Consider the following 564,834-nt stretch of genomic DNA (forward strand, 5'->3'; position numbering starts at 1 on the left):
ACAATGGCTTCACTAGCTTGGTTGATAGACTTTCAAAATAAATAGTAATCAGCTCGTCATATAGTTTAGTGCAAATGGGAATTAAACATCCATTACAAAAGCATCTGAACAAAACAATAGCTTGGTAAAAACTAAAAAAAAATCAGAGAATAGATATATATATCCTCATTTGTAAGTCGCTTTGGATAAAAGCGTCTGCTAAATGCATAAACATAAACGTAGATCGGCCGATATGGATCGGCCTATTGTCACCGATACCCGATCTAGAATTTTCTGCAATATCGGTACTGATACAAATATCGGATCGGTAATATACTGCACTCAATAAGAATATGTATAAATAAACTGTTATATAATATTCCAACCCTTCATGTCTTTGACTGAGCACAAATTATTTCATACAAATGTATGTACTTTCACATAAAAAGATCAGTAATGGGGGGGTATCAAAAGACCTCAGCCTGTTAAACCATCACCAACTCTTTAACTTTTCAGTTCAACACGACCCGACAAATATAAATGTCAGTAAATCTTAAGAGTTTCAGGGCAAAGTCAATACAACACAACCAGGATACACAACTTTCACTGAAAAGTTAATAAGCTGAATAGGAGCCGATACCGATGTTAGACCAAAGGATTTAATAAAAGACTTCATGCACTGGCCAGAATAGAGAGTGGATCTAAAATGTTAGTTAAAGTGGTCTTTTGTTCACCTTCTCTGGTGCTCCCACAGCAGCTTATCACACATGGCTGTTTTCTAAGGAATGTTTCTTTTAGACTTGTGATGTGCAGAGCACATTGCTGCTGCTGGTTATTTTGAAGCTGTATTCTTTCATCCACTACTGAAGTCACCATATTTCATTGTGAGATTGAGCCAGAGATTGGCAGCTGGTTGGACCAGAGGCACGAGGAAGGCAGACTGAAGAATAAGCTTAATGTTATGATGGACATGTCCTTCTTTGAAAATGTTTGCATCGGTGCCCAGTGTTGCCGTGTTTACCATTAAAGATGTTTACTAATCTGGATTTTAGGAGAGTTCATCTAAACATTCAGTTTTAAATTAAAAGCAAACTTGAAAAAGTACCAAGTTCTGACTTTTAAAAAAAACTCTGGCCTGAATATGCATTTTGCCGTTTTAAAAACTCCCCATGTCAAACCTCACTAGATAATTTGAGCATTATTGCTGATGAATGGCACTAATTGACCAGTGTTTTTGAAAGCCGGTCTGGTGGGAGATTGTAAAGATGTGAACCCCCCTCTGCAGAGGTGAAAGGAATGGAGCAGTTGGCCTCTGGGTTGGCAGGAGACCTTTTAACTGCAGTGATTACCTGAGCCAGAGCTGCAGTTGTAATCATGTTAGTGTTTCTTGCTCTCCTCCATTCCTTCCTTTTCTCACATTCACTTTTTTCTTTCTTCTCCAAAGTGCCATAACCCTCCAGGAAAAGTACCGCAGTGTTGAGGTAATTTGCTTGACAAGACTTCATTTTGAAGCGTGACCTGTATAAGGTTTTATTAGACTTGCTGCTACATTTGAAACATCTTAAAATGTCCCGTTGGCCACATTTTGTTTCAGTATTTAGTCTTAGTTGACATTTTCCTTTGAAAGCAGACTATCATTAAAACGATATTCAACTAACAACTTTCCTGTCAGTGTGGAAGACCATTTGAAACCGAATCTTTTTTAGGCTCTTACAGGACATTAAGATCCTTTTCATGTGCTTCATGTTTACTTTTCAAATTAAATGATTAATTATTCTTAATCTTTTTATTTATATTTTTTTTTTAAGAAAGTACAGTCTGAATATATACCTCTGGACTTTCTTGCCTGTCTTTTGCACTCCAAAACTAACACCATTGAAAGAATATGGAAACCATTTGACTATATTAATGTAAACATCTCTGCTATACTGACAAGGGCATTTGTATAAAATTGTTGTTGTTGTTGCTGTTTTATTATTCCGTATAGTCTTGTCTTTTGTATGTCTGCTTACTGAGAAAATGAAACACATTTAAGAAAAGAAAGTACAGTCCAATGAAATGGCAGTAAACAGTTTACTCGTATGTTGTAACTTGTTCATTTCAGCACCAGGACAGCTCCAGTTTTACCCTGAATTGAACAGTCTGAATTTTAAAAGATGAGTTTTGAAAACAGTGGAATCTACTCCCCTTTTTCGTAACTTGTAGACTTGAATTGAGAGTTGTCTGTCTTAGCTTTTTTGTTGTTGAATTGTGTTTGAATACGTGAGCACCCAGCTGCAGAAATGCATAGTATAAAGTATAAACTCACATTTCGGTGGCAGCCGGTACAGCGGTCCCGCTGACGCAGAAAGCCTTAAGGAGTCCACTTTTGAGTTTTGGTTTAACAGCACCGGCAACATCTCGGATGTTTTGAACCTTTTGTAATGAACTCACTCAACCTCTGTACCCTGGAAACAAGCCATTTAGCGTGATTCAGGTACTTATTTTGAATCTCCCAAGAGTACAGGAGAGTGCACTCCTTCTTTCATGGCCCATGTGCAGGCGAGGTTTTTTTTACATTTTTTTTTTTTTACTTGTTGGCTTAGGTCCAAAACCACGATGGGAACCATCGCTGCAGCTTCTATTTGATCCCTGAATAGAAGTTACACAGAAATCGAATGCCCCACATTTATGTAAAGCGATCAGAATGTATATGAGCTATTTTGGTCCTCGGCTCTAAACATAGCAGTATCGCCATAAAGGCTCAAAATACGTAATGTACCATATGTTTTGCATCACAAATGACGCTGTCACAAAAGTAATATTGAACACCAATTACATGTTCAAAAACACTTATAGGGAGAAAGACGGGGGAGGGAGGTGGTGTTACACCACTGACTGTCACAAGAGAACGCCAATTGAGTCCCATCCAACCTAATATTATCCGACAATGCCGGCTCCAACATTGTCAGTTGGGCAGGATTAAGCATTAAAAGATACAAGGTTAGGCCCGGATATTAACGAATACGCGTTTACAGATTTGCATCTCATTCCCTGATTGCTTCTTTAAACAAAACGGACCTTAAACTGTTACCATCTCACGGTTTCTGTGCCTTTATCACTACCATTTTTTTCACATGTGGTTGGTGTTGATCAAAAATCCACTGATCATCTTTCATATTTCTGTACTTTATAGCTTCTACCTACAATTATCAAAGATATCGTCAATTCAAATATTTGCATCCGAATCATTTGGGAAGCAGAAGTCTATAGTTGCAGTGACTGAACCTCAAGGTAAGAATAAATACTGCAAATCTGTATTTACATTCAGTATTTTACCAGTTTAGAGCACCACTGCAACACACTCTGGGAAAACCAGTTTCCACGTTTAGAGTGCACTTTAGGTCTTAATGGGTCATGTGAATGTACTCGGTGGCCTTTACACAAGATACAGAACACAGTGTATTTTCATGAAAACTGAAAAAACAATTTGTTCTCAAAATATTCCCGTACCAAATAAAGAAAGCAAGCTGCTAGTAGAGAACATTGCAATGTACAATACATTCAGTACTAAAAGTTCTCTGTCAACACCTCTGAAGAGGGGAAAAGCTACATTTACCATATAGCCACAAAGAGGGAAAAACCTAATCTGAAATTAAGTGCCTCTAAATAATCCATAAACGGTCTCCTTATGGTTCCCAGAGGCCCTATTGCACTGAAGCGCCCAGACAACGTGTGATAGGGCCCCAGGGAGTTCCGGGGGTTGCTCCCTAATTGATTGTCATGAAAGACTTCACAGTGTCTGCTGTGTTTTTTTTTTTGTTTTGTTTTTTTTTGACAAAAAAAATTATGCTTCACATCAGCATCTTTAACTTGAAATGCATCAACTTTTTTTCTCTATTGCACGAGTCTTGACAATTGTGCATTTTCTCGTTACTGAATGGGTTTCGGTAACCAAAGCGCTCTACATTATATTAAAAGTGTAAATATTCTGCATTTTCTGTTGTTATTAGCCTTGTCAAAAAGTTGATAATCATACTTTAACGAGTTCTGATTTACATTTGTAAAAGTTAGGAACTCTTTGAATATAACGTTGTCCAACACACCACCATCATTATGACCTCAGTGAATTAACTTTCTGACAACACTAACAAATGTAGAAACTTATTTACATTTATGTAAATAAATGCTAACGCTAGCCCAAGAAATACAGAGTGGGACATTACAGTCAGTGAAAGGACTGCTAATGCCTGTTAGAATCATCGTATATTCAATCAATCAAATGTTTATATTTCACCGAAAGTAGCTCAAAATACCTTTTTTAAAGTTACTCGTGAAGATAAGACGACACAATAATATCTCTTGTTAGACTTGGAAATAAAAACTTGATTGTGATTAAAACTAAAATACACTCACATAACGACCGTTACCTTTAGATACGCCATTTTTACACACATTTGTTCCCGCAACCACTAGAGGTCACATATTATTCAGATTAATAAAGTCTTTTTTTAAGTCTTCATAAGCAAAGGATACATGGACTTTTTGAGGAGGAACACAGCAGTTACCTACAGAGGTGTGTTTGCCATCACATGGACAGGTGTGCTGAAGAATCACAGGACAAACACATTTTTTAAGAAGCGTCCACCGTGCTGTATAAACAGCTGACTGAAATCTCACAGGAACAGCAAGCGAATGCAGGGTTCTGACATGCTCCGAATGTGTAAACTGGTGGAAAAAATGTCAAAGAGCGAGTCGCAAGAGTGTCCACTGCAGATGGCTGTCGAGTAGCCCTCTGCCATGATTTATTCAGCTTTTGAAGCTGCTTCAGGGGGAGATGAAGTCTTGTTTTGCTGATGTTAACACAAACATATCAAAGGAACATGAGGGTTGGACGTTTGGATTCATTCCTCAAGGAATTGACATACCTTAGTTGTGAGGATGAGCTCGCTCTTTGTTACTGATTCAGTCTAAAAAGTTTAATTATCTAAGAACACGCTGTAGCACCCGAACTAGCCAAACATGCAGTTTTAGACCATTCTCCCTTTTTTTTATTATTATCCTAAAACCTGTGACAGGCTGTTGGAAACATTATACTTGATGTCTCTATGCTTACCAAAAGTATGAGGAAAAATGTGACCAACTGTTGGGGAGACGGGTGCTAATCCAGTTTGCAACGAGATTCTGTTTGTGTCTGCGTGCACGTGTCTGTGCAGGCTCCACATCAGAGTTTGCAGCTTTTTTATAATGAAAATTGTGTGTGTGGGGGGGACAAAGGTTTTGAATTAAAAACATACAATGGGGAAAAAGAACAGGGGGCTTTGTGTATCCCAGAACTGGGAAGTGAGACATCACAGTAAAGTCATGTTGACTGAAGATATTTCCACCTGCATCATGTTTTTAAGTATGCGGTAAACTTGTTCAGCATTTTACTTTTCACATATTCCAACTTTAACTCTGTTCTCTGTGGGAACAGTGAGCTCCGTCAGTGATAAAGAAAAAAAATAATAAAACCTTAAGGCGGGAATCAGGAGTGGGTCTGAAAGTTTAAATTTTCTTTTACACTTTGTCTAATCTAGTTCAATTTGCGTGGCGTCATAGGTTTTGATTTAGCTCCAGTTTCCTCTTTTTGGTCATATTTATCTAATCTGAACAGATTAAAGTGTCTGTGCAAACTTATATATTTTTAAACTGAATTTAGCTTTAAAGTTTTTAAAATGACTAACTTCATCATTTTCTCTCTGTATTTATTTATTTATTTATTTTTTTAAGAATGTTTTTTTTATTTGAAAATGTTTAGAGATATCACCAGTGTCTGATAACTAAGCAGAGAAAATGAGGCAGACTTTTCAGACGGCAGCAGAGGCAGCGATGCTCCCTCAGCACCAATAGGTCTGCTTTTGGAAAGAGAAGGGGGAGGAAAGGGGAGGAGGGAGCGCTCGGATTAAGAGGCTGAAAAATGGTTAAAACGTGTCAACGTGTAATTGCATGATAAGGCCCCCTCGCGAGGAATCCGTTGGCCCCGTTGCTATTTTCTATGGCGTCCCGGCTAATCTCCTCGCGCCACATTCAGTCTTGTGCAATCGGTCCCCCGTAATCTCCCATGACAGAACCGGGTCCAACGACAGAGGTGAGGGTTTTTATAGGAGGAGAGGGAGGGAAATATGCGGAGGCGTGATAAACTGACGCCGATTATCCACGTTCAGGACATCAGGAGCGCACGGGATGGGGGGGCGTGGGGCTGCACGGGGTTATGGAGTGGGAAGTGCCAGAGCAGCAGTGTCCAAACATGTGCCAAACGAGGATGAAAACCTGCAGACACACAGCTGCGCTTAGGTCCTGCCCTGCCTCCCTCATGATGGGAGCATCTGTAAGAAAGTGAGGAGCAGACTGCTCAGTCCTGAACATTCACCAGACACTCATTAATGCATTTTTCAGTGATGTGCAGATTTCCTTCTTACCTGAGCTTCATTTAAGCCGACCGTGATCATGTAATCATCACGCCAAGACCTGATATTAAACCTGATCATATAATTCACTCTTTCACTAATAGCGTCTTCACTCCCTTCCTTCACAGATGCTTTGTGGAGGGAAGTCTCCCGTCATACTTTCAGTTTAGTTTCAATAGTTGCTGCAGAATCTTAATTTTTGAATCCTCATATTAAGACATTTGCGATCAAAAAGTCCAATCAGTGCTGTATTCAGAGGCAATCACACCAGCTTGATCACAATGAACAAATAATAATATCCACTAGAAACAAGTTTGTGATGAATGATAATTAAATGGTTAAATGTCTTTTCTTGGGTTCGTTCAACAGAAATCTTCCTTTTTAAAAACCCTTTCTTCCCTCAAACTGCAGTGAATTATAGAAAAAAAAAACGACTTTAAAAAGTGGAGAGCTCATCCTTTAAACCTCTGCCCCTTTACCTCAACTCACCACTCCTTAAATGAACTTCTGAATCAAATTGAGCATTTCCATAATATAATCAGATGCAGTTCGAAGCCTGAACGACAAACCTGTAAAAGCCTCTCGGTCCGGCCACAAATGTTCTCAACTCCATCACCAAATGATCGTTCATCCGTCAGAGAAAGTGCGAGGTGTGGTTTGGACTGCCATTCAAATACTCACATGATCATTTATTTACTGCTCACACAGTAAGCCATGCAGTGTTAAAATGTACAAACCCAAAACGTGGTGAAATACGCCTTTATGGTGGATGGAAAAACATGAATCTATCATTCCTACAATTTTGTACATTGTACTCAGCGACAGCTTTTTGGGTTTGATTTTGACTTGTTGAAGTCACACTTAAGTGATACTTTTACTCTAAGCTTCAGGAAGGCACTAAATATTAAAGAAACTATAGACAGAGCTATCGATATGAGCTCGGTTGGGACACTGAAACGCGAAATGACCTTCCCCATCTTTAGCCTGTGGTGCTCGCAGATGCTGTCTGTAGTTGTTTATGCTGAAAACCAAATGCTGTTTGAAGCACAAGTTAAACGATGCAGTTTCACAGAATGTGATGCCGAGTTGCTCAAAAGTGGTGGAGAGGAAATTTAGTTTTATTTGATGCTCTCTGTTCTGTGTCACAAAATGAATGAAAACTCCTGAGTGAACCCACACGGCTGCTGGGAAAAGAAATAAACTAAAAAAAATCGGAGGCCTGCTGTGTTTTTCTGATGAATGATCTTGGCATCATTTGTACATCCGGTTTCTGGGGTCCTGCCTTCAGCTCTGGGATGAGAATCGTCGGGTTTCTGTGTGTAAAGAGTTCTGGGACGACTTTCCCCCGTTAAACGCTGCTGTGTGAATGCACTGAAACTGAGCTGAATTCAGAAAAAAAATGTGCGTTCACGAATGTTATAGCGAGTCCATTTTAATTCTGATGTTCCAGACATTTGATTCCCTGTTTATTAGAAAACATCAAGTTTAATTTGTCCAGTAGTCTCACTTTTCTGTGACACAGGTGTACAGAACCATGAACTGGCTTTCTTTCTGTCAGTCTTGTTTCACCTCTGAGGTGGTGCTGAATGTTGAATCACTTTAAAAAAAAAAAAAAAAGAAAATTAAAAAAAGCTACTTTTTTATTTTTTGGAAATGAACCACTCACAGAACAGTCCAAATTTCACTTTTCAATCAGAAAGCAGAGATGAGGAAAACAGCCATTTTTAACGAGCTAACTGATTCTGTGAAATACCTTCAGTTTGAACTCTCGATGTCCCGGACGCAGCTTTTACAGAAGTGATTTGCATCCAGGCTGCCCTCCTATTTTCACCTCGAGACCCGAGTGGGAATTAGTCTGATAAAACCAGGGGTGTTGTTTGCCGGGCTTTTTGTTGGGGGTGACCCCCGGGTCGCCCCGGCTTACACCAGGACTAATCCCTATTCTCCTCCGACACAAAAACCTCCTCTCTTCGCCTTCGCCCTCCTCCTCCTCCTCCTCTCTGCTCTCCACTCATTCATGCCTCCCTCCCTCCCTCCCTCCCAGCCCCCGGGGGCCTCCGCTGATTCAGCCATCAAATTTAAAGGAGGAAATAATTTAACATCCGTGACAATTACACAGATGTAGACGTTTGATGCTGGAGGTCAGGACGTGGGGAAGATTCGGGGCTGAATGTTGATGTGGGGTACACGGGTAGAGGTGGGGTTGAAGGGGGCCCCACTGAGGCTAGTTGAAGAATTAGCAGTTCATTGACCACCGGATACTCTTGTTATCGGATTTACTTTTGCTCGAGGTTTAGATTGTTGAGGTCATGACCCTGCAGGCAGGTAACAAAAGAGAAACAGTGCTTTGCTCGGCCTAAGAGTGCGACACACATGAGGTGGCTTCAGCTGGTTCATGCTGGCGCAGAAAACTGATGTACATGAAGAACATTGGTATCGGAGCTGGAGGAAAAATACAAGTTAGACTTAAGATGATGGAACAGGTCAGATTTAGGTGCAACCCATTTTGTATTTTCAGTGTATTTCTGTATGGATGAGGACTGAAAAGAGAAGATATGACTGTTTTACGGGAGAATTGTTGAGAAAAGGCCAAGTTGAAAATAAAGAACAACATTTTTTTTCTTTACATTTGCTCTTCATGAGAAAAACATCAAGAATTATGCAACTGAAATATTTGCTTTAGATCAATTACAGTTACACAAATTACAGCTGGAGAACTGACTGAAATGTCATTTCAGTTAATAAAAAAAAAAAAAGAAGCTCTAACACCAGATATGATCCACTGTAATATCCAGCATTCATTCAATTTACTAAAAGACTACAAACCGAGTCTTTTTCTGCTTTTTTTTATTTTTCCAAAAGAATAAATCAAATCAATTTCAGCTGTTTTTAACTGTAAAAATATATATTTTTAAAAGAAATCTGTGCCAAGAAAAAGTGACTTTGGCCTTTTTGTTTATTATATGCTCTTTTCAAGACCAGATTTTTCCTTTTTTTTTTTTTAACCTAATTTGCCGACACTTAATGAATCCCGATTCATTATATTATATTTATGAGGCTAGAAAAATATTTAGAGAATTAGTTTACAGGAGGCTTTGTCAAAATGAAAAAGATGGTAATATAGAAAAATAATGATACAAAAAGGCGAACAAATCTACCACTTTCTCCAAGACGGAACAACATCTTGGAACATTTATTAAACTCGGCGACAAAATGTGTCGCCTTCGACTCAAAAAACGGTGGCTTTGCATTTCGTAAATTATGTACAATTGCATAAAAGCGTTTCCAGTAGGCCTATTTATTCACAATTTACAAGATTTTACAACAACAGAAACAAATTCAAATTACACCGACTGACTCACATGTTTTACAAGCATCAAAACTGAAAAATCAATTTAAACTGCTGCCTAACTTTTTTTTATTATGAAGACATTTGTCACACCACCCTCCATTTATTATACGGTTTTCTTATTTAAAAAAAAAAAAAAAAAAAGAAGAATCGCTCAAACACACAGCTGGTGCCTGTAATTCCACAGAAAAGTCGGGGAGGGGCAAGAAAAAAAAAAAGAACAAAAACCTTCAAAATGCACCAGCCTTCACGGATTATAATTTAAATCGTGTCCAAACTTGGCACGCTCCTGTTCCAGAGAGCGACAGTAAATCGGATGAGTTTCCCTTTAGCTCGGACAGACACGGAAAAAAATCCATCACTGAAAGAAAATAAAAAATAACAATAAAAAAAGAAAAAGTTTGTTCAAAGTGATTGCATTTTATGGCTAAAACCGCCTATCATTTACAATTCATCAGGAGCTGGTGCCCACAGTTTGAATATTTGGTTGTGGTTTGCAGTGCTTACAGTTCATGTGGAGATTTAAATGTGCGTGAGAGGAACCGTCCCGTTCACCGGAGCGGAGCCGCTGCTCTGGTAGTGCTGCGGGTGGAGCACGTGCAGTCTGCCCTGAACAGAGGAGTCCCCCACCGCCTCGCCGGTCGGCAGATACATGCTGATCATGTCCCGCAGGTCTCCCGTGGGGCACGGCGGCGGTGCGCGCGCGGCGGAGACCGGGGGGCTCACGCTAGGCTCAGATTTCACGAGGGAACCCAAAGTCCCTCCGATCGCCCCTGACACCGGAGAGACGCCGGAGCTTTGGTGCTGGTGCGTGTAACCGGTGATGCCGCCGTAGCCCGGCGGCGAGGCGCTCATGTAGCTCTGAGAGTTTGAGAGGGGGCTGTAAGATAAGGCGCTCATGTCGTACCTGTGCACGGGCTGCGGGTTGTGCGGGTGGTGATGCGGGTGATGGTGCGGATGCGGGTGATGGTGCGGGTGAGGCCCGGCGCCCGGGTGTTGCGTGTACGCCAGCTGCGCCTCCTGCATCATCGCGTGAGCCGCCGCCGCCGCCGCGGCCGCCACCTGGCCCGAATACGTGCCGTTTGCCCAGCCGTTCACGTGGGTTGCGTAGCCCGCGTTTGCTCCTACATGCCCCCCACCGGGGCTTTCCAGCCGCTGCCCGCCGCCCATTCCTACACCCGCCGAAGAGCCGAGGAGTCCGCCGGCAAGCGAGTACTTGTCCTTCTTCAGCAAAGTCTTGGTCTTCCTCCGGGGCCGGTACTTGTAGTCCGGGTGTTCCTTCATGTGCATGGCCCGGAGCCGCTTCGCCTCGTCGATGAAAGGTCTCTTCTCCGCCTCGGTCATCACTTTCCACTCTGCGCCCAGCCGCTTGCTGATCTCAGAGTTGTGCATTTTGGGGTTCTCCTGAGCCATTTTCCTCCGCTGGCCCCGGGACCAGACCATGAAGGCGTTCATGGGTCTCTTGATTCTCTCCTGGGGGACTTTGCCTCCGGGCCCCCCGCCTCCTCCTCCCGCGTGTACCCCCGGGTTGGATGGATTGGTCTGGGGCACCACGGGGGAATGCAAGTCCGTTTCCATCATGATGCTGTACATTCACCTTGTCTTTGTGGGACACAGTCAGACTGGCCCGCGCGCAGCTCAACCTCCGAGGAAGACGGAGGCAAAGAGTGAAATAAACAGCGATGAAAAGATGCTCTGACTCAGGATGAAATCCGCTCTGAGGTGAAACTGCCCCACACTTCCCCCTTTCGCCTTTCCACTGTCATCCACAAGCGCTGAGAAGGATGGAAAGGACTTGTTTGAGCTTACTTTGGTAGAAGCTGTGCTGGGAAGTTACCGGAGCGTGCCCGGGCCGCGCGCTCTGACAGCAGCTAAATGAGCGAGTGACGGCCAATGGAGAGGCTGGAGCGGAGACGTGATTTGCATGCAGGGGGCTCGAGGTTCTGGTGACGTCGGAGCGCGAGACCTAAAAATTACTCCCTCAGTCATCTGTTTTTCATACGTAGCTAGAAAATACACACATGCAAACAGTTTGATGGCAAGAGTTTTGCACCTGCTCTTCTGTGCGCTCTCCACGTTAAGGAATCGATCAGAAACTATTCAGTAAAAGTTTAAATGAATTGTAGCAGGAGAAGAAAACACGTTCGCTAAAACATTCAATAAATGCGGTGGGCATTTAATAGCGACATTAAAAACCTTTCGCACATTTATTTAGAATTACAGCAGGTACAACAATCACCCAATTGAATTTAAAAGGTTGTTGTAGGCTATACACGCTGTTTTAACAAATGAGACATTAGCCTACAGTATGCTGTACATTGTAAGCATGTTTTTGAATGGCTCATAAAAACCTGGGTCTGATTAATGTGTCATTTTTTTTCGTCTTTTTGTCAAACTAAGGGTTACGCAGCCCCTTCTATTCAGAGCCACAGGTGCTTTTTTGTTGTGCCCGTTGCTAGGAAACAGGTGACTGACGCCGGGAGCACGTGCCATTCAAAGTGCATCTTTTGTTTGTTCCACCAGCGCTCCCAGAGAAGGAGGGACTGGGGGGGACTACTACTACAGTAATCCTATAATAAATGTTAGAAGAGTCGCAGGCTTTTAATGAGCACATTTTAATAAATAAATGAATGAATGAAACGCTGCTGTCTGTAAAGGCCTGCAGCCAAAGGGCCCAGGATCGCTGCACGTGCTGTAGTTGTGTTAGGACTAAGGACGATTCAGCCTGGCGATTTTCCAGAAATATATATATAAATATATATATATTTATTTTTCTTTATTTAGTCTGTAATGACCTGTAAGAAAAAGAAAATACAAAATAAACGGCACAATCTGCTGCCGTTTTATTAAATACTACCAGTAGGCCTAAGCTTCCACAGCAGCAAAAATGAATATATAAATATATATATGAACTATATTTTAGACTGCAAATGATTATCTTCACACTTGATTTATCTTGAGATTATAAATCCAGTTTTGTAGAGAAAAATACTTGTTATGAAAGTGAGTTTATTTAGGAATAAGCCACAAAACAGAAAATCTAGACATGAAAGTATCTGAAACAAGCCATCATGTATTATCTATATCTTAATTATTATAGCTCTTTATTATCCTTTATTTCACACTTGCATCATTTTTCCCTTTTTATTAAAGTGTGCGTCCTCTGAGCGCACGACGAATGAGGACAGGCGGGGTTGTTCTGGTGTCCTCTGGCTTCCCGTCATGTGGAGGATCTTTCCAGTCCTCTGGGATTATGCTCCCAAAGTGGCATCTGTCAGGTGTTGCCCGCCTCTCAGCGAGCTGGTAAACCATGTTAGCACGCTGGCGTTGGCTGGATATTCCTCTTCCTCTCATGCACCAGAGCTGTTGAGTGGCTTGTATGATCTGCTTTGCGCTCACTGGGAAAATGTGTCCAACAGAGCATCTCTAAGACAGAAATCAGATCAGAGAATTGACAGAAATATTTCACAATTACAAAGTAATAATATCTTGTCAGTAACCACACTTTGCTCTATTTACGAATGTGTCAATTCTTCTATTGATCTGATGATTCTCAAAAGGCTCTGTGAATTGACTCTGCTGCTCAGTGTTGAGGTACTCTGTAAAGGAATCAATGGCAGCTGATAAGGAGAATCAACTTTTTTTTTAGTAATTTCAGGGACATGTGGATGGTTTTATTTACAATACTGTCCAGAACAGGTTGACCTTTGAGATATGATGGCTGCCTGTTGGCTTTGTGTGATGCTGAAATGGGAAGAGGGAGTCATCAGCTCTGTGGCTGCTGCTTTCAGGCATTCCCACTAAAGCCTGCATCAAATGCTTTGAAAGACAGCGATGGCATAGTTAGAGATTGTTTACATGCAAAGCAAAATGAAGGCAGACAATAATCAGTGTAGCACAGGAGCGGATCAGATTAAGAGCAAGTCACAATTGTGTTAGTTGAATATAATCAATTGCAAGGAAATGTTTGCACTGACACCTTAACCTGTGAGTGAGGCTGGATTCAGTGTTGCATATGAAGCTTCTGTGGACTGATTTATTTATGAGTTTTGGGACTCAATCCAACCGTACACATTTTGTTGTCCATTTTTCAAAGTGAAAAATGTGGAAGATGGAATGGTGTCTGAATCTGTGAAAGTCTAAGACACTATTTATGTAAGTAATAACAGTATGTTGAGAAGGCCAAAAACAGGCTTTGATTTCAGATGTCAAAGTTTGTGTGACACACTGAGGTTCAGGACGAGATGTGGATGTGTCCTGTAGGATTTAAAAAAAAAAAATACAAATCAGCAGGAATTCAAAGATTGGCTCTTGTGTTTACCAGATTGTTGTCGGGCTATTACAGAATGCTGGCTTTCCTCATTTCTTCAAATATGATTTGCAGAGAACATCAGTGTGTCATGTCTTCACCTTTTTTTTTTCTCCCTCAGTTCTGGACTAACCCTTCATGGTATTTAGTCTCCCTGTTTGTTCATGTTCTTTGGCAGATCCCCACTGTCCTTCATGTTTGTAATCTGGCTTTGGTGTTACAGTATTGTGGAATAAATAGTTTTATTTACAGTATATATCTGCATCTGGGTCCTGTTTTTTCTACCTCTACACCACACCCTTTGACAAAGTGTAGTTTAGAGAAAGAGTCAGTTTAAGGAATTTTGTTGCATCAGGTTTGAATGATCAAAAAGGAATGATTAGTTTGTTCATGTCTCTGTTATCCTCTGGAGATGAATGGTGACCAATCACGTTTTTATTTGAGTAACTTGGACTGTAAAGTCTGAGAGGCTGTTGTCCACTTTTAGAGATGTTTCCATATCTGCAACAAAAAAGTAATTTTATTGTTCTCTTTATTTATTACCTGCTGTAAAGCACTTTGGTACATCGTAAGGATTGTCTGTATAATAAAAGACATTTACATCTCTGGCTTGGTGTCTCATTCATGGTTTCTCTTCCCATAGTTGGTCTGTGCATGTTCAGGGTGGGACTGAATGAATGAAACTATGTAATTGGAGTGTTGTGATGATATGTAGTGTTTAGAAAATAAAATTGGTTTCCTATGTGAGCAGTAGGATACAAGACTTTATCAACAGCAATGGGCCAAGCTGGAGTAATGTATGTGTCCTGTGTTTAAATATGTTAAAGTTTGTAATAGTTTCTTTGTGGTAAATTATCTCATTCTGCAAATGAAAAGGTGCATATATTAGCCACAGTGGTACCCTAGACCTGACAGTATCATAACATAACAGAGTGCAAAATAGTTCACTTCACTCTGCCCCCTTTCTCAATGTGCCCCAAAATAACATTCTTCTGCATGAAAATGTACAGTTAAAATGTATTAACAGTAGTGCGGTCTGTCTGTTAGGACTCGCCCTTATGTGGTAGGTGTCATTGAAAATAAGTCAGTTCATAACTTGTCACTTCGGGTTGCATTTGCGAAAAAGCATAGACCAGCGGCTCATTACTAGACGTCAACAAGTTGCTAGCCTCAAACTAGCACAAGTACAGTACGTTACGCAATGCTACACATTGGAAAGGGGGTAGAGTTGGATATAACGTTAGGCTGCTACTAAAATATTACACGACAAAATACTGCTAGTCTGTCCGGAATACTACTAAACTAATTGACGCAACAAACAAGGTTAAAAAAAAAAAATCCAACTGTATTTTTGCTAGTCATGTAAAATGTAGAGCTATTGTGCTACCTAGCACTAACCTGGCATAGTTATTGTAAGACTGTAATGAGACACCAGGACAACCTAAACATTACACAATGCAAATGGTAGAAATGATGTGATTAGAAGACATATAATATGGTTAAAGTGATGGTTCGGAGTAGATTCACCCTAGGGTCATTTGAACCGTGACATCCAGCCAAGTAGCCCACCCGAAGTTTTTCCGATATTGGCTGAACATCAGCTGAGTTGCTTAGTACAACCGCTAACGGACCCTGGCAGTATCTCCAAAATTACCACACTAAAATCACATGCCATGACACCAAACTTCTACAGTAGTACAAATATGGTCTGTACTCACAAAACGATGCATTTGGAAGTTTGTACATAGTCCAGGAGTTTATTATTATCAACACAAGCCTGATAGCTTCTCTGCAGCTAAAGCTGCGTCGACGTCATTTCCTTTATCTGGGAGCTTCAATGTAAGATGAGGGTTGATCTACTACTGTAGACAACAAAGTATATGCTATATTCTACATGAATTTTTATGTTGTAGAGTTGTGAATTTATTTTATCAATGGAGAAATTGAGCAGCCTTGCTTCCTTACTTTGGGTGGGCTACTTGGCTGGATGTAACGGTTCAAATGACCCTAGGGTGAATCTACTCCGAACCATCACTTTAACCTTACCTTTCTTGCAAAAAAGACCAGGCGCGACACAAAATTGCTGGATCCCGGACTGATGGATGTAAATCCTTGCAGTGAAGGCGCGCCGTTTGCATCACCGACCTCTACAAACACCAATGCCGGAGGCTTTAAAACAAACCAGCCCAAAGCCGTGACTTTCGCTCCTGATCACAACTACAAAGAAGATTTCACTGTTTCCAGCAGTTAGCTGGATTCTGACTCTAGGTTACAAACATGATTAATGTGTGTGTATGTGGAAAGTTGTGTTCACAAAGCACACTGACACTATAATCAACATTTCCAACATTTAATCTCCACTTTATGAAAGACCATAACAGCATTCGCTGTAGCTCTGAAGGAGTCTCAAATTCATGCCTTACTTACACATGGGACAGATCAGTTTTTCAGCCACTAACTTCAACTCTAAAGCCACCTCAGGTGCAAACAACTGACAAAACTAAGTAAGCCCTCCTATAGATAAACATGTATTTATATACAGAAAAAAATAACACCCAGCACATGCTAAAGGACAATTAATCATATCTCCCTCCTTTTGATTAGACATGTTAATATTGATCACTCAAAACAACAAATACAAATATAGTTAACTAATAACTAAATATAACATCCCTGACAATCATTCATACTCCGTATTGTATGCATATACGCCGCTTTTATTAGAATGACAAATTCAGGTCCATAAATGGCAGTTACTGATGTTTTTCACTCAAGGCAGGATAGTTGTTGCACTGGTGTGTCGTGTACGGGGCTGAAACTGAAGTGGTCACCTGTGTAAGTACGAGTCGGCACTCGGCTGACTCCTCGACTCTGGCTCGCTGTGAGGAAAAAGTGTTTGATGTATGATATAAAACTGGTTCAACTGCTGTAGATTAGATTTTTCCTTATATTCTCACATCTGTCTTACCAGGCTGTGTTCAAAGTGTGTAGTTCACTGAGGCTCTTTTGAAATCTAAACCATAACTTTCTGAACACCATATTGGTTGAAATAGATGATCATGAATTGCGGCTGAAACCAGCAACTTGTGCTTTTCTTCCCTGGTGAGCAAAGGATGTCTCCTCCTCTGTCTGAGTGAAATATGTACCACAACTTTAGTTATTAGTGTGAACACTAAACATGTTGGGATCACATTGTAGCTTGCTTTGTAAATATTTAGATGTGAGCTACAACCATGGGGCTATCAGCCATTTCATAAAGTTACAGCTGCAGGCCATGCTTGGATACGCTTTTTTATTTTGACACATTTAATAAATAAAACTACTTCCAACTCCTTAAATTTGTAAAATATACCAGTGTGCGTTATTTTCTGAGCTTAACTACTCTGAATCCATGAGTCTTTTCCTCAACTATTTATTGTTTGGTTGGAAGTCCCCAGAGTGCTCTGACAGGCATTGTTTGTGTGGAGCAGCACGTGGACGTTTGGGATGGTGCTGGAAACGCTGCCTGCACTGCAGCTGGGGTTTAGGGAAGGACCGGGACACTTGCACATGAAATATTGAAAAGGATTTATTAGCTCATATAAATGGGACCACTTCATTTATATTTAATATAAGAGGGTGTTTCAATGTCTAATTGTTGTATAGATTTATTGGATGGAGATGCAACTTCTTGTCTAATGAAATATATCCTCCAAGTCCGTTTTACATTCGACTAAATTAACTGAGGTAGTCACAAGTATTTATTGGCAGTGATGGTAACACACTTTAGTATGAGCACATCGAACAAACTGATAAAGAGACGAGATTAATCCATTTTACAGTCTGCACGATGGCTGGGAGCTCAGTCCTGCCAAACATTGGCAATTCCTCTCAGAAAGCCAAATTGGTCAGGAATGATTGAGTCCAGCCTGCAGGACAGATGAATGTTTAGCCTGCAGGACTGCATTTTTCCAGCACACTTATACACTTTTTACACCATAATTAGCATGTAGCAACTGTTTTTTAACTGGGTGTACCAGCTAATAGAAGGCAATTAAATCCTTTCCCATTGCCAGTTTTAGCATGAACCTTCAAGACACTCAGGGCTACACACGTACTCATATAACTTGAGGAGAACCTTTTAGGCAATTACAACAGTAAGGGTGACATTACTTGATATAGTCCAGGCTAACTTGGAAGTTGTTTGTCCAGCTGTTGTGCAGATTGATAAAATTGATTCACAGCCTCTGAGGCGCTATGGCAAGTAAATGTGTCAAGTTTATAAGATGTAAATAAAGAACAGGAAAAGTCTAAAAACTTATGCACAAAAAACAACAACTTTATATGTGGTTGTACAAGTTTTGAAGAAGATGTAGGGTTGTGTTAAGTATGAGAAATTCTCATGAGGGAGCAGAGCTAACGGCCACTGAGAGCAGGGACAAAGAAGGCAGGAGCCTATCTCTGCTGTCATCACAGGGCCACATACAGAGTAGTTAGGCTAGTTTAGCATTGTGTTGTTGAAATATAAAAAGATGTCATCTGGATGGAAGCATATGTAGCTCTTAAACCTGTATGTACACCCCTATACTAGCAGGGATGCAGGCTTTTCAACTGAGTGCTGATACAAACCCAGATTGTGCCTTTCGTCTGTAGTCCAGAGGATGTTGTGTGTTCTGAATTCCTCAAGTCAGAAATGTTTATATATATAGTCATGCTTTTATTTGAAGGGGGCCTTTTATTTTGAAGACTGTTTTGTGCAGTTCCTCTTCCTTTCCTCACGTTCACCACCGACCTGTTTACACCGGTGCGGCAGTCACTGACGATGTAAGTTATATTACATGTTACTTACCTTTCTGACAGTGTTTCTTGCTCCTGGTGTGTATTTGCACTCGTTAAAATGTCCGTTTCTGCTCGTTAGCATGATCGCAATTTAGCATCGTTAAGCTAACCGAGTTTGTGTTACTGTTAGCCTGCAGATTACTTTTGGTTTACATGTGTATGCTACAGGATTAATGGTTAAAGCAGCACTAATGAATATCAGATGTTGATATTAATATAAATGTATTTTTAGTTACTGTTTGGTGTTTATTTGCTGTATTTAACTGTTAGCAATACACAAGGATAAAACAGTTCTTTATTTCTCATTGTATATTTTCAGAAACTGCTCTGTAAACAGAACGCATCGCTGTATCGATACAGTTCGACAGTAAACGTTGTGAACGTAACAGATGTCTAGCGTGCTTCCTGACCGAAGCCCTGCGGTGGTCAATAAGGCAACAAAATAATCAGCAACAGAGGTCACAATCCTCAACATTGTGCATGATTTCATAAAATAACCTAAAATTTCAATTTGTTTGACCACAGAACAGATCTCTATTCTATCTGAGCCAAAGCTCAGTCCATTTTAAATGAGCTTTGGCCCAGAGAAGATGGTGGTGCTTCAGTATCATGTTCATGTATGGCTTCTTCTGTGTATGGTAGAGCTATAATCTGTGGCATTTGTGGATGCCACGATGAGCTAAGTTAACAGCTCAACTTGGCTGTTCTTGTTCCAGTTACATGCACAGGAGAGAAATAATTAACTATTCTCTAATAGTACACAGCAGTACTGTCAGACATTCATTCAAGCCCTTCTGCCGCTTCTAACTTTCTCTGTAGGAGATCATCGTATTCATAACTATATCTAAATTCACTGTGTTAAAAATTCCCTGAATGCTGATTTTCTCAGATGATGCTGCGGTTACAAAAATCTGAATTTTATTAGGGCTGAAGATGCAACAGAAATGTGAATGGGAGCAGCTGTATTAAGTAAAAGAATAACATCTAATTAGATATTCTTCTGCTGTGGTACCAGTACTAACAGTTCTGCCTTCACACAGCTCCTCCCCTCAATAATAGCCCAACGGTTGTTGAGTTAACAGCACAAAACTAACCTGACATTGTTTTTATTGTTCAGAGATCCACACCAAGGCCATTTAGTCCCATTTTTGGGGACAACACAGAAAAAAGGCCAGTGAAAACCTCTCTGTTCCCAAAGCAGCTGGACCAGTGGCATCAGAGAATAAGATGTAGAATGAGCAGGCAAAGAGAGGTTTGCTGTGGTCCAACATTTGTGTAAACTGCATATGGTTTGTGCAGCATTTTAATGTGTAGAACTGCATATTGACATATTTTACTGTCATTTCAGTCTCTTCTACAGACCGAGTTTACAGAAGTTCGAGGCTGAGTCTGCAAACTGTTGTTACCTCTGCTTTTGGAGTACAGCAACAGAGGTATTTGAAAGGCAGAGCATTCCTTTCTTTATACTATGTTTTACCTGTGTGACAGTTTCATGTCAGAAGGAGGAGATCTTTCCCATCTGATTCCACATCTTAACTAAAGACTTTTGTCTAAATGCTTGTTTCTTTGGAAAAATACATCTTAGTTCAAAGGGCCGAACAAAGGTGAAAGTCGGCTGCTAACTGAACACAGACAGATGACAGTAACACACACTTTGAGTGTTACATTCCTGCACACATTGGCAGCAGGCATTAAATCGCCATCCAAACTTAATTTGTGTATTGCTTCTATTTTTCCCCAGCTTCAACATAACATTAAAAGACCCGTCTAATACTGTGTGGGTTCTCCTCATGTGCCAAAATACATTTTAATATATTCAATGCTTTTATCCACAAACACTTAGAATAAGGTATGGTCAAGCTTCACAACAGCTATGAACACAGACCAAAACTGAGAGTTAGACTTTGTTTATGGTAATCCCGCTGCGTTAATCTCATCCAACGAAAAAAGAAGTGGGCACATGTGGGCTGAAAGGTGCCTGATAAGCTGCACTGATAAAACTAGGACTTCTGTCTTATCCACAGCAGAGCACAGCACCTCATTGTTTGCATACATGACTGTCCCCAACTGGCAGCATATCTTTGTGGTAAAGTTTCTGAAACTATCAGGAACTTGTATAAGTCATGATGTGATCAACTATGCTGGCACCCTTATGTGAAAACCAAAGCCTCGTCTGTATGGTGGGCGCTCCAGCTCGGACCATAACCGCGTGGGTGATATCATTACAAATAACTACCCTTGAAATTTGATATTTATTTCTCTTAACGCACCATCATGCACAGGTAAGATTAAAGAGAGCTTAAAACGGCGTTCCTGTTCAATAAGGAAAAGAACCAAGTTTGATTTTAGTCATTTATAGATTATTTTCTATTTTAGATTTTTAAAAAGATCATATGTATCTATAAAAATAACCGAATTGGAATCTCTTTAGGCACCGGTTAGAGATAAACACACAGTAGTTGGGATGTGTTTTATACAATCACTCTGCCTTTAGCCCTGAAATTTTTAAGAAAACACGCTGTGAGCACACACACTCACAGGCCTAATAAAATCAAAGGCATTTCTGCTGTGCAGCAGCCGACCCAGTGAATTTGTTTAAGGCTCTGTCACAGCAAGCTGTTCGCTCTACTGGAGCTCAGCAGCACTGACGGAGCAGGTAGCACACAAACAAATATGCGCCTGCAGTGAAGAGTCACGTTCAGGGCTCAGAAAAAAAGTTTTTCTTACTGCAAAGAAAATGAAACGGCTGCACAAAAGAGACATTTGCTGTCATAGTGCCCATAGTGCTTTGTTTCTGTTGGGAAATGCCTATATTTATATTCTGGAAACAGAAAATCACTTGTTATTCTATTGCATTATATGATAATGTTTCCGCACTGAACCTTAATACGTGCAATCTAAAGGTCGTATTCTTCGTAGTTTGAAGAGCTGATGCTGATTTAATATATTTTACAGGACAGAAATCAGAACAAGCCGGTTGTTTGTACTGATTGAGAAAGGATAGAAATCCACTTTACATTCTGTCTGCCTTAAAGCTGGGACTATGCTCGCCGCATTGATCAATGCACAAATGAATTGAGACATCGACACAGTGCTATAACTGCAGTTTTCACTCTTAACAAAAGCTGTTGCTACTGTGACTGATACCCTGACACCTTTGGTGCAGCTTCAGAAGAAGTCATACAAAGAGGTTTAACAGCTATAAAGACAGACATGGTCAGGAACTCTTCCTGCTTTTCCAAAGTGCCCTCGCATGGCTCACACTAGAGTACAAAAATGGAGAGAAACACCAAAGTGCCAGGAGGGGCAGCTATTCTGATGTCAATTTTGGGTTAGCCAATAGTCTCACTAAGTATGGAGGTGATGATAAATGAGAGTTTAACTGGATTTTTCAAAAACTCAACAGGCTTACTTTGCAGTAACATCGGGATTCAATCCACTTAACCGAGGTCGAATCGCGGAGGCAACAGGTGAGAAACCCAGACATCCCTCTCCCTAACGACAGTCTCCAGCTCCTCCTGGGTCTGCCCCGGGGCCTCCTCCAAAGGGAGGTGATCAGGAGGTATCTTTAACCAAATGCCAAAACCACCTCAGCTAAATCCTTTTGATGCGGAGAAGCAGCGGCTACTCACCCTATCGCTAAGGCTGAGCCCAGCCACCCGCTGAAGGAAACCCATTTCAGCCACCTGTAACCACAAACTCATTTTTTCGGTCACTACCCAGATCTCGAGACCATAGATGAGGGTCGGCACAAAGATGGACCAGAACATTGAAATTATTATTATATCATTATTTTAATTGGGTGGCTAATAACACAATTGTGATGTGGCATTGCTTTTACAAGTTACTTGGTGTTTGAATAACTCATCTGCACCATTACTATGACCAACCAGCTGAGAGTCTATACACTTCTGTTATCTAGCTGATGAGTCAAAACAAACCCCAAAGGCATTTAATCTAATTTCTCAGCAAAAACAAAAGCAAGTACTTTGAAATTGATGCACATCTATTCACTGCTATTCAGAAAGTGCACAACCACAAAACAGTGATTTACTCCGAGAAGGCAAAGTCAGGGAATTCCCAAACGGATTGTTAATCATCTGTGATTAACTGTGTCGATGCGAGCACCCCGACTTTCCAAGTTCGGAAAATTCTAAGTCACTCTCTTTAATAACCTGAGTGAATAAATTAACCAGTTGCCACCATCTGGTTTCAGCCATCTTTCTGCCATCCATTTTACCCAATTTTAAAGAGGCCTGGTGTACTGAGTAAGCATTTGCACTCACAATTTAAGAATCACACCTCGTCCTTCGATTGATACCTAGTGAATGCCTGAGATCTTGGTTTGAAGACTTGTTAATGGGTTCTGGCAGACAGGCAAAGATCTGTGTTTACACTAAAGATTTAACACCATTTATTCTTCAGTTTTCTCAGGCAGATCATTCATTCTTATAGTATTGTTAGTAGGCAGAATCACAGCAAAAAAACAAATTCTGAAATGCTCTTTGCTTTTATGGACAATCTGTTTTTCTCAACAACGACAAAAAAATCTAGCATTGAGCTCATGGTGTAAACAAGGCCTCCTGCAATTCTCAGAGCACTTTGACTACTGAAGGCCATAAAACTTGTTGCTAATAGGTCCTTTATCTCCCATAAGTTTTAGAGATTTATTGGAAGAAGTATTGTGTTTAAAAAAAAAAAAAAAAAAAAAAAAAAAACAGGACAGAGAAGTTCAGAGCGCTTTACATTTTCTTTCTATAATCTGTCTTTACTGCAAACTTAGAGATGCAGATCTAATAATTGGAAGCCCAAACTTCAGCTAAAAAAAACCCCAGCTGTACTTTCCTTATATGCCACAGCTATGACGAATCAGCAACCAATACCAAGATTCTCCATCTTTTTTATGTGTGTAATGTCATTACCTCTTGTAGTGCTAGAATTTTCATTTCTAAATGTTCCATCCATGTACGTTGAAACTGATCTTAAAAGAATAAAAAATTTCCATCAAATACAACAGAACTAAAGTAATGAGTCTTGTGAAAACAGAAGGCGTAAAAGTACAGATATTCCTCTGAACGATAAGCACCATAGTAAAGCACAGATAACACATTCTACTTCATTATTTCAGTATTTGTGTTTTCGTTCACAAAACTTTTCTTCTGACATTCAAATACATTTCTTTCATAAAAAGTATTATTCAACATTTTCTTCACCGCCCTTGTTGCGTTTTCTTCTGCATCATACCACAAGCAGTTTTTAATTAAAGCGTTTAGTTGGCTGACCAACACTTGCACTGCATTAGCAAAGTCCTTTGGTAATCTTAACCACACACATGCGATCATTGTTACAGACAGTCGTGTTTTTTGCGATGAGACACACCTAATTTTTCACGGCTTTATTCCAAGCAGCCAGATTTTCTTGTGGTCCTGAGCATCGGTTCTACGGCTGCTTTTCCTTCGTTTTGATTGTAAAGCCTTTTAACACCGACCTATGGATCGTTCAAGCATTAAAAAAAGCACATGACTCAAAGAATGAGCCAGCGTTCTCCATCGGTGTGTCGACATGTAGCAGACAGCTTGTCAGAGAATCAATTTTAATTAGTATCTTTACACATTTTTTTTTATTAGACGCATATTGCAAAGGAATAGCCAAAGATTATAAATTGACAGACATAAAAATAAAAATTTAATCATTTTTGCGAAGAACTATTGGCCAACAACTTGGTACATTTCGGCAGAACTGTTCCTGAAAACTACTTCAGGAAATTACTTTAACAGTCCTCAGGCTGTGTTGAGGAATAAAGGTGGTGACACTAAATATTGATGTTCATGCTTGTTAGAACTGTACAAACTAATTTTAGCCTCGTACTATATTTGCACATCTCAATAAACAGCTGTGCCCATTTTCTTGGCAAAGTACAGAAAAATGAGGGAAATCTGATTAGAAACTGGAAAACAAACACTGTGTCAAGTGATGTGAAAACACAGATCATTAAAAAATTATGCTGTTAAAACAACAGCAATGAGCAACATTCTGCTTTGACCTTTAGCGCTGCTGAGCTCTTCACAACAAACGTTTATTTCCAATCGTTCCTACATCTGCAGGCAGGTCAAACAGTGTTGATGCTGCAGCTACATTTAATTTACACCCCCCGGCCCCCACAACCCACTACTCTCTCTCACACACACACATTTAATTTAATTAGAGCATGTGTGTCCTCCCTCTCTGCCAGTATTGTGAAGGCGCTCGGGAGCAGCCAACATTATCACTGATTGCTTCTAGATAGGAAGAAATATGATTAGACCACGTGTTCATGTTTGTGTGCGTGTGTGTGTATGTGTGTGTGTGTGTGTGTGTGTGTGTGGGAACTGGGAACAAATCTGATTGTGGTTTTGTTATTGGTGAGAGCAGGGGTAAGCTGAAGGGTTGCGAAGGATGAGGAGATGATTGGATAGAAGGAAGGAAGATCCTTCCTCCTGAGAGTTTGCCTTGCTGTGTGCACCAGGATAACCTGTGATTTTTAATATTCTGTTCTATACATTAAGTTTAACTTTTTTTTCATGCAAATTTTGGCTTGAAAGTATTACATTTCAAAATATCTATGTGGAACAAATTTACTTTCTTTCCAAGAGTGAGATGTGGTCAATTATAAATCATATCTAAATGCTCTGAATGCTCTCTGACTTGGCAGTCCACTTTTAAACTTGTGTCTTTTTTCTTACCTACACAGTCAAAGAAATAAACAAATTCAAACATATGATTTGCCATACTTTAAGAGGGGGTCATTCATTCAATCTAAGTTTAGTCCAAATATAGACATTTTGATTGGTCATTAGCATTTTTTTTCTGATACTTCACTGGCATTAGCCTCAAAAATCCCTGCTTGGTGGGGCTGTGCATGTACAGAGTTCGGTACCAAAGACACCTCTGGGTGGCAGAGAAGAATGAGAGCGTTTGCTTGGGTCCAACTACGTCACAACAACGGTTCAGCGAGAACGCTTTTGCTAGTGTGGAGAGATGGCCAATGCATCAAGCTTGAGGAAACACCTGGCGTAATACAAAACGTATTGTATTTGTTCACCAGAAAAAGTTAATTCCTCTATGAAACTACAAGTGAGATATCAACACCGTCTTAGACTGTGACAGGCTCGAGGTTATATTCGAGGTGTTACTGCGTAAAATCTACTAAATGAAGCTGAAATGGACTTACAGTGCCCTCCGTAATGTTTTTCTTTGAGTTACGGCTCTGCTCCTCAGTGATAAGTATTATAACTGACATTACACCGATGTTCCTACAGAGAACATTAAGTGCTGAACTCCAGGTACCGGTATCAGTTCAAATGGGAACTGTAGCTGAAGAATGGAGGGAAGAGACGGGGAGAACGAAGATCCCCAACCTGTCGATATTAGTTTGATTTTCAAATGGATAGGGGGGTAAACATACGGAATCTTTGATTCTTTGTGTAATAAGATTAGTGTTATTACAGAGAGAAGGGCAGGGGAGGAAGGAGGAAAGAATAAAGTGACCTTTGAAGAACAAGGTAAGGAGCGGAACCCTGCTGAGAAGTGGCGAAAAGAAAGGAAAAAAGGGGGAGAGGGGTTGGGATGGAGTGACCCCGGCGAAAACAGATTAGTCGACCATGAAGAGGATTACCAGCAATGATAGTCCCTCTGAGAGCAGGCGGTCTGAGCCAATGAAAACACATCAAAGCAAACAGCATCAGTCCAACCTGTCTGGCCAATGCAAACACACACATAACTGGCAGAATACACACATTCACCTTACATATTCTAAAAGTCAACGCTTTATTTCCACAACACAAACCCAGAAGCTCAGTTTACCTTGAAAATCAATTCTTTAGCTCATTCCAAAACCACAGAGAACAAAGTTACCTCAAACCATCTTTGCTCTAATAACCACGTTCTCTCAGAAGGAGGAGCACTGGAAAAAAAAAAAAGTTTCTTCTTTTCTTTTCCCAACAGCAGCTTAGCGGCTCTTTTTCCTCCCCCTTGTACCTGTAATACTACTGTGTGTACAGGAATGTTGCATTAGATGAGATAGGAAGGAGCCACATTAAACTAAATGCCAAATCATCACTGCCTTCTAAAAATAACATGCATACTGTGAGCATTTCTGATCTGATTTGGATGTAAATTAGATACCGTTAAGATTTAATCTATTTATTTGCAGCTTTTTGCTTTAGTAATACTAAAGGGAAACAGATGGGTGACTTTCTACGTTTGCCTGGTCATTTGCTCCAGTCTCTCAAACAAATGTTCCTACAACTGCATTTGTCATTTTGCAAAACAGCAGAGAAAACAGCTGACGGGCAACATGCCGGGTTGACACCTCTGTCGCTGGTGTCACTGGCCAAGAACAGCTAATCCCAGTCAACCCCATCACCACCACGGCTGAGTTTAACTGACGCATCTGAAAATTGCTCTGCGGACCAGAAAGTTCTGTCAGCTGAGGCGGATTCACCAAAACACAGTCACACAAGTCGCACAAGTCTCACTCATGACAACAAACCCTTTCTAACTTTGTGCTGTCATGTGGGACTCATTCAGTTTTTATCCTCCTGAGGTATTTAAGTGCGCCAACTCAGAAACGCTCAGGTAGGAGAAAACTAAATCACTCAAGCTCAGTCTAAATTTATTGTCACAGGCAAAATAATATATATATATATTTTTTTCTAATCTCACCAGTTTTCACACCCTCCAACAACCTCATAATGAACTGAAAATACAACCACTACAGAGGAGCTGTTTTTAAAATCATCAGACAGATCCAGTGCATGTTCCAGAGGCAAGAGTGTAACTGCAGAAGACCCCCTCCCCCCCTTTTATTGATCATGTCAATTAGTTGCAAAGAATAAATTTGTCAATTTTTGTTTCAACCCAAAAATTCCAGAAAAGGTCAAATGGGCTGATTAGAAGCAGACACACAAATCAATATCCAAGTGAAATGATAAAAGACACTAAAGCCTTCCTTCTTGCTGACATTTCTGTCTTTCCTGCTGAGGGGAAGTTTTGATATCAGGGCCCCCCTCAGAGGAGGATGGGGGTCTACTCTTTCTCTGCCTCCCCCCTCCTCTCAGTTTAAATGAGGGCTTTTTTGCAGCTGTTGGTGGGGGGTGTCGGTTCGAGGAAGAACGAGGACTTCATGTGGAGGGCCTTTAAGAGTGGTGCTGAGGAGTCGCTTTCTCTCTCTCTTCCAGTTCTTTTCCATGTCTTTCGCTCTTCCTAAATGGGGTCAAGCTTCAAGCCAGCACCAGCTGCTTTCAAAGACCCTAAAGAGCAGTTCTCCACCTGCCCTTTCCTTCATATGTTCATCTTCCCTTTTTATTCCCCATCTCTCAGTCAAGTTTCCTCTCCTCTTCCTCCCACCTACCCTTGGTCCGTCACTTCATTCATCAAAAACTACAATAACCATCTTGCTTTTCTTTCAATGATCAGAATTTGGACAAAATAGGATGGGGTTCCTTTCTCCTTTTTAAACTGGACTGCAATAAGAAGCCAATTAAGGGTGAAATATAATCTGATCCGTTTTATTTACAGCTGCATGTCTAAATGACGAAGATGTTTTTTTTTTTAGTTTGGATCATTTTATTTAGTTCAGTTTTTATGATATGATTAAGAAAAGTTTGAGCTCTCCCGATCCATTTAACACAACAGCTGTGAATGTCCTGCGACATTCAGCTGCTCACAGCTCACAGACACAAGCAACTGTCCCTACTTGATAAACATTTTAATGGGCTTTCATGAAAACTCTTACTTGAAACTAGAATATAGATGCTTCAGTCATTTAAACTAAACGAACCCAGTCAAAGGAAATAAATGCAAATAAACCCGACATGTGCAGCCAACATAAAAAACACAACCATCAAACAGCCAGACTCTTAAACATTTCGTAATGTGCAGTAGCTCTTTGCAGGGTTCCTGCTGCTTCAAGTGGATACAATTATGTTATTTTTCTACCAATGTTCAAATGTTTTTTTGTAGTCTCTTCACATACAGTGAACGTCTCTCCTCTGTGTCATAACCACAAGACGGCATTAGAATCATTTTCAGCTCTAGCTGACACTGACTAGCTTCAGGCCCAAAGAAAAAATAAATAAACTAAATGTAACTCATGCACTTTATGATTGGCAAACACCCAACACATGCACCTTTAAGCCATAAAGCACCTTCCCTTCTTTTAGCAACAGCAACGTACCTTTCCTAATTTTACAAGGCGTCCATGTATCCATGTTGCATCCATCAGTCCATAAAAGATGACATTTGTGCTCTTTAAAAAAAAAAAAAAAAAACTAAAAAAAAAAACTGTTTCGTCTGTGAAAGAATGAGCAGAAAAAAATTGATGATGGGAATATTAATCTCCACATGCCGTTCCAATTACTCCTCATAACTTCTTGCTTTGCCAAGATGAATACATTTCTCACCACTTTTCCTACCAGAGAGCTCAACGCATCGGCCTGGAAGAGACAGACTGTCCCAGATTCCTGCAAAACTTAATAACAGAAACTAAAGCCAAACCTGATAACTTAATGAAGCTGAACTCTGTTCTTGTTCTTTTCTGCCATCTTTTCCAACTGTGTCTGCCTGAACCATTCCTGATTTCTTTAGACTTCTTCTGGCTTTCCCGTGAATCAATTCCTCAGCTTTTCCCATCTCTGCTTTCCCTCCATGTTGTTCCTCCAAATCCTGACTCTTTCCAACACGAGTATCGATGGCCAGCGTGGCTCTCTGTTACCCTCTATCCCTTACAGAGTTTTATTTAATTTGTCGTATAATGGACGTGAATGAACCCCAGGGTTTAGGGCTACGCAGAGAAAGCGACAGATGAGGGAGGGGCAGACCGCTCAGCAATGTGTGTCAAAAGAGAAACAATAAGTGCCTTTATTTTTGATTGGCTTCCCCTTTTTGAAAATTACTTCCAAAGTGTGATGTCCCATTGTGGGAGCAGAAAGACCCTGAACAATGCAGCATGGTTGGGGGGGGGGTAGTCTTATATATCCAGGCTAATATTCAGGGGGGCTTTGGCCAATGCTGGCTTGGCCAGTACTGGATAACCCTGTAGCGCAGCGACTGGGCCTGGGGTTAGGCTCATAAAGGGAGGCATTGGGAGGCCTTTAGTTCCCATTGTGGCAGCTATGTCAACACAGAGGCCACTGGGAGTTGCCTGGCATGTGGAATGGGAGGAAAAAAAAGGACCCTTTATCCCCTTCTTTTTATACTCTGAGAGTGACAGACATTATCACAGCAGCTCGATTCAGCATCATTCCGTCCGTCTCTGCTAGAGTTGGATAGATTATATAAAAGAGGACTAAATGTACCCACGCTTTGTGTCTGTTCATAATACACCAAGTAGACATATATCTGTATGCACACAAAGGAATCATACTTTGTACAGTGTGTTACCAACATTTGTGTGAGTCCAGCTGTAAACGGAGAAAAAAAAACAGTGAAATGACTACACGTTGTGCCATTTAAACGCTGTTTTATGTAAATCCTCGTTTCCCTAGACCTCTACAGCTAGCAGTGAAAACGATTGGTTTGCAATGCATGGTTAGTATGACCCACAGACTCACAACAGTCTCAGATTCTTAAGGATAGTGCACTGTGGTCAGAAGTCGGCCCACCAAGGCCACGTGCGTTTTCTGGACTTGATAAAAACCGACAGCTTTATCCCTCATGGTTCAACAATGCAGGTGCCTCAGTAGTGAGCGGTGGCAGGTGTGCTGCTTCAGGCCATTCTGTGCAGTCAGGATAACACTTTAGTTTATCTGGTCTGCAGAAAGTCAGACTTATTCTCAGTAGGTTTTGGGCCGTTTGTTGCCAATTCTGTTCAGAACTTTTATAGTTGGAATTGGGGCTGGAACAAATATCAATTGATTCGATTATCAAAAAATTATAGATTCAAATTCTATCTATCAACATCTCATTTAATGCATCACTTTCTGTCTGTACAACCTACTTCTGTATTACCTTCTGATTATGTGACGTACACAAGAAGCATGCTTTTTGTTTGATGGCAGCGATGTATCATGGAGTCAAGCACAAAGAACAGAGGGAGGGAGAAAAAAATGGATGAAGACAGTTGGAGAAAATGTCAAAACGACTGTCACAAGGTCTTCAAAGACAAAGAAATAAGACTTACCCGATTATTCAATGGATCGATTATAGTGGCAGGTTAATCAATAGCTGCAGCCCTAGTTAGAATATTTGTGTATGATTGAGTTTGTTGATTTGATCAGCCGAAAGCTCAAGCTTGGACGACTGAAGTCTGCAGCTAACTTGAGAACTGGCATTTCCAAATGTGATGACATAATTCTTAGCTGGAAAAGGGTAGACTGTCTGCTTGGGATTGATCATGATGATGATTGTTAGCCACAAGTGAAGGAAACACAAAGGGAGAATGCGCATTATGTCACCGGAGATGATGCGTGCTCCGAGTGGGAAAAAGATAATCGACTCAATGACTGCAGGTTATTTAACCAGCGACAAAAACATCTCTAAAAAGGATTCTCCCGTCCATGCATTTGGATTGAAAATTTGGTGTCCACTATAGTAGATTTTTGGGTAAAAATCAATATGTTGACAAACCATAAAATACCTAGCCAACACAGTTGGCTGTTGGTTAAAGCTAAAACACTCCAATTTTCATTACAGAAGTTTGAATCTAAAAAAACAACAACAGTTAGTTCTAACTCGTCTGCACTCAACCAGAACATCCATTTAGATCCTCATCACCTTAATTTAGCAAACAAACACTGCTTTGAAATCCTTTCAGGCTTTGCTTTGGGAATGAGGTACATATAGACATCAATGTCCATGGTCCACTGATTCTTTGGTAGGTTGCAAGGATCTATATCTCTAATTTAAGATGATATTCTCTTGGTTTACTCCCTGTCCTTAAACCAAACAAGGTCATATTCAGAGTAAACACGAGATTATCTGCGAGATGATATCTTTCCAAAGTTTTTGCATTATTTGAGCTGAGGGACAAACCAGAGTGATGCTGCATGTTTGAGGGGTTTGGATATAATTAAAGCTTTTGATTGGCACTGTGATGTAGGGGCGGGGGGTAATGAGGGCATGAGTCATCAAACATTCATTTTCCCTTTTATTCATGTCACCATGAACATAAATTGAACATCCCAGATGCAACTCATAAAAAGAGCATAAGCATGACAATAATTCACCAATAATGATATTTAATGATCAATGAATATAGAAAAATATCATCTGAAGTTGTCAGTTTAACTAGAGGACAGAAAGCTAAAGTTTCCATCAACTCAAATTTATCTCCCTTCCTCCCATGTTTTAGAGTAACACGCACAGACTCACAAGCTAGCGGCTGGCTTGTCAATGCCACTGGATTCATTCATTCAAGTCCACCTGGGAAAGAGACGCACGCCTGTGTTTACTTTAGATTCCATTCCCTCAGGCAAACATGCTGTATTGTGCTCGTCTCCTGGCTGCGATTGAGGCAACCTTGAGGAAGCAGGCGAAGCTGAACAAATAGTGGCATCCAAACACACACACACACACACACACGTATGTAAGCAAATACACAGGCACAGAACAGTAGCACCTAAACAAACAGCAGTGGTAGCATCACACGCTAAGCGGCTCTCATTACCAGCAAGCACAATAAGCTGATGTCCAAACACACAGAGGAGTAACTGAGTCGGCCCACTGAGAGCTTCATTCCACAGTAAACTGCAGGGACACGCACCAGCACCCAAACTCCTCCCGTCTCCATCACAATGCCGTTCAGCTTTATGTCTTTCAAAACATTTAAAATTCATTTAAATTTTAAACATCATACAGGCTCACATAAGAGACAAATATCCACATTTAAGCAGAGCAGAGAAGTTAATGAACTGGAAAGCTGGTGGACCGCTCTGGATTCAGCTTGTTTACTACAACTCAAACAGCATCAGCAGTTTCCTATTGGCTCCCTTTGTTCAACTGAAAGACAAAGCCTGGAACGGAGAGCAACTGGTCAGCACAGAAGGCATCAGAAAGGAAAAGCCTGACAGCATAACACGTGTCAGAGAAAACTGACCTTTGAAGGCTTTAAATTTTCGGTATCAAACATGTCGCCTCCCATTCTTGGGATCATGGTCCAAAGCAATTTCTGCTAATGTCAATATCTATCCACTGTGTGCAGAATAAAGTGTGTAAAATTCAGTTATATTTAAAAATGTAAACTAATTCAAATAGAAATACTGTTAAAAATAAATCAAATTAGTAGAATTAGGCAATTCACCCATAACATTACAGGTTCCTTCATAAAAAACATGTAAAATCCCATTTTAATTGAGCACTATTATTTATAAATGAGGTTCTCTCACTTACTATCTCATACATATATACACAGTTACTGAATAAGACTATTAGTCTCTCAGTGGAATTTATAAAATCATTTAATTCAACAGCATCTTTCACATTGAAGGGAGATTTTATACAGTTGTTGTATTATTTTATAAGGAAGTTCAAATGTAAGCCAAGCATTTGTACCACATACGGTACTTAACATTTTGACTTGACTGATAGCAGCAACACGCTAAAAACAGACATCCTTCTGTCATGGTAATAACTGAAAAGTTCACCGTGCCATCCACAAAAGCAGGTTAAAGCGCTATTATGCAAAGAAGAAGCCATATGTGAAGGTGATTCAGAAACATCACCATCTCCTCTGGACCAAAGCTCATTTTAAATGGAGAGAGGCAATGTGAAAATTGCTCTGTGGGCAAACAAATCCAGCTTGTTATCATCCCTCAGTTCAAAGCCTGCATCTCTGATGGTATGGAGGTGCATTAGTGCCTACAGAACTGGAAACATCCACATCTAGAAAGACCAGGTGTTTAGAGCAACATATGCTAACGCAAACCCTGACATCTTTTTCAGGGAAGGCCTTGCATATTTCAGCAAGACGATGCTAAACCACATGCTGCATCTGCTCCAACTGCACGGCTTCATAGAAGAAGAGTCGGTGTGCTGCTCTGACTTGCCTGCAGTCCCGACCTTTAACCAACTGACAACATTTAGTGTTATTCTTTCACATTTAGTGCAAGAAAAGAAAAAATATGACAAAGAAAGGACTGTTGAGCAGCTAGAAGCCCATATCAGCCGAGAATGTGACAAAATTACAACAACAACTGGTCTCCTCAGTTCCCAGATGTTCACACTGTTAGAAGAAGAGAAGATGCTACACATAGCAAGCTGGAATCATGTAATCACCTGAGAATTGTTAGTTACAACTTGAGCTGCTTATGCAATACAAAGAACACAAATTTCATCAGTCCAAAAGAAAAATTTAAATTCCTTTACTGCACACCAAGCTGTCAGAAAAGCAGCACCGATACTTCTACTAAAACTGGGGCTTAACTGCCAAAAAAGGATTCTTGCGTCCATGCAAATATGGATTTGCATTGAAAATTTTGTGTCTACTATAGTAGATTTTTTGGGTAAAAATGAATATTTTGACAAACCATAAAAGAAGCAGCGACTGAAGAAGCAGCAACTGGAAGATGAAGACTCAACATTACACTGACTCACGTCCCATCTTGTGGTAAAAAGTGGTAATACAGGAAAGTCCGGCCCGCCTATAAAGTTTCCAAGTTGTAAATATCAGCTGCTCAAATTTAAACATTTTTCTTCTGCAAGGAGCACCTTTAAAATCCAGATGTGGTCTTTCTTCATGGAGGACAACAGGAACTATAGGCACATTACACCCCTGTCTCTTCAAAAGTAAGCATTTGTACTCTAAATGCTTCTGCCTCAGAGTGATCATTAAAGGCCTTGTTATCTTGTCTATACCTGTGCACCAAGCCTCCTTCTGTGCACATACACATGCACACCCCTCGCTAATGACGAGCCCTCCAACTGACCTGCTGACCCTCATCACAGCGACAAAGAACAAGATAGCAGCAGCAGGACAATGAGATGGAGAGGTTGCTTTGGATGATGAGATAAAAGCAGTGACACGACAGCGATGGAGATCAAGAGGACAACGGGAGGAGTAAGGGAGTGATGGTACTAAGCTGAGCTTGGCTTGGGCTGAAAGTGAAATACTAAGGAGGCAATCAGTTAGGAAATTAAGGGGTTCTCAACATGACAGACCAATATTCCACTCCACTGGTATTTGAGTATGTGTTTGTAAATGCTTCTTACACAAGTAGTTGGTGTAATGTGTAGTTTACCATTACATATGAAAGAAAAAAGCTGAAATGTTCCTTGAATGATAAATTAGAATGGTCCTACACATTTATCAGATGATCACAGTATTCAGTTTTCTGACAGGGTAACTCAAAGATCACCACTCCCCCATATCCCCTGTTCTTAATGTGTCAGGTGTGTATTTAGGTTGACTTTGTGTATGCAGGGTGAAGACTACAGAACAGCACTGCTCAGTCAGTCAAACTGGAAAGATGATCAGGATAAAAGCAAGAGACAGCCCTGCCTATCATTCTGTCAGGCTCCAGCTAAAAGAACACACATTATCATCCCATCACTGTGCTGTCAGCAGTCTACTCTTGGACCAAACACATACAAATCATTCTATGTAGTAGCACATGCTGTCAATTTGCACTGATAAAATGTCCATTATGCTTCTTTCAGTCTGACAGACAACACAAGTGTATTTTCAGAGATAGAAAATCACAAAAGGTACAGTTCTAGCACTACTTTAGTATCCCTACATACTATTAAATGGGCCCATTACACTGGCATCTTATTTCAAGATGTGGTCCTTGCCAGAGAACCTCAGGGCTGCAGAGAATGTTTAGGTTTTTTAAAAGAGGCTCAAGACCTACCTTTTTAGTTTAGCTTACAGCTGAATTTTATTTAATTTATTTATTTTTTGTTTTGGTTTAGTTTACTTTCATCTATTCATCCATTATTTTAAATATATATATTCTTTTTAATTATTTTATCATATACTTATTATATACCAATGTATCCAGTGTTTTTCCTCATGGGGATCTTCCACACCGGGTACTGTGCCCACTCGGCCTGTGGGGTCATTACTGTGGGGATCGCCCTGGTTCGGGGTGGCTGGGGGATTCTGCACTGCAGCCCTGGCTGTGGTGTGGATGCCGGCCTGCCCTGACCTGGGTGGTTCCCCGTGGTGGCGGCCTCTGTGGTCATTGGTGGGCTGGATCTGTGTGGACGGATCCCCAAGATATCGTTTCCCCACTTCAGCGTCAAGCCAGATGTTAATGTATATTGTTGTTGATATTGATGTTGCTCATGTTGGGGGGGGGTTGTGTGTGCAGTGTGGTTGTCGGTGTGATGTTGTGTGTGAGTTTATGCATGAATAGATTTGATTCTTGATTTTATTATGTAAAGCACTTTGTGCTGCTTTTTGTGTATGAAAAGTGCGATATACATAAAGTTTGATTTGATTTGATTTCCAGTAAATTTAAGCATGACTGATATAAAACCACACCAAACACTTTTACATTGATAAATACTTCCCCAACTTTCACCTTCTCTGCCTGCCTCTTCTACCTGACCGCTGCCATCCTTGGTGGTGTGCCTCCAAAAATGTCTGTTGCTACGTTTAAAGCCTTTTCAGACTTTTTCCCAACAAGCATTTAAAAGAAAAAGACTAGCAACCTTTTAACCATGAACAGCTATTTGAGATTCTACAGCACCTCTTCAACCTCAGCCTGAGTCAGGAGAAAGTTCCAATGCTGTGGAAGACATCCTACCTTGTTCCAATACCTAAAATATCTCATCTCAGTGGCTATAGAGCAGTTGCCCTAACATCCTACATTATGAAAGTCCTGGAGAGACTATTATTGGCTCACCACAGTAGGCATTTAGCATCTTTCAGGACCCACTACAGTTTGCTTATCGTCTTGTGGTTGATATTGAAATGCCATCATCTACGTGCTTCAGCGAGCCCACTCATCTGTACAAAGCAGGCATCACAGTGAGGATCATGTTATTTTATTTCCTCAGTGTTTTCAATACAATTTAGCCTGCACTATAAGAAGCTACAGATGGATGCCTCCATAATCACATGTATCATTATTGACTTCCCAACAAACAGAACGCAGTTTTAGAGTCTGAGAGGGACGTCTGCAGCACCTGACTGTTCTCTCACTGCTTCTCTTCACCTCAAACTTCCAGTACAACTCAGAGTCCTGCCATCCCAACCAATACTCAGCCTCTTGTGCAACACTGATGGACCGACCAACTGCAGTCATCTAAGTACAAGGAGCTGGTCAACCAATCCGTGGTATAGTGTAGGAGCAATAGATGGATGTTAGGAGGACCAGGAATAAGCCAAACACTATTTCTATCCTGGGAGCAGAGGCAGAGGTTGTGGAGGATTAATGGGAGTTTATCAGGACAACAAACTAGACTGGAAATGCAACAGTGAGGCTGTCTCCAAGAAGGGACTGAGCAGAATCTACCTCTTGAAAAAGCTTAGGTCTTTCAAGGTCTGTGGTGGAGAATTAAGTCTAGTTTCCAAGTTGGGGCAGCAGCATCAGAGCCAGCGACTCAAAGAAACTTAACTGATAAAGAAAGTTGTGCTGGGGACTGCTCTGGAGCCCCTGGAGCTGCACAGAATGGACAATACTGCTTGTCCTCTACATAACATTGTTGAAACAACAGTTTGTTCAGTCAGAGGCTTATTCATCTCCGCTGCCACACAGAACATTACAGGAGAGCATTCCTGCCAGCAGCAATCACTAATAACTGTTATTGAACTAAATGCTGCAAAAATAATTCTTTCTTTGGGAATAATCATTTATTATCATCATTATTATTATTATTATTACAACAACACAATTGAAACTGAATTGTGATTTCAGTTTTTTTTCTCCTCTCACTTTGGCACTTTTAACGCCAAAAGTAGCATTTGTAAATATATTTTTTCCTCAACAGGTTACACAATGTGCATACGTCCTGCGTTTGATTTGATGAGGTGATGGAGGAAACTGCAGAAAACACTGAGGAGCAAAAAAAAAAAGTGTGTCCATAGTAAAACCACAATAACACAAAATCAATGCTACAGCAGTTCACATGTCGAGTCCACTAAGTGGAACGAACACAAGGGAATACTTTAATGGAAATCAGGCTAGTTAGCTGAGAAAGAAGGATGCAAATAGAGAACTAGAAGTAAGCTGAGGCTCGGGCTGGGTAGTGTCGTGACTTTACATTTTTGTCCTGTATTTCTTTTTTCAGTAAAGCAACTTGTGTTGGACAAATGGTGCCTGATTTCTATCGAAAAGTCAACAGAACTACTAGTTCTAGTAGCTAGTTCAAGCACACCCTCGTGTTTTCCTTAATCTCCCTCTGCCCATCAGAGGAGCTTCAGGCGTTGAGATGTTAATGTGGGCCAAATATTCTCAGTCACAAGAAGGTATAACCATGATAAAAACACACACGTTGCCAAAGGTCATTTTATCAGACGATGTTGTATTAGTAAAATCAGAGAGCTTATTAAAGTTTCAGTCTGCAACTCTTTTTCAAGCATAATGCCTGGAACTGTCTGGGGATTCTGAAAGTAGTACATTAAATACCCCAATACAAAAAAAAAAGAGTTCTCTAGGTCCCCTATATGTCCCGCTAGGTCCCTCCAAAGCCAGCAGGTTTGTTTACAAAATTGCAGACCGGACCGGTAAAAGGTAACCAATCAGGTTTACGAGCTGGGCTCTGCTGCCTGTCAATCACCGATTGTGCACGCGCGATACAAGGTAGGCTCGTCCCCACGCTTATTTATCTGGACTATTGAACTTCATTACGGGCTAGTCTACTTACTGTGTCTTCCATGATCGCAAATGACAGGTGAGTTGATGAATGAGGAGTCGTGTAGGCGCATCTGGCGTGCACATAGACGTGCACGAGTTCTCATGTGTTTTGATGGGGTAGGACAGGAAGTTGAATAACTTTTTATTTTTTGGTTAAAAAATAAGCATTTCTTGCAATTTGCGAATACAGAGGTCACCGTTTTCAACTTCAAGCGTTCTGATAGATCGTGTAAACTCTTAAAATGCCAAAAATTAGGACTTTACGTATGACAACAACAAATCCTGCAGACTGCAGCTTTAAGGTGCGCTGTTAACTGGTGTTATTTCAGTCTCCATTTCTGATTCCCTGCAATGTCTAAATAATTGTGTGCTGCAGCATTCTATGCATTTCTATTTAGACAAACTCAAATTGTTGAACTATTTCCCCAAACCATTAGTTTGCTACTAAATACCAGGACTATTTACTACATATATTTTATTTACATACTGTATATTGTCTTTGTACAATTCTACCTACAAACAAACAATGATTCTGAACTTACTTTGAGACGCTACAAATTTGTACGACATCATCAGCTCTAGTGTGGAAGATCCTTAGGCACACACACACACACACACTCAGTATCAGCCTTGGGACTGTTTGCTGGAGGAGGCTGTAAGAAACAGTCGACTACAGATAGAGAACAGCTTTTATGAGATTACATTCGTCAGGTATTCCATTCATATCAAGCTGCACTAAAGCACCAGATATCAATCTTCCTGTTACTTACAGTAAAAGATTGTGTTTATAGCTTTTAATTAGTGTGAGGGCTTCTTGTACATGTAGCTCCAACAGTTTGGACCGACACCACACTGTAGAGTAATTCTACACTTCCACTTCATTATGAACTTTGACCAGATAAACTCTTATTTCTTACCATTTAAAGGTGCTTCACATCTCTTCTTTTGGCCATTACGTGATGTTTCTTCTGAAAAACAGGTAGAAGCAAAACAGAACGTTAATCATCCACTTATGTGATTATCAGTCGCATAACTGCAATTTTATTGGAGCAGCTGAACTTTTTCAGCACTGAAGGAAGAAATGAAGACGATCAGACAGGGTGGAAATCTCTTTACCTGCAAGTTGTTCACAAGAAGTTTGTTGAACTTTCCTTTTTATCACAGAATGAAGAGGCAGTGATGTCTGCCATCCATCAGCCTTGAACAGCGTTATTTGCTTTAGTCTCCTTTTGTCAGTTCAAACAAGTTTAAATAAAAAGAAAAATGTAATTCTTGTAAAATACGCTATTCATTAGTTCTGTAAGTTTCCTACACAAGACTTAAAGAATCTATAAAAGGTCAGAACCCCTCTGAGAGATGATGCTTATGCTTGTTTTTGTAGATCTTTCAATTCCATGACTTTCAGATTCAGTTTTAGGAAACATATAATTAAAAAGTCATCTGTAAAATCCTTAAATCAGGAGTATAATCAACAGTAAATGCTATAATGCTATAAGTGATAATAATAAGTAGCTAATCTTTATGCTGGGGGGTAGTGAAAGATAGCCATGTAGCTCTCCCAAGAATTAGTTGAATGATTCTTAAAGATGTCCTGATTAATTTTCTGTCTATTCACAATTAACTTGAACTCCCTCCTTGGCCTGAAATGTAACCAACAGACAAGAGTCCTGGTGTCAGCAATCTCAACTCACCCAGTCTAAGGATGACACCAAAATCTGGGACTTTTTATGATATAAAGCGTCACAACACACCTCTTCGGCTTGGACAGCATCAGGTGAGGCAAATTAGTCTGGTCACGCTGGAACTTTGCTGCATCAAAACAAAAGAGAAAAAAACTTCTATTTTAATTACTAACCTACAAAAAGTTTGGTCAATTCTTATTAACCAAATTAAATCTATAAGACACAGGGTTTGTTACCGGCGAGCTGCCTCTGCATGTGTTCGGTGAACTGAGTGAAGAACAAGACGAAAACACGGGAGGAGAGGTAAGTTCACTTATTTATCTGAGTGGAAACGTGACGAGAGGGATGGGCGAATGAGCGGTCAGTGCATTACATTTCTGCTGGGAGCCTCCACACGGCTGTTCTCACACCTGAGGAGGTTGGAGAGAACACCCTTGGCTTTCTGTATCTAAACTACTAACGTTTAAGTAGAAAAAAAAAGTCACACTAACAATAAAGTCTTCAAAGTTTAACTTCTTTTAACGATAATTCTCTATGCAGATGAGCTCCTTACAAAAATCACATTGCAAAATAATCCATCCTTTCCTAACGGGGCAATTAAGTGCCAACTGCAACAGTCCAAGTGAAGATTAATGTCCTAAAAATCTGAAATACATAGACCCAAGAGCAACTTTATCTCACATTTCACAGACTTCAGTTTTGTCTTACTGATGCAGATCGTTTTCTGTATCTGATCACACATACTGTGTGATGTTTGGGAGTGTATTCACAATCATACAATTTTAATTACCGGTTTCTGAACTGCCACTTGCTAGAAAAATTTAAAAACGGACACAGAATTCAATTCAGCAGTGCTTTTTTGTCACTATTTTAAATGAATGAGAAGTGAGAATGTTGATGTTTAACAACTACGTTGTGCAAGTTGCTTTAGTTAACCAAAGCATTATGTACGTAATTCAATGGAGCCAAGTTCTCCCATTGACACCTACATTTTCTTTAAACCGTTTCAGTTAATTTGCCACAAACGATGAACAAATCAGGCCGGAGTCAAAAACACCAAAAAACTATGACGACGAGGAGACAATCTGCCACAGCTTGGATTTTTTTCTGAAACACACAAACTCATTTCTGTACCTTTAAAGGACAGTTTTGTCAGAAAGCCCTCTCCTCTTACACCTCAGTACATCTTTTTGACTACCATTCACACAAAAGGCTGCATTCACAACCTCTCTGTGTATCAATTCTCTTCCGCTGTTCCTCCCTCCATCCTCTCATCTCAACCAAGGTCTTGGAAAAGAATAGCAGATTAGCATTCACCTCCTTGGGATTTGGTGTGACTTAGAACACACACACAGGCAGCTGCAAGGCCACATACCAAGACGTTCCCGAGGTAATTAAAGTTGAGCTATTATAACTGTGAAGCTGTCGAACACGCAAGTAACCAGGCAACACACACACACACAATTCTATATATAAAACTAAAAATAAACATTTCATTGCAGAATCAAATGCTCTTACCACCAAGGAAACACATGCTGTAAGACACTAAACTGATTCAACATAACAATGGACACAAGTTTAGCTGAACATTCAAGTCACTACTTTGACTTCATGTCCAGTTATTGAAAATCCTTCTTTTGACAAAGTGACTGCTGATGCAACCTGATATTTGCTCACTTAGAGGTCTCCTACATATCATTGTAGGGTTAAATATCACAGTGCTCTCACTTTCATTGCCTCACCTTGATCTAAACACCATGTCAGAAGTGTGTCTATCTTGTCAAGAGTTAACAGTTATTTTGAAGTCTGTCACTGAAGAGCTCCCCTGCTTGTTCGACCTCCTGCTCTCCATCATTCATTTTAATATGTCACAGATGGTTTGACTTATTAGATAGAAAAATAAATCCATAGGACGTCAATTGCTGTCTGAGAGCCCTCGCGAGTGTGTGTGTGTGGGGGGGGGACTGTCACTCATTTCTGCTGCCCAACACACACGAACACAGTCTCAAAGGGCCGTGAGGGAGCAACAAAGAGGCCGAGAAGAGGCGACGGTTATCAGCCGCTGTAGGAAATTAAAGGGATGGTCCGGTGTTAATATGCAGATATGCAGATTGGTGATAGATGCCTCTCTCACTGTCTGTCAAGCGGGTGCCAACCCCCACCCCATACACACACACCTAGAGGCAGGTAGAGTGTGTGACATGGGTGTGTATCAGTGTGTAACAGCAGATGGGATGAGCAGGTTGATTAATCTCTGTGACATGAATACCAAATCAGAGGCTAAAAAGTGTGAGTCTGTGAGTGAATGCAGATGATTGAGGCAGTGATGATGACAATGATGATGAGTGTGTGTGTGTGTGTGTGTGTGTGTGTGTGTGTGTGTGTGTGTGTGTGTGAATTAGATTAGATCACGTTTCACAGTGAATACAGGGGTGCTCGAAAGTTTATGGACTCTTTAGAATGTTCTACTTTTCTGCATAAATAAGACCTAAAACGAGATCAAATATTTACACCATACAGAAAACCCAACTTAACAAATCAGATAGTTATATGTGGTGTGGTTATATGTTTCATTTTTAGGGAGAATAATTCAATGTTTGTGTGTTTTCTCTCCTTCCACGAGGTTTCTAATTAAAGCAATACTATGTAAAATTTCTACCTTAAAATAACAGTTTGAAAAAAATTGTGCGGCTAGAATGAGTTTTAATATTACGATTGGCCTGTCTCCTATGCCCTTCGGGGGTCTGAGTTGGAAAAACTGCGCTATGTAACTTTGCTGGACCGGCCCGGGAGCTGAGCGGAAGTACTTCGACTTGCTTTCTGGCACACCTACCGCAAAAACAAATAGACCCCTCTCACGCTCCCAGGTATAATGCTAAGCTAGCGCAACATTGTCAGTACGATCATCATGGCAGAGGCACCGAAGAAACAGAAGAAGACGTTGACTGATGAAGCAAGGAAGAGAAAGAGATTTACGACAGTGTCTTAACCGTACATTACCTCCAAGCCTGTAGGGGGAGCTCCATAATGGGCTTTTTGAGAAGTTACATAGTATTGCTTAAACAAAGGTCAAAACTTTTCCAAGGCATTGCAAAGCATTAACTTTATTATCATTTGGCCTTTTTTTGTGGAAGTACTATTCATATGCTTAAGATTGCCGCCTTAATGTATGTATGTTCTTAAATGTGGGGTAGGGGATCTTTTTCTGGAACATTTTTTTACATATTGCTTGAAATACTCTTCACACCCCCATTGCAACCAATTAATTAAAAGTTTTGACACAAATATGAAAAGTTTTAGTGGCCTCTAGAACGTACAATCTAGGAAAAACACTATACAATCATCCTGAACGGACCGTTCACAATGATTGGATACTGATGCCGTCTATCTGCTCCTCCCTCCCCCTCCTTCCCCCTGTGCGCGTACCCTGCTCCGTGAACGAATTACGTGTCCAGAAGCTTGGCAGGAAGCTAAACTAGAGCCAGCTTGGCTAGCACCTAGCATTATTAAATGTATAGTTATCATATACTAAATACTAAATACGGCAACGATCGATGCTTGCTGTCAGAACAGCGCTCGTGCACCTTCGTGCTCGTGCGCGTTCATGTACTCTAGAGGCGTGGCTTTGGGGGGAAAGTGAAGAAAAGGGTTGGGACTTTTTACCTGTGTATTTTCAAAATGCAGCTTCGCTGGACTCAAAATCCAGGATCTCCTACCCTACCTTTAAATTCAGTTTATTATTCAAAATTCGTTTCATTATTGACAACAAAAAAGGCCCAGACCATGAAGGTACCACCAGGTTTCAGATTTCTCACCACGACAGGTTTTTTCAGCTAGATTGTAGACAGTCACACATCACCTCCACCAAACATGACAACATAATGGAAATAATATGGAGAAGAATAGAAAGCTAGAGAGCATATAACTGGGTGTCAGAAGTCACTGCCTCTTAAAAAACTTCATAAAAACTCAACCCTTGGTCTAAAAATATGTCATTCAGTGAGCCGTTCGGATGTAAAGCATGAAATAACTCCCAGCTTAGAGTGCAACCATCTCTCTCCTTCCAACTTAAACCAGACCTTTTCAGCAGTGATACAGTTTACTTAAAGACATGAGCTTATAATGTATCAGTACTTAATCAGAAGATGGAAAAATGACTCCCTCTTAGAGCAAAACTGTTTAACCAACATTATGGAGTGGCCATTGTGGATATAACTCGAGGAAAATGTGAAATTCCAAAGTATAGTGTACCAACTTAAGTAGAGAAGGTATTTGAAAGTTACAAAGTCTAGCCATCCAATGTTGGTTGTTTTGCCAGCAACTGTATCTCACTAACTGGGCGCTCACACCAAAAGCGACTTGAGCGACCGCGGCGGGCAGCTGCCATTTATCTTTACTGTACGATGACGACGATGAGCGACCGGCGATGTGAGCAACGCAACGAAAGTTGAGAGAGCCTCAACTTTATGCAAATGAGAGGAGAAATTAATTATTGCATTCTCCGGTTTCCCAGAGCTGTATGATACAAGCCTGTTTGTCTACAGAGACAATCAAAAAAAAAAAATTATGCTTGGAGGAAGGTTGGAGACCTTGGAGTATCTGGTGAGTTGTAGTTTACTATGGCTACATGTAACTAAATGCAAACCATAGGCTAATCTACTATTTATTACAGTATTATCCAGTCAGAAATAGTGCTGGAACCAAACATCATCACAGTGGAGCTCCTGAATCAGCCGGTGAAATTCTCCGTGGAGAGTCTGGTTTCTCAGGACGTTATGGACCCAGATGGACTGACGGCAACGGGCCCGGCATTTCCATCACAAATATGCAGATGCGACCCAAAGAAGGCTGCCCAGAGTGCGATCCATGTCGAAAGAGCGAACCGATGTATAGATGGATTATTATATATGCCTGCTGTTTGAAAGATCCGCCCCTTCGGTCGCTCAAGTCGCTTTTGGTGTGAGCGACCAGAGGCGATTTTGTCACTTTTGGTGTGAGCGCCCAGTAACACAGATAAGAGCACAATGATCCATATATGGGTCACTTAAAACTGCTTCAGAATGGATGCACTTCTAATTTGTGGTCTTGTTGTTTCAACAGTGAAACAACTTGTTCTTATTTACTTTAGACAGAAATCCTTAAAAAAGCAGCATCAGGAGATGCAGTTGCAGATAAAGTTTCAAGTTAAGACTGACAATTACATAAGAATTATGACTTCATGAAATAAAGTGCTCCCTGCACTTGATGCGCCAATTTTGGGCTCAAACGCTTTTTTTGTTGTACTTTTGTAGATATTCCAAGAAGCTACGACACAACTAATCTACAGGAACTACTTTTATGCTTTAATTTTTCTTCATTATTGATAAATTAGATAAATTAGTAGATCGATTATCAGTCTCCAAACTAATAATCTCTAAAACAAAAGATCCACAAAGTTTTTGAAGATATCTTCTAAAAGAATCTAAAAAAAAAACTAAATGTTTTCGATTTTTAGAGCCATTTATACAAATGCCACCAAATAAAAACAGACTTATATTTCCTCAGTCGGATAAGATAAGACACCACAGTAGTATGTAAAAATGGGTGGCAAACAATGCTGCGTTCAGTGTCATCACGAAACAATTACCGTTTGATATTATGTTTATTCTTTCACCATTCATTTATTTACCAGAAAACTTGTGACCTGGTAAAAAGAAAAATACCTGGCAGATTGGTGGTTTGGGACCCAGCACCACAACACAACTAAACAAAACTAAATAGAAAAATGAGTTGGCTAAAACTGATCCAACCAGGAAGGGAGGTGAAGGAAGAGGGGTTTTCAAATCAAATCAAATTTATTTATATAGCACATTTCATGTACAAACAATTCAAAGTGCTTTACATAAAATAAAAGAATTGCAGCAGGGAGTGGAAGAAGCATTAAAAATTCATAAAAGAACATAAAGAGAAACAAATAAAATAATTTAAATTAAATTAAAAACAAGCAACAGTCTGGATAAGTTAAAAGATACCGTGCAGATTTCATGCATATACACATGAGAAAAGAAATGTTTTTAACCTGGATTTAAAAATGTCTTCATTTGGTGAAAGTTTAATCTCCACTGGCAGTTTGTTCCACTTGTTTGCAGCATAACAGCTAAATGCAGCTTCTCCATGTTTAGTCTGGACTCTGGACTGGACCAGCAGGATTATGTGGGCTATGCAAGGACTGGAGAGCCGGTATCGCAGATATACCCCCCACCACACTCTCAGCTGATAACGGCTTACTGAGTGACGCACACACTGATGTGAGGCTGAGCCACCTCTGAGGAACAGTGATGGGCCATCAGTTGTGATTTAAGTGATTGGCCCCAAAAACCTAATCAGAGCACCCATATTTTAAAAAAAATAAATAAAAATAATAAAAAATAAAAGATGGGAAGAGGAGAACTAAAATGAAAGTGAGTTTGGGTGATAATGTTATTACAGATTGATATACTTTTCAGGTGCCTTTTAGTCAAACTGCGCACCTCTCAAAATCAGATGCTCAAAGCTCTTCTGATGACTACTCTGAGCTGAATGTGTGTTATTACAGGTATTACATGAAATTGCCTGTGTTAGGTGAAAGGGATTATGGAGCATTTGGGTCAATACTTCCTCTGAGCTGTTTGGCTGCTGCCGCCGAGGAGCGATTAGGCCTTTGTCTGTCAATCCGACTTCATAGGGGTGGTTATCACACACGTGCAGATACACATAACCGCAACCTACTGAAACACACACACACACTTGCGTGGCGATTATGGCCTTAAGTAAATCAGGCTCTTTCACTATCCTGAGGGGTGTCAGATCCTCGTGGAGCTCAGAACGTCCCACATACTTACACACAGTTTGTTGGAACCAGGTGACATGATGAATTGATATGCTAAAATATAAGAGTATCGTTATTCATCATTTCAGACTCGTCTAAAGAGACGAGTCCTGAGAAGGTGATGAATTATAATGCAATAAGAAATTCCTTAGAATTTTAAGCCCTTTTCCCCCCCCCTTAACTGTACAGCTTTTCCTTCTTGTACTGGAAGATGAAAGAGCCGTTGGTGTGACAGGTGATATGGGGACAGGGAGACCAGTGGCAATGCTAAAAATGCAGTTTTTTACCATTTTATTTTTATACCATTAGGGACACATGCAACACGTGCGTTTCTCCTTTCGAACCCGGAGCAATGTTTGCACACGTCATCATTTTTATTTTTCCTTCCTGAACATCAAAGAACATATGGGATAAGTCAACAATTAAAATAAAAGCTGAAAGTTTAACCTTTCAAATGGTTTCTTCAGAGGCTGATAAATTAAGTCTATAGTGGACAATATGATGGAGCATAGGTTTTAGAACTAGCGCCTTAGTTCTGGTTAGTAAGTTTCTCATAAAAACAAAAAAAAAATAATAATAATAAAAAAATAAAAATAAATAAATAAATAAATAAATAAAAATCACTCACAGTTTAACATCTGAGGCAATGTGAGATACAGCGTCTTGCCCAAGGATGCTTCAACACATGGACATCTGAAGATTGGAACACTACCCAGATCCGCCCTCTTAGGACGTCACCGGTTTCGTCCCAGCTTCCTATGCACTTATTTGTTTTCTAAATTGTCTTTTTTCCCATTTGTCTAGGTACCTAACTTATTGCACTTACTCTAGCACTAGTTATACTCTTAGCTGTTTGGTTTTGGACTTATGATTTCTTGTGACCTGAAGTTCTTTTGCCTACCAATGTTGAACGCACTTATTGTAAGTCGCTTTGGATAAAAGCTTCTGCAAAATGACCGTAATGTAATGTAATGTAATGTAATGTAAGATGACCATTCTGTGAGCTGACCCCTATCACTTGATAACTAATATCATATCTGGACTGTAAAATATCAAAGCAAAGTTTCAGTTGTAGATTGCTTTGTTTGGTTCACTCACGCTTTTGGCCGTTTAATCCGAAATGGCCCTAAAACACGATAAAAGTTGGGGAGTATTGTGCATTTTTCAGCCTGTTCTCTTAGATTCAATGCGCATTTACCAAAAAAAAAATACTAACAAAGCTTTAATAAAAGAGTTTAAGTCGAAAATTCAGGCCGAGTTCATTCTTTTTGACCCAGCAGAGCCAGACTATCGACTATCAATGTACAGAAACTGATAACAGTATCAGTAAAGTAACATGCAGGGTATTCCTGTTTTATCTACCATGGTTCCATTTATTCTGAATAACTTCGAACAAAAAGGTAAAAAGCTTTTTATTTTTCAGTCTATTAATGCACTTTTTGAAAGTATCTCTCATATTAATACAGCATAAGCTGGAGTAGAGTGATGTAATTAGGGGGCCTAGTCAGGCTCACAGTAGGGGCTGAGCTGACTGAGTATGGTGATTTCCACTTTACTTTTGTGTGGGTGAATGAAAGGGGGGGGGGGGGGGGGGGGGGGGGGTGAGAAAAGAAAGAAAGAAAAAGCCTGAGCCTAATGGGATTTGGTGATAAGAAATTACCAGCGCCAGGTCCTTCTCTTTTGTCTCTAGCTGGGAGTTCAGTGGCTGAGCCAATAAGAGAGTTCAGGTCCATGGTTACCGTAGAGACAAGAGAACACAGTCCATGGCGTCGCCATGGTAAACAGGGGAGCCGTTTGTTAAAGTTCTTTTGACACACGGACACACACAAAGTAGTGCACAGTGCAGCCTGTGTCCAGTGCTCATTCTCCTCTGAACAAAATTACAATTCAAACTGAAAAGTTTAATTTAGACACAAATTCACAAGAGAGGGCAAAAACTATTCAGTGACAGGCAGCCATTCTTCTCAGTGCTTCAAGGCAATGATATTGTACACATACAATCTTCTACCTCCTTTGCCTTTCTTGTTTGATGCCCCCCCCCCCCCCCCAAAACAAAATCTTTAGAAACATCAAATTTGCAATGTATCAACGTTAGGACAAGTTAATAAATTGTTTCCAATAAAACACAAATTTAAGAGCAGCTTTGGAATATGAAAATGTTATGAACACCTTTATTTCTATGTAGTATTTAGATTTGAGTCGAGATCTGCCTTCACCTTACACTTCACACACTGTATTATATATAAGCAGCTTTTAAATTGAATCTTAAAGTGTTCGAGCACCATGTTTTCTGCCGGTCGGTATATGTCATTCGCCTCCACTTTGTGTGGCAGTTGCAGTCTGTGTTTTCCTTTTTAACTCGGAAGCCACTGAGTTGAGCTGAGTAGCACAATGGCAACAAAAGGAGAGAGTATACCCGCAGCAAATGGGTGACAGAGCGAGGCAAAGAGAGAGGGAGAGTAAGAGAGAAACAATGCTCCTTGGCTCGTCTGCTCCTGCAGTGCGTCGGCTCTATAGCAGAGTGGAAAACAAGCAAATTACAGAGCGCTGTCACAAAGACGGTGGTCTTGTCATTTCAACCTGCCAGTAAAGATTTCCTAAATTACCAGAAGTGCACTGGAAGGGCTGCCCTATGTCTTATCTGCCACTCCAGCAAAGAGACAAAGATGTTTCTCTTTATAAAAAGGTGACCACAGACATGGAGCCAATACGGTTGGTATCAGCCAGTCAGAGTGATTCAGTCCACATCCTGAGCTCATCAGCAATAAGGTCAGGGCGAGGTTACATTATCGTTTGAATATCATGAATCCTGATTTCCATTTTATTCCTTTTGTTTCCCCCAATTCACTCTCATGATTCTACTTAATAATCAATTCCTAGTTTCAGGGTTTTGAATAAAGTTAATCTTGAACATTCAAACTGAAATGTTGTTTTTTGTTTTAATAGGAAGCCTCTTCACTTAAGTCATTAACTATTTATGTAGCCCTTGCACAACAATCGTGCAGACAAGTCCGGCCAGAGAAATATCCTTTATTTGCAAAAAGGCAGCTTATTCAGTGGAGGATCTTACCTACATTGCTCCCCATCGGGAGCTGTCTGCAGGTGCGTTCAGAAAACTATAAAAAGCTCATCTTGGACATTTAACTGGAACACGATTCTTGTCCCAGTATACATGCATAGGAGGGGAATCCAGTTACTGACTGAAGCATGTCTGACACGACAAAGCTGTGAACTGTGTGAGAGAACGTTCTGCTGCTTCTAACCTTCTCTGTGGGAGATCATCGTAAATGGACGTACAGCTGAATTTAAAGACACAGACGCCATCTTTAAGTCCTGTGCAAGGAGATTTTGTCAGATAATACTGCAATTAGAAAAATCAGGATTTTATTAAAAGCAGAGTGAAAGTCTGGCAAAAAGTTAATGCATCTTCCTAATGGCCTGATTTTCAGTTAAATCTTTGATGCTTTTAACCAAAAACAGAAAGAGAGCAGCCTTATACAGAATTCAGGTGTATTAATACATGCTGACATTTTGTTTTTACAAAAGAAAGCAAAAAGATGGAACTTTGGATCGTGTGAAGAGTACAAAGGGACCACTTGAGTGCAGTAAAGTGCAAACATACAGGAGTGATTTAATCCCAAACTGCATTATCTTGGCGCGTTAGCTCGAGTTTGAGAGGCTCACCTTCATATTATTTCGGCTGGACCAACATGTTTACATCTGTTTCAAAAGTCTGGTTTTTGGTCGAACGAACATAATTAAATTTGTCATGTAAATATGCAAAGTGTTTGTTCAACCGAAGCACTGCTGCGTGGATGGTGAAGGGTCAACGTATGCTGCAGCTGATCAGCCAACTGCTGGCCGTTATTTCCCAAAGTTTAAAAAGATGGCGTCTCTTAGCTCTCCTCCCTGAATCTCCAATCTGAGCGTTCCCACTGCAGATAAAATGCTGACCGCTCATAAAAATATATATGTGTGTATGTATATATCTATTTAAGTTGAATTAAGCTGGTTGTTCTTATAGTGCATCTACACTGAACCTGTGTAAATTGAACATGCAATCACAATTCTCTATTGGTATGCTGTCAAATTAGGAAAATAACTCAACTTTCCGTTGTATTGTGCTGTTCATGTGTACCCCAAATGATGGGAAAGAAAATATTACCAGCATGTTCCTGTATATACTATTTTAGGACATTTAAAACATAAATACTTGCAAACTGGAGGAATCTTTGTGCAAATAACTCATTTCCATGGGCCTTTTATCAGGAGTGCTGATCCAGAGTGTGAAAAAAATAAATGTAACTTTTAAAGAATAACTTCAATTTCCTGTGGCATTATATTCTGGCCTATTGCTTAAACAGTAAACAACTGAGGAGCAAAACAGACAAAAGCTCGTATTTCACAAAAAATAAATAAATAACTTGGATATCATTACTTTTGGAGCCTCTGAGGGAGAATTCTAGTCATTTTCATATTATAGGAAAAATTACAAGACCTGAATGGGTCTTAAAAGTGTAATAATCTCTCTCACACACACACACACACACACTGACATTTAAATGGCTCATTGGAAGATAAAAGGCCTGCTAACATCAAATGGATCCTTGTTATCATAATAGCAAACTACTAACAAGAAATGAAGCTGCATAAAAAGACATGCCTCGTATTTGTCTCCATGAACACAATGAGCAAGCAAACAAATATTGTTAACAAACAGCGATCTAAACTGTCTATTCACGCAGACGCATTATGCAAGTGTTTGCCAGTTTATGTCTGAGAGCTGAGGGAAATTAGGATGCATTACAATCAACTTTCAGAACAATGAGGATTTTCAATTAGTTTCTTTAAACAAGTTTGACAAAACAAGCTATTTTTTTCCCCAAACTAAAGCCAAATGTCAATGAGAGACTCATTAAATGTAGGTTTATTTTGTTTGTTGTTAAATTTTCATTTTGTTAGAATGAGACCCAAATTAGCTGAAACATGAGTCAACCTGTGCAACCGTTTCATCAATACTAACAGGCTCTTTTTAAAGGAAAATACGTGTATTTCTTTCCCCTCTTCATCAAGAAAGTCAAGGATGAGCAAACCTTTTCTTTTTCCTCTTACATTCTGAATCATGATGAAAACACATGTATTAGTGCTGTATTCTAAAGCTATGATTCTCACTCAGTTTAAAGCAATACAATGTAACTTCTCAAAAAGCCCATTATGGAGCTCCCCCTACAGGCTTGGAGGTAATGTACGGTTACACTGTCGTAAATACAACACCCTTTCGCTTTCACGTTTCACGTTTGTTGATGAACCGGCGAGGAGTCAGAAGGTGCAAGCTATGTTGACCGAGAAGGTAAGAGTAATCAAATGTACCTGGGAGCGTGAGAGGGGTCTATTTGTTTTTGCGGTAGGTGTGCCAGAAAGCAAGTCGAAAAACTTCCTCACAGCTCCCGGGCTGGTCCAGCAAAGTTACAGTGCACAGTGAAAATGAGTACACCCCTGTTGAAAAGTAACATTTTGAACAATATTTTAATACACACACAAGTTATTCCCAAAACGTGCATAGAGTAAGTTTAATACAACATCTGTTCAGCTTACAACAGAAAAGAAAGGTCAATAATAGAACTTAAATGACATATTTGTCCATTTTTGTGAAATTATGCTGGTGCAAAAGTGAGTACACCCCTATGTTAAACTCCCTGAGAATGGGCCGTGTTGGCCCGAAATGTCATGAAATGAAAAGGCATTAAAAGGGAGGTCAGCGTTGTGCGTTTCATCCTTGCCTTACATTGAAATTTTACATTTTGAGTCTGCACCAGGCTAAAAGAGACGTGTGTGAGATTTGACTGAAATCCTATGGAGAGTATCATGATCTGCTTCAGTAGTCACAGTACATGTTGACAAGCATGTTTCTTTTGGTGAAATTCAGCTTCCTACTGTTGATGGCATCCATACAGCCCCAAACCATGTCACTCCCACTACTATGCTTGACTTTAAGCATAGGGCACTTTTCTTTGTACAAATCACTTTTTACCACCACACATGCTTGACACCATCTAAAGCAAATTTGTTCATCTTGGTGTCATCAGATCACAGGACATGGTTCCAGCAATCCATATCCTTAGTTTGTTTGTCTCTGATGAGACAATGAGCAGCCAGAATCCTTTATCAGGCAAGAATCTCTCTCAAAGGTCCAACTGGTCTAGTCAGCTCCCAGATGTTTGAAGAAGAGGTGAAGCTCTGTATTTGTGATAAGTAATATTATAACTGATATTAGACAGTTGTTAGTTAATAAGTGAAATGACAAACATAATTAAAATAACTGTTATTAGACAGTTGTTAGTCATTTATTAGTTCTCCCATCGCCATTTCCCTTGTTCAAGGTATTTACATGTAAAAAGAAAGGTAAATTTGTTAAGAGCATGTTCATAGGAGTTTTCTCTGTGTGATTGTAGGTTGATACATAAGGAGAATCGTTTTATTGAGTGTCTTAGAAGTCGTGTATAGCTCATGGAAAAACAGGTTCCAGCTAAGCGGCTAGGTACCTCGTGGCTACGCTAGCGAGTTAAGAGTGTTAACATAAGGAATGTGCTTACTCTTTTATTTGTCCGAGTTCAATTTGTGTCAGCAGCAAGATAAGTAAAAGTAAAAAAAAACATGTATCATATCTTCATGGCGATATAGTAGGTTGTGTTAAAAAAGATCATGCTAGACATGGTTGCTGTGGCCCTGAAGCCGGGTGTGATTATGCCAGATATGTATTTTGTGTTTGCTGTGCTTATGGTTGATGAAGACTCAGTAAAGACGAGTGAAGGAGAGAGCGACTGTTTCATTTATTCGTTCTCCCATCGCTATTTCCCTTGTTCAAGGGTACAACATATTCAAGATTTAGATCTAAATGAAAGATAGTGAAATTTCTCCATTTCACTATTTGATCCGTTTTATGTTGTATTGGGAATAATATATCGTTATATGAGATGTGCCAATTTAGTTTTTATTCAAATTTCCCATTTGGCTTGGAGCTTCCATCGCGCTTTGTTAACATCAAAATAAGTTTCATCACAGAACTAAAACTTTGAGCATTTCTGTTCCTTTTCTGCTTTCCTCTCAGCTTTAATCGCACCATGCTCCCCCCCCTCCATTTTCATCCTGATTTCACTTTCCCATTTCTTTTTTCAGCTCCTTCCTCCTCCTCTCTTGGAGGGTCTATCTGTAATAGGCAGGTAATTTCCCCCTATTACAAGTCAGTACATTAGTCGCTGCCTTCACTACAAGTTAGCAGTCCAACCATGGCATTTACAGAAGATCATTATAGCTTACGGTGTCCCAATACGCTTGGGAATTCCAAGTTGAAATGATGGCTTGAATACATTATCCTGTGTGCATGTGTGAGTGTGTGTTTGTAAGAGAGAGAGAAGGGGGAGAGGGAGATCAAGGCAAGATCTCACAATGGATCCTTTTAAAAGCCCAGCTCAAGATATACGATACTATTATGATTTTTTGAGTACCAATTACACCACCACTACATTAAGTGTCATTCCAGCCATTCAATTTTGATACATTATGAAGATGGTTTCACCGGATCTTCTTCAAGATGTTAAGCAGCTGACGGCACGACCTCAAAGTGCTGCTGGCAATTTCACAAAATTATCAATCCTCTTGCATTTGGCTGCTGCTCCCTTTTTTGGGGGGTTTGATATTGTCATTGACATCGACCTTTAGCGCCTGACACTATCTTAACACCATTTACTGGTAGCAATTTAATATCATCTCAACTAGTCCTATAGGATCACATAAGGCTAACATGGTCTCAGAAGGATGCAAAGTAGTTGTCTGGAACATATAATCCTGAGGAAAACCTGTCAACTCTCCATTTCTCCTAATGTATGTCCATAATCACACCTTCCAGAGGGGAAAAACAAGGCATCTCACATCGTTGGCAAATATGTCATAGCAAGATAGAAACACTATTCATAAGGTACAGAATACAGCCGCTAAACGGTCACCGAAAACACAGCTTACGAACCACCTTTGTGACGTCAAAAATCCCATTTTTCAAGCAGGACAAGAAAAGTAAAATTCCGTTTTCATTCACATCTCAATTTTTTCATCAGACGTAAGGTTTGACATTATGAAAGCAAATGAAAAGGCACAGACAATGGCTTAACACATCGAGAAGAATGAGCTTCCAAACTCCATCTTTTGTAGCGACTGCATTGTCTTTCTCTCTCATGATCCGTGATGTGCGACAGCTTCAGTTTTGCACATTTTTCTGTTTGCATGGATTTGATACACGAAGGCATCAGTCATGTTTTAGCGGCCGTCCTTTGCTGGAAAATAACAGAGCAATGTTTACCGGTGCGCTGCAATAAGCCATCCATTAGCTGGCACAAACCAGGTGTCATCAGTGGAAGATGGAAGGTGGCGTTTGCTGTCAAGCCAGGAGAGTAAAGCTGCCAACAAAACTGATGCAGCATCTACAACATCTTGTTAAATTGTATGTCAACTCTATGATGGTGTGTGTGATCCTCTAATGTGATGGCTCCAATTGGTAAATGTCCTCCTGTAATGACAACTTCTAAGGGGTTCCCTGCCTTAAAAGGACAGAGTGAACTCAACACACACACTGAATAGTCTCCCATGGCAGTATCAGTGGGACACTGTCAGGCCAAACAAAAGGCCTTATCTTTCTTTCTCCTCTCAGTCTGGGTGATTGGCCACAAGAAATGATGAGAAAAGGCCATGTCCTCACCCAAGGCACCACAAATGTCAGCCACCTTCCTATCGCTATACAGCCTATGTGTGTGTGTATGGAGACATGAGAAATCTACAACTATCACCTGTCTGCCAAGGCTGCAGAGGCCAGAGAAATCTCCCTGTCACTGTGTCAGTGTCATGAAATATGGAGCATAAAGCTCACAACACACACATCCACCTTTCAGCTTCCACTGAAACATTAAAATAGCTTTAGTTACGACACCATCTATATGTTCACCAATACTGCAGGACATTTTTCATTAACACTGATTCGCCTTTAAGCCTTTTATTTTATTTTTGTTATTTTTTTATTCTGAATCAAAGCGTTCTGCTCTGAAATTTCAGGTATTTATTTATTCTTAGTAAAGCAAATCATGAAATGTATGCACATCGGAGATGTCTGGGCTCTAGAATCTTAAAGGCAGACATATAGTTGCCTTCTTTTATTTTCATTTAGTTAATCCTTATTCTATATTAGTCAATATTTGTAGGACAGTCTTTGGTTTGAACCGAGTGAAACTGGATAGTTTTGTGTGTCACATCAAACAAACATCCCACTGGTCACAGTCCCGATGACTGAGGGCTTCCACTGACCCCATGTTCAGGCTAAACTTACTTTTTTTTATTTTCTTCTTTGGTTGAAAGAACTGCTTTAAAATCTCATTCCTGCTGTCCATCATGACAAGCTCTCTCTTCATGAGCTTTCCATCACTAATTGAAGGATCATTTTAGCCACAGGATATGGCTGAAGACACTAATCAAGACCTTGTTAAGGGTTGTTAAGGGACAATTGTCCATAATTCCTCTAATCCACTGGATATTTAATTAATTAACCACCAATTAGAAGCCAACAGCTGTTAAACTGGCATGTTCAAACCAGACAGCCAATTTCAGATTGGCGCTGCTCTGCCATTAATTAGTATTAGAAGTAATTTTCAGTACAAATCTGTCTGAGTTATGAATCCCGCTGCGTCTAAGGCCAGAAGGAAACAATTTTAAGTTTAAAGGTTTGATCAGCAAAATCACAGTGCGGCTTAAAGGCATAGCATCACCTTCCCACTGTGTTCACAGTTCAAAATATAAATGTAATCCAATTCACTGCTGACTGTTTTAATCAGGGTCCAAACAGAGGAGGCAGGCCAGGAGCCTTAAATGCTCAACAAGTTTGAGATTCAAAGGAGGTAATACTAATCAAACCAGGGGTCAGTCAATCAGTTGTCCACCATTTTGGTCCATGATTTAGAGATGTTTTTGTCCTGGTTAGTCTGCCTTAAACGTTGTCTTAGTTTTTCTTACAGTCAACTAAAATGTCATGATTGTTACAGTAGTAAAACATGTTAATTGAAGACGGACACGGTGGTAAACATGAAACACTGGTATGCTAACTTAATCCTTTTCACTGTTAACTTGTAAGTAAGAACGATACTTTCACATCACCTTTGGTCTTAAAGACAGAAAATGATGCAGAGAAACAAGCAAACAATATCCAAAAACGCTTCCCTTTGACTGTTAATGTAAGGGGAACTTTGTCAATGACCCGTTCTATCATCTCTGACACTTAAATTTTGGATGTTTTGAAGACAAACTACTCTCAAATTTGCCCCAAAGTTAAACTTTCCCAACAGAATGTATAATTTATTTTTGCCAGATGTTTCTATTCAGCCTGAAGTGATGTTGAACTGCAGTACAAAAGAATTTGGCATGCGCACAGTTAGTGAAACAATTTAATCACGCTGCCTTCACTCGTCTTTTTAACTTTCTATTCTATTAATGTACAAAATTTACTATTGGTTTTGAGATGTTACAGACAGTCCGCCCACCAACTGTGCACAGGTGTTGAAAACTAGCAAGGTCGATCGTTTGACAGCTAACGTGATCTATTAGGCACAGTATTTGTCATACAAATACGTGTCACTGATGAAATATGATCAGCTAAAACTTTGGCTTGAATGGAAACCAAAAGGTGTCAGCAGATCAAAGAAAAAGCAGTAAACGCTGAACAGGCAACAGCAGGGAGAGACCAAGATGGGCAAACAAGTCATTTTATTGTGTTACTAATGTGTCTCTGCAGCAGGTGGGAAATCCTTTTCTGTTGTTTTCCAGACGCCTCTCAGCACAAACAATGAGAGGCCGAGAGGAAAGGAGAGAAAGGGAGTGTGCAAGGAGAAGAGAGGGCAGTTAAAGAGAAGCTACAGAATCAATTAGTCTTGTTAGGAGGAAGTTCAACACACGCGCACGCACAAAAACACACACCTGCCCTCAACCCCAGGCTCTCCCATGCGGCGAGAGCCGCCTGCAGAGCATACGCCATAACAAAAGAGCAAAGAGGGGTGGACCTTTACTCCTTTCTCTCTTTCTCTGCTCCACTCTCAATCTCTCCGTCTCTGTCTGCTTCTTGAAAGTATGGGCTTCATCAGCCCCCCTGTAGAGATCATTCACACACACACACACACACACACACACAGAGGACTTTTTTCTTTTTTTTAAAAAACACTAATTAGTGCTCCGACCGCCTGCCCAATTATTACCAGCCGTGCTCTAATTAGGACTTATTTAAAGTGTGCGTCAATTAGTCTTTAACATCATTGTCTGCTTCAGGGAGCTGGACCGGTTAACACTTCCTGAATCGGAGAGAGCAGAGAGGCTCAGACACACCAGCAGCTGGGCTCCAGCGCCTTCTCCTCCTCTGCAGAGCATCTCACACTTCACAATCTCTTCCCAAAAAAAATAAATCAATAAATTGAACACTCATTGTCCATGTCAACTAGAATGAATAAATGGTCGCTAAATGATAGATGAGTGCAGAACTTCAAACTATAATGCACAAAGTTATAGCATCAATAGGTGGTTTTCATAGAGCGATACGTTCAACCGCCATATAACACCAAAGGAAAACAAAAAAGGTGCTGCCAGTGTTGAGAAGATATAGGAACATTATGAAACACTACTGTGACAGGTTATACACAGCAGAGTAATACTGACCAATGCGTTAAAAAAACATATCCAGCATTGTTGAAAAGGACACACGTTGGATTTAATAAAGTCACTGGAACGTACCAACTACAAATGCATGCAGTCTGCAGTATTTTGTCTTCACAGCAAGTCTGACTAATCATCCAAAAGTTAAAGTACAGTAAAGTAAAGATCTGTCAACCTTGTGCTCAAACTCAGAGGTTAGAGAATCTGTGGCAACTTCCCCAGCTAAACGCCAGGTTCCACAAGCTGTTTAACACCTTAGAGTTGTGGCATTATTCTGCTCCCATCACAAACTTCCCTTTATAGAGATGGCTCTACCTGCACTCTGCAGCCAAACTAACGCCCAGGTTTGTGAGTGAAGCTAGTACAGTAACTACAACGTGATTTGCTGAGAGAGGCAGCAATACTTTGTAAAATTTCTAAAGCTGAGATGCTGGTTTTGATTTGCTTGTTTAGGTTAATGCTTTGCAGCACTTGGACCCGAAAGCTACCGAATATTCAGCATTATCTACTTCCTGAGCTACAGTAAAAAAATAAATGCTGTGTAACGAAAGGAAGTTATCCTGCTTTTTTCAGCTGTGTAAAAACATTACAATCAAACTGAATTCTGTGTGGTGCAGCATCACCAAAAGAAACCCTGATTTTTATAAAGTGAGAGACAGAGAGAAAAAAAAGAAATCTCTCCAAGGCTGACACGTATTTGCTCCTGATGAATTCTTATAATACCATAACTGTCATTATTGATGAGTCTGTTGTGAGTCTGTGAACAAACAATGCTCCTTATTTCACGAAGCCTTTTGTGCTCAACACATTCCCTCAGGGGCTTGTAGGTAATCGTTGGCATATATTCAGTTTCCAGCTGTCTCGTAGATTAATCAAATACTTTTGTTCCAATTGTGTCACATTAACAGTTTAATGCGCATTAAAATCTTCTCTCTGGATTTACTGTATTTTCTACATGACCAATATTCAATAGTATCCAAGAAAAACTCCACATTTCCACCATTGTTTTTTCTTAAAGAAAGATGTTTGCAAAGAAATGATGAGGGCGATTCATATTCATTCATTTATTAATACAGTTATTAACCAAATTTCAGCATTGTGGAGAACAAGCAGTTTGAATATTTGTACACATTTTATAGATGTGAATATATAAATGTAGAGAGAAGAATTTGCAGCAAAAACAGTCCGTGCTGAACTTATTTTAAAGGGGTTGGCATATCAGAACACTTAGACATGTTTTATTTTGCTTCCTGCATCATTAAATGAAATATGGGGGGAAAAAAAACATCTATCCGGCATCAGATAAAATTATTTCGGACATGTTTGTCAAAAAACTCCCGGGGGGATGGGGGGGATGGGGGGGCTGCACTCATCTGTGATTGCGCCTGCTGTTGTTTTACATACAGCAGATAATTCAGAAATTACACCAGTAACTAGGGTGAGGTTGCATTGTTATAATCCATGACATGCGGGGTCGAAAGAAGTGCATCAGATAGTTATAAAGTCTCTTCTCTTCTTCCCTCCCTCCCTCCCTCCTTTCTCAGAGCAGTAATCTGTCTGTCAGTGTGTTGCCGGTGGTTCTCTGTGGGCGGCTGTCTGTTTGAGGCTGTTTTAATTAATTTTCAATCAGAGCAAAGTAAATTCATTAAGCACTCACAGCTCTGTTTGAAGACACACACACACACACTCATTATGCATTTTCAGTTTGCTCATGCCCACATTAACATGAACCTATGAATGTGATACGTCATTTTTTTTCATATATTTGTACTCAGAAGTAAGGCTACATAACAAATAAAGTAAAGACCTTGTGCGTTCACTTCACATCACAGAAAAAAAATCACTTAAACCAGGAATGATGACTCTAAATATGACACTTTGATACAGAAACCACAAATATTTATTGTGTGAGAGCACTAGCACCTCAGATTAAAAAAAGATTTTAAAAAACGATATTATCAAACCGTTGTTCCCAATAACTCTTATTCATTCAGTCACGAACGGCCCCCAACGCAGTTTTTATTCACAGCAATCCCTTTTCCTATATTCTCTCACTGAAAAATGACCCTAATGAGTTCATGCGGCGAAGTAAACAGATTTTAAAAGGCCATGGCTTGTGTTTTTTTTCTTCATTGCTGCATTTTTGTGACATGAAAAGTCATGACAGCGGGAATGACGAGAGGAAATTCGGCCAGATACAGTTGCAGCTTAAAGGCCTTTCGCATGCTGTGCAATTTGAGCCTGCACCACACAAAAAGCTGGCAAAATATGAGAGAAATGTGGAGGTTTTTGTTCTCCAAGATCCCACAGAGGGGCAGTGCGAAAAAAGCCAGTTAAGAGCAAAGTGTCTGTGGCTATGCCCTGTATTTACAGACCTCCAAATACGAATGTAATGCCACAGGAAATAACAACTAAAATAAATATATTAACCTAAACAGGAATAAGGGCTTGTATTTTCTGATGAGTCAGCTGACAACAAAAGTTACAATATTTTAGTTGCTCAGATGGTAAAAGACCACATTGTCTTGTTTGGCTTTTGCCCTTTTTAAAGACCGTCTTTATCACAAACTGTGTAGAGTTACATAAAGGATCATTGAGTCATTTGGGGCAGCTTTCCAGTATTCAATCGCCAGACCATCACTAGTCAGAGTCCTGACAGGTGGCTGACAGGGGGACCTTTCCATGAAACAGGATCAACTTTGTTATAGTAAGAAAATAGTTACACAAAATGCATTCTTGATAGAAATTTCAGGTGAGAAATCAGCTGTGAAGTTGTTGAATTTGCAACACTTGGTGTAAAGTAGCTCAACTGAGAGTTTTGCGACGCAACGTAGAGCTGGCAGACAACGAATGGAAAGTAGGGACAGGAGTAATTTGAGGACACATACAGTGAGGGTTATCAGCACTCTCAAACAAACAAACAAACAAAAAAAAAACAAGCAACAAACATCAACTGTAAGACACTTTCCTCCAAAAACAGCTTTGCATGTCAGCCCGAGCTTCAGCACTTAAAGATTGGAACTAAAATACGAACACCAGTGTGTAGACCTGAAGGAACGTTGGATGCAGAGTGTAGGAGGGAGGTTGGTTTGGTTAAAAGGAGGATTTATCAGGCCTAATCTCTCAACAAACAAAAACAGATCAATCTCCTCTTAAAGCATTGATACACACACTGCTATGTATATTTAGCCCTGTTAGCTCTCTGCCTGTCTCCCTAGTTTTGTCCTCGTCAGTAAAAAAAGTGGCAGGGATGAGAACAATGTCGTCAAGCAAGAGAGGAAGAAGATGAATGAAGAAGCGAGCCTGGAAGAGAAAGAGAGAAGAGGAGGAGAGTCTTCTTAGAGGACTAAAAGGATTAGCCCTCTCATCTCTCTTGGATCACAATGTTTCCTGGGCTATGTTTGATCAGTGACGGTGTGTGTGTGTGTGTGTGTGAGAGATGTTTGCTCTGATACTGATGCTGCCTCATCCTGATCCTATTACACGGCAATAAACATCAGCTACCAACATGGGGATTACTGAGTGTGTGTTTGTGTGCACACGTATGGTTTTTGGCTGGACCTTTTATAATCCTTAGAGAACGACAGTCTTTAAGTCGCACACACCGGAACGCACACATCTTATGGTTTAAATCCCCATCTGCATCAGGGCCGGAGCAACCGATGCACTGGAAATGTGTTTAAGATGACTTTTGTTGCCAAAACATAACAAGTTAATCTGAGCATGTCCGTACTTACTGAAGAAATTTGAAGAAACAATTTTTTTCTTTCCGAACTTAAACAGGAAGATAGTGTCAAAAAATTTTATTATAAAGGTTTTGAGTTATCTGTCAAAAGCAAGAAAACTGAAAAGAATTAGCTGGCAAAAATAAATATTTTTATATCATTATAAAGATTGGTCCTCAACAGACCAACTTTGGAGTTAATGGTCAGCATGTCACCAAAGCGTAGCTCGCAACCTCCTCTTCAGCTGTCCTTATGTAGCTATAACATCATCATACAACTTGTGCCTTTGTCAAAGTGAGACAACAGACTCTAAACAAAGTCATGGTGCAGGATAAGGGTTGTTTAAAGCATTCAAACAAAAGCTCTCATAAGAGGATGTAATTGAAAAAATGGCAACTGCCATTGGACTATGGGTGGGAACAATAAGCTCTCCTGACATGATGACATTTGATTGTCAAGTAATACCGAGTGACTCACACTCCTATGATCCAGTTTAGAGAATCTTGACTTTCTGTTGCATCATGTTCTTCACGTTTGCTCCGAATGGCAAAAATCAAAACAAAAGCCACTTGGCAGAAGTGACAGGAAGCCGTCGATTCTAGCTGAACATCCCGTTTTTCCAACACTATTCAACACTTATTACCATCACAGTATAGTGAGATGAATTGTCTGCTTACACATGATTTAGAATATTAAGATTAATAATAATCATATTAGACTAGATTGAATGCAAAGTTGTTGTTTATTTATGAGAAGCCCAATGTAGCAAGACTTTAAAACCCCTGGGATAATCATTTTCTGCCTTCATCAAAAACAGAAACAAGTTCTTAAACCAATTGTCTATCGTCATGCTCCCTCCCTCCGCTCTTTCCCTTTTTTTTCTACTCCTTTGCAGTATCCCTCCCTCCCCCATCCACCCCCTATCCCTCCCATCACCTTTCTTTCTTACAGAAAATCTAAAAGGCTGACATGCAAATGGGGCTTATTAAATCCTATTAGGCCGTCTGTCACCAGCCAGCAGAAAGAGGGGGAGAGGGAAGAAGAGAGAGAAGGAGGAAGAGACATTACAATTAGAGGAAGGAAGAAACAGAGTGATAATATGGTAAAAAAGAAGGGTTGGAGATGAGAAGGTAAGGAAAAGGGGCTTTTTACTACAAGACACTGTGTTCTTCCTGTTATCAAGAGCAGTATTGTACATGTAAATCCAAATTATGAACAGTACGATGAGTGTACCTGCTCATGTCTTACCTGCCGATATCCCTTTTGCATTCTTTAATATTAAAAAAAAAGTGAATCGTCTACTTGATCTGCAGGTATCTTTTTGCAATATGACATGAGAACCTAATTTGAGTTAAGAATTTATTTGAGGTGAGATCTAAGCATTAAAAAAGCATCTAATGAATAAAAAGAAGCAGATCTGTAGTTGAGCGTGATCGTGTTTCAGGTATTGCACACCTTCACACAGCTCTGCGGTGAAATGAAGACACACCGTCTTTGTGTCTGTCAATGGAAAGAAAGAAAAACAGCCTTTTCAGGCTCAAATCAAACTCCTCAGCTCACAGTTTAGACGCGCCAGACTTGCTTTCTTACTTGTAACTGTGTGATGGTGAAAAATGTGTTCTTTTGCTAATTTTGAATATGTAGAGTAAAGAAAAAAGAATATATGTGGAATCTAATAAGAGATGAAAGAGGGTCAGTGCTGAAAACATATTTTATTCCTACATTAAATTTAGGCCGTGGATTTTTAAAAGTTGATATAAGATCAAAAGAAAAAGCTTGCAGATGATCAACGGTTTTATTACAGAAATAAGCTACATATAGTTCAATGTTCCCCATTGCACCTGAGTTCAATTATAATTACAGTTAAAAAGAAAAATAATAATCCAGCGATAAAATAATCTGCATCAAGCTCAGGTTTCTGTTACATATGTCTGATTCAGTTAGGTTTCGTCTCACATTGCTGTTAATGCAAACACATCCACATCCTGTTATCGTTACCTACTGATACGGTTATGAAACGAGGCAAACTACATCAGCGTGCATGTGGGCAGTGTGAAGCCCGTCATCAGCTTAATGATTTGAGGAAAATGAGCAGGTTCGTTAAAGTGCCACTGTTGCATCATCATGGCATCACAACCAGCAGAAATCAACTCCAAGCTCGCTACTGGAGGCTAGTTCAGATTTACCAAATCAGCGTCCTCCTCATACAAAAACTGTGGCGTCACCGACAGACAGGTGGGCAAACACTGCGAGCGGTCGCATGGACCCTTCACTGAAACTACATATGAAGCCGATTTCCAATCCTATTTTTCACCCCAACAATTAGCATTTACGGGCATCTCTTGCACAACCTCTAAATAGGTTAGATGATAAAAGCAACAAAAAAGAAACGCAGTTTTACAGTTCATAAAAACTGAGACGCCGTGAAGGAGAGAAAAAGGGAAACTTATTCGATCCTGGTTCTGTAATCACAAACGGATCATAAACTGCTGAACTACAAGTAATCAGCTCCAAGTTCAGAGCAAAGGATACTGAGAGTTTAGAAAACTTACTAAATACAGCTCGTCTGCTCACACATCGAGGGAAAGCAAACCTAGAAAATCCGAACAATCTCTAGATATTTGTGGGGTGTATTGAAAGATCTTCCACAGGCAAACATGGCTGCTGTTATTCATAGCACCCAAAATTACTAAATCACAGAGTTATCTCTGTTCATGCGTCTGGCCGAAGGTCTCAAACGCTCCCCCAGCTCTACCCCACCTTTTTCTCTCTAGTAATGGCGGTAGCTCAAAACAAGTCAGTATTAACCTAATGAATCTATTTAAAATAATACAAAAATGCTTTCACACCAGAAACAACTGAACAAAGGTTCATCTGTTTTGTCCGGTCAGTCAGAAGTAACTAGGCAAAATTAACTAGATAAGAAAAGACCCTGAAGTTCATTAAACTGTATGATTTAGTTCAGGAAATATGTTCAAAAATTGTGATCTCAATGAGGCCAAACTTATCCTGGTTATATTTTTCCTGTTAAATAGCTTGGACCAAAGTAGATCGACAACTCAACTTACTTACTTATTAACTTTGTTTTCAATAGAGTCATAACCTCTGCATGGCAAGAGCTATTCTGAACATTGATATTAGGAGGTAACTTTATATGTAAACTATTTGTATAGCGATTAGACAGACACGACATGTGGCTATTTTACATCAAAATAAAGCCTCAATCCCTTTACTACTCTGAGAAAAAGAGAGGAGACACATTTCTGGTATTTCCTAATACTGAGCTGGAGATTATTTCCAGAACTGGGATTGATTGATACACCTCTTTAAACATCATGAAGGTGGTAGGATGTATTACACAATTAACCTAAATTGCACAATGAATCCAACTCAGGGTACAATTAGAACATTTTTAAGTTTACTCATTAAACTACTTTACAAACCTTTTCATTTGAGAGGGTTGAGGAAAAGATTTACAAAAATAAGCCCTGCATGTGATTCGTAATCATCTCAAAAACCCATTTGCAACAACCCTGGTTGTTAAACTATTCTATGCAGAAGTCAACCACAGAGGCAGAGTGCGGCGCACATATGCAAAAGTGACAAACACATTTCTAAGTGCGGAGTGGCTTCAACTAAAACATCACCACAACAAGCAGTCCCAACACCATCATTACTGTTCAAAAACAATCACCCTATATTACGCCACATCAGAGCATTCTCATTGCTTTAAATCAGAAGTCTCATTGTCCAAGCACTGCTGATGGCCAATGCACGTATGTAATACTAATTTACATTGGGCTACACATTACTGGCTGTAACTCTCCTCCTTGTTCTCCCTCTCATCCCTCACTTCCCCTCCTCTCAGTTGGTCCTTCTCTTTGATTTCCTTTTTCAACGGTGAAAAATAGGAAGGAGGATGCTTTTCTCCGGCCTGTCAATTATCCCCCTGTCCATCTCTCTGTCCAGTTTAATTGGCGTTTGAGAGACGCTACCGTCGTCCCAGCGGGCTCTGCCAGGACAATGGAGACCCAAATAGCTGACCGGCCCTCGTCTCAGCCCAAATTGAATTGGAAATCTTCCATCTTCTCTTTAGCATAACAAAGAGGTTGCAGGGTTTTTAGACAAAGGGCCTGGTTTTAATGGAGAAAATCAATCTCTAGAAGGAAGCGGCAGCATTGTCTCCCATCAGCTGTACAGGTGTGTCTCGCCCATGGCGGCCTTAATCAGAGGTGGCAGGGGAGAGATCTGGAAGCTACATCTCTGTCACTGTGGGAAAGACTGGCAGTTAAAGAGGGGATGAGGAACAACACGTGTTTGTGTCCAACTGCAAAATCCTATGGTTGATGATGAGCATGTCCAATACACACTACTGTCAATAAAAGGGGGAAAAAAATCATGCCGAGGTCATCTCTATGAAACAGAAAATACTTTAATCTTGACCTTAACACATTCATACTGAAGAGCTTGAGTCCCTTCATCTCCACTCCTGATTGAAACCCTTCAGTCCGATCAGAACAGTGGTTATCCCTCAGGTTGGAGGGGGTTTACTGCGAGGGGTTTACCTCTCACAACAGCCCAGCTTGGCGCCACCTTCGGTTGGCCTATCAACATGACGGTTTTACAAATCTGTGGTTATAATAAACGCACACGTAGAACCATGTAGAGTTTAACCGTAATATATTGGGGAAAAAAGTAACCTGCTATACCAAACTGAGCATCCATGACAGCTTACTTCCAGAACAGTTCATACTCCCGACGGGTTGGGGTTGCGGTGTTTAGTGAATTCCAGCCTTCTTCAGTTAAAGTTTATAAAGCTACCAGGTGTAATATGGTCAATTCTGAGGTAGGAGCTGATTATCCACAACTGTGTAGGGAAGCAGGGTCTTTTAGGATATCCTTTCCACTCCTCTGTTCACTCCACAGGAGCCAGGACCATAACACAGTTCCAGAGGAGACATTTAAGCCTAAAAAAAGGGCCCTGGTGCATCTGAGACTACTCTGAAGCTTTGGGATGGGGCTTACAGCACTGAGCATTTCTGATTGGTTGGGTATTTTTCAGCATTTTATCTCCACCTTCCACCAGTCATCTCATGCTCAACATCTGCAATAGCTCAGAAAATCAGTTCACTTTAAGTCACAGTTGGGGTTAGTCGCAGTTTAACAGGGAGGTGTATAACACATCAGGTTGTGACCAAAAAGCATTTAAATCAGAGCAATGAGACAATCTGATTGTTTCACAGCAGTTATGCTCTAAGGCACAAAAAAAAAGAAACTGTGTGGAAATGTGCAACATTAACATTTCCTCATGATTCTACTGTGAAGTGGGAGAACACTGAGAGGACGACCCTGCAGGTTTGGACCGAAACCTTCAAAATGAGAGATTGCTGCAAGCGTGACAAAAAAGAAAAAAAAAATGATAGAATTATAGACCCAAAACCCCACAGAATTGTGTAACATGAATGGATTTTGAGTTTGTGTCCTTTCTGGCGCATCATCGCGGTGCTGAGACTCTGGTGAGCACAAACGGGTTTGGCGTGACTCTCCTCAGCTGATTTATTTTACCAGTCTACCCTGAACCTTAAAGAGCTCAGCACGAATGCAACAGCATCCAGAACCACACACCTGGACCATTAATCTCTGGGTGCTGTTTGTGGGAAGAAAGACGTGCATAGGTTAGTGAATAAGTCAGAATTATTTGGTTGGATGACACAGTGAATCAGCAGATTAGTTAAACTACAAACTGGCATTTTCCTCTGCTGCTACGTTTGTCTTTTGACTGCAAAAGGTCACTGCGCTTCATCACAGTTTCTGACAAAAGTGTGCACCTGTTTGACAAAAACAAAAATATGTCAATAAGAGCAGCTTTATTGGGAATTCGTCTAGACCAGGGGTCGGCAACCTTTAACACTCAGAGAGCCATTTGGACCCGGTTTCCACGGAAAAGAAAACAATAAATCCTTTTTTTTTTTCCTTTCTCACCACAAATTAAGCATACTGGTAAGCCACTCATCAGGGGTAAACACAAATTAATCTGCCCAGGCATCATTACATGTTCTACTTTTTCTTTGAATATTTTTCGTTTCATACATTTCTCCATACTTGGCCTACCTGGGGTTGAAAGTCTCAAATGCGCAGCGTTTTGGCTGGCATATACCGGCTTTCGGCGAGTGTGACGCATATTTTGAGCGACGAAAAATGATAAAATATCCTTTTATTTTGACATTTCAAGACCACAATAATCTTCCAATTTAGAACCACAATAAAAAAGAAGAACACACACAAAGATTGACATATATATATATATTCTTTACGCTGTTTTTAATGAAAAGATGGAACTTTGGAGCATGTGCAAATCGTAGGCCTGTTTGAGTCGAGTTGAACGTACAGATGAAGGAGTGCTTTGTTCCCCAACCACGTTACCTGGGTGTGTTGGTCCTCGTTTGAGAAGCTCAAACGAGCAAATTATCTCGTTTTTTTTTCCTAGTGTTGTGCAACTATGTGTTAGCAGTGTCAACAAATCACGCCTCTCAAACTGTTTTACATTAAAATATCTGTAGGTGTCCACGTGTCTTCAGAACCTAAACAGAACAACACTAAAATGACAAACACTCACTCTACTGAATCCCAAAGTGAAAAAGTGTTTGTTTTTGGTTAGTTGTTATTTCCAATACCTTGAACAATGGAGTCCTACCTATGTGCTCTAAAGTGAAATATGAAGGGAATGATTTCATTGTCTAACCAATACTTGTGAATGAGCCCATAATCTGCCACAGCTAACTGACATCATTGCGCTCGCCCCGTCTGTTTCAAGTTTACTGTCGGTGTCTCTCAGCCAGTCTGTCGGTGCAGTTAAGGAGTTGTCTTTCAGGTCTGGGTGTTTTGATAAGGTGAGTGTTTGTGTTTATCTGTGCACTCCCAGCTCTGTGCATTACCATGAGAATGGTTTAAGCCCTCTGCTAATCCCCTGTGTCTCTGTTGTAATAAATGTCTTCATTCACACACACACTGCAGCGGAGAGGGGACAGGAATACACAGCTAACATATCGCCTTCCCAAGGATGTTACCTTGTTTTGACCCAAAGTTGTTGCATATGTTGTGGACCCACCTATACATCCTCTCCAAATGCGACAGAACTTTCACTGAAAACAGGCGGTCAAATCAGTTTCTTTGACTTTTGATAAGGGTTAAGTCCATTTTGCATGGATATGTTACTGATAGTAATGAAGATGCCTCCGCCTTGTTGTCTCTCCACAGTCTACAACTGCTCTTAAAGTCTATGTGTTATAAGACATATTATCCTATGGCTCAGGATATCCGATTCAATGTGCGTGTGCTTTTAAGAACAGATTAAATGAGAAGCTAGCAATCTGAGGGGAAGTTTAGTAAAGCTAATTGCAGAACACAGCAGAAGCAACTCGGCGAGCTGTGAGAGGCGGTGAAAGCGTGCTCACTTGCTCCTGGGTGAATAAAGCCTGATTCTTACTTGGCGCAACCTCGCTTTGACCCATTCTTACTAGCTGGTCGCAAATGGCGCAAACGGTCACGTGACCCAAAATTCCGCCACGCCCCCCGTCGCAAGGGCGCGCACACAACTTTTTTTCTGACTTCGCGCGAGCTCAACAGGAAACAGCTGACCAAGAGAAAGGAAACATGAACACTGCAGAGACCGCGGTGACCGAGAGAGTGCGCCTCTACAAACATCCGTACAACACGTCTATGAAGTTACACTGGGACAACGTTTGACAAAGTTCGTCTTGTTGCAAAGGACGAACATTCCACCTTCTCTTCTGTTTTTGCCGCAGCCGCTTAGCTCTGAGATACATATACAGTTCTACACCCAGAGTAAATTCATTCCGCATCAGATGTGCCAGCCTCTGCTGACGTGACACCACAGGTGGCATTGTGTATGCTTTCTTCGTATGCTTTTCAGCTTGTTTCCTCAACAGTGACGCCCGCTGGTCTGGAGAGAACTGCAAATGTGACGCATACTCGGCGCAAACTGCGCTTATGAGCTGAAGGAACTGTGAAGGGGCTGGCGCTTTCGATGACGTCATTAATGGTTCTCGAGCCAGAACAGTTGCGCGTTTGCGCCGAGTAAGAATCAGGCTTAAGAGCTAACCGCGGAAGCCATTAGTTCTGGGAACTCTGGGCTTAATAGGTCTGGGAACGTGATTAGCTGCTTCCCCTGTAAGTGTGCTTCCGGTCGGCCTGCGTGGCTCATTGAGTGCCGCCGCTTGTCGCTTTCTTTTGCTTCTGCCGAGTGCTGCTAATCCCTGGAACTGGACAACCTCTGAGCGCAGCTCTGAGTTAGCCAGGCTCCTGGAGCTGCCAGCACCTGAATTGTTCAAATAGAGTGAAGACATTACCAATGTCATGTTTCCACGTGTATTCAATGTCCTTATGCCTTCTCTGGTTCAAAGATGTAAAGCTGAATCTTTTTTTTTTTTCTTTTAGGCGGTGCGAAGGCCCACTGAAATGCAAGCGTTTATTCTTATTTTTTATCAATTTATTTACTGTTTCCAACTGAGCTTTGAACATTCAACCATAATATAATATTACTCCAATATTAGGACTGGTCATTGCCTCGTGATAAGGAAGGCTGGTGTTAGCAGCAATGGAGATGTGGTTGGGGGCAGATTAACATATTCACAGAAATCCCATTGGAAGAAAGAAAGGCAGAGTCATATCTTCAGCAATATTAAAGGCTTCAGAGTTAGTTTTCCTAGCAAAAAACTTCGATATATACAATTCGGAGGGGCAGAGATTAGTTTATAACAGCCAGATTAGGACTTTAATATGTTCACACAGGGACGACATTAACACAGTATTAAAATGTGTAGCACAAATGCCTTTCTCACTTACCCATAAGGATGCAATTTCACGATTAATCATGCTTTCATACTGTTCAACAGAACGTATTATTACATAATAACTCCAACCGAATCGTCTCCAGCTGAAGTTAGCTACGGCTAATTTAACTCCAATGAATTCAGTTTGCTTTGAAAGAAGGTATTCCAGTGCCACGCAATGCTGTTCTTCTGAAACAAACCTGAACACAATTAGTTTGGATGCAAGGATAAATCTCCAACAAACCTTTATAACAGCATGAATGGCATCTTTGCAGCTTTTAGCAAGGACTTCACGACTATGGTACATAAAACTATCAATTGCATTATCATCATAAATGTGTAATTGCTTTCATTACCAGAGAACGTACTGACTATATTGACAGTGTATGTGAGCATTGTTGGATGGGTGCGTTGCTATAATTCAAAGCTCACTAACTAAGATGTGAATCCTGTATAATCTGAGAATGGAATCCAGATACAAACCAAACAATCTGTAAATGGAAAGATTTTATTGTTGTAGTGACTGTAGGGTTGGGAGAGAAATGTCAAGAGTCTCAAACTTTTTTGCTGATGCTTTGGTCTCCATATATATTTATTTTATTATACTCACTGTCAGATTGTTTAATTGACTACAGGACACAGAAGAGCTTTTTTTTTTATAAATAAATAAATATCACAAACGTAATAGTATCTTTTAATTTAAAAAGGTACAAGGTGCAGTACTGCAGCAGATATTAATACCCTTCAGTTTTTCAATGAGCCATTCTCACAGCCCACCCCCTATGTCTCCCCAGGGACCCCACCCACCGTCACCCAGAGTTTTTCCACACTCAAAGCAGTCTATTAAAAAGCCTTTAGGAAGGCCATTCACTCCGTCTGCAATCACAGAGATGAGGAATGGGTTTAGGATAGAGGTTGGAGGGTTGTGTGTGTGAGTGTGTGAATGTGCAGGTGTGTGGGTATTGATATAGCTTGTAAGGCCTTTGGGCTCTATTGAAAGTTACATGCAAAGGGGTTAAGTAAAGTAAAATGTCCAATAATCCCATATAATCCTAAAGCAAGTATGAATACGAGTATGAATGTCCTCCTGGGGGGGGACCCTATTGGGGACCTTCAGATGGCTCAAGAGGCCCATTCTGGATCCACAAACCTTGTTGCAGTGTAGGCATGGATGTGAGGTGTGAGGTACAGAGTGTGGGGCTGCCTGTTTGGTGGCGAGTCTCTGCTTTCTTTGCTACTGCTTGATTTTGGCTTGAGTCTGTCAGACTGTCCTCTTGCAGAGTGGCACCCTTATGTAGACGTTCACTCCATGTCTCCTGTGTTGAGCGGTGTCTTCCCAGTTTGAAATGTTAATGTAGAATTTCTTGAGGTTGACTCTGATGTTGTCCTTGCAGTGCTTTTTTCTGTCCTCCAGGTGTGCGGTGGCCAGCTGAGAGCTCTGAATTAAAGGACTTGCTTTGGGAGGCGTGTGTCAGGCATGCATATTACATGACCCATTTTAGCTGGGGTTAATGCTATCGCAGCTGGTGGTAATACTGCCAGTGTTTGCCTCCTCAAGGATGCTGATGTTAGTCTGCCTCTCTTCCCAGCTGATGAAGAGGATTTTACGCAGGCATCTTTGGTGGGAGGATTCCAGGGCTCCTAAATGCGTGCTGTAGGTTGTGCTGGTAGGATGACTGCCTTGTATACCAGTTACTGGATTTTTGCAAGAAGATCAGAGTTTTCAAAGACCCTCTTGCGAAGCTTTGCAAAGGCCCCACTAGCACAACAGATAGTGGTGTATTTCACTGTCGATGTCTGCTCTTGAGGAGAGGTGATTTCCCAAAATGGGAAAATTACCCACATTCTCAAGAGGCTCACCATCAACTGTTATTGTTGGTGGGGACGCAGAGCGATCTGGTAGGTGCTGATGGACAATCTTGGTCTTTTTGATATTCATTGTCAGACCAAGAAGTCTGGGGGCTCTGGCAAAAGCATTTAATGTGCACTGAAGACCTTCTCTGGTGGCTATAAAAGCCTCGTCATCAGCATACTGCAGCTCCACGATGGAAGAAGTTGAAATTGAACAGCTTGCCATCTGGTCGATATATGATCTGGACACCAGTGGGTAAATCGTTTCCAGTAAGGTGGAGCATGGCAGCTACGAAGACAACTGAGATGTGCAGACGGTTTATCCCCAACAGGTGGACGCTTGTGCGTGACTTCTTTTAACGTGGCTGCGCAAACAGCCAGCACACGGTTGTTGACAGAGACCAACTTATTATCAACGCCACGGACTCCATTACATTCGGAGGCCATTTGGAGTTGCTGCAGCCTTTCTCCACGTTCACAGCCGTTGTAATAATAATAATAATAATAATAATAATAATAATAATAATAACTTGGACTTATATAGCGCCTTTCAGGGTACCCAAAGTCGCTTAACAAGAGAAAAGAAGGGGTGGGTTTAAGAAGAGTAGGACATGGAGAAGAGATGTGTTTTTAGATTCTTTTTTTAACTGTAGTAGAGAGGGGGCAGAACGGATGTGAAGTGGCAGATTGTTCCATAGGGTAGGGGCAGTTGAACAGAAGGCCCCATCTCCGTATGTTTTTAGTCTGGTACGAGGAACGGAAAGTAGGTCCTTGTCTGAGGAGCACAGAAGTTGAGACTGGGAGTAGGGGCGGAGGAGATCAGAGATTTACTTAGGTGAAAGTGAGTGGAGAGATTTGTTGGTCAAGAGAAGGATTTTATAGGTGATGCGTGCTTTGACTGGGAGCCAGTGAAGTTGCTTTAGGATGGGGGTGATGTGCTGCCTTGGTGTGAGTTAGCACCCTGGCAGCTGAGTTTTGAACATACTGCAACCTGTCAAGGACCTTACTGGGTAGCCCAGACAGGACACCACTGCAGTAGTCCAGGCAGGAGGAGATAAATGAGTGGATGAGGGTCTTTGTTACTGAGGTGAAAAAAGGCAGAATTAGTGATACTCTTCATATGGGACCGAAATGAAAGGGTGGAGTCCAGGATGACACCCAGGTTCCGTACTTCTGGTGATGGAGAGATGGAACAGCCATCTATGACCAGGGCCAGATCACCAGTTGTAGGGATCCACCTGCATGCCCGGACACCATCCTCTGCCTGCTCCACTGTTGAGGTCTTTCTTTCCTGTGACGCATTGTCTGGCACCTCCCCTTCAACCTTACTGGGTGACTTAAAGGGTGACTCTACCATGAGCATGGCTCCAGATGGTATCGCTCTCTGGATCTGAGCTACATGCAAGCCCCTCCAGATAGATAGACACACACACACACACACACGACAGCTCTATCCATCATGTGGGTGTGTGTGTGTTTACACATGCAAGGCCAGCTTCCAGTATTAATCGGACACAAGCATTTTGAATTGAATCGCATGACAAAAGTTCAAGCAAACTAAACAATAAAACAGTCAAAAGTATCTCAGTGCCAACATGAATTTTGTTGTTGAAGAGTTGATTTGGTGTACTGCACCATAAACTATTATAATGTTTGCAGTAAGTTTTATACAATCTTATCAAGCTCCCATATCTTATCCACTTAAAGAGCTTTCTTTTAATGTTACCTCTGAAACTAGTATAAAAACTATGGCATTAAATTTTGTGTTCTACAATTCTGCATGTATGGAAATTAGGTGTGCACTGAACAGTATGACTAGCAGTGAACTCTCTTTATGAGATGCTAGACATGCCAGACCCTCTCTCCACACTTGGTTAGTAGGAGTTGAGGTAATATTCTGGTTATTTGTTGTTACAGTAGCAATAATCACACACCAGCACATGTCGGACTGCATTTGTGGACATGAAAAAAACCTGTTTCCTTGCAAGCTTTTCTGTGTTTCCTGTACATGTATACTGTGAAATGTTATGTGCATATCCCTGGTTTTCACATAATTTGGAAATGAATCAAAACATGATGAAGTCTAGCACAATTTTATCAACATGGTTAAGGGATGATGGCATCGGACAACGTCATCGAGTGCAACTAATGCCATTTAATACTGATTTGAAGCCTAATGTTTGTCATTTGGCTGCTGCCATCCTGAGTTCCTGCAGACAAAAGTATCCTGTGTGAGACGGATCTGACTGAGAACCCAAAGACCATTTGCATGCTCACTGAGTAGCACTTATGGAACTCATCAGTAACCTAAAAAGGCCCTGCCTATAGTAAATGCCTAACTTTTGGCACAGTTAGGACCTACATAAACACTGGCGTCTCTCACACAGAAAGTACACTTATTCACACAAAAACAGACCAAATAAATCTTCCTTTTTATAAATGCTGTCAAGCCTGCCAAGCTCATAGTATGAGTAAGAAATGCTCATTAATAATTTTGCAATACATAATCAGTTTAATGCGTTTAAGTTGCCTTTCTTCTCTGGATAATTAAAATCCAATACTGGCTGTTACTTATAAGTATATTATATTGTTACTAAGATGTTTACTATTGCATAGATGCAACATTATATGGCACAAAGCTGCACATATGCATGATTATTAAAGATAATACAGAATCATATCCCACTTAGGATGAACAAAACATGACTAGTTTTATGGCTCTTTAACACAAATAATCATCTGGGGAAGTTTATTTAGTGTTACTCATGTTTGGCAAAACTATTGTTTTTCTTTGTAAAAAACATGATTAATTGTTGTTCATTTCAAAAAGCCGCAATTACGACCAAATAATAGCAGCGATTCATTACCGTCTTTGACATACAACATCAAGTGTGTTTTTATTGTCTGTTAATTGGATCAGTCTAAAGTGAGGAAAATATTTATTCCTTAAAAAAATTCAGCCAATATTCATTGTCATAGTTAATGCTCACAGTAACATACTATGCTAAATCTACTAAAGCAAGATACCATTTTTCCTCAAACTATTATGGTAGCACAACTGTCAATTTAGCAAACTACCCAAAAACCAAGTTAATAAAGTCTATCTGAGGACAAACCATTTTATTTGAACATTTCTGCCAGGGTACTTCGCTAAAAGTGTAGGCCAGATCATAGTAGTGAGATTGAGACATAGAGCAAAGTAAAGCGATCCAACAAAAGATGCCTGAAACCCACAGTTAGCCTTTGCACTTTCCTCTGTTTGAAGAAGATGAAGGGACCTGTGGGGAAGAAGGTGAGATGGCAAACCTCTTCAGCACCTTTGATGCTCAAACGGCAGCAGAAGATCAGAGAAGGACAGACTGAGAAAGGGAATGCAGAGAAGAGCAACGCTATATTGCAAAAATGAGGGGAAGGGAAAGTAGATGGAAGGATGAGAGTGAATGTACAGCAGAGACGGAGACCTATGGGAGCAACAATGTCTGTCTCAAAGATTTGTTTCCTTCCCCGTGTTAAGTGCACTGCTACTGGAGTCTGTCAAAGCAGTGCATTTAGTTTTGTGTTGCGCTTTAAGCCCAAAAACACATGAAAGCAACACAATAGTAAGGATCTTCATGCTGATATGTGCACGTGCGTGCGCGTGTGTGTTTGTGTGTGTGTGTTTACCACAATAAGTGGATTGTCCAGCCAACATCTTTCTGTCCAGCAGCCAAATGGAAAAATAGACCCTGACATTGTTTCTGCACTGCTAACACAAGCACACCTGTGCACCGCCACTGCTCTGAGGACAGCCGGTGGCTTGCTCGATCACTAATAACTTTCATCTCAAGCTTTACTTCAGCTGTATTCTCAATAACAAAAGCAATGTTCAGAGAAACACAACAAATTATTTTTTTTTTTTTATTAAGATGATGCCGCTTCAGTTTAAATACTGCGTTTAAAGTCTTATGCTCATTAATTTATGACACTATGAAAAAGCTATTCATAGCTATTCTATTCAGCTGTTTTCATGCTGAAATGTTGCTCTAGTGGGTTTAAAAGCTGTGCGTCTGACTGTGGGGTTGATTCACGACAATGAGAGTCTTCCAGTGCAACTGCACATTAAATGTGCCAGAAAACTAAATATTGAATTATCGTCACTGAAACTGAAATCTAGAAATGCATGTAAATTTGTTAGTTTGTCTGAAATCGTGTTTTTCCGAAATTGGACTAAGAAACCTAGATAATTTGATAGAATTGAGCAGACCATAAGTCTACTATGACTATTCACCGTCATTTGAAAGCGAAGCACTGAAAATGAAATAGTTTGTTGCTACACGGATACATACTGTAGCATTTCAATTACAGCTTTGAAATAATATTTGTCCCTTGTTCTGTATTGGTCGAACAGACTATTCTTGTTAAGATTAACCCAATAGATGGGTTTAAATTATATTATTCTACTGGGACTTCATCAGGACTTCTGGACTGGAGGTTCAACTTCAGTTTTAAGATAAGAAAAGATCCACTACTACTGGGACTGCATGATATGTAGAACACATGCAATATGCAAAAGTAGTGTTGAATATTTCAATGATGATATGATTGGCATTATACAAACAAATAGTTTGATATATGGCGCTAGTCTCAGGTATTTTCACCAGGGCTGCATTCTACTTTGGTGCCCGTGAGTTCTAATTAACTGCAGAACATGAACAAAAGCAGAACTTCCTCCAATATAATGCAGCCCTCATTAATACGCCCGTTCTTCCTCTATTTCGAGTTAAAATGTCACCGTCTTTTGTGCATTGTGCAGCCCTAATATCGCTACTACTATTAATTCAGTTTATGACAATATCCAACACAAACCCAAACAGTTTATCACAAGTACATGTGCTCATGGTTTGCAGTCGGCTGAAAGATGGATGGACAAACACTGAGCTGTGACAGTGTAAACAATGCCCTGGTAACCAGATGGCTAGACACACACACACACACACACACACACACACACAGTGCCTATTAAATCTCAATAGCTCATCCAAAACTTTGCTCTCCCTCACCTAGATTTCGACCCTTTTTTACATTTTTTCTTCTAAATATACACTAAAATGCTTTACGATTTAACAAACTCAATGAAGTCTAAAGGGTTTAATAATAAACCACAAATGAATAAATCGGTTTATGCTCAGTTTTAGTGTGGAGGGTCATAAGGGTATCTGACCTCTCACTGAGTGAGCACCTTATGCCCCTTTTCCACTGCCGAGCTAGCCCTACTCTACTCGGTTCGATATAGCGCGGCACGACATGGCACCAGTACCATTTCCTTTTCCACACAAACTGTGACCTGGAAGTGGGCGGAGTCGGCCCGTTCACCACCGACACGTAACGTTACGTTAGTCAAAAGTAAACACAACGATGGAGTGTAATGTGTAATGCAGTTGACAATCCATATTGTTTAGTTAAACAAAGCTCTTTATTAAAAAAAAGTACAAAAGTAAACAGCAGGAGTTGTCTCAGATACAGGCGGTGACGCCAGTGTTGCTGCCGGTGGAATGCAGATAGCAGCTGTTGCCTCAGCTGCAGATTGCGATGCCAGTGTCGGTTCTGAAGCCTGCGGGATTGGAGGATCTTCGCTGACCTCAGCAACCGAACACTCATCGGTTGCACAAACCGAGTCTTGAGAGAAAAAAAATAAAAAGTGTGAACATACGAAACGCATACACGTAACCGCATCGGTGAGACACTGTGCTAGCCTTCCAAAACAGCGTTGTTTGCTAGCTCACTCAGAACAACTTACATGAGACACCTGTGTAACGTTTTACACAAGTTAAAGACTTGTATGACACGTAAAACATGCATTTGTTAAGATATAAAACATGCATTTGTTAAGATATAAGCGTTGCACCAAGGGGATAAGAACAACACTTACCATTTTCCATCGCCTCCAACAAAGACGTCGCCGTATCCACGCCACTCTCCTTCCCCCGGTTCGCCGGGCGGTGCCCGTAAATGCCGTCCATTTGGTCGAACCACTTCCATGATTTTCTGTTTGACCCACTCCGGCTGTTGTGGTCCTTTACCTGCCGGTAATATCTATTCAGCTTGTCTCGGCACTGCTGAGAATTCCGGTGATAGCCATGGCTAGCCATCAGCTTGGCTATATCCTGGAACACCTTCTCATTTCGTGTCGCTCCGTCCGGTTCCTTCTGTATGCGGTCCTCGACCACCACACACAGAAAGGTCTGCACCTCGCTCATCGTCCATGGGTTGGCTTTCCTTCTCTGGTCTTCCATCTTCGCAATTCTGTTTATTCTCTGTTGCTCTCGCAGGTGTGTTTTCATACATGGCGGGTGATTATTTAAAGCTCCCCGAGCTTCGTTGCGTGTATGACGTAATTTCACCTGACCAATCAGTGGACAGCACTGATCACGTGACGTTTTAGTATCCGTTAGTACTGACTAGACCCACCTCTGAAGCAGGTACTAAAAATCGTAACGGGTCCCACCTTCAACCCCCAATCAGGGTAGAGTCGTACCGTGTCGAGCCTGCAGCAAATGTTCAGTGGAAAAGGGGCATTAGTACGCAGTGGAGAGGTCGTCCCAGCCCATGTGGGTGATCAGACCACAGCCGGCACTGTATTAAAAACAGAGAGCTTTGGTAGTGGAGGTTGCTGCAAAATGTAATATTTCAGAGGATGCAAACATATCAGTCCTGGTGTCACCGCTTTTCATTTTCACATGAAACAAAAGCCTTGGGGCAACATCCCCGCACATACTTACCTCTGGATATCATCAGACCACACACATAATCAGCCCTGCCAGACAATAAAATCAAACTCGAGAACAGATAACCAGTTCCCACCTGATGCACTACTGTGTATTATGTGATTATTTCCAAAACACTACAGAAATAGGTTCACAAGAACACTTTCAAAGGGCAGAGATGACGACATAAGATTCATCAGCAGGCTGATGTGCACACAGTGTTGCTGACTAGTTCAGAACTGTGGCCAGATCCTTCGCTGCTGTAAGTCTCAGCTTCAGCACCATGGCCAGCGTCTCACACCTCGGCCTTCCTTCTTTCTAAAAGTCTCTTCCACAACATTATTGTTTGGCCAGCTGTGCATTTCCACCTCAGGGAGCAAAACTAAGATGTGCTGGTGTAAGAATCATGACGTGATGCCAATCTAATTCACAGTGAAGACACATGCTTACGTGTATAACCTCACTGTAAATAATCCATGGAGCACTCCTGGAAGGCCAGCCACATAACTTTTATGAGGCAAATTATAGTTCAAATCTGTTTCCCCAGCCTTTTTGATACTTGTGTCTCAACACCAGATGACTAGAAGGGTCAACATACTGCCCTTGAGTAGTTTCAGTAGTTCTTGGCATATATTAATCAGACATGCTTTTAAAAAAAAGTAATAATAATAATAATAATAATAATAATAATAATCATCACCCCAACAGTCTACAAGATTGCAGAATGCATAAACACAAGTAGATGTCCACAGTTATAAGGGACATTATATTTAGCTCCACTGCCAGTGGACAATTTTGCAATAAACATGTGAATCATACAAACTGGTGTATCCAACATCTCAGCGGTGGAGCACATGAACTTAATCAGAACTGATTTGTATTTTAAGAGCCACCCCTTCCCCTTCTGTGGTCTAAAAGTAAATTTATCACCGTTTCAAAAAGATTTAATGCTTAGAAAGAGGCCGGGTTGCATCATACCACACACACAAAGACAGATTTGCACAAGCAATTCCAGTGACACACACACACACACACACACCTGTCAGCTGTTAAATATGCTGACCATTTATCTTCCATAGGGCAGTGCTCCAGACCAATCACTGCCATATAGAGAGCAGGCTAATAGACCCATGATTACAGAGTGTGTCACCCTCCCTGCTCTCCACGATCAGTCTGTCCTGCTCTTCTCACACCTTTACCACGTCCCCTTGGCTCCCTGCCTCTCTCTCTCTCTCACCACATTTTGATTATGAGCTTACATATGAAGGCTCTCCTCTTAGCTTAGACATTATTCACCATAATGTTCAAGTCACTGGTGTTTTGTTGAGTTGACGTGTGAATAATGGATTTAAAATCGATATCAATTTTATATAAATTAATTCAGCATGAAGATGAAGCCGGCAGCTGGGGAGGCTACCTGCCCAAAAAGACCAGAGAGAGCCTGGATCTGGCCACGGTAAGAAAGTCTGCCAATCAGCACTTCTAAAACGAGAACTGATCAATCAACCAGCTACATATCTTTGTGCTCAATGTTACGAAAAAAAAAAAAAATCCCATTTGATCACATGAGTACCCACATCTGAAATGCTTAAATGAAAAGGCAGAATTTGAGCACTTTTTGAGCACTTTCAAAACCCATAAAGTCCAACTTATGTGCAGAGTAACAGTTAATGACACATTGATTGATGTGTTAATTACACAGAAAAAACAACAAGGTGTGGATAACTAGGTGCTAAAACTATTTAGTGAAAGCACAGCCTTTGTGTTTACCACACATATATGAAACACAGCCGCAGCGTGCACACTTACAATTACCATATGTTGTTGTGGCGTCTTTGTATTAAAGGCCTAACCTGTATAATAGGTGTCACATTAGCAAGACAACAAATCAAACCATCCTTCATTTCCCAGGCCTCTCTTCTGCTCCACAGCTGTGGGTCTCTCTTTGTTGTCAGGGGAGTTTCTAATTAATATGATAAATAAGATGGCGGGTTCGACTCCCTGATGCTTTTTAATTGGAGGACGCCTTGAATGGCATGCGGGCAGAAGCAGAGATTAGCGGTTTATTTGTGAGTGTTTTGTATGAGGAGGAGAGAGACGGCGCGAGGGAGAATTTTTATCCTTCCAGTGATTTCCTGTTTCATTGTGATACCCGACTCAATGCTTGTAACACACACACACACACACACACACACACACACACACAGTTAGGTTTGAGACACAGCTGACGGTTGATTTGAGTTGCCATGTTGGCACTTCCTGAGGATCACAACCACATTCACATACAGTAGTTCAGATTCCCCAATGGCTTTAATGACACACTATTTACTCAAACCAAACATTTTTAGGCCATCTGCAAGTGCAATAACACCATAAGGGGTAAATATTAAGACTATTGTAAAGGTATTCTCACTTTTGACCAACATTCTCCACAAAGACACTTATTTAAAAAAATATTTAAAAAGTTCGCAGCTTTACTGATGGTTTTAGTCATGTCCTGCAGTCCATGATCAAAGTGTGTGTTTGTATGTTTGCACATCGTTCATAATATACTATGCACCACCTCCGAAACACAGGCAAAAAAAAAACGGCCGGATATCTGACAGCTTTGCCTTGAGCATCCATGCATCCCCAGCCCACTTCTCTTCAAAACAAACACACACACACACACACACACACACACACACACACACACACACACACAACACTCTGATCTCCTCATCCTCAGCTAATCCTGCTCCATCTAAATCCAAACAAACAGCCCGGAGGGCACAAACTGCTGTTGTTTTGCACCCAACTAATCCTTCTCTCCATCATTTTCATCTTCTTCTTAGGTCTGACAAGGCTCCTCAACATCAGTGGAGATCAACAAAACCGCAAAACCAAATATGGTGAAACAGCCACAGCCATCCAAATGGGATTTAACTCCAGTTTCTCCAGGCCTATTCTGGTGCCATGTGTCAAGTATCAGCAACTTAGAAAATCCTGTCTGGCTGGACAATCAAAACCTCTCTGTCTCTTTCTGAGATATTAAAGCACAGATCCCCAGAATAAATTCCTCCTCTGACGGTGTGAGCAGAGAATGATGAAGGAGAAGAAAGGAAGATGTTCATGAGAACGTGCCGACAATTTGATCCAGTCATTTTCCATAGTTGCTGTTCACACGAGCACATCACAGCGGGAGGCTTTCTGCTGCCGTTGCGCTCGCCCTGCTGTAAATGCGAGGCAGGAGGTACAGAGGAGCTGGTGTCTCTCAAGAGGACGTGGTGGAAAATCCCTGCAAGATGTGAGGAGTGAATGTTGCAGACATTTGCATTCTCACATGCCACCTCTCCAGAACACGTGCCTTATCAAACTGGACTATGTCAGCGAGTGCTGGTATTCGGTACATGGTATACACCAGAACATCTGTAGAACTATTCAGTGCGACAACATCATGGCTGCACATAAACAAGAATCACCAGAGGAGCTTAAGAAATGGAATATGACAAAATATAATTCACAACGAGGTACAATTTGGGAAAATCTGTGACCCGTTAAAGATTAACCTATGAATTACTCCGTAGGTAAAGGGGGGGGGTTCTATGACATCTCAAACAAATAACAAAGGGCTGCGAGAGTGTAAAATGTGTTGGGAAAGATGGAATTTGTAGATGAAGTCTGCAGAAGAAGAATATTCCAGGACAAGAACAACCCAAGTATGTTTCCCAACACACCTTTGGGGTACCAAAGGGACCTCGAGCTCTTAAATGAATCCATTTATCAAAAGAATTTGAACTGAAATTACTTAATTCTTTTAAACTTCATTCATTAGAGGGATGCAAAACAAGTATTTTTTTTTAATTTTCAGGAAAGTAAAACTTTCAAGCACAAAACTGCATTTATTTTAGACCATTTTGAAAAATACAAACTGCAATTATTCCCATTGATGCTTCTAATAAACAGCATAATTAGATTGGCCTACACAGACGTCTGCAATTTGGAGCATCGTCCAATATTCTGGACAAAACGTTTTTTTTTTTAAACCAGCCATCTAATACTTGACGAACACAAGTGACTCACAGCTGCACCAGAGAGAGAAGACGAGTTAGCTGAGCACGATGCTGCCAACTCTTCACCCCAAGACAGGCGACAGCTGACAGTTTGTACCCATATCCCCATTTCACTCCTCTGCATGCAAGATCTATACCGTCTCTACACATGGGAGGCTTGTTCTGCCATTGCAAGCTGCTTTTTTGGGATGAACCCGATCTTAACAACTTGACTAGAGGGTGAAGATGCAGAGATTTGGGAGGGAGATCAAGAAGAGGTGACCTGAAGGCAAAGGTGCAGTGGCATGGCAGGAAGGAAACCAAAAGGAAAGATGTTAAGAGGAAAAACATGAGAACTGAGAAAAGGAAGGAACACACAGAATGAAAGAGGAGAGGAAACAAGGAGAGGAGAAAACACACACTTACACACACACACACAGTTGCCACAGCAGCATTTAAAGCTGTAATGACAGGCCAGAGAGTGATAAGAGACTCTGAGTGGAGAGGCCACTATAGCTGCTCTCCTCTCCCTGCTAACAACTGTAATTATCCAAACTCTACACTCACTACTATTGATCTCTCCCTCTGCTCCTGCTCCTGCTCCTCCTCCCCCAGCCATACAGCGTGTGTGTGTGTGTGTGCCACTCTCTTTCTGACAGGGTGACAGCAGAACGCGTCCCTCTCAGCACAAGAGTTGTTCACACCTGCAGCCGTAAATGTGGAGAGCAGCATCAAGGACTTGGACAAATACATGACTGCAGCAAAACACAAATATTGGTGCAGCTCCGATGCTCCCCACACGGTGTGTGTGTGTGTGTGTGTGTGTGTGTGTGTGTGTGTGAAGTATGAGCAGAGTGTGGGTTGTTTATGTACGTATGCGCTCTTGGGTCATCTTACACCTGGTTTGGAGAAAAAAAATGCTGCAGCTTTGCGTGAAACATTTTTCATCTTTAGTGGATATCTTGATTCTACCCGAGCTCGGGTCTAAATTTTTATTTTTTGCTGTTCTGAGGCCATCTAGAGATTTGGACCGTCAGAGTAAGGATCTGTACCTAAAGGACGACACAGTATGGTACACGTATGAACTTGTCCAACTTTAATCTCTATCAATGCGTCCCCATGCTGGAAAGTGACAAAGCATTCCCAGCCCAAGGTCTTTTGAGCTATTCCACAGTTTCCTATGGTATCACAAACATTATGGTTAGATTTTGCTCAGTTGTCATGGACATGGACCAGCTGGAATGTGAGCGTGAAAGCTGTACAATCCAAACAATAGCATCCCTTCGAACTACCGTCTGTTGTGGCCTTCAAGGAGAAGAAAGGTAGGCTGGACTATTATAGCCATGTTTTCTACTGTTCTCAAGCTCACTTTAATGCCGTTCTTTTCACATAATATGAAACAAACTACTGCGGCCATGTGCCACCTATACAGCAATGATGTGCATCATGACACAAAGACAGCTAAATAGATTCATTTCACAACTGATAATTTGACACGTCACAGAAGAAAAGCTCTATTCTTGTAGCTCTTTCCTGGGAAAGATTCTCTCCATTTCAGCAGAAATGCACGGTGACAACATATAATTATCTTCAAATGACAAAGACTGCAAAGAGGGTAAAGTACAGTTTTGTTATGAGCCACAAAGTCAACAAAGAAAGAAGGTCACAGCGGTGGAGTGGGTCAATTATAGTACATGCTAAACTATTGATGCCAAGAGTCGCCGTGCTTCCAACCCGGAGTTACGGTTAGTTTCTTTTAAGCTTCAAACAAAATCTGCGACTTCAGAGCAGAGCTCAGGCCAACCTAAGAGAAAGCAGAAGTGCTATTGGATCTTTTTTTAAATTGCTCATCATTCCATCCTCTTGTCAATCATGTTGAAGGGCCGGTGATCAATTAATCAAACCAGAAGTACAGGCCAGATACCAGCATATATCAAGGAGAGCTGACCAGCCACAGCCTGCTTTTAGTCCAGCACCTCTTGCTGGCAACGCTCAGAGACTGGAGGGCTCGTCCAGAAAGCAACCCAAAGGTTGCAAAGCTTACTCTGCAGATCATAACGCTGGTTGGCTGTTGGATGAGTTCCACAAAGTGGCAGCATCTGGCAACAGAAGTATGAACACTCGTTGTTCTGATACGACGCACTCTTTAGAAAGAGTCACCTTTTTTTCATATTAAAACCATAGTTTGAAAATATAAAGAAACTTTGCGCGTCGCTGACATCATCCCAGTAGTGGTGTGTGTAGGAAGCCCCCCCCGATAGCCTCTAATAACAACTACACGGCTGCTCTAAGCCAACAGTGCAATATTACTATTATTAGTTCATTCATTCGTCTTAAAGTATCGGTGAAATAAAGACAGATAAAGCCTTATTTAGAGCTGTATTGTCTATGCCCTGTTCTCTCCCATTATATGGATATACGCGGATCTCGAGTAATCTAAATATCTTCTGAAGGACCCCGACTTTCACCAAACTGTTATCGGTGAGTAGATGAACGTATTTTATGCCAGAAATAAAGGTCCAGGTTTACAAAAAACGAACTTCCCCTTTAAATACGTCCTTCCAGCTAACAGAGATAAAAGTGTCAGACATCTTTACCTAGGAGAGTGTTCAGCTGGGTGGTTTAATCATGCTTCCAAAAAAAGGAAAATGGAGATAATAAAATATCTTCCTGACACTGACCAAAGATAAAGACAGTTATTTTCATTAGCACTTAAGAGGACGCAGGAAGGCAAATTAAGCAAAGGAGCTTCTGTTAACACACTGACCCTGTCAAATTTTACACCCCAAGCCAAAATAAAGTCCATTTCCAAGATTTTTTCCTTTAAAGTTGTTCAAGTACCTACTTTTTCTGTTGGCATTTCTTTACAAAAGAAACTGCATCAAACATTCAATTTAACTTTCAATTTCCCTCCAAGCACATTCTTTACATTTGGAAACACAGTTTTCTGCTCTTAACTGACAGGAAAAAAAAAATGTAAAAACAACACAGCTTTAATGTTTTTAATGAGGAACGCCAACACCACTAATAAGTCATTAGTGGAGAAGATAAAGATAAACCAAATGTTTTCCTACCGTCAGTAAGACCTGAACAGATTGAAAATGTCAGGGCTTCAAGTGTTGAAACTAATCAGGCGAGCTGTCATTATAAAGGCAAGGTTAATAGTAGCTGACAGAATCACCTTCAGCAGACACCAAGATAAGAAAAGGTCTTTTATTAGTAGTGCTGAAGCAGATACACAAAAACAGACACACATATGCAGATATACAAACACTACACGCACTCAGAATCAATGTGGAAGATCCGGTCGCCGTGCATCTCGTGTTCTGGCCATATGTGGACTGTCAGATAGCGCCATTGAGCAGGGGGAAGGATTTACAAGCCGCGCTGTGGCCTCGACATCCACACAAAACCCCGCTTTTGTTCCCCCATCACCTGGTCCAGATTTATGACGTCCAATTACAAACTGGGATGCTAACAATATTCCCCATTAGCCTATCAAATGCTTTAGTGGTTGTTCCTTCAAAGGGTTATCTGGCCTTTCAGCAGGGGTGTAACCAATTTATGGCTCCCCCCAAGAAGATCTGAACAAAGACCTCCCTGGTTCTGCTTTTTGTTTCACTGCGCCGCTCCCCAAGACAGGTAATTAACAGGGAAGGAGTTTGTGGTTAATTTGTGAGATAATTATCTAAATTAAACTGCCTTTCGTCACACGGGGGCTCTATCGTGCTCTTGTACTTGCCTGCATGCATGCATCTCTCTCTCTCATTTCATGAGCGTGGTCAGGGTATTGTGCCGCTGTAGAAACAAAACCAGTAATGACATGTTCCTCCGTCTTTCCTTTTGTTTTCATCCGCTTTGTTTACTTTTCTTTGTGTTCGGTCAGGGAAGAAGTAAATGAAGAGGCTAAAGGAGCAAAGAGACAGAAAAGAGAGAAAAAGATAATGGACAGAATCAGTTAAGTTACAGACTTTATCTGATGGCAGACTCGATCTGCTGCAGCTGTTACTTATCAGCTGCTCTGAATAGCAGCACTCATCAACGAGGTGATGCTTGCTTCCCAGGAAAAGATGGCTCAGGTGATCGGATTACTGAGGCAGGATCTGGAGTGGAAACCCAAAAGTAGTCTGCAGGAGTAGCATCCAACTGTGATTCAAGTGGATTTCTTGAAGCAGAGATTCCCATTGATTTTTAGCACCCGATTATAGTCTTGTTAAGAACCCTTAAATCCCTTTTACACTGTGAAGAGTTCCCTCGTCTCGTAAGCAATGCCTTTAATCTTCCTGCTCTTTGCGGTCCATATATCCCACCCTGTCACTACTGCTTTTAGAGCCCGAAGGTGTCAAACCGAGAGCATCCGTCACAAAACTTTGTGTGCAACAGCTTATTCAAAATGCTTGTGATTTGTTTTAAATCGGTTCTTCAACGAGATGATGTGGTCATTTGCTCTTATTCTAGTGTGTCAAATGCTGTTGTTTTGTCAAACCAATTGAATGTTGATCATATGCACAAAGTTGCCTTTATTTCTTTCTTAAGCTGTGAAGTGAACATAGAATAGAAAAATACTTTATTCATCCCCCAATGGGGGAAATTCAAAAATATTGATTCTGAATTGTATCTTCTGTGTTGCGACAGTTGTCTTGGGACAGAGCCCATGCCACGGAAGCATCTTATTACAAATACGCCCATTAAGTGAAGCAAAGCTGATAGAAAGGGAGTAAGAAAAGGTTTAATAAATTTGTCGTTTTAGTGACTGTACTTAAGACTTTTTTTCATTTGACATTACCTGCCAACAGGAAACTTTGACCTTGTTCAGATTCTAATCTCAATCCAAAAAGGTCTGATAAACTATGAAAGAGGAACTTATTCTGTTTCATGCAACTAACATTTCTCATTTATAGTACAGCGGGAGAAGATTGGAAACTTTACATATGAACCATAATTTAAAAGAAAACAGCCACTAAAATCGAAGCAGAATTGCCTTTCTATGGCAGTTTGCTTAATTTAGTCCATATTATATATATATTCAGCTCCTTATCAGGGCCGGTGCTGGAGGAGGACATACTGAAGGACACTGATGGAGAAAGCATAACAAACAGCAGAATAAGCAAGCGATACAATCAAGGATCTTTGGAAGTGCACTCATTACATTTTGTTCTGTCTAAAGAAATCTCTGGACTCGGATTTCAACGTACAAACCAGTAATCAATCAGTTCGGCATGTGGATCATCAGTAAATGTGTTTCAATCACAATGTCTTGCATCAAAACTTCCAGTTTGAAGCAGAAAACTTATTTTCATGAGATAATTTCACTAGAACGAGCCATTTCTCTGCTGCTTTTCAATTTTAATACATCATAATTTGCATTAAAATACTTGGATGAAAACCTAGCTCGAGTGCCTGTCTTCATCTCTCCGTCCTCATCCATCCCTCCACTCCTGCTCCCTCTCTCTGTACTGTATAAAGGAGGGATGATCGTTCCCTGTCACATCTGTTGGCAAGTTGCCATCAAGCCTTGACAGGAAAATAACACTCTTCAGGGAAAATAATACACTCGTTCTGCCGTCGGCGCTCCCAGACACATGCCTCGCTCTGTGTGCGTGTGTGTGTGTGTGTGTGCGCGCGCATCTAAAAGCCCTTGCTGTTGCTGTCAACCTGAGTACAAAGGATCACTTTATATGATTAGTATGCATCTCTGAAAAACATACTGAACAAAAAGCCACGCTCCACGCCAATTAATGGATTAAGAAATTATTTTGAGGCGAGGCTTGTTGTGAGACGGCTATGATATGTGGCTGGAGAGGCATTTCTGTTGAGGTTATTGCCAGCTATAAGGCCTGAACACATTTTGATCAAACAGCAGCAACATATACAACTAGGCATTTGTCTTTATAGGATAAGAAGACTCTGCTCCATTTAAAGCTATGAAAAAGAACTGTGTTTCACTGAGGAGGCTGAAACTAAACACCCTCCGGCAGCCATATCGGAGACTCTTGAGAAGCAACACTAGGCCAGTTCACCGAGTAGACTCAAACTGACAACCTTCAGTTGATCCGCGGCCGTCTGCCGTGCATCATTGCAGTGCAGTTTAGAGGACAAAAGCCTCTGAGGCACAGCAGTTAACCCAAACCTGACAGCACCCTAGACCCCCTTTAACCCTGTGCTCAGCCAGCTCTCAGCTCTGTGCTAAGAGCTGCATTTATAGATTTTGGAAAAAGCTGAAAATGGTGATTGAAATCGACTTTGCTCCAAGAATGTCTTTTGATTTTGTGGCGCTCTGGTTTAGATGTGCTTGTGAATCCATCTGTTCTCAGAAGACAGAAGCAACTATTCGGTTTATGGAAGGACAACTACACTTGTTGTCTTTTTTTTACATTCTGAAATATAAATCAGTAGCTGACGGTTACTTCTGACTATAGTTTGTGGAGGGTGAACTCAAGGCTAATACTAAAAATTATTTCTGTATTGATAAGTGTACAGAAAAAAAGCCATAAACTGTGGAATGAGAAAACAAAACACCTCACAATTTCCCAGAGATTACGTTCAGGTCTTTGTTTATTTTGCCAAAAACAACTTCCAGAATGTTTGCGTATTCAAAAGAAAATAAATATCCTACAATTTAAAAAAAAACTATTTTGCATCCTGACTGGGACAGGACCATAAATCATGCCATCTTAGGCTGAAGGACAAAAAAAACCAAACAGTCCTTCGATTGTAAATTTGAACTTTTTGAATATCTGCCACCCCCTGGAGGCAGAACATCCAAAGGCTGCACACCAAACTTTGCACACCAAAAAGTACTCAAGCTTGCTTCAGAGTGTTCATGTGTGGATTTTGTGTAAACTATGTGAAACAAGTGAAAACTACATTACATTATTCAAAACTGTGCATACATACAGGTCCTCTAATATGTACGTATACATGCCACAGTGATCAGATTTAAGATAATCCCTGGTTAAGGTTTCTGAGAGCAGAAGAAGAGGTTTAAATGTAACAAATACCCAGAAGACACTGCAGCTGCAATTAGGATTTAATGTCCAATTTGGTTGCGAGTTTTAAAAAAAAAAATGTAAAAAATTCTATAATTTATTCACTCTATTAAATAGTAATGGAATCTCCTGAATTTCTAAATGATTTTAATCACTTATTGAGGTGTCAATGCTGTTCTTCAACTGCGACTTTATCAACTTTGCAAATGGCTGAATTAACCAGTAAAAGCCCCGAACAGTAAAAATGAGCAGCTGAGATCTTAGTAACCTCGGCTTCAACTCTCTGTGTAACATTATCTGAGGCTTGGATCAATTCGAACAGGACAATTAGAGGCATATAAGACAAAAAATTAAATACAAATTATCCAAAAGCAATTCCCAAAACCTCTTGAGAAAAACCCGTGAGAACCATAAACCTTAAAAGCTCACATTCAAAGCCTGAAATGGCCTTCCGTTCAAACATGTCTCGCAACTTTTCGGTTGTAAATAAGTCTGTGACGAAGGGAAATTGGGCCTTTTTTCATCTGAGCCCCCATCTTATTGAACTCTCCCCTCTGAAATCAGGCACACCAAGTCAGTAGCTACCTTGAAATCCCTCCTCCACCCTTTCCTCTTAAAGAAAGCCTTTAATAATGCCCAATACATCACAAGTTTTAGTCGTGCTCTTGTGAACAGACAGCCGACCTAACTCACATTATTCCCTCCAAAAAACAAACAAAAAAAAAAAAAAACTGCTATATAAAGATTACTTAATTATCATTACAAATATCACAAATGGCATTATTCCTAATCTATCCACAGAGATGATTTCTTTTTATCTGCAGTTTGCCCGAGGCTCTACATATTCCATCCAATTTTTGAAGCCTTCACAAGTTTGAGGACAATGTTTCTGTTTTGTTTATGAACCATTGAAACTAAGTGACAATTACACTACAGTATTACTGTAGACTGAGCATTGATAGATAAACAGACAATCAATCCATTAACAAGTGAAAAAAAAAACACCACAAACTAAGAGGCCACACTTCCATCTAAACGACTTGTGCGCTCACTGGTGGAGCTAAAAATACATTTTTTCATGCAATTAGAAAGCATTGAAAAGCCTTTATAATGGCAGAAGTGCATGATGTGATATGTGGTCAAAGAGAGTTACATCAGCAAGCTGATTGGTCTTCTATCCATTATGGACCCTGATGAGACCTCAATTCTCTCCCAACATGCAGCCCTTTTTCCTCTGCTAATGCAAACAACATGGCTCCTCTAAAATATATATAATTGGCTGAACCATTTAGCCCGACTGAATGGCTTTTGTAATGCTTGAAGTGGTGTGGTGAAGGCAGGTTAGTTCCTTCATAGTGAGAGCATCAGAGTAACGATGAAAGATTTGTACTTATGATGCATGTCAGGCAGGCCGGTTTCTTTTATAGAAGAAATCCACCTTTTTATACCGTCATGTTTGCCAGAGCATGCACACAACAATTATACACATACGTTCCCGGCCATTAAAAGAAGTAAATAAGTCTGGTGTCACAACTAAATCAACAAGCAAGAGTCTTGTTTTCATGCTTTAACAAAATAGAAACCAAGCAAAAAGGAAAAGGCAGGTTAGGGGGTGATGAGTGGCATCTGCTGATGATCTCGCAGATTTTAATAAGCGAGAAGCCAAACTTAGGTCAGAATAGCAGCCCAGATCCATTTTTTTGGGGACATATTCACATTAACTTTAGAAGGGCTGAACAGCAGAACACCTCATTACATTTTACTTCTGCCAACTGTATCCAAACAAAATTTGGGAAGGTATTTAAAATGTGAGTCAGATTTCTACCGAGGCGAGCCCTCTGGCCACTCAAATTGGATTGCCGAGTGTCCTTTGCATCGCTCACAACACGCAGCGACAACATTAAATCCAGAGCGACAGCAGTGCTGAGCAGAGCCAACGCAGTAGAGAAAAGGAAAGAGAAGCAATGCTTCCAGACACCAGAGAGAAATAAACAACAAAATATATATAACTCAGATGAGGCCTGAGTGAAAAACTAGGACTTTAAACGATATGAATACATTAGAGGCTAAAAACTGTACTATTAAAGTGAATAATTCAATATTCGTAGACTGATCTTATATAATGTGCCCTAAAATATGGATTTTTTCCAACTTAAATTCTTCCATTAAACATCTTTTTAGTCTATTTTTTTACTTATTTTTTTTACCTAAACTTGCTGCAAGCCTAGTTCATTACTTTCTGAGGCCGTCTGCATTAGATTTTTAGCTCTCGGTTATATAATAAAAGCCAGAGCCGATTGGACAGCCTTGAAGTATTGAAAACAACTGTGGGCTCATTAACAAATTAGAAATAAATGTTAACAACAAACACAGATTCCAGGCAAATCTGCGTTCTGTCAGAGAACTGTAGAAGTCGGCTTCAATAAAAGAGAAAAACATTCAACATTTAATTCACTTGAACTCCACTCGAGCTATATTTGTCGACGCAGTCAAGAAAACGGCTGCTCATTGCTGAAGGCCATCTCACCAGGATCCATCTTTTCAGCTCCCATGTTTACTGCGTGGAGAATGAATGCAGAAAAGCTGATCTCCATCACATTAACACGGTTTGGTAGCAGTCTGGCACTTTAAGGCGATTGGGTCCACAGGAAGGCTCCGGTCCCCCACTGGTCCCTGCCTTCTCTGCAGATGGTTTTGAGCCCCCGTTTCAAATCACTTGTGTTTCTGACAAGTAATATTTCAATAACAATTTCACCATCTTAATGGGTAATAAACCCCATTATTTCGCTTTATTTATTTCGACTTCAATGCTAGGAGTGAAATATCTAAGTCCAAATCACTCTGAGAGCGAGTAAGAGTTCCTATGTGAGAGCATTACAGCTATCAATGTTTTTCTTTGTATATAGTGCTTCAGCGTACTGATTTGCACTAGATTTAAAAGACAATGTAACAAGCTTTACTTCAATGGCTCTACTTTAACAAACGTATCCAAAAAAGCACAAATATTGGGAAAAATGTCCTCTGAAAAGTAGCTTTGTCCTTTACAGCCGAGTCAAACCGTCATATAACAATATATAAAACAAGCAGGGTCTGAACAATATCTGCAACCCAATGCTCACTTTTATGAGCCGTTGCTGAGGACGCCTCAATGAAACAGAGAACTCCAAGTTGAGATTTAAACATTTAGCCTGCTTTTATCCAATTTGCCGATATTTAAATGAGCAGGTCAACAGTTTACGTGATTGATTTAATTTGTAAAGATGATATATTTCACCCCACCAGCCTACTGCAGGAGAAACATATCTGCTGTTTTTGTTGAATAGCCCTTTCTTAAGAATAAAAGTACTGAAACATGTGTGTTCCAGTGTACAAAGTTGTTCCAATGTACAACAAAATTGTTCCAGTGTACAAAGATTCAAACATCTTGTAAACTGTCAGAGACCTGAGCTTCATAATCAGTGAAGTTTCATTATCAGATGTTATCAAAGTTCAATTACAATTGACGTCAGAGCTGCTGTTAAGTTGTTTTTTTCATGTGTAGCAACTTAAAGTCTGATCCCTCTTTCACTACATTGTGAAAATATGGTTGCTTTCATTCGAATGATCCTGGTTTCAATGCAACGCTGTACACAAACATGGCCGACGCTCCGGCCTCATCACTGCCCGCAGTGATAAACCCGGCAGTGTTAGTGTTGAGGTGTGACCTTTCCGACTCGTCTCCTCCTCACAGAGAGCAAAAGGTGGAGCCTACAGGTGGATGCTGGGAGGAAACTTGTAGATTTACTAAATACCATTTACAAATAACAGAAAAATATCCAATGTACAGTGTCGTACTGTTCATATGCATCAGCTAAATAAACACAGCGCAGATTTAAAGCCGTGGCATGTTTGAACAGAAAACATCTTATTTGTCTCCCGTCTTTGTAATCTCACAACCCAGTCACACATGACAACCACAGCTAATGGCACATCAACAGGTTGAGACTCTGAGCTTACATAACAGTAGTCTTTTCCCCACTCAAGCTCGTCTGGTGGTTACGGTGCAGTTGATCCAAACAGAAGCTCAAGAAATTGCAAAAACACACACGGAAGTGAAAGGAAGTGATATTTCCGACCGGCTCGTACCTTTTCTAATCTTTCTGCCTCGAGAAAACATCCAATGGAGTCTGAGGAGAGGGCCGTTTCAACCTCAAACCGCCGGATTAATATTTCAGTGCGTCTTACGTCGTCAAAAACGAAGATTCTCAAAATGAAATGCAAAAAGTCTCATTTCTCAAACTAAACAGCATTTCAGAGACATGTGACCACAAAGAAAGTTCGGAGAAGAAACCAGGAAAAAATATATATATTATGAACTGAGAAAGACCTCAACTAGAAAATTAATAATGCTGAAAACATAATAGGTTTAATTTCCTTAATTTCATTTAATCATTCGTTATTTAGTCTCATATTCATAACATACTGTAATTACACACAAGCAAAGGTTTCATTTAGAAAGCATTTCCGAACAATTGAAATGCGATCCATTATATTAATAATAATGGGACTTTTCCCCAACATATTTGAGAACTAAGCCGTAAGCTAAAGGAGCTGCACAAATTTTTGACTTCCAGCACCTCGCATCAGAGACGTTATTACACATCACTGCTGTTTTTTACAACAACGAGCTGCCAGTGGCAGTTCAGAGAGTTCGGAGCAGGTTTATTTACAAGAAATAAACACACAAACCAAACGGAGGACAAAATGTTGCAACACTTCAGTTTGTCGGCGTAAAGTTTAAACTAGCAGCTTTAAGGTGGATATTGGGCTCCCTCTAGTGGAGCATTTCTGCACTCTTCACAGCTTCTCTTGGTTTTGCTCCTTTGTGTTACAGTCAAATAGTGACTAAACTAATCTCCTATAATCTTTACTTAATCCCTTTTTGACCTCATTGGAAAGTGTCATGGGCTGAAGGAAAGGTGGTGTGACAAATTCTAAAGGACTGTAAACACCCATGATATCAGATATTCAGCCACTATGTACAAATAAAACTAAGTGCATGCTGCATGTCACTGCCTTTTGGCAGCACTGGCACAGAGTTTAGTGGCTTTCTTATAGAAGAGCTGTAACTTGTCAATAAAATGTGAAATGGTTAGATTTAGACTTCTAACAAAGTACCCGAGCTGAAAATCTCACCTGACTGCAAGTAAAGAAATAATAATTCTGCTGTTTTAATAGCCAAAACAGACTAATAAATGATAACAGGCTAATGACAAAGAAATGATTAAAAATAGAATGAACAAAATGAGTATAATTGCACACAGCTGAGTCAGTGAATTAGTCATGCCAAGGGAAAATCTGTCTGATGGAAGGACCAACATTTATTTCTATTTGTTGGACTGTGCTGCCATCTAGTGGTGTGATCTGGGCCTACAACACCAGTCATGACTTGTAGAAGTTCAGCGGTCATTCAGTAAATAAGTTTAATTCATAATAAATATAATAATTTTACAGTTTAACATTTTATGCACCGGCTTAATTTAACTTTATTGGTTTCAGTAGGAGAAAAGCCGAGATCCATCTGTTTGGGGTGGATTATACTAAGATTTTAAATTCTACACTGAACAACATGAAGTTTATGTTCAACACATAAGGACGTCACTTTAAACGACACACTTTGCTCTGAACTTCTTCAACACAATCTCAAACACTCAGTGCAGTTTGAGACAAAGTGATGGCGATTAAAAGTGACTTTAAAGGTGGTTGCAGACGGATAAATCTGCACACAAAGACACCAGGAACTTTAACCGGAAAGATTAGGAGAAGAAAATGCTGCTGTACAGTGACAGAAGTCTGAGACGTGATTCTTTATAGCATTTCAGATTTACTTTTTACACCTCCCGACTTCACAGAGAAGCAGAGGTGTGATTTTTTTGTACAAGTTTATGATGTGAAGCTACTCCGACTGAACACAAAAACAACTTTCTGAGCATCCACCAGCTTTTGGCCGTGGTGGTCCAGATTAAGTTGTTGCTTTAATGATTCCCTGAAAGCTTAATGTGTCCAAAAGAAAACTGTTTCCACATTTGCAGCAGTGCAATCGTGGAAGTTGAGGTAATATAAAGGCTTTCTAATCTCATCTTGACAGCGTCGGCACTCTGGCTTCTCAGGGCTTCTCCCCCTGCTGCTGCTTGCTCCCTTCCACTGACAGTAAAATGTACATTCTGATTGTTTCACTTGTAGTCCACACTTTAAATTAACTGTGTTGCTCTGTTCTGTCTGTCCATCCAGTCTCACTGCACTTTCCAATTTTTCTCCCCATAAGTGTTTTCTGGGGGAAGTGAGGGCCTAAGGAAGGTCTGTATTGTATGCTGTAAAGATTTTCAAGCCCTCTGAGGCTGACTCGTGCTACTGGATTACACAGATCAAATTTACTTGACTTAAAGTTCTCTTCAGAGACGAGGGGGTATGTATTTACAGGTTAAAAGACAAGAATAAAAGTTAAATGTGAATTGGGTTAACGCTTACAATAAGGAATACATTCCCTATAGGTTGAGTTTTATCTACAGGTGTTTTCAGTAAGATGCCATACTGTCACAAAACCACAGCAAGAAATACATCAACTCCAGTTCAGTTCAGCTCCTTTAACTGCTCAGCATCAAAAGGTAAGGGATTAGGGCTTTGGTAACAAAAAAGTTTCGGCTAGTTTTAAACACAAATCCATTCAAAGATGCCCATTCTCTATATGAGCAAAGAGTGAAAGAGTCAGTGAACACACAGCCTGAAATATGTAAGATGATTATACAGATAAATTCGACAAAGTCTGGATGCTTGACGTACATAAGACTAAATAACTCTAATATCAAGCCTATTGGAACACTTTCTTCATCTACCTTTCCCAACTCATTCATTATCACAGGTATGCACGAGAACATCAGCTGTAAAAAAACCCGAACCATACGCCGGCACTGGCTTTTATTCTACATTTCACAGAATTGGACCAAAAGTACAAAAGCATGACCGGAAATGGTGTTGGCATTTGGCAGCCTTAATATTAGTGATCCTTCTTTCACCTCGCACGCAAGTAAAGACTGAAAGCAAAATGACTGAAAGTATCATAGTACCTCGTTTCTTGAGCTTCTTCCCACAGAGGAAAGTTGTATCAACATGTTCACCAGATGGATTTCTGGTTCCAGGGAGAGAATCCAGTTTGAAGCTCCACCCATTATCATGTCACTCTCCATCCGTGCTGATATTTCTTGCATATGTAATACATATATAAGAGATGCTCCACCTGATTACACCCATATCCAAAAGCTCCAGTACTGTCACCTGCTTCTATCTCAGTCCGTGGAATGCCATCCTCTCCCAGGACTGAAGGTCAAGTTAACTTTCAACAAACTCAGGTGACGCCCCGCTGTTGCTCAGCTGAACTCCAGAGTCATCCCATCACGCTGCAGATGGTGATGTCCCAATCTGCATCATCTTCTTTAGCTTTGTGTCATCCTCCATCATTAAGTCATGAATAAAAAAAATCCAGAGGGAAAAAAATAAATGGTAAATCCGAAGTGACCATCTCTTAAAAAAAAAAAAAAAAAGCATGAATACAAATTAAACATGAGGAAAGAAATCTGGGGTCTCTGTCAGGGTAGCTGACAAAGAGACTTCAGACAGAGGAAAAGGTGGATGGAGAGAACAGAGTAAGATGGGTGAAAGATGGAGAGCTGTGGAACTGAGCATCCTGCCGTCTCTCAGCCAGGAGGATGAATGGAAGGTTTGCCTCTGCCTCCTTTTGTACTCCGTGTCTCTCTTCCCCTGCTGCCTCACTTTGGCTTTTACCCTGGCTTCAATGTGTGTGTGTATGTGCACATGCATGTGTAGAAAGAGACCTCTTTCAGAGCAGCAGGAATATATTATAACCCAAACAAAAGGAGCCAGCTTATTGTTTATGAATTAGAAGCTTTCCAAAGCCAACAAAGGCCCCTATTTTCATAGAAAACTCCATTTTCATTTCAGCTCCATTTGATTACCACAGCAAAGAAAATAAAAAGGCCTCTCCGGTCGCAGCGTCCCAAAGGGATTTATTCCTTCTTCTTTCTCGCATTCAGCTCCACTGAAAAGGTTTCTTTATTGCTTTCTTTTCAAGACCGACATCAAAATGGGCTTTTAGGAGTAAACCAATGACAAAAAATTATTGCTTGGCTATTTGGTACAATAACAGAGCCGGGGAAAGAGAGGAGTCCTGTGTTGTCTTTGTCATCTTTCTTTCCCCTTTCTTCTCTTCTCTTTCTGCCACTGGAGAGGAAAATTGCAGGGGCTGAAAATGAATGGCAAGGCTTTGGAGGGAGAGAAAGACAAGAAGAAGGAGGAAACAATGCAACAATACAAGTCAAATATAAATTATCACCAGCTATTGAACACAGGGAAGAGACTAAAGTACTCTAAAGCTTGAGAGAGCTTTGAAAATGGGTATGTGCGTGCTGTGGGAGTGCCCCCATCACTAAAGAGGAAACCTGTTGTTTCCACGAGCAAAAACAATAAAAACCCTGGTGGCATGCTGTCATTTGGTTTACAATGGGCCTGTCCATTGTGCAGGCGTGTGTTATTTCCACAGCTCTAGGTGTGTGTGTGTACAGTCACAGGCAGGAGTAATGATTGGCTTGCTTTCAAAGTCACCTCTCAGATCCAGGGTCTGATCCTCACGTCAGCGCTTTAACTCTGTATTGATGTTTTATGGATTTCCTTGTAGTCTAAAGGGCAAGTTCATCTTTCAGCTTTAAAAAAAAAGGTGTATATTTGCTCATCTTTTTATGGTTAATATGGTGCACACAGTACATTCATCTCTTGCAAAGCAATGCAACTTGCTTGGGGAATATTTTCAATCCATGTCATGAGAACAAGTCCCTGTATTCACCAACTTAAAAACATGTGGGAAAATCTGTCTCTTAAGCTGACTAATGCTTACAAAGTGTTCCCTAAACTTTGCTTGTCTACACACAGCTGTTTTTTTTAAAGCTTTTCCACTAAAAACAACTGTCTGCTTTGGCCAAAGACACAACAAAAAGGACGGTCACACAATGATATATAAATATTCCATAATGACAAAACTCACTACAGCACTCCAGTCAGGTGATCACCATTATCATCCAAATATTTTAATTAAAAGTTATTGTACGTTCTCAGATATAAAAGTTAATTTAATAATCACTCTCTCTCTCTCTCTTCAAAATGTACTTTCGTGTCTCAGTCTCACTTAATCTGGGATGTAGCAGCTTATGGTGGTATTATACCAGCAAACAGACGACATTTTCCCTGCTTGGGATCTCATTCAATTTACCCCAAGTCAGCTTACATAAGGCTCCACAGACACCCTGTACTGCATCCCATTAACATGCTACTGGGTCAAATAGCACTACACATACTGTAGTTTAACTCAAGATTTTACTAAACTGATCCTTTGGATGCTTTTTTAAAATCAAGCAACTAAACAGCAGAAACAAATAGAAAAAGCAGGCAATAAAGATGAACAAGTGTTTGCTATGTCAAGTCAAGGTGCATCTAACCAACCACAAAGCAGGCAAAAATCTAAATAATTACAAAACCTAAGTAGCTCAGGTAAATGGAAATCCCTGGCAATCTTAATTATCCAAATAATAACCACACCAGCCTCATCCATTCACTGACACTTACAGCCACAGTGACCACTAACATGCTAATTTTATGTAGTCCGACTTAAAAGTGAAGTGAGAAAACTTTTGTCGTTTTGTACTCAAACAGAATGATTATGAACCAGGAACAAGCAGGCAAACATGCAGAACCTGTTCATTAGTATTTCAGGAGAAAACAAATGCCGCGCTCTCCAAAAGTGTGGAAGCTAAGGATAATAGACAATGAAATTTCACAGCACAGTTAACCTAGTTTTGCAGAGAACACTGAACAATTTGTTCCCCAAGACGGAACAGATATCCTGACAGGTGGATGAATGAAACATGCCTGCGAGTGAGTCATACGAGCACCAGCTTCACCGTGACACACAAGAAAATCCAATTTTAAGAAAAATGATAATGTCAGCACTGGTTGACTGTTAAGTTGATGCTCTTTCATCTTTCACTTTACCTCCTTTTTTGTCCTCCTGAATGAATATTTGGCTCAAGACAAAAGGTGAACTAATCAATTATTCCTCTTGCAGGGCCCCGGTGCTGTTGTGAAAAGCGTTGACATTTGAGCTTTCCAGAATACATCTGCAAATTTATATGCCTTCCATTGTGTGAGGCAGCCCGCCTGTATCAAAGGCTGTAAAAGGCCTTGTCAATTTCGTAGGGACAACTCCACAATGTCTCCTTTCTTCTCCGTTGTTATGGGAATAATGCTTTTTCACTGGTGTCCTGCCAAAACCTCTCGGAAATCTAGCCATGTGATGTTATTGATTGCATCGATATCAGACATCTACCATGGAAACCATCAAACTGATGCACTGAAATCATCACAACTTCATATTTAATGACCAAATCCAAAACAACCTTATCAGTCCAGGCTTTGCATAGAAAATGTGTACAGTTGGGTTTGTTTTTTTTTTCTTTCTTCAACCTGCTGCCGCTGCCTGAAAACAGCCATCAGGGTCATAAAAAGCTCCGTTTTTACCTGTTTAATTTATCTGCTGTACATGATAAGACCGGGCTTTTTCCACACATCCAGGATACATTTACACAGCTGGTGTTGCTATTTAACAGCAAAACAATGTGCTTTGTCAGGAACCAGAGGTTAGAGGTTTTCTTGGTTCTTCTTGCTGGTTCCACCGTGACCTTCTTGCCCCTTGCTCAGAACTATCGAGATTAATCTAAAGTGGCAAAACGCCTCGGCCCTCTGCTAAATGTCCCTGTACAGTAAAACAAACATACCGCAAGGACCAGAATAAAAAGGACTGTGAATTACTAGAATTATTCATTGTGCAAGCAGCATTTAAAGATATTTTTTTGCATAAAAACCTATAGTGCAATCACAAAAGTTGAAAAGAATGTACCCAGTTTTTTGGGGCACTTCAGAATCCGTGTGCCGTCTCCTTTCTGGATTTAAACATCAGAGTACTAAACACTTCTCACAACTAATGACCGTGACATGTGGTGGCAGTAAAAAGAAAAAGACTAGAGCAGACTGAGGAATTGACACATAAAAATCATCTGCTCGCTACAATAAATTGCAGAGTTTTGGAAATATTTGTTGAGACATATGTGTTGGCAGATGTCGAACCATTTCCGATCATTTCATCCGATTCTTTGCTTTAATTCCATTATTTTATTTTATTTATTATTATTTTTAAATCAGAAAATAAAACCTATTTGACTGGTACTGAGGAAGAAAAACTCACTGTCGAGAAGCAAAGAATCCCACAACCATTTGAACTTAACTTCATTCACAAAGACCCTTATAAGATAAATATCATCCATTTAACTTTTTCAGTTTGAAGCTGACAAAGCACACCTGGAGAAGCAGCATTTAGCTGTTATGCTGCAAACAAGTGGAACAAACTGCCAGTGGAGATTAAACTTTCACCAAATGGAGACATTTTTAAATCCAGGTTAAAGACATTTCTGTTCTCATGTGTCTATGCATGAAATATCTTTTAACTTATCTAGACTGTTGCCGTTTTTTAAATTCATTTAAATGATTTTATTTGTTTCTCTTTATATTCTTTTATGTATTTTTAATGCTTCTTGCACTCCCTGCTGCAATGCTTTTATTGTATGTAAAGCACTTTGAACTGTTTGTACATGAAATGTGCTATACAAATAAATTTGATTTGATTTTGTCACTTGTGTGCTGCTTATAGCATTTTTTTTAACCACCTGTCTGGAAAATTTTAAAGACATGAAATCACAATAAATACCTCTTCTGTAACAGAAGATTTTATGGGTCCTGTTCGCAGAATATAATCCTACAATTCAATGAAATTAGTAAAATAACTACAGAAGAGGGGGGAAAAAAAGGTTTTTCATATGAATATAAATCCTGCATCCAGTGCAGACAAAGTTGTTCTTTTCAGTATAACTTCGGTTCATCTTTTCCTCATCATTCTCCATGTGGGTCCTCTCAGCGTCAAAGCAAAAACAAGTTCATGGAGTGTTTTGGTCATGTATTAAAACTAATGTACCGAAATAATCCATTTAGGCAAGTATTCACACCCTTTGCCATGTCACTCGCAACTGAAATCCGTCCTATACGCCCTATTGTGGCCATTATAAACACACAAATGCATAATCAAAAGCATGTATATTCTCAGCCTTTTCTGACTTTAAGGGTAACTGTTACTGCTGTAATGAGCAAATCCATATCTTCTAAGTAAGTTGCTTACTAGTGTATCAAATAAATTGATGGACAACCACCAAGTATAAGGACATACAGAAACTCAAAGCCCTAATTCAAGTATTGGACCCCAGAAATCTTCTAAAAAGGTACTCGAAAAAGTATTAATGCACGTATCAAGTGCACTCGACCTTATTGTGTCCTTATGTCATTGTAGCAAAATTCGTTGCTCGGTTTACAGCACAAAAATCAAGCCCCAACATAAATGAAGAAATTAGGAATTCCACCTACCTGAACCTTAATTAACCTGTGGTCTACTCTGAAGTCGTGTCTGCCAGCAGCAGGTACAAACTAAGAGTTAAAACTTACATTTGCTGTTGAAGTCCACTGATCTCTCTCCGGTGAAGGTGTTTTGGCTTCTGTAGTCTGTTTGTTGGAACATGTCTTGTCTCCTCTCTCGTTGCTGACTTCTCTTTGCAGCATGTTGGCTGCAGGCACAACGCTGAGGCGGGGACGTTACCACGTTAGAGGTGTCTCACATGTTAGTAAAAGTTTATGTCAATATTTATTTATTTTTGTTATGTTTGGCGTGCGGTTAAAGTGTGGGCTGAATTCATAACTTACTTTAGACGATGTTTCAGCCGTCTCCACGCTCCGTGCCTGCTTCTTACCGATTGAAAAACGAATTTTTAACTAAGGGTCGCGAGCTTCACCTACGTCTTATAATTTAGGGTGCAATACCCTTTTCGATCACTATAGACTTGACCGTATTCGAGGTCATTAAAACAGAGGGGCGCTGTTTCACCAATTTCCCGAAAATAGCTACAAATGAACGAAGAAGAATAAAATAAAATAAAAAAAACTACCGTTAAATTTCCCATCTTGAGAAGCACAATTTTTCTATTTTTTGCTCTTTTGTTTTTTGCCCATGTTAAATAATGTTTTTTTTTTTGCTACAACTGAAAACACATTTATCCAGATACTTAGCAGTTAACATATGTTTATATTTACAGTAAAAAAAAACTGAACTATAAAACCTGTAAGATCAATATTGCTCCTGCTTAAACTACACAAGCTTCTTATATTATTTCCACCACATTGGTCATCTCCCCATTTTCGTGCTTTTGTTCTGCAAAAAGGCAAATTACAGTGGCAGCGTTTACCCTTCAGCCCCAATGTGACAAAATAAAACTTTATATTTGGTTTGTCATGGACAAGAACAGCTGCTGCACAATGCACATAGCGGCACTGCAGGTTGAAAGGCTGCACAACCTCATCATCAGCCCTCCACTCCGGTGCAGATGTGTCATTGTGCAACTCAAAAAGGGTGTGCAGGATACAATTACTTTCAAGCTGAAGTGGATTTCCCCCAGAAGAAAACTGTAGATGTGGTATTTTTAGCATTTTACATTTTATTCAATAACAAAGAAGTGTGTGAAATAAATAGACAGGGAAGATTCTTGTCATTGTAACTACTATAAATCACCATCATCACTAACTTCTGAACACATTTACATTGATCACTTTTAGTTAAATACATAAGTTAGAGCCATTAACTGGCTTCCTGTATTATACAGCTTACATTAGTGTGGTTCTAGTGTCCGTATCATTTATTGGCCAGGTGAGGTCTCGTATCTAAAAGCCTCAACTAATAAATGTTTTTCTCCCAGTCTCATGTCTCCCGAGGCTTATGAGGATTATGTTGCTTCTCCGTACAAATCAATCAGCCGGGTCAAGTAGAAAATAAGTGTTACAAATCAAAACCAGAGTAAAAACAGAATGACAAATATATATATATATAAAAAAAGAAAGAAATAATTCTCCAATAAGTTTGATTCTGACCTCAAAAAAAAAAAAAGAAAAAGAAATGTTCCAGTGTGTTATTGCTTTGGTCTTTAGAAACAGAAAAGAGCACTGAGCCGTTTCATCCTGAATGTTTTGTGTAGTACCAGAAAGAGAGAACTTAAGACTATAAAAAGGAGTGTGATTGATCCGGACATCGTTTCAGTGATACAGTGCTCGCTTTTATTGATAAATCCAAACCTAAGTATGAGTTCAGTGCAGTTTGCTTGTTTGGAATCGGTCTTAAGTGTATGATCAAACAAAGCTGAAGTCCCAGTATGGAACTGTTAATTGTTAATTAATAATGTAATAAGTTTCAGAATCACGTTTAGCTGGTCTTGTACTTCAAACTGTCGCTGTAAAGTACGGTAAGCTGCTTTTACCCCTTTCCTACACTCTGGTTCCTTACATTACAAGTGTGTGTCACTGTTATATTACAGTATCCATGCAAATGTGTTTCACTGCATTTTTGCTCAGACTTTTAAACTCGTTTTATTTATTTACTTTATTTTCATTTTTTTTTTAATGCCTCACAGTCAGAGGAAGTCAGAATATAGCAAACCAGGAGCAAAAAAGGTGCATTAAACTCAAATTAATAGGCAGTGATCGTGTCGGTGGGCATGTCGGTTTTTAGAGACGTCATCACTTGCTCTTAATAGCTGCAAAGTTTATTCATCTAGCTATCCTACTTAATTTAATAATCAATCGGCAACCCCTTTCCTGCTGGTCACCGCTGATGTATAATCAGTGTCGGGGACCAGTGTCACACAGGGTGTCGGGCGTCCATCTAACTTTCTATAACAACCGTGAATCTCAAGTATCAAAATTAAGAGATGAAGCTGTTGTTTCAGGCAACACGTGTATCATATTCCACTTTAAAACCACGGCAGAACTTGGGGAAAGGAAAATATTACGCAGGCCGACACTGTTAAAGGGACACAGGAGCGTTTTTCCAAATATTAATCCTGAATCCACGATCAGTCTCTTACTTTATGGTTGATACATACCCAGTTTTAGTTGGACAAACTAGGCTTTTGCCATTTTCAGGTAAGGGGGGGCACAAAGAGCTTCCGTGTAACAAAATTAACGTGAAGACAGAAAATGGCACGGCTCTCCCTCACTCAACTCTCCACTTAAAAGTTGTTTTCCTGAGTGGGTCTTTTAATGACCACAAATGACCAACAGGGTCAATAACAATTTATGGCTTATTGGTTGGAGCACATTGGGTTTCAGGTCATGTGTAGGAGCACTAAAACGACTTCTAAAATGCTCTCCCTTCTTTTTAGATAACTGAATGTTAACATGATAACAATGGAGCCAAATGTTTCTGGAAAGTTTCCCCAACTATTAGCGGAGCAGCACATGCGCTTTATTCAGAACATTCCTCACAAGTCGGCAGCCCCAGCGCTGGGTGTTTAGCATCTCTGCAAGGCAATTCTACATCGAATTTCGCCAACCTTTAATTATGGCTTTGATTGTGAAATCTAAAACGCATGTTAACCCAGAGCTGGAAACTTAAACCATTTGTTGTCATGTTAGGTCCTGAGAGAATTTCTGATGAAAGATTGGTAAGCTGAATAGTGTTGTCTAATCCTTCTGTTAATTATATAAGATCTATATACGATCATATAAGATGTGTCTGATGTAGCAACTTCACAATTGGCTTGGGATTCAGTTTTAAAAGATGATCTGTTGTCTGAAATTGCATCAAAATGGCATGTGTGGTTGGGAGGCTTTTTTTTTATGTGTCAGTGAGAAATGTGACTCATATACTGCTTTAGTGTTTCTAGGAAATATAGCCTGAGACATGTATTCACGCACTAGGACAGTAAATAAAATACTGTCTTGGCAATTGTTAAAATTCTTACAAAAAGTAGACTTAGAGACAAAAGCCAGAAAATTGTCACTGCTGTAGAGATAGCGGATTGAAAAAATAAATAAATGAAGGAAAATGGCAGGTAGTGATATTTTCATGCCTACCAGCTGTCATGGCTTCACAGCTTTCTGGTCAGTTGGGATGGCTTCGCCGATGGCCGGCAGGCATTTCCTCTTGGTCCATAGTTTGGCACATGGGTCACTGTCAGGGTTAAAGTTAACTACAATGGATGCATGTTGGAGAGCGGCGTCAACAACTGGCCGCGGTTGTCCAAACAGTTTGAACGGCTGCTGTCATTTGGTTACTTAAAAAGTCAGAAGTGCTCCCTGGTTCAGACATAATTGTTTTCAGAGGTTCGTCTCATCCCAGGTTGGGTCGTTCATGTTCTTCAGAACTCTCCTGACAATCCTCTCCAGCTCTTTTCGCGCTCGCTGCTCCTCCTCCAGCGTCCTCTTCATCCTCTTGTTGTCCTGAGGAAAAGGAGCCAAAAAAGGATCAATTATTCCTACAAAACCATCATCAAATACGTGGAGTCAGAAGTTTAGACTTTGTTGAATCTTTAATGGTCTCTCTAAAAATAAACTAAAGGATTGGCTGGAACTGTCAAAGCTAACAACCATCTGGATGGGACTGAAAAGTCAGATTCCGTTTGCATTTCTAACAAGTAAACGCTAAATTTCAGCCCAGCAGTGGTAAACCTGCTGGGAACCAACCTCAGCTTTCTAATCACCGGCCGTGCCTGCAACTGGTCCTGCAGGTTTCTGGGTTACAAATAGTTCACCAAATGAATAATCGCTTCCTTATTTCATCCATTTCCAGCTTATAATAAGCTGGGTCCATACAATTTTGCCCCTTTTAGCTGCACCATTGTCCTCTCTCCCAACTGCTCCTTATGTGGAGAGATTCACTGCTCGACTGGAAATACTCGCGTCTGCTTTACATTCCACAAGAATCTTGACACATTGACTGGACATTTTCCTAAAACCGCTTTCTTTGCACTTTTCTAAGAGTAAGTCTTAAGCTCTTTCTTTTCACATCTCAAAACATTTTGAAAAATTCAGAACTGGGCTTCAGGGCTCATCCATGATTTGAAACTACTGGGGAAAAAAAACAAAAAAAAAAAACAAGCTGCACTGTAATGAGAACTGTTATTAATAGAGCAAAAACTTCTTACATTTATATAAACTAAATATAAGACATTTCACTTCCTGGGAATCCTCTGAAACTCCCTTGAAAACAACATCTTTGACCTCATTTTGAACCTTTACATGGATTATTTGGTGACAGCAGGAACGTTTGGTTTGTAGTAAAAAGAAAAATGTAAACTCACTTGTTTGAGTTCCTGGACTTCATCTTTGAGACTGTACACCGTGTCCACCAGACTCCTGCAGGAACAGAAGAGCTCGTGTTTACTTTAACAGGTTAACAGGTGTAAAGTCACTCTCTCTTTAGCATTCTTAAAATGTCCGTTTTCATTTAGTTTGACACACTAAACCATCCACCGGTTATCCGGTTTATGTCACCAATATCAACCCCTGCTAAGGCTATACATGACTCCAATTTACAGCGTCCTATAAGTTTTCAAAGCCAGAATTTATTTCTCACCTCTCCTCCACTACGGTTTGGCCATTGCTCCTCGTTTCCTCCACTATAATCTTCTCCTCCTCCGGGAACAACACCTGAACGTCCTTCCTACTTGAGCCTGAGCAAAACAACGAAAACTCTGTCAGTTCCCGACAAAAGAAAACTTTTAGAAACTTTTTTTCTCGTTTCATTTGGCAAACATAAACTACAAGCAAGCACACACCAGATGGAAACGTTTAACATTTGCACATCTAAAAATGTGTGACAGAGAACTTTCACGCTCTCAGTTCAGTGCGAATATGTTTACATGCACTAAAATGTCTTCCTGCGGAGCCAAGCTGGCATAACGTGACTGAAAACATTCTTCAGCAATGTATAAGATTCTTCCTCTGTCACGCTTTATTTTTTGGTTTTGTCCCTCTTAAACGGTGTTAAATTGAGAAGTTGTTCAGACTCATCTAGAAAAAGTCACCAGGCCAGACCAAGCAGTTAGTTAATCAAGACAAAATCAGAAGGATACGCAGTGTGAAAAGCCGCTAAAAGGTCAGTGAGTGAGGATTAAAAGAGGATTTTTGATGTGAGGAAAATGTCTCGCTGCTTTTTACGTGGTGCAAACGTTCACTTTACAAGCCGTTGTGTTCACCAACCACACTGTCGGCTTCCTTGTTTTGTTTGCACGCAGTAAAACACCCACTCAGCTGTTAAAACAACAAGTGATGTGTGCCTGCTGGAGCTCCTAGAAACGTACGGGAATACGCACAGGCTTCCACGAAAGGACAACTACTAAATATGCAAAAACAGACACAACATAACAGGTTTAAGACAACAGACAGATATAATACACACACACACACACACATCTATCACCAATTATAAATGAGCTGGTATTCCAACATGTCAATGGTTTGCAACACCAGCATCTTACGAGAAAACGAAGCAGTCCTTTGACTATGGGAAGTCCAGATACTGTCATAATCCGAGTCTTCTGATTGGTCAGAACATGGCAGGTTGCCAGGGAAACCAGCCGCATTGAGGCTGGTGTCAGCCAGCACATGGTTGTGCATGAGGTCTGTTCCTTGCCAGGCTTTACCGTGCCATGAAGTTACCCGCAATTGAATGTCGGGGGACGACGAGACAAATCCAAATAATGTTGGATAAAGGATGAGGGGGTGGGATAAACCATGTAGTGGGTGTGGGCAGTAGTTATCAAACACAAAATATGACAATAGGTGACAAACCAAGGAGAAATGATGAAAACAATCAGTTTGAGTAGGAATAATTATGACAAATATAAGTAAATAAGAGGATGATGCCAATAAGAAGTAGAATTGTGCAATGAGCAAACAGATGAATGGAGGTAAGACATAAAAAGAGAGGAGAGAAAAGAACATTGTTAGTAAAGAAAGCAGACAAGAAACAACATACAGCAATAAGACCCAGATTAGCCATGGAAGTCTGTGAGAATGTGTGAGAAAGTGTTTAGGTGTGAATGTGCGCATTCAAACTCACTTGAGTTGAGAGTCTGTCGTGTCTTGGCACTGGTACAATAAGCCTCGATCACTTTCAGGATCTGAGCGTCCTCCTCCAGAGCTGCCGTGCCTGATCAACAAGGACAAGACAAAAGGACATGGTATGGACTGGTATGGACTGACGAAGGGCAATAAAATATCAAACTCACTGGTGAAACGGAGGACTTACAGCGACAGACACCCTCCTGCATTTAATTTGCACAGCTTCCAGGGAGAATAAATAAATAAAGGGTACTACATCACACAGGTTGTAGGAACAAACAAAGATGTGGTCTGTTCTCAGTCTATGATGGGACAAAGCTCATATTTAAAGCTCTCGTCTAATTTTCACTGTTATCAAATATAGTTAATATCAGACTTGAGCTTTGTTTTCTTGTATCTGGTTGCTTGTTGCTGTCAAAACATCTGGCAACACTAGTTAATGGTGGACAGCATTTGATATGGTTGCTATCCCTGAACTTCACTGCTAGATGTCAGTAATTATTGGACACCGTTGCTTTGAACAACACCAGCGATAAAGTTTCCAACTGCATTCATACTTTTCCTTTGGGGCAATCATATTTCACTCGTCGTGTTGCACTTACTCTTTCTGACAGTGAAGTCTTCCTCTGAAGGTTTCCTCTCCGGTTTCCTCTTAGGGAGCAGCTTCTTCATGTTTTTCGGACTCTTACTCATGTCCTTCAAAGTAAAAAAATAAATAAATAAATTTAAAAAAGCACAGAAACACAATATGGATAAAAAAAAATAATTTTAAAATCCACTTTCAATTTTAGTTTGACAAAAAAGAAACATGTGGGAACACCTTCGTCAGGCAAAACGAGTGAAGGAAAGAGTTTGGGAGAAATCCTCTTTAATAAATCACAAGAACCCACAACCCAGAGGTCCACATATCCTACTTTTAGCAACACATACACTGTAGTATGTTCTTAAATTTAAGTTTGGTCTTGGCTCCTTTCTACAGGTCAGTGTTCAGCACCTCTTTGAAGCAGAGCGCAGCAGAGGGCCGGAGTGGAGGCGCAGGGCGAAGGCAGCTGAGGCTCCAGGGTTTAGGGGTGCTCGGTGGCTCCAGAGGTCCCCACGCGGGGCCGCTACCGTGTCCCATCTCATATGAAGAGAGATGAGGCAGGGTGTGGTACAGTTTCTTTTCACTGCTGCCCCCACGAGACTCTGAGTGTCTGGAGGGAGAGATGGGGTGAGAGGGCAACTGGGAAGAGTTGGGTGAGGAGGAGAGACAAATATGGCAGCAGCGGGGTGAGTGAAGATCCACTGGCAAACCAGTGAATATAATCATCCTTCAGAAAAGATGGAGGCTTACTGTGTGACAGGGAGACTGGGGCTTGTGCAAGTGCGTGTGCACAGGAGGGGCCGTGTGTGTGTGCTTGGTGAGAAGGTCCAGCCAGTGCTGCAGGTCGCGCTGACTGTTGCATGCAACCTGTATCCGTTCACACTGGCCTCCTGCACAAAACATTAGCAGAATTATTCAGGGTGTGTGTTCACAAGTGAAACAAGTCTTTCAGTCAACGGCAACATATAACTATATGTAAGGTAGAGGTGCTGAAATCGTGAGCTTCTAAAAATAACAGCTTTGAGGGCTGACCAGATATTTCAAAAGCGTTCCTCAAGTTTTCTCCATCTTCAATTCTGGAGATGAGCATTCCTGTTAAAGGCATCCTCCCCTACAGACATAAAACAGAAACACAGCGTCAGTGAGAGCACCAGAGCACACGGAAACAACCGTTTGATGTTCGGGAGCTTAAAGAACTTTTTTGCTTCCATTTGTAACTTGTGTTTTACATCATGTGTACTACAGACATACCTGGTAGATGAATCCACTCATTCTCAGGCTGGCAGAGAGGATGACGAGAGTGTGAGGGAAGAGGACGAGGTAGCGTTCACTTGACTCCTGAGAGGAGGAGAAGAAGAAGAAAAAAAAGGTTTTATATACTCTACACCAAATGTTATTCATGTAGTTTAGTTATTGGGTCTGATCAAAACTCTCCAAACATATGAGGTTGATCCTGCTATGAATAACTGAGGAAAGACTCATTTATGGTAAAAAAAAAAGAAAAGATAAATGTGGCTCTAATTTCCAACAGAGGTAGATGGTCTCAGAGAGATGTTTGGGGGGCTGTGATTAAATACCTGACAATTCTGCGTGTGAACTGTGACCTGGGACATGTGCAGAACTGGGCCGAGAGCTTTGATATCATCTCCCTCCCAGTTCCTGATTGGCTCTGTTAAAATCTGCAGCTCCAGGTCCTTCCTCTTCCTCACCTCTTGACACTGAGCCTGAGCACAAACAAAAGCACACACAAGTACGGAAATGTTGCAAAAAAAAACTCCTCCTGGAGATGATTTCCAAAGTACTTTTCGGACAAGTGCAAATGAAGTGATGGGCAAGTGGAAAAGTGGAGAACAAACAACAATCTGAAAGAGGAACGTGTACGTTACCCCGAGGTCTTTAAAACTCGCCATGGCAGCATGGAGGTCAGCTCTGTCAGGGTGTTGTTCCTATAAGACATGAAAATATCATCACACTTTTTCAGAAGAAAAAGTACTCAGTTTATTGAAGTCTCCGCAACTTAATAACTGATCGACTCCGGTCATCCCTAACGGAGTCAGTCATCGATGATTACTCAGCAAAAAAAATATAATACGAGTTAGGGTTGAGTCTACCAACAGAGACAGAGAGATTCCTGCTTACTTCCATATGTCTGTCCAGTTCTTTAAGCAGTGCAGGGTACCTCTCCAGTCTGGTGAAAGGTTTACTCAAACTCGTGGTCAGTGTCAAGATCCCCGGACTCGATGCCCCTTTTGACTCCATGTGCTCCCCCAACTCCTCGCTGCAGCACACATACACAGAAAAACAACGGACCACGGTTAGGTTTAACAATTCCATTACATACACGCTGTGTTTTTCAGGCCGGACAGACCTGTGTTCGGTGAGTACATTGACGGCAGACGGGTGACTGGAGCAATAGGCCACGTAGATGATCTTCATCTGCGGCATCAGGTTCAGAAAGAAGCCCCCAATCCTCTGCTGGTTCTCAGGGAGTCTACACAAATCGCATGAAAATATGACGTATGTCATAGTGTATAGAAGGGAAAAGATCGCAACATTTACAGCAGTCTACAGTTTGACACCATAAATGATCTTTTTCTTAAAACTCAAATGATCAGTTAGAAACAAAACAAAAAAAACTGAGCCAGTTGGTGAGTTTGCTCATCAACTTTTAAGGTTTTTCAACAAACAACCTTTAATCACTTGCTCCCACTAGGTGTCCCTGTTGCCACGACAACTGCAGCTGTGATTCTCCAATAAAGCCAACTGCAATCTGAGGGCCTGCAGTTCTGTGCTTTTAGGGGGAGAATTACTTGAAGCAACAGACTGTTACTAAGGGTAGTTATTCTTTTATTACCATAAGGAAGTGAAGTCAAAAACCAAAGCTGAAACGATAGTCAGAGCTTTGATACAAGTAAAGAGCAGGATAAAGACTTAATCAACTGCTGTGCAGCTAGAAGTGCAGAACAGTTAGGGTATAAGAGTGTATTAACACTTGTGTAAAAAAAAAAAAAAAAAATGGTCCAAGAGTCAACATACTAAATCACATATCAAGACAAATAAAAGAAGGAAGAGTAAACATTTCAAAAGTTAAAATAAACACGAAGGTTAGACATCTCTATGAACAAAATCTAAAAAGCAGATAAACTACAGACACTTCTGACAGTTCTATCATTTCACCTCTTTTATCAACTGTGCTTTGACAGCGTTTAAGTGCTCTAATGTACACTAAATGCCAGTAATACACTGCATTTCAGCATGTATATAGAGAGCAAAGACAGAAAGTATACTGACTTGGTCTGTTCATCCAAAGACTGAACCAACAGCTGTTGAAAAGTTGAAATTTCCTCCAGATTTCCCTGAATGTGGCTGATATCAACACTGCTGAGTCTGCAAAACAGAGGAGGAGAGAGGAGTGTTTTCAAGTTCATCACCGACTGATTTGCATTTTATTCGTTGATTGTCGACTGGTCTGTGGTTGGATTCGGTGTCCTGTCGTCACTACGTCAGGAAGGACGCAGTGACTCCAGGACGTTATTGCTCCAGAACGAGTTGAACTTAAAGATTTTCGGCGTATATAAGCGCAGTCCCGATTAATCCTGCAACAAATGAAAATGGATCATGTTCAGTATTTTCACATCTCATATGTGTGAACCATTACAAAAAACTAACGGCCTTTTCAAAACCTTAAAGACCTAAATCCAACTGAGAATCTGTGGTATGACTTCAAGATTGCTGTTTACCAAGCAAAACCCATCAGCCTTGAGGGAGCTGGAGCAGTTTTGCTCTGCAGAATGGAAAAAAAAATCCCAGAGGCTAGATGTGGCAGGCTCACAGGAACACGCCCCTAAGAGATCTGTCGCTGCAGTTACTGCAAAAAGTGGGTGACTTTGGGGTGGGGGTGGTGGTGGTGAATAGCTGCGCACGCTAACATTTCCCTCTTTTTTCTGCATTATTGCTTGTTTACTAATACCGTGTGAAATTTGGACAACTTTTCTTAGTAATGCAGTCGATAAACGTTCGTGTGTGCGCTCCACACTGCTTCTAATATTTCCCTCCGTTGAATAAAACAGCAGAAAATGTAAAAATAACTCTACCGGTCTGTGGGGTGAAGCGATCGGAGGTATGAACCCAGCAGACTCTGTAGCTCCCTCGAATATTCACTCTCTGCATCCAGGATGTTCTGTAGGACCTGGCAACAGAGACGTCACACTTAAGACTTTTATATTCCCTGCATACGGACATAAGTAAGACGACATTGTAAGTCATTAATACGTCAAAATCAATAAGTTACCAAAGAATTTCTTTTTGCACAAAATATAACACAAGTCCCAAAACATCCCGGCAGGTTATGACTCTACAAAGGCTTTCCACTGAGAGACGTGGTTTGTTATAATTAACAAAGACAGTTCTAGGACCCTTTGGGAGCTGTAAGACTGGACTGAGCATCTGACTCCTCAGGCTAATCGGGAACTTCACGAGGATGAGGTGTCTGGCAAATGAATTGTGCAATGTTAGGAAAGTAGAACAAGTGGTTGGTTTCCCCTCAAGTCTGAAGGTAGTGTGTGTTTGACAGCAACTTTAATGTAGAGTAAATTTAAACATTAAAGAACAGAAACGCATGAAAAAGCCCAAAGCTAGCATCTTCTTATGAAACGAGCTTCTGTCCCAATGCTCTTGGGGTTCTTTTAGAGGAGAAACTCTTATCTATGAGTTACATTTTCTACTAGATTCCTGTGTGGAACAGCTGTGACTTCAGGCAAGTCCGGTGTGTAAGAAAGGCTCAGGTGCCTCGTACAAAGATGGCGACAGACTGTGACATCTTGTTACATTATTAAAAACACACAAACACTCAACCACACTCACACCAGAAAGAGCCAGCCCTGGGGCAAGGCTGCCCCAGAAACCACTGGATTGGAAGAAATAACCTACATTGCGCTCGCCACACTCTCTCACACAGACATGACACATGTAGGGGTGCCATGCAGGCTCCAGAAATGACTACATGCCTGCACATGCACAGGCACTGCTAGGTGATAATCGATTGTGACAATCCACAAAAAGCAGGCACGCATGTGACAATCATTCAGCTCGGGTCACTCCGACACTCTTAATTTAATATTGCGCATCAGAAGAGATACAGAAAGCAAAGTTTTTAGTTTCTGCCTTACAGTGATGCGTTCAAATGTGGTTAGAGCCTTTTTCCTGAAAGTCTAACATCTATCCCTAAACTAAATTCAACTTTTAAGAGATTAACTGTAAACTGTTGGAGGCCTGCGAGCACAGCTTCAAATAGGAGTTTCTTAAGGTTGTGATGCTCACCACATTGTAATAGGTCTTACTGATGATGGTGGTGTCGAAGCCTTTGGGCGGACTCTTCAGAGTCCCAGACTTTGGCTTGTCCGCCTCTTTGTCTAAAACGGAGAAACAAGGGAGATTTATTGAGAAACACAGGCAACAACACGTAACAAGTGAGTCTCATCAACAAGCAATAAAAAGGGAGGACTCTCGTATCATGGGTTCGGGGTTTTCGTCACTTAAACGAAGGACAAAACATTTTAAAAGGCCATCACAGGAAGAGCTCGTAGGATTGCAAGCTTCATAAAAAGAGACGAGTCTGACCACTAAAAGTCAATTAATTTATCGCACACTTCAGTGTCGCTGTGTATCGTCTGTTGTGCCTCAGAGGAAAAATACAAACTCCCATCAACTGACATCCTTTCAACTAAAGGAGAAGAAAATGTTATTTGCATGCAGATTTCCCAACTGCAGGACAATGCTGTGGCCTGAACAGTGACAACCAGTGATTAAATGCTACAAATCAACCAATGTCATGTCATTTCCCTGCATGCTTTTGTTATTACAGAGATTTACGTCCAATAATAATGTATAATGAAGCGAGTTGCCCTATCTGTCAGTTAAATGTTGAACTTTGCAAAGCATGCCATGCAAAGCCCAGATGGGTCTCCAGATAATGAGTAGTTTAATGTACTTTATGAAGTTCGTTGACTGACTGCAGAAAATAAAGAGCTTAAAGTTGAGTTTGCCATTTCAGGATGCGATGGGAGAAACATTTCCCCACTCAGACATCTGTTTTTTTTTCGACCAGCTTTTCGTAACCTTTAGCTCTTCCTCATGATACAAAGTCTCCCTGCCATCCCTTAGTGTGCCTTTATCACAGTTGTTTTCTGCTATGAGCTCAAGTCAGGAAGTTCCCTTTTATACAGCGGCCCTGGAACTTCCCGTCTTTGTGAAGCTTCCTGCCGTCCCTCCTCCGAAAGCAGCACAACTAACCAAGACAATCATATGAACTACAAGAAAACACAGATGGCAGCTGTTAACAGCTTCATTCAAGTTCAAAAATGTACTAACCAAAAAAAAACCTAACCACCACCAGAAGCACACTGCAGGTGGTGACATATAAATAAACGTGTTACTTTGATTTAGAGGATGAGCAAACCCGACTAAACTCCTTTTAATCCACACACTTGCTAAAAAAAGAAATGCTGCGTCTCCTCTTAATTGAAATAAGTTTAAAGAAGAGCCAACTAAGTTGAAACTGGATAACAAATTAGGGGATTTGCAAACAAATCAAATTAATTGATGCACACTAGTTATAGTGAATTTCAAAACGGCTCGTACAGTCTTTAAGAACTCTATACTGCAACTAAAAGAGGTCAGGAAGTAATTATCAGTCAAAAGGAACCTGCAGGAAATCAGTTGATTGAGTATATCTGTGTGTGTAACTCCTTTGGCAAACAAGCTCACTTATCCTTTCTATTTGATCAGATCTACTTTACAGTGCGATCTCTCACTCCAGTGTTTATTTAACTGCATCCTAAACCTGAAGCTAGCCCCAAACTTCCAGTTCCTGATGGAAGCAACTCACTCTGTATGCACCCTGTTCTGACACGTCTTGACTTCATGAGAAAATATTAGCTGTGACCTAAACAAAAAGGAGTTAGTTCTGCTCTCTGGCAACTATGCTGAAAAAAAAAAAAAAAAAAAAAAAAAGAGAAGAACATTAAGGATGCACAACATCTGCAGCACTCAGAGCAACACCCACCGCTTCCTTTCAGCTCCCGTACATAGTTATTGGGGAACCACCCAGTCTTGCCGTTCAGTGAGCCTTCCCACCACCCTCCCTCCTCCTGCCTGCTGACACTGATGATGTCACCCTTGGAGAAGGAGAGCTCGTCCTCGTTGGTCTGCTGGAAGGCAAAGCGCGCTTTGACCAGCATCTGGCCACACCCACTGCCCTCCGACATGTCCTGAGAACGAGGAGAACAACACCCAGAGACACCCACATTAAAACGGACCGTAGCAAGACTTGTTGGTCTCCTGTCATAGCTCGAGTTGTGTAGTTGTCACTGTGACTCACCAGGCTGCGGTACTGAGGCTGCAGCAGCTTCCAGGAGTGACTCTGAGTGTTCAGGGAGTCAAATGACTTGATCCTCAAGTTTGAGGAGTGAGGAGCACACACGCTGTCTCCAGAAACGCCAATATCTGCAGGTGCACAATTTGTTAATTCAGAATTGTAAAGCAATCAAAGCACAAACAGGACAACTGTCGGGCTTTTAATATAAAAATTCTAATTCTACATAATTAGTCACAATAAACAGCACACAAAAACAGACATAATTTTCAACAATATATATACATATATATATTATATTTTAATTTTGAATATTAAAAATGAAAAAAAAGAGAATAATCCTACCTTCAGTAGCTTTATTAAGAGCAACCAGGGAGTTTAGGACCTTGGAGAAGTTCAGTCCCTGCCGCAGATCGCTGACCTCAAAAGACTAAAGGGAAAGAAAAACAAAAGAAAGGGGAAAGAAATAATTTCATATAAATGCAATAATATATGGAGGGGTCTGAAGTACATTTCAAAAGCATCATGCCACCAAGGACATGAAACTGTTTTTCTGAAATAACTGTGGATGTAGAACACCTTTTTCATGAATTTGGACACACCTACCTGTTCATTTTGAACCTACGCCAGCAAATAAATAAATAAATAAATCAGCCCCTATTGCATTTAGAATCTAGTGTAGTGGGGGCTGATCAATAATGGTAGTAACTGTAGGCGTGTCCTGCATTACATTACATTCAGAGGAAAACACATATTATCTGTCAAAAAGTAACACAACAAAACCTGTTCCATTGAAATGTGCCCCAACAACAATATGGATATCTGGTTGTAAACAAAACTTTAAACTAACCGCATATCAGTTTATTTATTCATAAGCTGAACAGCTATGCATCCCAAACTGACCTCCGGAAGAACCACAACCACAGCATATCGACCTAAAAACTTAAGAAACACTGAGTGTAGTGGGGCTTTGCATCTTCGTACCAACTGCAGTCTGGAGCAGGATTACTTAAAGTCTGATCTGCCCCCTGTAATCTCCCACTCACACATATGTGTGTGACACACACAACCAGAGTCAAAATACCTCTGAAGCGCCTAATCTTGTGTATACCACACACACAGCCCACATAACTATTTGCCCAAAGCTTGAAGGTGGAACTACTTGGAGCATGAATGTCACTTTTTCCTTCTGAAAAATGATCTAAGATCCATCTGCCTACCAAATTCTGCAGATTGAGATCTCTTTAAAGCCCTGCTCTCCTTAGTAGTTTTACTCTAATGAATGCACTTGGCTGATTTAAAAGCACAAGCTAATTAGTAATCAGAACAGTATGAACCAAACAGTGGATACATCCTGCTGGCAAAGGCCTGGAATAAAATACGTGCCTGACGGCCGCTGCTGAAGTCCAATCAGAGACCAGAAATCAAGTGGCTGAAAAACTGCTTTTGATGCGACCCGATAAAAGCAGCTTCACCAAATCTTGAATGTAATCATGTTCATCTGCCCCCCCCCCCCCCCCCCCCATGTGATTGGTCAAACAGCTTACCGGATTGTAACGGGTGTATTATTTAACGTTGGGAGTGAGTGCACTCCAAATGCCCCAAATCAATATCACACCCAACTAACTTTAATTGCTAAGCAGAGGGCTATTTTGTGGTTGTCACTGTTCGTCCACACTCATGCTGCCACTTCTCATTCTCTCTGTAATCCTCCTCCACTGGACTCTGCTTTTCCTATGCCTGCCCGATGACTGTCTGGGAGAATTACTACAGACTGCTGGTAACAGAGACCTTGGCTTCCAGCGACATGGCTGACGTGCCTCTAATCAACCTGATTGGAAAATGCACTGGCTGGCTGGCGGACTGCATTACATCAGTCCACTCCTCTCCTCCCCCTCATGTCATCTTATTATGCTCTCTCTCTTTCTATTGCTCCTTTGGATTCAAGATTCTTTTAAAAGCCCATCCTTCTCCTCTCTATTCCTTTCCAAGTCCAGAGCAAAAACCTCGTTATCCGTCTACATCCAGGACTCTGTAGCTGCATAATCAGCTCTTTTCCATTATGAATCCATGGCTTTTTCTCCATGGCTGAGATCAATACTGTGTGTTTGTGTGCGGAGTCATTTTGTACATTATTCACCAGCCCTCGCTTCACGTTCACACAGGGGGCGGGTCATAACCTAGCATGACCCACTTAAAAGCACACAAACACACCCTGATATGTGCATCTGAACTTTGACAGCAATACAGATATATGAAGAGAACAACATTCTTGTACAGCTTCAACATTTTTAACTTCATATTTGAACCTTCCAGTGCCAAACAGCATTTTAATGGAGATTTCTAATCAGCAAGAGACAGCACTCGAAACATGATAGAACTCTTGAACCGATTACAATCCATACAGTGCATGTCCCGATTGGTGAATAGATTCTTCAGAGAAGCGCTGCATTAATGATTAACTCATACAGGCCAGATTGTCTGCATCATATCAAAGCAAACCGACAACTTTCTGGACTGTAATTGTCTTCAGTACAAAACAAGATCGTTCAGCAGTTTCACATATTCAAAACAACTGCCAAGTCGGAGATGAAAATATTGTATCCATGTGAATCTCTGCCTCCTGTTTCCATAACTACGAATGAAACACAGTCAGCAGTACAGCAGTACAGCAGTTCAACTCTGCCAGTTCAGATATTTCTCTTGGGAGCAGAAAAAGTGAAGACTGATATTCTGGACTATTCCAAATGCGCCACAAGCATCTTACACCACTGCTAGGACCATCATATGTAGACAAATATACAACTGTTGGGATAGTAAATAACCGAATGAGTTCATTTGTAGAGGCAAACCCTATGTTTACCTCAAAGTGACACATAGACTGCATAAGAAAACATTTTGCTTTCAGAAATGGCATTTTACCCAGATCCCAAACCACCTGGTGTTACACAAGAGAAAAGAATAGGTGGCAGCCATAAAAAAGCCCGTGCCCATGCTTAAGGTGACATAAAAACTCCAACTTTGTTTCTAAAAGCATTATTAACACCGGCTGGCACGAGCATCTGTTTGTCTTAAGAATTTGAGGTCACCGGCTCATATCTACACCTTTCGTTTAGATGTTTAAATGACTGAGAAACTAGTTTAATTTGTGAGATGAGCCACAATAACTAAATATAGGCGAACTAGATGCATTTTGCTTACTTACCATGACAGAATATCTTAAAATAATTGTCACACTGCGGCCAGGTTTTCACGTCTACAGTCTATGACGACGGTAACGGTTGCTGTCTCGTGCCGTTAACAGGAGCATAACAACTTTAACACGTCACTAATGAACTCTTGGGAAAATAAGTTTTAAAACAGGGGATTAAACGATAACTGTGCTTGTTGAGGCCATTCCCAACTTGTTTTCGAGCTTCCCTGCTGTGTAGATGAATAAATAAATCCATTATTGATGTTCGCACTCACCTCCACACCGAAAGCCCCACAGCCTTTAATGAACTCTGCAATGTTCCTCTGACATTCGCTGTCGCTCCTCGGTTCCTGGAAAAACTACAATAAAAAAAATAAATAAATAAATAAAAATTTAAAATACTCACTTCAGACACAAATTATATCCATATGTCAACGTTAAAGATTTTTCAGTTAGAGAACAATCTTATCCCAGGCGTTGCTGCTGGTGTACCTGCTTTCCAGGATCAAGCAGGCTAATAAGTTCCACTTCCGGGTTTTAACTTTCAAACTAAAACGAAAATTAAGCCCACTTGAGTTTAAATTCGATTCAGTGATTCAGCAAAATCGGTTATGCTTTATCAACTGGATAATAAGTATTAAACCTTCTGAAATTTTAACTAGCAGCAGCAAAGCTGTCTTTAGAGAAGGTGAAAGAAGGACGCGATCCTGCCTGTGACGCGCTCGCATCTTTATTTTGAAAGGGCCGTTTCCGCACTGTTGTTGCGCGAAGTCAACAGAAGCGACTTTAAAACAAGCCTTCACCAGAGAGTCTCTATTATGAGGGCTGTGCCTTCACCCCCCCGAGGGAAGCTGGTTAAGCCGAGGGAGGATGTGACGTTGACAGGTAGATGCTGTGTGTGCTGCTGAGAAAAACGGTGAGTGGGCTGAGGAGGGTGTTGTGTCACATTAAAATTTAAAAATAGAAATGAATGGCATGAAAAAAAAAATAGAAAAGCCAATAAAACTTGTATTATCATCCTGTGAACCACTTACAATAAGTCTATACAATAAAGTAACGGACATCTTGCACAACAGTACTGGTTCTTTGGAAATCGTAGACCAAAACACAGTTTATCACAATATTTTACATTACGTTACGGTAATTTTGCAGACGCTTTTATCCAAAGCGACTTACAATAAGTGCGTTCTACATCGGTATTTCATTGGCATTAATAGCATTAGTGCAATGTGCTGTTAACAGGAACTAGGTCATATTTCCATATTACTCCTATTTTTATCCTCCCTCTGACAGATATCAAAATAAATAATTTGTCTTTTCTTTCTTTTGCACAACATGAAAGAAACTCCATAGGGGGGGTCATAAACTTTACAGGAAAAAATAAATAAATGAACAACTTCAGGTCCCTATTTAAGAAATAAATATTGATGTGTTAGGATAAGATCTAACATCTTGTGAAACAACAGGCCTCTATCTGGACAACATCATGTTGAAGGCTCAGAACCAGTCCTACATAAGACACCCAGACTAAACGAGACCACACACACACACACACACACACACACACACACACACACACACACCATACAGGACAACAATTTGTCATTGTTCTGCCTCCAACTGTGTTTCATGATGTTTTACATATTTTGGCATAACGTGAGCATCGCTGTGCAGCTTTTTAAGGTTACTTTCTTGCCCGATTTCATCTAATTTTACTCATGTTACCGCTCTTTGCGGATGTGACTCACTTTAGCTTGTTGTGTATCTCTTATCATTCTGTGATCTGTTTTGCTTTGTTGTTTAGTGTTCACAGCGGCCATTTTTTCACCTTTGTGGTCTTTTACATTGAATTTCGGTCTTTTTGCTTCCGAAAGCCTGTAGGCTATACGGGTTGTTTAGAATCTCTTGCTGTTTTTGAGGGAGTCATAGTCTTGTTCGAATTAGTCTGTGTTTCAATGTAGTTGTTTTGTGTGTGTGTGTGTGTGTGTGTGTGTGTGTGTGTGTGTGTGTGTGTGTCACATTTGGGATATTTTGTGCCTGATTTGGCAAATTTCCATCTTATTTATATCAGGAGCTCCTTTTTTACTTCTGCTTGTATCTCTTCTGGTTGTACTGTGTCTCTGTGTCAGAGGTCAGAATAAGACCAGGGGCCCCAAACGTCTCTGCTATTACATCGTTAACAAGTACTCACAAGGACTCTTCCCCATTTTCAACAGAAAATACAAGTTTTTTTTAGGGGGGTGTTTGCTTACAATTGGAGTATAATAAAAAAAAAAAAAAAAAGTTAATTCCTGAGGTACTCTCGTTTCTAATTTAACCCTTTATTTAATTTTAGAGCATATAATCCTTGGTATCTTCTTAATCTCACGTCTCTAAACCATGTAGCGTCTGTGTGGTTCTGTGCAATTAGGCCATGAGCTGAATGTTGAATCGATAATTGTGTTCTTTCCTTCCTAGTCCTGTCTCCCCGTCCCCATCCACTCACTTTATCCACCGTCCCGGGTCTGAGTCGCTCCAGCAGCCTGCACAGCACCGCTCCATCCTGCAGAGACGCCTGGAGGAAAGCCTCTGGATCCGAGATGCTTTTCTTGGGAGACTCCAGGACCCCCAGCGTGATGAGCCACGTTACCGTCTGCTCGGCTGAATTCATGTTTGGTTCTCAAAATGTCATAAAGCAGCAGCAGCACTCTATCGCTTCCCAGTGTCTGTGCAATCCTACTTGTGGTCCGTCCAAATTGAGACAACAAGCTCAGCCCCGCCTCGTTTGACCATTCCAATCAAATTGGCCCGATCCTCAGCCTGCTTTACAACACAGAAGAAGTGGAATTGAGAAAGAAGCTTGTTCCTTCCTCTAAAAGCACCGCATTGTCCAGCACTGCCCTCCCTCTATCAGAGGATGTGGGCATCACCTTGGCTCGTGCACAGCTGTCGCAGCCGCTCCAGAATCAAGAGGGATGCTGTAAGGCACGACTTCCTTTGAGCGTTTACAAACTAAAAGCTCGCCGCGCTCTTTGGGACCGGAGGCTCAGCTATCAGGGTCAGCTGGTCAAACTCGTCCCTCTGAGGACTCAGACACCCAAACAAAACCCAGAGAGAGACAGGCCAGCAGGAGATGATCTTTGGAAGTTCTCTGTCATCAGTTTTTCAGACGTTTAATATGATTTTCGATCACTTTGCGGTCTTTTTAAAAATGCATTAAAAATATTAAAACATTTTAAATGCCTTTTTTTTTTGCTTTTCTCCACGCCTGATATATGTGCCACAGTTTTCGCTCTTTTTTTGCGTATATTTGTCATCTTCATTTCATTTCGGTCATTTTACCTCACTTTGGAAGCACTCTGTGTCACATTTGGGTTATTTTTCTGTATAATTTCAGTGGGTTTGTCTCTCTTGAGTTCATTTAGGTCATTCAGGGCCTTTTTGTAATCTTTCGGTAAAAAAAATAAATATATATAAATAAAAAATGGGAAGAAATGCTCCAGCGCAAGTTTGTCTGATTTCTATTTATTTAATTATCTAGAGTGGTCGTTTAACTTTTAGTCTGAAAGTAAAACCCCAGTACTTCTGCTTTATCCTCCTCTGTCTCCCGGGAACTTGACAGCAGCACATCGTCAGGACCGTCCCACTGGTGACAGACTGGATAATAAAGGCAGATTCCCAGCAATGTGTTGGAAATACATTTAAAAGTCCGCTGATTTATAACCGCGATTTAATCCAATTTTTCGCTTAGTGACTTTTGCAACACTTACCTGGTTGTGGAGGATCTTTACGCAGTTACACGCTTCTCTAAACATGTTGATTGACAGCTGTAAGAGCTCCTAACTGCTCAGAAAATGTTAACAGACGACTTGGATGTGTTAAATTGGTCCCTTCCTGTGATCCAGGGACATTTTTTATAAAAATGAGTGTGAAAAAAAACATTTAATGACCAACTGTGTCCAACTGGGTTCTATCGCCCCCTGTTTGTCAGTTTGATGTGTAGGTTTACACTGATGCCTATCAGCAGTTGGTTAATCAAGTAAAAAAAAAACATATGCAATATCCTACAAAACTTAAATGAAGTCACGGGACACTGGAAAAGTTGACTAATGAAGATCTTTCGCAATAGGCAGGAAACACTGTGCAACACCTCCATTTTATTTTATGGTCCAATTTTATAGCTTCCAGAGTGGCTGTAAAATCTCATAAGTTGATGGAGTGACATCATATAAAAGTATTTTCAAATCCATGAGAGCAGAATCCAAAAAAAAGGAAAGTGCGGGATATCTAATCTGATCGATGAAGCAGAAAACCAGTCTCTGCTCATTCTGCCCCTCACACAAGCTGCATGGGCTGCATTCACACGCACACTTGGCTGGGTGGCAGGTGTTAAAGGATCACGTAAAATGCATAACAGGGTGTGACACTAAGACACTAAGACTTCATGAACCGTTGAAATGTCCTGTCACTTTACTGTGTGAAGTTTTGCAGCGGCAAAAGTGCCGTGTGCAGGTTTCCCTTGATGCGTGGGCATCCATTTATAATCTAACTATGAGAAAACAGGTGACTGCAGATGATGACGTTTTATGTTGAAATATGATTCAGATATGATTCAAAACTTACTCTGCATAAGACATTGGACACAGAATCAGAAGAAAAAACTCAAAGAAATAAGAAAAGAAACAACTGCAGATGCCCTCATTGAATAGATTTACATCATTCAGACAGCTTCAGCTGGTTTCAAACTGCAGCTTTGCCTAAATGTGGAATCCTAATGAGATCATTATGTTATTTTTAGAAAAAAGCGGAGGAGTAACAAAATACTGCTGCTTGAAAGAAAAAAACAATCTGAGATGTGCTTAACAAAAGTCAATACATAATGGAGGAGAAAGGAGAAAAGACAAAAGAACTCACCCTAACCCTTAGACTACCACGCTTTAACTATTTCATCTCCAAATCCAAACCAGTGAGATTAAAAAAATGTTACTAACACAGAAACATGTGAAACCTCTCATGTGAATTTGGATTTTAAGTTTGTTTCACTGTTTTCTTGTTGAAACTTGTTGAAAAAAAAACTTGACAGAAAGCATTTAATTTGTACTGTAGTGTCAACAATGAGGCCAAAATTCGAAAAAAAAAAAACCTTTTGCAAGAGGAAGTGAACGTATTGTGGCCACGCTGTTTTGTATGGTGGAAGGCATGGGGCTCTACTGTGCCACTGCATGTGAAATGGGGAGTGATACAACAGTTTCATCAGTCATGTCAGTTGTTCTGCTGCTGCTCTTCAACTTCCTTGTTCAGCCGTCAGTACCGTTTCCTCTTTCGTTAACTGATATTATTCTTCTTTGCCACGCTGCTTCGGATACGTTTGCTGTGTTTGCCTGGGACTGGGATACAAATCTGCACTTTATAAAGTGATGTGAACACAGCCTGGTGCTGGAGTTGAGTTGTGCTCAGGTTTAAAGGCCGGCAGAACCTTTTTTTGAGCTTCTGCAAGACTGGTGAGTACAAGGGGATTGCAGCAGAAAGTGAATCATTTACTGACGTGTGAATGTTCTTTAAGTCTTACAACATGGTCCTGTTGAGACTATTGGGTCCAACTCTTGTGTGTTTTCAGCTTTAATGGACCCCTTCAGGATTTCTGAATGAGGGGGAAGGAAGCCGCAAAGTGAAGGGGTGGCAGCCATGTACGTTTCTGTGCAGTAGTGTACCAGCTGTGTGTGTGTGTGCGTGATGTCGGGTGACACCAGAACCCTGCTCTGGAGAAGCATGTCTTCCCCCGGCCAGTCGGAATCTTCGGATATGTCTCCAACGGCAACCGTGGGCCAAGAGAGCGTTGTGCCGGTGAAGATCATCAAAGTGTGTTTCCTCAGCAACAGCTCCAACCTGGGCAAGAACTTCAAACTGGTTCGCTGTGAGGAAGGGTGGACGCTCAAGGTATACTCTACTGTTCTCCCCTACTCTAATGTTTACTCTACCCTGCTGGCAGACAACATATTCTCCTTTATTTTATTGTATGCTCGGCTGTGTTTGACTATATTAGTATCTCCTGTACGCAGCTAAAAATGTTTCCACTGTCCCACATACAATTCCGTTACATCGTATTTTGCCATGTTGTTGCATTGTCTACAACCCACATAACCCTGTTCTCCTGTCCTTGACAATCCTGACAATGTCATGTTGTTTGTAAATGTAAATGTTTATACAGCCCTTTACAGACAATTCTTACGATGTACCAAAGTGCTTTACACCAGGTAATAAATAAAGAGAAGAATAAGTAAAAACAAATAAAAACATAAAAAAAAACAGTGAAAGCAATAAAATACAACAAAATCGAATAAGATAAAATTAGATCAAAGTGTCATCATACTACTGGGTATTAAAAGCAATCCTAAATAAGTAGGTTTTTAGCCTAGATTTGAAGAGGGCCAGGTCAGAAATAAGACGCAGCTGGACGGGGAGCTTATTCCAGAGCCTGGGGGCAGCAACGGAAAAGGCTCGGTCACCCCAGGGTTTGTATTCTGACCTGGGCACTTCCAGCAGAAACTGATCTGTTGACCTCAGAGCTCTACCAGGATTGCGGACTGTTAAAAGCTCAGATAAATAAGATGGTGCGAGGCCGTTAAGAGCTTTAAAAACAAACATTAAAAATTCAATTCTATAAAGGACAGGAAGCCAATGGAGGGAGTTAAGAACAGGAGTGATGTGCACACGTCTGTTGGTGTTGGTTAAAAGACGGGCAGCAGCGTTCTGCACAAGTTGAAGGCTTGTTTGTACAAGCTTGTTTCCAAAAAGAAAGTTGATCTTTGTTTAATCTAAACCTGGGCAGGTTGTGTAACCGTTAAAACAAAAAAAAGAAAAGCATGATTTGGTATAAAAGATGCATCACAGGGCCTCTTTCAGAAGCAAACGTGGAGAAGCGTTTATCACTTTGTGAAACACCAAAAAGGAATGATGCTTCTTAGTGCGCTTCACAATGAAAAGAGTTTGGGGATCCTTTAGCAAACCAGATTTGTGTGGCCATCACCTTCGTTCCCCAGCTGGAGTCAAACAAAATTATTTTGTAATGCAAATCACAGCACTCAGGAAGACTGCTTCTAACTCTGTTTGCCACCGTACAGAAAAATAAAAACAACCTATAAATAAGATACTGCTCGGCCTTCTTTAGAGCTCACAGTGTTTAAGATTGACTGAAGTGAGAGGGAAAGCTGCCTTGTGGTATAGTTTATCAAAATTTGAAAATCCTTTTGGAAACCATGGCCACTGTGATCGTAGAAGACACAAAACTGTTCAGCAGCTGAAATCCTGCATCAAGTTAGAAAGAAGAAAACATTTCACATTCAAAACCACAGTGTTGTTCAAAGAAGAGGTGCTGTAACAGAACAGTCTCAGTGAGAATGTTGCCTTTGTATTTCTTGATCATGAATATGGGGTTTAAATGCTTTGCATATAATCATTATGTTATTTTACTAACTTTATGGATTCTACCAGCATCATTCAAACACACTTGAATGATGTATTCCACAGTTCCTTACTGTATTTCACTATTTTTCATTTAGGTGACTCCTTTATGGTCTTTTTTTTCTACTGTACTTTCGTGTACTCCACCAGACAGTGGTACTTTTAAAAGTAGCATTTCAATGTGTTTCCCCCATTTCATAATGCTACTGGATACCAGAGTGAACTCATTATGTCCCTCTAAACTCCACGGTCCTGATCTCAATGCTCTCTTGTATGTTATTCAGCGGCATTTCTCAGCTGTTCCACATGAAACTATACTCTGCTGTGCTAAGCTACTTGACTGTTTATCAGTTTTTCTCTGCTGTGCTCTTCAAGAATAGGAAGATGAGGAAGTTTGCTTAGAGGAACAGATCACAGAATGTCGATAAAGATGACACTTGCACAGACGTGGCTGAGAAACTGTCTTGTTCATGACGCTTGGACTGAGCAGTCAATAGCTATATATCGACGCTTATAGTATCTAATTAACTGATTTGACCTCATCACAATTATTCCATGGAGTATTGTTGTTCCCATCCTAGTCTGTCATCAACGCGGTGCTGTCCAGTGGCTGTGTGGGCCCAGACATAAAACACAGCCTCTGCTATGGCCTCCTACTCAAACATCTCAAGTCTTCAGAGATGCACTGGCTGCACCCGGATCTGACTATCGCTGAGGTCACCCAGCGCTACGAGCAGCAGCACCTTGAGGCAGAGTGGAGGTCAGTACCTCTTTCTTCTTTTGCTTTGCTATATTTATAGAAATAGTCTAAAAATGATTTTCATGAATTTCAGTTTGCCACTTTTTCTGTAATCTACTAGAAGAATTATGTCTGAGAAAAGGCTTATTCTGAAAGCTTCAGTCAGTATCAGAAATATCAGTACAGAGCTAGGGATCCAAATTCCTTAAAAAAAACAAGTAAAGCTCATACAGTACACTCAACGGAGCTAAGAGTGTGTGCTTGCTTGTCCAGATATGACCTAAGGATCAGATACATTCCGTCAGACTTCATGGAGACATTCAAAGATGACCGAACCACCATGCTCTACTTTTACCAGCAGGTCAGTAATGTGCCGCTGCCACAGTGTTTTTGCATGTTTATCCTTGGTTTTGAGTAATAAATGTTGGAAGTAAAGTCATTTCACCCTTTTTTTGTGGAGGTATCATATTATTAGAGCTTGACTTAGAACCAGGATAAGATTTGAAACATGGGAATAGGCTGACAAGGGTAGCTGTTTTCAACTGAATGCGTTTATCTGCAGGTGCGAAGTGATTATATGCAACAGTATGCTTCCAAAGTCAGTGATGGGATGGCGTTACAGCTTGGTTGTCTGGAAATTAGGTAACGTATAACTACTGCCTCACAAATCCCTAGAACAAGTTGAAATTGATTAAAAAACTGAAAGCTGTTATGGCACTTGCAGGAGATTCTACAAAGACATGAATCCAAATGGACTGGAGAAAAAGTCCAACTTTGAACTGCTGGAGTAAGTCGAGTGTTATTATTTTTTGTTTGTACCGTTCTCCGTTGCTTCATATTAAGCCCTCTGTGCTCAGGTAATGAATGCACACAAGGTTCCCAGCAGTCTAACCACAGTGCATTGACCACAACAAGAAAACCCACATCTGATAGGAAACGAAAAAATTAAAAAAAAAACAAAACAGTCTGTTAGTCAAAGAGATTAAGATGAGCACTCCTGGTTCACATTGAAGAGAAAGTTGTTGAATTGCTGCAGGAGGGTTTGACTATTGTCCACTCGTCCATTAGGAAGGACGTGGGCCTGGACCTGTTCTTTCCAAGAGAACTCATAGACAGCATGAAGGTAGAGAGCCAAAAAAAGCAGTTTGACACACTTTCTGTGAGAGAATTAGATGAAATGCGAACTGATTATTGTTTGTCTGTGTGGGTGTGTATCAGACCAAGCAGCTGCGCCGGTTGATCCAGCAGACATTTCAGGGCTACTCGACTCTGCAGCAAGAGCAGTGCATGGTCAAGTTCTTCACCACACTGGCTCAGTGCTACTGTTTCACACAGGAGAGATACGCCTGCCAGCTTGTGGTGAGCGTTCACGTGACAGTCAGTCAGCTTGGTGCTGTCAACACATAACAGTGGAACCTTCCAACATCCATATGAGTATTATTGGGCATTTACAAGAGACATAAAAGTCTTGGCCCCGTTGCATTCACCTTACCTTTGTGTGTTTATTTCTGTCTTTGTTTCATCTATAGCACGGCTGGAATTTAGCCATAGACTTGGTTATCGACGCTGATGGAATCAGCCAACAAACCGAGAACTCAACCGTGAGCCTAAACCTTCTGTCATTCCAAGCTTTTGTCTTTTAGTTCCTCAGCTCTTTGTGATATCCCTGTTAACAATTGTTGCAGTATATCTTGCTGTTTTGATTTATTTTTGTCCTTATTCTAAAGTCGCTGTCTCTTTTGTAGCCTATATGTCTGGCCAAGTTCTCTCAGGTGCGACGTATCTCCTCCTCTGCAGAAGCCGACGGTCGAGCCCTTCTCATGGTGCACATAGACGGAGCCAAACAGGTAACACTGAACTTCCTGATCTGGCATACGTTCATTCACTTACTGCTGGGAGTTTGATGTGAAAAAAAGAAGAACAAAATAGAAGAAATCAGCAACAACAAACCAACAATATTCGCTTAACCCCTTTGAACCCTCACGGGATGCTTTTTGGGTTTTGTTGTGAAAGTTACGATGACCTCATTTAGGGACCAGAGAAGTTACTGCAGCTGAACATGAAATACCTCATTCTCTTTTCAATTTTGCACGCATCTTTGTCACCATGTTAGACATATTACACAATGCCTGCATGGCAGCTAGTTTGGCAAACCTCCTTTTCTTTTGAGGGGCGCCTTAAAAAGACAGGAGCAAAAACGAAGCATCTCAGCCAGAAGGTGAAAAGAGGTGCACAGAGCTGCGGTCACTTCAAGCGTTTGCAGACTTTCTCTCTGCACTGATAAAATCCTGATTTTGCAATCGGAGTGTCAGATGCAACTGTGGATGTCACCGCACTGACTGTTGCTGCTGTTACTTCGCCTTTTGTAAAAATTCTCAGCTGTATGTAAACTGAAATTGACACATTAGATAAGAAGCACAACACATCCACATCTATCTATAGGCTCCCTCTTCATTTATTCGGCCAAAGTCACTCATGAAAATTATGAGTGATAGATAAATCCTACTCGGACCTTCAGGGTGTCTTAACTCGTTAAAAAAAAATTAAAAAATTATGTTTTCTCTTTGAATAGTTTCAGCAAACGGTTTGTTCAGGTTTTGCTCTATTTCGTCCATTTTCAGTGCATCTTGCTTTTTCTTGTGCTGTGGATTTAAAGCAGTGCAGCACAAACTAATCACATTGTATCATCAACCTCTCCAGCCGCTCTCGGTGAACACTTCCTCTCTGGCTGTAGCAGAAAACATGACTGACCTGATTGACGGTTACTGTCGACTGGAAGGAACCGCTGAGAGCTCGCTCATTGTCAGGCCCAACAAAGGTACACTAACAGTTATATATCCACTTGTGAAGTTACTCCCTTTGAGGAGTTAATATGAATTAGAAATAATGCAGGTGTGAATATAATTATTCTACTCACCCTAACCGTAATACAGTATTTCATGGTACCATAAGATTTACCTATGAATTATGATTTATTTAAACAGCCATCTTATCACATTTAAGAGGCATTCTCATCTCAAAAAAAAATTAAATAAAATGGTTATAGGACATGCTGCTCTTACTAATGGATCTTTAAAAAAGGCGTAGCCACATCTCTGGGCAAAGGTACCAAAAGGCAACCAAGTATGAAACACATCTTTCAATAAAATATGTGGTTCTTACAGGAAGAGACACTAGACTGAAACTTCCTGACATCCCATCATGGTGAGTCATATTGGAATGTTTCATGCTTCTTAAATGCTGATGATGACATATGAAGCTTCTTTTTGTTTTTTCCATTGAGGTTGAAACATGAACTGTGTGGGTGGGGTTAGCTTTTTGATTATTCATTCCTTCACACCTTCCTGCTTTTTTTCAAGAGTTTCATACTTTGAAAAACTGGCTTCAGACTAAATCATTTCTTTCCTCCTTCTTCTTCCAGTGCTGGTCCTCGTGGTCCTGTTAGAAGTTCTGGTATGTTCAATTACCGATTTACAAATTCCACAGACACGTTAGACGTAGTTTGATCTCTAGCTTTTAAAAACAATAACTGGTGATTCATGCAAGCAAACACCTGTAATTTAAACTTTTTTCTTCACTTTCAGGTTCTGATATATATGCTGAGATTCCAGATGGCACAGAGGGCCTTAGTGGTGAGTTGTGCTAAAACTGGTCAAAAAAAGCAAATTATGCCAGATACCCATCAACAATATACGTGCACTAATGTGCCAAAAACTGACATAAGTTAAGACATTTTAGTTATTATTCTTTCTAAAATGGGAGTTAATGATTAAAAAGTTGCACCTTTTCTTTCTGCTCAGATAAACACCCCTCGATCTCCAGAGATGACGTTGTCATGGGTCGGATCCTGGGTGAAGGATTCTTTGGAGAGGTTCATGAAGGAGTTTATAAAAGCCCAGTGAGTTAAACTTATTTCATGCTAAAATCTTAACACCAGCGCAAGCCTCTGAAAAATGCGGAGACTGCACTGTCGTGGTGGACAAATGCACGGTGCTGTGTGTGTTTGCAGAGCGGGGAGAGGATCCGTGTGGCCATCAAAACATGCAAGGACAGCTCAGCTGATGTGAAGGAGAAGTTTCTCAGTGAAGCTGGTGAGCATGAGACTGCTGCAGTGATTATTTCCTGCCGAAACACAACTCAGAGCACATCTCAGTCATAAGCACTATATCATTATTGAAGTCTGAGTGAAAGGCTGTGATGTGACTGCAAAGCGTGAGAATGTGAAACCTTCTTCCACTGTTTGTACACATGTATAAAAATCAATATGACTGATTGCTACATCAATATGAAACAGAGACAAATGGGATGTCAGGAGAGTGAAGTATCTCAATTTAGAATGTTTTCAGGTTTTGTGTGTTTCTGTATGAGAATTTCTGCATTTGACTTCCTGTTGTCTGTTTGTGGCTTTGTGTATCAGCACAGACTGGAACCTGCGGTAGCCTGTTGGCAGCACCGTCACATGCACGCAACAAATGTTGAACATATTGCAACATATCAAATTATGTAATTGATGTTTTGCTTTTTAAGATTTAGAGAAAGCTTGGGCCGATTCGAATAAAAAGCCTTCATCCCACTGAGTGCACATGACATTTCTAAACCTTATCCTGGCTTGAATAATGTACATTTTTCCACTGATGGGGCAATGAGGAAAAAAAAAAAGTCTGTTTTGGTCTTTGTGTCTTGATAGGCTCTTTGTTTTAATGTTAGCTTGTTCCTGACACCTTGCTCATCTTTACTTCTCATCTTTGTTTTACACCGTTTGTTTTGCTTCTAATGGTTTGTTTGTCTGGTTTTGGTTTTCACCATCTCCCAAGTGCATCATCTCTGGAGCTGCTAAGTGCTTTGCTATATTTGATAACTGGATGCTAACTTTGTCTTCCTGTAATATGATGTTGCATTTGAGAAACCTCAAATGGCATAAGTTGTAAAATGAAAGCAGAACAACAGGAAGCCAAAAAGTGACATTGTGTTACCCTAAAACTAGAATGATGGTTTTGTCTTTACAAGCGACCACAATGTACATTTCAAAGGAGCTGAATCAAAATGACAAGAGAATCAATCTTTCCAGGCTTCAAACTGTGGCATCTTTAGGAAACAATTTCTGAAGTTCTTTTGTTAGTCTTTCAGAAGACCTTCCTTGAACCTGCTGGGAATGTTCCCCAGAAGCCCTTCATGCTATAGCAACCTTCCCTAAAGGTTATTTTGTAACACCTTTAAATAACTTTCTGTTGCATTTTCTGATAGTTCCCTGAAGGAAATGTGATAAAAGCCTTCAAAAGCCCTTCAGGAAAAGTTGCCTCAGATTCAACAAAGGTTATGATTAGTGTTCCAGGAGCACTCTAAAAAGATAATCTTCAGGGAACACTCCCCAGAGGTTCCCTAAAGTTTATTTTAGTAACCCTAGAGGAAACATTTAGGGAGCCTTTAGATAACACTCCCTAAAGGTTCTTTGAGGGGACCTACAGGTAATGGTATAGTAATGCTATTTAAACGTTATTGTGGCAGAACCTTCAGAGAAACCCTTTAGGCTCCCTGCAGTTCATACAGCAAAACCCTGAGGAAGACCTTTTTGAAGAAATTCTCAATGGGTAATACTCAAGGCACCATTAGAGGAACATTGGAGATCATCTGTCTGTTCCAGTCTCAATAAAAGCTAAAAACGTTTGATTTATTCTGAAGCATGATAAAAATGTGATATTTAGTTATCAAAATGTGTTGTTCTGTCTGTTCCAGGTCTGATGAAAAATCTGGATCATCCTCACATTGTACGTTTCATTGGAGTCATTGAGGTCGAGCCTGTCTGCATTCTCATGGAGCTCTATGAACATGGAGAGGTATGTTTCTGTATTGAACTGTAAAACTTTTCTAAAGAGCATTAGCTGCTATAGTTTGCCTCCTCTGGATCTATCACATCCATTTTTAAACCGTACAAAGCACACTGATAATACAGTGTTCAGTTAATACATTGGTAAGTCTCCGCATATCTTGAATGTTTTCAGTGAGTTTAAACACAACCTACACTGTGTCGTGTAAAAGTAGAGGTCTCTTTTTTTCTTTTATCACCAAAAGCTTGGAAACTATCTTGTGGAGCAGCAGTACAATCTGACCACAGCATCATTAACCCTGTTCTGTCTACAAATCTGCAAAGCCTTGGCTTACCTGGAGGGATTCAATATGGTACACAGGTAACACAGCCTTGTGTTTTCTAAAAACCTAAAAACTGTCTGCCTCTAAATGATAAAAAAAAATTAGTTTTATAATTTTTTTAAGTTTTTTTAATTTAGTTTTAATTAGTTTTAATTTAAAAGTTTCTGCAGTTATTTATGAAAGGCTTCATTTTCGTGCCAAGTGTTGGTTTGTTCTTTGTCTAATCTGTGTTCCTGCTCTGTCCGTGCTGCAGAGATATAGCTGTGAGAAACGTCCTGGTGGCCTCTCACGATTGTGTTAAGCTTGGTGATTTTGGCCTGTCTCGTTATGTTGATGAACAAGAGTATTATAAAGGTACACATTCACACACAAGGTTCATTTTTGGTGTCTTTTCCTTCAGCTTGCAGTCATATGTTTAGCAAATGTTTGTGTGTCTCCTCTGTATGCAGCCACAGTTAGTCGGTTACCGATCAAATGGATGGCGCCAGAATCTATCAATTTTAGACGCTTCACCACAGCCAGTGATGTCTGGATGTTTGGTGAGAACACCGCTCATCTTCATGCAAATTCAGGCTGTCTTTTAGTCTGTTGGTCTCTTGTGTCTAAACACAAATATAGTAAGCACAGGAAGGAACAGTAAGAACATATGTGAGAAGCTTATTTGAATTTGAAAAGTCTGCCTTCTATTATGGACGTTAATGTTGTGAAAGGATCCATTTCAACCTTCACTCTGTAAGTACATTCGTGGCTCAAACCTAATCAAAGAGAAAGAATAATTGAATAAAAGGGAAAAAAAAGGTCAATATAAAGGTCTATTTTAACCCAAGCCCTGAGTTTCTTTTTCTCTAAATCTAATCCAGTAAATTTGGGTCCCATAAAACAAACCATAAAGCGAAAACACAGAAATGAAATACAATAGTGTCAGTAAGAGACTTAAAAGTGCACGCAAAATAGGTCAACCATATGTGTGCGTTCAACCAGGTGTGTGCGTGTGGGAGATCTTCTCCATGGCCCAGCAGCCATTCTTTTGGTTGGAGAACGGACAGGTCATCGCCCAGTTGGAGTTGGGCGTTCGTCTTCACAAACCGCAGCTCTGCCCTCCCACCATTTACAACCTGCTGACCCAAAGCTGGGCCTTCGAGCCGCACAGCCGGCCCACTTTCAGCCAGCTCGTCTGCTCCTTCAGGTGCACACTCACACACCTGCTCACATTGGCTCAGATATTTGAAGAGTTTTGTCATTTTTATATCCTTTATATGATGTATCCAAAAAAAAAAAGAAAAAAAGAACTGACACAAGGACATAATTACTAACAGTAACTGAAGTTTGTGTGTTTAATAGCGAGATCCACAGGATGGAGCTGGGGCAGGAGACTTATGGGAGGCGAGACAGGTCCGCCTCGATCATATTTGATCCGAGCCACACAGACCCTCCCCCCAAGGTACTGCAGACATGCACCATGCTCTTGAGAGCTTCAGCCAGGTTTAAATTGTTCTCCACTGTTACTACATCTAAACAGACTTGATGTATCATGGAACACTTTTTAGACTTAATCATCACAAATTCCCACTTCTGTGATTCCTCAAAAACTGTCAATGGCATTGAAGTAAATGGGAAAATCCCCTGTTCTTAGATTACATTTTCATTTCTTTTTCACTAGCTGTGAGCATGCACAGTGATTTAAGACCTAACTTATGCTGAAAATAATCATAGAATGATAATTTTTTCATTAAAAAAAAAAAGAAAACGTTCTAAAGCTAAAATGTCTTAACATCAGTCTACTCATTTTCTGCTGTTCCTATTTAGTTTGTGTTCAATTCAAGTTTATGTTTTTAAATATATGTCCATTTATGATGTGGATCCTGGCAGTAGAGGGGGATCCAAATAAGGACTGAATTTATGATGAGATGAGAGAGTGAAAAGCAGATATTCTCCTATGTGGCGATGTGTGCTTTTTTTTTCACCTGACAGAGCTCCATGTTCCTTCTGTCTCTCTCCTTCTGTCACCAGCCATCCAGAATACAAGGCAACACCCTCCCACGGGCCACGAACATAAAGGTGTCCAAACACACACACACACACACACACACACACACACAAAGATACCAGAGTAAACACTCAAAAAATGACGTTTCATAGTTGTTCAAATTGAGCTTTGACCAAGCTATTTCAACCTCCTCTGCAAACATACTGTATTTAAGAAGTGTAGTGAAATAGCTTGTGAAAAATGTATTCACATCAACATAAACATAATGTAAACTCCCCGTCAATGCTGACTTTTTTTGTCGGGTTGCAGTCTGCAGCTCTGTGGTGCCAAAACTAAGACATGATGGAAGAAAAAAAAAGAGGTTTTCAATATGCAAATGAATTTCCTTGAAACTGAGCAAGGGCCACACAGACCGCATGGTGTTTTAAACTAATGAGATCAAGTTGTAATAACTTCTGAAAATGACTAAATTTTTCTGTGTCGCTGTCCTTTGTAACCGCAGAAGCTCACTTCCGTGGCCTTGGTTGGTATTAGAGGCAAAGGTTTTAATTGTGCTTATTTTAAAGTTGGCCTTTGACTTAGGCGGTCCACTATGAAAAGAAGACTAGCTGTACAACCTTGTTTGTCTCTTTGTGTGTTTGTCTTTGTGTAGGCAGGAGGGACGAACAGCAGGCGTGAGTGTGAGAAAAAGAGAGTGGAAGACACTTTGGAAAGACAAAGAAGAGAGATGCTGATGGACAAACAGTGGCTGGAACAGGAAGAGAGACAGCTGGTGAGAGAGATCTCACGCAGACGCACCGATATCTGCTAGGAGTGAACCACAGATAGTCTTTGATGTAGCTCACCAGTAGAAAATCTCTTTACAGGTTACACACAAACACATTCACTTCTCATTTTTCTCTTTTTGTAGGACCCTGTTGTGCGACTGGATTCACAATTGAAGGTACACTTTTTTCTTCCTGAGTTTTCTGAGTGGTACATTAAGCATGTCTAGATTACTGGAAACATAAAACCACATGGAAATCTGCAGTATCATCTACATATGTCGCCCGGTCCACCTGCTTCTCAGTAAGAAATACACAGCCACTTGCATTCTTTGGTTTTCTGCCTTCCACTTAAAATTTCACAAGGACATTCAAGCATTTGTTTCACGTTTACGCTTCAAAATTTGCACTGCTATAAATATCTTTACGAGGAAGTAAGTTGGTTAACATATGTGGCATTACAGATAAAAAAGAATGTCAGACTCGTCTCTACACAATGACAAAAAACAAATGAAAACCATGTATTTCTTTCCCAAAACGGAGCACCATTTACCACTAAATCGCTTCAAAGCATCCACTAAATAAATAAAAAGATTATTTCCTGCTACCTGACCATGGTTACAATTGTTGAAACCAATGAAAACTAACAAATATGTCCTGCTTCTGTCTGTCTCTGTTATTTGCAGCCTTCTGAAAAAAGCCCAGAAAATGGTGAGCCCAGTTTCATCCAGTAGCCTCCTTAAACATGCATGAACTTTTCCAGGATGTAACTGGCAGTACTGTACAGAACAGCATATTATGAATAAAATAAAATGGGCTATACAGTATGAATAGCATTTGAAATTTAGTCGCAGTGTACGAGAAAGCATGTGAAAAACATTCAACCTAGAAAAGATTGTAAGATATAAAAGAGGAAAGCATCGTGCCCTGTGAATATTCCTGGGAGTTAACTGAATGTCATCTTATTTGTGTTGCAGATCCTCCAAAGAAACCCCAGATGCCTCCCTCAGTCTCACAGGTAAAAAATAAATCAATAAATCTGACAAAAGCACCCTGTTTTGCGATCATTTTCAGAAAGCACCGACAGAGTTGTGCAATGGTTTGAAAAGTTGTGTCGTGCTGTTGTAGCCTCGGCCCACCGCCGAGATGGACCGATCAGGTGATCAGGTGTACACTGGCGTCATGGCGATGGTGAAGCAGGTGGTCCAGCTGAAGAATGATGTCAACACGCTGCCCGCTTCAGAGTATCCTAATGCTGTCAAGGTAGCTCCATCGCTCTCTGTGTGTTAAATCCTGATGTTCCTTAGAGCCTTTCAACAGGAGAGGGTGCTGTTATATCAGTTCAAACAGGCCTTCCAATTATCCAACATGTTTTGGTTTAATTTCTCCCTCCTTCCTCGCCCTTTCTTCCCTTCTTTCCTCCAACCTGTCCCTCTCCTCCCTGCAGGCAGTGGGTATCACTCTCCGCAACCTGATTCAAAGTGTTGATGAGGTCCTGCCCTCTCTGCACAGCTCTGTCATCACAGAGGTGGGCTCCAGCTAGTTTATGTAGCTAAATTGCATATAGCGTCATTATTTCATTGAAGGAACTGCTAAGAAATGGACACTTAAAAAATGTCTTGAAAAAAAATCCACTTGTTCAATTGGGTAACATTTTAAACGTGCAAAATTGTATTCAGGTGTGTCACACGTGTTCAGTTTTAGTGTAATGAATAATGCAGTAAACACTGAGTGACTTGAGATCTTCACCCTGTCTCAGATCGATGGCACCAAGAAGCTGCTGAACAAGGATTTGGGTGAGCTGATCAACAAGATGCGACTGGCCCAGCAGAACTCAATAACTTCCCTGAAGGAGGAATGTCAGCGACAGATGTTGGCAGCTGCTCACACACTGGCTTTAGACTCCAAAAACCTGCTGGATGCCATAGACCAGGCTCGAGTCAGGGCCAATGTGGCCAAGCCCAAACCTGATTCACAAGATGTAGAAGACTCATGTGAATGAAGCGAACTGCTTCCCCGGTGATCAAATGTGCATGAAATCTATGGGTTTCATTCCTCAGGAAATGTGAAGTTTGTTCCGCTTCAGTTCTGGGAGTGAGAATAGATATGTTTGTATGTGCTACCCAAAAAAAAACAAAAAACTGAATCGTGTTCTGTCAAAGTGAGCAAAAACTGGACAAAGTGCTTCATATAAAATCTGTACTTTTTATACTGTTTGTTCTTTCTTTTTAAGTTGAGCACTGTGATGATTTCCACCTCCTGTGTTATTGTTCTTCTCATGTCACAAAGTATTTCTTCAACTTAAGTGCGTAGTGACAAATTATGAAGGTTTTTTTCTGCTGGCAGAATTCTGAAGTACAGCATTTTGTGAATACGGTGAACTGAGTATCATAAAAAGTCATTGAGCTCTTATCAAGCAAAATCTTTCTCTCCTCTTCTTCGATAACTCATTGAAATGTGAAGTTCTGTGCATTAAATCTGATGCCAAGTAATTACAAAATGACTGTGTTTGCACCAGCCATGACATACAACATGATGACAAGAAAGCACTGTGGCTTACAGGGAAGAAAAGAACGTTTGAGCTTTCAGTTTGGCTTAGATTAGACTGCATAAAATAATAATGAATGAATGGATCAGATTTGTTAAAGCTGTTAAAGTTCTTGTCCTGTCTAGGCTCTCATGACAATATTCAAGAGGAGCAATATCATGCTTTGAAACAGGTTTTGGAGACAGATTGCTCTGAACTTAAAGCACCTCAGGAAAATCCTGCTGTTTCGAGACACTGACTGCCTGTGGTCCCATGTCATGCTTTATTTGGAGGAGTGCCACTATTTTCTTACTGTTCATCTTCAGTTCTTGCAGAGTTAACTATAAGAAACACACGGTACTTTTATGATTCATTTAGGCCCTTTTGGAAGGGAGTACAGGCGTACATCAGCATTTAAAGCCAGCAGATTTTTCTCAATCAACAGACTCCCCAGGGGCGGGGTTTAGCTTCATGTTTTTCTCAAAAATCCCGAGGACAGGGCGGCATTTACCCAGTAGCATCTCCACTCAGTCAACGATCAGAATTTGTTTGGATCCTCACACCAGGTAAGCACTTTACATCTTATATTTCTATTAATATATGATATATCCATCCATCCATCCATCCATCATCTTCCGCTGCTCCGGGGATCGGGTCGCGGGGGCAGCAGCTTGAGCAAAGAGACCCAGACGTCCCTGTCCCCGGCCACTTCCTCCAGCTCTTCTGGGGGGACCCCGAGGCGTTCCCAGGCCAGCCGAGAAACATAGTCTCTCCAACGTGTCCTGGGTCTTCCCCGGGGCCTCCTCCCAGTGGGACGGGCCCGGAACACCTCACCGGGGAGGCGTCCAGGAGGCATTCTCACCAGATGCTTAGTTGCCAAATGATATAGCAATTTTATATATTTATATATATTTATATTTATAATTAGTCTTACCTGGCCACATTCCTGCAGTGGTGCAGCCAGAAAAAGAGATCCAGGAGATATTTTACCTCCAGCAAGGTGCAAATAGGAAGCACAAGCGCAAGCAGCCACACCTACACACCTAGATGAGACCTAGTTAAGATATTTTAAAAGCAATTCCACCTGCAGTTATCAGCTACCATTTTATGATCAATTTTAAACAAGAGTTTTTATTATGTTTAATACCACTTAATGATACACAAGTATTTTTGACTGAGCTCTCTCAGCTACATGAATTAGACATTAATTCCTATGGCTGGTTTTGCCACATTGTGTCTTTTGCTTAGAATATCTTGATTTCTAACAAAAAAAAAAAAAATCAATCATCATTAGATGCATTTCCTTTTTCACATCTCGGGGTTAAAATGTAGGATGAAGAAGAAGCTGATCATCGATGTGGACACTGGGGTTGATGATGCTCAGGCCATCATGGTCGCCCTCGCCACCCCAGATGTGGAGATTTTGGGGATCACCTGCTGCCATGGCAACACATCATTGGAGAACGTCCTCAAGAATACACTGCGTGTCCTGAAAGTTTGCAACAGGCTGGATGTAAGACTGTGTCCGTGTGTGCATTAACTTTGTGGACGGTACAGGCTGGCTGAGTTATCATTGTACAATCTGTGGTGCAGATTCCGGTTTATAAGGGCTGCTCAAAGCCTCTGTTGGCCAGGGGACGACATGCAGGAGATTACCATGGGGAGGATGGGCTGGGGGACGTACCTGATCCAGATGACGCAGACCTGGACCTGCTGCAGAAGAGGAAAGCTGTGCAGGCCTTGATCAAGATTGCCAAGGAGAATGCAGGAGAGGTGAGGCAAAGAAGTTTAGTTACACTCGCTCATAGAATGCAAACGCACCATAACAGGTCTCAACATGACGAGAGCGCTGCGTTGTTGTGACATACAATAACAAGGTGGGATGAGGTCACCAGCATCAAAAGATTCACCGTACTGTTGCTGGGGATGTAAAGGTAACATCTCGCAGGGGAAAGAGTGGGTACTGTGCAAACAAACATATATGTTTTGCAGTTTGCGAGTGGGTTCCAGAGTAATTTTTCTCTGTGGTTACAGAAAAAGAAACGCTTTCTCTGTAGTAGTTTACCATTTCAACATAAAGACATCCAATGAAATATGTGTTGCTTTGCTGTTGCCATTCACAGGTGACTCTGGTGGCCACTGCTCCCCTCACTAACCTTGCTGTTGCTGTGCAACTGGACCCTTCCTTCCCTAAAAAACTGAAAGGACTCTACATCATGGGAGGAAACACCAGTGGCGGAACTACACTTTTTTTCTTGGGGTAGCAATGGGGTGGCCAAGTGTTTTTCAGGGGGTCAATGGTTTACACCACACACAAATAAGTTTATGCGCTAACAGTAATGTGGCACCAGAAGAACATCAAACCATCTGTTAGTAATTGAGTAATGTATATCTGTTATTATTATTGTCATTGTTTTATTATTATTTATTCCTATATGGACTTACGCATGTTGTTCTCTTGTCTTGTGTTCTTCTTTGATATGTCATGACTTGTGATCATTTTTGTCTTATACTATATATATATATACATATATACACACACACACAATTTCCAGGGACTACAGATGAAAGATGTGAAGTGATTATTTCTGGTGCCTTGACAAGTTAATTAATGTGTATTGATCTTTCTTATATAAACCTATAAACAGTAATTTCAATTTGCAATAATGTTTAAGTAGCCGCATATTAAGCAGACAGAAGAGTGCAAATTTTAGTTTATTTATGTACAAAATGAATATGGTGCATTTACCAACACCCTGATACCATTGACAGAAACTAAAATGCACATAATAACTGAGTCACACAGTTACTCAGACACTGGGTCTGTTACACAGTTACTCTCACACACAGATAGTCAGTTGTTCACACAGTCAGCAGTCCCTCAATTGTCAGCAAAAAACAAACAAAAAACCCAAAACCAAAACAAAAAAGTAAACTGCCAACAATTTGACATGACATACAAAGACTGACAAGGTTTTAACTAAGCAAAACATACTACACAGGTAAGTAGGACACAGTGCAGAGCATGGCCATAACCAGAGACAAACAATACCCATCTTAGCTTCAACAAAGCATAGATCTTCTACCTTCTAGGGTATTCAACTAAAATTTAAAGAGGTCCAGTTAGAGAAAATTTCTCGAAGCAAAGGTCCGGAAGATCATAATGTCTAACTATTTAGTGTGATATGTATTTAAGTAGCCAAGTAGTTGTATCAACATCCATCCATCCATTATCTATACCGCTGAATCCGTCGATCGGGTCGCGGGGGGGCTGGAGCCTATCCCAGCAGTCAATGGGCGAGAGGCGGGATACACCCTGGACAGGCCGCCAGTCCATCGCAGGGCCACATAGAGACATACGAGACAAACAACCATGCACGCTCACACTCACTCCTAAGGACAATTTAGAGATGCCAATCAACCTAAGATGCATGATTTTTTGGACAGTGGGAGGAAGCCGGAGTACCCGGAGAGAACCCACGCATACACGGGGAGAACATGCAAACTCCACACAGAAAGGCCCCAGCTGGGTGTTGAACCTGGAACCTTCTTGCTGTGAGGCGACGGTGCTAACCACCACACCGTGCAGCCCTTGTATCAACATCTGCATGTAATCAATACCTGACGGTTAAATCAAATGAATTTAGTACAATTCAAAAACTTTTTGACAATATTTATTGTCACGTAACATAGAACTGAACATGTATGTATGACTGCAGATAAGTATAATGTTCTCGGTCATAGCAGGGGCTCCATCTGTGGTTATTGAAACCACTTGTTTTGGCTCTATTCCTCTCTTTGTTAACATCTCCTTTATGGCCAGGTAGATGTCTTCTCCTGTACTGGTCTGAAGGGGAGTGACACCTAACAGGTCTTCACAGAATGCTTTCTGGACTGGTCATATTGGGCTGTGAGATCACTTATTTTCTGTGATCTCACTTCAGATTTGAGTGGGTATGTTTGTTCAAAACCTTTATGTTTCGTCTCATAATGGCGTTTCACATTGGCCCTTTTTATAAGTGCCACAGTCTCTGAACATATGAGACACACTGTTTTAATGCTACCAGTGGGAAGTATGAACAGAAACGAGTCTGTCCATTCCGGACTAAATGCTCTATTTTCGCTGTCCACTTTTCTTTTTTTGGAGAGCGCCATTTGTTACTTAATTCTCTACCTTTCTCTGGCTCCGTCGTCCGTTCCTCTCCCTTTCTCCGTCTCACTCCTGTTTCTCACCTTTCTTCAAGTCAGTCGTCTGTATATCTCCCTTTGTTTTCTCTAAATGTATGCTATCTATCGTCTTTTCATGTGTGACTTGACTCGTAGATTCGCAATGTTTACCGCCTGTAATGCACAAACTTGATTGGCTGAGTAGTATCACGTGGGATTGGTCTGTGCGTTTCCACAGCAGCTGAACTGCTACCGTAAAGACTGCAAAAGCTGCGCCGGTTAAAATGGAAGCGCGCCGTCAGGTTTTATCACAGCAGCTGAACTGCTACCGTAAAGACTGCAAAAGCTGCGCCGGTTAAAATGGAAGCGCGCCGTCAGGTTTTATCACAGCAGCTGAACTGCTACCGTAAAGACTGTCAATCATCTAGGGGGGGCACTTGGGGTAGCCAATCAGATTTCAAGGGGGTCAAATGCCCCCGTAGCCACCCCTGTAGCTCCGCCCCTGGGAAACACTGAGTGTAGGCTATCTGTCATACATTCTGAATATCTTGTGTAAAATATAACTTAAGTATATATAAATTAAGTGTATGGATACATATATATGCACAGATATATATACCTTGTTGCATCTCTATTGTCGTTTGTTATTTCATCTCTGCATTCAGATAATAGACAACTGAGAATTAATTGCTTGTGTATGTGTGTGCACAGCCAGAGGTAACACCACCGAGTGTGGAGAGTTTAACTTTGTCACCGACCCTGAAGCAGCCCACGTTGTGTTGGACCGCTACACTTGTCCTACCTACATTGCCTCCTGGGAGTTCAGCTGCAGGTGCAGCCTGCCATGGGTGAGGATGAAAACAGTGACATCTTTTGGCACTTTGTTGACAGCAGCCTGTCACAAAAAGACATTTTTTCCCCTTATTTCTTCAAGAAGTGTCAGGCCTAAAAAAAAAAAAAAAAAAAAAAAGACTATCCACAGCTGATGAACATTTTCTGAAAGTGATTTTCTTTAGAAATCTTATGATTCAATGAATCATTGCTGCCATTTCCATTTTCCCAGGCAACATATAAAGAAGCAAGTAGTGGCTCAAGGCTTCAGCACAGCAGTTTAGGTTCAAACAAGATAAAAAAAACTGTTTAATCAAGTATGTTTTATAGCAGTTAGGTTTGAAATTAACCATGGAAATTGAGTTTTTATGACATAGAAATTAAATTTAAAGTGACAATGTGACAAAGACAGGATAATACCTTTTCTGCCTTCAGTGAGATGGCGCTTCCAGGGGGTGGAGCAGTGATTTTAAATGTGTTCCAGGGGTGGCACATGAGCGCCACATCAAGCCCATAGACACAACGCTGAAGTTGGCATCCGATTCACGAATTAAATGGATGGGCATAAAGGGCCATTTCACAGCATTTTTTTGCATTTTGATCGCCCTAAACTAGATCCTGTATGGAAACTACAATAGTTAGACTGCTCAAATCTGGATGGAATTATTCTAAAGAGGCTGTAGATTCATTAAAACCTTGTTTGGGATTTGTGAAACCTTTTTCTGATTTGTACAAATGCAGAACAGGGCCATTTTACTGCATTTTTTTGGCATTTTGATCGCCCTAAACTAGGTCCTGTATGGAAACTACAATAGTTAGACTGCTCAAATCTGGATGGAATTATTCTAAAGAGGGTACAGAGTCTTTAAAACACATTTTATGATTTGTTAAAACTTTATTTGGTCATTGAAAATTCAAAAAGGTGAAATCATCTTGCTGTAAAAGTGGGGGTGTCGAAACACCCCCATTCCCATGGGCGCTTCATTTGAGCCTTTTCTGTTCCTCTCCTAGTCTTTCTGTGACGAGTGGCTGTCCAAAGCCACCAAGAAGGCTGCCTTCATGAAAAAGATTACGGCCCTGTCGATGACAGTAAGAACATGAAACAAAACAGCATGCTTGAATGAATGTGTTTGCTCAAGTAATGATATCCTAAATGTACAACAGTGTTTATATTTGGCAGAACAAGCGTTTATGAGGCCTCAACGGAGCACATATACCCACAGACAGCAATAGGAGAACCCTCATGTTTTAACATCTGTCTGCAGAGAGCACGCTCGGCTGAATATCAGAAAGAGATCACCGCGGGAAAAGGGTTAAATCCCTGTGACGTCTTTGCCATGGCTGCCGCCGTCGATGATGCACTCATAACAGAGAGCGATGAGGTGAGTCTCGACCAGTTCTGCAAATACTTCCAGCTCAAAGCACTGTTTAACAAGTTCCTCCCTCAGGTTGCGGTCACAGTGGAGCTGGAAGGGACTCACACACGAGGCATGATGGTGCTGGACTACATGGACCTGCTGAAGAAGAACCATAAGGTCATCATCATGAAGAAAGTTGACTCAGAGAAATTGAAGCAAATCTTGATGAATGCACTCGAGTAGAAAAATCATGTAACGAGCTTTACAGGTTAGATTCATCACTGGATCTAACTGAACTGCATTTGACTTGTTTGCTTTCACTTTGAAGCACCTTGAAATGTCTAATGCAGTATAATGAATAAATACAATGAATAAAAACTCATTTTGGGAATGAGATTGTTTTTGTTTTTTACTCCATGGAATAACGTGCCCGAGGTCATTTTCAAAATTAACGGCACTTGTTATTTGACATGATCAGACATGTGATTAACGTCTGTAACCCGAAGTCAGAAACTTTCCAGGCATGTCGTAATTACTGCATTTTGTAGACTCGCACGCTTCTTTTTCGGCACACGTTTATGCTTTCAGCTAAAGGAAGACTTGGATGAACTCATCACATCAAAAAGCTCATTACACTGTAATACTATATGAATTCTATACCAAATCCATATTAAACAAGTGTTTTTTTCCTCTCAGGAAATATGCAGCCAGACAAAAATCAAATATTCACTCTTGAACAAAATAGACCCTAATGAGGTTGTATTTTTATTTATAGGTTTTAGTATTTCTCGTTACAATTTTTCAAAAATGATCCTCGTGGCTACGCATCTGTGCGTCTTTGACGTCAGGATACATCTTGAACTGAAGAAAGCTGCTCGATAGTTTTGATAACTCAGAAGTATCTTTTTTTCATCATGATTTAGTTTTTAATTTATTCATTTAACCTTTTTGTGTATTCTAAACTTCGGAGATGCATTATCTCACAAAGGGATTTTTGATAGTGAAAAAGGTGGAGCTGTCACTCATCCATCCATCTATCGTCTATACCCACTGATTCTAATTCACTCCAGAGGAAGAGGAGAAACCTGCTGCTGGGTGACAGGACACGGAGACAGTTTAAGTTAATAAAACCCTTTATTGAAAGTGCTTTGGAATGTACACTCTAACAAAAAAGAAGAGAGAAAAAAATGTCTCCATCCCACGCTTCTCTGGTTTTCTTCTTTTTTTCTTTTCAATAAGTAGGATTTGATTCTTCTCTCTGCACTACCCCCACGAAAAAACTCAAAACACAGCAAATTCTTCTTCTTCAGGAACAATCCTCTGTGTATATATTACAACCTGAAAGAGTACTATTTACAAATCATACAAAAGAAAAAACAATAAAAAGCCGTTTCTCATCCGTCTTCTTGTTTCTGCAGATAGTCCAAACGAATCTCTGGATCCAGGACGGTGGAGCTCCAGTTCAACATAAGAGCCAAACAGGAAATCAAGAGAAAGTTGAGCAACAGTCAACCTGCTGGGCAACAATCGACCAAAATAGTCCCAGTTCACTGAGAGCCAACCAGATGTTGACCGCAGCAGCTGTATATGGAGTCATTCCCACGCAGACTTAAAGTTGACAGGTTTTGAATCAGCCCGCCGCCAGCTATAGTCCAACCTGAGAGTCAAACTCTCTCTACTGGACTCTAAATTTGTAAAACCAGCAGAGACCTCGAGTGAAGTTCCAGCCCAGCGAGACGGAGAGGACGTAGATGAGGCCGAGCAGAGCGAAGGGGTAGAGCAGCACCACAGTGTTAGTGAGGAAGGGCAGAGCTGCGGAAATTAAAGAGAGATGATCATTAACACACACCTTCCGAAGAAACAGCAGATACTTTGCGCCTTTTTTGTATTGTCTTTTTTTGTACTTGCGGTGCATTCGTTTTGCAGATGTTTCTGACCACTAGATGGGAGCAAAATCAATCAATCTGGTTTGTTTTAGAAAAAAACTAACTGTTACCGAAGTTTCTGAATCTTTCTTTTCTTTTGAATGGGTAGTGAAACTAAATCAAAAAGTTAGAGATAAATGTAAATATTTTAAATCTGTGTTTTGCAATTAAAAGACGAGTTGTGTGGTCACGACATGCAAAAAAAAAAAAAAAAAAAAACACAGCTCACAGTAAGCTGTAATAACAGGCAAACACCCTTTTCTCACAAATCAACAATCTGAAGTCACAAAATGATCAATTACACTCAGACAAGACAAAGATAATCAAAAAACAAAAAGAGGTGAGATGCAGTATTCTTACCTACTCTACTTATAATAGGTTCTCAATAAGTAAATCTCAAAGACAGTGAAGCATAAATAGAAAGATTCAAAAAACATGGGATTTTAATTTAAATTGCTCATGAATTCTTGTAGATGCATAAAATGACCATAAAATGTCTATTTATTTCAGAAAAGGCTTCTATTTTTTATTTAATTTTTTTTTAAAGCAGAGAGGAATATAAAGTATTTTCATGTGCAGGAGACTTACCATTGTATCCTAAGAAGGTTATGTAAAGATAATAACCAATGGCGATCAGCCATAAACTATTTCCAACAAAGTACCCCACGAACCAGTCTGAATTTATCACCACAATATCTGTAACATAAAAAAAAAATGGCATCAACTGTTTATCCGTCCCCAAAATACTGAATCATGGCATGAACTGGGTGGGGGAATTTCAGACATGCCGCTAAAACTCCCAAAGATGCTCTCTACTCACGATTGATGAAGAAAAGCTGCAGGAAGTGCAGGATGACCAGAAGTGGGTAGAAAGCATTGAGATGAACATCAAATGCGTAGCCCCACTCGACATCAAAGTTTCGGCTGGGATTTTTCAGCAGGTATTTGTTGCTGATTAACCTGGGCAAGAAAAAAAAATAAGTCAGTCGGTGTGTCCATTTATTATTCATAGAATCAGCAACGCAAACCTACAACTCACCACATTAGGGTTGATATGAGCAGACCGACTCCTATACAGTCAACAAAGACCACCCACAGCAGCAGCTTCAGAGTCTCCATCACTCCCATGTCCAGCACAAGACCAAAACCTATTGTTGATACTGCACAGCAAACCCAAAACGAAGCAGCAATGCAATCAAATACACAGAAGTCATAATCAAGGGTGAACTAAAGTGCTAAACTAAATCCACATCGAGTTTAGGCTTACCACACAGCCAGATGCTGAGCAGGACCAAGAAAGCAGGATCATCCCTGGCCCACTGGTCCTTGGTCTGTTTCCTGTAGTGGAAGTTACGGTAGACCCTCTGTGGCGACGTAAACAAGTAAAGCATCTGCCACAGAGCAAATTCAAAGTCCATCTGTTTGAAATGAAGCAACCGCCGTAGGTACTTGTAGCGCTTGGCTCCCGCTGTGTGACGCGCAGCATCTCTGGAACTGAGGGAGCCGTTTGACGAGGTGGTTGGCAACATGGTGCTGGAAAACAAAATTAAGAGAGGGAAAAAAAAGGACAAATAAAATAAATCTTTCAAATATGGTGCATCTTGTAACATTTGGGAGCTTTTATGATCCATTTAGCATTTGATCCAATATTATGGCTTTTAAATTTAGTCCAAGTATTTAAGCCAGGTGTCTAAAGCTGACTTTGGAAATAAGATATAATTATTCTTTCAAATATTTCCATGAAATTCTTCATTTTAGAGCACCTGATATGTTCGGTATGATACTAATGCTATGTACTAACACATTAAAGATTTCCCAGAGCAAACGTGGTACAAGCATTTAACGTGATTTTACAATAAAGTTTAAACCAATAACAGAGAGAATATCATCACGTAACGGACATAATGATTTTAACAAGCTCACACCCATGTCGTAGTTAGTAAAGCTAAACTGCACAATAGGTCTACGGTCAATCGCACAACCACAAGAAGAACAATCTTTAGATATAACAATTTCAGATATTCTGAAGTATGCCATCATTGATAAGTCTTAAACATTGCCAAATACATCAAACTAAGGACGGTCTTAAAAGAGAAACGCAGTAAGAGCATTTTTGAAGAACACCAGTTAAAATAGCTATGCATAGCACGATATCAGCTACACCCTTTACAAACAATTATAGGTAAAAAATATATATATATCCTTTTTTTATCCTAAACGCTTTGTTTGCTAGCAAACAGTTAGCTTCTGGCTAACAAGTCTATTGAGATGAGAGGAGCCTTTGAGTTTTATGAGCAACACGCGACATACACGCCACAGTGACAGTTTATCCAATAAACAACTACTTCCTTGGCTCTTAGATAGATTTACCTGCTTTTGTTCTACTCTTTCACGGGAAAAAGCAATAACTCTTTTTCGCGTCTGTAGCAGTTTGCAGACGCTTCCTGAACTGTCGCGAAAACGCACACGTAGATACTTCCGGAAAAACCTCAGTTGAATCATGGGAAGTGTAGTTGATGTTTTCCAGTAAGGCCACAGCCCTTTCCAGGCTACCACAGCCCCACTTGTTATTATTTTGTTCCTGCTGAAAATAAGCTCTTATTGAAAGAAAGAAAGAAAGAAAGAAAGAAAGAAAGAAAGAAAGAAAGAAAGAAAGAAAGAAAGAAAGAAAGAAAGAAAGAAAGAAAGAAAGAAAGAAAGAAAGAAAGAAAGAAACAAAGAGAGTTTCACACATATTACTTCCAGACATCCAAAAATTATTTATTACTATTTATTACAATTGTATTGTACATTTTTGGCTTGGCTAGTTTCGGATTACAATGATTACGGATTGCGTTTTTAATAAAACAGTAAACATTACAAGACTGCAACCTCCTCCACCTTCCTCGATCCAGATTAAGGACCATGGGAGATCGGGCATTCTCTGTGGCACCCCCCCAGTCTCTGGAACTCTCTCCCGGTCTATCTGAGAGCTCCGCAACCACTGGACGACTTCAAAAGAGGCTTAAAGACTTTTCTTTTTACATGATTTTTATGATGTTGATTTTATCCCTGATTTTAGTTGTACTTTGTAGCACTTTGAGATTTTTGCTAATGAAAAGTACGTTACAAATTTGATTTATTATTATTATTATTATTATTATTATTATTAAATATAAACGGAGTAGTAGGGATATGGGACGTTAAGAAAGACTCGTGAAGATCCTGAATAATACAGGAAATGGCAAGAATGAAACTGCTACGTTAAACATCTAAATACAGAAAGATGAATAAATATAAGTATTAAAATCTGACAACTGGTTCTAATTGTTATAAAAAAAACGACACCTCATTTTTAACGGAAGTAGTAGTCTACGTTATTTCCGCTAGCGGCATAGCAGTTTCACTGGTGGTGTAACTGACATACCCGCTGTTCTGGTCAAGAAGGCCAAATAGCAAAAGGTAAGAACGAACTACATACTTTTACACTAATGCATGCACTAAAATATATGTTATCAAATTCCAAGGAAAAATTAAAAACAAGTGTCGGATCATGTGACTTACCTTCTGACAATGCCTGTGTCCTTGAGTAGCACTGTTAGCTAACATTATTAGCTTGCAAGCAAGGAGTCCTCACTGGAGGGTAGGCTGTCTTTTCTGTATGCATCGAATAAGACCTGTATATTGTATGTATGTTATATTTTTATACATCAGAATTTCTTATTTATTTTCTCTTTTTCTTGAAATATCCGTACAACGTTAACTACGTCGGTGAGGGGCACCAGGTCTTGTTATTGTTGACAGTTAACATTAGCCACCGATGCTCTGGTTATGTATGTACACATAATTGTCCTGTTAGACTCGACATTCAGTTGAAATACAAGAGTCTTGCTACGATTGATGAAAAATTCATGGAATTTCCGTTTTTGAGGTTATCAATAATTGTATAAAATACTCTAGTGAAGTTGATCCAGATGTGTGATTGGATAACAGGTTATGTATTTCATTTCTAAGTAATACACTGAAGAAACTCATGTTTTTATCTACTTCCAGATTGTTTAGTGGTAATGTATGATTGAAACGACTATGAGTTTTCTAATATTAATGTTAAAACTTGTTGCATAACCATTGCTCAAGCCCTTTTTAGCACTATTCTCTGGAGTATTGTGATAATCACAAAAGTGCTGACAGTTTCTGCTTCCCTCAGTATTTTACAAATAATACCACATTGTTGAACACATTTTTAACTCTTAAAAGTACAGTTTAAATGATTATTTAAAGCTCACTGAAATTCAATCAGCAACAATATATATATCTATATATATCTGTTTTTTTTCAGATTTTAGATTGAAAATAGGCTCGTTTTAACCTCGCAAATGTTTGCTATCAAAGCAATCCATAAAAAATCAGTGAGTGAAAAAAGAAAATTATTTTTTAATTGATTGTTTGGTCATTAAAAATGTAATCTCTTGTGTGGTGAATTGATTTAAGTTAAGATAGAGAATTGATGTCACAGTATGAGCACAGGTTGCAGATTTATGAACTGAGTTTGGTACGTGGCATGCCGCAGTAAAGTTAGCTTGTCTGTTTCCTCTCACAGCGTCATGTTGCGATTGCCGACGGTTGGCCGAGCCCTAACTGGAGCTGCCAAGAGCAGCCTGGCTCCTACTAATGCTGGTAAGGTCCATTTATTCAGTTTCATTGTAATTTGTGATATGGTGAATGTTTTTTTTTTCCTACTAATATTTGTTGGAAATAGAAACATCCTTTTTTTTTTTTTTTTTTTTAAACTGATGCTTTCTACGATAACTTTATAGGCTGAGTTTTGGTCATTTTAGTAAAGCTTTCCTTTCTGTGTGCATTTTCAGTGCGCACTCCTGTGCGTGCTGCCAGTAACATGGTGGAAGTGTTTGTGGATGGGAAACCAGTGGAGGTAGAGCCTGGAACTACAGTGTTGCAGGTAAGAAATGCCAGATTATCTCACTGCTAGCTGATGTGCCTCCCCTCATGTTGTTCTTACCACCACAGCTAAAGTTTAGCTGCTAAATAACCTTTAGTCAAAAGCCAACCGTTCAAATGTCTATGTTTATTTACACACAGAAATAACTTTGGGCTGAGTTAGACCACAATTGGAAATTCATCTTTGGGGTGTTTGATTTCTTGTCTTATTTCGTTACACCTCAATTCTTTTTTTCCTTTCCCATTCAGGCCTGTGAGAAGGTGGGAGTTCAGATCCCCAGGTTCTGTTACCATGAGCGTCTCTCTGTGGCAGGAAACTGTCGTATGTGTCTTGTGGAGATTGAGAAAGCACCAAAGGTATTTCCCATCAGAGAGCATACACTATCTTGCTGAAAGAGCATCATTTGGGTAAACTCGTGTGGAGATGCTGTTGAACAGAAAATGTTGTCGGTGTCCAAGTGATTTATGTTTGTACTCTGCAGCCGGTGGCAGCCTGCGCCATGCCCGTCATGAAAGGCTGGAACATCCTCACCAACTCAGACAAGACACGCAAAGCCAGGTACACACCCCAGGGATGACTGTGTGGTTCTATCTTAATAGGATTCTAATTTTTGCCAAGCTTTTAAATATATCAAGTGGAAACTATAGTAAATGCGCTTATCAATTGTGTGCGTGTAATCAGGGAGGGAGTAATGGAGTTCCTTTTGGCAAACCACCCACTGGACTGTCCCATTTGTGATCAGGGAGGAGAGTGTGACCTGCAGGTAAAACTGGAGCTGTACACTCAAAGGCTTCTTTAAACTAGGCCCCAACAGTCTGTGCCGAAGATGAGCGATTTTTGGTTAATAACGGAAAACTAAATTCTATTCTCAGGATCAGTCCGTGCAGTTTGGCTCAGACCGCAGTCGCTTCACAGAAGGAAAGAGGGCCGTGGAAGATAAAAACATCGGGCCTCTCATCAAAACCATCATGACCCGCTGTATCCAGTGCACACGCTGCGTCCGGTGAGTGCGTTCCAGACATCCCAGTCAGCTATGAGGTCCGTAACTCGCTTAGTCCGTTGAAAGTTTTCCGCGTTAATGCTTCGCTGCTCGTGTCTTTCGCAGTTTTGCCAGCGAGATCGCCGGAGTTGAAGAGCTGGGAACGACAGGAAGAGGACACAATCTGCAGATTGGGACGTACGTGGAGAAGATGTTCATGTCTGAGCTGTCGGGCAACGTCATTGACGTCTGTCCCGTCGGAGCGCTCACCTCCAAACCGTACGCTTTCACCGCACGTCCATGGGAGACCAGGTGGGGAAGGGTGTACTGTGAAAGAAACCCGCTTTCTCGCACTTCTTGAAGCCACATAAGGTGGTGCAGTAGCAGTAAAAAAAAAAAAATGCTATTTTCTCGAGCTCTGTCACTTCTTGTCTTTGCAGAAAAACGGAGTCGATCGACGTGCTGGACGCCGTTGGCAGCAATATCGTGGTGAGCACAAGAGGAGGGGAGGTGATGAGGGTGTTGCCCAGGCTGAATGAAGACATTAATGAAGAATGGATCTCTGATAAGACCAGGTGATCCGCAGATACGCTTAAGCCAGAAAACATTATCCTCTTAGGCTGTTGAATTGGAAAAACAGGTTTTACACTTTAAATGCTGTGCGTGTTCACAGGTTTGCATATGATGGTCTGAAGAGGCAGAGGTTGACCCAACCTTTGGTGAAGGATGAGTCGGGTCAGCTGGCCCCGACCACATGGGAGGACGCTTTAACTCGTGTTGCTGGAGCAGTAAGTGTGCTTGCTTCTTTAATGGATCTTTCGTTGTCTTTATCTTTCTCGTTTTATTGTTTATCAGACATCTGCCCTTTTTGTGGAGGTTATTTTAGTCATGTCAGCATGCTTGAGATGATAAATGTGTGCATCTTTGTGTGTGCAGCTTCAGAGCGTGCAGGGCACTGACGTAGCAGCCATAGCCGGAGGGATGGCGGATGCTGAATCTCTTGTCTCCCTCAAAGATCTCCTCAACCGACTCAACTCAGAGAACCTCTGCACTGAGGAGGTTTTCCCCATGGCAGGGGCAGGGTGGGAAAGATTCTGCTCTTCCCTTAGTTCACCATGAGGCTCGGTGTGGCTTCATCAGCTGACGCAGCTTTCTTCTTGCTCTCTCCTCAGCTCTGACCTGCGCTCCAACTACCTGCTCAACTCGCGCATCTCTGGCGTCGAGGACTGTGATCTGCTGCTGCTCGTGGGAACAAACCCACGTTACGAAGCACCGCTGTTCAACGCCAGAGTCCGCAAGAGGTAAACTCGTACTCCTGCTCATTAAAGGACCGATTTTAAGATTTTGCATTTGGTTTTTAAGATGGTAAAGGAGATGGTATCCAGACCTATCCAGAGGAACTTTTACATCATTATGCTCCAGCTAGAGATGCTATTAAAGGTCCACCTGTTGTCATCTGTTTTTAACTGAATGTTTTAACTGACTTCCCTTTTATCAGCTGGCTTCACAATGAGCTGCATGTTGCTGTGGTGGGTACCGAGGTGGACCTCAGTTACACATATGACCACCTGGGAGAGGAGACTTCAGTGCTGAAAGAGCTGGCCAATGGAACACATCCTTTCTGCGAGGTGATGGACACGGACACGCTCACACAGTCTTATATGTGTGTTGGATGAATTTCTGCCAGTCGTTATTCATAGTTTTTATTCCTTCCCCTTGACTGCAGGTCCTTGCATCTGCAAAGCGTCCAGTGGTGGTTGTTGGCAGCAGTGCTCTGCAGAGAGAAGACGGAGCAGCCATCTTGAGCGCCGTCTCCACCATCGCCCAGAACACCAGAGCAAGCAGTGGAGTGGAGGATGGCTGGAAGGTCCTGAATGTCCTGCACAGGTACAAACAGTTGAACAAGTAGAGGATATGTGCATGAACAGGGGATTTTACATGCTCATACTTGTGTGTGTGTGTGTGTGTGTGTGTGTGTGTGTGTGTGTGTGTGTGTGTGTGTGTGTGTGTGTGTGTGTGTGTGTGTGTGTGTGTGTGTGTGTGTGTGCACAGAGTGGCTAGCCAGGTGGCTGCGTTGGACCTGGGCTACAAGGCCGGCGTGGAGGCCATCAGGAAGAATCCACCCAAAATCCTCTTCCTGCTGGGAGCTGATGCTGGCTGCATCACCAGAGCAGACCTGCCCAAAGACAGCCTCATCATCTACCAGGGTACCAACATGAGCAGCAGATTCTTACTCACTTAATCCCATGAGAGTTTGAAAACCTCAGAGCTGCTAATCTCTTGGCAAATGTTAATATAACTTTGACCCCTCCAGGTCATCACGGAGACATAGGAGCACCAATGGCAGACATCATTCTCCCTGGTGCTGCGTACACAGAGAAAAACGCCACCTACGTCAACACCGAGGGCAGGAGCCAGCACACCAAGCTGGCTGTCACTCCTCCTGGGATGTCCAGAGAGGACTGGAGGATCATCAGAGCTGTGTCTGAGGTCAGGAAGGACCCACTCACGTGGTCTGAACTTGTTTTTTTCACACACTTACAGTCGATGAACATAATATCTCCTTGTCTGTGCAGCTGGCTGGTGTTACACTGCCCTACGACTCCCTGGACGAAGTTCGATCCAGGCTAGCTGAGGTCTCTCCTAACCTGGTCCGTTATGATGACGTGGAGGAGGCAAACTACTTCAAACAGGCCAATGAACTTGCAAAGGTACACACCCGATCACTTCCTCTCCTCTCGGAGTGGATGCTTCATCCCGTCTTCCTGAAGATCTCTTGTCTCAACTGTTTCCTCTCCTTGTTCCACTCAGGCTGTCAACCAGGACCTACTAGCAGCTCCTCTGGTACCACCTCAAATAACTGCAAAGGACTTCTACATGACTGGTAATTGTGTGTTTTCTTCGAAACGTAAATGTGAAAAAAAAGTCAAACATGAAACAATCTCACATGTATTTGTGCTGTTTCTGTGCCCAGACTCGATCAGCAGGGCCTCCCAGACGATGGCAAAGTGTGTCAAAGCACTCACAGAGGGAGCTGCCGCCGTCGAAGAGCCGTCCATCTGCTGAAATCCCATTAAAACCTCAGACTAAGACATCCGTCTTGCTTGTCCTTAAACACAATACGCAGTGTGGCTCCATAATTTAAAGTTTTCCTTATTGCTTGTATACATAAAAATCATATTGTCTCCGGGAACCAGCTTTGTTTGATAATGCTGAGAAACATATGAAATATAAATAAAAACCTTACAAATGTTGTTACTCCAATTTAAGTGTTTTAATTTTCGGCACATTTCTTAGTTCTTGTACCTCGGATATCTAAGTGTCACATGTCGAATGCCACTTCAGCTGTTCAAATTGAATGACCGTGTACATAAACCAGCGGTTAGTCCGGATTTAAATCCTTCTGGAAACCTTTGAAGGAAGCTGAAACTTGCTATTTCAAAACGGGAAAATTAAAGTTTGAATTCTTGGCAATGGAGGAGTGACAGAAACTACAAGCAGTCGAGTACGAAAAGCTTTTAAATGGCTATAAAGAAGGCTGGATTATCTTCGCATTTCTCCCAGAATTGTCACGATGGCTGATTTCCGCCAGTTGCAGCCAAAGTAAGATGAGACACTTGGAAAAACGAAACACTCGGTTCCAGTACTTCTGTATAGACTCTCAGGCTGCTCTTATGACCGTAACGAGTTCTTTTTTGTTTTGCTGTTTTAGAAAGTTCTCCCTGCTTCCCATCTTTATAATAAGAAACTAACTTAAACAATCTGCCGTAACTCGAACTTTTACAGTAAGTGTCGGATTTGCAATGTTCCAGGCGGCGCCTGCCAAGGCCTGAAAGAAGTCAGTCCAGATACTTATGACACAGACGACATGGCAGTTTTTGTTCGAAAGGGGGGACTTGGAGGACTTATTTCCATTGTTTACAGAAAAGTATTTCAACCTACTTGTGTGTATTTAATCCTCAATAAGTTTCAAAGTGAATTTTCCATTTATCAGACTCATTCAATTATTAACTATTCCTCAGGGAAAGTACCTGCACTGCAATCTCAAAATACACTATAACAAGTAAAGTCCCTGCTTTACAATGTAATTAAAGTGTTACTTTATTCAGCAACTGCATTATTCCTTTTATGATTAGCGTGTCAATACCAATGTAATCCCAGAGTAGCAATTTGATGCCACTCACCATATCGTCAAGATTTGAGGCGAATCTTTTGGATTGTTCTACATCGTTTGAAAAGGTCTGTGTGTCCTGAATGGATCCAAAATGGGATCTGTGCACGGGCTTGGACCCCATTCCTCCAGACGAATGGCCCTTGTCACGTACTGTTCCCAAAGAAAGAGAGCTCTTACAACCAAACACAAGCGGAGAGAAGACAGTCTCATCTCTCCATTCCCTGCCTGCTCAGTGTCTCAGGCTGGGCAGTGAGTCGACTATTTCACTCTTCGACATATCCAGATTTTTTTCTCTGCTTTAAGGTCAGTTTTACTTCACACTAAAGTTGTTGGATTTAATCATTCTTCCATAATACCAGATATGTATGCAAATGTGTATTCATAAAGCTTGGGTTGCTCCTTGCTTCTGAAAGGCTGCATATGTGCTTCCTTCTTTGTTTTTTCCCTTTGCCTTGTAGGGCTTTCATGAAGGAGAGGACAGAGGACAAATAGCTGTTTCCTGCAGGAAAATGGTTCCAGTTAAACTGCTCATTCTGGGAGCTCAGAACACTGGAAAAACAGGTAAAGCGAAGATAAAGGAACTAGAAAAACTCGAATGGAAAAGGAGATTCAGGTTTCCTCTCCTCCTGGTCATTATACATGCCTTTGTGGTTGTGATTGATGCGAGCCTGTGGTCTTTTTGCATCAGTTTTCAGATTCATTGCATGTAGTAGTGTGCCTCCATTGTTGAGGGTTAGGGTTAGGATCTTTTTGTGTCTTAGCAGTGGCTTGCAGTTTGCATCTAACTTAGTTTATTTTGTCCTTCTGTCTGGTTAGTTGTCCCTCTAATGAGTTTGCATTACTCTGGTTAATTTGAGCCTCTTTTTGGTTGTTCTTTTTGATGTATTGTAAGTGGTCATTTTGTGCCTCCAGCTGTCCTTTATTTGGTCTGCGGTGTCATCAGAGTATTTTTTGGGTTTCACTTTGTATCTCTTTTTAGTTGGTTCTGTCTTATTTGCAGCTCTTTCTGGTCTTTTTTTAAAAAAAAAATTATAGACTGTTTTTGCAGTATGTAAGCCTATTTCTGCATATGTGATGGACAAAAAGGGAAACTTTTATTTTTCTTTCTTTTCTTACTTGCATTGCATCTCTTTGTCCAAATGGACACCTTTCTGAGACAAACGCTTTTCTAGGTATTGTGTTTGTGGTTATTTTTGACCGACTCGCAGACAAAAAATGCTAACTATCACTCAAAAAGTATAGATGCTGTGCTCATTTTTGCATGATTAGAAATAAGAGTGTTTTCTGTAACAGTATTTATTTATATTTTATTCATTTCAACTTCATAATGTGCAATATTATTTATACTAGGTCACTTTACTTTTTAGTACTTGCTTTTTCTCTTTTTTTAAATCTCTCTTTTTAAATTTCTTGTTCATGTCTGTGGCGTTTCTTGCTGTGTTGCTGCTGTGGCAAGTGAATTTCCCCGTTATGGGATGAATAAAGTATAATCTAATCTAATCTAATCTATTTATGCTTCACATGAAGTGGAAGTAGAAATCTCAGAGCCCAACTTTGACCAAAGATGTCAAAATGATCAGTTTTGATAGCTGAAAATAAATGAAAACTCAACGTTTTTGCAGGTGTTGAGGGTCAAACAACACCTCAAACAAACTTCTACCACCTTTTCATGTGACCTGCTGATATACAGCAAGTCAAACAAACATGAACCTTCCAGATTCCTTTCACACAAACACTTGCATTTATTTATACAAGATCACGCACAGTGACACATAACACTGACATATAAAATGCACAATGTGAGCACAGGATGCTGCAGGGTGCAGATGAGATGCAAACATCATGAGCATGAGTCTGCAGTGTGTAAGATCATTTGTCAGCGTGTGTTCTGTTTCAGGCTGCTCGTTCCCCAGTGACCATGTCTGTTTTGTGTCTCCAGCGCTGTGTGTTCGTTTCATAACCAAACGCTTTATAGGCGAATACGACCATAAAAAGGGTGAGCCTGCAGTAAACATTTTTTCGGAGCTGGCATGGAAAATGATTTGACCTTGCATTACTCACCTACCTCACTCACTGACAGGATATGATAAGCAAGATGTTTCCACAGAAGTGACATACAGATGTAATCGGGTGGTGGACCAGGAGGCTGTTGACCTGGAGATTTTGGATTTGCCTTGTAAGGTAAGCTTTGGGTTTTATTTCTAATTTTGTAGACTCACAAGAACACAAAAGAAATGTGTACTCTGCACTAAAAACTTTAGATTTATCTCAATTCAAGTTTTACTGTCTGGATGGACAAAGATATGACAAGTAATACAAACAGTATTGACTTTCATTAAGCACATGTGGGATGCAACACCACTATCATACATACACAGGATTTCTATGTCAAGGCCACAAAGACAAACATTTTAAGCAACCACCAAGCCAAGTGGGAGAAGTGCAGGACACTCGAAGGCAGTTTCAGACCCAGGAATGTGCAGAGCAAAAGTCAATGTGCTTTAAAACAAGTCAGGAGCATAAAGTTTAAGGTTCCCAAACTCCTCTAGAGTTGGATTACATGTGGAAATGTTGTGATAGTACACATGACTACTTTATGACACTCTCCTCCAGGAGAGCTCGGTGGCTTCTCTCGAGTCGTCCATCCGCTGGGCTGATGGTTTCCTGCTGCTCTATTCCATCACACAGCGCCTCAGCTTCCTGGAGGTCCCTCGACTCAAAACACTCATCGACAAAACCAAACAGAGTCTCGGTAGGCAAATACTTCAGATCGACTGAAGGAAGCCCCATTTTTCCTACTAAGAGGTGCACCAGGTCATGTTTTTCATATCATAAACAGTCTGCAGGGGCCTTAATGCCCCTTCGTTTAACAAAAAAAAAAAACATCTCTTTTTGGAAGGTTAGCTTATGTCTTTACGAAGGTCATGACTCTATATTTGGTCTAATGACCCAGGACTTTGACAACTACCTAACTCCCAAGATGTTGAACTAATGAACCCTACAGAAACAGTGTGTTCACTGTTTTCCCTCATTCAGTGAGTCTCTATTCCATGTCTGACATCTGTCTATTGTCACCTTCACACGTGCACAGACACCGCTGACGAACATTTCGTACATTCCTTGTTTGGTAGCCCATCCTGTGCTCTGTAAGTAGCCTGCCTAGACTGCATGTCGCAGCATCATCCTGCTGTCCTTTCACTGTGTGTGTGTGTGTGTGTGTGTGTGTGTGTGTGTGTGTGTGTGTCAGTTGTTCCTACAGTGCTGGTAGCCAATAAGGCTGATCTGGAAATTGGTAGGGAAGTGAGAACAGAGGAAGGACAGAGAATCGCCACAGATTTAAGGTTTGTATGCTTATGTTTGCGTGTCAGTGTTTGTATTAATAAGGTTGTAGTAATTCAGACCTTTCAAGTTTAAAATGATGCTTTTTTATGTTTGTGTTATGGGTGCAGGTGTAGTTTCAGAGAGCTGTCTGTGGCTGAAGCAGTTTTAGCCGTGGAGGCAGCAGTGTTTCAGCTTATTAGGTTTGTTTCTTCTTTCCTGTATCAATCTAACTAAGATCTTTTAGGATTTGTCTTGATCCAATCTACTATTAAGAGAACACAAACAAATCCAAAGAGATGTCTTCTCCCATGCTTGAAATCTCTCAGTTTAGAAGGTTTTGGAAGCCTGTTGCTGATGTATTGTCTGGTGTGTGACAGGCTGGTGTTGGATCAGCAGCGCTCTCTGCCTGACCGGCGCTCCTACATGCTGACTGTTCGCCATGCTCTTACCAGGAAACTGACCCGGTCAAAGACCATGCAGTGGTGACCCAAGCAAGCAAACAAAGAATCAAACTCAGCTGTCTACACAGTGGGAATATAGTGTGAACCATACTTTTTGTGTGTTTTAAGGTATATTTGCCAGGACCTGCCAAAAAGATTTGGTGATGTGCTAAAGTCTTCTTTTATATTTTCCCCCTAAGGAGCGAGACCGCAGTTTCCCTCATTTTCAGCCTGGTCATTGTACTTCATTGACCATTTTCAGAGGAATGTTATTTTTCTTTTGTTTTGTTTGTTAAGCCGATTAAAACTGATAAATCATTCAAGCATAACAAAAGATACGCTAACTTAAAGGATAAACCAGTGTTGTGTCAACACTTAACACACAATTTGGCAAAGAAACAATTTTATATTATGTGTTCAGTCACAAAGACACAGAAATTATTCCAGTTTCTATTGTTGCATCTATATAAAATCCCAAAGATAAAACAATTTGACAGAAAAGAACAGTTTTGTATTGACAGTTTCTAATTTTGCTCTAACAAAGTGATCCCTTAAGATCTATCAGCTGAAAATGTGGCCCATCTCAGCATGCAGTGCAGTGTGTCATTGAAAAAGGAAAAGAACAAGAAGCAGACCTAAAAAAAAAAGAAAAAAAGAAGCTATCTACAGGAGATGAACAGCATCTGAAATTGATTTAATTATAAAACAGGGGGGAAATCCAGTAAAAACCTGACACAGGACTTGAAAGATGCATTTTAACCATAACCCAGCTCATCTATCTACTGTTCACTGAAGCCTCATCAGAAATGGTCTCCATGGAAGGGCGGCTGTCAAGAAGCCGTTCTTAAGGAAGGGAAACAGGGAGAAAAGGCTGAGCTGTGCCAAATGACACAAGAAGTGGACTGAAAATCAGTTACAACAGGTCTGATGGAGGGATGAATCCTCCCCAGAGCCCGGAGCTCAACATTACTGAAGCATTACTTGGCAGAGAACGGAACAAAAGGCAGCCCACATCCAAAGAAGAGCTTTGGGATTTCCTTCAAGAAGTCTGGAGAACTATTCCTGAAGACTCCTTAAAGAAATGACAGAAAGCTCGTCTGAGAGGGTTCAGGCTGTGCTGAATGATAAAGGTGATCTTAGAAAATACTGACTTTCAAGCTTCTTAGAAAAGGACAAACTCTTGTCGAGCCTTATAAACTGTATTTCCATTTATGTTTGTATCCTACAAGCTTCAATACATCTCTGTACCTGTTCACTGTTTTCCTGGTAATACATAAAGTCAAATCAAGAGTTCCTCAAGACTCCTGCACAGCATTGAGTGTCTGTAGGCCTTTAAGGATGGAAATGTTGGAGAGAAAATGTAGCAAAGCACCGTCATTTTGTGCTATCACTGCACATTTCCAGCTCTGCGGGGGGGTAATCAGAGGAGAGATTCAAGCAAGAAGAATAAAATGAGAGAAATAATGTGTGAGCAGGTAAAGAGCTGAGGTGAGTTTCAACACTGGGCAACACATCAGCTCCCCTCCGTCCTTTTGAATGGCCTGGATTAGGTGAGGTGGTAAAAGCAAAAAGCAGACAGATTTTAGATACGCTCAACTATTTATCAAGAGAATATGATATCACATTAAAGTGTCAATTCAATAAGCTTCTTTAAATCACAAATAAAATGTATTGCCGGGTCTGTTGCACCCACTGCAGTTGGTTTACTGTTTGTTATGTAACTCATCCTCCAAAAGAGGGCAGCACTGTTCTTTCCTCTGGTTGAGAGTTACAATCTGGCAGTACACTCCTTGGTCGGGATCATTACACTGCTTTGGTGAGGAAGCATTTGACTGGCCTGACCTCAACCCCTGGAAAACCTGCACACAAGAGCTGTTTCTGAAGAAGATTTATGTCACTGATTAGAATGAAACAACCTCCCATTCGAATTAAATGTAATATCTTATTACCCAGTGAACCAGTTACTGAAGTTCATCACCATGGTTGTGAGTAAAACAGCTAATCTCCTTGCTGGAGTGTGTAGATGATGTAACTGTGTGTAAAGAATGAAGCTGGCTTTCATTACGGTCTTGGCGAAACTCGACTGTTTCCCTGTGTTTCTGAGCGTGCATCTTGCTTTTCTTTGAACTCCTGAACTTTTTGATCCACGAGAGACGTCCGGAAAAAAAAGAGACAGGAAAAAGCAAGACAGCGAGGGACAGAAAATAAGTCAGACGGTGACAGGGAGGAGAAAACGCTGGGGCCTTTTTGGCATCTTAATGGTCTGAAAGCAATATAGGAAGAAGAATATGAGTTGTACTGTTGCAGTTATTTGTTGGGACATTATGGAAAATTGGATGCGTGCCTACTTACTGTCTCTCCACTCTGTCCAACCCTTGACCATTTATGAAACGTGCATCAATTACTCCACCCTGCTACCACTGACCAGCTAACCAGCTAAACACAGAGCTTCATGGAGTTCATGTATAAACAGAAATTATGAAAGTGTGCAGATTTATGAGTCAAATGAAACTTTCCTTCAGTCAAACCCCATTTTTATGCTATTCATTGCAACAGCCATTCAGTTAAGTGTCTGCTTTCATGTGATTGCTTGTCTAAATGTAGGTTTTATTGTTACGTTTGGAATCCAAGTCTGCATTTTATCATTAATTGATAGTGCATCACGACTGGTGACTATCAATTAACCAGATGCACGACTGCTGGGGTACTGTTGTGTTGTTTGTGACGGTAGTTGTCAGGGAGGCAATGCTTCTGCCCCCCATTAGTACTTTAATATCAAAAGACTGCTTGAAAAAAAAAAATCATTATCATCTAAGCATGAATTTATATTCACAAACATGAGTGGGTGCTACTGTGAATCCATTCAGCCCTGTTAAGCACAGTGAGGGTGAAAGAGCAATGATGTGAGGACTAATAGTAATTGCCTTGAAGTGGCTGTGCGGTGGGGCGAGATCCCTTCATTGACTCACTCAGTCACACATAAACTGAGTGTCCTCCACCTTGGAGCTTTGATTCTACGCGCTCTCTTCGCCTGTGATGGCAACAAACAGTGGATTAGTAAGACAGATAGGGGGAGACAGAAGAGGATGATGTTGATCAAGAGGAGGCAGTGACATCACAGCGGTCACCAAGGAGACAAAAGGTCAGGACCCCATGTCAGCTTTTTGGCTCAGAATAGAAAATGAGTCAGACCTGCATCACTGCACCAACAGCCAATCAGAGGCTGACAGTGAGAACACGCATCAACAGATGAACAGCCAATCATGGAGCTATTGTATTTAAACAGCCAAAAAGCTTTGGGTTTCTTACAACTCTAATCAGATAAGTACTTTAATTTGATATATTTCTTTTAGCCCCACCGTGGTCAAAGAGTTAACAGAAGGTGTGGAAAGTAAAATCTTGAAACCATATATGAATGTTCAGTATGTAAAAGCGATCATCCTTTTCCAGGAATCCAGCAATTCCACTTTCTTTATCAACACACCTTTGTCTAAGTCAGGAAATCAGAGTTTGATGCTGTTGAATGATCAAAAATGAATTGCTGCAAATGAAACCATCAAACAAACCATTTTAGTGGAATTAGCATGCGGCAAAGTGTTGACATGTCAAGTAAAAAAAAGAGCGGCTTGAAGGGATGTGCTCACACAAATCACGACCTCTCTTTAGTTCTTACCTGCCCTCACTTTAAAAAGTATTTTTGTGTCTTTAAGCTCTTTGTTTTGAACTCAGGAACACCCTGACTGTTCACTCACTCAGTATCAAGCTCATTCACTGTATCATTTTCGAGAAATTCAGTCTCAAAAATCATTCATTTGAAGTGAAAAAGGCATTATGCGCAATATTTACGCTACTGTAAAATCCTTTTGATCCATAATTTCTGAAAAAGGTGTGTACATTTGAACTCAGGGATATCCTGACTGTTCACTCACTCAGTATCAAGCTCATTAACTGTATCATTTTGGAGAAATTCAGCCTCAAAGGTCATTCATTTGTTGTGAAAAAGGCATTATTTGCTATATTTATGCTACTGTAAAATCCCTTTGATCCATAATTTCTGAAAAAGGTTCAACCACCTTCGTCAGCCTTCTTTTCAGCATCTGCATTTTTTGGAACAGCCTTAAAACATACTGCACACAACCAACAGACAAAGCTATGAATGAGCTGATAAATGTAAATTATTTAACCGCCAAAGAGACCAAAAATGATCTCAGACACTGGTGAAAACCAAAAAAAAAAAAAAAGACAGACAAGACTCAAAATAAATGCCAATATTTCTTCATGTGTGCTCAGCTGTTTGATCAGAGTTTTGAGTCTCTTGTTTACGTGTTTGTGCAGCTCCCGGCCTCTGTGGAGCGGATTGTCAGTATTTGACCAATGTTGAACCTTCAGGCATGAGACAACGTGCTTTCTTCCAACACACCGATAGCGTCTCGCCCCATGGCGATATTGCAATGCATAGGTCAAATGTTGATTGGCGGAAAAGTTGGTTTGAACCAGCGAGGGAACGACTGCAGATGGGATCTCCTCTAACAGATAAAAGCCTGAAAAAACTACAAGCAAAAAAGGTCAAAAGAGAAGGTAGAAGAATGGTTATGATTTGAGTAACATTTGGTCAAAACATCTACCATCCACTCTCCGCTCGTGCTCCACAACAACCTCTATCTGTCTTAAGAATTTATAAGGTCTGGGTGGGAATTACTGCAGACAATGAAAGGTCACTAGAGTTATACAACACCAGTGTGTGTGTGTGTGAGAAAAAAGGGACAACTTGTCCCTTGGGGTGAGACACCTCCGTAAACTGATATGTGGAGGGAGAAAGAAGACACAGAAGGAGTGAAAGCAGAGAGGGGCAAAGCAATTGATAAGAAAAAGATGGAGAAGGGATTATGAAGCAAGGAGGAGAGAGCCTGAAGAGTGACAAAAGATTATTACATGGCAAACTATTTGAGCCTCAAGTGTGCACACAAAAACCTGAGGACAATACGTTCTGATGGAGAGTTCTGTTACTTAACCTCCTCCACGCTCTCTCCACTAAACTCAATATGAATAATAACTGTCAGGGACCAGCAGTTTGGATGGTGGCTTGAAAGTGAGGCTCCTGGTATCAGGCGAGTGTGGACTGACCAGTTTTGTTAGCTATAAGTGAACCTCACAGGGCTCCATTTGCTACCCAATTTGGCTAAAAACTCATTTTGAGACTGTAATGAGTAAACCTCTTGGAAAAGCCCTACACAAGTACTATTCACTTAAATCTACTAAGACTGTGTAATAGGTCAGAGGCCCTGTAAACACACCTGTGATGTTTACAACACAAGGTTTCTGCTGCTTTTCAAACTCTCTGTATCTCATGGGAGAAACAGTCCGTGTCAGAATGACAGGAGCAGGAACGAGTCGGCCAAACCTGAGAAATCGCGAATATATCGGTTTCATGCCCTATTTCCTGTGAGTGTGCTGTTGCTGTAGGCAGTATCACGGAGCGTCAAAACAATCTTTATCGTCCCTTGACGTTTAGGGGAAAAACAAAGTTTGCTTTATCTATGAACGTGAATAATAAATAAATAAAACTGACAGTAAAGAAACGGTATCTCATCTGTTTCTTTGTTACACACAAATACATGTTCTACAACAGCAGCTGACATACTCAGGCCCAAAGATGAGTACAGATGGATCATTTTGCCCTCAATTAACTCATTTTACAGGTTAAACTTGTTCTTTATTTAACTGGGAAGATCCTGAGATGCAGCACATTAACTCCCAGCAGCATAATTCATGTTAGAACACAATAGAGGGGTTGAAACAGTAAAATAGGAGAGCCACATAGGTCATTCCAGCAATGTCCATAACACTGATTATGTTAACCAGTGACATGTTTCCATCAGGGCAGTCTGTAAGAGACCTTTATAGGTATTCAAAGAAGGGAGTGTTTCTTTTTTTTTTTAATATATTTTTTGGGCTTTTTATGCCTTTAATGATAGCACAGCTGGAGAGAGACAGGAAGCAGGGGGCAGAGAGATGGGGAAGACATGCAGCAAAGGGCCGCCCGGTGCGGGACTCGAACCGGGGCCAGCTGCAGCGAGGACTGCAGCCTCTGCACATGGGGCGGCCGCCCAACCCACTACGCCACCGACCGCCCCGAAGGGAGTGTTTCTAAGGTGATGGTATTTTGCTGCTCATTCCATAAAAAGAGAAAGCTGTTTTAACAAGCTAAAAGAATTAGACTTGCAGATATAGTGCTACGGCCTTTGGAATGATAAGAAAATGAGGCTGGAAAAATAAGTAGGCAGTTAACTTCAAAATGTCTTGGCACTCGAAAGCAAAGTGTAATTATTCTCTTCTGGCATCCAGTGAAACATTCTGAAGATTCATATCAAATGCAATTTTGCAATGTTATCTTATATTTGTCACTAAATTCAATGCTGCAAGATAATGCAGACACCGGTTTTCTAATTGGGGATGAAGATATACACATTAAAAAATTATTTCTGGTACACAAAAAACACAGTTTTGGCCTGACATTTTAAACAGATTATATTATACAGTCTATGCAAATTAATTCAGAACAACCTAATTGTGAGCACTGAATTGAATTCCATGCACTGTTCGCAGATCTTGAAATGACTCCTTCTAATCTACAGTACAGTGATATTGCAACCTGCATCGGCTGCTTTTGAGCTGATATTTGGATTTGTCACACCAGGAAAAACCCCGGTCCAGTTCCGTTTATGTCGCAGTAACCCAAACTAGTGAGTTTCAAACACTAAACCATGAAAAGTTGAATAACCCAACATGAACCCCTGAAGGCTCTGCACATCTTGACAGTTATTTTCACCAACTTTGGCTGAGTAAACCTCTTCTATCGTTAAAGTTTAGCAATTACACGGAGTCACCACACTCTTTGCACTGAAAGGGATCGTGAGGGTGTTGTATAATGGCCACAAGAGGGGCAACCAAGCTTATGAGTGAGGGAAATCATTTGTGCCATCATTGGTTCATTCAAGTCAGTCAAAGACTTTCATGCAACAATAATCCTCAAAACCTCCAGCTTGAAATCAGCCAGAATGAAAGCAATAGAGGGTTCAAAGATATTCAAAGCAAAAATAGAAATAAAGACTCCCAATGATGTTAATATTTGAACAAATGTCAAAAATCTTCTACTACATGCAGAGGTGAAAGTATTGCTTAGATCTGTCACTCAGGGAAAAGCACCAACACTGCAAAGAAGCCCATAAGTCCCCAATTCAAACGATTATGTCAGTGAAAGTCTATTCTATTTCCAAAAGAAACAAAAGTAAATGTAACCATTCAACGAAATGGCCAAATAATGTCAATATTCTTTTATTTGGTGTCACTGAAATATCGATTTTCATTTTCTATACCCGCTTGATCCAACTGTCGGGTCGCGGGGGGGCTGGAGCCTATCCCAGCGGTCATTGGGCGAGAGGCGGGGTACACCTTGGACAGGTCGCCAGTCCATCACAGGGCCACACAGAGACAAACGGGACAAACAACCAAACACACACTCACTCACTCCTAGAGACACCAATCAACCAATCATGCATGTTATTGGACAGTGGGAGGAAGCCGGAGAGAATCCACACATAGGCTACACGAGGAGAACATGCAAACTCCACACAGAAAGGCCCCAGGCGGGAGTTGAACCAGCAACTCTCTTACTGTGAGGCGAAGGTGCTAAGTAAATCAGTTTGGCCCCTCAGTTGATAAAGACAACGAAGCCCTCTTATATTTATTGGAAAACAAGATTCTCATCTTTAAAAAACAAACGAATGTACGAACAAACAAACAAAAAAGGCTAACCGTGGTTATCTACTTATAGGCTACTTATGTTGAAGTTACTCACTGCGGTTTACTTAATCTAACATCTGGTTGCCAAGCATGAAAAGAAAGAAAAAAACAGCTGGCTTAACATCCATAGGCTAATTGGTTGCTGTAATTGAGCACAGCTATAAATACTTTTTTAACAGTAATAAAGTACCTCAAAAAGTACATTTCAAGCTCAATTCCAGTTGAATTGTGCAAATGTAATTTCTGCAACTAATTTTGTGTTGATTTGAGGGCGTGATTGGGTTTTAACATCACTGGGCGGGTCTTCGTTGAATATTCATTGGCGCGTGGCTGACAGCTCACGCGAGGGGAGCGAAGAGCAGATGAACAGCAACGCCGCCGCTACAGCGAGCCGGTGGAGGATGTGTGATTCCGACAATTTGCAGGTTTGACACTGAAAGAAAGCATCCCCGGCTTCACGTCGACAAGGTGTGAACAACGGCTGGCTGGGGCTCGAGCCCTCTGAAAACAAAGCGCGTAATTTTAATGAGTTGGTCTGAAGAGTTGCGCTCGCGACCACTCCAGAGAGCCACCGTGCATCTGTGTGAGTAAAGCTGTAGACAGACACAGACAGTCATGATGGAGTCTATTTTAGACAGTTTAACGGCAGAGAAACTCTACCCCTCCGGAGGGACCAACCTGTTGGACCTGGAGGAACTCAGCGATGGTGATTTCCTCACTAACGTGGTGAGTCCTCGCTCTCAATAGCGTCTTTTCCCACATTTGTATGAGTATAAATGAGTGTGTGTCTTACTGTTAGAAATCAGATGTCTGCGTTTAAACCAAACGCACCCCCACACCTAACTGCCTGTTCCGCCCGGAGCCGGACCTCAGGAGGGCGGTGGAGTCATTAAGATCCTGACACACATCCGGGGCTCAGACCCTGTGTGCGTAAATGTGTGTGTGTTTAATTGTGCAAACTGAGATGTGAGACTGGAAACACGGACACGGGGTAGCGAGTTATTGGTTAACTTGCGTGTTCAGCAGCACACCTGGCTATTAATATGCGTTGTGGAGGTTTTGAGAGTTAATTGACCGTTAACTTTTCAGTTTATTATCAAGTGCTGTTTCTTGATTAAACCTCAATCAAAGCTTCTTTCCTTATCACCTACCTAACAGGCAAGGCAATTTTATTTATAGAGCACAATTCGTACACAAGGTAATTCAAAGTGCTTTACAGCTACATAAAATCACAAGAAGGCAATAAAATCATTAAGAAATAAAAAATAAAAAAAACATAAAAAATAATCATTAATTAATTCAATTAAAAGTGAAGAGTGCAGATAAAATACATTTTTTTTTTTATGTTTGTAGCTGAAGGGTGTTTAGATCCTGATGCCGAATAGTTCCACATCCCAGCGGCTTAGATGATAGCAGTTAATAAAATCAAATTCATCTCATTAGCAAAGATCATCTTTGAAAATCACCTGTTTCCGGCTCTCTGCATGCCCTCCTCTGTCATAGCACCTCCTTTCATACCCCGTCCTCATGTTCACTGCTCTTAAGAGCTGTGACTGTCATGAGCTAGTGCAGAATCATGTTTGTTAAGCAATACAACAGCACATTTTAGTGAAGGAAACTAAAGTGGTGCAACAACAACACAGCAAACCTCATAAAGAGTGACAGGCCTCTGTGGAGAATTGTCAGTTTATCCCACACAGCTGTTGCTTCAGTCTCAGCTTTTGGCAGTCATAACACACTGTTGCACTTTAACACAAATCAAGCTTTGATCACTGTGATTGGTTACATCCCCGAAAGTAACTAATTCGCAATTCCAAGTGTGCGTGCGTTGCTTGACTTAAATTCGCACTCTTAATTGATGGCAACAAGGTGGAAAGACTGAGAATCGCTGCGCTCGGAAGTCGCCATCTGCAGGAATGTCTCTTCTTGTCTGTTTCTTTTCTCTCACTCTCTCTTTTCCAGCGTTGTGCTATCCAATCTTTTCTTCTTTGTTTAAAAAAAAATAGTGCATGGTTTTTTTTTCTTCTTCTTCTTTTTTTTTTTTTTTTTTTTTTAAAGGGAGACCTCTATTCTTGTCAGTGAGTCAGCTGCGCAATATGCTTGTGGTTTAAACCTCCCCTGTCTCTTTTCTAAATAAAGAAGTCTACTCTGTTATGGAGCCACTAGGCTGGGCTCTACCACTGAGGACAGGGGAAAAGATGGCTAATAATCAGACTCTTTAATCCACTGAACTCTCTCCTGAGTTTATAATATGTGTTATTTTAGACGGATTAATTTTTTCCTCCTCCAACTTTGTTTTCCACAGTGAAGTACTCATCACAAAAGGTGCTGATGGGGGGAGGGCAGGAGGTTCATTTCTGTGGACCTCTGCCTCAGCAGTGGACACTGATGAATGTACATTTGACTAGAGACGTTGCTTAATAATTATAAGCAATGTAACAATAATTATAAAGCTACTGGAGCAGGTTCTGCTGTTTCTGTGTTAATTGAACACCAATATTGGTGTTTAAATGCTTGGTTCTTTTATTAGAAATGCATAACCACAAAGAACCCATTCAGAAGCAGTTAAATAATGTTCATTATGCATCAATATAAATCGGAATTCAAATCAAATTGATTTGTATAGCACATTTCATGTACAAACAATTCAAAGTGCTTTACATAAAATAAAAACATTGCAGCAGGGAGTGGAATTGATTATTCTCAGGCAAGGTTATTAGACGTTAGTGGGCAACAGGTCTCATTGAACAGAAATTATTCTGGGACAGTGCCACTTGACCACTTGGCTGGTTCATAAGTTGCAGCTTTGAAAGCAAGATTTTGAATTGTTTAGGCGTGTTGTGATACACCGGTACTGGTGATAGTTCGGGACACCGTCTAGTTTGCCAAGATGCCTGGTCTACAGGACATCGAGAACATGGCAAGAGCTTCCAAACTTGGCTGTCAGCCACATTATCAGAGGAAATGGGCCTCCCTGATGGGTCTCAGGCCAAGGCACCATGGCCCCACCTTTCTAGCATCCTTCCATGGGTGTTGCTCCTCCTGATTCACTCTAACGGTGCATGGCCGGCTCTCGCAGCGTTGGTCGGCCCTTTGTGGCTCAGGACCATTTCCAGTTGATTGTTAGGTGAGAACAAAACTCGACCTTGTTTTAACAGGATCTATAGGGGAAGTGGTCCGCAAGTACACCTGGCTGCTCATGCCTCACCACCTCATGAATGGCTGCCATTCATCTAAAGCCAAAGCCCAAATCGCAGCACAAATCAGGACACAGTCAATAGTCATGATATTGGAAAACTGAAATGCAGAGTGATGGTGCATAACTGCAGATGGTATGCCTCCGTACTCACGTTTTGTGTGGAACTTGTTTGCCAAGAACGAGACAAAACACACAAATTTGACTTTTACTGTTTTTGATATTATATAAATACAGTTTCGTTATCACGAATTCTTCTCGCCACAATTATGATAGTGGGCCAGTTCTTGCTTTGATGCAGACTATAGTCTGGAATGATTAAAAAGAATATGTGCAAAGATAAACCCTAAACAGACCTACAGTGAGTGTAGCCATTGACCTGAAACGGTCAGTAAGGGCTTTTAGCTGTCTTACAAAATGACTTGCATGCTTAAAGTATATTGTTGTGGGACCGTGGTCACTAAATGGTGTTCAGCTTCTGTACTCAGGAGAAAGAGGACTCACATGAGTCTAATTGGTGGCTTTGTGCGCAGATACGTCGGAGCTACACTTAAAGTTATTCAGACAATGTGACAGGGAACATGAAAACTGCCTCCTCTGAAGTTGCAGCATCAATGCATTTGTGCTCGTTTGTGTCTCTGCCGTGTTCTGGAGGCCTCCTCCCCCGTGTGTGCGCTCAGGACTGGGGATTGAATCAAACTGAAGATTCAGCTGCTTTCCTTGGCCAAGCAACGTTTTATGAACTGGCACGATGTAAACAGTTAAATCGGTTACAGTCAAGTTGGGGTTCCCGGAACTGGACCAGAACTGAACCCGTTTGCTTTGTTTGTAATGTGCCATGAGATGGCCTCTGTTTAAAAAGATTGTCCTCTGAAGACAGCAGAATTGAATTGAAATAGATGAACATGATAGCTCTGACCATGCACTACTTTTAAATGCACAGCCCTGATAAACCCTCACATACCAACGATGAAAACCACAGTTGGAATAGTTAAAATTAGAAAGGTAATTAAAGTAAATTAGTTGTTGAAGCTATTAATCTCTAATCTCTCATAGATTGTTCAACTATGACAGCCCAAACAGTCTCTTCTTCATCAGCCATACTGCCCTCTCCTAACAATGGAAGTCACTCCTCTACTTTGCTGTGTTTGTGATCGTCACAGAGGCTTCAAAGAGGACTGGTCAGTCCTAATGATAGTAGTCCTGAGTCATCAAATCCATAAAAGGATGCACTATCCCAGTTTATCGGTTTGTGGTCCTTGACCAAAACTGTGGAATTCCCAACATTTGAAACTCAAAGGTACATGACATGTTGGCATGTTTGTTGACAGGGAATGAATGAATTGGTCAAAATGAGTTTAGTCAATGTTTTCCTGCAGCTTTGTGTGTGTGTGTGTGTGTGCTATCTATTGTCCTTTCGGGTATTCGTTGTAGTCACAGCTTCTTACTCAAACAAATAAGTTTCTTTCCAGGTTTTGCCTTTCACTCTTTGTCCATAATAACAACCAAAAACACAAATCACAAAACTCTACATGTTTTCTGATTTGAAACGGTCACCGTTCACTGACTTTATAAAGGTGCACTGTGTGGTGCAGTTCAACCCGAGAGTCGCAACTTCCTGCTCAGTATTTTTGCCTACTTCTTTCAGTACAGAGCGTGCCTGTTGATACGCAGAAATAGGTGTGTGCGGAGCAGATGAAAAGAAACTAGCATTATTAACCGGATAGTTGAGTGCAAATTGTTTTGCAGAGAACAAACTGATATTCTTGTGTTTAAGGAAATGACAGAGTACAATCAAACACTCAATCAAACGTGTAGTTTTAGTGCTTTATCACCTCAAGATGCTCCACTATGAAACTCTCCAAACACAGCCTGACATGCAGAGAAAATCTTGGCAACGACAGACTAGATGAAAAAAGCAGACGCGCATTTATTACAGCGTCACCTATATCATTCAGGAATCTGACAGAAAGTTCAGCAAGGACTAAGAATACCCCAAAGGTGCATGCAAGCTTGACACTTCAAATTCAAGCTTGCCTTGGCTGCAGTTAAAACTGAGCAGTTGCTTCACATGCAGTCAGTGATAACTGGCACAGCCACTGGACTTGTGTGTTTATTACATCATTGATCACACATCAACATTGCAATTTATCACCCGCTGGGAGCTCATTGCATGTTCGAACAGCTCTGTGTGCAGTTCTCCTAAAGCCCTAAAGGAAACAAGAGTGGGGCTGCAACAAATGATGCTTTCATGGTGGATTAAAATTAGATTTAATCTGTTTATTAACACTTTCAGACCTCAAGCCCGCCCCCAGGCATGGAAACTGCAATGCCTACATGTTGCATCAAGTCTGAATGGGTTAATCATTCAGTCTGCTTCATGTCACAGCATCAGCAAGTCCAAGGTGATGCAGGCACGAAAGCAAATGTAAACATGGTGACGCCTTAAGAACTTGGGGACAGTTTTAAATGTGTTTAGAATGAATAGAAATTCGTACTCCGAAGCAAACAACTGGACCAATTGAGTATTTTTTTCTTGGGAGGCAACTTTTATATCCTTGTAGTTGTTAACAGAGAAGGGACTAGCCTCTTGAAATGATTGTGCCAACTTGTTTCATACGATTCACATATAGTGATTGCTACTGATACACTCTTTTTGCTCTTTTCCTTCAACTCCACAATCTATATTCTGCTTCCCCTTTTCTCCTCCTCTTACTCTCCATCTATATTCAGTTTTTTTTTTTTTTTTAGCTCTAGTCTCCATTCAGACCCTGTACTCCAGCTGTAAAAAAAAAAAAAAAAAAAAAAAAAAAAGAGGCCACACCCATCTCATTTGCATGCCAGTTGCTGATTGGCTCCTCGGCTGCCAGAAGGAATGCATGATGGCATGCAGCAGTGTGTGTGAGAAGGAAAAATACTCTTCTACTGTTTTATTGGGAACTATAACTCTGTTCACTTCTGTCTCGCTCCTCACACCACCTCAGTAACCACCTCAGCTCCCCGCTCACACACTCAGATATAGTTCAAGTGAAGGCAAACCCGGGCCAACCCCGCCACAAACCACCACATGAAGCCAAATACAGTCCAGAATGTTTTCCTTCTCTTATCTGTGGCAGCCAGGATTACAGCATAATGACAGGACTTTTTCAGGTGGCTCAAGTCTGCAGTTTTCTTACATACCAACAAATAAGGGAGTTTTAAGAAATGTTATCTTGAACAGTTCAATTTAGAGAATTTAGTTTTTTTTTTAACAAATTGATATTTTCGTTATTGATAGATACACAGATACTTTGGTTGTTTTTGTTGAATAGTTTTCTCTTTAAAAATGTGAAGAATGTTTCACAGTTTACCTGAGTTGCTCACATCAAGTGTCCCAAAGCTGTGAAGTTAAACCAATACAGCATGAATGGGATTACCAATGGGTTCCGTACTGGCCCGGTGCTAATCGCCCACATTGGTTATGCTCAGGTACATGGATATGGAATAATTATGGGCATCTTATCTGGGGCCCACTTGAGTCAACCGAGTCAACAATTACAGATTCAGCTGAGTCATCTCAGCTGAATCGGTAAATGTTTGCACAGATTCAGAATGAGCAACAAAATTGGGGCCCATTTTTGCCAATGGGCAGCTGACATCGTAACAATATCGAACACCCATACGGAGCCTGTTGCTCATCCTGTTTGTGTGTGTGCACTGCTGCATGGATGTCTTTGATGTCTGCATTTAAAGTTTTATTACTTATCGGCCCATTTGTGGACCAAAATAATGGACTAAAAGTTTTTGGAATGGTAGGATGAAGAGTCATTTTATTTCACTTTTATTTGGTTGTCAGCAAAACAAACCACTGATAATTCATGGCAGCACAAGTATGCTGTCAAGATTGGTTTAATCAGACTCAGATGATTGCCAACAATAGCCGTGAATGCCAAATGTGAGATTGCATGATATTTTTTTTTTCTGTGGCGTTTATATGATGTTCTGAGGATTTTATGATTGTTTCCACTGCAGTATTCCTTCCATAATGTTACACAGTTGTGGTGAGGCTCTCAGTAATCCATTTCATCGTTATATACTTTCCCTCATAGGGAGATGAGGGAATATTTCTATGAGCAGATGAGTTATTTGCTGTATAATGGCTCAGATGCTGGAGGTGGCTCTGCCAGCACACACTGGTGGACAAGCAGCTCTAATTCGAATGATCCTTATGGCACCACACATCTTTTCTGCTTCTTTCACCTGAGCCAGTAAAAGGCAGCCATATGAAAGGAGAGCAGAGAGATGTGCAAAGGTTCGACACGGTTAATTACAGGCATAAGAGTCACTCTCGGCATTTATAATCACCCCTTGCATCTGTCTTTCCCAGCTCTCTTTGTGTGGTTTACATCTCAGATCCGTCCCCCTTAATCACACACCAGCACTGAAATAAGATACAAAACCTGTCAACTGCTTTCTGACACAGTTTTCCTGCCCCTAATGCAACTCTCCTTTTGAGCGGAGAGGGACGCGTTTCAGGTGTTAAAAGGTCCAGTTTTCCTCCAGCGCTCCGCCAGCCTAATACTAACAGTGCCAACTTCTTCTGCTGTGTGACCTCTCTGCTTTTCTTTCTCTTGGCTGTCCAACAGAATGGTTCAGAGAACAGATGTGTAAACAATTACAAGGAAGGGAGAAAATAAAATCTTCCTTGTACACTTGCCAGGAATGAATGTCGGGTAGTGCAGGTGTCACGCAGATTACCATCTGCACTGTTTACAGTCAGGGAAATAAGTTACTTATATGACTTACAAATGAACACTTCATCATTAAAGCTGACAATTAGTGCAAAAAGACAACTGTTCATGCACAAGGCCCTGTCACTGCACAGGTTGTACGCACTGACAGACGAATGACTTGTTGCTTCTTTGTTAATTATAACATGCAAGGAATGTTCGGAGCCTCTGATTATTTTAATGAAAGCTTTACTGCAGTGTGGCCTCGCTTGGTCCAGGTTGCCTGCAACACAAAACTACAATGAATGTCAGAGCCTCAGTGGGAGACATCCTCTGTCATCCATCCATTTACCTGCAGCTTATACAAGGCCTCCTACCCCGTGTCGAATCCATCCCCAGGTTTTCTTTCCGCTTTCAGGGATACGGCCGCAGAATGTGTGACGGCAGATTTCTGTTTGGTTCCAAAATCCAAGATAGCAGAGTCGGGTGGATGTTAATGAGACACTTGCGTGTCCTGTGCGTGTCCAGGCCTGAGAAGCGGTAAGCTTTGCAGCAAGTTTACCTGAACATGCACGTTGTAGGAAAAACACTAAGCCAGGTGACGGGTAAGAAAAAGATGAGCCTCAAGCACGGTGATTCTAGTGGAAGGCGTGAGCTTTATCATAGCCTCCAGGTGTTTTTTTTTAAGCAAATGAGTTCCAAACACACCCAACTAAATGTTGCAGGATAGGTTTACTACTGAAGCTGAATGCAACACTGAGGCCCAGAGCTGCAAATGTAGCTAGATGTCAGCACAACTTCTGGAACTGTAAGAGCTAAGTGCAGCCTATTATAATAATAATAATGCCTGTGCTGCACGTGGGTTAATCCTGCTGGACTAATGCAGCCTTTAAAGCTAATTTTAGATCATACATAATTGTTTTAATTATGGAATTTTCCTTGCTTTTTTTCCTCTCTATCTGTATATCTCCCATTATGACACCAATTAGGAAACTCATTTTTGAACAGACCAGTATAAATGTGACCTATATTCCCAGCGGAGCACATTTAAAGAGACAGTGCAGAGATTAGACATTGTTTTGACATTTAGTGCAGCAGGAGAACAAGGCTGCTCTGTCAGGAGGAATACACTATTCCTGTTTGTTGGTGCGCGTTTATGAATGAGCAAGTATTCACGTGTGTGTGCGTGTGTGTGTGTGTGTGTGTGTGTGTGTGTGTGTGTGTGTGTGTGTGTGAGAGAGAGAGAGAAAGAGAACCACCCGACTCATCCCTTTTGAAAAGTTGGTTTATGCTGTTGAATGACTAGAAGTTTGTGGCAAAAGTGAATTGCATCCAGTTGTTGAGTGTGTTAAATACTATTGGTTTTCCAATTTTAAAAACTTATATTTCACTGCACAGGTGTATAGGATGGATGTGTCCATATAGACAGGTGTCTGGGCAACATCATAGCAGAGGTGGTGGCACAACTGCCGGCAGAATACAGCACTCAACTCAGTTTGTTTGGCAGAGTCGCAGGCCTAAACAGAGAAAACAAACCGGTAAACTTTATCAGTCATCTAAAAAAGATGAATGTAAATTGTTCAAAACTCCAGAGGTATCAAAGCCTGCTGCTAGGAGGAAAATATGATTGTGGACCTAAGCCAGTAAAAGCTACTCCCAAAGTTAGCAAAGTCTCCACAGTGCTCGCTCTGTGTCTCAGAAACCCTGCGAAGCTCTGATCCCATGTCTAAGACTTCTCTTAAAACTACATGGAGAACATTAATATAAGCATGAGGATTTTCCTGCACGCAGATTTAAATTATTACACTCTTATTGATGTGTGTCAGGCTGTGTAGTTACTCACTTTGTATATGACAGCTAGCTCAGTTTGGGACATTTGGCTGGAACTGATAACATTTTTGGTTTGGACTCTGCTGTTTATAGCAATAAATCTGTCACTGTGGACGCCTTTGAAATTTTATTGTACTTTGCATAGTGACAACAAAGGAATATTGAATTAAATATGCTGAGAAATTGAGATCCTGACACCATTTCTGACCATGCTTGGTTTGAGTTTTGAGGTGTCATTTCTGTTTTATAGGGGGAAATATGACTCGTCGTGAACGTTGTTGTATATCGAGCCTGGTGAAAGTAACGTCACCACCATGCAGCACAGAAACGCAACTAATGTCGACAGATTAGTTAAGAATTATAGTCTACATTGAAGCTCTGATCTATTAAAATTTACATTTACTAGCGCTGAAAGTGCACGCTTGTTAAAAAAGAATCCTATGACTGCCATAATCCAGTAGTCTATATGCAAGAAAACCATCAACTAGCAGTTTTGTGTGGAACTATTACTGTAGTTCCTCACTCGAGCACCTAAATGAAACCTGTTTATATATTAAAAAAAAGTCTGTCAAACCACCTAAACCCTAAACCTTCCTCTGAGGTGACATTTCCACCATTTTCAGTCCTTGTGTGCTGCTTCCACATGTTTTCATTAGACAGCTGCATGTGTCCCAGAGTTCCACCGCTGACACACCTGACCTCTCACATTCATTTGCAAATATAGAGGCACGCACACACACCGAGATAATATGTGTGTGAATGTTTTCAAGTTGACTTGTCTGGACCTACACACACCAGTAGTGACTCATACCGAGCACATGGTCCCTTGACATCTTGGATATGGCCTGTGTACTCTTTCTTTCTCATTGGATCTGCAGTTATGGATGCTGCTACATGCGCTGAAGCTTTAATGATTGCATACATTAAAGAGCCTGATAAGAGCCAAACCATATCAGTAAATACTTGGGTGTAACCTTTAGTTAATTTAGGGAAGAAGGACAAAAAGTCTCCCGTGACCGTTCAACTTTGTAGCAAATGACAATTAAGTCCCTGTCATGTCTTTAATGTTGCTTCAAGACTGATGTTTATCTACTGTGACACTTGTGGTGCTTCTTGGAGAAGAGTTTTAACTGATTTCCCAGAATAAAACGTGTAAATCCCTTTTTGGTGCATGTCGCTAATTAAATCAAATTATTCCTGTCACTGTGTCTGTCTGAGGAGCCTCCAAGCAGAGTGTATTTGGGTTCCAACCAACCCGCGCATGTCCGTGTGCGTTGGTGCGTCTGTTTTTGTTCTGGTTTCTGCATGTGTGCTCAAGACTGGGGTGACTCATATTTTGTGTGTGTGTGTGTGTGTATTTATGTGTGTAAACCAGAGCACCATGCTGTCCTAGGCTTCCAGAACACCATCACTCGGCTCAGTGACTCATTCACGGAAAACCGAGGATTAATCTGTTGATGTTGTTTCCCATTGATTGACTCCTCATGCCATCAACGCAGTCTAGATCGTCTCGTTTCCGACACCGAGAGATAACATCTAGCAGAGCTGAAACTATAGGTTGATTATTTGATAATTTCATCGAGAGAAAATTGCCTGTCTTTTCGCAGCTGTTTTCTCTCTTCCAGCTTTCCTTGTTTTTCTCTGTTTATATTATTTCAAGCTGAACTTGGATTTCTGGCTTTTGTTTTGACAAAACAAAACATTTTATTATGATCTCCATCTGGGACTGGCCCATATTTATTTCGTGGCATTTTCTCTATAAGAAACCTAAGAGATGATTCAAGAAAATAGTCAGCATATTAATCAATAGTGAAAATAGCCATTAAATGCAGCCTGTTGTCTCTAAAGTTTCTATTGCAAGGTTAAAAAAATGTAAAAAAGTGAATATTAGTCTTGCAAAAGCCTCATTTAATACATTCAAGCAGTACATTTATAGTTCATACACAGTCGGGTCTGAAAATATTTGGACTCTATAGCTATAGTTAACAATGAATATGGGCTTAAAGTGCACTCGGTCCTCTTTGATTTGAGGATAATACCACCAGAATTAAGGGAATGGTTTTGGAATAACAGCTTCCTAGTAGGTGGAACAATGTGTTTCAGGTTCTCAGAGGTGTTGGACATTACAAATGAAGTTCCATTTTTGATACTTTTAGAAGATTTGCAGACAATGATTGAACCCAGAGTCCTTTGTGATGCTTTTCCTGCTCTTTCCTGCTGTCTGTAGGTGTTTGGCAGTATAAAACTGTACACTTCGGATTTCAGTTGATGTTGTATGTCTTTTCTTTTTTTCTTCTCGCCATCCTCATTAAAGTTGATCTTTCTTTCATTTTCCCAAATGATGCTGTTCCAGAGCTGCTGGGCCTTTTTAAGGCGAGGTCTGATCTGGTTTTTCTGTTTTTAGGACACATGAATGGTTTGCACCTTGTGGTGAAACATCTGTATTTGCTCTTGTAAAGTCTTCTCTCTCTGGCAGACTCGGATAATGATATGCAAACACCCTGGAGAGTATTATCCTCTTGGCTGGGTTCTGTTAAGTGGTTTTATTTTACCATGGGAAGGATTTTGAGATCATCCACCACAATTGTCTCATGAGCTCACCAGTGTGTTATTTTTTTTTAAGCACCAAATTGTGGATTTGGCCTCTCCAGTTGTTTGTGGCATCTTCCTGGTGGACTTGCTTGTTTGTTTGTTTTTTCACAGTCGCTGCCCTGTTTCTCTTCCACTGTGAGCTCCTGTGTCTGCATGTAATGTGTTCTCAATACAAATGCCATCCTTGGAATTAACACCAGACCTTTCGCTTCCTTAACTGATGAAGAAATGACAGAGGAATAGTTCACACCTGTCCATAAACATCTAGGCAGCTGAAAATGAGGTTACTGGATGTAGATCCCATCAAATTAAAGTATACTCTGCAATTTAAATTTACATTCAGTTTTTTTTTTTATTTTAGCTTGAATATTTAGGTAAGAAGCTCATTAACAGAAACCGTGTACCTATGTTTCCAAACTGTACTCCAACTTTATCCTGATAAATCACTGCTTTTGTAAAGTCAAAAAGCCTAAATAACCATTTCTGCTTCCGTGTTTTTATTCATGCATTCCAGCCTTTTTCAGGCGACCAGATGGATGACTTCAGCAGCGAATTATTCAACAGTTTCTTTGACGACCACCTATTAGAGCGACCCCTACTGGCAGACAGGCCTTCACTCCTACACATCGACATGGACAGCAGCCCAGGTGGGTTCGACCTAATCACCACGAGAATATGCATGCCGCACCCTCCACAGCTCCACACGGTATTAGAGTTAAAGAACATTCTTAAGCAACAAAAATTTATTTTCATGACAAGTAACCAATCTAATGCAAGGCAAATGCACCAAGGGTTGGATCACAGCTCCGAAACTTGAAGAGTTGCTGTCGCCACATCTCAGTATCTGTTTGAATCGCATATTTGTTTCGTTAGATGATTATTGGCAGTGCAGCAGTCAGCTTTTTCATTCCGTACCCGACATTTGGTTCGAAAAAGACCACAATCTCAGCGCTTGTTTTGATTTGAAAGCCTTGTGACCATCTGTATCAAAATGTTACTTCCCACTTACATCAACTCTGGCTCCTTCCACACCAGAGAGGTCAAATATCATCACATAAGAGGCAGCTTCTTTTTGCCAAGTTTGTGACAACCAAACTTTCAACCAGCAGGAAATGCATTAGACTCACTGGATTCTGGTATATCTGCTGAGAGTTAGTGTACCACAGGCTTCTCAGTCTGTTGAAGCTGACGTCATGTTGCTGCAGTACGGGCCAGGCTCATCACTTCAAATCAGTGTCCCTGTCAGGTGTTGCCATGATCACAAAGACAGCAAAACGATTGGAGAAGGGGATACAATCTGAACTGTATGTTTCGTTTCTCTCATGAGTCACTATCACGTAAAAGTCTCAAAAGCCCTCTCACTAAGGTTGGGCATGCTAATGTCTCTGGAACAATATCACGGCATGAATTAGAATGAAGGCCACAGCAGACGAGGTCAAATAGGCACAGGCAGAATTTAAATGTGCATCTTTTTATTCAGTCAAAAGCTCTGTGATGCATGCATCTAAAACGAGTCGTCTACACACAAGCCGTATGGATGCATTTATGAATATCAAGGGAAAAGACTTAGCATACACCATGACAGCGACTGTGGGAGTCTTGTCTGAGGGAGCTCAATCAGTGAAAATATTAGCTTGTATGTGCTGTGCACCTGCATGAATATGTTTGGCAGTTACCAGTGATTCCAATGAGCCAATTCAAGCACAATGTCAGAGCTCTGCCTGAGCTCAGTCCTCATTACTGTAGACAGGTGAAGCCAGAAATGTTCCATTTTCCATCCTTCTGAGAAGGGCTTTTTAATCTCACAGATATTCAAGCAGAGCACAGCTACTCTTTGAGTGAAGACTCCGCCCCCCAGAGCCCAGCCCTGTCAATCCAAATGGACCAAGAGTCTGGTGGGTCACTAACTTTGCTATTTTCAGAATTTCTTAATCGGTGCCTCTTTGGGAAGTGTGCCGAGCCAAACGAGACGCTGCTGCTAGCCGTCCCCTGGTCATCTGGTTGCTTCAGTTTTCTGTCCAGTATAACTCGACTGGATTGGCTGTCTGCTATAATATCTGGAACGGTTAGCGTTATCTGATATCTGGTCAATTATATGAACAGAAAGTGGCGCCTTTAGTGACGAAGTCCAGAGAACACATTATATTTCAACTCCTGTTTAGTTTATCTTAGCCTGACTCATCTTCTTCATCCTCTCCTCCTGTCATCCTCTCTGTCTGTGTCTCTACCTTCTGTCTGTCTGTCTGTTTCTCCGTTTGTCCCGGGGATCCTGCTGTCTGAGCAGCAGGATCCCAGTCTGAGCAGTCCTCCTCCAGTTAAGCCCTGCCCACCTCACACACACACTCACACATAAACACACACAGACCCGCACAACGCTATGACAAGCATATGGTTTTAAGTCTGCAGCTTTAGCCGGAGCCAGCGGAAACTCTTTCTCCTTCTCTCCTCTGTCAGGTTATCTCTCCGTCTTTGACTCCTGGTTTCTCACTCTGTGCTTCTCTGTCTTCCTTAATCCAACTAAATCCATTTTATTGGTATAAATATCAATTACCTGCTTTGGCAAAACACCACAAGTGTGGCTCCCATTGGTCTGACTGTCAGTTTTAATTGTGTAAACATCTTCAATACAGTGTTGAATATTTATTTAGATCATATTTGAGATAATAAAGTTAAGTGATTTCAAACTTAGTAAATCAGTTTAAGGTTATTCTAACTTAACATACAGTTTGTTTTGATAGAAAGGTCTCCACACTGATGCCCAACATCAACCTTATTTATTGCCTAATGAAATAAAATAGCTTTTATTATTATTTTCTTGTTGTTTTTTTTTGTTCATTGCCTCAGTCTGCAGCATGACAGCCAGCTGCGTGTCGACACAAAACACATCACATCGTACTCAGATCTTTTCTAGCTTGTTCGTATTGGACAGATAAACTGGAGTATAATCTCAGATACTGACTTTTGCTTTTACCAGTTGCACGTCTCTACTGTTTCTATGCACAGATGGGGCAACCGATCCATTCAGTAAAGGAAATGAGTCCGAGGTGAAGAAGAGCTTCATTTGAGAGAATAAACAAAGTCTTATACTATACCTGGCATCAAAAGTATTAGTTTTGCAGTCGTCGAGCCACTGTAATGAAGGTGTTTAAGGGCGAGTTCCTTGTCTGTGTGTTACGGCTTATTCAGTGTTAAAAGCATATACAACATACATCATATGAGCATAAAAGCACTTGCTAAATGTTGAAATTTAAGAAATTTTTCCTTAAATTATAAACAAAGGTGTCTCAGTTCCTGGTTTTGAACGTTGTGCAAACTCAAGGGTCCTTGTGCACGCTGCCTCTTCACAGGCCCAGCAGCCTGACAGCAGGAGCTGCTGCTTGTTTGTCCTGATGAGTCGGGTTAATTAGACACCTACAGATGTTAGAGGTTCTTGACCTTTGAGAAACCCAGTGGGCTCTAAATGAAGGGATTTGTGGAATGTCACTGTGTAGAGTTGGACCAGAATACTGACATCCTGTCCAATTTGAAAACAGGTTGATCCTCTGGTCATATATTACATTAGATGCTTTTATCCAAGGACTTACAAGTGAGGAAACCACTTGAGGGAAACGTGGTGGCCCTTTTTATGCGTCTTAAGGAATTTTCCATGAAATCACACACGCAGAATTGGATTTGGTGAGTTTTGCATGTAAAACCAAAACTACCGGGTATGTCGGTTTGTATAAATTTGACAAAACATGGGTTTATTTAGGGAAACGCACCATATGAGGAACAATAAAGATATAAATAGTAAAGGTATTAGATGTATAAAAGGCGTCAATACTGCAACAACAATATGCCTTTTGTATCCCTTTTATTTTATTTTTCTTCGCCGTTCCTTGAGATCTTGGTTTCCTGGAGCCTGGTTTCGGATCCCTCTTGTTTTTACTGCTGGACTTGTTCTTAATTTTGATGATGAAAAGTATAAATATTGTGTGAAATGCATCACTAGTCAGAGGGCTAACGGAGACTTAACAGAGGCGTAACGTTAGTCCACATTTTAAGCACGGTGACATGCTTGTGTTATTGACACTGTCGCACATTTTCTTTTCTCTCTCAGCCTGTGGTCTTCGTTTGCGTTTGCTCTTATTCGGTCAAAGAGAAGCTGTGTGTTTTACAGGAGCTCCTATTGCGCTGATCCATCTAATGTTTTAATACTACTGCTGCCCAGCTGAGATCAAACACAGACACCGCCCCCCCTCCATTAGCCCCCTGTGATGACTGCCTGGAGCTTTTCTCATTAACATAGGTTTTCCTACCTGCGCCTACACCATTTTTTTCTTGTTTTTTTTTTTCCTTCTTACTATTAACAACATCTAAAAAAAAAACTGCCATAAACTGAGGAGAGGATGGATCAGGTTTTAATGTTTACACTTTCCATCTCTTTTCCGTTTCTCTTACGATGACCTTACACTGAACAGAACTATGGAGAATCTGTCTGTTTAAATTTCTCCTAAATAGCACATAGAGAAGCCCAAATGACAGCGAAAAGCTTCTGGTGTTCATTAAAAATGCTGGTCGAGAGCTTTCCAATCAGACCCCGGCTTAATAAGGGCAGGGGGCTTAACGAGGCTCAGGCTGGCAGCAGAGCTGGCCTCATTAGGACAGGCTTCTTCTAAGGCTTGCTGTGATATTGAGGATGTAGGAGAACAGGTAAAAGGCGGATCTACGCCAAAACTAGATTTCTGTGTTACCTCTAATGTGAAAGAGTTTAAGCTAATAATCACTGACATTAGTGACAAATGACAATGATAGATAGAAGTAGCTGTAATGAAGGTGGCATCAAGCTGCAGTCGGGGCTCAGTGTGGAGAGATTACTGCTACAAATGAGCTGTTTAAAGTTATTGAATTGGTAGTTGTTGCACACCTTTTACCTTTTCCGTCTTTGCTGCAGTGAGAATATTTGGTGGTAAAAGTGAAAAGCCACTGCTCTCTTTCATTCTTTTGTATTTTCTTTTTCTTTTCATGCTGGTTTCCATGCCATAGCATATCTGTGATAAATGTCCCTTGAGCAACTGCATCATGTGACTTCTACGTACATTTGACAGTTTCAGTCATTTTGTCATCCTCATTTTCTTTGTTTTTCTTTTTTTTTTTCAGTAGAGGTGAAGCAATGAAACGATTTACTTTACTTTCTTCACTCGAGTCAGGGGAAAGTGTTGGACTATTTAGAGCCACAGCTCATCGAAAGTCTGGCATTAAAAGGAGTTTGAAGTTGTCATGTTGTACTTTAGGAAATTAAAACAGGCATTTTCCCACAATTTTCATGCATTTCATGTATCGACCGATCAATCAAGAAAGTAATCATTCGATTAAAAAAAAAAAATCCAATGTAGTAACTGTTAGTTGCAGCCTTGAAGTACAAGCCATCTGTAGGAGGAAATACTTTGGCTGTCAGTTTACTGTAAACAAGTTGGATATAATATTTAAACCCTGAAAAATCCTTGTTATGACTAGACAACTGTTGATTTGGGGTCAGGGGGGGTCAACGGCTTACTAATGTGCATGAGCAGCTGAGGCTGTCCGTGTAGTCCGCTCCCACAGAGGAGCTACTGTAGCACAAACTGCTGAAACCCTAAGTCATTTTATTCTTTAATAGATGGCAGGAAGAAAACCTTGGGTCCTTGCATCCACGTGGATGTTACCACCTTCCTAAACACTGTTTCAGATCACACTCATGGCAACGGTGCTCTCTGAAAGCCTCTCGCAGCAGCACAGTGTGCCGGGCTACATGGCAAAAAAATGCTCAGGGATGGTTTGAGCAACATGAGAAAGAGTTTATGTTGTTGAGTTGGCCTCCATAATCCCTAGATCGTGTTCCAGATGAGCATCTGTTGGACATGCTGGACAAAAAAAAGGTCCAACCAGTTGCGCACCTCACAGCGCTTGCAACATGTTGGTTTCTCGTAATACTTGAACAGGACACCATCAGAGTCAATGCCCTGATGGGTCAGATTAGCTTTGGCAGTATAAGAGGGAACAATGAATGCAGTGTTAGGCAGGTGGTTTTGTTGTTGGGCCTGATTGGTGCAAAGGAACCAACTTCCTATTGATTCGGGCTGAATTTGCCAATTCTCATGCATTGCACTCTTTCACTTGTTTCCTAATCCAGCGAGCTCCTGGAGAGGTTGTCATAAGGTTGATTTATCTTTTTTGAACAGCACATGACCTGTCACATTTCTGTCAGCTGTGCTTTAACTATTGGGCCCAAATGAACAAAAACAGATGTGGAATTAGTGCAGCTGATAATAAAAAACAGCTCTATTGGATCCAGTGTTCATCTTATAAATCAGATTATATTTTGGCAGGCTCAATGACACTGTTTGTCTCTAATACTGACAGTGCACATTGTAATGTGGAGTTTTGCTGCTATTGAGTTCAGGTCTTCCTTAGGCAGCAGAAAGGAGCCACGGGGACTCGTTTTTAAGATGGAGTCTCGCTGCGCTAATCCCTCGCTATAGTGATGGACAGAGTAACGAGGCAATCTGCTCGCTCTCTGACTGGCACACACCTCCACCCCCCTATGTTTTCATCCAACACACACACACTCTTACACACAGCTTGTAAACTTGAGAGCGTTTTACCAGCACAATGTTGCTAGGAAACCAGGAGGTGATTAACGTGACGCTCTCTCCAAACACACACAGACAGCAACTGCTTTCTTTCAGTGCACCTCGGGAACCTCTTGGGTTGTGTTTTGTGACAAACATCAAAGTGTCTGTTCGTGTCTTAAATGCTGACTTGATGAAACGCACTCACTCCTCCCTTTCTACCTGGAGTTACCTTTTACTTGCCTTTTTAACTCTTTGAAAGTTATGTCACAGTTTCACTTTTAAAAGTAAAGGTAAAAAAGTTTTTATGTACAGCTTTTTTCCTAATGAGGTTCCTTTGGAGCAGCTCACCTTTTTAAAAGGGCCTCAATTCAAAGCAGATGCAGTTAACCACCTTCTCTGGTAGAGTCATTGATTTGTCCACTGCTGTTAGCACTAAAAGCCCCAGATCGTACAATCCCCAACATGCAGCTCAAGCATTAAAATTAAAATCAAATCTAACCAAAGCCCTCTCAGTTTTGACTAAATTCACCTGGAAATAAAGTGGACATTATGCACCCTTCATCGTAGGTTGAGGAATACTTTTAAGTAAAGGTAGCTTTGAAACTGGTGACACAATCCGTAATGGAAAGATCAGAGCCGAACTATAAGCAAAAAGACCTCCTACTCCTCTAACTTTCGATTGTGTTGTGCTTTTAATTGTAGTATTTGGACTCTGACTCTCAAAGACGAATTGACTTAGAGGACTGCGTGCCCAGGAAACTCTAGACAAATCCGAATGTTGAGCATGGACTGAAAAATGTTTATTTTGTGCAGTTACACAGTTAACCTGGTTATCCTTTTTTTTCCATAAGAAAGGCTCCAGGAGAAACGGGGCTTACTCTCACCAAATGCATTTCAGTCCTCAGTCCCTCTGACAGTAAAGGACATCATTCTGCAATTGCAAGAGGCGTGTTAGCAAGATATTCTCACGTGGGCTACCGTGAAGTGTGGGAGTTAGCCACAATTAGCATCTTTGATTTTCAGCTTTGTCTTCTAAGATGTCATTTGAAGAGGGTTGATGTCTCTGGAGCTCCAGCTAGTTTTCCTGTTGCCCTGCAGTGACATTTAGGTGCCTAAAAATACCTCCTGTAGTTCACAGTAGACTAAACAATAAAGTACCTGTGAGCCACTCCTAGCAATATATCCATATTGTGTTTTGGTGGCCCTCATTTAAACTACCGTCTGCATACTTTAGTTATTTAGAGATGGTAACTGTGTCTTTTCTCAGGAAGGATAATGAAGACAAGCTTCTGGTTCAGCCCATCTTTTATTTCAGGGTCTATATACACTCAGTCGAGACAAATTATGCACCACAGTTGCCAGAGCGACGTTGTCCAGCAGCCTGTAATAACCAGCCTTGTCAGGAAGTGCTCAAATATTCTGGGGAAGCTCTTTCAAAGTGGGATTTATAAGTTACCGGTTATTTCTCATTGGCAGACCTACAGCAAAGCCTCCCTGTAGAGAAATGTGGTGAGGTATACTGAGGTCCCTTGGAGAGTTGGAAGTTCATTTAACTTTTTGGGCAGGATAGGAAGCTTTTCTTGGCTTTTCTTAGGATTAATTTTTACAGTAATAAGGTGCTTTTTGCCGGAGTAACATTGATGTGGTGCACAGCTAAAATGGTGCACAGCTTGGGTTGTAACTGTTTTTGTTAGATTTTGTGTTGTGGACATAGGTGCAAGAAGTAAAGTAAAGGGTAAAGAAGTCAAACCTTCAGTTCACAAAAAGTTGGACTGAATTGGCTGCAGTAGCTTGACTTTTAAAGCAACACTCACAGGTAATTCAGATTAATGACAGCCTCACAAAACGGCTTTAAAAGATATGTTAATTTCATGTTTTCTGTCTTTTTTTTTTTTTTTTTTTTTTTTTTTTTTTTTTCAGAGTTTGAGTGGAACTTCAGTCAGGACCTGTCTGCCATCTTGGTAAAACAGGAAGAGCCTGATGTGGGTCAAAGGTTAGATCCTCAGCCTCTGGAAGGCCCTCCACTCATATTAAGCCCTGCCCCTCCACACAGAGGATCACCGTGGACACACACGGTAAGTAAGCATCCAGCCTGTGCCTACCAAAGATGATGTCGTTGATGCTCACCGTTAACTGTTCGGTTTGTGTGTCTGTCGTTCCTGTAGGAGCACAGTCAAGATGACATGAAGCCGGTGGCTATAAAGGATGAACCCAGAGAGATCGGACAGTACCTCAGCCTGCCCAGCGGTACGCACCACAGCACAGACGGATGCATACACACACCCACATCTAGCTACGGTATCACAGCTCCATGAAGCAAATCAGTACCTGGAGGGTTTTAAATATTCATATCATATCGACATTACCTTCAAGAAAACATTGAAACCTAAAAGTTTCAGTGCTCCATTTCACCTAAAATCCTTAAAGTTTTGAAGCCCAGGTCAAATAAAATAAAAATAAGTGTTAAAATAGTTCAAATATGATGGGAACTTAACCCTGAGTCTTACTCCCAGGCTGTATAGTACTCTCAAGTCTCACTTTCTTGGGAGGAATTCTAACACTGAAACACATTGCTACCAGAAATCCAAAGCGCAGGCCACAACAAACACTCCCTGACAGCATATCTATGTCTAACTTCTAGCATTTCCTCCATCTTTCTTCATATTTAAGAAGAATAAACTCTGCGATTCAACATTATTAATCAAAAGCACTCTTTCAACACTTTCCGGCCTTTTAGACGATGCTCTCCAGCTCCCTCCCACCCCTCCCAGTAGTAACCACGGTGACAGTGACGGCTCGCTTCCACCCTCCTCCCCACACCTCAACCTGCCACCATCTTCCCCCCAACCACAACAGAGGCCAGGAGGTCGTGCCTCCTCCGCCTCCTCCTCCTCTTCAGCCATTTCCTCTTCACCTCTCCTCACTGCACCACATGTGAGTTCAAGTGCATCACATTTTCTCTCTGCTTCCTTTCTCTTTTTTATTATGCCAGTTCTACACTAATGTCTATTGGTTATTATATAGACCACATTTCTGTTGGAAGTCATTTTAGCTTTGTTAGCTATTGGCTGTATTGGCTCAAAGTTGATAGTTTGGAAAAACGCAATGTGAGACACAGCGTTAGCTGTAAATAAGCTTCCATTTTGATTTCATTTGATTCATTAAATCATCTCTCGGTTTGCTGCCAGAATAGAGTTTACTCACTTACAGTCGGAACATTTTGTCTGTCTGATTTAGCTACTTTTCCCCCCTGATTAAATTAAACACATTTTATGCCAAGCCAACGTATTGGACAATATTGTTCGTAACAGAATTCTGTCTTGACCTCATTTTACCCGTATCTGAAATTTGGATGCGCCTTAAAGTGAGAATCATTCCACAGTGATGAAGTGCTTTTTTTTTTCCACCATGCAGAAGCTGCAGGGTTCAGGACCCCTCATGCTGACGGAGGAAGAGAAGAGGACCCTGGTGGCAGAGGGTTACCCAGTACCAAACAAACTTCCCCTCACAAAGAGTGAAGAGAAAGCACTGAAGAGAGTCCGACGGAAGATTAAAAACAAGGTAAGCTCTGCACCTTTTATTCTTTTTGATGGTTGTAGTGACTCACAGTCCAAAAAAAATGCTGATGTTTGTCTGTTGGTCCAGATCTCAGCTCAGGAGAGTCGGAGGAAGAAGAAAGAGTATGTGGAATGTCTGGAGAAAAAGTAAGGCTTGGAAAAACAAATCTTTGTTTTTCCGTTTCTTTTCCATTCCTTCTCAAATGACAATGGATCTGTTTGTTACCCTTTTTATTCTGCTTCTAGTTCCCTCGTGTTGTGCCACATGTAAATCAGCAACCATTCTCTGTCAGAAAGGTCCATCCAAAGATGTAAAATCAACACTCTTGTGTGTTTACACCTAAATGTCTCAGAAGCTGTCTCAAGTCAGTCCAGCTGCTGGAAATGCTTTCACAACCAGTGTCAAAGTAACATATCAATGGAATGAATGCGTAACTCCTTCCTCTGCCTCTCTGAACTGTATTTAAGAGTTTTGACTTCAGTCCAGAAGGCAGCCTTTTAGATACTGAGGTTTTCCCTCAGTTGACTCTAACCAGTCTTTTTTTATGCACAACCCTGTGCTTGCTGTTGACGAGGGGAAAAAAAAGAAAATTCAACTGACTGAAAGGGGGATAGAGTTGTGTAATGCTGAAGTGAGCTTGGCAGTAGCTGTTCACTTTGGAGCCAGTATTTGTATTTAGAGGTTTTCCCAACTGCTCCAACTGCTGTGGAGCTGAGTGAGACGTAAGAGCTCTACTGGGGATTAGACTGGAGGCAAACTCAGGTCCTTGTGGGGTCAGAAATGTTTGATGTACTTAGAATCCTCGCAGGATGAGGATTTCATCAGCACTCATCTCCAACAAGTTAATAGACCCTTCTTTCCTCTTCTTTTATCCTCTAATAGTGGTCATTCTTTGCAATGGCAGGGCTCCAAAAACCTGCTGCACACATGGGCCAGATTTACTGACTCTCCTGTCAGAGAGATGAAAACATGGCTTTGTTTTTACATCCTTTTCCTCACAACAAATTACAAAAATCATACCCAGAAAGGCTTATACAGCTGGTTACAAAATGCCATATTAATCTAATCAGAATAAGGCAAAAGGAATGTCAGAGTGCAGCTTATTTTAACTGTATTGATATAACAAAGAGGTAAGAGACGATCCATATCTCTCTATTATCCTCTTTAATATAATTTTTCTTTTTTGGATACAAAGACAAGATTATTGGCTGATTCCCTAGTCAGAAAAAAAAGAAATCAGTATATAGAAATGAGTCCTATTCAGACAAAACATTGGGAGAGATCAGGAGGGTTAGGGTTGAGAGAGTGAGGGATTAGAAAGATTGTAGGTTGATAATGGAGATCAATGAGATTAGTAAGAGATGACAGACAAAGAGAAACTGAGAAAAAAAGGGATGAAAGTCAACTCCCATCTTCTACTCACCTGTGTCCATCTCTATAAAATTGTAAATGTCAAAATAGTTTTAACTTTCTCTATTTTGTCTGCCCTTTTGAAGACATTGTGCATTAAAAAACCGATGCTAAGAGAATAATTCTGTTTAATGTCGGCATCAGAGCAGCTCTGATTCAGGACTAATAAGACTTGGATCGAGCAGTTTGTGAAAAGATCCGGCTGTTTTGCAACTCAACATCACTCGAGTCAGTTTGTCTGTGAAGCACATTTAAACACAACAGACCACTGGCCAAGTGCTGGACAACAGACAAAAAGCAAGGACCACATAAAGAGAATAGAAAGCCAGTGGAACAATGTCGTGAGAAGTAAAACATGCTCACTGTTACGCACTCCAACGCTTGTTGCAACTACCAGTCACTGAAAGGGAATCTTTATGCTGCCATTTTTTTTTTTCAGTTACTCAGACATCATGAAAGCTAAACTGAGATTTGACACGGAGGTGAAGATCGGAAATGAGTACACATCGCATCATCGTACGCCAGGAGACCCAGAGACCAACCTATTTCATGGCTCAGAGTTTATGAAACTCCAAATACTGCACCGTTTAAGGGGTCCAAATTTGAATGAACAAATTGCCGTTCGTTAGTTTATGAGAGGGGGAGATGGGGTTTTGGGGCATTCTGTGGCCCCAGCTTTCTCCTTTTATTGTACTTTAGCCTTGCTCTCATAGGACAATGTTATACTCCAGGTTTAAACGAACGTACGTGCAGCGATGTTACAAGAATCCGTCTGTGTGTCCATCAGGGTGGAGAGTTACACGTCAGAAAACGGTGACCTGTGGAGAAAAGTAGAAAACCTGGAGACGGCCAACAGGTGAGGCTCACACGCACCAGCACACACGAACGTAGTCACTTTGTGCCAGTGACACGAGCCCGTGATTCTTCTTCTACGATGTTTGGCTTTTCATTGAAGGCTCGCAAGCAGGGATGCTGAAACTGAGTTTCTTTTACCTCTGCTTTCTCCTGGTGAAATGAGCTTATTTGTGACCCATGCTGCAGTTTTACCCACACTGGTATTTGTGTTGTGTATCTCAACCTTCTCAGAGTGTTCTTTATATGCTGAATGTGACACAGTGAGATTTATAGGCGTATAAATTGAAAATTGATCTGCTCTTTTAAGCAAAGAGTCACCGAGCTGCTGCCGTCTCCTCTGTTATTATAACAATATGAAACCAATCTGCTATTATGCTGGAGTGGGTGGTTTGATGGGTGGGTGGGTGTGGAGTGGTAGAGGGTCCGTCTCTGTCTGTCTGTGGCAGCCTCAGCCTGTCATTAAAGTGGCGAGTTAACAGCAGCTTTCATCATGGAAGGCAGCCCCCTCCCTTCCCACTACACACGCTGACGAATATGTTAAACCACCGCACGGAGGAACAATGAGTTGGCACTAAGTGGGGAAACGTGAGTCAGCGCACAACATTAAAACCCAAAGTGTGTGCAGATCTAAAAAAAAAAAGGGCTTAAACTAAATTTAAGCTCAGAGTTCCTAAAAATGCCCCAGATGCAGTTATTAGTGGTCATTCTGTTCTCTTTCTGCGCGGCATGACAAGTCTGGGTTAGTTCTCCCACTTTATTAGTTTTACAAGAACAGTCTCACCTTTTATTGAAATGTAGAGCTAGATTTGTGTCAAAAACGTATCGTCTTGCATGTGTGTTTGGGTGTGTTTAGACTGGAGGCAGAGGGAAACTGCTTGCTGAGCTCGAGCATAAGTAAACCGATTGTGAGTTAATAAAAGAAGAAAAAAGCGCGAGTGAGACAGTAATTAAAATTTAACAAACTTGTGCTGAGCATTTTTCTCACACTCTCAGGCAATCGGCATGATATTTTGCCGGTGTGGTATATTTTAAGCGGCAATAACTTCAGCTGTAAATCACTGTGGTCGGACTTCAAAGACTCGTTTGAGTGATGCTGGTCAGTATTATCCCGTGCGAGTTTATTGCTGCTGGCAGTTTGATTTGAAACATTCGATGTAGCACACGAGCTGATTGTTTTGATTTGCCTGACTGAGAGCTACACCGGCTTAATGTCTGGTTGAGTTTCTTATTAAATGCTCTGCAGGCTTTCGGGAGGACTGGTTTGGCAGAAGCTGGTTCTCTGTCTCCACTTAGTGGTTGGAGTCTGTCCTCACAGTCACCGACGGCTCATACCATCAGAGCCCTGCTCTCCAGATCCCACTGATGTAGTCTTTTATCGTGGTTTTACTGGTGCACTCGATCCGGCTCTGCTGTATTTTTTTTTTTTTTTTTTGCTTGTTTTGGGCGACTGACAAAACAGTAAATCAGGTGTTTGAAGTTCACTTTGAAATACAGTAAACCCAATAATGAGAGCCATGCTCTGGGGAGACATTTAGGTGAAATGGATCTTATGCGTGTGATTTTTCTTGTGGTGAGGTGGGTGGAGAGTGAAACCATGCGAGTGCTCACTATGAGCACAGACATATTTGGTAAAGAGAAGCAAATTTCTAAATGCCCCGACGTGACTTCTAACTTGATCCCCTCTTTCCTCTGCTTGTGATATGACGTGCTTTACTCTTCTTCCTCCTTATCTTTTCTCTCCTTTTGTCTCTAGGTCTCTCTTACAGCAGCTGCAGAAGCTTCAGTCACTGATTTCAGGGAAAGTCATCCCTCGCTCATGTAAAATGGCCTCAACTCAAACGGGAACGTGCCTCATGGTAAAGATGATTGTTCTGAAGCTCTTTATGCACATAAATAAAGGGACATCAGTCGCTCCTGGACAGCGTCTCTTGTTCAGAGATACAATGAAGACAAAGTCATTAAAATCTGTCATTTAAATTTTTTCTTTCACTGTCCGACTACATGAAGTAGTTTAAGTAAACAACATGAAGTTGAAACATCTGGCACACTGATGGCTCGATTCATATTCTTTACTTTCCTTATTGTTCCTCCCAAATTTAAAACAGTTGGGAGAGTCACGGTGCTTCTCCGAATCCTGGCATATAACTGAAGCCGCCTGCACTTGGAATAATAAAACGTTTCAGCACCATTTTGCAAAGGGAACTTCAGCCAACTGAGCAGCTTTTTTTGTTGAGATAACTCGTTAATGTGGGTGTTTTGCTCCTTTCTCCCTGCAGATGATGGCCCTGTGTTTCGTCCTGGTGTTGGGCTCCTTCTCTCCGTGCCTCTCTCCCCTCTCATTGCTCTCTCAGGCCTCTTCTTTGCCCTCCTCTTCTTCCTCTCAGTCCTCCCCTTCCTCTCATTCTCCTCCATCAGCGGACCTCTACACGACCAGTCAGGGTAGGTATAGAAATAGGTTCAGTATCCAGCATCCTATTGTATCTGAGTGAGGATTATCTTGTCTCAGATACTGATAATAAACTCAGAACATTGTGTATACCACGAGCAAACGGCCTTTACATTTCAGTAAAGAAGAAAGACATCTGTCTTACTATTAAAGTTCTTTCTCTCAAAGGAAATCTCAGCAGTGGACACAAGTTTTGACTTTAATTCCTCTGTGCATTTCACTTCCCTATAAATTCACTTTCTTTAACCACTCACCCCTGGGAAACCCTCGCCTAACCCAGACGTTAGTCTGCCATCATGTTAAGTACCACTCCCTTTTTGTGAGGGAAGAGGCTTGATTCACTCTTACCGTCTAAATTTGACCGTCCTGCCCTCAAACTGTTTGGGGAGAAAAAAAGGTATTTATAGTCTAAAGCCTTGTGGTGTCTACAGGCCACAGTATTTGTTACAACCTACTGTACAATACAACAAAACTGCATATCCTCACTTTGAAAAAGCTTTTCCCAAATATTTGGAAAAACGTGTATTTCGGACCTACAGTAAATCTTAAGACTTTACTCAGAAGTGGTGAACATGACAAGCTGCAGCAGCCCGAAAAGCCCAAGAATGAAAAGCGGTGTGTTTGTGTGTTGTAGTCCGTTCCCGTAGCCTGCTCTTTTACGACGAGCAGGCTCCAGTGGAGGACAGCTTGGCGCCGTCAGAAGGCCACTCTCACGTCCAGACACGCAGACATACAGCGGACGCTCCCAGCAACGAGACGGCTGGACCCAAGTCAGACCAAAGGTACAGAGCAGCTCCACTGACGCCGTTATCTCTGCACGCTGCATGTCAGACATTAACCTGCTGCCTCTCTTCTCTCCTCAGAGAAACTAAACCAGGCAGAGTCTCAGAGTTTTTCTGACTCATAACTCAGCTGGAAGCCCCAAAATGCTCCAGATTGCCGCTATTAGCTGGTTCCAAGTCCATTTCCAGCTGAACCAAACCCTGCCTGTGTCTACGTCGCTCTGTCAGTAAATCATCCCATTTAGTGAGCTTTGAATGAGGCTTCAGGTACTGCAGTCATCCCAACCTCCCCATCTGGCAACCTTCACTTCTCTGCTTAAACAGACTCTGTTATACTTGAAAACTCTTTGATTTTCACATGGATGTTCTCGTCTGAATTTCCATATTTATGCACTAAAAATCTAATTATCTTTGTATTCAGTTTAAATACACAACGCCGATATAGTTTACAGTTCCAAAGCCTTAACAAAACTGTAACAAACAGATTTTATGTATTTTATAAAGACTTCTAAAGCCAATAACCTATTAGGACAGCTGGCCTGAGGGATAATGAGAATATTGTCTTATTGTTCCATGACGGGGCGAAAAAATACACCGTGAACCCGGCTGTTTTCTGTTTGTCGAATTCAATTTCTCCCCAAGAGCAAATCCAGAAATCTTTCTGGGAAATGTTGAAAAGCCCTTCTTCTTTTTAAGAAGTCATAAACAGGAAAATGGGCATTTAACAGACCTCCACTGTGGGGATTCTAGTGTTTGTATTTTACATCCAACAGACTCTGGATGCTCATCAATACATCAGCGTTTTCATTTTCAACCAATCACATGCAACCTACAACTATAGGGGCTACTTTTGATCTTAATTTGGCCATAAAGTAGTGGAAGAAGGCCATAAGTGTTTAGGTGCCGACAACTATCCAAATCCCAAAGATATATTCACTTTGAAACAATAATGAATAGAAGTAAAAAGTAACAAACCCCCCATGTGAAGAGGAACAGGTCTTACCAACAACTCGTGCTTATGTTGAAAATGAACACGTGCTTTATATGAGGAAGCTTTGCCATTTTAAAAGTGCCTTCCATGCGCTGAAGCCCGGTACGACTGGCTTGGCCTCGCATAAACAGTAATGAACTTTAAACCAGAACAAGATTTATTTAGATCACCGTTCGCTCATTCTGTCCTCAGAAGTTGAGTGAATTACATGAGTAAATTCACACGCCTGTTAACGTTTGGGGGCACAGCGGTTAACGGTAAGAGCTCTTCATATTTAGTCCGACTTTTACAACAAAACCTAATATTCACGCTTTTAAGTCCAACTCTGAAGTTGAAAATAGTCTGCATTGTTTTCTGAGGTATTTACGTACAAAGGGGCCATATAGAGGTTGGGAAACATGACAAATTATTTTTTATGAAAATATTAAGTGTATATGTAATATATTTGGAGCATCCAAAAAAAGAGCATATTTAATTTATGCAACAAAAAAAATAAAGAATGAACATGTTTTAGTTTATCTTATTGTTTCAATTTTTTTTTTTAAATGTTTTTTTAAAAAAAAAAAAAAAAAGCAAAATACTACTTTTAATATATTCTGAGCATCAAAAAAGGAGCATATTTATTTTATGCAGAAAAAAAAAGAACTTGTATGTTTGGCATTTGGGATGATGTGAAGTTTTACACGATGGGGAGCAGTTTAAACTCGCGAGTAAAGCTTCAACGTGATCTATTTGTGTCTTAACTGTAATACAGTGATGATGTTTCACTGCTGTCGCATCGAAAATTTAGCGATTTGTACAACTAAACCCCAAAAAGCAAACTCGCTTCTGCTTTTTTTTTTTAACTTGGATGAAAAAGGAATAAAAGAAATGACCAAATTAGTAAAAAAAAAAAAATAATTATGATGTGGGGATTTTTTCCTGTCACTAATTCAGAATGCAACCTGTGACCAAGAAACGGAGAAATGACATCACTAATGATACTAAATGTGCGACAGCAGCATTGTGTTGTATTTATTCCTTGTTTGTAAAAGTGTGTATATATTGATGAAGCCAATCAGGGGACTGAGACATTCCAGGAAAAAAAAACACCACTAGTTTTTGTTTACTACATAGTTAGATCGAACACTTCGACATTGAAGAGTCTTGATGTCATCGCCACTATTCAAACAACATGAGGAAAACAACGATGTCCCCCCTTCAAAAAGAGTTGTCATGGTATTCCTTCAAAATGCAATCATCTCAGTTTTTCTGCTTTTCTTGCTCATGTCTGTATTCAGTTGATTTTGTTACCATTTTTGCCATGTTAACAGTACACAGAAACTTCTTGCTCCCGCAGCCTGTTACCCAAACGCCATGCCACCCTCTGCCAGAATCCTTAATGCACCAGTGTACATAAATAATGATTACTTCCTGTGCAGTTGTTGTAAATAAGAGCCTTTTTCTTTTTTTGTATTGAGGCTTAATTCAAGATTTTAACCTGTGGAGAATCGTGGGGGCAAGAGAGAAAAAAAAAACATGTTACATTGACCTTTTTTTGGGGTGGGAATTAAAAAAAAGTTTTTAAAAAATACATGAAAAAAAAACAAGGGGGGGAGGGCAACTTTTCAACTTGTAAAAAAAACTTGGACGACGCAGCAGCTGCACACAGTTTGAATAGTTTGAAAAAAAACACCAGAAGGCGCTTGATTATTCCAGCCTCTCTTTATGAATATTTGGAAATGATTTGAATGTCCCGACGGAGTAATCAAGCGCTTCCCGTGGAGCCAAGTTGTTCGAAATGTGCTCAGACATGTTGTCGTCTTGGTTTGTTGTATAGCGTCCTGCATGTTCCTTCATATACAACTATGTTATCTTAGTGTAGTCAGTAGAGTAGAAACGAGCAAAATATTAAAAAATTGCATCAGCAACCCAGTGTCTGTGGACTTTCTTATTTTCAGGGTATTTATTGTTAAAAAATAAGATGTGATTTGCATTTGTGCCAGCCTCCACCTGGCCTTTATCCCCTTCAGCTGAAGTGTTTGAGTATGAGCTGTTTTCTGAGATCCTCTGCCTGGCTGTCGCGGTCCTCGGGTCTCTGTTTGAGGGTTTTTGCCTGCTCGAGGGGCTCCGTCCTCTCCAGAGTCCAGGCGTCTAACCCAGACTGCAGGGAGGCGTTGTGGAGTACACAGCAGGCCAGCAGGATGGACGAACTCCTTTCTGGAGAATACTGCCCATGGGGAGAGAGCAGGTGACAACAGCGGCCTTAATACACCGATGACGATGCTCTGTCATACATGCCAGCGCATTTGGTTTTCTCAGGAAGGATTTGATAGCTTGGTAGCTGAGTGGCTTTTGTTTAGCCACCAGAACTTCGAAATAAGTTTCTTTTACACGTCATGTATTTGTACTTTCGCTGTGAAAACAGACAGAAAGTAGCTGCTATGATATGTTAAATATACTTTATGGAGCCTTTAAAAATGCCATGTGTGGGGAAAAAAAAAAAACTAACCTGTAGATATCCCTTTGTGCCATCTAAGCATCTGAATCTTGTCTGGATGGCTCTGAACGTTCTGTCCACTATCTCATGCGTAGCAGTGTGGGCCAGATTATATCGAAACTCTGCGGGGGATTCAGGGCACTCGACTGGGGCCATCAACCACTTCCTTAAAGGGTAACGTCCGTCCCCTAGGAAACAGAAAGTATTAACCTCTGAACTCTACGCCACAGACCTCTAGATTGCAATGACACCACATTTTACCGAGCAACCAGCCCTCCTCGGTGTCCTGCAGCTGTTTGTAGAGGGCGGATCTTTCAAGAACAACAGTGTCTTGGAGTCCACCTGGCCAATGAGTCTCTGCGCTGAGCAACAACCCTCGGGCGTCACAAACCAGCTGACAGGCCACGGAGTGGAACCCCTTCTTGTTCACATACGATGTGTCTTCGCTGTTTGGAGCTTTGATGGCGACCTGGAAGGAGAGGCGGATCACCATAAAATGAAGTAACAGACATGGTTAGTCATCACAAGTCTTAAAATCATGTAATTACTCCACCTGAACACAGTCCAGAACCCCGAGAACTCCTGGAAATCCTGCCACTCTCTGAAACTCCTGGAAGGTCTGCTCTCTGCAGGACAGATCTCTGCTTGGAAAATATTATTTTCAACATGAACCACTGGAAAATCTTTTGCTGTCACTGTTGGGAAGTCACATGGCATCATACCTGCTGAAGGTGATGAACTGCGGAACTTTCTCTACCAAAGCTCTGGTCACATTGGACACGCATCTCGACATCGACGCCTGGCTGATCCCTATCGTATCGCCCATAGAGGTCTGGAATGAGCCAGAAGTGTAGAAGCCCAAAGCAGCCAAGACCTGAACCTCAGGACTGATGGCTCTGGACCTCTGGGTCCGTCTGCTTAGAGCCTGATGCAAAGAAATGATGACAGAAAAACACGAAGTGGTGAGGGTAGTTTTCATGAAGAAAGGCTAAGCAGAACCATTAACAACTTATTTAAAACTGAAACACAAGCACACCTCTCTGAGTAATTCCACCAGATAAAGGATGAAGTCTCTGGGGAAGCCAAAATGTGTGAGGAGAAAGCTATCCGACACCAAATCAAGGTCAAAGCGGTCCAGTGTCTTATGGGCTCGGCCATGTAAAAGAAGATCACAGTCCAAGATGGCTATAGGGATGGCCATGCTGAGGGTAAGAAAACAGTTTAATACAGCAGATAAATTCATTATAGATGCATTCAATGCAGAACTCTTATTATATTCTCTTTACATTAGCATCTATGGTGGCCATGGACAGACTACTAAACAGGCTAAGGGCCCAAAGAATCATGGGGCTCTGGATTTATCACACCAAAATGTGCTGCAAAACAGCCAACATTAAGGGCAAACTAGATGCCCATAAGGAGCAAAGTCAGACATAAAATTTGGCATCAAATAAATAATAAAGTTAAACAATCAAAAGGAACAAAAATAGTACAAGAAGCAATAATTAAGAGGCTTAAAAATGAAACGCATAAGCAGCGAAAATGCGACGACAATAGAAGCAAAATGGCCCATAAGAGACACTAAATTATCAAATTGACTCGACAACATTGCGAAAATTTGTGTAAGCTTACAGCATTTAATCATTTTACAAATATTGTCCTCGGCTATCTTATAGTTTCAAGTTTTGTACGCTAAACTACAAAATCAATAGATAGATAATAAATAAATGGTGACATTAACCTGAATTTTTTGCAGTTTTAAAACCAAGAGAGCTGATTTATACCTTACCATCAGTTAGCAACAACCTGCTAACTAGCTAGCCTTCCTGCACTGGATCTATTGTAAATACAGCTGAGGCTGCTTATTTGGTCAACTTTGCCAAAGGAGGAAGCTGAATGACTGCAAATCTAACAGACAGCCTTTCGGATTTATTTAGCATAATTGGTGACAACCTTCTCTTACCTTTAGATAAGTAACCCAGCATTTGTCAACCAAAACAAGTCACAGGAAAATTTCATGTCAGCGTGCGGTATCCATTCGCAGATTCGACACAGAGTTGTTGTTTTTTTGCTTCACTTTTCATTTTGAAATATTAATTACTAAAATGATAGGAAAATAATATCAAAGTGAATTTTTTATTTCTGATATCTGGAACCCCATTTTTTTTTTACTGTTGCGACATAATTTGACGAAAGTATCTCTGTGAAAGTGCTGCTACACAAACACGTCGACATGGAGAAGATAAACAGAAAAGTAGCACAGCCGCTGTTGACGTTGTGTACAGTTGAAAATGGACATATAAATGTTTGAGGAACACGTCGTTGCGTGTTACCTTAATTAAACCGATTGGTGTTTTTCTTTTGCATTCGTCGTTGTGGGAACACCTAATGTAAGTTTTATTATTTAACGGAGCTAAAGTGTACGTTATTCAGCATGTTAGCTTAAAATTAGCCACAGGCTAACGCTAGTTGGTCAGTGAGTCACCATACAGTCCCTCTGCTTCGACTGAGCATTAAACGTTCAGAAATGGTCCAAGAAAATGCATTATTATGGCCTCATCGTTTGCTGGCTGGTGTAGTAAAGTATATTAAGTATATAGGGCAGCTGTCAGAGTCTAATTGAGTACTGTATAATGAGCTCCAAATCTTCATATTAGGAGGCCCCATTTGCTAGCTACAAATAATTGCTGCATAAACGGTTCAAAACAACTGTAATTATAAGTATTTTACTGTTAATGGTCAACGCTATCTAAATGCTATCTGTTTACTCCAGTAAAAGGCTGTTAAATTATCATGTAGAGCAGCACAAAATCCGACCTGAGATGTTTATTTGGGTCAAATTCGACTCTGGTTTTTAATTGTTATTAAGGACACACATCGGCGGCTTTGTTGAGTTTATTTAAAGATATTGACTTGCATTCCCTTTTTGCTCTCGACAGTTTTTCTTTTTTTCTTTTAATCCAGTTTAATTGATTATTATTGTTTTTTTTTTTTAAAGAATGGTTTGTGCACTTACTATGACTACCTACTTTTTGCATAAGGGCTCATGGGCAAGCTTGACAAAATGTATGATAAACGTAAATACATTTAAATGACTTGATACCCAGGTGTCCTATTTTCATCGGAGTCATTGTTAAGACATTCCTAATGGGCTGTCTCATTTGTTTGCAGGTTTGTGACAGCATGGACGGTGACTTGAGTCCACAGGATAAAAAAGACTTGGACAAGTTCATTAAATTCTTCGCCTTGAAGGTGAGAAGCTTGTTTGTGAGGCTGTTGTCACACCTGTGATTGCATATCTCTTAAGGCTCACTTTGAAACATGTGGTTTGTCTTCCCTTCCATTTTCTGGTGTCTTCCCTCTTAGTGCTACGTTGGCATCCAGACAGTTTTGGCTCCACATATAAATTACAAATAAAATGGACATTTTTATTTCCACAAACTGGGTTGCTGGGTCATTTTTACATGGGCTATTGCTGTGAGACGTGTTGCATCACAGTTGCTTTTATGTGGTTTTTATATTCTTAGACTGTCCAGGTGATAGTCCAAGCTCGCCTCGGTGAAAAGATCTGCACTCGCTCTTCTTCGTCACCCACGGGCTCTGACTGGGTAAATCAGTTTCAATCATTTGTTACCTTGTACTCCTGCAATGCCTGTTTAGTTTTAAGGTTACCTTTAGACTTTTTTTTTTTTTTTTTTAACATTTTTTAACATTTCTTCTAGTTTAATTTGGCCATCAAAGACATCCCAGAGGTCACTCATGAAGCCAAGAAGGCACTGGCTGGTCAGCTTCCAGGCATTGGACGCTCCATGTGTGTTGAGATCTCCTTAAAGACATCAGAGGTAGATAATCAACAATATGATAATGAGAGGCTTGTCCTTTGTTGGGTTGGTCATTGCGCTGTGCCATCTTAAAAAAACAAAACCTGAAAAATACCTAAAGTCACTTTACGGTTCATATAAATGATTTCACATTGATTTTTCTGCCTTTGTTTTCATCTTTTAGGGGGACTCAATGGAGTTAGAGACTTGGTGCCTCGAGATGAATGAAAAGTGAGCGGTTTTGTTCTTTTTTCGCGGATGGTCAAATTGTAAAGGTTCAAGAAACATAAAGAGTCTATCTGTGCCTCTATTTGGCTGTACAGAATACACAGAATTAGCCTTGAGGATGACAAATCTTTTATCTGTGGTAAATGAATCGGTCTCTCCACGATGTGTAGCAGTTGGAGGAGGAAAAACAAAGCTGCTGGATTGTAATTGGTCGATATAATTTCTGTCTCTGCTGCAGGTGTGATAAAGACATCAAGGTGTCGTACACAGTGTATAACAGACTGTCGGTCCTTCTGAAGTCTCTCCTGGCCATCACCAGAGTAACACCTGCTTATAAACTTTCCAGAAAGCAGGGACACGACTATGTCATATTATACAGGTGATCTGTCCCGTGCTGACAGTGAACTTTCAATTCAGCCCTTTAAATCTGGATTTTTCTCCTAAGTCTGCCTCTCCTCTCTGTAGGATCTACTTTGGGGAGGTCCAGCTGAGCGGATTAGGAGAGGGTAACTAAAGTTCTGCTCTATTATGATAGATATATGTATAAGTGACATGTCTTTAGTTTGAACTACTTTTACTGTAAAGGTTGTTGGTCTAAAGAATGGTGAGCCATCTAAATGGTTTCACAAGTGGACTAGAAGCGAATGAACAGACGAGATTTGTACGTACAGTATTGAGGGAAAATGAACTATAAAATGAACTCATGTGTGCTGATGACGTGTGTTGCTCATCTTTTAAGGTTTCCAGACGGTGCGCGTCGGTGTCGTCGGCACCCCTGTTGGCACAGTCACGCTCTCATGTGCCTACCGCACCAACCTGGCATTCATGTCCAACAGGTGACCAACACCCTACATTTTAATGGGATGCTCATAGGAAGCCTATTAGGGGTGTTAATTTAACATTCCTGTTCGCGTCAAATCCCTGAATTAGAAGATATTTTTATTTGGCTTCACGACTCGGCTGTCTTTACTTTACTTTAATAATCGCTTAAACCGCTGACGTGCTCCTCTACAGGCAGTTCGAAAGGTCAGCTCCGATCATGGGGATCATTGTGGACCACTTTGTGGACCCTCCCTGCGGTCAGCGTCCAGCAACCATGGGACATCCCTGCAACTACAGGTAACTTTGAAAGCTCTGGAGATTGACGCAGAGGTTCAGGTTAGGATCATATAAACGACGGCTTATATTTGCTTTTATATATAAAAATCTTTGGTGCGTTATCTGTGACAGTTTCCTGCTTCCAACCTTTAGGGAACCTTGCATTAAATTGAAGTGTTTCTGTCTGTGCGCAGAGCCCCAGATGAGGAGGACGGAGGAGCGTTTGCAGGAGTTCAGGACTCACAGGAGGTCTGCACCACCTCCTTCTCCACCTCCCCGCCCTCTCAGGTAAGAGAACATTCCTTTGCTCCTCTTCACTGCCTCTTTCTTATCCTGTATCTTCTCTCCATTTTCACACCTGTTTGTTTATCATTTCAATCTCTTTCTCTCTTTGTCTATTTTCTTTTTCTTTTATCTCTTTGTGTGTGTGTGTGCGTGCGTTTGCGTGGTCTCAGTGTGTGTGTACACTGAGTCCGTCTCCCTCTAAACTGTCCAAGCCCCTCCCGCTGGACAGTCTGCAGCTCCCATTGGCTCCTGGACTTGTCACTCACAATGTGAGTCTTTGCAGTCCGTTGATAGATTGTGACTGTGTGTGAGGCACCCTGAAACTTCACTCGTCAGACTTAACATTAGCTTTTGGATGCGTGTTTATCTGAACTCATTTTTCTCTCACCTGTGTTAGAACTTACATTTCTTGTAGCTGCAGTTTGTTGCTGTACACTAGACCTTTTTCACCTGTGTTTTTATAGAATTGTTTCCCCCAACCTTTCTCTTGCACCACAGTAGGTAGTAAACTCTGTGAATGATCAACCCACCTTTTTCATTCTTAAGCCACGCATGTCACTGTTTGTTTTGTGGTTAATTATTCCTCTCGTGACTCGTCTCCTTTTGCTCTCCAGCTGTATTCTTCCAGGTTATCCTATCAGCCTCCAACTCTACCAGGAGCTGCCGAGCTCTGCCACCCTGTCACCAATACAAACCAGGTAACGTACAAATCGGTGACCACGCCTCGGTTATTTAAACCTGTCCCACTTGTCTAAACGCTCATTTAACATCAGACCGCTTGCTTTGTCCAACAAAAAGCCCAGAGCCTGCGTGCTCACATCTAACGAAGTTCTTCTGCTTCAGGTATTGCATGCTGGGAAAGAAGGCGGAGTTGTTTTGGTTCCCCCTCAGCCTCCTCATGGAGCTGAAGCCCACCTGACAGTAGAGCACGCCCCCAACACACCCACCAGCAGGTAACTCATTTCTGACATTATCTCAGCACAGAAACAGTCCGCTTTTTTAAAGTTTGAACTTTTATTTAACATGAAAACTTAAATGTGTGATGAATGAATGGGGATCATTCGTCCCGCAGTGGCTCACTCCAGTGTTGGGCCTCATATGAGGGACATTTTCCGGTGTCTCAGCTTTGGTTCTTCCAGATGTTTTAAGAGCAAAAAGTCTCAGTATGTCATGGTCTCTCCTCCCAGCGGTGACGATGACGGACTGTCGCAGAGCGGCGAGGGTCGGAGGAGCATCTCTCCCTCTGATCCGGTGGAGTCTCTCAACGCATTCACCAGGAAGGTCGGCGCCTTTGTTAATAAACCTAGCACACAGGTGAGTAACGGGGCTTTTTTTTTCTTTTTTCAGTCATTTGTTTTGTTTTTTTTCCGACTCCGTGCATTGAATGCAGCTCTGTTTGTGTCTGTAGATGACAGCAGCCAGTATGGACCTGCCATTTGCTGCATTTGCTCCTCGAGGCCTGGACTCAGAGGAAAATGACCCCATGGTAACTGCAAACAAAAATGATGACCCCATAACTTGATACAGCTGTTTCAGGCTTCAGTGGAAAACATTTCTGTGCGTTTGGGTTCAGGTGCAGCCTCCAGACTCTCCGCCATGCCAGTCTCCCCTGCAGGCCAGCCTACATTCTCAGGGCTCAGAAGGATCGGGGCAGCAGGACGACTTTGTCATGGTCGACTTTGTAAGTGCATTTGGTCTCTTCTGGGATTTTCTATCCAACTAGCACTCACAAGTTTATCATTTGGATTTGCTGCTCCACTTTAAAACGAATCTGCCTCGATTGTGAATCCCAAGCTGTGTCTGTGTGCAGCGTCCGGCTTTCTCTAAAGACGACTTGTTGCCAATGGATCTGGGCACCTTCTACAGGGAGTTTCAGAACCCTCCACAGCTGGCCAGCCTCTCACTTCACATCAGCTCGCAGTCGATGGCCGATGACCTGGTAAACGCAAAAACTTTAGCTCTTTCTTCTTCTTTTGACAATGAGACCTCCAAGTCCCCGAGCATTTAGAATCCAGGTGATAAGAGTGATTTGTGTTGTGTCTGCAGGACTCGCTGCCAGAGAAGCTGCGCGTCTACGAGAAAAACATTGACGAGTTTGACGCTTTTGTTGACATGCTTCAGTAGGATGAAAGGAGAAAAGGACTGCCTGCGACTAATGCACACATTCTGGTGCGCATAATCACACCAGAATGAAAGGGAGAAGCAGACTAGATTGCCCACGAGTCGTTTGCCCAGTGAGAATTAATCAAAGCGACTCATCAGGTTTTATTGTGAAGCTCATAGTGTTTGAAATCTCTTCTTCCTGTTCATCACACCTACCAGCTTACAGATAGTCTTATTCACTGTAAATACTGTATGACCTATAACACAAACACCCCCATCTGGTAGTTGTAATCAAACTGACAACCTATATTTTTCTTTTGGTGTGGCACAGATCTTGGAAGTCAGATGATTACAGGGTTCTCAGTTAACCATGCAAAGACAAACTGCTCATTGTAATTTATCCCTTTTCTCCACTGAACGGCCTCTAAAGGTTTCATTTACGTCACAGAGAGCGCAGCAGTGTTGCCCCAGAAGTCAGGAAAGGCATTTTCTTCAGAAGTGAACTATGGAAAGTTACACATAGGAGGATACCCTCCTTGTGTTTTATTCTGCAGTGTGCTGCTTACAGTGCAGCGGTGGCAGAGAGTTCGTTGCTCCAAGCCTGGTGCTCCCAGCCGGTCTGGGGATTGAAAGAGCAAAATTCAAAGCTAACAAATTGCCCCAGAGGAATTTAAAGTGAAATCTACTGCAGCCATCGACACCACCTTCATGCTGATGCAATGTATTAAACTACAGTCAGGGAAGAGCTGAAACAAATACAACATTCTTGCAGTAGAAAAGTGAAATTGATGCTCCTTTATGGTCTTTTGGGAGTCCAAAAAAAAAAAAAAAAAAAAAAACTCAGTCTACACTGTGACTATAAATCAGCTCAGTTTAACCACAAACTAAATCGATCTTCTTGAAGGTTTGATTTGCTGCGGAACCGTTTCGTTCGACTTCTTTAGTTTTAGATCGGCAAGGTGCTTGTGTTCAATGTGCTTTTGTATATTTTGGGAAAAAGTTAAACATTTCCAGTTGTCCACAGAAGGTTTGAATTTGGTTAAAAGCTTTAAAGTAGACCATTCTGTTTGTGTCGATGTCCTAATAAAAGCATGGCTGCTCGGTTTACTGCTTGGTGTCTTCAGTGATGGCGCAGATTCAACCAGGGTAAATGCTCATTTTCAGAGCCAAGAAAGACATTTGATACGTCAAAACATTAGAGTGGAAGTCAGTTCTACTTGTGCTTTTAAAGAACTATAGCCCCTCAGGGTCCCATATAGTTACCTTCAAGGTCAACAATTGGCTCAAGCTCAAAGATTAAATAGGAGAAACTGGTATTTTAATAGACTACAAACACCTAAAATACACAGAATGAAGCTTATTGGCAGCAAATCTCATGATTAAAGTTGATAAAAAGGGACTTTTGCTTCAGAGTTTACTTGGCAACCAGTGAAAACTTGAATTTGCTGTATGCCTTGCACAAGTTAAGCCCACCACTCATTGATGTTGCCAACTAACAAAAAGCTGGTTGGTACATTTAGGGGTATATTCGAGTAGGTTGGCCGGTTACGATACACCAAGCCAACCAATCTTTGACTGTAAGCATTGATATTAATCGTCTGGTACACCGTTCCTTTATGTCCGAAATGAAAATCAGTTCATCAGAATTCTCAAATGTAATTTTATTGGTTGTAGTTTCTGGAATTCCATTTCAAACCTGCAGGGTCAAACCCATCAAGTCGAGTGTACGATGGCACCCGTTTTACAAACGCTCTACAGTGAAGTTCCTTCAACTCGTCACACGCTTCGAGGCTGTGACCAACTACAGATAATTACGCCCCTCTTCAGAGAACCCCTTTTCACCCCCAAGCTGCTCTAAGGGGCCGTGAACCGTTCGGCAAACATTTCATTTCCCGCGAACAGCTGTCTGGAAGGCTATGGAGGAAAGCTGCTTAGATCAATGTCGACTCTCACCGACAACAACGATGCAAACTTCCTAACTAAGTATATTTTCTATGGTTAGCCACTTAACAAACATGCCGTTACTTTTGAAACATACTCTCTGAGCTGTGGCAGACAAGAGGCCAACCCCACCCCCCACGCAACATGGAACAAGAAAAGAAATACGAAAGAAAAAAAAAAAAAAAAATTAAATTCACAGGAGACAGGCAGTGGTTGCCCAGTGTGCATTTCCACCTCTTTTAGCAGCTCAGTCCACAAGAATGTCCCATCCCCCACTCCCCCCTCCCAATATGGCCCCCCTGAGCCCAACAGTCCAATGAGTTGGGCGACTTGGTATATGAGTCTCTGAGCACGAGGAGACAAGTCACACGTCAGGGAATGGTTGGAAACGAAACATCCAGAGAGAGACATTTAACGCCGATCAGACAGGGATGACTATTAGATGCTTTACTTTTAATCCCACTTCCTTGGTACAGGGTGAAAGTCTTAAAAGGTGGATGGCCAATGTCCTCCATTGTCATTAATATCCAACCTGCCCACCCCCCCCTCCCACCCCCCTAGTCGGCTGAATGTAGATGGAGTTCTATTTTAGCAAGGTGGGGGTGGTGATGGAGGTGAAGCCGGCATCCATACACACTACAGATCAGAGCAGGAGGAAGAAGAAGGAGTGTATGGACGAGATCCGGGAGCTTAACTTTTCTTCATGGGCTTTTTAGAGAGCGGGAAGGTGACTGTGGGGGGGGTTCAGGCTCAGGCAGTATTCAGTAGGTCCTGTATGGCTTTCTGCTGCGTCTCATTCAGTGTCGATACACACTGCGTCCATAATCCTGCAGACACCTGAAGGGAAGACAAAACGGCATTTTCCTCAACACACAAATGTGCAACCAGCTACATTCATTTCTGAATCTCTAATTATATGATGAAGAAAACACAGAAAATAACAAGCACAAATTTAAAGTTACTGTGTTGAGCTGCTTTATTTAAATCCACAGATAAGCAGTTATTTATGGTGCCAACAGGGAAAAAGTAAGCTGCAAGTAAGTGTTGTGTATTTTCCAGCATCTATAAGTGTCAGTGGAAATGAATCCATTTAAAGGGGAACTGCGGTATTTTCAACATTAAGCCTCTTTTCTGAGTCGTCTGCAATGTTTTAGAACCCCCCCTCACCGCTTTTTTGATGTTTACTGCCGTCTCTGGTATTTGCCTAATTTTGATTCTTCTCAACCTGCTTCAGAACGGCAAGCATGGTGCATGTCCTAAAAGGTCCGTAAAAGCACCATAAACGTCCGTTTTCAAAATAATCAACTCACCGGAGTGGTTACTGGTGTGCACTGGTAATCCATATCAAATTTCGTTGTGAAAAGTTGCTTCTGTCGTGTTTTATTTGGCAGCTCATTCATGCTCGCACTATTTTCTTAGCGGTGGCGGAGTAATATCAACGAACATCCAGTACAAAATGTCAAATAAAACACGACAGAAGCGGTGAGGGGGGTTCTAAAACATTGCAGACGACTCAGAAAAGAGGCTTAATGTTGAAAATACCGCAGTTCCCCTTTAAAAGACTTCTTGAAGCCCTCCTGCCTCGATCCTGCGCAGCTCCAGCTTACCTGTACTTGACGGATGACATTTGCGAGTCTTTTGCTGCATGCGTCCTCGCTTTTAACCGATTCGTTTGCAACCCCATCGGCTATGATGAGGAAAATTTTAGGAAGGTTGGAGTTGTCTGGCCCGAGGACAATGGGGTTGTTGCTGTGGGGGAGGAGAAAAGGCAGCAGGAGTAACTACAGAGCTCAAAAACACTTGGACATCAAGAGTTTATTTCAGAAGATCGTACCTCTCAATGAGGTCACACAGGAAGTCAAACGTGTGGACGGCCTCCTCTTTGTCCTCGTTAAGCGGTAGCCAGCTGAGCCAGTGAGGAAGGACCTCGTTCACGTTGACGCACTCTGGCCGAAACCTCATGAGCTTTCCAACCGCAGAGATGCAGTTCTCCGTGGCGTTGACGTTCTCCTTTGAGCGCGAGTCGGCTGCTTGGATGACTCTGACCAGCATGGGGAGGGCCTCTACAACGAGAAGAAAGCCACGACGGCGCTCAGTTTTCAGCTAAAAGCAACGACCCGACGGCTGGCAAAGACCGGCTGCGGCCAACGCACCTGTGCAGAACGGGCGATAGCTCTCCCCGCCGAACTGAGCCATGACGCCGACGCCGTAGGCGGCCGCCTGCCGAACCTCGGGGCTCGAGTCACACAGCGACTGCAGCATCGGCCGCAGGAAATACTCGGCGTATTTGAAGGAAGAAGGACTGCAGTGCTCCACCACGTCGTCAAAGATGCACAGACCCCACTGTCTGTCAGCCCACGGCCTGTTGGGACACTGAGGACGAGTTGGACACTTTCATTTCCATTGTCCCACAAAAGATCACTCAAAATGTTGTTTTTCTGCAGCCTGGTCACAAAGTTGAAACATCTTTTATATCATTTGCTGCTCACCCAAGAACAGGAAGCACTTACTATTAGCTGGACGATGAGCTGCAGCAGCTGTTCAAACCAAGGCAGCACCTTCTCTTTGTAACTGCTGAACACCGAGTGCAGGATGTCAGACACTTTGGTGAGGATGTACACATCATTCTCATCCTGATGGAAAAAGATGAGGGGGAGGAACACAGTGAGGGCTGGTAAAGTCCAACAAGGCTGTACTTCTTCACTAGTTTGAGTCCAACCCTTTCATTAATATACATTTACCTCATCCTGCAGGGTTTCCTCAACTTGCTCATCATAGTCCTCGTCCTGTCTCTTGGCTGTGGAAAAATGTGCGTTTTAGGTTTTGACCACAAAGTTGAATTTAAATGCACGTAAGACACGTTAATATGTTTACGGTTGGGTGTGAGGCCTCACTTTGTCGAAGCTCCTGGTTCTTAAAATGCTCCTCCAGTTTCCCTTTTAGGATTCCACCCAGCTCCTCAAAATGCTCATTGTTTAAACACCCGTCTCCCATCAGCTCAATGCACTGAAGACAAAAAAAAAAAAAAAAAGCACTGAAGTCAGATCCAGAATATCATCAGTTTCCTACATTACAGCCCTGCAGAAAGCGTGATCTTTTTGTTAGGGTGGAAAGAAATGTTCTGAACTACATGTTGGCACATTGAAAGAAAAGGTCCAGTTCCCTGAACGCCGGGTGTGTAAGTGTCAGGAGAGAAATTACCTTTGCAAAAGAATGCATGATTTCCGACAGGACGTCCGAGTCCGGCTCGGTGCCGATGGCCTTGATGAGAGCGTCGCACATGAAGTGCCACATCTGAGTGAGGTACTCTGGTCCTCGGACTCGAGCACACTCCAGCAGCAGCGGCATCGACTCGGCTGCTGCCACTCGCACACGTGAGACAGTCAAGGTAAAACTGGGACATCTTCCAGCCTGCGTTTATACCTACCACAGGGCTCCAGGCCGACTTTTTACACTGGTGCGCCCAACTCTCTTCAAATTTTTGACCACATCGCATACAACACTGCAGTTTTACAGGTGCAAGCCTGTCTTTTTAGGCAATATTGACTGGCAAAGGATTAACTAACAATCTGGTCGACAAAGTTCTTTAGCACAATTAAAAAAGACAGGTAACTAACTGAGAAGAGGTGGTGCTTAAAGTGCTTCACTGAGCTGAAATTTAAACTTAAAGGGATAATCCGGAGTAAAATGCACTTTAGATCAATTTACGGGATGTTGGGAGTACATACATACAATCATGTCATTCGGATGTGTTTAGAGAATTTCGATTTGACCGTTTTTAGCCAAAAGTCGTTAGCCTGGAAGTGAGAGGGGCATATCATTTCGCCGCTACAAAACGCTATTTTTTATAGCTCTTCTACAGCTCCAAACAACATAACACTTACGTGGTAGTGAGTAGAGGGTCCCTAAAGCCAAACCGAAGTGTCCCGAGGTCTTCATGTGGTCGGATAGAGAGTCCAGAATGAATTTAATCAAGCCAGTACCTAATTGAAATTCTCTAAACACATCCGAATGACATGATTTTGATGTCAACTCAACATATGTACTCCAATCATCCTGTAAATTGATCTAAAGTGCATTTTACTCCAGATTATCCCGTTAAAACATCTCAAGACAAATTAAATTTAAAAAAAAAAAAAAATCTAAATTAAAAGTGCTTTTAAGGACTCCAGCCAGTTACTACACTGGTCACCAAGTGCAGCAAAGGCTTTCTTTGAGGTAGCATCAATTCCTAAAACAAATAAGATAACATTTACTGCCCAGATAAAGAGTTTATAATGCTATTCTACTTTTTAAGTCTGCGGCTCTCTTCTGGGCTGCTGGACACAAAGTACGGTTCCAGGATATTGCTGCATTTGTTAGTACGGACAATATTTGGGTTTAATTCAACAGTTTTTAACGTGTTGTGCTTTCATTAAAGACAGTTTTATGCTGCAAGTTAAAAATCAAAAAAAGGATATCATCGTGAAAGTAGAACTTCAGCAGAGGAACCATCAGTTTCACCACCTGCTCGGTGTACTCCACAAAACCCTCTTTCAGCTCTTTGGCATAACACACCTAGAGGTAGAAAACAAACAGGACACAGGATGTGTTGGTAGGGCGACTGGTGCGAAGCTGGCCTTACAGTTGACAGATTTGATAGTTTCTCTGCTCACCAACATCTGGCAGGCAGTTGCCTTCTCCTCCAGTCCGGCCGTCTTGATTCCAAAACTCTGCTGGTCTCCCAGGTTGACGAACTCCCAACCATCATCCTCCGATATGTTCTCCATGTCCTGGGCTGTAAGACACACATTGTCAGCACTGTGCCTCTTAAATCTATTTTGCACATAACGCTCCCCTATATCTCGCACTTGTGAGCGGTTTAGGAGGAGAAAAATCAATATCAATCAATCCAAATAAATCCAGCAACTCTAACAGAGCAGGATTCATTTCGGAATGCAGCCAAATGTAAATGGTTACAACACACAGCTGCAACGATTTTAAGATGCGTGCCATCTGTATCAACTCTTGAAATATCTGAAGTGTGCAGTTTATCGCTTACTGTCGAGGAGGGCCACCTCTGGCTTGATGGAGGCGGTCTTCATCAGCGGGCCCATCACCACGGGGAGGTACTGCTGAAACTCTTTCCCCAGGATCTTGCACATCCTGGCCCAGGCTGAGATCATGTACGAGATCTAAACCCGAAACAAAAACATGGCAGGGTGACGGCAGAAACAGAAGGTCACGGATCGGGCGCCACCACGTCATCAGCCCGTCTTCCTACCTGAGGATCGTCATCTTCCAGGTCATTAAAGTCCGTCTGGGTCTTGAGGAGCAGCTGCATGACGGCAGAGGCGTCTGGCATGAACTACAACAGGAGAGAAGGTTATAAAGATGAACCACTTCACTTACAGGCAGCCTCGCAAATATTCCAATCCCACCATGACCGAATGTACCTTCTCTTTGCCGACAGCCAGGCCAATGAGACTGATGCACTCGATGGTTTTCCCTCGAAGCAGCCGGAGCTCCTTCTGCACGGCGTTTTCAACAATGTGTTTGAGCGAGGGCATGAACAGGTCATAATATGGCACAAACTTCTCCTCGGCAGTGTCCGCCACCGATGCGATGGATGTCACAACTTGCTCCAGGACTAGTTTGGTGCCCTTCTGGATCAGCTGGTGGAACGAGGGACCAAATTTAAAAGTGCTGACAGCCACACGTGTCGCAGACTAGATGAATGCAAACTAAGTACAGCGGGTGTACCTCCTGCAGCTTGGCAACCATGATGACATGAAGGTGCTGCACCAAGCTGTCCAGGTAAGGGATGAGGAGTGATTTGGGACAGTCCTCTGTGAAATTGATGAGGGCGGCCGCGGCATGTGCCTGCACCCGAGGGTTACTCTGATCCTCCATCGTCTGAAGCAGAGCTGAGATCACCTGCAAGGAATGAGGTAGAGTCAGTTTTTGTTTTTAAAGGTTAAAGCAACATCCTTTCTGTTCTGCTGCCTTAAATTGAGGGGGGGGGGGGCTCGAGTATTTGTTTTCTTCTCAAAGTAGGAGTCAATAACAGCTAAATGTTTTGGCAGAAACAGAATACAGCTGCAACAAGTACCTTATCATGGAATTTCTTTTGAAAGGTTGGAGCGAAGTCTGTGGCCATCTGTCCAATGGCATTGCAGGCAGCATAGCGTACCCTCGGGTGCTAGGGAGGCAATGAAAACCTTAGTAACCAAACTGCTGGGGAACACGCAACAAAAGTGCATCTGAACATAAGTCAAATATTTTAAACAAATAAAAGTTCTGCAAGAGGAGCTCACAAAGGTTTAAGCAATACTGCATGTTTCTAAAGCCATTTTGGGTCTTACAGGGTCTGAGCAGAACAGGAGGACAAAGCTGACAATCTCTTGGAGGATGGCCTCCATCTGCTGGTGGCATCCCTCACCGATGGCAGACAGCGCCATCAGCCCTGCGTGGCGGAACTTCCAGTCAGCTGGCAACAAAAAGGAAAGACGACTAAGAGTGAGGGCCCCATAACTCAAACTGCCTCATTCACACATTTCCACATTAAGGGGGAAAAGGTTGAGCTAAAGGTTAGACTTTAGCTTCACAAACTCTAAGGTTTCGCCCGCTTCTTTAAATATCGACGAGCAGGTTTTACTCACGGTTCTGCAGCATCGTCATGATGTGTTGTTTGATCATGGGCAAAATTATCTTTCCTCCCAGACCACAGGCAATTCTGTCCAGAGCGCTCTCCCCAGCCACAGCGTTACTGGCGAGGCATAAGAGATTAAAATCAGTTTGAGCACCTTCATGAAATCGCATTAGTGGTAGCATCTTTGAAAACACATTGACGAAACAAAAGAAGGCTAAACTTCTTTGGATTTGTGTTCTGGTGGAGATTGACGTGGTCATACCTGTCAAAGTCGTCATCCTCCAGCTCATCGGCCATGGCCCACTCATCATCATCCTCCAGGTCCACCATCATAGCCAGCATCTGGGGCACTAAAAAGACAAATGCTACCGTCTAAAGAGATCCGATCGTAAATCACCATCCCGTCCAACAGATTATGACTCAAGTCCTTACCGCTCTGAGCTACGATAGCCGTGTGTTTCCTCAGCATGGCTGCGGCGGTCTCTGATAACGTGACGATGACTTCCAATGCCAGCTGCCTCTGCATGTTTGTCAGGTTTGTGTCGGCACACAACTGCGGAGACAGGCCACCTATGTTAGCCAAAACCCAACCTCACTCGACAACGCAAGGTTGATTTTTCCAATTAGAATGGTCACACGCACCTTCAGACAGAGCTGCAGCGTAGCCTCCAGGTTGGGTCTCAGGTATTTGGGTGCAGTGTCTGCGATTTCCACTAAAGACTTGAGCACAGAGTCGTCTCCCTGATAGCACGACTCATTCACTGCCTGAACAAAAACAGTCATGATGGTAATGAAAATACTCTTGGCTACACTTAAACATCATTTAAAGGACTCGTGTAGTGAATTTTCTCTGCAAAAGCATCAAGAACTAACAAAAACATGATTATATTTAGACAAAAGCATGACGGTGCCGTTTCTTACCTGCAGGATGCCTGGCAGCAGGTCAGCAAAGTGCTTCAGCAGAGCTGTGTTGCTTTCATTCGACAGAACGAAGGATGCTGCAGCCCGAGCTGCCAGGGTGCGAATCTGGGGGGGGGGGGGGGGGGGGGGGGGGGGGGGGGGTGGGGGGGGTGGAGGATTAAGATTTATTCTTCTTTGGACACAACTGAGCAAGGTTCAGAGAAAAGTGTGTGTTGGGATACGCCAGGGAAAATGCAAAAAAACCTTCAGTTTTACCTGTGGATTTGCCTGATCCTGCATGCACTGCACAAGCATGCGCTTGATGACCTCCATATAATGCTGCTGCTGGTTGCCAAAGATACCTGGGAAATTCCTGAAGAAAAAGGCAAGACATACCGGTCAGCCCAACAGTACATCTGCCAAAATAAAGTGGTCCGAAATGATCGCGCAAGTGGAACTCACCAGAATATGTGCAGAGCAGCTTCTCGCAGTCCAACATTGTCAGAGTTCACGGAATCAAAGAGAAATTTGAGCAGCTCGGGCCATTGGTTATTCCCATCATCATCTAGATTAGAAGAAATTATTAAAACAAAACAGTAATGACTATCATCTACATTTCTATTTTATAGTGAGAAGATAATACTACGCAATTACTTCATTTTTCTACTATTATGCCGTTTGATAGTAAAAACTCTTGAATTTACCTATGAGATTGCGGGACAGCTCAGCTGCAATGTCGCAGACCTTTTTGCGGATGTTTGGCGAGGTCTCCGTCTGAATGCTAGACAGCAGCTCTGTCTTGATGACCGTCTGCATCTCCACAGTCAGTCCTGGGTAGATTTCCTCAAAGGAAGAGGACAGCAGCCGCCGCAGCAACACCGCTGCCATCTGTTTGACCTAAGTAAACAATACAATGCATCAACATGTCAGGCTTATAAAGCATATGAATGACTTCAAATCACCTTTAGGATTTTTTGGGATTTATGGAGTTCATCCGTAGAACTTTCTTAGAAATTTTAAACTTTGGTGTTTGGAGAATTTAGATGTTAAGGATCAACGGTAACTAAATTAATAAAACTACACAGACAAGGCCTGCAGCATCTTAGAAAGGCATCATCACTCTGATCCAAGCACCTCTCCGCCTGCTCCCATTTCAGGACTAAAAATATCTGGCTCGAGGTAAAGAAAAAGGGGAAGAAGCACGAGGGACCAAGCAGCTGGTGGAGTCTCAGTAAACTTAACCGACCAAATGGCAAAACCATGACTCATGGCAAGCATTCGCTGTCAGACTGTAGTGAGTGCTAACGTGATGAAAAAGTACATTATTCTAATTACACCCGACCCCCTTCTTTTAAATATGGCATCCAGCAAATGATGAACGTTTGACAAGGTTTTGGCAACAAAGATGAAGTTTTCTTCTGCTTAACACTGGATGAATTTAACGCATCATCCCATTGATATGTTAGCATTCGGTGTACAAACCTCCTCTGCCGCAGATGCATCTCTGACAGCCTGCAGCAGGAATGTGATCTTGTTCTGGCCTGGGATAGTGTCATAGGTCTCCTACAAAGAAGAGAAATGCACATTAATAAGTGAAATAAAAGAAACAACACTTAAACTAGGCATCCTCTTGTTTATTTCCTGCTCTGCCTGGCTCTCAAAGCTGTCGGACTGGTGTGATCAAATACTTGTGAAGAATCTGCAAACATGTTCGCAAAAGGGCGAAAAAGTATGTCTTCATGTAGATTTGGACAATATATAAAAGTCAAAAAAGGAAAAGTTAAGTCAGTTAAGTGCATTTCAGTATGGTTAGTTCAAATATTATCTTGTTCTTTCATTGAACAATTTACTACTTTCCCCTTAAGCGAGGAAACATAAGCCATAAGCTAATTTTTCCTGATACACTGTGTTGGTCATTTGTTATTAGTCTTCACTGTTAAGCTGGTCTAAGACAAACAGAAAATGTAAAGACAACTGAGGCTCTGTGGGGAAGTTGTTGCATCTTCGGTGTGCACTCTAAGGAAGACAGAAGCTCAGGTACAGGCAGCGTTAATGGCAAACAAACAAAACTGCTTTCATGATTAGTTGGAAGGCCTGAGAGGAGCCCGACTAGATTTATTCCAGGTAAACAAGAAAACGAAAGCAACAAATTATTCGACACCAGAGTGTTGTCGAGTGAATATTTTTGCATTACAAAACAAGAACATCGGTATGGCAACACTAACCTGTGATGAAATCAGATGACTCACAGAACTAATAGAATTTGAATGGGTGTTGTCAATGAGGAAGTACTGCAATGCATATAAACGCAATCAGACTTCGGCAGATACCTGATAAGTGATTGTCTGAAAACAAGTTTATCCAATGGCCAATGCTGATTTAATTAACAGGATGGGTGAGGGAACACCATACAAACCTGCTCAAATTTTTCCCACCGCAGCTGCACTAATAACCATCCCACGCTGCAGATGAGCAAATTATTATTTTTTTAAATGGTCAATAATCTGACAATTAAGCTTGCTCTCTCAATATTCACATTCGCTGACTTATTAAGGAATCTATCTGGCTGCTGTACTCAACTCCTAAACTTCTGTAGTAGTAATAGTACATTAAAAAAAAGAAATACTGATCCCATCAGTGGACTTAGTTCAGTTACATCAACAAGCATTAATAAGAAAGGAAGGCTTCCAGTTTGGTGGACAAACAACCTCAAGACTGTTGGGCAAATGTTGGCTAACTGTTCAGTATCTGCAGTCTTTTCCTGCTAAAATATGGGGTTGGGTCTCTGAAACATGGATCAATTCCTATTATGTGCCTAAGTCAGAAAGAGAGGGTTTCTATAAAGGATGGATTCCAATGAGCTTAGCATCGCGACAGACGGTCTGTGTTTTATAAAGAAAAACGCTGACTGCTCGTGACGGGGGTGTGCGTGATAAGATTCAACCACCTCATCCAAAAGTAGGGTGGCGGAGAGGGAAACCGGCAACAATGCTCTGCTGCTGCAAGAGGCTAACCGTGGTTGGGGGAAAGTGAATAGGCTAAGCTATACGCTGCCCAAACAAATCTTCAGAGAAACTAATCCAATGAAAGTGGATGATCCGAGAGGAGTTCGTGCACGGACGTGTCTGAAACGGATCATTAGCGTCATGACTAGCATTGAAACAAGCTAGAGATGGAGCAGAGTGTTTAAAAAACACTAGTTTTGATCGACTTTCATATGAAACGACTGAAGGCCACTGCACAAGCACTGCCAGCATATGGCTGCCTCAATATCAACTGGTTACGTTTCCACTATATTCTACTGTGGGCTTGTAGTGCATCATCACAACATTACTTTGGCATGTACGGCCATAGTGAGGTGCCACAATCCCATGTTTAACCTTTTAGCTAGCGCCTAACGCTAGCTTGGTAGCTGACAAACCTAGCAACAACTGTGGAAGCGATTTAGCTCCACGCTACTTCCTGTATTCAACTAGCTTGATGACTAGCTTCACAGTCAGCTGGAGATTTGAGATTAGGACCGGTCAAATGGAGCATTTCACTTTCTGCTACAACACCCGAGTGTAACACAGACTCACAGACATGCGCGCGTCAGCACACTGTCACGACAGTGCCCGTATATGTGAGCTCTATGTTATGTCTACATAACTACGCAACAAGGTGGTAGTTAGCGTTAGCTGACTAGTACTCAGCTTCACATCGCACGTGGGCTACCAAGTCTGACGCGAGAGCTCGCAGCGCGCTGCCAGCCTGACTGGACCGCTAGGCGGTTAGCTTTGTGCTAACCCGACTACTCAGTTTTCTACAGTCGCTCAACTTGTCAGCTACGAAAATGCCGTCTCATCTTACCTCTGCTTGTTTCCTGACATTGTTGTCAGAGCTCATGAGGTTACCCAACAGGAGGTAGAACTGCTGCTGTTCCGCCATTGCAGTGAGATCCAAAAAGACCAGCCGGGTGGAGAAGCGGCGAGATCAACCCGGCAGACCCTGCTTCGGTCACACAATACCGCATAGTTACCATTGGCTTACTTTATCAACTCCACTCACCGCTCATTGGACCATAGACGTGGAGCAGACACACGCCATTGGCTAATAACGATTCTCTTTGCCTATTAGATGGAATAGACACAGGGAAAGGGAATGCATCGTTCCTATTAGCTAACAGTGAATTACTAAAGCGCGGGAGTTTATTACATCATTGCTAAGAGAAACAACAATGTGATGCTGTTATTGTGAAAAAGAGACACGGAATTTTATTTATTTATTTTATTTTTTGTTTTTATATTTATGTAGACATGTATATATGTGTGTGTGTGTTTATATTTAATAAAGATGTCTATCTATCTAGTATAATGGTACCAGGATATAATTGGTAAATATAAATGGAAGAATAGATGACTAAATGCATAAATAAACAAGTCTATAAGCAGGGGCGATTTTAGGATCTGGTCTTTAGGGGTGCCCAGCCCCCCCTGCGCTCACAGAGGCACATTATTTCTCACGAAATGAGGCGAACTAGTACGTTTATAAATTTTGGAGTTGTATTAGTTTTGCTTTGAGTAGTGTTTTCCCCTACAACATTCAATTTTGACCTCTTCATTTCAAAAGACTGTGGCTTGACAGGGATAACAGAGAGCCTGAGAAAAATATTGAAGATAACTCAACATTTATTTTGGGAGTAAAGAGTTAAAACAAAAACAAATGCTAGAAAATAAATGAAATGGTCACTAAAATAATGCATCCTTGAGCAAAAAAAAATGTGTTTTTGCATAATATAATATTTTAAAAATGTGCTGAGCCAGGGGGTGCCGAGCTATCTCACGGTGGTGCCTTGGCACCACTAAAAATACCCTAGCCTCGCCCCTGTCTATAAGCATTTTAAAATGCAAGTAAATAGAAAAAGGATTTACAAAATTATTTGCAAATTATTAAGACCCAGATTTCTCCATCTATGGACAGAATAGCATAGAAAAATTCAGATCCCAGAAGAATCTCTGTTTGCATGAGACAATAAGAAAACCAGCAGTGAATGGCTGTGATCTACAGGCTCGAAGGGATTAATAACTGACACGATTCTGTTGTGGATATCACTTTATGGGCTCAGAAACACTTCTAAAAACCATTCTAACCCAGTTTTTTGGTACACAAATACACTTTAGAAATCTATTGTGCAAAAAAAGAGAGCAAAAAAATTACAAGATGCACTATCCTCTGGCCTCAAACTCATTTAAGATGGACTGAGATGGGGCGGTCTGTGGTGTAGTGGGTACCGCGGACGCTCCATGTGCAGAGGCTATAATCCTCGTGCAGCTGGCCCTGGTTCGAATCCCGCATCGGACGGCCCTTTTCTGCGTGTTATTTCCCTCTCTCTGCCCCTTGCTTTCTGTCTCTCTTCACTGTCCTATAATAAAGGCATAAATTTTTCACAATTTGCTAGTAAAAGACATATATATACATATATACTGCTCCAAAAAATAAAGGGAACACCTAAACAACACAATGTAACTCCAAGTCAATCACACTATTGTGAAATCAACCTGTCCAGTTAGGAAGCAACACTGATTGTAAATACATTTCACCTGCTGTTGTGCAAACGGAACAGACAACAGGTGGAAACGAGAGGATATTAGCAAGACCACCCCTATAAAGGAGTGGTTCTGCAGATGGTGACCACAGACCATTTCTCTTTTCTTATTCTTTCTGGCTGATATTTTGGTTACTTTTGCATTTTGTCAGTGCTCTCACCCATAAAGGTAGCATGAGGTGGTGTCTCCAACCCACAGAAGTTGCTCAGGTAGTTCAGCTCATCCAGGATGGCACATCAATGTGAGCTGTGGCAAGAATTGCTTGCTGTATCTCTCAGCACAGTGTCTGCAGCATGGAGGAGATACCAGGAGACGTGGAGGGGGCCGTAGGAGGGCAACAACCCAGCAGCAGGACCACTACCTCCTCCTTTGTGCAAGGAGGAACAGGAGGAGCCCTGCCAGAACTCTGCAAAATGACCTCCAGCAGGCCACCAATATAAATAAATGATAAAATCCATCCTGTTGTTGGCAGAGTTCCGGTGTAAAACATGTTTCTGCTCAAACTGTCAGAAACAGACTCTATGAGGCCCTGACGTCTACAAGTGGGGCTTGTGCTCACAGCCCAACACAGTGCAGGGTGATTGGCATTTGCCAGAGAACGCCAAGATTGGCAGCTTTGCCATTGGCGCCCTGTGCTCTTCACGGATGAGAGCAGGTTCACACTGTGCGCACGTGAGTCTGGAGACGCCGTGGAGAAGGTTCTTCTGCATAACCGGTTTGGTGGTGGGTCAGTAAGGGTGTGGGGAGGCATTTCTTTGGAGGGGTGTGCTAGCCAGAGGTGCCCTGACTGCCATTAGGTGCCGGGATGAGATCCTCAGGCCCATTGTGAGAGTATATGCTGGTGCAGTGGGCCCTGGGTTCCTTCTGATGAATGACAATGCTGGGCCTCATGTGGCTGAAGTGTCAGCAGTTCCTGCATGATGAAGGCATTGCTGCTATGGACGGGCCGGCCCGTTCCCCAGACCTGAATCCAATCGATCACATCTGGGACATCGTGTCTCCTTCCATCCACCACAGACTGATGTTGACTGATACTTTAATCCAGGTCTGGGAGGAGATCCCTCAGGAGAACATCCGCCCCCTCATCAGGAGCTTGCCCAGGCGTTGTAGGGAGGTCATACAGGAACGAGGAGGCCACACACTCTACTGAGCCTCATTTTGACTTGTCTTGAGGAATTTCCAATGAAGTTGGATCGGCCTGTAATGTGTTTTTATTTTTATTTTTATTTTTTTTCCCCCACTTTTATTTTGAGTATGATTCCAAATTCAAACCTCCATGGGATAATTTTGATTTATGCTGATCATTATTTTGTTCTCAACACAGTCCACTATGTAATAACTATTTTCAACTGGAATGTTTTATTAATTGAGATCTAGGAAGTGTTATTTTAGTGTTGGCTTTATTTTTTTTTGAGCAGTGTCTATGAAACCCACTTTTATAGACGTAGTATTGTTATTCTGACGTAGATAAGGTTATGATTTTTGTAAAATGTACTGTACATCCCAACAGAAAGATATGTTTCAGCTTTAAAGACAAACTATTCTCATCAACTTTAATAATAAACATATTGTAATTTATAAGATTGTCACATCTGCTCAAAGATCAAAATAGAAATGGTTACAAATACAGAGTGCACCCCCCTGTGATTAGAAATATCAAAGGCCTCTGGTAGAAATGACATCATGTGGATCAACCACAGGAGTCGGCTTCATCTTTTTTATGCATTATATTTGGTACTATCATCATTTATTTGGAAATTACTTCAGATTGAGTTTTGAAAATATGTATTTTGACTTTTATTGTGGTCTTTTATGACATTTTGTAGAGTTTTCTTTTTTTTTTGACTGAAGCCATGATGCAGTCTACTTTGAATCTTTTAAAACCAACCCCCTTTACACATCTGCAGTGATTCAGGTTTGTGTAGCTCATACATTGCAGAAGTGGAGAGTATTCTCCCACTAGATGGCAGCAAAAACCTTAGTCACGCATCACCTTTATTCATTTTTCCTAAACTTTGCTCTGCCGCTGAAATAACACGAGCACATGAGAACCATCAAAAAGTGCAGGGGACCAAAAATAAACAAACGTCCGCCTTTGTCCATCTTAGTTTCTTTTTCCGACAGTAACACTACAAAAATCCTTTTTAGTGGTTTTCTGATGCCGTGAGAAAGTTATGTTTTTTTTTTTTTTTCAAAGGCTAAACTTAAACTAAATGGTAAATATCAGCATGGCCATCACTACTGGCACCTCTGGAGGCTGCTGTTACAAAGTGTGGTGCATGTGTGTTAACAGCACCCCTGCAGGCTGCAGAGTCCACAGCTGTGGGGACAGCAGACTGCTGTGAGTCCGCTGCTTCAATCAGTGGGAATCCTGCGATGACTCCAATGTGACAGGTAAGCCTAACTTTCATTCTAAATAGTCATGTATCAGATTAGATTACATTACTTTATGTAATGGCCGAGATCGTAAAAATCATCCGCCAATCAGACGCGCGTTTTGTTTTGTTTCTGCCGCGGCTTTGAGGGACTTGGCATCAAACTCGATTAACTCAATTCAGCCATTAGAGCTGCATTGTTGGTAGCTTTTTTTTTTTGTAAGGAGTATTTTTGGCTCGAACATTTACAAAAACTTGCAGTTAATGTCCTCACTTCAGTTCGGTGCTAGACTAAGAAACAGGTTTTGTAAGGAAACATTTTTTTTTTTTTTTTTAAATAATCCAGGTGTAATGTAATAATTCATCATAATTCTTTGAATTGACACATTGTCTATGTTTCTGAAATTGTTTTCAAACTGGCAGACATGTTAGCTGTTCAGAAACCATACTTAACTTTAAGACAATTACGCCAAGAAAGTAAAATAGTACTTTAATGCTCGTTTAAACACGTCCTCAGATCACTAATAATTCAATATAAAGCATCCAACACCCAAAAAGCTAACATTTAAAACGTTTTTAAAACTTTGGGTTGGCTGATCTTTAAGTAAGGGTGACAGTGAGGTGGCTGCCACTGTTTTAGAGTAATGTTTTTCTCCATCCTAAAGACAAAATATATGCAGGACTGTCTTAACTGCCATGCAAGAGAGTGAATGACTGCAGGTATATAGTTTGTATTAAGCCTTTGCTTGTGGTTCAGTGTGCCCCCTGCGTCTCATCCTGTGTGATCCAGATTAGCCCGCCAAATAAATTTGGGGAAAAGCATCAACCAAAACACTGAGGACACCTGACAAGTCGACGCTTCTCAAAAGATAAACGTGCTAACAAGGTTTTTTGCATTTATAAATTGGAATTTTAGACCACATCTCCTATGTGCTCTCAGGTCTTTGGCACACTTCATTGGGATCAGCGTGTTCTTAAATTCTTGGAAATAGACCCCTTTAAAGTGACTTTTTCTAGCTCATTGAGTGACAAATCTCAAATATAGTGCAGGCACCAAAAGAAACCTTCAAAAGCCGTGCAGGTTGTCCCAGCTTTAAAAACAAAACAAAAAAAACACCACATTTTTCCTTTCACATACGCAAAATGATCTGTTTTTTAAGCGTGTTTCATAATTCATTTTATTTATGACCAGACTCCAGATTTGAGTGGGACCCTGAGCGACCAGAGCTCCACTCCAGAGGGGTCTCAGAGGGAGCTCCTGCAGAAGCAGTAAAATCCTACATCCACTCATTAAACATAACCAACATTTACTTCCAACACAATCCCTGCTGAGTGTATTCAAATAGTTTGTTGTCTGATCTGGATGTAATATTGCTACAGCTACTTCGGAGCGTTGAACAGGGCTTTTTGTTGGCTGGTTGTGTGGCACACAGCATCACGCTTTAAAAGAAGAAAAAGTGGGCTGCTGTGTGTTCATGTGAAATGAGTGAGTAGTGAAATGTCTCTTGCAGAAAGTGCATTCATTCGGGCATTATTTACTCGCCTATCTCTGCTACTGTTTTAAGTTATTTCATAGACTGCCCCAAAGCTCAGCTTATTATTGAACCCTGAGCGTGTCATTTACAGCCAGATGAAACAGATTTGTCAAATAAAATTTCATAATGCAGTACTATGCAAATGTCTTGAGCTATCCCCCACTTCTTTATACTCTACTTTCAAGCAGCCAGACTTTCTTTTAATCTTTTGAAGCGGCCTTGAGCAATAGTTCTCCAGGCTTTCTGAAGGTCTTTAAAAGTTTTTCTTTGGACATTTGCTCCTTTTTTTTTTTTCTTTTTTTTTCTACTTGCACCTGACCACTTTCAGAGGGAAGCGTTCAGTTAATCCACTTAACACTGACCTATTCATCACTCGGGCATAAAAAAAAAGGCACTTAACTCAGCCGGTGTTGTCTACACATAACGGATAACTTAGCAAAAAGCTATGTTTTTCCAATATATGAAGAAACGAGTGGCGTCTACTATTAATCAAAATGTGGAATAGGGATTAATCAGTTCTGGGTGAACTATTGGTATATGGTATGTTCCCTGCTAACACACAATAAGTTGGCATTCACAAATTCAGATTACTGCATATGGAAAAATAAAACACTGGCATCGCTCTTCTTTATCTCTCGCTGTTGGAGACGGGATGAACAGCACAACGCAGCTTCCGTTACACCCACGTGACAAATCTACCAAATACACGTATGATCAAATATTTCTATCAGCTGAACATTAATGAATCAGTGTTGTTTTTGTGCGACTTAACAAAAAAATGGATCATAGTGAACCCCATACGTGCAGTTATTCTTAACGGTTATGTCATTAATCCTGGCTAAACAGATGGTAACCACTGACCGGATGTGATTAAAGAGATTCAAAATGTCACAATTAAGAGGTTTGGAAATTATATACAGTCACAGACGGGTAGGTTTTGATGATTTGTTGTTTTTGTTGCTGTTTAAGTGTAAAGGGAATTTTGTTTTACACCACCTTTTAATCATCAGTTAAAGTCTGCCTCAGTGCTAAATGGAAACACAACAGCCCCACTGCTGCTAATGTATAAACCTCTAAATGGAAGTGGCCATAACTCATTAAACTGGGTGCCTGTTTCACCTGAAGTCGAGGCTGAAGTGGAAAGGGAGAACAAGAGCTAGTTTAGTGCCGAGGTTGTGATGGACAGGCAGTGTTTGCTTAACCGTTATTTAGACAAGAAAATGTGTTACAGCTTCATTTCTTTCCTGGAAAATTTGTTGAAAATAGGGTTTCAGTGTTGGCACATGAGCATTTGGTATCTCGCACCATGTGCACAGGATTATGATATTATTTACTGGGGGAGCCGCAGAGAGGGAAGCAGCAAATATAAACATTAATAAACAATTTCTCAGCTTGTGCAGGGATTTTAACCGGCAACTTTTCAAAGGCAGGTGACAGTTTTGAGAACCTTTAAGATGTTTCACGAGACGCTAACCGTAAACCTCGGTCAAGAAATAGCCAAAAGTCTACCTGTTGCCTAAAACAACAGTCAGTCCCTCAGTTTTACATTTCTATTTCCACTTCTGTAAATAAGCAAAATATGAAAGTGTAAATAAGACATTTTGGAGGACTTGGAACAATAATTTCCCACTTTGATGGCTTCGTGTTAAGCTGGTTAATCTACATGTGTTTGATATGTTGTTTTAGCGCATTGCTCATAATGTTCCTCATTAGGCAAATACTCTGCAAGTCATGCAGTTTAATTTATGATCCACAATAAGTGTCTTTGGGCTGCTTCTCTAACCTCCATCCTGTGTAAACAACTTGTCTGTGTGGTTTCTGTTGCTCCAGTAGAAAGGTGAACCTCAGTGACTGCTGGGTTTTCAGAGATCAACACAGTCGGTCCTTAAAACAGAGCGAGCTGCATGTTTGAAGTATTAAAAGTCAATATTTCTCCGTGACACAGACCTGCTTCACAGAGGAGCTCTATGTGCAACACAAGGCGTCCATTGAAGGCCGGTACGTGGGGGGGCAGGAGGTGGAGGTGCTGGTTTTGGGTTGTTGGGTAACCACTGCAGGCCTCCTTCCTGGTTATAGATTAATGGGGACCATTGAAAATGGTGGTTTTTAATTAATTAATAAAGACCAGTTGAGCTATGAGGGTGTCACATGAATTGTAGATTTATGACAGCGCCTGTTTCTGTGCCTCTGTCTGTTTATCACCAAGGTTACACAAAAACTACTGAGGAAGAACAAAGAATGTGCTCAAAATGGCTTCCTGACTTTAATTTGGTGTTCTTAGTAGTGAACATGCTGTCTAAAGACACTTTTAGAGAAGAGCCCTAAAACCGTTCTGATATAGTTTCAAATTCTTGAAAGATGATATAGAATTTACTGTCGTATCCACTTGTTTCGGTGAAAGCTTGCAGGCTGCGTTTTTGCCCTCCTGAAGTCCACCATCCTCTTGAAAGCTGACCATCTTTCACCGGCCCTGGTTTGGCCCTCTCTCAGCTCTCCCCTGAGTCTCACTGTGCCTGCAATCTTTCAGCCGCGGCAGTGACAGCAGGGCTGTAAAAACAGAGCCGGAGGAGGTCATCTTGAAGTTTGCAGAGGAACGAGCCATTCGTCCTCTCAGGGGGTTTGGTACTCTGCTGTGGTGAGACTGAGGCTGAGAGAGATGAATATCCCGCTCCGTAAAAGTATGGGGATGAGGCCTGAAAGTGTTATTTGTCTCCTATGCTCTGCTGGGCACACGGGAAGCTAAATGAGCCTGTCGGTTGTCAGTGTGTATGATTTATTGCAGCTATTACTTTCCGAATGATAGGTCACTCTTTCACCTTATCAGATTGGCAGCCACTTCTACAGCCAGGCCTGATTGCTGTCTCAGACGACAGCATGAAGACCTGTCATATTTCCAGCTTGTTAACACAGACGGGTTGATTGTGGACGTCCACACAACGCTGCAACATGGTGTATATGCGTGAAAAATGATGTGCATCCATTTCATCCTTGCTAAACGGGCCTCTTCAGTGTTTAATTCTGATTTCTGCAACACCTGCTCTGTTTAGAACTCAAGGCTTGCTTTCTGTGTGACACTTTGCCTTTTTAAGAGGTGACACATTTCGGGTCGTAGATACAACCGATATCTTTATGGTATTTGTCTCAGCCGTCCCAGCAGCTTGCCACCAGCTGTGTTGCTTAAGCAAACATCACGAATGGGTAGCAAACCAAAGACCTCAGAGGAATGAGGAAAAGAATGTATTTCAGCCGAGAGATTTGCAACAGTACACATAAATCAAATACTAATAGTCTTAAATGTTGTTTTATTATAGTCTATAACAAAATACTGAGACATCCCAAAGTGGCTCTAGATGCAGAGGATTGTACAAATGCTGATCTGTCACCTTCAGAGTTTTCTGTTAGCTGTCAGAAATTACTCTGGAGGCATCTCTGGATTTAAGATAGAATCTTTTTGTTTGCCCGACACTTGGTCTCATCTGGAATCAAAATAATTTAAAAGGAACCTCGATACTTATTTTCATACCCACTGATAAATGTGTTAATGTAAACTGAACTTTTACTATAATGATTTATTTTACTATAATGTTTTTTTTTTAATCCGTTAATTCTTTGTAGATTACCTTTGATTTATTAGTTATTCACCTGGTTTGTAACATGTTGAAAACCTGGAAAATTGTTCATATTTAAGATGTAAGAATAACATGAACCAGACTTGGATTCAGAAAGAAAAGAGGTTTCACGCGGCTTCTACTGACACATTCAACCGAAAGCACAGTGAATCCCATGATAAAGCTATTTCTGTATAAATGCACTGGCGTTACACTCAAATTCATTATTCATCACCAATATTCAGAGCGGCCGCAGTCTTTTGTGTAACGAGTCACCGATGGTGGCTCCCTAAGATGTTAGTGTAGATGCTGGTGCGTCACCAGTTATGTCGGAGCTGAAGGGGATTTCTTCATTTAAAGAAGAGCAAAGAATGTGAAGGTTCAGATGGTTCATCCAATCCTGTAAGTGCCTACGCTTTTCAAAACGCTGTCCATTGTCGGTTTTCCAGCTGTTTCAGCATAACGAACCATCATCAGCTCAAGTTACTTGGACTCAAAGAAAAACTGATTAGATTTTGATGGCGGACAGTCAAAGGACAAAATACTGTATGTTTTTGGCCAGAAGTCAAAAATCCATGTGCTACTTTTGCCAAAAATTCCCACATGCTTTCATACTTTCATGGATGCATGGATAACAGATTCTGTATACCTCTGGGTCTGAAAAGTAAAGCCAACGCAGAAGTAGCTTAAACCTGCACTCCTTCTAGTGGCCGGCAGAAGGGGACTCCTGTTGAAAAGTAGTCGCTTTGTGTAGAAGTTTATCAGGAAGTGACCCCACCTCTTACTCGGTTTGATTACCTCAGCAAACATCTTTCTATTGAGCGTCAGATCAGTCTTGAGAATCGTTTTCTTCAGTAAAGCTGGAGGTCCTTTGTACTAAATTATGACGACATTTAGAGAAAAACAAAGAATACAATGTATAGTTTCTACATCGATTTTAATGTGGCTGCCACAAGTTGTTAATTGGTGTGATGGCGTAAAACCTGCTACATGTTAAAGGGATAATCCGGAGTAAAATGCACTTTAGATCAATTTACGGGATGTTGGGAGTACATACGTTGAGTTGACATCAAAATCATGTCATTCGGATGTGTTTTGAGAATTTCGATTTGACCGTTTTTAGCCAAAAGTCGTTAGCCTGGAAGCGATGAGGGCATATCGTATCGCCGCTACAAAAACGCTATTTTTATACCTCTTCTACTGCTCCAAACAACATAACACTTACGTGGTAGTGAGTAGAGGGTCCCTAAAGCCAAACCGAAGTGTCCCGAGGTCTTCATGTGGTCGGATATAGAGTCCAGAATGAATTTAATCAAGCCAGGACCTTTCTGGAAATGTGTCTGCTGCAGCTGCCGCTACAGACCGTGGTGAAGTTGGTTTGATATTGGATATTCGACAGATATTCACAATAAGGAAATATGGTGTCTTTTTTTTTCCAATACCTCCCAAGCCTTGTGACCTAGTGAGTGTAGTACCAACCACACACACCTTTTTGTACACCAATTGAATGCACACTCTATTTTATATTCATTTCTGTCGAATTTGCGTGTACCAATGCATGCAATTCATTTGCTTAATGTCAGCTACTGATAAACCGCTTCTTTTAAATGCTGGACCTGGTCACCAGTCATGATTTGGAACTAAATCTAAAATTGGGTCCCACACAGGGCAGAACATCCTTCTCTATTGAGGGAGTTAGCAGTTTGCTGTGCACAAACAAAAACTCACTACCCCTCCATCTCCCCCATCTCGCACTCTCACCCCTTTACCTTCCCCCGCCTCCCTGCACTTACTCTGGTCAGCGTGCCACTGTGAGTCCATGTGTAGCACGTTCTCCCTCGGGTGTTTTTCATACCTCTTCCCTACTCTCCCGCCATGTGAAGTGTTGGTATCTGTTCTGGTTTATCTACCAAATCTGCCTGTTGGTGATGGTGTGCAAGTAAGTTCTTTTGTTTAATTTTATTTCAGTATTTACAATGTTTTTGGTATAAATGAGCAGTCTATGGAAGCATGCACGTGTCCCTTGCAGAGGTTGTCTGTGTCAGTGCAGTTACTTCTTTTCTGGTCTTTTCCCTCTTTGTGTCTAACTCTCCTGTTTTTTAGTGCATGTCTGCCAGTTTGTCTGTTCCCGTTCATTAGACTAATTCCTCCTTAAATGATCTATGATATGACTCCTTCACGTCACCCACCTCCCTTTTTACGCTCATCCCTCTTTTATGTGTTGCCTTGGACACGGCAACATGTTTAGGTGTGTGATGGATGTTTCCTTTGTTCTGTTTGAGGCATGGAGTGTTAAATTGGGCATGAGAAGAGTAGTGAGAGAGGTGAGGCAGGGGGCTTCCAACCTTGGATCAGTAGCCTCAGCATGGATTATGATGTTTCTCATTTTGCGATGGACAGTGTTCTCAGGATGCTGAAGCTAATACCTCTGGAGAAGCAACAGCTGGTGCCTAAACATTTGCATGCAAAAATTCCAATTAGTCCCTTATTACTCCCACAAATACAGGCTATTAATACTCCTTGTCGATACAAGGACTTGTGGTCAATTTGTGTGTTTTAAAAAAAAAAAAATAAAATTATATCTATATTTGCAAATAAACACAATATATCGAAACTTGTCATTAATGCCAAAAAAAAAATCTCAATTATCATCAAAAATAGAATTTGGTGGGTGATAAAGAGTAGGTTTCATGAGAACAGTTCAATCATTTCATGGAGCAATCCTAAATTGCATTATTTTCTGTGTCTGCACTTTTAGTCCTGTTGAAGTCTCTGCAGAACAGTAATCCAGTTTAAAGTTCATGTCCACTCATTGATCTATTGTAGAATAACACACATCAAAGGGATTTCCAGTAGCTTGAAAAATGTTGGCCATTTGGATTTAAGCAGAACTGTATCAAGACTGAAGTAACAGTTTGATCTCAGTTGTCACAGATCACCATGTGTCTGAAACAGGAAGCATCAGTCATGCAGTGTCAGGTTGTTTGAAATGGTTTACCCTGACCCGGTGTTCAGAGATGGTCCTGAATGTTCTTGATGCCTGCTTTTTGTCCACTGATGTCTGTTCAGCATGTGAAGAAGTAGTTACTGCAGATTAGAGAGGCGTGGGTCAGAGTACATTTTGGCAACTTCACTTTGTGTTGTAACAGATGTATGAACTGTATGTGCCTTTTTAAATGAAATGCTGTTTGATATGTGACGTCATGCATGAGATGACTTTTTCTTTTTGTTTCCCCAAAGAATACTGTCCAAACAGTTCACTTCAACAGCTACATTGGGCATTATTTCTAAATGAACCATTCTGCACAAGAATAAATTATATTTACTGTCGTTTTAAATTTTGGTTCACTATAACTGTTGGACAGAAACTAGCTTAGAACCTGCACTAATCTGTATTTGCCAGCAGTTTGGGGGTAGACATCAATCTAAATGAGTTAGAAGCCAAAGTAAAATGACAATTCCTTTAACTGTGGAAAAAAACACAACTTGTTGATTCAGTGTCTTGGAGATGATTCATTTATCTGTTTGTTTGTTTTTTCTTGTGCACAAATTTAAAAAAAAAAAAAAAAAAAAGACGAGAATAATTATTAGGCAAAAAAGTCTGCATTCAAGGCATTCTGCCACTTCTAACTTCCCCTCCGGGAGATTATTGTATATTTAAGTTGAGTGGAATGCACGGCACATATGTTGTCTTTAAGTTATTTGAATGGTAAGATTATGCTGTGGTTATAAAATCCAGATTTTATTAGAGCAGAGCGACAGTCGGGAAATGCTATAAGTGACCACATATTGACACGAAGTCTTAACTGGCTGCTTTTCAATCCCAGTTTCCAGCACATTTAGCTGCTGCACAAAAGCAGAAGAAATTATCAATGAATGAGAGCAACTTTATTTGGAATTAGACTGTATTATTATACACTTCGTCTTTACTGTATTTACAAAAAGATGGAACTTTGGAGCATGTGCAGAGGGCTTGATCTATAAATGTGTTTGTCCGGTTTCGAGAATCTTGATTTTATATAATTCTTTTTGAACTAACATGTTTACATGACGGTCTTGGTCAGACTAACATAATAATTTATAATGATTTATTATAAAATATCCAACATTCAGCGTTTAATTCGGGGAGTATAAAACAAAAAAATATACTATACAGATCGGTTAGATCCACATGGATGCGATAATGTGCACTTGAATTGGTGGTGAAATGGTGGTTTCTGACACTTTTCTAGGTTTGAATGAAAATTCAAAGTATCCTGCCTCAAGATGCAGCATCTGATACATTAACTACCAAAGTCCAGCAAATTCATATATTTCTCTTTTTTTTTTTTTTTTTTTTAAGTTTTAAGACAAAGTTTTTAGGATTTAATCTGATGACCCTTATTAATCCTCATTTTATGACCTTTACCTTTAACTTTTAATTCAGACAACCAAATGCACTTTGAGGTATTTTTATCTGTCCTTGGGGACAATGTCCCTTGAAGCCAAAGTCGTAGATGCTTTTGCACATTTAATGCTTATAATCCATGCCCACCATACATTTAAATAGAATTTGTTTTCCTTCTCATTTGGTTCTGGTTTCCATCAACTTCTTTGCAAGGTTTTTGGCACTATCTCACTGAAAATGCTGAAATGTTTAATACAAAAAGATGAACTGTAGGATAGAAATAGTGATCATAGCCATCACTCATGCAGAAATAATGATCAGCACAATTTTAACGATCTCAACAACTGCTTAATGGGTAAGACTAAAATCTTCTTGGTTAGAAATGGGAAATAAATTTGCCTCATGTACTTAAAATTCAACCGTCTTTGATTTTTTTTTTTTTATGTTGCTCGGAATGGACTAACAGACCATTCATTTTCAATTACGTCCACTGACAGACGGTTTTCTTTCAAGCGAGATTGCGGTATTGACAGGGACAGATTGCTGCATTTGGTTAAACATCCTGATTGTGTCATTTATTTCAGAAACCAAAAGAAATTGCGTTCATGAGAAGAGGACTGATGGAGGAGCGCAGGGAGATGGGATGGGATCAGTGCAGCTGTGTCCCTCTTTAAGATTCCTGCTCTCTACCTCCTCTTGCCAGAGCCAAACCGGCATCATTAGGTTTGGCACACTACCCGAGCGGCCATTGTTGGGGCAGCCATGGCACGTTAGTGTGTCTTTTTAACTGTGGCTAAACTCAGTCTATTCACTTGTAAAAGAGAGCAGCCATTGGCAGATAGTTGGCAGGTTGCACAGAGAGGCCATTCACCCCGGTAGGAAGGAGCTGAGAACACTGCCTCGGAAATGGTCCTCTCTGAATATTTTGATGGAGAGACTTTGTGTGTCTTCTTAAAGTCGGTTTGCTTCAACAAATCTCCATGAACTGACTTCACTGGTGATTAATATCGCTACTCTTTTTAGTTGAGGGCTTGCTTGCTGTAAAGTTGGAGCTGCAGGCAGGAAGAGAATTTTAGGAATCTCCTTTGGGTGTTCAGTAAGCCTTTTTTTTTAAGATTGGAGTTTAGAATCCCAGGTTTTCGGGAGTAGAGAGGTGAGTGGGAGTTCACTGTTTCCTTTCATGATATTTGGACTGAGTCCAAGGATTGGTGTAAACAAGAGGGTGATATACAAGGGTCAGATGCTGGACCCCCTCTTTTTATATTTGATGCCTGGGAGGAACAAATTGCAGGGCTTCTGAATGAACAAATGATTACTTGTAATTATTTCTCCTGTCATACATCGCCTCACTGAAGAGGATTTGTCTGGATTTTAATGAAGCACACTTAACGTGTACACCAATGTCTCAGCATGCTCCTTTTGTAGCCTGTGCAGTATACTTGTGGAAGCACTATAATGCATTTCCAAAGCTTTCTGGAAAAAGCAGTGCACCATTTGCAGTCATATCGCAGAATACATATAATTATCTCTGATAGCTGTTTTGTAAGACGTGAGAGAATAACCCACCCTGACAGAAAAAGGCGCCGCGCCTCCTCACTGTCAGTTGTCAAGCTCAGACCACAAAAGAGGTTCATCCACGCCTTACTCTTCCCTTCCTCAAATCTACTCTTTTATAAATAAGCAGCAGGTAGTTATCCAAGTGAGGGAGGGGGGTGGTGATGAAGACGGTGGTTATAACCATATGTACTTCTACATTTCTGGAAAAGTCACAACACTGTGGGAAATGTAAATAAAAGCCGAACATAATGATTTGCAAATAATTAAAACCCCTAAAAGACAATACATTAGTCTTTGAAGCTATGAAATTGTATTGTTTTTTGTTTTTTTTTAGTATATATCCAACATGCAGATATTTTTCACCTAATTTTGACCAATTGTAGATGCTGATTCATTTATGTCTCAGATGTCTGTGCGAGAGTGAACATTACCACTATCTGGTTTCTGAGCAGGGACATGTTCAGTACGATTTGTCCACTCACTCGGTCTGTTTTGCTCAAACACAGAAGTCAGGCTATTTACTGAGGGACCACCATTTGCAGCCCCTGATCTATTCATGTAGATAGGTTCAGATGGTGCTTCCCGTGATTGGGTTTCTTTTGACCGTGATTCAAATGTGTCAGTTATGTTGGACGGAGGCATCTTATCTTCTTGTGTAGTAGGATGTGTCTCTGGAGAAGATAACGTCTTGACTGGCATTTGATGTGGTAGTTGTGCAGAGGACTGTCTCTGAATAGAGAATTTAACTTTTGCCATAAATATTTCTGCTTTTTTCTGCCATGTAGTCAAGGTGTCAAATAATGCCGATCCCAAAGAGCGGGATTTACATGTTTTCCACCCATTGATCATTTTTTGTGACATATTCCAATGTTTTCAAATGTGTTTATACTTTACGTATCAGCATTCAATGTGACCATCAGACAGTAAATTTATACTTTGATTTTTACTGATCAGGGGACATCTTAATTCAGACAACTTAATTTAGCTTGTCCAATGTGCAGAAATTTCACATATATTCATATATAAGAGGTTTTTCTGCTCACCTTTTTTCTCGGGCGCCTGAACAAAGTGACCCCCTCAATCAGCTCCAGCAGTCCTCCAATTCACGGGGTCGCGGCACCAGCTGTTAGACCCGATTCTTTACATTGGAAGCCCAAGAACAAGCTGGAGGAATCTTAAGTTAAACAAAGTATTTATTCGTGGTCACATGTGAAGTTTAGCCGTGCTGAACTCGGAGAGACAGAGCCCTCGCAGGGCCTCCATCAGAGAGAGCCCCGATATCTGGACACATTTCATATTTATGTCCACCTTTATCTCACAGAGGTTGTACCTACATTTGACGACGCATCATTGAATACTTACTCATGCTGTGAGCAGGCCATCCACCGTCTTTGTCATGTTCTTTGGATGTGATAAGCGATGTGTGTGAGTGTTGTTTCAGGCGTGCATCTACTGTACCAGACCTATCTGTCCTAAGAGCCGCTTTATCTGACCCAGTTATTTTATCCCGCTACGTCATCTTAAAGTGTTGGACATACATTTGCGTTGTATGAGCAGAGTGTAACGTACAAACTAGGAACAAAGATTATCTAGAGAACTACAGAATATGAATACATAAAGTCTAAGAATAAAGCCAATTTATAACATTATCAAACCTCTTCTGTAGGGTAACTGACATCTTTTAACTTAAACTCGTATAGTCGAGGCCAAAGTATACTGAGCCACTGGAAAAAATACATTTAAAAACCATGATATGTTTACTTTATATGACGTTTTTAAGCGACACTGTAAACAACTTTAACAAGCCCAACTTAGATTCTCCTCCCCTCATGAAAAATGTGAAATTAGTCACAGCCAGGCCAAATTTGACCTTATCTGCATGTCAAGTCTTTTTCAGCTGATGCCAGTGACGCACTGATATCATCATGCATCCTTTCTCAGCTATAATCTGATCCAAGTAACTAAATGAATGTAATTAGAAAATATTTAAAGTTATATGTAGGGTTTAAATGATTTGTGAATCATTGCATTCTGTTTTTATAGACTTTTTTTTTTAAATGAGGGATGGAAGAGAAATTCACACTAATCTCTCTGGATTTAGCAGTACTCTATTTTAGGGAGTTTGAATCAAAGTCTGTACTCTGTCCAGACATCTATTAATGTGTCACAACATCTCTGTTCAGTTGCTGAACTAAAGGAAATACTCTGGAGGCAACAGCTTTAGAGTTCTTCTAAACTTCAGCAGGTAGGGGTTGTGAACTGATTAATCAAGTCGCAAAGCATGAAAAATCTTTCTGAAAAGTCTTTTTTTTTTTTTCATTATTTTCACATTTATTTCTATGACCGAAAAAGAATATAATTACATAATCTGAGGGAGGAAAAAAAAAAGAAAGACATCATCTGTCGACCTAATGCAATGAATCATAATGAGCCGTAATTTTCTCAATAGGCTTAAAGCCCTTAAAGGACTAAATGAAGATAATTAATGTCCACAATGTGGGAGAAAGCCTCAAGACCGTAGCAGTGTTCTCAGGTAGCCATTTCCTCAGTTTGAAATGTATTTAGGAAATCGCTACTAGCAGGAACGGTGAACCCAAAAGCAGAAGTCTGGAAGACTTAGAAATCTCTCTGAACTTATTAATCAATTAAGTGCAAATCAAAGCCTCGGTTTGACTATGAAACACCTCGAGGGAGATTTATCAGATACTGCAGTGGTGATGCACTGTGTGTAATCACACTAAACTAAATCCAAATTAACATGTTTTTTTTTTGTTTTTTTTAATGTTGAAGTTAAAATACAACTGTTTTTGGTCAGAATTAATCAAATCAAATTTATTTATATAGCAAATTTCATGTACAAACAATTCAAAGTACTTTACATAAAATAAATAAAAGCATTGCAGCAGGGAGTGCAAGAAGCATTAAAAATACATAAAAGAATATAAAGAGAAACAAATAAAATAATTTAAATGAATTTAAAAACAAGCAACAGTCTAGATAAGCTAAAAGATATTTCATGCATAGACACATGAGAACAGAAATGTCTTTAACCTGGATTATAAAAATGTCTCCATTTGGTGAAAGTTTAATCTCCACTGGCAGTGTGTTCCACTTGTTGGCAGCATAACAGCTAAATGCAGCTTCTCCATGTTTTAACTGACATTTCAGAGCACACCTCTGCAGGAGAAGGGTGGATCAGTTATGCTTTAGGCTTGTTTTGCAGCCAGCTGCACGGTGAGCGTTTCACTGGCAGAGAGAACAATGGATTCAGCAAGTGCTTTTGGACCAGATGGTTGGAGAATCTCTCTGAGGGTGATGAGAACTGCGGAGATCCGTAAATGACAAAATATAGTACAATCATGGGCATTCACACTTTGGTTGCATTCGCACTACATATAGAAACTAAACTGTGTACTTTCCAGTGCTGTGTTCATGTATCTACTCTGAGGCAGAAGCTAAAAAATACCCTACAAATACACGCAAAGAGAGTATAATTTGATGTAAATGCATCGGGGTAACACTTTAACCTCTTCACCATACAGGGGTGAATATTTATGGAAACTTCTGGAAGTCATGTGGAGTGATAAATGTCAAAGTAAAGTAACGGCAGATGAAGTGTCTATATATGGAAACTGGTTTTAACAAGGAGATGAGCAGAGCTGATTCTGTGATAGGAATTTGTTTACGTTTGAGGAGATGATGGACAACAGACCCCTCTCTCAAGGTGAAGACACCTTTAATGACTTATAGTCTATATATGGTGATTACTTTGACCATCCTGACTTCTTATCAGGATCAGGAAAGGCTTGTTTGTTGTGTAAAGTGCTTTTTCCATGTTGTAACTTACTTACTTGATAAAATAAATGCTCACATGCATGTTGCAGAATGATATAGTGTAGACGGATGTATTGAGTTTTATGCGGAATGGCTCCTAGCGGCAGGCGTCTGGGTTAAAATCTTGGCAGGATTCCTCCTGGGTGGAGGTCACATGTTTGCTTCGTGTTACTGCAGCCCCCCCCCCCCCCCCCCCCATCCAAACAAACAGATCACATGAATTGGGGACTGTATTTCTAATCTCCTCACAAGTTGTTATGGCTTTGTGGTGTTTTTCCTACACAGTCAGCTACACGAATGAATGAATGCTCTGACATCCTCGTGGCTGCAGGGAGTCAGTGTTATGCTTACAGGTTTTCTGCTTTTACTTCCTACTTTTTACACTTTTAACGTTTAACGATGTTTTTAAAAATTTCTTTCATCAAATCCCGAATTATATTTGACAGCTGTAGGTGTTGCGGCTCATCCAAATACAGAAAATATTATGGCTGATCAGTCGAGCCATATTTGGAAGCGCTAAAAAAAGTCATAATTTTTCTCTTTTTTTTTTTGTTATTGTAATAATTCATAGTTTAAATCATCAAACTGTCTACATCTGTGCTAGCGTTTTAGTGTGTCGACGCTTAGGAGACAGTCATGCTGACAAGTGACCTCTCTTTGTCACATTGTAATGACCAGCACATCTGAAAACGCTGGCTTGTTTGGAACCTTTTCTGTCATGTAGACGGGAGACAATGAACATGCAGTCTTTGCTTTTATGCAAGACAGTGTGAGAGTCTGCATGCGTACATTGTCAAGCACCCCTAAGAATCAGACTGACGTCTGCTTCTTCCAGCCGTCATTGTGCTGAATAGACAAATCCCAGAACATTAGGCCTCTCACTGGCCTGGCCTTCACACAGTGAGAGGAGCATAGCCCCATAACAAAAGTGAGGCCAGCGGTGGAGGCTCTGTTTCTGTCGCTTCATTAAGCAGCAATGTAAGACCCAGCAGGTTGGAAAACTTCTGCTTCCACACACATTCAGTCCTCCCAGTGAGCAGTAGACAGGCAGGCATTCACTGCCGCTATTCTCATAGCCCGTAGCAGCCACAGACTCACATCTGCCTGCATTCTCGAGAGAGCAGACTCTTTTAAACTTGTTAATTTCTCAAATCCAACCATTAAATTGTCAAAATTATGCATCAGGCCAACATGTCTTCCCACACAACTGCTCGCAGCGCTCCATAAATCGCTCTCATGCCACAGGTATCTCTGTGATATCACTGCATATCTCAGCAGCTCCCCCTCACCGGCTGTTTCAGTGCTCACTTTCAAATGAAAATTCAGCTGGCAACTGAGCGCTCAAACGAAATGTAAAAAAAAAAAACTTCCAAAAGATAAACGGGTCACAAATACAACAGCAAAACTAGAAAAACAACACCCAGAAAAAAAACACCAAAAATCTAACAAAAAAACCAGAACCACAGTAACAAAAAACCTTTTCGAAAACAAAAATTTCATTTCAAGAAACGGAAAGCATCAAAAAGACTTCTGAAAACACAACCAACAACATATTTAGCAAAAAACAAAACGGAAAGCACAATTAAATGTTAGAAAACACAACAACTAAACTGAAAAAACAACATTTTGATACAGCAGAAAAGAGGAATGACTGTGTTAGTTGTGACTGAACTGAATCTAAAGCCCTTTTCAGAATGCTGTTGTAACATACGGTGTGGAAAGGGCATTCTCATTAATCTGCTGTCGTTCGTGTCAGTCTGCGAATTCAACAAGGCAGCCAACAACGCAGACTTAGTTGGAGTTTAATCAGTCCTGCCTTCAACAGACAGTGTGGGAGGGGCTTAAGACATTTGTGAGTTTATATATTCATCTAGTCTTGTGCATCAGTACTTTTGTGAAATCTTACATTTTATGTTCTCTCTTTTGTAATTGTGTTATGTCATATGACAGTTTTCCGTCTTACTTTCATGACATGTTTGTGTTTTTTAGAATGTGTCTTTTTTGTTTTTCTTTGGGCAATGCTGTGATTTCTTGAGCATCTTTGTGCAGATGTAAATAAATGGATTTTTATGCTGACACAAAACCCCATGTGTGGCTCACAGTTCAGAGCTCACGCCCTCTGTGAGGCTGTGAACTCATCCTCGTCTCTGAATGGCTTCCCTCTGTCAGAAAGAGCTCTGTTGATGGCACGCTCGGCCAGAGAGTTGGCTTTGGAGAGATTGGCGGCCCTGGCCTTTTGAGGCGAATTAGCCATGACTGAGTCCCGCTGACAGCGAGAGGCTGAACACCCAGAGCAGATAGACAGAGGCAGCAAAGGGACTGTAGGGGTGGTGGTCTGGTAAAACTAATTTTGATGGATGGAGAAGGAGACAGAGTAGGGAGGGTGTACATGTGTAGTTTTCAGTCTAACAGATGTGTTTTGAATTTCGATTTAATAGATTGCTAACCCAACTGATTTGTTGATTCTGGTCATGTGCTTAGAGTGACAGATATTGCTTTTTATTGACAGGTGATTCTAAGGACTTAAAGAGGACTGAATGTGGTTGTAACTATGGTTACGTCAGGGTGGGGGGCGTGGACCCTCTACCCCTGTGGCCTGGTGCTGGTCATCTGTTGGTCCATGTGTCTCTCCCAGCAGCCACACATCAAACCAGAGGACTGCAGCAAAAAGGAACATCCTGTTGCCTCCTACCAAGGTGAGCGCATCTACACCAGTCTGCTCGTCTTCTGTCAGGCTACGCCATCTATAATGAAGGAGGTGCATGGATAATGTGCGGACTCACATTTTTAAAAGTTTCATTCGAACTCACTTAAAGTGATAGTCCGGAGTAGATTCACCCTAGGGTCATTTGAACCGTGATATCCAGCCAAGTAGCCCACCCGAAGTTTTTCCGATATTGGCTGAACATCAGCTGAGTTACTGAGTTATCCCGAATAGCTTAGTACAAGGGTTAATGGAACCTGGCAGTATCTCCAAAATTACCACACTAAAATCACATGCCATGACACCAAACTTCTACAGTAGTACAAATATGGTCTGTACTCACAAAACGATGCATTTGGAAGTTTGAAAATAGTCCAGGAGTTTATTATTATCAACACAAGCCTGATAGCTTCTCTGCTGCTAAAGCTGCGTCGACGTCACTTCCTTGATCTGGGAGTTTCAAAGTAAGATGAGGGTTGATCTACTACTGTAGACAACAAAGCAAGGCTGCTCAATTTCTCCATTGATAAAATAAATTCACAACTCTACAACATAAAAATTCATGTAGAATATAGCATATACTTTGTTGTCTACAGTAGTAGATCAACCCTCATCTTACTTTGAAGCTCCCAGAAGTGACGTCGACGCAGCTTTAGCAGCAGAAAAGCTATCAGGCTTGTGTTGATAAAAATAAACTCCTGGACTATTTTCAAACTTCCAAATGCATCGTTTTGTGAGTACAGACCATATTTGTACTACTGTAGAAGTTTGGTGTCATGGCATGTGATTTTAGTGTGGTAATTTTGGAGATACTGCCAGGTCCCATTAGCGCTTGTACTAAGCTATTCAGGATAACTCAGTAACTCAGCTGATGTTCAGCCAATATCGAAAAAACTGTGGGTGGGCTACTTGGCTGGATATCACGGTTCAAATGACCCTAGGGTGAATCTACTCCGAACTATCACTTTAAGATACGGTAGATACTTTTAACACAATGGTCGCTGTTGAACTGCAAACCATGAGTGCTACACAAAATAAAGAGGAGTGTGGCTCAGACAACAAATGAAATCCTGGGTATTGTTTTGGTCTTTTGAGTGTTGGGAGATCTGCCATTTCTCAAATACAATGGACCTGGATGGAAAATGGCTTTGTCTGATCAAAGAATATTTCTTAATAATTCAAGATCAATGAAATCAGGACTGAGTTTTTGAATAAAATCTGTAAAGCTTTTTTAAGGCTGGTTTTATGACAATTTTTTTCTCCACTGATCTACAGTCACCAACCATATCTGTGTAAATGTATGCAAAAACACTCACTCTTTCACTAATTCTTAGTGACTTGTAGAAGACTGTAGCAAGGCTCATCATCATTATAAAAGAAAAAACTATTCAGGTCATTTTGTCAGCGTCCGGAGTGAAACTGCCGTCGCACAATTTAACGCACACCTCTATGTTTTGATCATATTTAACCTTTTTTTTTCCTAAATAAAGATTTAATAAATACCTTAAGCCATGTGTATACCAACTTTCTACGATGTTTACATTTATCATATCACATTCAACACGTGATTTTGGCACCACAGCTCGTTTTATTTGTCTTGTTTCTGCTGTAATAGGGAAAAATGTCACGACTATACCTGTTATTTAATATTAGATACTTCTTAGTGTATACCTAAGTTCTTAATAAATGATATATGAAAAATAAAGTTTGAAAATATTTTTTTATTATAGCACTTGATTGTAATCCATCTTTATTTAAGTGCAATGCATTATGGTATATATTTGTTCAGTTAGTGTCCACTGATTATGGGATACTTTGAGTTTAATACAAAGAGTATTTATAATCTCACTACAATCGCACTATATACAACACTACAATATGGCAAACTCACTGCCATAATGATTAAAAGAATAGATGTGAGACTACAACAAGGCATTTAATCTGGGTCTAGAGGATCTTCTGGCGTCACTTGCTAAATTGTGTTTTGTGGAAAAGGCCTCCAGAAATCCTGCTGTGATAAGGACAAATACATCTTTTGCGTGTTTCGCAATCCAAGCAATTCAAGTGGATTATCAAGTGGAGTCTAAATTTCTAACGCCACGTTGTTAACTGAAGGGGTCAAAGGCTGAGGAATTAGACCAAGTCTGCTGCAGCAAAACAAACAAATAATTTGTCTGAGCTGCAGGATTAGTGTTTTGAACGGGAGCGCGTGCACGGATTGTCTGCATTTGGCAAAAGTGCACAAAAGCTATTTGTATTCAGCAGCTCTCTGAAACACACCGCCGTTCAAGTGATGGCTTCTATTCATGTCGTACTGTTGCTCTCTATCAGATCTTCTCAAAGCAGAACTGAAGAATGACACTTGCTTTCGCTTCTCATAAGCCTATTGACACAGTGGTTGCTCATAACCTTTCAAAGTGTTATTTCTCAAGTTCTGTGAGATTAATGGCAAAACTTTTTGAAAGTTTGAGCCCCAAGTTTAATGAAAGTCTGGTAGCGTTTGAATCTCCTCAGGTGGCATTAATCAGCATCCCTCGACTACGTTTATATTGTGCATGAAGGCTTGTAATGGCACACAGTGAAAGTTACAGATGCTTTGGATCTATGCTTCATAAGTTCATAAGTCCAATCAAATTGAATACCTGGTAAACCGTGCATTTATTGTAATGGATATATTTGTCCCATTATCAAATGTGCAGGGCAAAATGTTAACATTAATATCGTCATTTCCATTCTATCAGTTTCAATACTTCTTCACATCTTGGTCATATTTACTTGAGGGAAGATCACCTGACTTTGATTATGTTCTGCCCTTCAATCCTAGAAACGAAATCAAGAAGTTTGATTGGTGTCAAAGCCTTGATTTCAGACTGGTGTCAGGCTCATTGATGAACGGGAGGCTGGGAAGCTGTCAGACTTAGAGATCAGGTGGTCAGATGAGATATTGCAGAGATATGTGACTAATCGCTTAAAAAGAAGCGCTGGAGCTGTGAGCAAGGATTTTATATTCATTTTCTCACACTTGTCTCTCACGTTGTCTTTTCCACCTGCTCTTCCTCCTCATGCATCCTTCTGTTCCTCCCTAATCTTCAGCACTGAGGTCGTGGGTGTCTGAGTTCTCCCATCCAGGAGTCAAGGATTTCTCGCAGCTGGCCATGGACCTGAGCAGAAACCAGCTCATTGTTGGAGCAAGGTGACCAATAACAGCCTATACTGCCAAGCAGACACAACTCACACAACATCCTGTCGTTGTCAGAATACAATTTGAATGTACAGTATATGTAATTGGTACAATACATCTAAATTCAATTAATTTCTACTATCTGCAGTATGTCTGCTGTTTTACCTCGTTTAATTGGAAGAATGTCTTTTACAGAAACTTCCTTTTCCGACTGAGATTAAGCAACGTCTCCCTCATACAGGTAAGGTCATGGTAATAACCAGACTACAATTGTTTATCATGACAAAATTATAGCTGATTTTTTTTTTTTTTTATATATTTATTTATATATATATATATATATATATGTATGTATGTGTGTGGATCAAAATTATCATCCATGAAACAGGTGGAACAAAATGTCTTGACTCGTGCTAGCATTTTTGTTTTTTGTTTGTCAATTTTGGTCATAAAAGCATGCAGAATGCATGCCTGCTTGGTGTCGGGGGAAGTTTGTCATCATGACTTTCTGCTAGATATTCCGGAGAGGGAATATACAAAGCAACAAAGTCCATGTGCGAGGAGGCTGTGACTGATAAATAGGTCAAACACAGTCTTGTTTCACACCAAAAGCAAATTATTTTAGGACTCCAACTTTATTTAACTTTATGTTTTCTTTTTTAAAATCCTAGCTTTCTGTGCCAGTTTAGATAGGCTTAGTCAACAAAACTCTGGGTTAGCTTTAGGAAGAAATCGTGTTTTAGTACGTTTTAGTAAGCTTTCCTGTCGAATATAAGCTGGGGAAAAAAGTCACTGAAGCCTAAAAATTGGCTTTTGGTTTCAAAAGGGATATTAACCCCCATCTTCTGAGTAAAGGTCTCGTTTTAGCTATTCAACCACCATTCCTTCCTCTCTATGAGGACTGCTACATCTCCATAAAGTAGAAACCTTTTACTGAAAAACACAGGCATCTATAATGAATAAACGTTTATGCTTAGACTTTTATGAGCAGCAACATCTTATAAACAATGCTTTCCTAGATGATGATATGAGACAGGAATAGAACCAGTGACCAGATGAGGATGGAATTGTTAGGGGTTTTTTTTTGGACCTGAAGGAGGAAAGGAGTAACCCAAATTAACCAGACAGAATAACAGAGAACATATGTTCCTTACTGAACTTAAGATCAATTTTATTCAAAATTACTTCCCTTTGGTCCCACTTACTTTTTTAAAGCTTTAAGTTAAAAGTTTAGATACTGTAAGAATACTCATTTCTGTCCATTTAATATGAAACTGTAGCCAACAAGCCAGCTGTAGCTTTTTAAAAAGCCTAAAAAATAAAGGGAAACAGCAAGCCTGACTCTTTTTGCTTTTTATATTACTATATGTTTTGTTAATTGGAAGTACAAAAGATTCTGTCCAGTATAAAAATGTTAATAGTCCAAAATGTATTTCTCTCAGGCAACAGAATGGGCACCTGATGAAGAAACAAAGCGTTCATGTCAGAGCAAAGGCAAATCTCAGGTAGCGTCGCAAAATCAGATCAGCTTCATTCTGTTTATTGCACTGGTCATGTTTTAGTGAGTTGTGTTTTTCTGCAGGACGAATGTCAGAATTATATCCGGGTTTTGCTGATAAGCGGGAGGACGCTCTTCACATGCGGGACCAACGCTTTTACTCCTGTGTGCATAACCAGGCAGGTAGGTACCCTACTTTGTCACGCCAGGCTACCATATCCCAGTTTGACCTGTTGTTTTCATGTGAAACTGAACATGTTTGTCAGATTATTTCACTGACTGTCAAAAAAATTCTTTCCGACCTTGTCTTTGTGCATTTGGAAAATGGTTGTAGACCTTTCAGTCCTCAAATTTTGATGAAATAATGTGAATGAAATGTTAAATAAGATGTAATTCTCTCTGTCAGATTTCGAACATCAGTCAGGTGTTAGACACAGTGAACGGTGTTGCCCGATGCCCCTACGACCCGCGCCACAACTCCACTGCCATGGTGACGGGGAAGGGTGAATTGTACGCCGCCACAGTGATTGATTTCTCCGGACGTGACCCGGTCATATACAGGAGCCTGGGGAATATGCCACCACTGCGCACCGCCCAGTACAACTCCAAGTGGCTCAATGGTTAATAAAGCACCACAGCAGTTTTGCTTTCCTCCAGCTTTGTTTTAACCCATGTCTTTGAGACCAGTTTCTGCTTTTTACTCCCGACTTTCTGGCACTTCCAGAGCCTCATTTCGTGTCTGCTTACGAGATTGGCCGGTTTGCCTACTTCTTCCTGAGAGAAACGGCAGTTGAAAACGATTGCGGTAAGATGGTGTTCTCTCGGGTGGCGCGGGTCTGTAAGAACGACGTGGGCGGACGTTTTCTTTTGGAAGACACCTGGACCACCTTCATGAAGGCCCGCCTCAATTGCTCACGCTCAGGAGAGATTCCCTTTTACTTCAACGAGCTGCAGAGCACCTTCTACTTACCAGAGCAAGACCTGATTTACGGCATCTTCACCACTAATGTGTGAGTACTGTTCATTCGCAGCATTGTTAAAGGAGGATTTCACTTTATATGTCAAAATTAGTTTACAAATCAAGGAGTACTCAGTGAAAATCTCAGTTCATGATTTTATAAAGAGAAATCAGAATGTTTGAATGAGCTAAACATAAAGACTGTAAACATTTCTCTTCCTTGTTTTCCCTCACATCTCCCTCCTCCAGGAACAGCATCTCAGCGTCTGCTGTGTGCGCCTTCAATCTGAGCGCTGTCACCTTGGCTTTCAATGGACCCTTTCGCTACCAGGAGAACCCCCGCACTGCTTGGCTCTCCACACCAAACCCTTTACCCAATTTTCAGGTAATTCACTTATGAAAACAAATAGAAAGATGGTATTCAGCACTGTGCTCCTGACTTTTAGTAGATGTGAAATGCGAAGCAGAAAGTTTGCTCTTTCCCTCGCTCAAATAAAAAAAATGATCTTCATGTTATATGTTAAAGTAGTACATCTCATTAAGTCCAGCGGCTGTACCATCTGGTATTTTTGTCATCTGGAAAGCATACTATACTAGGAAAGCATCTCCTAGGAAAACTATTAAACCATTTAAGACTATTTAACTATTTTAAAAACAGGATTTCCTTTTTATGTGATGTTATTCTTGACTATCCAAGGCTCTTTATTATTGCATTGTATTCAAATTGTTGTTCTAATAATTCTTGCACCACACAATAGAGTTTCAACGTATATTCTCATGGTCAGTAATAGTCTTCTGCCTGTGAGTGCACTCATTGCAGACATTTTGACCCTGATCAGAAAACAAGAGGACAGCCCACTGGTGTAGCAGCAGTGACAACAATTGTGAAGCTGCGCCTGTGTATGAGACCAAACAATTTTGACAAAGGTTCAAGTTTTTCTGCAAAAAGCTTTATAGATCTCTATAAAGCTCTGAATGGTCTAGGACCAGAATGCATCAGTGACCTCCTGACCCAGTATGAACCTCCCAGACCCCTCAGGTCATTTGGATCCGGTCTTTTATCAGTTCCCAGAGTCAGAACCAGACATGGAGGAGCTGCGTTCAGCTTCTATGCTCCACATGTCTGGAACAAACTCCCAGAAAGCCTCAGATCAGCTGAAACACTCAGTGAGTTTAAGTCCAGGTTGAAGACACCTATTTTCAGCTACATTTGAATAAAGCTCCAAATCTGAAGCTTGAGTTTCAAAACTTAATCACATTTTAACTCCTGATTTTATCTATTGTTCTTATTTCTTTCTTTTTTGTTTCAAATTTAAATCATGCTTTTTATTTCTACTGTTTTAATGTATCTGTAAAGCACTTTGAATTGCCCTGTAGTTGAATTGTGCTGCACAAATAAACTTGCCTTGCCCTGGATGAAGGTGTATTCATCTGTAAAACCATCCCATTGGACTGCTTTGAAAAAGAAGGAAGACCTGAAGATTCGAGATCCAGAACTTGAGTCTGTAAATTAAATACCTGATTGGTCGCTCCTTTTTTACTTTTCAGTGCGGCACACTGGAGGAGGATGGACCAGGGGGAAACCTGACCGAGAGAAACCTCCAAGACGCCCAGCGACTCTTCCTCATGAGCGACGTGGTCCAGCCAGTCACCATCAACCCCCTGCTCACCCAGGACAGCGTGCGCTTTTCCAAACTGGTGGTGGACATCGTGCAGGGCCGAGACGCTCTCTACCATGTCATGTACATCGGCACTGGTGAGCAAGAGGGCACTCGAATTAAATAAGCGCTAATTAGCTTTTAAATGGGGGTTTTCATTCTTTCAAGCTAAGTGTGCTTCCCTGCGTTTCTTCTTCAGAATATGGCACCATTCTGAAGGCTCTTGCCACAACCAATAAAAGTCTTCACGGTTGCTACCTGGAGGAGCTCAGGATCCTCCCTGAGGGGCAAATGGGACCAATAAAGAGTCTGCAAATCCTTCACAATGACAGATCTCTGTATGTGGGGCTCAATGACCGACTGGTGAAGATCCCGTTGGAGCGCTGCTCCAATTATCCAGCCGAGCGGTGAGAGAATTCAGCCATGCAACTAAAGGAGTCAGGATTAACATGAGGCCGATCTGTGTGGTGTAAAGCAAATTAAAAACCTCTCATCTTTCCTTTAGTGCAGGGGTCTTCAACGTTTTTCAGGCCAACTTTAAACATGCATGTAGATGGGACAATGAATCCTCAAACCATCTGTGGATGGCCCACGTTTGCACACAATTTGTGAGAAAAAACTGTTTGAAAAAAAAAGAAATCGTCTAATCAACCAAAGATTTCGCGACCCCCCCCCCCCCCTGCAGTACCTCCGCGGACCCCCTGTTGAAGACCTCTGCTTTAGTGTATGGTTTTTGGTGGTGTGCTAATTTACTGTCTCAGCTTAAAAGTACTAAACAGACAAATTAATTCAGGGCCATTAAAAAGACTCATGTGTGGGTGTCCAAGTCTAAAAGGAATACAACAAACGCTGACGGAGGCGATTATGTTAAAAGCCTTGTTTATTTTCCCTGCAAAGAGGCTGCGTTTGAACTGTCAGCCTGTTGTTTAGTACAGCTCAAAGCAAACATTACGTAATGGATTTGTTAATAATGCACTTCCAGAACAAGTTGTCCACCTTTCAAATATTTTATAAGGAATTGAACATTAGGTTCTTAACCTCACGCCCACTAGCAGCTCTTTCAGGTTCTTTGATTATAGAGACAACTCGACTGACAACACTGCTGGCCAATAGAACAGAAACATTTGCAGACTACGAGTTGAATAGAACTGTGTCAAATCCACTGCTACCATCTTTTTGTGACATTAGTGACTGCATGGAGGCTCGGGACCCTTACTGTGGCTGGGATCACAAACAGAAGCGCTGCACCACCATCGAGGAGAGCTCCGACATGAGCCAGTGGGTCCAAAACATCACTGAATGCCCAGTAAGAGCAAGCCGTATGTACTACACTAATATTTGTGCTTATAAACGGACGTGTTAGTCACATACCCTCTCAAATGCTCTCCGAAGGTGAGGAACTTAACTCAGGATGGTGGTTTTGGTCCTTGGGCACCTTGGCAGCCTTGTAACCATGACGATGGCGAGGGCTTTTTCAGCAGCTGCATGTGCCGATCCCGCTCGTGCGACGGACCAGTGGCCAGATGCGGAGGGGTCGACTGCAAAGGGCCGACCATCCAAGTGGCAAACTGTTCCAGGTACATTTCTTTTTATGTAGATATTCAGAATCACTGTGTTCATCTAAAATCAACCCGAGCGAACGGAGTAATTAACCCAAGCTGCCGATTCTCAGTCTTTCATAGCAGTGCAAAACGACGTCCTGTAAGTCTTCAAAGTGTTATATCAGTACAGCTCATCAATTCTTATCAAATAACTTCATTAAGTGAGAAAATGAGTGCCAAAGATTCATAGATGATTGCAATTGAACAAACTGTGCCTGTATAATCAGATCTAAATATTACATAATTAACTCATTAACACTGGGGAAGTTGGACAGGGAGTTAGATAGTTCATAAGACAGAAGTCTCAAAGCAACTTTGCTGGCATTTTAATGCTGCTGGATCCTCACGTATGCCTGCGTAACATGGCATTTACATTTCTTGTCTGCTTCCCAGGAATGGTGGCTGGACTCCCTGGTCTTCCTGGGGCCAGTGCAGCAGCAGTTGTGGCATCGGATTTGAGGTGAGGCAGCGGTCCTGCAACAACCCCGCACCTCGCCACGGAGGTCGAGTCTGCGTCGGCCAGGGTCGGGAGGAGAGGTGAGGAGGAATGAGTTGTGGCAAAGAGGGGAATGTTATCAACGCATTTGTGAAAAGAGTCATGACTCGTTTTTCTGCTTCCAGGCTGTGCAACGAGAAAAAGCCGTGTCCTCTGCCTGTGCTGTGGACAGCGTGGGGCCCCTGGGCTCACTGCAGTGCTGAATGTGGAGGAGGGGTCCACTCCAGGACTAGAACCTGTGAGAATGGGAACAGCTGTCCGGGATGTGCAATGGTATTGTAATAGCTTTATTAAACAACATCAAATCAGTCTGTAAGCCGTCTAAAGCATGGATGGAAAATGTACCTGTTAGAACTAGCTGAAAATGCAGCTGGTTAAGATGATTCCTGCCCACCTACATGAATAAGAGGCGCAGCTTTGTTTTTCTGAAGAGGGGAAGCAGCAAAATATCTGGTAAATTCTTTGGTTTACATTACCCTTTGCCAAGTACAGAGTTTGTGGTGCTCAGGTGCCTCTAGTAGTGAAGTACTTCTGCATATGATTTATAAAAATAGTGTCAATGCATATTATATTACTTAGAATTGAGACATTTTCAAATCATTGTAATTTGGATATTTACATTTTACACAGTGCCTCAACTTTTTTGTTTGAAGTGGGGTCCTGTGCTGTACTCTTTGTTGCTTTGTGTCAGGTAGGTGAGGAGGGAGGACACGGATGCGGACTTTTCAAAAATGAAGGGTGATTTATTAACAAAAAACAAAGTAACAACACAAAGCGCGGCTTAGCCGGATTCAAAAAACTCAACTGTGGAAAAATACTGGGAAAACAAAACAAGGACTTAACATGGCAAGGATTAATAAATAAGTACTTAACTTGGTCAAGATACGTCGTGGTATGGCATGAAGGGGGAGAAACAAACAAAGCACCGACAAACTGAAAGGGGAGACTGGAGACTAAATAGGGAGTGAGAGTGATTGGAGAGTGAGTGCAGCTGAGGGGAAAAACACAGGTGAAGTGAGTGAACTAATTAACAGAGTGCAGGGAAACTAAGACATGACTAAACTAAACATGGACTAAGAACCAAAACGTGACCTAAAACATAACTAAAACTTAAAACTTAAACAGAGTCCCATGGCGTGACACTTTGTCTCATTTGATTAATCTTTGTTTGCTTTTTTATTGTTTGGCAAACCTTTAGATATTTTAAAAAATGTGTTTAAAACTTCTATTCTTTGTCCAACTAATCTGATAATAACATAGCCCCTGATAAGATGTGGTTTTCTTATGATACATTAGATCAAATGTAATTAACAGAAAAAAAAGCCACTTATCTCCATTGGTCTGTGCAGGGTGTATCTCTTGTAGGGTGTGTCATACAGATCTCCTGGTTAATCATAATCTGTGGAGACTTTCCACTCATCAACATTACCAAGCAGATAAGCCTGAAGTGCCGCTACTGAGAACTTTACTGTGAATTTGATTCTGTTGTGCAAAATCCGAACCCCATTAAAGACAGAAATTAGTTCCTTTATTAAGATATTTCAGAAAGATTTGTCTTGTATTTGTTGTTTATCTTGATCTATAAGGCTACCCTGCCTCTGCAAGTTGTTTAAACACAATCTGAGGTAATGATGAGCTCTCGCAATCCTGTTTTTACAGGAGTACAAGGCCTGTAAACTGGAGGCTTGCCCAGAGGTTCGCCGCAACACCCCCTGGACCCCCTGGCTGCCTGTCAATGTCAGTCAGGATGGGTCAAGGCAAGAGCAGAGGTTCAGGTACACCTGCCGAGCGCTGCTGCACGATCCCCAGCAGCTCCAGCTGAGCAAGAAGAAGCTGGAGACCCGGTTCTGTCCCAGCTCTGGATCTTGCCAGACTGACAGTGAGTACTGGATATGCGTTGCAACAAAGGTGATGGGGCGAAAGGCCATTGCATTGTTCATCTGCGGTTTTGTGACTGCTCTCAAGTTCTTAGATACAGAAGCGAAATTCTCAATGAGATGTTTTTTTGCTTACCTTGTTTGGTGCCTGAGTATCTGTGTCTGTTTGGTTGGGTGCCAAGGGAAATCTACTAAGTATTTCAGCTTGACCCAGCACACACCTTACTAATTAAGTTTCATAACACTCTCCAGCTACAAAAACAAAAAAAGGTTTTATTTGCATTTCCAGCTCTGGTTGAAGATTTAGTCAAGCCCAGTGGGCGAACTCTGTCTACGCCCCAAGGCGCCCAATGGGGATCCTGGGAAAAGTGGTCCAGCTGTTCCCAGCAGTGTTCCAGAGGCTTCCGAACACGTAAACGTAGCTGCTCTATGCCAGAGGGCCGGACCAGCCCGGGCGCCTGTGTAGGATCCCCGGTGGAGTATCAGGACTGCAACACGCACCCCTGCCCAGGTAAAAAAGATGTTCTTACTTAGTGTAGCTAGAATTGTACAATACTTTACAATGAAAGTGCATTGCAGTGAGTGGAGCCTGGTCTTGCTGGTCCTCCTGGTCCCAGTGCTCATCCAGCTGTGGAGGCGGGCACTACCAGCGGACTCGGACATGCAGCAGCCCGCCCCCTGCAAATGGAGGAGACATCTGTATAGGCCTGCATACTGAAGAGGCCCTCTGTAACATACACGCCTGTGAAGGTAGGAGAGCACATGTAAAGCATGGAAGGATTTCTTTGTACAGGCAGATGACAAGTGGCCCTCAGTCAGACACAGATCCATGAGCTCAGACTTTCCTTTCTCAAAGTTTGATTTAAAAAGTGTATAATTATACGATGAAATTTTGAATTATGTTCCCATTAGTGTTTTACACTGAACTCTAAAATGTGCAGCTCAAAATGTCACCTTGCTGCATGAAAGCCTGTTTTACAAAGAGAACTGTAATGTAAAACTTTTGTCAAATGCCAACGTTTATTCATATGCAGATGCTCTGCCTTAAAAATATTCCCACTTTTCATCTTATTAAAACATCTAATGAAATCATAACTGCAGTTTAAACGCAGACTTAAAAAGTCATTTGTAATTTGTCCTCATTGTTTTACCATAAATACATTCAACAGATTCAGTCTGTCTCCATAGAATGAATAACGTTGCTTACATGGACTCTGATGAGAAATCTCCACACAGTGAGCGTAAAAACCAATATTTGCACGAGAAGGCAAACGATGTGGCTGTTTCAGCTCAATCCAGTGTGTTGAAAGTCAGAAAATGAAATTTTACCGGTTCATGGGTGAAGGCTACATTTTTATCCTCAACTCTTTCCCTGTTTTACTGCTAAATAAGATGATCTGGGCAAACACACAAGGAGTACAGTGTTCGATTGTTAGCTGATGATTGAAATTGAATCTGAAATTCTAAAGATATACATTTATGTTGAACTTGGACAGACACATTTATTGATTTCAAATCAGAAGGCAAATCTGAGTTTGGGCCTCAGTGTGGAGTAAAAAAACAAATCGGCTTCTTGGATGTAAAAATTTCCCATAAAATATTGCCACATCTTTCATAGTTTCTATGCACCCTTTCTTGTTTTGGGCAGGTTGGAGTGAATGGGCAGACTGGGGGGATTGTGACGAGGAGGGCCTGCAGCATCGCACTCGTCGTTGGTGTGAGGACCAGGAGCCTGAGGTCAGCCTCTGTCATGGCAATGTCACTCAGTCCAGACCATGTCAGCCCCGGGAGGTGCCAGGTAAACTCATGCTTTCATTTGTAAACTGCTGGACCACGTCGTGTAGTAAATTGCAGCAGACGGATACTGATATAAGCTGCGGAAACGCCCACAAAATGTAATCGGACTTAATAAACACCGACTTGTTCACTCTGCATTCATGGAAATTAAAAAGACCAATTTAACGGAGGTGTTGGCAGTGCACCTCCCTCAACTGCTTTTGTCATTCTTGTTTTTTGATCTTTTATACATATTTGTTTCTGATTTTTCTCCAGTCATTTTACCCGGACAAGAGGACCAGAGCTGTGGAAGTGAGTGAAAATGGCTGATGTGTTTTTGTTCGCTCTGCCCAAATAACGGCACATTTTTCCCAGTGCTGTCTGTCTCACACACAATGTCTTCTTGATTTAACTCCAGCCTCTAACTTACTCTACTGTTGAATGCTTACAAAGTTATTCTGTTGATTTTTATTTCACAGAGCCATTCTGACTTTTACTTAAATTAGATCATTTTCGGTCTTTTGAGAAAGTTTAAATGCAGGCAAAATGTGACATCAGTGATGGAAGTTTATTCTCTCCTGTCCCCCGTGAACAGCAGAGTGTCAGGGTGATGATAATGTTCAACATAAACTCTAGACCTGCTCCAAACAATATCTGCTTAAATGTACAGTGCAGATGATCTTCATGTACATGCATACTAGAGGAGTCTGGATCTTGTGACTTTTAAAGCCCTAAATTTCTGTTCCGAGCCTAAAGCAGCCAAAACTCACTCCTTTAATGCATTCGGGATTTACTGTGGACATTCAAGTGTCAAAATGGGATGTTATTGTGCATTATCTCAGAGTATACAGAGGCTGAACTAGCTTTGGGCTGTTGTGACCATCAACTATTTATGATCCACATATTTAAAAACACTTGGTTAGGGTTTGATCATTGTAAGGACTAAAATACATTCTTTCTACACTGACAGGCACTATTTTTACAAATCATATGCAGTTGCTCTCATGGCAGCTAGAATCCACATCCTCTTTATCATAGGTTTGTGTGGACATCCACATAGCCATTCATTTGCTGTGAACATTGCAACAAGTTGGTGCCATTTATCGTTTCTGCTGTGTGCCACTCTCATCCGTCCCACTTCAACAGCTTTCCTTGAGCTGTCCTAGTCACTGCCTACTCCATGCTGCAACGCAAAGTGCAAAAAAACAAGTCCAGTTCAAAAATGAAAAGACTTGGACTCTTCAAATCTGGTCTGGATTATCCTGCACAGGATGATGATTCTTTAAAACAGTTTGTGATTTGTAAATTAACAACTTTTTTTTTTTTCTAATCTGCAGGATAATCTAGTCCATATTTGACCGGTCTATGTTTAGTGTTTTTTTTTTTTAACTGGATCTGGTCTTAAGTAGTTCATATCCCAAAAAAAGATGTGAAATGGCCCTTTTTCCCCCTTTTTTTTCAATTTCACAAAAAGAATAAAGATCTTGCAAATCACAAACTGTGTTTTAAAGACTCTATACTATCTATTGGAAAATACAATCCATATATGAGCAGTCTGGACCTTCTCTAAGGTTTCTATAGTTCTAAAAAATTTAAAAATAAAAAGCGAAATGGCCCTTTTCTGCCCTCCTCTTCAAACTTTGATCTTTTGAGATGACAAAATTACAGGTAGCTTGGTTGTTGTGTTGTGGGCATTGACAAAAACGGCTCAAAGAAAGCTTTAAAGGGACTGAAGAGGGTGGTACACACAAAAACTGGAAATGACAATGTTTGCAGGACCTGGCTTTTTTTTTAATATATAGTCTTAGAAAATTATTATCTTATCTTGTCTTGTCTCAGCGACTTACAATGATGCACTTCTTCTTGTAGCCTTTACTTTATACCAGTTGGTAGCTGTGGGCTCAGCCAGCTTCTTTGCTGCAGCCCTCCTGTCAGGGCTGGCTTATTCATACTGCCACCACCTGAAGCGGCCATCAGCAGAGTCCGCGGTGATCCACCCCAGCACACCCAACCACCTCACATACAACAAGCCGGGCAAGGCCACGCCAAAGAATGAGAAGTACATCCCCATGGAGTTTAAGGTGAGTTAGTGCAGTACTTCTATCATTTTTCTTTGTCCAAAAAACCATTTATTATTCTTTAAACATTTCCCCATTTTGCAGACGCTAAACAAGAACAACCTTCACGTGAACGACGAGACGTGCAACCATTTCTCCTCCCCGCTGCCGTCCAGCAACATGTTCACCACCACTTACTACCCTCCCTGTGTGAGCAAGTATGACTTCCATCCTGAGTCCCCCTGCAGGACCTACATGCACAGCTGAGGGGGGGGGGGCTCCAACACCAAACTGAGCCTCGGTTTTCACTTTCATGAAACGTTTCCTCATTCAGCACAATGGAGAAGGCTTTTAAAAATGGTCTGAAAGTAAACACCAAAATCATTCTTGTTTTCCAGTCAAATTTTCAGGTTGGTCAGAGGAAATTTTTAAAGGCTCAGTTTGCCCAGAGAAAAAAATTGTTATGCAGATGATTTTATTTGCTGAGGTCATCAAAATTTTTGCTTGCCAGCAAAAACAAAAATTACCTTTTTTTTTAATTTAAAAATTCAGCAGCAACAACCTTGATCTTGAAACTTGATTTTCATGCTACATAATCCACACACCTCAAAGCAAACGGTTGAACAAGTACTCCTCCGATATGTGTAGCAATTCAAAGTCATGTGCCTGGTACAATATGGGCGGTTTTCCTTTAAGGAGCTGCTAAGTCGTGCAAACAGGTTTTAATTTTGGAGAATAAAGCACTGGCATTTAAAATGTCACTGCACTGAAGAAAAAATGTTCATCCACAAAAATCCCCACATTCTGAGTCTGGAAGTGGAATATCCTACGAATCAGGTGACAGATTAACAAGAAAGAAATTGAATTCACTGTATGTGAGCCTAAAGCTGTAGTTGCTTATTTAGTTTGAAGCAAAGGAGGAAGAGACTGGTTCATTGTTTGCACAGACAACAAGCCAATCATCATTATGGAGGCGTGTGGGTGGTCATCTGTGGGCAAGCCACAAAGACACAAGAGTGCAGCAGCCATTACCTCCCCAAGGAGGACTCCTTTTTGAATTCAGCACCTAGGCGTCTCTTTCCACGTCTACCCTGAGGTAATCTGCCTGTGCTCAGGACTGTGAAAGCAGGACTCAAACCACCAGGGCTCAAATGAGACCGCGGACATTGTACATACCTGGACTGACCGCATTTAGTGGAGAACCAGACACTGGGACTTTCTACATTTTTGGTCAGTAAGTTCAGAAAACTCACTGATCCTTTAGCGTGTTCTTCAGGCTTCTTGGGTACTGGCTTGGATGCATAAGAAACACACACACACACACACACACACACTGAATGGAATAAAGAGATGAATGAATCCATGGCATACTTGCTTTAAAGCTCACGTTAAGCTCACAAAAACACAAAAAAAAAATCACTGAAGGCCATTTTTGGCGCATCTCACCATGTACTGTATATTGTTAAAGATGTTTGCTGAATTTTCTACGAGCAGATTGAATTGATTATTTTAGGGGTGTTCGCAGATGACACCGTGTGAGTATCACTAGCTGCTGAAACGTGTTTGAAATTGATCAACATCTGGGGCACTCGCTGCAATTAACATAAAAAAAAAAAAGAAATCACCAAATTCAATCCAATCATATGTGTACTGTATATTTTAGTCATTTAATCCAGACTTTCAGTATCTAAAGGTAACAACAATGGCTGCCCAGAAGCTGGAAATCTCAACGCCTTTGATTTGTAGAAGGTGTTCTGTACCAATGACATTCATTTAATCTTTTTATTACTTTTTAGATCAAATGTGCTGAACATTTTTGTTTTTCTATTAAAAAAGCATGACGTTTTATTTCCTCAAACAATCAAATCTTGAAATGAATGCTTGCTATTGTGGTCACTCTACGTGTCTTACCAGAGCAGAACATGCAGGTGTGACAAACAATTTACTCAAAATTACACACAAATGTTGTCAAATGTCTTAAAGTTGTCTGTGTTTGCTGTCTCCTGGATGGAGCATTACATTATTTGTAAAAACACTGTATTTTTTGTTATTTTTCACATCTCTGTCACCTGCTTCCACATGTGATATGCTCCCTAAACTCTCACGGACTTTAAATTTTTTAACGATTTTCAAACCGTTACCTGTTTTCTGATAAAACTGAGCAACACTGCTATTGTTTAAAGTCAATTATTACATTTTCCTTTATTTTTGGAAACGCACTCGCACGGTTACAAGTTTATCTGAGGCACTGAGCTAAAACTAATGCAGTCTAATGGTGCGACAGTCCTGCCTGTTGTGAAGCTTGTAGTGCTCTTTAATTATTTTGACCACCGTATATCAGCTGCATGCTTTAATTCAGAGGGGTTTAGCAGCACCAGTGGAACCATCACATCACCCGAACAATAAACCCGTCTTAAAAGGAGAAGTTGTTGCAGGACTTTTGCATTAGTGTGCATTCATTTGGCTAGCTGTAGCTAATAAACTAAAAACAAACTGTAGTGAGTATGGACAAAGTTTGTTTTTGCACTTTCAGCTGACATGCTGCACAATGACCGGAAGGTCGTTAATTGAAACGAATGAACTGGAAAGTATATCATTTGAACGTGGGTTTAATTTGATCTTTTGTGCCAAATAATGTTGTTCTTTGTCAGTAATCTTTCTTAAATTCTGAAGAAATGATGTGAGTATCCCAAGAATAAAGCACAACTTGTAGTTTTGCTGTTGGAAATTTTACGCTCCACAATTTTAAGATGTACTTGATGGGTAGTAGCAAAAAGACCATTGTTCTACAAACTAAACTAAACACAGTCGGAACAATTTGGGATTTCACAGTATATTTATTTATGGAAAAAACACTCCAGAACAATTTGTTGGCGTTTAATTCTTTTTAAACATTGTTAAAACAGGAAATTTGCTTAGCTGTTTACCATCATTTTTCTGCATCATGTAGCATAAAACAAACAACTCTGTAAATACCAGTTTGTGTTTACTTTGGGGCTCTTGCATACAGACACTGCATGCTCTGACGCTCATGAATATATAGTTCATGCTTTTTGTAAACTGTAAAATATGGTTTGCTTGTATGTATTTGGCCAAGATATTTGAAGTATTCACGGGGGCATCTCACCCCGTGTGGAGCAGGAAACATCGCTTTGGTGCAATTTGCTCCTTATTGAATACAATAAATCCTAGTTTGTCCAAGGATCTCTGAATGAGCCTTTGTCTTGCTCCCAAAAAACAACACTTGCTTGATGTGAATTTGACTGAACACTGTCTTTTGGACACTGTGAACTTTTGGTACTCTATATTTTTGTATAATGTGCACTGTAAAAAAAATCAAAATGAATAAATCCATTTTGATGCCAATACTTTGGTTACTCTTTGTAGAAGCTTTTTTTTTAACATATATATAATTAAACCCTTGAGATTAACTTTTGAACTGGAAACATTTTTCTTCTGATTAATTTTCTGTTTAAATCCAATAGTTGAATATCGGCTAATTGGTCGAGCTGCTGATGAAACACGAGACTGCATTTACTTGATGTGATTTACTTTAAAAGTTGAGTGAAAACCTGATTTCATTCTTCACCACAGCTATCTTGTTGCCACTCATGTGTGGTGGACCTTCTCCAAATAAACCAAGCTCTTTATTCTCATACTGTGATTGTTCCCGCAGCCATAAATGCTAATTAATGAAGCTGAAGTGCTGCAGTGAGGGCACAAGGCCAAAAGCTGAAAGCTGCAGCTCTGTGCACCTCTATGATTTTTGGCAAAATATTAGAATACTGTTGCTATACTGATCTTGTTGACACATTTTGGGGAAATAGGGATGTGAGCTTACAGTTATTACAGCGATTGATGATTACAAATTACTACAAATAATGTAGAGAAGAATCATAAAGTCCAAGTACTCCATCTGCACTTACATGGGTTTTGTCTCAGGTACTCGTGTCCCCTCCTGGTCCAAAGACATGCATGTTAGCTGAGTTGATGACCTGAAAGTATAAGCTTGCATGGTTTTCTGTCCCTGTGTTAGTTCTGTGATGGACTGTTGACCAGCTCAACTCATGCCTCAGTGCCAGCTGGGATAGCTCCAGCTCCCACAGTCTTTTACAGGATAAAAGGGTTTCTCTAATGGGTGGATGGATGGATGAGCAGAAAGATAAAGGTCACAAGGTGCTTGTCTTTTAGTGACTTAACTCCCTCCTCTTCCGTTTGGCTAAGTCTTTAACAATTTATGTTGCACGGTAGACGAGATGCACACAGGTATACCTGGAGGTCTACTTTTTTTTTGCCCTCTACTCCATGATGATTTTGCTTCCATTTCTTGTAACAGCACGTTAAAAGTGCCTAACGGATGAATAATAGAAGCAACAGAATCTCCTGAATAAGGAGAGCCTACCTGTGGATGAGTGAACTGAACTTTTAGCCCGTTTCGACACACTCAGGATGAACAAGGACGTGCATGCTGCTTCCCAGACGACATGTTTCTGCAGAAAGTGATGCGGTAATCTCAGGCTGGAAGGAATTAAGGGCTTCAATCAGGTCCTGCTGCTTAATTTACTTTGGCCTTATACTGCCAGTGGGATTATTACTTCTTGAGATAAAAGGCGCTGAGGGGTTTAGTGCTTAGAAATCCTGACTTTAATCCTGTTTGAGTTCCCCTCTGACACTGAGTAAGTGGTTGAGCAGGGAAGCCTGATCGTGGCAGTAACGGCCCATCCACACTGGAAGAAAAAAACAAAACATCTTTAATTTCAGTTACAAGTGGGATTGTGCTTTTCAGCACTCCCACCAAATTACATCTACATGCGTGTACAGCTTGAAATGGACATAACTTTTCCAGTGTGTATTTCTTAAGCTCATGACATAACACAATTAATCACATTGTGATTTAAATTTTATCGACGCCCTATTTTTTATTTTTATTTTTTATTATCCATTTTTATCTTTTTATTTTTTTTATTTATTTGCTAAATATTTTAATTATTTATTTTTTGTCACCCCTTTTGAGTTTTTATTTTCTTTTTCTTTGTGATTCCATTTTCTTGCTCTTCGCCCTTCTAATTGCCCTTTGGAGATAAATAAAGTTTTTTCTGATTCTGATTCTGATAAAGAACTGGTTTGGATTAGACTGTTGTAAGAAAGGCATATTGCACCCTTTTTAAGACCAATGACCAGTGATTTCCTCCCAAATGGTTTAGTTGTGACACCCCTGCTCTGAAAAGTCGGCACTGCAGTGTTTACGGTTCGCAGTCCAGTGAGCAGCACCGTTCCGCTGTCTAACAGTCTAATCTGCTGGCAAAACCACTGGCTCGCCAAAATGGACAACCTTTGCGCCCTTCATTAATTTATTTATGTGTGTGAATTTCTTACTAGAGCATGAAGTCCATAAATATTGAATAGACAACATTCATGAAGGCGGTTTCATTCATGACCTGCTTACACACCCGTGTTATGCTTTGGGGGATTCACTGCTGTGGTTGTCTTTGTGTCATTCAAACCAAATTCTCTGTTTTTCTTCTTCTTTGTTACATATCTGCTGAGGTGAAAACAGAAAATGACCCAAACTCACCCAACTTCACCTACAGTCCCAATACATTTAGCAAATTCAGGGAATGAAAATCTCCTTCAACTGTAACTACTTGACCTTTTTTGTTGTTTCCTTTTAAACGTAAATGAACCTTAGCTTGCATCACTATTCTATTAATAACCAGTTACAAAGATTTTTGTAAATTATGTTGTGTTCCATTTCATATTAATCAGTTACTGAGGTCGGTCAGGGAGCTGACCGGTCAACTTAATCCTTCCACTTTAAAGTTGCATAATCCATCACATTCATTTGTTAGAAGATTTGTCTGATCAAAGTGTGTCTGAACATGTGCAGACATAAGTCTGTGAAATGAACTGGCTGCTTTTCATTTGTTGAGCAATTAACTGAAAATGCTCAGACGCAGAACCTCTGGGACGCCGTACATCACATGCTTCCTCTTTTTGAGCCAAAAATAAGCTTACCACTTCTCTTTGTTGTTTGTGCCGGCGGATGGAGCAGGATGTTTACATCCATGGAGTTTTCTTAATGGATTCATGCCATGTTGAGCAACAAAGTGGTGTGTCTGTGTTCTTTCTCTTCTTGATTGCAGGAAGGAGGAGATGGTTATTTAAAGCGTAGTGAATAAAATATTTCTAGGCTGCCTGATATGACTTTGATGTTGGTCAGGTAAACCACGGGTACAGACCAGTCTGCGTTTCAGATGTTTAACCAATGGAGGAGCTTCAACTTTTCTTAAAAAGCACAAATAAAGTCTCCGTCAGAAAGCAATGATACATGTCCACCCAAGGTTTTATAGTGACTGAAAGAGTACTTTAAAACTGAAGCGAACTGTTATACTATGTACTTTTGCCACAAAAACCTCTGGCATCCAGCTTCCATATTATTGTATATGAAATGCATTATGAAGTTAGTTTAAAGGGCCTCAATGCGCGACATGTCCTGTAACAGCAAAACATGGCCAGACCACTTAAACAAAATTCCCTTCAGTTAAAGACCCAAACAATGCACAAAGAACAGAGTTTTGGGTGATTTTGAGGATACATTTTATGATTTAGTATTTACATATGTAGAATGTGTCACTAAATGTATCTTTTTTTTTTTTAAATCATTTGCCCAGAAAGACAAATTTGCTGCAGTGAGAACCCTTTTCAACCTGCCAATGACTCATCTACCGGTTGTATTGCTTCTGTTTTGATAATGCTGCCATCTGCTGGGTAAAGGATGACACAACACAATTTGTTTTTTACTCAAAATACAATTTTGCACCACCTTTAATGTTAACATTGGCCACTAAGTCAAAAATGGATCAAAGAAAAATCTCTTCATGGCACGATTGCAAACAAAAATGCAGCCTTTGAGCTGCCTTTCAACAGTTACTGAAAATAACCCAAAAAAGCTTTTGGAAATGCTGTGCACTGATGACGCAACATCTGAAACAGTATATCTTTGGGAGATTTGAAGCAGACATTTAAATGAAATAACCTCTTCACAACCGTTAAGCAATGGTGCATATCTACAGTATATGATCTTTTTCATGTCACCATCACCAACATCCAAAACCGTAAGTCCATCACAGACTTAAGGAGAATTGATCCAGTAAGATTGGTTGAGTTTTACTGTATATAGCTAATGTTTATTCACTATTTATTTGTATATTTTTTTAATTAATTTAATTTAATTTAATTTAATTTAATTTAATTTTTATTTTATTCTATTCTATTTGCTTGTTTCTACTTTAATTGTTTACATATCTTTTACTGTATGCTGCTGCAACACAACAATTTCCCAAATTGGGATGAATAAAGTACTTATCTATCTTTGTCTATCTAGCTAATTGAAAGCCAACCTGGGTGTAGTTAACCTCCAGGGAACACAAAACAAACATAACATACACATGGGAAATACTAAGGTAGAGAAAAGCATTCAGACATTTCTCAAATCTTTGCTTTTTTTTGTAATTCACTGGATAATATTGACTCCATAAGACTGCTTAAATTAAATGACATATGGCCAAGTATGTGACAATAACATCTAAACCTTCAGGGCATTAGACAGTGGTTGTTCTACTTGGATATTAAGCCACAATATTTAAAAATTGGTTAAGCTCTTTAATTTTTCAAACTATAAATTGTAGCATTTATCTCCTCTTGTTGCTCGCTTGAGCCTAAAATAGCTCCTTGTTGGATCTTAATTAGCCACCCGGAGGGTCTCAAAGGGTAACACCCCCCTCCTTTGTTTCTAAAATAGTACCGTCCATCATCGGGACGCATCTGGTTTTGAGTGGCGCGAACGGCAGCAGTGGGTCTGACGTACCTCCCCGGCGCGCGCAGCAGGAGCTAACGGGAACACCTGTCTCGCGGCGGACAGTTGAGAAAGCAGCGGCTCGGGAGCTCTCATGTTCTTCTGTGTTGTGTGAAGCTGGAGCAAGCAGCCCGGAACCCGCCACCCCTGCGCTGGGCTGGACCGGATCAGCCAGCCATCTGGACCGATGTCCTGGCCGAAATGTCCCGACACATCTACATACGGAACAAGATAGGCGAGGGTATCCAAGCGCCCATCTTTCAGGTAGGTCAGGTTGGAGCTGGGCTACAACTTTGACCGTTGCTAATCCGCAGCGAGAACACCTGGAGGTACGAATATGTAGATAAAGGGAAGACCAGAGTTGGTTTTGGACATCCCCCCTCCACATTCCGGGTTTATTTTAGGCAAACACGTTTATATAGCCTTTCTACTGTACATAAATAATTAAAAAAAAATTGAATACACAAAAGGTCTTTGCAAGTTCCCGGAAATAAAGTTATGTTAGCAAAGAGTTGTTTTGTTTAGGCAAAAACACAATGGTAATAACTTCTAGTTCTACTTTTCTGTTAAATACCAAACATTGTGATTATGGGAGCAAATAATGCAAGAAACAGGTGAGCATTTCCGGATTTATTTGTTCTATTATTATCATCATTGTTATTAGGCTATTATTACACTTAACCACTGAAGCTCCAGCTTTGACAATCATGTTATATTTAAAAGTATAAATATGAATAAGGTTAAGTGAAATCACTAATTTACTCTTAGATCTCTTAAATCCAAGTAGTTGTATTTTACTAATTTAATTAGGGTTTATTAAAGTACATACTTTGTGCAGTTAGCTTTCTTTCTTTCTTTTAGTACATGATATCATGTATTGACTTTAATTTATAAAGATTAAATCATTTTGCTTCAGAAAATACTTAAAATAGTCGCAGTGTAATAGTCCTTGAATTTGAAACTTGTTTGAAAAGCCATATCATGTTATACTTTTATTACTTGTGTAGTTTTTAACCATCGTCTTTAATCAGGTCTTATTTAGTCTATCTCAAATACTCTTACTTATCTTGCTGTTAAGCCAATCTCGCATGACAACTGATGACTTATTTTTCCTTTACGGATATTGATCATCGGAGGGTTAGATGTGCGTATTAACTGCAGGATATTAACAGACTTCATCTTTCCTACCACTACTTTTTTTTTGCTGCTTGCTTCATTTGAGAGGCAGAAGAAAGATGGTGACCCAGATTAATGGCCCTGTTTTATAAATTCAGAGAAGTAGGCTCTGACTTTTTAACAGTGACATTGTCATTACCTCTGGAGACTTGAACAAAAATGGGGCAAATCACTGTGAGATAATTAATTTAGTTCCCCGGAGATGAGCTCTGTTGGTATATTTAGATTTTTTTAAATTTTTTTAATTTTTGGAGGAGAGAAACAAAGTCCAGAGGTAAGAAGAAAAGTTGGCAAGACAAATAAATGATGCAGAGGTGATTGTCTTCCCTGTACATGTACATGTATCATGTGGGTGCTGCCAACAATACTGTGTGCTTACTTTCTGCCTGTAAAGTTGACCTGATTGTGCCGCCTGAACTGCTCAGGAAAAGAGCATCATCATCCAGCTGTCTGATTATGGATGTTCATGAGTGTCATTTTTGTCATATTCGCCTGATATGCTGGCAAAACGTCTGCAGAACACTGGCCTAGTTTTTGTTATTTCACACAGGTCAACCGAGGGACTTATTCCCGGAGGAGCCGCCTCAAGAGGTCTGATGGAAGTACCACCTCCACCAGCTTCATCCTCAGACAGGTACTGCACTGCAAGGGGAGACCTGGAATGTAAAAATAGAAAGCGGTGGTTGTCACGAGCTGGGTCCGATGGAGACATTTGTCCGCCTCTTAAAAGTGTGTTGTATGCCGCATTAGATGCAGTAATCGCTCACTCTGGCCTATTTCTTCTTAAAGGCGTTCATTTTCTGTCTAAATTAGTTACTAGGGGTGGGCGAAAAAATTGATTCATGTACATATCGCGATTTTTTTTTTTTATGGGATGATTTTAAAAATCGATTTTTCTCCCCTGAATCGATGTTTTTTTTTTTTTTTTTTACCCTTGTCCGTTCCAGCATAATGGCAGCAGAATTGTAATCTGAATACCGTTTATGCTAAACACATTTGCTATGCCAAGGGAAGCTTTATCGATTATATTACATCATATCCGTGTCCAGATAAACTTCATCAATTCATCACATTAAAGCTGCCGTCGGCAGGTTTTCAAAATTGCGAGTCTAAAGTCGGAAAATTCGAACTGATACAACTTTCAGGTCCCTCCCCCAACCTCTAACAAGCTCCAAACCCCTCCCCCTCTGTGGACGAGGTTGTGCACGTAAGTTCACACCAGTGTGAGCGCACACAAGCAGACTCACGCTCAGCAGCGTGTGCACAAGCTGTGATTGACAGGTAACGATTCCTCCCCCCTAACGTGATTGGTTAAAAACAGCCGGGAGCGCTCGGTTTTTGTAAGCATGATTACAGGCTTCAGAGGGAGCTACAGAATTCGGGATTTTTCCTAAACAGCCTATTTAATATTCTACTTCAAGAATCCCATGACAGTTCAAGCTAATATGACCAAAAAAAAGTTGCCGACGGCAGCTTTAAGTTATGTTAAAACTAGCCCACATTTGTGCTGTGTGGACATTTCAATTAATTTTGTAACTGTAAACTTTAAAAAATGCCTCTTTTTGTCTCAGTTGAAATAAATGTCAGCTGCTGGACTGACTGACACAGACGGATGTGCATTGTTTATGGGAACGACATTCATTCTAGAAGTGTATGATTCAACTGTTTTTTTAAGGAGGAAGAAAATTGCAATTATTGATTATATCGAATCGCAATACTTGGAGAATCGCAATTATCAAGAATTGTGATACAATCGAATCGTGACCAAAGCATATCGTCCCACCCCTATTAGTTACTTCCTAGATTAAAGGCCATATTTTCAGGATTATTCTGTGTTGTATTTTGCAGCACACGGTGAGAAGGTTCCTCAAACCTTAAGAGGGAAATAATTTCATGGCGTTTATTTTTTTAACTATTTCGGTGCTGTATATCATGGATTCATTGACCATGTTTTGCAGTTGTTGCATTGCCGATACGAGTGTGACGTGGCCCACGTTACGGCAGGCTGCAGGGGGCGACAATCTGCTCTTAGAAGGTTGTAGAGCACAAATACAAAAGGACACACGAGGTTTCAAGCCACTATAGACAAAACAAAGCATGATTACATCCCCGAAAAGTGAGCCTCGCTCTTCAATGTATATTTACTATCTGTATTACACATGTTTTAAGGCTTTTAAAGTACAGAAATCTCACAACATCTACGAACGAAGTATGTAGCCTCAAAAGGCTAATTTAAATGTATTTATTTTTTATGACTCGGCACTCTGTATTTTATGCATTTTTTGATGCGTTCTGGGAGTTTTACCACCGTGGTTGCTTTGTATTTTTAGCCACTTCTTAACATATAAATATTGGCCTGGTTTCCAACCTCATGACGATCCAAGTCAGACTGAAACGTCGCCAGTCCTCAAACGATTTCTGTGGCGTGTTGTGAGAGGTGTTTGAAACCTCAAGTGGTTGTTGTGTTGCTCGTATTTCGGTCATTAGCCGTCAGAGTAGCTCAAGGTCTTCAACTCTTCTACAGAAGCTGCTCCCTTTGCTTTCCAAACAGCAGCTGTGAAAACAATGTTTGGCTCTGTATAATGCTAATACTTCAGGAGTGAGGTATGTTTGCAATTGAGTGTGTTTACAGTGCAAGCTTTTAGGAGTTAAGATGGGTCTGTCTTTGGAGCGGTTTGTCAGTTTGTTGATGACACTGTCGGGTATGAGCCGATGTTAGCTGATATTAAGCTAGGCTAAAATCGATGTAGCTTTAGTTTTAAAACTGTAAGTTTATCAATCAGTTGGACTGTAAAATGACATATATGTAAGAGGGGAATTTGGATTACACCTCATTCTGTGTGAAATTTAAATTTGGAGAAGTACAGCTTTTAAAGGAAAAAACAGCGAGGTGTTCAAAGACCAAAGGCAAGATTGTGAGATAAAGAACGAGCTCTCCAATAGATTTCTGATGTTCTATAACAAGTTGAACTGTTATCCAATATATTGACTAAATTACAACTTTGTTGATTGTGGCAGCGTATATGGTGTAAATTTCATTGATCTTAACCTAAGTTTTTAAAGTGATAACTTGGGAAAAAAGAACAAAAATAAACCCAGACACACTACTTTTCATAACAGACAGGCTAAGGCAGACTCAAAACCACAGGTTGTAACAACCAGGGTTGCATACACACCAAACGTATAAATCTATTCTGTCCACTTCTGTATAGTCAGAGCTGATGATCGGAACAGCGCTCCTAAAACACAAGTAACACATTATCTGTTTGCTAATGAAGTTGAGCTGAAGAGTCAATTTGAGCAGTCGAGAGTGAACAGCTGTCGTCAGATGAGTGTGGGAGATGGAGGTCTTGCTGACTTATTCACAGTTCTGAGCATTTGAAATAAGGTAAAGTTGTAGAGCTACATCTAGAAGCTATTTTAAGGGATTAATAAATGCCAGGTGGGGGACTTAAAACAAGCAAGAAAGAAAAGAAAAAAGTGTTTAGGGTTATTAATGAAATTAGGAAATGTCTAATCAAGGCACCAAAACTCACGGCAGTGTTTTCAAGACCAGCTTTCATACTTTTACTTTTCATACTACAGTTTTTGATATATGTACTAGATTTTGTCATCAGTCAATTATCGGCGTGTATGTCCGACCCATCAAGCAGTTGTTTGATAAATGAAATATCTAAGACAGAAAAAGTCCTGTTTTTATATGACTAATATTGTCCTGTGGTCCAAAACTTACAGACACTTTAAAATCAATGACGATGAAGATGCTAATTATCTGAAACGGTGTTTAGCCTTCCTTTTTTAGAAATTTCCAAAAATACACAGAATTTAACAGAATAGGGGGAAAAAACTCAAACTATTGGCCACAACACGTCTGATTTTCTTTATCAGTTGCATAGATATGACAACAAGTCTATTCTCTAGAGAAAAAGAAATGCCCTTTTTTTTTAAATACAATGATTAAAATCACACATTCTTTCGTCCGCTCTGTGTTATTAGATCCTAACAGTTTCTTTTTATTTAATTTTATTTATTAGCAGATTGAGGGTGAAAGGTAACAGAAACATGGAGGGCGCTGCTCCCTTTTTTTTCACACCTTCATCCCCCTCCTCCGATTCCTTCTACCTCACTGCGCTGAAAAAAGAAAAGAAAAAAAAGAAAAAAGCTGATCGCTCATCCAGGCTGAGTGGACAGCCAGCCAGCCAATCAGCTCCTTGCACACTGGCTCTGTCATCAGGCTTGGATATTGAGGAAGGATCCACTGCTCTTCTTCTGCTGCTGCTGCTGCTGCTTGTGCTGCTCTCACTGTGTCTGTGTGGGTTTTGTGTGCGTGGAAGCCTGATTTAAAAAAAAAAAAAAAATGAATTGCCAGGATTGGGCTACCTCCAGGGAGAGCATCTCCATCCTATAATGTGAGGCACCCAGCAGCACTCCGGGATCAGGGAGAAGCTGCATCCATCTAGCGACGCGCCTCCAGAGGACCAGGCGTGATCCAGCGGGAGGGGAGATATTTTTTTTTAGATTATTATTTTCTGCTGTGGAGAGAAAGGATTGTCGTCATCCCCCCCCATCCATCCTTTTTTCTCTCTCTGGTGCCCCCTCCTTTCTCCTCCGCCTCCACTCTTTTTTTTTCTTTTTTTTCCCCTCATTCTTCTAGAGGCGCTCGTTGGAATATCAAACCTCCATGTATGACAATTTGTACCTGCATGGATTTGAAGACTCGGAGGCGGTGAGTGTTTGCTTGTGTCTGAGAGAATCTGCTCTCGCTCTCTCTTCCTGGCTGTGTGTTTATTGATGGAAGTAGCTCACTGCACACACACCAGACACACGCATGCACACACACGTAAGAGGCCTTTGATGGGTTAGCCAACGGTACAGTGTAGCGTGATCTGAGGCTATGCTTGGCTGGAAGGGGGTTGGGTGTATAAAGCGGGGGTGCACATTAAGCAGGCGGCCTCTGATGTGTGACAATTTATTTTATTATTTCCTTTATCTACATGTGTGTGTCATGTGTGTTATAAATATAAGTGGCTGTGATCTGCCTGTAAGGCTGAAAGATCGAAGCCACCAGAGCCAGGAGGAGCCATTTATTGTTCATCACACTCTGTACTCTCTTAGAGATGAAACCTGGCTTTGATTCAGATTGGAAGGTGTAAATAACCCATCCCTCCCCTTAAGGCTGTGATTTTTGAAATGGCAAAACGTTTGTCACTTTCTCAGAAATGTCCAGCTGAGTATCCTACATCTGGCCTTGTGACTGCATGGTGTACAGGCTCTGACGAGGCTTCGGAGAAACATGCATCGTGATGTCATTAAGTGGATTCTGATGTTGATGAGTCACATGCTGAAGCTACTCCATTGGATAATAGCTGGGATGCTACAGTGCACCCTCAAATCTTCCTCACAGATTCGTGACATGATGACTTGTTGGTGTTCGACAGGGAAAAATGAGTGATTGCATTTACGCACGTCGTGCTTCCATAAATGGGTCAAATGTAGTCGGTATATTTGTGACTTTCTAGCAGGCTGCTGGACTTATAAAAGACTGATTATATATCGTGAAAGATGGTGAAAATTTGGAGAAGCAGAAGCCAAGGTTTTACTGCTTATTGCCTCCTACGAACTGGAACCTCAGAATCTAACTTAGTTGCATCTTTCTAGACCCTCTGCATCAGGTCATATAAAGCTTAATTTTCTAAATTTGAAGTCTCAAAGCTCAAACTGTGTTAACAGGGATGTTTTTCCCAGACCTCCAGTCACAGAGGACATTGCACAGCTGTTCTCACATGCTGAATAGTACTCCCCTCGAGTAAACTGAGCAGATTGTTGAAATTTGTGGACTTAACAGCTTAATAGAGCTGAAGAAATCAACAACAGCCAGCAGAAACGTGCTCTTGGAAATGCTGCATATGCCCAGCAAGTCTGAGATGGGATGCACACGGTCCAGATGAGCAGTGTGCTGAAGTCAGGCTTTGCTACTGCTTGCTTGCCTTAAAAGAAATAGAAAGTGCTTCGCTGTGATGACTTATTTGATTGATCTCCTTGTGACTAATGGCCCTCCTTAACTGAATCATCATTAGTGGTTGATTGTTCAGATTAAAACGGCAGACGAAAGCAATTGTCCCAGAGGAGAAAAATGGAGGGAAAAAAGCTGCATTTCGGAAATTTTGACTGATGTACAGAGTGAGACGTGTTACATTTGCAATAATTACACCGATAGTGTGCCAGATTAAAGACTAAAAACAGCCCAATGACGGGAAATACTCCCCTTTGTTTGAGGTAAAACACAAAGTTAGTTTGCAGAGTGGTCGGGATTCACTAGTTTGTTTGTTTTTTTTAAAGAGAAATCATGTTTTTCTTGTCATTTTGGCAGTATTTGTACTTTTAATTAAAGTTTTTAGACTAGAACTTTACAATGAGGTCCATTCCTGACGTGGAGGATCTGATGATTTTTGATATTTTATGTTTTGTAAATTTGACTCGAACAAGTAAAAGAGAAATAAAATTCAAAGAGTAGAAATCTGTCGTCCTCTTCCCGGGAACCGGGCGTTGTAGTCATCACTATTCAGAATGTGTAATGAGTAAGCGTGCGGTCGTACAAAATGCTGACGGCACAGGACTGGAAATTTCACTTTGTCTGAGATGCTCCTGGCAGCCACCTCTTCTCTGTATCATCTATTTCACCTGTTCTGCATTCAGAGGGCCAAGCCATCACTCCAGACTTGGCACTCTGCAAATCGATTTTAACCCAAAAAACCTCAGTAAATGATTCCAAAGAGGATTTTTAACCTTGTTTTGCCAAGAAGTTTCAAATACTTTGGGATACAGCTACGGTATGTTAGGGTCTTTGTCAGAAAGATAGTTTTTGGTCATCCGTCCTCACTTTTAACACAATTCTGGGGTCTTAAGTGTACTTTTCCTCTACTTTCTTTCGATAAATTGTTACTTTTCTAGCTGGGAAGGCTTCAATTTAACAGCAACTCTGGCTCACCTAAAAGTCGAGGTGATCGAAGCTGCAGTATAAGGATGTTTAGCCCTTTGTTGTTTGTTGATAAAATCGTCTCGATACTTGTCATAAGACGTCCTCAGCTTGCTCAGGTTTTCGTAACCCATGATGTTGTTTCTGCTTGTAGGGCTCAGCGGATTCATATACTAGCAGACCATCAGACTCAGATGTATCTCTGGAGGAGGAGCGGGAGGTGCAGGCCCAGGTCCAGAGCCAGAGCCCAAGCCAGAGCCAAGGACCGGGACAGAGCCGTCAGGAAAGGGAGCAACAGGCTACCGTTCAACTGGAAAGAGCCAAGGTAGCCTTACCTGTGAAACGACTTAAAGAATATTCAACCGCAGATGCACTACACCCAACAGACAGCTTTGCAGAGCTGTAAAAAGTTTGTTTAGGTGTGTAAAAATAATCAAAACTTGTAAATACATTCTATATGTTGAGTGTATGTTTATGTCCTTTAGACTAAACCTGTGGCATTTGCTGTAAGGACCAATGTCAGCTACTGTGGCGCACTGGATGAGGATGTTCCAGTGCCAGCCACAGCCATCTCTTTTGACGCCAAGGACTTTCTCCACATAAAAGAGGTAAACGGGCACTTCGTCATTAAACAGGATCACCACAGCAATCGGTGGTCTTTCTTGTTGTAAAGCTCTCCTAAATGATTTGTCGATTGCTGATAGAAAGATCTGGGGTTTTCTCCTCCTCTTTTGTGTTGACCTGTGCAGAAGTTCAACAATGACTGGTGGATCGGTCGGTTAGTGAAAGAGGGCTGCGATATCGGCTTCATTCCCAGCCCTCTGAAGCTCGAGAACATCCGGCTGCAGCAGGAGCAAAAGAGAGGACGAGTCCAAGGGTGAGTGACAGAAAAAACCCTCCCGTCTCACCGTCGTTTCACAAAGTATACACAAAGAAGACGACGTTTACCTAGTATTCTTGTTGGGCAAACGTCTTTTTTCATTTTATTTAAACTGGTTTCAGTCATTTTAGTCTTTTTCACGAGACAAAATGGTCAGCGATCAGTAGTTAAAATGAAAGATGACTTGTTGAATCCCAAAAAAAACAAGAAAAAGGTCAAATGTACATAATTTGGGGTGTTTTGATAACCCAAGTTTGAAAGGAGCGATGGAGAAGTTTATATTCTACAGTACACAATTCACCTCGGTGGAGTTTTAATGAAATTAATGGGTGATATTTACTTCTTTAAATATGAATAATACCATTTAAAGCACCTTTTAGCCAGTATATTCGTCCATCTTTGGAAGAAATACCTGTATGAAGAGGTGAAATGAGCAAAACATTGATTATTTTAATGGACGATCGTGACATTGTTTTTATAATGATTTCAGTCCAGATTTAAGATTAGTTGTTTTTCTTTATTTGATAGAATATTAACACTAGTTTAGATTTTAAAAAAAAAACTACGATTTTCACTACATCTGACAATTTGTAGGTGGAATGTTTGTTTAATTAATTAAACAATTGATAGATTAATTAATCATGAAAATGATTATTTACGGCTGCAATTAGAACAGGGACGGGTGTATTTTATTTTCATTTTGATCATCGTTTATATTGATTATTTTTATTGCGAGTGGGTGTATATGTATGTCCTTGTTTTTCTGATGTGATTGGGATGAAAAGTTAACTGCTCACCAACTTATGGGGACAGAAGGTGATTTATTTATTTATTTTTTCTCTTTCAGGGTTGGGTATTTGGTTAGGGTGACGGGTTAGGCAGTGTAGAGTCCCCCCCTGTCAATAAAAAATCCCTCACATGTGTGTTGGTGGGTGCCCTTTGATCTATTCTAGGTAGGTGATTTGTGTTGTAGCACTTTGGGTTGGTTATGAAGCATTAATATTGTGAATTACTAAATTAAGTGAATAACTAAAAACAGTCGGTGCTTTAAACCCAAAATGCACTCAACTCTTCACTGTTCATGTGGAGATCTGGGATAGACTAACACAGACAAAATGGAAATCATATCAGCCATCAACACAACTTTTAAAGGTTTATAATCTCTTCAACTACGTCACATTCTCCGCTATGACCAAAGTCTGCCAATGACTCATTCCTATTTACTCCATTCTTTCTACTCATGCTGACTGTACCAGTCAAACGGTTTCAGTCGCTGTAATTAGCACACCTATCGCCCCCACTAGTTTCCTTGAGTGTATAATGTATCTTGAATGTTCTGTCATCCAGAGTTTGTACTATAACTCAGTTGCACCTCCTCAAGCCCTGCTGTTGAGGTTTATACTAATCTTCCCAGACTGGAGTGCTCCAGTGCTTCACTTATGAGTGGCCTCTGTGGCTTTTTGTCACCAAGCCTCACAGACAAGCGTTTTCAACCGAAGCAAAGAAAAATGTCTCTGACTATTTTTGCTTTGGTTTGTTACAAAGAGATTCTGCATTAAATGTCAGTTGAAGCTATTGTGAAATGAGTTTCACAATGAGAATTTCCATGCTGTTGCTTTAGTAGTCGCCAAGAAATAGTTTTGAAATTATTAGATGATAAAATGCAGCAATTAGATAGCATTACTGTGCTGTTACTACATGTTTTGCCAAAGTCTTGACCCAACTCTCATTTCTTTATATTTCCAGGAAAATGTGAAATGGGTGCAGCGATTTACGGAAACATGTAGACATAAATGGACATGCAGCGCATAAGCAGACAGAGTCTGTACAGTTCTCACTAACATGAAAGCCAATATGAGCACCTTCATTATTTAACACAGCCTGAACCCTCTTAGAACATCTTTCTTGTCATTTCTTTAAGGAGACTTCAGGAATAGTTCTCCAGGCTTCTTGAAGGACATCCCAAAGCTCTTCTTTGGGTGTTGGCTGCCTTCTGTTCTCTGTCAGGATGATCCCACACTGCTTCAGTAATGTTGAGGGTCTGTTCTCTGGGGAGGATTCATTCCTCCATCAGACCTGCTGCCACTGGTTTTCAGTCCACTTCTTGTGCCATTTGGCACAGCTCAGCCTTTTCTCCCGGTTTCCCTTCCTTAAAGTGATAGTTCGGAGTAGATTCACCCTAGGGTCATTTGAACCGTGACATCCAGCCAAGTAGCCCACCCGCAGTTTTTCCGATATTGGCTGAACAACATACTGAGTTACTGAGTTATCCCGAATAGCTTAGAACAAGCGCTAATGGAACCTGGCAGTATCTCCAAAATTACCACACTAAAATCACATGCCATGACACCAAACTTCTACAGTAGTACAAATATGGTCTGTACTCACCAAACGATGCATTTGGAAGTTTGAAAATAGTCCAGGAGTTTATTATTATCAACACAAGCCTGATAGCTTCTCTGCTGCTAAAGCTGCATCGACGTCACTTCCTTGATCTGGGAGCTTCAAAGTAAGATGAGGGTTGATCTACTACTGTAGACAACAAAGCAAGGCTGCTCAATTTCTCCATTGATAAAATAAATTCACAACTCTACAACATAAAAATTCATAAAAAACCATGTAGAATATAGCATATACTTTGTTGTCTACAGTAGTAGATCAACCCTCATCTTACTTTGAAGCTCCAAGATCAAGGAAGTGACGTCGACGCAGCTTTAGCTGCAGAGAAGCTATCAGGCTTGTGTTGATAATAATAAACTCCTGGACTATGTACAAACTTCCAAATGCATCGTTTTGTGAGTACAGACCATATTTGTACTACTGTAGAAGTTTGGTGTCATGGCATGTGATTTTAGTGTGGTAATTTTGGAGATACTGCCAGGTTCCATTAACCCTTGTACGAAGCTATTCGGGATAACTCAGTAACTCAGCTGATGTTCAGCCAATATCGAAAAAACTTCGGGTGGGCTACTTGGCTGGATGTCACGGTTCAAATGACCCCAGGGTGAATCTACTCCGAACTATCACTTTAAGAACGGCTTCCTGACAGCCGCCCTTCCATGGAGGTCTTTGCTTTGATTTTCTTTCCTGCTGTGGGTAGTTTTTTTCCAGGTTTTTGCCACTTCTTATTGAAGGACACGGTGCGCTCCGTGCCACAATATACTGAGTTTGCAAAGTTGTCGGTTATGTATAGGCACAACACAAGTTTATCCCTTGAGTTCGATGCTTCTTTTAGGCTTAAATATTTTATAGGTCAATGTTAAGTTTCTTATGAAGAAGAAGAAGAAACATTCCCCTGGAAATAGTCTGGCATAAGGACTGGACTGAGAATGGAGGTCACTTTTAAATACTGGAAGGAAGTGTGACTCCTTGCAAGCAAAATACCAAAAAATGAGCTTGTGGCTCCGGAGTATTGCTCAGTACACAGTAGTTACTTCTGTTCCCAGAGTTAATGACTGAGGTTCTGCAAACTCTCTCTCTCCATCTCCATAGATAACTTCAGACTGATATTATCATGCCATCTACATTACGTGTACCTTAGAATGTAAATGTTATTTAAAAGTATGTTTTATTGAATTTTAGCAGTGTATCTTTTAGTTTTAGGAGCTTTCCCCTTATGTTACTACAAAATTGACCAAATGTGTTGAACACGGTCAAATGAATGAGCTGCTCTTGGTGCTTAGTAATAATCTATCTCTAATATGTTCGCTTTACATTTTCATCCTCTGCTGCCATCAGTTTGTTCCTGTCAGGCTGCAGCTGAATAAATATGTTTAGATATAAGTATGTAAGTACATAGGTCTGGTGACTATAAGATGTATACTATATAAGTATTTTTGTGCCTCCAGCACATTATGATGGAAACTCTGCTCATTATTTATCCTACTGATGATTCACTGTATCATAGATTACGCTGAAGTATTCAAATAAAGTATCAGATAAAGTTTTACATTTTATTTCCAGTTGATTTCTGCATTAATGCCGCTGTTTTTCTGTCTTTTTGTTTTTCTTTTATCCCCTCTTGTCTTTTCCAGTAAGTCTGGAGGGAACTCCTCTTCCAGTGTAGAGGATGAGGTTTCTGCCTCTATCCGACCACTCATATCCTCAGCAGGTGAGGAAGTCGGACAGGGGGAGAGGGCTGTTGGTAACCAGCCTGCCAGATTAGAGCCAAAGTTCCTGAACCACAACAACATAGATAGAATAAGACTCTAAAGCCTTCCCATGTCTCCACATAGAGCATAAGTTCACTGCGTAGAGTTGCTGGTACATTATCCCATGATCCTCCTCTTCCTCCAGTTGAGGACTGCAGGCGCTCTGAGACTGGGGCTAACCACAGTGTGACCCCAACGACAAGACTATGACCCCTGTCTGAACTGCACTCATGTGACTTTGTGAATATAACCTTAGGACAATAGAAATACTTTTTATTTGTTTCATATGTCACTTTACCTTTGATAGGTTTCCTTTGTTATGAATCATGATGAAAAGTACCTTAAGTGAAGCATGTTTTATAAGTGCTTCTGAGATATTGTGACGACTCTTCCTGTAGCCGCAGCTACTGACGACACTTTCACTGTCTTCTCTCCCCTCCTACAGGAAAGCAGAAACAGAAAGTGGTAAGTTGGTGACAGTAAAACCCACTCATCTACCATCCACTTTACTCTTGTTGGCGCCATCATAAAATGACAGGAAATAGCAGGACTGACAGGAAGTTGGCGCCTGATGCCGTACAACACTACTGGTTTTCTGCCTTTTTTATACATGTAAAACTACAGCTGATACCTCACTTGATTCAAAACAAGAAGTTCTAGGCAGAATTGTGTTGCTATTAGTGCTGCTTCAGATGTGTCCAGATTGTAGTGTTACATGAAATGCGATTTGATTCAGATATATGAACCGATTAAATTCATTGGTTGATGCTGTAGTAAATTCTGAGAGAGGTCGTCTTCAAAAACCGGTGTAAAAAATGAGTGATGAAGAAAGCTGCTGAAACGGACGTAGTCGAACAAAAGAAATCTTTATTTCTGTCATCAAGTCCGTCTCAGTTACAGAAAATGCATTTCCCGGGAGAGCCTGTGGTCAAATCGAAAAACTCTCTGCTTGGGGAGAGAAAGTCCCTTACTTTTAAAGAAGATTCAAGGCCACTGGTCCAGGCGTAAAGCCAAAAGATATGGTCTGACTGTAAGGTCCCATATCAAATCTACCTTATTTGGGTAAAACTATTTAAGAGCTTGTTTTTCAGTGTATCTCAGTGTCTTGCACGGAGACGTGCGGAGGCGTCTTGAAATTAACCAGCTGCGGACTCATTAAACTCTGGTTCGTCCATTTTGTCTGTGGACTCAATGAACTCAGTTCAGATTTCCTCATGTGCCTTTAGGCCCCATTTTGCCTGTGGGTCCATACACTTCAATGCGTTCAAAGACGATTCATTAAGAAAATCAAAACTTTGGGGAACATGGTGAGCCTGCCACTCATTATTGAGGATAATTAATTGACTTTTACAAAGGTTTGCTCCTTTACTGGTTGAACCATCTATCAAATCCCCCTTTAAATGAAATTACAGTACATCATTTCAAGTTGAGATGTACCAAACTATTGCTATTGTTTGTTGTTCATGTAGTCGAATAGGGACTTCATTTTTGCAGCTGGAACATACATAAAAAAAATATCTCGACACAAGATGAACTTACTTGCTTTTTCCAGAATTTTTCTCAAAGGCATCTCAGTTTTTCTTATTGGATGGACCCCACTGAGCTGTCATGTAGACGGCTCAGACGTCTGAACAAAACTGCCTCTGTGCAAACTATCTCCATGGCAACTGAAGAAAATTCCATTCACAAAAAACACTCTGAGATGCAGTTGACAGTCCTGCAAAAAAAAAAAGATACCAAAGTATGTTGTTGGTAATGTGCGTGTATGATCCCTCCATCTGCTGCTATGGCAACCTTTATCTTTCTCCTTTTTTTTTTTTTTTTTATCTCTGAAATATGGCAACTATAACTGTCTTGACTCATTCAAAAAAATGGATAGATAATTGTGTGCAGTATTACTTTACTTGTACATTTCTAGGAGTTTTATTTTGCTTGTCATCTCTCCATCTTTAAATGGATTGATTTACATCACTACGAAAGATCTAGTGTTTCCATTTTAGTCCCGTTACTGTGTTATGTTGCGGATTCTTATTGTGAAATCGGGTTAGACTCTAGTTTTGGGACTATTCTACAGCGTCTGTGCACAGTGGACAGCCATATCCATCCATCTACGTAGCAAATGATAAAACATTTATTTCTCAGTCAGGATGTAAAAACTGTATTTGGAACTAAAACTGTTAATGTGTTATTTATTTAAGACACCGAAGAATATCTATGTTGTGTTTTTATAGATTGAAACAATCTTGCCAAGATGTTTGGATGCATTTGCAAATTGTCTTTATTATTACTTTAACAGAGGAACTTATCATTTGTTACATGCCTCAACATGGCAAAACGCCACCTTTAACACGTGATTAGAATTCAGCATCAGCTGACTCTGCAGTCCATTACAGCTGTCGGCTCTGTTTTATGTTCATCCGTGTCTTCTTTGAAGCTATTTTGGGTCCGTCTCCATGTTAGTGATAAAGCCCACTGCTGCTGCTTTCTTGTTTTAACAGACGGAGCACATCCCCCCGTACGATGTGGTTCCCTCCATGAGGCCTGTGGTGCTGGTGGGACCCTCACTGAAGGGTTATGAGGTAAACTGGGTGCAGTGGGGTTAAACCGAGAGAATTCTTGAACGTCATGTGAATAATTAAGATGAATATTAAGTATGCAAAAAGGACAAACCTACAGAAAGTAGATCAACCTTGATGTCCCTGATTTCCCTAAATATAGCTCGCTGTTGGCACGATTATTTAGGAGTGTCATCGCCCACGTAACATCCAGATTGTTGCCAGACTACTGAGGAGAGGTCAGAGGAAAATGTGTTGAGTAATTGGCAGGTTTTGACTTTGCTGTGAGGAGCTTCCTTCTTTTAGCAGCCTTATTGCCTCCATTACTCTATAGATGTAGCACAGACATGAACCTAAAACTTTCAAACTGTGGTGAAATGCTGAGTCTGATGATAAAACCTTTGCTGGCCCCTTTAACTCTAGTCATGTGATATTCTGTTAATGTAAATGTATTTTATTTATGCAGCCCTTTACAGGCAATCCTTACGATGTACCAAAGTGCTTTACAGCAGGTAATAAATAAAGAAGAATAAGTAAAAACAAAAGAACAGTGAAAGCAATAAAATACAACAAAATAAGATAAAAGTGTCATCATACTACAGGGTATTAAAAGCAATCCTAAATAAGTAGGTTTTCAGCCTAGATTTGAAGATTTAAAATGAATAGTTAAATTAATAATTTAAATACTAGATTTAAAATGAATATTTAAAATAATGAAGCTCTGAAAAGGTTGTTTGAGTTGTATGTTGGTTTCAAAGGCTTGAAAGTTTAGTATGATTTAACATGAACATTTGTCAAATGTTTACTGTTGCTAAATCACAAATATCTATCAAAATACTCATGTACAGCTGTAAATGTCATCAGTTTGTACCATAGTTGGTGACATAGTACATTTCGTGTGAGTTGATGGTGTCACATCCATCCTGTTAATTCGGATGAGGCATCAGATTTCAATAGGTCTGTTTGGCTGATAGCTGGTTTATACTGAGACTCAAGGAGGCAAGTATGGGCTGTAAAAAAATGATCCCACAGTTCAGTTCAGCTATCTTAGGGAAGCGGAGGTACAAATGGAAACTGCACAGACAGAACCAGACCTAAGAGTAGAAGATGGATACAAACACTCCAAAGTTATTTTTTACTTTAACTAGAAAAGCCTCAGTTAGATTACACATCTGTTTTATTCCATGTGTGCTAGCACAAATATTCAGCATCTGGGTCAGTTTTTAGTTGAGGAATGACGAGACATTACACTAAAAAATACCACAGTTATGAAGTGACGAATAACACAATAGCACCTTAGTTTAAAAAGCTCCTTTGTTGTAGTTATTGCACTGATCGGCATGTCCAGGAACATATATTTTGCTGTTTTGACAGATGAGCATGAAAACAATACAGCCTGGTAACAAAGAATTGTTCAAAACTGAATTCCTTATTTGCACTTGCAAACCTTTTATTTGTTTTTTTTTACCTCCGTGCAGGTTACAGATATGATGCAGAAGGCACTATTTGACTTCCTCAAGCACAGATTTGATGGGAGGTAAGAAAAAGCAGCAGTTGGTTAAGTGAGTGTTTGGTACTCTGCCAAATTACACATCTTGTTCACCTCCAGAAGTTGGAGAAAATATTGAAATATTTTCTTCCAGACAAGATCAAAAGCTAATCACATATGCCCCTGCTCTGGTAAAAGCTTCATGCGAATCTACCCTTAATGTTTTAAGTGCATCCTCTAACAAACAAGTGAACCAAACTCATAACCTTGGCAGAGGAAAAAAGAAAAATGTCGTCTTTGACCGAGGAAATCCTCAAAGCACATGTAGTTGCATCGGTTTTCATCACCCCTGCACCAAAGTGATTCTGTTCCCTTGCTTAACAATGCTGTCTCTTATTTTTTTCAGGATAACTATAACACGAGTCACAGCAGATATATCATTAGCCAAAAGGTCTGTTCTCAACAACCCCAGTAAACGGGCCATCATTGAAAGATCCAACACTCGCTCCAGCTTAGGTGCGAACGCTTCCACTTCCCATCATTTACATGTCTGCAAACACATCAAAGCAAAGTTGTATTTTATGTTCAAGCCATAGCTAATTCAATTCAATTCAATTCAATTCAATTCAATTGTTCCCACAGCTGAGGTGCAAAGTGAGATTGAGAGGATCTTTGAGTTGGCTCGCTCCCTGCAGCTGGTGGTCCTGGATGCTGACACCATCAACCACCCGGCCCAGCTCCTCAAGACCTCTCTGGCCCCCATCATCGTCCATGTTAAAGTCTCCTCGCCAAAGGTACTGGGCGTCACAGCAGCGGGATCGGACTAAATTCTCTGTTTCGTTGGTTTGGGGTGACCCGGATAAACGCCGGATAAAGCTCCTTATAATATGATTTCCACAGCTGCTGTTCAAAAACGACACTCGGTTTGGGATAAACGGCACGAGAATCTATACATTTTAAAGGTAACGGGTTGCCGTTTTGTCTCCCCGTGTGAGTGCCGCAGCACATCACAAGCACAACCCCAAAACCAGCATGGAATATTAGCATCTGATCATGCAGGGGTTTTAGTGCTGGGCGGTATGACCAAAAATACATATCACGGTATTTTTTTTTCATGCATAATTAGGTGTTCACAGCATTTTCTACAGATTGAGAACAGAATTACTGCAGTAGATTAACTTAGGATGGTCTATTTTACCGTCATAGAATAACGCCCCACAAAATGATGCTGTTTACACAGAAGTGCTACTCATGATTCTAATGAAGTGAGGAATCGGAATGCAAACACAATTGCAGTCAAAATACAGAAGTTTTACTGTGCAAATTTCAAACATCTTTTATGAAAATCAATACAAAAAAGTAGTGCAACTTGCAATAATTATATTTTTGCATCAATATGAGGTCGTAGGCAGTCCCTCTAGCAAACGCGTCTTGAAGTGACATTTGGCTCGACTTTTCTTTTGCTTTCCCCGTGTTACCTGCTGATGTGGCGGGTGCTGACCTTAACTTCATGCATTCTTGATATTCTAAGCCATGCTTACGGCTAATAAGGTGATGGAGCAAATTGCTCGTGTTGCCACCTCCAGCGACAACTGTAGCCCGACAACACTTGCATAAAATGGTTGTTTGGTCGACGTCGGATTTTTTGAAACCAAAAAACTTCCAAACTACAGAACACCGGCTCCTTTTTTTGGCACAAGTTCTTCTGTGTCAGCATGTTCTACTAGTTCTGCAGCTTCGATTTCGGAACTTTCCATGTCTATCCTATCCACCTTCACCTTCACCTTCGTGTAACGCAAGTGCTTATTACCACCTGGCACCCATAGACAGTAAACATGCGTGTTTAGAAGCGCGACACTGAAAAGGTCCCGTCTCAAACAATGTCGTGCGACGCAGCGTTGCCCCCGTTGTGTAATTAAATACACCGGTATGGCGGTATATTTAAAATTCATATCATAACGAAATTATAAACCGGTATTCGGTGTGAACCGGTATACCGCCCAGCACTAAGGGGTTTCTTATTTTAACGTCTGGACGAGCTTCAGATCTGCATCTCTTCACCTTTGCATGGAAAGATACATCCAGTGCACAGGGGGGGCTAACCGAAGTGACACTTTTGCACAAGTTGTCACAGTTTTACTTCAGTTTTAGCTTCTTTGACTGAAACGGCTCACTTCTTAGCGAATGGTCTCATACTAATCAGGCGAATTAGCCAAAAAAACAGCAAAAATATTTTTTTTGTTTTATATATTTATGTGGATAAATTGCTCAAGAACAATTTGGACATTCTCCAAAACACATGATGCCATTGTACTGGGCGTGATTTCTGCTGACAAAACATATGACAAGTACTGCCAAATGCCCGCAGAGTCGGTTAGTTTGTGTGTCTCGTGTGGTGATGACGGGCTGAAATGAGTCCTCCTACAGCTTTTTTGTTCAAAGGTCATCTATTCTTTCTCTCTCTGTCATCAAGGTTCTGCAGAGGTTAGTTAAGTCCAGAGGGAAATCCCAGAGCAAACACCTGAACGTCCAGCTTGTGGCAGCAGACAAATTAGCCCAGTGTCCACCAGTAAGTGGCCGTCCTCATGTACTGGTCGATAGATCATTGGACTCGTGATTATGCTTTTTTTTTTTCCCCCAACGTCCAGAAATGTATCTCAAATATGTTTATGCACTGAGAGCTGTAAGGAACATCGATGTATCTGTGATCGATGACTGAACGCTGTGCTGAAGCCGTCGGTTTTTACCCGCGTGGCATGAAAAGGCCTTCACTTTTCTCTCTGTCGCCATCTGCTGCCAACAGGAAATGTTTGACATCATCTTGGATGAGAACCAGCTGGAGGACGCCTGCGAGCATCTCGCCGAATACCTCGAGGCTTACTGGAAAGCGACCCATACCTCGATGGCGACGCCCCTAAACCCTCTGCTGGGACATAACCTGGCCCCCACCACGCTCACCCCTTACCCCACCAGCATCACTGGTCTGCAGGTACGACTCTCAGGCTGCTCGTGGGAATATTTGTAGTTGTCGTATTTATTTTCTGTTTATTTGTAAAGCGAAGAAAGAGACAAAGTCAACAATATTTGATTTTCAAATGAAAAGGTTTCCTTTCTGCTGATTTCAGCATGTGAAAACCATGTGACCTTTCATCACTGCAAAGATGTGTTGTGTTCATCTTTCATTGCTTTGTGTGTTAAGAAACTAAATATTTCTCATTGCTGTCAAGACTTCAAGATTAATATTTATCTATTTGCATCAAGCTGCGATTAAATCTTTACCTTGGAGTTAAAGGGATAATCCGGAGTAAAATGCACTTTAGTTGACATCAAAATCATGTCATTCGGATGTGTTTAGAGAATTTCGATTTGACCGTTTTTAGCCAAAAGTCGTTAGCCTGGAGGTGAGAGGGGCATATCATGTCACCGCTACAAAACGCTATTTTTATAGCTCTTCTACAGCTCCAAACAACATAACACTTACGTGGTAGTGAGTAGAGGGTCCCTAAAGCCAAACCGAAGTGTCCCAAGGTCTTCATGTGGTCGGATAGAGAGTCCAGAATGAATTTAATCAAGCCAGGACCTTTCCGGAAATGTGTCTGCTGCACCTGCCGCTACAGACCGTGGTGAAGTTGGTTTGATATTGGTTTGAAAAAAAAGACACCTTATTTCCTTATTGTGACCCTCTACTCACTACCACGTAAGTGTTATGTTGTTTGGAGCTGTAGAAGAGGTGTAAAAATAGCGTTTTGTAGCGGTGACATGATTTGCCCCCTTCACCTCCAGGCTAACGACTTTTGGCTAAAAACGGTCAAATCGAAATTCTCTAAACACATCCGAATGACATGATTTTGATGTCAACTCAAAGTATGTACTCCCAACATCCCGTAAATTGATCTAAAGTGCATTTTACTCCGGATTATCCCTTTAAATCTATACGAATAGTTTTCAATGTCTGGTGATAAAAGATGGGTCACTACAGTGTTGTTTCTCACTTAGCAGAGCCAAAGAATGCGACAGAGCAACCACACAGGAGACAATTCTACCCCGAACGAACGACGCAACCTGATGACATCCGATGAAAATTACCACAACGAGCGGGCACATAAGGGACGTAACCGCATGTCTTCTGGCTCGCAGCACAGCCGGGAGCAGCAGGACCCCTACCAGGACTACCAGGACCCCTATCAGGATGCATACAAGCCACATCGTAATCGCAGTTCACCGGGCAGCTACAGCCACGACTCCAGGCACCGGCTCTGAGCCCACTTTTATCAGCACCAGGGCCCTTATGACCCAGATTCCACACATTATAAACGCTGCAATAGAGCCAAGATGGTCCCAAATTGTATCTTTTTTTTAAATTTATTTATTATTTTTTTTTTTTTTTTTTCTTTTCTTTGAAAGTCAAATAGAAAAAAATATATATATATATTTTAGGTATTTGTTTTTAAATGAATCAGGTTCAGGATGCCAACACTAACCAATACCGTGAAGTGAATTCCTTTTAGATTATGTTTCTGGGACCTTCTGGGATCATGCTAACAAAATGCTCGGCAGATGTGCAGCGCAAATCGTGCTCGTTGCCTCTGTCAACAAGCTAATTACGGATAATGGTCAGATGGCGATGACGTATGGACTTCTGTGTGCCTGGAGCATCGCAACAGGTCGGAGGGAAGCCCACTGCACACAGGCTGCTGCCCCTACCCCGGGCCGTGTATAAATCCTCTCACCATTTAGCTTACTGCATGCTGATAGATGATCACCTCCGCATCCACTTAACTGATATTTTGTACTTAGCATTCTGGATTTTCCCAACGAGGAGGTTCAGTTTTCTAAATCACCTGGTTGTAGATCAGTGGTTGGTATCGGGGGGGGGGGGGGTTTGTGGGTGTATTTGCATTTGAACACTGGTGCTTCGCATTCCCTAACTATTTTGCCGTTTTGAAAGTCACTTTGAGCAAGGCCAGCTTTTCTGTAGCACAGCTTTTAGCATCTCATTTGTTCACCGAGAGAGCAGATGCTGACGGCGCCGGGATCAGATCTGAGCTACACTTTTAGGAGAAGGCAATACTGCTTGTGAGTCTGTCTGATAGCGTAGTGAAACACAATAGCAAAATACTATTTGAGATGCATTTGACGTCGTTGGTATTAGGGTCTGGGATTAAAACCCGACCAATCAGGTTGGGACGTTCCGTCTGACATGTTTGCACACCCAGAGCAAATAATGTGATCGGCAACTGTTTTTGTTTGTTTGTTCATAGACCTTAAAGAGCATCTACAGGTTGTTTTGCATTTATTAGCATTGAAGTCGAAGTCACGTAGACGGGTGTCGATAAGCTGAACGTCACGGCATCAGTTAATCGCTGTGAATAAATTCTAACGTCGGTTTAAGGGGATTTAAAGTAAGAATGCGACATGGCGGGAGCGGTTGCATCACGTTCATTCTCTGTGTAGCTGGCATGTTGTCCCGACTGCAGAGCATGTTCCCTCCAAACGTTAAGTAGAAACCCCGCTGTACTCAACTTGATGTTTGTAGACGTGCGGGGCACCTCCCTCCAAAAAAAAAAAAAAAGAGAAACAAATAAAAAGAAGTGAGTAACGAAATGGAGAAAAAAAATAAAAATTTGGGGTTTTTTTGGAAAAAAGTGAAAAATAAGAGAAGAAAATTAAATCTCAAACTACAGATGAATGATATTTCTGGATCCCTGAGGTTTGTAAGTGAATCATCAAACAGGCACATGGAAAAAAAAATCTTAGGAAGTGGTGTATGTCAGTCAGATGATGTTGCATGATGTAAAAAACAAAAAATAATAATAATAATTGTTGAGCTACCTTAATTTTGAGTTTCTATTTGTTGGTAGTTCTGTTAAATGGTGGAATCTGCACTGAAACATCGGATACAGCCCGAGTTTACTGAACCCACATGGTGCTTTGTATGGAAACAGAGCTGCTGCTGCTGCTGCTGATGATGTTAAAACTCTTTTTCTGATTTACTGTACATAGATTCTTCCTTTAAGATCAACCATCTTATTATGATTTATTCAAGAGATTTTTATTTATTTTCTCATCCACATCTTTTACTGGCAGTCGGCTAAAAGTGACAGATTTGCATAAAGCCTGTACTACAACAGGCTAACCTTCCTGATGGCAAAACCATATAATCCATGAATAACTGTGTGTGTGTGTGTGTGTGTGTGTGTGTGTGTGTGTGTGTGTTGGGGGTTATTGACAAAATGAACAGATTAACACAATCAGAAATTATGCCAGAGTTGTATTTATTTATCTAGTTGATATTAAACCGACAAACAAATGGTGTTTATTCAGTTAAGAATGAGAAAGTTTCACATCAAAATGTGTTATTACGTGATTTAAACCTTAAGAAGTCCCTGAAAATGTCACCTAACTCACTCTTAGGCCCAGTTTGCTCCTTCTAATCACGTCAGACACGCTGTCGAGACTTCTGGCAACAACAAAAAAGTGCAACTTTGTGTTGGTCAGATCTATACAAAGTGTAATCTAAATAGGCTGATAGGATTCGAACCTCAGACATGATCAGAAACTTCTTTAAAAAAGAAGAAAAGATCAGTTTGGGTTTGCTGATGTAGAGTTTTTATGCAGCATGTTAGCATCATATATACAGAACACTGACTAAACGTTTAGGTTTGTTGTGGTTTTTTTTATCTCCTATTTGAGCTCAAAACGCAGCGAACCTGAACCTCAGAAACGCGTCCCAGTCGTTGGTGGAGTCACAAACACAAAGTTACTGCTGTGAGTTATTGGCTGGAGTGTGAAGTTGGTGGATTGAAACCATTGGTAAACCAAGGAAGTTCAGGAAGTTCTGAGTTACTCTGGAAAAACACGTAAACGCTTATTGTGTAGATGGTTTGTGACGGAAGGACTGAGGCTTTAAACTTGTAATATTCATAATATCTGCTTCAGTCGGTCAGAAGGAGCTTTTACTGTCTCCTAAAAAAGAAAAAAAAGTGCTAATTTGACTCGTCGCCAAAGTTGATTTGATTCTGTCCTATATAAGAGACATTTGATATTTGCCTGGCACAGTTTTTGAGAAGTTGTGCTAATTTATAAGTCCTACTAAGAGAAACTTTAAAAAAAAAAGAGGGACTTTACGGCTGAATTCCCCTTCTTCCCCCCCCCCACCATTTAAAAACCAGTTGTTGGTTTAATAAGTTATATCCTCAATATGATGTAATGGAGCACTTTGTATAGATCTGGATAAAAGATAGAATATTAACCTGTAAAGCACAAGAGAGCAAGCAAGAAAAAAGAAAATAAAAACTGAGGCGGCTTAGTTCCTGCAATGTGAAGCTGGTACAGATTACTTCAAGAATCCATTGGTTTCTTTGCCCTATTTTCCTTTTTTTTGGTTATTTGTTGCACACTGTTGGAAACACCAGCAGCTTTACGCGTCTCATCGTGCCCCATAGCATCAAGATCTCATTGGTTGATTGGACGGGGAGCCATTTAACATTCGAAGATCATACCAACCAATGTTGAGCCGGGGGCTAATTGAGACAATCAGAAGGGATTTCCAGACCAGCGCCCCTCCATCCCTCTCTGTGTGACACCCCAAGTGATGAGAAATATCTTCTTTTTTTTAACTTCTAGAATAGACACACACACAAAAAAAAACTGTCCCAGCTTTATTTTACTTTTCTTTTGTGGCCAAACAAGGCGTTTTGTCACCAATTTTTATTTTATCCCACCGGTAAAAATCTCAAGGTGATCACAAATTAAATCACACAAAAGGGGAGGACTTTCTTTGGTAAAAAATGTAAATTGACACACACACACACACACACATGCCGACATTAAAAAAAGAAGAAAGAAAGAAACATAAGATGCAAAAGAGCAAACATTTATTCCAGTAGAAAAGTAATAGATGAATATTTGCTGGCGATTATTTTTATAAGAAATAAATGTACATAACGTCTCTGAGAGATGCTGTTTGCTGTATACGTGTGCTGAAATCAAAGACCACCCATGTGGGACACTTGGAACAACAGCAAGGTTCAGTATACAAAGTTTCAGTGATGTGCAATACAAAACGGCATGCTGTTTTAAAATGAGGAACTTCATGTACTGTACTATGCAACCGCAAACTGTGTACATCGCTTCATGCTATGGCTTCTCCAACATCCCCCAAGCAGCTTCATCTGGACTTCAGAGGGATTTTTTTTGTGTTGAATCCTCTTTTCTTTTCTTTTTTTTGTCCTTTTCTGTGGAAGATAATATTTTAAGCGGCTAATGCAGTATTGCATGCATGATATACCATTCTAATTTATAAAAAAGGATTGAACGAAGAAGAAAAAAATACACGAATTTGGAGGTGATTGTGTTTCAGGCAAAGCTAACAGTGGCTTAAATCATTTCCTTTTTCCAAATAAAAGTTGTTCTAAAGTTGTATGCCGTCTTTTGCTTTACTGTAAACGATTAAATGACCAACGCAAAAAGTCAAGATTTTGGGAGGATTTGTGGCAGATTGCCTTTAAATTGCTGAGCCGGCTTCACGCCTGACACCTGGTTCTGAAAACGTGATATCAGATCTTATGTTGAGAATCACATTTCTCAAGTTTGACACCTAATGTGCACAAACGGAAAGCTGACAGAAACCCGGTAGCTCAGGAAAATAAGAGGAACTGGTTGACTGGTGTTGGTAGAGAAAAAATAAGAGTTTGTTGTATGTTTCGGAGGCTTAGGTTTTCAGAGACGATGGGTTCGACTCTCATAAGTTGACCTGATCTGCATCCAATGTGAAGTTTAGTTTCATCCTGTTCTCAGAGTTCAAACCTTTTCCAGGCTCCACTCAATTTTTCACAGCCTTCAAATTTTGAAACCAACAAGTCAGAGACTTTGTTTGGCTACAGAAGATGAGACAGAACAGTTCCAACCCAACACCGAGCAGCTGAACAAACCAGAGACAGTTGATGAGCAAAGCTGCTTCACAGGAAACATGTTGGAAGACTAAAATATAGCGTCTGTGTGCATCAGTCTCAGGTAAAAAGTGCCACGAAAGCAGCTTGAACCCGTGGAGGCGTAGCTCAGAGGGTCAATAAACTGCTTTCTTGTCTTAGAGTCATATGTTCAAGTCCTGTAAGGTTAAATGTTTTAGAGGCCAAAGTAAAGAGTGAAAAGCTTTAAGGTGGAAAGTTTCATTCTCTCATTTAAACTGTGACTGAGCAGCTTTTAGTTTGTGAAGATGAGGGATCAAAGCTATAAACTCTGAAATAAATAAATAAAGTCTGCAGTTCAGCATCCGCACAGAAGAATGGAAGCAGCTCAGAAAGGAGGCTGAAGCTGTGATTGGCCGGTTCAGGCAGTTACAGAGCAGCTCAGAGCAGGCTGGGATTTTTGAAGCCAAAATGAAAAGAGAAACTTTAGGATTCAACCTTTCAGTGTGTAGCTGAACAGCTCAGGCTGTTGGGCGAAAGCTTTGAGCCTCTGAGAACGTGGAAACTATGATCACATGACTTTTAAAGTTCAGCAAAGCTGCTCAGAGAGAGAGTAGCTCAGGATGATGGGACGCTGCCTGAGGTTGGAATCATCATGAGTTCAATTCCCTCAAATGTTCTGTGGACTTTCATCCTTTAAGGAATCTAATCATCATTTCTTTCAGGGATAGAGACCAGCAATCAAAGTAAGGTTTGTGTGAAAGTGTTTCAGGGCAAATAGCTCAGACTGATTAAACAGTTTAATGTTCATACTGACGTTTAGAGTGTAGTTACAGCTTATGGCCACCAGGGGGAAGTATAGAGACAAATGCAAAGAGGTTATCTTATAAAGTGAGGACATAAAAAATAAAAGCCTTCCAAATAATTGTAAGTGCTTTTTTATCCTATATTTATGCATATAATAACATACTTTTCTTAAGGAAATACTATTTTTTGTATATAAGACATTCCTAGTTCACACATTTGATGTTGGTTGTTTTGTTTATTACTTGGAGTCTTCATCGTTCTGAGCAGTTACTGTTGGGTCTCTGGGAGAAATCGATATTCTGTATGTGACACTCAGGAATGTGAGAGAAGGATCTGGTTTTGGATCTTAACTGTGTTTAAGTCCGTAAAGTCTGGCACATTGTTAGTTTTCTGTGACTTGTGTTTTCAATAAGCTAAAAGAAGCTATGTTAGCTTATCATATATGTTGTGGTGTAGAAAGGGAATCCTTCCATTGTGTGAAATGGTTTTCCATAGTTGTGTTTCATTCATAAGTAAGTGATGGATTTATGTTCAGGCAGCATTTAATCATCATTTCTATTCACGGTTGGAGAACAATGAAAGTAGGGTTTTGTGCGAGAATGTTAAAGTGATGGGCAGATAGCTCAGACTGATAAAACAGCAGGATGGTGTTTGCAGAGGAACCAGCTGGGGGTGCTGTTTGGTGAATGATTTTAACTTTGGAGGCTCTGAGATATTCTTCCACTCTGCTGTTTTGTCCGTCCAGAATCTTTTATCTCTTCATTTGAGTTGTTGGTTTCAAAATTTGAAGACATACCTGAGTGGAACCTGGCAAAGACTTTGAACTCAGTCCCTCAGACTTCCCAAACTGATCTCTAACTGTTCAGCTCTGTATAGGATTGTTGCTGCAGACAGGGCCGCTGACAGGTTTGGCTGGGCCCGACACCCCCCCCCCCCCCCCCCCCCCCTCTCCGCGTTACACTGGCTGTCATTCAGCTGACCTGGGGTGATTCTCAAATCAATTCAGCCTGATTGGCGTGCGTGCCTGAAACATTTGGACATATTTGCGGACTAATGCGCATATTCCTTTTTTTTTTTTTTGGGTCCCCCCCCCCATTCCTGGGCCCGGGACAAAATACCCGTTTGTCCCCCCCTATCGGCGGGCCTGGCTGCAGACATTACGTTTTAAAGAAACACTTGAGCAGCTAAACGTGGATGAGAGCTGGTCAACCTGGAATTTTATCAGGTTTAGATTTAAAGTTTAGATTCTTTCATGTCGTCGACTGGCACGTGGCGCTTGCAAAATTTCAAGAGTTTTCGAGCACCTTTTGCAAAGAATAATCCTTACAGATACATAAGGGTCCTTGCAGTTTCACTGCTCTGTCCCTAAATATAATGCATCCATGGCCATTACCTAAAACAGAGGTCTTCAACAGGGGGTCCACGGAGGTACTGCAGGGGGTCGCGAAATCTTTGGTTGATTAGACGATTTTTAATATTTCTTTTTTCTTTATTTTCTCACAAATTGTGTGCAAACGTGTGCCATCCACAGATGGTTTGAGGATTCATTGTCCCATCTACATGCATGTTTAAAGTTAAAATCTGTGGATTATTTGAATAGCTCAGTGTTGTATGCAACATGTTTTTTTATAAATGGCAGTGGCACGGCCACCCTGTACCTTGCACGTGTTTAAAATAAAAACATGAATATATTAACCTGTGTATTATTTGAATAGCTTAGTGAGTAGCTATGTTTATACACGGCACTAGGCCCCGTTAAATATAAAACACAATTGTATGCCATATAAATAGTAGGGGGGTCCCTGCTCCAACTCTCCATCAGTTTGGGGGTCCCTGGCATGAAAAACGTTGAAGACCCCTGACCTAAAATGTTTCGAGGACGCGTTCACATCCAAGCTAATCCAGACGAAAGACCAGTCTGACAAACCGGAAGCGGAAGAATCCAAGTTTCCGAAATCGGGCGTGTTCAGGATGGAATAAAGCGATACACAACAAACATCTATGGTAGAGCTACTATGAGAACACAAAAATATATATATATATGTCAAGATATATGGGTTATACGTTTAAAAAAAATTGTTTTAATTATTTTTATTAATAATTATTATTTTAAAAGAAAAGTCTATCCGCACATCAACGAATAGCCCGTGCACATCATTTCTCTACAACCTGCGGGAGGCGGGTTAAAACATTTTGTATGAAGTCATGAAAACGGTTTATCGCAGGAATCTGCAGCGAGGCAAAAGAAAAGAGTAAAATAGTTTATCATATCAGTAAAGATCAACAGAAGGCACACATACAGTATCTGAGGGTAGAAGTCACACCAGCGTCAGTATCTCTTACAACCATGTGCTCACATAGGAAAATATATCGTTACGTTCAAATTCTGTCTGCAGGACTCAGCGTCATATTAGCAAGCAAACACAGCCTTTAGCAAAAATATATCCATATATAATTATACACTCTTTCTACACAGTGAAGCAAACCAACTATACAAATTGCAGAGAACTATCTTAGTATATAATAACTGGTGAGCCATTTGGAAGAAAGTCCATGCTTGTTATTGGCATCTGAGTGGCAGTTTTACAGAATCAAAAAAATAGAAGCCGTACCTTTATCATAAACTGGTATAGGAAAAACATACAAGTATATATACTTATATACCATATAAGGCCAAAAATATTAGCTTTGAAACCAAGACAAAAGTACACAAAAAGACATTTCATTATGGATATTTCAGTATTATAAAGGTGTCCCTTTCAAGGAGTTAAAAGTTTTACCCCAAAAACTACTGACAAGTAAATTAGTTAAAGGAGCGCCATGGCTTTAGAGATGCTTTTTGGTTGCAAAACAGATCCCAGAGTTGACAAATGCTGTAAAGTTACCACAACCGTAATGACCATAATGACCAGGAAAGAAAGCTGAGATTTCACAGGTGACGTTGAAACACTTTGAGAAATAAAGTGGGTCTTTTTGGAGTGTAGAGCCACAATCAGGACAAATATATATATTTAAACGAGAAACTGACATTTTTGTAGCTACAAATCTACAACTTCTTATTCGTTTATTTGAATATTTTGACTTCTTCCTTAAAGTATTTGAACGTTTAGCGTCAAAACCTCTTTGTTTGAAATCCATTAACTGCGTCATAACACATTATTTCTAATTATCTCTTAGAGATTCACTGATATTCAGCCTCTGGTTGAATTGTAGTTTTACAGAAAAAAGAAATAAAAAAATTCTTGGCAAAGGAATCCTCTGTTTTTGTGACAGATAATGCAAGTGCATATATCTCAGCAAACACTCCTCAGTGATTTTAGTCTCCCCATTTCCCTTCAGCTGCCAGGCTGTGGGCTCTAATACGGGTAGCCGTCAGGAAAAGCCAGTCCCTGCATGCATTGCTCAGCTCCTTCAACCAGGAAAGGCCCCTCCTCCTCATAGCTGGGCAGGGGGAGGCCGTCCTCCTCGCTGGGAGGCAGGATGGCGTCCAGGTCAGCCTTCAGATTTGGCCTCTGGTTTTCTGGGAATGCCATGGAGAAAAGCGCATCGGGGCTGCACACAAACTTGTAGACGTACCTTTCCCCAGCCACCTGCAGGAGAACGCAGTCAGAGTTAATGACATCCACTGGATGGTTAAACCTGATTATGTGACCCTTCGTTTGTGCTGAAAATATGAAGTAAATTACTCAAAATATGTGAAAATATTTAGATTTAAACTTCTAACAAGACAACATTTCAGTAGATAGGTATAAAGTTCTTTTCTTTCCATTGCAGAAAAGAAAAAAAAAGGAAAGATTAGAGGAAAACATGACTCGCCTTTACCTTCTGCATGATGCCCTTTTCGTAGTAGTAGCGCAGTGAGCGGCTCAGCTTGTCGTAGTTCATAGCTGGTCGATTCTTCTGGATCCCCCACAGCCGAGCCACCTGGGTACCAAAAAGAGGAAAATATCTCCATAAAACATCTCACCTCCCCCAAAGTGAAATAAATTTTTAAAAAAAAGCCTCCGGAAGCTTCTTAGAAAGTCCCACCTCCTCGGGATCGATCAGCTTAAACTCCATGTTGCGTCCTGTCCACACGATCAGGTGTCCGTTAGCCGGGTTGTCCAGCAGCGTGAGCAAGAACTGCCAGAGCTGCAGGGAGCCGCGGCGCTGGTACGGCAAACCCTCCTGCTTCACTTTACCTGCTTACAGAACCAAACGGGACACACTGAGTTCACCCGGGAACACTCTCATTTGGGTCCATCAGTAAAAAGTGCACACTGGTCAGTGTCAGCATCTTACCTTCCATTCTTTCTGGCACAACACAAGTGTCATCGAAGTACAAGAGAGGCTCTTTGTCAACACCAAATCCTGTTGGGCCGAACGTGTGAAAACGTGAGTTGCGGTCGCTTCGACAAGAGCAGAAATTTGTTTAAGCATCGGACAATTTAACTCACCGTGACTGTTTTTCTGGAACAAAACTGAAGACTTTCCAAACGAGGACGACTGGCAGGTTTGAGCCTCTGGAAGACACAAATAAAGAGAGGGAAGTCATCGACCCCACTACTTCTAGAACAACTCCAAGTACATGCAGTGGCGATTCTGTGGTGGCCCCAAGCAAAAAAATCCTAGGGGGCCCTACCGACCAGTGTTCGTCACCAAAACATCTGACACCAACGAAAAACGGATGAAATAAAACCTCTTTTTATTCCAAACAATGAAAAACATTGTTATTTTTAAAATATACATGTAAAGAATAAATAAATAACTAAAAAAAAAGACTACGTTGTCTACGTTGGCACTTGATATTCGCCTGTTGCTATTTATCTACCGGGTGTAGCTGGCTATCCAATAATAATTGTGTTCATTTAAAGATTCTTTGTGACAAGTAAAGCTGTTCATGATATCGATTGCAAAAGTATGGTTTTTATTTTCCACTAGCCTTGAATTTCCGGCGAACGTTGCCAACAATCGCAAACACTCTGAGGGGATAGTTCTCCGCGAACGTAGCCTACAGTGGAACTAAACGTGAGTTAGACGAAGTCAACAATGCAATTATGGAATTATAGAATGGCATGTTAACTAGACAATCTTTGACTAAATCATTTAAATTGAACTGTTCAAAGAAAACATGTTCCCACGAACGTTCGCCACTGTTTGAGACAGTTTATAAAGTAACTAGACAATCTTTGATTGAATGCACCTCAGCTCTCGGGGGCCCCCTAGTGGCTCGGGGCTCCAACATGCCTTGCCTGTTGACAAGGTGCGCCTCCGAGTACATGCTACGTTAACAAAAATCTAAGACACACACCTGGGTCAAAGCCGAAGTCTCTTGGCTCTTGTTTGATGGTGACGTGGTTGAAGGCGGTCTGGGGTTGGACCAGACCTCGACCAGCAGGCCCCAGCTCTGGATATCGGGGGTCCACCAGCTCCTGTTTGAAAGCCCGAGCGGCGTGGGGAACAAGGGGCTCGGAGAGGTGGCGCTGGTACAGCGGCCGGCCGTCGCAGGTCGAGTGGAGGTACGGTGTTTTGGGGGTTTTATCTGGGGGCAAGAACGGCAAGCAGGGATCCGACAGCTGCCGCTGGAACCTGAAGTTTAGAAGAAAGAAAGATCAGTTTGAGGGTTTTTGCCTGTGATCACGTCGCTGAGCTGAAATCATTTCAGGGATAATCAGAACTCACCTTTGTTCTGCGCTGAAAGAGGCACCGGAGCAGCTGATGGGGGGACGCGGCAGAGCAAACTGCCGGTGTTGGTCGGGCCGTGGGAGGTCATGGTGGGAGGGGCTGGGGGCTGGAGCGTGGCTCGGGGAGCAGTGATTGGTCAGCTGTGCGGGAGACGGCTGCAGCTGCCTCTGTAAGGGCGGAGGTCCAGCAGGGCGGCGATGTGTTGCAGGCGTGGAGGCCGGAGTCGGACCTGGCTTGTTGTCACAGGCACTGAGGAGATAACACGAAGGAGCGGTGAGGAAAAATGCTCGTCCACCGTTAGCATCCTCCTTTCGGCTGGTTCTCAACATTCATTTGGTACCTGTAACTGTAAAGGCACATGGCAGCCTGAGCCGTTCTGCAGGGAGACAGGTCTTTGGACGGCCTGGGCTCCCGCTTCACTTTGGTGACGGGCGGTCCCGGAAACATCACTGCAAAAACACAAAGGTCCAAATTCAACGTCTAGCTGGCGAAACAAGCCGCTCCACGAACCCGTCGTGTTGATTTTTAACGCCGGTGAGCACAAGTTTGCTTTATAACAGCCCACGGGAGAAACCAAAAAGCCTCACATCTGATCTCACATCTCACCTTTCGTGGAATCAGCAGTTAGATTATCATCAGCGAGCGACCAACGTTTCCATCTGTTACACATTCCCTGTCTGAACCTGGAGTTGTTCTGTCCAGGCAGCTGTCATCACGACGCCAATAAACACGCGGAGTACGTGTTTGGCTGCAGCACTAAATGTACCATTTCAATTCCGAGCTTATCTGCGACCCTTCACGGCATTTTTATAACTGCCATTTCCTATCCACGTGACTACTATCACTTATTTGGCAAAGCTCCAGTACCTGCGGGTCTGAGGGTCAGATGATGTAATAGGACCCGGTCTACGTGACACAACAACTACATTTACACCTGTGTGATGGTGGCGAGCGGATTCAGGCAGGTCAGCTGGGTTCATCCACGGGCCACATGAGGCAACAACAGGGCCCGTGCAGCAAAAGACCTCCAATTTGTCCTGTGGTGGACAAAGACACCCGAGGCTGGCTTGTTTTTTTTTTTTTTGCCGTTACTTTGTTGTGTTTTCAGTATGGGAGTCAATACAAAATGACAGCACCAGTGTGGCTCATTCAAATGTTTCTAATAGCTTATAAGCTACACTAGAACTAAAACTACACTCAGGATAAATCCCCCGTCTCAAAAATACTGTCACCAGGACGCGTGATTAATTTCCAACTCTGCGGAACATTTTCTCCTCGTTGCTCGACAGAGTCTATAAAAAGAAAAGAGATGGAGCGGCTACTCACAGTTATTGGACTGAAAATCTGGGACAAACTGCTCGTCATCGGGAGCCTGAGCTGTCAGGAGGGAGAAAGAGAAGGATGTCAAGACTCGTCTCGTCGAATATTCAGCGCAAGACATCATGCATTATGCATGGGCATTATGGCCGACTAGGTTAATGTTAGCTTCTTTCGTGTTGATGCGATGCCGGCGGATCTCACCTTCGGCGATCCATATTTCTTGGAGCTGGCTCAGATCTTGAAAAAGCTCTGCAAAACAGTCGTGAAATTAAGTACAGCCCGACCACTATGTAAATCAGGGGCAAGTCGGCTCACTGCATTTGCACAATCTGCCTTTTCTTTTAGAGCAACTAAGCAATGGAATACCCTTCCCACTCACATAAAAAACATTTCAAATTTCTATACCTTTTCAATGGCTTTTATGTAATCAGTCTTGTCACCACTAATAGATTTGCACATGACTGTTTTGACATTATGCTGAGCATTTGCATATGATAATCTTTTTATGTTGTGTGTGTGTGTGTGTGTGTGTGTGTGTGTGTGTGTGTGTGTGGTCTTTGCCTGAGTGACTGCTTCTATTTTATTGTGTTTTATGTTTTTATGTTTCTAACCTGCCCAGGGATTGCAGATGGAAATTAGCTTCTAAGCTACAATCTGGTGCAGGTCATCTCTTTACTTTGTCATTAATGTACTTTGCACATGGTCCCTGACTAAATAAACTAAATAAAAAAAAAATCTATATTTCATTTGTTGTTATTATTTGTCCTGCAGCACACAGACATTATAACACTGAGCTTATTTACCTTCTGTGTCCTGAGCCAGCTCTGTGTCCAGAAACTTCCGCCGTCTGTCACTGAGACATCTCTCCGCCTCTTCTGTGTGACTTTTCTGCAACAACAGGCAAGAAGACGCCTCAACACAACATCATTCATTTCGCAAATCCTTTCTTGGCCTGCTTGCAGGGTCATTAATGAACACATTAATCATATTAGTCAGGTGTTTTTAAACTCACGCTCTCAGGCACCAGAAAGGGGACCTGCTGGTCATAAAAGCCATCCATGCTACAGCTCTCTTCGCCCTGGAGAGAAACAGATTATCATTCAAAAAAATATCGGCTCAATCAGCTAAAAGCCTTGGCCTTCCATTTTCCACCCAGACCACCCCCTGCATCCAAAGAATGTGTATTTCTAACCTTCATGGACCTACGTAGGCTTTAGAGTAAACACCTCTGCCCCGGCCTCTTTGCTTTGAAGAATACAGCGTGATTAACTAACAAAAAGTTGGCTTTTAAGTCTGGTTCATTGGCTGTAACAACACAGATCACTCTTACTGACTCTAGAAATGGCGTCTCGCTGTTGGCTCATGTTGAATAGAAGCGGAACATTAAATCAAGAGGTTTTTTTTCCAAGGGAGTTTGGCTCAAGGCGCAAGAAAAGAAAAAGACTCACGGGACCTCCTTGTTTTTGTGAATGAAGTGAAACTTGATCCTCCCAGAAGGAGGAGGAGGAGGAGGAGGTGCGGGGCGGGGGAGGGGGCAGCTCACCATTGACAAATTTGCCACAGAGAACAGAGAAAGATTCACAATGCTTAACGGAGTGTAAAAAGCAGCTGCAGCAGGCGGAAACACCGCCCTGCAGAGATGACAGATGCGGGGAAATGGACGCAGCGTTGCCTTTGATTTTCAGAAAATGGCGTTCGCCTCTAAACCCATATCTGCTCTGAAGGAAAAAAAAAAAAAAAAAAAAAAAAAGCGACGCTGCATGTCGAGTTTTGTTAGTAAACCGACTTTGTGCCGACTGTTGTAAATATCAAAGAAAGCATAATCACACGGGCCCTTACCTGGTATGTGAAGTTTCCTGGCAGGGTGATTTAAAACAAGTCGACGCGGATTTCCTCCCCTACATCCCCTGCAGCTCCTCGAATAAACACAATTTTTTTTGTCAATGAAGAGCTCTCCGATAACTGGATCTAAACCGAGCAGTGTGCTGCACTCCCATTGGCTAACGCGGAATGTCACTCAAAACACGAGCCAATCGTCTTCGAATCTGCTCTGACGTCCGTTCCTTGTGTGTTTTTAATGAATGGCGGCGTTTCATTCATGAATCCACAGCTATCTTAAAGGTCCAGAACCTCTTGTCAGAGTAATAAAACAATATAGATATGCAATAATGAATCTCCTCGTCCTATATTCACACGTTTAACTAACACCTAGTGCTAACATCTTTCATACTGTTAACCACACGTTATCTTAATGTGTACCTGTGAGTATGTCTGGTCATCATGGCATAATGGTGAATACTCTGGCATTAATGATTGACGGATAATAGGAAACTCAAAATGCATTTAATCATTTATACCTTGAGATTCTGATGTAACAAACCAATGATACATTCTGCGTTTCCAGTCTTAATCTCAGATGAGATAAGGCAGTGTTGAAAGACTTCAAAATCATTAATTGGACAACAAAGTATTTGATCAAAAATCCATTTAATGTGTTGTCTCTTTCAATGAATGCGTTGAGATATCTTTTAGGACAAAAATGGTATGAAAATATCTATTTACTTGTATGCTTCAGTATGTACTAAAGATTCTTTCAAGCACTCAACACGTGGTAAAAGCGTTTCTCTTCAATGAGACAGTCATGATATAGGTTTGGGCTTGATACAAACAAAGAAACGTTTTTTCCCCTTAAGTTCACTGAACTGGAAATGATTTGAGGTGACTCGAATAGAAATTATGAATAGTTGTAATTCCTAAAAGTTTTTTGGGTCAATCCAACATCACACACCACTGTTCATGTCAAATGGGTGGCAGAACAATCCCTCCCCTTTAATTCCTCTTTCATCTCTTTTGGCTTCATTACCAGCAGCTACAAAGCAAGCGCTCCATGTGATTATTTGATAAATCTCATGCAGCACCTCCTCGATGAATGATGGCTTGGCACAATGGGCGGCATACAAAAAAACGGCTGTTATCAAGAATTTAATCCAAATATGCACATAAGAAGATTAAAAGTCAGCAGCAGCTCTGATACGGTACCATTCAATGTTCCTTTCTGACTAATGTAATGCCAGAGCGTCATCACTTCCTGTTGTTAATCAAAGAACAGGAATGCCAATCAACCTGTTCTGCAAAGGCCTGAGAAGATTCTACTATAAAAAATTCTTATCAAGTCATTCTTATCGTCTTCACACAGCAAAACAATCACATCTCAGCTAAACCTTTAAAGCAAAACTTGGCAAAGAATCGTGCAAGCTTGGCACATGCAGGCTGAGATTATACACATGCAAAAATAAAAGCATGCTTACTGCAGTTTTGCAGCTGCAGGGTCTTTTTGCCTTGGCAAGCAGTTTAGGAGCAAAAGCAGCAGCGTATCCCAAATTCTCCAAAGTGTAACCAGGACGAATAGTTTCTCTAAAAAGGAGTGGAAAGGGTTAATGTTGGGATTTTAGCTATGAAAGTTGGTTTGCAAAAGATCCTAAAGTTTCAAAAGTGTACGACCCACCACCTTATGGGACGAACTGTCCAGGTGGACTTTTTTTTTTCTCTGCAGAGGTGCACTGATTGTGTTCTTATTAGAAACTGCTTGATCAGCGTCGGGACATGCCAGAACGGATCTGTGTGTGATAATAGTTCCAGCTCAAACTTGAGCTGACCTCAGCAGCTCGGTTACTGATTTGCAACGTCTCCCGTTTACAAGGACTCCGCACGTCTATTTCTGTGTACAATACCACAAATACTGATTCCAACTCTTCCGTTTTGGCAGATCAACAAGCATGATATAATAGAGCACATCCTGTAACAGGATATTATACTCTGCAGTCTTATCAAATGTGTCTGCAGTTTGTGTTGAAAGTGTACATTTCTGCTCCTTATCTCAGGTCTGTTCACTCTATATCTTCTTTTAAAATCTGAGATTAAGAATAGGAAAAATTGAGGAAATATTGATATGATAAACTATCTTCTTATTTGCATTATTCAGTTAGTGTCTTCTAGTTTACAAAACTATAGCTCGAAGATGCTACACACTAAGTAATTACTGTGACTACTGTATCTGCACAATAGATAAACTTGTGGGGACTATGTGTGGTAACAATGACGATTTATGACGCAAAATGATATTATTATCAGTCAAATCTAGATGATATGTCTCCTTAAGTCAAAATATCGATCCACACTAGTAACTTATGACTCCAGTGACCATGAAATTCTTGCAGTTTTTGGATTTGTATGATTGGATTTGAGTCATACAGTATATTCTGTCATTAAAACGTGAAAGTTCATGTTTCTTTTTACCTGTAATACAGCCATTCGACCACTGGAGGGCTCCCAAACCTACACGTTTTTTTTTTGTTTTTATCCTCTTCCTTGAATGACTTCTGTGTTCACTGGAAAACAAAACAAAACAAATAAAAACAACCCTGCCTTTTCCCTGCCTGAAGAATAAATTGGACTTATAGAGGGAGGAGGCTAAAACAGGCAGTAATATGATGATGGCTTTGTTTGACTCAAACAAAAGGCGCAGGATAGAAAACCAAAAGAATTCCCCATCTAGGGAAACTGGTGGACTGACTAACAGATGGAAGGAACTAACTAACTGACAGATATGAAGGTGGAAGACGTCAGTGATCTGGGGTCCGTTTCACGTAGCAGGTTCAACCAACTCTGAGTCTATTCCTGATCTCTGAGTTGATCTACTCTGAGATAGAAAACCCTGAGTTTTCGGTTCCAGAAACGCTGATTTGAGTGAGGTTAATCAACTCTGAGTAAGTTCACCTTGAGTTTAGCGCGTGCACCACAACTTTAAAAAGCCAGCATCAATGGAGCCCCGATTCGACGAGTCACCTTGGCAACGGGGAAGAGGAGGGGCTACGTTTTTCACCAACCTCGAATTGGAAATCTTAATGCGCTCATACGGCGAGTTTCAATACGTTTTTAGAAATAAGTGCAACACCGCTGCAGCAGTAAAAGTGTAAGTTTAAATGTAGTCCTTTGCAATCCCAATAATATTACAGGGAAACTGCTTGAATGGTAGCCCATTCATTTATTTCATTTAGGTGCAATCCCGCAGGGGAGAAGCGCACTCTGCAGCAGTTTAAGATGAAATATAAAAACATTGTTCAAACAGGTGAGACCTCAGCATGGAGATACCTCATTCTGATCATGTTTTACACTGTAAAGTAAATATTAAGTGGCTATTTGACTGTGCAGTTATTTTATCCCCAACATAATGCTGTTTTCACACACATAAACTATGTCTTCTCATCTATACCATCCATCCATCCATTATCTATACACCGCTGAATCCGTCAGGAGGGCAGGGAGGGCAGTGGCTGAGGGAATCCCCGTAGGGAATCCATCCCCAAGACACGAGTGCCTTTATAAAATATAATAGGCCTATATATGTCTTCTTAAGCCTATTCATACAAATATTTATTTGTCTTTTATGTCTTTTTTTTCTTTTGTCCCAACACATTCTGATGGTGCCGCTCAAAAAGATAATTGTCTGTAAATGCAAAAATCTATGCGCGGTCTGATAACCATCTCCGACGAATATTTATTTCTCTGCGCAATAATGCTGCACCTTCATCCACGGGATCATTGTCAAAAGGACATGTTGGTGAAAAAAGTCATCTCCTACTGTGCCTAACGGACTTCTAGAAGTAGAAGAACTCGCTCTGCTGACTGAATGAATAAGGAAATCAAATGGCGTGTGTGGCTGAAAGAGGGCGGAGACAGAAAGAAACTCAAGGTTTCTTGAATAAAACCTGGTCCCGACCAGGTTAGGTTCAGAGAGTCTGTTACTACGGTAACTGACCGTGAGGTTAAGTTACCTCTCTTTGTGAAACAGGCTAGAGTACCTCTTTCTCGGGGTTGAGTTACCTCCCTTTGTGAAACGGAAAACTCAGGGTTTCCCTCATTTCAGGGTTAACCAACTCAGAGTTTTCACTAAACCTGCTACGTGAAACGGACCTCTGGCAAATGACAGAGTTGATTGGAGAGCAGGAACAGGTGTGACTGAGACCACGGAACAAATCAAGACGACATCTAGGGGGAAATGATGAGGAGCAGAAAAACAGAATCTAACACTTTCTAACTCTTTTGACAAGTGGCATGACGTTTTTTAGTTAGTGGGGTTTGAAATATATATATATATATATATATATATATATATATATAGTTATATAGTTATATTTTTGTAAATATATGAATAATAGAGAAATGAATTAGCACATAATAATAATAATAATATGTAAACAAATAAAATGGTTATATTTTGTCCTTTATCCTCTGTTTAATGCCTCAATTTCCACAGTTTTCTATTTCTATTAGAAATTAAAAACTTCTATTTTTTTTTATAGATTTCCACATATTTGTTGGATTATCTTTTATCATCTTTCTTGGTTACTTTGTATATATGTGTATATACTATATAAATACATTTATATACATTTCTTTCAGTTTTTTCTTTTTATGGCGCATCATTCCATAAACTTCAGTATTATATATTATTTAGTATTTAGTGTTTTGCCACAGATGAATGATTTAAATACAAAATATGATGTATTTTTTTAGAATATGAATTTGTTATTCATTAAAAATATCTTATGACATAGTTGAAAATGGCACCTACAGTAGTGCAATACGGCATTAAAATGATGTAACATGTAATGCAAAAAAATGCGATAACTTTTGGTAGTTTTTTTTTTTAAAGTTTACTTCTTTTAGTTACATCTTAGTACTTTTTTTTTTTTTTTTTTACCGTTGCCGTCATTTTCTGATACTGATGTCTTTATACTGGAACCCAGACTGACAATTGAATTTTTATATCCTCAACTATAATATTAAAGTAAAATAACAGTCTGACTTTTTAAAATTGTAAATGTTTACAAAGTTTTGACATATTCTTGGTACAAACTCACTTTCCCAGAGGCCTATAGTAGGAAAATAAACACCAGCCAGATTATTTACAACTGACGAACCTGAAGTTGTTACTGTTAATGGCTTAATTTATCTATAAAGTGTGATTTATCAACTGAATAATAGCCAATAATTACAACCATATTACCACACCCGTATATCTAATGAATCCAGAATTTAGAAGTCACTTTCAGGACAGCCCAGATGGATTTTGTTGCAGACTCTCCTATCATACCTGTGGTCATTTTATGTAGCTGTTGGCTTCGGATATCTGCAGACTGCCACAGTTGTCTTACACAGTGGTGGTTTTGTTGTTGTTATGTCTGTGCACTGGCTTGGTTGGTGCTGAAGCACGCTGCTGTATTTTTTCCACTGTCTTTGGCACAGGCTGCCATCTAACAACAATAGCTGCTGGCATTCCATGGGTCCTTGTTGGCGAATACCCCTGAATCATCAGTGGTCTTTTTGTTTCTAGGCTTTACTATGAGCTATCAGATGATAGCATCTACTGCTAAGCCAATGGCCAACATGATAAATCACAGGGAATTACAGGCACACATTTCTCCCTTGGGAAAATAAACTACACCTTGTCTTGTTAAGTTCAAACAGTACACGTGATCCTTTCCCTTTTTGGAAAGTTATGTAATCAAATAAAAAAGAGAGCCTTTCAGCTGCAGTTTGCCTACACTTTTATGTTTATTTGCAGACAGACACTTCTGTTAGAAAGAGTGAGAAGAGGAAGATGAGAACACTAAAAGTTATGTAGTTTAAGGAGTCATCTTAGTTGTATTTAAGAGTCCATAACACGACGAATGGAGCCCACAGACGGCTGGAGAGCTCCCCACTCAGAGTGTCGTCTGTATTCGCCTTTTTCCAGCAGGTACTGGCGCCCTTTGTAGTTTGGACTCTCATAAAAGACCCAAATGCCATCATGGGCGTGAGCCGAGTGGATGTCACGGTAGCGCCAGCGGTCCTGCAGGTTGGGCAGGTCTTCGTTTAACTCGATCATCTGGCCACTGAAGTCTGGACGTTCATAGATGCGGATCCTGTACCTGCTGGATGGCTTGAACATTGAGCAATCAAGATACCTATTAAAAAGGGAGCTTCAGAGGTGCTGATTTATTTTTATTTTTTACTGTTAGTGTTTCCACCACTTAGCTAATCTAACATAATCATCCCTTTGATTCACCATCAAATTTAACAATTGGGATTAATAAAGTATCTATCTATCTATCTATCTATCTATCTATCTATCTATCTATCTATCTATCTATCTATCTATCTATCTATCTATCTATCTATCTATCTATGAACCCAAAGAAACTCAGTAACTTGGAAATGAAGAGTTAGGAATGAAATTACCAGCAAAAGGTTGCAAAATGTTCGCGTTTTTAGCTATTTCATTGACTCATCTGTGATGTAATTTGCCCCAGTTTTACACGACAGAAAACATCTCATTATATAATCTTGAGTGGAATTTGAATCCTGCCTTTTCTCAGCCTTTATTCTCCAGGACTTACATAACTGACAAGGCGACAGGAGCGGATGGTGTCACTGAAGCCATTCCAGCTCTGGTAGGTGGGGTACTCCCCTCTCACGAGGACATACTGGTAGCCCATATGTTGGGGTCTCTCATAGATGACCCAGGTCCCACCCTCCACGTGGATGGAGTTACAGCGGCTGAAGTGAGAGCTGAGCTCAGGAGAGTCGCTGCTGCATTCATAGTAACGACCCTGGAAGTTTTTGTCCTCATAAAAGATGATCTACAGGCAAGAATTTGGATTCAATTTTTTAAATAATTAATGCTGGAACTCTTTTCCCCACTATGATTACCTCTCCTAGTAATTCCCTGTTAGGAGTGAAGCTGCATTTACTAATTCAGTTTCCCTATCTCCCTACTCTCTATTTTCTTTTTAATGCTAATGTACACTGTATGTTTTTATTCCCTGTGTTGTTTTTTATTGTTGTTTTGTTTTATTTGCTTTTACTTCTGTACAGCACTTTGGTCAATTGTGGTTGTTTTAAATGTGCTTTATAAATAAATTTGACTTGACTTATTATAAATTGTAATAGTTTGGGTTATAATTTTACTGGTCATGTGGATTTATCTCACTTTGTATTTTTAGCCCCAAACTGAAGCTGATTCAATCTACAGCTTGTGCTAATACTGCCGGATATTTTTATTCAACAGTTTTAGGACACTAAAGCAAAAACAAAACAGTGAAAATCTGACTTTTATTCATCAGAAGGACAGAAACACAAGTGTTGCAACGTTTTTACAACAGTTAAAGGTGGCTAAAAATGCTTGTAGACTCTTTTTTAGGGTTTTTGCATCAATTTTTTAATAAAAATTCAATAAAAAATCAAATGACACTACAAAGAAAGGCCAACCAAGCATTTTTCCTTTAAGTGGTTTATAATCAGTGGTGGTGGTGGTATGTGTGCGATAACCATGGCCGTAACAAACAGAGTAGAAGGTTTAGACAGATTCAACTAGAAACAAAAGTTTGAAAAGGAAGTTCCATCAACTGTATGTGAAATGAAAATGAAAAAAAGCTCTGTAGGATTATAAAAAAAACAAAAAAAGCCCAGAGATATCTGATGAGTCAAATGAGATGAGTGTTCACTAAACCAGACCTTATTTTGAAAACAAATAGTTTACGTATTTAACTGAATAACTTTGGCCAGAAAGAACCAGGACCTGCATTTGAAGTAATGCTGGAATTCTATACACAGTAATTCTTTTTTACTAACTCATTGTAAACACATTTTACAGAAAGTAAATGGAAGTCTTGAAGGATATTTACCAAGAAACAATCCCTTACTTGGTCTTATATGCATTACAGCACAATCACAGTACAGTACTCACCTTCCCTGCTTGCTCCATAGTCACCTCGTCTTCCTCCTCTGCCAATCAAATTAAAGCTCCCTCATTCACACTCTATCACTGGGGAACACTTTTGTATAAAGGCAGATGAAATGCATTAGCAGCATAATTATTGTCATTCAAATGAGCTCTCCATTAACATGTCAGCCGATTCCGCAGTTGGCCCACGTGTGGACCAGCTCTGGCAGACTGGATCTGGGCCAGTAAAGGTCCGTAATGGGCCAGTAAAGGTGTGTGGGCCAGAACTGGGCCACACCAACGTTGCTATGTTGTTAGGATTTATTCATTCATTTTGCATTTAATGCTTACGCTTACAGCTCTATTTAGCTGTGCATATGACACCTGAAAGTATTTTATCTGCACTCTTCACTTTTAAATTAATTAATTAATGATTATTTTTAATGTTTTTTTAATTTCTTTTTAATGATTTTATTGCCTTCTTGTGATTTTATGTAGCTGTAAAGCACTTTGAATTACCTTGTGTACGAATTGTGCTCCATAAATAAAATTGCCTCGCTTATTTCAGTTTAATTTGTTCATCATATGGATTGGAAAATTAACACTTTACTTTTTCCCCCCCATACTATTTTAATGGGATTTGGACATTTTTGTGTGAGTGGCAGTGGAAAGAAACCTTTGCATTAAATATTTTGCACTCAATACACCACATATGCAGTGAAAATGATCATACAGTCTAGGAATTTATTTTTAAAGATGCTTATTGAGCATTTTGTATGTTTAGTTTTTAATTGGCATGGCTACAGGTTCTCAACCCGACGGATAGATCCAACACTGGCCTGTATGCCCCCCCACTCCAAGTACCGTTTGTACTCGCCCTTCTCCAGCAGGTACTGGCGCCCCTTGTAGTTGGGGTGCTCGAAGAAGATCCAGGCCCCTTCAAACACTTTGCAAGAGTGGACGTCACGGATCTGCCAGAGCTCGTGGAGGACAGGGATGTTGTCTGCCAGCTCCATGGACTCGCCCTCAAAGTTCGGCTTCTCCCAAATCTTCATCTTCCATGAATTCTCCACCTGAAAAGAAGACAGTGATAGTCAAGTGATATCTGTTAAATGACACAATGTTTCTTATATGTGGATATGGAAATAAATGGACCCGAACAAAGAAATATAATCTCCTTACGTGTCAAAGTAACCACAGCTATAAGCTCTGGAGGAAACTTGTAACATGTGAAGACAATGACTTGATAGTCATCAGTGTTGTATAGTAACGGAGTAAAAATACTTCACTACTGTACTTAAGTATATTTGGGAGTACTTTGTACTTTCCTCGAGTTTAAAATTTTTGGACAACTTTCACTTTTACTTCACTATATTTCCGAACTTAATTGCATACTTTTACTCCAATACATCTTCATTGTTCGGTTTAGTTACTCGTTACAAAAAAAAAGAGAGAGAGAGAGAAAAAACGCTTCAGATAAGCTTCAGTTTTCTCCTATTTTGTTCTTTAAATTTTGTTTATAATGATGGCAATAACAGTAGCAGCCTCTTTTGTTTCATTTTTTTCTTAATGGTGTAATGTACGCCTCATTTTCAGCACTGACCTTACTTGAAGAAGAAAAACTTAAAGGTTCACAAAGTTTGTATTTTCAGTCTAAACCTGGTCTAAATTTTGCCTGCACTTGGTTGTGTGTAGATTTTAAGTGTATTTGACCTTCAAAGTTTACCAAAATATAAAAAATGTCATTCAAACTGCATTTGCCTTGTTTACTTTTTACTTATACTTTTCATTACATTACTTAAGTACATCTATTTTTACAGTAATTCTCATACTTAAGTACAAGACGTTTCAGATACTTTAAGACTTTAACTCAAGTAACATTTCAGTCAGTGACTTGGACTTTTACCAAAGTCATATTTTGGAGGGGTACCTATACTTTTACTTGAGTGTGAGATTAAAGTACTTTATACAACACTGATAGTCACTCAGGAAATCCAAATAAATTTAGAGTTTTTGCAAGTTGGATTTTGAAAGCATTTAGAAATGTAAAGCACACCTAACTGACAGAACTTGGGCTTCAACACTGGTAGCTTTTAACTTACATGCCTAATAATGCGACAGGACCTGATGGTGTCGTTGGTGCTCAGCCAGGACTGATAGTCAGGATACTGTCCTGGGCTCAGAACGTATTGGTGGCCCATGTAATTTGGTCTTTCGTACACTACCCAGAATCCCTCCTCCACCTCGATGGAGTTGCAATGGCTGACGTATGTGTGCAGGTCGCTGGAGTCATTGTTGCACTCGTGGAATCGACCCTGGAAGTTTCTGTCCTCATAGAAGATGATCTGGAATCAAGAGGTTTTGTTAAAGTTTAAGTAGATAAGAATAGTAGATTAAAGCAGATTGAATTTACAAAGGCCCTGGCTATGTGTTTATGTGAAACAAACAGTACCTTCTCCATAGTTATTTTTAACAGGTTTGGTGAGTTAAAAAAAAGAAAAGGTTAAAGCAACCACCTGTTTTTTTTCTCTTTATACAGACCTGGAACAATGAAACGTGGCACGTGATTTCCTTTGTGTGAACTGGATGATTCAATCAGTGATTCAAATATTTATCCAGACTGATCACATTGTTCTGAAGCAGTGACTCCTGTTTGCCTAGACAATGCAAGTGCAAAGTAGGAAACACCCAAAAGCTTCTGGATGCAGCAGAGCGTGCTGACAAAAACAAGGGCACTGCAGGACATTTGGGGCGGAACTGAGTCAGTGACACAGCAGGAAGAGAGGACGCCACCTGAGACAATGTACACGTTATCTTATTATGTTCCACACACTGTTTACATTCAATAAGGTTCCTTTTGGCTTTTGGAATCGGTTATTTAACTGATTATTTACTACTACAGAAAAAGAGCTTTCCAGAAAAGGCGACTGACAAGTCCTTCCTATCTGATACCCCTGTCTGTGGGACTGAAGTTAATATTTATCCAGATCCTTTCTGGGTGAATCAGTATGGAATGAGTTAGAGGTTGGTTACAGATGTGTGCTGTTGTAGATTCACTTGTGCATTTTCAGGTGAACTTTCAAGACTGAATTATCTTTAAAATTCCTCTGTGGAACATTCAAAAAGATTTCTGTTTTTCATTTGTCAACAGCAGAATTGTGTTTTTCTTACATTGAAAAAGCCATTCATATCTACCAGCAGGACGGGTCCCTTTGCACTGCCATGTTTCTACAGTAGCCCTGAATGGACACACCAAACACTGGCCTTAGAGGGTGTGTGTTCAGCTTTGTTTCTCTTTTTTTACCCCCTGCATTCACAGAACTTCATCCTTTGCGTCTGGAAGGAGAGGGTAAAGCGATTTGTTGTCGTTTCTAACAAAAATGTAAAATCCTACAAACTGCTCTTTTAATAGGCCTACTTTTATCATCCTTCTTTAGTGTTTTCTGCTTGGCTCTTCTTAAAACGAGGACTTTAAGGAGCCCTTCTCATCCCACGAGAAGAGCCGTAAAATATCTCTAGAAAATGTTTTGTTTCCGGAAAAGATTGATATAAGTTATCCTTTTATTGTTTTACTATTACAGTAATTGGGGCCTCCATGCAAATGCATGGCAAGGCACCTATTACCATTCCGTTGGCAAAAGTCTATGGGATTTAACATTGAAAACGTGTCTCTTTATAGATTTATTTATATATATATTTATTCTTCCGTCCACATTAATGCGGGCCCGACATCCCAACAAAATATATAACAAAACGACCGGCTCGATGAGTTTTCGCGGACTATTACTTTTATTGAAGATTGGAGTTACCATGGCGACGTAATAAGCAAAAAACAGCCCCCCAAAGCCCCCCTAGGAATAAACAGGGGGATGACATGGAAAAATCATAAAAACCCCAAAATTTTGAGCAGTTACTGTGTCATCATGCATTAACCTAGAAACGCCATTCAAATGTCAGTTTGTAGATAGGTCCGTGCTGTGTTCAGAAGTGAAGACACCATGTCGATACCTGCTATGGATTTCCCACAGCATGCCTCCAAGCAACCCAAAGATTTGGCCAAAATCTGCAAAATTTGAATTTTTAGAGCACAACTGCCATTTTATTAGAGTGTGGGAAGAGCAAGAGTTCTGACCTCAGATTCATTTTAGAATCGCCCTCACGCCTACAAATATCGCTCCAACGCCATTATGTACTGTCATAATATAGGCACGCATGTTGGGATTCATAAAATGTTTTCATATTTCATCTAGGGCTGACCGTTTGCTCTCAGAGCCCCTCAGAGCAAAGTGATGTTGGGGCTCAAATACCTCAAATCCCCATTTTAATTCATCCAATTCTCAGAATCTCAGCAGCTCCTGCAGCCCTTCTTTCTCTCATCCGTGCTTTCACTGTGAATGTGCTACAGATCTGAAACGCAGGAATATTGAAGTCCAAAGGCGTCCCTCGCTCATTCTGCGAGAATTTTTTCCGTAGCTCTTACGGTTTCCGAATGGGAAGCATCTGTTCGTAGAGGTTTTTTGGCTCTGAGAAGCCTGAGTCTCATATAATTAGTGAAGCAGCAGCTGGGGCAGCTTAACTGTCAGTTAAATGAGGGAGATTAATTACCATAGAAACAAGGCTATTAGTGGCCCAGCCAGTCCTTTTCCAATTTAAAGGGACAGTTCACCGATTTAAAGGGACAGTTCGCCACTTTAAAGGGACAGTTCACTGCTTTAAAGGGACAGTTCGCCTCTTTAAAGGGACAGTTCACCGCTTTAAAGGGGTAGTTCGCTGCTTTAAAGGGACAGGTCACCTCTTTAAAGGGATCATTCGCCTCTTTAAAGGGACAGTTCACCGCTTTAAAGGGGTAGTTTGCCGCTTTAAAGGGACAGTTCACCTCTTTAAAGGGACAGTTCGCTGCTTTAAAGGGACAGTTCGCCTCTTTAAAGGGACAGTTCACCGCTTTAAAGGGGTAGTTAGCCGCTTTAAAGGGACAGGTCACCTCTTTAAAGGGACAGTTCGCTGCTTTAAAGGGACAGTTCGCCTCTTTAAAGGGACAGTTCACCGCTTTAAAGGGGTAGTTAGCCGCTTTAAAGGGACAGGTCACCTCTTTAAAGGGACAGTTCGCTGCTTTAAAGGGACAGATCGCCTCTTTAAAGGGACAGTTCACCGCTTTAAAGGGGTAGTTCGCCGCTTTAAAGGGACAGTTCACCTCTTTAAAGGGACAGTTCACCGCTTTAAGAAGAAGCATCCATGTCATCCTTTGATGCCGTTTAGGCTTGAATGCTTCTTCTTTAGGCCTTGCGAACCATTCCTGAGCAGCCGTGATTGGTTGAGCGATACGCACACTTTGGCAGGCCCCTTCTAAATTTCTTCAGAAATTTTCTAGTTGTTCTAAAGTAATTCGTCTCTCTACTTTAATGCCATTTCGCACATTTTGTTAACACAAATTTGTTTATTATTCCAAGATTTGTTAATCTTGGAAATTGGAATGGTATGAAGAAAAGCAACTGGTTGTAAATTAGATGTTTTAAAGCTGAGACTTAAGAAAGTTTCATATAATAAACATTCGATTGCAGCAGTCTTCACTGCAAATCAGCGGTGTACCGTGAGACATATTTCAAAAACTCCACAGGGACAGAAGGCAGTGTTTGCTTCTCATTTATTGATTATGAATTGTGTGCATCTAGACAAGGTCTTGCATCGCGTCCTGATGAAGGGTTAAAACTCTGTGATCCTGCGGAGGGAGACAACACCAGGCGAAGACGCCCCCCAGTCGCTGTGCTGCTGGTACTCGCCGCGCTCCAGAAGGAACTGGTGCCCTCTGTAGTTGGGGAGGTCGTAGAACACCCAGGCGCCGTCTGTCACCACACAGGAGTAGACCTCACGCATCTTGTAGGTATCATACAATGCAGGACAGTCGTCAGAGCACTCCACCATCTGCCCTCCAAAGTCTGGCCTCTCGTACAGCCTCAGCTTCCACGCTGTGCTGTAGACCTGCAAACAAATGACAAAAGCCGTCAAGACCGCTGGGCTTTTAAATTATGTTTCTGGTCACTATGACGTATGTCACCTCGTTCATCGGCTAACTGCCTTCCTGTTTGGACAGATTGAGCCATTTACAGGCCTACATTGTTAAAAAATACTGAAGACTTGAGAGAAACGAGAGCTTTGGCAGTCTGCAATAATTTGATCAACTGTAAATTGCTTTTACTGCATGATTTTGAACTCTTAGATTAATTTGTTCACTTTCTCAGACTTATATTTAGGTTGCTGCCAGAAGTGCGTCCTGTTGTCTGCTTGTTCGGCGGGCTAGTTTAGCCTCGTGCACTCAGCAGTCCCGTGCCCTGTGCGTTGCAGTCCTGCTGTAAAACATTTCCTTTTACATAATTGGTTTAGAACACTTTACTTCATAACTCCATGAGCACTCTCACATTCTTTACAGCCCGGCAGGATTTGACGCTGTCGCTGAAGGCCATCCACTGCTGGTTGTCGGCATACTCCCCAGGGCTGAGAACATACTGGAAACCCTTGTAGTTGGGCCTCTCATAGATCACCCACGCACCGCTCTCCACCCGGATGGAATTGCAGCGGCTGAAGTACGTGAGCAGATCGGTGCAGTCGCTGCTGCAGTTGTAGCAGCGACCCAGGAATTTCTTCTCCTCAAAAAAAGTGATCTGAGGAGAACATGTTTGATTAATAAAGTGAAAAGCTTAAACGGTCTTTGTACGGCTGTTGAAGGGTTTCTCTTACCTTCCCCATTTGGATGCAGTGTAGACCTCATTCTTTCCTGCAGCACCATCAAAGTATTTATCGATAAACAAAATGTGCAGAGTGTGGCAAGTCTTTGATACCCAAATGAGGTAGATTTACATATCAGCAAAATGGCTTGGGGCTGTTTGATTTGCCTTTGTTCCAGCCTGATGATGACTCTGTATCAAACGCATGCTGGAACAGTGAAGGCAGAGGTTCAGTGTCAGCTGCAGTGACCTGAATGATTATTTGACTGAATAACATTTTAAGTATATCATTGTTATCCGTGATTTTGTCTGATCCTGTTTCAGGAACTTTGTTCTAGATAGACACAAATAATGATGATGTGACTTTGGTTTAATACTGAAAATATACAACACAGAAAAAAAATCAAGCACGTTTTTTTATGCAGTTTCAAATGCTCACACCTAATAGTATCAGAGAGAACTCTCTCAAGAGGTAATAAGTGAATCTGCCTGCTGATATTTAGGCACATTTGTGGAAGTTTTACCATCTAACAAATTAGACTTTATCAATTAAAAATGGAGGGTTTATGTGGTTCATATACAAAAAAGTATATATTCTATATTAGACTTGGAGTATGACAGCATGACAGCACACTGTATTAAATAAAAGCAGGTCATTTTGTGTTCCTTTATTGCTTTTGTATTTTAGCTCTTATTTTTCATGTTGGTGTTGATTTAGGGTCTATTTAAAAAAGAAAAAAGCTGATAATAATGTAGGGTCATGTTTATAAATAATCAGTTGACTTTTCAGTTCTTTATGAACATTAATACTATGTACAGATACATACAACATGTTTAAAGCAATAAGTGAGTCTTTTTTATGAATAAAGATATTACATTCAGGACGTTGTTCAGTCACAAAATGTTAATTTGTTCCTCAAGGTGCAATTTTAGTCCACCAACCACAGATAACCCTAAAATACAGTAAAAGTACACAAGAGAAGTTAAAATACGCAGACTTTTATTACTTTGTGCACTCCATAGGTTGCCTGCAGATTCACATGAAAAGCTCATATGAAAGAGTGTGAAGAGACAACTGCTCGCATCTTAGCCTGTTGCCTCCCATCATAACTAAATCAGCAGTTTGAGACACACTCACTAATCCTACAACTTGTGGTTCTGGTATTCAATGAAGAGGATGTGAGGAGCCTTTGGAACGACCAGTGTTTGCTCCTCTTAAACTTGCCAGAAATGGAGGGATAATTAAACCGATCCATTTGATCTCCTTTCTTTTAAATCCTTGGTTCCCGTTGGGCATGCCCACACATATCAGCCTGACATCGGTGTTGGACGATGCTCAGATTGTTAACTGCAGTAAACAGGATAACATAAATCAGCAGCAGTGCCCAGTGTTTATCTGTTGTGTCCTGGTTGTGGTGCGTTGACTTTAATTTTGCTCGGAACGAAAACACATCTTTGGGCCACGTAGGCACTGAAAAGTCATTGAGTTGGTAATGATTTAACAGAAAGGTTCTTTTTATATTACAGTTTATATTAAAGTTGTTTTATATATCTTTTAAAAAAAATGTTTTGTGCTTATTTGATGATAGTGTAATACAGGGCGGAAATACTTTAAAACTGTTAATTCAGTTTTGATAAAGCATATTTCAGCGTTTCCTTGACATCAAAAGGAAAATACTTTTTTTTTTTTAAATGTTAAAGGCTAATTTGTTATCTTCAACATCAGTATTGGCCCAGGAATTTCACATTTGGTGTGTCCCTAGTTTCCTTGTTGTTATTTACTTTACTGCGATTTCAATGCATTTCTACCAGTAACATTTGGGCTATTTTGCATTTCAGCTCATTAAAAATCCAGTGAACGTTGATGTTATCTTACACCATCAGTGCTGGTTCTTCCATCAGTAAATAAAATAAAGTGACCAAATTTACACCACAATGAAAAGCAGATACCAGAAACATAGGATTTCAGCTTGCTTTATTTTTTCATCTGGTACATTCAGGCTTTGATTTAATAGGTGTCCATGATGCGCCTGACGGAGCTGAACCTGGTAATATTTCCCATTCCCATCTCTCTGAGGTTCCTGTACTCTCCTGGCCTCAGGTAGATCATCCGGCCTCTGAAGCCCGGCTGCTCGTACATCAGCCAGTGACCGTCCATCACGTTGCAGGACTGGCATTCAGACATGCGGCTGCGCTCCATCATGTTGTCGCAGTCCTCCATTAGCTCGTGCATCTGCCCTCCGAAGTTCTCCCTCTCAAAGATCCTCATTCTGAAGGGCCCCCGGTGCTGAGGAGGGAGGAATATCCCAGATATGACTTTGGAATCCTGACTGATAATAACTATTCAGTCTCACCTTTAAATCTACAAATTAGTATTTCCTTCAGGTGCATGGAAGGGAAGTAGAGAGATGTCCCAATTCATCGTAACAATAGCGAATGGTCCCACTCAGGTGAGTATAGATAAGAAGGTTAGAGTTAAGTGGACCCTGCAGTTAGAACTACTACTTATTTTTAAAGTTTAAAGTCTAAAATGTTTAAAAAAAAATCCAAATCAGCTGCCTAAAGTAGTCCTAAAGAAATATCCTCTCTGGTGGAACTGTGGCCCAATGCAGCTGAGTGTGTCAAACACCTCCACCTACCATGGGGATCATGCGACAGGATCTGATGCAGTCGCTCGTGCTGATTCCCATCAGGCGTTGGTTGTCTGGATACTCGCCCCTCCTCACCAGCGTCTGATGGCCCATGAAGTTGGACTTCTCGTAGACCATGAAGAGGCCGTTCTCCACCCTGCAGGAGTTACACTTGTTCAGGAAGGAGGTGAGCTCGGGGCAGTCGCTGCTGGTCTCATAGGAGCGACCCTGGAAGTTCCTGTCCTCGTAGAAAATGATCTGCAAAAGAAAAAGAAATATATGTCAAAAAAATATTTCCCAGATATTTTGATGTTTGTCAGTTTAAGGTTGGCTGTGATAGGCAGCCAATTTTCTCTTTAAATGTTTGCAAAGTTGCAATTTCTTTGGTGTTTTGACAGTTTTACTTACCCTCCCCATGGTCATGATTTTTGTGAGCCAATCTCAGATGTACAGCATCAACATCGACCCTTCTCCCTTTTTATACATTGCACAGCTGTAGGATTTCCACATGGCTTGTGCTGAAACCTTTGAGTCATCAATCTATATTGTGGCACAGAGCAGCACTATAGGGTGGCAGACTTTACTGTATGTCAGAATCTGCAATACTGTTGGAACTGAATTGAATATTTGATTTTATGCTTGCTTCTGGCAATGTCAACTATTTAATTCACATCTTTCTGCAAAGTTCTATAAAGGCGGGGCATCAGATGTAAAGATGAGACTTAACGTTGTGAAAGCATCATTCAGCAAATTGCAAGAATTTCTGTGGACTGAACCAAGGAACAAAGCTTTGGCCTTGTGTCAAAAATAAAAAATGCAATAAATATGAAATCATTACAGGAATATTTTCCTTTTGTTGTGACCTGGCATGACCTCTCTGAACTACATCTAACACAATAATAACTATTCAGGTGTACCGTAAAAATCAATGCAGAGTCACGTGAACCTCATGATGAGTCATGATCTTTCAAACAAAAGTGTGCAAGGTGGTCTGCAGCTGATATAAAAGTGGAATAGATTGGCATCATTGAGGAAAACTGAAACCGTCACCATGGGCAGGGTAATATATCTGTAATGTGCTTGTATGCTGTGAGATCTGATGATACAAGTATGACTGTCGTGAAAGGCTTTAACGTGCAAAAGAAAATCCTCCCGTATAATAAATCCTCCCACGTCGGAGAAGCTGTAACTCACAACCCTTTCCTGTTTTCTTGCCGCAGATAATTTTCTACGAGGAGAAGAACTTCCAGGGCCGATCCTATGAGAGCAGCAGTGACTGCTCTGACATCCATATACACCTGAACCGCTGCAACTCCTGCAGGGTTGACAGCGGTTGCTTCGTGGTGTACGACCGTGCCAACTTCATGGGTAACCAGGTCCTCTTAAGGAGAGGAGAGTTCTCTGATTTTCAGCGCATGACGGGCATGACAGGCATGATGGGCATGATGGGCATGGCAGTGATGGATACCATTCGGTCCTGCCGCATGATCCCTACGGTGAGATATTTTGGTGTTTCTTTTGTCTCAAGCAGGATTCTTGCAGGTACCTTTAGACCATCATTGTCATGTCAGTTGAAAAAAATTCAACTGTCTTTGATAGCTTTGTGAGCCTAAAGCACTAATCCAAGTCAAGAAGGGTGGTCTAGAACAGGGGTTCCCAAACTTTTCCATGCCAAGGCCCCACAAACAGTATTAGCTTCTGGCCGGGGACCCCCTTTTGCAAACCACAGACAATGCTTATCTAACTTTTAGAACGTATTTTCTTTGTTTTATTCACGGACAGTAGCTCGCCGTGTGACTGCAGCCTAACTAAATGCTCTTCTTTACGTCTGAAGAAGTCGACCGTTTTTACGGACTCTGCCAGATGTTTTTGTATCAAGTAACGCTGAAGTTTCGAAGGTTTTAAACACTCATTGAGTGTTTCTGTGTATGCTGCATCATACTTTCTGGTTTTAGTTGGCCAGTTCCTTCGGTCTCTCCCTAGTGAAAAACCCGTCCATTTTGGCTAAGCTACCTACATGCTAGCTTGAGGAGCAGAGCAGCTTGAGAACAGGTGCAAACCGCCAGGTCTACGATGTTTTGACTGGCAGCCAATCAGAAAGACAAGCAGCCGCGGCCCCCACTTTGAAAACCACTGGTCTAGAAAATCAGCAGAGTACCAACTTGTCTTTACTTCCTCAAACAGCTCAGGGGACAGTTCAGGATGAGGATCTACGAAAAGGAGAGCCTTGGAGGCCAGATGCATGAGCTGATGGAGGACTGCGAGTCTCTCCAGGATCGATTTTACATGTCTGACTGCCAGTCTTGCATTGTGATGGACGGCCACTGGCTGATGTTCGAGCAGACCAACTTCAGAGGCCGGATGATATATGTTCGGCCCGGAGAGTACAGGAACCTCCGAGAAATGGGAATGAGCAACTTAATGAAAATCAGCTCTATCAGACGCATCACAGATGTGTGCTGACTGTCATCCGTGCCACAAGAAACTGTAGAACAAAAATAAAAAAAACATGTTTTGAGGCATCTCTTTTTCTCTGGTGTAGTGATTAACTGATATGGGTCTCACTTCTTTCTTTAGAGAGAAATTCAATCAGAAACCTTTCTATTCCCGATTTAAGTCGACTCCTTTATTGCAAATCTCCATGACGTACACAAATGATGAACATTTCAATACTGTTGGGACAGGGGGTATAAACACTATAAAGTCTGCATTTGGAAGAAAAAAAACACCAACAGTGGCCAATAGGGTGGAACTTTTTTTACTGCAAGATTTTTACTATACGTTGTAAAGCATGTGACCCTAGCCCTAGAAGGAAAATAAGGCCGGATGCATGTGAGCATGTTCACGTATGGCTTCTTCTTTCCATGACAGAGCTTTAACCTGCGTTTGTGGACGGCATAGTGAACGGTCAGTCACTGATTTCTGGAAGTGTTCCTGAGTCCGTGCAGTAATTTCTATGCAGAGATGTATAGTAACGACGTAGAACTACTTCACTACTCTACTTAACTACTACAATCTGTACTCTGCTGGAGTATTGTTTTTTTCTCCTATTTCCACTTTTACTTCAGTACATATTTTTAATGAGTTTAGTACTTTTACTCCGATACATTTTTTATGTGCTGCATAGTTACTCGTTATTATAAACGCACACACACACACACATAAAAAAGTACACTCATTCATGCACAAACACACCCACACGCATACAAACACGCAAACATACATAGAAAAACAAACACAGAGTGACACACAAGCATGCACACAGTTTAAGAAGGGGAAAAGTTTAGAGAAAAAAAAGCACAAGCAGGGAAGAGAGGGGAGGGATGCTTTAAATGGAGAGGTGACATGCTTGATCTGTTTGTTCACAAAGAGTTAAGCCCAGTGTTTTCAGGTGTTCTAATCACTTTTTGTTTTTACATGACATTTGTATTTGTTTGTGGCCTACTGGCCTTGAGATTTTTTTAACAAGTTGAAAGAAAATGGCAAGGATGAAAAGAAAATGTGTAATGTGTGAAGTGATGGGAGATGCTTTAAAGGGGGAAGGGACATATACTTGCCAATACATATTCTTTTGTTCGAAAGAGTTAAGCTCAATGTTTAAAGGTGCTCTTGTGCATTCTGCTGTACTGCTGTTACAGCCAAACACTTTGAAAAATATAAACAATTTGATTTTCAAACTTTCGACTGATTTCTTTAATAACTACATTACACAATACTTTTACTTTTACTTTCAGTACTTGAGTAGTAATTTTAAAAATAAACTATTTGCAATACTTAAGTACAAAACATGTTTAATACTTTAGTACTTCCACTTAAGTACGGTGCTTAAAGTGCACTTCTACTTCTACTCAAGTCACTTTTTTGATAGAGTACTTGTACTTCTACTCAAGTCTGAATCGCTAGTACTTTATACATGTTTCTATGACAAAATCATGTCCTTTTTTAACACGGTGCTGCCCAAGGGCCTGAAGATCCAGTACTGCTTTTCAGATTCTCTGAATCGTTTGATGATATCATGTAGGCTGTAGATGATGGAATATTCAAAGTCTTTTATGTTGAGGAACATTATTTGGCTTCCTCAAGCTCCAGAAAATCTTTTGCAGGTTACTGAGCGCCTGCCAGTTTTTACATCTGAGAGAATTTGCCTCTCTGGAGTGACCTTTTTTCTTTACATTTGATCATGTTACTGACCTTCTGCCAATAAACTAATTAGCTGCGACAAGTTCATACAGTTGTTTCTGTTGCACCACTCGATTTTTCAGCCTTCTGTTGCCCCGTCCCAAACATCTTGAGACCATGTTGCTGCTCTCAAATTCAAGACAAGCTAAAAATTTTCATGAGATCATGCGTCAGTTCCAACATTTGGTATGTTTTCTATGTTTTTTTTGTAAATGAAATGTTGTCTTTTGAGGTTTAGAAATCTTTGCAGTGTTTTCATTCTGATTCTAAACTAGTTCCCAAATATTTTCGTAATTGGGTTTGTATATTGCTGTGCGTTGGATTAAGATGGTCGCATAGACAAAATGACCACGGGACGCCTTTGTGGACCCAATGAGATGTTGTTTTGACTGTTAGCCACCGCATGGAACTAGTAATAGCAGAAGGCAGTTGTAGGATTTAGTTTTTTCCTCCTTCAACCTTTCATAGATGAACATAAAATATAAGCATCTATCTGAAATGCTGAATCCGTGTCCTACAATGAAAATGATTAATGTGCATTAAATCTAGTTTGCTTTGTCACCATGAAGTGTGCCCCACCACAGTTTAATTTGAGTGACCGCATTGTTCACAGCTTTTAATGTACTGTACAGTGCAGCAGGGGCTTCTATGATGAGCTGACTCGGTTATTTCATACAACTGAAAGGCAGATTCTTTTGATGTCACTTGATGCAGAAGAACAACAGAAATAATGAGCGGAAAGGTAATGTAGGGCACAGATCTAGGTTGCAGCTAATGGGGGGACTAACTTATCTACATATTATGTCAAGCTAATTCATTTTATTGTGTAAATGTACATAAATGCTGCAGCACAACGTCCATGAAAATATGTGTGAGGCAACTCAAGCTGCTCTGCTCTCTCACACTAATCTGTCTCACACTCTGCATGCCACATATCAAACGCACCCCTCCAATCTGGGCGGCCTATTTAAGCTGCAAAGCTCTCTGCTGCTACCCTCCAATAACGCACACTGCCCGCTTTTCAGTCCCTCCACCACCCCAGCATCCACCTGTAGGCAAAATAGAGAGAGAGAAAAAAAAAGGCTGGGCCCCAAACTTAAATCATGTGCTTTTTAACAAAAAGGCAGTGCTAGCTACTTTTTAGAGATCAGAGCTAATCTGCAGCCCTGCTTAACCGTGGGAAACGCTTCTGATGGTGGTGCAGTTACAATTATGCTGAAAAACAATGATTTTGTCACTGAAAAGACGTGTTCGCCAAAAAGTCGCTAAAGTCGCCAGATGAGGTTTTTAGTCGCCAGAGACGGCCAAAAGCTGCTAAATCTGGTGACAAAGTCGCTAAGTTGGACACACTGATTGTGAGGCGCAGTGGGCTTGTAGATGGACTATTTTCACAATGTTTGCCTTTTCTTATATTATTTGACAATTTGGCCAATGTTTTAGCATTGTTTGACGATTACTTTGAATGCAGTGATGGTCTTTTACTTTGAGAGTCCTTACATTATCAACCCCCTCCCAAAAAAAAGGGGGTCTCGGCCGACAGGTTGAGAACCACCGATATAGTACATAGAAAACTTAACTTTTGCTAAAAAGCAAAAAAAAAAAAAAAAATAATAATAATAATAACAACAAAAGGCCAGTGAATAATAGCCTGGCTGACGCGTCCACAATCTCGATGAGATGGTGGTCTGGGAACTAGGTGTGCATTTTCTCGTATTTGAGGCGTGGTTTACGAATGCCTAAAGCCGTTTATTGGGCGCTACGAATGTCTATCAAATGACGTCAGGTTCTTCCCATGCTGCTTTGCGCGCGATTCATAGCCAATTGTATCACTTATACCAGATGACGATAGAAATTCGACGAGGAAGAAGAAAAAAAGTAAAATAAAAGTAAACTTGCGCTCTAAGCTACTTAAATTAACAACAAAGTAGGCCTATATGCTATATTCTACATGAATTTTTATGTTGTAGAGTTGTGAATTTATTTTAATAATGGAGAAATTGAGCAGCCTTGCTTTGTTGTCTACAGTAGTAGATCAACCCTCATCTTACTTTGAAGCTCCCAGCTCCCAGAAGTGACGTCAACGAAGCTTTAGAAGCAGAAAAGCTATCAGGCTTGTGTTGATAAACTCCTGGACTATGTACAAACTTCCAAATGCATCGTTTTGTGAGTACAGACCATATTTGTACTACTGTAGAAGTTTGGTGTCATGACATGTGATTTTAGTGTGGTAATTTTGGAGATACTGCCAGGGTCCGTCAGCGCTTGTACTAAACTATTTGGGATAACTCAGTAACTCAGCTGATGTTCAGCCAATATCGGAAAAACTTCGGGTGGGCTACTTGGCTGGATGTCACGGTTCAAATGACCCTAGGGTGAATCTACTCTGAAACACTTTCTAAGGCTGCATTGAACGGTAACGTTGTGTCCGCTGTCAAGCTTCGGTGTAGCGCATGGACGTAATCATCGTCTTGCTGCGCGCCCCCCCCCCCCCCCCCCCCCCCCCCCGTTCTGTGATTGGTTCCCAAACTCTGGCAAAAATAAGGGCGGTGGTTTCCAGGCTGACTTTGCAGTGAGAATGAAATCGAGCGCAAAGCAGCATGGGATTTCCCAGGCTAAGTGAATAATGCACTCAAACTACATTTGTTCAAGGGGCGACTTTTCCAAAATTTCCCTTTTTATTCCATGTAGGCACGTTTTCTAGAGATGAGCCGAGTGTCGTGCGTGACGCTGTGACGTCATACGTAACGTCATGACGTCATCTAGCGACTTTTCAGAGCGCCGATAGCGACTTTCGTTGATTTTTCTTGGCAACACTGCTCACAATGCGAGGCATTGGGGGGTCCCCAGTCCAAATATGATTGTTTTGGGGGGTCACGGCCTAAAAAGGTTGAGAACCACTGTACTAGATGGCAGCCATCTTGAATTTCGCAGTCAAAACAAAGTTGTAATATCAAAATGATGTCAGATTTGGAATCCTCATGGTTGACTTGTATGAAAAAGTGCCTTCATACATGATTCTAGCTCATCCAGATCAAAAGTAATTTTTTTAGAGATGGCGCCATTTTGAATTTGGCTCTCCAGCAAAAAATGCCGGGATTTTTGGGAGGGACATGGGGGCTAAATCTTTTCTAAAGGGTCCATAGAGGTCAAATCAATCATTAAAACATTGTTGCCAGAGGATGGTCACAGAACCTCACATTATGACCCAACTATTAATAAAAGTTTAGAGAGATTCCCACGAGTTGTCTGACTGAACTCTTTACTTTATCAGATAGCTCTTAAAGTGTTGTAATGTTGTGGACCCAAACGCAATCTGTCTTTCTCTCCAGATCATTTTCTTGGAGGAGAAAAACTTCCAGGGCCACTCGAATGAGAGCATCAGCGCCAATGCAGCTTCTGCAGGGCGGAGAGCAGGACCCTCGTGGTCTCTGAGCAGCCCAACTTCTTCATGGCCAAATTGATGGCAAACCTCACCACTCTGGTACGAAGTGAAACAGGTACTAAGTGAATATATTTCTCAAACTAATTCTAGCTTTTGTCTCTCGAGATTTATGGAAACTTATTGATCTCAAGCTAATGTTTTGTCAAGGAAAAACAAGTTCAGTTCTCAAAAGGAAGGAAGTGTTATCCTTCTAATTCTTTGCAGGGACATTGCAGTAGCTGGATGGAGCTCTTTGATTTCCTGATTTCTAAGTTGCACTTCAACAGCACAAGAGAGCATGAACTTTTAGCTGATGGTCTGCTTTGTTGATATTAACAAATTGTCCAAGTTGAGGGCCGACAGGAGGAGCCTTTTTATTCTGAAACTGTGACCTGAGCATTCTTTGCGTGCAGTTACGGTTATAACATACAGTTCACTGTGAATTGACCTAGTTCACACTGAGATGAGCACAATAAGTCAACGGGTTGCAAACCAGTGTGAATCTTTTTCAAACGTAATTTCCCATAAAAGAGTTTGACCTAATAAGTGGCACAAAGATGAAGAAACAACTGGGTGCAAATGTCGAAATCCAACAATAGCAATTTAGATTAAATACTTTTTGTGTAGATGATGATCAGACAAATGAATTTACTCTGCGATCTAATAAAATTCAGTAGTCTCTGTCAACAAATCATTTAGAACCTCTGATAGTTTTGTTTAAGCAGTAAACAAATTGCTGCTGCCCTCAGCTGGTCAATGTTTATATGAACACAATATATTTTATTTTGGCTAGATATTAAGGCTGTACGTCAGAGATGGATGGGCCTACGTATGTGCATGACACAGAGGAATAGCTCTATTGAACAAGCACCAGAACAGACACTACAATTATTAGTATGTGGATGTTTTAACTGGTCTTTCAAAGCTGTCCGTTCACCATATAATCAGCACAGAAGCCGTATACTTGATGCTGCCAATGCTCTGAGTGGAGCTGCTCGGCTGTATAAAATCTGTCACATGCGGACTGTATTCTCCAGCTCGGCTCATAGAGCATATCACAATGTGGGGGATTGCAGCCGAACAAACTGGATGTTATCTGAATCAATTTGTTGACGCGCTGACACGAAGAGAGCAACACTCTGTGAATTGTTCCTCTTATAAAAGGCAGTGGCTGCAGTGTGCAGAGGCAGTGGCCCGGGCAGTGTTCACAGGATTTTGTATCTACAACATTATATTTTTACAAGGTTAAACTCAACATGTTTTACAGGCATTAAATGCTTCGAAATGTAGTGACTTGCCTATGTTGAAAGGACTGGCATTTGACAGCAGAACCACAACAGCTCTAAACATGCAGCAACAAGTATCTGCATTAACTTTGAGAAAACTGATCTGCTGTATTCTCTTGTACAAAGATAAAGTCGTATGTAAACTGGTGTTGGAAAAATAGAAAATGAGCTCTGGCAAATTGCTGTTTCATCTTTCCTTGCATCTATTCGAATAAGGCAATGTTCTTGGAGATGAATTCACTCTTGAATAATTTATTTTCAGTTGTTTTTTTTGTAGATTTTATGAGTGTGCCATCATCAAACAAATGTGGCTGGAACTGCGGCTCAAACTAAATTGCTGATAGGCATTTGTAGTGGCACATGCAACTTTTCTGTGAGAAAAAAGCTGACAAGCCCAGTCATTGTTCTGTCTCACAATGCCACAGGTCACTGGTGGGTTATAAAGGCAGTTTGGAGCCCACGCTGCCGCTACAGTGCGACAAAAGTTGGCAGACACAATGGGCAAGGTAAGGCTGGCAGTTCTGCTGGCTCTCTTTGGTGCTTCCTCATACCTGCACGGATTATTCATACTAATCTGTTTAAACTGAGCCATTTTTGTGTGGTTTTCCTTCACATTTTCCTCTCTTTTTTTGAGCCAGTTTGAATGTTTTGAATACCCTCACTGACTTTCCTCCAGATCATTTTCTATGAGGATGGGAAGTTCCAGGGTCGTTCCTATGAGTGCAGCAGCGAATGCTCTGACCTGCACTCCCACTTCAGCCGCTGCAACTCCATCAGAGTGGACAGTGGTGACTGGATGGTCTATGAGAGACCCAACTACATGGGCTACCAGTACTACCTGAGGAAGGGCGAGTACTCAGACTACCAGCGTTGGATGGGATTCAATGATTGCGTGCGATCCTGCCGCATGATCCCTACGGTAACCCTCTGTGTGACACCTTCAAACTTTTTTCCCCATATTTCGCTGCTCAGTGAGGCTAATAAATCAACTCATCTCCTTTGCAGCACCAAGGCTCTCATAAAATGATGATCTATGAGCGTCCAGAGTTTGGAGGCCAGATGATGGAGCTGACCGACGACTGCGCCTCGCTGCACGAACGCTTCCATTTTAGTGACATCCACTCCTCAAACGTGACGGACGGCTGCTGGATTTTCTACGAGCATCCCAATTACAGGGGACGCCAGTTTCTGATACGCCCCGGTGAATACAGGAGGTTTTATGAGTGGGGAAGCATGAATCCCAGAGTGGGATCAATCAAACGTATCACTGTGTGAGAATTAAGCTCATGTCTACACGCGCTATTTATGTAATAAAAGTCCATTTAAAGTCTATCTAAACACCTTTGTGTGGTCATCTGTTTTCTTTTATTTGTTTGTTCAAGTCCTTTTTTTATATATATGGGTGTGTGTCTGAGAGACTCTTTGGGTACAGGATGACTCAAGCCAAACACATGATGGGAAAAATGAACAGAACTTGGATACAGAGACATGTACACACACAGTTTAAGGCAAATATGTTTATTTAGACAGAAGAATTCAGGGGTTTTCGGAAGACTTTTAATTGAAGTCGGTGATTCGCCTGAGCGAGCCAATTGTCGGACTGGTGCCGCCCCAGTCGCTGCATCTGCGGTATTCACCTGGTCTCAGGTAGTAGGTCCTACCTTTGTAGTTGGGCTGGTCGTACAGCAGCCAGTGTCCGTCCACCACGTTGCACGAGCTCATGTCAGACATGCTGAAGCGGTCCTGGACGTTGGGGCAATCGTCGCTGATGTCCGTCACTCGGCCGCCCATGTCCGGACGCTCGTACAATCTTATTTTGTAGGAACCACGAGGCTGCGTGGAGAGAATATTTATTTATTTGCTCTTTTGTGTCACTTTTGTGCCAGTAGAAGTGGCACATTTTCTGACCACGAGCATATGTAGAGCCCTGAAAATATGTTAAGAACGTGATATTCAATTAATAGGTATATTTATTTTATTGGGCAAGCGTTTTTTATTTTATTTAGTATTTAGTTAAAACAATTCATTTGGTTTATGGCTAAATATGTGTTAAAATTACTTTATTTTTTTATTTTTTTATTTCATAGATTTCTGTCATGATAATAGCCCTTTAAGAACGACACAATGCATGATGGGAGTTGAAAGTTCATGACCTGTGATTAATACGAAAAGAGAAAACTACACACGCTGTATGCTCGAACTGGTGATTTTGTTTAATAAAGTTGCACGAAAGGGAATATCTATTTTGAATTTTTTTGTTATTTTCAAGGGTGCAACACATACAAACCAGTCTACCTTTTTTTTTTTTTTTTTTTTTTTTAAACCACTGAACTTTCCTTGGTAAGATCTTCATCAACCCAATAAAATCCGCAGTCATTCAAACAAGCCTCTCAGCTACAGAAGCTGTCATCAACCACAACTCTGGGCGTGGTAATGATGACATTTATATTCTAAAGGTCCTCCTTAAGAACTTCAAAGTTTGGTTAACTTGGTAGAGCATTAAATTAGTCTAAAGCTTGTTTTTTTTATTATAGATTTGATGTGGAAACTCTTTGGTTTTAATTCTAGACCTGTTTTCCCTTCAATGTTATTTAATTTTCTATACTGAAATAGGTTTTCTTGCATTTCTACAGCAACAAACCGCCGCTCCTACATACTTTCATAATTGCATACTAATTACTGACCTTTTTTTTTTTTTTTTTTTTTAATGGCATCTGAGGCTTACCATGGGAATCATGTGGCAGGAGCGGACGCGGTCATTGATGCCGATCGTGCGCTGGTTGTCGGAGTACTCCCCCCTGTGCAGGAAGTATTGGTGGCCCAGATAGTGAGGTCTCTCATACACCATGAAACAGCCGCTCTCCACCCGGATTGAGTTGCATCGGTTGAAGTAGGGATGCAGGTCGGCACAGTCGCTCATGCACTCGTGGTGCCGACCCTGGAAATTTCTGTCCTCGTAGAACACGATCTGCAAAGGTTTTGCACAGCGATGATTGTTCAGCTGCTTCCCAATACGTTCAACATCTGTTTCCAAACTAATTTCCTTCTGTTTTTCATTTTCAATAACTTATAATGAACTTACCTTTCCCATTGTTATATTAGTAGGGGCCAGACTGACACCCAATAGACACTTCCTGTGACGCTGTCCTTTTATATAAAGTAGTGCTTTGATGGCACAGCACAAAGCATTGTCATCCAAATAGGTTTTTATAAAAACAAATCTGGGTATGTATAGCAACACACCACGGTGGGACGATGAGTTATTGTTGTCCACTTCTCACATGTTCATCACTGTGGATTAAAACACAGCGATGTGCTGACGGTCTGGAGGTCACAGAATCAGCAGAACAAAACTACAGCAGCTATTTGCATTCTTTGTTAGAACACCGTAAAGCAGGGCTGGAACAAGCCTACCCTTCATCTCATCACCCTTTACTCATAACGCCAATTAAACAATACAAAAAAAGAACAAAAATGAAGGTTGTTTGTGGAGGTCTTGCGGGAGGTGGATGCATCCAAGTCATCTTAACTTTCTTTATACCTCATTTTAACAAATAAGCGCTCAGAAATGGTTTGAATTCTCGCCTGTCTATGCTGGCAGTGTGACAGTCTGGCATGCCACAACAAATTCTTTTTTTAGTCAAATGCGAGCTTTAATTTCATCAGTCACTTGAACATTTCCAGCAGGGATAACAGAAATAAGCTCAACTGAGAACGTGGACATGATGAACATCTGAAATTAAACACCTGAGTTAGCATGTTAGCACAGCAAGCTGAAGTGGAGGTCTTGTTCCCTTGGATTCAAGAATAAGGAAAATAGGTCAAACTACCTCTGAGCTTCAGTAATTTCGCCCCCGTGAGAACTTGATGTGTGTTTCTTGGGAGGCGCGTACACAGCAGGCCCTGCATCCGTTATAAGCTTTGTAAAGATTAAAAGACACATTATTTCTCATATTTTGAGCATTTGGTGACAGTAAACATTTAGGATCTCAATCTGATCTCATTCTTTCAGACATGTTTAGAATATTCAGCTATCAAATGAATTTGTTCTGTGTCATGTCACCGTTTACTGTATCTCAGACAGAACACTGTCCTTCCCAAATGTGCTCAAAGGTTTTCCTTCCCTAATATAAAACATCACACACCAGGGGCCTCATGTACAAAGTGTGCGTACGCACAAAATAGTGGCGTACGCACCTTTTCACGTCAACGATCAGATGTATCAAGAGTGAAATGACAGTGGAAATGTGCCTCACGCCAACTTCAGGGCTGGCGTACGCACGTTTCTGCAGCTGTTGATTCTTTGGCGACACCTAAGGTGATGTTGGGAAACTGTTATAATAAATAAATGTGAAAACAATTAGTCCTCAGACTATGAGTAACTTTATTCGTGTAATTGTCCTAATATTATTCCCCGTGACGTGCATTGAGTATGTGCGCCCCCAATTTCTATCCTGTCTTCACAGCATCATAGTCGGCAAGCCCCTGATCGTCTCTGTGGGCAAAGAGCAGTGCCACCAGGGGTGGACTGGGACAAAAAAATAAAAAATTGGCCCTGGCATTTTGGACTAGACTGGCCCACCACATTGCACAACAAACATTGTCAGTTTTTTTTTTTTGGTGTACTGAATGTGTACACCAACTGTGCAAATTTTGAAAAAATAAATACCTTGAGGCATTGAACGGGTCAATGGAAATTAGTGAGAATGGACACTTAAAATACTTCCAAAACCTTAATTTATTAACACTAGGCCTATAAGATGTAAACTCCACCACTCAATCACAGCAATAATTCTTAGATCAGCATCCATCCCATTGGCTGTACCTATGTTTTTCAGAGAGAAAGAAAAAAGAAAGAAAACAGACATGAGAAACAATAGCCCCTTTCACACTGACGAATAACCCGCGTTTAATCCGCGAATTTAGCGTGTCCGCTGTTGCGTACACAATTAGCCTAATAATGAAATCAGAGTGCTAACTCGCTTTTCATATTGGGGAGTGGCTTCACAAATACATTTGAAATACTATTTGACTCTCTTAGAGAGTCATACATAGAGATACACAGCCTAATTGGCATAACAGGCAAAATGATATAGCAAAATAATATCATTTAAAAAATTGTGACTTTCTTTCATTGACCTCATCCATCTTAATAGAAACTGCCACCTGCCTTTTGGCAAAACCTCATTTAGCATTGGTCTAGCCAAGGCTACACTACCCACAAACATTGATAGTCTAATGATGACATTTGCATGCTACATTCTGTTATGTTGGTGAATAGTGGTTTTAAGGTTCTCGCATTGAAAAGTGTTCAGTTCAAGGTGTAAGACATAGACGTATTAGCCAAACCTACACACACTCCAGAGAGAGACACGCCGATCAAACCCAATTCCACCACATGTCCAGGTCTTCACCACCCTTGGATTTTTGGCCACTGGAACCTTTCAGAGGGAGATTGGAGACAGATCGGGGGTGTCCCAGTCCTCTGTGAGTCCTGCGCTCCCCTTGGTCATCAAAGCAGTGTTATATTGGATCCTTGCAGTTCATCTTTGATTAGTGTGAGAAAGAAAAACTTTTTCACAGCTGCATCACTGAGGTCAAACGAAGAACTGTTATCTCTGTTCAGCAGGGAGCGATAAGAAAAGAGGATGTTCGTGTGAATACAGAACTGAGCAGCATGAGAAACGACACAACACGATAACCTGTCACCATCCATGCTAAACAACTCTCACTAACACATGTGCACATATCAGAGTCGAGCACGTATGTGTTTATCTTTGCACAAAGCTGGATAAAAGGATAAAAGAAAAGCCTGTACTGTGAAGAATGTGTCATAAGACAAAATGAATAAGTAAATGAATACAAAAGTGTAACAGAAAATATTCCATTCAGGGGAACAGCAGACCGTAACAGGCCAGACTCTCTTTGTCATGTCAGAAGATGCTTTTTCTATGCAGTCAGTCACGTTTCAGATGCTATTATTTCTGTTTTCCCTGTTCGGGTCGGATCATTTAGAGAAGAAAGACAGAAATGTAACAATCCACTGGTTACCCACCACCCCGTCATGAGGACTAATGAAATGAAGAATATTCTGAAAGAGGGCTCGGGTGTTTGCTCTGACGGGAGTCTGAACCAGAAACAGAAGCCTGGAGGTCCTGGGAGTCAGCCAGGGACGGGATGCTGACTGCAGCCCAAAAAAAGGTCCAATCTACATGGAAATACTGGGCTTCTAGGATTTTCCAACATTTCATGGAGCTTGTGTGTGAGCTCTATGCTGTCGGCCTGTCAGCCATGCCTGAGAGATCCAGGCTGTTCTCTGGTAAGATGTAAACATGGAGGCATCAGGTTGCTGTTCTCCAGCACCCACCAAACCGTGCAGCCCTGCAGAGAAAATGTTCTGGTGACCACGTCTGGAGCAGACGGAGAGACCGATGATGCTTGGACCTAAAAAATGTGAGAAGTTGGGTTTGTTTTCAACAAGCTGCCGAACATCTGGTCTCAGCTCGTGCTTTGCAGCGGGCCGTCCAGGAACCCACGAGCAGAGTGAGGACTGAAAACCTGTAACGCACCTCAGATGCATGCGAGTCTGGCTGTGTTCGAAACCACATACTTCTCCTACTTCTCATACTAACTATTTGAGTTAGTAAGGGAGTTTGAGTAAGCGAGAAGTTCCCGGATACATACTAGATTCTCCGAAATGTTGGGTATGCATCATGAGGTTACTACTCATACTCAAACTACCCAAGATGCAACGTAACTTGACGTTGCCGATCGTCATTTCCTGTCAAAACGTCAGTTTCAAGCTAGCTACAACGAGGGTAGGTTCACTTCCTGTTTTCAAAACAAAAGCACCAATTGTATGGTAATGGCTTTCCCTATGATAAAAGCTTTATTAGTGCCGAATTCGTCGGAACAAAATTGTAAACAGCCGGTATTTTGTCAGATTTTCAACACGTTGGGGATCTAAACGACTACTTTCTCACCTGAAAATGTTTCAAATGTTGCTAAAGTTTACAGAGTTCAGAGCTTAAGGGAAATCAGCTTCAGCTTCGGGCAGGAGTGAAATGCATTGTGGGTAAACGCTCTGCATACTGTCTGATCGATGAGTATGTAGTATGGAAGTATGTAGCATTTAGTATGTAGTATGGAAGTTTGTAGTATGTAGTATGTAGTATGTAGTATGCAGTATGTAGTATGTAGTATGCAGTATGTAGTATGCAGTATGTAGTATGAAGTATGTAGTATGGAAGTATGTAGTATGTAGTATGGAAGTATGTAGTATGCAGTATGTAGTATGTAGTATGCAGTATGCAGTAAGTAGTATGGAAGTTTGTAGTATGCAGTAGGAAGTATGTAGTATGTAGTATGCAGTATGTAGTATGTATTATGCAGTATGCAGTTTGCAGTATGTAGTATGCAGTATGTAGTATGCAGTATGCAGTATGGAAGTATGTAGTATGTAGTATGCAGTATGTAGTATGTAGTATGCAGTATGTAGTATGCAGTATCTAGTATGTAGTATGTAGTATGCAGTATGTAGTATGCAGTATGTAGTATGTAGTATGTAGTATGCAGTATGTAGTATGCAGTATGTAGTATGTAGTATGAAGTATGCAGTATGTAGTATGCAGTATGTAGTATGTAGTATGTAGTATGTAGTATCTAGTATGTAGTATGTAGTATGCAGTATGCAGTATGTAGTATGAAGTATGTAGTATGTAGTATGCAGTATGCAGTATGTAGTATGTAGTATGCAGTATGTAGTATGCAGTATGCAGTATGAAGTATGTAGTATGTAGTATGTAGTATGCAGTATGTAGTATGCAGTATGCAGTATGTAGTATGTAGTACGTATTATGTAATATGTAGTATGCAGTATGTAGTATGTAGTATGCAGTATGTAGTATGTAGTATGTAGTATGCAGTATGTAGTATGCAGTAAGCAGTATGTAGTATGTAAGTATGTAGTATGTAGTATGTAGTATGTAGTATGTAGTATGTATTATGTATTATGTAATATGTAGTGTGCAGTATGTAGTATGTAGTATGCAGTAGGAAGTATGCAGTATGTAGTATGCAGTATGTAGTATGTAGTATGCAGTATGTAGTATGCAGTATGTAGTATGCAGTATGTAGTATGCAGTATGCAGTATGTAGTATGCAGTATGTAGTATGTAAGTATGTAGTATGTAGTATGGAAGTGTAGCGTGCTCTCAGGAAAGACAGAGAACGGAGATGTTTACATTAAACCTTCCCCCCTTTTTTCAAATGTCTTGACATCGAAAACATTCCGCTGTTTATGACCCTTCCAACGGATTACCCAAAGGAGATAAGGACCCAGATGTGAATTCTAACCTACTGGAGTTCCTTTGTGAGATTCTCTCCTCCAACGCCAGCCACGCATAATAAATTATGCAAACTGACACCCTCTGACAGAGAAACAAACCAGGCTTGTTTTTCTTTCCTGGTCTGCTACAAGGAATGTTCAAATCTCCACTTTTCTTTAGAAGAATAGAATCAACCCTAATCGTCACTTTTCTTGACATAAACTGTTGAAATCGAAACTGCATAAATCTACAGATCATTTTGAAACATTCGCCATTCTTTTACATGAAGTATTTACCGAGTTATGGGATATTGGATTTAATAGAATCCCTTTCATGGAGCCACAGCGCCCCCCAAAGGACATGGATAACGGACACTTTTCACTGTGTCAATCTGATGGACATGGACAATTTCACCTATGGATGTTTAATGTTCTCATTATGTGCAATGCATAACCTAATAGTGTTTAATTCCACAGGCATTGAGTCCAAACAGCTGCAGATCATTATAATTAACAGTAACCAAAAGTTGTCATACTATTTCTATCATGATAATATGAAGTATTATATGCTGATAACTGTTCCATGCTCATATGTGTGTTTATGCCTGCTCGTATGCAACATTATTGTCTGTTAGAAACATTATATTATCTAAAATCAATGTCATATGAGTTAAATACGGTATAAGAAAGAAGCAGGAATTCTCCCCTTTTTGTCTCATGAGTTCAGCTTGGTCAACCCCCCTTTTTTTTCCTTTGGGTCAAAAGCAAGCTGAACTCTGATTGGACGAAAGCCGACATGTGATCTCCAGCTTAAAAAGAGAGGCGCGCATGAAATAGCTCTCTCAGCTCTCTCATCTCTCTCCGCCCTCTCTCAGCCTCTCATCAAACTCTATCATCATTTTTCTCTGTTATCCCTCACGCAACTCTTTTGTCCTCTCTCTCTGTAACTATTAATTACCATTTTTTTAGACTTCCCCTTTTTTTTGTATAAAAGTCTGGTCCAATACACGCGAGTGTGTGCCAACCAGCCAAGCCGCCACTCTTCATCCAAGGACCAAGAATAAAGAAGAAGTCGATTCTACGTCATCCCGCTGGTTACCACGGGAACACCGCTTCGACACCAACTCATCAGAAGGAAAGAACCACGGGACCCCTTACGCTACTACAACAAAGTAAGGTGCTGGTTTGAGATCTTTCGAAGCCGTGGATAAAATGAAAACTTTCTCTGAAAGCGACGAATGAGCAGACCTCCGCGGGCAGAAGACCGTTGGCACAATATCCGTGTTACGAACCAGATTTAGTCACATTTTTGATAGGTAACCCCGTTAGTGGCCTGCTTCTTTCTTCCCTTATATGCCCTTTTTGAGTGTCACCAATAATTCTAATTTCTGTCTCTTTATCAATTGTTTATACACCTATATACCTGTGCAATGTTGAATAAATGTTTGTATTACTCCATTTAAGAGCGTCACGGACAGTTACTAAAGCCGACTATCACTTCAAACAGAACTACGAATCAGAATGAGACTGATTATCAATGAATTAATGGGATTGAGTATTAATTAATTAATGAGATCGAGTATTAATTAATTAATGATTTAATATACCAGGATCGTAAGATTGTAACAGTTTCCTACCTGACTGTAACGTAAAAGATTGTAGGTAGGTGGTGCCCCTGCTATTTTCGAGATAAATATTAATTAATAACGTGCCAACGCTACAGAAGTATGTAGTATGCAGTATGTAGTATGTATTATGTATTATGTAATATGTAGTATGCATTATGTAGTATGCAGTAGGAAGTATGTAGTATGTAGTATGCAGTATGTAGTATATATTATGCAGTATGCAGTTTGCAGTATGTAGTATGCAGTATGCAGTATGTAGTATGTAGTATCTAGTATGTAGTATGTAGTATGTAGTATGTAGTATGCAGTATGTAGTATGCAGTATGTAGTATGCAGTATGAAGTATGCAGTATGTAGTATGCAGTATGTAGTATGTAGTATGCAGTATGTAGTATGCAGTATGTAGTATGTAGTATGTAGTATGTAGTATCTAGTATGTAGTATGTAGTATGCAGTATGCAGTATGTAGTATGAAGTATGTAGTATGTAGTATGCAGTATGCAGTATGTAGTATGTAGTATGCAGTATGTAGTATGCAGTATGCAGTATGTAGTATGTAGTTTGAAGTATGTAGTATGTAGTATGTAGTATGCAGTATGTAGTATGCAGTATGCAGTATGTAGTATGCAGTATGTAGTATGCAGTATGTAGTATGTAGTATGTAAGTATGTAGTATGTAGTATGGAAGTATGTAGTATGTAGTATGTAGTATGTATTATGTATTATGTAATATGTAGTATGCAGTATGCAGTAGGAAGTATGTAGTATGCAGTATGTAGTATGTATTATGCAGTATGCAGTTTGCAGTATGTAGTATGCAGTATGTAGTATGCAGTATGCAGTATGGAAGTATGCAGTATGTAGTATGCAGTATGTAGTATGCAGTATCTAGTATGTAGTATCTAGTATGTAGTATGTAGTATATAGTATGCAGTATGTAGTATGAAGTATGTAGTATGGAAGTATGTAGTATGTAGTATGGAAGTATGTAGTATGCAGTATGTAGTATGTAGTATGCAGTATGCAGTATGTAGTATGGAAGTTTGTAGTATGTAGTATGTAGTATGGAAGTATGTAATATGTAGTATGGAAGTATGTAGTATGTAGTATACAGTATGTAGTATGTAGTATGCAGTATGCAGTATGCAGTATGTAGTATGTATTATGCAGTATGCAGTTTGCAGTATGTAGTATGCAGTATGCAGTATGTAGTATGTAGTATCTAGTATGTAGTATGTAGTATGTAGTATGTAGTATGCAGTATGTAGTATGCAGTATGTAGTATGCAGTATGAAGTATGCAGTATGTAGTATGCAGTATGTAGTATGTAGTATGCAGTATGTAGTATGCAGTATGTAGTATGTAGTATGTAGTATGTAGTATCTAGTATGTAGTATGTAGTATGCAGTATGCAGTATGTAGTATGAAGTATGTAGTATGTAGTATGCAGTATGCAGTATGTAGTATGTAGTATGCAGTATGTAGTATGCAGTATGCAGTATGTAGTATGTAGTTTGAAGTATGTAGTATGTAGTATGTAGTATGCAGTATGTAGTATGCAGTATGTAGTATGCAGTATGTAGTATGCAGTATGTAGTATGTAGTATGTAAGTATGTAGTATGTAGTATGGAAGTATGTAGTATGTAGTATGTAGTATGTATTATGTATTATGTAATATGTAGTATGCAGTATGCAGTAGGAAGTATGTAGTATGCAGTATGTAGTATGTATTATGCAGTATGCAGTTTGCAGTATGTAGTATGCAGTATGTAGTATGCAGTATGCAGTATGGAAGTATGCAGTATGTAGTATGCAGTATGTAGTATGCAGTATGTAGTATGTAGTATCTAGTATGTAGTATCTAGTATGTAGTATGTAGTATATAGTATGCAGTATGTAGTATGAAGTATGTAGTATGGAAGTATGTAGTATGTAGTATGGAAGTATGTAGTATGCAGTATGTAGTATGTAGTATGCAGTATGCAGTATGTAGTATGGAAGTTTGTAGTATGTAGTATGTAGTATGGAAGTATGTAATATGTAGTATGGAAGTATGTAGTATGTAGTATACAGTATGTAGTATGTAGTATGCAGTATGCAGTATGCAGTATGTAGTATGTATTATGTAATATGTAGTATGCAGTATGTAGTATGTAATATGTAGTATGCAGTATGTAGTATGTAGTATGCAGTATGTAGTATGCAGTATGCAGTATGTAGTATGTAGTATGTAAGTATGTAGTATGTAGTATGTAGTATGTAGTATGTATTATGTATTATGTATTATGTAATATGTAGTGTGCAGTATGTAGTATGCAGTAGGAAGTATGTAGTATGTAGTATGCAGTATGTAGTATGTAGGGTAGACGGATGATTGGTTGCTTTCAGCTTCAGAGATCTCTCAAAGCTACAGCCTGAAACTTCTGGTCATGACTGACAAAGAAAAGTCAACAAATGACAGAGTCCGTCAGGAATACAGCATGGATCCAGAGTACTCAGTAATAGTCAGTGAGGAATGTTTGTACAATGCATCCTGTGTACCAGAAGTAGACAGCAACACTGTAGTGAAAGTATTTGGAAGTGTTTCAGAGGATGGACAGACTGTGTCTGGTCTTTCTGGATCATCACTTGCAAATCTGATACTGAAAAGTGGACTGGAAGCAGCAGCAGTTTTCTCTCTTGATGGAAACACAACCACAGAGTTCCACCATGACTTCATCAGAGTTTTTATGCTCCGTGGCCTGAAGGCAGCCTTAGAAACCAACCTGGAGAATCAGCAGATGTACCAGGTGATGGATCAACCCGACTCTGTTTCCAGCTACAGAATTCCCCAAAGAGCCGCTGATCACAGCACTCAGTATGACCACCAGCAGATAATCATGTTACAGGATGATGAAGTGGTCAGAAAAGCTGCTACCTATCTTTATGAGAAGCATCCAGAGGTTAGCTCAGTCTATGTTCTTGATAACAACCAAAGACCAAAACTGATTGATGGTAAATCAGAGCCTCTGTCAGAGAACAGCAGGCTGGTGCTGGTGGGCCACGGAGCAGGAGACGCCTCAGGAGAGATGAGACTATCAGGGTACAGAGCCCAAGATGTGGCCAGAATCATCCAAAGCACCTCCAGGGTCAGCGGCAAAATCCAAAGCACCAGAGTGGTGGCCTGTGAGGTGGGATCAGATGAAGGGTTCATAGAAAGCGTGCTGAAGGAGCTCCATAGAGCCGGCGTTGAGACGGAGCTGCACCTGTGGAACACGGTTGTCCAGGTCACAGAGGAAGGCCAGATCATCACCAAAGAAGTCTCCGGGGACGGACTGCAGTGGAGACATAAAGACCCCAGCAAGAAAGTGGTGGCAACTATTGACAGGAATGGAGCGGTGACAAGAAGGCACGAGTCTGGCAGCAAAGGAGAGATTATTTTCACCAGAGAAAGAAACATTCTAATGCGCCCTAAATTCCCTGGAGCCGTAAGACCACCAGCCGGAGCCGGAGCCGGAGCCGGAGCCGGAGCCGGAGCCGTAAGACCACCAGCCGGAGCCGGAGCCGGAGCCGGAGCCGGAGCCATAAGACCACCAGCCGGAGCCGGAGCCGGAGCCGGAGCCGGAAGACCACCAGCCGGAGCCGGAGCCGGAGCCATAAGACCACCAGCTGGAGCCGGAGCCGGAGCCGTAAGACCACCAGCCGGAGCCGGAGCCGGAGCCGGAAGACCAAAAACAGACCGCTTCCTGGAGTACAGAAACTCTTGGCCTGAAAAACCACAAAGATTTATTGATGCAGAAGTTTATAAGACATTTGAAGGTAAAATTTGTTATGATGCGTTAGTGGAACTTGAAAGTCTGACTTGGGGAATGTTTCACTCAGACCAACCTGCCCAGGTGGTCAAAGTGGACCAGAAGTTTAAATATGTAATAGGACAAAAACAAACTAATAACATAGCGTGGATAAATGAAGAGGAGGCCCTAAAAAAAGTCCTGAACGCCTGTTATGAGATCGATTCAGCAGAGGACATGAGGAAAATGATTCATCACTATGCAAAGGATGGAGAAGATGAGGTCACATACCTGATGATCAATGACTGGATATTTCATGTTGATCCTAAAAATCTTTATATGTATCCAGTTGGAAAAAGGCTGGACAACAATCAAATGAAAAGTAAGGACAAAATAAATGAAGTTAAGGCGTGTATTAATGAGCAAATAGGAAAAGAAAAATATAAAGATATGAAGAATGAGATTAAGAATTACATCAATATTCTTAGTGAAAAGCCTATAACTGGGATGCCACTGTGCACTGAGGCCTGGTTCACCACATACTTCACTGCATCGGTTATAGCTGAGTCAGCTCGAAATTTCAGGACATTCCCTCTGATTCTTATGGCTGTGGAAAGTTCTCAAAACACAGAGAACAACATCAAACAAAAAGGACAGAATTTCTTGCTCGATGGTCAATCAATGGCAACAGGAGGAAGCTGGATTGATCCAAGCAGACGAGGATTCCGTGGATCAGCAACACCTGAAGGTTCCAGCAAACTGGACAATAAGATAAAGAAAAAAACCTTGATGAAAGACCTTCAAAAGCTCATAGAAAAGGAATGTGATATGTTCAACACCTGGAAGAAAAGTCTCCCAGGGGAAGATTTTCTGGATGGATTTGTTAAAATCATGCAGAAATTCAAGATAATGGAGGGTAAGGAAAAACAATTTAAAGAAATTGTTGAGCAGTATAAAAAAGCCATTGGAGGATGATGGCGCACCTTCCGCAAAAATAATGAGATACTCTGTGTGATGAGAGTTAAGCACATCAAACGTGAGGAGAAGAATATGAAGATTTTCCTAAAAGTTGGACTCCCGCCCGGTACCCCTCAGCTCTTGGTGATGAAGCGCTCTGAGAGACCGATCAAGGACTTCATCTGCGCTTCACTGCCCACCTCATTCGACCCGCTTCAGTTTGCCTATCGAGTACTCCGCCCTCGCCCACCTGGACAGCATGAAGGGAACCGTGTGCGCCTGCTGTTTAGGGACTACAGCTCTGCATTTCTGCTTTATTCTGATATTATGCTTTTTAAAATCACCTGCTTTTGATTTAAATATATAAAACTTTTACTGTATTTTCAGGTTCATCTTCATATTAAAGAATCATTTTAACAGAGCTTTAACTGGTTCTTGTACATGAGGTTCTTCATATTTTTCAGACAGGAAGATTGACTTTAAAGCAGAGGTGTGACCAGAATGGCATGTGTGGGGGGGCAGTTAGCTCATCTGGGGGGGCAGAAAACAATACCTGAAAAAATCGGTGGAAAACCACTACTACAACTTCAAGCATAATAATAATAATAATAAAAATAATAATAATAATAGTAATAATTCAATTCGGTAATGAAAACATGGTCACACCAGCATAAATCATGACCGTCAATTTTGTTAACAGTGTGGAATTGTTTTATGAAATTTTGTTTTTTTGTTTTTTTTTGTAAAGAAATGTAGAATTTGTATGATGCATGCAAACGCACCATTACAACGCCATCAGGGTCACAAGAAATGTGTTCACCAAGTCCAGCCAACTCCAACTTTTTATTACCTTCATTAAGTCTACATTTCAGATTATATACAACAAAAACATCCGAAACTGTGAAAATCGCCTTTTTTTTCAGCAGCAAGGGGTTAAGGTTACGGAGGGGGGGAAACACGATAACAAAAAAATAAATAAAGCTATAAACTTTGCAGATATAGCTATGCTTTTTTTAAATCACCACCTGCATTTATTCTATCAATACAAGACACAAACAGAGATAATAAATCGTGGCCGTTTTTCTGGACAGTTTTCTTTGGATGGACAAGGGCATTTCTCAGGGGGGCAGGACTTGTTCCTGGGGGGGGCAGTCCCCCCCCAGCCCCCCTGTAGCCACGCCCCTGATTAGCCAACATAATTTTACTGTTTTTTTTTAATTTTATCATATTCATTAAAGCTGCGGTCGGCAACTTTTTTTTTGTCATATTAGCTTGAACTGTCATGGGGTTCTGGAAGTAGAATATTAAATAGGCTGTTTAGGAAAAATAACGAAATCTGTAGCTCCCTCTGAAGCCTGTAATCATGCTTGCAAAAATCGAGCGCTCCCGGCTGTTTTTAACCAATCAAGTTAGAGTGGAGGAATCCTACCTGTCAATCACAGCTTGTGCACACGCTACTGAGCGTGAGTCTGCCCCAGCTTGTGTGCGCTCACACTGGTGTGAACTCACGTGCACAACCTCGTCCACAGAGGGGGAGGGGTTTGGGGGGCGATTCGGAGCTTGGTAGAGGTTGGGGGAGGGACCTGAAAGTTGTGTCAGTTCGAATTTTCCGACTTTAGACTCGGAATTTTGAAAACCTGCCGACGGCAGCTTTAAGGGGTAGGTTGGTTTATCCTATCATTACATCGTTTGGGGCTCTGAAAACTGTCCAGCTTACAGCAGGTTCTACTACTGCAGCAGCTGCATTGACATGTTCACTGCTCGATTCGCCGTCGCCTCCACTACAACCACCACCAGCACCAGCACCATATTTGACATCAGTCACCGGAGCAGATGAAGAGCCTGCTTTTGCGAACATGTCAGTGAGTTTGACACATTTCGCAGCGTCCGCTTGAAGTTCGCGTTTCTTTTTGTCGCAGAGTTTCTCTGTGCCTCCCTTGCGTTTCCTATCCATCACTAAGTGAACACCGCTGCACAAAGTTCCACACGGAGAGTGAAGGTGTTTTTCTATTTCATGATTGGCCTAGCCCTTTTTTAGACTGTCAGTGATGATAACCAATGGGCTGCAGTTGCCTGTCGTAAGGGCCGATTGATCGGAACAGACTCTTGCGCTGCTGATTTTATTTTTCTTCATGCATTATGCAGATATGACGATATGTAATAATAATAATAATACATATTATTAATATACATGTCGGATCTGCAGGCCCAAATAGCACGTCGGCCCATCGGGCAAATGCCCGGTACGCTCGATTATCAGTCCATGCCTGAGTGCCACCCATAGTTGCGCCGACTCTCTGTTCAAACAGTCGTCACCCCACCACCCGCCGGTTTTGGCCACACTGCGGCGGTGGGCAGCCAGTCTCCGCTTCACATTCGCCTTAATGTTGGACCACTTCTTCTTCCCCTCTGCTTGTGTGGCTTCTCAGACCCCACAGCATTGACAACCTCGCACAGGCTCTCCCACCCACTCCTCCTGCGTTTGCTGCTTATGCCGGAGGACAGCGTGCCAAAGAACACATTTTTGCGGGCAGTGTTGGCAGTAAGGCGTTACAAAAGTAATTAATTACTGTAATGCATTACTTTTTGGTGTAACGCAGTAATGTAAGGGATTACAGGGAAGAAAATCGGTAATATTTACTCGTTACAAATGCAAGTAACGCATGTTACAATGCATTTTAACCTGCTTTGTTTTTGAGGGTTTTTATTTTCTTCATACAAAGTTAGCGGATCACCGCGAGATCAGGTACTGAATCTGATACGTCCGTGCAGAGCATTCCATTTACAAAGTTCCACGAGATCAGCTAGCAAGATAAAAGTCCACGCAGCACGTTCGACTTCCTTTCACTTCGTCTCAAACTGGTAGAAGTGCTGACAGAACAGACAGAACCAGAAGATCAAGATAGCTCGTTTTCAAGGTGGGCATACGCCCACTACTTTGACTTCATTCAAAATAAGGACCCCAAGAACATTTTAGTGAAATGCACACTGTGTGTGAAACCCAAACCGCTTTCAACGTCGAAAAACAGTACAAGCAATTTGACGAAGCATTTGCAGAGGTGCCATAGCACCACGAAATTAGTCAGGAAAGGAGGGGATGAGACAGGGTGCGATAAAACCCCAACAAAGCAGCCGAAACTGACGTTTACCCGACCAGAGAATCTCCAGCCACGAGAGGTGAGAAGGCTCGTTGCCGAGTATATCGTGGAAGACATGCTTCCACTCTCAACGGTGGAGTCACCCGTCCATCCATCCATCCATTATCTTCTGCTTCTCCGGGGATCGAGTCGCGGGGGCAGCAGCCTAAGCAGAGAAACCCAGACGTCCCTGTCCCCGGCCACTTCCTCCAGCTCTTCTAGGGGGACCCCGAGGCGTTCCCAGGCCAGCCGAGAAACATAGTCTCTCCAACGTGTCCTGGGTCTTCCCCGGGGCCTCCTCCCAGTGGGACGGGCCCGGAACACCTCACCGGGGAGGCGTCCAGGAGGCATCCTAACCAGATGCCCGAGCCACTTCATCTGACTCCTCTCGATGCGGAGGAGCAGCGGTTCTACTCCGAGCCCCTCCCGGATGACCGAGCTTCTCACCCTATCTCTAAGGGAGAGCCCAGACACCCTGCGGAGGAAACTCATTTCGGCCGCTTGTATTCGCAATCTCGTTCTTTCGGTCACTACCCACAGCTCGTGACCATAGGTGAGGGTAGGAACATAGATTGACCGGTAAATCGAGAGCTTTGCCTTCTTCACCACGACGGGCCGGTGCAGAGCCCGCATCACTGCAGACGCCGCACCGATCCGCCTGTCAATCTCCTGCTCCATTCGTCCCTCACTTGTGGAGTCACCTAGCCTGGGTGCCAGCCGAACTTAGCCCTGCCCATGAAATTTTTGGTCGGGAAGTTCGGTCTGGCTCTGCTCAGTTGGGAAATCATTATGCCCGACATGGAATCAGTCGACCCAATCAGATTGCCAGGGCGGGCTTTATACGATGATGGACAGATGATCAACAGGGACATTAACGACTATGTCACTAAAGAGCGCTTGGTTTGAATTCTGATTGGTTGTAGGTCTATCCAATTGAGCGAAGAGGCATTTTTTCTCCTGGTTCGGTTGAAACACGCCCCATACTCAAAACTCTATTGAGCGGTATCAGACTCACATTCTGACTAGAATCGTGAGTATGACGTAGTCAGGCTAGGAGTCACCCGCTTTAAGAAAAATCATCTCCAAGATCCCGGTCGCTGCTAGCAAGGACAAGGTAAGCAAGGCTACATTGCCTCGACACGCTTGTTTTTACCTGAATGCTGAAATTGAATTTGATGTTAGCCAAATATCGAAAGTGTGGGAGTCATTGTCTGTTTTTTTTCCCCATGTGGAATGGTCTTGTTTCGTTTCATGCATTTGTACAACGTGGGACATTTTGTAATGGCTGGCCATGCCGAATATGCTGCCACTTTGGTTGCAGAGGACTTGCCGTCACATGAGAATTTAGAAATGTGTCAATTTTATATAGTGCCTAATATGCAGCATGCAAGTAGGCTGTTTTCCAGATGCCAGCAATCTATTACTACGGGAAATGTGAGATGGCATGTTTAATTACATCAATACTTAGCCTAAGGTAGCTTCCCCTGACGTGGTAGCTTTAAGCTACATTTCACACAGGTCGCTACGTGATCTGGTGGGCAGTGTGTACTTTTCCTCACAAAATCAGCCTTTTACTACATGCGGCTCTCACATGATACTAAGGCAAGGACACTTTAAAATGGCAAATATTATCAGAGACCTAAATCATTACATACATTACAATGCGGAGGTTTTTGACACATTTGCAATGATAATGTTCAGCATGGCCATACTTTACAAAAATAGTTGGCTGAATTATGTGTGTACATTATAATTTCCTTTACCAAATGTGTGACTTGGTGTTTTTTGGCCCTTGAATTTAATATCTGGCTATTTTCTTATGTTTCCATGTTGTTTAGACTGTACTTCACAGCAGAAGAACTTTCACAAAAGACCTAGACAAGGCATATGCTGTCATGACAAGAGAGCTAAAGAAAACCATCGAAGGGCAGTGCTACGTATCCACCACCTTTCTGTTTGTTTTTGGGTTTTTTGTTAACCCTCAGTACAGTTTTGAAATCTGAACTGTATGTATTACCTTTTCAAGTCAGTGTTTTTGAAAACCCAATGATTTTTTCATTGGGTTTTCAGTTGTCATATTCCAAAGAAATCATTTTCTAAAGAAAACATTAAAGGCATAGAAATGCAAATTTTGTTTCCTGTTATTTATTTATTTAGATTCAGTCCAATTAATGGTAATATGCAAATAAGTTATGGTGCAGATTGTATAGGTAGAACAATTAAATAAATGGGTATAAATTATGATCAACAGAGGGCAAAACAGCTGGAACTATCTTAATAGCTATACATGAGGGCTACATTCACATATGTGTATACCAAATGTAAAAATGCAGTATGCTACAGAATTGAAGAGGATGGCAGGCGCTGGTGTGTATGGTAAGGTGTGGCAAGAAAGGAAAGGATGATTTATCTTTTCGTATTGTATGTGGGTAAGAAGCAACTCCTGAACATGTTGGTTTTCAGTCTGCAGGCTTCTAAAACGCCTGCTGGATGGCAGGTGAAAGTCATGACACATCAGAGATTTGCACTGTAGCTTGCCAAATCCTCATTTCCAGTCATTTTGGCGAGAGTAACTAAAGTAATGCTAAAACAACTGTTAGAAGGCACATTTCGCTGCGATTTTCGGGTCAATTTCGGGTCAATTTCGATAAATTGACCCGAAAATCGCAGCGAAATGTCTAACAGTTGTTTTAGCATTTGGTGGACCTATTTTTCCGGACACCGTTGAATAGCAGCAGCAAGACATCCAGCCACTAGGTGGCGATAGTGCGTTGTTTGTGTCCAATACAAATCAATGAAGACGGACAATAATGGTAATATAACCACAGATTCTATAATAGGACAGATACGCCACTCACGGTGCATTTCCGGTTTCCAACGAGGCGATTTTGGTTGCAGTTCCACCCTTTTTCCACGTGGGGCGCTCAATTTTGGAGACCAGAATGAATGGAGTCCTATGGAGCTATACGCCCTTTCGTGCCCTTATCTCAAGATATAATTTTTTCTCCAGTAATTCGAATGTTGTTTTCGAAAGAGGATGTTTAGAAAATACCCATGGCTGAGTTTTAGATTTTTAGAGCCACTCATTTGCTTAAAAAAAGGATTTGAAGTGTATATGACGTCATACATAGCTTACGACCGGAGATGCCGCTTTACGGCAACAATCCTGCTTGTTGTTGGTCTTAAAGGCAGCAGCGTTTTCAAGGAAGAGCTGTAGTAAGAGAGAATGTGTGGTAACATCACAGATTCTTAGGCTGTGGTAACATAAGCGGAAAAAGTCCATCTTAATTCTGTTGTCGCTTGGTATGGAGCCAGCCGTCAAGCGGTGCCTCTGGTCGTAATTCTGGTCGAGAGCTGTCATTAGCACAATGCTAGCGCGTGGTGGACAACAAGAAGCCAACCTGTAAGAAATCAAAGGGATATATGTACTCGTTCAGTAGATTTTTGACTTGAAACCCATGTTGAGCTCTCAGAAACTACATTCAAATCTGAGCGCTCTTGAGGAGACTTAGGTGAAACTGACCATTTGTAGCATCTAGCTCCATTGGGCCCCATTCATTCTGGTCTCCACCGACGCCCCCAGTGGAATTCTGGTGGAACTGCAGCCAAAAAGCCGGTACAATGGGGCTTAATAGAGAGTGGCAAGGCTGTTCGTTATAATGGCTGTGATATAACCACAGATTCTATAATAGGACAGATACGCCACTCACGGTGCATTTCCGGTTTCCAACGAGGCGATTTTGGTTGCAGTTCCACCCTCTTTCCACGTGGGGCGCCCAATTTTGGAGACCAGAATGAATGGAGTCCTATGGAGCTATACGCCCTTTCGTGCCCTTATCTCAAGATATAATTTTTTCTCTAGTAATTCGAATGTTGTTTTCGAAAAAGGGTGTTTAGAAAATACCCATGGCTGAGTTTTAGATTTTTAGAGCCACTCATTTGCTTAAAAAAAGGATTTGAAGTGTATATGACGTCATACATAGCGGGTCGACCAGCTGTCATTAGCACAATGCTAGCGCGTTGTGGACAACAAGAAGCCAACCAGTAAGAAATCAAAGCGATATATGTACTCTTTCAGTAGATTTTTTACTTGAAACCCATGTTGAGCTCTCAGAAACTACATTCAAATCTGAGCGCTCTTGAGGAGACTTATGTGAAACTGACCATTTGTAGCATCTAGCTCCATAGGGCCCCATTCATTCTGGTCTCCACCGACGCTCCCAGTGGAATTCTGGTGGAACTGCAGCCAAAAAGCCGGTACAATGGGGCTTAATAGAGAGTGGCAAGGCTGTTCGTTATAATGGCTGTGATATAACTTCTCTGGAAGCGTATTTCGCGGTGATTTTCGAGCCAACGTATCGCTGTCCACCACAGACCACACGGTGAGTTTCATGTCTCTGCAAACGAAAGTTTAATGCCGTTTTATGATTGTTTGCTTGAGTGGTCATTGACTCAATGCAAAGGTGGGGGGGCTGCAGCAGTGGATACCTAAATGCTCCGTTCAGCACCAAATGTCCAAATTGTGATCAGAACATCTATAATTCACCCCAGACTACCTAAAAACAGGGCTTAATGTGCAAAATGGCAAACTAACCCTTTAAGTAGGGGCGTGGACAGGGAGGAGTCGGGTGCTCCGACATGTGCGCTCAATTCCACGTTGATTGGGATGTACAAAGGAAATGTGCTTGGATTGATGCGTGCGCACAGATTCGTACATCCGACGTTGGAGGTCATTTGGGTTTGAGCGTATGCCATGTTTCAGGAGGAAATCCACGCAAGTCTTTGTACATGAGGCCCCAGGTCAGAGTTGCTTCATAATAATGCAAAACGCAGCCCGTGCACTGAGGGAAACATTTATTTCCGGTAAACAACTTCAAACACTGAACTAAAACAGGCTCACAGCATTTCAAATATCCAAAATACTGAACAAAATGTAAAATCAAACAATTCTGGATGGTTATTTTTAGGGTATACAATCGGCCTTGTGCTCGTAAAGCAGAAAAAAAAACTTATTTAAACCCCAAATGAAAACACTACTGTAATAAATGACAGTAATGGCCTGAAAGCACACTAACAATTTAAAGCGAATATCCAAGTAAAAAGCATTTAAATGTGACAGTGTACTGCTACAATAAGACATACAGTCAGAAATCTTATGACAAAGTAGATATTTAAAACCGATTCAGTCTTGAATTATTTTCAGGGCAGAATTGTTTATTATTTGAAAGACGTAAAAAAATCTGACTGAACTCGAGAATATAAAACCGATGCAAACACAACAAGTAGTTAAAACCTCACCTACACAGGAGCCAATTACACATTTATGTAACCGAGAAATCCAGCTTTAATCAACTTTGCGCATAACTTTCATACAAGCAGAGTTCTCAACTGCTCGACAGACACGTCTTTTTTCTGTTCTTTTTAAACATATTCAACCTTTGAAGGTGTTTTAACAGGACGTCAGCTCACTTAAAGGTGAGAAACACCACTGCGCTCCGTCCGAGTACATTTTCCAATCATAAAACGCTCCATCAACAGAACTGCTCAGTAACCGATTCACTCGCACGGAGGAACTGTGCCGTGAAAATGCAAAACACGCACACACAATCATTGCCTCGCTGTTGATTTCTGTGAAGTTTCGCTGACACAGCTTTCTGTGTTACCATCGTCGAACCAATTATAGTTTTATATGGAGCAGACGAGCTCTGGCAACTTTCACATCGTCGTGTTCAGATTAGCGGGATGGGAACCCCTCAGTGGGCTAAAGGATCCCGAAGGGTCCTGACGCAGATGAGGCCGCTCATTCAAAGCGTCCTCGTCCCTCACCGGCTCTGTGAGCCTCAAACATAACAAATACAGAGTAACGTGGAGCTTTTCAGCTTCTTCTCCGTGAAATGACTGATCCATAATGTGCGTACAGCATGGAGTTCTGGCAAGGTCAGGAATACAAAAACATGTTATATCAAAATTCACTTAAAGGGGAACTCCGGGGCATTTGAAGCGTGTTTCCATTGCTAGAAGTTGTCAAATACTGACAGTAGGACACAGACCGGTGCAAATCTGTGCTCCCTGTGTGGAGATCGCGCTGTCCGCACAGCATGTCATGCGAGGCTAATACGTGGTGGCTAAGGGGCAAGCGCTAACCCTTCCACGTAAAACAACAACTTGCACACTGCAGAAACGTCACACCACTTTATAAACCATCCGACAATAAAGTCACAAGCCTTACCATCAAAACCATATGCATGGTTCTCACATTACTGGCATGGGGACGTTACAAAACAACTTTATAAACAGCATGTAACTCACCGGCTGGTTGTAGGCTCGCGCATGTGAAAGCCCAAAAGAGTCGATGGACGATAATCACATATACAAAACAATTATCTTCTCTAGAAAAACTGCGTTCAAGTATTTAAAACATTACAACAATATTACTGGGCAAGTATTGTTGTAATGTTTTAAATACTTGAACACAGTTTTTCTAGAGAAGATAATTGTTTTGTATATGGGATTATCGTCCATCGATTCTTTTGGGCTTTCACATGCGCGAGCCTACAACCAGCCGGTGAGTTACATGCTGTTTATAAAGTTGTTTTGTAACGTCCCCATGCCAGTAATGTGAGAACCATGCATATGGTTTTGATGGTAAGGCTTGTGACTTTATTGTCGGATGGTTTATAAAGTGGTGTGACGTTTCTGCAGTGTGCAAGTTGTTGTTTTACGTGGAAGGGTTAGCGCTTGCCCCTTAGCCACCACGTATTAGCCTCGCATGACAGGGTGTGCGAACAGCGCGATCTCCACACAGGGAGCGCAGATTTGCACCGGTCTGTGTCCTACTGTCAGTATTTGACAACCTCTAGCAATGGAAATGCGCTTCAAATGCCCCGGAGTTCCCCTTTAACTCTGACAAGGAAAAGCAAACCATGGCAAACGGATGCTGATGAACAAAAGAAGAGTTCAAGTCATGTTCGCGTCAACACCGAACTTCAAAGTAGATTTTTATCAAAGTCCGAGCTCTAGGAATACGTCAAGAGACCCTGTATCAGGTGCTATGGAGGTCTACCGTTTTTTAGTCGACCTTGTTTCCAATAGTCCCCCATTTGTAGAGTTTTCCTAATTAAGTTTAATCAGAAAGGAACAGAAATCAAGCTTGAAATTTGGGTGGCACTTCACATTCAAAGTAAGCTTTGTAAGTAAGTTGATGTTTGAGTAAAAAAGGAAGTGCGGCAGGGTCATGATGGGAAGCTGCTGCGGCAGTCAAAATTTGTAAAACCTCCGCGTTTATTGTGCTCCGTTTGTATGAAAGCTGGGACTGCGCTGTGAACACTTCAGCAGCTAGTAAAGTTATCTATAGTAAAAGTTGGATTTACTGGAAAACACATTCAAACTCTTCTGTTTTTCATACGCGAATATGGATAAAAAAAAAAATTTATGAGGAGCAACCGCTATAGCAAATAAAAGCCGGCATGACGGAGTAAACGTCAGTCACCCAGCTGGGTCCAATTGGCCGAGTGTGTGAGTGCCTTGCCTGCGTTTTGTTGCAAGGCGCAGCTTCAACAGCTGATGGATTGAGTGTTAAACTCAAGGAGAATCACGAGGAACTGATTGAAATTACATTCATGGTGCTGATTGTGGAATGTTTCCCCATAAGAAGCTGTCAACAGTTCAGGCTACATGAGAGGCTGGGAGGTATGAAACATAGAGGTGTCTGGTGACTCGGCTGACTCTGGCAGATAGTGGTAGTCCTTGTGCTGCATGTAGCGGCGGTACTTTGGCGTCAGGCGGACTCGTGGAGGTGGAAACATCAGATTCTGCAGGGAAAAAAAAGACGAGAGAGGCTCAGTGACGAATGATAACATGGAGATGATGGAGATAAAAGAGAAAGGAAGAGGATTATTATCCATTCACATGATATTGTTTGCTGATGATGCTCTGTTAGAACAAGACGCAGACGTCAGATAGACGCACCGAACAGACCACAGGAAAGCTTCTTTCCCACTAACGAGTTAATATGTTAATAATAAAAAACTATTTAATAATAATAATAATAATAAAATGTCTTTGAATCATTTTCCCTCAGTGATCTGCTGGGTTATATATACGGAAAATGCTCGTTCACCTTTCCGGGGTCATACTGCAGAGCGACAGGTGTCATTCCCGGGTAAACATGAGGCAGTGTGGGCTCCACAAACTGTGGAAGTGTGAGAGAAGTGCGTGTCGGTTAAAAACAAACCCACCAAACATACCCTGTACAATCCAAACCGAAGGCCTTTAAGGGGCACTTTACACGGAAACGAAAACGGGTTAAAAACGCAAAACCTTTTTGCGGATGCACTATATCGTTTAGATGGTAACGGCGTTTTGGGGGCATGAAAACGCAAAAAAATGAATCCACCCTCCAGGGTGGAATTCTTGAAAACGCTCCACTGTCGCGCCACCGTGTAAAGGATGAAAACGCAAAACTGCGTTTCTCGTCACATAGAAAGTAGAAACTGTTCTTGGTAGTGTTGCCACCTAGCCATCTGGTGTGTTTACTGCATCGATAAATATGAAACGTCACACACTTTTGCGTTTCCGTATGCACGCATATTTTCACCCTAAAACGCTCGTCTAAACGCAGATTTAAAAGTGAAAACGAAACGCCACTTTTGCGTTTTGGTTTCAGATCGTTTCCGTGTAAAGGTTAACCTGACTCACGTCATCTGGCTGCGTTCACCAACTACACGCGGGGGCGTTCCCTTTCCTCACACAGCCATCTGAGGAGCCTGGGAGTCATTGGTGTTTCGTCCGATTAGAAAATAATCAGAGCCAATCATTAATCGCTGGGTGGGACTTTGGATGAATGGGCGGCGTTATGGCCGCGTTATGGCCGCCCATTCATGCTCCAGAGGGCGGGAGTCAGGTAAGCTCTGAGCTACGTCACGGGTTGAGTCATTGGGAGTGGCTGAAGTGGCGTGTCAGTCAAGATGACGGACAGATTCTTCATCCAATCACATGCACGAGTTTTAGAAAAAATAGCCCCATTCGAAATCGTGTCGGTTGTGGGCTCGTCCCAGATGGTATGTGAATACCAGAGGGCGGGAGTCAGGTAATGTAAAGGTAGCCTAAAGCTCTGAAAACGCAGAGCCACACTCAAGTCTAGCAAAATAAAAAAAACAACTAAGAATAACTCTTGTTCTAAGTCTTTTAGATTTTTCTTTTAGAATCTGTACCTCTGGCGTGGTTTCCTCCATGAAGGGCACAGGAGGTGAGAAAGAGCCTCCATCGGCAGTCTGGCATAAGTACTCTGACTGCTGAGAGTACACGACTGCATTGGAGGGCACCTGGACAGCAAACATTCAAAGTGTGTTAAAGGGCAGATATTATGGAGCGAAGAATAAAAAGGAAGCAACACTCTGGCATTTTGTTTGGGGTCAACAAGATTTGAAAATATCTCATTCAGTGAGCGGCTCCGATGTTTACATCGCGCTCAGAGTGGAAATATCTTCATCTGCACCCGACTTCAGCTTTAAATCACGCTGCATTCGCTGAACAGACAGACAGACTAAGAGGCTCACGCAGGTATTATAATGAAAGTTTTGACTGGAGTTCAAATCTGCACAAACTTTTCACGTTTTTAAAAAAAAGAACCACGTGTGTCTCCTTCAATAACTGATTAGAAATAAAGCATGACTTTGTTTCACCCACCTGAACAGCGTTCCACTGACAGTGGTTCGGGACACTCTGGGGAGAGGGTGCGGCAGAAAGAAAGCAACCTATTTAGTCAAAAGTTCTAACCCCTGCCAAGCTGATTAATTACGAGGCTGAGCTGACCTGGTACTGGTGATACGCTGCTTGCTGGTGAACAGGCTGATGGGACTGAGAGAGCATCAGCCGCGGTGCAGGCTACAAGGAAATGTTTATTCTGACAATTATTCGTTTTTTCTCGGAAACACAACTTCACTCATTTATAACAGTGGCCTGTTTCAATCCAACTTATTGACCAAGTTAGCTACGCAAAAGGTTTTCTCGTTATGTAATGAACATAATTGCACAGCGTTTTTGGAGAGGGTCAAATATTACTGCTTCTTTTTCCTCACATAGACAGGAATTGATCCTGATAACTTAAAGGGTTAGTTCGCCATTTTGCACATTAAGCCCTGTTTTTAGGTAGTCTGGGGTGAATTATAGATGTTCTGATCACAATTTGGACATTTGGTGCTGAACGGAGCATTTAGGTATCCACTGCTGCAGCCCCCCCACCTTTGCATTGAGTCAATGACCACTCAAGCAAACAATCATAAAACGGCATTAAACTTTCGTTTGCAGAGACATGAAACTCACCGTGAGGTCTGTGGTGGACAGCGATACGTTGGCTCGAAAATCACCGCGAAATACGCTTCCAGAGAAGTTATATTACCATTATTGTCCGTCTTCATTGATTTGTATTGTACACAAACAACGCACTATCGCCACCTAGTGGCTGGATGTCTTGCTGCTGCTATTCAACGGTGTCCGGAAAAATAGGTCCACCAAATGCTAAAACAACTGTTAGACATTTCGCTGCGATTTTCGGGTCAATTTATCGAAATTGACCCGAAACTACCTAAAAACAGGGCTTAATGTGCAAAATGGCGAACTAACCCTTTAACGCTGGAGCCCGTTATTAAACATCCAGCTAAACTAAAAGAGCAGGCATGTTTTTGATATGATAAATCTATCAGTGATCCAATCCAAGAGCTCAATGGGAGAGATAATTGTTAGTACTCACAGACCAGTGGTGGGGTGCAGGGTTTATGTTGGGGCAGTGGAAGTAAGCCACTCCATTATGGTAGGTGTAGGGATAGCCTGTGGATGTGGTCAGATACAAAGTCCCACAGGGAACCTGATGAGGCACGGCAGGTTGAGGCTGAGCCAGGGAGGCATTTTTAGCTGGAAACAGAAGGAACCCAATCATCTTTAGAGCCAGGAAAAGAGCGGAACACCATCACCGTTTGTGAGTGGATTTAGCTCGTAAATCTCACTTTTATACCGTCGACTTACTTTGACCTGAAGTTTGATGCTTTCGAACAGCCTGGCCGATGCAGAGCTTTTTTTCTTTGAAACAAATTCCATTAGCCTTTAATGAAACAGGTGACAGTATAAGCCAACAGTATCTGGGGTGTGTTTACTGTAGTTACAGGTTGTGCGACTCACATCATTGAGGATTTTCAGCACATCTTCTTGGGTTTCAAATGTAACAAACCCGTATCTGTTCAAACAGACAAAGCAGGCAAAGTATGCTGTAACCGGCTGACAGTAAATCTGTGAATGACGCTCAAAGTTGAAGGATAGAAAATCAAACAGAGGGTGTAACTAACTCACCCCTTTGACATTCCTGAGCGGTCTATCACAATCTTCACCTCTTTCACGGCGCCGTGTTGTGAGAAGACACGTCGCAGGTCGCTCTCATTAATCTTAAGACACACAAACAAGTGTTATAACTACAAATCCAAACTCCCGTGGCTGGTGATTGGTTAACAGATAATCCATCCTAGAGGGGAACTAGCCTGGCTGACGCGTCCACATCTCGATGAGATGGTGGTCTGGGAACTAGGTGTGCATTTTCTCGTATTTGAGGCGTGGTTTACGAATGCCTAGAGCCGTTTATTGGGCGCTACGAATGTCTATCAAATGGCGTCTGGTTCTTCCCATGCTGCTTTGCGCGCGATTCATAGCCAATTGTATCACTTATACCAGATGACGTATGTAGAGCGACAGAAATTCGACGAGGAAGAAGGCAATGAAATCTTTCAACGCCAAACGTTGCTCTTTTTTAAAAGTAAACTTGCGTTCTAAGCTACTTAAAACACTTCATAAGGCTGCATCGAACGGTAACGTTGTGTCCGCTGCCATGTTGGATTAACACTCTACAAGCTTCGGTGTCGGTCATAGACGTCATCATCGTCTTGCTGCCCCCCCCCCCCCCCCCCCGTTCTGTGATTGGTTCCCTAACTCAGGCAAAAATAAGGGCGCTGGTTTCCAGGCTGCCTTTGCAGTGTGAATGAAATCGCGCGCAAAGCAGCATGGGAATTCCCAGGCTAGAGGGGAACAGCAAAACTTATATAATTTGGAACAACCGGTAGTAGTTGTGTGTAAAGCTGGGTAAAAAAAAATAAATAAATAAATAATTAAAAAAAAATAAATAAATAAAAAAATCGATTCAATCGATTTTGGACCGATTCCATTTAAATTTCGCAATAGCAATTCATAAGGCATGAGATCGATTATTTTTATAATTTCAAAAAGGCTCTTTTGAGACAGTTTTGTTTACAGCTGAAGTTTAAAACTGTCCAATTTACAAGTTTGCACTTAAAACCTGTTGTTTATGGTGAAAAGAAAAAATAAAGTACATTTGTGTTTTGTAACACAGTTGAGCCATTTTCATGATTTAAGAGCAGACTGAATTGAATCGTGATTAATCGATCAAGGATCTAATGAATTGAAATCGAATGGATTTAGGAAATTGGCCACGATACCCAGCCCTAGTTGTGTGTACCAGCAACCAGCCGGGGGGCATTCGTGAAATGTGTCCTGGAAGTTGTGTTCATCACATACTTCGCTGTTTTCCATCTTTCTACACCAAAGCAGACTTAGACAGGAGTGCACGTCTCACCTTGTAGTCGATTCCCCCGACAAAAATCCGGTTTGGGATGATGGTACCGGGGGCGGGGGCGTGGGGGTGGCAGGTCAGGCCGTCACCGTGGTTTTCTGGAGGCAACACATCAGGCGTGGAGGAGCTGCTGCCGCTCTGAGACGAATGGCAGGACGTCACCTTGGAAAACAGGCAGAAAATTAAATGACAAAGCATCCCGATGTCCTTCTGTGTGACAGTCTGACTGGGCTCAGCTTTCCCCGTACAAAGAGGCAGAGATGTGGAGTTTGTCATCTGCAGAAACGACCCGCATCTTTATTTAGATAAGAAGTATTTGTGTGGGTGCGAGTGTGATGACATTTCCCTGTGTTTACACATGTTATGTTTTGTTTTTAGCAAACTGCAGAAGAAGAAAAATGCTTGGTCTATGAGTTTGTTTTTTTCAACACCCCCCATAGAGTAAAGCCGATTCTTCTTAATCTCATTGAAGTCCATCAAACATATAAACATGATGTCCTTGAAAGGGAAACAAAGTTGACACACCTGCAGACGGCAGATAAATAAACCAAAACAGTGAACACCGTCTGGTCCAGTTAAAGTCATTACAGATTCAAAAAGTTGCAGATTTCACTCCAGTATCAGATAAAAACGGACATTGCTCAAACTTTTGGTTCATTTTAGCGTGTCATTTCCATCGGGTTGTATCTGCACCTTATCCTGAAAGCTTATCTGAAGGCTCTCTGTGGCAACTGTGAATATAAATCGTTGAAATCACGCAGAATGACCCTCCCTCCTTTCTATTAAACACCATGTTGGGCGGCTTTCACCAACACCGCTTCCACTCGGTTTATTCGAGCAAAACTGAGCCTACACAAACATAATGAAAGAGTCTCATTCCATATTATGGATTAATCTGTCGGCTTTAAGGTTGTTAATGCAACACGGAAACACTACAACAAATAACTTACGACTATTGAGCGAAAGATAACTCGACATCGCTGAGTTGCTTTAGCATCGTTAGCCGGCTAAACGATTAGCAACGCCTTCAGGGTAGTTTACTCACCGCGTTTTGGTTCTCCACCTCCATAACCACATTAATTTGGTTAATTTCCGCCTCTGAAAAGATGTGCAGGTTATTTTCCAGGATGAAACATGGCCCGGTAAGGTTTAGCTGCTCCGCTTCATTGGTCGCCTTCAACGGTCCGACTCTGCCCTCAGACCCCAGCCAGTGACCTCATCAACGGAAACCTGAAATTAAAACATTATTATCATTATCATTATTAACATGTTTACTATCGTTGCTGTTGTTGTTAGTCACTATAAAAAATAAAAAAAAGAAGAAAATCCCAGGAACTTTAAAGAAAGGGGTTTTCAGATTAAATTAATTGACCCAAGGGTGGCGCTTAAATAACCAAGTTTGAAATACTTACAGTTCATTATTTTTAAAATGTGATTTATCCATCTATTCGTTTATTTTAAATGTGAAAAGCTTATTTTTTTCCTGTGTTAAATTAAGTTGACGTTTGGGGCACATTTGAGAACTAAAGCTTCCTGATCTTAACCTCTAGAGGGCGCCAAAACACTCCAAAAGTATATCCTTCAGTGCATGTGTGGCTCTCAGTCCAGCAATAGGTTGACTTTTTCCATCTGATATCAGGTAAACAAAATTGAATATGAACACCGACAGCACCTGAGAGTACATGCTGAGGTGGTTTTATGTTATTGCCTCAGGTTGTGAAAAGAATCTGAGGAAAGTCACTTTATTTGGTGATACCAAAGTCCAAGTTCCTGAGAGGTTTTGGTGTTCATCCCCAAAACACGACAACCATAATTTCATCACCATGGGGTCTGGGCGGAAGAAAAATAAAGCATTAATGTTCAATTTAAACCATCATTTTTGTTCAGTGACACATTGGTGCAGTACCTCATTCTCCCCACAAAGAGGCGCCATGTCTCTGTGAATGAGAAAGTTTTTTTTTCCTTTCTTTGAAGGGGTTTCGAAGCGGAATAATTTGACTTAAATGCCGTCCAAAATGTTTAAATTTGTTTTTGATTAAATCATTTCTGATATAAACCTTTCCTTCAGTCTTTGGAAGCAGACTGATCAGTGGAAAGGAGTCATGATTTCCGCACATTTCCACTTTTAATCCTGAAGAAGCCAATAAATGTTGCACTCAAGCCTGATGAAGCCATAATTTGTCCTGATTGGCGACAAAGAAATACTGGCAATTACATCTTCTGCCCCCCATCTCTTCCCTTTCCACAACAAAGTCACTGTACATAGTCCGCAAACTAAATGCAAGAAAAAAGCTCCTTTTTCAAAGACGATAATACCAGAAAGAATGAAAAAACCCATAGCAGAAGCAGAAATCGTAACATTTCTTTTACCAGGAACACATCCCCTCCAATGTGAATAAACCTGCCAACACATTTTAGTCATCTTTTCTAAACAAAAAGATGATAACACTTTGAATCTGTAAGTCTTCTCAACCAGTCTTGCTCATTTCCCAACTTCTTTCTCCAGATTGCTTACCCTCATCTGAGTGACGTGGGGCACACCATTACTTGTTACTCATTCCCTGCTTCTCATAATTGCCAGGTGAAGCTGCCAACAAGATCTGACTGTGCAAAACGAGGAAGACATATTAAAAATTACAGCCATTTAACAAGCTGAAAGTCCTTTTCTATTCCTTAGAGACTATTCAGGACACAGGCGCAGTCGGGGCAACTTGCCTGGAGACCAAATAAGTCTATATACAGTCAGTGTTGAGAATCAAGGAGTAAATTACGGAAAAAAGAAGGAGACCGAGGTCAAATATCAGGTCAGACGCATGTCCCATTGAGAAAACGTCCATTTTACCTCAGTCGGTCAGTCAGACAGACAGTCTTGGAGACAGAGGTTGATGAAAAATGAACCATAACAGAAGGTTTCAACTCTGGCTCTGTAATTACTCTACAAATCTCTGATTTCCCCTCCTTCATCTTCAGACTATTTATAGCTACTGCATTCCTCTCGGAGAATGAAATGATCTCTTTGAGACAGTACAATGCCAGAAATAACAGGTTTGGACAAACATTTGCTGAGGCGTGGTGGGCCTGGCTGACCATCGCTGAGTTCCACTGTGGTTTCAGTCTACTGTTTTTCCCCCTCGTCCATTTATTCGTCTGTTATTCCAAACGGCCGTGGGTTCGCTGGGGGAGGTGAAGGGGTGGTGGTGTGTAAGATGTGATGGTTCAACAAAAGAGCTTGGCTGAATTCACTTTGCAGCAGGGCAGAGAATGGCAGTCGTCTTACACAGGAGGGGGGCCGGCAAAAGTGAAAGCACACACCTTCAGGTCTGGGAAAACTCAGGTGACCAACAGGGCCCAGACCTCCTTCCTTGTGCTTCATTTAGTTTATGTCCTAATCACACCTAAGACATGTGGCTTTGAGTGTGAATATGTGCAGTCACGAGTGTGTTTTTTTTTGGTATTCCCTGTGTTTAGGAAATGGGGCTTTGCTGCTGTTTTTTGTCCCATTTTGCGTAACAGGACAAAACAGAGATCATAGGAAACCTGGTAAATATCCAGGCTTCGTATCCAGTTAATTCCCCACATATTTACAACACGCTGAACAGATAAATGATCTTTCAACCTTGCACACTTTTCCAGTTTTGGTGTTTAATTCTGGAAAAATCAAACTGACTATAAACTTAAACGTTGATGTAAAACCATGTGATTACTGGTTGACGTTCACCCGGGTCACTGTTATGTTCCTTAGCTATTTCGAGAAATAACAGATAAAAGTAAAATGTGGTCTCTTTGTTAGTGTTCCATTTCATTTCAGCCATTTATCTTACTCCTTTTCACGTACACTGAACATGCTTTGCTAAACAATTTTAGCAATTGCACATCTGCTTCCAATAAGGCAATCCAATCAGATGACAGAACGTGTAAAAAGTCCACAGTGAAACACATCGCAGTTCCACGATGAAGGCTTAAAAACTGCACTCTGGGTATGTTTGCCCTTCTCAGTTTCCCACTGAGATGCAACTTGTGTCTCGCGACATCATGGTGTGGACTTTCAACGTCTCGATACATCTGTCATAACACTCGCTAGATGACAATGTACACACTCGACCCTGTTGATCTGGCTGCAAATGCTTACAAGGAAGGAAGAGGTGGGAGGACCCTGAGGCATTAGTCTCTGAACCCCCTCTCACCTAAATTGTCAGAATGAAGTTTCTGCCTATTTTGGTCAGAAATGTTGGTTTATTCTGTCAGCAACGCTACCAAGTAAAGCTTTCGTCTTATTAGTGCCTGGCATGAAACTTCAGCTCTATCACAAAATGAAGTTTTTCTGTTAATGGTCACTGATGTCACTGTGGAACCAGGTGAACACCCTGGACTGAGATGTACAAGAGTATAATAAATCATTTATCTTTCAAAGCAGATATTGGATTCGTCAGAGCAGGACAGTAATATAAGTTACTAATAACCTTTGTCAAGAGAAATTTTAATCATTACACATGTACTGTTTTTGCTGTCTTCAGGGGTGAAGGCGTATCAGGATGAATTTTTGCTCTTGTTCAAGCTAACTCGAGGATATTTAGAGCCGCAGTTGATACTAAAACATTTACCTCTTGACATATATTTTAGCCATTAAGTCCTCAAAGGTTGCATGTGTCAATCACTTTGTATCGCATCCACACAAGGATAGTGTCCATTTTTTGGTTTTCTCCAGCGGTTGTTTGCTCTTTTGTAAAAAAATGCCTCACCACAATGGTGTTGCATTCCACAGCAACACCCGATGATTTCTCTAAATGTAGACATATTATTTAGGGTTTTATATGCCGAGGCCCTGGTTATAGTTAGTGGGTGTGCACACACTGACCTATAATAAAGTAAACACAGTCAACTGAGCTCTGGCCAGTGAACAGAAAGAGAAGCCAAGTCTTTTCACTATTGCTTTTTGGTTCTCTTAATTCCTTTAATGGATGTAGCAGGTAAATGATTGTACAATTCTGGGAATCTGCACATCAAGTGAGGTTTTTAAGGCATAAAGTCAACCCAGCTTGGCTTTGACTTTGTCATGAATCACAAAACCACAATCACCAACACCCTTGGTGGCAAAGGACAGATTTATTGTAGCGCTAAACAGAAAAACAATGTTTTACTGACCTCTTCTGATTGGAAGTTGAACGCAATTTGTTCACACGGGCTTTGTTGGGACTGAAAATCCCAATCTGTACATACACATGTACTCAAAGCGCTTTAAGCCACAATCATCTTTTCAAACACTCACATTCACACAGCAATTCTATAAGCGTTCATTCGTTGCATGTTTTGCTTTAACGTGACCATTTCTATCTCAGACTTATATCTACTACAGCAAAGAAACAGTTCAATAGTATTTATGTGTGAATAGGAGTAAATAATCCACTATGTTTTATCCATATCATAGCGTTATAGCCCTGTCTTACATTAAAATGTGGAATAGCAGCACAGAGAAAAAAAAAAAATCACAATAACTTCTTCAAAACGAAAGATGCTTTCATTTTTTGGACTTATTTTTGGAGCCATGTTTGTCACCCTGGCAACCCTTCATGGACAGGAGAGCGTCGTAATCTGTTGCTAACGGTATGACGGGGTTGTCTTTACATGCCAACCATGATGTTTTCCAATAATTGAACCTGATTGGAGAATGAAAATCGGAGGGAGTGTGAAAATAATACGAGACTAAAAGTAATATCAGGAACAAATAATTCTGCACAGTGACAAAAAAAAGTAGCAGAAGAAATGTTAAGATATAAAAGAAGGTTTTGAAATCCAGACGCTTGCCCAGGTGGTCATCGTGTTTTTTTGTGGACTTGGAGAAGTCTTATGACCATGTTCCTCGCAGTGTCCTGTGGGAGGTGCTGTATGACTAGAGTGAGAGATTGGTTCGCGTTGCCGACAGTATGTCAGGTTTGTTCTCGGTCCGTCTTGTACTCTGCCAGGGCTGCACTTTATAACTCTCTCTGTCGATAATCTTTAAACAAAATTTGCAGCCAATAGCCGGAGGGTTTCCAGCTCTGTCAGCTTTGCGTAGCATCTTTGCTTTTTGCACTTGATGTGATCCTGTGTCATCTTGCAGAGATCACCGGCCGGCTCTGGGGCGATTTATCAAGTGTGAACCAGCCAGGATGCAAATTAGCAGCTCCGAGTTTGAGGTAATGGTTCTTTGTAGGAAAAGGGCCGGTTACCCACTCCAGGTTTGGAGTCAGTCATTGCCACAAGTGGAGGAGTGTAAGAATCCTGCGAAAGATGTCTGGGCTCACCTTTTAGGAGAGGGTGAGCCAGTTGTGGTGGTGCAGGCATCTGGTCAGAAGGTCGTCTGGACACTTCCCAGTAGAGGTGTTTTGGTCCTACCTTAGAGGAGACATTGGGGCAGACCCAGGACTTGCCTGAGAGATGATCTGTCTCAGGTGGCTTGGAATAACTTGGTGTCTCCCCGGAAGATGAAGCCATTTCTCTTTACATCCCATCTCAGGCCTAAAAGCCATCTGGGAGCAAATCAGACAATTGCCAGTTGTAGGTGCACTTATTTACTAGTTTCTGCTCCATGTGACATTTTAAATAAAACATCATTCATGGGGGAGAGTGACAAAGACAGAGGGGACGACAAGTTGAGGCATTCTGCGATCATTTCGGATGCAGGATCATGAATTATTTGGCAGGAAGATAACACTAATTTTGCATTAGATTCACGGCCCAGTGCACCTGCAGATTTTCAACCCCAACACACACACACACACACACACACACACACACACACACACACACACACACACACACACACACACACACACACAAGCCAGCCTCTCCTGACACCCTGTTGTTTGTGTATATTGAATGTAGGTCAGGAATTTGTGCCTGTGTGTGTTTGTGCATGTTTACTGAATGTGGTTGCAATGGACACACAGTGTTCCACGTATGTCTCTTGATGCATCTACAAATATAAATCACACACACACACACACGCACACAATCCAGCGGTAGGTCAGTTTAATATTTCATTTGGCTGATGGACGGCGTCTGCTGCTCCGTGAGCCAAACATCATTACAACACACTAAGTGACTTAACTCTAATTAGAGCTGAAAATCACATTAAAGCTGCTCTGTGATACAGGAAGTAGCTCACCTTTTCCCACAAACGTATGGAGCCCTTATATCTACTTCAGCAGGGTAAAAATAATTACAGTCCCAATTAAATGCCGAACTCACAGGAAGTGTAAATACTCCGATATTGACTTGAATTTTCTGAACTTTGATGTATTTTGTTTTTCAGATGTTATTTTTTTTCCTGAACATTGCACATATTACACGTTTTTGTACTCCATTTATAACATTTATTCTCAGAGACAACAACATAGGTGAATTTTTTTTTCTTTACATCTGACACTGACGCAAGTTCCAAATAAAATCGCAGCACTTTTGTTGTTGATTCTGTCCATGCGTGTGTTTTTATGTGTATAATTTATGAATGCCGAGGGAGTAAATAGCTTAAACTTTGGCGACATGATTTTGCACTTTGAATGCACACGTGCAGCTCTGGTGTGAATCAGTTAACAGCCAGTTTATAGGCTTTGTTTTCGTTTCCTCCAACCTTTGTCTCTTTTTTTTTGGTTGCTCAGTTTGTTGATTAAAAATCGAACAGTTGAATTTGAATATAATATGTCCACTAATTGGACTGTTGGAATGTTTGATATTGAATAAGATATCTTGAACCCATTGTGCACACAGTGATGTCTAACCACTGCAAATAGAATGAAATAACAAGTTTTTACATCATTATTTCAGCATTTCAGTTAGTCAACTGTTGTTGTTTTGTTTGTTTCATAATGTGCTCGTGTTTTTTTTTCTCCTTTGCATTACAGAATTTTAACTTGCATTTCTGGACAGAGTCAAGAACTTCGTTCATTGACAGAGGTTTTCAGAGGTGCTTCACGCAATGATGTCAACTACACAATCATGTCTGTTTTTAATGTCTGTCTGAAGATCAAAGCAATTCAAAGATTGGATTGGATCACATGACAGACTGTAAAATGCCTATGCTGGCACATAGCCATTTCATCATAAAGACTAAAGGATTGCACAATTGCTACATTGTCCTTCCTCAGTTTTCTACAGTGATGCAGCCTCCGTTGCAGTACTGATGACATTTCTGCTTCTCTTGCATCGTGATAACGTTGACGTAAAGATGCTGACAGTTGCCACTTCTAAGTTGGAGAAACGTTCAAACATGATGGGGACCAAGGGGTTGGTGTATGGTGTTGAACGTCATGGCTGTTAGTTGAGTCATTGCTAGTTGAAATCCTGTCTTGCACAAGCTTTTCAACAATCCTTACACGAACCCAGCCGCCGCAGTGACTTAAATTTCCACTTTGCTCCTACCTGCCAACGGTTGGGATTAGGAGCTGAAAGTACACGAGTTGGAATCAGGTCATTCGAGTGCATGCTCATTACATAGAGCAACACTGGAGTGAAGTAGACTGAGATGCCCAAAATCTCAGTTTGTCATGTACACTAGGGTACACTGAGTAGTTTTAAAAATCTTCCCTTTGGAATGTGTTTTTCTGATTAAAAACGCTGTTTGCATGTGGATGAAAGGTGCAAACACAGAACAAAAAGTTTGTTTTGCCAAGTAGCTGTTCTAAACCTGGATTGTGAAACTTGTCAAATGTCCTTACGTCACAGTTTCTTTTTTTTTTTTCAATAATTTTTTGGGGCTTTTTATGCCTTCTTTAGATAGGACAGTGTAGAGAGACAGGAAGCAGAGAGAGGGGGAACAACATGCAGCAAAGGGCCGTCCGATGCGGCACTCGAACCGGGGCCAGCTGCAGTGAGGACTATAGCCTCTTGTACATGGGGCGCCTGCTGTACCCACTACGCCACCGACCGCCCCACATCACAGTTTCTGATGGCAGTGTGTCAAATCAAATCAAATCAAATCAAATTTATTTATATAGCACATTTCATGTACAAACAATTCAAAGTGCTTTACATAAAATAAAAGCATTGCAGCAGGGAGTGGAAGAAGCATTAAAATACATAAAAGAATATAAAGAGAAACAAATAAAATAATTTAAAAACGATCAACAGTCAAGATACACATGAGACGCATGAGTGTCGGTCATTCAGTGCTGGTTTTCAGCCTTGTTCTTGTCTTTAGATTTTTCTAAGACCTGTTGCCAGTTTAAGATCAGATTTATTGGTCATGCATACATACAAAATTTGCCCTCCGCTTGTAACCCGTCCAGGTTGGCACCTGTTGACACACACACGTGCACACGGTCACACACTCATAGAGACAGATGCCAACCTGGAGCGGTGGGCAGCCATTCACAGCGCCTGTGGAGCATGGGGGTACGGTGCCTTGCTCAAGGGCACCTCTGCCATAACAAGGAGGTGGACTGACACCCCTCCAGCCATCAGTTCCACCAATCTTTCTTGAGTGGCGAGAGTCGTAATCGATCTGCCAACTTTCCAGTTATTGGACGACCGACTCTAGCCACTGAGCCACGGCCGCCACGGCCGATATCTTTATCCAGGTGATTCTTTTCAGCATTCTACCTTTAAGGTATTAATTTAGTTTGCGTTATTTTCAATAAAACATAAGCTTTAAATAATTTAAATCACCAAATTCTGTTTCCATTTACCTTCTATGTAATGTTTCAGCCTTTTTTTAAGGATAAGGATTATATAATCACATCACAACAAGGACTATGATTTACAAGTAAACCATAGCAGCTGTTTCATTGCTCTTTTTGATACACTTTATCAAGCCTGAGCTGCAAGACTCTGGAATCAGAGGCGAAAAGGAAAGCAGAGGATACTGCCTTTTCACCAAAGGTTTGCTGTGTTGTTGATGCTCTTTAAGGCAATCAGTGCTGGGAGGAGACAGATAAAGAAGTCAAGGACAGTCATTTTTACAACACAAAATAGAAATGGAAGATTCAATGCCCTGCATGTAGTTTTGGAAGGTGTGAAGTGAAATCCAATTTTAAAAAAGTAGTGCCAAATTCCTCAAAGTCATGGAAATTCTCACGTCAGTAATTAATTTCTAGACGAGGGAATCTATGCTTTGACTTCACTTTTCTATGATTTTCTCACCAAAGCCCATTTGTGTTTCTTGGGATGATGAAGAGCTGTCCACATGACATAAATAGCTACCTCCCAGTCTTTCTCTGGCTGGGTAAAACAGTCTTGGACTATTACTTGTCATCCATTTGAACGTACTTTTAAAACATCCCCAACCTCCTCCTTCACCCCCCATTCGCTCGCCTGCACAGCACCGTGCTTCAACTATGATGGGAGTCAGAGATGTCCTTGTTTTCTCCTCCCTCCATCCATTCATCCCTCGCTGTGTTTGTGCTGAACAGATGCCAGTGCTGCGTAAAGTCCTCTCCAGAGGGACTGCCAGCAGCATATTGGTTTATAATTAATGAAATTAGGGCTGCTGTCTGTTGAGAAGGCTTTGGTCCCAGTGTAGGATAGACAACTGCCTGCCAGGAAGACAGACGACTGGAGAGATTCAGGAGTACAGACAGAAACAGACAGATATAGTTGGATTATATATGTCAATCAACTGCGAGGACATAGTTTTTTCCTGATTTAGGATCTCAGCAGTTTTCCTTTCATTTAAAAGTGAAATCTGATCCAGTTGTGACAGCGGTGATGGCCTAATGCTACAAACATCCGGTCCACTTTCAGGGTGAATCATGAAACAGGTACAAAGTTACATGATTAAGGCCCAAAATGTGTTAAAATAACATGACGACACAGAAGACCCTTTGCAAGTATTTGCACTCAAATGATTTAAGTAAGATTTAATGCTGTTAAAGTGACTCTCACTTGCCAGTATCAAGTACATTTTACTTACCATAAAACATAACAGTTGTGAAGATATTCAGTAACATTTACTTAATTACATCTCAGTTTTAAGTCATATTTATCTAAACAAATTAAGTAAAGTCTACTTGTTTTTCATAGGCAGGAACATAATTTGACTCAAAATTTTAAGTAAATTTTATATATTTGTAGTATTTGTTGTTATGAAGTTATTTAGTAGATTTTAATTATTTTCTATGTTACCAAATAAATTAAACCAATACTCTATGCATTTAATATATATTTATCACATATCACACAACTAAATTACAATGCAATTAAACTGTTTATTTTTCATTTAATGTTTAACAAGAACAGTCAAAGTAAATCCACTACTATTGTGGATTGAATTGCCCAATCTTTTATGGGGCAGCCATAAGTTTAACATTGGCATGACTGACATGAAAAGAACAGACACTGCATCCAATATACACTATTGGGACAAAATATTAGGAACACTGTCAACATAATGCACTAAAATGGTAGACCAGCACCATCCACTACAACTTCAGTAATAAACATAAAGTCAAATTATCACCTTTCTAAATAAAAACTGAGCATGTAGAAGCTTAACAAAAGCAGGAGCTGGCAGAGCTGTGGACTGGAAATAATTGCATTAGATTGTGTAGGTGTCCCATTACTTTTGTACATGCAGTACAGATCTGGAATAGTACTTTTCAAATATGCAGTGAAAAACCTAAAACAGTTTCGAGTCCTGAGGTGTTCAAAATATTGCTTCTCTGTGTTAAAACTACATGAATTACATACAAGACACGAAAATTAAACTATCTGCCCTTACTGTTGAGTCTGTGTATGATTTCTAGACAAATGTGCATGAAGTGCCCCCCAACTTTTAAATAAACAAGGACAATCTGAGTACAAGCAGGGTAGTGATCGGCCTTGACCAGTGTGTGGATGCTTCAACCTACAATGTTTTATGAGCTCTAAACGTTTTGATGATCTAAAATTGCATCTTTCACAGGGCCATTTCATATCACAAGAGGCCTACTCTTTCTTCCTGATGAATTCCTCCTCGACCTCCTCTCCCTACAAAGCCCACCGGTTCCTCCAAAGTGCCAACCCTGAAAATGAAGAGACACAGTTTGTGGTAATAAAACGATGGTCTAAAACATTCCGCCACGATTGTAAGATTATTTTTTAATGGATGAATAAGGGAAAATAACAAAACAATATTACATCATGCAGACATTATTTTCTACTTGCTTGAATGATGAGAATAATGTTCTGTTCTGATTTGCTTCCTGTTGATAGAAAAATATTTTTAAAAGACTTAATAAGAAATAAACTGTATCATGAACAAACGTAAATGAACATTTTGTTTTGTCTAGCTAAATAAAACAATTAACACATGACAGATTTATTTGCTAGTAAAAACGTGTAATGAACAATCGATTCTTACATTTAACTACAAACACATGAATCCCCCCCCCACACACACACACACACTTACAGGCCAGCACGGACCAATATGCTAACTTTAAATTAACTTATGAATAGTGACATATCTTGCGTCAAACTACATGCAGAATTATATATTATCACAAATTTAAAACAGAACAGTAATAACAGTAATAATAAATATTCCCTGAGTGATGCTGACCTGTTGCTAACTAGATTGTCAACAAAAAGCGTGTTCATTTCAACCAATAAGAAGTGTTTAGGGGCGGGACGCCGCTGCGAAATGTCGTCCAAATAGAGACAGCGCGGGCGATTTTATAAGGGGTCTGCGTCATCGCTGGACGGAGCGACAATCGCTCGTGGCATGTCAGGACAGGCCGATTGAAAAGTACACATTCTAATCACTTTTTATCAATCGCTTGCTTGCGGAGTCAGAATGAGGTGTGATCCTGCATCTAACGTACGGATGAGCGCCGATCCTGTTGTACCCATGCCTCGTGCATGCGTTTCAAAATGATACACTTTCAGAGTAAAGTTTATGTAGTATTTCTAGGTTTATGTACATAGAACTATTAAACATTTAAATTGTACGAGGAAACCTAAGTATAACTTACTCTTCCCCCATAATTCATGTTAATAAAAGGTTTAATTTTACTTCAGAAACTCTAGTTCTTACTGAATCTTAAAAATACAAGGTAGAAATTATGACAGTTAGTCTAATAGAGTTTACTTCGCCAAAAAGTCCCTTTTTTCAGGGTGCCATCTCAGTCGCTGGTGATGACACCACTAGCTCTGTTAAAGAACTTCATTGAGATAACAGCAAGAGATTAAATGGTTCTGTTTACTTGTCTTAAAATCTAAACTATTACTTTTTTAAGTAATAAAAAAGGAGATTCCCTTAGAATTAACACCTGATTTCCTTGGTTGAAATTTTGCTCCTTTTACACTCAACCACCACTCCCTCATTCCTTCATTAAGGTTTCCAGCTCAACAAAGCTGTTAACTGACATTCTACTGACATTGTTTCCATTTTCCTGGCTTAAAGATTTCATCCTCTTTTAATGTTTGTCTGTCAGATCAGGTTTGTGTGACCACTTGCAAATTTTGGGATGTGGTCACCTGCATGTATACTCTCTGCAGCAGACTGATGGACACATCAGGAATGATGTCGCACTCATCTGATTGGTCCACCGTGAAGTCAGAGGTAAAACCCTCACTCAAGTTGAAATAATTGTCGTATGTACAACAATATAAAAAAAAACTTCACCAAACGCTAACCAGGATATATTACAATGCAGCCTAATTTTGAAAAATAAAACAAAATCTCTAAATGTTTTCCTTTTATCTCTTAATGCTAGAGGAGTAACAACAAACTAGTAGTTATTCCACAAGGGACTCAGGAATGCTCTATGGACTGCTGTGTTTCATTAAATTGCCATGCTATATACATACAAATGCAGATTAAATATTCATAATTGAATAAATAATTTGGTACATTTTGGATGAAATATTTACCATTGTTTTGCACAGATTTACATGACATTAATCAGCTGAAGGCTTGGACCAGATGTAGCCTTCAAAATAATGGCTCCACACACAGACCTGAACACATCTAGAAGACGGGAGCGGACTTGAAAGAACTTTTTTTCACGGCAGGGATTTTGTATAAAAGATCATTCAGTTTTTTTTTGTTTAGCTACACATCTGATGTAACATGCCAAAATAACCCTTCTGAAGAAAGATCCTTTTGTCCTTCACAAGCAGATTGTGTATTTGTACATATTCATAAAAAAAGAATAAAGCACGAGCACGTGAAAAATGCCGCTAAGAAACACATTCTTGTTTCAATCACTTCAAAGTACAATACTTGAATAGATGTCCTACCAACTTACACAACTTTTAACCACATCTTCTCACTAAAACATAATGATTAATGGGATGTTTTTTTATTTCGTCCACAAAAAAGAAGGTACATCCCCATGATGTGACTGTAAACAAATTAATGTCCCCACGGCGTAAGTACATACACATACACGCACTCCTAATCATGCCCACTAACCTTATTTTAGTCACTTTCCCACTCTTCTCCCACAGTAATTCAGTTAGAGCTGCTCAATCCATCAGCAGCCATTAAAACTCTCCTGCTGTGTCCTGATGCAGTCAATCCTCAATCCACTTGAACGTGAAATGATACCGCATCCGCTTCACGAGCACTGAGCTCATCTTTGCCATGCCCCTTTTAATCCTAAAAAGTAGAGTTACCTTGAATCTGCATCTTTAGATCCAACCAAGGTGGTGTGTGTATGAGAAAATGGACCCCATGGCTCAGATAAACAGAGGGCCCTAGATTCTGAAAGAGATGGAAAAGTATTAAAGGCGGGGTAGGGGATCTTTTTCTGGAACATTTTTTTACATATTGTTTGAAATACTCTTCACACCCCCATTGCAACCAATTAATTAAAAGTTTTGACACAAATATGAAAAGTTTTAGTGGCCTCTAGAACGTACAATCTAGGAAAAACTCTATCCAATCATTGTGAACGGATGCCGTCTATCAAACTGCAATCTGCTCCTTCCCCCTGTGCGCGTACCCTGCTCCGTGAACGAATTACGCGTCCAGAAGCTTGGCAGGAAGCTAAACTAGAGCCAGCTTGGCTAGCACCTAGCATTATTAAACGTATAGTTATCATATACTGAATACTAAATACGGCAACGATCGATGCTTGCTGTCAGAACAGCGCTCGTGCACCTTCGTGCTCGTGCGCGTTCATGTACTCTAGAGGCGTGGCTTTGGGGGGAAAGTGAAGAAAAGAGTTGGGACTTTTTACCTGTGTATTTTCAAAATGCAGCTTCGCTGGACTCAAAATCCAGGATCTCCTACCCTACCTTTAAGTCTCCTTGTGGTTTTAGTGCCCTCCTTGTATTTTACATCTCCCGGTTGACGGTTGTCTCTTTGCATTTTTCTGTAGTTGTGTGTATCTGTGGATGTCCTGCCCCACTTTGGTATTTTACATCTCTGTAGTTGTTTTGTGTCTGTGGTGCTTTTTGAAGGCATTTCAATCTCTTTGTAGTTACTTTGGAGTCACTCTCTGTAGCTCTTGTGTGTCTCTTTAGGATTTTGCATGCCTGTTTACAGTCACTTTTTCTCTCATTGTAGCCAGCCTGTGTCCTGGTCAACATTTTCCTACGGAAGCTCAGAAGGCCCTTAAAAAACTCCTTAGGCCTCTGAACCCATGTAATTTTGGGCACAGAACTTGCTCTCCACTAATGTTTCCATTGTTTAGGCTAAAGTAAAGCTTAGAATACGTGCAAACAAAGCCTGAGAATCTCTGCCACCATGCTTAGTTCTATGATTTAGATGCACATTGTTGGTCAATTCTCTCAGTGAGATTATGTTGTAGTCGGTTAGATTTAGGTGCTTTCTTGCAATCTACTTCCTTCAGACTACAGCCACTGACAGTCATTATCACGCTGAAGAAAAGACAAAGAAAGTAACATGGCTTTAACTTGCGGAAGATTCTAACTTGGACTACATACCTGCTTCTCCAGCTCTCCCTGTAGCTGTGAGCCCTTTGGACTCTTGGGTATCATGTTGATAGTGCATCTTGTTTGTCTCAGAACTTCACTGTTATGACATTTGTGCTCCATCACATTATAAACAGGCAGTGTGGCTGGCTGGCAATGCCAAACCACTAATTGTTGTAATTGTTAGCAGTTGTTTGAGCTGCTTGGGCTGTGTGTGTATTTATATGAACATGCACACAATTATTTATGTGTCGGTGCATATTTACGTGGCTGTATTGTTTCTTTGCACATATACCTAAACTATTTGTACTTGCATATGCGTGTGTTTGTGCGTCTGTATTGATGTTGTGTGCAAATACCCAAGCACATGTGTATACCATAACTTTTCATGCCATGTTAGCATCAAACACTCTTGATTAGATAGAGAAACAAAGGAGAGGAAGTCAAGAAGGTGGGAATAATGAGGGAAAGATGATGGGAAGAAAGAGTAAGGAAAACTGAAAAGAAAGTAGTCATAGCTGAAGCCGCAACTGTTTTGATGATGGCAGAGTTGTTAGAATTGAAAGATATGAGCTTTTAAAGGGACAGTTAATCAATTTTCCCACTGTTGTACTATAATTACTCATGCTCGAGCTTTTACAACACAACTTAATTTACAGATAAATTCAGAGTCTTTGTTTGACCAAAATGATTGATATGATGATGGTTACCTTGTCAGGGGAGGGGCAGAAACACGGTGCCACTTAACAGCCACATTTTGTCACAACAGAACTTTCTCCCTGATTTCTGTTCAGGATTCTTTAGGTTGCATGTCTTCCCCTTCTCCTCCATCCATCTATTTCCCATACCTGCCAATTCTGGGTGGGGTGGGGTTGCCTTTCTGTCACAGGGCCAATACAGAGAGAAATGAGACAAACGACCATGCACTCTCACACTCACACCTAGTGTCAATTTAGGCCCCGTTTACACGATAGGAAGATGCAGATATTTTCCTGCGGTTTGGCCTCTCATTTACACCAAAACCCCGTTTTTATCACAGAAAACGATTATTTCTAAAACCTCCGGCCAAAGTGGAGATTTCTGATAACGCCGGTTATGTGTTGCCGTGTCAACTGGGAGAAACGGCGTTTTAGGTTCTTAAACGTCACATTATGCGCCAGAAAATGCTCAACGTCATGCGAGCGCCTTATGTTTACAGTTTGTTTGGCTACTGATCAGGATTATCATGGATGATGTTAAAGTTCTACTAATTTTTACGTTTGTGGCCTTATTGCATTTGCCACCCCAAACCTGCTCGCACAGTTCAAAATAGAGGAGCACCACTCTTCTGTGGCCGCTCCTGCGTCCAGTATCCACTGACTGTCTATATTTCCCTTATTGCCTTCAGTTTTGTTGTGATATTTGCTCGCGTTATCTCCTTCACATGAGGAAAGTCCTCGATTCTAAGGATTTTTATTGACTTGCATGGCTTCATTCCTTTCCCTACACTGCCGCCAACAGGTTTGGCATAGTTATTATGGCGCTTTTGACGGCGTATTTATGCGGGTTGATGTAAATGACAAGTTTTTTGAAAACGATGTTGTGTGCACGATGTTATTATTGAAAACGGAGGGGGGGGGGAATATTCGTTTCTCTAAATACGCGGCTATGTGTAAATGTGGCCTTAGAGACACCAATTAACAGGACATGCATGTTTTTGAAGCCACCAACAGTTCCCATGTTTCAACTACTTTTCAGGTTTATTCATATTGTTCCAAATCCTAACAGAAGTAATATCAGGGCACTTTACACAATGATGTAAACTCATTTTTCATTCCAGTCTCACTTTTATTTGCTGTGTTGATCCACGGCACAACATACAATGCTTTTACAATCACATTGATAGAAAATAAAAATAAAAAAAGTAAAAGAGTTGCCTTATCACAACGTTACAAAGAAAAACCAACAACAATATCCACTATACTTGAAAGTTCAATAAGGGCATGTTCAATGTTCAAGATCCTTGAACTACACACAAACTTCTATACACCATAAATGGACGACTGCCACATTGTGCCCTGGGCAGTTCTGTCCTCTCTGCAGGAGCAGATGACACGACCTCGCTGACAGTTGGATGTGGTCTTTGAGGTATGTTCAAGTGCTTTTTTCCCCGTTCTTTAATCCATTTATTTTTTTGCAGACACTGGTGACACAAGGAAACGCGTCAGGGGGCTCCTTGGCATCGGTCACACAGTGTTTGGTGGGGTTCAGGCAGGTACATACATTGGAATCAGGCAAAAAACAATATTTGAATAGACTTATGCAATAGAAAACCTAGGATGGATTGAGCCCTTTTCAGTTTTGAACTAAACAGCCTTCTGAGACTTTCCTTGACTTGACAGCAGCACTCAAAGTAAAAATGAATGTTATTTTTTTCTGTTCTCCATACAGCTGCCCCCCCCCAGTCACCAAATAAGCTTACAAAACAGTGTCTCAAGGTCAATCTGAAAAGGAAAGCAGACGTACTTTGTTCTGTCTTGTGTGAGGGAGACGAGCAGTAAAGCGTGTTGTGTTGTGGGCCGATGGCTGCACTGTGGAGGAACAGCCGGTGCTAATCCAACCCAGTAACGGTTCAGCTGCAGTGGGAACCAGTGGAGGAGGGAAGGAGGGTGAAATCCCAGACACCTGGTGGCTCTTTCTGCACAAGTGTCTGCAGCTGGTGTCGAGAGCCCACAGCCACAGCTGTGCTTCCTCCTCGGCTCCTCTGGCTTACACTCAGGTAAGAACAGTACATATTCAAATTTAAAGGGTTAAAGGATTGTTTGATTTTGTATCCGTGTTGGTTTGACTTCCTGACAACAAAAGGAAGCTGTTAAGGAATGCAAATATCACATGATTTTGGATGAATTTGCTGGTTTGGTAAGACCAGTCAAAAACAAGATCAGGATGAAATGTATTACCTTTCCCTCCATATGAAGCGCTCACTCAAGCGAGTAGGCACTTGGAGGGTTGAAAGTCACTAAAAAGTGCAGTCAAACTGTTCATTACCTGCAGTAAAACTGAACAATGTTGTTAAGAACATGGCAGAGAAGTGAAACGTCTGTATAAGTGATTAAAAAAGAAATTGAGTACAGGTGTTTGGAGGCCTGGTCAATGCCATTTTCTTCATTTTGAATAATAATGACAATAACTGTTATATCATGGTACATATGGGTCTTGTGTGCCAATTTGAATGTTTCTGGAGACTGTTCACTATTTTTTTAGGTTTCTGGTGCAATCAAGCACTGTATTGCACAACTAGCTTGGGAGTTAGCCAATGACCCTGCTTAGGTTTGGGTTCATACGTACGGCGAGCTTCCTCAAATGCATAACCACAGAATACCTTAATAAATCATTGCTTCTGCTTGAGTCACTCGACTGGTGCTGTGGTTGAGGCTCAGGGATGCAAATGTTGACGGAGAACAGCCTTGACAGTAAAATCCCTGGCAGGTGAAGTGAACAATGTTGATCACCTCTTTACAATGCAGTGTTCTGTTCCTGTCCAGCAGGACAATATGTCCCACAACAGAGCAGCATTTATCTGGCCTCCAAACTGCCTGGATCCCCATCCAATTCAGGACCCAAGGGACCTACTGCCAACAACCAGTGCAAAATGCAGGACACCCTGAGTGATCCCACGTCCATGCCTTTCAACATTTTAGAGCTGTTTTGGCATCACGAGAAAGTCCTTCGCACTTTGATGCAGGTGCTTTTAAATGTGTACATTGTGCAGATGGCTAATCTTAGTTATTGCAACTATAGTAGCGCACGGCAAGCGCTGTTTTATCTGGCATACAAAGCGAGTCATATATTGAAAGAAATAAAAAAGAATTTAACTGCAAAGGCTGTTCTTTTCTTTCTTTGCAGTCCTTTTCACTATAGGAAAATGTAGATAACAGACGGTTTCACCGGAAATACATAAATCCCACTGAGAATGAGATGAACAAACCCCTCTGTAAAAAATGGGGCTGGGAAACGATTCAAATTGTTAATCTAATTGTCACATGATTTCCGTGATTAATCACGATTAATCGCATTTGTACGCAAAATCCAAAAATGAATTGAAAAGTAGTATATAGCTTTTAGCATTTAGTTTTATTTTGAATGTGCTGCCATATGAATGAAAGTGCCATAACATTTGTTGTGCAGACACACTTTTAACATCAGCATCTTTCTGTAGTTTTTATGTAGAAGCCTCGCTCCACTGTCTGTTTCCTTGAATGACTTGCTGCTATCAGTTGTGTGTTTTGCCTTTAAGTGATATTTTAGACTGGAACTACTACGCTGAGAAGACAATTCAACTTGGCAGTGTTTACAGATGACTTTGGTTCTGTCGACTCAGCCGTCTGGAAGAACTTTAAAATGAAAATGGCCGAGTAAAAGTTCCGTACCCTTCTCCATGTTTGGTGGATCCGCCGATTACTTTCTTTTCCGGTTCCGCAGCAGACAGCAACAGACTTTTACAAAATAAAATAAATAGTAAAACCTGCGCTAATGCGCAATAAAATATGTGACGGCGTTAAATAATTAACCAGTTAACTCGCCTCGCCCGAGTAAAAACCCTCTTACAGCAGTTAGATGAAATAGCTACTCAAATACTGTATGACTACTTTCAACACCCCATTTGCCCGGAGACAATAGAGCACGCCCTTGTCTCGTTTTATCAGTCCCACATCAAACCTCATCACACCAGCCACACAACCTAATCGCTCAAGTCGAAGTGCACAGAGAACATACTCACCTTTTTTGTTCTCGATTATGACAGCTGGCGTTATGAATCATCACCACAAGCATCTTCCACATCATACACTTATGTTTAAAAACAACAGGGGGCACAGGAAACTAATGTGAGACCCCGCATGTCAAAGTTCATCACTTTTATGGCTGTGGGTTACAAAGGAAGCAAGCCATTTCAGAGCTTCAGAGCACAAAGCCATGAGGGATGGCTTCTTAAGTAGCTTGACAGTATTGAAGGATTTTTGTAGGCCCATGTTAAGTAGTCATTTAACTTTAGAGGGACAGAAAAAAGCATGGTGAAAACGATTTCCAGGGAACTTGTAGATAAGGTGGAAAGTTTCTCTATTAAAGTCAAGCTCAATAAAATGCTGATCAGTTGTAGTGAGAGAAAATAAACCAGCGATCCAAAAATAACATGTTTTCTCAAAGTTGTTCCAAAATAAAGAGTGAGCACCCTAATTTAGCTTTAGAAATGATCTGCTGGCAGCTTTTTATTTTTTACAAGAAAAGTAGCTTTTTATTGCTTGAAATGGAACATTAAATTATCGGATTTCAGACCTTTTAGAAGTTAAAGCCCTATTAATCCTGAATTGTTTTTCATTTTCCCCTAAAAGTGATTTGCTTTGAGTGTCTTTTTGTGGGCGTTAGAAATGTTACAGGCTCAAAGTATTTAGCTATTTAGAGGCGCACATCAAAACCCGCTGGTCTGCCACTAATGCAGCCGAGTTGCCATAATTAAATGTTTGTTTTTGATGGAGATGTGATGTGGTCGTTTTCTGACTCGTTTCATCTTTGGCTGTTTTGAGGGGGGTTTTCACCATCTGTGATTGTATATGTGTGTGTCTCATGGAATAAAAGTTGTGATGTTACCATGTGTAGCTGATGATATGAGTGTGTGACTGAAGGACTAAAGCCACAGTAATTTGACACAATGAGCATAGTATTTTGAAAGTGGAGATGTCCTGCTGTACTCTTTCTTGCTGAAGAAGTTTGCGCTGTTCACTCATATTCCAGATCAGATTCAGCCTCAAACATGTCACAATAAAAGGGAGATGTTGCCATTTTCAGTCAAAAAAAGATGAGATTGAATCCATTCTGTCAGGCTACAAGTTTGGAACAATAAGCATACCTGCCCCTTTTCAAACTGTTTCTACCGAGGACTTCCCAGATCATTAAACGCACTATCTGGTATGTCAGGTTACGTCAAATAGCTGTCATTATACATCCGCCTAAACGTTAAAACCAGTGACAGGTTAACCTGCATCCTGTTACTTTGCCTGTTTTCATACATGAAACATGGACATGTGTGTTCGCACATCCCACCTCTCCATAACCTCTCCGGAATGTTTCAGGAGTCCAGTGCCAGCAGAACGGATCACATTTTGGAAATGATGGAACTCTGTGCACAAACATGACTCGTTTGCTTAGCAAGCTTTTTTTCTACTTGTAAACCCAGGATCCTCTCAGGATTAGAGCACCACTGCACAATGAATGTGATAGAATTCACACAGATGCGGTGCTCTGATCCTCAAGCGTGACAGGAGCTGCTCGATGTGAAATACTTTTTTATGCTGATGAATTGGTTCCGTTATTGGCTGCCAGTCTGCATGAACTGTTGATTTACACTGGATGCATAATATATAGTTCATTGTGATTTCTTTTTTTATTTTAGGTCAAATCCAGTATTATTCTGTTGTAAATGCAGTGCCCAAGTTTAATGAACTTGGTCGGCGTATCGTGTTTATCAGACCGTGATATTATTTCAAATTTACCAAGAGAGAATGTGGTCCACATCAGTCCATTGTTGGTTTTAAACGGACATACTGCACATTAATGCAGACACGCACACATTCAAGGACCTACCTCCTGCAGATAACGTGTCCGTGTGTTAGTGGACAAATATACTGACGTGTGACAATCCTTTTTTTTATAGAAATGCCAGTCAGTGTCAGCCATATTCCTGTTCACATTGTTTGTATTCCTTTGAGTGTTTCTACTAAGATTACTTACTGACAAAGTGTGGCTGCTTAGGTGTCTGTTATGCACAGCAAAATTAAGAGTTAGCTCATGATTTCTTCCAGTTATTCAACATATTTTACAGCTAACATGATCCAGTAAAATATGCACATAAATGGACCAAAAAAATGCTTCCATATCAGAAAGGTTTGTTCTTTAAGTTTACATAACTTTGACTAATACCTCACTCTACCCTGTTAGGTGTGTGAGTAAAGAAAAAATAAGATAAAATACACTGTGTGTGTGTGTGTGTGTGTGTGTGTGCGCAATGAACGTATGCAGAAGAGTCCAAAACCCCACATAGACACGCTCAGTGCCACGCGTTAGCTTCACTGATTACCATGTGTTGCGTTCAATGGCGTGTAAAAAGCTGCCGCTGTGAGTATTAGCCTGTTTATCAGAGTGTGTATTAATGTGCTGCAGCAGAGGGGACGGAGTGTGTGTGTGTTGGAGTGTGTGAACGTGTTAGTTGGGGATCACAGGTGTGATTGCGAGCTCCATAGAGAGCCTCCTTCCCCATATAACCCCTACGCCCCTACCTTGGGCATCCTGGGTAATATCAGCCCACGGAGCACCTGCGTCCCTGTCCCACAGCTCACACACACACCTCTAATGGCCCCATATCAGCCTGCCATACGGCTCTAATAGCCAGCTGTGTGAGCAGAAAAGCAGTGGACCATACCAACACTCACTGATGCAGTTGTAATATTAGATGCGAGTTAACTGTGATCTCCAATCAGTTTGCATCACACTTCAACTGATGAACACTAAAGCTTCATAGAACAGACAAGATATTTCACGCTTTAGCCTGATCCTTTTTAGTGACAACGCTCACTTTTCTTGCTAATTTCCATTCCACAATCCTCTAATGAAGAAATTGTTTTATTTCTTTTAAATAAATGGAGCTTGAGATAAAGATCTTGATGAAAAACCTCAGTGTGTGACAACAGAACTAATGGGAAGAGTAACTTATAGTCCTTCATTGGATAAAATGTTATAACAAAGATCTCACGTTGAAGCATGCTGGGCCCTCAGTACGGACAACGAGAAGTTGACTCGATTGCTTTTCGCACATGCTCACTTGACTCAAATTGTTAGCAGGTGTCCTGGCAAGTAGAGAAGACATGAAGCTGCACAAAGTTAGCACAACTCATAAATTAATCCATTTCTAATGATTCAACACAGACATCTGCAAACACTGAAGATGTCATGTTGTCTGTTGTGGGAGTGAGGTGGTTTAAATCACTGAAAAACCAGCAGCTCCTTTATGGACAAAGCCTACCATGGCTGCATGGACAGTCCACTCACCAAGTGTTGTTTAACATTTGCTTCTTATGGCCAGGCAATCACCGTTCATTTGAATTTAAACATGTTCTGTATGCTTTATATTTTGCCTCTTAAAGCAGCTGTCTGTATATTCATGTCTGTGGTTTGGTTAAGGACTGTGCATTTTGTCTTTGCATTTAACATTTTTAGAATGCGTGTGGTGTGTAAGAAATGGAGAACAGAGGGTCAAGAGTGGGATGACAACTATTCCGACACCCATTTGTTTACTTTTACCTTTGGAATGTTTCACTTTTTTAATTTCAATGATCCAGCTCATCTGTTGTCCTTTTAAAAATCAGGAACTTTTGGTAAATTAAAGTGCCAGTCACTATGACTAAGAAAAATACTTGAGAACAGCTGCATCAGTGAGTGGACGACCCTATAGGAGCAGGGTGCTCTTTGAGGCTCCACCTACCATGAGCTTCATCGCAGCACAACTGCTCACTGAAAACGATGCCTAAATTTCCATCAATATAAAAGATAGCAATGAATATAAATGGTTGGATAGTGCGGAACTGTTTATTATCAACAAGAGCCTTATGTGACAGTTTCACATACAGATGATTCAATGTAGGGATGTCCTAAAGCACTGAAGGACGGACAATGACATTAAGTATAAATAAAAATAAAAATGAAAATAAAATAAAACAAGTTGGCTGCAGCTTGAACAGAGGTTCTAGTGTCATTTCCCTGCATGCCTATATGTTAAATTATAAAAACCTGTTGCAGCCCAGTGTCAACTGTTCATCCTCATTCCTCAGTGTAACTGCGTCTCACCTGAGCAGGACAGAAGTTGAGCATTTTAACCTCAGACCTTTCTGTCTGCAGTTTGTCAATGTATTTTTTTTTTTTCTATTTATCTTGTTTGAATCCATTTATAATTCAAACAAAAGTATTCCGTCTGGGCGGAGGTCAGCGTGACAACATGCATACAGTCATTATGTGTATGCACCATTTCATCCTAATATTGTTTACTTAACAATGCTGAGTATTCTTTTATTGTCCAAACTTGTTGGAAACATTTGGATGACAGACAGTTGGACTGTGCTTTAGGAACAGTTTGAGAAGTGGGGCAGTCAGTATTCATTAGGAACACGGGTGAGTGTTCAGTAGATTTAGCTGAACTTCTTCAGATGTAAACGACCAAAGACAAAGAATTAATTCATTTTACAGGAGTGTCTGGTAGTGATCTAATGCTGTTTGCCTTTTCCATCCACCCAATTCTGAGGGAAATCTGTTTTCCTTTTATTCCTCCTTTTTTCTTTTTTTAACTGGCATTGAATAGCATCCCATGTATTTTTTTTTATGTTTAGGCAGCAAGAAACCAATAATACTGGGAACATCTGAAGGAAGTCACAATACCTTCTGATTACTTTTCAGTCAGTCCATACATAAATAGTTTTCCATATTTCTTCAGATTTTAACGAGCTCTGAAAGTCAACTCTGGTAAAGGTGATTATGACAATGATGGGAGCGAATGCGTGTGTTTCTTCACAAGTTCTGTGTGTGGTCCTCACAGTTTGCTGACGTCCTCGGCTTGGATCTAATGTTTCCCCTCACTTCTCTGCTGTTATCTCTGCTGTTCTGCAGAGTGGGGGCTGTCCAGACTACTGTAAGGAGACAGAGAGGAAGTTGCCGGTCCTGAGGCTTTCCCATCGTCTCCTTCTTCCTTCTCTACCTCCATTTCCAGCTCTCCTTCTTCTCCTCTGTCTCCTTCCGTTTGGAACACCTCCACTGAACCTCTGCCATCCTCACTCGACTCCTCGGATACAGAGAGACCCTCATCCCCTCTGCTCTCGATGTTGCAGACGCCTCCCTCACTGGGACTCCAGCTCTCTCTATCGTCCTCCTCTGGGAGGGCCTCCCTGGTTTGATTGTGGTGCTTTACGTTGTAGCGTTGGTTCTGGAAGAACTTCACAATTGTGTGTTTTGGCAGGTCCAGCTGAGCCGACAGGGTGTGGATGGCCTCCTGGTCAGGGTAGAGTCCCACATCCCCTATGAAGCTCTGTAGGATTCCCAAGGCCTCCAGGGAAATCCTTGTCCGGGATCTGGCCTTCTTTGTTCCAGGACCAGGACTCAGCCCACGCTGAGGCCCATCCTCTGAGCCTTGCAACGCTGGCAGCAGGGGGACTGGCTGTGGGTCTTTATGAATTGGGGATGGAGCAGTAAGAGGGGGCAGGGGCTGTCTGAGAAGGGTCTGTTTATAAAAACAACAACAAAAAAAACAAAACAGTAATTTAAGATATAGATTGTAAAGATTTCCCTTTCACCATTTTAAAGAGACCGTCTTGGTCCCAAATACAACCCAATGGGTGATTTGCTTATGCAGGCCAAAACAACATAGTCATACTGAAAGAATATGTGATCTCTTGTGGTTGTGGGATTAACTGTATGTGACTTAAAATAAAAAAAAACTTTTATATGGGTAGTCGAGTTGTACAAAGAATATAATTCAGTATTAACCACGATCGAGAATGATGTCGGATGGCCTGCGACTTTCCAGCAGGCCATCGTGGACTGCATTTATGATATGGACATGAACAACCAAACCATATGGTCCTTTTCGATTCCTTTCGAGTTCGTTACGTGCTACATTCTTCCTCTATGCGCACACCAGTTTTCATTTCACCATAAAAAGATGACCACTTAGTAAACTCTTTACAAATATCAGTTGACTAAGTGGGCCTTGAGTTGTTGTTCTTCAGCCATCATCATTGGTTCACTTTTGGAAAAATTGTAGTACTTTTGTATAAAGCTCTAGAATAAGCGACCAGGCTCCACTGGAATTTATTGCATTACTTTTAAAACCCATCAACAAAGCTTTTATATTCCTGCTATTAAAACAATAAAAATGTTGTCCCATCTCAGAACATAAATCTGGTATATTTCTATTATATTAATCATTTTTTGCTCTAATAAGCGATTGTCTTTGTTACCCATTTGTCAATAAATATTCTAAATAACTGCAGGTTTATGTAATTTTTAAACTATTTGAAATGACTGTTTAGTGTGAGTGTTTGTCTATGAAGGACAAGATTAAAACCTGATGAATATATTTACACATGCAACATACTTGCATGCTTAACATAATTTATGTGCATTAAATTATTGATTTTATTTGTAAAGCTGCAGAGCAAAAAAGCCCTGGACACATTCTCATTGAAAAAGCACCTTAGTATGCCTCTCATTTTACAGCATTTATATTTTTTGGTTGTTTGCGATCTATAAAAATCTTCCAAGAGAATCATTGGGCCTGTCTGTCACGGCTACTATGCAGAGTCAAAGGAAATGTAGTACAAGAGGAAGTGTGATTGACCAGCTTCCATCACCCACCAACATGCATGCTAAACTCCCAAATTCATCATACAAACAACCGCACTACTAGAGCTTATTAACAGGGTGGGGTGGCCAGCACTCCCATACACAGGAATCCAACACCATAAATCTGTGGTCCATCAAAATTAAAGGACCTAAATAAAGATAATGGCAATTCCTTTTTTCTCTGCTTCAATAATTACAGGCTGTGTTCCGAATAATATTGAGGTTAGGGCCAGACTGGAGAACATTTTGGTTTTGGGGAGAGGGTGGGATGGAGGAGTGTTTAACAGGAAATGTGTGGGCTGGTCATTTACCACTTCTATTTTCAATGACTTATGGGACACAAACACGACAAAGAGGAGGGCGGCTGAGAGGAGCAGGTGGTGGGATCAGACGGAGACAGACAGAGGAGCGTTTTCTGCACTGCACTCACTTGCTGGTTGTCCCATTTTCTCACTCATAAAATGCCTTGATTTGTGTATTTTGCTTGCACATAGCTGCTCTGTGGTTGAAAGTGGTTGTGTATTTTTAAAAAGATATTCAAGGCTATTTATGTTTCTGCTGAACTTTTACCACTACACAGGAACTTAAAACAAACTTGTGGAGATAGTCTATCAGGCCCTAAACCACGCCTGCTGGCTGCATGTCTACCTGCTGGTCTGGGATGTGCAGGACGGTGTGGATCCTATCATTGTGCTGCTGCCTCGACTCGTCCTCATAGACCTGGTCTCGGTCAGCCTGTGGTAAAGCCAGGAACCTTCTGATGGTGCACAAGTTCTCCCAGAGTGTGCGGTTCTCAGGGCTCGGGCTCTCTTTCCACCTGAGCAGCTCACATAACCAACCCTGGAACACGCATGAAGGAAGAGAGTTTATTTATGTTCTCTGTTCAAACTGCAAGGTCTGACCTTGCTTTTCGCGCCAACAGCAACAAAATGCGGTAAAATATACTTGGTCCCCTTAGTAAATCCATGCATTTTTACTGTAAACCTGAACCTAACCCACCTTACAGACATGGAAGAGGAACTCACTCCCTTCTTGGATTTTCAGCCAGTGTTATGGGATGGTACAATATAATTTGGAATAGCATAATGGACATGGTTGTGCAGTGATCTGGCTTTGATACACAGGCATCATCATTTGTTCAAAATGGACTGTTGTGATGCTTGAAATCTTGTGAATCCAATACAGTTTAGTGCATCTATGCATAAATATAACTCTGACATAATAAAATAATCTTTTAAACCCATAACCCTTTCTAAAAGTTGATAAAGAGAATCCAGTTAAAGAAATAAAAGATCAAAAATTATATTTATTTTATCTCATTTAGTTAAGGGCAACAGTTCAGGGAAGCTTTTGTGTCAGGAACTGCTCACCTCAAGTCCATCCATAACTTTTCTATTGGATTAAGGTCAAGATGTTGACTCAGGCAATTTAAAACGTTAATAGAATAATTAATTAATCTTTGGCGGAATTACTTATTTTCTCTTGGTTGTTTGCATGTTACATGACCGACTTGTTGCTGAGATAAACTTCATTAACCAATTTTTCCATTACTCATTTGCTGTCATAACTCAAGATACTTGTCCAGATACAGCAAAACAAACCCAAACCATGGGAAAACAGATAAGGTTGTTAATATAATTTAGGATAAGATGCTTTTCCTTCTTAATTTACATTTTGGTTTCATCCATCCACAAAACACTTTGGCAACAGCCTTCTAACGTGTCCATGTTTTCCTAAGCAAACTGCGGACTGGCAGTTTGTGTTTGTTGTCCTCCCAAGCAAATCATTATTCCTCAATGTCATCCCGATATCAAGGTCTCCTTTAGCAGTTCTGAAGTTTACAACTTTCCTTTTTAAACCTTCAGACAACCGTGTACCTTATTCTTGGAGTGACATTTGTTGTTTGACCACTTCTGTGGGTTACCCCTTCCCTCAATAAATAAATGAGTGAAATATCTTCTTATTTGTTATCTTTCCCACTTGTAGGACTTCCATCAAATGGGTGCTCTTATAGTTTACTCAAACACACAAAAATAGAAATGTCTAAAGGTTTAACATGCTTACGAGCACCAACGTCAAAGCTACAACATATGCCATGTATTCGAATTTCCAAATAAACTTATTTTATACATCATCTTTGGACACAACTGCATGAAAGTTATTCCCAAAGTGGAGAAAGGAACAGAAGGAAAATCTGAGATGAGTGTGTGTGTGAAGATTGCATTATCTCTGCTAGGCTGACCCAGGATCTGCTACCAGCTGTTGTTTATACGCAGCCTTCAGCCTGGAAATTAATGGTAATAATGTGATCATCCCTCTGTCGTCTTGTCTTTTTCCTCCATCTTATGTCCTCCCATTCTGTGTCCTCATCCTTCGCTGTTCAGTGCCTTATCATGTTAGATGCCTTTAGCATTTTTTCGAAATGCGTCTCGTACACTTGTATACACTTCCTCTCAAACTTTGTATTTGTGCAAAATGAAAAAAAAAAGTTGTATGAAGTCAGTAAAAAGAAAAAAAGACATCTGAAATGTTTTTTTTCCCCTTTTCATCTCCCCTTTTCTCCCTCCCTCTCAAGACTGCTTTGATTTCAATCACCCGCATTGTTTATCTGAGGATGGAGTCATGAAGGTATGCCACAGCGGGTAATCAGATACCCCCTCCACAGTCACACATCTCATCAGCTCCTTCAAACATTATCAACTCAACTAGAGTTTGTGTACGTGTGTGTATACGGATACATAACAGGGGGGTTAACAGGCGAGTAAACATGTTTTTTAGTCATGTCAAAGAAGCTTTACATTTTCAGTTCTATAATTTTTGGCTCAGTTACAAAACATTTTTTTATTTTTTATCTCAAGGGTCTGTAGGATATTCGCTGTTTTATCTCCAATCTGAAAGCAAGTTTAGGCTCGAGTTTTCCACAGAACACTCAAAGCCACGTGGACTATCAACAGTGAGCTGCGGGGACATGTCCAGCAGCGTGTGGTTAGGTCGTCATAAAGTCAAGATCAGTAAAACTATTTATTGTTGTGACTGACCTGACTCTTATTAGCAGCCACCTTGGCGAACAGAGCCTGAGAGACCTTGGCCCTCTTCATCTCCTGTTGGATCTCCTCGTAGATCCCTGACGTGATGTTTGCCAACGAGTCGAGCTTCAGATGCAGCTCTGGGACGCTGCATTTAGTCTGCTAAGGGTAAGACACAGGATGAACTCCATGAGGTAATATAAATAAGGATCATGACCAAATAACCGAAACAGAGCAGATACGTACAACAAAAATCCCACACCTGCTTCAGAAACAGCAACACAGTTTCAGCACAAAGTCTGATCTTGGTTGTGCTTCTATTGTTTGGTCCACCTTCTCTTCCTACCTACAGTACATCTGTCAGTCATGCCCAGCTAAAGCCTTAAAACACAAACGAAACTTCGAAGTTGCAGCTCTTTTGTCTACATCATACTTTAGAGACATGAATACCTGCATATTGTTATTAAACTCTATTCTAGATCTTAGACACACACGCAAAAAAACTCCTCTTGCACACTCAATTTGTCCGTTTAGTCTAAATATGTGCATACCTGTGTGAGTCTGTGCGTGTTAGGGCTGGGGATGAGCGGGGTGGAATGGTTATGGTTGGTGCTGGTACTCCGCTCCCTCTCCTCCTGGTAGATGCGATCTCGCTCGGTCTCCGGCAGGTTGAGGAAGCTTTGCATGGCCTTCAGGTTGACCAGCAGTGACTGAGAGGCCGAGCGAGGATCTTCCTCCTTACGAAGGATCTCTGACAGCAAGCCCTGCAGCAAACTTAACGTTACATTTAAAGAAAATCTTTGGTCTTATAGGCATTCTTCGGACTGATATTAGAACTACATTTACCTGCGTGCGGTTGAAAGCGACACGAGCAAACACAGCTTGCGAAACACTGGCTCTTTTCAGTTCATTCCGGACTTGCTGATAAATGTCGGAGGAGACTTCTGCCCCTGAGCAACTGAGGCTGGGCTCAGTAGAACCCCCGGAGACCTTGCAGGTCCGCGAGATAGGGGGATGGTTGAGAAACTGCTGGTTGACTCCCTGTGGGTGCTGGTGGGTGAGCAGGCGGCTGACTGCCAGCTGCTGGTTGATGAGGTGGGCCATGGCGAGCTGTTGACGCACGAGCTGAGGAGAGAGCTGGTGAGAGAGGAGTCCGCTGTGGCCCAAGAGGGGTGGAGCTTGTGGATGCAGAGGAGGACTCGGGTGGTTCTGGCTGGCAGGATGAGGCAGACCATGAGGCTGGGTGGGGGTCTGAGTATCCCCGAGGCTGCTCTTGATGGGAAGGGTTCCAGGAATGCCCAGGGGGCCCAAATGGCTGGGGGAGGGCAAGAGAGAGGGAGGACGGTGGTTGAGGATGCTCAAGTCCATATCCCTCTCTACTGTATCAAGACAAATTAACAGGTTTACCCTATTACATTTGGAAGGTCTTTTCATCCATTTCAAGCATACCAACTGATAAAGGTGTTAATAGTTCTAGAACAAAATGTCCAAAAAAAGTCGAAATGTTTGAATAAATGTGTTTTTATAGCCCAGAATGAACCTCAGTGGACATTATGTGTGCTTGATACACTCATAATGCTTCAGTGCCATTTTAGATGCAAGTAAAACTTTCCTGCTGTGACTGAACTTCTAACCACGTATCATAACCGTATACAAAAAACTGAACAAATTGTCAGCACCTGCAATTTTTAAATACTTTTTCATCCTTTTCATTTGTTCTCCAAATGTCTCAGTACAGCCTTTTAAAAGAAGCATTACATCAGAGGAGCAACATCAGTAAAGGATGCACGTACCTTTTATATCCGACTTGTCCTGCGATGACCACATCTTCTCTATGTATTCACCTGACGGAAACAGGTTAGAACAGCAAGTCTGTCACTTATTCCTCCATAAACATACCCAACTTGTGTGTGCATCATAAGTTTTCTATGTGGTAAAAAAAAAAAAAGGCTTCTTTTATGTTTTAATATAGTTGGTAGAATAATTCTTTACTTAAATCCACTAATATTTTCATTTCATCCAGACATAATCTAACAGGAGTAAAAATCTAAATGTTTAGTTAATATTAAAGCATCTGTACTTGCTAAAATATGGAGTTAGAACTTCTATAAAGAGGGGGGGAAACGGAGCTTTTCCTTATCTCATTAATTTCAGTTGCTGAAGTGGCTCCATTGCTTTGAGGATTGATCTTATCATTACAACAAATTTGGTTAATGTTTGGCTCTAGAGTCTCATTTTCACATGCTGTGTCAACACTCCACAGATGATAAAATAAGTAAACAATGTTTTCCTTTTTAAATGCCGTAAACTCAGTCCTTTTCTTTTTTTCCTGATTTGCAACGGCCTGTCCACTCTTCTTTACACAAACCTGCCTCCCTTTATACTTCTACTGGCTTTACGAGAGTCACATTTTCTGTTATTAGGGGAATAAAAACTAGTGTGTGGTTTGGCAGGGCATCATATCTTAAACGTGAGCGAGTGTGTGTGTGTGTATATGTGTGTGCACTTGTGGAGTAAGTGTAAGGGGATCTCTTATTCCTGGCTCTTTGTGGTGTGTGTTGGGGAGTTACTGCTGTTTTCCATTAGGAGTTAAGAGCATTTACTTTTGTCATGTGTATTAAGGGTGACGTTAATGTGAACCATGTGTGACAGTTCCTTCCTACTGAGAGCCGTCACTGACACTGTCTCATGCAGCAGATTAGACACAAAGGCTGACACACATGGCCGTACACATACAGGGGGTGGACAGAAAAAGGAAAAAGCATCACAAAATGAAGGCAGTTGGGCAGGTGAACCATTAGCTTGAGATGTGACGGTAAGCGTTGTTTAATAAAATGTCTGAAAACTCAACGTGAGGACTGTCAAAGTAACATGAGGTAAATAAAGAATAGAAAGCTAAACAGTTGGTGGTTGGAGCTCAAGAGAGTTGGTTGCATAGACTGTTAAGGCTTTTAACATGGAAGGAGTGGGACACATGGAGGAGAGTCTAGACTAAGCACGGAGAAGCAGCATTTAGCTGTTATGCTGCAAACGAGTGGAACAAACTGCCAGTGGAGATTAAATGTAGACATTTTTAAATCCATGTTAAAACATTTCTTTTCTCATGTGTCTATGGATGAAATCTGCTCCGTGTCTTTTAACTTATCTTGACTGTTGCTTGTTTTTAATCATTTTAATTATTTGATTTGTTTCTCTTTATATTCTTTTATGTATGTTTTAATGCTTCTTCCACACCCCGCTGTAATGCTTTTATTTTATGTAAAGCACTTCAATTTGACTTGACACTTAAGGAGTACAGACTTATAAAAATTCAGCAAAAAGAAGACACACTTGGGACTGATGGCATGCATACAAGAAAACAGGTTACTGTGGAAAAATGCTAAAATTACAAGTTTAACCACGGTTTTCTCATCCGATATACTCTTGAATAATTACCATCTTTATTTTCAAAGCAGCCATTTCAACCTTTCCTAACAGAGCATTTTTTCCTGCAGTTAGTCCCACATGTGCTTCTTCTATCAGTTTACAGCAGTCATTCAATAAAGTTACATGTTTGTGACAAGTCAAGATAGTCTTTCAATTAGTTTCAGTGCATCCAACAACACCCCATAATTTGAATTTCTCAATTTGATTTAGTAAGAAATGAATTACTCAGAGTTAGTCAGTCTAAAGAGCCAAAGCAAGTGATCATTGTGAGCATTTATACCTGTGGGATTGTGTGTCAGCACCTCTCTATAATTAAAAACTATAAAAATTCCATTCGGTCCAATTTTGAGTCTCTTTGTGTATCTTATACTGTAGACTAAACAAAAGTCCAGTAGATGAGAGTTCATTTCTGAGATGTGTGCAACTCAAAGTTGGAGCTAATAAAAGTTGAGCAAACGCCACTTTTGATGCGTTATCTGCAGCACGGAAAAATGTTACACAGTGCATGACTTTGTAGAGCCGATTACTGTAGAATACAAGTTTATACATTCCCCTACAACATTTGTGTTTTCGTTTTAGAAAAGTTTTATCTTTGAACACAACATTTTGACATAAACATAAATATCAAGCTGACCAATCACAGTTGTGGTTGTGATGTGGAGATATATTTCTTGGGAGGTGCATTTCAGATATCTTCCAAACATTTAACCCCCTTAATTTCTTCCTCATAAAATCCTTTATCTAAAAAAGGAAGAAAAAAGGAGGAAAAGCAAACTTCTTTGCTTTGTGTCACTACATCTTACACAACAGAAAAGGCAAAGTCACCACCTTTTAATGAGCCTCTTGTTTTAATCATGTGCTTTCTCAAACAGGTTTTTATTTTACTGTTACAGTCTGAAATATCATTTACTCATTTGTTGTGTGTTATTGGGGAATTATTGAGAAATCACAAAGCTTTTTATTTGGTGCCTTTACCAAAAATTGTGAAAGCTCACTCAACAAGTAAAATATCACAATGACCTAATGAAATTGCTATGACTAAAAACAGCCTCAGACCGTAATTCAGGCAGGAATTTAGATGGTATTTAGAGCAAGCACACACATACTGCAGCTAATTAGCAACACTGGTCTGATTAGACTTTGCATGCTGCTGTCTGTGACAGCCAACAGATATATGCAACATTGTTCTGTAATCAGCAAAATATGGACTCGTTTCCCACTGAGCAACCTCACTTCAGCATTTAAAAAGGGTGTGTGGGGGGGGAACAGGGCCAGGGCAGTATTATTGACTTGGTAAAAGTCAAAGTGAGTGTAAGATTTACCTCTGATGCGTTTGTACCTCTTGTACCAGCGTCCAAACTCCTGGCATTTAGAGGTGGAGACGTTGGCGTAGTAGGAACTGTTCACGATCGCAGAGATCATACTCTGATAGAAAGAGTGTTTGAGGAATTAGACATTTGAAGTTAAGAGGCAAGAGCAGTTTAAAAAAAAAAAAAGACCAAAAAGGAAAGTCCCCTGAACACTGTAGGATAACGTAGTTACAACAACACATGCATCATTATTCAAACTAATATTCTTTGTTAGAGGATGAGTATCACATGACCAAATATTGGGAGAAAAGAGACTTTAACTTTCCAGATTTCTTAAAACTCATATTTCATATAATTTGATCTGCAGGCCTATCTTGGGAGTGGCAGCGCCTTGAGACTGGATGACTGGTTTCTGTAACAGAAACTAAAATGGCTGCAACTGACCAACTCATTGCTGATTTATTAAAGCTCACTGTACACCCACCCTTTCCTAATATGAACTGTGGTCACTTCCACTGAGCAGAAGATGCTCAAACTCAACATGGGAAATGCTGGGGATGAAAACTCACATGAGTCAGGCTGCAAATGCACACCACCCACACACTTCCCCTAATCACTAATTACATCATGACTAAGTCTTGTGTATAAATCACAAGTCGAAATGACACACTTGAGTCTAATGACTGCAGGGTGTGTGTGAGCAGGATAATTGAGGTGTGCATGCTCGCATCCTTTTCCCATGGGATGGTATCAATATTTGCGCGTGTGAGCGAGTCAGATTACACACTGCACTAAGTGTGTGGTGAACTGATGATGGAACATATGTTTAGAGAAAATACTTAGCAGCATCTCAGCTATCCATGTGTGCACGTGTGTGTGTGTGTGTGTGTGTGTATGCGAGCGTGACACAGAAACAAAACTAAACTCAAACAACAAAAAACGTTCTCCTTGTATGGTTAATTATAAAGATTCCCTCATCAGTTTATCAGAAAACTTTGCCATAAGGCAATAATTCGATTTCAAACAAAACAGCTGATAAAAAAAAAAAATATGATGAATAATCTCAGAGGTGCTGCTTCTGGACCCCGATATGATTGAATGAAACATTAAATCATTTAAAAACACATTTGTTATATTATTTTAAACTTGTACCATCATCAACATATGACCTTTGCTCCTGCAGGACAGGATCTCTCACATCGCATCTTTGTGTTGATCTGTAGTGTGGTGACGGAGCAGGTACCTGGGAGAGGGGGCATTCTTTTGCCAGAGCGCTCTGGTTGGTCTCTCTGAGAAGCTCTTTGAGAGCATTCCGCACTGTGGCGTGGGTCCACTGCTCCGAAGGAAGCTCCTCCAGTCGGGCAAAGCTAAAACAAAATACAATTTGTTCACTTCCACAAGAAAAAGCTGGAAAGGAAACTAACCCAAAAGAAACTGTCATGATTGGTCTTTTATACAATTTAGGGTAAATGTCATTTTTTCAGTTACTGTATGTCAGCCAGCTTATGTTTATATTAGAGGGACAGAACACTGTTTGGAAATGTTTAAGAACAGAGTTTCAGGCCTGTATGTGTGATGTATTTACTGCACCTGTTCAGCTCTACACTACCACCAACCAGTATTTTACACAGGCAGTTTTACTACAACTAAGTCCTGTCAGATGTGTTTGAGTCTCTGGTGTAGCCCATACTGAGACTGTTCATCTTGAGAAACAAAAAGGTACATTTCCCTATTTTGTGGGAATCTTCATCGAAGAAATTATAGTTAAAGATGTTAACGGAGCAAAGGAACAACTATGAGTGTGACTCATGGTTTCTTCTTAGTGCACACATGCATAGCGGACCTGTGCAGAAGGATCCTCAGCGTGACCATGTGGTAAACATCCAGCAGCATGTCTGCCACTGTTGCCTCTGGAGCATCTGTCAGGTAGTGGATGGGCATCGGCTTCCATCGTCCGACTTTAATGATTCCTGAAGAGCACACATACACAAGTAAAGGCCATTAGCTGTTCTAAACTCTGGATTTTGGATAAAATATTTGTACCATTTTCATGTTCTTAGGTTATTTTAAAGCAATGGAAGCTAGGCCTGTTGCTGTTTGTGCTGTCACTTCAACTCTTTTGGCCTTGGCGCATCATCTTGAGCTCAACAAGCCTGGCCTTAATGCGACCCTTGACTGGAAGTGCAAATCCAAACAGACCTAATCACATTATGATCTTCTAAATCAAACACAGACTGTCTAGCCTTAGCCTGCCAGCCTCATTCATGTGTGAGTGTGTGTGTGTGTGTGTGTCTTCATTGCGTGAGGATGATGGTGATAGGGGCAAAAGAACAAAGATGGCCTTTTTGTCCTCTACAGTTGATTAATCAGAGGAGAAACGTAAAATCAGCTCAGCATTAAAGACTGATGCAGGCTGTGAGAGCGAGCAGCGTTTAAAGTTGATGTATTGGAGAAAATCTGAAGTCATCGTTCTGTCCAACAGCAGTACATTTTATTTTCATAACTGGCAGTTTTCTGTGCCCTGCAGCCAACTTGTTTAAGAAATGATTTTTAATACCTTTACTTGTCACCGACTGGGAGAACGTTGCGCTTGGCAGTGAGTTTAACAATTTAAACATTTCCTAAAATGAGTGAACAGAATAAATAAAGAGCGTCGACAGCTCAGATATATATATATATATATATTTCGGGTTTTACCACATAACATTTCACAAACAAACAGGCGGCTAACTGTACCCCGCAACAGCTGATGCTTTCGAACATTTCAGAATCCGTCTGTAGAGCATCAAGAAATATTTTGTGTTGGGGAAAAAATATCTGTTTGAAGAACTGTCTAAATTATTTTTTTAAAGAAAAAAAATGATAAAATAAGAATTAAGTAAGATCAAATAGAATATAATGGCAACCAGGCTGAAACCTCAGCAGCATTTTTAAACAGGCATAAAAAGCACACTCACACAAAAACAAACCATGCATATCCCTGAGCATGAATAAACTGCCATTTAAACATTTCATTGCATTTTTGAGCAACCTGTTTCTGCCACAATTACAAACATGAGCATGTATCGACTCTGGAAGTGCTGGTGGACCTCAGCTGTGAGCTGCACCAGAAGAGGGACTTTGGGGGATTTGCTGCTGGAGTACTGCAGGGAGCTGTAACAGTATCAAATAAGATTTGGGTTGTTTTGAGGATCCACTGGTGGTTTTCAAGCAATAAAGTTGTAGTTGGTAAGAAAAAATTACCTAAACTCATGTTGAACCCACAGCAGTAAATATATTCTAATGAGAAATAGCTGCTATTTAATCAGCCATAATGCGCAATTAAAGAAAAAGCCTTGTGAGAGTCAGTTAAGAGTTTAAAAATACTCATCTAGTCAAAGCTATGCAAGATGCAATTCCCTCACAGAAGAAAATAGAAGAGACTCTGTATAATTTTGGTTCTAACCACACTGGAGGAAAAATGCATGACTCCAGCCAAAAATTATTTATTTGAAAAGAAAAGGCTTATTTCTCAGAACAAAACCAAGCTATTTGGGAGAGGCGAGGGGGGTCGCAGGGCGTTGGCCACTTGGTTTGAGTGCCCTGTGTTTACGGGACACACCAGGAATGTCAAACTGCCCTGCTTTATGTGTGACTGCACACGTGTGTCTCTGTGAAGGCTGTTGATGGTCATGAACTGCATGAGTTCTGATCTCAGACTGATGAGAAATAGTTTCGGTGCTAGTTGAGATGGTAAGATATCAACTTATTGTATGGTTTAACCATCGTGCTGCCTGGCAGGCAGACTGAATCACATGGAGAGATAAGAGGCAGAAAAAGCAGACGGGTTTATCTTAAAAATACCTTTCCTGCAGCTGTCTGAGTACTCAATGTACCCATGTGGCAGAGACCACACATCTGGGAAACAATCTTATTATATTCAGCTGCTCTCGTAAATAATCATTAATCAGTTACAACACAACCAGGTTTTTCTTGAGAGGAATACATTTTTGTCTGCTAATGAAGGTAAGCCATTTTTAGCATTCACATCTTGCTGATGCCAAAAAACAAACAAAAAAACCCTCACTTTTCTGTGAAAGTGGAAGAAGCTGGGGTGTAGTCAAGCAGGAAGTTGAAACCACGTTGCTGTACACTTGATGGAGCACTGATTCGTAAAACTGCTATAGCTTACATTAAGAATTGTGTGAAAATCTAAATGATCTAAGCCAAAGTTTCTTTAAAGAAAAAAAAAAAAAAATGACTGAACCTGAATTTCAAAAAGTGTAACTTTTGTCCACAGGTATATCCAACATGCACCATGCTTCTGAGGCAGTTCTCATATGCTACATGGAATTGAAATGCACTGCAGGATACTGGGTAAAACGGTATGCTAAAGAAGCTTCATGTTAGAACTGAAGACATTGCTACAGATCAGCGAATGTGACGGCAGCCGTGTATAATGCAAGCTGAGATTCTCACAAATGGTCTTGTGAATTTGAGAGAATAAGATTTGGCAAGCTTAAGGGACAGTCCAGTTGGTCAAACCAAAAAGATACAGCAAATCCATCATGCAGTATGTGGCGTGTTTATTTGATGTGAAAATCATTTAAAGATTTATTTTCCAATTGCTCCGTTTATATGTTATTTACAAAGACAAAGTTTACAGAAGTTGTTGCACTGAGCTGAAAAAGATGCTCATTTTCACCTTTACAGAAACATCCACACGTACTTACCACGTGCCTGCACTGCTGAGCTGTGCGAGTATCCGAGAGCAACCAGCACCGTCTCTACCAGCTGTGTGAAGAGGACATCCTTACGGACCAACACAAATTCAGCGTGACGATCACTACGCCTCTCACAGTCGCCGGCTGTGTCGGCATGCTCGACCACACAGTAGACTGGGATCATCAAACCTGGCATGACAACACAAAGTCCGGGTCACTGCAGTGGAAAGGTGATCATGTGGACCAGATCCTGACGGTGTTAGTGCAACACCTGGATGTTCCCATATCTGCATTGTACATGATTTACTGTTGCAAACCTTCCCAACTCCTATTTTGCGGAGGATAAAATAGAATTTTACCCAACTATGCACAAACTGGATCTCACAGAAATCAACTTAAAAAAAATGCAATGATTTACAGAGAGTGAAATCATATTAATGAGAGTTAAGGGCACCATTTCTCATCATTGGCCTTTCTGGTGAGCCATGGTGAGGGTCTACTAATTAGAGAACCAGCCTTGTGACTGCAGTGAACCAGATTTAATCATCTGGATCAGATTGAAAGAGGTGGGAGGAGAAAATAAACGTAGGATCCTTCTTCCCCTTTAAGTGCTGCTCAAACACTCTTTTCCCAAAATGAAAAAATAGATTTCAGTCTCTATATTTCTCTGTATTGTCAAATAAATCTGACTTCGATGATTTTTAAACTTCTGTCATCCATGTTTAAGTGTCGTGTCTACAATCAAAGAGATTCCTCCAGCAGAAGTCAGTGACAGAAACAGTTACACTTTTTATCTGCTCAGTGTGTTTGATCAGTGTAGCTGCAGTATAGCCACTTGGTGGTCTTACTGTATGACTCTGGTTAAAATGGGCAGGGCAGCTGCCAGTGTGAATGCAAGTCACCGTAAGGTTGTACAACTGGATTTGAGTTTGAACCACATATTAAAAGCCACATGGGAAAGTGCTGCAGGAGAACTGCATCGATTCCAGTAATGGTCCTCACACATTGATCTGGACTTTTTATTAGGCAAGTACAGAGCGCTCCTTTGAAGCATTTAAACATTCACACCCATCCAGTCCACTGGTCTGTCCCACAGGAGCGGTTAATTAGCAAGCTATCAATCCTCCTCCTGACAAGGCCGGGACGGATCAGCAAAAGCCAAACCACAGCAGCACCAGGCACGCCATCGGCCAATAACCCAACCGCTTGGTGTAAGGGTGGAGCGACGCAGCATAGCAGAATGAGTGTGTACGTGTGTACTGCGCTTGTGTGATGATGCATGATGATGTTTTCAGCATGAGAGAGTAATGGGCATCTCTGCATGGATGTTTTCAGGTTTTTTTTTGTATACTTGCTGCACTGTGTATGTGTTTGTGCACCGCTTCTACTTCATCCTCCGACTGCACACACTGCTGTCAGCCACTCGTCCCAGGCCAACATTAAGATGGGGCCCTCTGCCAACACATAACATCTATACAGCCGGTGACAGGTCCGTTTGCTAAATGCCTGATTTATGGCACATAAAGATTTACAGTGATGTGCGGAGTTCATTCTTTAGATGTTATTTTGTTAAATATTCATCAAAAGAAGATTATTTCCTCCTATATGCACAGCATGCGCTGACCACGCTGGACAGCTTAAGGGTGTTCATTTTTATTCCCTCATTAACACATTTCTGTTCAGAAGGGTCACAAACAAAGTATGAATACTTGAATGAAGACAATTCAAACTTCTACATTTTTCAGACCTGGTCTTAAAGACACTTATTGATGGTGTCTGCAGGGATGTAAAAGCGTACATTTCTTCCTGCACATCTGCACACCTCATGAGTTACCGTGTAAAGCGGTTATGAAGTTAGGATTGACAGTCTTAGGAAGTTACAAAGACAGTGACAAATGTGGAGCAACTATGAGGAATATTGGAGCTTTATCTTTTCTTGTCCTGTTCAAAGAGACACACCATCACTCTAAAAGGATTTTTAGTTTACATATTAGACAGATATTAAAGTCATTTCATTTAAAAGGGGGAAAAAAAGAATACCAACATCTCAGGCTTCAAATAATAATTTGGTATATAGAAAATCACATTGATTATCAATAAGTTACATTAAAATGAAAAATACACTGTTAAAGTCATCAGTTAACCATGTAAGCTCCGACTCTTGTTTAGTTTTTCAGCTAATTTGGACTTACATTTCAGTCTTTCCACGCAATGAAGATGTTAAAAAGAAAAGTCTGTGTCCATTATGCAAACAAAGTATACAGCATCCGGGCCAAAACTGCATATCTATCACTGGGATTTAAATTAATACGTGCCTTCCATAGCAGCGTTGGAGAAAAAAAAACAAAAAATCTTTTCTATTGAAGTAAGTATGTGTGTCGACATCCCACCTCCTAGCGGCCTCAGCGGTGTGCCATTCTGTCGGGTTTGTGAATTTGCTGGGCTGCCGTTCACCTCCAGACGGCTCATCTTGCAGTGTAGGGGGCCGCTAGAAGCTGGACTTTCCCCCCTTTCCCCTCTATCCTCTGGACTGGCACTGTCCTGGAGGCGGGGGCTTTCTGTCCCCCCTCCTGCACCTCCACGCTGCTCCATCCCTCTACGGTCTCCCAGAGTAGGACCCAGCACGGTATGGGAAGCTGTTAGACAAAAGAACGTTTGTATAATCAGTGATGAGGACAACACACTGAATTGAAAACATCTCATTATAATCCTGGTTGTCCAGGAGAATTGCCTAAAGATTTACGCTGCACTTTGATACGTTGTTTGATTTCACAACATATACATGGATGCAAAACCCAGACTATCATCATTTCCATAATATGACAATGTTTTTCTTAAGTTCCAACAGTCCTGACATGAAATTGGTCTTCTGTTTACCTACACATGGTATATCATTTTTCTTACTTTGCCCATGTTGACAGCACAGAGCCATTACAGCCTGTTCCATCAACAACTGTGACTTTGTTCATTCCTCCCCAGTCGATACAGCTAACACATTTTTTTTCTTATTTACAAAGAAAGGAGGCACAGACAGCCACAGCAGACTAAATACAGACCTGTTTATTATCCTCTGTTTAGACACACAGGAGTACACAACAGGTTATAATGAGAGATGTGAAGGTGTTTAAGGCGTGTATGGAACACTGTAACAATACACTCTGCTCTGCAGTTATGGACACAAATAAATAAACTGTGCTCTTAAATAAAAACATTAAAAATGAGGTAGTCCTTTTCAGACATCTACTTGTTCTCCTTGACGCTCCTTGAAGGAAAGTTTCAGATTTTACTTGCCAACAGTGTAAGGGAAAGCAAACACTTCAGCAGCATATCGTCACATATCCATAAACGCTAGTGAAGTCATCATTCTTAATAATTAAGCCTGTATTAAGCAGAATTAGCTCATCGTTTACACTTTAAAAATACAATTTCCTGTCTTTTCAAACAAGTGAAAGTATCAAAGTACAGAATTATTTATCGTCCTTCATCGTTATGCTAATTTATGCCGCAGGTTGCTCCAATATATATATATAATCAGATCACTCATTTAGCTTCATGGAGAACCTGTGGTGCAAGTATGATGATTTTGTCACATGGCTAACCTGATGATTTAAAAAAAAAAAAAAAAAAAAAAAAAAAAAAACCATGCAAAACAACTCTGAAACATTAAAATGTCAAAGTAGACCCCCCCCCCCCCCCCCCCTTCCCTTTCTTTTAAGTTGGCATGTCAGAACACACCAGGATAGGGAAGAGCGATATGATAGAGATGGATAGAGTTTGCCTCATTTTATGGGAGCCCAGTAAACAGGTATCCATCTTCTTGTGCAACCCGAAGCAAGAAAGCAAATAAACATATATCCCAACATGTCAACAGACCACAGGCTTACTTGTGGTTCTTTGAGTTCTTAAAGTTGGCGGCAGAGCCTTCAGTTTTCAGTGCCCTTACTGGTGGAGCCAGCTGCCAGTTTGGGTTCTGGAGGCAGAAACCTTCAAGATAGGGCTTGAAACTTTCCTTTTTGACAAATAAACTTGTGTTTCTCTTTTCTTTCTCAGCAGGCATCCCTGGCCTGACATTTATGATGTCAGCGTGTTCTTTTTTCTTTAACATGCAACATCCTGCATGGTTAAAACATAGTGCTTATTATATTCTCAGGAGCCTTTCTACTCTCAGCTTTGCATTTTTCTTCACACTGTGGTTTCCAGTGGCGCGATCATAAAGACGGCAGCAACACATGTCTGAGTCCAACAGCTACACATGATTAGAATAAAACTCACAGGCAAAATTAATAGCTGCCGTTAAAAAGGCTGTCCAACACCAAAACGGAAAAAAAAAAGAATCGCAGATCAAAACACTTCACTCAAGAGGAAAATTGCTCATTTCAATCTGTGCTTCTTAATTGTATTTAACAGAGGATTCATTCAACTGAAATAAATGTCACATCTCTTTAAAGATTCTAAGTAAATTTCTTCTGTCCAACCATTTAAAGGGGAATTCCAGTTTCCCCACATTCAGGTCTGGTTACATCCAAGTATGAAGAAAAAAAAACTTGTGTGAAGCTTTTTGTGGTTTTAATTGGAGCTGCCAGTCTAGCATACGCCTCTTGTTGATGATAGTTGGCATTTTCGCATTCCTCCAGAGCACACAGCGCAAAAAGAAGATGCACAACAGAACAATAAAGTAAAAGGTACAACTTCCTGTGTGCTTGCTGTAGAACTGCCCCCAGTGCAACTCCAATACTAAACAAATAGATATATGAATATATACATGAATCACCGGCATGCTTTGTGTTGTTATGCTTATTTGACAGATTGCAGTGAAATGTGTAGCTCATTTCATATAAAAGTTCCTATCAAAAATGTTCTGCGTCTCATGCTACATTACTAAGAGACACTAGATTATCCTGCAGATACCCTCCCATCAGTGTCACTCTGGGTGCAGCTGTCCATCCCACGCTGCCTCTGCTAATTCACTCAATCCTTTATCATGTCACAGATTTAATGACCCAGTACACCAAAGCTGAAAAACATCAGAAATATCCTGAAAAATCTTGTTTTGTCTTGACTCAGGGGTTAAAGTGTGCAAATGCATTCCCTCCCCTCACATCAGCACACGCCACACACAATGGCAATACAATGTTTCCATATTCACGTTAGTGCAACGCTGGTTTAAACTAGTTCAAACTGCATGTGTACTTGTAAGAATGGATGTCAACTTGCTAAACAAAGTGCTCTCTTTCTCAGCTCGTGTCTGGTCTGCTTCTAATAAACACATTTTTGGAATATTTGGGGTAATGTATTATAATCAGTCCCCTTCCCTCCTTCATATTTTTCCTCTAACCAGAGCAATTATCAAGTCATTAATGAGGAGACATAAAATGTGTGTGTGTGTGTGTGTGTGTGGGGGGGGGTGGCTGTGGTGTTTGAAGAAACAAAACAGAGCAGAAGGGTAAATTCAATTAAAACAAAAATAAAGTATACAGATAAACCATGTATGATATGATTAAGACGATTGTTTGAATTCAGAGAAAGATCCAAATTAAAGAAAAAAAATTGAAAAAAAAAAAAAAAAAATTGAAAAGAATGCTGTTCTTTCAAACATTGGCATCAACGCTTCCAAAAATAAAAAGCCAGTTTGCTTCCCTCCGCTGCTGTCGTCACCTTGATCTTTCAGATACTAAAATTGCACTGTTTCGGCATCCTGAACCGACATCATTTCATTCCGTTTCACAAAAAGCATTTCCCCATTTTGACTACATACGTGAACTAAACACCATTTTTCAGAACTGTAACTAATACAGCGATACATCCTAAAAATGCTACTTTCATATCAATACAGTAAAAAGAAATGAGAGAAAAAGTAAGACGCTGCCAAACACGCATATAGCCAAACATCAAGCAACACAATCAGTGGGCGTACAGCCAAGAGACCACACACTCCCAGCACAGACTGTGCTCACTTTACGAGCGCACATGGAGGCCAAATGTCACACTCGGTAGCTTCCGACTGACAAATCGCATGGAAACACACATAGGCTACAAAACTGAGGATTCTCCGCAGTAGAGAATAATCTACAGTGTCTGCAGTGGAGTTTCTGGGGCCTTTAATGGCAATTTAAGGGTTAATCGTAACTGTATTAATTTTGAAATTCTCCAGGTAGGGACACTGAAGAGGAGTTTGACGAAGGTGCCCTTGAAATATTCCAAAGGGTCCGTTTATAAGTTCCTAGAACCTCAGGCACAGTTGTGACCTTGTTAGTTTTACCATCATTTGATTTAACATCGATGTCTGGGATCTTGTGGCACCTTAAAGTGGCTAAAAGGGCTTTTCGAGGGAGTACACAAATGTGTTGACAGAGAAAAAGGAGATTAACACTCCATCAGGTCACAAGAAATCGGTGTTGTGACCCATTTCTAAAAAAAAAACAAAACAAAACAAAAAAAAAAAAACACTCAAGACAAACTTTGAATACGATAGCTGAAATGAGTTTGTTAGGGGGCAAAAATCTACTGTCAGACAATTTGTCTGAAAAACATGAGCTCTGTATTGCAGGTACGGTAAGTAGAGCTACAGAATTATCAACATGCTCCTAAGGCCTTAGCAGGTCAGAGCACTACACACTCCATAGACTCTAATAAGACAGCTCATTGTCACTGAAACGTCTATCAGTTTGGGTCACGTTTTGGACTTAGTATTTATTATATTGTCATGTATGTGAGTAAGGCTTTTAAGCTGCAAGTCTGTCTGCTTATCTTAAAAAAGAAATATATAAGTTTATCACTAAGAGAAATATAGTTATGCCTCGGAGTTAAAAAAAAAAAAAAAAAACAACAACTGGTTCTTATTTTGGTTGGAATATGGTGTTCTGGAGGGTTGTGGAATACTCATGTTCTCCTTTCTAAATGCCTAATACCCCCCCAGTAGGATACTTCAGATTAAGCCATATTAACAGGCAGCTATTATTAAAGTTTTACTTTGTCAGCTTATACAAATGGTAGCCTTAAACACTCTTAAAGAAGCAGTGACAACTTCATAGTCATACATTATTATTATATATTGTATTTCATTTAATGACTTACCAGCTGCTGCCACACAACGAATTTATTTCAAGTACCAGTGCTTCAATAACATGACAGCAAGTAGACTTTTTTTTTTTTTTTTTTTAATTGTTATGATGTTGCGTTGAATTCGTCACATGGACACGCTCATCATTACTCACTGTATTGTCGTCTCGTGCCTCTACTTGAACCCTGAGCGGCGGTTATGGATATTTACAGCCCTAAAAAAAAAAAAACAGAGCCCCGGCTCAAGGAAGCGCAGACACAGCTGCAGCTAATAAAATTAGGCTAATAATGTCTCCGTTTGATCCAGGTGTGCCAAATGAACCACTAAACTGACGACATGATGCCAATGAGCGAGGACAAGAATGGCGCTGACAAAACAGGCTTTTGTTAACGCTCAGTCGCGCGCTTAATCAAACGTATTATTAATTTTATTGGCTGCAGCTGTGTTTAACCCGCTACACTTCTACGAGAAGGGTCAGCTGAACTAAAGCACATAAAAGTAATTGGTGGCATGCGCCAAACTGGAGGATGTTGGTTTCAAGAAGTTAATATAATATAATGTGTAGGAATTTTGAATGGAGTCTGGCTTAAAGGGAACACAGGCCAAGCTCCATCACAGTATTTTCAAAAGTGTCTTTACTTTTTGTTTTCAAACCCATGTTATAAAAGTACTTTTTGACTATTCAGTATATATAGTATATATAAATATATATATATATATACTGTATATATTATATACTATACATATACTAGCATATATGTACTATATCAAAGACAAAGGTTACTGTTTACTGTATTATATTCTGCCAGTCATTGAATCAGTTAATCTTCCTCATCCTTCATATTCATTTTATTTCTTCTATTTTTCCCCACTTTAGCCATCTTCCTCAGAGTAAGCAACAGAGTTGGCTGAACGTCTTTGAAATGGCCACGAAAACATTTGAAATTAATTTGAAAGTTTATTTTCAAGGTGGTGAGATTGCTGTGTAGTTAGAATCAAGCTTGCATTATGAACAGATATGCAAAAGAAGAAAAAGGGAAACGAGTCTACTTTATAACACAACGTTGGTATAGAGGCAGTGTGAGAGCTGTCAAAGAAAGATGGAGGGCGGCTAAAGAAACTTTTTGAAAGAAATTTCTACTAGGGAAGATTAAGCTATAGAAAGACCAAAAAACCCAGACAATTCAGCTTTTTTCACAATAGTAAATAAGGATATTGAGCTTCGGTTAAAAACACTGCTTTAGATACATGTCTTTGTGTTGAATTGAATGCAAACTATTTATGTGAAGTGAGGATTTCCGATGAGTTCCACATGCAAAACTATAAAAGAAGGAATAAAGTCTACTGAAGTCCGAAAAGATCATCTTTATGTATTGTATGAGAAGCAAGACATCCACTTATATGACATGTATATGCTTTTCTATATGACAATAGTCCGATACGGCCATAGAGTATCAGTCTAACCTCCCTCCAGTGTGCAATAACTTTTTATATTTGCTGGCATGTCAGAAAGTTTGCATAATTGATGTTCTTGTTTTCCTTTATTACTCGCTTATCCAGCAGTTATCATCATAACTGTTATTCATTATCTACCTGGAGGTTAAACAAAAAACCATACAAATACAACTTTTCAGTAAATGCTTACTCACTTTTCAAGAAGTCACTGTGGTATAAATTCCATCCATTGGTGAAAACGAGTGAATCCAGCCTGAGAGAAAGTGAATTTCCCAATGTTTTCCCTTCTTGACAGAACCGTACAGTCGAGCGAGCTTGGAGATACAGAGCAGAGGAGTGATGAGGACAGACTGCTGCTGCTCTGAGTAAAGAGCAGTAAAATGACACATGCAGCGAGAGGGAAGGAGGGAGGGAGGGAGGGAGGGAGGGAAACCTGGAGACAGAATGACATGCATGAAAGATTACATTTATCACTCTTTTCAAAAACAGTCTTTAATCTTAACTGATGTAAAGTAAATACACAATTTTGCATCAGGTAAAGTGTAGGTTTTGAATAATTATGTGTGTGTGTGTGGGTGTGTGGGTGGTGGGTTGCTCCCTCCTTATTCTTTAAAGCTTTACAGTAAATGAATAATGCGGCCACAAAGAAAGGATGTTAGAAAGGTTAATGAATGTTCCAGATGTTGTGATAGCAGAAAACAGGAGGAGGAGGAAAAGTGGAAGGAGTGTGAGGTCAGAGAATCAGAGAAGGGTGTATGTAATGTTCATGTGAGAACTTCATCGTGGTAGCAATCTATCCCTGTTTTGCTGTGTGAATAGAAGTGGACACATGTCACCGTGAGACGCTGTGCTAAAAAGATGCACACGTTTTTGTAAAGTTTCATTCTGTCAGAAGATGACTTTCAGACAAATGAGAGATTATCTGCCCCCTATTGGTAAAATATAGAAATGTATAGAAACATATATATACGTATATATATGCTCAAATCAAAATAAACCTTCTTTTCCTAACAAACACCCTCTTTTAATGCTGGCATGGTACAGTTTGGAAAGCTTACTACTGTATTCCACCACCAGGCCTATTTCTTATAGTGTTGCAAGATCATTAATCCAATGCTAAATAAATGTCACTTTGTCACTCTAATGGCATTCCTTCTATTTATTTGCACCCTTTTTGCAAGCTTTTCTATACATTAACAATGCTTTTTGCATTTTCTATATCTTCTTGCTGCTGTGAATGCAAAGAGAACTAAGACAACTCTTTAGGTTGCAGAAAGTACTCAAGTTTTGCACAAGAAGGTTGAAAATGAAGCATTTTCATAAAGAATTATACATTAGTTGAAGCGAATGTTGATGCCAGCTAGACAAATCTCACGGGGTTTTATGGAGACTCACGGGAAGTCTGTATAAACCAGCCCAACAGGAAAGCTAATAAATCAGCTGATAACTCACAGAAAACATACTTTTGCTTTTAAAGACAGCAGTAGAAGCTTGGATTATTTATTTCACAGTTCTTCCAGCACTAAAGTGTTTGTTTGTCCAAATAGCAGGCTCACCAACAGTGTGGTCAGCATTTCTTGATTTATTTTAGATGGGAGAATAGTCACCTATCATTACTACACAGCCTGTCTGCCTGCCTGCCTGTCGCTCCTCCTCTGTGGTATCTGGGTGTGTGTGTGTGTGTGTGTGCGTGTGTGTTTGCGCTGCCAACACTTTTCTGTCCTGTATCATCTCAATATCTTTGACAGCTCACCACAAGTCGCTCATCACGGGGTGTGCATCTGTGATAGCATGTGTGTCAATGAAGCAGCGGCATCAAAAAGCACAGATGAACACAGCCAAACTCATACTAACTGTTCCTGCAAATATTGATCGTACATGTGCTTTCACGGACTAAGTGCATCTTCAGGAGCTTCACAACACATTTTTCATTACTTGGATTGCATAAAAAATACCTACAACTTATAAACGCAGTGTTTAAAGACGTTTAATTTGACAGTTAAATGAAATTAAATGATTAAAAATAAGTTTTTTTGCGTACAAATTTTTTTTTTAAGCTTGCTTCCCTTTTTGAAAACTTTGAGAAAACCCATTTCATTTCTTTTTCCCTTTTTTTCGTATCAGTGTGTTCCAGTAGTCAGATGACCTTTGAAGCTAAATCTACTGATAATTACCCAAGGATCAAACAAAAAGAAAAAGGCTGATGATTTCAAACCTCTAGTCTTGTTTGATTAATAATAATCCAAAACACACTGATCATGGAAAATTAGAAAAAAAATTCCCTGTTGCAGCTTCGTGCCGTGTTTTGCAATCTTTATCACTGATGCAGATAAACAAGAAGTTTATCTACCACCACAGTAAGAGTTTACACGTTAAAATAAAATTACATATGAGACAAAGAGTGTTGAAACCTGAACCTTGAAGGAAAAGGAAGCCAATTATTCACTGTGGAAATGCTGCCTCACTGTGGTGCACCACATGTCATTATCATCATGACATATATATCCCAGACTGAGAGCAAACCTGTCTGATTGGTACCATATCTACAAATCTACATCAAATTGTATAGTGTATAGTGTATAGTGTATAGTGTATATATAGATATATATATATCTATATATATATATATATATATATATATATATATATATATAAAAGTATAATGCAAGTTTGTTCAACAAACTTGAAACTTTTGTCCACATTTTCCTTCACCTTTCCATTTTTTTCAGATTCATCTCATGACGTGATTTTTGTTGTTGTTAAAGTATATTTGTATTTTCCTTATTTATTTTCTAAAATATGAAGTTTTTTAATTGTTTCAAATAACTACATCTCAATAAGATCTGTTGTCGACCTTTCCGTGTTCCTGCTCGCTACTTAATTGTTTTTACAAGGGTCAAAAAAGTGTGAGACGAGAGCAAGAAATCTTAATCTTGTCGATGAATGTCAAAAGAAGAACCCCTGTGGTTGTTGAACCGAGACACAAAGTGCACGAAAAGTTGAAAAATTGGGTGGTGTTTCGCCCTGGAGCCAGCATTTTATGGCAGGGTTGAACATCTTTCTGCTACAGCCACGAGTGTTTCCAGTTACGGGAGGTTTGAGTGAAGGCTTCGCAATAAAATGCGGCATTGTTTTGCCCTGTATGAAAAGTATATGTTGCACTGATTGAACAGCGCAGCCGTGTTGGGCTGTGGATTTAGGTCCAGCTCAGCGCTGCTTTTGATGATCAAAGTTAGCCACGCACGTAGAGAGCTGACAGGACTGTTTTCCTCCCTCGGTGCATGAGAAGATTTGTACCCCCAGATTAAACAACCAATCCAGTTAAACATGTATACAATCATCAAATAGAGTTGTATTTGTATTTGTGTCTGTGTGTGTGTGTGACTGTGGTTTGCACGTTGTGCAGCGTGTTTACAGATTTCTCAAAAGACTTGGTCAGTGGCTGAGGTCTTTATGCAGAGTAATCCCACGGCCTCTCTCTGGAAAACATGAGTAGCAGTGGAACCACTGAGTCAAATTTTGGATCTGGTTCTAATGACAAAGCAATTGTCTCAATTATAGAGCGCTGGACAGGTATAAAAGAGGACGTGCGCACACATTCACACGCATAGTATTTACATTACATAACAAATATATATAGATAAAGGTTAGACCACACTGTGGAGCACAGCCAATACCAAGATGGGAAGGGTGAGTACAAATAACAACCCTTGTGTTACTCAGCATCTTCATGGATCAAAGTGTTTAAAATGTGTTCACACTGAATTAAAGGGCAGTTTGATGTCCATTTGAAATAAACCTTTTTGATGAATGATTCAAACTCAGATCAGGAGAGCGGGGAACAAACATTGGTCTGGGGAATGTTTATATCAGCTCAGAAGCATTTCTGACAGCAAGTGATCGCCATTATCTGTGGATATGGAAAACATTAGCAGTGAAGAATCTAAAATCTGGCAGAGGCATGGGCTCACTGAGGCTGTTTTTTTTCTGCTTTATCAACATGCTATATCTTGTTTTCTACCATCCTGGTCACGCATCCATCCTTTAATATCACTGTGCGAAGTAACGGCACCAAGAAACTGCCCTCAACTTTTAGATTTTTGAATGATAAGCCTCATGTGGCGTGCAAAGTAGCTCCAGGAGTTGTTTGAAATAATGCTTAACACAAGTGTTAATGTTCGAAGCACATCGTTTTGGACTGACTCACGTGCCAATCCCCACATCATCTTCTAAAAGTACAAGAACTACCGGGGGTTGCCGGTATGAGCGTGACAGCGACTGCGCCGACTTCCATTCTTACCTGAGCTGCAAAGTTACGTGCTGCACTAGTTTCCTCATTGTATATAAAGTTCCCATGAAAAGCTTCAGAGTGCCATTTGCCTCCATCTATTTGTTTCTGTAAAAACAGATGTGAGCGATAACTCTCTTCCATTTTACTTGTTTTCCACATCGTTTTTAGGTTTTCTGATTTATTGCTGGGTTTTTTGTTTTGTGATATGTTGCATTTTGCCTCATTGGGACGTTTCTCAAGCTTGTCGTCTCTGTGAACTTGCGAGTTTTTAATTTAATCATTGTTACCACTGATGGGAAATCCTGTATATCGTTTTGTCATCACCCATTTCTAAAAAGTTCTTGCATTTTATTTCATTGCTCTTGTTTTGTGAAATGTATTTGCTCTTATATGAACATTTTAATTGTAAAGTTTCTGTTTGGCGCCTTGTCCAGTGTTGTGGACAAGAGTGTTTTTCTGGCCAATATCTCCTTCATTTTGTCCATCAAATCTTGACATCTCGGAATAAAATGGCATTTTATTTTCAAAATTCAAATATCAGTCTACAGTAGCATCGGATAAAACCAACATGTTGCCACCAATATTGTCTCTCAGGTCACCAAAGATCCGTCCAAGATCCAGCTCTACGGCAAAGGGGACTTTTAAGGTCTCTTTTCAGGCAAGTCCTGCTGTGCTGGAGAAGTTTCACACTGGAGACGGGCACTGCAGCAGTCCTGGACGAGCATCCCAACTACAAAAGGCTGCCAGGACTTCAATGTTACACGCTGTGTAACAATGTTAAGCACATTGAGTTGCCTGTGGTATGAAATGCGCTATATAAATAAAGATTGATTGATTGATTGACTGGGCGAAAACATGCATTCGACAAAACTACCCAAGTTTGATCCAAAACTCTAAGCGCTCGCTGTCTCATGTTAATATGTCTGTTCTTGAAATCACAGTTTAAAGTGTTGAACGTATCAAATGCAACTGTTAAAGAACTTTTATTATCAGATCTTCTCGATAGTGCTCATGACAACAGTTTAAAAATAACATATTTACAGTGTAACTCGCATGCCAAACTTTGGGCAAATGTCTGTCATGCAGTAAGTCGTGACATGCTGGTCCTTTCTGTCAGTCCGGTGTCAGGGCTCCGATCTTCTTCTCTTCTGTTTACACCGACGGCTGTCCTTCATTGATGAAGCTGAGCTGGGTTCTGTGCTCTCCCCACTCCACTTCCTGCAGGTTCAGGAGGGGCATTCGAGGGTTTGAAGCCATGCTGGGGGTCTGGGGAAGGGGCCGGGGATGGACCTGAGAATGGGGATAGGAGTGGGATGTGAACTGGTGCTGGGATGATGGTGGAAGTTGGGATCGAGGCTGTGTTTGTGGCTCCCTGCCGGGTTCTGATAAGTCCACCAGGAGGGGAGATGAAGAAAGTGAAGGGATGGAGGAGGAAGAACAGAGATGTGGTGCAACTGTGTGCTCATGAGGGGAGGTGTTGAGAGAAGGGGGAGCTGAGCTGTAAGAGACCAGGTGAGCGGGACTGATGTGATGGGAGAAAGGAGGAGACTGAAGTGGATCAAACTCTCCTTGAAACACCTTGCTCATGCTCAGCTGAGGAGAGGGCGGGGCAGGTGCGTGGACAGGTGGAGGATTTTGCTCTTCTGAGCAGCCCACCAGTGCTTGTTGGGTAAGAAGGGGTGGAGCTGGGGAGCAGCTGTGCGAAGACACACTGGGAGGTGGAGTCACAACGCAGGGTATCAGCAGCGTGGAGGGGTTGTGAAAGAGAGGTTTCAGAAGACGTGTCATTTCCTGCAGCTCCTGACTCACAGCAGTTACTTGACGGGAGAGGACACACATCTGGAGGATGAGATTAAAGGATGAGTGGAATGTGTTTGCCTCCCACACTTTGTCTATTGAGGCACATTTACTTAGATAAACCCTTATTAGCAAGACTCAAAATGGTCCTTAAAATAACGCAAAAACTGATCTTTATAATGGCTGCTGGCAGCATTTTATGATTTATAATTAAAAGAGATCAAAATATTTGGGTAAAATCATCCGACTCTATTATGGCAGCTATATCCAATAAGAAAACTGAAACTTTCTATCCTGGAAATGTATGCAAATTCGAACATATTTCCGTTTACAACACCTCTTTTGTATTTGTAGTTTAACATAGTTTTACAAGCACTGGAGTTTACACTCACTGCACAGGCTGCCAAGAAATACTAAGACTGAAATAGATCTATTGTGCTTCATTTCTGTTGCAGCCCACAGTGGAGAATTCGAAGGACAGCTTCCATCACATCACTATTCCTGACCCGTTGTGTCCTCTGATTTGTAGGTTTTGATGAGGTAGAAGTAAAATTGTCAGCTTTATAGTGACAATAAAAAAATATATATAAATTTTTAAGTCCTAGATTTTGGATAAAAAGAACAGGGACACTTAAGAGTATGTATTACAAAAAAAATCTGTAAAGTTTCTCTGAGTGTGGAGCTGCCATTGGCTTGATCTCAGATTGTTTTTCAGGTTGTAGTTTCAAAAATAATAAGGCAGAAGCAGTCATGGAGCATGATGATTAACTTGGGGGGGGGGGGTTATCATGAGATTTATCATTTAGAAATTTTACTTTATCCACTTGTTGGGTTCTGGCAGGGTTTTTTTTTTGTCACCTCATATGAATGTACATGAATGCAACATCCTGTGTCTTCTGTTCTCATCTGGCAACGCATGCACGGTGCTAACTGGATTCATATTCATGTTAACAATAGCAACTCCAGTCCCGTCTTGTCTTTCTTTCAGAGTAATATACTGGAATATTGTCAGGCTTACCTCATTTTTAAGCTTTGCAATAGTCTGCATGGTGTCACCTTCATCATGGGTCCCTGCGTAATGAACACAACCGTAAGTGAATAAACGCAGAAGAAAGATTTATTATAAAACATGCGCTGGTCCAGTTCAGTTTTGTTTAACAGCAACAAGAACTACTTTCAGGTTTAAATTCAACAAATTGAGTTTATTCAACAGCATGTCATGTTAGAGAGCACCAGTTTTTGTCAGGGAGCGTGTTTGTGTTGCGTGCGTGGTTCACCCGAGGTGGCTGAAAAAGTCCTGGGCAGAAAACTCTGTGTTGCACTGGGAGGAAAGTCAAACTTCTGAGCCGAACCTGGGCTGTGCTTTTCTGTCTCGATCCCATCCACAAACCTGAGGACAGACAGGATGAGTTTGACACAATTCTGATTTGAAAGTACAGACAATGCAGTTACAAAGCTAGCATAAAGTTACTCCTTCAATCTTCAAACGTCACGGCAGCTGGTTGCTGATCGAATATTCACTATGAGGCAGTGAGAGAGTAGCTCCACACGGTGGCAGCAGACTACAAAAAATAAATCTACACCACATTATAGAGCAGAACAGATTGCATGTCTCCATGCAGCTGAGTAAACTACGGCTAAACTGCACGCTGTTTTACACTAACAGTACACATCCAGGCAGGTACAAATGGTGTTTTCTTGTTTAAGACCACATACAGGAACCCACAGGCTCCAAGCGACTTTGCATTATTCATACACTCAAACCAGACACGGTTCAGTCACCAAAGAAGCAAAAAGAAAAATCAATTATTCACTGAATCCCGTATTAAGCGCAGTATATCATGAGAAGTTACTTTGGTAGCCTGAATGTGCTCAGTGAATTTCATGGTTATATCATTGTTATCTACTGTTTGAGTGACAATTGTGTAGCGAGACAAAGCATCAGGGAGCCAAGTGGAGTCACTTGTTACGTAAAATGAGTTTTATGAAACTCATTTTCAAAATTGGAATCACTTGCAGTTACTGTGGGGATTAAAAAGAAGTTTCATCTGAAGGTGCCATTGTTTGCATTGTGGCTGAGCTGGAATTCCTTCTGATAAATCATCTGTATTCCAGGCGATGCAGGTCAGTATAGCTTATGGAAAGTAACTGAACACTGGATGGCTTGGAGACAGCTATCCCTATATATATATATATATATATATATATATATATATATATATATATATATACACACAGGCTCCACTGATTTTACCAGTACGCAGTGTTTTTCATTGGCAAGTGTATTTTTCTAACCAACCTGAGTTTACCATTCCAGTGATGGGTCAAGCACGCTGAGATGAGCGTCCAAGTGATCAGACAAAACCGCCATTTTTCTCATACTGTCACCTCCTGTCACCTCCTGTCCCCTCCTGTCCCCTCCTGTCCCCTCCTGTCCTCTGTTTAAGCTCCTGTCTCTTTAAGGCCTCCTCACTGTAAAGCCCTGTCTGCTCTAACTGGTGCAAAATGTGGACATGCCAGGCAGCTTCTCATTCCGGGGGCTCATGTCATATGTCTAATTTGCGCTTCCTACTCTCTCCTCAATCCCTCTGCCAGCGACCTGGAAATTGTTCACAGCCAAGTATTTTCAAGAATGTCTCGATTTCTAAAAGAGGAGTAAGGAGAGACGCATGTCTTTGGCCTAGTGAGGCACAGATGCATCAGCTTAACATCGGTAATGGTCGCTATCGGTTTATTGAATGCAATCGGCCTATCGGCAATGGTTTAACACATTTAAGATTGAGTATCAAGTATTTGGAAATGTTTTCATGTTTGGCAAGCCTTTTTTTTTTTAGGACTAAGACAAGACCATATCCTCAAAAGTGTTGGGAGGCTGGATGGACATAAAACCATTTTTCTGACCAGAGACTAAACTATAGAACTCAAATCACTGTCATGTAATTATATACTTAATATCTACATTTGTTTAGCTGCATTTTTACGAGAAAACCCAGGATATAAGAAGTGTTATTTTTCCATGTCTTTGCTGGATCTGTCAAAACACTTCAGCACTGAATTAAAGCATTTGGGTCTGTTTTTTGCTGATCTCAGACCTGCTTCTGTTTTCTATAAATCCCTAAAAGGCTTCCCGGACCTGCCAGTGAATGCATCATTACAGAGAGAGAGCTACTGAAAAGGTCAAAGGTCACACTCAGCAACAGGAGATGGATCGTTTGAGAGAAGCTGCACACACCTGCAGGACAATCACTCACATCCACTCATATAACTAAATGTGTGTCCGACTTTATTCTTAATGACATAATATAGCATAATTCAAGCACTAATAAGAACGTAAAACATTAATACGAAACACCACGTAATGTAAAATTGTATGTAGGCACGAGTTATGACAGACAAATGCATTAAGTGGATGGGAATAGCAATTAAACACCACATTAAAATGACTCACTTAAAGGTCCTAAATCTTGTTGTATAACACTCCAGACTTGCCTTGCAGTGTGTGCCTTTTCATTCCAACACAGAAACAGAATCCATGCTTGTATGCACCCTCAGAGGCTGTAGAAAAATAAATTGCTACCTCAAGCTTAGTGTCTGCTTTCACCTCTCCAGGGACTTCATGCAAATGAGCCTGTAGCTGTGTTTATGAATCGTGTCCCAAGTCAAAAGAAATTCACGTCAAATTTCCACTAAGGATCACTTATCGCTTAATAAACTCCTCCATGTGTAGCCATAGCTTAGCGCCGAGTCAATAAATGAGTGAGTGGCTCCCTACCGAGGGCTGAGGTCCGGCTGCAGGCAGCTGAAGCTCACCGCTGGGATCTGCAGGCTGGAGGGCCGGGTGTGATCACTCGCAGGTCTGAAGAGTCTCGGCGGCAGCAGCGGGGAGCGCAGAGGGGAGCGCAGGGGGGAGCGCAGACCTCGGCCTAGCCTGCCGAGGGAAGACATCTTGGGGAGAGGAGAGTGTTCCTCCTCTGAGCCTGAACCCTCCTCGTCCTCCTTAATGGAGGGAAGCTTCTTCACGATTCCTCCGTTAATCTCACAGTCTGCCTGAGGAGTACGAATCATCCCCATCATGATAAAATGTGTTGTTTTTTTTAAAAAGAAAAAAAGACAAAAGCAGAATCATCAACCCACATTGTCCACGGTGACATTATTCATTTCCATCTTGTATTTTTGTCACAATGTCTACGACAGAGGCCCTGACGTACAGGAGAAAAACACTTTGACTTCATTATAAATGTAGGGTTCATATTTCATGTTTGTAATCAGAGTCAAAGTCACAACAACAAGAGCCTTTCAACATCGCAGCCAGTTGTTCCCTGCGTGCCTCTCCTCTGTGTGTGTCTGTGCTGGATTACAGGAGTGGAGCCATTCGTTCTGGAGTGGAGCAAAGCTCCACCAGCTGTAACCTCTTCAGCAGCTCAGCCAGGCAACTTGCACACTTGCCAGCTCACAGACTCCCTGTTTTCCCACGTTCCAGCCAAACTAACTGGAATGAATATTTGTTTGCTATTCAGCTTTCAGTTTGCCCTCAAAGTGTTCTCGCTTTCCGTCCGCAGACCCGCCTACTCCACCTCTGAGCTAGCATTTCCCCTCCTGTTCATCTGCCACTGCATCCATCACCAACTCAACTCTAGCTTGTTGCCAACAACCAGGTCTGCCTTGACAGCAGTCTCTTTGCACCTGAATGCACACCATAGGACTGAAGAGATGTAGTTGTGTTGTGCCAAGGTTTTTTTTTGTAATGTCATTAAAAGCGACGTGCCAAACAGGTTGTGGGCAGCATGTCATTTCTTCACAGTCCATGTCGTGCAATGACATGCAAACAACATCAAAAGTGTAGCAATGACACGACTGAAGCTGTTGTCAAAATGCTATTTTATTAAGTCGGTCTGTTGAGTTTTCCTGTTTTGTTCATGTGTTTTTTTGTACTTCAGTGCAAACACTCCTCGCTGTCGCTTCACTCTTTCATCAGACGGGGGAGCTGCTGAGTCTCTGAAAGCATCGCTGAGAGGGAATAGTTGCCATTCACAAGAGTTGCATCAGCTGTGACTCCATTCAGTTTATCAACAGAGCTGCAAAAGGAGTCCTCATTCAAAAAGCAAGCGAGCATTAAAATCGCAGAGAGTCTCTACTCCTGAAGGGTTTCGAATGAATAAAGGAGATTGGCCTGTCGTGATGTTTATCACTCCTTACAATTTGAATCATAAAAAACATAAAAAAACAATAAAAAAAAAAACACATTCCATTCCTTCCGTTGTAATCTTGTTTGCAGTGGCTGCAGAAGCGTTTTCGGAAGGTTGTTGGTAGTGTTTTCTGCACTTTTTCTCTCAAAGCTGATTAAAGCTCCAGCAAGCAGCCCCATTTCCCCCTTATCCTCATCATTTCCCCTGTCGACACCACCCTTCCCCATCTCTCTCCTCTGTTGTGGTTCTTCATCCAGTGGTTGGCTCACGTGCCCGGCTGGTATTTTTAGATCACAGAGGTTTAATTTTAGCAGAGGTTTGCCTGGAGGGAACTGAGCGGAGAAGAGACTGTTTGGAATTCTGCCTCTGTATTAATATGTGTATGAGCGCAGCACGTGCCATCTCGATATGCTGCACGCCTCAGAAAAAAAAATAGATGTCATCGCCCGATTCTGTGTGTTGTGTTTGCAGGTGTAAATACATGCGCTCCATGTGAGAAATAATGCATGTTGACATATGGAGACCCGACATGTGCGAGTGTGGGATGGAGCATGGCCAGCAGCAGTTTTGTACTGTATGTTATGTGTATGAACATCTTTCAGCAAGGGCAAAGGCTGTGTTACGGTTTGCTGAGAGTGTGATCCTGCATGTGTAAATGTCTGCAATAAGGATAGAAATCTGTGAACACAGACACAGTGCGGGGGACTGCAGTGTTACAATTTGAATAATTCAATTTCAGAGTGAAGGTTTGAATTAAGGTTAAGGTTACGTCTCTAGGAAAAGAATCTAATCTCTTTTGACTTGGTGGTGTGTGTGAGTGGTGGCACGTGACTGTAAACATCAGCGAAGTTCTCCTTCTTCCTTCCCCTGCTGCTTCCCTCCATCCCGATGTTTTCTTGTCTTGTCCCCATCTGGTTGTTGCTCTATATTTATCCAGCCAGAGATGACCTCAGCCCTGCCCCGACATCTGACAGTTCTATTTTTAGTCCCTCGCTGCGGTCGGTTGAGGATGCACAACTGCCTTCGCTGAACATGCACATATATGTTGCGTTCTACATGCTGGGACATATGTTGAGATTTATGTGCAAGCCAGGCTTTACTAAATTCCTCAAAATGATTACAAATGAGTTTATTATTCTTTCAACATACTACAAAGATTTTTTTTGGCCACAAGTTAATGGATTTTAATGTTCTTTTTTAAGTTACTGTGAACATAACATTTAAATCAAAGATTTTTGACATAGGAGTCAAAAACAAATGCAGTGGAATTTTGTTTCGCTTCAAGGGTGCACATTCAATTCAAGGTACTATTCAGAGTTCATCTTTCCAAAACTCGACTGTCACAATTTTATCCTAATATCGCCGACAACTGTGACAAATGTCTAGCTTCACCCTGCAATCTAACACATATGTTCTACTCTTGTTCATTACTTTCTCGCTTCTGGCAGAACTATTTTCATGCCATGTCAAAAATACTTTTGACGAACATAAAGGTTTTTCCCCATGTCGCTATATTTGGGCTCCCGGAAGACACAACCGGTTTACTTCCAAGCAGCTAGATATCATAGCCTTCACTTCATTAATAGCTAGACGCCATCTCCTCCTTCACTGGAAGTCAACTAAAGCTCCCTCCAGCTCTCAGTGGCTCAACGATACTATGTCTTTTCTAAAGCTGGAGAAGATCAGATATTCAGTGAAAGGTAACTCTGACAAATTCTACAACAAGTGGCATCCTTTTTTAACTTTTTTTCAAACTCTGCCCCCTGATTGATGGACCCCCACTCACTCTCTCCTTCTCTTTCCTCTCTTTTTCCTTTTCTGTCTTTTGTCCTCCTTTTTGTTTGTACTGAGCAGCTTACACACACGTACATATTACACTTGTTATATTTATTCAATTGCTATATATAGATGTCCTTAACTGTTAGTTAAGTAGCCCCCCACAATAGTGTATTGTTCTGTAATTGTTGTAAAAAAAAAAAAAAACACTAGAGGAGGTAGATTGTATGCTTTTTTTTTTTTTTTTTTTAAGATGCACATTATTTTGACTGTATCAATGTTTGCTCAAACTGACAGTGGTGATACAATTCTCAATGTAAATGTGACATTGATTTCTATTCCAATGTGCCTTACCTCCCAATAAAAATATTAAAAAAAAAAAAAAAAAAGGGTGCACATTGATACAACCAGATCGGAAGACAGATACCTCTCGCCGGTAGGAGGGAAAGTGAAGCCAGGAGACTTTATCTAACAAAAACAAAGCCAAAATGCAGGAGCAGTGTGTGAAAAACTGTCCACCCTTACTGATTCAAAAGGAATAAAGAAGGTAAGTAATCAGCCAATCACAAGCCATACTTGTTGGGATGAAATGTTCTCTCTAAAAAGAACAAGCAGCATGTCTTCCAAAGACTTTTGGAACAAATGTACTTTGGACGAGACCAAAGTGGAGATGTCTGATCCTACTGCACAACACCACACATCACCACACTTAGTTTTCCAACACTGCTTCTGCATTTTGGCTTAGTTTTAGATTGCATTTACCCAATTTTAACACCTTGTATTTTCCCAAGTTTAATCTCATCTCCACATTTGCCTTTGAGTGTTTGTGGATATCTGTGAATGATTTGACAATATAAGGGACAACTGGCACTATTTTTGCTTCTGTTGTTCATCATGTGTGGCACATTTGTCCAACTTTTTTTTTATTTATTTCTTACCCAAAAAGCTAATCTTGAAATTTAGCTGGAACACAATCACTATACAAATCATATTTTTTGGTGACATTTAAACATTTTGCTTAAATGACTCATATGATACTGTTTTCAGATTTAAACTGTCACTAAAGGAGAGAGTGTTTAGTAGCAATTGTTGAATCCACAAACCAAGTTCTATCTGAAATTGTTTTAGGTTTTTTTCCATGTTGTTCCACTTTCAACGCTGCTCTGATTAACATGCTTACTCAGAGAGAAAACGTGACTTAGCTATTTTCAACACAAGCTGGTTATTCATGTGTACACTGCAGCTGAGAGCCATCCGTAAATCCCCAGCATCTCAATCTGCCATACCGAGTTTGTGTCTTTATCTGTTGGCTGAATCTCAAGCAGAAACCATGGATTCTTCTTCCCTCCCAGTCTGGACGGCTAATCCATCTTAATTGAAAAGCCATTTCGTTAAAGCTTTTGGAAAAAGGAGGTCAAAACACAGAGTACTCTTTAAGTGGTCATGGAGTAATTTCATTCATGACGTGGATGGGAACTCGCACTGAAGAGTTTGCAGATAATTTGACTGCCATTTGGAGTGATTTCTATTGTTAGCAACAACCTAATTAATCAGGTGCAGGTGAAAGAACACCATTGCCCTTCCAACATTATCGCCTTTTCGACCGGCGTCATTTAGATCAATTGGAATTTGGCAAAGTGAACGAAATCTAATCAGTTCTCAGTAATCGGACTCTTCCATGCATGCGAGTAATTAAAGCACTTGATGCCAACAGGTGGATGAGATGCACAAAAAAAGTAATATATGAGTTGTACTGGGCTGTTTTGGCGGGGATGGCGTTTAGTTAGCTTGAGGAATCTCTTTATCAACATTCCAGCTTTGGGTAATGCCTGCTTGGATTTGTTTCCTTTGGGTGTCCAGGAAAACTCTTGGAGCCAGCTGAGGTTATTTGCACATATGATTGGGATGCCTCAGAGCATGTTTCACAGGGAACGGACCTCTTAGAAGGCCTCAGAATATGCTGGGGGGGGGGGCCGCATATCCCATCTGGCCGGGAACATGATGAAGTATTAATCCCCTGGAGAGATGGATGCAAGCTTTAGCTACTTTGCTCAGGCTCCGTCCGCCATACTTGGGTAAATTTGTTCTTTCTTTCACAGTTCTTTGCATTGCATAATTGAAATGAATATGCAAAAAAAAAAAAAACTCCATCCTCAACATACAAGGAAAGTACCCAAAGTTTGAGCTAGTTTACAGTTGGATAAGTGAATCTGATTTGCCACTTTAATCTGAAGCATGTGTGTCAAACACACATGGAGGAGTTGGCTCCTTCCAAAATCTTTGCTCAAGTTCTCTCATTTTAATGTTGATGTTTAACCCAAACTTATCTTAGGCTTAAAGAAATAATGACATCAGTCATGGGTTTATTTGTTCTTAACTCTTAACCCTTTTGTGTCTGCTCATAGAAAAATGCTACTGAAACATGTTTCTTTGTTTTGTTTTTCTTGCTATGTTAATAAGAATCTTTTTTAAATAAATAGCTAAGATATCACTTAATGGTAAAAGCATCAACATTTGAAAAAGTAATGGCATAAAATATACATACTTTTATCATTGCATCCTGAAACTGAGTGCTGGAGGTCACAAAGGTTTACATTAACTGATTTTTAACAAGACACATTATAGTCACTGTAAAATGTGCTCCATTTAATGGAATAGCAGGAAATTGAAGGGTCACCTGTAGAAAATCGCTGTAAATCAATAACAGAGCAATCCCAGCTCATTACCTTTGTTGAGTTCCTCGCACTGACCCTTAAAGAGATGTTTCAACCCCGTATTTTCAGTAACTGTCAGCCACTGCTGTACCTCAGTGTTGTGTCCTTCTCGCAGGTTGTACGTCAGATCGTGTCGGATTTCGGTGAGGAACTTCTGGGCGTAGTCAGGATAGAGGCAGAGCACCTCGCGGAGCCCTTTGAGGCTGATGTACTGCAGGTCACAGTAGGTAAGAGCCTTCACGCAGGCGTTGGTCTTTATCACTTCTTCCTGCGTCAGACAGTCGGAGCCAATCAGGTCACCCCGACCTGGAAAACAGACATTAAGTATTAACAATCTAATAATTTCACATGTAAGAATATATTGCGCCACACAACAGACACTTTCAATTTTTAGAATTTAAAGTAGACCTAAAAGATTTAAAGAGTGAAGCTCCACAATGATACAATGATGTGGGGCTTTAATCACGAGCAGGTGGCCGTGGATACCTCGCTTAAAACGCCAGAAATAACACATTTTTGAGCTGAAAGGATCGCATTTATGGATAAACAATTTGGAATTAAAATGCACAGCTGTAACGTGGAATCATAGGTCTGTGTTCTCTCTCTACTTCCCAGCTTCCATCAGTGCTTTTAAATCAAAAGTGGCAATGCCAAAACAATTTATCGTGTTTGTGTGCATGCATGTGTGTGTATAAGAAGAGACAGACAGGGAAGGTGCACAGAGAAATATTACCCCTGCGCATATTGTATTTCTGTGTTTAGAAGTCCATAGTGGTGCCTATAGAATAAATGCGTTTGATGTGTCCATCTTTGTATAACTCCTTTCCTAGGAAAACTCTGAAGGAGGAGGAAGATATCTCATGTGTTTCTGCATGTTTCATGATCCACAGGCATGTGAGCTTAGCATCTACCCTCTGTGGGAAGCGTCATTTCATTATTTACAGCAGTTTGCTCATTGATATGAGAAACACTGTTGCAAATTGGCTGCCTTAGCTTTATAAGAGCCTGAACTGATTCCAGGACTGCTTGAGTCTGTCTCTGCATACTGTTTTCTCCGTGTTGTGCAGACTGAAGGAGTGACCCTGTACGAGTTGCAGGACTCTGGAGACGGTGTTCACGTGTTTGGGATTCTTCTTGGTTGTTAATCAGCCTGCTACTCCAAGTTAAAGGGTGAAGTTGCAGTTATATACATCAATGTGATACGGTATGTCAGCTGGAAGTGCAAATAGATGACTGTATGCAGGAGTTAACCTTATTGACACGATGAGGTAATATCCAAAAATAAAACCGCATGTTTATGTTTACAGCTAGCCAAGGACTTAATGACTTCTTCTGTAATCCGTGCATTCATGCTGTTTGTGGGCTTCCTTTAGGATTTGGGAGTTCCCCGAATCATCTCATTAATTCCTGGGTTGAAATCCATCTTCCACCTGACAGGCTGTGAATTGTTTGCCCACAGGGCCAGTTCAATGCTGAGATGATTGCAGTTTTGTCAGTACTGAGCCGCCTTTTGATTAAGTTCTTCATAAAAGCTGCCTGGCCCTCTATTAAATGTGGGATTGCTAATAACGTTCTCAGTGTTAAACAGCCTCTAATGCTACTCTAAAGCACAGAGATCTTGTGACATCTCCTCTCTCTTCTTTGCTTTAGTTCCCTGTTCCTTCTTACTCAGCATATGTTGGGAATTTTAAACAAAATCTAATCCCTGCAAGAACAACTTCCCCCAAGAAATGCATCCAATAGGTTTTTCTTTTACGCTTTTACATGAAACACTTGGTTTGATGTTTTCTGACTTATTATTTTGTAGGTGACTGGTTCCATCTTCTCTGTTGGTTCATATGGACTGTCCTGCTTTTCCAGATTGTAGAACACTTTGGGATTACTTTGTAGTCCCATGAAATCCCATATTCCTTTGTAAAGCCTGGAGCTGCCATATTTGTCCCCATGTATCTATCTAACAGCTGGTGTAGATAAATTCTGCTGTCAATGTTGTGAAGCCTGAAAATGTGCATCCACAATCCAAACCATTAGTTTCAGGGGTTGTACATGGATGTACATATCAGCTTAAGCTGGATCGCTCCTGGCACATTTGGACCATCTGTCTTCTTTTAGTAGGGGCTGGATTTATAGAGAAGCCAAACTCTTACTGGACTTAGTCAGTGGCGTCTGTTTTTGAGGCACTTTGCTGCCGGAATCTAGGAGGGCGTCTTTGGTCTGCAACAGAGAAAACCTTCAAGATTCAGGTAGAGAAATGACTCACTTAAAACACAGGCCTATAAGGTGACTTACTTCCCTTGGGAGCATGGGAACTGAGGCGCTCAGGAACTTACAGTACTGGTTACAGTCAAGTCACTCAAAAGCAGGACATAGCTCTATCATAGAATTCAAATATGGGTACTGTCCATGGTGCTGAGCCCCAGTGGTTTTGGCCTTGTTTGTGCTTATGTTTTATTGAGACTGAACCAGTATTTGACGACTAATGGGTTATAACTGCATTTAAAAGATAGTCATGTGAGCACTTTTTTGTTTACCTAGAATGGCCAGCACAGTGTTGTCCTTAAGCACCTCCATCGAGCCCGAGCATACAAAGTAGATCGCCTGAAGTGCGTCACCCTGGCGGATGAGGAACTCTCCTGGAGCGCAAAAGGAGGTCTTGATGATTAGGGAGAGGGAACGCAGACACCCCCTGCTGGCTGATTCAAACAGCGGCAGCTGCAGCAGCTCTTTATTCAGCTGCATTGCTATGTCAGCTCTCAGCTCATCTGGGAAGTCCCTCAGCAGCTGGAAAGGAATGCATTGGAAAACCTGTTACCTGTGGGAAAGTCTATGTTTGTGTTTTTGTTGTAACTATGGAAACTTCTTTCTCTCCTGTTCTATTATCTGAATGTGGCTGTGTGGGAAGGTGAAGGTAACAGGCCCATTAAAACCTTCCGCCATCCCACATGGTCACAATCGGCTCATACATGCATATCCAGTCAAGAGTTTTTAAAGGTTTAAAATGCACATTTGCACATTTACAGCAAATGTAAAAGGTTCCAGGGAATGACTACAGCAAGTCAAAGAGAAGCTTTGCGAAGGAAAGATGAAGGTTATTACTTCAAGGTATTAGCGTCTGTCTACCATCGTGTTATCTCTTTAAATAGGATTATGTAGATGAAGCCCTGATAAAACACAACCATGAGTGAATTCAATGTCTGTGAAGCCATTAATCCATTAAATTAAAAGATCTGCTCCAGCGTGATGGGACCCAAAACAAAACGCAAGCCTTCTCAGAGATGTTTCTTCAAACTACTTGGAGGATAAGTTGCCAGATTTGTACTTCATCCCATTGAAAGTGACAAGGTCGGTCAAAATCATAAAGTTATATGTACCATGCAGATTTCTAGAATTATGCTAATTTTCAGCTCAAAGCTCAAAAGCTCAAAGATGGCTATAAATGTGCTGTTGCTATAGAGATATAGGGCCTAAAGTCCTAAAGCTCTGGGTAGTAAATTAGAGTCAGCTGCAGTCAGTTCCTCCTACCTCGCTGACGTCGATTCCGTTGTTGACAGACCAGTTTGTCTGAAAACACTCCATCATGCGCTGTTCCAGAGCCTTGGGTAGCCGGTGCACACGAATGAAGTCCTTTAGGTCTTTGGTGCGGGTGTGATAGAGGGAACGGCGTGAGTACATCCTCTGGATGATGGCGGTCACGTTGCCAAATACAACAGCATGCATTAATGCTACAGTGGAGACAGAAACGGGGACAGGGAGGAGGTCTTGATGAGAGAATCTTCAGCTCAGGAGCTGTATGAATTTGTTAGATGTTACAGAAAAATTGGATTGCCAATACAGGTTCTAACAATGTCAAAACTCATGACTTGCAATGGCCAAGGTGTTTTTTAAATTTTTTATGTCTAACTAGGCAACATTTGATTAGCTTAGGATAATGCTCATGAGCCCGAAAAGTTTTCCTAAAGACATACATGTATAATGTAATGCTGTTTGTGTTTCCAAATGTAGACATTTTTAAATCCAGGTTAAAGACATTTCTGTTCTCATGTGTCTATGCATGAAATATCTTTTAACTTATCTAGACTGTTGCTTGTTTTTAAATTCATTTAAATTATTTCATTTGTTTCTCTTTATATTCTTTTATGTATTTTTATGCTTCTTACACTCCCTGCTGCAATTCTTTTATTTTATGTAAAGCACTTTGAATTGTTTGTACATGAAATGTGCTATATTAATAAATTTGATTTGATTTGATTTTGATTTCTGCTGAAAACAAAAGTACGACTGGTGTGATGTTGCGGTTTTGCCCACCTCCGATCAGCATGGTGCAAATGGAGAAGATCTTCTCAGAATCTGTGTTGGCCGAAACGTTGCCAAAGCCGACGCTGGTCAGACTGCTCAGAGCGAAGTACAGCGACGTCACATAGGAGCTTCTGACAGACGGCCCTCCGCTCAGTGCCATCCCCGGGCCGTCCGGGGTCCTCGCTCTTGTCCTGCTGCTGTTCCATTGACCCAGGCCCATCAAACCCGTCCCATTCAGCGGGTCCAGCCCTGAGCTGTTCCACTGGCTGTAATTGGCCAACCCTGCTGTCACGGCACCTTGAGGCGAATCAGAAACTCCCAGCAGGGAGGTCAGTGGCGTCAGAAAGTATGGAGTTCCTAAGCGTTTAGCCAGTTCGTGGAGCCAGCCTGGTGGGGGAACAAGGAACAAAGACAGTCCTAAAGAGTCTGCCGGTTTAATGAGAATAAATCCAAGTTTGTTAGGTGACCTTTACTAGAAAACGGCATTAGCGGATATGGCAAAGTAATCACTTCAGCATCGGTGTGTGTGTGTATTTGGAAGGAGTGCAGCAAGACACTCTGTCAGCCTACATTTGTATTTATGCATGGAGCAAATCTTTTGTCCATTCACAAAGATGAGTCCATTTCTTCGAGCTGGAAAATCATGTTTTTCATCACGGCAAAAAGGTTTGCCTCAAGAAGGGAAGCTTTTTCATGTCAGATCTTATCAACCTTTTTTTGGGAGAGGAATACAAAGTGAAATGTTTTGACCACTACAATTTTTTGGCTACCTGTAGATTTAAAAGGGTTGCAGCCTTTGTGCTGGCATGGCTTAGAATAAAAGATCAAGTCCATGCATACTTCACATCAATTTGTATGGAAGTAACTGTGCTCATTCAAAGATAGCACAATGAAGGGCTGAAATACTATCTGTTGCATTATTTTTTAATCATGATGCATATTTTATTGTTTCACTGATGTTAAAGTAAGAAAATAAATGGCAAAAACTATAAGTATTGGCTAAAAAGCCAAAGAATATTTCTAACATATGTAGGTGGTTTCACCCCATATTTTCCCCAATCGGTGCGTCCCCGGCTACGTTTCTTTTCTTATGACAGAGAGATCTTCATTTAGATTTTGGACTGTCAATCTGAAGAGTTCTGGACATTTCTTTGAGTACCGTACATCACCTCAAATATTACACATGGGATGTTTAAGTCGACTGGTATTACAATGGTGTGAACAATATTTGAGGCCATGTTAGGTCTTTTAGGACTGTTTATCTGCGGGAACATATTTCAGACTTCCCACTTCAAACTTCTCATAGTAATTTGAAAGATCTACATGTTTTTTCAACTCTATAAAAGATTGTAAGTCTTGGTAATGTGCCAACATCAACACCGATGGACAGATAGTATCAGCTCCATCAACTCTTAACCTTACATATCATCCACACCAACTTTATATAGTATCCTGATTTAATCTACTGCCTCGATTCCGAAAAAAAGTTGGATTGCTGTGTAAAATGTAAGTTAAAACAAAAAAATGCAGTGATTTGCAGATCTCATAAATAAACGATTTATTCACAAATAAAACATAGAAAACCTAATTAATGTTGAAAGTGAGACATTTTTACTGAGGAGACCAGCTGCTGGACCTTTAGGAGAGGAATGGTGTCCCATTGTTGTCTGATATGAGTTTCTAGCTGCTTAACAGCAAATTCTTATCATATTTTCCTTTCCATGATGCACCAGGTGTTAGTGAAAAATACATAATCTGGATGGAAGCATCTGTTGCTTTAAAACCTGCAAATACCTTTCAGCATTGATGTCTTTCCAGATGGTGCCTTTGCTCTAGTTACCAGTTCAATAGGCTCTAATGCACCGTCATAAAGAACTTAAATGTTCGATTCATCTGACCACAGAACAGTTTTCCACTTTGCCTCTTTCCATTTTAAATGGGCTTCAGCCCAGAGAAGCCAGTCCTCTTTGCAGATCATGTTCACATAAGACTTCTTTTCATGATAGAGCTTTAACCTGCATTTGTGGTTGTCATGGTAACCTGTGTACACTGTTCACAAAGGTGTTCCTGACCCCAAGATCACAGAAAATAATAAGAATTCTGTACCTTGTGACCTTTCTACACAGAGATGTATCCAGATTGTCTGAATCTTTGGATGATATCATCCACTATAAATGATGGAACTTTAAAAGTCTTTGCAATTTTATGTTGAAGGACATCTTTGTGAAATTCCTCCACAACGTTCCAGAGATAGTTTTTAATAAGTTTGACCATGTTGGCTCTTTTTATACCCAGTCATGTTACTGGCCTGTTGCCAATTAACCTAACTGATTGCAACATGCTGCTCCAGCTCTTTCTTTTTAGCGCCACTTGCTGTTCCAACATTTTGTTGTCATCCCCATCCCAACCTTTTTGTTGTAGCCATCAATTTCAAGGTGAGCCAGTATTTCTCACGAAACAGTCAAATCTCTCACACTCATCATTCGATATGTTTTCCATGTTCTATTGTCAACAACATATTGGTTTATGAGATTTGCAAATCAACGCCATCTAGTTTTATTTACATTTTAAACTGCATTTTTAAGTGCAGTGACATAATAAAGTTTACATTTTATCAGACTTTTTTTTTTAAATTGACTTGTGTGACCAACAAGCCTTTTAGCATCCATCAGCTATGCTGCATGAGCCTCGTGAGCTACTTCATCTGCTGAAAGATCCTCATGTAAACAGAGTCACAAATACATTCAAAACAATACAACAACCTACCGCAGACACGTGTGACTATCAGAGTTTTTTACTCATCCACTTCACACTACTGAGTGTATAAGCCACTTCACTATTAATGCATGTTGTATGACATCAATGCCCCATAATTATCTGACCTTTAGCCTACTCTATGCTACCTGTCATTGAAGAGACCGAAGGAATGAGAGCCACCTGACACAATGTTTTCAACAGTTCTTCCACTGCTCCACTTTGCAGCCACTCTCGCGTGGTTAGGGTTGGGAGTTAAAAGCCCATTGTCAGGCTTAGAAAAATATGCATGTTGAGCACTTGCATGTTTTAACTTGCATGGATTGATGTTACATAACGTTAAATTGACAGTTCCCTACGAAAAAAGCAAAACAAATCAAACTTGCGAGTTTTTTTGGTCACCCACTTAATTCCACTATGGAAAGAGACGTCACTGTGACTCAATGCTATATACAATATATTTATATATATATTAGGGCTTTTTAATCTAATTAATCACATGATTTCCCTGATTAATCACGATTAATCGCATTTGTACGCAAAATCCAAAAATTAATTCAAAAGTAGTGTATAGCTTTTAGCATTTAGTTTTATTTTAAATGTGCTGCCATTTAAATGAAAGTGCCATAACATTTGTTGTGCAAACACACTTTTAACATCAGCATTTTTTATGTAGTTAGCAGTTAAATAAAATGTTTAATGTAAATCTCAACTTAAACAATGTTATCAAACCAAATACAAAATTAAAGCTCATTTCCACTGCCAGGGCATTAATGTTATCCTGTTCCTTGTGAAAAATTTAAAAAAAACTCCCCATAAAATCCTGAGCCACAATCCCAACATTGAATAAAATAAAAGCCTGTGAGCAACAGACTTTAACAATAATAAAATGAATAATAAAACCTGCGCCAACGCGCGATAAAATATTTGTCGGCGTTAAATAATTAATGAGTTAACGCGATAATAACGAGTTGCTAAAAATGTTAATAATAACTTGCCCAGCCCTAATATATATATATATATACATAAATATATATACACAAACATATATATTGGAATAGCACATCCTTTTAAGGATTTGATAACAGTAGGATCCTGAATAGGTCCAGAAAAGTGGATTCCACTTAGAAAGAGATGCCATCTGCTCCACCCCGAGATAGTTCGTAGGCAACTTGCAGAGATTTCTGAAGTTCACTACAGAAGCCGAACGTTTGAAAAAGCTGTGCTTTGACTCACATCCCAGCCACATAGTGGCTCAGGTGTTCCAGCAGCACTCGATTGGTCATCAGTAACTCTGGTTTTACTGTAGTCTTCAAGATACCTCCATCTTCTCTGAAACCCATTTGTCCTCATTTCTTTCAAACACTCACCGATAATGTCACTGTTTCTAGTCTTAGCTGCAAATCAGCAACATTTATACAAGGCATTTCGAGTATGAAAGATATCTTAAAAGCCACTCTCACGCTGTCATTCAAAAAAAAACAACGGCGCACTGCCCCAGTCATCGGAAGCAGTTTGTTCTTGCTCAATTACTAACCCTACGATTAATGGCCACCCGCTTTCTTCCACCTGCGCCACAGCCACCTCGTGTGTAAGGTCACATCCATATGCAACCATATAGCTGTGGAGACCTTTTCTGTCCATTTTCAACCTTTTCCAACCATTTTCAACCTTTATGCCCATTTTTGTGCACCACATGCATCTCGCAGTATTGTTGTTGTTTGGCACTGGTGAGCACAGCAGTGAGGGGGGACACACAGATCACCATAATTAGAATAAAAGAAGAAGCACACACATCACACATAAAGGCATGTCTTCACACTTTTCTGTGGAGCAGTTAAAATGCAATAATTAGTCTTACTTTCTGTCTCTGTTTCTGCAGGCAGTATAAAACAGCCTATGGACATGACAGCTGACACTCGTCAAGCACCAAAGTATTATTTTTTACTTTTGAATCAAGTCTGAAAATCCTCTACAAATTAGCATTTTTGGACATCAAATCTTACCCACTTTACTTGACTTTATGTTAACTATTCTTTTCCTTTGAGCGCAGATTATCCATGTTTTCAAACCAGTATGATTCACTTTTGCTATTCTTAATGCAGCATGTATATAAAAAATCTTTAGATGAGTTGTATTTACACGTATTGTGTAAAAAAAGCACAGGTTTTATTTGACGTGCATTGCGCATCAAATAGGTGACAAAGAACACGTTGCATGAGTGGTTAAAGAGGCATTTACCAATCCTGCCTCTGCTTTTCCTTTCAAATGAATCTATTTAGACATTTAGACTGAAAGACAAACCTATATCCCAGTATGCAGGGTTATTGCTTTCAATCTCACTGCGCCCAATGAAGTACCAGACACAGGCCATCCAGTGGGCCAGCAGCGCGAACGTAGACATGAGCAGTGTGAGGACCACGGCGCTGTACTGGGAGTAACGGTCCAGTTTTTGCAGGAGGCGCAGGAGACGTAGGAGGCGCACCGTCTTCAAAAGGTGGACCCCAAAGTTCTAGGAGTGAAGAGAGTACAGAGTTATCCCTTCTGGCATGAAAATGTAAGGAGCATCGCTCATTAGGATGGGATTAGTTAACCTTGGGCAGGTAGAACCGACTACATACTGTGACTTGAATTCATAAGGTCCAGGTCAAATCTGTAAAAGTTTCACGTCTGAAGTAAAGGCAGTTTGGCAATTAGAATCCCTACCCATGCATACTGACACCTTTTTTTTTCTTTTTTTTTTATCAGCAATCTTTATAATGAGCTATTGCTACCGAGGAGCTGAGCCCACAAAGCAGAAAAATAAGACGCGCCTCCTGAAGCTTGCAACACGTGATTAACATCTCGCATGATTAAAGACTGATTGATAGATTTTAGTTCAAGCTGCGAAGCTATCCGGTGAAAATCACAAAACAGTTGTCCGATCCTGGTGGCGTCATCAGAGTCTTCCCTTATGGAAACACTTTTCAGCTGTTCCAGGCGTGTTTCTGTGCCAGCACACGGTCTGTTAATTGAAGTAGCTCAGTTTCACATTGCAGCTGATGTGGCTCAGCTGGTATAGTGGTCATCTTCCAACCGCTTCAGTCCCTGGTGTGTCCACCGTGTCAAAGTGCACTCGGGCAAGACACTAAACCTTGCTTAATGAACCATATTTATGCATGTAAAGACAATTGAATAACTTATGTGTATAATAACACAGCTACAGTACTTGTAATCAGGCTTAGAAATCAGCAAGAGTTATAAATGAGCTCAGGAGAGTGTAGCTCAGGAGGTAGAGTTGATGTCTTTCCGTTCGATCTCCAACTTCCCCAAACTACATGTTTAAGTAATAGGGCTGGGCAACAATTAACATTTTTAATCTAATTAATCACATGATTTCCCTGATTAATCGCATTTGTACGCAAAATCCAAAAATGAATCCAAAAGTAGTGTATAGCTTTTAGCATTTAGTTTTATTTTGAATGTGCTGCCATATGAATGAAAGAGCCATAACATTTGTTGTGCAAACACACTTTTAACATCAGCATCTTTCTGTAGTTTTTATGTAGAAGCCTCGCTCCACTGTCTGTTTCCTTGAATGACTTGCTGCTATCAGTTGTGTGTTTTGCCTTTAAGTGATATTTTAGACTGGAGCTACTACGCTGAGAAGACATTTCAACTTGGCAGTGTTTACAGATGACTTTGGTTCTGTCGACTCCGCCGTCTGGAAGAACTTTAAAATGAAAATGGCCGAGTAAAAGTTCCGTACCCTTCTCCATGTTTGGTGGATCCGCCGATTACTTTCTTTCCGGTTCCGCAGCAGACCGCAACAGACTTTTACAAAATAAAAGCCTGTGAGCAACAGACTCTTACAAAATAAAAGCCTGTGAGCGACAGACTTTTACAATAATACAATAAAAAATAAAACCTGCGTTAATGCGCGATAAAATATTTATCGGCATTAAATAATTAACGAGTTAACGCGACAATAACGTGTTAACTCGCCCAGCCCTATTAAGTAACTTTTGGCAAGCCAAGAAGCCCCTTCCTGCCCCCGTACGTGTTCTTCTCTTGTAAGTTTCTTTCAATGATGTCAGGGTTTGCTGAATGTCATCACTTGGCTTGCTTAAGTGTATTTAAGAAATATCATGTATCCAACAAATATCAATTTTGGTAGAATAAGACAACACAGAAATGTTTAATTACCCTTCAAAAAAGAAAGTTAGAAATCAGTACAGCTGGACTTTAAAACCTCAAAAATCTACAGTAATACACCGTTTTTTCTACCACAATTCCTGTCAGATTGTAGAAGATTAATGAATAAAGCATAAAAACATAGAAGCTTTAAAGTTATTCACATTTACAGGTTTTCACTTTCTTTCTTTCTCACTTTTTTTGGTATTTCAAAATCATTGGAAGAAACGTGTCACGTGTGTGGTACAGTTTCTGCAAAATCCCACTTTCCTCTTACCATACATCTATCTATTTTTTTTTATTTTTTATTTTTTATTTATTTGGTTTATTTAGTCAGGGACCATGTGCAAAGTACATTAATGACAAAAGTAAAAAGATGACCTGCACCAGATTGTAGCTTAGCAGCTAATTTCCATCTGCAGTCCCTGGGCAGGTTAGAAACATAAAATACAATAAAATAGAAGCAGTCACTCAGGCAAAGACCACACACACACACACACACACACACACACACACACACACACAACATAAAAAGATTATCATATGCAAATGCTCAGCAAAATGTCAAAACAGTCATGTGCAAATCTATTAGTGGTGACAAGACTGATTACATAAAAGCCATTGCTTCACTTCACGTGAAAAGGTATAGAAATTTGCAATGTTTTTTATGTGGGTGGGAAGGGTATTCCATTGCTTAGTTGCTCTAAAAGAAAAGGCAGATTGTGCAAATGCAGTGCGCCGACTTGGGAGGCTACAGTTTCCCCTGCTGGTAGATCTAGTTGCTCTGCTTGTGCGTTCAGAGCAAGGATGGATGAAGGTTTTCAGAGGTGGTGGAGCGGTATTGTGGATAATTTTGTGCATGAGGCGTATATCAGAATATAGGATGAGGTTGTCAAAGCTGAGCAAGTTATACTTGTCCAGTATGACACAGTGGTGAAATTGAGAGGGACGTCTGTCCAAAACTTTAAGAGCTTGTTTGTAAAGTGATGCAATTGATTTCATGGCAGTCTTGGTAGCCTGAGACCAGCTTGACATACAGTAGTGTAAATGAGACATTATCATGGCATTTACATAGGTCTTTGCAGCATCAACAGTTAGGGAATTGCGAATATGTCTCAAATTTGCTATGCTGTATTTCACAGTGTTGCCCAGTTTTTTAATTTACTTATTTACTTCTTCATTTATTCAATCATTCTTTTTTCTATTTATTTATTCATTATTTCAGGTCGCAGAGCTTTCTGAAGATCTGATGATGCTCATCTGTATCAACAGCTGGCAGGCTTTGCACTCAACATCAGCTGGCTAATCTGCTGGTCTCAAACTGTAATTTGTCCTCAGCCTGTTCATTTATCAACTTAATCACTAGTTTGCTAATAATGAGTCACTTGTTGAGGTCAGTTTTCCTCCCTTGGAGCTCCTACAGTGAATAGCGTGTTCAGAAAGAGCTGAATACCAATAAAAATGTGCAGCAACATGTCGCCTTCAGCCCATTTGTGATGTATTTCATCTTAAGACAACGTCTGTGGAGAGTCAAACAGCAGGAGAGTGATGCTGATAAAAGAATGTCTGTTAAAAGAAGCAGCCCCATCTATACACACACTCAAACAAGAGATGCCAGTTAACTCTGCTACGCATCGCATGTGCGGCGTGTGTCAGACTCACCACGCTGATGTTGAAGGCATACAGCAGATCGAAGGGCAACGCGGCAATCAGATCCACAAACAGCCAGGAGGTGACATAGTGGATGCATATGGAGCGGGCGTCGTAGACAACCTGACCGGATGTGCTCACGTAGGTCGTTCGAAAGTTCAGCACGATATCTAGAATGACATATTCATATATTAAAGATCTGTTATCATTCATTATACCAACCGTTCTGTTATTAGCTATATTTTTTAAATGCTTCCTCTTAGAGGAAAGTTTATCCATGTTTGTTAGCTTTTGTTGGTTTACCCAAATTACCTGTTATAGTTATACAAATCTTACTGTTAGCTAAAATTAATGTTTTTATCTGCCTGTATTTCTGTGTTGTATTTTTTATGTCTTTATGTAAAGCACATTGAGTTGCCTGTGGTATGAAATGCACTATATAAATAAAGATTGATTGATCTATTGATTGATTGACAAACACGACAAATGGATTTTGACTATTTTGGCTACCTTCTTGGCCATTTTGCTAAGTTAATGTCATATCCAGCCTTGATGGGACAAGTTACTTGTCTCGTTTCAGGCATTTTCCCTTCCTGCCCTGGTGTAATCAGCACCTGTCCCAGCCTAATGTGTTTCTACCTGTGTCTCACTTTCTTCCCCCTGTCTGTGTACATATTCCCCCTCCCTACCATTTCATCTGAGCCCCTTGTGTGTCCAGCGTTCCCGCTGCATCTTCTTGTGTTTGCCTCTAGTAGTAATGACCCTGCTTTCCTCGTGAGTTTTGCCTGTGGCTTCATCCCTTTTTGGATACTCTTGCCTACCTCCTTGTTTCAACCTTGGACTGTATTAAATAACATTGAGTTTACGTCTCCTGTGTGTCCTTCCTCCTTGACCAGGTTCTGTGGCAGTGGAGGTATTTGGATTTTTTTTTGAAAGAGTTAGAGGACCGAATAATATGAAATATGATGAGGTGACAGCTGCCAGTCGGCTTTAAACAGAGTGAAAACTGGAGACAAGGTGGCTAAGAAGGTGACAAAATTACAAATAAATAAATGAATGACTAAATAAATGAACAAAATATGATAACAGAAAGCAGCAACAATAGATATCCAGCTCAGTCTCAGTCTTTTTCCTTTTAAAAAGTTAAATTTTTTGAAGTTTCAGTCCAAATTTGACCCAGATTTGAACCCAGTACAAGAACAGCAAGAAACTGCATTCATCCAGGCCTGCGGTTTATTGCAGATGGGATGTGAGCTTGATCTGGTCAGTACAATCGTACAGGGAAATAAGCCAGTCACATGGACAGTCAAACACCCCTTTGATGAAAGTCTTTTTGAACAGAATTGCAAGAAATAACACTTTGTTTATTCCCAGTGGGAAACTGTATTGTTTCTGCACAGTAATTAATTGGGGAAATGTTGCATCTGCTTTTTTTAAAAAGAGGGAAAAGACTAAAAAGAACAAATAGTGATTATGGGTAGCTATTGCTGTGGGGAGGAAAGATGAGTCTTTTCAATGGCTACGGATATATTGTGCGTTGTATAAACTATGCTGCCGTTCAAGGACAGCTTGTGAAGGGGAGAGGTGATGGATGTGACAAATTACACTCAGTATTATTACAAGGTAAATTTTATGGAAAACCTGTCCTTTTTTTTAATATGTTTCTTTTTTCAAACTAAACTTTACTAAGGTGGGTCTTTTATAACAGGCGGGCTGCTTTGCTACACTTTAAATGATCTCTCCTACTGAGCATAATAACAATTTCACCATCATAAGAGCACTTGTATAAATAAGTTACTCTTGGATTTATAGGGAAAAAAGCTCGCTCATAATATGGATCCTTTAAGATGTCCCAGATGTGGTTTTTTGGGGGTTTTTTCCTACTATCGTGGCTTATATTGCTCCTGTTTGTGTTAAACAGGTCACTGAGTGCAAAGTTAGTCTAACCTTCGGACACACCAGCCCTGTGATAGTAATATCAATGCTCGAGGTACATTCCCTTTAACAGGCCTTCCTTAATGTACGTGAACGAGATTAGAGGTCTTGGTTGCAAAAGGAGGGAGCCAGTACAGATAGCGGAGAAGTGGTGATTGTTAAGCTTCAGTTGAAGGGAAATGTGAAATGCAGTGCAGCTTAGGGAGCCAATTAACTCAGAAAGAGTGATGGGTTTTATAAGCCGACTTGATTGGAATGTGGAGACTATGTTGCTTCTTAAACTTGCAACATATCTATGGCAAGCAGAGAACATATGAACAGTTGTGAGTTAAAGCACTTGGTTTTTAAAGAGGAAAAAAAACACAGGAGTGTCTGTGATTGATGGGCTCAGCCTGAGCAGTTAAGCTTGATAAACAGACATACTGTATTGGAAACATGTCAACGTGGCCTCACCGATGATAAAAAGTATCTCCACCAATATATCACTGACGCTTGGAGGGTTTCGAGCCGCCGAGACGCCATCTTCTCGTATCTCCACACCAGTGAAGCAGACGTTGTAGGGAACAGTGATGGCTACGTAAAAGGTGGCCAACAAGATCAGCCAATCCCAGCCGGCCTTGAACGCACCATAGTGAAGGAGGATGAAACGGGACTTTTGGACGTCAGCTACCTTATACTCTGGGACCGGGTTAGCGTTGGCTCCAAGAACACTCTTGAAACACAGGAGCATTAAGAAAAAAGTCAACCATATTATGATTATGACATTTGCCTAATTCATTTGGAGGGAACTTATCCCGACAGGATCTGCACCAACCACCATAAACATCAGTGCTGTGTAGTGTCATTCATGGTTCCACAGGTGGTGGAGTGCAATCAGTTTGAAAGAGAGAGTAGCTAGTGACAATTTTACTTTAACATGGGTTGCCATTCAAATCACAGTTCACGCTGGAAAAAATGCCCATAAGTGAAAAAACAGCAAATACAAGACGTTTTTGCTTGAAATAAGCAAAATGAATCTGCCAATGGAAGTAGTGAAAATCGGCTTGTCAAGATTTCTTGAAATAAGATGTGATATTTAGGACTTTTTGAGATAAAAGTGATCTTGAAATTAGCTTAAAAACCTCTTCAAATGTAAAAAAAAAGCTTGTTTCATATGATATGTGACTCAAAACAATTTATTTTCAAGACTTTTTCATTTAACAAGATATTCAAGATATATTGTCTTCAAACAAGTCCCTATATCGGGCTGAAATGGTACTTGTTAGGCAGTTGTGTTTTATATTAAGCGTAATGAGATATTTTGACTAGAAATGAGACAAATATACTTGGTAAGACGTAAATTTTTTCCAGTGCATAGAGTCACCCCAACAGTGGCACTGGACAAATGACCATTATGTTGTTGTTAAACCAAAGAAAATGGTTAATTGTCTCAGGAGCAGGAATGTGCTCAGCAAACGTTGTTAATGTCTGTCAGTGTATTTTCATATCGTTGTGTTCAGGTGAATCTGAATCTTGGGTAAAGGTCAGAGATCCCCCTTTTTGAACCCCCCCCCAAAAACAAAATGTCTCACATTATTGATCTTCAGCTTGCTCTTGTCCTGTTTCTGAAGGTGTCCAGACAGCTGGTAGAGGACGGCCCGACTCCGGCGCCGCTCCATGTTACACCCTGGAGGACGACTGACCTGCTGGATCTCCAGACCAGTTTCCTCATCTGATGAAACAAGGACACATATTTTTTTTTTTTAAATGCAGGCATGTGGCAGAAACAAGAAGTCCTCCAAATAAGTTGTGTTTTCATATCCTTGAATATAGCCCATAGGGGCGCCTCGCATTCTCAAGCGTTTCCTTTAACACGTCACATTGTTCTCTTGAAGAGGAAGAAGGCATGATGTTAATGACTAAAATGCATTCTCTGTACGGTGCCACGTCACTATTTCAGCGTCACAGACGTCAGTGTGACGCTTGAGATTCAGTTGCCCTCATGGTCTCTAGAGGTTGCATATTCTTTGAATGTAATCCACGAGCCATGGGGCCGTTTTTAGGAGGACAGAATGTCACCGTTGTCTGGTTTAATAGTGCGGTCCTCTCAGAAACATAGTGACATTTGCATAATTCTGGACCATTAGTAAAAATAAGGCAAGGCAAGGCAAGTTTATTTGTATAGCACAATTCAACTACAGGGCGATTCAAAGTGCTTCAAATCCACACACTCAAAGTAGAGCTAATCTGCAGAAACATTTGGGGAGAATTTGAAGCCTTTTGTCTTACACTGCTGTACGTTTGGTCTTCTTCTGCCAGCATTAAACATTTTTGACACCCCTGCCTGTTATTCTTACTAGCTAATAAAAGATGACATGATTTCAAAAAGGCGTGAAAAAAAGTAAAGAAGACAAGGGCTGGGCGAGTTAACTCGTTATTATCGCGTTAACTATTTTATCGCGCATTAACGCAGGTTTTATTATTTATTTTATTTTGTAAAAGTCTGTTGCTCACAGGCTTTTAGTTTGTAAAAGTCTGTTGCTGTCTGCTGCGGAACCGGAAAAGAAAGTAATCGGCGGATCCACAAAACATGGAGAAGGGTACGGAACTTTTACTCGGCCATTTTCATTTTAAAGTTCTTCCAGACGGCGGAGTCGACAGAACCAAAGTCATCTGTAAACACTGCCAAGTTGAATTGTCTTCTCAGCGTAGTAGTTCCAGTCTAAAATATCACTTAAAGGCAAAACACACAACCTTGTTTTTCTCTGTTCAGCATATAAACCCCTTGTCCAGAGACTACCTGTCACGAAAAGGACTGTTAGAAAGTGGTCAGAGGAAGCTGAAGAAGCCTTACAGGGTTGTTTTGATGCAACCGATTGGATTTCTCTTTGTAAGCCACATGGAGAGGACATTAATGCCATGACTGAGTGTGTGACTGACTATATAAACTTCTGTGTGGACAACACCATCCCCACCAGAACAGTGAGATGCTTCCCTAATAACAAACCCTGGATCACCAGTGAGCTAAAGGAACTATTGAACAGGAAAAAAAGAGCCTTTAGGGAGCGAGACAGGGAGTTACTGAGGAGTATACAGAAGCAGCTCAAAGTCAAGATCAGAGAGAGCAAGGAGGTGTATAGAAAGAAGCTTGAGAGTAAACTGCAGAGGAACAATATCAGAGATGTGTGGTCAGGAATGAAGAAGATCACAGGCCTCAAGCAGAGGGAGGATCGGATGGATGGAAGTCTGGACAGAGCAAATGAGCTGAACACATTCTTCAACAGGTTCAGTTCAGGAACAAGCTCACCATCCTCCCCTCCTGTTCCCAGCCAAAGAGACATCCCACCCTCCTCTGACCCACAGCTTTCCTGTAACATCTCCACCTCCACCTCAGTCATGGATTCTTCTGCTTCCACTAGTTTGTCTTCAACCCAATCAGGAGATGCTGCTGTCCCCTTTGCCCCCCCCTCCCACTTTTCTGTTTCTAGAAGTCAGGTGAAGAGGCAGTTGGAAAGACTGAACCGGAACAAGGCTGCAGGTCCAGATGGTGTCAGCCCCCGAGTCCTGAAGGCCTGTGCAGAGCAGCTCTGTGGGATTCTGCAACACCTTTTCAACCTTAGCTTGACCCAAGAGAAGGTACCACTGTTGTGGAAGACATCCTGTCTGGTTCCGGTACCAAAGAAAACTCACCCTTCAGATATCAATGACTACAGACCTGTTGCCCTGACATCCCACATCATGAAGGTCCTGGAGAGACTCCTGTTGACCCACCTGTGTAAGCAAACCAGCACATATCAGGACCCCCTGCAGTTTGCTTATCGCCATGGAGTTGGAGTTGAAGACGCTATCATACACCTGCTTCAACAAACCCACTGTCATCTGGATAAAGCAGGCAGCACTGTGAGGATCATGTTCTTTGATTTCTCCAGTGCATTTAACACAATCCAGCCTGATCTGCTTAGTCTGAAACTCCAGAAGACTCAGGTGGAGGCCTCAACAATCACCTGGATTAATGACTACCTGACAAACAGACCACAGTTTGTCAGACTGAAGAATTGTGTGTCTAACCAGGTGATCAGCAGCACAGGAGCACCACAGGGGACTGTACTCTCACCATTTCTTTTCACTCTGTACACTTCAGACTTCCAGTACAAGTCAGACTCCTGTCGTCTACAGAAATATTCAGATGACTCTGCAGTAGTCGGGTGTATCAGAGATGGACAAGAAGCTGAGTACAGAGAGCTGGTGGACCGCTTTGTGGCATGGTGTGGGAACAATCATCTCATCTTGAATGTTAACAAAACAAAGGAGATGATTGTAGATTTCAGGAGAAACAAGGTCAGATCAAAGCCTGTTTCCATCATGGGAGAAGAAGTGGAGGTGGTTGAGGAATATAAATACCTTGGTGTTCATGTGGACAACAGACTGGACTGGAGACACAACAGTGAAGCAATCTACAAGAAAGGACAGAGCAGACTGTACTTCTTGAGGAAGCTAAGGTCCTTCAAGGTTTGCAACAAGATGTTGCAGATCTTCTACAAGTCTGTTGTTGAGAGCGTCATTTCCTCTTGCGTCATCTGTTGGGGCAGCAGCATCAGAACCAGGGACCTAAAAAGACTCAACAACCTGATAAAGAAGGCTGGTTCTGTTCTGGGGACGACTGTGGAACCTCTGGAGACAATAATGCAAAGAAGGATTTTGCATAAAATCAAGAGAATTATGGACAACCCTGAACATCCTCTCCATGAGACTGTTATCAGAAAACAGAGTCTCTTCAGTCAAAGGCTTCTTCAGTTTGGATGCAAAACGGACCGCTACAGGAAATCTTTCCTGCCCACAGCCATCAGCATCTATAATAACTCTTTGATTTAATTGAGCTACATCAACATTTAATTTCCCTCTGGGATAAATAAAGTATTTTTGAATTGAATTGAATTGAATTTGATACCAGCAAGTCATTCAAGGAAACAGACAGTGGAGCGAGGCTTCTACATAAAAACTACAGAAAGATGCTGATGTTAAAAGTGTGTTTGCACAACAAATGTTATGGCACTTTCATTCATATGGCAGCACATTTAAAATAAAACCAAATGCTAAAAGCTATACACTACTTTTGAATTTATTTTTGGATTTTGCGTACAAATGTGATTAATCGTGATTAATTAGATTAAAATATTAATCGTTGCCCAGCCCTAAAGAAGACACATTTCTTCAAGATTTTTCATTTGAATTTCCGCCTTTAAAAAACTATTTATTTAAAAGGACCCCAAGGAACATTTTCGTTTCCACAATTTTCTTCCAGAATCCATTCTTCTTCTGCGAGTAAGGTCTGTCCTGCGCCACCGACTGCAGGACAATCTCAGAGCATACACAACCTCTCTAGAGTTTGCTAAATTTTCTTTAATGTCTCTTGAAGTCAAAGCAGCAATTTAATTTGCCTCCCTCGTCTTCCACGCTTCAACGAGTCTTCCACTTTTCCTTTTAGCTGCCATTTCTTAAATGCAAGGCAAAGAGAGGACACAGCCACGTGGAAATGCAATGCTGTCCTCCTGCGGCCCTGTGCTGCATGTGGGGATTAATTAGTTTAATTGTCAAAGTGCTGTGCAGCTGCTTGGAGGAGACCGTGGCTGCTGACTGTTGACAGAAAGTTTGAGGAGCAAGAGTGTTAGTAAAACTTTCAAATTTGTATCACACGACATATCCCCACAAGAGCTGCGAGCAAAGCCTGTCAAGTTTATTCAAAAGTGACACTTTGCCCAAACTCTTGCTTGCTGTATTCTTTCTACACTAAAATCAGACTTTTGCAGCTGTGCAGTGTGTCACTGTTGTTCCCTACAACAACAGACATCCACTCATAACTCAAGTGTGCAGTTTGAGGCCGGGTGATACAGTTAATATTTTATGAGGGAATTTCCAAGTTATGCAGTAAATTTACCCCAGTAGTATATAATTGAAAATGATCGGGTAACAGTATTGCCTGCAAACAAACATTCAGACGTCTGAGGATGTAACGACTTTATGCACTCGCTTCATTTATCTTGCCAGAAAGTGTGTTTGCTGCAGAAATACCAGATATTTATTTGACTGAATTGTGACTACATGTTGCTACAAGGTGCTTTATGTATTAGCATGGTTGTCATCAAGTAAAACCCATGTCTTATAATCTGGTTATTTCTGTTAGTTAACGTTAACTGGGTTGCTAAATCCTTAACTAGTCAGTAAATGGCTTGTAGTCATGCATATGAATCTGTACTGACCTTATGAGGATTGACCATTGATGCACCAAACCTGGAAAGACACTCATTAAAAAAAACACAATGGATTCTACTCTAGTATTGTAAGACATGGGAAATGTGGTTTTAAATGGATGATTTGGCTTTATATACATTAGAATTCCTTATTTCTATACCATCAATCTGGCCAATAATAGAATAGACTGCTGAAAAAGTGGGCGGGGCTTTCCAGTTGGCTGACAACTGAAAGCAAATTCCCCTTCGTAATAAAACCTCAGCTGCAAAGCCTCAACTGAATAATTTCATGGCAATTTTACAGAACCTTTCTCTCTCATACACTTTCTCACCAGTGTCAGATTCAGTGCCATGGTCCAGGTCCTTATTTTCTGTGATATCCTTATGTGAGACCAGGAATAGAACCACCTCACTCTTCTCATTCTTGATGGGAACGATGTCCAGCAGACACCAGAACTTGGAGCCTTTTCAAAGAGATCACAGCACGAACATGTCAGCTTTTACTCAAAGATTCCCCATGTGATGGACATGATTGATCGTGACAGTATCCTCCAGTCTTACCGCTCTTCTTGTACAGAATGATCTCAGTCTTGAATTCGCAGCGTTCGTCCAGAGCTTTTTGCATCTGTGAGGTGAGGCGGTCGCTGGTCTCGCTGCCATACAGGAAGCGACACATGCAGCTCTTCTGCATCAACTCGCCTCTGGCGAAGCCTGTCAGCTCACAGAAACCATCGGAGCAGTAGACTATGGGATAGAGAGACTGGACCTGAGCATTCCCCAGGACAAAGTTACTGTCTGTGAGGAGGAAACGCAGGAAGGTAACAGAAGCAAGACACAAGAGAGAAGATCAGAGACAGAGCATAAAGAAAAATGATCACAAACATACAGTAAGAAGAGATGTCTGGTAGCCCCGTAGTTGTTATCAAACCAAGCCAGCAGCAGCAGGATGGACATGCAGCAGCTGTAAGCTACACTGTGACGGATAAGTTTTGCTACATGTCTGGTCACATTCGCAGTATATGATTTATTCAACCAGAGGGTCAAGACCTACAGTCGAATCAACATTTTATGCTAATTTACAGAACAGATTTTTCATGGACAACCTCAGTAAGTCTCACTCAGTGTTCAGCTCGGTGCTCTACAAAGCAATTACTCTCCCTTTAAAGAAATGTCCTCTTAGAGATTTTTAATATGCCTGCTGCTTTTCAAAGAACTTCATATCATTTCCATTTTCATATTTTGTTTCTCTTTGAAATAGCATAATTTTTTCTTCAATTATCTGACATGCCTCCGCCGTCTCCCTCTTTAAATACGTTCTAAAAAAAAAAAAGCAGACTATTATTTTGGGCTACACAAATAAGTCTGACTTTACTTTTCCCAATGAAAGTCTACAGCCTTGACTACTAGTTGATTAATTCAAGCTGCGTTTGCATTGCTCAGATACTAATTATGTGCTTGCTATGAGTGCCTTTTTATGTCATCAATGGGAGGGAAAAAGAAAAATAGAAGATAGGCCATTTTATCATTTCTAAATCAATAAATACAGAGCGCTCCTAAAATCATATGGGCTAAAGCCAAAAGCTTCAGAACTCAGAACAGGGCCACCACAAGAACTAACTTTTCGACATCTTTAAAAAACACAAAACTTCATCCTGGATGCAGCACCCTTTTGTAGTGCACTGTGGAGTATTCAAATACACCTAAACTGTGTTTAGGTGTAATAATATAATAAATTATAATATAATATCGTTTTTCCAAACTTCTATTGCCCAGTACTGTTGTTGAGCCTGCGTGAATTGTCTCAGTTTCCTGCTGTTAGTGTCATGGTTTTCTCTGGTTATCAGACCCAAATGCAGAAAACTCTCAAGAGTCCAGATAGTTTGAAGTGTTTTATTTTCAATGTGAGGAAGATGTCGTTGATGGAGTGGACCTTTCCAGAAAGTGAAGTCAGTCAGTGGTGGGCACCGCAGTGGTTGCAGGAATAACTGAGACTGAAACAGATGCACAGGTGAGTCTGGATAAGGTTTTCTGAGCAGGATGCAGATGATTGGAGACTTACAGTTTCTGAGATGCGGTTCCACTTGGGAGGGGGCAGATAAACACTGAGGGGTTTCTGGAGGTTGAGGGTTTGAATCCAGGTGGGTGTTCCGGAGCACGGTGGAGAGCGGACTGGGTTCGACCGGGAGCAGTAAGGAGAGCACGGCTGCCAGTAGTAATAAGGTCCAGGTCTTGGGAGAGTCTTCAGGTATGTGTACAGGATACAATGGTCCGAGCTTGGTTTCAGGAAACTGGAAAATCTTGGAAGCCAAAAACACAACTAGTTAGTTTTACATGGAATCTCGACAGGTTCGTGGAAAGATAATACACAGGCTTGAAGTACCACTTATGGCAACAATCAGGCGCCGAAGGACTGACAGCGATCTCCTTAAATGCTCCTCCTTGCTGATGGTAAGTTACTGCAGGTGTGCCTTGTCAGATGCCAGCCTCAGCCACCGTGCTCCTGACTACCACCTGGTGGAAGGAAAAAAGAACCACACTCCCAGACCCCAACAGTACCCCCCTCTCAACGACCGCCTCCTGGCGGTCCAGACGAAGTGGATGGAAGAGAAGCCTCATAGTCGGTAATTAAGGAGGGATCACAAATGAATGAACGGGGCACCCAGGAACGGTCCTCAGGACCGTAACCCTCCCAATCGACGAGGTACTGCCAGCCCCGACCCCGCCGACGGGAGTTCACGATCCGTCGGACCGAATACACTGGGTGCCCCTCAAAGACCCGGGCGGGAGGAGGGGGTTCGGCTGGAGGGCAAAGGGAACTGGTCTGGACGGGTTTAATTTGGGAAACATGAAAAGATGGATGGATACGGAGTGCAGGGGGCAAACGGAGACGAACCGCAGCGGGACTGATGACTGATTCTATTTCATAAGGACCAATATAGCGAGGGGCAAGTTTCCTGGAAACGGACTTGAAAGGGATGTCACGTGAGGACAGCCAAACCCTTTGTCCCGGGGAATAGTGAGGCGCTGGGACTCGTCTTCGGTCAGCGAAGCGACGATTCTGTTCTGTGGTACGTTGTAATGTGGTGATGGTATTCCTCCAGACATTTTTGCAGCGACGGATGTGATGATGCACAGAGGTTACTGAAATGTCCTTTTCTTCAGATGGGAAAAGTGGTGGTTGGTATCCAATAGATATTTCAAACGGTGATAGGCCGGTAGCTGAGGAAACATGCGAGTTGTGGGCATATTCTACCCATGATAGGTATTTGTTCCAATCAGACGGGTTGTTATGGGAAAGGCATCGAAGGGTGGACTCCAGTTCCTGATTCATTCTTTCGGATTGTCCGTTAGACTGGGGATGGTAACCAGAAGTGAGAGAAGATTTAGCACCAAGAGCAAAACAAAACTGTTTCCATACCTGGGATATGAACTGTGGGCCTCGATCAGATAGGACTTCCTGAGGAATGCCATGAAGACGGAATACGTGTTTCACGAGGAGCTGGGCAGTCTGGAAGGCAGATGGCAGTTTCCTGAGGGAGATCAGGTGACAGGCTTTAGAGAAACGGTCAATTATGGTGAGAATAGTGGTCATGTTCTGGGATAACGGAAGTCCGGTGACGAAATCGACAGCGATGTGAGACCATGGTCGTTTGGGAATGGGCAGTGGTTGTAATAAACCTGCTGGGGGACGGTGAGAGGGCTTGTTGCGAGCACACACGGGGCAAGCCGCTACGTACTCCTTGACATCTTTGTGTAAAGATGGCCACCAATATTTTCGTGAGATGAGGGATATAGTACGACTGGAGCCTGGGTGAGCTGAGAACTTGGAACTATGAGACCAGTGTATCAATTTAGAGCGGGCAGCAGAAGGTACGTACGTTCTCTTAGGTGGGCCATTACCGGGATCAGGTTCAGACTGGAGTGCTTTCTGTATCATGTTTTCGATCTCCCAGGTTAGATAACCGATGGTACAAGTAGGGGGAAGGATGGGAGCAGGAACCTTGTTGGAGTCATCTGGAGAATACTGACGAGACAGAGCATCGGGTTTGGTATTCTTTGATCCTGGGCGATAAGATATAGAAAAGTTGAAACGAGAGAAAAACAAAGACCAACGGGACTGACGTGAGTTCAAACGTTTAGCTGACTGAAGATAGGATAAGTTTTTATGATCTGTCCAGACCAGAATAGGATGTTCAGCACCCTCCAGCCAATGATGCCATTCCTCTAGTGCTGATTTAATAGCTAGGAGTTCGCGGTCACCCACATCATAGTTCTTCTCTGCAGAGGACAATTTGGTAGAGAAAAAAGCACATGGGTGCAATTTTCCGTCAGGGTCTGATCGTTGGGACAGGACTGCCCCAACTCCAGTGTCTGAAGCATCCACCTCCAAAACGAACTGTTTTAATGGGTCGGGTTGGATTAGGATGGGTGCGTGGGCGAATCTTTGTTTTAATGTGGAGAAGGCCAAGTTTGCTTCTGTGGTCCAAGTGAACGGTACTTTGGTAGAGGTTAGTGCTGTTAGGTGGGCGACGGTTTGACTGTAATTCTTGATGAATCGCCGATAGAAATTGGCAAAGCCCAGAAACCTTTGCAATTGTTTACGTGACTCTGGGATGGGCCAATCCACGACTGCTCTGATCTTTTCAGGGTCTGATCGAACCTGTCCGCTCTCGAGAATGTAACCCAGGAAGGAGACGGAGGACTTGTGGAACTCACACTTCTCGGCTTTGGCGTATAGTCGATTTTCGAGCAGGCGTTGTAAAACTTGCCGAACGTGGTTCCGATGTTCGGACATGGTCTTCGAGTAGACAAGTATATCATCTAGATATACAAAAACGAAAACATTCAGGAAATCTCGGAGGACATCATTGACTAAGGCTTGGAAAACGGCGGGTGCATTAGAAAGGCCAAATGGCATAACTTGGTACTCAAAGTGTCCAAGGGGAGTCTTGAAGGCAGTCTTCCATTCATCCCCTTGACGGATACGGACGAGATGGTAAGCATTTCGCAGGTCAAGTTTTGAGAAAATGGTTGCGCCTTGGACATGTTCAAAAGCTGAGGACAACAGAGGTAATGGGTATTTGTTCTTAACAGTGATTAGATTTAGTCCTCTATAGTCTATGCATGGTCGGAGTGATCCATCTTTCTTACTTACAAAGAAAAACCCAGCTCCTAATGGGGAGGATGAGTGTCGAATGAGTCCAGCAGCTAGTGATTCATTTATATATTTCTCCATAGCTTGACGTTCAGGGCGCGAGATGTTATACAGTCTGCTAGAGGGTAGTGGAGCTCCTGGAAGAAGATCAACAGCACAGTCGTATGGCCTGTGAGGTGGAAGAGATAAGGCTCTGTTTTTACTGAATACTTGACTTAGATCATGGTATTCCTCTGGGACGGAAGCCAAATTACTGGGGTCCACCTCATCCTGGACGGCCGGAGACTGGTTGGATGGAACTGCTGACTGCAAACAGGTAGAGAGACAGTTAGTGGACCATGATTTGACACTTAGCCCAGCCCAATCAAGATGGGGATTATGCATTTGGAGCCAATTGAATCCTAGAATTATGGATGGATCAGAAGTGGGAAAGACGAAGAAGGAGATCATTTCATGATGATTACCTGAAATGATTAGCTGGACTGGTTTGGTTTGGTGAGTGATTCTGGGTAACTCTTTCCCATCTAGGGCTGAGACTTTCAGTGGTGTAGGGAGTCTGAAAGTTTCTATCCTCGCTTGTTCCACCAACGTTTTGTCTATGAGATTCTGCTCGCAACCAGAGTCAATCAGGGCGGTGAGATGTAGTGAGTCCTTGTTTAACTGGATGACGGCCGGGAGTGTAAGGCGGGGAGATGAAGTTGGGAATTTTTGGCCCGTCAGGTTCCCCATATCTACTGACGGGCCCTCTCTTTTGGGCGGATGGGGCATGAAGCAATGTAATGTCCAATTTCGCCACAGTAAAGACACAGATTTGAGTTCCTTCGTCTTTGTCGTTCTTCTGGAGTTAATTGGGTTCTACCTAATTGCATGGATTCTGATCCAAGGGATGAAACTAATGGACTAGTGGTCCTGGAGAAGGAAGATAACTTAGCTGGTCCAAAATTCTGTTTCTCGCCCCTCTGCTTCCTTCGTTCACGTAAGCGATTATCTATTTTTGTGGTTAGAGAAATCAAATCATTTAGTGTCTTGGGTTCCTCAAGGACAGTCAATTCGTCCTTCAAAGAGTCGTTGAGCGACTGGAAGAAGGCTGTCTTTAGGGCTCGGGTGTCCCACCCGGACGCTGCTGCGAGAGTGCGAAAAGCTACGGAGAATTCAGCCACTGATTTGGAGCCTTGTTTTAAGTTCCATAACTTTCTGGAAACTGAGGTCTCGTCTGATTCCTCGGAAAAGGTGAGTTTAAACTCATCTATAAACTCTTGAAAAGAGCAGCCGAAGCGGGTCGGATTTTGAAACCGAGCCTCGGCCCATTTTAAAGCTTCGCCAGTAAGAAGACCCAAAATATGGGCGATCTTGGACTCATCGGTCGGAAATGACTGCGGGGATCTATTAAAAACCAGAGAGCATTGAAAAAGGAATCCACCACAACTAACCTCACCAGAGAACTTTTCCGGGTTGGGAGAGGTGACATCACGGGAAACCACTTGTTGAACAGCTGGTGGAATGACTGGTTGAGCAGAGGCGCCGTCTGCTGGTAAAGCTGACTGGTTAGGCTGCAGGTTTTGAATCAAACTGGTTAGTCGTTCCAGACGTTGATCAACGGTTCTGCAGTGATCGTGTAGAGCATGAAGCATATTGTCATGTGACTGAATCTTTCGGTGCTGTTCTGTTAAGGTTCTATTGAGAGCCTCTGCTGGGTCAGAATGGCCTGATTGTTCTGTCATGGTTTTCTCTGGTTATCAGACCCAAATGCAGAAAACTCTCAAGAGTCCAGATAGTTTGAAGTGTTTTATTTTCAATGTGAGGAAGATGTCGTTGATGGAGTGGACCTTTCCAGAAAGTGAAGTCAGTCAGTGGTGGGCACCGCAGTGGTTGCAGGAATAACTGAGACTGAAACAGATGCACAGGTGAGTCTGGATAAGGTTTTCTGAGCAGGATGCAGATGATTGGAGACTTACAGTTTCTGAGATGCGGTTCCACTTGGGAGGGGGCAGATAAACACTGAGGGGTTTCTGGAGGTTGAGGGTTTGAATCCAGGTGGGTGTTCCGGAGCACGGTGGAGAGCGGACTGGGTTCGACCGGGAGCAGTAAGGAGAGCACGGCTGCCAGTAGTAATAAGGTCCAGGTCTTGGGAGAGTCTTCAGGTATGTGTACAGGTAGTGATGTGGCGGCTGAAGCGAGGCCTCGGAGCATGTGTCGAGCAAAAAGGGGCGAGCCAGATGAAGCGTTGGTTCGAGGCTTGTATCGTTTCCATAAAAATCACGTGACTGATGACAAACGAGGCCTCGGATTCAGTGTACACGTCACTGATTCATTTTGAGCGTCACTATCGCATAAAAAGGGTTTGAACCTCGCGGCACTTCGAGGGTTTTGAGTTGGCGTTTGGTATTGGTGAGAGGTAGAGTGTGCGTTGGTTGTATCAGAGTTAGTGGTTAAGTTCAGTTATTATATCAGTCATATAATCTATTATTATTATCATAGTGCATTAGAATATATCGTAATTAGGTTAGAATAGTGTTAGAATAGTTATATAGGATATGAACCCTCGTTTTTCGCGGGGGTTACATTCCAAAAAGAACCCGTGATAGGCGAAATCCGTGAAGTAGTAACCTTTATTTTATTTTTTTTACAAATAACTACTGTACTGTAAAATAATAATTTGAATCATCAATACGAACTGAAGGCTTCAAATTGCGGAGATCAGCACCGCCCCACCGCGACCCGAGTCATTGGATTAGAACGGGAGAAAATGAAAAATGATTATGAAAAAAAAATACAAAGTAGGCTACAGTAGGACAAATAGTGACTCGCGTGTATTTCACTGCTCTTCTGATTGAGCCGCTGCATCCTGACTCAGCGTTTTTTTTCTTCTAAAGCCCGCGGTGCAGGTGTGTTTTTTCGAGAGAAGAACATAGTTATCGGTAGTTGTTGTCGCTCTTTTTTCTTCTGGGCATATTAAACCGCAACGTTATTGACACACAGTTTTTAAAATAAAAACCAATAACTTATATTTGTCTTGTTGCCCATACTGCTCTGTTACAGTTTATTCCTGACTCCCGGTCCCATAAGCACTTTCATACTCCCAGTTCCATAAGCACTGTAGTCAGTGTACATCATTGATATATTTCATTTGAGTGATCAACACCATAGCACTCAATAATACTTCCATATATGCAGTTTTCACACATTTATTTTCATTGAGACACAGTGACAACAATTGTTTATTTTAAATTGCAGGATGCTCTAACTTAGGGTTAATTTAGTCTCTCATATATTCCTTTTGCACAGCAGGTGTCACTAGAGAGACCGTTTCAATGAGGCTTCGGGTAATGAACCTTTTGGCGAACCTTTGGGCTGGAAAGCCTCATTGGTTCACAAAGCCTCATTTTGCCATCACTATGTACAGGATACAATGGTCCGAGCTTGGTTTCAGGAAACTGGAAAATCTTGGAAGCCAAAAACACAACTAGTTAGTTTTACATGGAATCTCGACAGGTTCGTGGAAAGATAATACACAGGCTTGAAGTACCACTTATGGCAACAATCAGGCGCCGAAGGACTGACAGCGATCTCCTTAAATGCTCCTCCTTGCTGATGGTAAGTTACTGCAGGTGTGCCTTGTCAGATGCCAGCCTCAGCCACCGTGCTCCTGACTACCACCTGGTGGAAGGAAAAAAGAACCACACTCCCAGACCCCAACAGTTAGCTGACAGGAGCGGCACCCGGTGTGGTCTTCTGCTGCTGTTACCTCTGGTAATGATCATTTTATTTACACATGCACAAAAGCTGTTAAACAAATAAATAAATAATGTTTTTTCCCCCATCGCTTTGGCGCTCCAGTGGCGCTCTAGTGCAGCGCACCTATGCGCCGCATATAGTGCATACCCACTTTTTTGCGCCACTGAAACCACATTTCAAAGAAATAGAAGCAAGCCTTGTAAACTGGAAGGGATTGTGATTCATTTCACAATTTATCCTTAATTTCGCTAACCTTAGATTTTAGCACCGGACTTGGCAACACAAAGCCACCAAGAACTTAAAGGATAAGACCGGTTTTTTGACATTGGGCCCTTGATTTCACATTATAACATGATGTTCTACTCACCCCTGCTTGTTGTTGAACATTTGGAGCTGTTCCGAAGATATTCGCGAGGCGTCTGGCTGCTCTCTTGAGATATTCGGCCATGAAACGGTTTCCTATGGGCAAGCTTATACAGGCACAAACTATGCTGTTTATAAATTATTAATACTGTACACTAGCACTGATAACGTGGAGGTGCGTCGCTTAATTAAAAAAATCCGGGTTACTAATTTTGAATTTTAGCTGAATGAATAAATAGGCAGCAGGTCTGTGGGCTGTCTGTGGTAGTAGCACGACGATGACGTCAGTAACACCCACTTTACGACAAAAAAATCAAAATTACAGTAACCCGGATTTTTTTAAGTAAGCGACGCACCTCCATGTTATCAGTGCTAATGTACAGTAATTAATAAATTATAAACAGCATAGTTTGTGCCTGTATAAGCTTGCCCATAGGAAACCGTTTCATGGCCGAATATCTCAAGAGAGCAGCCAGACGCCTCGCGAATATCTTCGGAACAGCTCCAAATGTTCAACAACAAGCAGGGGTGAGTAGAACATCATGTTATAATGTGAAATCAAGGGCCCAATGTCAAAAAACCGGTCTTATCCTTTAAGTTTTCGAGCTTTGAATTTGCATCAGGCCATTTGGACTTTTTAGAGCCAAACATGATCGTATTTGGACACAAGCGTGGAGCTGGAGAGGGATACTTAAAACCTGATTGGGCAAAAATATTCATCTTTGAGGTCAAATAATTATTTAATAATGTAATTATTTTTAGAAGGACCATCAGAAATCTGCAGAGGGAGGAATTCTATCTAATGACTTAAGGGAAACTTTTAATGACTCAGTACTTAAGGAGGGAGGTTGGTGTCTTTTAATTGGGCTTCTATTGGAGCCAGAGATTTGGTATTTATAGAAAAAGTTTTTTCTCATCTACATAGTGAAATCAGACACAACATCCAGAGGGTTTTCATGTGATACTTTATCCAAACCTATAGCTCTTGCTGAACCTAAATGCTGCAAAAAAATTAAATAATAATAAGCTTCAGGGGAGAGATTTGCAAATGGACGCCTCTTCATTGGCCTGTCACGGTAACACATAATGACCGATCTACCAGTGAATATGGTAAATCAGAATCAAAAGACAAAGTATGTGTAAGGGTGTAAGCATATGTAAACTGACTGTGAAGCAGTGATATGAGCTGGAGCTTGACAGCCTAAGTAATAGGAAAAATCTTGATTAAGTTATCATGGAACTGAGTCAGGTATGATAAGTTACTCACACAGCCAAGACATTAATTCCAATGAGATCATTAAAGTCTGTTCATAAATGAGTCTAAAGGCCTTGAGCACTCACATTGAAGAATGCGAGCAATATAAGATGAGAGAACAGTCGAGAAAATGATTGAATGAGAGAGAAAGACAGAGTGGGAGAGATTAGTAGAGACGCTGAGAAGTGTCACTGCATAAAAATTAAATAGGGACAGTGAAATTTCAGGATTTACTCATTTATAAAAACAATGTTGAGTGTGTAAGGTTGTGCCAGACCTCATCAAAACACCAGAAAGATGAACTGCCTCTCAGTGCTGTTGGCACATCAATTTCAGATTTAAACCCATTCACATTCAAGATAGGAGGACATAAACAAGCCAACATGTTCAAAACTGATTGTGTTGGGAAATACAGTGGCTTCCAGGTCAGAGAAATAGCAAGACATTTAGTAAATGATAATGATAATAATTTTTCTTTGTAGGAGCTACATAAATCTGTTGTGCTATGTTGAATCAGCTTGAGGAACATACTGTGATTGATTGTCCCTTTAATATTTTTAGTCTTCAGTTTTTTACATTCAAGAGGTGCGAATAGCATAGACAGTATAAATGTTAGACACCAGATCTGAACCATGATGCCAAGGTGCCCCTACCATAAAATACCATGTCGCAGATGGTCACAGATGTTTTTTTTTTCTTTTAAACCCTTCTGATTACTTATGGTGCTTTTCCATGACATGGTATGTTATAGTTTGCCATGGTGCGGCTTGCGTTGTTTGGCGTTTTTCCCTTGTAGGTAGTACCCCACAACTGTTACTATTTGAAACAAAATAAAGCATAGAACTATCCACAGTGTCATCTACTTGTTGTCTTTTTTTTTTACCAGGTGTGTTAAGTTGATGTAGAAACAGCTGCAAATTGATCATTCAAGCTGCAGCAGGGCAGGGAAACTTTTTTGAGCATGAATATGACACAGCGACTTTAAGGGGTGCGACAGCGTATAATGGCATTTGATTAATCACTTTGCTCAGAAAAAAACTGCCTTGTGCTTCAGAGATGATTAACTGGCAGAATGGAGGAATATATGAATATTTAAGAGCAGCAAGCCCATTTTTTTTTTAAGAATAGTGGTTAGCACTTTCAACGAAGGCAAAAAAAGTCACTTTCATTGGTACTCGTTGGAAAATGTCCAAGAAAACACCAACCTAGGTATGTTTTCTTAGCAGAGGAAACCGTTGTCACACATATGTGATAGCTGAGGATCTTGTTTCCAAACCATTTTTTGTGGACTTGGATTTGCACTTGGGATGATTGCCATTCTGTTGCAGGGAAAGATTAGCTCGTTACATTTCGTGGCTAAGCCTGATGCCAACGAGTACTCGGTTGGAGCCTGGAGAATATTGTTCAGTGTTGAATGTTTAACTGTCAAATTCGAGCAGAGTCTAACGCTGATTGCGATCGGATGCCAGCGATGTTAAAACAACTATGTGGATGCAAACCCTCTGTATTGGGTGTCACAATAGCTGTGTATCTATTCGATTTTACCTGGTGGAATAAACTAGGCAGCAGAGCGCCATTAGAAGAAGACAGCACAGGCTATATGGTGCATGATTATGATAAATGTGCTAACTGGAGACAAAAATTAAGATAATGCCTTGTGCATATCGTAGAGACTTCATGGAATTTGACAAAATGTCAGCATTTGAAGCCCTGGGAATGAGAAAGGGTTGGTTACTTGGTGACACCATGTACATCTAAGCTGATTAGTGTACAAAATGAGGTTCTTTTGTTTTGTTTGTCATTCAGTGGGCCAAACATAGCTTAACTTATTAAAATGACATCTATTCGCGAGTTCTTGTGTAATCCTCTTCCGTCCCTTTACTCCACTAAATGTGAATCAGTGGAGTTCCTTGTCAGAAGGAATGCCGATCAAGTGTTCACTCATGCACGTGCATGTGAGTCCGTGTACATGTGCGTAAAACACACACTCGAACACACTCATAGAGACACTGAGCCATAGCGTTATTTGTAGTTACAAACTCCACAGGGTGTTTTCAACATTTTAGAAGACAAACCAAATATGAGTCCGCTGACAGCATCAGTGTCTGCTTCTGTGGTGGATTTTTTTTATGTTGTTATTTTATATGGATAAACAAATCTTCTGGCTTCGTCACACCAAATCCCAAACCTTAATTCCGATGTCACTGCGCCGACTTTCCGATAAGAAAACATCATTCGGTTCTCTTTAATTGGAACAAAGGGGCATAGCATGTGCCAAAAAAAAGCCCCAAACCTTACGGTAGAGATCCATTGTTCCGTCACGTCAACTTAACTCGCCGGATTGGATGCCTAGTGTCGCCGTGTTGCTACTACAGTGGGCGTGTACAGAGGGGCGTGTATACGAAGTTGTTGATAGAACATACGGTAGAATGGCTCCGGGGGAAAGTAAATAACTTGTGATTTTAACCAACCGAAGTTTCTCCCTCTAAAATTTTGAGTTTTGGAGGGAAATTAATGTGTATAAATCGTCAGCAATGGAACATTATTTCATATTGCACCATGGATCTGGATCTGCGAGCGAGGAGAGCTGCTATTGTGCTGCTGCTGCTGATGCGACACAGGAGATCACCTAATTTTTGGGTGCATCACACAATTGCCTGATGTTTTAGGTGTGTTTATTCGCCTACAATCGTTTTAGCACAGCCATTCTGGCCACTGCTGCTGTTCATTTTGCCCGCAATAGCAATGACATGAGCAATACCCGAAACGTTCAGGGGTGAATAAATAAAGGGAAAAAAACCTGAGTGATGCCCTTCATTTATTTCATTCATTATTTTACTATACATAATATAACACATCTAGCTCATCACCACGAAGACAACCAGGGGAATGACCTAGCCATTTACATTAGCATACATTACTGGCCATGATGTTTGCAAGGTGTTCATGTAATTTTGTACAGTTCACACAGATGTCAACCCACCAGGGACACCCACAATCTCCGCCACCTTCCTCCACGCCTCGTCTTTTATGTTTGTATCCCTGTATGGTGGCAGGGATAGATCGAATAAAACGGGGAACCCGCTAACCGCTGTAATCAAACACTCCTCCATCTTTATTATTTTTGATTTTTCTCCGCGATGCTTTCGTCACGACAAACCTATCATGACATGCCTACATGATCTACTGTCATTGGGTAACGCACTACGGCTGCCGTGGCAAATTTACATAAACTTCGAACGAGCCCAACTTTTTGACGTGCCGCAGGTCCCCCGCTCGCCGTGCTGGAATCCCAGCATGCTTTGCGAGCACGACGACAACGATCGGCCGGATTTCATTGAAAATGAACTGAATGCGTTGGATACGGCTTGCGTTGACTGAACAATGGACGACTAGCGTTATATTCACACAGTGTGTGGCCACGTTTGCCACATTCTCTTCTTATGAATATATTCATAACATTTCTCGCAACAAAACTGGGAATGGTTAAATGATGGCTGCACTGAGTCTTAGCTTTTGCAGCACTTCTACTGTCATGAGAACAAAAAAGATGAGGCCACAAGAAGGCCTGAATCACATCTTTGCACTTGAATGTGTCATTTTTTTCCGCTTCTACACACATACAGCGATTCCCCCTCAAAGTTACATGGACGTTTTCCCACAAAGCCGTGATCTGGTTACAGTTCCGGCACCACTTTCCATTTTCCCCTCTGGCTTTTTGCCACATCCATATTTACCTTTGTTTTATTCAGTGTCTGCACATTCCCCGAGCTCTAGACGGGCCTGTTACATGCACACCACCATCCAGGTGTAATAACATGTGATCTAAACAACAAAACCAGTCAGGCTCAGCCCCTGAGGCACTGGGGAACCCCAATAAGTCCTGCCAGTGATCTCCTGGGTAGTGACAGCCTGCCACAACACATTCACTGCCATGCAAGTGAGAAAAACATTTCAAGAACCCAGCATTTAATATTTATCTTAGAGGTATACAGCATTAACTCCATTTCATCCTGTACTGATACAAAGATTAAACTTTTTGATTTCACGATTCAAAGCACTCTACTTTTATATATCATTAATTTTTACCATCACATTGCAACTGACAGTGTGAAAATCCGAGTTAACGAAAAAAACAGTGAGTGAAAGATGGAAAATAATAAAGAAATGAACAGTCACAGCCAAATGGTATTTGCATCTAAAGGCTCTCTGAGGTGTTTCCTGCACTTTAACAGAAAACAGATCTGCTTAGAAAAAACTGACAAAACTCTGCTTTTGTAAAGTTGCTCATCTGTTTTTTTGGTACTCCATCCAGTTCCTGACACCCAAAACCAGACTTTCATCAAGGAGACTTGGGTTTGTGTCCTGTTTGCGACCCATTCACAACACGAGGAGGCAAACATCTCCTCTCCTCCACACAAATGGGAGCAGAAACAACTGATATCATCATTTTAATGGGTTGATAATATCTGAAACAAGCTGTTCTATTGTGGCTCTAATGATAGGAGTCTTACGATTAGTCACACTGATCACACTTGTGTGACATGTTTTTTCTTCAGAATGCTGTTGCACAATTGCACAGTGCCTTTCATCCTTTTAGAGCAGGATTACATTTCTGAGGCAATAAAATCAGATTTAGAGCAAACTGTTTCTTTTAAAAATGCGTCCGAGTTTTTAAAATGAAAAAAGTGAATAAATAAAACATGCAAATCCAGCCCCTTACATAACCCACCGAACCAATAACTGGATCAGCTCTTTTGAGACTTCATTATTTAGATAAATACAAATTAGGAAAGAAACGTGGCCGAGCTGTCAACCAATCACTTTCAGCACCAGGAGCAAGCCAACTGCTCTGTTTGGATTACACACAGGAAGGACGACTCTTCACTGCTTCACAGGAGTACTTGGAGTCGGTTAAAGGACCACTGCAAGGATCAGCCAAGTCTTCTGTGGCAAAGAGGAAGAAAAGGGAAGCTGAGGAGCCTGTAAAGACAAACACTAGTTTGACTTCAAATGGTTCAAATTCAAATGGCAGGGGTGTCAGATTCTTGGCCAGGCTGTTTCTGTGGAGGAGTGTCGCTCCTGACAGGGGATTAAAGTCAGGCAGATGAGGGAAGATTTTGAACTTGAACTTGACGGAAACATCCCTGGTGGAGGAGGCACAGCTCCTCTTGCTGAAGAAGCCTCTTAGATGAGAAGTGAGACATCTTCAGGAAGCAAGAAGATAATCAGCTGCCTTCTCATCAAGGATTTATGAGATGAAAGAAGCCTTGTGCATCTCCTGCAGAACTGAGAGCCCGAAAACCTACGGGGAACATGAGGCAGAACGCAACTGCTGATATACAGTCCCATAACTGTCAGCTATTTCAACCTGTGCTCACGCTCCACTCATCGCACACTGATGCTTGACCAGGAGCTTGTTGCGTTGTTTTTTTTAAAATGCAGAGTGAATTCCAAGTGTGAATTCAGTGTGAATCCTGCTAACTGGCAATACGCTGCTGTAGAGTAGTTACTTGTGAATCTAAAAGTGATGGTAATGAAGTTCTACTGAGAGTGATGCAAAGTGTCAAAAGTCAGTTTATGACAATTTGGGCATCAAACTGTATTTGCAATCGACCATTTAGCCCAGATCTTAGCTCATTTCTTTTATCCAGTACACGAACGAGCTCTGGCTCTTGCTGGATGTCCTTCTGTCCAGTAGACACAGGTATATACCTGGAGGCAACTTATCAAGGGCTTTATGTGTGAGACCAGCTGCTCTCGGACAAATAAAAATAACAATAACGACAATAAAACACAATATTTAGACAGATGGAAAGATGAAATGGGGAAGGAAAGGAATGGAGACAGCATTGGCCCTGGGGGAGAATACAGAGTGAGTCGTCGTCTCCCCCCTCCCCCTGAAAAGGAGCTCTCATGAAAGATTGGTTTTACGTTTGTGTTGCAGCAGGAACTGTTCAGGTACGATGTGGGTGACATCCCTGCTTATCCAAACACTCCTGCCACGAAGAAATCTCCTTCTGACATTATCAGCACAGCAGTCACCAGACAATTACAAGAATAGATCGTATTTAAAGGCAGGCAATCTGCACTCTCAAGTTTGAACAGAAATAATTGCAGTTGACACAAAATGAAACATTCTAATTCAATCAACGTTATCTCATAAATCTTTGTCCCCGGGGGGGGACACACAGAGAACATCACCTTCCTGCACTGCCACTGAATATCACAAGACTCCTGATTTTCCCACAGCATTTTGCTGGGAAATGTAACCCACACAACTGAGGTTTATCTTGTGGATTTACAGTGATTTAGAGCTCAATTTCAGAAAATAGACGGATCCCACTCTGATTGCTTGTACAGTGCCTCCTTGCTCAGTAATGCCTGTTAATGTGTGCCTTCAGGTCTATATTATATAACACTCTTAAGATCCAATAATAGCACGTATGTGTAATGATTGGCAGTTTCTCTACAGGTTAACAGAATGCGGCTTTAATGCACAGACTGACATGGAAGGTTCAGTAGTGAATGTAAATCAGGTGAATAAAAACTGGAAGCTGAGTTGGGATTTTTTCTTATTTTTGAGAGTGCTGCTGAATGATGTAAATACGCTGGCACTTTGTCACTTATTCCCCCCCCCTAAGAACTGTGTTTTACTTTGATAATTGTACGTTTATGAAAACTGTGTGTCGGAGTGTTTTAAAGGAGGTCAGGTGCCACTTTTGCTTTGTGAATGGACCTATTTTGTGTTCATCAGCTGATGTAACAATTTGAAATGTGATGTTCATAGAGCGTCTGTAGATTTGGATTAAATACACACATCCAAACTTAACTCAATATTTTGGACAAACACTAAACTGTGTTATCAACTTACAAGGTCAGGGCCTTAATGTGAGTCCAGATTTACAATTTACTACGCTTAAAGCTGCGTATTTATGAGGGGAAACTGTCTAAAAGAACACATTTCAGGACCTCCATTACAATATTTTGTGCAAATTACAACACAGCAAATAAGGGGAGTATCCCATCTTTGAAAAAACTTACATGCTGCAGTGAGAGAAGGGGGGAACAAGATGTTAATGGCATCCTGACAGCCAGTTTCACTACACCAGCCCTCCGTAACAGGTTAATCCTGCCATGGCATGTCATTGAATGACATGAATCTGGAGCAAAGGCTGGAACACATGGAGGTGCTACTCTTTGAATTGATGGACAGCCATAGACGTAAGCTCAGTACTCAGAGTAATACCTATGTATGAATAATACGCCGACTCATTGCATTAATTAACAATATAGATTAACAAGGAGTCAGTACATTATACAGTAGATTTACATTTTATTGCAACAGATGTTATCGGAAAACCACATATTTGCATCATGGAAGTGATTAATCCATTGTCTCTAAACCTAAATAAGCATTGGCAGTTTTTGTGAGATAGAAATAGTGTAAAGGCTAACTAAAATGTAATGATCACCTCAGCTGAGTCAGCGACTCACATTCAGTTTGGTCATAGATGGCTTATGAAACCGCAGGCTTCGGAGAACAGACATACACTTGTGTGACATTTGAATCATATTGGTCATTCTGTGGGTCAATTTTGGTCCAATTAGTGATTTTTACAGTGCTTTGTTAGAAATTTGCATAACTGCAATTGTTTTGTGCCTTAAATGGGTCATACTGTTTCTCCTCTAGGTAGCTTCATGTCTAATTTGGTCAGCTTGGGTTAGGCACTGCCCCCCCTGAGAAATGCCCTGTCCGTCCAAAGAAAACTGGCCAGAAAAAAGGCCACGATTTATTATCTCTGTTTGTGTCTTGTATTGATAGAATAAATGCAGGTCGTGATTTTAGAAAAGCATACACCTGCAAAGTTTATAGCTTTATTTATTTTTTTGTTATCATGTTTCCCCCCTCTGTAGCCTTAACCCCTTGCTGCTGAAAAAAAAAGGCGATTTTCACATTTTCGGATGTTTTTGTTGTATATAATGATCTGAAATGTAGACTTAATGAAGGTAATAAAAAGTTGGAGTTGGCTGGATGTCTTGCCCCAAGTATCTACATGAATTTAAATCCTCAATGGAGAATGTGGAGCATGTTAAACAAAAGCTATTGCATCCTAAAGTCCTGGTCTAAAAACCTTCCAAATATTTTCCACCGATTTTTTTTCAGGTATTGTTTTCTGCCCCCCCCAGATGAGCTAACTGCCCACCCACACATGCCATTCTGGTCACACCTCTGCTTTAAACATACGTACCAGTTTCATTCACCATGGTTCATTCATTAATTAAACTATCAGTGATCTAATTTAGACACTTTGCATTGTTTCCCAACTGAACAACTGAGAGTGATAAAAGACGCTCGAAATGTCTATTTTGCATTACAAAAGACATTGTTTCGTATCAATTCACAGGGAAAAAAGAATGTACTCACGGGTCCCATCGAACCGCGTGGCAATGGTATCCAAGAAGGTGTTTTGAGGCGCAATCAGACCCCGCATCACCGGCATCCGAGAGCGGGTCGAGCCGCGTCTCTCCCGGCGCTCTGAGCCATGGCTCTCACCGGCTGTGGACACGAAGCCTGGCAGAAACCTGGAGGTGTTCCCCGGCGCTCCTCCTAACCCCTGGAGGAGGCCGCCGAGCCGAGACAACCGGGACTCCACGGTCCAAAACTGGACCACCACGCAGGTGATCCCGCGGCTTAGCGAAGGAGAGGAGCCGTTTCAAGATACAGTGGCGAGGGATGGAGAAATGCAGGGTCTAGGATGGTCACATTTACGCACGGGTGTGCTGCAGTGCAAACCCCTCTCTCCTCCCCCTTTGCTTCTCTCTTCCTTTCTTACACAACACTTTTCCCACCACAAACATTCTCCCTCTTCAGCGGAGAAGGTTAAAAAAGCCTTTTCTCTCTCCTCTTACAGTTTTTCCATTTCCCTTAGTGCACTACCCTTGTCTCTTTCTATCTCTTTGAAATTCTATCAGTCTCTCTGCAACTCTCATCCTTTGATGCCCTGATGAATGCCTCTTTAAAGCGGGCAAATGAAAGTGTCAGATTTTCTTTGTGGGGTGGTTATTACTTAGACTATGAATTAGTAAATCATTGCCAGCATTGTCTGTCATGTTTCACACTCGAAGCTGCTAAATGTGTTAGGCAAAGAACAAAATGAATTATTCAATCAGGATGGGCAAGAATTTTAAAACAATCCCTCCTTGTGCAATCATTAGGGTGAATACTGAAATGATATTCCATTATCTCTTTGAAATATACAAGAGCAAAAGGATGCATGTCTCCGAGGTGACATGTTGCTTTGGTGAAAGCCCAGCCTAGTGAAAGCCAACGTTGGAAATAAATTCTGGTGTCTTTTTAATGATTTAAAATCAACATGCATGTGTAGTGTGTGAATCATTTAACATGTTAGTACTTCATCTTTCGCCATCATTTCATGGTGATGATACACAGATTTACCTACCTTTGAATCCTGACTGACTTATCAATAAACTCCCTAACCAACTGTTTGAATGAGGGCAAAACAAGACTCTGGGAAAAAGGTTTTTCCTTCGATGAAATTAAAACTAAAATTAGGATAATTAAACAATAACACACTCATATTCTATCATGTCTTGGCTCATTCTGCAAATCCCATGTAAAGTATATAAATCTGTGTTATTCTTGATTCTTCTCTTCCTTAATGAATGGTGTTCGTGCACTTGTGTGCAAATTTTTTAAGACTTTTTTTTTTTAAATCGTGAAAAAAAGTTCACTATAAAGTAAAGAAACTAACTGATATATTTGATACTTTTGATAAATGTATTTTCCATCTTAAAAAAGAAGAAAAAAAGACTCAAGATGCGCCAAAGTTTTTTTTTTTTCCACTTTTGAGCTGCCGTGTCTGATACACATCCTGGGAAATAGTCTCTGGCTGTGATTCAGTACACAACATTTATCCCCAAAGCAGTTATGAATCCCCAAAACCTGCCCTATAATGTGGGCTGTGGTTTGATCAATAAAAACTCCAAATGCGCTAATATTTGGCGAACCATGTGGCTGCCTTAGATAGACAAAATATTAAGTTGGGAACTATTAGTTCACTTAACATGGCATGTTCCACAGAGAAAAAGTTGAGCTTATTTAAGCTCTCAAAGTCCTCGGAACATTAAAACTCCAAAACGTTCACAGCTTCAGGATTCCCAAAGGTCTTGGGGTCTTTCAAAGATAAAAACTCACATTACAGCTGCTGTCGCCAGTTTCTCTGCGCAGCATGTTCAAAACTATACAAAAATCCCTCCATAACGTAGGATAAACTCAAATTGAATTACCGAAAAGAAGCCAGTGTAAGTGTAGAAGATCATCTCAAGCAGGCTAGGAATGCAAAAGTAATGCATATTTAATGAAAATCCAATAATATAAATAGCACACAGTATTTAAAGATTGAAGCACTGTAAGTAAATGAGCTCATAAATTCCCCCCAAACTGATAGTTTTAAAGAAGCATGGGGGTGGGGGGGTCAAGGACTTAGGTTGAATAAATCATGTCCACACCACATTTTGGTTCTGTTCACAAAGGCTGCAGGTATGAGTGGGTTCAGCAAGAAGATAGTGCCCTCTACAGGAAAAGGAGATATAAAAACAAAACTAACAGAACCTAATCTATGTCAGCTATTTAAGTTAATTGCTTTGGCTTAATATATATATATATATATATATATATATATATATATATATATATATATATATATATTACTTTTGTAGGTTTTGCAGGATTATGAGGGTTTTAGTGGTATTATCAACACCAAACCATCCATGGAGTTTTTTTTTGTTTTGATTTTGCTGTTCTTTGGATTTCTGGTATTTTCTGTGGCTTGATTATCTCTTGGTTCCTTGGTTTGCTCTCTGTTTTATGTTCTTAGTTAATATTTTGTTTGAGCTTATACCTTGTATTGTGTTTTAGATTCTTGTTCTTGCTCCTTTTTATCCCCAGTTCCACTGTTTCGCACCCGTCTTCTCTCTATCAGCCACTTCCTCAGTCTGGGAATGACTCAGTCATTTCGATACATAATCTGTATTTTGTATTCTAAACTTTTAAATTATTCAATTAATGACAAAGAAACCATTAAAAATACCATGTTTCACTGCTGGGATATGGTTCTTACGCTGGAATGCTAATATAATGCCTCTCATTTAAACCAAAAAATTCCCTTAGTTTGTGATCTTTCAAGGAGTACTTATAAAGAATTGATTGTAATGAAACTGAATGAGTTGAATGAACAATTGTCAGCTTTCTGTACTACATCCTTTAAGCATTGCAGATCCAGCTTCTAAAAATATATAATAATGTATATTCTGTAAAATACAATATTTGCTATATTGCTTGTTTACATGTCATATTCGAGAGAGGCTTGGTATGGAGAAAGATTTTACTCCTGGCTGTGTTATATAGGTCGTTACTGCTGGATTTTCAGGGAGCCAACTCGTATTTTTGGCAGGTATATCCAGCTGAGCACTGAAAAAAATAAAAGAAAGATCATAACCGAGGCAGAGATCACACCATGTGTTCCCTTAGAAATAAAGGATCCTTTAGTCAACGCCGCAGAATCTGTAATAATGTCAAATGCACGAGGTATTTCAGTAAGAGTAGATGTGTACTGCCACCCTCTGTCTGCAGTGATCTCACTCCTAACTTCCCGGCTTGGTCTCAACATGCTTCTGATAATTCAGTCTCGAACCTGAAATGTAGCAAGAGCCAAGTCAGATGTCCCTGAGATAAGTCTTGATACACCCTCAAGCAAATTAAATACCCAGCGTCCCTTCTGTAATATCTGTTATTTGAAATATGCAGCCATGCTTTAAGTTGGATACGGTTCAATAAAGGCGGTTACAACACGAGGAGCTTCTGGCCAATAACATCGAGACAGTTTATATAGACAGTCACCCTCTCGGCTCCTCAGAGTAGATATTATTACCCTGGAAATTTAAAAGGAGTCGGTTTACTCAAATTTACGGCTCGAGTGTGTGGTTTAGCCTAATTGATCAGATGTTGTGAAAAGCAGAAATGATAGCCACAATCAAATTATACACACAGTTGTACCAGACCCTCTGATCCTTATCAGTTGGAGAAAGGATGAATATGCAGTAAATCTCAGTTCCTTTGAGATGGAATACGATGCATCAGGATCATTTCCAGGAGAGTCAGAGGGACATTCAGGGAAAGCTGGACAGGCGATGATGGAGTAAGGATCAGAGGAGAGAGGGAGGGATGAATGTGGACTGAGAGGGAAGCCACAGGAGTATTCACAGGAAGACTGAGTAGTGTAGATGGCAAATGATGGTTCCCCAGAGAGATGGAAATATGGATCTGTACCATTTCCAACAAAGTCAGAGTGGCGTTGGAGGGAGGATGCAGAGGCACAGATCTATGAAGGCTTGGAGGATGACTTTGCATCCAATTCAAGACAATCGGAGGAATATTTAGTGAATGTAGAGAAGTATTGAAGGAATAACTGGATAGTCAGGTGGGTCTTGAGGGAGGGTTTTCTCTTTCTGAAGTATGTTCTTCTCTCTCTCAATATCCGGATTTCCCTTTTTTACTTCACTGATTGTCTCCTCCACTTTTGTCCTCTCCTCCCCTGAATCCTTATTTTCTGTCGCCTGTTCATCCTTCTGATCATTTAATTCTTCCTTCTGCTTCTTCGACTGTTTTGTCGTTCTCCTTCACTTTTCTGATAGCTTTCCAGTTTTAGCTACGCCTACCCCCGATGTCTCTCTGCCTCCTCCATTTTGCTCTTCGTTACTCTTCCAGAAATCTATTTCCTGTTGCCAGTTGTCTCCTTTTATTTTTCAAGATGTTCCATTTATTTTCTGTCAATCTTCTATTTTCCTCCAGCACATGCTCTCTAGCCTCCTGCAGATCAATCTTTATTTTTACCCTCTCGTTGAGCTCTGAGGTGCATTGTTTTTCTGAACAGACTCTTGCTTCCACAGTCTGACTGAGATGTATGTTGTCAGACTGAAGTTCCACAAAGAGGAGCCTCAAAACGTCTTCAAACCCCTTCAGGCTGCGGTTTTCTGTCTGTGAGGCTTTTCTGATGTTATCAGTTTCATTGTAGAAGTACTGAACATCCTCATTTGGGTCGCTCACAAATTTCCTGCTGTTTCTCAGTGCCAAAGAATTCACACGAGCTTGTTTAATTTATTCTAATTATTTGACACAGTTCCAGCTTGTGACTTGGTGACTGCTTTCAGGGAGGACTGAGGTAAAAATACATGCCAGATGGAGCCAGAAAGCAAGATACGAATAAGCAATCTGAGTGGAGCACAAGCAAACCCGTCACCCTGACCTTCCGCTCCTTCCCTGCTTATTGGCATACTACACACATATGAATTCAAGTAATAAACTGTCCCTGAGTGTTTTATTTTCCACCACAGCGCAAAGCAGGTTGTTTTGTTCCCTGGTTTGTAATCTCAAAAACTGCTCCCGGTTTCCAATTAGCTCACCTGCATTCACTGACCCAAGCACCTCTCACAGTATGTTCTTACCCTACTTTGATTTTTTTCTTGGTCCTCTACCCAACAACAAAAAGAGCCAACCGTTGCCCTTAGGTTGAACTTGTTGATGTAACCTTACCTGGAAAGATGAACAAATGCTTTGAATGTTTTCCACTTGCGAATAATCTCCCTCACTGCAGAATGATGGACTCCAAACTGTTTGGAAAGAGACAGAACTTCATCTTTTAGGGAGGAGCTCCCACTTGCTGTTAAACAGATTTCATTAGCAGCATCTTACACTGGAAAAAAATCTAAATCTTACCAAGTATATTTGTCTCATTGAGTATCTCATTGCACTTGATATAAGACACAATTGCCCAACAAGTACCATTTCAGCAAGATATAGGGACTTGTTTTAATACAATACATCTGGAATATCTTGTTAAGCGAAAAAGTCTCGAAAACATCTTGTTTTGAGTCATATTTCATATGAAACAAGCTTTTTTTTTTCATTTGAAGAGGTTTTTAAGCTAATTTCAAGATCACTTTTAACACAAAAGTCCTAAATATCACATTTTATTTCAAGAAATCTTGACAAGCTGATTTTTACTAGTTCCATTGGCAGATTTATTTTGCTTATTTCAAGCAAAAAGATCTTGTATTTGTTGTTTTTCTTACTTATTTTTGGAGGGGCATTTTTTCCAGTGTACCCTCTTAGTTTCTACAGAGGCAGTAAGGGTGGGCTTAGCTTTTCACCCTCTGCATTTTGGTTTAGCTACTCTTCAATAATGATACAGTGTTTCTATGTCAAGTGTTGTTGTTCACAGGCTGTATTTAGCTTCACATGAATGCACAACTCATTTGTCTTAAAGTTATTCAGGCTTTTATCTTTTATAAATGTTTATGCAGACTTACAGAAATTTCCTCAACATTCTGCTTCTTTCTTAAGGATTCAGCTTGGTTAGATTTGGAATTTTCGAGAACAAAGAAATTCTTATTTCTTATCCATTTGTGTTGAACTACCTCTAAAAAACCGACCACTGTAAGTTTTGGGGATTATTCCCATTAATGTGTGGTGATGGGAACTGAAAATGTAACATTTATCAGGTTAACTTGCCAAATCTCATCTAAAATAGTCTAATAAACCCCAAACCTGAGAAATGTTTCAGTATTCGGGGCTTTTTGTTGTTGTTTACAAAAAGAGCCAAGACCCTTCCCCTACATACTGATTGAAGGGATCTTAATGAAGCAAACTGACTGTTAAAGGGTGTTACTGACAATAAAAAGAGCAGCTAGCACACTATTTTTCTCTTTTTTTAAAGATATATATTTATAAAAAAATGGTTTAACTGACCTGTTAATCACCATTTTGCAGTAGAAGCATATCACCACTAGATGTCGGTGCAGTGTTAGACACAGTTTCAGTGTCTGATTTTTGTATTAATGCAGCTATAGATGAATGAATGAATAATAATTTTTTTTAAAGGCCCATGATTTCCCCTGCATGTCCATCTTAAAATAAACTAGACAAAGGAAACATTCACCTCATGTACGCCCTGCCATAGGTCTACAAGGATATGTCTTCAAATTTCAGAAGAAAAAGAGGTTTGCTTTTGCCGTACATATAAGTCAAAGAAGCTTTGCGAGTGAAAGAGAAAGCAGACATAAGCACATGGATTTCGGTTGCACTGGCTTATGCAGCAGCTAAGGATACAATGAAAAGCTTTACATCACAAGCGTTCAGTTTAGTCGTTCAACCACTAAATGACTATTTACTTTGGTATAATGCCAAAACTACATTCTAAAATACTCACACTACATGGAAAAGGTCACCTGCGTGAAAGAATATGCAAATATTCGAAGATAAACACAGACTTAAGAGAATATAAAGGTAGAAATAGCGTCTGCGATTGATGGGGCAGCGCGGCCACAGTGAGCTGCATCACAACGTAAACCAACTGGACGCGAGCTCGCGCAATTGGATGAGCATCTGGCTCGCGTTTCCGCCTCTCTCATCATACTAGGCGCTCGCGCCCGTCGTGGATAAGTGCATACGGTTTCGCGCCCCGCTGCCAGTCTCTCTCCCTCACTGAAGCCGAAGATTAACCACATTCGCCACAATGGGAGGAATTTACGCGTAGCTTCCCCCCGCTCCATTTTTTTTTTAAAATTTGAATTGTTTGCGTCGCGTTTTGGGGTTTATTCTCGGCGAAAATGGCGACGGGGGCAGGTTGGCAGCCTCCGTACAACAGCTCGACGAGCAATACCAAATATACCCCTCCACCGACGTCCAGCAGGTTTTACGACGGGAGTTTAACGCTGGAATACACTCAAGACCTGCATTTGAAGATGAGCAAGAAGATAGCACAGCTCACCAAGGTCTGTGGACGTGAATGAATGACGTAGGATGTTTTGGTTAAGTCATTAAGAGCAGGTGTGGATGGAGATGGAGTAGTGCTGTGCAGGTTTGTGTTGGTGCTGATGCAGGAGGGGATGCTATTTGTAAACATAGCCTATTTACATTTTTGGGGATATTTTTTACTTTTACTCTCATGCAGGTTGGCAGGTTTGAATGAAACACTGTTAATTGTATTAGTGCTTCATATTTCACAGCTCTGCATCGTTGCGAGGTTCAGAGGTCACCATTAAACTCGCCCCCCCCCCCCAGGCGAGATTTGCTCTGATACTGAGGCAGTAATAGGAGATTGTCAGTGGTTTTCGTGGAGGTGGTATACTTGCTTAGAAGGAGTTGTTCCTTCTCGGGACACTTGTGACACAATGCTGGCTGGTCGTAAACCTCACTCATGTTTCATTAGTGGATTTCACTCTTTCAGCTCTAAGAGCTTTCCACATGCGCAGAGGATTGTTCCAATGTGACTTCACCCTCTGCCAGGCCACTGTTTAACCAGTGTGTGGGTTTTTTTTTTTTTTTTTTTTTTTACGGCCACAAGGACCTAGAGAAATTATGTAATCTTGGAGGGATGCAGGGAGCTGCTTCTTTGTAGTCTACCTGACACCATAGTAGGATAACGGGATACTGTGGTGTGTTGTGGAGTAGTAAGAGATTTAAGGCGGCAGCTCCATTTACTGCATCTAAGGCGTAAGTCGTAGTCTAATGGTGGATTAAACGTAAATATGACAGTTTATACAGAAAGATCCTGCTGCACAGCGGGAGACAAAAGCAGAAGTGGAAGAAAGGATTTTTACGAAACACTCATGCTAATTGCAGAATTAGGCAGTTTTGTATTTCATCTTTCAGTGGTTGATTAAGGTATTTTGCATTGATGGAGAGACGGTGCTAGAATAAAGGTTCCAAAGGAAGGATTTTAACACTACACAATGATGACAATCCTAAGCTTTTGTTGGTTTTAACCCAACTCACCTCACTGGGTCTTTCAGTGAGTTTTTTTAAAATGTTTTCCTCCTTTTTTTGTGTGTTTGGGAGGTTAGGAGAACTTCAAATGGCGTGAAATTGTCTGTGCTTGTTTCAGCTCTGCGATGGACGTAGTAAACTTTTTCAGTGCGTCAAAAGGCCCCGACTGTCCCACCTTCAATAATGGAAATAGAAGAAGCAGGCGATGAGAGCGTGCCCAGTGGACGTCGGCATTCCACTCACTCTCTTGTAGCAGATCGCTCATATCGACTCGTCTCAATTCAAGCAACCAGCGATGGTTCCTGAATTTGGCTTTGGCTTTGTGAAAGTAGGCCAGTTTTGGCTGACAACGAGCAAACTGTTGACCGATATCTAAATTTGAGCAAGATATCGACCTGGTTCAGTTTCAGCACTCAGACTTTGGCAGTGTATTTGGACCAATTCTGGGGCATCATTCATACCTTACTTTAGCTGATTGTTTTTTTTAATCTGGCTTGTTGATATTGGACTTTTTTGGGAACAAAGCATTGGGATTATCTGCGTAGCAGAATTGCCGATCTATGTGAACAGACTTGCTGCCAAAAATACAAATGTTTGAAACCTGCTTTCAATCACAAATTGTCTCGTAGATCTTTCACTTCACACGACAAACATACTGATCGTATCTTTAAGTGCTTTGTTTGTGACTTTACACTAAAGCTGCAAAGTGACATTAGCGTATGAGGGCAGGCATCAACCTGCAGCAGATTTTAGTTTAATCTGAAGCAGAGATGCTAGTTGATCAGCCCATCCATGGATGAAGAGTGTAGTCCAAAAATTGGCCTGTTTTCAAGCAAATGTAGAAGAAAAATATGAAACATTTCTTTTTTTATGTCACTGCAAACTGAATGTCTGCAACTTCTTGACTTACACGTAGTGAAAAAACATGAACAAACTTTAGTTTCTCCAAATAAATGTAACAAAAGATCCATTGAGGATTATTAGTCAGATCCAACATTTGACAACTGACACTAATTAACCATAACATTAAAACCACCTGCCTAATATGGTGCAGGTTGTCCTTGTTTGCTGAGGTGCGGGATGAAGTGCTTGGTTTTGAGTGATTTGAGTCACTTCCACGTGAATGGCAGAGCTCCAGCGCTCCAGATAATCAGTTTTTATTCACGTACTCACAGCACATATTCCACAATTCCTGTCCAGTGAACAGAAGAAGGAAACCGCAGACGTCAGAAATGGTTGAAAATCAGCCTGTCAAGACTATGTATCAATTTGCGGTCGCTTAAAGTGTTTCCGAATGTTGCTCTGCTCTAATAAAATCACCCCCCAAGTAACTTTAAGGCAGCAACTGTGGAGTGAATTTAGCTTTACTTACATGAACAGTGATGTCCCATAGAGTGTTAGAAGCGGCACAATGTCAACCTTTCCCTGAACAGGACGGATCACAAACATATTTTTTAAAACTAAAACTCTGGACCAGTTTATCTTTAATGTCTGCAGTTTAGATGCCTATACTACCTGCACGGCCGTTGAGTAGCTGTGATCAACTTTTCAAAAGGATGAGTCCGCAAACAAAAGCTTCTGACCTGAATAATGTTACCTGGAGGTAAAGCTTTACTTTACCTCCAGGCAAACCACTCTGCAGCAAGTATTAAAAGGGAAGCTCTTGGTCATTGATATAAATGTAATATACAGAAATGAAAGGGCAGATAAACTGTATCTGCTCTTGAAAAACACAAGAGACATCACTCGCTGAGATAACACTGTTCGCCTAAAGATGTCGGTAAATGATGAGTCTTGTTCATATAGTAAAACTGCAAATCCACGAAATGATCATTTTAAATATTTTCTTAACTTCTTAGAAATTCACAATTGCTCCTCTGAGTTTAGCTCATTTAAATGGAAGCGCACCGACAGTTCTTTCTGGCATCGGGATTGCAGGCATTTAATTGGGCTGCATGTTGGGTTAAAAATGAAAAAACACCTGAAAACTACAAAAGGACACGAGTTAAGACGAGCTCTTAGACTCAGGCTGTTTTGCATTGCTTTAAGGTGAAACAGAAAAACTCGATCCAGTTACTTCAGATCAAGGGACACTTGTTATTTTCTATCTTAAAATCGCAGAATTCACTCTAAGTGCCTTTGTTCTTGCTCTGTGTTTCTGTATTTCAGAGATTGTGATGTATTGTAGCGATGCTCGGGGAGGAAAGCGTGTGCTCTGAGTGTGCTTGGAGCATCCGAGCAGCACAACAATAACAGAAGGAACAGGTGCCTTTCAAAGGGGACACAGTATATGTGGTGTGCGTTTTTAGTGAACTGGTAATGGAGGCCGCACCTCATTGCATGTCTGGCGAAGGAAAACATTGGACTTGAAGATCAATTGTCGAGGGATCCCATTAAGACTGCAACACCTCAGAGAGTCAGGCTTTCATTAATCCTTTAATTACCGAATATGATGATAATCCTCTGAAAACGAGGAGAGCAGGGCGACAGAGTTTTGTTTAGTGCCAAATTCTGCAGTTGTTCCTCAGATATTAGTGGCCTTTTTTTGTCTGGCTCGATCAATAGCCATCGACTTTGGCCTCAGAAACGTCCCTCCTGAGTGCCCTATTGTCATTTTCCCCATCGTTCCACATTCATCCTGCACAGAGCAGCTCTGCGTATGACATCTTGATGATAAAAGGACTCAGACTGTGAAGCTGGCTTATGATTGGCCTTTTTGAAGAAGATTTGCTATTGGCCGGTCCTTTGCCCACCACCATTGACGGACGCATAGTCCAGTTTGACTGATTACATGTCCAGAATCGATCCTAATGCTAATTGAGGGGGAACTTAGCTGAAAAGCTTAATGTGGTTCTTTCGGTAGGTTTCTGCTTTCCATAATCATTTAAGTCTACCTCCACTTTGAGGAATAAAATGACAAAGAAAGAAATTTGATCTTTGGCATTTTTAAAATATGATTAAGGCAAGTAAATTATCGTCTTAAAAATGAACCAACTTGGCTCAATCTATTGGGATGTCTTAACTTGAGAAGGTCATACATAAACCTAAGACTCTTCTTTGCTATATGTGGTTATATTTATCTTCATGCAAGCCTTGCATCTATTCCGCTTGGGACTATACAACAAAGCAAACCTGAAATAGATTAGAGGTTGACTAATTAATAGGTCGGTCGATCAATTGGGCTTATTTTTGACATTTTGTCAGTAATTAGCATTGGCCAACGCCTTAGCATACTAAATCTTTTAACAGGCAGGGACATCTGTGAGCATGCAGTGTAGCCGCTGTTGCAACACAGACAGTAAATGAAGTATGAGACATGTGATGCAGCCCCTTGTGTCAGTCGAACTGCCATGCTACCGATGTTCTAGATCAGCACGTATTTACGTGAACTGGCGACCTTCAGCAGACGGCGCTGATGGTTGCCGGTAGCTACAACAGCTGTCGGTTAACCCAAATAGATAAATTGTTGAGACGTGCCGTTTTGATTGTTGATGGAGCCCTTGTAGAGTAAACTCATACAAGAAATATTCAGTCACATTTAAACTGCTTTCCTTGAATTACCCAGTGCACTTGGATTTGTGCTCTTTTCTCAAGGCCAGTAATCAAGGCCACGATTTATGGGTCCCAACTAAAGTCATATGCACTGCATCACTGTGTGTTACTGCAGTGGCTGCAGGCTGTTGAGTTTCCTTTCGGCTTGTTTAGGTTTTGAGCCTCAGACTATAGAGTTTCCTTCTTTCTTCAACAAAGAAGGCAAGATTTGCTCGAGGTTTCTTTTTCTGCTGCTGTGAATGTTAATCGGCTTGTCGCAGCTTGTACGGCTGCACCTGTCTTCTTGACAGATGCCAATAACAATCCGTTAAATCAGATCTGGCTCCTTGTGCAGTGGAAAGGACACATTTCACACCACATTTGTAAGCAGCTGCAGCATCCCCCACACGTTTCTGTGGAGAACGGAAAACTTCACATTCACATTCATCGTTTTCTGGTCAGGCTTTTACTTTATCAAAAGCAGCACACAATGGGGCCATTTTGACAAGTGTCTGCATTGAAAATAAGTGTCAGTCATTCTACAGTTTCTGTCAGAAAATAATGGACAAATACTCCAGGAGCTCCAGATGATGTCTTAAAACTTTTTAGCTTAGCTGAATAATTAATGATATATCATACATTAACAAATCAAGTCTATGAACACTATTAAATCCCCTAAGAAAGTTTTCCTCATTGCAGAATTTGGCTGCCCCTTTGAATTGTTTTAAGAGAAAAGTGTGCTGCGAAAGATTATTTATGGAAAGCCAGCTTCACCCCAAACGGTGATGTGAGGTATCATCATTCCTCGGAGACTGAGAAACAAAGCAGAAAAAGAGACTGGAGAGAGGAGAGGAGAGGAGATGAAGAACAAAAAGTGGGGGAGATAAAAGGATGAGAGAAGAGGGAGGGTGCAGAGACGGAGATGAAAGCAGCAGGCACACCAGCGTCATTAAAATGATCATGTATAATTGAAGGAACATGGCTGACTTAATGCTGGAGAACTGAAAGAATAGATGTCTAAAATCTGCCTTCCTGAAATGCTGACAAAATGTCCACCGAGCATCAAACGTTCTAGTTGTGACCGTCACCAGGCAAACAAAACGAGCCATTTACTTCGATCTTACTTTACAGTTGTAAAGGCTGAGTCCATCTTGTTTGTTTAGGATCAAGCTGAGTTTAGCTGTGATGAGCACTGACCTGATTGTGCAGCAAAGTTGCCTTCTCCTCCTCTGATCCCAGCGACCAGAACTAATTTGTGGAAACACGAGTGCTTCAGTGTATCGACGGCAGAGTGCTTGCCTTAAATAGGTAACGGCTGCTGAAATATGAAATAATGTGGAGTACAAACAAGGAGGCTCGTTGTGGGACTGAAAGGTCCTCAGAGAGGAGGCCCACATTGCTTTTAGAGACAGTTGTCGGATTTCTCCTTGTTGTTTCTGTTCTGCATTTAGAAGATATGAATAAAGAAAAGGTGCGTGGAAAGTGTTGCTCACTTGGTTTGTTATCTGACATGAAGAAGACTTGACGCGTGTAAGGAGGGAATGGAAACAACTTTGCAAATCTTTTCCGACCAGGGGCCTGTACTATGGAGCAGAATGAGTGGTAAGGATGAAATCATGAAGGTTCATTTAATAAAATACACAATCAGACATTGTCAGATCCAGAGTCATAGAACCTGGGTTGACAAGTTGATAAACAGCGTCATAGCACCACTTAGAGAAATCTCTGTTGGGTTAATTTAGCGGGATCGCCTGAAGATAGAGTTACGGGTCTGAGCTGGCAAACAGCAAACGCATGTAATCGATTTCCGTCTGCCCGTATATGATATAATTTCACAGATATTCCCAAAGATTAGAGCAATTCCTTAAAGCTGCAGTCTGCAGGATTTGTTGTTGTCATACGTAAAGTCCTAATTTTTGGCATTTTAAGAGTTTACATGATCTATCAGAACGCTTGAAGTTGAAAACGGTGACCTCCGTAGTCGCAAAATGCAAGAAATGCTTATTTTTTAACCGAAAAATAAAAAGTTATTCAACTTCCTGTCCCGCCCCATCAAAACACATGAGAACTCGTGCACGTCTACGTGCACGCCAGATGCGCGTACACGACTCCTCATTCATCAACTCACCTGTCATTTGCGATCATGGAAGACACAGTAAGTAGACTAGCCCGTAATGAAGTTCAATAGTCCAGATAAATAAGCGTTGGGACGAGCCTACCTTGTATCGCGCGTGCACAATCGGTGATTGACAGGCAGCAGAGCCCAGCTCGTAACCTGATTGGTTACCTTTTACCGGTCCGGTCTGCAATTTTGTAAACAAACCTGCTGGCTTTGGAGGGACCTAGCGGGACATATAGGGGACCTAGAGAACTCATTTTTTTTGTATTGGGGTATTTAATGTACTACTTTCAGAATCCCCGGACAGTTCCAGGCATTATGCTTGAAAAAGAGTTGCAGACTGCAGCTTTAAGAAGAGCTCTCCATTTTCTTCTTGTGGAGGTCCACCACAGCGTCGGGTTACTCGGGGAGACAAGTGCTGGCAGTTTTTTCTAATGTGTGTGTAAATTGCCAATGAAAATTAAAAAAAAGAAAAAACACATTAAAAACAGCGTTGGGAATGATCTGAAAGCAAAATTCTATTAATAAATGAGGCCCCATGAAGTTCAATGAAAAAAACAGTTGCTGTATCGTCAGTGTCACAGTTAAGGGTCACGGTTTAAACCACTGTCTCATTACAAATGGATGTTTTATATTTACCATATATAAGAGCTGTGTACAGTGTTCATCACTTGTAGCCTAATGAATGCTAGTTCTCGTAGCAGCAGGCCTGTGATTTAGTTGACGATGGTTGAATATTAGCTGCTCAACAGAGCCTTCATATTGGCAGAATCGTAATCTGTTTTAAGCTCCTGCATATCATTTACCTCCAGCACCTACACAGAAAACTGCATATATTTCTGGGAGGCAGCGCAAGCATGACTGACAGATGTTATTCACTGCTGGTGCCACAGCGAGAAGAGAGAGATGGCCCATATGCTGGATTGAAATAAAGCGTGTTTGTGTTTGCACAGGAATGCTCCTTTTGCAGCAAGTTGATTCTTTTCACATTTGCTTTCAGAGATCTTTGTTGTGTTGTGACGTCTCGACTGAGCTGGCTTTGTATGCAGTGTAATCCTGCCTCTGTTCTTTTCCTTGAACGACTTTTTCTTCCTTGTGCTTCTTATTCAGACAAACACAGAAGACTTGAGGAAAAGGAGGCGGGCGTGTTTTACAGCAGCTGCTGTGAATGCAAAGCATCTTCTGTCTTTAATCAGAGCGTGAACTATATTTCTCCCTTTTCCCGATGTTATTGATATTGATTATTTTTTTTAGCACTTACGCTGCAGAGCAGATCTTTTCTTCATTGTAGAACTATTGATCTTGTGTTGTAGCAGTTAGCAAGTCTTTTCATTCCCATCTTCATTTTGCCATCTCCCCCTTTCTCCAGGTAATTTATGCTCTCAACACCAAAAACGACGAGCACGAGGAGGAAATCGAGTCTCTGAAAGAAGCCCACGAGGACGAGGTATTGACTCCACAATGCACCAAAAGCTATGATTATATGGAGACAAGTGTTGTGTAACTGATATTGCAGCAATATAGACAAGTGATATGGATAATGCAAACACGTCTTAGCAAGAAGCCAAGTTGTCAATCGCCTGGTGAGGTTTCCCCCTGAGCATTTTCAGTACTTAGTAATTCTCAGTGTGCTGCAGTCGGATGATGGGCTACGTTTTGTGGCACTGAAGGCAGCAGGTCAGCATTACGCCGTCCAGGATGCAAGTTTTTGTTATACAAATCTGGAAAAAAACCAACAAAAAAAAAAACTAAACAACTCAATGGCCCTCATTTATCAAGCCGTCGTAGAAAGCATCGTATATATGAGCGGAGAACTCGTCGTACGCAGAGGCTCAAGTGAGATTTACAGAACATGCGTACCACACCAATCCCATCGTAAGACCGAGCGGCTGTTGATAAATCTGGCGGCTGAAATCCATCGTAATAATCCTAACCACGCCTTCTACAAAAGGGGGTTAAGAGGCCGCACCTCTGGAATTTGCGACATGGATAGACGAAAGGCGGCAAAGAAACGCTGTCAACGCTGTTGACAGCTGGGCGGCTGTCAACAGCGTTGGTGATGTAAATTGCAGACCGGACGAGTTATGTATTTTCCCCTACTGTGATGGTCAATAAAATGTGATAAACTCCAGATTAAATTAAATCTAAAATTGAACGATGTTTTACTTTTTCTCCAATAAGATCAGGAAGAAGTGGTCCGATATGAAATTTGCAGCTCTCCGACGCAGCATGTCACAAACGGAGGGGGGGGGCTCCGATCCAGGTTTGGATTTGAGTGCCTTGGAGGAGAGGGTGGCTGGCCTGATCGGAGCTACGTCTTTGCGTATGCGCAGTGTTAAAGCGCCTCTCCTGTACGACTCATGAGCCACTCATCATTTTCCCGAAAAAAATCCTGCCGGTCCCGGAACACTCTCTCGCACCTGATGCGCGCGTTCAGGTCCTCTAAACAAAGCCAGATCTGCCATAGTTTCGCCATTACCGCGCCGCTAGAATCACCTCTTAAATAGGCGGTTGAATAATGAGCCATCACTCTTCCAATTACGGAGTTGTACTTGTTTAATTTTTTTATTTATTTAATTTGCGTTTATGTTTATATTTATGTTGAAGTCAAATAAAACATGGGCCTTCTTTGAAGTGATAAGTCTGTCATTTTAACCTAGGGATTTGTTGTGACTCCTGAGGCACGCACTAGTGACGCTGCTGTTTATGTATGCTATTGCAGTCACCGCAAGTCAAAATGGAAAAGTGCGTACACGGCTTCAGACCTGTCGTGGCGATTTCATCTTTCCTGCGCTCACGATGGATTTGATAAATGCCAACCTTTGCGCAGAAAAGAACGTACACACGACCTACGCATGTTTTTCGTCTTACGCAAGTTTGATAAATGAGGGCCATTGTGTTTCCTGCATTTACCTCGACTTTTGTATCTTTGCAGCCCATATGACCCAAGATATTTCATGTTTTGTCTCGTTAACATCATTGTATGTGTTGATACGTGTCATTTTCAAACTTTACTGTGCAAAGAAGAAGTCTCGTGTTAACTTTTTTTCCAGGGAGCATGTGGACTTCTCTTTACTCGGACCATCACACAGTGGAAACATATAATATGGTCAGACAAGAGAATTCTTGGATCTTTTTTTGGAACAAACCCCTTCAGACTGTTTTTTTTTTTTTTTTCAAAAAGAGTCAAAAGACAAAATAACACTTGATCATTTGGTGTCCTCAATGCCAGAACGTCCTTTAAGTGTCAACATTACAAAGTGGTACAAAATTTACTGACCCAACTATTTTTCGGTAGTGTTGTTGGTCTGAAATACAAAAAAAACTAAACCTTTATTTAAATATTTTTGTATTTACTGTCCCAACTTTTTCTGATTTAGGGTTAAATTTTGGGGGAAGGTGCTCCCACACCGAGAGATTTTTTTTATGCCGTTATCTGCTTCACTTTAATTACAATTTTGTGTGCATTTATTGTTTAGCTATTATTCTCGCTATAACTAGTTACAGGTGCTACATTTGCAGTCTGTAGCTTGAGTCGTAAACACTGAGAAGGTGTGATGAACCATCTCATCTCTGCCTGCCTCAAACAAATCTTCAAACCCAATGAGGCTGCTGCAGAAGAAATGTTCTCAAAAGCCCACAGCAGCTGCAAGAACATTAGTTACGTCTCAGGGAAAGCTCCTCTAGATTTTTACTCGGATGATACATTATGGTGGATCATCCACCTACAAATACCAGTAATTACACAGTATATCTTTTTCCCTTTTTGTTAAGTTTAGCCACAGATCAACACCTGTAATCCACAGTGGCTGGCAGTTTTTTTTGTTTTTTTTTTTTTTTAGGGTACAAGACATGGACCTGGTTGAAATATAATTTACACTGATTCACATTTCTTTCAGAGAGAAGCTTTAAAATACCCTCGAATGTCTTGTTTATGGAATTAGTCATTTTTGTCAAATGCCGTATTTTCAAAGCAAGACATTTCTCCCCCGCCAACACATCCTGCAGGCAGCAGTGTTACCCAGTTTGAATAATTCAAACATTTTTCTACAAAATAATTAAAAGCATTTTTATAGAGCTTTTTGTGTTGCAGTGCACTGTGCAATTTCCCATTTCCAACAATACTTTAAAAAAAAACCTCACAAACATTCACTCCAGAACAACTCGACAATCTAAGCTGCTTCATATCCCGCTCTGTTGTACCACTGGAGCACAGTTTTCCATCAAATATAAAGGTGTAACTTTATGGAACAAGTATATTCACCTGACAAACAGCTCTCCCTCCCTACCCATCTATAAAAGGAAATTAAAAGATCACCTGTACTCTATGGGACTGTCTTAATACTTTTTCTTCTCTTTTTTGTTTTTTGTTGCCATTGCAATTTAGTCTTTTGATTTATTGTAATTTATTTCTTGAGTCATTGCTTGATTATTGATTTTTATGATGTTGTTTTTATTCTTTGTTTTTTTTCTCTCTCTCATTAATCCATTTGTTGTTTTATCCTGATAAGGTACATTTAATTTTGTTTATTTATCTTAATGCTGAGGTTCTCGATAAGCCCTCCCAGGGTTTCTAACTTCTCCAGCACTGATTCACTGCAGCTTGTCATTTATTATCTATTGTATATATATTTATTTATTTATTTTATTCTATATCTTTCTTTTATGTGATATACTCTTGTTTGTAATGTTTTATTAAAGTGCAAACAAACAATAATAAATAAACAATGATGTAGCTGATCATGCCAAAGTCAACTCTCATGCCCACGTTGGTCTCAGAAACCTATTATCTCTGCTGCATTTAAGATGGTTTGTTTCCTCTCGCTCAGGTCCAACACATTGTGACAGAAACCAGAGACAAGATAATGCAGTACAAAAGCAAAATGGCGGACGAGGCGGACCTGAGGCGGCGACTGGCCAGTCTGGAGGAATCTGTCGAACTCCACGAGCACATGAAGAGACAGGTCGTTTACTGCCGCCAGGCACCACAGAGACTTCATACGGCTGTTGGTTGTGCTCAGTGAGGCTTTGCCTCGTACATTCATAGAGCTTCACAGATGCATTTATTACATTGGCATTCTCTCTCTTTTTTTAATGCTATTCTCTACATGTCATGTTGTGTCGCAGGTCTCAAGTTTAAAAAAAGGAAAAAAAAAAGTAATTATCTTCGTGTAAATTGATTTATCTCTACTTATGATTATAACGGTTAAATGCATCAAAATGTTGCTGTAATCCAAATCACGTTTTGTTACCATCAGGCTTTAGCAGAGTTCGAGATGTACAGACAGAGAATGGAGGACTCGCAGCTCTGCACTGAGGCCCAGCACACACAGAGAGTGGTTTCTATGAGTAGAGAGGTAAGGATTTACACAAAAAACACTGCTCGTGAAGTAAAACTTGGCATGCTTGAAGATTATTTGCATCGTGTAGTCCATGCACAATTAGCCCAGTGATATTTAAGTTGAATAAGACAGATGAGGACAGAGAGGATTCAGCATGAAACTCGGGTTATATCAATATTTAATAGTGGCATCTGCTTTAGCTGTGGTACAGTGTGCCGAATATGTGACTCGTATCACTGATCCACTGATATATTTAACTTCTTACGTTATGTTGAACAAATGAATATGTTGGTATCGTGTTCTCTGCCATAGAGCTGGTATTCCACACTGTGTGTGACACTTTGTTGACACTTTGGTAAATATGTAGTCCTTATTATCCAATACAGTGTTAGAATAGAATTTGACCACTTTCACACAAGTGTCACACAGCAGCATTATACCAGAGGTCAAAAATGAGAAGCTATTTGCCTTTCAGCACTGTGTTACAAGCAGCCTTTCACGAAGATATATAATTTGTTCCCATTTATTTAGCTGCATCTATGAAAAATACCAAAAATAACACAGTTTGACAGATTTGTGCACCAACAAGGTGATTCCCAAAGAGCAATTAGCTGAAAAACTTACAAAAAAAGAGGACAAAAGATGAAGATTCAGACCTAAAACTACAGCAGATGAACAGTATCTGAAAGTGATGTTCTTTGGAATCGGGGATTAAAATCCATCAAAGACCTGAGAGATGCATCTGGACCTTCAGCTGATCCATCTACTGTTCACTGAAGCTTCGTCAGAAATGGGCTCCACGGATGGGTGGCTGTCAAGATGCCATTCTTAAAGGAGAACTGCAGTATTTTACACATTAAGCCTCTTTTATGAGTCGTCTACAATGTTTTAGAACCCCCCTCACCGCTTTTTTGATGTTTACTGCTGTCTCCGGTATTTGCCTAATTATGATTCATCTCAACCTTCTTCAGAACGGCAAGTCATGCGCATGTACAAAAAGGTCCGTAAAAGCACCATAAACGTCCGTTTTCAAAATCATCAACTCACCGGAGTGGTTACTGGTGTGCACTGGTAATCCATATCAAATTTGGTTGCGAAAAGTTGCTTCTGTCGTGTTTTATTTGACATTTTGTACTGGATGTTCGTTGATATTACTCCGCCACCGCTAAGAAAATAGTGCGAGCATGAACGAGCTGCCAAATAAAACACGACAGAAGCAACTTTTTGCAACGAAATTCGATATGGATTACCAGTGCACACCAGTAACCACTCCGGTGAGTTGATGATTTTGAAAACGGACGTTTATGGTGCTTTTACGGACCTTTGTAGACATGCACATGACTTGCCGTTCTGAAGCAGGTTGAGAAGAATCAAAATTAGGCAAATACCGGAGACGGCAGTAAACATCAAAAAAGCGGTGAGGGGGGTTCTAAAACATTGCAGACGACTCAGAAAAGAGGCTTAATGTTGAAAATACCGCAGTTCCCCTTTAAAGGCATGGTAGGTAATCCTGTTCAGAAACACATTTTGTAATACTGGGTGAAATGGTCCGTCTATCCTGAGAGAAATCTACACAAGATGTATTTAGAAAAAGGGACGAAAATAATCAGACCTCTGTGGCAGCTGCAGGACTGAGAAAAAGCTGACCAATCCGAGATCAGCGGGACGCTGATCTCGGATTGGTCGCCTACAAAAAACCAATCAGATGCCTCTGCTTTCTGCCTACGCCCCCCTCTGCCGGCTCCCTGCTCCATGTGCGCATGCGGTTCCACCGGCTTTGGATGAAGCACTGACGGAATGGGGAGGGGGGGGTGGAGCTTAGAGGAGTGGACACTTTCGAATCTTGCTAGCTCTCTTGCTAGCTCTCTAGGATTACCTACCATAGCTTTAAGGAAGAGAAACTTCCTTTTTAGTTAAACTTCATTAGAATTCAGCAAAGTAGCATTATTTTAAAGCGAGGAAGAGGAGTATTTATGTACACAACACCTGCCACGTAACTATGTAAAGTGAAACCTTTGAACGATTTATTCGCTTTTCACTCATAGCTGAACATCGAGCCAATCAGCGCTGATCGCAGACTGTATAAAAAAATAAATAATAATAAATCATATCATGTCATGTGTCATATCATGTAATCACGGCACAGTTTCATGTACTTTTGTCTGAATACTCCAGGCATGGAAGAGCATCTGAACTATGTTTAGATGTGGCTTTGTCATTGCTTTATCTATGTTGGAATCGGTGTTTATCAGCCTTGGTCTTGTCCCTTGTCTTCCTTTTACCCACTACCTTATGTCTGCTTCCAGCTCGATCTTTTTCAACAATCTGAAAGAGCCTGCCAGCATCACATCACATGACATCACATCGTGTTGCATTTTTCCATCTTTTTTTCAAACTCTCAGCACTTCTGATTTAACAGGAAACTTTGATTGCTGACGTTTGGACGAATCGAGTCGTAGAGAACTTTGAAGTTTTTGTTTTGACGCAAGATAAATGACCAAAAATGCCCGATGTGACCTATTACGGAAGGTTTCAACTTCTCCTGTAACAGGGTTTAACTCGGCAGTTGGAGATAGGTGTGTCTCACAACGCATAAACGTGTGAAAGAGAATAGATTATGTTTCGTGGTTTCAATAGGTGGAAGAGATGCGTCGGGATTTTGAGGAGAAGCTGCGAGCTTTCAGCCAGGCTCAGGCCCAGTTTGAGGCAGATAAACGGCGAGCGCTGGAGGAGCTGAGGGCCACTCACCTGCAGGAGGTGGAGGAACTCCACAACAACCAGCAGAACCAAAGCGCCACCTCCACCGAAGACCAGGAGAAACTGGCCGAGCTTCATAGACAAGAGGTGGGAGACGAGTATGAGAGACGGGAAGATAGATGTGTTGTTTAAGAGCTGAACTTCGTTTGACGCATGTGTTTTAGGGTCTTTTGTGGGAAGTTCACACAGCAAGTTACTCTGTGGGGTAATTGCTGTTTTTGAGGCTTTCTGATCCAAAATTCAAGACAATTTTGGACTGTTTTGTTGGTGCTGTTGGTTTATGAGCAAAATGTAAAACCAGTGGTAATAACCTGGCCATAGATCTTTCTTGCATGTCATCCTCTTATGTTCCTGTCATTTTTACTTTCCTCAACTATTTCCTGTCAAACGTAATACATTTTCAAAGACTACCCTTAACAAAAGAACTAATCGGATAAAAACATTTAATGGAAAACGAGCACAAAGAAATGCAAAGTTGGCAGTTTCTTTTTTGCCTAAATGCATTCTTGGCAGCTTTGAGTTACTGATCTTCTGAGTAACAACATAAAGAGTCGCTGTCCTTTTATCCATCTTTGTGTAGGTGGAGGCATTGATGGAGAGAGTTGAGGAGCTAGCAAAGGACAAAGTCCGTATGGTGGAGGAGTATGAGTCCAAACTGGGCAAGGCTCAGGAATATTATGAGAGAGAGCTGGAGGCCATGAGGAGAACACACCAGCTCACCACTGAGAACCTGCTGGCCTGGAAGAGGACTGAGGTAAAACCACAATGCAATAAAAACAAGAACCGAGTAACCACGGCAACCATAGCAAATAAACTGTACAAAACGTACCCGGTGGTCACTTTGTCACGGTAGCGACGGTCCTCTGTGTCTGCTCGTGTTAAGGTCGAGCTCCGTAAGGAGTTCCAAGCTCAGGAAGTGGCGCTGCAGCGTTCACTGTCCAAGCTGAGGAGTGAGCTTCAGAAAGCCCAGGAGGAAGCGCGGGAGAACCGAGACAAGACCAACAGACTGCAAACATCGCTGGCCAACGCCGAGGGAACCATTAAGGTGTGTGATTGCTGCTGGATTGCTCGGCTGAACAGATGGATGAAAACAGTGATTTTTGTTTGAATTAGACGAATATGAAACTGATTCTGATTACCCAGACAACTCAACTCAGATTTTTATGCGATGACCCGAACACAGTACTATCGTAGCTGCTAAATGTAGCTATTTGCAGTATTTCCAGAAAGGAAGACACTGTACGAGAGTCTTCCTTTAGTTTGAAGTTGGGTAGAAAGTGAGCTAAATTGAATGAGAAACAGTTTCTGAGAAAGACGACGAAAATAAAAGCCTCAGGGTAAAATCTGTTTCCAGGAGTCTGAAAGTGGTGGGGAAAGGCAATATAGTCTACACTAATTGACCTGCATGCAAATCAGTCCAGAGCAGTTCACTTGCATTGCTGCAGCATAACTGCGCATACACGCACGTGTTTCTGTGTGTGTGCTTTCAGAATCTGCACAAACAGCTTGAAGAAGCCATCCAGGATGGAGAGATCTGGGTGATGCAGCTGAAGGACACCGAGTATGAACTGGAGTGCAGCAGGGAACGAGTTCAGCAGCAGGCTACTGAAATCCTCCACAAAGCCAGTAAGATGGGCCTCTACATTTGGAGCTTCTATAGAATAGTGTACTGAGCTGATGTTTTTGCACATCTGTTGAAGCGGGGGGAGGTCAAACTGGGTCTTACTTGTCCACTCTTACTAACATAGCACCTTTTTAAAAACAAAAGAAAAAAGCAACAAAGTCTTATACAATAAATACATCAGAACTTGCTGAATGAGTGTGTCTGATACCTGAAGGAAGTTCTGGCAAAGGTTCTATAACTCACAGGTAGCCAGTGAGGGGAAGTGAATGTTTTAATGTGGTCACTTTTTTTCTTAGTCCCTTTTAAAAGCCTGGCAGCGGTTGAAAGTAATACCCATGTTGTTCGATTCTTTTCTAACTTGATTAGATAAGACACCTAGACTCAAGGAGGTATTGTTAATACTGATAGAGCTGGGCCCACGGGGGCTAATTATAACAGCATCTGATGGAATAATTCTGCTGCAGGAAATTGTTGCACTTCCAGTTTTAACTGTAGCACGACTTAATACAGGATAGATTTGGTGGTAAAAGGCTTTCACCTCACATTGAACTGAATATCTTCCATAAATACCTCATGTAAACCTGATTTTACCCCAGAAGTACCATGAACAATAAACAAAAGAAGGACCCAAAATAAACCCTTGAGGAATCCCACAAATAATTCACAAACTTGACCAGATATCTGTCCGTAGAGCCTATTTGACATACTACTGGTTTTTCGACTGGACTGTTTTCAGGTCAGATCGGTTCCTTGCAGGCCACCCAGATGGCTCATGAGGCAACCATCAGGAACCTGGACCAGGAGCAGAGCCGCCTCAAGGATAAGATGGGCAGGCTGGAGGAGGAGAGGCAGGCTCTGCTCAACCAGAGCCAGGCGGCCAACGAACAGCACAAACAGCAAGTGCTCAAGCTGGAGCAGGTGCTTCTTTTACCCGTGCAGCACAGTGTGGGGGGGTAGAAACGGGTCCGCAGTCATGTTGATATTGCTGCTTTTGTACTGTCGACCTCAGTCTCTACGCGAGGAGCACCAGGGCTATGAGAAGGAGCTCTCCAGGTTGAGAGCACACTACGAGGAGGAGACGCTTCGCTTCAAGGAGGCGCAGGTCAGAGAGCTGGAGGAGTTGGAGGAGAAGCACCGGGCCATGACGGAGGAGGCTCAGCAGGAGAAGGAGGAGGAGAAGACGCGCCTCATTGCAGTGAGTCCATTGTTCGGATTCAGGCAGTTTATAGTGGTGTTTCTGACTGTAGTCCTGTATGTCTGGCTTTATTTATTTCTTTAATAGTATTTAAACACTGCTGCCCCTGTCATTGTTTCGTAATGCTTGTTCACTTCTTTTTATTTATTACATACGAAAGGATAAGACACTGAAAAAGCAGTAATTAAAACATACACAGCTGAGTGTTGCTCTTAGTGTGTCAAACTCTTTTTCTTGCAGAGAAATATAAGCAATTAAATGTTCTCCTCAGAGAAAATGAAGTTGTTAAAGAAATATGTGTTTCTCTTTAAGAGATAAGCAGCACCCTCAACAGAGTGCAGGCTTTTAATTGGGTCAACATTAAGACTAAGACTTGAAAACAACATCGCTCTCTGCCTGCATTTCCCTCTTTCCCATCTTTCATTTTGTCATCAGTTTTTTTTTCTTTCTGCTTTCAATTTGTCTTATGCCTCCTCATTCCTCCTCCTCTCAGTCTCAGGGTGTAAATTGGCTGCAAGAAGGGAATACAAATGTCCTCACAGCCAACGACAACTGATCACATTAAACAGGCTGAATTCATTTAACCTGATCCATTGCCATAACAGCCCCCCCACCCCCCCTTTGCTAACACAAATACGTTAAAGCAGCAACATGGAGTTAGCCGTGTGGAGTCTGATCCCTTCTAAATAAAAACTTAAAAAAAAGAGGCTCTTAAGCTCAAAGAGTGTTTCAGGATAAGAGGACTTGAAGGTGGTTATAAAATATAAGTTATTTATGGTAACGTTGATGGTTGTTCACTGACTTGATGCACTATGATCAGGTCAAAGTTTCTCCAGTGCCCCTTTAGTTTCTTACCTGTGGAGCTGATCCTCGGTCATAAACTAAAGGAGCACACTGGACAAACTTTGACCTGATTGCAGTCCATCAAGTCTTAACCCATTGAGGCCAGGAAAGCGTTGCCGCATTTCTACCTTTTAAAGCCGGGGGCGCTGTTGCGTTATTCTACCTTTAAGGCCGGGAAAGCGTACACGTCTTTTTTCATGTATAAGGTTGTTTTGCACCAGTTATTGACCTCTGCGCCAATGAAATGCATTATAATAGACACGTGAGAGTGTCGTCATGTTCCTCGTGTCATTGTTTTGAAGTTAGGTTGCATCGAACAAGCATGGAGGACTTTCAGTGGGAAGACATTTCAGACGGTAGCGATTGTGAGGAGGTTCTTGGCTTTGATGATGCTGAAGAACGTGCTGACCCAATTGATGCAGATTTATGGCGAGCACATATGTTTGAGGATGATTTTGAAGGGTTTGAATGTGAGTGGAAGACTGACAATTACCACCGTAATCGACGGAGAGATTTCAACCGCACACCAGCGGTGAAAGTCGGTTTACCTGCAGATGCCACACCGTTGCAGGCATTTAATCATATTTTTACTGAGGAGCTTTGGTCGCTTCTCGTTTCCGAGACGAATAGATACAGTGACCAGGTACTTCAGACTCCAGCTCGAGCAAAGATGGCAAGGTGGTCACACGTACCTGTGCCGGAGATGAAAACGTTTATTGGAATGTGTATGGGCTCCTTGTGCTGCCAGTACGAAGAGATTACTGGCGATAAAATAAATAAATAATTTAAATATAAAATTAAATTTTATTTTATTTTATTACTGTTTTTTTTTTTATTGAAAATAGTGCTGTTCCTGCACTTTACTTTTTAAATTTTCTATTTTCGTGAAGGTGTATGTATTTCCAAAGAAAGCCACAGGTGTAAGCTCTCAAATACTTTTTGAATTTTGTTTCTATCTGCTACAGAGGCTGAGAAATCAATCATTTAGTAGGCGTTGACACAATTGCTGAATTTCCAGAAAAACTTCAGGTTTTAGGGGGTCTTTCTGAAATCGCCCATAGGTTTTACAGGCATTCTTTTCCAGGCGTTTTAGGCCTAAATGGGTTAACTAACTACAGAGGGAAAACAAACCGCCTCTTCTCAAAAAGTCATAGCTGTAAAAGGAAAGCTCGTCATAATCTTCCGCCTTTGAAATGACTTAAGACTCTCAGAGTTTGAAATGATTTTGAACTTGGTTATCTCTCTCCCATATTCTCCCCTTTCTTTACATTTCCATGTTCGATGCTCATCACGAGCCCATACTTGAAATTCAGTTTGAAGCTGACAGCTAATTGGTTGATTTGCACTGACATTAAATCCTGCCTCCAAGCCCAAGCGAGAGCTGTGTGCGAGCATGTGGGTGTGTGTCTCCAGGTTCCCAGAAAGAGTAGAGATGGAGAGAAGGGATTTTTTTTTTGGAGGGGGTGGGGGGGGTGTATTATGTAAGCCAAAGCTGCCTTGCCTCATCATGTTTAGATGAATGTCTGTTTTCATTTGGAGCAGATTTCAAGAGGAAGCAGAATGACAAAGAGGGAACACAGAACACAGACTTGGACATTTTTAGAGAAGCAAATTTGATCTTTTTTATTACTTGATGCCTGTCAGTCAATAATGCAGCCAGCAATGAATTCATAATGAACCACTTATACTCATGTCCAGATGAGAGGATAGAAGAATAAAGAGTACTGTATTGCATTTGTCTCCCCGCTGCTCATATACACAACTGTGGATCCAGGATTTATTGTTTTTACAGATGCAGTGAAACACGGTTTTCTGATATTATTCTCTCGATTTGCTGAATGAACTTTTTTGTCTGTTGATCAATTGAAACCTTGAGAAGAGTAGTGATTAAAAATGCATTCCTTGAATCCAATCTTCAAATGTTGGCAGATGAAATGTGTTTTTTTTTTTATTGTAACGAGAAGCAAAACAGACCCTCAATTAGCAGCCTGAGTCGCAACTCCTGGCAAAAAGTCGGTCGCCACTCTTGGAGAATGCTCATTTGATTATTGTATTCAGTAAAAAACTGAAATAAATCACGTATATGAAAAACAATTCTTGAACGGTAAGATCAAATTAGATCAAATTTCTGTATTTTTTTTGACAGCTTTAGTTTTTCAGGTCAATTAAGGAACAAAATTATAGAATCGTCTTGTAATTTGCATTTCTAAAACAAATACCTGCAAAAGTCTAAATATCCAAATGAGTCTGCTTTTAAAAGAGAGTGCTTGCAGAACGAAAGAAACGGAATAACAAATGTGCAGAAAGAAGAGACGATGTTTGTGATGAAACTGTAAGAAACCAGCTGACTGAAATGGGATTCCCATCCGGAAAAGACCGTCATCAACAAGCAGACAGAAGAAAACAAGGTTAAAGCGGGTTAAGATGATGTATTTTTACCACAGAGCAAAAAGTGGATCGCGATCTGATCCGAAAATGTATGATGCAGCTTGAAAACGATGGATTCATCTGTCAATGAACCATGTTGTTTTTCATCCAAAGAACTCAAGCTGTCAGAAAAGACAGAAGTATACATGTTCGTTTTTGTTCATAATCATGGATTTTTTTCCCCCTCTATTAGACCTGTGGAAAAAAATAGCCAAAAATCACAATTTTACTCAATGATTTTAGGTATAATTTACAAAACCGGAATAATAATCTTTTAGGTTAAATAGTTTTGTGTCTTATCGCTGATTTGTCTTTCCTTTTTTTGTGCAAAACAAAAACAAACATCCTCCAAGTGTGGTGATTCAGTCATTTCTGCTGGGCTTTGTCGCGCTGAAAAGCTTGTCCTGGTTTTTTTTTTTTTTATCCCAGAGGGCATACGGCAGAAATCAATTTGATTTTAATCCCGGGCTGTGTCCAGCCCCCGTAGATTAGAAGCAGAACCAGACGAGCGCTTCTTTATGAAGGTGGGTTAAAGAAATAGGATATGGATTTTTGCTCGACTCCGATGTGGATAAGAGGAAATGAGGGGTGGCAATTCGGTTTGTTTACAATGTATGGACAGGAAGGTTTGGCTGCGAGTTTCATCATTTCAGGGAAGTAGAAGTAGAGGGCAAAAAGCGATTGTAAATTATGCATCGAATCGATATTAATTCAGCGGAAGCTGGAGATTTGCTTTAAATACATTTCACAGGTGGAAATATGCTCCTGGTCAGTTAATTAAACTGAAAATCAAAGAACACTGACCCCAGCAGTGTTGAAAATGTAACATTGCATACATTCGTAGCATCGCCTGCAATGAATGAATGCAGCCAGATGCATTAAAGAGGCAGATGCTGCAGGATGAACGGGAAAGCAACACCTACTTTCTATCTGGAGTTGATCTGGGGTTAGAAACACATGTGGTCATGTGGGGGAAGTACTTGGAAGTCACAATCGATCAAGTCACAGTGAATAAATAGTACCTGCAAAGAATGAGCTGAGTGAAAGGGTGTTACAAAAGCGCTGCTGCAATATCAACAAAGCATGGTAATGCTTTGTGGGTTATAAAGCGGGTATACGGGAAAGATATCAGGAATGAATGAGAGGGAGAGACGGAGAAGAGAAAGATTTTCTTCTGCGAAATTCAGAACTGGCCCCGAAAGGATTTGATGCTCTGGTTTGAAGGATTATAGAAGTCGGTTGGTTTGACTAGATGGCCATTTAAGTGTAAATGACAATTCACGAGTCCCTCCTTCCTTCAGTCGCCCTCCGTCACACTAAGCCATGCCATGACTCCCGTTTGACGACACCGATGGGATTTACAGGACAGAGGCCTCTGAAATCTGCTGCCTTTTGTTGTGGAGACAACACTTTTAGTATACTTTAGAGGAAAAGGGGCCACCGGGCCTTCCCAGTATGTGTATTTAATGGTCATTTCAAATGTTTCTCGTCCTTTCCCTCTTCAGAAAATGAGCCAGGAGTTTGAGATCAAACGCCTGTCATTGGAGGAGCAGCGAGATCGTCTCCAACAGCAACTAGACAATTTGAAAGAGGAGCTCTCGGCCAAACTCAACATGGCCAATCAGGAGGTATGAAACTCTTGCATGTCCAATCTCCCCTTAAAAGTTTCCGAATTTTATTTATTTTTTTAGTAAAGACGCAATAACCGTCTGATTGTATGTCCAGGTGTCCCACTTCCAGGAACTTGTAAGAGAGGGGGAGCAGAACCTCAACTCAGCTCAGACTCAGATCAGCTGTCAGAAGGAAATTCAGGAGAAACTCAGGATAGAGCTGGACGCCACAAGGGCCCGGGTCCGAGAGACCAGCAACCTGCTGACCGACCTTCAGGTGAGGAGAAAACCAAGAGTATGTAAAGGTTACAGTTGGAGTGAAGCTTTAGTTTTTCACTCATCTTGAATTACAAGATAATGAAGAAAAAAACAAGACGTCAGATAACTTGAAAGAGGATTCCTGCTTGCACAGCTGGAAACTCCCACTGATTTAAGATTTAAGAGACTTTATTGTCATTGCACAGTTGTACAGTGTTCACAAACACAACGAAATGAGGGCACAGTTCTGCTCCCAGTGCAAACATGTAATAAATGAAAAAAAAAACTAAATAAGGTGCATGTGACACTATAAACAAATGAAGGGACAGACAGAGCTATAAACAGACGTGTGATAAATGTCATAAATGTGAGCACTGCACATATATACACGTGAGAAATTAGAAAAATATTGCACATTATTTATTGCACTGAGAACTACTGCTGGGTTTCTGTCTAAACGCATCACCAAATGGAATCATCTCAGGTGTTTGTTTGTAAGATGTCTGGCACTAATGGGTTTCCGGATGCGTGCATAGGAGTCGGGTAAACTTCTTCAAAAGACAGTTTTGTATTTTATTTTTGATTTATAATTGAATTGATAACTTTATCTTTTTTTAAAAAAAAGCATTTTCATAGCTCAGAGCTTTAATTTAGTCTTATGGAAAATATAAGCTGCCCATATTTGTGAACAACCTATTTTATGGTTTGTGACATTAGTCCTGGGTCTCTGCTCTCCTTATTTGACGATATCAGCAGCTTGGTGCTAAAGTCAGCCAGTTAAAAGGCTCAAGACAAGTTATACTTTAGAAACTGCCCGCATTTAGTATTATGCAGTTAGTATAAACAAGACATGTCTGGGACCGTGGCTGGCACAGATTACAGTGTTAGCCTAGACCATATCAGTTATATCATGAAATTCCATTATGATTAGAAATGACCAGAATCCATCACTTTTCTTAACAATGAACAGTTGATTATTTTCAGAAACTGATATACACGTCACTGAGAAGCCAAGTGTTTTTACAAAGGAAAAATGGCCGTGGACGGGGCCAGGTTTTTTCAATTTTGATACAGAGTCAGTGCTGAGACTTTGCTGTCTTTGGAACTTTGACCCCAGTCTGCCCTTTTTAAGTGGACTCGATCCATAATCTACTACTGCACTTACTTACTTATTTACCTATTGAGATAAAAAAGAAATTGAAAAGTGATTGGTAAATTTAGTAAATGGCAACATTAAAACAAACTTAAATTACTATAATTTCAAATTAAAGCAGAAAAATGCATTTATTTCACATTCTGTTCAATTATTTTTGGATAAATTATTTTGTTAGTTCATTTTAGTAGGATTTATCATCATATATATATATATATATATATATATATATATATATATATATATATATATTTCAGTCAGTCCAAACTAATTGCCCATGCAGGACAGCAGAGGAAGAAGCAACAATGACAAGGTGGTATTTCAAACGGTAAACAGTGAATAATTAAGCATGGTGGAAATCCTGGTGACAGAGAGCACAGTGAATAATGTAGACTTGGTCTTTTGAACAACTACCACTGCACGAAAAGAGGGATTTGTGTCACTGTGGACGGCAGTGAACATCCGCGAATTTGCCTAATTTTCGGACGCACCTGGGCGCTTGCAGGCAGACAAACTTTAAGTTTGTTGAGCGAGAAAATCGTCGGAAACGAACCCGACTCGCGGCGGGCTCTCACAGCGGGGTGCTAATGGCCCAGCGATTAGCACCCCGCTGTGAGAGTGCCTGGACCTCTCACTGGCCTCGCTGGTATTGGACGAAAAAGGCACGTGATTACATAAAAAAGCTCCTGTAAAGCTGACCGCCCATTGGCCAATAAGGTTAATATATGCATACTTTATATGGGCATATCACTCAGCAATTATGATTAATAATTGTGATTATGATTACTAATATTCCTGGGATGTTTGTGTACTTCATATATTCACGTCATTCTTATAAGCTGCACTATGACTAGGCTAATGCAGGCATGAATGACGTGAATCTATTGAGGAAATGAAAAAGGAAACTTTTTTTTTTAAAGCGCTTTTATTGCCACACCACACAATGCACATAGCTTACATTGTAATAAGAACCATATTGATAATAAAGAATTGAAAACTATATACACACACACTGCTGTAGCCTACAATATACACAATAAGCCTAAACGCCGCCGTTTGGAATCCGCATTCTTCGCATTACTCCGGTCCCTGCAGGGTCTGCGGGAGTTGTCAGACGTCCTCATCCTGGATCAGAAGCTGGCTTCTGGGAGCTGTTGGAATAACCAATAAATAATCAAAACATAGTCTATCCATGCACAGCATATTGACAACTTATAAAGTAACGAAAGTCATATTGACAGCGTATATGTTCTTACTCCCTTTCACTCTTCTGTGGTGAGACTGTGAGTATTTCGGGTTGGCTTCAAGACGCGCCTGTAGCACAGCACACAGGTCCGTCACGCAGCTAAAAAACAAACAAGAGGAATGAATAAAATGACCAGTGCTTAAAAGTGTCAGTGCCAGCCGTGGTAAAAGTCAGCGCCGCTCACCCTCGATAGTGTCCCCGTCTGCCTCTCTGAAGTTCGGACTGTTTGCCACCGCCTCCTTCAAGCGACTCGTTACATCCATATTGTGAGGTGACAGTAGCCTGTAAAAACAACAGGCCTATGGTTAATAAAAAAAAACTGCATTGACGTAACGTAACATCGGGTCCAACTCAACTAGATATTGGGAGAACATTCACTTATTCTTACCCTTGACCTGGAGTATAATGCCACGGTGAGTTATGCAGGCGGCGAACTGCTTCCTATAAATTGAAAACACGAAATTCATTTTTTTAAATAAAGCAACTCACACTGGTTTTCACGTGATGGACACAATTAAGTTGAGTTTAGCCTAAAGCCACAGTCAATAACCTACTCTTACCGCGATTTTCGGATTCTGTATCCGCCTTCTCTTGGGGGTGCGCTCTTCAACTTCTCTGGAATGTAACTTCAGTCCGTTCTCGACGGCCATCTTGCCTCCAACCTAGCGAATCTCTGGTCGATTCCCTCCAGAACCCTCTCCACGACCGTATCCACAGTGCTGGCCACCATACGAGACATCCCGGTCATAGCATTCAACAGGACTTTCATTTTATCTGCCTGTAAGCAAGTGAGTAAGTAAGTTTAATATACAGCACATTTAAAATCAGCGAGAACTGTCCCAAGTGCTGTACAGTGTCAACAAGACTAAAATTAAACAATCAAATGGTCATGTGCAAGTAGAAAAAAACACACAAACCTGTAGACCCGCAGAGAGTTGCTGGGGAGTTGAAAGCAAGTCGTCTTCCAGCCATTGTATTCCGCAAACCAGGTCAGTTTTCACAGCACGGGACCTCAGCGATTTCTGTCTGCCTTTCTGCCGCCAGATCTGCTCCTTAAACTTTTTGTTTACACTGCACGACACAATGTTTCTCATACGTGATTGAACGAGAGCTTATGCGAGCCGTTAAGCTCTACCAATCATATGCGTATACGTCATTACACGGAATACTCGCGAGACAACCTCCCGTCCTTTTGCTATTTAATGTTGTCTGACCACAGCTGGCAATTTGCACTGTTTTGACACAAAAATGGACTCTGCAAGGACAAAGAAAAGACCTCGGCGATATTGTGACCATTGTGACACCGAATTAAGCCATACACAATAAAACACTGAGCGCACTACTGCACATTATGTATACAGGCCAGATTTCTATATTTTTATTTCTATATTTCTATTTTATTTAAGAAACCTTTTAGAATATTGCTGTTGCATGCTTATTTTATCTTTATCTTATCTTTATTATTATACATTTGGACATCCAGTGCGGGCAACAAAGAAAAGAATTTCATTGTTCAGGGAAACACGTTTCTAACTGCACATATGACAATAAACCTTTGAATCCTTGAATTTTGCCCACAAAAAGCGGTATTACAAAAGAGGTGTTTGGGAGAAAAAAAACCAGATATGCATCACCTGTCACCAGCAGACAGCGTGCACCTCTTCTTTTTCAAGACAACACAGCAACAAACTTGGCTGGAGTTGGAGGTGATGGTGAACGTGTAGAAACAGGCCTGCCCACCCCCCACCTCACCTCACCCCACCCCACTTGAAAATGACTGTGGCAGCTCCTGACCTGATCACTGGCATTTACATATTAAAGGCTCTCCTAAGTAGGGGAGGGGAGGGGGGCATGGGGGAGCAGTTGCCAGGTCAATTTGCGACAACTTGGGCCAAGTTTTCACTTTTACCACCGCAAATGCAGGGGCTCAACATATGCGGACATGTAAGGGGCCACATACATCCACAAATCCCTCTTTTCATGCAGTGTACCTTTGCAACGATGTGTTGCGGTGTCTTGTGCACATTCGTAAGTCATGTGATCTCTGCACATGATCACTTGTTCATTGAAGTTTGGCTGAAACTGAAACTTACTGAAGCTCGTCAGTCGTTCAAGCTTGAGTTCTCCTCTGCTGCGTGACGAACATGTGGCCGTTAACTGCAGTGTGTCCTGAAGCTCGACTACATTCGTCTCCAGACTGCAGCCGTCACTCCACTGCGGTCGTGTGAAGGAAGCAGGAATAGGAGCGTAACGTCTTCGGTGAAAGATGTTGAAAGCTTCAGTAGACATCAATTTGAAGACGATGTGTAGCGATTGGTGCAAAGTTAAAATGAGATTTCCCTCTCGTAATCCAAAGGAGGTTTACACAAGGTTTCATCACTCTGAGTAAAAGAAGCACATGACTTAAAGGATGCAATCAAACTGTGTCACGCCACGCTGTGAGACTATAGAGAAGTCTCACAGCGTCAACGTTTGACTGACGCAAAAACGTTTTCGCTGTAATAATGGAAACGAAACGACCTCGTTTTCAAACTTTCCCACTCTGGAACCCGTTCTCAAAAACTATCGTTTTGGGGTAATGGGAACGCCGGCTCCGTGTGGCCGTGACAGCGAAACGATAAGAAAAAGTATCGTTTACAGTGAAAAAAAACGTTTTCGTGTAGCCGCAGCCTAGGTCTCCGAATAATATGCAGATGATTTAGCAACTTCTCACCGAAGTGTGAGAGGAAGACGGGAGGGTGGCAAAATGGGATCGCTGAAGAACATTCTGAAAGCAGACGAGCAGGAAACGAGGGAAACAAGCGGCGTGCTGAAGGCCAGCTGTGAGATAATGATGATGAGGCTATTATGAGCTGAGTGGCCATGTGTTTGAAAGGAATCCTGCTGGTCTGGGAGAGTGAGACAAAAAGAGTGTGTCTCTGGTGAGGAACTTGGGTTGTGTATGCTAGATAGAATTCTGATCTTCTTCTATGAATAAAAATGTTCCTTCTTCCTGCCACTATTGTGTCGGGAATTAATTGAATATGAATGAGATGGACATAGCAGAACCAAAGGAAAAGTTACCGCAGAGAAAGGGGGGATTGAGAGACCAAATGAAAGGAGAAAATTGCAGTTGTCCAATTTGCTTTGCCACCGGCGCCTGTGTTCCATATAAAGAACGGGATTTGGAGGGTAAAAAAAGCTGAGCTGATTGTACCTTTTGTTCACACTGAGCTCGCTGCAGTTCAGACAGAAGCACGAAACCAGCTGAGGCCAGCTTCTCAGTAATTTAGACCAGCTGTTGTTTTGCAGGGAATGACACTTTTTACTTTAGTGAGAAGGACAAGTGGAAAAAGAAGGCTGAAAAGTTGAATTAATCCTGTCGATTTGTGGTTGAGTATTGGTTCCATCTATTCGGACCTTACCTCAGCTTTTCATTCTGTTGATTATATCACCCTAATAAATGTGCTTCAGGATCCCTTTTAAAATGATTAATCTATTATCTCTCTGAGAAGAGTTTTAGTTTAATGTTAAATCTGATCATGTCAGGAACAACATATATATTTATATATATATCCTCGACGGATTATTAGCAAAATGGGCAACATCTCCGACCACATTTCCAATGCTGATATCCAGCTGCACTGACTCTGAGTTTCACAAACGATCAGACTTAATTGATCGCTTGCAGACATCAAAGACGTGGTTAGCAGATAAGTACCTCCTTCAGGCTCCTGTCCAGTCGACCTTGTGAAATGTGATTGGAGAGGGCTTTTGTGGCATTGTGTTATCTATATTTTTAGCATTTAAATGATCATGATTTTATTTTTCTTATTATATTTTTCTATATTAACTGTGAAAACAGCTTTATGAATAAGCTTGATTTACTGTTCATCTACATTAATGTTCCAGAGTCTTGAGCCACCTCTAAATTCTTCATAAAGAATGAGTGTTGAACACATCAACGCTTTTCTCAGTGAAAATATTTCTAATGGGGCTTATTGATGTGACATTTTCACCAGATGTTGTGACAACCCAAGCAGTCCACACATCAAAACAAATCAGTCCTGGCTTCTTGAAAGACATCCCAAAGCTCTTCTTTGGATGTGGGCTGCCTTTTGTTCCGGTTTCTGACAACATGATCCCACACTGCTTCAGTAATGTTGAGCTCCGGGCTCTGGGGAGGATTCATCCCTCCATCAGACCTGCTGCCACTGATTTTCAGTCCACTTCTTGTGTCATTTGGCACAGCTGAGCCTTTTCTCCCTGTTTCCCTTCCTTAAGAACGGCTTCTTGACAGCCGCCCTTCCATGGAGACCATTTCTGATGAGGCTTGGTCCATCAGCAGATGGATCAGCTGAAGGTCCAGATGTGTCAGGGCTTCGCTGGATTTTTTTCCTCTTGCTTATGGACATCACTTTCAGATACTGTTCGTCTGCTCTAAATGGGTTTTTTTTGGCCTGACACATCTTCTTTTGTCCTCCAATGGTCCAGTTTTCTTATATTTTCTTATCCCACACTGCACACCAAGCAGAGTTATGCCAACTTTTCAACAAGTCTTTGACTGAAAATATCAGTTTATTCTGGTCAAATTGTTTCTGTTACAAGACTGAACACTTTGGCATCCAGGATACAGACTGTTGAGACCCTCCAAGTAGCTGGCAGGTAGGCATTTTCAGGCAGTCTTCGAGGGTTGAGGAATCCAGGAAGCAGACTGACAGGAGGTAAGGTTCTCCAAGCTGGTCTAGCGGGCAAACAGGTGAGGACGTCGGACGTTTAGAGCTCCTCTGTACAGATGGCAACTCAGACTGGTGGGATGTGGCGTGTGAATTAGGTGGACAGGTAAACTGGAATCTATTCAGAAGACACAGATGGACTGAGGAAGCTGTAAGAGGCAGCTCTTCAGGATGGCTCACGTAGCGTGTACAACCATCTGCTGGTGAGTGAAGATCAACTCAGGAAAGAAATTGTTAGACTAATGATGGACCACAGCTGTAAGCAGGGAACCTGCCAGAGAACAGACACAGTCACGCACACACACACACAGGCAGGTAGAAGGAAGAAACTCTACAAACAACAGTCAAACGGCTCATAACCGTTTCATCTTTTACATTTGTTCACAGATGCAGCTACAGAAATGGGAACAAATGATTTGTCTTTGTGACAGGCTGTTGGTGACAAAGTGCCTAAAGATACAATTTAGAATTGCTTCTTTCCTAAGATATGTTGTGTCAGAAATGGGTACTCAAGTCCCTGTGACTTGAACTCAAGTCGACTCGAGTTGCTGTTTTGATTACTTGTGACTTGACTTGACAAAAAACAAAAGACTTGAGACTCGACTCGGACTTGGACTTGGAAGTTAAAGACTCGGCACTTGACTTGACTTGAGACACGATGACTTGAATGACTTGAGTGTTAAGCATCTAGCATAACTTTGAACTTTGTTTGTCATTTGAAGATCCGTTCTGACCAGTAAGTGCTCATCAAATTAGCTAATATTATCCTGTTAGCCTAGTAGGTAGTTAGCTAACGTTAGCTTGATATGATGCGGGGTGGACAGGTTGGACACATTGGTCAATGATGTTTACTGACAGTTACTTATATCTTTGTCTTTTCACTTTATTAAGATCAGATTCTGCAGGTAAAATTGCAATAATAAGGTGACTTGACTTTGACTTGACCTGTTACAGGACTTGACTTGACTTGCCCAAGAAAAAATTACTAGGGACTTACTTGAGACTTGAAAGCTAAGACTTGAGACTTACTTGAGACTTGCACATGTGTGACGTGGTCCCATCCCTGTTATGTGTCGACACCACAGTGGTTCATCCCTTCAGTTAGGTGTCTTTTTAGGCATTAAAGATTCATAGATCAGTTTTACGTGTCTTAACAAAAAAAGCACACATTCCTCTGGAAATGGTCTGAGCCTCATTTTGGGTTAGAGAGTTAGAGAAAGAGATAGAATCACTCCACCTAAACCAGCTGCAACAACAAAATCCTGGGATTATCTAGAAATATTTCATTGTTGGTGTCACTTTGCACCTGGAGGACTTTCACTTTTACTTTCACAGCATTTCTTTTGCACATTTTAAGCTGACTGCATCGACCTGCCAGAAGTAATTCGACACAGTGGTAGCTCTTACCTTTACTAAAGCGCACAAGTGCTTCACAAATCATATGAAGAAGCCTTTTGGTATAATATATGTGGTTAGAATTAGTTCAAACGAAAATGACAGAAAATCTTGAATGAATTTGAGATTTTCTGTTATGGGCACATATAATTTGTCGTTAGGGTGACTCACACTTAATGTCATGCATGTCAGATAACAATGAAAGAAATTGAGATTACTGGGATAACATTGCACTGAAATAAAACTCATCTCCTTTGATGTTCCTCTTTGCTTCTGGAACCATTAGTCATCTTATCTGAGAAATCCAGCCCTGTAGCTTACTGATGCGTCACTATAGTCCAAACCAACAGTTAACATGGCCAACATCCCTAAAACTGCTTTGAATGAGCTGTAGCTGCACGGAGTCAAGAGGAGCCGAACAAAGCCTCCTTTTATTGCAAACAATCATCTTAAGATTTTTTTTAATCACATTTTGATTCACTGAATTGTAACTCATATTTTCAACATCATTGCAGTGGTCCTGAGCAGTTGAGTCTTGATTTAACCACTCATGTGAGCTTCTCCTCGCATGAGTGGTTAAATGAGAGCGTTCAGGTCTTTAAAAGAGTTCATCAGCAGTTGGACACTTGGAGCTTCTTCAGCTGCTGGAAACTGCTGACCTGGTGAAGTTTGCCTTGAAACCAGCGCTTTACACGTGCCCTATAGCCCACTGTATTACGAATAGATGTGTAGGTGGGCACGACAGTATGAGTCACACAGCTGCAGCTGCGAAAATGTGCCGTGTGGTTGCTTTTAGCAGTTTTAGGTGTATATTATTAAGGAGTCAGGACTCTCACACCAAACATATCTTTATTTTAACACTTTATTTGACCTGTGACTACAAACAGACATGACGCATTACAGATTTTAAGTCTTTGAACCATGTATTTTCGATTGGAGTTTTAGCTGCATTTAACTCGTATTTAAAGAGTATCATCCCAAAACAGAAACTGGACTATCTGTGCCGGTCTGCCTTCTTTTCCAACTGTCACTGAGGGGACAAAGGAGGATAGCCGATGTTGCACGCTGTCTCGGCTCAGATTTGTTTATCTTTTGGTGTCTGTAGGAGGAGATTGAGACCCAGAAACAGCAGCACGAGGCCAGAGTGATGTCCATCAGAACAGAGGAGAAACAGAAAATGGACAAGATGGCAGATGACTTGGATGAGAAATGGAGAGATGCACTGCAGTAAGAAAAAAGAAGACTTATCTCTCCTCTCTGTCGGTCTCACTGTTGTTGTTTCGCTCCTTCTGTTTGTTTCCTTATTCGTCTCTGGCAAACCTCTCACTCACTTTTCACAGTCGCCTCTTGTTATTATCAGTATGATTCAGCTTTAAGCCGAAGACATTAATTAGAACAAAGAGGAAAGGAACACAGTCGGACTGGGTTTACAGAGGCATACAAAATGAACAGATATGCTTCAGCGAGACTAATTTAAACAGAGTGGGCACACACACATACACACGCGGTTAAGGATAATACATTTGATCAACCTCTGCCTGTTTTCTGTAGGGAGGAAGTGCGCTTGTTGAAAGATGAGTTGAACGAGGAGTACGAAGCAGACAAACAGGCAGCGCTGACTCAGCTCTCGCAGCAGAAGGAGCTGGAGATGATGGCTGCAAGAGAGGGCTGGCAGAGGAAGGTGGAGGACCTGCTGGAACAGGTAAAACGCACACATCACAGCAACACCGCACAGCAACAAAAGGGAAATATTTTTCATGAAAGCCTCCTGACATGAGTTTCAAAAAACGAGTTGGCAATAATTAAGAGCCCATGTGAAAATACTTCTGGACTAACAAAGTATTAGTAAGAGTATATGCTCCAATCCAGGCACCGCGACACTGATTTTCACAATATTCATCTGGTGCTCGTAGATGCACAATCTGCCCCTGGCATGTAGGCTTCTGGAGCAAAGTGGTGACCTTTACCCCCACTTCCACTCTGGGAACTTTTCTGAGTGACGGCTTCCCTCGAGTGTTGAGGTCGACAGCTTGAAGCGATGCGAGCAACACATCTCACGCTCACTCTCAGCAGCTTCATTCACTGTTAATGGCTGCCTGAACCACATGAAGCACAGAGCCACGGACGGCTACTGCACCTGCTTTACAATTCAGTTAATTCCCCACAACAAATACATTTATAAGAGAAGACTGAATGATTTAACTTCAGTTGCTGTTCATTTTCTCCAGTTTTTCTGTTTGCCTGCAGCGATGCATACAAAAATAAAGCTTCTCGTTTTTAATTAGTTTTGCCCTCAGCGATATTTCTCAACTCCGTGACCTTATATGCATATGCTTAATGTACATAGGCACTTTGTTCATACACTGAAAAAGATCTGAGGAGTGTGTGTGTGTGTGTGTGTGTTTGAAATTGGTAGTGTATTAGTTTCTTCTCACCTTGCAGCTACAGTTTCTCTAGTCTTATTTTAATGGAAATGAGCAGAACCAGGACTGTTTGAGGTGCTCAGGTGTGCAGCAACAGAGAAGCCTGAGACACCAGAAACGCCGCCGCTGATACTCATGTGGCTGTTCGTACTGAGCGTACTGCCTTTTGGGAATTCGGAGCCACAATGAATCACGGCTGAAACCTCAAAGAGGCTCATCCTGGTGGCCTCGGACAAACATTTTTTTGTCGAGCTGGCATCAGTGACCGTCATTGCCAGCTTGGCAACTCCCAGCCAAATCAATGGCTCACTATAAAGTTAAAGAACAGCCTGACATTTGAGGGTGTGTTTGCTTTACATAAAGCACACCAGAGGATCGCTGTTAGTCAAATGTTATTATGATCAAATCATTTTTTAGACTGGAGAAATTAAAAATCTTAGTTGTATGTGTGTATGTGTGTATGTGTGTATGTGACAGATATTTGATCTGGCCAATGGACTGGACAATGATAAATGTGCAGAATATTTTCTAGACTAATCCATAAGACATTTTGTTATCAAACTGTCAAGTAATAGTAAAAGAATTAACATTTTATATACCAAGATAAAGGGCTGATAATCACAGTTTGGAAGTTGGAAATTCTACATGTTTATGTGAGCCATGGCACAAAGCGCTGAATTTGAAACTGATCACGCAGAGACTGTCTGTAAATAAACATCAAACAATGTCGCAGGCCAAATACCTGAGGAGCTTAGATCCCATGTGGATATTTGTGATTGTGCGTGTTTCGTCTCTTCAGTGGTTTAGTTAGTTGGGCTTTTTCCTGTATCAGAGACCGGCAGTAAAAAAAAAATATATATATATATATATATATATATATATATATATATATATATATATATATACACACACATATACACACACACACACACACACACACCCTGTGCATGTATCAATGGTTGTATAGCCCTTTTTAGACATGGGATGCATCCATTCTAGAAAAATCACTTAGTCCAATTCAGAGTCGCGATCAGGGGAGCAGAGAGGCTGAGGCCTCCCTGGATCCAACAAGTTCCTTCTGCTCTTCCTGATGGATACTTAGGCAATCCCATGCCATGTGGGGGGTTATCATCCCTTTGAGGCCATGCTTCCTAACTCTTCTGAGATGTGGGAAAGGCTCTCTTAGAAATTAGAAATTAAAATCATCCTTGGACAGTCCTCTGCCAGCAGATCCCAGAAACTGGTTTGGGCCCTCCATGTCCGGAGATGCTGATTGGTTCAAAGCACTGCTCCCTTCTTCACCCAATAGTACAGAACATAAAACATAAAGCCTCAAATCAGATAAGATAACTGTAAAGCCACTGTGCCCTGTGTGATTGGACCACAGGCACCTTTTCCTTGAATCGAAATCCTTTTTTGAGGGGGTCTGTCATCCCTTCCATTTCCACCACAGGAAAAAAAGTTTACAGTGAGATATTTCACCCCAGAAAACATCCCTGGTGGAGAGAACCTCCATGCTGGGGCATTTCTGATCGGTGAAGTATAGGGTTTTATTTCCACCTCTCTGTCTCAGTCACCTGGCCTCTCCACCATGACTCGTGAAATCTGTTCACTTTAAGATGTACTGCTGGAAAGAATTTTCAAAACTCAATCGTCGACGCCAGCCTGTTTCATTCAGGCATGACCCAGCAGTGATGGAAAGAAACGGGGTCCTCGTGAAATATTTGCCACAAATCAGGGGACAGAACAGAGTTTAGTGACAAAAATCATGCCACACTTTTATATCCGCTCATAATACCCTGACGAGAGCACTGTGCTTACGTTGGCATCAGGTGATGGATGGAAGCGGTTATTAAGTGGGTTAAGTTTGCAGTGATATATTGGAAACTCATTTGCCTCTTACTCAGCAGGGTAACATGACCTTGCACTTCACATGGAGACACCGTCACTGTGTACACAGAGAGGCTGCAGCTCCACCAGAGCACGGTGCTGCAATCAATACGTGATCCAGAAAGTATGGACAACACTATTATTTACTTATGTGATGACAGACTGTCTGATTCTTCAGGAACTGTGTCTGCTACTGTGTTTCTGACCCAAATGCAGACATGGGACAGGAGCCAAGAGGAAACTTAAAGTCCGTTTTATTAGGAAATAGAAATGAAAATCACAGCCGCGCTGGAATACCACAAAAATCAAAAACAAAAGCTGATTTTAAGATACAGGAGCAGGAACAAGACTGCCGGGGAAACCCTTGGGTACAATGACGGAGGATCTGACAATGACTGAAAAGAACTGAAATGACTGAGACTAAATAATTAACACATGTGAGGAAAGGTGAGGAAATGGCAGGACTAAACAGAGACTAAGCAGAAAAATACACAGATTGGGACAGTTCCATGTTCCATGCATGGTCCATGGCTGTCACTATGTCAGTATACTGCACCTTACAGGCCATTTCATTGCTAATTGGACAAGGATTTCAGTAAATGTAGGCATGCGCTGAAGGAATCGCTCTGCTCTTAATGAAATTGTTAAACAGTGTATGAAATATACTCATGAATGGTCTTGCTTTGACACTGGAGGGTCAGCTATTTTTGTGGTTAATCGTGACAAAGGAACTTGTATTTTCAGTACATTTTGTAGAAATATTGGACGCATGTTACTAAGGTCTTAAAGGATGAAGAATCGGCTGTTTCTCAAAAACTACACATCATCATTCCTGAATGATGAAGTTGTTTTAAAGATGATCGTCCCAGTCCAACTTCTAAACCTGGGAGCAAATGTGCAGCATTTTAGGGAACATTCTCTTATTGTTGTATCCAGAAATGCCAAAATACATCCAATTAGGAACATCGTGATGAACAGGCGACGCAACTCTAAGCAAACGCTTGTGTTTTTAAATCCCCCGACATTTACGGAGCGTTCTTCTTCTGTAACCGTGAACGTTCTCTAAACGTTAACTCATGCTTCTTGTCAGTCTAACCTCAGGACAACCACAGGAGAACCCAGTGTTGTATAGTAACGAAGTAAAAATACTTCACTACTGTACTTAAGTATATTTTGGAATACTTTGTACTTTCGTCGAGTTTAAATTTTTTTGACCACTTTCACTTTTACTTCACTATATTTCCGAACTTAATTGCATACTTTTACTCCAATACATCTTCATTGTTCGGTTTAGTTACTCGTTACAAAAAAGAGAGAGAGAGAGAGACAAACATTTTCTGTACTGAGTTATTTTATTTATTTTTTAGAAAGCTTTACAAAAGGGGTTTCAAACTGGACTCCCTCTTCAGATGCCAGATAAGCTTCAGTTTTCTCCTATTTTGTTCTTTAAATTTTGTTTATAATGATGGCAATAACAGTAGCAGCCTCTTTTGTTTCATTTTTTTCTTAATGGTGTAATGTACGCCTCATTTTCAGCACTGACCTTACTTGAAGAAGAAAAACTTAAAGGTTCACAAAGTTTGTATTTTCAGTCTAAACCTGGTCTAAATTTTGCCTGCACTTGGTTGTGTGTAGATTTTAAGTGTATTTGACCTTCAAAGTTTACCAAAATATAAAAAATGTCATTCAAACTGCATTTGCCTTGTTTACTTTTTACTTATACTTTTCATTACATTACTTAAGTACATCTATTTTTACAGTAATTCTCATACTTAAGTACAAGACGTTTCAGATACTTTAAGACTTTAACTCAAGTAACATTTCAGTCAGTGACTTGGACTTTTACCAAAGTCATATTTTGGAGGGGTACCTATACTTTTACTTGAGTGCGAGATTTCAGTACTTTATACAACACTGGGAGAACTTTAGTTGACCCTCAGTTGCTGGATTGCTGAGTTAGTGTGTTTTTTTATGGTATTCTCTGTTGTATGGTATTAATATGCTTCAAGGCTTAGTGAGCACTACTGATTTCAAAGGAAATCAGAGGACTCAGAGGAAGTAAGTGGAACAAGCGGGTCGCTGCACACCCTAAAACAAGAGATATTGGTATGACTTTCTGTGGCATTTTGACCAAGCATGTCACAGAACTTTCATTAAGACCTCAGGAAACTGCATCAGCTTGCGAAAAAAAAGCAGAATACATGTAAAAATATGACGGTCCTATAAGAAAAGCAAAATTCAGCAGCTTTTATCATAGCTCCACCCAAAAGCTAGCACACTGCTGCACCTTGCATTTGGGTGCAGAATATAAATATTGCATGCAGGTATTAGTACAGTGATCCAAACTGTATTGGCCTACTTAGAACTCTACCGAAACACCAGCAGAGCCGCAGGCTCCGAGACTCCTCAAAGGAAGGAGAAACTCGGAGTCATAATCAACTTACCAGCTTCTTTCAAGGCCTCGTCTTTCCGTAACCTTTTGCTTTCTGTTTTTAATGCTGCTAATGCTACGCCGTCTCTCTGTGCACGTATGCTTACATACTGTCTTTACAAATTCAGTTTTAATGTGTATTTTGACAGTCCTCGATATTTGTGTCGGACCTGCCACTCCACTGCTTTATTTATTCCCATGGCAGCTAATTTGCCGTGCTTTTGACCGATCCGTGTTAACACGTACGCAGTCCTGAAAGGCTCTCCAGGGACTCGTTTTGCATCATGATGTGAAGTTTTGATCTTTATTAACAGGGTTGTAGCTGACAGTAAAAAGTATACAAATGTGGTGTAGTTTAAGGAAATATAATTAGCGTGAATAATTAAAGAAAAAGAACAGAAAGATTCATTTATAGGAAAGAAAAATAAGAATACGAAGAAAATGTCATTTTGATTTTATTCAAACCAAAGTACGGACTCCTGCGTCCGTCACTGTTTGGCAATACTGAGCTCCTCAGACATGAATGACACATACATATGATGTTTAAATGGAAAATGAATTATTTGCTGAAAATAAAGGGCTCATAAGTGTCCTTGCAGTGTGCTGTGCGCGGGTGGATGTGCCCTCGTTGTCTATAACGACTTCTTCATTAAAATGTTTTCATTACGAGATTCTAACTCCAGGCTGCTGCTTCTGTGTGTCGGTGTGTGTGCTTGAGAGTGCGTTTAATTAAGACATAGTGGGTTATGCACATGCTTCGGGGATGCTGAAGGTACTTTGTTAATCTCGTGCATCCAGTTATTTTGTTGGTAATGTAACAAGTATTAGTTGGAACAGAGAGGCGGGGACGGATAGACGGAGCGGGTCAGCAGTCCATCTTTTTTAAATCCATATCCAATGTGGAGGCTCACAAACTTCATCCCAGCCTTGCTCCTCATCCTCTGATTTTTAAATCCATCTTACCTTACAGCTTCTGATGTCGCGCTAAATCTCGCTGGGGATTAAACTGTCAGAGCCAGAAGAGTGGCGGGTGAAGGACCAGAGCCGACCCCTCTGAAGACGTTCTGCCACTCACGGCCACTAATGGGTCCAATTTCTCCCCACAGCAAAACGCTTTTGGGTGCTCTGATGGAGCTCGTGCCAGTTAGGGTTCTGTTAATTGCCTGTGTGTGCTGTCTCTCGATGTCTGGCTGTCAGCTTTGTGAGAAAAGCAGTGAAATGTCCACAGCAAGCCTTCAGTGTTTGTCTTGTATCCATCGTAACCAGTGATTTAAAAACAAAAACAAAACAAAAAATAAATAAAACCTGTCTTACTGGGTTTAAAAACAATCTTTCCTCCGTCCAGATTTCTCTACTGAAACAGTCCCTGGAGCTGCAGTTGTCTCAGTCTCAGTCCGCGCTCCAGCAGCTGCAGTCTCAGTTCAACCAGGAGAGGGAGCTGCTGAGCCAAAAGCTTAAAGGTAAGCCGGACTTGGCCTTTTTTCCTCTGAGCAGCGACATCTACAAGCTGCTTGTGGAGTTTAAACGACCAGAATCATACCCAAAATTACCCCTAAAGTAACATTTCTAAGTTATAAATCCTTTGCATTTTCATTATTTTTTCATTTACACTCATTATAAACCACTTTAAAGGGGCCATTCCATGTGGGTGTTAAATTAAAGTTAATGCACAAAGTGGTGGTTTATAAAAGCCTCCCTGGTCATCTCCGTAGAGCATTTCATTTTCTGTCCCTCCGCTTGAAAAGCATTAAACCAGGAATCTGCACAACTGCAATGTGTTACTGAGGTCCGTGCTCATGCATCTGTAAAACAAAACATGGTTATTTTTAATCACGGCCATTAGCCAAAGGGGAATGCTGGAAACAAAAACATCCAGCATGAGCCGTTTGATGCAGAGCTGCAGTCGACAGGCTTTTAATGGGATTGTGAAAACCTTCAATGAGACCTTAAAAGTGCCAGTCTGTTTGAACTCAGGACGTGCCCACAACATGAGCTCCTGCTCACGGCATGATGGGAAAAAATTTGATTTTTACTAATCACATTATATGATAAAAATGTGATGATGGGTTTTACAATAGATTGCAAAACAAAAATCCAAATCTTACCCAAAATTCTGAATAACAGCCATCAAATGTTAGAAGATGAGGTTGAGCAGTGCGTTTCCTGCCGCCCTGTGCCTGGAGCGGATTGTCACATCGTCTGTCTTTGTTGAAGGGAATGGAAGCGTATCTGCTTTTGATGTGTCACAGTGAACATGGTCACGCCGCTGCTTGTGTTTGCAGAGTTGCAGAGAGAACATCAGAGGCGGGAGCATCGATTACAGGAGGCTCACTGCTGTGCCCTTAGCACCATGGAGGAAGCCAGACAGCACCAGATCAGAGTATGATACACACAGTTCTGTAACACACCCAAAACCCTTGTTGTTTTTATGAAAAGAGTAGGTGCTAACTGCATATATTGAGAAGTTGCTTTTCACTAAAAACATTAACAGAACCTTTTCTTGTACCTATGGAGGGTGAGACAGACAGAAAGTCTTGTCAATGCAGGAGCAACATGCTGCCTTAAATCCGGCCCTCTTGTTTCGTGGCCTTTACATGAATCTTTGATGATCCAATAACGAGGGCAGTTACCGCTCAAGAGCTGATTTCCCCGCACTGATTGCAATGAAACACAGAGAATCGAATACCAGTCCTGCAATGCAAACCAGCGTTCGCTTGTGAACACTTTGCTTTACCTGCATTTCCAATCCAGACAAAACCGAGTCCGTTATTTAACACTTGGGCTACACAGTGCCTCGCTTTGAAATGATTTGCTTTTAAATGTGCCCTTCGCCAACAGCCTGTGCCCGACAAAGGACTTCTAACAGGCACGGGCTCTGGACTTAGCCAAATTTGATGTTGTTTTTCTGTGGGAAGGCCCTCTTTCTGGCCCGGGACACATTCACACTGTTAGAAAAATGTGCCCTGGTGTAGCCAGACTAGCTCTGAATGGGGTCTTAGCAGTCAGATCTCAGCGTGGGCTGTCGGCTTCTGATCGGATCACTAAGATGTGTCGGGTGAGCCCAAGTAGGGAGTGAATAGGAGTTTATTTTCTCATATATACCATCAGTATTGCAGCTGCACTGAGCAGCTGTATGATGGCGTCTTAGGGCCATGTGAAGGAAAAAAAACAAGATAAAGAGCTAGTTTTTCTTTCTTTTTTTGTAATTTTTGAAAACAGAGTCAAAAGAATGAGAATAAAATTGTCAGACAGTCTGAACATCATTGGCAACATAATGAGAATAAACTCAACATTTCAAAACTAAAGTTGAATAGTCGAGATTAAATCAAACCAGCATTAAAGTATCGACCTATGGTATGCCAACAAAAAGCCTTGTTAAATGTACTGCTAACATTGTACTTCAGATCATGTTTTAGCAACAAGGAAATTATTGTTGCATCAACACAGCATGGTATTAAGTATAAGTACTTTAAAGATATTGTGCTGAAAATTGTGTCAGTTTAGAAGGAGAAACCTTAAAGCTAAAACAGCTGGACAGATGCTGGGATATCAATGCGTGCAACACAGAGAGGATATGTTGTGTCATAAGATACAGAGTCAATAAGAATCTTAATTCCACTGTGAATGTCGTCTCCACATTATTACTTTTCAACTCGTTTTTACAAAGAAAATGAGAGAAACAAAGATCTCACTACCAGAATACAGACAAAATTCTGTTGCTGGAAAAATGATAAGATAGCTGAAATGTGACAGGGCACTGGCCTAATTCAATATTCAGTCCTGAGGTCAGTTTGAATCAGATCAAATAAGCTCTTATGGCTCCTTACACACACACACACACACATACTTATATGTGAAAATAGCAGTCTGGGATCAGCAGTCGTCAGGTGAAGCTGAAAGCATCCAGAGTGAAAACAGATTTCCTGTCACGTAACTTGATTTGTTCTTTTGGAGTGAAGAACATTATCCTAAAGACATTTCCTCCTGAGAGAGGAAATTGAAAGTTTTTTTTTTTTTTTATTATTTAGTCGATGGTACATTGATGATTATGTGGAGAAGAGTTGCAGTTGGGGCTAGCACATCCATAAGTACTCAGCTCACTTAAAGGTTTAGCATGCTGCTTTAATTTCACCCATTTCCCTGGTCAGGTGATTTAGAAAATGAGTCATTTCTTGGGTTATTCCTTGAAGCTCTTTTGTAATTACATTGCAGGCAGATACATGACTATTTAATGGTATGAATTGTATGTGTTGGGTTCCCTTTTTTGTCTCAGCTCCTCCTCGTTGAGGCTGCGGAACACCCAGTGCTTCTTTACAGAAATTAGACCAAATAGCCCTGATTTTAGTGGGGGCAAAAATGTACAAGTCTTGTATATCTTGAATATAATTTGCATAACTTGTTTTTTTATACTCAGAAAGAATCATGCTTCACTGCAGGTGCATTCGTGGTTTCTCATACTGAAGGAATTTTCTAGATGGCCACCTTACATCTCTCTTCTGTGACAGAAATGGCCAAATTCAGTTTACTGGCAGCCCTCATTCCACACTAACAACAGTATTTCATGAAGATTTCACTGAAGAAATGTGTTCTGTTTCAGTGGTTTGATTTGTGTATCTTACCCTTAAAACACGTTGCACTGTGGGAGCTAACGGTCTCCAAACAGATTCAATTTCCAAACTGAATGTTGTAAGGCCTAAGAGAATGCATCAAAAACTCAAAAACCAGCTCAGGATTCATATGAAGTTTGACCAAAGCAGCAGTGATAATTTGTCTTCTGTGTTCCATTTCCCATGAAAAAGGCTTCACAAAAACCTCTCCAGCAACAGAATGCACTGCTTACGACTGTGTCCACCACATCTTGTTTGATATCTGCTCCCTTCCTCTCCTTCACTCTCCTCCTCCGTCAGGCCCTTGAGGATCGTCTGAAGCAGGAGCAGCGGGAGGAGGTTCATGCTCTGAAGGAGGCCCACAGGAGGACCTTGGACATCCTCCGGCAGCAGTCGGAGCAGGAGCTGCAGACTCTGCGATTTGAACTGGAAGACGAGGGGAAAGCTAAGCTGGGTAAAAGATAATAGACGTTTTTCTTTAACACCTCTATTTGTTGTCATTGGTAAGATTTCAATCCACACTGACAACCTCTTAAATCGAATTATTTTAAACTACAGTCATGTTTGTTCTACTTTGAATTAAGATCCCTTTTTTTGGGGGGGGGGGGTTATTTCTTCTACATTGATGGTCAAGGAAGTTTACAATCATGTGGAAAAAAAGTACACCGTATCTATCGGAACATAATTTAAGTTAAATACAACTTCAGGGATTGCAAGCTGTCCGGGTCCTGTTACTGCAAAACAAACCCAAATCATGACTCCCACACCACCGTGCTTTACAGTTGATATGAGGTGTTTGGTTTTCACCAAAAGTGATGATTTACATTATTTAACTTCTTTGTTTTTAACACAACTGCATGCTCATGGTGATGAACAAAGAATCACCTTTGTTCTCAACTTCTTGACTGTTACTGAAATAGAACAGAAGAATGTGCTGTGAATAAAGAGACCTTGAACTGTAGAAAACTCTGTTGGATGATCAGGTAAAATCAGCAGATTTAACTTTACTAATGGAAGAGGTTGTCAAGATTCATATGGATTTTCAGGAGACAGGCGTAAAAGAGACCAGGGGAAGGAAAAGACCAAGGCAACTGAGGACATCTAGGGGGAAAGACGAGAGAAACAAGAGTCAGTAACACTGAAGACTGAAAACTAAAGCAGAGTACAAGGAATAAAGCTCAAACAAAATACTAACCAAGAACACAGAACAGAAACTAACCAAGGGATTAAGAAATAACTAAATCAGAGCAAAGACCAAGAAACCAAAAGACGGAAAAACAAAAACCTCTTTTCAGATCTGCGAACGGGTATTAGATGCCAAAAGTAAACTCTACTGTTCAATATTGAGACAAAGAATCGTCTCCATCGATTCTATGAAATCATTTTTCTGTGCATTTATGTACCACGTTTGGTGCCGCAGTGTTGACACTTTCCTCTCCCTTTACCTGTGGCGTGTCTGTCCGGCAGCTTCTCTTCGTGCAGAGCTGAACCACCTCCACGCCACGGCCATAGAGCATCTAAAGCAAATCCACATTAAAGAACACACTGCCGTCAAACGAGAGCTGGAAAAAGCTCTGGAGCACAGCCACCAGCAGGTAACCGCGTTGGCATCATCTGTTCTCTTGTCGTCTTTTCTTGCGCGTCTGTTTTTTTTTAACTTCCCCCTATGCTGCTGTAAAAGTCATCTTCACTCTGAAGCCTGTGAGATGCCTTTTTCTCTGTTAATGTGTACACTTTCTGTTTCCATTTTAAAGGAACAAGAACTCCTGGTTCGCATCTCTGACCTCGAAACAGAGGTGTGTTCCCGTAGCAACCGCATCACCGATCTGGACCATGAGATCCACTCTCTTAATGAGACTATCGACACTCTTACTAGAGAGCTGGAGCTGAAGGGCAAAGAGGTGTTGCGGGTTCGCAGTGAGGCCAACCATCAGATAAGGTATAAACACCCAAAGTAGTTCATCCAACAGGTTGACACTGATTGAATGCTTACAATTATATATGAACAGGTGTTGCATATTACACATGAAACATTTACATTTTTGTTGAGGGGGCAGCACTAAACCATCACTTTCATGTGAAGAATAGCTATCTTAACAGAAGAGGAATGGCTTCTAATCTAGGAAGCAAACAAACGCCAACAGCTAGATACCTACACACTTTCGCCATATTACATAAGAAAAAGGACACTTTAAAGTGACCATCCGGGATTTTGGACACAGGACCTCATTTCCGAGTCAGCCAGGGTGTAAGAAATGTGTCCAGAACGTTTTTTTTGCATTCCATGCAGTCCTTGTGAAATCCCATATCCCTGTTGCTAAGCTAGCGAAAGTGAACGGCTATGCTCTAGCCTGTCCCAAAAACAGTCTTATCCAGTTTAAACAACATTCAAAACAAAACCATAATTATGCCAGGCTCCGAATGTAAATGTTTGTCTTCATATAATGAGGTTTGAAATAAAACCGACCTAGCACTGCCTGGATGTTAGAATGTTGAGGGACTATTTTCTCGGGGTCAGCGGAATTTTACCTCGCCGTCTTCAGTTGTGATGTAACCACACTGTCATCAACAGGGAGCCGCAAGAGAGATTGATGGTGATCAAACACAATTGCAAGGTTGGTTAACTTCCTAAACGCCCCCATCAACACATATATTTGCATCGATAACCTGCCATGATAATTGAGTTGCTTTCAGTGTTAAATAAATAGGTTTAGAGTGTTTTCGGGGCAGGCTAGAGCATAGCCGTTCACTTGCGCTAGCTTAGCAACAGGAACACGAGATTTCACAAGGACTGCATGGAATGTAAAAAAAACCACCTGGACACATTTCTTACACCCTTGCTGACTTGGAAATGAGGTCCTGTGTCCAAAATCCCGGATGGTCACTTTAACCATTTCAAATAAAGTTGGGGGGGACACACTTGTGTCACGACTAACATTCAAAGCAAAAAATTAGAAAAAGCTAATTATTTTGCAGAAAACCTTGCACATTTACCTTTTTCTTTGTTTGTCTTTTTATGAGCATGTTTGTTCACCATGTATCTGATACTATTTAATTAGGTCCCTTGCCATTGCTTCTGTATTGTCAATTGAAATGTTTTGGTGGCCTCTGAAGGGGTCTTTGTAAAGCCTCTTCAGCATGACAAACACTTCCACATGTTTGGCTGCGCATGTGTAGGGCTCAGACAGAACTTTGTTTGTACAACAGTGGTGTAACATCCCACAACTGTAGGGGGAGCTAAAGAGCAAAAATTTGCAAAAACTCTGTGGTGATGCTTTAAAAACATTTAGGATTCTAATGGTCAACCGCCACCCGTCTGTGAGTGCAGCACGGTCTTCGTCACTCTCTTTTATAGCAGAGAGACAATATAATACCCAGGCAATTACACAGTAATCATGGTTACTGTTTATTTAAACACTCAGGGACTCAGGAGTTCAGTTTGCAGCTGCACATCATGTTGTCATGCTCTATAATCAAGTGAAATGTGGCGTCAGTGTCATGGTTCCCAATCAGGAAATTAAGTAGATCAGGTAGACTAAAAGCCTCAAAAGGCACATTAGTTATTATTAAAGTGTGAACTTCAGCTAATATGCATCCAGCACACGTTATCTGCTGCATTTCCTTCATTTTTGCCACAGAGCCCATGAACAAGACATTGCAAAGAGGCATGATCGGGACCTGGGGGAGCTAAACACACTTCATCACAGAGAAACGCACATCATGTTGGCTGACTTCAATAAGGCCCAGGAGGTTCTTAAAGATAAGATTTCAGCTCTACAAATACTGTAAGTCACCGATATGTGTGATTAAAGTCTCCTCTGTGGCTCATTTTACCCTCTCCTCTTGGTTGCACAAGTTGTAATTTTGCAATATCATTATTTTCTTTTCTTGCTTTTCTGGCCTCTTTGTGTCTCACACCTTTATCCAGGTTGGAGGGCACAGAGGAGAAGTTAAGAAACAGAGAAAGCCGACCAGAAGACCTGCATGTCATCGCAGAACTCAGAGAAATGGTCACAGAAAGAGAAGCTCTGGTCAAAAAGCTGGTGGTGAGTAGACTGAATGGCATCATGGTGTGCAAGAATGGGATCTTAGCGCGGTTAGAAGAGTTAAAACCATGCCGAAAACAACCGCAGACAGTTTAATTTAGCTGCTCCGTATGCTTATATAATATGTCTGACATCATAACTGTTACTGGCTGATTTGATCGTCTGGAAGTCGCAGAGAGATTTAAGAAAATGTGCTTTGTGGTATCAGAAAAAGAATTACCACTCTGGCTCAAAAAAGATACAAAGACATGACAAGACTGAAAAATGTCTCCAGCGAACCGGTCTTAATATGAGCAGGCCACTTCCATCTATGCACAGTTCACATATCACACTGCTTACAAACCATTTTAAAGTAAAGGAAATGTGTTTTTAACACAAAATGTTTTTATAGGATGACAAGAAGTTCTACCAGTTGGAGTTGGTTAACAGAGAGACAGGCTTCAACAAGGTCTTCAATTCCAGTGCCAACGTTGGTGTTATCAATCCTCTTATCAAGGTGAGTTCTCTCCAACCCCAAGGATTGCATTTATGCTTTTTATTACCATAGAATACCATTACCATCATTAGCAAATGAGCTTAGATAATCATATATTTCTATTTGACATATCCAGAACATACTAAATACACATAAAGGCTGTCCTTAAGGTATTTTATTCTGGGGAAACAGGACTGTTTTATCCCAAAGTCAGAACATAGAACTATTTAACCACATCACAAACATCTAAGTTATTCATTTGATACCTGTTGAAATATTTCCTCCACACTTTTGAAAACCTCTGACGTAGCAGAAGGGAAAGCAGCCGAGCTAGATCAAGTTTAACAATAAGAAATATGGTTCTGCAGAGGCTTTAAAGCTGAAGAGATTGAGCACGCGACAGACCAAAGCCTTATGAGCCTGATAGGCGTCAAAAGCCGCTTTCACACATGAACAGAATGTGAGGACAATTCGATCCGGTCTTTTTCCACAGCTGCTGTTGACACAAGCGCATCACAGCGGGAGCTTTTTGCTGGAGGTGTGCTCTCTTGCCTGGAAATGCCGTGGAGATGATGTTGGGAACAGACTAAACGCAGCATGCGATGCAGAAATAGCTGTCTTCTCTTTGCGACATATTGAAAATAGCAAATGAGGTGCCTTGCTGTGTTGATATCAATACGGCGTTTGTAAGTATCCTCTATAGCAGGGAGCAAGTAGAAAGCAGCATGCAGGTTAGCAGACAGGACAAAATCTCTCCAGCACATGCTCGTTCACACAGTGGCAGCGAACGTGAGGAATATTTTGCTGGCACGTTCATATATTGTCTCACACGCTGATTCTCTGGAGATTTTACTGTGGGGCTGGCTGGAAAATCTTTACAAGAAGCCTGGATCGAATGTTTTATCTCTTAGTATTATGTGACTAGCGGCCCCTTGTTCTCATACACAAGTGTCCTCGCAATTTGCTGCTAATTGAAGCACTTAAGCTCCTGCATGAAGTGAACGGCTTTCTGCCATTATCCTCACATTGCTCTGGCTTCTACGTCCTCCCATCGAGAGCTGTTTCAATTATGTGCACATGATTATGTTTAAAGTGAGTTCCACGCAAGGTTTAGGTTATGTGGGTCGTTTTGTTTTTGTTGTTTGTTTGTTTTGAGACACGTCACTAAAAGTCCCGTCTTTTCACCTCACTCACCCTGGCAGGAAAGCTAACTCGTTGGGCCTGAAAGGTAGAAGTTAGTACAATTAAAGCCAGAGCTTTGCACTGTTAGAAACTACACTTGTAATTCACAGTGCATGCACTTTGTGTGCATCTCTGACTTGATTTGGATGTGGAACACATGAAGAAAAGTATTTTTTTGCACCTTTGCCACATTAGCATTTGCAACCACATCATCTCGTGTTCTCAGACGAAGACTCCAGTTTGTAATATAAAGATTTAATGTCTCCCAAACAACTTAATTTCAACCAAGTATGTACATATTCAGTCACAAACTCTTCAGCACTCTCGAGCAGCACTTCATCTTGCAGCTTCTGTTTTACATATTTATCCTCCATTGATCATTACTGAGGGTGATAAGGGGTAATAGTGTGATGATTTATAATCTACATTGGCTATGTGTCTGTATTATATTGAAATTGATCTGCAGACGGGGATAACACAGATCACCTCGAACATTAATATGTTGTAAATACTGATAGAAAGCAGGCATATTTGTTTCCAATACGCTCCAATTGATTCAGCATTATTGATTCTATTTTTGTCTAATCCCTCTTGCTCTGTTTTTGTGCATTTGATCCTGCATTCAGTCTTATTCTTTAAACACCATAAACCACAGCAGCGCTGCCTGTGCGAACACTACACACTCACTCCCTCGTCAAGTTTGTCATGAAGGCTTATATCTGCTTACAGTGCTGCTCATCATCCTTCATGTGTGCACACAGCTGTCACAGCTAATGTCATTCAAAAACAATAAGGCCTCACAGCATCAGCTCATCATCTTCTCATTTTCCATCCTCATCCTCCTCGTGGCTCTGTTGCTCCCTGTGGGTTGTTCGTGTTAGATGATATATACATCCTCCTTTCCCTCACTTACACCTCCAAGCTGAATGTAAAGGATTAGAAAAAGTCCTGACTTTGGCAACTTGTTGAAATATCAAGAGGCCCACAGTGGCAGGCAGTCCCTCCCCTCCTCCAACACATCCCTTCAAAAAAGAAACTAAGAGCTTAGTCAGCAAATTTCTGCATTAGATCGTTTCTTTTCTTTTCGTGGATGATCGGTATTTGAAACGCATGAGGCTGTGCAAAGAGATTATCTGATGCAAAGTTTGGATGGTTGTTTCATTATTTTTTGCCATACTGGAACAGAAGTGTGGGCTTAAATTATGCGACTTTCTGTTTGATGAAGGCTGCAGCTATGAACATTAGGCCAGCCACAGTAAATTGGCTCCAATAGGGGGAAGCGATCTCCTCATGCGAGGCCAAAGGGCACATAATTAGCTAAGCACATGATCAGTGTTGGATTTTCTCTCTGAGTGGAAAGCAGTCTTTCTTTGAGGTGTTTTTACTTCACCTGAGTAACAGACGCACACATCTTTCTTTACAGAGGGAAATATTCATCTTTTTACTTCGTTAGCTTTTTTTTTTTACTGTTCTTTTGTTTGCACCACAGCTCTTTTACAGTGTGGTATTTGTCAAGGTAAAAGATACTTCTCTATCCACTGTTACCGCGACCGCTGTTTTTCAGGATTTAAGCGAATACGAATCGCTTTCTTTTGCGCTTCAACGGATTTGGACAAGTTTCCATTCACATTCATTTCCCGAAATCTCTTTAAAACTAACTCGTTATTAAATAATAAATAACATGGCTTCAGTACTTTTTTATACAGTAATGTAATATTTGCTCACAGAATGGTCATTTCTCCTGTTTTTTTTCTCACTTACACACAACTGATTTTGTACCATCTCTTTAAGTGAGCTAACAAATACTCTTGAAGAGGGGAGGAGCACAAGATTAAATCTTTCAAAAAATGTTCCCAATGCAGGGGCTGAAGAAACCACAGAGGAACAGAGCCAATAGTTTGGCCCCAGCAGAACAAACGTAGCCAGTTAAATTAGGGCCAATCCTCCTACAAGCCTGCACACAAACCTGACCAGGTTGTCCACATGTGACTACAAATTCGTCTTTTCCACCTGTAGATCAGATTCTGATTAACGCACCTGTAACAGTTTAAACACGCTTTGTTTAGTCTTTCAATTAATTTATTGTTATAATCATCCAGGCTAAGTAGAGGAGTGTGAAACGGGCGAGCTGGGGCTAGCAAGGACTCATTTCTCGCCTTTCTATTTGTGTCTGTAGTCAAAAACAGGCAGCCAATCAGATCGCCGCCTCGCCAGCTTTCCTAGCCAGTCAGCCCTCCGATTCGTCAGCCCTCCCACCATGAGTCACGAAGGCCAGGAAGAGGAGGGACGAGAGGTGGAGGAGGTAGGACCAGGAGGCCGCTTTGTGCCTCCTCACTCCCCCCTCCAGAGGTCCCTTCCCCGACTTAAGAAATCCCTGCCACTGTTCAGCCCTCTTCCTCCTTCTCCTCTTCCTCAGCATCCTCCTCCTCTTTCTTCTCATCCTCCACATCATCCCATGCCAAGCCTTGCTCTTCCTCATGCTCCTCAGGATCCCCTTGTGCAGCATCAGGGTCCGCAAAGCTTTAGGAGGTGAGAACAAATGTGAGTGCACTGTCACTTCACAAATACTGGGAGCGAATTATGTGAAGCCTGCTGCCCTCACTGTCTGTATCTGTTACCTCACTTCTTATTTTCCCTACCTTGTATCCTCACCCGTCTCCCGGCCCTGAGATAGATCTAATGTTTGTTACGTGGCACGTGTTGGCCTCTTGTTGTTCTCCTTTTCTGGAATAAGAGCTGAAAAATCTGCATCAGAATTAGCTGCAGTTCCAAGCTAAAAAGATCAGAAGAGAATCAGAATGATAGTTTCAGAATAGATCCTAAGTATCTTAAATCGAGGGTTTTGTTGTGATCAAACCCATAAAAGAAGTGCACAACAAAACTTAAATGAAGATTTTAATATAGCCTTGAAACAATCACGGAGCCCAGCACCAATCTGTTCATTTCACACAACGCTGTAGTCTTACTCCATGAGATCTGGGTCAATACACAAAAATAATGAACATATAATCCCTTTTTGATCCATTGTGCCTTAAAATCACATCTTTCATGAATTTTATTTCCTTTCCACCGTTGCATTGTCACAGGCAGAGCCTTCTTAAATTCACTGCACATCCTCATTGTCACACCCATCTGTTTTCAGAGGTGCCAGTTATGAAAGGTCTCAGTGGCACTTAAAACCACGAGAGGAAGGGTGTGACCCGCACTGCGGCAGCCTGCCAATGCAAAACTTAAAAAGATAGAAACAGTTCTGGTCTTTGTCTCTTCAGTGGAAGGCAGTGGACACAGCAGACAGATGAAGGCGTGCTGCCTGCTGAAGCCACTGATTAGAAATCACTGGGCGGTCTGCTGCTGGAGGGCGTAAACTGCAGCTGGACTGAGAAGCTGGTTTGAAATCTGTTTGTTTTTTTTGCTTTTTTCTCATCACAAACACTCACTGGATCCCCCTCATCACACTCTGGCATCGGCACTGCCCACGTTTTCAACATACAAGGCAATCACTGTTATTTTCTGCTCTTTCAAACCCCCCCAAGCCTGAGTCTTTCTCGGTTCCACCTCATCATTTTAACAGATTTTCTTTTTTTCCCCTCAGCCTTCCTGAAGCCAGCACTGTGACACCGTTAGGCCCCAGGGGGACGGAGGCAGCAAAAGGCAGAGAATATGTATCAAAAGAAGAGGATCTGTACTCCCTGTACTTCTCTTTCTGACAGGCAAAAAAACCACCCCGATTCTGTCATAGGGCAATGTAATGGGACAGGGAGCTAAAGTTGGACAGCGATCAAACTGCAGCATTTGAAAGTCATTTGATGGGTGATCCGTTCCTGATCACAGCACTTCCATTAAGCACTGAGATTCCAGTGTGACTTCAACCTTAGGGCTTCCATACATGGTGAGCATGAGGAGGACCGTGACTCATCAGTGTTTCATCATGAAAGTTTGCAGATGAGGTGACATTAAAAAACAGTAATTTGTCTCGTCTTTAAAACCATCTGCAGTTCTGCAAAATGTGACATTTGTATGAGCTGTGTCACTGCACAAATCGACTTAGATTAAATGTTCGTTCTCCACACAGATAAAACGGCAAAAAGAGAAAGCCATTAGTTTCAAGGGTTAACTGACACTGATCGCATTGTGAAATCGAGCTTAATTCACTGACGAGATGTATCGTGTGACGTTTAAATTCAACAAATCAAGAAAACACTTTGTTAGTTATTTGAAACGGAGGTAAAAGTGATTATTTAATACAATTTTAACATTGTAATTATGTGAAATAATAGCAGTGTGGTTAAACTCAAGTGCTGAGATCTGGTCATGCCACTAGCCATCAGTCATGGGGTCTCTTTACTTTCTTCAGCACGCATTATAAGTTTGCAATTTAAAGAAATACTAGTGATTTAAATGTAAACTCAAAAGTTGTGGAAGTCTGTACTAAAAGATGTTAGACATCTGTTTTGCCACTCTTAATTAGAGTAAACACAGTCTTAAGGCACCAGTCAGACACAACATTATCATTTTTTTCCCAGTCTCTGCAGTGTAGTTTTTCTCCATTTTCTAATATTTTCCGCAAACATAATGAGCAGTGAGGTGTGTTGTGCCGACAGAGACGTCAACAAATCTCTGAGCGCAAGAGGAAGCTTTTACCTTCATTGTCTCCATGAAATCGGGAGCCACTCTTGGCACTGCGTAGATGAGAAAAACGCACACAGTGTATTGAAGACACATACGCAGGTATAGAAGAAACATATTTAAAAGAATTAGTTAAATGCAAAATATGCGGTGTGTCATTATGTGTTTGAGGGCGCAGGTGGCCTTTGCAAAGGAGCTGTGCTTGAGTTTTAATTGACCTGCAGCTCCTCCCAGAGGGCAGTAGCTGAAACAGGTGTTTGCAAGGCTTTTCCAGCGTTTTCAGACACTTTTCAAGCCTGTCATATGGGAAAACTTTCTCTTTTGCCCTGTGTTATTACTTTCCAGCTTGTCATCGCAGCTCTTTATGGAGTCCCGGACATGGTGGAAAAACCAGGGGAAAATAGCCCCAGTTTAAACATTTCAGAAATATCCTTGAAAATCAAGTAATTTAGAAAAATGTGCATCAGTTTTGTTTGAAAACCCATCCCAGAAGCCTTTATAATTGAATGAAATATTGCCATTATTGATCAAAGAGGATGGGCAGAAATTTGCAAGTTAATATGAATCTGATTTGGCAAGCTCAGGGTCAGTGGCAAAAACTTGCTCATGCAGATGTTGACAGACTGCAGTGCTGCAGTGAGGGAGTTTTCTTCTTCATCAGTGTGTGTCTTAAAAGCTAAAAGGTCATTCATGTTGTTGGTCCATGTGTGGTTTACATATGCATTTCTCATTCAGACATAACTTGAAGGGGGGGGGGGCAGACGTTGCTGTTGATTTTGGTCGTGTTTTTGGCCTCTGCAGTGAGATAAATTACAGTACACCAGCAAAAAAAGACCAGCTTTGGCTTGCTGTCCCAGTACTTTGGTTGTGTACATACAAGTTTCAAATCCCTGAGCTCGCTGAGGGGTGCTCGGTTTACCTTTTCAGACACCTCAACAGTCTCAGGAGGGGAAACATCAAGACGAAAGAACTCAAGCACCCCTCCAAACTTTTTATCGTTCCACTATTTATAATGTAAGAAGCTACTACTCCTGTTTTTCTGTGGTCTGTTTTTGATGCCACTGGATCAGAGATGTAAATGGTAAGAGTTCTGTCAGTGACGTGCAGACGTCGTTTGATTCCAAGGCCTTTTTGTTCTTTTTAAATGCCAGAAATGTCACGACGAGCTTGGACTGAACTCGACTGCGACATCTCTGCCGGTGGGGCAGACCATAGAGCATGTGAAAACAGAAACGCACTCATAAAGCTGCTGTCGCTCTCTTGAAATCCTCGTATCTCCAGTTTTCAGTGTACTGTGCTGGATTCCATTCAGTAATCTGTACACTTTCCAAACTGCATGGTCACCAGGGTCCATTTAAAAACACGCACACATTTCAGTTCAGCATGATGAACACTCGTCTTCCTAACAGAATCGACTGAGGCTTCAGTGGCTCGGAAAGTGTTTGTACTTTTAATGTTTGCATTCACAGCTTAGACAGTATTTCAGACACTTCATCAGATAATATATAGTCTCATACAGTGTAATTTCAGAGAACTGATTCCAACCTCTCTGGCACTGTCTGAACAAAAAAAATTTGCGTTTTGTAGGTGGAATGTTTTTTTTTTTTAGTTTCATAAGGCTTTTGTGTGTTCCAGTTTTTCACCAGTCGCAGAAAATATTGAGCAAAATCAGCCTTCGTCTCTTGTTTTTATTTTCAAACTAAAATTAGTTTTGCTCTTAAAGGAACTGTAGCACTTTTTCACATCTACTTAATGTGTCTTTATCTTCTTATCTAGAACCAAATGAGACGTTATGCCTTTACAGTGAACAAAACAAAAGACTTTACACCTCAAACCTTAGGAGGGCAGCTAGTCTGGCTCAGTCTGAAGGTAACAAGGCTCATTCATTAAAACTGGCAGGTCCCTCTCTGCTGTGCTGCAGCTCTGCCTCTAAAGCGCCTCCCTACAACCACGGCAGCTCTATAAGTGGCAGGCACCGACACCGGTAACAGACTTCTGGCTCTCAGTGGTTGTTTTTAATCAAATTATATGTGTTATGTTGTTTAATTAACCCATAAATATCCTTATCGAACAGCCAGAAATTAGACTTTATCATCCAACTCTCATTAGGAAGATCTAGTTCTATAGTTTTAGTAGTTCTTCCCCTTTTTAAAGTAATGCGAAGATATTCCAGATATTTGGAACATTTTCGTTTACATTAGGCATGATTATTGGCAAGTTTATATTATATGTACACTTCAGTGATCATTCATTCTTTTTGTGCCTGAAGAAAGTAGAAAGTGTCTTTGGAAATATAACGAACGGATCCTTGTGCGCAGAGACTGATATCAATCTTCTCATTTGATTGTGGATAAGAGGACAATGGGGCATATTTCTCCAAAAAGCTAAGCTGTATCATTCGGTGAAGAGTAAAACACTTTCGGTACAAAGCAGGTTGAGACACCTTCCAGACATGCTTGTGGCATGTGGGAAAGTAAAAGATTCTGATTGTAAATACTCCACAGGACCAAAAGTATGAGTAGGCTCTGATCTGAGCTGTCCTGTGTTCCATGAAAGCAGCGTCATGACACTGAAGCCTAAGTCGTGCTGAATGTCTTAGTATAGGAAACGGTTTAACTGTAAATACTGAGCTGTATAAAGGATTAATAGAAGAAAATGACGGAGACCTCTATGGGACTGCAGTCCGGATACACTGAGCCACCGCTGGTTCATTCCTCCATGCACACTGTGAAATATAGATTTATTCAACTATCTGAAGTTCTGACATTTTAGCTGGGAAGTCTGCATCCAACAGTGCAGCAGCCTTTTGTTTATCAAACATTTTCTCACAGTCGCGTTGGGTTTTGCTGCAGCATCTGTTGTTCTGTCGCTGGAGATTTCAACAACCATTTATATGTCTACTCGAGCAGGTTTTTCTGACTTGACATTTGGCTGAAAATGATATAAAAGCTGGAACCAAGACGCGCATCCTGTAGGATTGTTCTGCCTCACAAGATAGTTAAAGGACTGTTTCAATATTTATACATTCATAATGAATTTTGTTATAAGGTTTTCAGTGCGTTGTTTTGCTCTCCATCGGTTTCAGATGACTTTACTTTGCTTTAAAATAACTCTGAGACTTAAACTTTGCTCAGAATAGCTCATTGTGAATAATGCTTATCTTTCGTTTTACAGTCTGCTTTCAAATGGCAGAACTGAACATATCTTTGTTTCATTGTTACTTCTTTGTGGCTGTTTTTGTTGACACGAATGTTTCTAAAAGCCTTTTTATATTTTCTGGAGAAAACGTCTTCATGAAAACGCTCGAACACCATTTGTTGCACCTTTTGGTTTGAGATTCTCTCTGTTTTTTGTTTGTTCTTTGTCGGTACAGAGAATACTTTTCCCTTGACGCAATGTGAAATTCATTCAGCGAAATGTGTTACAGTGTTTAATTAACTCAAGTGAAAGTGATCTGATATCACTTCACGACTTCTCGTTTAATGATCTCTGTCTTGCCCTTTTTGAAGTAAACGCGTATAACAGTTATAACAATATTTATATTTATATAATTTCTGTTGTATGTTACGGAACTATAAAATTCTGATTGTGAGAAAAACAAACGACCTGCTGGTGTGTGTTCATTTGTTTGTGGGGTTCAGTGTTTTATGCATTTATTTCTGTTTATTTGGAGTAAAAAGCCTCGGCTTTTAATGGAAACTGTGTTCCGTAGTGTTCTGTGGGGAATGCCTGCATCCTCACAATCGCACAAATACAATGTGCAAAAGTTGAGCTACTTCTTTTATGTTTATGGAAAAAGGGGAAGAGGTTATTGAAATGTGTGAACATGAGTGGAAATATAGCAAATAAGGCAAAAAAAAAAGTGCAATTCTAACATGATTGAAAGTCGGTATTTGGTCTGAGCTCCTTTATTCTCCAACACAACCTGAACCCTCTCAGACGAGCTTTCTTGTCATTTCTTTCAGTAGTCTTCAAGAATAGTTCTTCAGGCACCTTGAAGGTCATCCCAAAGCTCTTCTTTGGATGTTGGCTGCCTTTTGTTCCGTTCTCTGTGAAGTCGATCCCACACTGCATCAATAATGTATTCCCCCTGTTTGCTTCTGGACAGCCACCCTTCCGGGTAGAACATTTCTGGTGATAGGAGATGAGATCATATGAAGGACCTGATGCATGTCCCAGGTCCAGTGTCAGGTCTTCGCTGTAGATGCTGGTTAGTACTTGGATGGGAGACCTCCTGGGAATATCAGGCCGGACAGACGCGCCACCGCAGAGAGCACGACCACCATGAACTCCGGCTTCTCTGCTCACTGGGAGACACGACTCAGACTCTGCTGGGACATGGCAGGGTGGCCACACTGCAGCTGGTTGACAGAGTGACCATAATGAGGTTTGTGTGTGTGCTCATATACAGTGTTTGACAAAGATTGAAAAGTTGATTTATTTGAATGATTTCCTTCTTAATGTGAAGTATGTGGTGAAGCTGTCTGCGTTGACTGAGCTGCAGCGCCTCCTGCAGGTTTAAAAAGCTTACAGCACCTGGTATTCCCATCCGAGTACAAACCAGGCTCAAGCTTTTCCTAATAAGTGATATTAAGTAACTTCCCTCAAACAGATCGGTCAACATGTCTTGCACTGAAGTTACTACATAAAGTGTAATATCATAATTAAAGTTTACTTTCATCGACTAAAAAGAGGTTGAGAAAACAGTAAATTCAAAGTTCTATTGATTCACTTGCTGTGTCTTTACTGCTCATACACAGAAGGTGGCTTGAAGAAATATTTTAATAAATTAAAAGGTGGACGCCATACATTTACAAGTACTTAATAATTAGTTTACTTCTTTTGTAAACACTACTTGGATATATTGTATATCAGACTGTTGAAGCTGCTCCTCTTGGTTTCTGTGGTGTGTGACTTCCTCTGAGGAAAACAGACACAGCACACAGACACATGGGACATTATGAACAGAGAAGGAATATTTTTGTGAAACGTTAATGCTGAAGGATCAAATACAGATGCACTGCTTAGCATCGGGCGTGTTCAGGGTGATATGGCCGTAAGCCAAAGTCTCTGTGACAAATATTAAAAGATAGTTACTGTAATTGTGCTGGTTAGAAGGTTCAAATCACTGTTGTGAGTCCGGTTAGAACTCCAAATAAATCAGTCGCACTCCAGTGTGTTTTCTTGACTTGAATTTGCTGTTTATTCCTATATATTATATATAGGACTTGGAGGGGAGCGCGCTTGGGTCTTCTCTCTACAACCTGCAGGGGGCGCTGACCCACTTCACATCCACAATCAAATCACCTCACGGGAATGTTTTTTCAACAAATTCTACAGAAACTGGAAGTGATCCATGCTGGATGATCATTGTAATCACACAGTCTTAAAGCAGAGCTTCTTCTTCTTTTTCTATGCTGCTGAGCACTCAGATCACCATGATGACGGATGTGTGTAGAAATCCTGCTCTTCAGTCATTTCATTTCTCATCCAACTAGGTCTAAAGTTCACATTGTCAGCTTTGATGCTGCTTCCACGTCTCTTATTCTCTGTAATGCAGCTTCAGGTGTTGTTTGATGTCTTTTGTTGAAACATGGGATCACCTTATGGCACAGCAGGAAGCTGATCCGCTTCAGCTGCTGCTGATTTGTTGGCAGATGCCTCAGTTTCTATTTGGCTCTCAGTTTGCTGTTTCCTGCGTTTCCTGGATCTGCTGACATGTCCCAGGTACTTGTTGGGTTTGATCCTCATGCATTTAACTTTGTCCTTAGAAATGATGAGTTCCAAAAAGTGAAAAAAGGGCTGCTTTTGCATTTGACAGCCTATATCATGCCGAGTCTTTATTACACATAAACAAGATTAGCTAAGTAAGCGATATCATGACATATTTGTCCATATTTGGAATTCAGTTATCAAGAATCGATGGTTTAATGCAGTAAAATTGTGCACTTTTCCATTGATACCACATTGTGAAAGGAAATGGGTTTCTAAAAAACTGCAAACCCATCTTCTTTTTTCGACTCAAATGTTTTTATTTAGAATTCATTCTGCACATTGTTAATTATATATGTTTGAAATATTTCATTCTTGTCCAATAAAGATGAAGACAACCAGACTAAAATAGTTTTGTTCTACTCCTGTCAAGTTTGACCAAGATGTTGCTACGTATACTGTACTCTCATTGGGCCTTGTTTTAGTGGCACTAAAAAAACTGGCTATAAACAGCTCCCCATGAGACACGTTGGATCTTTAGTTTCTTTATTAGTTCAGGTTTAACCCCGCTTGAAATGTTTTTATTTTATCTTTCCAGTTTCTTCAGAAGCTGAGAAATAGACAGTTTAGTGGACTCTTCTCCAGAAAACCCTCAAACTTTGAAGACTTTTATGAAATGAAGTCTTCGGCTACAGTTTATCATAAGCTTGAGTGAGTGCCCTCACTTTCGCCTGCTATCTAAAGTTTCTACAGTCACTTTTATCTTTTTGCTCATTTGAAAATTTGAAAAAGTCCAATTTTGTCAGAGCCTAGTTCATTGTTATTAAATATAACTGCTCATTTCAGCTTTTCCTGATTTTTCTTTCCCAAGCGAGGGGACAAAAAGAAAACTAATAATTCATGAGAGCTGCAATAAAGCCTGGATAGAATTTTGTTCAACCTCCTTATATACAACATGCTATCTGAACAAAAAAGCAACACGAAGTAACACTTAGTGTTCGTTGGGTTGGAATCTACATAACTTAATAATATAGTTATTGGTAAATATGAGACATTTCTTCCATTGTTTTTTCTTTAAAGATTAGGAACATTTGGAGTAAATAAGAGCTTTGAGGCAGCATTTGAATGAAAGTGAATTTATTCAGAACAGCACGACAGTTTGTCTGACACGTTGTGAATGAACACAAGCTGATGGCAATAAGTATATGCAAGACAATAGAGTGTTGAACACAATCCTCTTGACTTCACATAATCAGGGCATTCACACAAAAAGTCTGCTCTCAGATGACAAATTATATGAGGCTCACTCAAAACCAATAAAATAAAAGCTTAAGACTTTCATGTCTGACAATAAACTGAAGTTCAGACTAATTAAATAAGTCTCTCTGCACCCAAAAAGCCCACAGCCTTATCCTTCTCACATCTGAGTTTAAGCTTTGTTTTTGTGTGAGCATGTTCTTCGTAGACACAGTTGGGAAAGGTGCTTTTCTCCATTTTAAGTGTACAGTCAACAACTTTAAATATCTGGGCACCAAAATTTTTCATTTCTCCTTTAACACCCTTACATTCTTTATGGACATCCTGGATATTACCCACAATGAAGGTACTTGAGTGATGGCACTCTTTGGTGTTAACGTTGAGCTCCATTGCTCCATCACACTGGTTTGGATCCATCTTATCCATAACATGAAGGTTCTGAGCCTTGCAGAGCCCTGCAGCAGAGAACAGCACCAGCAGGAAACAGTAGATCTGGGTCTTCATGATTCCCTAGCAGAGAAAAAAACAAAGTACAGTAAAGTAATATAGCACCATAAAGGCCAAGCTACAACATTTAATCCAAACATTCAATGATCGTGTGTTGTAGATTTGCTGTAAATACCATATTTTGCCATCAGTAATTAAGTAAACCGCTAAGAACAGCACGTCCATACAGTTCAGATTGTGTTTGACACAAACTCACGTAACAGGAAAAAATAGCAATAAAAAATTTTTAAAAATTCAGAAAAGGTCCCTTACAGTTCTTTTCTTTTGCTCAGCTGATGAGTTGTTGGTTGACACGCAGTGGTTCAGGGAGGACTTGACTGTGTGAAGCACCGGTTGGTGAAGATCTTCAGAGGCAGGAGTTCTCTGCAGCTGTCATTGAGCTGAACCGAGTTGATTATATAGTGTCCAAGAGGGTGGATAACTGTTGCCTATCCATCTAATTTAAATGGTCATGAACACTTATCTCAACAGAAATCAGTTAAAGACAGTTTTCGTTGAGATATGCATGTAGATTATGCAAAACATACAAGTTAGACAAGTTCACAGAGTAAAAGATCATTTAATAAAGTGCTGCAGTTTTCTTTCATTTGGCTTTTTCCTCCTCAGCAGACTGGATCGGAAGAGTGACTGAGGTTGCACCAACATCCTTTCCCCCGACCCCCTCGGTAAGCTTCCATTAATCTGACCGATCATAACTTTCCTCACATCCTCACATTCTCAGTAAGCGCCTTTCCCCAGGAGAGGCTCGCCGTTGCAAACTGTTTTGAGTTTTGATGGGTGAGGAGCTACTTTAGGGGAACTCAAGAATAAGAATGAAATGACTGGAAATGATCATAACATGTCCACTTTGATGGTGGATTTTCGAACAAAAATGATCACCAAGGAGGCAGAGTTTTAGCAGTATAGGTATATTCTTCCATTAAAGATTGATTTATTGATTTACAATCTGTATTTCTCTATTGGATAACAAAAAGATTAAAAAGAGTAAAAAAGAGGGAACTATTGATTTTCAATTTGGCCCTGGGGATCAACAAGTGCATGGACAGATGGATGATACAAAAATAAATAAAAGCTTTTCCCAGTTATAAACCTTGAATTAAAGAAGCAGTTCACTTCCTGCTAAAAGTCTGAGATACTTACTTAAGGTGTGTAAACCAGCAGGTGTACAGCTTGCCCAGAACCAGTCTGAGCAGATCTCTAAAGGCGAACGCACATACAAAATAAGGACCGAGGAGCATTTAATCTCCTCAGACGGTTGTACATTTGCCAAACAAACCACTATAACAGCAAAGATGATCAAAAGGGACCTAATTATTCTTTTTAAGCATTTTTTAAAAGCAGGATCAACATAAAACCTCTCAATACAAAGTAAACAAGAATTATGTTGCTACAAAAAGTATATCAAATCTGTGTTTGTGTAAATGCAATTTCCCACAGTCTTACCATTTGTTTGAGAAACTAAAGTTTGGGCAAATATTGGTTAATGAATAGCAGACCGCTCAGAAAACCAAGCTTCAATCAAGTAAGTTTATTCACGCCATGCTATTCAATCAAATCCTGTATGTATGTATTTCCAAAGTGAGAGAAAGATAGATTTTGAAACCACACAGCAGAAAAACTCCCACCCCCTCCAGAGCCACACCTCTTCACCATGTGCACATGCACCACTCAAGTCAGTCTCTGCCTGACGTGAGACACACATGCATAAGCACTGTCGGGTAATTAGGATTTATAAAACCTAAATATTGGTTAAATGTAGGGAATGAACTTTTAGTCCTTTTAACTGAAGATGGTGCATTATTAGTGGAGGAAAAAACTCGTTTGTCTGCCCAGTAAGATATTTGCAAAGTGTGGCACAGCCCTTTTACTCACCATCAGCACACTTTTTTCTCCCTGTATTTGATTCACTCAATACTTACTCTCTTTTAATGAGGTGTTACTACTTTTGTATATTAAAAAAAAAGCAGCTTATGGGTCTCAATCTTATGAGTTTATTTAATAAGAGCTGACTGTGATGCAAAACCAGACAACATTATACAGAGGAGACAGACAATGATAACAAATATATTTGACAGGGAGCTGTGTGTGCATGCATGCACGTCTTTCTAAAACTTCTTCCATGTTCTCTTATGATTATCATTATTACTGAAACTAGATAAAAAGCTGGTCAAAAGAAGCATTTCCAGAGCAGCATCAGTACATAAGCTGTAAACACCAGCTAACTGAAGCATACAGCACTCATTACTTTATATAAAAGTATAGTCTTAGTTTTCCAAGTGAACAGGTTCTCCATCCTCACATGCGATTACAATTCTTTTATTGTTACTGCTACCGTCGTACTCACAGTGCTTGTTCATTGGGTCACTCTTCAGTGTACAAATAACAGTCTTGAATTTCTCAGTGCTTTTACGTAAGTTAGAACCAGGAAGCTCTGATCCAGTTTCCCAAACTTTCATGACATTCTCGATACTGTTAAGGATGAAGGTATTCACCCTCTTACACTGAGACTTATCTGCAGGGTTACTTGTGGTTCTTGAAGTTAATAAAAGTAGAACGGGAGGAAAAGCCTTCAGTTATCAGGCCCCTCTCTGCCTTTAAGATTAGGCTCAACACTTTCCTTTCTTAAAAAACTTTATCGTTGGGATGGCTCGGGTGATCTTAAACCATCCATTAGTTGTGCTGCTATAGGCCTACAGACTGATGGGGGACCTCCCATGATGCACCTCTCCTCTCTGCTCTCTTTTACTCTCCATGTACATATGACATTAAACCCTTGTTTCTTTTTCCCAGCAGGTATCCCTGGTCTGGTGTTATGGTGTTTGTCGTCGTCTCTTTCCTTGACCTCTAAACGCTCATCAGACGGAGGCAGATGGCCGCCCTCTCTGAGTCTGCTTCTGCTTCAGGTTTCTTCCTGTTAAAAGGGAGTTTTGTCTTTCCTCTGCCAGCTTGTGCACCTCGAAGCTTCGGTGTGATCTGTTGGTTTATTTAGCTCGACAGCTTTTTCTACATCGGCATCTTATGAATAAGACTAATTAGGATTTAAATGAATTTGATTTGACTGGATACTGGTTGTATCACAGTGAAATAGAATGAAATTGGCTTGAGTTGGACTGTATCTTTGAAGTGCATTTGTTTCGATTTGGTCCTATATAAATAAAACTGAACTGAAACTGAATTGGGGACACATCGATACAAATATTAATTTGTCTGAATCAAATTTGACAGAATGTGGGAGTATGGGTCATTGTGCGATATGTGTGTGAGTTAATTATGCAAAATATAAGAGGGGCAAGTTCAGAGAATCCAGATCATGTACTACAGTGCAGTCCCTGTCTGGGAGCTGGTGCCGTTTGTATTATTTTGCCCTTATAATAAATGCCATTAAATGAAAAAATAACCATGTGCTCATAAGTGAACCTGCATTACAAACATTTAAATCTCTACGTGTTACCATGGACTTTGTCATTTCTTAACCGAACCATTTATAATCTATACAAATATTCAGCGACAGGAGTTCTCTGCAGCTGTCATTCAGCTGTACGGAGTGTTTTAGATAGTGTCCAGTTGGATGGATAACTCTTGCTTGTCTATCCAATTTGAATGAAGAGGAGCACTTATCTCAACAGAAATAATTTAAAGACAGTTTAATATAAGATATGCAATTACATTATGCAAAACAAACAAGTTAGACAAGTTCCCAGAATCAAAGATCATTTAATATAGTGCTGCTCATGTCTGGAGAGGGATGCAGTTTCCTTTTATTTGTCTTTTTCCTCTTCAGCGTACATGTCCTTTAATACACAATAAACTGAGGGAGGAGTTTTCTAACTAAGCTGTCCACAGCTTATACTTTCCAAATGATACCAAATTAAGAAATAAGTCTTTTGCTGCCTAAAGTACACATTATGCATAATTAGCTTGAAAACTAAATGATTGGGTACTTGATTCTTGTATGATGAAAAGTCATCATGCATAATTAAGTTGGTAAGCACATTAGGTCACATGTCATCAACCACTCAGTACCCACGTAACTGAAAATGCAACTACTTGTAAACTCTGCATCCAGTTTTCTGACAAAGATAGTGACAAGTGCGAAAGGCTTGAGCACAGACAAGAGGTGTTAATTCAGTGTGTACCCAGTATAAGAGAGGAAGTTGTTCTCATCTGCTGTTAAATGAAAAGTAAACAGATTATTAAAAAGCTTCAGAGTGACGAAAGAGCAGCACCCCCTGTAGGTTAAAAAAAGCTTACAGCACCTGGTATTCCCAGGCGCACTCCCCTCCAAGAACCTCAGGGAGGGGTCTCCTGCTGGTGCCCAGAGTCAGGACTAAACAAGGTGAGGCTGCGTTTCAGTTTTATGCCCCTAACATCTGGAACAGTCTTCCAGAAGATGTGAGACAGGCCTCAACTCTGACAATGTTTAAATCCAGGCTGAAAACGGTTCTATTTAGCTGTGCATATGACAGCTGAAAGTATTTTATCTGCACTCTTCACTTTTTAATTACTTAATGATTATTTTAATGGGTTTTAAATTTCTTTCTTTTTTAATTTCTTTTTTTTATTCCTTTTTAATGGTTTTATTGCCTTCTTGTGATTTTATGTAGCTGTAAAGCACTTTGAATTGCCCTGTGTATGAATTGTGCTCTATTCATTTCAACGGGACACCGCCGGCCGCCGCCGGCCGCTGCCGTCCAAATTCCGCTCGAGTTCTATTTTCCAAAAGCAGCGCGGGACGGAGGCGTCTCCGCGCCGCTACCGCCCGACTACCGCCGCGTCGGTGTGCAAGGACAGATCTGTTTCGACCTCACTCTGACCGTCACTACGGTCTTAAAAAGGGATGATCACCTTCGTTCTGCCTATCACCGAAACCATATGTCAAAAACGTCACGCCCGTGACCTCCGGAAGCAGAACGACCTGCGTTAACAAATAGCAGGGATTGCTCCCGGTTCAGTCTCTCACCTTGATCGCCTCAAAACCGGACCAGGTAAGAAGCAGATATTTTTTGCATAGGCTACACAGTCACAGAATTCACTACCCGAGGGTAACAGGTGCCTTGTGTCCCTGTGAATTGGACTGTGCAGTTAAGCTAATATCACGTTGCCGTGAGCCTGCTTTAATTGCGTTCGCGCTCTGTTGCAGATCACCGTAGCGCTTCACTTATTTTGTTATTTATTGTTTGTTATACGTTGCGTGCCCTATACCGCTGTTCGCAGCCGTGGGGTTAAGGCTGATTCATACTCGGCGCAAACGCGCAACTGTTCTGGCTCGAGAACCATTAATGACGTCATCGAAAGCGCCAGCCCCTTCACAGTTCCTTCAGCTCATAAGCCAGTTTGCGCCGAGAAGGGGGGCGTGGCGGAATTTTGGGACACGTGACCGTTTGCGCCATTTGCGACCAGCTAGTATGAGCGAGGTCGCGCCGAGTAAGAATCAGCCTTTAGTGTGCGCCTGCTAGGTGCGTTCGCGCACTGGTGCAGGCCGCCAGAGGAAGATTATTAAGTGCTGTTGGTTACCACTAAGTGAGCCTTCTTAACGCGTTTGCATACGTACAGGCCACCCTAGCGCTACACTTGCATATATTTTGTATTGCCGGTAGCATATTGTTTTCTAAGGTAGTGTGTTGTTTAAGTTTCACATTACTCTACCGGTGTTGTAACTGGTTGTGTAAGCCAGTAGGTGAATGCGTGCACTGTTGCGGGTAAGCAAGTGCATTTGGGCATTTTTTGTTGTTTAAAAAAAAAAAAAAAAAACACTCAGTTCTGCACCTGCATATTTGTTTGTTCTGTGTGTTACTTTGGCCACTGGAATTTTTCAGGTAAGTAGCCAGATAAGGTAAGGATTATTGTTATAAATAAATGAGTGTTGTTCAGGTAAGTACAGATTGGTGCTTACTGATTATTGTTTACTGTTTCAGTGGTGACATAAATAAATTAATTAATTAATTAATTAAGTGGTTTATCAAACAGCACCCTATAGCCGCTGTTCGCAGCCGTTGGGTTGAGTGTGTGCCGGTTAGGTGCGTTCACGCGCTGTTGCCGGCCACCAGCTTTTTTCCTGCAACTCGCCATAATGGCCTCGCACCACTGCAGAGTCTGCATGGTTGCGATGAGCACCGCAGACGGGCACAGGGAGTGCCCTACTTGCCTTGGGGCCGCCCACGTGTTGGAGGACGTGGACAACCCCTGCAGTGCAGCAGTTGACCTGCTTAGGGGGGAACGACTTCGCCGTGCCAACCTGGTGTCTGGTCACATGCATGAAGGCAGGGCGGAAAGGCGACGCTCACCCCATCGGTCGGCCCGAAAACATGGGCATAAGCGTACGCGCAAATGCTCAAGGGACCGGCAGCGTGAGTCCCCCCATAGGTCTGACCAGGAAGGGGCCTCCAGAGCTGCGAAGCGCCCTGTTCCAGCTGAGGCAGCAGAGGGCGGCAGTGCGGGGTTAGCCCAAATCCTCTCAGCTCTTCAGGGGCTATCAAGGAGGATGGACAGGCTAGAAGGCCATCAAGGCCCGCCATCCCTACCGCCGGGCCAGGAGGGTCCCCCCTTACGCAGGCCTGAGAGCCATGGTGAGGAGGAGGACTGGGCCGATACAGACGTGCTGTCCCTCCACGCGTCACAGACCTCTGACGCCACAGGTGGAGGCAGCCGTGGTGGTGAACTACACACTGGCTCTAGAGGTGAGCCCACAGTCGTGGGGGAGATACCGGTAAGCCATCTGCTGTCAAGGGTATTGTGTGCCTCTAAAATTCTAGGCCTTCAGCCCCCCACACCAGACCCAGCTCCTTATGGGGCTGTTTGGGAGGGTGTATCTCACGCTAGCCCCCCACCTTCTATTCCCGTGGCGGAGGACTACACCAAGATGCTGAGGACCGCTTGGGGTAAGACCTTGCAGCGGCCCCAGTTTAACCCAGGCTGCCGTCAATTGGCAATGGCTGTATACCCTGCTGAAACAGGGCTGGGAGACATGCCACCAGTGGAGGCGTCAGTTGCCTCTTGGACGTCACTTGGGCCTGCGCGGGCATCCCCTAATCCACGTTGCCCGCGTAAGGAGTGTGCAAAGACAGACCGCCTGGTCAGTAGGTCTTTTAACGCTTTGGCACGAGCAGCCCGTATGGGCAATGCCCTTGCTATGACGCTGGCGGCTCTGCGTAAGACGCTAGACCCGGCAGACGGAGATGCCATGGCCCTGGTGGAGGCTGCGCTATCTGCTCACTCCCAGCTCACACGGGATGTAGGAGACTCGATGGCCTCGGCAGTGTTGTGCCGTCGTCAGGTGTGGCTTACGCAAACCTGTCTGCCAGAGGCTATTAAAGCAGAGCTGATTAACCTCCCTGTGGCACCTGGGTGTGTTTTTCATCCAGGATCCCAGGAGGTGCTGGACCGTGCCGAACGTGCCGCAGCATCAAGGGAGGCTGTCCAACGGGTAGGCGTTAGAGCAGCTCCCGGCGTCTACAGAGCAGCAGTGGGTAGGTTCAGGCAACGGCAGCCCGGCCGGCCTCCTCAGGCTAGTATCGCTCAGGGCCAGCGCTTTCAGGCAGTTACCCAGGGGCCAGCCCCACATCCCCAGTTCAGGGGGAGGCAGGGAGCAAAAACAAACAGGGGCAGAAACGCAGGCCGGGGCGGTGGCCCGGCGTAGCAGTCAGGGGCTGCCCGTCGGATGCCCTTCCCAGCTGTCTCGGATCTCCTGGGAGGGGATTGTGCCAGACCCTTGGGTCGTGACAATGGTTGCCCACGGGTACCGGCTACAATTTCGACGGCGGCCCCCAGTTTTTTCAGGGGTCAGAATAACAGCTGTAAGAGACCCAATTTTAAAGTCCGTACTCGACAACGAGATTCGAGAACTACTTTTAAAAGGGGCTATCTCGGAGGTACCACCCAGCGCACAGCGAGCTGGGTTTTATTCCAAATATTTTATTGTGCCCAAAAAGGACGGCGGTCATCGGCCTGTCCTCGACCTCAGGCCCCTAAATCAATACCTCAAGTTGCTGCCATTCAAAATGGTTTCACACCGCAGTGGTAATACGATCAATCCAGCAGGGGGAGTGGTTTACGTCTCTGGACCTGAAGGACGCATATTTTCATGTCCCAAGCTGCCCAGAACACAGGCCATACCTCCGTTTCGCCTTTCGAGGCAGGGCGTTCCAGTTTCAGGTCCTTCCTTTCGGCCTCTCCCTGGCCCCAAGAGTTTTCAGTCGTGTGGTGTCCGCTGCACTAGCCCCCCTCCAGGCACAGGGTTTGAAGATACTACCGTACTTAGACGATTGGCTCGTTTGCGCCCATTCTCAAGAGCAAGTGGTGCGCGACACGGAGACACTGCTGGCCCACATCCAGTTCCTGGGCTTCGTGGTAAATTGGAAGAAATCCAATTTGCGGCCCCGCCAACAGGCAGAATTCCTGGGTATCCTCCTAGATTCAGCCCACATGAAAGCGTCTCTCACTGGCCGGAGAGTAGACAGCCTAATAGAGGCCCTGAAGTGCTTTCGGCTCGGCGGACTAGTTACCGCCCACAGAGTCCAAAGGTTGCTGGGCTTGATGGCTGCGGCAGCCGTCGTGGTTCCTCTTGGCCTGCTGAGGTCACGTCCCTTCCAATGCTGGTTCAATGCGTTCCGACTCCACCCGAGAGACGACAGGCAGGTCAGGCTGCGTGTTTCTCGGGCTTGCATCCGAGCCCTGCGTCCTTGGAGGAGCAGGGAGTTCCTGCTCAGTGGCGTCCCCCTGGGGGGTCATCCTCACAGGAGACAGGTCATCTCGACGGATGCATCCCTAACGGGCTGGGGGGCTGTCTGGGAAGGACGTTCAGTGTGGGGCATTTGGCAACCTCCATGGACGTCGGAACATATCAATGTTCTCGAACTGAAGGCCATTCACCTTGCGCTACAGCGGTTCCTGCCAACATTGCAGCACAGCCATGTTCTGGTGAGATCGGACAGCACCTCTGCGGTGTATCACGTCAACCACCAGGGGGGGACAAAGTCCCAGAAATGCCTCCAAGTGGCGGAGGAGCTCCTAACATGGGCATGGCCACGACTGGCGTCACTGAGGGCTGTGCACGTCCCGGGCGTGGAGAACGGCGCGGCCGACATGCTCTCCAGGACTGGTCCACTCCCGGGAGAATGGAGACTGCACACAGATGTGGTCAACCAGATCTGGATGCGGTACAGGGTTGCGCAAGTGGACCTGTTTGCGTCAGCAGAAACGACCCACTGCCCGGAGTGGTACTCCCTCAGGGGGCAGGGGGGCAGTTTGGGCCTGGATGCTCTATCGAAAGAGTGGCCAATAGGCTTACTGTACGCTTTTCCTCCACTCCCTCTCATCCCTCAGGTTCTACAGAGGATCAAGGAGGGCCAACACACAGTCCTGCTGGTTGCCCCACGTTAGCCAGCGAGACCCTGGTTCTCGGACCTGCTCCAGTTACTGCAGGGTCAGCCATGGCGGTTGCCAAGCAGAGCAGATCTGCTGTCACAAGCAGACGGGAAGGTCTGGCATCCGAACCCAGCCGCCCTGCGCCTTTGGGTTTGGCCGTTGCAGAGCCGGTCGCTGATCGCTTAGGTGAGTCTGTACAGGAGACACTCAACAACGCCAGGGCCCCATCTACTCGAGCCAGTTATGCGCTCAGATGGGGAATTTTTTCTGACTGGTGCCGTAGTATGGATATTGAGCCAGCAGCAACTTGCCCTGTGCCTCATGTGTTACGCTTCTTGCAGTCCCAACTGGATCAAGGCAAGGCGGTTAGTACGGTGAAAGTCTATGCTTCAGCCATTTCCGCTTTCCACCAGGGGGCGAACAACGGGCCTCTCGGAAGGCATCCTTTGGTTGGCCAGTTCTTGAAAGGGGCGCGCCGGTTACGTCCAGTTCGTACCCTACGGGCACCAGGCTGGGACCTTCCGATGGTTTTAACTTCACTCACGGAGGCTCCGTACGAGCCCATTTCGGATTCCGATCCACGCTCCTTGTCTCTCAAGACTGCTTTCCTTCTGGCTCTCTGCTCAGCAAGACGAGTCGGGGAACTGTGTGCCCTCTCTGTCAGTGACGACTGCCTCAGATGGAGGGAAGGCGGCACTGGTGTGTCACTGTGGCCAAATCCAGCCTTTTTACCAAAGGTTATTAACAGGCAGTCCATCAACCATGTTCTGGAGGTGGATCAGTTTCAGCCTGCCTCTGCCTCACAGGCAGAGCAGGAGAAGTTACTCACCTTGTGCCCAGTGAGATCCTTGAGGGCTTATCTGGCCCTTACACAGCCACTGAGGAGAGCACACTCCCAACTGTTTGTCTGCTATGGGGCAGCAAAAAGGGGGTTGCCTCTTTCAAAGCAAAGGCTGTCCCATTGGCTAGTAGAGGTTATTTCCCATGCCTATAAGGCACGGGGGATGCAAGCCCCTCCTGGTATAAGAGCTCATTCTACCAGAAGTATGGCAACGTCCTGGGCTGCCCTCAGGGGAGTACCAGCAGACGATATCTGTGCAGCGGCCTCATGGTCTACGCCATGCACTTTTACTAGGTTTTATAGGGTGGATGTAACTCGCCCAGCTTCGGTCGGCGACGCCGCCCTCATGTCCGTGACCGAGCGAGGTTTTAATAATTAGCTTTTATGTTCTTCGCGACCATTTTGGTATTTGTCATCCCTTTTTAAGACCGTAGTGACGGTCAGAGTGAGGTCGAAACAGATCGTAAGTTACGAATGTAACTACGGATCTGTGAGACCGAGGGATGACCGTCACTATCTTTTGTCGCTCAGAACAGCCTGAGGCGCTCAAGGTAGGAGACTGAACCGGGAGCAATCCCTGCTATTTGTTAACGCAGGTCGTTCTGCTTCCGGAGGTCACGGGCGTGACGTTTTTGACATATGGTTTCGGTGATAGGCAGAACGAAGGTGATCATCCCTTTTTAAGACCGTAGTGACGGTCATCCCTCGGTCTCACAGATCCGTAGTTACATTCGTAACTTACGATCTGTTTCCATGTATTTTCACCTCCGCCGGTGAAAATCGCTTCCGTTCCGCCACGCTTTGCCGCCCTGGTCTGAAATGGCCCTAAAACTGGCACCAGCGACGCGACGTGTAGAAAATGTTGGCCATACTATTACTGCGTATGTGGATTGAGAGCAGCAGCAGCAGACTAGATTGATGGTCAAAGCTTAAAAGCCCTCAGTTAATCAAAGTCATGGGCTGGAAAAATTGGTTGAGCTGAGAATGACTTTACACACAGACTACAGAAGGTTTTTTTTTTTTTTTTTTTAGAAATTACTTTTGAATTTAATTGAACCTTTTAATTAGATGACTGGATGTTTTGTGGGAAATATTCAGCTGTGGTTCGTGTTACTGAGTTGTTTTGTGTAGAAACACAGATTGTGTTGAGTGTTTTTCTCACTGTAAAACCTGTTCTTATTGGAAATCCCCTCCTCCCAGGGTGGAGCTCCTGAGTAATTCCAGGAAACGGCCCAACTGCCTGTGTCAGTGAAGAGCGGAGTCTTCTTCAACATTTTGTACAGTTTGAACAAACTGTAAGTATGAAATTTGTTGTAAGAAACTTGTTTGGAACCTGTAAGCTGTTTGTTTCTGCTCTGTAATGTTTGGGGAACATGTTCACTTCTTATTTCAGAACAAACTTGGATCACTTTTAAGTTTAAAGACAAATCTACATGATTATCAGATTATAGGGCTCGGGCACGTGACGTCACTACGTGAGCGGCGGCCATACTGGAGGCTCAGAACTGTTTTGTTTACATTGTTTTCCACTGCGCGCAGACGTACTCCCGCCTGGTCTCGGAACTTTCTTCGTTGGTTTATCTATTTTACTTATTGTCTTTGCCACTATGGTCGCACGTTGCTGTGTCGTGGGGTGCAATAGCGTAAGCCGTGACAGGAATGGGGGGGGAAATCGTAAATGGTTTATCTTTTTAACGGTTTCCTGCTTGGAGGCGCACCCACGGAGACCAAGTGTCAGAGATAACAAAGCGTCGTCGACTAGCATGGATCGCTGCTGTAAGACGACCAAGCATAACTTTCCACTCAATCCCGGTGTCGATGAGAGTGTGTTCTCTGCATTTTCATTCTGGTAAGTTACAGACTTTTGTGTGCTGAGGTAAAGATCCCCGCCTTCACAAGAGGACACTGTCAGTTGGAAGCAAGGGACGTCTCAATGGGTTAAAAGCGGAGGACAAATTTCGTGTGTATGCATGTATACATGACAATAAATCTGATCTTAATCTTAATTTAATGTGGAAAATACAAGGAAAATTGCCCATCTCCAAATTCACATGGAAAGGGCGATTGGAACTGTCAGAAACAATACACCTTTTTGTCAGCAAAAGTACCTATCAAAAAGTTTTGCCATGCGAAGGTGAAGACAAAACATTCTTTGACAAGATTGTGTCTGTGTGTTGTACTCTGACCACCATGAGCAGGAGTGTTGTGCAAAGTTGAAGTCGTCTGAAATAAATATGCTTTGAGATACAGCCAAGTGTGTGTGTTTCATTATTTATTTACAAGTAGAGTAACATGACAAAAGTGTAAAGTGTCATTATAATTGAAACTGTTGCAAAGTATAAGCACTGACACCACATACTATATACGCAATTATGTCCGAAAGGGTGAACTTAGGCAGTAAATCTTCGTCGACAATCCATTCCTTGCTCGGTATTTCATAAGGGTCCAGTCCGTTTATAACGCCAATCTTCTGCATGTACCGATCTCTGGCTTCCTTCTGTAATGTATCCCGGTATATCCCACATCCTTTCTTCGATTTTAACATGCTTTTCTCTCACTTTTCTCTCACTGTTTGGTCCTTGATCTCCGTCTTGCCTCAGGGTTTGTTTACGAGATTGTGCCTCCAATATGGCGACCATATCCCAGAATGCAACGCGTGTGCCCGAGCCCTATTGATGAACTGGAATCAAACAACACGATGATCAGCTGATGATGTTTGTTTTTGACATGAAGAACTGATCTTCATAGAATTAAACCGTCAGCTCCTTCTTTACAGTCAGACCACAGATTCTATAATAGTACAGATTCGCAACTCACGGTGCATTTCCGGTTTCCAACGAGGCGATTTTGGTTGCAGTTCCACCCTCTTTCCACGTGGGGCGCTCAATTTTGGAGACCAGAATGAATGGAGTCCTATGGAGCTATACCAGAGAGTCTCTATTATGAGGAGAGGGAAAACTGGCGGCTATTTCCGGGTGGTACTGCACTCTAGGGGCGCCAACGAAGCAGTGCAGAGCACGCCGAACTCTATGGTGGTACTATGAAATCCACCTTAGATCCAGCCATTGCTTTGGATATAATTTTTTATATTTTTTCATTTTAATTTTCCTAAAGGCAGGATAAATTATCCTTTCAAACGACACTTGGTTTGATTTTTTTAGACTCACTAGATTTGTTTAAAATACACATTTATTGTCAGTATTGCATCCCGAGTGACGTCACGCATGTGGCATCACTTTACGGCATGGTCAGTCCTAGCGCTGAGCTAGCAGAGAGGGGTTAGCTCAAATAGTTACAGATTTCAGCACAGCCCTTTTACATACTCTCTGACTAGCCTCTGGTTTAGCTTTGGTTGTTGTTAGCAGCACCAGGTTAGCACTCTGGCACAGTGGACGAGTGCCGTAAAGCAGCCGGTCGTAATCAGCCGTGCGTTCTTCAGATTCCGTTAGCTAGATGCTAGCGGATACTGACTCGCAAATGCCAGACCTGTAAGAAAACAGAAAGCTATAACTCCCAGGTTATTGTACTTTCGATATAAATCCACATCCCTCTGTCAGAAATCACAGTATTATTTTCAGGTTTCAGCCGCTAGCGGGGACATTTTTTGAGTTATTAGCGCCAGCCCTATGGAAAATGGTCATTCTGCACTCGCTCGCCAGCGCCCCCAGAGAAAATCAACTGAACTGCAGCCAAATTTTTTATAATGGAGCGAATAGGAAGTGGAACGGCTGTCTGTAAAAGGGCTGTGGCTATACGCCCTGCGTGCCCTTATCTCAAGATATAATTTTTTCTCTAGTAATTCGAATGTTGTTTTCGAAAGAGGATGTTTAGAAAGTACCCATGGCTGAGTTTTAGATTTTTAGAGCCACTCATTTGCTTAAAAAAAGGATTTTAAGTGACGTCATACATAGCTTTCTTTACAGTCAGACACAGCAGCTTCCTGCTGCTTCCTGTGTCCCCTTTCAGAATAAAACAACGTGAATGTCAGTTAAAATGTGTCTGACTGTAGCACCTTTGATAATCTACTAATATTGTTTAATGGTGAAATGAAGTAGAATCAGATGTTTTGTCTACTTTATTGATCAGTTTGATGTTTTATTTAGCTTTTTTTCCTTTCCTTTATATGTGAGCAATAATCCTTCATCTTTGTTTCTTTTTGTTTGTTGAATTCAACAAATTTTCTAAAAATTAAAACGTTTCATTCAAGTTTTCATCAGAGACATTTTATTTGTACTTTTAAACATAAGATGGAACCTTCCCAGGGTAGAAGGTTCTTTTATTAACAGCATATCAGTCAGTTTCTGGTTCAGACGTTAAATCAGTCCATCTGCTTCCTGTTTCATGTTATTAGTTGTACATAATGGTCCATCATCATCATGAGTGTGCTGGGTCGTAGCTGCATGCCTTCATCTAGTGGACTGATGGAAGTACAGCAGCTGATCTTTTTACAGCCCAAATGATGGAAAAGGAGGATGTGAGTTGATGAGCAGATGAATAATTTGTGTTTCCTCTGCAGGTGAAGGTAGAAAGTGTGTGTGAGCTGATGTGAGTTCAGCAGCATGGATCAGAGTGAGGACACTAAAACCTCTCTGTGTGGGGAACATGAGAGCCAGAGGTGAGACGATCATCTCTAACTGTTCATGACTCTTCTCCATGTCCCAGCTCAGCGCTCACATCACCAAACCATCTTTATTCACAGGAACCAACCAGAACGAGAATCTGAAAATGAGTCTGAACCTGAACCTGGAGCCAGCTGTGTGTCCTTTGAGAGCGACAAGTCAGGGTATCTTGATATGTTCCATCAGCCCAACAGTGAGTAGCTGTCAGTATTCAGTGGAGGCTGCATCATGTTTCAGATGATAACCAGTTTTCAGCTGAATTACCTGAGACCTGGATAAGTTCTTGATGTCTCTGATGAGACTAATGAGCTGCATCATGTGTGTAATGTGATGTTTTAGTTCGGTCCTGCAGCTCTTTATTAAAACAAAGGGAGAATATTGCTGAATATCTGGCTTTTTCACAGGATGCTGATGTAAAAATATTACGTTCTCACATGTTGTGTTTAATGACATTGGTTTAAAATGACCTTCTGAAGAAGCAAGAACTAAATGACCAAATCAACCCAGTAATGTTAGTAACTGTTATTAATTCTCTCCTAATAAACCTGCTCATATTATCTCGTGAAAAGATCAAATTTTTTAATCTGACACTTTATGTTCCAGAAAAATCAAATATTCCAGAGTCAGTGTTTTCCAGTGTGACGCAGCTGTAGTTTGTCTCTGAAAGAGCAAAATTAATCTGATCACACAAACAGTAAAGACTGAGTCAGAGAACCATACTGAAAGCTCAGAGCTGAGGTCTTCCTGTTTTATCTCAGGTAAAGTTTAGGGGTGCAGCGGTCGATTGGCCAATGAGCCGATACTTGCATGTGAAAAGGTGTATGCTGTCAGACTGACCTTATAACACCCGACAGTGTCAGTTATAAAATCGGTGATCGGCCATAATCGGAATCGGTGCAGCCCTGGTAAAATATTACATCCAGCTTCCAGTTTCATACATTTGTGTTTTTCTCTCAGGAATCATTATGGAAGACCCACAACTGATACTGGACTTGGAGTCCGTGATGAGTGACCTGTCCAGGGACTTCAAATCAGACCAACATCTATCCTTTAAGAGGTGAGCTGAGTGTAAATCTTGTAACAACTGTTCAAACTGACTCTGCTACAATGTTGAACAGTCTTTATTCCAACATGTGTTTAATGTGAGCTCAGCTCAGTTTCACATCCATTTCTATGTTCATATGTGAAGCGGTGTGTGTTGGATGTTTTCCACCAACACAGCAGTCAGAGAGGAAAGAATGATGTTGGAGGAGGTGTCACTCAGTGTCTGTAGGACAGCAGCTGGTCCAGCAGGGGGCGCCTTTGTGCTTTGGCTCCAACACAGTGTAGGTAGGAACTTCCACTCAGGTGGCCGGTGTTGCTGGATGGAGGAGGACAGACAGATTATGTTCTTAGCACTCCATCACCTGATGCCACGTTTAAACTTTGCTCAAAATAAATATTATACCAATTTTTTCTGTCTCTCATACTAAGGATTTTAAAGAAAGGATTCCATGTTGGGGGCTGCAGTCCTGATGTTGCTACATCATGTAGGCAGCTGTGATCTGTTTGGTTTTGGGCCAGTTTATCTGAGTTACGACTGAGCAATTCACTGATTAGTCGTCCTCATGTAAAGTGAAACTTTTTATTAGTCTGGATGGACTTCTGTTCTGACATTATCAAGCAGAGGCTAACGGAATTGCACAGAAAGTGCCTTGTTTGTTTACTCGTGTAAGTTTTTCTAAGCTTCTTTGCTAACTCAATATCTGCTGTTGTGCAAGTGACTGAAACCCATCCATGGGTAAAACCTGTTGTCTAGTAGCTTAGGTTGGGCCATCGGAAATCAATCGGAGTAATCGGGGGGCTGTGAACAGCTGGTCACTCACCTCTCTGAAACCACTTCTTGGTTAACTCTCGGTGGGCAGACTTTAGTACTGCTTATGCCAATCACCTGTCATTTCACATCCTGGCTTAAAGGGGAACTGCGGTATTTTCAACATTAAAGGCCTACAGAAAGGTGATTTTTTTTTTGCACAAAACTGAAATAGCAGATCGATTCCTATATACCATGGAATTTTTTTATGATTTTAAAATAATTTTAGGCCCCTGGATAGTCCTGATTAGGCCCAATAAACTATCACCACATTTGACTCGAATAGCCCGCCATTTGGCAAACCGAAAGTAGCAGATGACAGGTGCGTGACGTCACGAGTGCCAGCTGCTGGAACAACCCCCAACAATCAACATGTCTGATACTAGTAGTTCTAGTAGCGAAGCCAGCAGTTTGCCAGACTTGGACAGCTTCACCAAAGTTGCTTCTGTCGTGTTTTATTTGATATTTTGTACTGGATGTTCGTTGATATTACTCCGCCACCGCTAAGAAAATAGTTCGAGCATGAACGAGCTGCCAAATAAAACACGACAGAAGCAACTTTTCGCAACGAAATTTGATATGGATTACCAGTGCACACCAGTAACCACTCCGGTGAGTTGATGATTTTGAAAACGGACGTTTATGGTGCTTTTACGGACCTTTTAGGACATGCGCATGACTTGCCATTCTGAAGCAGGTTGAGATGAATCAAAATTAGGCAAATACCGGAGACAGCAGTAAACATCAAAAAGCGGTGAGGGGGGTTCTAAAACATTGCAGACGACTCATAAAAGAGGCTTAATATTGAAAATATTCCCCTTTAAGTCAGAAAACAATGCTACCCCAGCTGCTCTTTCGACCAACCACACATTTTCCCACATCTCTCGTACATCCGGGCAAGGTGGTAAAACAGTTCTGCTAATTTCCAACAAATCGCCCACCAGGACAACTCGGTTACTTTCTAGATGAACTAGACACCTTGCTTCTCCTCTGTTGTTGCCTCCGCACTCCCGACCTCCAGCACATTCTCCTCCCTTGAGGTTAATGATGCCACGGAGTCCCTCTGCTCTACACTGAGCTCTTGTCTGGATAGTCGGTGTCCTCTATCCACCAAAGCCGCTCGATCCTTACAGTCCCACCCTTGGCTTAATGATACTGTCCGATTGCTGCGCACCGACCTCAGAGCTGCAGAAAGGAAATGGCACCAATCAAAAGATCCTGCAGATCTAACTAAATTCCAGGCACTACTGTCATCCATCTCAGCCAGTGTCACTGATGGGGAAAAAAAGCTTTCTACATTGAAAAGATTCTCAGTACTACTGTCACGAGGAAACTATTTTCCACCCTCAAAACTCTACTTAGCCCTCCGCCTCCGCTACCTGCTACTAATCTGACAGCAGACACCTTTGCGCCCTTTCTCTCTTGCATGTGTTTTTCCGTTTGCAGCGCGTTTCCACTTGTCGGCCACCGTACAGACTCAGAGCTGATTACAGCTGTGTGTCCTGGAAGAGTCACTGGTCAAAGGAAGACATTTTGGTTTAAAATGAATGAGTTCAAATGGTTCAGATCTTTGATGTTTTAATCCTTTATTCATATTTTGTATTAATATGATCCACCAGGTCTGTAATTATACTTTTGGTCTCACAGTCTTTATTAAAACAAAATAGTTTTGTTTTTTTATTGTGGTTGAATTTAAGGAAATTTGTGAGTTTTAATAGAACAAATGTTTTTCTCTCAGGATCCATCAGAGATCCAAACGTGAACCAGAACCTGAACCCAGCTGTGTGTCCTTTAAGAGCGACCGGTCCAAGGATGTTATTCTTGACTTCAAATCAGGCCAACGTCCATCCTTTCAGAGGTGAGCTGAGTGTAAATGTTGTAACAGAGTCCATGTTGCTCTGGAAGTTCACTGTTCTTTGGTCTGTAGCAGTAAGTAATAATGAATTCATTTATAAATGGAAATGTTATTAACGACCGTACCTTCATAGATCAAGTGTGAGGGAACTATGAGAAACACCCAACACAACAGAGTAACATAAATCTACATTTATGAGGAGCTAGAAACGTAAATCCGTGTCATGGGATTACTGTGGAAGATCCATCTCAGAAGGGTGGAGTGTGATGAACATTAGAGCTCTGAAAGCAGCCATGAACACTCAGAAAGAAGGAATAGGTGGGAGATCACCATGGAGCTTCACTTTAAGATTATGTGGCCTGAATAGAGACTAAGTAGAGATACATTTAACTTATAAATTAAAGAGCAAATGAAAGTCATCGCCTTTGGAGAAGATGTTTCCTCCTCTGATCTGGTGGTGTACCGTCAATGTAGAAAAAGCATTTTGGGGGTTCTGAGCTCCTCAAGAGTTCTTTACGACCCTCCCAGATGATAACAGGGATGCTGCTCCATGATTTAGTTTGAAGCTGACATGTCTTTGGAACACACACCCTGCATGTTAGCTGTTTATTCCATCCATTTAGTACTTCCTATCTGTCCCTTGTGTCTGGATTTCCTCTGTTTTGGCATTCCTGATGGGAATGAAAGATGCTCCATTAAAGACTTGCAGGACAGCTGCTGATCACTTCCTGTGGTCAGAGATTTAAAGGAGGATTTTTAGAGGGTTTTCACCTGGAGACTGATTAAGATCTCTTATCAGGGCTGTAAAAGGCTTTACCTCATTGGCTGCTCCTCTTATTAAGAGATGAGCCTCCATGAAAACAATATTTATGGATTTTTACTGGGAGTCTAATATATTGAAAGCATCCTGTTTTCTTCCAGTCATCATGTATTTCTGAGTTTGATCAAACAGGGAAGGATACTTTTCCTGAACATGTCTGTTTTAATAAAAGAAGTGTTTTTCTGTCAGACTCCATCAGAGACTCAGAGCTGATTACAGCTGTGTGTCCTGGAAGAGTCACTGGTCAAAGGAAGACATTTTGGTTTAAAATGAATGAGTTCAAATGGTTCAGATCTTTGATGTTTTAATCCTTTATTCATATTTTGTATTAATATGATCCACCAGGTCTGTAATTATACTTTTGGTCTCACAGTCTTTATTAAAACAAAGTTGTTGTTTTTTTTATTGTGGTTGAATTTCAGGAAATTTGTGAGTTCATCTTTCTAGATGAACTAGACACCTTGCTCTCTTCCATCCCTGAGCGTGACTGTCCCATAATGGTCCTTGGTGACATCAATATCCACCTTGACAGTCCTAACTCTTCAGATTTTCTGACATTAATGCACTCGTTTGAGCTATAACTGGTTTGCAGTCCTCCGACTCATAAAGCTGGCAAAGAGCTAGATCTCATTTTCACAAGAAACTGCGCCGCAGAGGCCCTGTCTGTCACACCTCTGCACTTTTCTGACCACTATTTCATTCATTTCAGAGTGAGTCTCCCAGGAAGGCCCGCTGCTTCCACCCCTGTGGTTTCCTTCCAACCTATCGCCCACCCGCTTCTCCTCTGTTGTTGCCTCCGCACTCCCGACCTCCAGCACATTCTCCTCCCTTGAGGTTAATGATGCCACGGAGTCCCTCCGCTCGATCCTTACAGTCCCACCCTTGGCTTAATGATACTGTCCGATTGCTGCGCACCGACCTCAGAGCTGCAGAAAGGAAATGGCACCAATCAAAAGATCCTGCAGATCTAACTAAATTCCAGGCACTACTGTCATCCATCTCAGCCAGTGTCACTGATGGGGAAAAAAAGCTTTCTACATTGAAAAGATTCTCAGTACTACTGTCACGAGGAAACTATTTTCCACCCTCAAAACTCTACTTAGCCCTCCGCCTCCGCTACCTGCTACTAATCTGACAGCAGACACCTTTGCGCCCTTTCTCTCTTGCATGTGTTTTTCCGTTTGCAGCGCGTTTCCACTTGTCGGCCACCGTACAGACTCAGAGCTGATTACAGCTGTGTGTCCTGGAAGAGTCACTGGTCAAAGGAAGACATTTTGGTTTAAAATGAATTGGTTAAAATGGTTCAGATCTTTGTTGTTTTAATCCTTTATTCATATTTTGTATTAATATGATCCACCAGGTCTGTAATTATACTTTTGGTCTCACAGTCTTTATTAAAACAAAATAGTTTTTTTTTTTTATTGTGGTTGAATTTAAGGAAATTTGTGAGTTTTAATAGAACAAATGTTTTTCTCTCAGGATCCATCAGAGATCCAAACGTGAACCAGAACCTGAACCCAGCTGTGTGTCCTATAAGAGCGACCGGTCCAAGGATGTTATTCTTGACTTCAAATCAGACCAACATCCATCCTTTCAGAGGTGAGCTGAGTGTAAATGTTGTAACAGAGTAAAATGTAGCAGAGTCTGTTTGAACAGCTTTTAGATGTGCATCCTTCAGCGTGATTTTAAAACTCTTGAGGTACATATCCTGTCAACAAGGACAGATTGATCAAATCCAATATGGAAGTGTTGGTTAAGAGGGAAATCTTCTTGAACAGTCTGGTTAGGATTGGGTCTAAAATATAAGTTGATGGTTTAGAAGAAGCTATTGTTGTTGTTAGAAGACCCCAAAGGGGACTTAGAACAAAAACTGGAGGGATTATATATCCCATCTGGCCTGGGGACACCCCCAGAATCCCCAGGAGGAACTGGAGAGAGTTGTTGGAGAGAGGGATGAATGGGTTTTACTGCTGGACTTGTTGTGTCCATCACATGTAAAAGATGACAGCATAGTGGATGTACCCACAGTGACTGTGCTCTTCTTCTCGTCTAATGCATTAAAAAGATGGTTATATTAACAATGGTCCTGAGGAATTGTGCAAAGCTAGTGGCATCTTCAAGCTCTGTTTTAAGCAAAAGAAGAAAAACATGCACATGTTGAATGACTGATGAGAATATATTGGTTGTCCACGACATTAAAAAGGTCAATAAAAGCTCGAGGAACTTAATTAGTCAGGCTGATCAACCAACAAAATAACCAATACAATGGAAGCTACTGAAGCTCCACTGAAATACAGACAGAAATTATATTTCACTCTGTTAATAGTAGTGAGAACAATCTTTGACAGAGTTGTAAGAAACAATCTAACTAATAGGACTTTTATCTTGGGTTGGTCTCTGTGGACAGACACAATGGCCCTCATTTATCAAACTTGCGTAAGACGAAAAACGTGCGTAGGTCGTGTGTACGTTCTTTTCTGCACAAAGGTTGGCATTTATCAAATCCATCGTGAGCGCAGGAAAGATGAAATCGCCACGACAGGTCTGAGGCCGTGTACGCACTTTTCCATTTTGACTTGCGGTGACTGCAATACAGCAGCGTCACTAGTCCGTGCCTCAGGAGTCGCAACAAATCCCTTGGTTAAAATTACAGACTTATCACTTCAAAGAAGGCCCATGTTTTATTTGACTTCAACATAAATATAAACATAAACGCAAATTAAATAAATTAAACAAGTACAACTCCGTAATTGGAAGAGTGATGGCTCATTATTCAACCGCGCACCCTCACACCGAACAGGAGAGGCGCTTTAACACTGCGCATACGCGCACGCGTGCCACTGTGGAGAGGTGTACGGCTCCTAAAGCTGGATCTGTCTCTCGGCTGCGGGGGGAACCCTATACGCCCAAAAAGGTATGCAATATTATTATTGCATGCGGGGTTCTCCATAACATTGCCCAAAAAAATGGAGTGCCATTTCCAGATGTACATCCAGAGGACCCCGTACCCAGAGATCCCACCAGCCTGCACAGCCAAGAGCGCTCAGGAGGAGAGAGAAACTTATTCAGCGATTCTGACTTTTGGTAAGCATTCTGTTATTCAAGGAAAAAAGAAAGGAGAACAAGGATTTCTTTCAGCATTTATTCTGTGACTTCAGTGTTTCATTTATGTCTTTCAATGTACTGTCGATAGATTGCATGGTGTGTGTTAAAGCCATCATCCACTTCACGATCTCTGTTTGTCTTTCTAGGACCTCTGTGGTTAACACGGCTGGCCGGTGTGACGCTGCAGACCGGGGGGCAGAGGCAGAGGCAGAGGCTTCGGATGTTGACGGGGCCGCGTATTCGTCGCGCGGGTCAGGTTGCCCGGATGCCACTTCGGATTCATCTGTGAATGAAAACTATTAGTTTGATTAGGAACCTCATTTGTGTTGAATATTAAAGCAACTGTTATTTAAACGTCTTGGGTGTGCAGTCATTCTTACCATTCTCGAGCTCTGACATGGGCGCATCAGTGTCAAGTTTCCCTGGCACGCCCGATGAGGACGTAGCTCCGATCAGGCCAGCCACCCTCTCCTCCAAGGCACTCAAATCCAAACCTGGATCGGACCCTCCCCCCCGTTTGTGACATGCTGCGTCGGAGAGCTGCGACCTTCTTTTTTTGGCCAATTTCATGTTGGACCACTTCTTCCTGATCTTATTGGAGAAAAAGTAAAACATCGTTCAATTTTAGATTTCATTTAATCTGGAGTTTATCACATTTTATTGACCATCACAGTAGGGGAAAATACATAACTCGTCCGGTCTGCGATTTACATTGCCAACGCTGTTGACAGCGTTTTCTTTGCCGCCTTTCGTCTATCCATGTCGCAAACTCTAGAGGTGCGGCCTCTCAACCCCCTTTTGTAGAAGGCGTGGTTAGGATCATTACGATGGATTTCAGCCGCCGGATTTATCAACAGCCGCTCGGTCTTACGATGGGATTGGTGTGGTACGCATGTTCTGTAAATCTCACTTGAGCCTCTGCGTACGACGAGTTCTCCGCTCATATCTGCGATGCTTTCTACGACGGCTTGATAAATGAGGGCCAATGTGAGCTCATTCTTCATGATTCCTCCACAGAGTGGACCAGCAGAGCTCAGAGGGTCCCAGTGGTCCGCCTGCCCAGCAGCATCAAACACAGCTGGACTCCATATTTATGGTCTGTACATGTACAACAACTACTTTTCCATCTGTTCTGCTCACAGCCATCTCCATGCTGCACTCTGTAGACCAGTGGGTTGTCAGTGAGTCCAACATGGATCTGATGTTTGGCTCCATGGTTTCAGTCTGATTGGCTCATTCATATAGTTTTCTGTTCCAGCTGCTGGAGGACAACATGCTCACTTTTGTGAAGAAGGAGCTGAAGAAGATGCAGAAGGCTCTGAGTCCAGATTACCCAGAATGCTTAGAGAGTCAGAGGGAGGGTGAGGATGAAGAGCAGAGGAGCAGCAGAGAGGCATTAGTGAAGATCACAGTTCACTTCCTGAGGAGAATGAAGCAGGAGGAGCTGGCTGACCGTCTGCAGAGCAGTAAGAGGATTTCTCTAAAGGTTTAACCTGCTGGATAAAGGACACATTTACTGACGTCTCAACACACAGAAAAACAACATTTTTCTGCAGTTTGTGGACGTAAAGTTAAATGTGCTCTGAAGGAGAAGTTCCAGTGTGTGTTTGAGGGGATTCCTAAAGCAGGAAAGCCAACCCTTCTGAATCAGATCTACACAGAGCTCTACATCACAGAGGGAGGGAGCGGAGAGGTCAATGATGAACATGAGGTCAGACAGATTGAAGCAGCATCCAGGAAAGCAGGCAGAGCAGAAACATCCATCAGACAAGAAGACATCTTTAAAGGCCCACCTGGAAGAGATGAACCAATCAGAACAGTGATGACAAAGGGAGTGGCTGGCATTGGGAAAACAGTCTTAACACAGAAGTTCACTCTGGACTGGGCTGAAGGCAAAGCCAACCAGGACATCCACTTCATGTTTCCATTCACTTTCAGAGAGCTGAATGTGCTGAAAGAGAGAAAGTTCAGCTTGGTGGAACTTGTTCATCACTTCTTTACTGAGACCAAAGAAGCAGGAATCTGCAGCTTTGAACAGTTCCAGGTTGTGTTCATCTTTGATGGTCTGGATGAGTGTCGACTTCCTCTGGACTTCCACAGCAAGGAGCCCCTGACTGATGCTACAGAGCCCACCTCAGTGGATGTGCTGCTGACAAACCTCATCAGGGGGAAGCTGCTTCCCTCTGCTCGCCTCTGGATAACCACACGACCTGCAGCAGCCAATCAGATCCCTCCTGACTGTGTTGACATGGTGACAGAGGTCAGAGGGTTCACTGACCCACAGAAGGAGGAGTACATCAGGAAGAGATTCAGAGATGAGGAGCAGGCCAGCAGGATCATCTCCCACATCCAGACTTCCCGAAGCCTCCACATCATGTGCCACATCCCGGTCTTCTGCTGGATCACTGCTACAGTTCTGGAGGATGTGTTGGAAACCACAGAGGGAGGAGAGCTGCCCAGCACCCTGACTGAGATGTACATCCACTTCCTGGTGGTTCAGGCCAAAGTGAAGAAGCTCAAGTATGATGGAGGAGCTGAGACAGATCCACACTGGAGTCCAGAGAGCAGGAAGATGATTGAGTCTCTGGGAAAACTGGCTTTTGAGCAGCTGCAGAAAGGAAACCTGATCTTCTATGAATCAGACCTGACAGAGTGTGGCATCGATGTCTCAGCAGCCTCAGTGTACTCAGGAGTGTTCACACAGATCTTTAGAGAGGAGAGAGGGCTGTACCAGGAGAAGGTGTTCTGCTTCATCCATCTGAGTGTTCAGGAGTTTCTGGCTGCTCTTCATGTGCATCTGACCTTCATCAACTCTGGACTCAACCTGATGGGAGAAGATGAAGAACAACAAACAACCTCTGTGTGGTCAAAAATATTTAACACACCTAATCTAAAATATCTCCATCAGAGTGCTGTGTACAGGGCCTTAGAGAGTCCAAATGGACACCTGGACCTGTTCCTCCGCTTCCTCCTGGGTCTTTCCCTGCAGACCAATCAGAGGCTCCTACGAGGCCTGCTGACACAGACAGGAAGTAGCTCACAGACCAATCAGAAAACAGTCGATTACATCAAGAAGAAGATCAGTGGGAATCTGTCTGCAGAGAGAAGCATCAATCTGTTCCACTGTCTGAATGAACTGAATGATCGTTCTCTGGTGGAGGAGATCCAACAGGCCCTGAGTTCAGGAAGTCTCTCCAGAGATAAACTGTCTCCTGCTCAGTGGTCAGCTCTGGTCTTCATCTTACTGTCATCAGGAAAACATCTGGATGAGTTTGACCTGAAGAAGTACTCTGCTTTAGAGGAGGCTCTTCTGAGGCTGCTGCCAGTGGTCAAAGCCTCCAACAAAGCTCTGTGAGTACAAACACAGATATATTTCTTTATAAATACATTGTTTACTTATTAACTGGAGAAAAACAGCAGAATCAGCGTTAAACTCAGTTTCAAATGAGCTTCAGTTTATTTATAAAGTGTCAGTTCACAACAAAATATCATCTTACAAGTGATGTGAGATGATACTTAACAGTTATTTATCAATTTTAGAATTAATCTGTTTAATTGATTAATTAATTAAATCAGTTTATTTGCTCCCATCTCATTAGTTAGTTATCTGGCTTAACTAACTCTAACAATCAATGGGAATTAGACAGATGTAGATTTAGTTATGCTGTCTGTTTTGTTATGTTTAAAACATGAGAAACTCTAAAAACTTATATTCAATGTCTTTTATTTTATTTCCATGGACAAATGACCAGAAACAAACAGCGAAACAGAATTCTTCCACTAATCAAATACGAATTTAGTTTGATTGATTAATGGATCAAGTTATTTCCTTCCATCTCATTCCCTCCTCAGCCTGAGTGGCTGTAACCTCTCAGAGAGAAGCTGTGCAGCTCTGTCCTCAGTTCTCAGCTCCCAGTCCTCCAGCCTGACAGAACTGGGCCTGAGTAACAACAACCTGCAGGATTCAGGAGTGAAGCAGCTTTCTGATGGACTGAAGAGTCCAAACTGCAGACTGGAAACTCTCAGGTAAGGATTCATGAACTTTCCAGGTGAGAGCTGATATAATTCTGGGTTATTAGATGAAAAAGCAGCTTCCAGGTACCTTGATCAATGAAACAGGTTGATCTGTTCTGCCCTTTGATTATCTGGCTTAAATAACTCTGATAACACTGATAATGAAATATAACACACACAGCTTAAAGAAATACCAAAGTGCTCTTTTATTTGAACTTCTTTCCATTCCTGTAGATTTGTCCTAAAACACAGATCCATCACATACCCAAAGTAAACTACTTTACAGAAATATGAGCAGTTTTTCCCTCTAAATGTGAGCATCAAACCTCCTTTAAATGTGGACACACTGCACTGGAACAAAGTGATATCTGTATGGTTATTGCACTGAAACTTCTCTGAGGAGACTGTGGAAAGAAAAAACTCCCTTTTAACAGGAAGAAACCTCCATCAGAACCAGACTGAAATGTCTCAACATCTCACTGTTATGTCATTTGTTTCCTGTCGTCCTCAGAGGGAGCAGTTACAGTAGTTGATGATTCTCTGACTTATATATTCAGTTCCATCATCAGGTCAACATTTGATGACATTCAGCTTGAGTTTCAGAGCAGTTCTCTCAGAGTTTCTGTTGTTCTGTGTGTCTGCAGCCTGTCAGGCTGTCTGATCACAGAGGAAGGCTGTGCTTCTCTGGCTGAAGCTGTCACCTCCAACCCCTCCCATCTGAGAGAGCTGGACCTGAGCTACAACCATCCAGGAGCCTCAGGAGAGAAGCTGCTGAGGGCTGCACTGAAGGATCCACACACACTCAGGTATGGAGAGTCAGATGAACAGTTTAGCCTCGCTTAGCAGAAAGACTGGAAGCACAGGGAATTAATTAGCTTATTTCCATCTTAACCATCATTGAAGTGTAGTTGTCAGTTCAGACTTTAGCAATCCAATATTCATGTGAGTTGTTGTAGAGCAAAATGTATGTGAGAGCCATGTAATGTCCATGTTTGCATGCTGAAAGAGACGGTGCTGCTCTGACCCCCCTCCTCCTTTCAGGATGGAGCCTGCTGGAGAACGATGGCTGACACCAGGGCTGAGGAAGTGTGAGTGTGTTCTTCATCTGATTCATGACATCCAGCCATCGTCACACTGTCACATCACTCATTGATCAAAGTGAACAGATGATGAATCAATAACTGCAGCTGGACTGTGTTTGTTCTCTCCTTCAGATTCCTGTCAACTCACAATCGACACAAACACAGTGAACAGAGTCCTGAAACTGTCTGACAACAACAGGAAGGTGACACGTGTGGAGGATCAGTCATATCCTGATCATCCAGACAGGTTTGATGACAGGCCTCAGCTGCTGTGTAGCAATAGTCTGACTCGTCGCTGTTACTGGGAGGTCGAGTGGAGAGGAAGAGTTTATATATCAGTGAGTTACAGAGGAATCAGCAGGAGAGGAGGCAGTGACTGTATGTTTGGAGAGAATGATCAGTCCTGGAGTCTGATGTGCTCTGATGGAGGTAAATACTCTGTCTGTCACAATAACAGACAAACAACCATCATCACCTCCTCCTCCTCCTCCTCCTCCTCCTCCTCCTCCTCCTCCTCCTCCTCCTCCTCCTCCTCTTCCTCCTCTGTCTCTAACAGAGCAGCAGTGTATGTGGACCGTCCTGCTGGCACTCTGTCCTTCTACAGAGTCTCCTCTGACACACTGATCCACCTCCACACCTTCAGCACCACATTCACTGAAGAACCTCTGCATCCTGGATTTGGGTTATGGTCACCTGGTTCCTCAGTGTCTCTGTACTGAGTATACAGAGTGACTGTGGGGTCAAATAAGGGTCAGAAAGATTTTTCTCACTGTTATCTTCTTTTCAAGAATTCTACCCTGTCTCGTGATAATTTCACTGTTTCAGCCTGAGCTCTGCTTCATTTGAACTTTCAGCATTTCTTGCGAGAAAACTATTTCCTTTTGATAATGTGGTATCAATGTAGAAGTGCACAATTTTATTGCATTAAACCATCGACACAGAGCACGTACTGTGATAGACTTTAATCGCATTTGGACAGAAAATTGTTTTGTTAACTTGCATTTGTGTTGATAAGGAATGAAAATTAGGGGTGGCCCGTTTGACACGGACGCTTCGGCGCTTGTTTCATCTTCATGAAGCAGAGTGGTTCGGCACAATGTTCCGGGGCGTGTATCAAATGGCGCTGACGTGATTGATGACGTCCGAAGCGCCGAATGCATTGTTTGGTCGAACCACGGTTCAGAGGTCTCTCATCGTTTGAACACTTGGGCGCGCTATTCTATATAAAAGGAGAATGAATCCCAAACGACGTTTCCCAACCAGTTCTGTTGCCCTGTCAGAATTGAATTGAATTCATTGCTCTTTTCCATGGCTTCTGGCAAGAAACGTTTTGTGGCTTGGGATCACTTCACCTTGGTTTCTCCTTATAAGGTGATACTATTGTACAATATACTATTGTGTGATGTAAGATGTTTGCTTGTTTTTGTTTTTCAACTGTAAATATAAGCTTTATTATTATTATTATTATGGGTATGCATGCTAATATAGTTATCTTCTTAAAATAAGGGGGTTATGTAGGAGTTATGTAGGACAATATATTCATTTTGGACTTGTTTATTTAGCGCATATCACAAACAAAGCGCTTACGGCCATTATTACACAGCTGTGTCCCGTGTACCAAACACCTCTCTGTCTGTGTTCTGACAGAAAGGTGTGTTTATTACGCAAAGTGTCTCTGAATTATTTAAAACAACTAAAGTGTACTATTACGCTTAGCTATTGATTAGACCCTCCAGAAAAATGCGGGCATAAATCCTTGATTACGCGGGCTAAAATCCTTGATCTTGCGGGCTAAAATCCTGGATTTTGCGATTGAATATGCGGGGTTTTTTAATGATTTTATGCTGTGAAATTGCGAGAAGTTGTGGAAACTTGTGCAAAAAGTTGTGAATTATGCAAAGTTGCAAAATATGAAGCCTAATAGCTTCTCTGCTGCTAAAGCTGCGTCAACGTCACTTCCTTGATCTGGGAGCTTCAAAGTAAGATGAGGGTTGATCTACTACTGTAGACAACAAAGTATATGCTATATTCTACATGATTTTTATGAATTATTATGTTGTAGAGTTGTGAATTTATTTTATCAATGGAGAAATTGAGCAGCCTTGCTTTGTTGTCTACAGTAGTAGATCAACCCTCATCTTACTTTGAAGCTCCCAGATCAAGGAAGTGACGTCGACGCAGCTTTAGCAGCAGAGAAGCTATCAGGCTTGTGTTGATGATAATCAGTGTTGGAAATAACGGCGTTAGAGTATAACGGCGTTACTAACGGCATTATTTTTTTCAGTAACGAGTAATCTAATTAATTACTTTTCCTCTATGAAATGAGATGGGACTCGAAATCAAAGGTTTTAAAGAGTGTGATGGTTGAGGTGAAAGTAAAGAAAGACAAGAGTATGATCGAGGAGCTGAGACAGAGCGGAGTGCAGGAAGGAAAGCTGATGTTGTATGAATGAGACGTGACAGTGTGGCAGTGATATCTGAGCAGCCTTTACACAGATGTTTAAAGAGGAGGAAGGGCTTTACCAGGAGAAGGTGTTGTGCTTGATCCATCTGATGGGAGAAGACACAAGCTCCCTGGAATTGTCTTGTACCAGAGTGGTGTGAACATGACCTTAAAGAGTCCAAATGGACACCTGAAGGTGTTTCTGATAGATAGATAGATAGATAGATAGATAGATAGATACTTTATTGATCCCGAAGGAAATTCAAGCATCCAGTAGCAGACATAATAAAACAGTAAAAATGTTTATACAATAATAAACACTTTAAAAACAATCTAAGAATTTAAAAAACAGTTTAAAAATATAAAGTGACCAGTGAAGTAAGACGAAAGTGAAATATAAAGTGACCAGTGAAATTCAGAAGTGCCATCACTGAGAGCTGTTGTACAGCCTGATGGCCAGAGGAACAAAATAATAAAAGTACATTTACATCCCCGGCTTGGTGTTGTCTCATTCATGGTTTCTCTTCCCATAGTTGGTCTGTGCATGTTCAGGGTGGGACTGAAGACAAGCTTTGTTGTGCGTGAATGAATTAAACTTTGTAATTGGAGTGTTGTGATATGTGGTGTTTTGAAAATAAAACATGTTTCCTATGTGAGCAGTAAGAAACAAGACTTTGTTATCAACAGCAATGGGCCAAGCTGGAGTAATGTATGTGTCCTGTGTTTAAATATGTTAAACTTTGTCATTTATTATTGAAGTAATTATGATCACAATGAATTGAACTCCAATATCATTTAAGTGCTTTGAGATGACTTTAAATAAATTATGGTGCAACCCAGTGGATGTGTTTAGCAAAGTTGAATGTTGTTGCATTGAGAGTTAAAGCTGCAGTCTGCCGGATTTGTTGTTGTCATACGTAAAGTCCTAATTTTTGGCATTTTAAGAGTTTACATGATCTATCAGAACGCTTGAAGTTGAAAACGGTGACCTCCGTAGTCGCAAAATGCAAGAAATGCTTATTTTTTAACCGAAAAATAAAAAGTTATTCAACTTCCTGTCCCGCCCCATCAAAACACATGAGAACTCGTGCACGTCTACGTGCACGCCAGATGCGGGTACACGACTCCTCATTCATCAACTCACCTGTCATTTGTATTGGGGTATTTAATGTACTACTTTCAGAATCCCCGGACAGTTCCAGGCATTATGCTTGAAAAAGAGTTGCAGACTGCAGCTTTAAGGAAGGATATGGTGGCTAAAGCAATATTTGTGATTTTGTAGGGAATGGTAATGATCAGGGGATCTGTACCTGGTTTTGTCTAGCCTTGCCAGGAGGAATTTTTAAACAAGTCCCCATGTTCTATGGGAGTTGGACTTTGGGCCAAAATATCAGCTCCTCATCCTGTCTTTCTCCATAACCCCCTGCTTGTACCTCTCTGAACTTCGGTGAGGGACACAGCCCCCTCCCCTGCCCATCTTGCTGGGACTGGTTTTTCCGGGGTGTTCCACAACCAGTCTTTGTCTTCATCTGGGGACTTCTGCTCTTCATCCTGGGACTTGCACTGCATGGGATTTGATCCAGAACCTTCAACACCACAACTGGAGGCCTACCTACCTGCCATACCCACCACACATGTATAACTTTTCGGGATCCCTTTCAATCTGCACTTCTACTGTTGGACTTTAAATTCAATTTAAATCGAATCGAACCGAACCCAGAGCTTCTGTCACTTCAGACAGCTTCCCAACCTGTTGAGCTAACTCATCCTGCTGTGATATCACCTTCTGGAGCACATTTCATTCTTCTCTTTGACCCAAATGTGTTTGTTTCATAAAATCCCCTAAATTTAAAACAAATTGTGAGAATCGAAACACTATCACTGAGCTATCTCGCCACAGTGAGAAACAGTAATTCCCCTTCATTTCTTTCTCAACTGTGTGCTACTGAGCTTTAAATAGTTTTTTACTGCTTGGGGATTGATCCCAAAAACTTCTACACACCTGACAAGCAGTCTAATGCCCGGAGCTAATATATTATTCCTGGGAATTCACTAAAATCTCAGCTTCAAACATTTCTTAAACACTTTCAGAAACCACCTCCTCTGATTAAAGACAAACTCCAAACCTTTTCACTCACTTGTCATGGTGTCAGCAGCTTTTCCCATTACAGTCACTTCTACCTCTACAAACACCAACGCCGGAGGCTTTAAAACAAACCAGCCCAAAGCTGCGACTTTCGCTCCTGATCACAACTACAAAGAAGATTTCCCTGTTTCCAGCAGTTAGCTGGATTCTGACTCTGGGTTACAAACATGTTTAGTGTGTGTGTGTATATGTGGAAAGTTGTGTTAACAAAGCACACTGACACTATAATCAACATTTCCAACATTTAATTTCCACTTTATGAAGGCAAATAGCAGCATTCGCTGTAGCTCTGAAGGAGTCTCACATGACAACAGGGTGTTAAACAAAACCTGCAGGAGCTAACTTCAACTCTAAAGCCACATCAGTTGCAAAATACCGACGTAACCAAGTAAGCCCTCCTACAGATAAACATGAATTTATATACAGAAAAACAACACCCAGCACATGCTAAAGGACAATTAATAATTTTCCATCACATCTCCCTCCTTTTCATTAGACATGTTATTATTAATCACTCAAAACAAAGAACACAAATTTAGTTAACTAATAACTAAATATAACATCCCTGACAGACATCAAATGTGTTCATTCAAAACGTCATCATCATCACTACACACAATAAAAGTAATTAACCGTCAGTATCAGAGGTACCTTCAAAGATAGGAGCGA

At 41.2% G+C, this 564,834-nt stretch overlaps 26 protein-coding genes and 4 long non-coding RNA genes across 50 annotated transcripts; 14 read left to right on the forward strand and 16 right to left on the reverse strand.

The window, feature by feature from the left end:
• Positions 1–9,888: 9,888 nt before the first annotated feature.
• Positions 9,889–11,829, reverse strand: sox1b (SRY-box transcription factor 1b). The gene has a single exon (XM_075477183.1). The coding sequence runs from the start codon at positions 11,347–11,349 to the stop codon at positions 10,279–10,281; it is 1,071 nt and encodes a 356-aa protein (XP_075333298.1). The 5' UTR covers positions 11,350–11,829; the 3' UTR covers positions 9,889–10,278.
• A 957-nt stretch (positions 11,830–12,786) lies between these two features.
• Positions 12,787–104,121, reverse strand: LOC142391412 (uncharacterized). Of its 2 annotated transcripts, XR_012770549.1 has the most exons (6): positions 104,018–104,121; positions 103,763–103,895; positions 40,413–40,470; positions 39,579–39,629; positions 39,204–39,331; positions 12,787–13,182 (listed from the first exon to the last, which is right to left on the reverse strand). It is a non-coding gene; the product is annotated as an uncharacterized LOC142391412 (long non-coding RNA). The 2 variants fall into 2 exon arrangements; XR_012770548.1 differs by lacking the exon at positions 40,413–40,470.
• Positions 18,829–20,619, forward strand: LOC142391411 (uncharacterized). Its single transcript, XR_012770547.1, has 3 exons — positions 18,829–18,868; positions 20,001–20,135; positions 20,232–20,619. It is a non-coding gene; the product is annotated as an uncharacterized LOC142391411 (long non-coding RNA).
• Positions 104,122–104,787: 666 nt separating the features above from the next.
• arhgef7b (Rho guanine nucleotide exchange factor (GEF) 7b) lies at positions 104,788–124,261 on the reverse strand. 2 transcript variants are annotated; one of them, XM_075478004.1, is made up of 22 exons: positions 123,840–124,261; positions 121,630–121,713; positions 118,507–118,591; positions 118,168–118,292; positions 117,853–118,057; positions 116,109–116,200; positions 114,884–114,978; positions 114,081–114,176; positions 113,158–113,280; positions 112,929–113,067; positions 112,676–112,735; positions 112,367–112,513; positions 112,041–112,127; positions 111,822–111,900; positions 111,540–111,679; positions 111,201–111,428; positions 110,809–110,902; positions 110,205–110,294; positions 109,621–109,779; positions 108,717–108,813; positions 108,442–108,496; positions 104,788–107,581 (listed from the first exon to the last, which is right to left on the reverse strand). In XM_075478004.1, the coding sequence occupies exons 1-22, from the start codon at positions 124,002–124,004 to the stop codon at positions 107,459–107,461; spliced, it is 2,568 nt and encodes an 855-aa protein (XP_075334119.1). In that variant the 5' UTR covers positions 124,005–124,261; the 3' UTR covers positions 104,788–107,458. The 2 variants fall into 2 exon arrangements, with proteins under 2 accessions (XP_075334119.1, XP_075334120.1); XM_075478005.1 differs by lacking the exon at positions 109,621–109,779.
• A 2,308-nt stretch (positions 124,262–126,569) lies between these two features.
• LOC142391846 (protein-tyrosine kinase 2-beta-like) lies at positions 126,570–140,843 on the forward strand. Its single transcript, XM_075478007.1, has 30 exons — positions 126,570–126,834; positions 126,951–127,270; positions 129,376–129,554; positions 129,807–129,894; positions 130,096–130,175; positions 130,258–130,320; positions 130,602–130,656; positions 130,752–130,892; positions 131,063–131,134; positions 131,279–131,380; positions 132,234–132,351; positions 132,698–132,737; positions 132,955–132,986; positions 133,118–133,165; positions 133,334–133,431; positions 133,543–133,624; positions 135,267–135,367; positions 135,603–135,718; positions 135,934–136,034; positions 136,130–136,219; positions 136,662–136,866; positions 137,022–137,121; positions 137,691–137,738; positions 138,320–138,439; positions 138,578–138,610; positions 139,118–139,142; positions 139,409–139,449; positions 139,560–139,694; positions 139,879–139,959; positions 140,191–140,843. The coding sequence occupies exons 2-30, from the start codon at positions 127,067–127,069 to the stop codon at positions 140,431–140,433; spliced, it is 2,841 nt and encodes a 946-aa protein (XP_075334122.1). The 5' UTR covers positions 126,570–126,834; positions 126,951–127,066; the 3' UTR covers positions 140,434–140,843.
• A 1,448-nt stretch (positions 140,844–142,291) lies between these two features.
• LOC142391413 (inosine-uridine preferring nucleoside hydrolase-like) lies at positions 142,292–147,557 on the forward strand. The gene is made up of 7 exons (XM_075477184.1): positions 142,292–142,471; positions 142,552–142,731; positions 143,082–143,193; positions 145,837–145,973; positions 146,968–147,045; positions 147,222–147,338; positions 147,405–147,557. Exons 1-7 carry the CDS (start codon positions 142,292–142,294, stop codon positions 147,555–147,557), a joined length of 957 nt encoding a protein of 318 aa, XP_075333299.1.
• An 872-nt stretch (positions 147,558–148,429) lies between these two features.
• unc50 (unc-50 homolog (C. elegans)) lies at positions 148,430–151,700 on the reverse strand. The gene is made up of 6 exons (XM_075477185.1): positions 151,610–151,700; positions 150,507–150,772; positions 150,279–150,399; positions 150,060–150,199; positions 149,828–149,935; positions 148,430–149,126 (listed from the first exon to the last, which is right to left on the reverse strand). Exons 2-6 carry the CDS (start codon positions 150,766–150,768, stop codon positions 148,990–148,992), a joined length of 768 nt encoding a protein of 255 aa, XP_075333300.1. The 5' UTR covers positions 150,769–150,772; positions 151,610–151,700; the 3' UTR covers positions 148,430–148,989.
• An 889-nt stretch (positions 151,701–152,589) lies between these two features.
• LOC142391847 (NADH-ubiquinone oxidoreductase 75 kDa subunit, mitochondrial-like) lies at positions 152,590–158,411 on the forward strand. Of its 2 annotated transcripts, none has more exons than XM_075478008.1 (19): positions 152,590–152,680; positions 153,819–153,895; positions 154,087–154,178; positions 154,427–154,534; positions 154,660–154,736; positions 154,860–154,941; positions 155,051–155,181; positions 155,284–155,469; positions 155,598–155,732; positions 155,831–155,945; positions 156,094–156,239; positions 156,330–156,458; positions 156,656–156,785; positions 156,884–157,044; positions 157,210–157,364; positions 157,472–157,647; positions 157,734–157,868; positions 157,969–158,041; positions 158,132–158,411. In XM_075478008.1, exons 2-19 carry the CDS (start codon positions 153,823–153,825, stop codon positions 158,221–158,223), a joined length of 2,196 nt encoding a protein of 731 aa, XP_075334123.1. In that variant the 5' UTR covers positions 152,590–152,680; positions 153,819–153,822; the 3' UTR covers positions 158,224–158,411. The 2 variants fall into 2 exon arrangements, with proteins under 2 accessions (XP_075334123.1, XP_075334124.1); XM_075478009.1 differs by lacking the exon at positions 152,590–152,680 and adding an exon at positions 152,839–152,861.
• Positions 158,412–159,840: 1,429 nt separating this feature from the next.
• Positions 159,841–163,138, forward strand: LOC142391415 (ras-related and estrogen-regulated growth inhibitor). Its single transcript, XM_075477187.1, has 7 exons — positions 159,841–159,892; positions 161,271–161,327; positions 161,439–161,512; positions 161,945–162,083; positions 162,579–162,672; positions 162,781–162,852; positions 163,030–163,138. Exons 1-7 carry the CDS (start codon positions 159,841–159,843, stop codon positions 163,136–163,138), a joined length of 597 nt encoding a protein of 198 aa, XP_075333302.1.
• An 8,116-nt stretch (positions 163,139–171,254) lies between these two features.
• Positions 171,255–201,758, forward strand: creb3l1 (cAMP responsive element binding protein 3-like 1). Of its 2 annotated transcripts, XM_075478010.1 has the most exons (13): positions 171,255–171,621; positions 183,737–183,869; positions 185,031–185,117; positions 191,736–191,890; positions 191,981–192,062; positions 192,553–192,749; positions 193,230–193,376; positions 193,461–193,519; positions 195,571–195,639; positions 197,392–197,494; positions 197,915–198,077; positions 198,719–198,866; positions 198,948–201,758. In XM_075478010.1, exons 1-13 carry the CDS (start codon positions 171,511–171,513, stop codon positions 198,982–198,984), a joined length of 1,491 nt encoding a protein of 496 aa, XP_075334125.1. In that variant the 5' UTR covers positions 171,255–171,510; the 3' UTR covers positions 198,985–201,758. The 2 variants fall into 2 exon arrangements, with proteins under 2 accessions (XP_075334125.1, XP_075334126.1); XM_075478011.1 differs by lacking the exon at positions 185,031–185,117.
• Positions 201,759–201,780: 22 nt separating this feature from the next.
• Positions 201,781–204,379, reverse strand: harbi1 (harbinger transposase derived 1). Its single transcript, XM_075478012.1, has 7 exons — positions 204,300–204,379; positions 203,373–203,538; positions 203,059–203,261; positions 202,890–202,977; positions 202,598–202,805; positions 202,349–202,524; positions 201,781–202,066 (listed from the first exon to the last, which is right to left on the reverse strand). Exons 2-7 carry the CDS (start codon positions 203,535–203,537, stop codon positions 201,866–201,868), a joined length of 1,041 nt encoding a protein of 346 aa, XP_075334127.1. The 5' UTR covers position 203,538; positions 204,300–204,379; the 3' UTR covers positions 201,781–201,865.
• Positions 204,380–204,557: 178 nt separating this feature from the next.
• Positions 204,558–210,974, forward strand: atg13 (ATG13 autophagy related 13 homolog (S. cerevisiae)). 2 transcript variants are annotated; one of them, XM_075478015.1, is made up of 18 exons: positions 204,558–204,726; positions 205,508–205,588; positions 205,864–205,944; positions 206,059–206,178; positions 206,342–206,388; positions 206,624–206,764; positions 206,851–206,891; positions 207,125–207,221; positions 207,400–207,504; positions 207,678–207,771; positions 207,939–208,037; positions 208,383–208,466; positions 208,612–208,721; positions 208,956–209,082; positions 209,177–209,254; positions 209,342–209,449; positions 209,579–209,707; positions 209,815–210,974. In XM_075478015.1, the coding sequence occupies exons 2-18, from the start codon at positions 205,520–205,522 to the stop codon at positions 209,890–209,892; spliced, it is 1,608 nt and encodes a 535-aa protein (XP_075334130.1). In that variant the 5' UTR covers positions 204,558–204,726; positions 205,508–205,519; the 3' UTR covers positions 209,893–210,974. The 2 variants fall into 2 exon arrangements, with proteins under 2 accessions (XP_075334130.1, XP_075334131.1); XM_075478016.1 differs by lacking the exon at positions 207,939–208,037.
• Positions 210,975–211,511: 537 nt separating this feature from the next.
• Positions 211,512–223,346, reverse strand: kpnb3 (karyopherin (importin) beta 3). The gene is made up of 26 exons (XM_075478013.1): positions 223,193–223,346; positions 220,826–220,906; positions 220,048–220,240; positions 219,806–219,908; positions 219,620–219,716; positions 219,365–219,469; positions 219,086–219,208; positions 218,876–218,996; positions 218,706–218,793; positions 218,454–218,560; positions 218,157–218,281; positions 217,904–217,993; positions 217,555–217,728; positions 217,248–217,466; positions 217,076–217,159; positions 216,854–216,986; positions 216,468–216,589; positions 216,273–216,369; positions 215,014–215,186; positions 214,707–214,818; positions 214,554–214,609; positions 214,323–214,445; positions 213,966–214,185; positions 213,647–213,875; positions 213,420–213,561; positions 211,512–212,649 (listed from the first exon to the last, which is right to left on the reverse strand). The coding sequence occupies exons 1-26, from the start codon at positions 223,268–223,270 to the stop codon at positions 212,563–212,565; spliced, it is 3,282 nt and encodes a 1,093-aa protein (XP_075334128.1). The 5' UTR covers positions 223,271–223,346; the 3' UTR covers positions 211,512–212,562.
• A 3,898-nt stretch (positions 223,347–227,244) lies between these two features.
• On the forward strand, positions 227,245–263,350 carry LOC142391852 (semaphorin-5B-like). Of its 2 annotated transcripts, none has more exons than XM_075478017.1 (22): positions 227,245–227,322; positions 244,734–244,920; positions 248,022–248,121; positions 248,305–248,350; positions 249,552–249,614; positions 249,692–249,790; positions 250,014–250,227; positions 250,332–250,617; positions 250,815–250,950; positions 252,114–252,321; positions 252,423–252,630; positions 253,412–253,529; positions 253,616–253,800; positions 254,218–254,361; positions 254,446–254,593; positions 255,980–256,199; positions 256,487–256,708; positions 256,777–256,947; positions 257,846–257,995; positions 258,250–258,285; positions 259,843–260,054; positions 260,136–263,350. In XM_075478017.1, exons 2-22 carry the CDS (start codon positions 244,776–244,778, stop codon positions 260,295–260,297), a joined length of 3,273 nt encoding a protein of 1,090 aa, XP_075334132.1. In that variant the 5' UTR covers positions 227,245–227,322; positions 244,734–244,775; the 3' UTR covers positions 260,298–263,350. The 2 variants fall into 2 exon arrangements, with proteins under 2 accessions (XP_075334132.1, XP_075334133.1); XM_075478018.1 differs by lacking the exon at positions 227,245–227,322 and adding an exon at positions 234,309–234,385.
• A 4,646-nt stretch (positions 263,351–267,996) lies between these two features.
• LOC142391853 (voltage-dependent L-type calcium channel subunit beta-4-like) lies at positions 267,997–291,310 on the forward strand. 3 transcript variants are annotated; one of them, XM_075478021.1, is made up of 14 exons: positions 267,997–268,149; positions 269,612–269,695; positions 276,192–276,362; positions 276,523–276,645; positions 276,787–276,914; positions 280,952–281,028; positions 281,514–281,533; positions 283,567–283,647; positions 285,102–285,160; positions 285,519–285,628; positions 285,755–285,906; positions 287,586–287,681; positions 287,916–288,101; positions 289,112–291,310. In XM_075478021.1, exons 1-14 carry the CDS (start codon positions 268,087–268,089, stop codon positions 289,370–289,372), a joined length of 1,611 nt encoding a protein of 536 aa, XP_075334136.1. In that variant the 5' UTR covers positions 267,997–268,086; the 3' UTR covers positions 289,373–291,310. The 3 variants fall into 3 exon arrangements, with proteins under 3 accessions (XP_075334136.1, XP_075334134.1, XP_075334135.1); XM_075478019.1 differs by lacking the exons at positions 267,997–268,149; positions 269,612–269,695 and adding an exon at positions 273,352–273,787 and having other exon boundaries at positions 289,109–291,310; XM_075478020.1 differs by lacking the exons at positions 267,997–268,149; positions 269,612–269,695 and adding an exon at positions 273,352–273,787.
• A 5,594-nt stretch (positions 291,311–296,904) lies between these two features.
• On the reverse strand, positions 296,905–303,751 carry LOC142391854 (ETS translocation variant 5-like). Of its 5 annotated transcripts, none has more exons than XM_075478026.1 (13): positions 303,652–303,751; positions 302,825–302,890; positions 302,616–302,700; positions 302,014–302,061; positions 301,819–301,869; positions 300,833–300,941; positions 300,490–300,741; positions 300,119–300,396; positions 299,265–299,330; positions 299,110–299,178; positions 298,858–299,012; positions 298,645–298,752; positions 296,905–298,418 (listed from the first exon to the last, which is right to left on the reverse strand). In XM_075478026.1, exons 2-13 carry the CDS (start codon positions 302,870–302,872, stop codon positions 298,185–298,187), a joined length of 1,503 nt encoding a protein of 500 aa, XP_075334141.1. In that variant the 5' UTR covers positions 302,873–302,890; positions 303,652–303,751; the 3' UTR covers positions 296,905–298,184. The 5 variants fall into 5 exon arrangements, with proteins under 5 accessions (XP_075334141.1, XP_075334138.1, XP_075334137.1 ...); XM_075478023.1 differs by lacking the exon at positions 303,652–303,751 and adding an exon at positions 303,005–303,254 and having other exon boundaries at positions 298,858–299,009; XM_075478022.1 differs by lacking the exon at positions 303,652–303,751 and adding an exon at positions 303,005–303,253.
• A 5,772-nt stretch (positions 303,752–309,523) lies between these two features.
• LOC142391214 (gamma-crystallin M2-like) lies at positions 309,524–311,620 on the reverse strand. Its single transcript, XM_075476990.1, has 3 exons — positions 311,603–311,620; positions 310,254–310,496; positions 309,524–309,796 (listed from the first exon to the last, which is right to left on the reverse strand). Exons 1-3 carry the CDS (start codon positions 311,618–311,620, stop codon positions 309,524–309,526), a joined length of 534 nt encoding a protein of 177 aa, XP_075333105.1.
• Positions 311,621–312,378: 758 nt separating this feature from the next.
• On the reverse strand, positions 312,379–314,039 carry LOC142391416 (gamma-crystallin S-1-like). Its single transcript, XM_075477188.1, has 3 exons — positions 314,031–314,039; positions 313,681–313,923; positions 312,379–312,651 (listed from the first exon to the last, which is right to left on the reverse strand). Exons 1-3 carry the CDS (start codon positions 314,037–314,039, stop codon positions 312,379–312,381), a joined length of 525 nt encoding a protein of 174 aa, XP_075333303.1.
• A 1,140-nt stretch (positions 314,040–315,179) lies between these two features.
• On the forward strand, positions 315,180–323,390 carry LOC142391856 (gamma-crystallin M3-like). Its single transcript, XM_075478027.1, has 3 exons — positions 315,180–315,191; positions 322,148–322,423; positions 323,112–323,390. Exons 1-3 carry the CDS (start codon positions 315,180–315,182, stop codon positions 323,388–323,390), a joined length of 567 nt encoding a protein of 188 aa, XP_075334142.1.
• Positions 317,279–318,319, reverse strand: LOC142391417 (gamma-crystallin M2-like). Of its 2 annotated transcripts, none has more exons than XM_075477190.1 (3): positions 318,311–318,319; positions 318,001–318,234; positions 317,279–317,554 (listed from the first exon to the last, which is right to left on the reverse strand). In XM_075477190.1, exons 1-3 carry the CDS (start codon positions 318,317–318,319, stop codon positions 317,279–317,281), a joined length of 519 nt encoding a protein of 172 aa, XP_075333305.1. The 2 variants fall into 2 exon arrangements, with proteins under 2 accessions (XP_075333305.1, XP_075333304.1); XM_075477189.1 differs by having other exon boundaries at positions 317,992–318,234.
• LOC142391857 (gamma-crystallin M3-like) lies at positions 320,306–321,350 on the reverse strand. Its single transcript, XM_075478029.1, has 3 exons — positions 321,336–321,350; positions 320,937–321,185; positions 320,306–320,584 (listed from the first exon to the last, which is right to left on the reverse strand). Exons 1-3 carry the CDS (start codon positions 321,348–321,350, stop codon positions 320,306–320,308), a joined length of 543 nt encoding a protein of 180 aa, XP_075334144.1.
• A 6,920-nt stretch (positions 323,391–330,310) lies between the features above and the next one.
• On the forward strand, positions 330,311–331,088 carry LOC142391859 (gamma-crystallin D-like). Its single transcript, XM_075478031.1, has 3 exons — positions 330,311–330,319; positions 330,490–330,732; positions 330,819–331,088. The coding sequence occupies exons 1-3, from the start codon at positions 330,311–330,313 to the stop codon at positions 331,086–331,088; spliced, it is 522 nt and encodes a 173-aa protein (XP_075334146.1).
• Positions 331,089–331,370: 282 nt separating this feature from the next.
• On the reverse strand, positions 331,371–332,922 carry LOC142391858 (gamma-crystallin M2-like). The gene is made up of 3 exons (XM_075478030.1): positions 332,896–332,922; positions 332,539–332,781; positions 331,371–331,646 (listed from the first exon to the last, which is right to left on the reverse strand). The coding sequence occupies exons 1-3, from the start codon at positions 332,902–332,904 to the stop codon at positions 331,371–331,373; spliced, it is 528 nt and encodes a 175-aa protein (XP_075334145.1). The 5' UTR covers positions 332,905–332,922.
• A 22,380-nt stretch (positions 332,923–355,302) lies between these two features.
• LOC142391215 (protein boule-like) lies at positions 355,303–366,734 on the reverse strand. The gene is made up of 12 exons (XM_075476991.1): positions 366,545–366,734; positions 361,309–361,361; positions 360,267–360,401; positions 358,976–359,067; positions 358,808–358,862; positions 358,655–358,730; positions 358,383–358,543; positions 357,446–357,517; positions 357,320–357,355; positions 356,845–356,955; positions 355,752–355,823; positions 355,303–355,443 (listed from the first exon to the last, which is right to left on the reverse strand). The coding sequence occupies exons 1-12, from the start codon at positions 366,732–366,734 to the stop codon at positions 355,303–355,305; spliced, it is 1,194 nt and encodes a 397-aa protein (XP_075333106.1).
• A 17,960-nt stretch (positions 366,735–384,694) lies between these two features.
• LOC142391860 (DNA-binding protein SATB2-like) lies at positions 384,695–408,849 on the reverse strand. 4 transcript variants are annotated; one of them, XM_075478034.1, is made up of 12 exons: positions 408,693–408,849; positions 402,374–402,619; positions 399,993–400,172; positions 397,124–397,250; positions 396,524–396,647; positions 395,293–395,395; positions 392,338–392,388; positions 391,391–391,920; positions 391,096–391,308; positions 390,557–390,706; positions 388,167–388,358; positions 384,695–386,394 (listed from the first exon to the last, which is right to left on the reverse strand). In XM_075478034.1, the coding sequence occupies exons 2-12, from the start codon at positions 402,573–402,575 to the stop codon at positions 385,768–385,770; spliced, it is 2,499 nt and encodes an 832-aa protein (XP_075334149.1). In that variant the 5' UTR covers positions 402,576–402,619; positions 408,693–408,849; the 3' UTR covers positions 384,695–385,767. The 4 variants fall into 4 exon arrangements, with proteins under 4 accessions (XP_075334149.1, XP_075334148.1, XP_075334147.1 ...); XM_075478033.1 differs by having other exon boundaries at positions 390,557–390,703; positions 391,391–391,923; XM_075478032.1 differs by having other exon boundaries at positions 391,391–391,923.
• A 4,940-nt stretch (positions 408,850–413,789) lies between these two features.
• On the reverse strand, positions 413,790–464,400 carry LOC142391861 (voltage-gated delayed rectifier potassium channel KCNH8-like). Its single transcript, XM_075478036.1, has 15 exons — positions 464,234–464,400; positions 445,859–446,092; positions 445,630–445,761; positions 440,642–440,781; positions 439,524–439,782; positions 437,148–437,305; positions 433,617–433,824; positions 428,568–428,945; positions 427,785–427,984; positions 426,794–427,043; positions 424,354–424,568; positions 418,359–418,633; positions 415,864–415,976; positions 415,605–415,657; positions 413,790–414,628 (listed from the first exon to the last, which is right to left on the reverse strand). Exons 1-15 carry the CDS (start codon positions 464,307–464,309, stop codon positions 413,942–413,944), a joined length of 3,378 nt encoding a protein of 1,125 aa, XP_075334151.1. The 5' UTR covers positions 464,310–464,400; the 3' UTR covers positions 413,790–413,941.
• A 6,917-nt stretch (positions 464,401–471,317) lies between these two features.
• LOC142391863 (protein FAM184A-like) lies at positions 471,318–528,240 on the forward strand. 5 transcript variants are annotated; one of them, XM_075478042.1, is made up of 25 exons: positions 471,318–471,660; positions 479,674–479,751; positions 483,134–483,268; positions 483,563–483,661; positions 486,284–486,490; positions 486,984–487,157; positions 487,287–487,448; positions 487,894–488,029; positions 488,764–488,945; positions 489,037–489,222; positions 493,998–494,120; positions 494,218–494,379; positions 503,975–504,096; positions 504,421–504,571; positions 510,959–511,073; positions 511,896–511,993; positions 514,521–514,674; positions 515,688–515,815; positions 515,975–516,159; positions 517,859–518,005; positions 518,149–518,266; positions 518,658–518,762; positions 522,100–522,225; positions 522,340–522,452; positions 523,516–528,240. In XM_075478042.1, exons 1-25 carry the CDS (start codon positions 471,496–471,498, stop codon positions 523,628–523,630), a joined length of 3,486 nt encoding a protein of 1,161 aa, XP_075334157.1. In that variant the 5' UTR covers positions 471,318–471,495; the 3' UTR covers positions 523,631–528,240. The 5 variants fall into 5 exon arrangements, with proteins under 5 accessions (XP_075334157.1, XP_075334153.1, XP_075334155.1 ...); XM_075478038.1 differs by lacking the exon at positions 522,340–522,452 and adding an exon at positions 483,432–483,461 and having other exon boundaries at positions 523,516–523,597; XM_075478040.1 differs by lacking the exons at positions 522,100–522,225; positions 522,340–522,452 and adding an exon at positions 483,432–483,461 and having other exon boundaries at positions 523,516–523,603.
• On the reverse strand, positions 496,955–497,805 carry LOC142391418 (uncharacterized). The gene is made up of 3 exons (XR_012770550.1): positions 497,320–497,805; positions 497,148–497,200; positions 496,955–497,041 (listed from the first exon to the last, which is right to left on the reverse strand). It is a non-coding gene; the product is annotated as an uncharacterized LOC142391418 (long non-coding RNA).
• Positions 528,241–546,928: 18,688 nt separating the features above from the next.
• Positions 546,929–550,552, forward strand: LOC142391864 (uncharacterized). Its single transcript, XR_012770611.1, has 3 exons — positions 546,929–547,041; positions 547,806–547,905; positions 550,439–550,552. It is a non-coding gene; the product is annotated as an uncharacterized LOC142391864 (long non-coding RNA).
• A 412-nt stretch (positions 550,553–550,964) lies between these two features.
• On the forward strand, positions 550,965–560,406 carry LOC142391216 (protein NLRC3-like). Its single transcript, XM_075476992.1, has 11 exons — positions 550,965–551,014; positions 552,855–552,974; positions 555,498–555,576; positions 555,739–555,946; positions 556,016–556,191; positions 556,312–557,831; positions 558,333–558,506; positions 559,139–559,300; positions 559,536–559,582; positions 559,709–560,005; positions 560,402–560,406. Exons 1-11 carry the CDS (start codon positions 550,965–550,967, stop codon positions 560,404–560,406), a joined length of 2,838 nt encoding a protein of 945 aa, XP_075333107.1.
• Positions 560,407–564,834: the final 4,428 nt, after the last annotated feature.

The sequence above is a fragment of the Odontesthes bonariensis genome, chromosome 11, assembly GCF_027942865.1.
Source record: "Odontesthes bonariensis isolate fOdoBon6 chromosome 11, fOdoBon6.hap1, whole genome shotgun sequence".
Lineage (NCBI taxonomy): Eukaryota > Metazoa > Chordata > Actinopteri > Atheriniformes > Atherinopsidae > Odontesthes > Odontesthes bonariensis.

Excerpts from the sequence above, each read along its gene's own strand:
- kpnb3 (XM_075478013.1), bottom strand. The coding sequence starts at position 223,270 with ATGGCGGAACAGCAGCAGTTCTACCTCCTGTTGGGTAACCTCATGAGC. Across the intron at positions 219,209-219,364 it reads TGCTGCCAGGCATCCTGCAG|GCAGTGAATGAGTCGTGCTA; the intron begins GTAAGAAACGGC and ends GTTTTTGTTCAG. Across the intron at positions 216,370-216,467 it reads CAACTGCCTGCCAGATGTTG|GTGTGTTATGCCAAAGAGCT; the intron begins GTGAGCAGAGAA and ends TTCTACCTCTAG.
- LOC142391846 (XM_075478007.1), top strand. The coding sequence starts at position 127,067 with ATGTCGGGTGACACCAGAACCCTGCTCTGGAGAAGCATGTCTTCCCCC. Across the intron at positions 132,987-133,117 it reads TGGTCCTGTTAGAAGTTCTG|GTTCTGATATATATGCTGAG; the intron begins GTATGTTCAATT and ends CTTCACTTTCAG. Across the intron at positions 136,035-136,129 it reads TGAACAAGAGTATTATAAAG|CCACAGTTAGTCGGTTACCG; the intron begins GTACACATTCAC and ends CTCTGTATGCAG.
- unc50 (XM_075477185.1), bottom strand. The coding sequence starts at position 150,768 with ATGTTGCCAACCACCTCGTCAAACGGCTCCCTCAGTTCCAGAGATGCT. Across the intron at positions 150,400-150,506 it reads GCTCAGCATCTGGCTGTGTG|TATCAACAATAGGTTTTGGT; the intron begins GTAAGCCTAAAC and ends TTTGCTGTGCAG. Across the intron at positions 150,200-150,278 it reads CTCATATCAACCCTAATGTG|GTTAATCAGCAACAAATACC; the intron begins GTGAGTTGTAGG and ends TTTCTTGCCCAG.
- harbi1 (XM_075478012.1), bottom strand. The coding sequence starts at position 203,537 with ATGGCCATCCCTATAGCCATCTTGGACTGTGATCTTCTTTTACATGGC. Across the intron at positions 202,525-202,597 it reads CGAGGAGGGCTGGTTGCTCG|GGGACGGACGTTACCCTTTA; the intron begins GTAAAATGTGGT and ends TCTGTTTCCTAG. Across the intron at positions 202,067-202,348 it reads GCACAAAGGGATATCTACAG|TATTCTCCAGAAAGGAGTTC; the intron begins GTTAGTTTTTTT and ends CCCCATGGGCAG.
- LOC142391861 (XM_075478036.1), bottom strand. The coding sequence starts at position 464,309 with ATGCCGGTGATGCGGGGTCTGATTGCGCCTCAAAACACCTTCTTGGAT. Across the intron at positions 440,782-445,629 it reads TGGCACTGAATCTGACACTG|ATGAGGAAACTGGTCTGGAG; the intron begins GTGAGAAAGTGT and ends TTGTTTCATCAG. Across the intron at positions 433,825-437,147 it reads ATGCCTTCAACATCAGCGTG|AACTTTGGGGTCCACCTTTT; the intron begins GTGAGTCTGACA and ends CTTCACTCCTAG.
- LOC142391859 (XM_075478031.1), top strand. Across the intron at positions 330,733-330,818 it reads CCTGCCGCATGATCCCTACG|CACCAAGGCTCTCATAAAAT; the intron begins GTAACCCTCTGT and ends TCTCCTTTGCAG.
- LOC142391853 (XM_075478021.1), top strand. The coding sequence starts at position 268,087 with ATGTCCCGACACATCTACATACGGAACAAGATAGGCGAGGGTATCCAA. Across the intron at positions 276,915-280,951 it reads AAGAGAGGACGAGTCCAAGG|TAAGTCTGGAGGGAACTCCT; the intron begins GTGAGTGACAGA and ends TGTCTTTTCCAG. Across the intron at positions 287,682-287,915 it reads AATTAGCCCAGTGTCCACCA|GAAATGTTTGACATCATCTT; the intron begins GTAAGTGGCCGT and ends TGCTGCCAACAG.
- LOC142391417 (XM_075477189.1), bottom strand. Across the intron at positions 317,555-317,991 it reads CCTGCCGGGCTGTAAAGAAT|GTCTACAGCACAGCGTGGAA; the intron begins GTGAGAGTGCTC and ends ATTTGTTTGCAG.
- LOC142391416 (XM_075477188.1), bottom strand. Across the intron at positions 312,652-313,680 it reads CCTGTCGCATTATTAGGCAT|GTGGAGAATTCATGGAAGAT; the intron begins GTAAGTTAAAAG and ends TCTTCTTTTCAG.
- sox1b (XM_075477183.1), bottom strand. The coding sequence starts at position 11,349 with ATGTACAGCATCATGATGGAAACGGACTTGCATTCCCCCGTGGTGCCC.
- arhgef7b (XM_075478004.1), bottom strand. The coding sequence starts at position 124,004 with ATGAATTCAGCCGAGCAGACGGTAACGTGGCTCATCACGCTGGGGGTC. Across the intron at positions 121,714-123,839 it reads GACCCGGGACGGTGGATAAA|TTTTTCCAGGAACCGAGGAG; the intron begins GTGAGTGGATGG and ends TTTTTATTGTAG. Across the intron at positions 109,780-110,204 it reads ACGACAGACTCTCAACTCAA|CCTGGCAAGGAACAGACCTC; the intron begins GTGAGTTTGAAT and ends GGCACGGTAAAG.
- LOC142391857 (XM_075478029.1), bottom strand. Across the intron at positions 320,585-320,936 it reads CCTGTCGCATGATCCCCATG|CACCGGGGGCCCTTCAGAAT; the intron begins GTAGGTGGAGGT and ends CTCCCTCCTCAG.
- LOC142391852 (XM_075478017.1), top strand. The coding sequence starts at position 244,776 with ATGGTTACGTCAGGGTGGGGGGCGTGGACCCTCTACCCCTGTGGCCTG. Across the intron at positions 248,122-248,304 it reads CAGCTCATTGTTGGAGCAAG|AAACTTCCTTTTCCGACTGA; the intron begins GTGACCAATAAC and ends TGTCTTTTACAG. Across the intron at positions 256,709-256,776 it reads CAACACGCACCCCTGCCCAG|TGAGTGGAGCCTGGTCTTGC; the intron begins GTAAAAAAGATG and ends AGTGCATTGCAG.
- LOC142391854 (XM_075478022.1), bottom strand. Across the intron at positions 302,701-302,824 it reads CCTTTCTGGTGCCTGAGAGC|AAAAGTCACACAGAAGAGGC; the intron begins GTGAGTTTAAAA and ends CTGTTGTTGCAG. Across the intron at positions 299,179-299,264 it reads GTTCCAGAAAAACAGTCACG|GATTTGGTGTTGACAAAGAG; the intron begins GTGAGTTAAATT and ends TCGGCCCAACAG.
- LOC142391415 (XM_075477187.1), top strand. The coding sequence starts at position 159,841 with ATGGTTCCAGTTAAACTGCTCATTCTGGGAGCTCAGAACACTGGAAAA. Across the intron at positions 159,893-161,270 it reads TCAGAACACTGGAAAAACAG|CGCTGTGTGTTCGTTTCATA; the intron begins GTAAAGCGAAGA and ends TTGTGTCTCCAG. Across the intron at positions 162,084-162,578 it reads CAAAACCAAACAGAGTCTCG|TTGTTCCTACAGTGCTGGTA; the intron begins GTAGGCAAATAC and ends TGTGTGTGTCAG.
- LOC142391215 (XM_075476991.1), bottom strand. The coding sequence starts at position 366,734 with ATGGCTTCATCTTCCGGGGAGACACCAAGTTATTCCAAGCCACCTGAG. Across the intron at positions 360,402-361,308 it reads AGGTGGAGAACCAAAACGCG|AGCGGCAGCAGCTCCTCCAC; the intron begins GTGAGTAAACTA and ends CATTCGTCTCAG. Across the intron at positions 358,863-358,975 it reads CGCTCAGGAATGTCAAAGGG|ATACGGGTTTGTTACATTTG; the intron begins GTGAGTTAGTTA and ends CTGTTTGAACAG.
- LOC142391214 (XM_075476990.1), bottom strand. Across the intron at positions 309,797-310,253 it reads CCTGTCGCCTTGTCAGTTAT|CCATCCAGCAGGTACAGGAT; the intron begins GTAAGTCCTGGA and ends TCAATGTTCAAG.
- atg13 (XM_075478015.1), top strand. The coding sequence starts at position 205,520 with ATGGACGGTGACTTGAGTCCACAGGATAAAAAAGACTTGGACAAGTTC. Across the intron at positions 205,945-206,058 it reads CACCCACGGGCTCTGACTGG|TTTAATTTGGCCATCAAAGA; the intron begins GTAAATCAGTTT and ends CATTTCTTCTAG. Across the intron at positions 206,765-206,850 it reads GACTATGTCATATTATACAG|GATCTACTTTGGGGAGGTCC; the intron begins GTGATCTGTCCC and ends TCCTCTCTGTAG.
- LOC142391847 (XM_075478008.1), top strand. The coding sequence starts at position 153,823 with ATGTTGCGATTGCCGACGGTTGGCCGAGCCCTAACTGGAGCTGCCAAG. Across the intron at positions 156,459-156,655 it reads AACGCCAGAGTCCGCAAGAG|CTGGCTTCACAATGAGCTGC; the intron begins GTAAACTCGTAC and ends CCCTTTTATCAG. Across the intron at positions 157,648-157,733 it reads TCATCAGAGCTGTGTCTGAG|CTGGCTGGTGTTACACTGCC; the intron begins GTCAGGAAGGAC and ends TTGTCTGTGCAG.
- LOC142391863 (XM_075478042.1), top strand. The coding sequence starts at position 471,496 with ATGGCGACGGGGGCAGGTTGGCAGCCTCCGTACAACAGCTCGACGAGC. Across the intron at positions 483,269-483,562 it reads ACGAGCACATGAAGAGACAG|GCTTTAGCAGAGTTCGAGAT; the intron begins GTCGTTTACTGC and ends TGTTACCATCAG. Across the intron at positions 487,449-487,893 it reads ACGCCGAGGGAACCATTAAG|AATCTGCACAAACAGCTTGA; the intron begins GTGTGTGATTGC and ends GTGTGCTTTCAG.
- LOC142391413 (XM_075477184.1), top strand. The coding sequence starts at position 142,292 with ATGAAGAAGAAGCTGATCATCGATGTGGACACTGGGGTTGATGATGCT. Across the intron at positions 142,732-143,081 it reads CCAAGGAGAATGCAGGAGAG|GTGACTCTGGTGGCCACTGC; the intron begins GTGAGGCAAAGA and ends TGCCATTCACAG. Across the intron at positions 143,194-145,836 it reads CATGGGAGGAAACACCAGTG|CCAGAGGTAACACCACCGAG; the intron begins GCGGAACTACAC and ends GTGTGTGCACAG.
- LOC142391858 (XM_075478030.1), bottom strand. Across the intron at positions 331,647-332,538 it reads CCTGCCACATGATTCCCATG|CCTCGTGGTTCCTACAAAAT; the intron begins GTAAGCCTCAGA and ends CTCTCCACGCAG.
- LOC142391856 (XM_075478027.1), top strand. Across the intron at positions 322,424-323,111 it reads CCTGCCGCATGATCCCTACG|CTCAGGGGACAGTTCAGGAT; the intron begins GTGAGATATTTT and ends TTCCTCAAACAG.
- LOC142391860 (XM_075478032.1), bottom strand. The coding sequence starts at position 402,575 with ATGGAGCAGCGTGGAGGTGCAGGAGGGGGGACAGAAAGCCCCCGCCTC. Across the intron at positions 396,648-397,123 it reads CTGAGGATCCTTCTGCACAG|CTTTGCCCGACTGGAGGAGC; the intron begins GTCCGCTATGCA and ends ATTTTGTTTTAG. Across the intron at positions 392,389-395,292 it reads GAGGTACAAACGCATCAGAG|GTGAATACATAGAGAAGATG; the intron begins GTAAATCTTACA and ends TGTTTCCGTCAG.
- creb3l1 (XM_075478010.1), top strand. The coding sequence starts at position 171,511 with ATGATGGAGTCTATTTTAGACAGTTTAACGGCAGAGAAACTCTACCCC. Across the intron at positions 193,520-195,570 it reads GTGGAATGTCTGGAGAAAAA|GGTGGAGAGTTACACGTCAG; the intron begins GTAAGGCTTGGA and ends TGTGTCCATCAG. Across the intron at positions 198,078-198,718 it reads CCTCTACACGACCAGTCAGG|TCCGTTCCCGTAGCCTGCTC; the intron begins GTAGGTATAGAA and ends TGTGTGTTGTAG.
- LOC142391216 (XM_075476992.1), top strand. The coding sequence starts at position 550,965 with ATGAAAGTCATCGCCTTTGGAGAAGATGTTTCCTCCTCTGATCTGGTG. Across the intron at positions 557,832-558,332 it reads AAAGCCTCCAACAAAGCTCT|CCTGAGTGGCTGTAACCTCT; the intron begins GTGAGTACAAAC and ends TTCCCTCCTCAG. Across the intron at positions 559,583-559,708 it reads GACACCAGGGCTGAGGAAGT|ATTCCTGTCAACTCACAATC; the intron begins GTGAGTGTGTTC and ends TCTCTCCTTCAG.